This window comes from Scyliorhinus torazame, chromosome 19, assembly GCF_047496885.1.
Source record: "Scyliorhinus torazame isolate Kashiwa2021f chromosome 19, sScyTor2.1, whole genome shotgun sequence".
Lineage (NCBI taxonomy): Eukaryota > Metazoa > Chordata > Chondrichthyes > Carcharhiniformes > Scyliorhinidae > Scyliorhinus > Scyliorhinus torazame.
In genome coordinates this window covers 54723567-55255304 of record NC_092725.1, presented here as the reverse complement: position 1 = coordinate 55255304, position 531738 = coordinate 54723567, and the positions used below count along the sequence as shown (strand labels likewise).

The 531738-nt window shown below is 49.2% G+C and overlaps 2 protein-coding genes across 6 annotated transcripts; both read right to left on the bottom strand.

Moving 5' to 3' along the window:
- Window positions 1–77432: 77432 nt before the first annotated feature.
- Window positions 77433–115191, bottom strand: sinhcaf (SIN3-HDAC complex associated factor). 4 transcript variants are annotated; one of them, XM_072484294.1, is made up of 7 exons: window positions 115038–115191; window positions 109621–109739; window positions 101771–101949; window positions 101544–101643; window positions 98758–98884; window positions 92856–93006; window positions 77433–80521 (listed from the first exon to the last, which is right to left on the bottom strand). In XM_072484294.1, the coding sequence occupies exons 3-7, from the start codon at window positions 101896–101898 to the stop codon at window positions 80359–80361; spliced, it is 669 nt and encodes a 222-aa protein (XP_072340395.1). In that variant the 5' UTR covers window positions 101899–101949; window positions 109621–109739; window positions 115038–115191; the 3' UTR covers window positions 77433–80358. The 4 variants fall into 4 exon arrangements, with proteins under 4 accessions (XP_072340395.1, XP_072340396.1, XP_072340397.1 ...); XM_072484295.1 differs by having other exon boundaries at window positions 114927–115041; XM_072484296.1 differs by lacking the exon at window positions 109621–109739 and having other exon boundaries at window positions 115038–115172.
- A 46496-nt stretch (window positions 115192–161687) lies between these two features.
- On the bottom strand, window positions 161688–511694 carry LOC140396136 (DENN domain-containing protein 5B). 2 transcript variants are annotated; one of them, XM_072484292.1, is made up of 22 exons: window positions 511373–511694; window positions 362606–362677; window positions 357055–357164; window positions 327345–328011; window positions 258643–258830; window positions 233339–233878; window positions 231761–231992; window positions 215382–215532; window positions 210991–211084; window positions 202537–202668; window positions 201296–201448; window positions 201101–201179; window positions 199696–199777; window positions 198556–198684; window positions 192243–192364; window positions 189587–189732; window positions 187543–187661; window positions 177617–177804; window positions 173425–173507; window positions 170523–170649; window positions 165720–165894; window positions 161688–162469 (listed from the first exon to the last, which is right to left on the bottom strand). In XM_072484292.1, exons 1-22 carry the CDS (start codon window positions 511467–511469, stop codon window positions 162286–162288), a joined length of 3870 nt encoding a protein of 1289 aa, XP_072340393.1. In that variant the 5' UTR covers window positions 511470–511694; the 3' UTR covers window positions 161688–162285. The 2 variants fall into 2 exon arrangements, with proteins under 2 accessions (XP_072340393.1, XP_072340394.1); XM_072484293.1 differs by lacking the exon at window positions 362606–362677.
- Window positions 511695–531738: the final 20044 nt, after the last annotated feature.

Sequence of the window (531738 nt, the reverse complement as noted above, 5' to 3'; positions counted from 1 at the left end):
GTTGAGGTCTTTATCCCTCGGGATCACTGGGAATACAAGGAGCAGCTGGGGGACTCAATCCCTTATAGGAACTTCCAGCTTTATTCACGATTCGCCCTATCCTGGTCCCTTCCGATTTCAACAGAGCCAGCTATGCTCAGGCACTGGAGTAGATTCCAACTCACAACCTTAAGTCCCAGGCAGCCTCAGACATCCCAGTGCAGTACTGAGGAAGTCCTGCATTGTTTCTTGGTTGCTGTAAAAGATTCCACTGCACTATTTTGAAGAATGGCAAGAGAATTCTCCCTGACGCCCTGCACAAAATATTCACTCAGCCAACATCACTGAAACAGATTTTTGGGTCGTTTATCACATGACACTTTGTGGGAGCTTACTTTTGTGACAGTATCACGGTGACTACAATTTGAAAGTACTCCAGAGGCTGTTAAAGTGCATTGACAGTCCTGAAGACACATAAGTGCAATATAAATATAGTGGGTGGGATTCTCCCAGCCCGGGGCTGGGCCGGAGAATCCCCGCAACCAGGCCACGCCGCCCCGATGCCGGCACGCGATTCTCCGTGAAGCGGAGAATCGGCACCATTGGCGCCCGTCGCGGGTCCTGTACACGATTCTCCAGCCCGGATGGGCCGAGCAGCCGCTCTAAAAAGGCAAAGTTCCGCCAGCGCCGTCCACACCTGGTCGCAGCCGGCGGGAACTCTGTACGCAGGGTCGGTTGACGGCCTGTGGGAGGGAGAAGGGGGCTCCGACCCCGGGGGGGGGGGGGGGGGGGGGGGTGCCTCCGATGGGGCCTGGCCCATGATCGGGGCCTCTCGCTCCCCGGGCCTATTTTCTTACGTGCCGGCCCCTGAACTCCCGCGCCATGTTGCGTCACGTTGAAGGAGGCCACTGCGCATGCGCGGATTGGCGCGGCGCACAGTTCATGCCGGGATGGGAGGCTGAAGCAGCGTGAACCGCTCCAGCGCCGTGCTGCCTCCCTGTAGGGGCCACAATCGGTACTCCCAGTGGCCTGTACACGCCGTCGTGAAACGCGACGGCATTTCTGACGGCGCGGACACTCTGCCACCGAATGGGAGAATCCCGCCCAGTTTTTTTTTTCCTTCACCTTTCCATTCTGCTCCATTGGACCCCTGGCAAATTGCGTCATGGTTCTCTGAGAATAGTAGATAAAGTCTGGGAATTCTCTGAACTATACTTTCTGTTCTCCTTCCCTAACTAGCATATTGCTGCTGCCTGCAAATGCAATAATGAGAAGTCTTTCCTATACTTTTCTTTTTTATTCATTTATGGGATGTGGGTGTCGCTGACTAGGTCAACATTTATTGCCTATCCCTAGTTGTTCTTGAGATGGTAGCGGTGAGCTGCCTTCTTGAACCACAGCAGGCCCTTGGTGTAGGTACACCCACAGTGCTATTAAGGAGGAAATTCCAGGACCTTGACCCAGCAACAGTGAAAGAACAGCAATATATTTCCAAGTCAGGATGGAAAGTGGAACTTCCAGGTGGTGGTGTTTCCATGTATCAGCTGCCCTTGTCCTTCTAGATGTAGGAATCATGGGTGTAGATGGTGCTGTCTAAGGAACCAGTGAATTCCTACAGTGCATCTTGTCGATTGTACACACTGCTGACAGTGTGTGACCGTGGTGGAGGGTTTGAATGTTTGTGGATGGAGTGCCAATCAAGCGGTCTGGTTTGTCCTGGATGGTGTTGAGCTTCTTGAGTGTTGTTGGAGCTGCACTCATCCAGGCAAGTGGAGAGTATTCCATCACACTCCTAACTTGTGCCTTGTAGATGGTGGATAGACCTTGAGCGGTCAGGAGATGAGTTACCCACTACAGGGTTCCTAGCCTTTGACCTGCTCTTGTAGCCACAATATTTGTAAGGCTTGTCCAGTTCAGTTTCTGGTCAATGGTAATCTTTAGGATGTTGATAGTGGGGGAATTCAGCAATGGTAATGTCATTGAATAGGGGAGACGGTTAGATTCTCTTTTGTTGGAGATTGTCATTGCCTGGCACTTGTGTCGTATGAAGGTTACTTGCCACTTGTCAGCCCATGCCTAGACATTCTCCAGATCTTGCTGCATTTGGACATATGTTGCTTCAGTATCTGAGGAGTTGCGAATGGTGCTGAACATTGTACAAACTTCAGTGAACACCCCCACTTCTAACCTTATGATAGAAGGAGGCTCATTGATGAAGCAGCTTAAGCTTAAGGTTGAACATGGATACTACCTAAAAGAACTCCTGCAGATGTCCTGGAGCTGAGATGATTGTCCTCCAATAACCACAATCATCTTCCTTTGTGCCAGGTATGACTCCAGCCAATGAAGAGTTTTCCGCCTGATTCCCATAGACTCCAATTTTGCCAAAGCTCCTTCATGTCACATTCGATCAAAGCTGCATTGATGGCAAGGGCAGTCACTCTCACCTCACCTCTGGAGTTCATCCATTTTGTCCATGTTTGAACCAAGGCTGTAATGAGGTCATGAACTGAGTGAACCTGGGGAACCCAAACTGTGTATCAGCGAGCAGGTTATTGCTAAGCAGGTGCCACTTGATAGGGCTGTTGACTGAGAATAGACTGATGGACCTTGGCCAGATTGGATTTGTCCTGTTTCATGTGTACAGGACATAGCTGGGCAATTGTCCACATTGGTGAATGGATGCCAATGTTTTTTAATGTGCTGGAACAGCTGGCTAGTGGTGCGGCAAGTTCTGGAGCACGAGTCTTCAGTACTTTTGCCGGAATGTTGTCAGGGCCCAGAGCCATTGCAACATCCAGTGCCTTCAGCCGTTTCTTGATATCATATGGAGTGAATTGTATTGGCTGAAGATTAGCATCTGTGATGCTGGAGACCTCTGGAGGAGACCGAGATCGACCATCCACTCGGCACTTCTGGCTGAAGCTTGACAAATAGTTCAGCTTTATCTTTTGCACTAAAGTGTGGGTCTATTATTGAGGGAGTTTTGCGAAGCCTCCTCCTCTAGTGAATTGTTTAATTGTCCAACACCACTTGCATCTGGATGTGGCAGGACTGCAGAGCTTAGGTCTGATCCACTGATTATGGAATTGCTTAGCTCTGTCTATCACTTGCTTCTTAAGCGTTTGGCATGCAATAGTCCGGTGCTGTAGCTTCAGCAAGCTGACACCTCATTTTTCAGTATGTCTGGGGCTTCTCCTGGCAATGCCCTCTTGCACTCTTCATTGAAGAGTGGGTTCACCCCTAACGTAGTGGTAATGGCAGAGTAGGAGATATGCCAAGTAGCAAGGTTACAGATTGTGGCCGAGTACAATTCTGCTGCTGCTGATGGCCCACAGCGCCTCATGGATGCCCAGTCTTGAGTTGCAAGATCTGTTCAAAACCTGTCCCCTTTAGCCCCGTGGTAGTGCCACACAACGTGATGGAGGGTATCCTCAGTGTGAAGATGGAAGTTTGTCTCCACTAGTACAGTGTGGTTGTTACTCCTACTGATACTGTCATGGACAGATGCATCTGCAGCAGAAAGCATACGGGATGCTTGCCTTCATAGGACAGGGTGTTCTGTATAAAAACTGCAAGTCATGCTACAGTTGTATAGAACTTTGGTAAGAATGCACTTGGAATATTGCGCACATTTCTGGTCGCCACACTACCAGAAGGATGTAGAGGCTTTGGGGAGGGTTCAGAGGAGGTTTACCAGGATGCTGCCTGACCTGGAGAGTGTTAGCTACGTGGAGAGGCTGAACAGACTCGGGCTGTTTTCATCAGAACGATGGAGGTTGAGGGGTGACCTGATAGAGGTCTACAAGATTATGAGGGGCGTGGATAGAGTGGATGGGCGGGCATTCTTTCCCAGGGTGGAGGGGTCAGTCAGCAGGGGGCATAGGTTTAAGGTCCATGGGGCAAGGTTTAGAGGAGATGTGTGAGGCAGGTGTTTTACACAGAGGGTGGTGAGTGCCTGGAACGCGCTGCCAGGGGAGGTTGTGGAAGCAGATACATTAACGGCATTCAAAAGGCATCTCGACAAATACATGGATCGATGGGTATAGAGATACGGCACAAGGAAGGGTTTTGGCCAAGGGTGGTATCATGACCGGGACAGGCTTGGAGGGCCGAAGCACCTGTTCCTGTGCTGTATTGTTCTTTGTTCTTTAGGGCAGCACGGTAGCACAGTGGTTAGCACTGTTGCTTCACAGCTCCAGGGTCCCAGGTTCGATTCCCGGCTTGGGTCACTGTCTGTGCGGAGTCTGCACGTTCTCCCCGTGTCTGCGTGGGTTTCCTCCGGGTGCTCCGGTTTCCTCCCACAAGTGCTGAAAGACATGCTGTTGGGTAATTTGGACATTCTGAATTCTCCCTCAGTGTACCCGAACAGGCGCCAGAATGTGGCGACTGGGGGCTTTTCACAGTAACTTTATTGCAGTTTTAATGTTAGCCTACCTGTGACAATAAAGATTATTATTATTATTATTTGTTCAGGTAGGCTGGTGAGGATGAGGTCCAGTATGTTTGTCGCTCCTGTTGGTTCCCTCACCACCTGCCACAGTCTCAGTCTAGCAGCCATGTCCTTTAGGATCCGGCCAGCTCGGTCAGGGTGGTGCTGTCGAGCCACTCTTGAGGATGGACATTGAAGCAAGTCCCCTACCCAAAGTACATTCTGTGCCCTTGCTAACCTCAGTGGTTCCTCCAAGTGGTGTTCAACATGGAAGAGTACTGATTCATCAGCTGAGGGAGGTGTGGTACATGGTAATCAGCATGAGGTTTCCTTGCTCATGTTTGAATTAATGCCATGAGACTGAAGTCGATGTTGAAGACTTCCAGGGAAACTGCCTCCCAGCTGTATACCATTCTGCCACCACCTCTGCTGGGTCTGTCCTGCCGGTGTGACAGAACATAAAAGGGATGGTGATGGTGGTGTCTGTGACATTGTCTGTCAGGTACGATTCTGTGTGTACGACACGTGTTGCATGAATAGTCTGTGAGACAGCTCTCCCAATTTTGCCACAACCCGCAGATGTTAAGCAAGGAGGAAATGAAATGAAAATCGCTTATTGTCACAAGTAGGCCTCAAATGACGTTACTGTGAAAAGCCCCTAGTCGCCACATTCCGGCGCCTGTTCGGGGAGGCTGGTACGGGACTTTGCAGGGTCGGCAGTGCAGGGTTTGCCATGGTCGTTACTGGAGCCTAAATCGATGCCAGGTGTTCCACCCAGTTTAATTCCTTTTTATTGGCTTTTTCCTGCTTTGATACAACTGAATGGCTTTCTTGCCAATTTCAGAGGGCATTGACGAGATATTGATGTGGGTCTGGAGCGACAGGTCAGACAGACCAAGTAAGGACAGCAGATCTCCTTCCCTGACGGCATTTATGAATCAGATGGGGGCTTTTTTCTTCTAAATTTAGAGTACTCAATTCATTTTTTCAAATTAAGGGGCAATTTGTCTGTGTGGAGTCTGCACATTCTCCCCGTGTTTGCGTGGGTTTCCTCCGGGTGCTCCGGTTTCCTTCCACAAGTCCTGAAAGATGTGCTGTTAGGTAATTTGGACATTCTGAATTCTCCCTCTGTGTACCCGAACAGGCGCTGGAATGTGACGACTAGGGGCTTTTCACAGTAACTTCATTGCAGTGTTAATGTAAGCTTACTGGTGACAATAAATATTATTGTTATTATTTAGCGTGGCCAATCCACCTACCCAACACATCTTTTGGGTTGTGGGGATGAAACCCACGCAAACACGGGGAGAATGTGTAAACTCCACACGGACAGTGACCCAGAGCCGGGATCGGACCTGGGACCTCGACGCCGTGAGGCAGCAGTGCTAACCACCGTGCTGCCCCGAACCAGATGGGTTTTAACAGACAATGAACGATGGTTTCATAGTCAGCATTAGACTTTTAATTCCAGATTTATATTGAAAGTGCCATGGTGGGATTCGGACCCGGGTCCCTAGAACATTACCCTGGGTTTCTGAATTACTAGCCCAGTGCCAAGCCAATGCCACCATATTCCTGAATACTGATAGAATCTGTTACTTAAAGCAAGATGGTGCCCTCTTTGGACATCAGGAGCACTTTTGATAGGGGCAGGGCCCGGAGGAAGAGTGCGTGCCCGGTGAAAAATGCCGAGGCCCAGGGGCCCGTGGCGCTCAGTGTTTGGAATGGAGTTCTTGTCATCCAGACTGAGCAGCCAGATTTCCGACCTGCAGGAGCTTCAGGTCAGTTTCACTGACATTTGCTGTGCTCCTGCTTCCGGCCTCTGGGCAGTTACATGGTTCTGATTTTTTTTAAACGCCCGCCAGCATACCACGAAGCTGCCCGAAGATCAACAGCAACAGTTTGTATTCACAGCGACTGTTGTGATGAATGGAAGAAATTGGTATATATAAGTATTTTATACCTGTTGCAGTAAGGTTATTAAAAGCCTGGGTTACGGTATATATTTGTTGCAGCAATATGATTAAAGAACCTAGGTTAAGGTCCAGACTGTACGTCTGCTAAAGCTGCAACTAAGAGGTCATAACTGTGAGGTAATTATTTATTTTAGCCATTTATTTGTTCACTGAGGGAGGCCTAATGGAACGTTATTATGATTGCTGGAGATTCCCTTATTGGGTCATTGAGTATAAGAATTGGCAAGTCAAGTTGCAGCTGTATAGAACCTTAGTTAGGCCACATTTGGAGTATAGTGTTCAGTTCTGGTCGCCACACTACCAGAAGGATGTGGAGGCTTTAGAGACAGTTCAGAAGAGATTTACCAGGATGTTGCCTGGTATGGAGGGCATTAGCTATGAGGAGCGATTGAATAAACTCGGTTTGTTCTCACTGGAACGACGGAGGTTGAGGGGCGACCTGATAGAGGTCTACAAAATTATGAGGGGCATAGACAGAGTGGATAGTCAGAGGCTTTTTCCCAGGGTAGAGGGGTCAATTACTAAGGGGTTTAGATTTAATGTGCATGGGTCAAGGTTTAGAGGATATGTACGAGGCAAGTTTTTACACAGAGGGTAGTGGGTGCCTGGAACTCGCTGCCAGAGGAGGTGGTGGAAGCAGAGATGATAGTGACATTTAAGGGGCATCTTGACAAATACATGAATAGGATGGGAATAGAGGGGTACGGACCCAGGAAGTGTAGAAGATTTTAGTTTAGACGTGCAGCATGGTCGGCGTAGGCTTGGAGGGCCGAAGGGCATGTTCCTGTGCTGTACTTTGTTCTTTGTTGTTTCAACTGTGCTGTTAGGGATAGGGTGGGGGGGGTCGCAGGGACGGTGGTGCTGTGTGTGTGGGGTTGGGGGTGGGGGAGAGCGCTGGGTGTGCTTGCTGCTCTAGTTACTTTGCCCCTATTGATTCTCTCCTTCTACTTGGTGTCTACCCCACCCCCCCACCCCCGCCTCCCATTCACCACCCCCTCCCCCTCCTCCCCATTCCTAATACTCCGTCCCCCTCGCTTTCCTCTCTTTGTTTTGTTGTCCGTTCTGGGCCCCCCCCCAAAACCTGTTGGTTGCTGGTTACAAACAGGTCTTGGAACATGGTGATGAACAGCTCCACGTATTGTGGAAGCCTTCTTCCAATCTTCCAATGGTGTATTTTATTTTCTCTGGTTTGAGAAATTCTGCTAGGTCGGACAGCCAGTCTGCAGCTTTGGGTGTTTATGCCGATCGCCAGCCGAGCAGGATTCTCCGGTAGCCGATCAGGGAGGCGGAGGCGAGGGCATCCGCCCCACTCCCCACAATGTGCTCTGGCTGTTCTGATACCCCGAAGACTGCCACTAACAAGGAAGGCTCCACCCTCACCCCACAACCCTGGACATGGCCTCAAAGAAGGATATCCAGTATCTAACAAGTCTGGGGCAAAACCAAAACATGTGGGCGTGGTTAGCCGGGCCTCCCTGGCACCGTTCATACATGTCTTTCACCCGCTCATTCTTGTCCTGGTTAGGTGCACCCTGTGCACCACCTTTGACTCCGTTAGGCTCAGCCCTGTGTACGGGGAGGTAAAGTTTGCCCTGTGCAGTGCTTCGATCCATCTCCCTGCCTAGCTCTTACTCCCATTTTTCTCTTGTCTCGTCCAGGGGTCAATGTTAGAGTCACGTGACCGCAGACTGGCTGGAGGGAGCTAGAGAGAGAGGTTGCTTGTGCATGATCTTACTGTTATTCATCTGTTGTTTTGTATATAGTTTACCCACAGTTAATGTTAATAAATTGTTTATAGCTTTAGCTACAAATATTCTTGTAATATAAACCAGGCCAACCAACAAGGACATTACAAGATTAGGGCAGCACGGTGGTGCAGTTGTTAGCCCTGCTGCCTCACGGCGCCGAGGTCCTAGGTTTGATCCCGGCTCTGGGTCACTGTCCATGTGGAGTTTGCACATTCTCCCCGTATTTGCGTGGGTTTCGCCCCCACAACTGAAAGATGTGCAGGCTAGGTGGATTGGCCAAGTTAAACTGCCCCTTAATTGGAAAAATTAATTGGGCACTCAAAATGTATTGAGAAAAAGAAAGAACAAAAAGGACATTACAAGATCCCCCCATTTGGTTGCAGATTACATAACCGTCGATGGCTGGCAATATTTCTCACAGAATGCCTTGTCGGTGAGGAGGGCTGTGTCCTGCCTCCATGGGGGGGCATTGGGCCCGGCCCACCTTCGCTCTGGCTGTGGTCAATCCAAGTAGTGTGGAGTGTGGTCGGAATTGACTATTGTGGAGTTTTTCGCCCCTACCACCCCTGGTAGCACCGATTTCCCCACTACAAAGATGTTGTTCCTGGTCTAAACCCTGTGGACCCGGGAGAAGAAGGGGAACTCCCTCTCCCTCTCCCTTCATTGTGTGAACCTCCATGTAGGCGCCATCTGGTCCATGAAGGCATTTAGTTCTCTAGACATGTTTGACTGTTTCCCCGATTTGGGGCTGGATTTGCCCGTCCATGCGTCGTGTACACAGTTGAAGGCACCCATGATGAGTTGGTGTGGACTTTATGTTGGGGATTCCTGCCATGTTTTCTTTATAAAGTCTGTGTCGTCCCAGTTGGGGCAGTCACGTTCACAAGCACCATTGGTGCCCCCCCCCAGGATACGGCAACCATGACTTACCGTAACCGCCTTTGTCCTCTTGTAGAACAGCATAGCCACCCCCTTAGTCCTTGTCCCGTAACACACTAGAAAATTCTGTCCCACACAGCTTTTTCTGACTCTCAGTCAGTCCTTCTCTCTCAGGTGCATCTCTTGGAGGAAGATTACATCGGCTCTCAGGTTTTTGAGATGGGCAAAGGCACTAGATTTTTTTTCACTGGGCTGTTAAATCCCCTGATGTTCCAGTGACTATTCGAACATGGGGGTTTCTATCTCCCAGCCCCTCCCTGTGTGGTCAGCCATACTCCCCCCCTCCGCACTCTGGGGTTTCCCTTTGTCTTATTGTTGCCATGTGCGATCTATTGCAACCAGTGTTCTACCCCCCCACCACCACTGAGCCCCCCCCCCAATCCCCGGGCCCATCTATCCCTCCCTTTACGACGTCTCCACGTACCTGTGGGCTTCCCCCTACCTTCCCCACCCTCCCCCCTCCACCCCCTCGATCATCCCTCTTCCTATCCTCTGAATGAGTGTTGTACCCCCCCCCCCATCCCCCTTCTGCCAGGCACTCTCTCCCTGACAGGAGCTGTGCTGCGACCTCCCTCTCTCCTTACTTCCCTGTGCTAGCATGCTCGCTAGTGTGATGGCTTCCGGGAGCAATCTCTCCATTCCCTGCCCATTGTGTTTCTCTCTCCTACCCCCGCTTCCTCCTTTCCAATTTTGGTCGACTTCTGCACCGCGACCCCCCCCCCCTCCCCCGCGACTTGCATTCCTGTTGAAACGAGGCAACCTCATCCCGCGCAATTGTTCTTTTGTGTCCATGACTGTGTTGCTTTCCCAGCCCGTTCTTGCAGACAAACTCTTCCACTTCTCCCGGTGTGGTAAAATAGCGTTGTCCGTTTTGGTGGGTCACCCACAGTTTGTGTCCGCGATCTGGCTCTCTCCACCATGTCCTGTTCCACCTCGCTTTGCGTGCCCGCCACCTCGACCTTTCTCTCCTGGCTCTTACTGATCTTATTGTCCCTTCGGCCCCCTTGTGGATTTGAGGGCACATCTCCGCGCAGTGGTGGTTTCAGAGAAGGGCGGGGGTTTTGTTTGGTTGGTTTAGCGGCCGGCTTTTGGGCTGTGTGCCTAATTCAGAGCTCCCAAGAGGAGAGCCACTTTTCCTGTGACTGCTCAGCACATCCCCGCCCCCGGAAGTCCTGCCCAGGAGGGTCTTGAGCATTGTGTTAGCCTGTTGCGTCCTGCACAACATCGCACATCAGAGGGGCGACATGCTGGAGGACGAGGAAAAATGCCAGGCTTCATCCTACTAGGAGGATGTTCAGGATGAACTGGGCATGGAGCCTGGGCTGTCAGGTAGGCCGCCCAAAATGTTCTCCAGCGCCGCCGCACGTAGGACAACCTCATTTCCCAATTTGCCAAAAAGGATGCCTGGCCTCCAGCCGCTTCGCCGCCCTGTCCCACTTCTCCATGCCCCCAGCCCTCTTCCCCATAACCGTTCACATCTTCCCTCTCCCTTGTCTTTTCACTCCACCTTCCCTCTCCCTTGTCCCTTCACTCCACCTTCCCTGTCCCACAGCGCTTCACCGCACCTTCCGTCTCCCTTGTCCCTTCACTCCACCTTCCCTGTCCCACAGCGCTTCACGGCACCTTCCCTCTCCCTTGTCCCTTCACTCCACCTTCCCTGTCCCACAGCGCTTCACCGCACCTTCCCTCTCCCTTGTCCCTTCACTCCACCTTCCCTGTCCCACAGCGCTTCACCGCACCTTCCCTCTCCCTTGTCCCTTCACTCCACCTTCCCTGTCCCACAGCGCTTCACGGCACCTTCCCTCTCCCTTGTCCCTTCACTCCACCTTCCCTGTCCCACAGCGCTTCACGGCACCTTCCCTCTCCCTTGTCCCTTCACTCCACCTTCCCTGTCCCACAGCCCTTCACTCCACCTTCCCTGTCACTCCATCCTGTCACTTCCTCCTTTCACTCCACCTTGCCTGTACCATAAGACCATAAGACATTGGAGCAGAATTAGGCCACTCGCCCATCGATACTACCTGTCCCTCTACAGATCTTTGTATCATCTGCAAACTTAGCAACAGTGCCTTCAGTTCCTTCTTCCAGATCATTAATGTATATTGTGAAAAGTTGTGGTCCCAGCACTGACCCCTGAGGGACACCACTAGTCACCGGCTGCCATCCTGAAAAAGACCGCTTTATCCCCTCTCTCTGCCTTCTGCCAGTCAGCCAATCCTCTATCCATGCCAGGATCTTACCCTTAACACCATGGGCTTTTAACTTATTTAACAGTCTCCTATGTCAAAGGCCTTTTGGAAATCTAAATAAATCACGTCCACTGGTTCTCCTTTGTCTAGCTTCCTTGTTACCTCCTCAAAGAACTCTAACAGATTTGTCAGACACGACCTCCCTTTGACAAAGCAGTGCTGACTCAGTCCTATTTTACCATGCACTTCCAAGTAATTCGCGATCTCATCTTTAATAACAGACTCTAAAGTCTTATCAATGACCGAAGTCAGGCTAACCAACCTACAATTTCCCGTCTTCTGCCTCCCTCCCTTCTTAAACAGCAGTGTTACATTAGCCACTTTCCAGTCCTCTGGGACCCTTCCTGCCTCCAGTGATCCCTGAAAGATCATCACTAATGCCGCCACAATTTCCTCAATTACCTCCTCTCTTTACTCCACCTTCCCGGTCCCACATCCCTTCACTTCTTCCCACTACCCCAGAACCAGCTCTCCCCTCCGAGGATCCGACCAGCATCACCACATGGTGTTGACTATTGGACAGCTCCTCATCGTTTGACAAAGTCTAACTCCTGTCTTCAGGATCACATTCCACTGTCTGCCTGGATGATCTCTGCATGTAAGCTGGCAATTCCACCTAATGGGCCTGTACATCCTTCGGCAGGCCGGGGGGGGGGGGGGCGGGGGGGGGGGGTGTTTCTGGAGACGGTGAGCGGTTACAGCTCACTCACCAGGTAAGCTGTTATACTAGACAGGATCAGACTGCTGGCCCCGCACACTGCCACCTCTCGCTGAGGGTGTCCCCATGTGGGATGTTGAAGTGCCACGGGGCCCCTGCCTTAGACCATAAGACCATAAGACATAGGAGCAGAATTAGGCCACTTGGCCCATCGAGTCTGCTCCACCATTCAATCAAGGCTGATATTTTCTCATCCCCATTCTCCTGCCTTCTCCCCATAACACCTGATCCCCTTATTAATCAAGAACCTATTTATCTCTGTCTTAAAGAAGCTCAGTGAATTGGCCTCCAGAGCCTTCTGCAGCAAAGAGTTCCAAAGATTCACCACCCTCTGGCTGAAGAAATTCCTCCTCATCTCTGTTTTAAAGGATTGTCCCTTTAGTCTGAGATTGTGTCCTCTGGTTCTAGTTTTCCTACAAATGGAAACATCCTCTCCACGTCCACTCTATCCAGGCCTCGCAGTATCTTGTACGTTTCAATAAGATCCCCTCTCATCCTTCTAAACTCCAACGAGTACAGACCCAGAGTCCTCAAACGTTCCTCATATGACAAGTTCTTCATTCCAGGGATCATTCTTGTGAACCTCCTCTGGACCCTTTCCAAGGCCAGCACACCCTTCCTTAGATACGGGGCCCAAAACTGCTTACAATACTCCAAATGGGGTCTGACCAGAGCCTTATACAACCTCAGAAGTACCTCCCTGGTCTTGTATTCTAGCCCTCTTGACATGAATGCTCACATTGCATTTGCCTTCTTAACTGCCGACTGAACCTGCAGATTAACCTTAAGAGAATTGTGAACAAGGACTCCCAAGTCCCTTTGTACTTCTGCTTTCCAAAGCATTTCCCCATTTAGAAAATAGTCTATGCCTAGATTCCTCCTTCCAAAGTGCATAACCTCACACTTTTCCACATTGTATTTCATTTGCCACTTCATTGCCCACTCTCCAAGCTTGTCCAAGTCCTTCTGCAAGCCCCCTTGCTTCCTCAATACTACTGTCCCTCTACAGATCTTTGTATCATCTGCAAACTTAGCAACAGTGCCTCCAGTACCTTCTTCCAGGTCATTAATGTATATTATAAAAAGTTGTGGTCCCAGCATAGACCCCTGAGACTCACCACTAGTCACCGGCTGCCATCCTGAAAAAGACCCCTTTATCCCCACTCTTTGCCTTCTGCCAGTCAGCCAATCCTCTATCTATGCCAGGATCTTATCCTGAACAGTATGAGCTCTTAACTTATTTAACAGTCACTTATGCGGCACCTTGTCAAAGGCCTTCTGAAAGTCTAAATAAATCACGTCCACTGGTTCTCCTTTGTCTAACTTGCTTGTTACCTCCTCAAAGAACTTGCTCCAGTCTCCAACCCCCACACCACCAACAACAAACCAACCCCCCAGCACCACCTCCCAACCTCTGACAGCCGTCACCTGACACACCCTCTACACCCAACCCATCCCTAACACCCTTCAGACAGAGGATTGGGGCAGGTCGGAATGTTGGTGAAAATGTGTTTACTAGTGACTATATACATTGTTGTGCCCTGACCAGTCGCTGAAGGTAAGCATGCTGGCGTAGCAGACGGTAAAGAAGGTAAACAATATGCTAGCCTTCATTGCGAAAGGATTTGAGTACAGGAGCAGGGATGTCTTGCTGCAAATATACAGGACCTTGGTGAGGCCACACCTGGAATATTGTGTGCAGATTTGGTCTCCTTCTCTGAGGAAGGATGTTGTTGCTCTCGAGGGAGTGCAGCGAAGGTTTACCAGGCTGATTCCAGGGATGGCAGAACTGACGTACGAGGTGAGATTGAATCGGTTTGGATTGTATACTCTGGAGTTCAGAAAAATGAGGGGGGAACTTATAGAAACCTATGAAATTCTTTTTGTTTAATAAACAATTTTATTGAGGTAATTTTTGGTATTGTAACAACTACATAATAAACAATGTACATGAAACTATAAACATAGTGCAAAAGCCGTCTCCCTCCCTTACAGGTCCCACTTTTATTAACCCCCTACTCTAAGCGAAACTAACCCCCCCCCCTTCTGCTGACGATTAATTTTCCGCGAAGAAGTCGACAAACGGTTGCCACCTCCGGGCGAACCCTAACAGTGATCCTCTCAAGGCAAACTTGATTTTCTCCAAACAGAGAAAGCTAGCCATGTCCAATAGCCCGGTCTCCGACTTCGGGGGCTTCGAGTCCCTCCAAGCTAATAGTATCCGTCTCGGGGCTACCAGGGAAGCAAAGGCCAGAACGTCTGCCTCTTTCTCCTCCTGGATTCCCGGGTCTTCCGACACCCCGAAAATCGCCATCTCTGGACTCAGCGCCACCCTTGTTTTTAACACCGTGGACATGACGTCCACAAACCCCTGACAAAATCCCCTTAGCTTTGGACATGTCCAAAACATGTGGACATGGTTCACTGGTCCTCCCGCACATTTTGCACACCTGTCTTCCACCCCAAAGAATCTGCTCATCCGGGTCACTGTCATGTGAGCCCGGTGAACAACCTTAAATTGTACCAGGCTGAGCCTGGCCCATATTGCGGACGCGTTGACTCTACTCAACGCGTCCGCCTATAGACCATCCTCTATCTCTCCTCCCAGCTCCTCCTCCCACTTGCGCTTCAGTTCTTCGGTTTGCATCTCCTCTGACCCCATAAGTTCCTTGTAGATGTCCGAGACACTCCCTTCTCCTACCCATCCTCTGGAAACTACCCTATCCTGAATCCCCCTTAGCGGTAGGAGCGGGAAGGTTGACACCTATTTACATAGGAAGTTCCGCACCTGGAGATACCTGAATTTGTTTCCCCTTGCCAACCCAAACTTCTCCTCCAGCGCCCTCATACTCGGAAAGCTCCCCTCTATAAACATATCCCCCATCCTCTCAATACCTGCTCTCCGCCATATCCGGAACCCCCCATCCATACTTCCCAGGCAAACCGGTGATTATTACAGATTGGTCCTCTGCTCCCTCTGCTCCCACATGTCTCCTCCATTGCTCCCAGACTCTCAGCGCCGCCACCACCACTATGGGTCGGGTGCAGTACCGTGCCGGCGGGAACGGCAGAGGCGCAGCTACCAACGCCTCCAAACTGCTGCCCTTGCATGAAGCTGGCTCCATACACTCCCATGCCGACCCCTCCCCCACCACCCACTTCCTGATCATGGCTATATTCGCCACCCAGTAATAGTTACTAAAATTTGGCAGCGCCAGCCCACCCTCTCCCCGACTCCACTCAAGCATTACCTTCCTTACCCGCGGGATCTTGCCCGCCCAAACAAAGCCAGAGATCACTTTGTTGACCCGTTTAAAAAAGGACCGCGGAATAAAGATGGGGAGACATTGAAAACGAACAGGAATCTCGGGAGGACCGTCATCTTCACCGTCAGCACCCTTCCAGCTAATGACAACGGGAGTGCGTCCCATCTCTGAAAATAGTCATTAATTTGGTCTATTAGCCGGGTCAGATTTAACCTATGCAGCCGGTCCCATTCCTGCGCTACTTGAATGCCTAGGTACCTAAAGCTTCCCCCTACTAATCTAAACGGCAGCTCCCCCAATCCCCTCTCCTGACCCCTCGCCTGGATCGCAAACATCTCACTTTTCCCCATATTAGCCCGAAAACCGGCCAAATTCCCCTAGAATCCTCATGATTTCTTCCATCCCCTGTAGTGGGGCCGATACATAAAGAAGCAGGTCACCTGCATGGAGCGACACTCTGTGCTGCTTCAGAATCAGCGAAATCGTGGCATGTGACGTCGTCGGGGACAGCACCCCTCTTTCCCTTGCCTCATTGAACATCCTCATCAACACCGGCCACAATACCCCAGAGAACCTTTTATAAAACTCCACAGGGTACCCATCCGGCTCCGGGGTTTTACCCGCCTGCATGGCCTTCAGACCCTCCACTATCTCTTCCAACCCGATCAGGGCCCCCAGCCCTTCTACCAGCTCCCCGTCCACCTTTGGAAAATTCAGCCCCCCCAAGAAGTGCCTCATCCCCGTAGGGGGTTCCGACCTATGCAGCCTACTGTAGAAGTCCCCAAATGCTTTATTCACTCCTGCTGAATCTCCAACCAGGTTCCCATCTCCGTCATTTACTTTCACTATCTCCCTGGCTGCCTCCCTCTTTCTAAGCTGCTGTGCAAGCATTCTGCTGGCCTTCTCTCCATACTCATAGATCGCCCCCCTCACTTTTCTCAGCTGTTCCACCCCCCCCCCCCCTCCCTGTGGTTAACAAGCTGAACTCTGCCTCAGCCGTTCCCTTAAAAGCCCTGCCTCTGGGGTCTTCGCATACCTCCTATCGATCTGTAGTATCTGCTTAACCAGTTGGTCCATCTCTGCCCTGTCCACCTTCTCCCTATGGGCCCGCATCGAGATCAGCTCCCCTCTGACCACCGCCTTCAGTGCTTCCCAGGCCATCGTTGCTGAAATTTCCCCCGTGTCGTTGACCTGCAGGTAGTTCTGAATACATTTCCTCAGCCGCTCGCACACCCCTTCGTCAGACAAAAGTCCCACTTCTAACCTCCAGTGCGGGCGCTGGTTACTGTCTTTACTAACCTGCAGGTCAACCCAATGCGGACCCTTCTTCTGCAACATTACCATGTCCACCTTCAGTCCCCTAAGATGCGCGAACACACGTGCCCTCTTGACCGGCCCATTTAACCCTCAAACATTCCAGGTGATCAGCCTAGTTGGGGGCTCATTGCCCCCCCCCCTTCGCTGATCAGACCTCCCCTTTTTTGGGCCCACCTCCAGCCCATGCTCCGCGCCTCCACCGGCCCGCCCCCAGGCAGCCTCCGCCCTCAACCTCCACTCTGTCTCTTGGCCCAAGTCATTCCCTCGTCAGCAGAACATTTTCCCCCTTCCCCCTCCTAGTAACAACACTCTGTAACCCAACCCCTTTGACAAACTGAACATGTGCACCCCCCCCCCCAACTGTGCTTCCGTGAGATAGCCCGCCCAGCTTGCTTGGTGGCCCCATCCCTGGCACCGGATAGTCTCCCACCTATTGTTCCCTCCTCACCCTCCCCCCCGCTCATACAAACATACTCCAACATCAAACAATCCCCATACAATTGCCCGACAGAAAAAAACCAAAATCTAAACAAGCACACTTCCATTCCCCAACAGTGCAAATGAAAACCTTAACTCACTCAACTCTGCCACTGGTCCCAAATCAATACAGTAGGCATTACAAACAGCTTCCACAAAACAAAAAACGAGAAACTTTTTTAAAAAAAGAACAGAGAAACAAAAAGAAAAAATAACCATGAACGTTGCAGCAAAGTTCAAAAGTTCTCAGTCCACCACCAGTCCTTTCCTTTTCACAAAGTCCAGCGCATCCTCAGGCGACTCGAAATAAAAGTGCTGTTCCTCGTACGTGACCCAGAGACGGGCCGGATACAACAGTCCGAACTTCACCTTTTTCTTAAAAAGGATCGACCTAATCTGGTTGAAGACTGCTCTTCTCCTGGCCACCTCCACACTCAGGTCTTGGTAGACCCGCAGGATACTCTTGTTCCACTTACAGCTCTGTGTTTGCTTGGCCGACTGTAGAAGGCGCTCCTTATCCATGTAAGTGTGGAATCTCACCACCATTGCCCTCGGGGGGGTCTCCCGTTCGTGGCTTCCTCATGAGTGCTCTGTGAGCCCTGTCCACCTCCAAGGGCCGAGAGAATGACCCATCCCCCAGCAGCTTCTCAAACATATCTGCGATGTAAGTCCCCGCGTCCGCTCCTTCAGACCCCTCCGGGAGCCCAACGATTCTCAAGTTCTGCCGGCGGGACCTGTTCTCTAGGTTCTCCACCTTCTCCAGGAGCTTCTTCTGCTGGTCTCTCAGCATCCCCACCTCCAACTCCACCGCAGTTTTATGTTCCTCCTACTCAGTCAGCGCCTTCTCCACCTTCTGGATGGCCCGATCGTGGGCGTCCAATCTAAGCTCCAGCCGCTCAATCGACTTTTTTTATCGGGTTCAAGCAGTCCCGTTTCTGCTTAGCAAAGCTTTGCATCAGCTGCTCCGTTGACCGCTGGGTCGACAAACCAGAGGTCCGGTCCTCCGCCATGCTGTCTCCCGCTGCAGCTTCAGCCCAAGCCTTCTCTGTCTTTCTGTTTCTGCCTTTACGAGCACTTCTAGTCCTTCTCTCCCTGCACCGATGTGGGAATTCAGCACACAATTGCCTCTGTCATCAGTTTTACAGTTCAAGTCCGGTAGAAAATCGGGGGGAAAGGTCCAAAAGTCCGACCTGAGCGGGAGCCACCAAATGTGCGACTTACTCCTTCATAGCCGCCACCGGAAGTCAACCTATGAAATTCTAACAGAACTAGACAGGGCAGATGTTCTCTATGGTGGGTGTGTCCAGAACCAGGGGTCACAGTCTGAAGATAAGGGGTAGACCATTTAGGACAGAGATGAGAAGAGGTTTTTTCACCCAGAGAGTGGTGAGCCTGTGGAATTTGTTACCACAGAAACTAGTTGAAACCACCAAAACATTGTATAGTTTCAAGAAGCAGTTAGGTATAGCACTTAGGGCGAAGGGGATCAAAGGATATGGTGGGGAAAGCGGGATTAGGCTATTGAGTTGGATGATCAGTTTGATCATAATGAATGATGGAGCAGGCTCGAAGGGCCGAATGGTCTCCTCCTGCTCCTACTTTTTCTGTTTCTATGACCCTTAACTATCACCTAAGTGGTGCAATCATGCCAGCTTAACTGGTGTATGACTTTCTAATCCGACATGCTCTACTGCTCCTCCTAGGTGTTACCTGAGGCAGCACATCAGATGTGGAGGTGGCCTGCTGCGTGCCTTGCCTTCTGACCTGAGATATCTTTGGCAGCCATCCTCTGGAGGGCCTGTGCCTGGATGGGACTGCCTGACCTTTGAGTGTCACAGGTGACGACAATGTGCCATCCTGTTCTGCCCGCTGCCCATCAGATGTCCCATTGTCAGTTGGGGGGGGGAAATTAGGAAGAACTGAGGGGTTCCAGCAGCTCCCCTGTGGGAGGTATTGGCATGGGCCCCATCATTTCCTCCTCCCTCGGGGTGCTTGATGGCCCCGGACTACTCCATTGTATGGAGGTGAGACCGGAGTGAACTCTGGAGGCTCCACCATCACCTGGCACTGGCAGTCCTGGAGGCCCGCTTTCGTCTGAGTCATGGTCTCTATGCCCTCAGCCATGGAGCCACTTAGATCGGGACACGTTCCTCAGCAAGTGAGACATGTCCCTCACTGCCTCAGTCATGTCCCTCACTGCCTCTGACATGTCCCTCGAGGACTGGCCAAGGTCAGTCAGCAACCAGCCAATGCTCTCAATGCCCTCTTGACATGGCTCTTTGTGACTGGGCCAAGCTCTGGAGAGCCGCAGCAATGTCCATGTGGGCCCGATAAATGTTTGCCTGTGACTCCGGTCCCCTGTCCTGCGCCTCAGCCATTGACCGCACAGATTGCCCCAAGCCTTGGATGTCTTGACCCATGGCTCTGACTTCTTACCCCAAGACTTCCAGGCATAGTCAGCAACATCTACATCTCCAGCACCTGAAGGCATTTGGACTCCTCCAGCTACAGGCACTGGAAAGTTGCTGACACCCCCTTCTGTAAACCCTGGCTCTGTGACTGCACCTGTACCAATGAAGGGATCGTACCTTCCAGTAGCGCAACACCTGTCCAGAATACAGCTGTGTCCTGGGATTGGGCAGTTGTCTGACCGCCTGCTCCCTCGGACGTCCCTGCCTCCACCTAAAGTGCTGCCGCATGTGTGAAGTGCACACCAGAAGGTGACCCAGGAGCCTCTCACTAAAGTGCTCCGAGGTGATAGACTCGGCGATGGTGGAGGGTGCAGGGGACAGCAGTGATGAAAGGTTGGTGTCTTCCCCAGACTGGTGAAATCATGGGAAGGCGTGGTCTGTGGGAGAGGGTGATTCACTTGCTATAAGGACATCGTTTTGCATTGGGATCTCACTAGGTTGCCGCATGCCGATCCCTACTTCCAAGACTGGCCTTTCCTCAGCCTCGTCCGCTAGCTCCATCGGCTCTGCTCCAAGGGGGTTTAGCCTCGCAGGTCTGTGATGTCCCCGCCGGTTTCCTGGTGCACTCTCCGATTATGGGCCGCCTTGTCCTAGAAGACAGATAAAGAGCATGGTGAGTTGCACGGAGGCAAGTTTTACGGGGGTTCTGTTTCATGTGAATGCAAGGCACCTGGTCAAAGAGGAGAATACACATATGGGGTTTGGGATGTGAGGGAGATGCAAGCAGGTGGGTTTTGGTTGGCCTCTAGGAGAGTGGGCATGTGATGAGGAGTGAGGGACAAGAGTGTTGCCAGGGGTACAGAGGTGGTGACTCACCAGAGCTACCATAAAGAGGTCATTCATCTTCTTCCTGCACTGGGCCCCAATCCTGCTGGTGTGGCTGGCAGCACTGACCGCCTCTGCCACCTCCTACCAGACCCTGTTAACAATGGCGGGCTTCAGTTTCCAGGCCATCCTGGGGAAGAGGATTTCCCCCCTCTCCTCCATCGCGTCCAGCATGTGATCAAACTCTGACTCAGAAAATTTGGGGGCAGGTCTCCTTTGGGCCATCTTCTTGGCTGGAATGAGAGTGTGCGTGTGGGGAGTGGAGTGCTTATAAGCAGCTCCAGCTGGTCAGGCTCTCCAGCACCAATTCCGGCCCCAGTGAATCAGATGCCAGCCGGAATGGGAATTGTTCTAGATCCACATGGGCAGAATGAATTGCTCCCCGAATAGCTTCCATAACGGGAGCGCGAAGCACACAAAACTCAGTCCCAGTGGTAACATTTAGGCCTAGATTCTTCCGCCCCACCCGCTGCAAGAACGCCAATGGCCAGAGAATCCCGCCCTTAGTCTCCCAACTGGAGAATCCTGCCCAAAATCTACATTTATACAGCACGTTTCACAATATCCCAAATCACTTCACAGCCATTTAAGTACTTTTGAGTTGTAGCCATTAGTATTATGTAGGCAATGTTATGAAATGGCGGAATAGGCATGAAGTGGCTGAATGGCCTATTTATGTTGCTAATATGTTTGAGTGTGCTCGTCATTTTCGATGGATGAGATTGGCTGGGCTAGATGGCCTTTTCATCCGTAATTATCTTGCGAACAGAGGGTGGAATCCTATTTGTTGCTAATGGAAGTTTACTGAGTGCAGGCATGGTGGAGTGAGATTGCCAGGATAGGAGTGTGTAATGGGCTCATAGTGAATCAATAACCTGGTTTACGCTGCCCACGACTCTCAAGAGGCTTTTCCATTGACTTCCCTATTAATCCCACTCTATCCTGCCGCTTTTATGAGTCTTTTGAGGTCGTTATCATGATAAAGTTGTGTCGCGTAGTAGATATTGAGATAGTGAGAAGTAGCAATCAGCAGTGCCAGGCCCCTGCTGAAGAAAATATTTGCAGGAGTTTACCTGCATCCACCACAATGATCACTTCCATTGTGACCACTTGCCATGTTACCCTTCAAAGACAATGCTCCCAGGGATTAACAGAAGTGATCTATTTGCTAATCAATGGCTGCTCTACAGTACATTGTGTCGTTCAAAATGTATTACATTCTTTCCTTCAAGGGGAGTAAAGGCAAGAAAGCGATGGGGTGGCCAATTGCCCCTTAGTATCCAAAGATCTGCAGTAAGGTGAATTGACTATGCTAAATTTCCCCTTAGCATCCAAAGATATGCAGGTTAGGTGGTTCGGCCAAACTAAATTGCCCCTTAGTCTCTAGGGATGTGCAGGTTAGGTGGGATAGAGCAGGGATGTGGGACCCAGGTGGGATGCTTCTTTGGACGGTCCATGCAGACTCAATGTGCAGAGGCCGGATGACCTCCTTCTACACTGTAGCAATTCTATGGAAAGCAACTCTTCCATAGGCAAAACAACTGCTTGACCGAGATTGGACTTATAATTTGACCTTGGGTGTCTGCTGCACTGTTGTAGCTATTCAGACCCTCAAACCCCGGCCACCAGTCAGTTATCCCAACTCCATCTACCAGCCTTTGCTCCCAAACTTCCCTTGCTCAACAAAAAACATCTTTCCATCTCAGTTTGACATCTTCAATTGAGCTCCAGTCTCAACAGTTTATTGAGGAGAAATTCTACATTTCAAATAGAAACATTGCTTCCTGATAACCTTGAATGGCTTGGCTTTCATTTAAGTCTTTGCCCCCTTGTTCTGGACTCTCCCACAGGAGAAAATACATTTCTCTCTATCTACCCGATCAAATCCTTTAATCATCGAGACACCTCAATTGAATCACCCCGTAACCATTCATAGTCAAGGAGTGTTCTTAAGCTTCGCAACCTGTTCTCATAGCCCAACCTTTCTAGGTCTGAAAGGGTTCCAGAGGTGAGAGACCTTGAAGATAACCTATGGGTCAATGTTTTTTTTAATGTAGCTGTACAGCCATACTGTTTTTTTACCTTTTGGGGAATAGTGGTGGAAGGATTCCTGAGCTGATTATCAGCCCACTGAACCACGTTATGAACACTCCACCAAGTCCTGCCTTTGGACTTGAACCCGGAGCTTCCGGTCCAGCCAGCTTCAGCGGCACTACCCACTGTGCCACAAGGCCTCCTATGGGTCACATGGCTACACAACACTAAGGGTGCTGGATGCCCGCGAACAAGGATCTTACGGGTCTGCGGACAGCATTAAGAGGAGCCTCCACAATGAAACTGGATCCCCTAAGCTGCAATCAGGTGATGGCTGTCATGATATTCAGGTAAACATCACGGTGCAAACACACATACATACTGATGGACAGATCAACGGACCAATCAATACCCACACAACACCACAGCTAATCACAGGCAAGAGCATACACACTATAAAACGGGGAACACGACACTTCCCGGGCATTCCAGCAGGAGACAGCTCAGGGCACAGAGCTCACAACAAGCCACTCAGTCATCCACCATGTGCTGAGTGCCTCTCCAAGATAGTATTAGGAATAGGTCCACAGATTCTAGGGTTATGATCGAACATCAGTAACCAGCTTACCATTGTAAATAAATGTTAGTAATAAAACTGAGTTGTACCATCCGCAACCGTGTTGGTTCGTCTGTGTAGCAGAGTACCCAACACAACAGTGGCCTAATAACATTCCTCTGGCTGTCTCTCTCTCTCTCTCTCGCTCTCCTCTTTTTAACCCTTTCCCCTCCTTCAGGTCAACATCGCATTCCACAATGGGCAGCCACCATTCTGGCACTGTTTCCACAGAATCCCCACAGTGCAAAAGGGGGCCATTAGGCCCATCGAGTCCGCACCGACCCTCTGAAAGAGCACCCCATCCAGGTACACTCTCCCGCCCTATCCACGCGACCTTGTAGCCCTACTTAACCTGCACATCTTCGGGCACAAAGGGGCAATTTGGCATGGCCAATTCACCTAACCTGCACATCTTTAGACTCTGGGGGGAAACTGGAGCACCCGGAGGAAACCCACGTAGACACGGGGAGAACGTACAAACTCCACACAGTCACCCAAGGTCGGAATTGAACCCGGGTCCCTGGCGCTGTGAGGCATTTGGTGCTGTAATTTGCCCCACCCCCAACATTCCTGACATGCTCTGACAGCCGCTGCCATTGCTTCCCAGGCGGTATTGGTAATCCTGCTGCTGGTCCTCCGACGTGGGGGAACAGGATGCCCCACCTCTCATTCACAGAGTCAAGACGCCTGTCCAGGTTGACATCCCCAAAGAGAGGAGCAGGTCTGCGCGCTGCCATGCTTGTGTGTTGACTGGGAGTAAGTGGTGAGGGAGCGTTTAAAGCAGCTCCCCGCCTTGTTAGCGGTGAGACGCTGAGGCGCGAATGTGGCGAATCAGACGGCAGACAGCCAGCAATGGCGAGGCACTCGTGGGGCTCATTTTTGGCACTAAGTTCCATTATATATGGGCCGCAATCTCACCAACTCGGCCGTCGAGAAACACCCGCCAATCACACCCAAAATGACACTGAGAAATGTTTCCGTTCAATCGCGTACCAGGTCTCTGGAACAAGACTTCTACGCACAACCTTCTGATCCAGAGGCAAGAGTGGGAACAAATGAGCCTCAGGAAAATATTCCTCTTAGCCGGGATGCGTTAACCAAGCTGGGGGAGTGGAGGAACAGTATGATTGAATGCTGGCAACTGTGTGTACCACACCGGGACAGCCTCATTGTGGTCAAGCGAAGAACCTCAGTGCATGCAGGTTGAACCGATCCCTGGCAGAGCGATTCGCTGGGATGCTCCATCCGGCCTCATCACCCTCAGGCCAGGGAGAGGAGAAATCAATCTGCATTCCTCCATCGAACTGACGGCTGATCCCTGGTGAAAAGTTAGCTGCACATTGGACTAGAGAACAAGTATGGATTTGGCAGTGCCGCACCAAAGGTCGAACAGCCTGCCAGCAATCATGCAAAGCGCAGCGAGGGCTGAGGGCTGTGGCAAAACCATAAAAGCAAACTTTGCATTTAGAAAGTGTTCTCCACAACCCCAGTCTGTTGTGTCTAACTTCATAGCTGTTAAGCTTCTCTCTTGAAGTGTCTTTTCTGGGACCATCTACTAAGCAGGGGAAATGAGCGGAATTTTTGTTGGTCCTAGGGTGGCATGGTGGCGCAGTGGTTAGCACTGCAGCCTACGGTGCTGAGGACTCTGGGTTCGAATCCCGGCTCTGGGTCACTGTCCGTGTGGAGTTTGCACATTCTCCCCATGTCTGCGTGGGTTTCACCTCCACAACCCAAAGATGTGCAGGTTAGGTGGATTGGCCAGGCTACATTTGCCCCTTAATTGGAAAAAAAATAATTGGGTACTCTTAAAAAAAATGTCTTTTTAAATCTCCGTTGGTCCTCACTTTTGTGTGGGACATACCCCTTTGCAACTCACACACGTGATTCCAGATTACCAACCAGAAAACATGCAACACCATGTCCAGGTCAGATTCAAAATTTCAATTTGTAATGGGAAAGAATGAAGGTAAAAACCCAGGCCCGATTCTGCTGTAGAATAAGAGGAACTGGCTGAATTGTGACTGTCAGACATTTCTGATGTCCCATTGATCTTCACAAACTCCCCAACACTTCCCGTTGTGGCTCAGTTGGTCCCACTCTTGCCTCTGGATCAGAAGGTTGTGGGTACAAGCCTTGCTCCAGAGACTTGAGCAGACACACCTGGGCTGGCACTTCAGTGCAGTGCGGAGGGAATGCTGCACTGTTGCAGCGGCTGCTTCTCGGGTGAGTTGATAAAGTACGATAACACTGTGGTTAGCGCTGTTGCTTCACAGCGCCGGGGTCCCAGGTTTGATTCCCGGCTTGGGTCACTGTCTGAGCAGAGTCTGCACATTTTTCCTGTGTCTGCATGGGTTTCCTCCGGGTGCTCCGATTTCCTCCCACAAGTCCCAAAAGACGTGCTGTTAGGTGAATTAGACATTCTGAATTCTCCCTCTGTGTACCCGAACAGGCGCCGGAATGTGGCAACTAGGGGTATTTCACAGTAACCTCAGTACGGTGTTAATGTAAGTCTACTTGTGACCATAAAGATTATTATTATTATAAACTAAGGCCCCTTTACTACCTGAGGTGGATGTAAAAGTTCCCATTTTACTATTTTGAAGAAGAGCATGGTCGCTATCCTGAATTCCTTCACTTACTGTCACTAGAACAGATTAGCTGTTCATTATTCAACTGGGATTAAAAACGGAAAATGCCAAATGAATTTAGCAAGTCTGGCAGTGTCTGTGGAGAGAGAAACAGAGTTAACGTTTCGAGTCCATGTGACTGTTCTTCAGTAGGGCTTCCAGTCTGAGTCAGAAGACTGCCATCGATTCAAGTCCTGCCCTAGGAGGCTTGAGCACGCAATCTCGGCTGATACTTCAGTGCAGTAATGAGGGAGTGCTGCACTGCCAGAGGAGCCATCCTGTTCTGTGAGTTTGGGTGTTGAATAGGACCGCCCTGCATTAAAGTCAGGGACAAGTGAGGTCCAAGTCCCATTCCAGAGAGTTGAACGCAAAAGCTCCAGGCAGATGCTTCAGTACGGACAAAATACCAGAGTTTGGGGTGTGATTTTTATAATCCCTTCCCAGAGAAGGCACCTGCGCACCACCCCTCCCACCCACCCCTCCCAACCCCCATCCCCCCCCCCACCCACCCTCCCCTCCCCAGTCAATCCACCTCAAGAAAGTATTTCATTGAATAGTGAAGCACTTTGAGATAACCGGATCCCATTCTCTTCTCCAAAGAGCAGTTGACATTTTACCTGAAATCGCCAGATTCCCGGTAGGATTGAGGAAACCCTGACTGATGAGATGAGGCATCAAGCCGAGGCCCCATCTGGCGGCTCAGGTGGATGTGGAAGATCCTGGGACGCTGCACAGTGTGAACTTCCCACAACCTGAGAAATGAGAAATGTAACTTTAGTTATGTTTTGCAATTCCTGACACACTAACTGTGGTGATATACATACATCACTGTAAGTACACAAAGGGTTCATGTACATACGCTACACCTAGCTAGACACTAAAGGGAACACCAGAGACATGACACACAGACAGTCAACCAATAGGTCAGTAAGATAGGACACGACCAATGGGCATTCACGATACACACAGAGGTGACACTACCACAGGGGGGCATTACACCAACCCATATAAAAGGACACATCACACATGCTCAGTCTCTTTCCAGTGGAGACACTCAGTGAGTACAGACACAGGGTTGATTGAACATCACACCCAACACGTGGATTGTAGCAGACTGGTTCGTCAGTCTGAGTAGCTATAGCAGGATTAACAGTAGCGTCGAATCCAAGTAGGAGAATTGTTAATAGTTTAATAAGCGTGTTAAAGCTATCTCCAAGTCTGAACCTTCCTTTGTCAGAGTGCACATCAAGGAAGCAGCTTATGCTACGTCAAGAGCATAACAAAACACTAACCAATGTAATTCGTACAGTTTCGCTTTCAAATCCCAGGCAGGGCATTCAAAGATGAAACTCTGCTTGAAAAATCAAAGAAAGGTTTTGAAATATTTTTAAACGTTTTTTTCTGTTTGCACACACAGGATTGAAGCAAAAAGAAACCCCACATGTATCAAGCATTCCTCATGTAAATTGACTATCTTCTTGATAAAATTGCAGACTGCAAAATCCATCAAGGGAAAAGGAAATTTACACAACCCAGACAGCTTGTGAAGAGTAAAGGACAATTTTTAAAATGAGAAAGAGGCAATGAATAGCAAAGAAGGGAATATTTAAAGATGCTACTTGGCCGTGTCCTGTGACCCATTAATGTTAGTCCTGTGTCAGTTTTGTTTCAGCTGATGGCTGTCCTCTAAGTTAGAAGGCTATGGTTCAAGTCCCACTGCAGAAGTCTGAGCACAGAACCTAGGCCCATATTCCACTGTAGTACTGAAGGAGTGCTATACTGTCAGAGGTGGCTGTCTGCCCCCCCCCCCCGAGTCAATGTAAAAGACCCCATGGCAAGCTCTCGAAAAACAGGTGAGTCAGGTGTTCCTGAGCGACCTCCAGCCCTTAACAAACATCAGTTTATCTGGCCTTGTATCTCAGTCTTGCTTCCGGGACCTGCCCGCATAATGATGATTCCATCCCAATTCCGATTCTCTTCCCATTCCAAGTGGTACACCGAGGCAGACTTTTGTCCGTTTCCATAGCTATTCATTCCCGGAACAGGTCGCTAATCTGTCATCCAGGTGCTTAGAGCTTGAGGGGGAGCCACTCCACGTCAAGTGCAGCTGACCAGCAGCCTCTCCCGCTCTTACTTCCAACGACTGGTGCGTTGGAAGGATTTATAGGTTGACACACTCAACCTGTTTGGCCAAGTTGTGGACGCACCTTCCCTGGCCATCAAGTCCTGGGTTGGGTCTCGAACCGAGAGCTTCTGATGCAGAGGGCAGGGATGCTACCCACTGTGCCACAACACCAACCAAACCATAGGCCCCTCAGGATTGAGGGGTTCATGTTAGCTTAACTGGTTCGGTGGAAAACCCACATGATTGGGCACAATTATTCCCCTCCCCGAGCTTCATTTCAAACTCTGCTCCTATCACTTCAGAGTAACAATGGGTTGTAAAATACGTCCACCCTATCCAGCCTGATCAGTTTGGTTAAAGTCCACACCCAGGGTGAGTACAACAGGACACAAACCGACAGAACTGTTTTTAATATGCCACCTTCTATAAATACATTTATTTCCTTGATTACAAAAATGTCCCCTTGCTCGACTTAAGCCAATGGCTTAAAGGATCAGGGTGTTTGGTTTGTTTCAGTGCATGATTGACACCAATTAAACAAGCTCAGGTAAACAGCATTTCACTGTAGCTGGGAAGTTAGCTGGAATTATCATACATGGGGAATAAAGCATACCGTGTGCTGACCTATTTCCTGCACTGTATCCGATCACTAGCACAGCTAGAGAGCTACCACTTTAATTATTCACTAGTTGTGCTCACTTCCGTTTTCGCCGTGGCCCCAGGAGGTCTTCTGGGACCAGCTGTGTTCCAGAGCTACTGGGATGCGATGTCTTAACGTCAGCGTTCAAACAAGTCTTCACCCATAGGCCCTGGGGCTACGGCGCTGTGTATGATTGCACAGATGGAGACCGGATTTACACCACAGAAAGAGGCCATTCACCCCCAACTCCACCCGAGCCTCCACCTGGCCTCTTTCATCTAATCCAAGCTGTACGTCCATCTATTCCTTCCCCCTACCTCGTATCAATCCAGATTGTTGTTCAAACAAGAGGAAGGAAGGAATGGGGGTGAGGAATTCTCTACGCTGGACATGAAACATTCGGGAGCCTGAAATAGGGCGAGTTCAGCTCATGAAATTGACCATAATGCTGCATTGGCGACTCAATTACCTTCAAGATGATAACTCATTATTAAAATGGGGTTGTGACGGAGGGGGTTCAGGGGCCAGAATAACACAGTGTACCGGTTATAATACACCATGGCACGCCATGCCAGGCTGGTAGCATGCTCGCTCAAACCTCCAGCACTGGCTAGCTTATTTTGAAGCGTGTATCAACGCGTCGCCGACCCCTGTTCCAGAGGCTCAGAAGATTCAAATACAGTACTCCAGACTCAGCTCCAAAGTCTTCCCGCTGATCCAGGATGCACCCAATTACGCTGATGCCATGATTCGACTCAGAGAGAGTTATGAGCAGAAGATGAACACGCTCTTCGCCAGACACGCGCTCGCAACGCGTACTCAACTACCTGGTGAGTCAATCGAGGACATCTGGAGGGCCCTGATCCCACTAGTTTGGGACTGTGACTGCCAGGACGTTACAGCTAAGGAGCACTCAGATCTCCTTATGAGGGACGCTTTTGTAACTGGGATTGGGTCCGATGTTATCAGGCAGCGGCTCCTAGAAGGGGCCACGCGCGACCTCGCAGAGACTAAAACACTAGCGCTTTCCATGACTGTCGCCCTGCGCAATGTACAATCCTACGCCCCCAACCACGCGGCTCACTCCTCCTACGTTTCATGGGCCCCACTGGCAGCCGCCCCAGCGGGGGCGCTACCCACCCAATACGCCTGCGCTACGCACCAGCCAGTGATCTCCGGGGGGGCCCGATGCTATTTTTGCAGCCAACAAAGACACCCCCCGCTAACGCTGCCCGGCCCGCGCTGCCCTTTGTAAGGCCTGCGGGAAGAAGGGCCACTACGCAGCAGTGTGCCAGTCCCGCTCAGCGGCAGCGGTCGCACCCCCCCCCCCCCCCACCCCCACCCCCGGTCACGGACAATGGGCGCACCTATCCTCACCTCCTCCCCAGGCCATGTGCGAGAAATGGGTGCCGCCATCTTCTCCCCCGCACAACACATGCGTTTCTTGGGCGCCGCCATTTTGCTCCACCCCCACAACATAGGTTCCATGGGTGCTGCCATTTTGTGACCCCAGGACCTCCAGGCGCCGCCAACTTGTCCACCCCGCAGCACACGGAGACCAACGGCATTTCAGGACCCTGACTCAGCGGCCGCCTCACTACCCGACGATCAACCACGACTCGCATCCATGGCAATCGACCAGTCCAGACCACACTGACCAACGCATCCACCAGCGTGAAAGTCAACGGCCACATGACCTCCTGCCTACTGGACTCCGGGAGCACCGAGAGCTTTGTCCATCTAAATACGGTAAGGCGCTGCTCCCTTAAGGTACACCCTACCAATCAAAGTATCTCCCTGGCCTCCGGATCCCATTGCGAAGCGATCCGAGGGTACTGCACGGTCACGCTCACAGTCCAAGGCATAGAGCTCCACGGTTTTCGCCTCTACGCCCTCCCTAACCTCTGCACTGCACTTATCCTTGGCCTGGATTTTCAGCGCAACCTCCAGAGCCTGACCCTTAAATTCGGCGGACCCTTACCACCCCTCACTGTGTGCAGCCTCGCGACCCTAAAGGTCGATCCTCCTTCCCTCTTTGCCAATCTAACGCCAGATTGCAAACCCGTCGCCACCAGGAGCAGACGGTACAGCACCCAGGATAAGGCCTTCATCAGGTCCGAGGTCCAGCGGTTGCTTCGGGAGGGAGTCATCGAGGCCAGCAACAGCCCCTGGAGAGCCCAAGTGGTGGTGGTTAAGTCTGGGGAGAAAAAACGAATGGTCGTGGACTACAGCCAGACCATCAACAGGTACACGCAGCTCGACGTGTACCCACTCCCACGCATATCTGACATGGTTAACCAGATTGCACAGTACCGGGTCTTCTCAACGGTGGACCTGAAATCCGCTTACCACCAGCTCCCCATCCGTAAATCGGACCGGCCATAAGCCGCCTTCGAGGCAGATGGCCGGCTATATCACTTCCTTAGGGTCCCCTTCGGCGTCACCAATGGGGTTTCGGTCTTCCAAAGGGAGATGGACTGAATGGTCGACGGGTATGGCTTGCGGGCCACGTTTCCGTACCTAGACAATGTGACCATCTGCAGCCATGATCAGCAGGACCACGACACCAACCTCGCTAAATTTCTCCGCACCGCCACTCTCCTCAACCTCACGTATAACAAGGAGAAGTGTGTGTTCCGTACAAACCGCATAGCCATCCTCGGCTACGTGGTCCAGAATGGAGTTCTGGGGCCCAATCCCGACCGCTTGCGCCCCCTCATGGAGCTTCCCCTCCCCCACTGCCCCAAGGCCCTCAAATGCTGCCTGGGGTTCTCATATTACGCTCAGTGGGTCCCAAACTATGCGGACAAGGCCCGCCCACTCATACAGTCCACTCATTTCACCCTGACGGCTGAGGCCCAACAGGCTTTCGCCCGGATCAGAGCTGATATTGCCAAAGGTTGAATGCACGCTGTAGACGAAACACTTCCTTTCCAAGTAGAAAGCGATGCATCGGACATCGCCCTTGCCGCCATCCTCAACCAGGCAGGCAGGCCCGTGACATTATTTTCCCTCACCCTCCATGCCTCCGAAATTCAGTACTCATCCATCGAAAAGAAGGCCCAGGCTATCGTTGAGGCTGTGCGACATTGGAGGCATTACCTGGCCGGCAGGAGATTCACTCTCCTCACTGACCAACGGTCGGTTGCCTTCACGTTCAACAACACACAGCGGGGCAAGATCAAAAATGACAAAATCTTGCGGTGGAGAATCGAGTTCTCCACCTATAACTACGAGATTAAGTATCACCCTGACAAACTCAACGAGCCCCCAGACGCCCTATCCCGAGGTACATGTGCCAGCGCACAGGTAGACCGACTCCGGGCCCTGCACGACAGCCTTTGTCACCCAGGGGTCACTTGGTTGTACTACTTCATTAAGGCACAAAATTTGCCCTACTCCGTCGAGGAAGTAAGGACGATCACCAGGGACTGCCAGGTCTGTGCGGAGTGCAAGCCGCACTTCTACCGGCCGGACCGCGCGCACCTGGTGAAGGCCTCCCACCCCTTTGAACGCCTCAGCGTGGATTTCAAAGGCCCCCTCCTCTCCTCTGACCAACACACGTATTTCCTCAGTGTGATCGATGAATACTCCCGTTTTCCCTTCGCCATCCATGCCCCGACATGACGTCTGCCACCGTCATTAAATCCCTTAATTATATCTTCACTCTGTTCGGCTTCCCCGCCTACATCCACAGTGACAGGGGATCCTCATTCATGAGTGATGAGCTACGTCAGTTCCTGCTCAGCAGGGGTATCGCCTCCAGCAGAACGACGAGCTACAACCCCCGGGGAGACGGACAGGTAGAAAGGGAGAATGGGATGGTATGGAGGGCCGTCCAGCTGGACCTACGGTCCAGAAATCTCCCGGCCTCCCGCTGGCAAGAGGTCCTCCCTGATGCACTACATTCCATTCGCTCATTACTTTGCACTGCTAATAACAGTACACCGCATGAACATCTTTTTGCCTTCCACAGGAAGTCCACATCCGAGGTATCACTCCCAACTTGGCTCACAGCTCCGGGAACCGTGCTTCTCCGTAAACATGTGCGGCTCCACAAGGCGGATCCGTTGGTGGAAAGGGTGCACCTGCTCCACGCAAACCCACAGTACACCTACGTGGCGTTCCCTGACGGCCGCCAGGATACCGTCTCCCTTAGGGACCTGGCACCAGCAGGTTCCATCCCCGCACCACCCCCATCTCCCCCGGCGCCACCCTCCCCTCCCCCGCCACCCCCATCATTCCCTCTTGGACTGTCCGTCCTCCCCCTGCCCACCCCCGTTGATGAAGAGGATTTTGGCACGCTCCCGGAGTCAACTTCGACCACGACAGCACCAACATCGCCGGCTCCACTTCGTCGATCCCAGAGGACGATCAAGGCGCCGGACCAGCTGAACCTCTGACCGGCCCACCGGATGACCAGAGACATTTTTTTACTGTTCTGTAAATATTAATGATTGTGAATTGTATAGTTATCCACCATCCCCGCCGGACTCAATTTTAACAGGGGGTGAATGCGGTAAACCGTGTGTACTTATATTAAGGGTTGTACGGTAGAACCTGCACTACAGGTTCACCTGGGCCCCTGCATGCTAGCTCCGCCCAGGAGCCGGGTTATAAATATGCGAGGCCTTCAGCTCGCAGCCATTTCGTCAGCTGCTGTAGGAGGCCACACATCAGATACTAATAAAGCCTCAGTTTGAATTCAACTTCGTCTCCAGTCAAATTGATCGTAACTCAGTACGTTCAAGCTTTGAGTCTTTTTTGAATTATTGGGGAGCTTATAGTTCTTTTTTCATTTCTCCATGGCAACGCCTTAGCCAATCAGAGTCAACTTGCTAACCAATCAGCAGCACCCTTTTATCCTGTGGTATAATTTGCAGTGATTGCATGGGCTTTGAAATGCAGCATCACTTCATGTCCAATCTGGCTTGCTGTAGTCATGTGACCACTGCCTTGAGGGAATTGTTTGATAAGCGGATATTGGGCGGGATACTCCGGATGTCCAGCCGTGTGTTTCTCAGCGGTGTGCCATTCGCTGGCAGCGGGATTCTCTCTCCCCGCTGCTTGTCAGTGGGATTTCCCATTGGAGCAATTCCACGCCGCTGGGAAACCCGCAGGCGGGCGTGCATTGCCAGCGGGACTAGAGAATCCCAACGGCCGGAAAATTCCGGCCATTAGATCAGTTCAACAAAGACTCTCAATGTGAAAGTACTGCCGTCCGTGAACACAAACAGTGATCATTTGAAATTTGGCTTTTCTTTCCATTGCAGATTATGGTTGAATAAAATTCTGCTCCTGATGGCCCAAAGCACCTTAAAGATACCCAGTTTTGAGCTGCGAGACCTGATCTGGATCTATCCCATTTATAACGGTGGTAAGTGCCACAAAACACAAAGCACGGTGCCCTCAATGTGAAGATAGGACTTTGTCTCCACCAAGACTGCAATGGTCACTTCTTCTTCCAATGTTCTCATGGACACGTGCATCTGTGACAAATAGAATGGTGAGAATGGGGAGGCAGTGGCGTAGTCGTACTGTCACTGGGCTAGTAATCCAGAGGGTAATGCTCTGGGGTGTTAGGAAAGAATTAATGTTCCCCAATGTTTAAGATAGAATTTCACTTTTAATTGTTTAATAGACCACACTAACTGTTTCATAGACTGCACATATACAAAGGAGGTACAGGTGTCACTGTGGAGTTGGAGGGGAAGTGAGAAGAGATCCCCACTGGATGTCCCGCTACAGAGGAGTCCGCCCACTGCAGTTCAGGGTGTTGCATACAACTGTGGACAGCATTGGTTCATGGACTCCCAAGATGCCTGCCTTTTTTTCGCGGCCTTGTAGACCATATATACCTAAGTTGTTTTAGGGTGCACCCCCTTTTCTGCTCTTTAAAAAACCTTTGATTGCAGTTTTATTTGCGCTTCAGACACACGCTCCTGATCTATGGGAACCCGGTGCGGAGATGGACGGGGAAGGAGGAGGGCCTCCTCATGAACTTGCTCCTGGGCATGGGAAAGCTTGCCATAAACAGGTCCAGGTAGATGGCGACCGAAGGGGAATCATAGAATCCACAGTGCAGAAGGAGGCCACTCGGTTCATAGAGCCTGCATTTGCCCCTGGAAAGAGCAACCCACTCAAGACCACGCCTCACCCTATCCCTGTAACCAGTAACCCCGCCCAACCCAGTCTTTTTGAACACTAAGGGCAATTTATCATGGCCAATCCACCTAAGCTGCACATCTTTGGACTGTGGGAGGAAACCAGAGCACCCGGAGGAAACTCACACAGACACAGGGAGAACGTGCAGACTCCATACAGACAGTAGCCCAAGGTGGGAAACCAAACCTGGGTCCCTGGAGCTGTGAAGCAACTGTGCCAACCACTGTGCTACCGTGGCTGCCCACAGTTGTCCAACCCGACTCTTCCATGGCTTCATTCGTGGCTGGGAGTCCCTGAGAGGGAAGAAGCAGGGCCCATGGGCACCATCAAGGCCTTCTGTGCTCGGTGGGCATTGCAGGGTCTGGGGTGCCCTTATTATCTCTTTTAATCACACCAGTTTAATGTTTTAAGTTTCATGTGCCCTTTGTTTTAGTTTATGGCAGCATCACTTTAAGGGGCTGCTCCTTTTACTTTGTCTCTCAGTTTGTTTAATTTTATTTAATTGTTCAATCAAAATAGTTGGAGGAGAAATGATTGTAGAACACAATGAAATTGGAGTTGAAGAAGTTGGGCATGCAGGCAGCGTAGCCCACCCATCATAGCTGGTCAAGCATGACCAGTGCCTCGATACTGGGGTATCGTCTGGGATATTGGTCTGGGAGAGGACTCAAACGTTGGTACGCCTATCCTGCCAGTGGATTTGCAGGATTTTGTTGAGGCAGGGTTAGTGATATCTCTCCAAGGATTTGAGGTGTCTGCTGTACATTGTCCATGTTTCTGATGCATACAGGGGGGCAGGGACCACGGCTGTTCTGTAGACCATGAGCTTGGTGCTGGGTTTGAGGTCTCGGTCTTTGAACACTCTGTTCCTCAGGTATCCAAAGACTACACTGGGCGCATTGGAGTCAATGTTGGATTTCGTACATCAATGTCTGCTCACACCGAGAGGAGGATTCCGAGGTACGGGAAATGATCCACATTGTCCAAGGGCTCACCGTGGATCTTGATGGTTGGGGACAGTTTTGTGTGGCAGGGTGGGCCTAGTAGAGAACCTTTGTTTTCCAGATGTTTATTCTGAGGCCCATTCTCTCCTATGCCTCAATTAGGGCAGCACGGTAGCACAAGTGATTAGCACTGTGGCTTCACAGGGCCAGGGTCCCAGATGTTTTGACATGCTCTTGTCGTAGCATAAGCTGCTTCCTTGATGTGCACTCTGACAAAGGAAGGTTCAGACTTGGAGATAGCTTTAACACATTTATTGAACTATTTTTTTTTTTAATATATTTTATTCAAAATTTTTGCCCAACCATAACAGTACATTGTGTATCTTTACACAGTAATATAACAATATGGATAGCAATGGCCAGTTTTTTAAACAAGAAATAAATAATATATAAACAACATCAAAATTAAAAAACAAAACTAAATGGCAACTGCCTTGTCCCAAATAAATACTCTCCAAAAATACAATTCAGCAGTCCAGTATATAATTACCTATAACAACAACCTATACATATTATACTTATACACTAACATCCCTGAGAGTCCTTCTGGTTCCTCCCCCCCCCCCCCCCCCCCCCCCCCCCCTGGGTTGCTGCTGCTGTCTTCTTCTTTTCCATTCCCTCTATCTTTCTGTGAGGTGTTCGACGAACGGTTGCCACCGCCTGGTGAACCCTTGAGCCGATCCCCTTAGACGAACTTAATCCGTTCCAGCTTTATAAACCCTGCCATGTCATTTATCCAGGTCTCCACACCCGGGGGCTTGGCTTCCTTCCACATCAACAGTATCCTGCGCCGGGGCTACTAGGGACGCAAAGGCCTCCTGCACTCCCGGCTCTTCTGCAACCCCGAATATAGCCAACCCCCAGCTTGGTTCGACCTGGACCCCCACCACCTTCGAAAGCACCTTTGTCACCCACCCCCACCCCAAAACCCCTGTAGTGCCGGACATGACCAGAACATGTGGTGTGATTCGCTGGGCTTCTCGAGCATCTCGCACACCTATCCTCTACTCCAAAAAATTTACTGAGCCGTGCTCCAGTCATATGCGCCCTGTGTAACACCTTAAATTGTATTAGGCTTAGCCTGGCACACGAGGACGATGAGTTTACCCTACTTAGGGCATCAGCCCACAGCCCCTCCTCAATCTCCTCCCCCAGCTCTTCTTCCCATTTCCCTTTCAGCTCATCTACCATAATCTCCCCCTCGTCCCTCATTTCCCTATATATGTCTGATGCCTTACCGTCCTCCACCCATGTCTTTGAGATCACTCTGTCCTGCACCTCCTGCGTCGGGAGCTGCGGAAATTCCCTCACCTGTTGCCTCGCAAAAGCCCCTCAGTTGCATATACCGGAATGCAATTCCCTTGGGGCAACCCAGATTTTCCGATCAGCGCTCCCAGACTTGCAAACGTCCCATCTACAAACAGATCTCTCAATTGTGTTACTCCTGCTCTTTGCCATGTTCCAAATCCCCCATCCATTCTCCCCGGAGCAAACCTATGGTTATTTCTTAGCGGGGACCACACCGAGGCTCCCGTCTTTCCCCTATGCCGTCTCCACTGCCCCCAAATTTTCAGAGTAGCCACCACCACCAGGCTTGTGGTGTATTTCTTCGGGGAGAACGGCAACGGCGCCGTCACCATAGCTTGTAGGCTAGTCCCCCTGCAGGACGCCCTCTCCAATCTCTTCCCACGCGCCTCCTCTCTCTCCCATCCACTTACATACCATTGAGATATTGGCGGCCCAGTAGTACTCACTTAGGCTCGGTAGTGCCAGCCCCCCCTATCCCTACTACGCTGCAAAAATCCCTTCCTCACTCTCGGGGTCTATCCCGGCCCACACAAAACTCATGATACTCTTCTCAATCCTTTTGAAAAAAGCCTTCGTGATCACCACCGGGAGGCACTGAAACACAAAGAGGAATCTTGGGAGGATCACACATTTCAACCGCCTGCACCCTCCCTGCTCAGTGACAGGATACCATGTCCCATCTCTTGAAATCCTCCTCCATCTGTTCCACCAACCGCGTTAAATTAACCTATGCAATGTACCCCAATTCTTGGCTATCTGGATCCCCAAGTAGCGAAAGTCCCTTGTTACCTTCCTCAGCGGTAAGTCCTCTATTTCTCTGCTCTGCTCCCCTGGATGCACCACAAACAACTCACTTTTCCCCATGTTCAGTTTATATCCTGAAAATTCTCCAAACTCCCCAAGTATCCGCATTATCTCTGGCATCCTCCGCCGGGTCCGCCACATACAACAACAAATCGTCCGCATACAGAGATACCCGTGTTCTTCTCCTCCCCTGAGTACTCCCCTCCACTTCCTGGAACCCCTCAATGCTATTGCCAGGGCTCAATCGCCAGTGCAAACAATAATGGGGACAGAGGACATCCCTGCCTCGTCCCTCTAGGGAGCCGAAAATACGCAGACCCCCGTCCATTCGTGACCAGGCTCACCATCGGGGCCCTATACAGCAGCTGTACCCATCTAATATACTCATCTCCAAAGCCAAATCTCCTCAACACTTCCCACAAATAATCCCACCTCTACTCTATTAAATGCTTTCTCGGCATCCATCGCCACCACTATCCTCCGCTTCCCACCTCTAGTGGGGGCATCATCATTACCCCTAGCAGCCTCCGTATATTCGTATTCAGCTGTCTCCCCCTTCACAAACCCAGTTTGGTCCTCATGGACCACCCCCGGACACAATCCTCTATCCTCATTGCCATTACCTTGGCCAGAATCTTAGCGTCTACGTTCAGGAGGGAAATAGGCCTATAGGACCCGCATTGCAGCGGGTCTTTTTCCTTCTTTAGGAGAAGCGATATCGTTGCCTCTGACATAGTCGGGGCAGCTGTCCCCTTTCCCTCGCCTCATTAAAGGTTCTCATCAGTAGCGGGGTGAGCAAGTCCACATATTTCCTGTAAAATTCAACTGGGAATCCATCCGGTCCCGGGGCCTTCCCCGCCTGCATGCTCCTAATTCCTTTCACTACTTCCTCCATTTCGATCTGTGCTCCAGTCCCACCCTCTCCTGCTCCTCCACCTTAGGAAATTCCAGCTGGTCCAGAAAACACATCATTCTCTCCTTTCCCATCCGGGGGCTGAGCTTCATATAATCTTTCATAGAATGCCTTGAACACTCCATTCACTCTCTCCGCTCCCGCTCCATCTCTCCCTCCTCACCCCTCACTCCCCCTATTTCCCTCGCTGCTCCCCTTTTCCTCAATTGGTGGGCCAGCAACCTGCTCGCCTTCTCCCCATATTCGTACTGTACACCCTGTGCCTTCCTCCACTGTGCCTCTGCAGTACCCATTGTCAGCAAATCAAATTCTACGTGTAGCCTTTGCCTTTCCCTGTACAGTCCCTCCTCCGGTGCCTCCGCATATTGCCTGTCCACCCTCAGAAGTTCTTGCAGCAACCCGCTCCCGTTCCCTACTCTCCTGCTTTCCTTTATGTGCCCTGATTGATATCAGCTCCCCTCTAACCACTGCCTTCAGCGCCTCCCAGACCACTCCCACCTGGACCTCCCATTATCATTGAGTTCCAAGTACTTTCAATACACCCCCTCACCCTTAGACACACTCCCTCATCCGCCATTAGTCCCATGTCCATTCTCCAGGGTGGACGCCGTTCTTTTTCCTCCCCTATCTCCAAGTCCACCCAGTGTGGAGCGTGATCCGAAATAGCTATAGCCGTATACTCCGTCCCCCTCACCTTCAGGATCAACACCCTTCCCAAAACAAAAAAGTCTATTCGCGAATAAACTTTGTGGACATAGGAGAAAAACAAAAACTCCTTACTCCTAGGTCTGCTAAATCTCCAGGGGTCTACTCCTCCCATCTGCTCCATAAAGTCTTTAAGCACCTTGGCTGCTGCCGGCCTCCTTCCAGTCCTGGACCTCGATCTGTCCAGCCCTGGGTCCAGCACCGTATTAAAATCTCCCACCCATTACCAACTTCCCCCACTTCTAGGTCCGGGATTCATCCTAACATACGCCTCATAAAGTTGGCATCATCCCAGTTCGGGCATATACGTTCACTAAGACCACCGCCTCCCCCTGTAATTTGCCACTGACCATCACGTATCTGCCCCCACTATCCGCCACTATGGTCTTTGCCTCAAAACATTACCCGCTTCCCCACTAGTATAGCCACCCCCCTGTTTTTCGCATCTAGCCCCGAATGAAACACCTGCCCCACCCATCCTTTGCGTAGTCTAAACCTGGTCTATCAGTTTCAAATGCGTCTCCTGTAACATAACCACATCTGCCTTAAGTTTCTTAAGGTGTGCGAGTACCCGTGCCCATTTTATCGGCCCGTTCAGCCCTCTCACATTCCACGTGATCAGCCGGGTTGGGGGGCTCTTTACCCCCCCCTTGTCGATTAGCCATCCCCTTTTATCCAGCTCCTCACCCGGTTCCCACGCAGCTGTGTCCCCCCCAGGCGGTGCCCTCCGCCCCGCCCACCCCACCCCATACCAGCTCCCCCTTCTCCCCAGCAGCAGCAAACCAGTAAATCCCCCCTCCCACCCCCCCGCTAGATCCCCCACTAGCGTAGTTACACCCCCCCATGTTGCTCCCAGAAGTCAGCAAACTCTGGCCGACCTCGGCTTCCCCCCGTGACCTCGGCTCGCACCGTGCGGCGCCCCCTCCTTCCTGCTTCCCTATTCCCGGCATAATTATCATAACGCGGAACAAAGCCCCGCGCTTCCCTTTTGCCCGCCCCCAATGGCCCAACGCCCCCAGCTCCTCCACCTCCCTTCCTCCCTCCCCCACAACCTGTGGAAGAGAGAAAAGTTACCGGGTCGCAGGATTAACAACATAAAAATCATCTCTCCCCCCTTTTTCCCCCCCCTTCGCCCCCCATATTCGCCCCACCACTTTGTCTCAAACGTTCTTTTTAATAACCCGCTTATTCCAATTTCTCTTCAACAATAAATGTCCACGCCTCATCCGCCGTTTCAAAGTAGTGGTGCTTCTCTTGATATGTGACCCACAGTCTTGCCGGCTGCAGCATTCCAAATTTAATCTTCTTTTTATGAAGCACCGCCTTGGCCCGATTAAAGCTCGCCCTCCTTCTCGCCACCTCCGCACTCCAGTCTTGATATACGCAGATCACCGCGTTCTCCCACCTACGCTCCGAGTTTTCTTTGCCCATCTGAGGACCATCTCTCTGTCCTTAAACGGAGGAATCTCACCACTATGGCTCATGGGAATTTCTCCTGCTCTCGGTCTTCGCGCCATAACTCGATAAGCTCCCTCCACCTCCAACGGACCCGTCGGAGCCTCCGCTCCCATTAACGAGTGCAGCATCGTGCTCACATATGCCCTGACATCCGCCCCTTCTGCACCTTCAGGAAGACCAAGAATCCTTAAATTCTTCCTCCTCGCATTATTCTCCAGCACGTCCAGCCTTTCCACACATCGTTTATGGTGTGCCTCGTGCATCTCCGTCTTCACCACCAGGCCCTGTATATCGTCCTCGTTCTCGGCAGCCTTTGCCTTCACGACCCGAAGCTCCCGCTCCTGGATCTTTTGCTCATCTTTTAGCCCTTCAATCGCCTGTAATGTCGGGGCCAACAGCTCCTTCTTCATCTCCTTTTTAAGCTCTTCCACGCAGCGTTTCAAAAACTCGTGTTGTTCAGGGCCCCATATTAAACTGCCACCTTCCGACGCCATCTTGGTTTTTGCTTGCCTTCCTTGCCGCTGCTCTAAAGGATCCACCGCAATCCGGCCACTTTCCTCTCCTTTTTCCATCCGTATCCAGGGGGGATTCCCTTTTGGTTTACCGCACAGTACTTTTAGCCGTTAAAATTGCCGTTGGGGCTCTTATTAAGAGCCCAAAAGTCCGTTCCACTGGGAGCTGCCAAAACGTGCGACTTAGCTGGTCATCGCTGCACCCGGAAGTCTCTCCATTTATTGAACTATTAACAATTCTCCTACTTGGATTCAACGCTACTGTTAATCCTGCTATAGCTACTCAGACTGACGAACCAGTCTGCTACAATCCATGTGGTGGGATGGATGTTCAATCAACCCTGTGTCTGTACTCACTGAGAGTCTCCACTAGAAAGAGACTGAGCATGTGTGATGTGTCCTTTTATATGGGTTGGTGTAATGCCCCCCTGTGGTAGTGTCACCTCTGTGTGTATCGTGAATGCCCATTGGTTGTGTCCTATCTTACTGACCTATTGGTTGACATAGAACATAGAACATAGAAAATACAGCACAGAACAGGCCCTTCGGCCCACGATGTTGTGCCGAACCTTTGTCCTAGATTAATCATAGATTATCATTGAATTTACAGTGCAGAAGGAGGCCATTCGGCCCTTTGAGTCTGCACCGGCTCTTGGAAAGAGCACCATACCCAAACTCAACACCTCCACCCAACACCAAGGGCAATTTGGACATTAAGGGCAATTTATCATTGGCCAATTCACCTAACCCGCACATCTTTGGACGGTGGGAGGAAACCGGAGCACCCGGAGGAAACCCACGCAGACACGGGGAGGACGTGCAGACTCCGCACAGACAATGACCCAAGCCGGAATCGAACCTGGGACCATGGAGCTGTGAAGCAATTGCGCTATCCACAATGCTACCGTGCTGCCCTTAAGAACAAATAAATCTACACTATATCATTTTACCGTCATCCATGTACCTATCCAATAGCTGCTTGAAGGTCCCTAATGTTTCCGACTCAACTACTTCCACAGGCAGTGCATTCCATGCCCCCACTACTCTCTGGGTAAAGAACCTACCTCTGATATCCCTCCTATATCTTCCACCTTTCACCTTAAATTTATGTCCCCTTGTAATGGTGTGTTCCACCCGGGGAAAAAGTTTCTGACTGTCTACTCTATCTATTCCCCTGATCATCTTATAAACCTCTATCAAGTCGCCCCTCATCCTTCTCCGCTCGAATGAGAAAAGGCCTAGCACCCTCAACCTTTCCTCGTAAGACCTACTCTCCATTCCAGGCAACATCCTGGTAAATCTTCTTTGCACCTTTTCCAGAGCTTCCACATCCTTCCTAAAATGAGGCGACCAGAACTGTACACAGTACTCCAAATGTGGCCTTACCAAAGTTTTGTACAGCTGCATCATCACCTCACGGCTCTTAAATTCAATTCCTCTGTTAATGAACGCGAGCACACCATAGGCCTTCTTCACAGCTCTATCCACTTGAGTGGCAACTTTCAAAGATGTATGAACATAGACCCCAAGATCTCGCTGCTCCTCCACATTGCCAAGAACTCTACCGTTAACCCTATATTCCGCATTCATATTTGTCCTTCCAAAATGGACAACCTCACACTTTTCAGGGTTAAACTCCATCTGCCACTTCTCAGCCCAGCTCTGCATCCTATCTATGTCTCTTTGCAGCCGACAACAGCCCTCCTTACTATCCACAACTCCACCAATCTTCGTATCGTCTGCAAATTTACTGACCCACCCTTCAACTCCCTCATCCAAGTCATTAATGAAAATCACAAACAGCAGAGGACCCAGAACTGATCACTGCGGTACGCCACTGGTAACTGGGATCCAGGCTGAATATTTGCCATCCACCACCACTCTCTGACTTCTATCGGTTAGCCAGTTCGTTATCCAACTGGCCAAATTTCCCACTATCCCATGCCTCCTTACTTTCTGCATAAGCCTACCATGGGGAACTTTATCAAATGCCTTATTAAAATCCATGTACACTACATCCACTGCTTTACCTTCATCCACATGCTTGGTCACCTCCTCAAAGAATTCAATAAGATTTGTAAGGCAAGACCTACCCCTCACAAATCCGTGCTGACTATCCCTAATCAAGCAGTGTCTTTCCAGATGCTCAGAAATCCTATCCTTCAGTACCCTTTCCATTACTTTGCCTACCACCGAAGTAAGACTAACTGGCCTGTAATTCCCAGGGTTATCCCTAGTTCCTTTTTTGAACAGGGGCATGACATTCGCCACTCTCCAATCCCCTGGTACCACCCCTGTTGACAGTGAGGACGAAAAGATCATTGCCAACGGCTCTGCAATTTTATCTCTTGCTTCCCATAGAATCCTTGGATATATCCCGTCAGGCCCGGGGGACTTGTCTATCCTCAAGTTTTTCAAAATGCCCAACACATCTTCCTTCCTAACAAGTATTTCCTCGAGCTTACCAATCTGTTTCACACTGTCCTCTCCAACAATATTGCCCCTCTCATTTGTAAATACAGAAGAAAAATACTCATTCAAGACCTCTCCTATCTCTTCAGACTCAATACACAATCTCCCGCTACTGTCCTTGATCGGACCTACCCTCGCTCTAGTCATTCTCATATTTCTCACATATGTGTAAAAGGCCTTGGGGTTTTCCTTGATCCTACCCGCCAAAGATTGTTCATGCCCTCTCTTAGCTCTCCTAATCCCTTTCTTCAGTTCCCTCCTGGCTATCTTGTATCCCTCCAATGCCCTGTCTGAACCTTGTTTCCTCAGCCTTACATAAGTCACCTTTTTCCTTTTAACAAGACATTCAACCTCTCTTGTCAACCATGGTTCCCTCACTCGACCATCTCTTCCCTGCCTGACAGGGACATACATATCAAGGACACGTAGCACCTGTTCCTTGAACAAGTTCCACATTTCACTTGTGTCCTTCCCTGCCAGCCTATGTTCCCAACTTATGCACTTCAATTCTTGTCTGACAACATCGTATTTACCCTTCCCCCAATTGTAAACCTTGCCCTGTTGCACGTACCTATCCCTCTCCATTACTAAAGTGAAAGTCACAGAATTGTGGTCACTATCTCCAAAATGCTCCCCCACTAACAAATCTATCACTTGCCCTGGTTCATTACCCAGTACTAAATCCAATATTGCCCCTCCTCTGGTCGGACAATCTACATACTGTGTTAGAAAAGCTTCCTGGACACACTGCACAAACACCACCCCATCCAAACTATTTGATCTAAAGAGTTTCCACTCAATATTTGGGAAGTTAAAGTCACCCATGACTACTACCCTATGACTTTTGCACCTTTCCAAAATCTGTTTCCCAATCTGTTCCTCCACATCTCTGTTACTATTGGGGGGTCTATAGAAAACTCCTAACAAGGTTGACTGTCTGTATGTCATGTCTCTGGTGTTCCCTCTAGTGTCTAGCTAGGTGTAGTGTATGTACATTAACCCTTTGTGTACTTACAGTGATGTATATCACCTCACCAGGTTCGATTCCCTGCTGTGTCACTGTCTGTGCGGAGTCTGCACATTCTCCCCATGACTGCGTGGGTTTCCTCCGAGTGCTCAGGTTTCCTCCCACAGTCCAAAGATGTGTAGGTTATGTGGATTGGCCAAGCTAAATTGCCCTTAGTGACCAAAAAAGGTTAGGAGGGGTTATTGGGTTCTGGGGATAGGGTGGAAGTGAGGGCTTAAGTGGGTCAGTGCAGACTCGATGGGCCGAATGGCCTCCTTCTGCACTGTATGTTCTACCAATGAAGTACTTTTTTGAAGTTGTAGTCAATGCCGGATCACAGCATGAAGCGAGATTCCACAAACAGCTTTCTGTTGCCTTAGGCACTCATCTGCCACCCCCTCCCCACCCCCCCACTCTGCCAACACCCTGCCCCACCCCCTGTCCCAGCTCACTGACTCAGTTTGACCCAGGGAACCCAAGGTCCCTGTCATCAGTTCCCATCTCTAGCCCAAAGTGGCCTCCCGCCAACAAGCTTGTCAATGATGTGCATCGACTCCGCCTTGCAAAGTCCTGCCACCAACTGTCATGATATTCATATTAACATATCATGGTGCAATCACACACACACACTGATGGACAGATCAACGGACCAATCATCACACACACAACATCACAGCCAATCACCAGTGAGAGCACACGCACTATAAAACAGGGAACACCACAGTTCCCGCTCATTCCAGCAGGAGACAGCTCAGGGCACAGAGCTCACAGCGTGCCACTCAGGCATCCACCATGTGCTGAGTGCCTCTCTAAGATAGTGCAAGGGCTGGGTCCACAGGTTAACGGGTAAAGTACGAACCACAGCCATGAGTTAACAGATGTTGTTATCAAGAATAATAAAACAGAGTTGTACCATCTACAACCGTGTTGGTTCGTTTGTGTATCGGAACACCCAACACGACACCAACCCCATGATCCTAATTCCATTATTGACAGCTTAGGGTCCAAGGCATTTGTAAGCACGACCTCACATCGCGCCGGTTAAACGGTACAGGCCTGCTCGGGTGATTGGCAATTTGAAGGATTATAAATGGTGCAGTCTTGGAAAGGGGAAGGGATGCCGTGCGGATTAGGCTAAGGATAACCTTTTATTCAGAGGGCCTTCTGGAGTGAAGCTGTCAGGTTTGGTTCTGAGGTTCTATTTTTAAAAATAAATTTAGATAACTCAATTCATGTTTTCCAATTAAGGGACAATTTAGCGTGGCCAATCCACCTACTCTGCACATCTTTGGGTTGTGGGGGCGAAACCCACGCAAACAGGGGGAGAATGTGCAAACTCCACACAGACAGTGACCCAGAGCCGGGATCGAACCTGGGACCTCGGCGCCGTGAGGCAGCAGTGCTAACCACTATGCCACCATGCGGCCCCGGTTCTGAGGTTCTGAAACAAGAGTGAGGTGCAACACCGTAAGCTAGAACAGAACAACAGCATCAATGCCCCGGAATAAAGCCTGTGGCACCATAGGTCATCATGTCATTTGAAATATGAAGCCTGGAGCATGGAAAGGCCAATGACGTCAAGCCCTCTCCACCCCAGAGCCATTATGATTATTTTGTTCGGAGCTTCCCCCCCTATTCCTATTCCCTGTAGGAAAAGAAACAAGCAGCATGGTTAATATCACTGTAAACTTCAGCCATGTTTCTCACAGTATATTGATCCAATTCCTTTTAAAGGATCAACTAACCAAAAATCAATAGTTTTCTTTGTGTCCGTTTCCACATACACATTATCCTCTGGGAATGTCGTTATTGTCATAATATGCACCCATGCACATCATGAGGTAAAAGCAGGCAGTGACAGGCACCCAGGTGAGCCAATCAACACACAGAACAGAACACAACCAATCACCAGACAGAACACCAGAGGGGGGCTTCCAACTATAAAACACACGAGGCATCAGCACTCTGCCTCTTTCCACTGATGACAACTGTAGTGACAGTCAGGGTGTACAAATCATTCAACACCTTCTACACGTGGATCAGAGCTAGCCTGGTCTAGATAGCTAATGTTAGTTTACTTAGAGTAGTAGAGAGTCAACCCACAGGCAGCTGTGTGTTTCGTTACTGAAGTTCAATAAAGCTTATTGAACCAACGCCTGCGTTTGGTGTATGCATGATCATTTAACTGCATCGTGTTGCAGTCCGTGTTACCCCAGGGTGAACAACACGACAGTTATTGTCCAAATGCCTAACCTTATTCCAGGCTGGTGAACAAGGGGAGAGGACACTGGAAAATGTCAGCAGGTCTGGCGGCAGCAATCAGGAGAGAAACAAAGTTAACGTTTCGGGCCATGGAGCCCTCGTTGGAACTGAAAGGAGGTATCATTTTGGAGTTGTGTCTTACCTATCTTTAATACGCCAAATCTTCCTGTGGGTTTCGTGTCTCCAAAGCCAGGGCACTAAGGGGGCCCCAAACCCAAACTTGCCGGCAGTGCAACTGGCTCGGCTATTCCACTGCAGACAGCATCCTAATTGGTTCCTGATGCTGCCGGCTTGATTCAGCTCCTCAGGCTCGCTCCGCCATTCAATACGATCATGGCTGATCTCCTCTCGAACTCAACTCCACTTTCCCGCCCATTCTCCATAAACCTTCTAACAATTACTAATGAAAAATCTGACTGTCTCCTCCTTAAATTTACTCAAATTCCCACATCCACCTCAATCTGGGCTAGTGAATTCCACAAATTCACGACCCTTTGAGAGAAGTAATTTCTCCTCATCTCTGTTTTAAAATCTGCAACCTCTGATCCTAAAACCTTTTGTTCTAGATTGCCCCCACTCGAGGATGCATCTGCTCCATGTCTACTTTGTCAATACCTTTTATCATCTTTGTTGAGTTCACAGAAGCAGCCACATGGAAAGCGTGGGGAACAAAAGGTTTATTGACAGAGGTACGAAAATACTATACACGCAGGTCCCAGAAGGGACTACCCGTGCCCAGCTCAAACCAGGCCCGGGTTTTATAGTCTGGTTTCCTCTCCCGCTGGTAAGGGGGCTCCACCCCTCAGCGGGGAAGCTCATACTCCACGAGACACAGAGGGAGCCTAATCTGCCAGGCCCCGTGGGTCTCGTGCAGGTTTCAACAATCTTACATACCTCAATTAGATCTCGTCTTATTCTTTTAAACCCGAGAGAGTATCGGCCTAAACTGTTCAATCTCTCTTCATAAAACAAAACCTCAGCAGCAGAGAGCTGGGTTTTTGCTGAGATAGTCAGGAAACCTCGAGGGCTTGGTTGGATAATTAAACAAAAAATTCAGAGAGTTGGTTCCCCCCCCCCACCCCCCACTCCCCACCCATATCCTTCCCATGGTGATCAGTGAGGCTGCAAGGGATTGCCTGTCCTGGCTGTGACCTCCTCTTTGGGCCATTGAACCTGTGGGTTGGGTTTCCAGAGGGTCGACGCCGCGATGAAGTTGGCCACCACATGACAGGGGATCACCTCGTTGTTGGTAAAATGCCAGGAGTCCAGTATAATAGTCCTTAATAGGGCTTTTAATTACGCAATTGCCCATTTGCATCACTGCCCACCTCTGGCCCCAATATGACTCCCCGCTATTTTCCCAGAACCTCCTCCTCCCCACCCACCATCCAAGGGCAAGTAAAACTCTGCCCCATATCTCCACCAATGGCTTCTATTCCCACCTAAGACCATAGAATCATAGAATTTACTGTGCAGAAGTAGGCCATTCGGCCCATCGAGTCTGCACCGGCCCTTGGAAAGAGCACTCCACATAAGCCCACATCTCCACCCTACTTCCACTCTATCCTTTCACCCCAACTAACCTTTTTGGACATGAAGGGCAATTTAGCATGGCCAGTCCACCTAACCTGCACATCTTTGGACTGTGGGAGGAAACCGGAGCACCCGGAGGAAACCCACGCAGATACGGGGAGTACGTGCAGACTCCGCACAGGCACAGACAGCCGGGAATCGAATCTGGGACCCTGGAGCTGTGACGCAACTGTGCTAATGACTGTGCTACATGCTGCCCTTTGCACCATAACCTCTGCAGGTCCTTCACATTTACACCTATGGTTCCCTGAATCTACTTGGGTTTGGCTTAACATAATGTAAGAGTCCTTCCTGTTTATTTCATTTGTTCCCATTACATTTTATTTTATTGTTTTGGTCCATGGGCCCATCATCAGGATGTACCTTTAAGCAGAAGATTCAAAATTGAAACAGCCTGCTTGCCAGGCCACCGTGTTCCCAGGAATTGTGTTTGGGAGAGGAGAAGCCAGACTCTTCGGCACTGGGTGCAACTTAGGAACTGGTTATGGAATGAGTCAATTCAATTGGTTAACTGGCAACTGGTGAGTTGGCCTGGGGCAGTATTCTGCCTGACAACAGTCAAGTGATTGGTTCCTGCGTGATGCTTTCTGAGAGAACTCAGCAGAAGTGTTTAGACCTTGGAAGTGAAAGGAGCGCACTCACTCCTGCTTGCTGAAGTGAAAGAACTGTTCTATTGTTCTGAAAGCAGTGAGCGTCTGGCACAGCCTTTGCTGTGATCCAGAAATGATGTTGAATCTGCAGAGAAATAGACAACCTTGTATAGAAAACTATCTTAAGCTTAGAAGGAGGAAGTATCAAAATGAAAGTCTGAACTTCAGAAAGACATTGACTGGAAGTCACTCCAGTGCATCAAAGATCCTTATCCTTTTATTTTTATTAATATCTCCTTTCCCTTTCTATCACCCTTTTCAATCTGTGTTGTTTATCTGTATGTACGTGTAGAGGGTGGGGCATTGGGGGGTGGATGTTGGGGAAAGGGTATTAGATAGACAGTTACATTTTCTGTCCGTTTAATTATAATACATATTAAAATGTTACTAAAAAGTTACAAATCTGGTGAATGTAGCTTATTGGGCTCAGCAAGGACCTTGGATATTTTAAATAAACTCTAATTTCACCTGTGTTGTAACTCTGGGTCAAGTGGGGCTGGAATTGACCGCACACTAGCCCAGGGTGTCATGACAAACCTCATTCATAGACATAGGGCCTCTTTACGTCTTCACGACATCTCTCCATCCCTCCTTGCTGCTGCTCTCAAACTTCTTAAGTCAATAGCCAGTCCCCAATTTGATCACCCCTTCAACCACCGCCTCAGGCTGAAACAGGCTCTTTGCAAATTCAGTGTTCTGTTCAATCACTAATTCAACTCCCCAATCAGTAAAGACCACAAGCTCCTACCCCTATAACATGACCTGCCTTAGTTAATTCGCCATTAAACCCCTCATTTTTACATGTGTCACCTCCACACTCATCTATCCCAATGCTCCCATGACCAGCTTCCGCATCCTCCAGCACATGTAACCCACAGCTCATCCAAAATTTGGCTTCCACCAGTAACCTAGCCTGCACAGCGTTTCATTGTCTTGTGACCAGGAATGCAACTGGTTCCCTGGAAAGGGAACAGTGGGCAGCAATATTGCAACGCTGTGGATCCACTTATAGACAGTCAATTCTTGGCCATTACCCAGTGCTTGCTGACAGGCAATGGCTCTCAGTGTTCCAAAACTTCAAATTGAAAACTCATCCTTGAGAACAGGGCAAGAGCTTTGTCCCCCAGGGTAGGCGGGTAGGGGATTGGGAAAGTGAAGGAAATTAGGATTGTGACTGCAAATTCCAATTTACAGTGCCATCTAGACCCAGTGGTGTATTGATGTGGCCTATTCACACGTCCGGAATATCTTGAGTTCAAACACTGGATGCACCTCTTCAGAAGTCGGGGTTGCCAATGTGAGGACCGTAAGAAATTTGAATTTCCTCCCCTGCTATTTTCATTTGCAGGCGTGGGTTTTGGAAGCCCTAAAAAAAACTGGCCCGCTTTAAGAGTTCATCGCCACTAGGGGGAACATGCTGAGGCATCTGGACCATCGTAACAGATAATTGTTAATTGTTTTCACACCTTCATAAGTCAGTATTAAATGCTGTATTATAATGTAGGAGTATGTTTAAGACAGTGACCAATCATAGGGCACTCCTATGCAAAGGTATGTTGGCCAATATATTGCCTACCATTGTGTAAGTGTTAACATGCTTTACAGTACTTTCCCAATGAAGAAAGTTCCATAATGCATTCAAAACTGTCGACAAATGTGCTTGGGAAATCTCCTGTCATGTTTTAGAATGGGATTTAAATGAACAGAAAACTTTAGCTTTGAAATAGATGCCCCTGCTGTTGAACATTAAAAAAAAGTCTAAACATCTGCTACCCTTCATTCATTCACAGGCAAACGACTTCAAAATGGAAATGAAACCGAATCTGCAGCTTCAAAACAAGGCCATCTGGTGTTTCAGTTTTAATGAACTCCATTGTTGATATTATTCTGTATTTGTTTTGATAGCTGGGGCTATTATGAATGGTTGGCTAAATTTCAAAAGGTCCAGAAGCACTTTCCTCAGCAGGGTGGGGGGGGGGCGGGGTGGACAGTTTTCACAATTTGATTAAGAGCTTTCTAAAGTATTATCTGTTTTTGATGTTGTCAGTGGATGTTTCTTTGTCTTTACAAGGCGATTTGCATTTTACAGATTATTTTCTTCCACTAGAAAGTGTCTTTGAATAACAGATTGTCAGAATTGTTTTAAATGCCCATTTCAAACAAATGCTGACGTCTATCCTCAGTAAATTCTAGATTAGGGGCTAAGGAGCATGCATCGGGGATATGGAGGAGGATTGGGAGGTTATGAAAGGACATTAGGGTAATGAGGGGGCTCAAAGGGGGCATGGAGACATAAGGGAAACATGGAGGAGTTATGGGGGTTGAATGGGGGTTGATGGCTGACGGTTAGGGGGCATAAGGAAGATGTTGGAGAGCTGGGCCAATGCCCCGGTGAAGCGAGGTGGGCCTTCTAACCAACCCAGCTCAGCACCTGTACTCCTGCCAAGCTCCCTTGGGACTCAGAAAACCGAAACCCTACCTTCCCATGTCACCAGGAGACAAACGATGGGGCTGCTAAGGGCAGAGGTGATGGATTTCTAAAATGGCAAGCCTCATAGGAGTGTAGGAGGAGTAGGCCATTCAGCCCCTCAAGCCTGCTCTACCATCCAATACGATCATGGCTGGCCCGGTTGAGGTCTTTGGTTTCTTTTTCTTTCTTTTTATAAATTTAGAGTACCCAATTCATTTTTTTTCCAATAAAGGGGAAATTTAGCATGGCCAATCCACCTACCCTGCACACCTTTGGGTTGTGGGGGCGAAACCCACGCAAACACGGTCTTAGGTTTCTGAACTCAGGAGATGGCCCAACACCTGTCTCCCGAGCCCAATATGAAAATCAGACCTAAATCGCTTTGTGACCTTATCTCTTCCTGTGGCCGTACTTTCCACCAGCTCTACAACACCTTTTGTCTCTCTATTCCCCATCTCTTCACTCCACCATTGGCAGCCCATGTCTTCAGCTCACACCGCAGAGCTTTCTCTTCAGCCTCTCCACTTATTCCCCTCCTTTAAGGCCTGCCTTCACACCTGGAACGTTGATCGAGTTTTTCTGTCACTCTCCTGCTGTCCACTGCGACTTGGCATTTGTAAGTCTTCGTGAAGCACCTTGGGTACTTATTCAACTGCAAAAGCACTTTATGAATGAAAATTGCTGCTCCTGTGTCTTATTGTCTTATCTCCGTTGTCCAGGCAAAACAGTTGACTCAATTTAAGGTATTTTCTAGTTTTGTTTCAAGGTTCTTTCAGATGTGTTGTGCTGCTTGTCAACCACATCTTCATGTTGCATGGATTTCCTCTCCCCATGGTAGCAACAATCTTTTTCGAGGAGCATAGTGACTGCCTGCAGTTCCAAGTTGCCAAGTGGATACTGTTGGCATGGGGATAAGAAACTGTTTTAAGCTGTCAGCCATCTTCTACTCTTCATCCGCATAAGCAGGGGAGGAAGCAAGTCGGTAGACAGTGTCATGATTTAATGTCATTGGTATGTCGCAATGGCACTGCCTATACACTTCTGCATAGCCAGCATGTGGTTCAACAGATGCTGGTTCAACCATCTGCTAGTACCCAATTCACAGTTTAGATAGCACAGGTTATTATTATTATATTATACAACAGGCAGAAACTAGTAGGATCATGCAGGATTTTCGACACATAACCCAAATGTGTTCTACGTTTGACAGTTATCATTTCTCAGGAACCATCCCCTTTATATATAAATGATTTGGAGGAAATGTAACTGGTCTGATTAGTAAGTTTGCAGACGACACAAAGGTTGGTGGAATTGCGGATAGCGATGAGGACTGTCAGAGGATACGGCAGGATTTAGATTGTTTGGAGACTTGGGCGGAGAGATGGCAGATGGAGTTTATGTGACAAATGTGAGGTAATGCATTTTGGAAGGTCTAATGCAGGTAGGGAAGAGACAGTGAATGGTAGAACCCTCAAGAGTATTGAAAGTCAAAGAGATCTAGGAGTACAGGTCCACAGGTCACTGAAAGGGGCAACACAGGTGGAGAAGGTAGTCAAGAAGGCATACGGCATGCTTGCCTTCATTGGCCGGGGCATTGAGTATAAGAATTGGCAAGTCATGTTGCAGCTGTATAGAACCTTAGTTAGGCCACACTTGGAGTATAGTGTTCAATTCTGGTCGCCACACTACCAGAAGGATGTGGAGGCTTTAGAGAGGGTGCAGAAGAGATTTACCAGAATGTTGCCTGGTATGGAGGGCATTAGCTATGAGGAGCGGTTGAATAAACTCGGTTTGTTCTCACTGGAACGAAGGAGGTTGAGGGGCGACCTGATAGAGGTCTACAAAATTATGAGGGGCATAGACAGAGTGGATAGTCAGAGGCTTTTCCCCGGGGTAGAGGGGTCAATTACTAGGGGGCATAGGTTTAAGGTGAGAGGGGCAAGGTTTAGAGTAGATGTACGAGGCAAGTTTTTTACGTAGAGGGTAGTGGGTGCCTGGAACTCGCTACCGGAGGAGGTGGTGGAAGCAGGGACGATAGTGACATTTAAGGGGCATCTTGACAAATACATGAATAGGATGGGAATAGAGGGATACGGACCCAGGAACTGTAGAAGATTGTAGTTTAGTCGGGCAGCATGGTCGGCATGGGCTTGGAGGGCCGAAGGGCCTGTTCCTGTGCTGTACATTTCTTTGTTCTTTGTTCTTATAGGTGCCAGACTTGACTCAATTGGTAACACTCTTCCTGCAGTGAATGAGTTCCCTCCCTTAGCAACAATCTCTTCAGAAACATAGCAGCATTGAAGTTGCAAGCAAACACAAAGTGTTTGGTGCGCGCTGATAAGAGTTCATCTTTCAGATGAGATGTTAAACACTCACCTTCTCAGATAATCATGGACGTTTCTGTGACAACACCCGGAGGAGAGCAGGGCTGTTCTACCAGATTTTCCAACCAGTATTTCTCCCTCAACTACCAATCACTAAAAAAGCTTCTACAAGCGTCTTCACCAGCCAGACGGTGGGCCTTTGCCAGGCAGTGGACAGCATTCCATCAGGATCAATTATGCTGCATCCATTGAAATAGGACAATATCTGTGTCCTCAGCATCCCGTCAAAGCAAAGCAAAGTTGAATAGAATCTCCGGCAACAGCACACGCCTCTCCGATGAACTCAATGCATTCTATGCTCGTTTTGAGCAGGAAGCCAAGAAACCATTGAGAACTGCCCCAACTGCCTCAGACATACCTACATCTACCGTCACAGCCTCAAGAGTCAGATCGTCTTTCTTGAAAATGAACTCACGGAAAGCAACGGATCCTGATGGGATCCTTGGTCGTGCACTCAGATCCTGCACAGACCAACTGGCTGGTGTGTTCACAGGCATCTTCAGCCTCTCCCTACTCCATACCAAGGTTCCCACCACCTTCAAGAAGACTACTGTCATACCAGTGTCAAAGAAGAATCAGGCAACGTGACTCAATGACTACCGTCCAGAAGCCTTGACATCTATCATTATGAAGTGCTTTGAGAGATTGGTCAAGAGATACATCAACTCCATACTTAAAGAATGCCTTGATCCACTGCAATTCACATACCGCCACAATGGTCCCAACAGACACTCTCTCCCTGGTCCTATACTCGTCCCTGGAGCATCTCAACAACAAGGACTCCTACCTTAGACTCCTATTCATTGACCAAAGCTCCGCCTTCAATACCATAACCCCAGCCAAGCTCATATCAAACTCCAAAGCCAAGGACTTGGTTCCTCCGTCTGCAACTGAATCCTCGACTTTCTGACCCATAGACCGCAATCTGTAAGGATAAGCAAAGACACCTCCTCCATTATAATCCTCAATACCGGGCCCTGCATGGCTGCGTACTTAGCCCCCTGACTATATTTCTTTTTTTATTTAAAAAAAAAATATTTTTATTAAGGTTTTTTAACAACACAATTTTTTCCCCTTACAAACAATAACCCCCCACCCCCGTAACAAAATAACGCAAATTCTCCCTGAGCAAGATATATACAAGGCAAGATGGTATATTTACATAGCTTTATACACTGGCTCTTGGCCGCGCGTGCCGTTTCCCCCCACCCTCCATGCTATCTCCCGCTCGTCCATCCCCTCAGACAGTCTCTCGTTCCCCCCTCTCCCCCCCCAGGGTTACTGCTGCTGCTGATCGACATTCTTCTAACGCTCCGCGAGATATTCTAGGAACGGTTGCCACCGCCTGTAAATCCCCTGTGCAGACCCTCTCAAAGCAAACTTAATTCTCTCCAATTTTATGAACCCCGCCATGTCGTTAATCCAGGCCTCCAGGCTAGGGGGCTTCGCCTCCTTCCACAATAGCAAGACCCTTCGCCGGGCTACTAGGGACGCAAAGGCCAGAATTCCGGCCTCTTTCGCCTCCTGCACTCCTGGCTCGTCCACTACTCCAAATATTGCTAGCCCCCAACTTGGCTTGACCCGGACTTTCACCACCTGGGATATTACTCCCGCCACTCCTCTCCAGAACCCCTCCAATGCCGGGCATGCCCAAAACATATGGACATGGTTCGCCGGGCTCCCTGTACATCTTTCACATCTATCCTCTACCCCAAAGAACCTACTCAGCCTCGGCCTCGTCAAATGCGCTCTGTGAACCACCTTAAATTGTATCAGGCTGAGCCTGGCACACGAGGAGGAGGTATTAACCCTACCCAGGGCGTCGGCCCACAGCCCTTCCTCAATCTCCTCCCCCAGCTCCTCCTCCCATTTACCTTTCAGTTCTTCTACTAGCGCTTCCCCCTCTTCTTTCATCTCTTGGTATATTTCCGATACCTTGCCCTCCCCGACCCATACCCCCGAGATCACCCTATCTTGAACTTCTTGTGCCGGGAGCAATGGAAATTCCCTCACCTGTTGCCTCATAAAAGCCCTCACCTGCATATATCTCAATGCATTTCCCGGGGGTAACTCAAATTTCTCCTCCAGTGCCCCTAGGCTCGCAAATGTCCTGTCAGTGAACAGGTCCCCCATTCTTCTTATCCCCGCCCGATGACAGCCTTGGAACCCCCCGTCCATCTTCCCTGGGACAAACCGGTGGTTACCCCTGATCGGGGACCACACCGATGCTCCCATTGCACCCCTGTGTCTTCTCCATTGGCCCCAGATCTTTAGTGTTGCCGCCACCACCGGGTTTGTGGTGTATTTTGTCGGCGAGAGCGGCAGCGGTGCCGTTACCAACGCCCCCAGGCTCGTTCCTTTACAGGACGCCATCTCCATCCTCTTCCATGCCGCCCCCTCTCCCTCCATAACCCACTTACGGATCATCGCCACATTTGCTGCCCAGTAGTAACTCTCTAGGTTTGGCAAAGCCAACCCTCCTCGGTCCCTGCTGCGTTCCAAGAACCCTCTTCTAACCCTCGGGGTCTTATTTGCCCACACATACCCCATAATACTCCTACCTACTCTCTTGAAAAAGCCCTTGGTGATCACGATGGGGAGGCAATGAAACACAAACAAAAACCTCGGAAGGACCACCATTTTGACCGACTGCACCCTACCCGCCAACGAGAGCGGGAGCATGTCCCATCTTTTAAAATCCTCCTCTATTTGCTCCACCACCCTCGTCAAATTCAGTTTATGTAGGGCCCCCCAACTTCTGGCTATCTGGATCCCCAGATACCGAAAACTCCTCTCCGCCCTCCTCAGCGGTAGGTCCCCTATCCCTCTTTCTTGGTCCCCTGCCTGTAATACAAAAAGCTCACTCTTCTCTACATTAAGCTTGTAGCCCGAAAACTCTCCAAACTCCTTCAGAGTCTGCATGACCTCCACCATCCCCTCCATTGGGTCCGCCACGTATAGCAGCAGGTCATCCGCATATAGCGATACCCGATGCTCCTCTCCTCCGCGGACTATCCCCCTCCATTTCTGAGACTCCCTAAGTGATATGGCCAAGGGTTCGATCGCCAATGCAAACAACAGGGGGGACAGGGGGCACCCCTGTCTCGTCCCTCGGTACAGCCGAAAGTACTCTGACCTCCGCTGGTTTGTCACTACGCTCACCACCGGGGCGCTGTAAAGGAGCTTAACCCATCTAATAAACCCTCCCCCGAACCCAAACCTGCGCAATACCTCCCAGAGGTACTCCCACTCTACTCGGTCAAAGGCTTTTTCCGCGTCCATAGCTGCCACTATCTCCTCCTCTCCCTCCTCCGATGTCATCGTTATCACGTTTAAGAGCTGCCGCACATTGGTATTTAACTGCCTGCCCTTTACGAATCCCGTTTGGTCCTCGTGAATCACCCCCGGGACACAGTCCTCAGTCCTAGTGGCCAGTACCTTCGCCAATAGCTTAGCATCCACATTGAGGAGTGAAATCGGCCTGTACGATCCACATTGCACTGGATCCTTGTCTCGCTTTAGGATCAGGGAGATTGTCGCCTCCGACATTGTCTGGGGCAGGGTTCCCTCCTCTCTTGCTTCGTTGAAGGTCCTCACTAGTAGCGGGGCCAGCAGGTCCACATATTTTCTGTAGAATTCCACCGGGAACCCGTCCGGCCCCGGGGCCTTCCCCGCCTGCATGCTACCCAAACCGTTACTCAACTCCTCCAGCCCAATTGGTGCCCCCAAACCAACCGCCTCCTGCTCCTCCACCCTCGGGAACCCCAGCTGGTCCAGGAATCGCCTCATCCCCCCTTCTCCCCCTGGGGGCTGGGATCTGTACAGCTCTTCATAAAAGTCCTTAAATACCTTATTTATTTTCGTTGCACTTCGAACCGTGGCTCCCCTTCCATCTTTGATTCCCCTTATTTCCCTCGCTGCCGCCCTCTTACGGAGCTGGTGCGCCAGCATCCGACTAGCCCTTTCCCCGTACTTGTAAGTCGGCCCTTGCGCCTTCCTCCACTGTGCCTCTGCCTTGCCCGTGGTCAGCAGGTCAATCTCCGTCTGGAGCCGTCGCCTTTCCCCAAGTAATCTTTCCTCCGGGGCCTCTGCGTATCTCCTGACCACCCGCAAGATCTCCCCCACTAACCTCTCCCTTTCCATTCCCTCTATCTTCTCCCTATGAGCCCTGATGGAGATCAGCTCTCCCCTGATCACCACCTTCAACGCCTCCCATACCACCCCCACTCGCACCTCCCCGTTATCGTTGGCCTCCAAGTACCTTTCAATACACCCCCTCACCTTCCCACACACCACCTCATCGGCCAGCAGTCCCACATCCAGCCGCCACAGTGGGCATTGGTCCCTCTCCTCTCCCAGCTCCAGTTCCACCCAGTGCGGGGCATGGTCCGAAACGGCTATGGCTGAATACTCCATCCCCCCCACTCTCGGGATGAGCGCCCTGCCCAGAACAAAGAAATCTATCCGGGAGTAAGCCTTATGCACGTGGGAGAAAAAAGAAAATTCCCTGGCCTGCGGTCTTGCAAACCTCCATGGGTCCACTCCCCCCATCTGATCCATAAACCCCCTAAGTTCCTTGGCCGCTGCCGGCCTCCTTCCCGTCCTTGATCTGGGGCGGTCCAGTGCTGGGTCCAGCACCGTATTGAAGTCCCCTCCCATTATTAGTCCTCCTATCTCCAGGTCCGGAATGCGCCCCAACATGCGCTTCATGAATCCAGCATCATCCCAGTTCGGGGCGTATACATTTACCAACACCACCCACGTCCCTTGCAACCTACCGCTCACCATCACATATCTCCCTCCATTATCCGCTACGATAGTCTTGGCCTCAAATGACACATGCTTTCCCACCAGAATTGCCACCCCTCTATTTTTTGCGTCCAATCCCGAGTGAAATACCTGTCCTACCCATCCCTTTCTTAACCTGACCTGGTCCGCCACCTTCAGGTGTGTCCCTTGGAGCATTGCCACATCTGCCTTCAGTCCCTTCAAGCGCGCGAACACTCGAGCCCGCTTCACCGGCCCATTCAGGCCCCTCACGTTCCACGTTATCAGCCGGATTGGAGGGACTCCCCCCCCCCCCCCCCCCCCCCCCCCCCCCCCCCGCCGACTAGCCATCTCCTTTTCTGGGCTAGTCCCTTGTCCGTGTCTCCCTCACTCTCCAGTCCCCCAGCTGGGGGACCCCCGTCCCAGCCACCTCTTCTGTGTCCCGTTCTCTTTCGGCCAGTGCAGCAGCAACCCTTTCCCCCCCCCTTCCCCACCTCCTTCCTCTCCCCCCCCTCCCCCCCCCCCCTCCCGCTAGATCCTCGTCTAGCTTTTTTGCTCCCCCCATATCCCTCCCGTAAGTCAGCTGACACCTGCTGACCCGGCTTCCCCCGCCATCCCTTTAACCCCCCTGTGTGGGACTCTCCCAATCAATGTACATTCCTTTGTCCCCTTCCCGCCCTTTCTATTTTTTTTTTGCCGCGCGCGGGAAAAACCCCGCGCTTCCCAAAGCCTGCCCCGCCCCCATGGCGCTGCTCCTGTCATGGCCTTGTCCCTCTCCCCCAGCCCATATATCCTTTCCTGCGCGTGGTTGACCCCCTATGTACAACAAACATCATACTTCACCCCTCAAACACCCCCCTCCCACACAAACCCTCAATTAGAGTCCAATTTTTCAGCTAATATAAAGGTCCACGCCTCTTCGGGCGTTTCGAAGTAGTGGTGTTGGTCATTATGTGTAACCCACAGTCGCGCTGGCTGCAGCATTCCAAATTTCACTCCTTTCCGGTGCAGCACCGCTTTGGCCCGGTTGAAACCCGCTCTCCGCTTAGCGACCTCCGTGCTCCAGTCCGGGTATATTCTGATCTCCGCATTGTCCCACTTGCTGCTCCGCTCCTTCTTGGCCCATTTCAGGACCCTCTCTCTGTCCGTAAACCGGAGAAATCTCACCACCATCGCCCTTGGCGGCTCTTTTGCATTGGGCTTCCTCGCTAGCACTCGGTGCACCCCATCCAGCTCCAGCAATCTCGGGGGGGCCTCCACACCCATCAGCGTCCCGATCATTGTGTCCACATATGCCGCGGCATCGGCCCCCTCCATTCCTTCTGGGAGACCCAGGATCCTCAAGTTGTTTCTCCTTGATCTGTTCTCCAGGTCTTCGAGACTTCCCGCCCACGTCCTGTGCAGCGCCTCGTGCCACTCCACTCTCTCCGCCAGGCCCACGACCTCGTCGCCGTTCTCACTCACTTTTTCCTGGCTCTCCTGAATCTTCACCTCTTGGGCCTTCTGGGTTGCTCCAAGTTTTTCCACCATTGCCAGTATAGGCGCCACCATCTCCTTACGCAGCTCCTCGAAGCAGCCCTTGATGAACTCTTTCATCTCCTCTCTGTCCGTGGGCGCCGCCATTTTGTTTTTTTCTTCTTTCTTCTCCCGCTGCTCCAGGGCCGCTTTCCTTGCCGTTTCACTGCGGGTCCGGTCCATGAGGGCTGTAGGGGGCTTCCTCCGTTCTTCCCCACGGGTTGTTTTTTTTTTACAGGTCCGTTGGGGCTCTGTTAGCGGGCCCAAAAGTCCGTTTCTGCGGGAGCTGCCGACTCGCGCGGCTTAGCTCCGCATCGCCACGACCCGGATGTCCGACTATATTTCTTATACGCACACAATTGTGTGGCAAAATTCAGCTCCCACTCCATCGACAGGTTTGCTGATGAAACTACTGTAGTGGGTCGAATCTCAAACAATACAGGAGGGAGATAGAAAACCTAGTGGAGTGGTGCAACGACAACGATCTCTCCCTCAATGTCAGCAAAACTACGGAACTGGTCATCAACTTCAGGAAACAAAGTGTTGTACACACCCCTGTCTACATCAATGGTGCCAAGGTGGAGATGGTTGACAGCTTCAAATTCCTAGATGTGCATATCACCAACAATCTGGCCTGGTCCACCCACATCGACGCTACGACCAAGAAAGCATGTGATGAACGGTTACTGCCTTATCATCATGTAAGGTGATGTCCCCTTTAAGACCGGGCTTGGAACCCTGGGGACTCCGCCTCTGGCTCCGCCCATCTGTGAGCCATTCTAAGCGTCGTTATTGAGGGTACCTCAATTTATTAGACTAAACTAGATTCAGGATGGATGCAGGCCTAAAACCGGAGAAGCTCAACCTGGAAGCATGGACTCCGGAGGCGAATGAAATTTTAAAATACTGGCTGCGGTGCTTCGAGGCCTACCTGGACTCCGCAGAGACTCCCATCCTGGGGCCACGGAAGCTGCGACTACTCCACGCCCGGATGAGTCACAGAATCTCCGCCACGCTCGAAAAGGCGACAACTCATGAAGAGGCGGTCGAGTTACTCCGCAAGCGGTTTGTCAAGCCCATCAACGAGGTACACACCAGGCATCTGCTCTCTGCCTGCCGGCAGCGCTCGGGACAGTCGCTAGACGAATTCATTGAGAAACTCACCGCGCTGGCCAGGGACTGTGACCATCAGGATGTGACAGGGGAAGTCCACATGAACCTGCACATCAGAGACGCTTTCGTGTCCGGCATCCGCTCGACCTACATCCGGCAGCGGCTGCTCGAAAACGGGGCAAAAGACCTCCAGGACACGCTAACGCTCGCCTCCTCACTGGAGGTGGCCCAACATAACTTGGGTACATACCCCGCGGACTCTGCGAGCCCCCCCGGACTTCCTCAGACTCAGCCGTATTACAGGCCTGCGCCATGCAGCGACCCGCTCACCATGGGGGCACACCGTGCTACTTCTGCGGGCAGGGCCAGCATCCAAGCCCATGCTGCCCAGCCCGCTCCGCGATCTGCAGCGACTGCGGGAAGAAAGGGCATTTTGCGAGGGTCTGCCTGGCCAGACGCAGGGGCCAGAAAATCAAAGAACAGCCTGCCCGAAAATCAGGCTCTCAGGCCCGCAGGCCTCGCAATGCGGCTGCGCACCGACCCGACACGCTCCCTTCTGACGCGTCATCAGCCTCGTGCGAATCATGGGAGCGGCCATCTTGGCGGCGGCCATCTTCTCGACCCGACACGTGTGACCGACGGCGGCGGCCATTTTACGAGTCCGACTCGGCTGAGGACTCCGACTACCCGCGAGTGGGAGCGATCACCCTCGACCAAACTCGGCCAAAACACCTGCAGAACTCTATGATGCAGGTCCAGGTCAACGGGCGTGACACTGCATGCCTCTTCGACTCCGGGAGCACGGAGAGCTTTGTCCACCCTGAAACGGTAAGGCGCTGCTCCATACGCACCTATCCTGCATCCCAAACCATAGCCCTCGCATCCGGGTCCCACTCGGTACAAATCAAGGGGTACTGTATTGCGGAACTCTCGATCCAGGGTGCCAAATACACCCGTTTCAAATGTTATATCCTCCCTCACCTCTGTGCCCCCTGCTGCTCGGACTGGATTTCCAGTGCAGCCACCGACGCCTGACACTGAAGTTCGCCGGACCCTTGCCCCCCCCTCATGGAATGCTGCCTTGCGACACTGAAAGTCGCACTCCCCTCGCTATTCGCGAACCTCACTCCCGACTGTAAGCCAGTCGCCACCAGGAGCCGGCGCTACAGTGCCCAAGATATGGCTTTTATCAAGTCAGAGGCCAGCATTTACTGGGAGAAGGGGTCAGCGAGGCTAGCAACAGCCCTTGGAGAGCGCAAGTGGTGGTAGTCCGGTCCGGGGAGAAGAAATGGATGGTCGTGGATTAGAGCCAGACCATAAACCGATTCACGCAGCTTGATGCGTACCCCCTTCCTCGCATCGCAGGAAATGTTAAATCGGATCGCCCAATACCGAGTCTTTTCCACGGTTGACCTCAAATCCGCCTACCACCAGCTCCCCATCCGACCAAAAGACCGCCCCTATACTGCCTTCGAAGTAGCCGGCCGGCTCTTCCACTTCCTCAGGGTCCCCTTCGGTGTCACAAATGGGGTCTCCGTCTTTCAAAGGGCGATGGGCCAAATGGTGGACCAGTACGGTTTGCGGGCTACATACCCGTACTTGGACAATGTCACCATCTGCGGCCATGACCAGCAGGACCATGACGCTAACCTTGAAAAGTTCTTCCCGACCACCCGAGCCCTTAACCTGACCTATAACGAGGACAAATGCGTTTTCCACACTACCCGGCTAGCCATCCTCGGCTATGTCGTGGAAGACGGGGTCCTAGGTCCCAACCCCGACCGCATGCGCCCCTTAAGGAACTCCCTCTCCCCCGCAGCCTCAAGGCCCTCAAACGGTGCTTGGGGCTTTTCTCTTATTACACCCTATGGGTCCCCAAGCATGCGGACAAAGCCCGCCCACTCATAAAGACCACCATTTTTCCCCTCTCAGCTGAGGCTCAATTGGCCTTCAACCGCATCAAGGCCGACATCATCAAGGCCGCTATGCACGCGGTGGACGAAACCATCCCTTTCCAGCTAGAGAGCGATGCATCAGACATCGCCCTGGCTGCTACCCTCAATCAAGGAGGCAGACCAGTAGCGTTCTTCTCCCGAACCCTCACCGCCTCCGAGGTTCGACACTCTGCAGTCGAAAAGGAGGCACAAGCCATTGTGGAGGCTGTGCGGCACTGGAGACACTACCTCGCCGGTAGGAGGTTTACCCTTGTCACCGACCAACGGTCAGTCGCCTATATGTTCAATAACACGCAACGGGGCAAAATAAAAAACGATAACATTTTGAGGTGGAGGATCGAACTCTCCACCTACACGTACGATATCAAGTATCGTCCAGGGGAGCTCAACGAGCCCCCAGATGCCCTGTCCCGCGGCACATGTGCCAACGCGCAGGACGACCGCCTGCAAGCCATCCACAATGATCTCTGCCACCTGGGGGTTACCCGGCTCGTCCATTTTATCAAGTCCCGCAACCTTCCTTACTCAACCAAGGAGGCCAAGGCCATGGTTAGGGCCTGCCAGATCTGTGCGGAGTGCAAACCGCACTTCTACCGGCCAGACAAGGTTCGGCTCGTGAAGGCCTCGGGTCCCTTTGAGCGACTGAGCGTGGACTTCAAGGGGCCCCTCCCGTCCACCAATCGTTATGCCTATTTCCTCACCGTGATCGATGAGTTCTCCCGTTTCCCATTCGCCATTCCATGCCCCGACATGACCTCAGCCACTGTGATTAAGGCACTGCGCAGCATCTTCACCCTGTTCGGTTTCCCCGCTTACATCCACAGCGACCGGGGTACATCGTTCATGAGCGATGAACTGCATTAGTATCTGCTCAGCAAAGGCATCGCCTCGAGCAGAACGACCAGTTATAACCCGCGGGGAAACGGGCAGGTGGAGAGGGAGAACGTGACAGCGTGGAAGGCTGTCCTTCTGGCCCTGCGGTCGAGAAGTCTTCCAACCACCCGCTGGCAGGAGGTCCTACCCGATGCCCTACACTCCATTAGGTCACTCCTCTGCACGGCCACGAATGAGACCCCTCACAACCGATTGTTTGTCTTCCCCAGGAAGTCTACCTCCGGGGTCTCGCTTCCACCTTGGCTGATGGCTCCGGAACCTGTTCTTCTCCGGAGGCACACGAGGAGCCATAAAACAGACCCCCTGGTCCACGCTCCACGCCAACCCCAGTTACGCCTATGTTGAGTACCCCGACGACAGGCAAGATACGGTTTCCCTCCGGGATCTGGCACCCACTGGATCCCCCACCACAGACGCCCCTTCCCGCGCCGCTCCCCCGCAGGACCCGGCGCCCCCTACAACACCCCCCTCCCGGCCCTGAGCACCTACCGCGCGCCCCCCTTTACACACCCCACCGGCGCCGGCACCGCTACCCTCGGCCCTGCCTAGTCCCCCTGCCCCGACCCGGACCGAAGCTCCGACCGCTGTGTTCCCGGATGTGCCCTCAACCGGGACGTCCGTGCCCGCCGCACCACCGCCCGAACTGAGGAGGTCGAGGAGGATGATCCGGCCACCGAGTCGGATGGACCTATGATGGCACTTCACCCCCGCCGGACTCTTTTTGAACAGGGGGTGAATGTGATGAACGGTTACTGCCTTATCATCATGTAAGGTGATGTCCCCTTTAAGACCGGGCTTGGAACCCTGGGGACTCCGCCTCTGGCTCCACCCATCTGTGAGCCATATATAAAGGGCTGCCTTGTGGGCTATACAGCAGTTAGCACATGTCTCAGCTCTAGCATAGGTCTTAGTCTAATAAAACCTTCTTTACCGTTTTGGAGTTCTGAATGGCTGATGTCCCTTGTGGCATGAGGAGGGTACATTTAATGCTGCAATGACTTCCCCTGCACTTCAAGCAGTGAAAGGAACAGACTTGTGTTTCTTTTAACACCTTTCACGAGTTTAGAACATCTAAAAGTGGCTCACACATGGTAAAGTACTTTTGCAGTGTAGTCTTGGCTATACTGCAGAGAAATACAGCAGCCAATTTGCACACAGCAAGATCCCTCAAGTGAATAGCAATTTTGTTTGAGGGATATGTTTTGGCCGGGACACGAGGAAGAAATTCCCTGCTCTTCTTTGAATAATGCCATGGATCCTTTTGCATTCTGTTGTCTGGTGAATTATCAGATGCTTCGACCAGTTTATTACTAAAATGTGCAGCTGAAGGATGCCCTTACTTATGAGATGAACAAGAACAAAAACAGGTTCACGATTTACCCAATTCTATTCACAAACAAGAAGTGGGCAGCGCGGTAGGACAGTGGTTAACACAGTTGCTTCACAGCTCCAGGGTCCCAGGTTCAATTCCCGGCTTAGGTCACTGTCTGTGCGGAGTCTGCACGCTCTCCCCGTGTCTGTGTGGGTTTCCTCCGGGTGCTCCGGTTTCCTCCCACAGTCCAAAGATGTGCAGGTTCGACGGATTGGCCTTGTTAAATTGCCCTTAGTGTCCACAAAGGCTAGCTGGGGTTATGGGGATAGGGTGGAGGCGTGGGTTTAAGTAGGGTGTTCTTTCCAAGAGCCGGTGCAGACTCGATGGGCCGAATGGCTTCCTTCTGCACTGCAAATTCTATAATTCTATGAACTCTATCCAGAAACAGCTCTTAATTCTCTTAAACTAAACAACTGTCATACAAAACTCTTAATTCTGAATGGCTATCTGTCTGAGACTACAAATACCACCTGTGTCGATGAACTTGATCCAGCCACTGAGTTGTGCCAACTCTCAAGCTCAGGGTCTTCCTTCCAAAGATGGGTCTCTTCCATCGTAGTGGGGTCGCAGGGATGGGGTCGAGTCTTTGTTTCCCTTCTTATCCTCCCCCCCTTCTTTGCGCCCTTCTAGAAGTTTCTCTGATTTCCAGGTCACTGGGCGGGGGTCGCAACATTCAATGGAGTTGCCGATTTCAAATATGGAGGATGACACAAACCACCCCCCCCCCCCCCAAAGGGGTCCATCCTCGGGTGCACTGGCGACACCTACCAGAGACCCAGAGAGACCGCCCAATTCTCTAAACTGTACAGGTACACATTCTGTCATTTTAAACATGCACTGTAATATCTAAAACAAAACGAATTCATCTACTTAAATACACACATATATATATATACATATACAAATATAATTTTTTTTAAATATAAATGTTTTTATTGGGATTTTGAACAATGTATATTTGCCGTTATATACACAGGATATGATATATATATATATTATTTAGAAGAAGAGAAGGGCACACACACAAATCACGAAGCAAAAGAAAAAAAAGAAAAAGAAAAAAAGGTAACAACACAAGAGAAATACAAAAATACAAAATCAATTATTTACACACATAAGTAGGCATCTTTTTGTGGGGAGGGGGGTGGGGCGGAGACCAGGGTGGGGGGGGGGGGGCAGATATACATTTGGGTGCCGGAGAGACAGTTACGGAGGGTAATACTCGAATGGGTCTGGTGCTGGTGTTGCCCCTCGCTTCTCCCGGACGGATTTCGCTGCCGTTGTCGTCTCGCGCTCGCTGCCGCTTCAGCCGGCCCTCCTGTCTTCCGCCTGGATTCTCCTTTTTCTCTGTTCCTGTGGATGCCAAGTTCGCTACGTTTCCCTGCCTCCCCCCCACCCCCCCTCCACCTGACTGGCTCTCCTCTATTGTTCCCTGTCTCTTCCCTCTTCCCCCCCCCCCCCCCCCCCTCATTTGGTTCGCCTTGCCTTCCTCTTAGATTTACCTGTGCCCCCCCCACTCCCTCTTCCGGTCTATCCCTCCCTCTCATGCTTTGGCTACTGTCCCCTGGTTCTTGGCTACCTGGCTATACTTCTGCTTGTTTGTTGGCCACAAAAAGGTCTTGGAACAATTGGGTGAATGGCTCCCACGTTCTGTGGAAGACGTCGTCTGACCCTCGGATGGCGAATTTGATTTTCTCCATTTGGAGAGATTCCGAGAGGTCGGACAGCCAGTCTGCAGGTTTGGGTGGTGCTGCTGACCGCCAGCCGAACAGGATTCTACGGCGGGCAATCAGGGAGGCAAAGGCAAGGGCGTCCGCCCTCCTCCCCAGGAATAGATCTGGCTGGTCTGATACCCCGAAGACCGCCACTTTCGGGCATGGCTCCACCCTCACCCCCACCACCTTGGACATTGCCTCGAAGAAGGCTGTCCAGTACTCCACAAGTCTGGGGCAATTTCAGAACATGTGGGCATGGTTGGCCGGGCCTCCTTCGCACGGCTCACATCTATCCTCCACCTCCGGGAAGAACCTACTCATACGGGTTCTTGTTAAGTGGGCTCTATGTACCACCTTTAGCTGCGTCAGGCTGAGCCTTGCGCACGTGGAGGTGGAGTTGACCCTATGCAGTGCTTCGCTCCAGAGTCCCCACCCTATTTCGATCCCCAGGTCCTTCTCCCATTTCATTCTTGTTGCGTCCAGTACGGTGTCAGCCCCTTCTATCAGTCGGTCATACATGTCACTACAGTTTCCTTTCTCTAGTATGTTTGCGTCCAGTAACTCTTCCAGTAATGTCTGTCGTGGCGATTGTGGGTACGTCCTTGTCTCCTTCCGTAGGAAGTTTCTGAGTTGCAGGTACCTTAGCTCGTTCCCCCTGGCTAGCTGGGATTTCTCTGTCAGTTCGTCCAGTGTTGCGATCCTGCCGTCGGTGTATAGGTCCCTGACTGTCAGTGTCCCTCCGTCCTGCCCCCACCTTTTGAAGGTGGCGTCAGTCAGCGCTGGTGTGAACCTATGGTTGTTGCAGATGGGAGCTTTGTCCGACATTTTGGTCAGGTCAAATTGCTGCTGTGGTTGGTTCAGGGACTGGAGGATGGCTATCACCACCGGGCTGCTGGAGTGTATTTTGGGTGGGGATGGGAGTGCCGCCGTGGCGAGGGCCCGGAGGGAGGTCCCCCTGCAGGAGGGACCGGAGGGAGGTCCCCCTGCAGGAGGCCTCTTCATCGCGCACCCATTCGGCTTCTGGCTCCTTGATCCATCCCTTTATTCGTTCGGCCATCGCCGCCCAGTGGTAGAATTGTAGGTTTGGGAGGGCAAGCACCCCCCCCCCGATTTTATTTTTTGTAAGACCTTCTTTGGGATCCTAGCATTCTTCCCCCTCCCCCATATGAACGCCATGATTAGTTTGTCGAATGCTTTGAAAAAGGCCTTGGGGATGTAGATCGGGATGGATCTGAATAGGAAGAGGTACCTGGGCAGAACGTTCATTTTGATCGTCTGGACTCTCCCCGCGAGGGAGAGTGGGAGTGTGCTCCATCTTTGCAGGTCCTTTTTTACTTCCTCTGTCAGACTGGTGAGGCTCCATTTGTGGATCCCTTTCCAGTCATGGGCTATTTGGATCCCCAGGTAGCGGAATTTGTGTTGGGTTGTTTAAACGGCAGCCCCGTTAGTGCTGCCCCACCTACTTGTGGGTGTACCGGGAAGATCTCGCTTTTGCTCATGTTGAGTTTGCAGCCCGAGAAGGCGCCAAACTCTTTCAGGAGCGCGATGATTCCGTCCACGCTGCTCTGTGGATCCGAAATGTAGAGGAGCAGGTCATCTGCATAGAGTGAGACTCTTAGCTCTCTGCCGCCCCTTCAGATCCCCCTCCAGCTTTTTGCCGCTCTAAGCGCAATTGCTAGTGGTTCGATCGCTAGAGCGAACAGCAGCGGGGACAGTGGGCATCCTTGTCTGGTGCTCCTGTGCAGCTGGAAGTATCGGGAGTTGGTATTGATGGTCCGTACGCTCGTCATGGGAGCGTTGTATAGGAGTTTTACCCAGGAGGTGAACCCTGTTCCAAGCCCGAACCGCTCCAGTACCTCTATGAGGTATTTCCATTTGACTCTATCGAAGGCCTTTTCTGCGTCTAGGGAGACGATCACCTCTGGTGTTCTCTCCCCGGAGGGGGTCATTATCACGTTCAGCAGGCGCCTGATGTTCGAGGTAAGCTGTCTACTTTTGACAAAGCCCGTCTGGTCCTCTGCGACCACCTCTGGTACACTGTCTTCTAACCTGTTGGCTAGAATCTTGGCCAGTATTTTGGCGTCTGCATTCAGCAGTGAGATGGGTCTGTATGACCCACATTCCGTTGGGTCTTTGTCTTTCTTAGGTATCAGCGAGATTGAGGCCTGTGCTAGCGTGGGTGGCAGTGTGCCCCTCGCTAGCGAGTCTGTGAACATCTCCCGCAGGTGTGGGGCCAGTGCTGTTGCAAATTGTTTGTAGAAGTCCGCCGGGAACCCGTCTGGTCTCGGCGCCTTCCCCGCCTGCATGGAGCTAATACTGTCCATGATCTCTCCCAGTGCTAGTGGTGCTTCCAGGCCCCGTTTTTGGCCCTCCCCACGACTGGAATGTCCAGTCCATCAAGGAACCGTTTCATCCCTGACTCCCCCATTAGGGGCTCTGAGGTGTACAGCCCTTGGTAGAAGGCCTTGAAGGTTTTGTTGATCTTTTCTGGTTCTGTTTCTAGCGTGCCTCTGGTATCCCTGATTTGTTCAATTTCTCTGGTGGCTGCCTGCTTTCTCAGCTGGTGTGCCAGCAGGCGTCAGGCTTTGTCTCCGTGTTCATATAGGGTCCCACGTGCCTGGCAGAGTTGGTGCACTGCTTTCCTGGTGGAGAGCAGGTCAAAGTTCCTTTGTAGCTCTTTCCTCTCCGCCAGGAGCTCTACGGTCGGGGCCTCGGAGTATTCACGGTCTACCTCCAGTATGGAGTCGACCAGCTGCTGCCTCGCAGCCCTTTCCTCCCTATCTCTTCGCGCTTTGAAAGCGATGATTTCCCCTCTTAGTACGGCCTTTAGTGCTTCCCAGAACGTGGAGGGTGAGACCTCCCCGTTCTGGTTGTTCTCTGTGTACTCTGCAATGGCCCGTGATAACCTTTCGTTGAAGGCCTTGTCCGCTAGTAGGGCGACGTCCAACCTCCATGTGGGGCATTGGGCCCTGCCCGTCTCCAGCCTCATGTCCATGCAGTGTGGAGCGTGGCCTGATATCACAATTGCGCAGTATTCCACTTTGTCTATCCCCGGAAGCACCGTTTTCCCCACCACAAAGACGTCAATTCTGGTGAATACGTTATGTACTGGGGAGAAGAAGGAAAACTCCTTCTCCCCCAGGTGGGTGAACCTCCAGGGGTCCACCGCTCCCATCTATTCCATAAAGTGACCGAGTTCCCTTGTCATGCTTGAGGTTTTCCCCGTTTTGAGGTTTGATCTGTCAGTCGTTGGGTCCTGTACACAGTTGAAGTCCCCCCCCATGATTAGCCGGTGCGTCGCTATGTCAGGGATTTCTGCCATGGTCTTCTTGATGAAGCTCGTGTCGTCCCAGTTGGGCGCGTACACGTTAACTACCGGTGCCCCATCCAGGGCCCCGCTGACCATGACGTACCGCCCCCCTGGGTCCGTAACCGTCTTTGTTGCCCTAAACATCGTCCATTTGTTGATCAGTATTGCCACGCCCCTGGTCCTCATCCCGTAGCAGGAATGGTAGGTCTGTCCCACCCAGCCCTTTCTTACCCAGTCGGTCCTGCTCTCTCAGGTGCATCTCTTGGAGGAAGATTATGTCTGCCTTCCTGTTTCTTAGGTGGGTGAGGACTCTGGATCTTCTCACTGGGCCATGTTGCTCTGTTTATTTGGTTCTAAACATGGCGGTCAATATGGTCGCCTTCCTTAATCCTAACGATGTATGCTTTAGAGTCGCCAGGTATCTTTCGATACCGCCACAAGGTTCAAACCTGAATACTGATCAAAGAGTCAATACACCAGTTAGTTAGTTCAAAGTCAATACTATTTATTTACACACACAGTAAGATCTACTCATGCACAAAATACGACAAACTAAACTATCTCTAACGCTAACGCCTATACTTAGCTTCGGGTGCCCACTCAGTCAGAGGAACAATGGCCGTTGTCCGGGTCTGAGGCTGCTGGGGTCGAAGTGGGGTACAGGAGAACAGCTAAGGTCGTCCGTCTGGTAGCGAGCGTTGACCTCGGACTTACTTGCTTCTGGTGCAGCTGGTGGACGGGTCTCTCCGCTGTGAGAGCCAAGTCCAAGAGAGCGATTTCTTTTGGGGCCTTCTTCTTATACCCGAAGGGGCTTCGCGCGCTTTTGGGTGGGCCTTGAACTTGGCCCCAATTAATTGGGCTGTATCTTGATCACTGGTATTGATCTTGACCAATAAAGGGGTGGGTGCCCTGATGGCTGGGCGGTCCTATGTGGCCGTTTGCCTGGCTTTGTTTATGCTTTCTGTTTGGGAACTGGCGCCGCGGGGTCTGGAGCTTGATCGGTTGTCTTTCCTTTGTTCCCGGAGATGGGCCATCAATATGCTAATGGGCCTACAGTTTCAGTCTCGTCTGGGAGCTGCGGTTCCAATATGCATACTGGCTCTGTGCCTGCTTGCTTTCTTAGCATTGTCCATAGTTCCCTACATTCTTTGCAAACATCCATTTTGTATTGTGGAAGTGGCCATTCCAGATGGCTACAGCCGTTGAGTCCCCTTACGTTCCAGGTGACTATCCTGGTGGGGGGACAAAAATAAATTTGATAGCCGGGTTCCTTCATGAATGTGGTCTTTCAATATGTCCTTGGTTCTCACCCGTGTAACCTCGTCTCCATATTTGACCTTTGCTTTATCCATCAGACGAATTTTACCTTGAGGTTGGTTAAAGTGACACCATCCTCCCACTGTGCTCAGTGGGGCAAGCCACATATATCCGGAGTAGGCATGATTCAGCCTGGTTGGCTCCTTTGAATGCTGTATCCCGGATATCCAGCTTGCGATGTCAACTGTCACGATCATTCTAGAGAAAGGTCAAAGTAGCGTCTGTAATTATTCTTAATCAATACCTAAAATGTCCCTCCAACCCTCCTCCACTTGTGAAGATTTTCACTGGCCGTGCCAAGTATTGGTTCGTGCTTACCTGCGGAATCTCCACACCAAAATCGCCTTTTGTAACCATTTATCCCAATTTCCCTTTTTATTTTAGTACGTCAACTGTGTCAGGTATAAAGTATGTGGGGTGCTCTTTCCAAGAGCCGGTGCAGACTCAAAGGGCCGAATGGCCTCCTTCTGCACTGTAAATTCAATGATAATCTATGATTAATCTAGGACAAAGGTTCGGCACAACATCGTGGGCCGAAGGGCCTGTTCTGTGCTGTATTGTCTATGTTCTATGTTCTATGTATGTCAAGTAACTTTGTGGGGGATTTATCCCTATATTTTGGAGTCGGGAGCACATTGTGGTCACGCACCCGTGTTTAATTTGGTGTTTCTTAGGATAAGGAAATTTGTGGGCAGAATTCTTTCTTGTATTTTGCGAAAGTTAGGAAAGGTTTGGTAGCTATTATCAGACAGAGCTTCCCAGACATGGAAGCTGGATGAGAAGAAAGGAAGAAACACCTTTTCTATGGTGAAGAATCAGGGGTCGGCACATACGAAGGCTGTGGCCCAGCTGAGTTTGGGAAAAGTCGACGGATGATACGGGACGAGAAGAGAAGAGACGAAACGCGAAAGGGCAAAAATGTCCTGGAACTAAGGGCAGCACTGCGATGCAGTGGTTAGCACTGGGACTACGGCATTGTGGACCCGGGTTCGAATCCCGGCCCTGGGTCAGTGTCCATGTGGAATTTGCACATTCTCCCCGTGTCTGCGTGGGTTTCACCCCCACAATCCAAAGATGTGCGGGGTAGGTGGATTGGCCACGCTAAATTGCCCCTTAATTGGAAAATAAAAAATAATTGGGTACTTTAAATTTTTTTTTTTTAAATGTCTTGGAACTCTCAAGGGGTTCTTGTCAGCGACAATGGCCCAGCCAGTTTGGCCAACAGGTTTGTGCCTTTAATTGCTGTCATGGGTCAGGATACTATTAGTTATACATTTGACGAGGAAACTACTGAGATAAACTTGTTGTTAAACATTTAGGGCTGCACTGTCCGTGCATCTTTTTAAAAAATTTAAAGTACCCAATTCATTTTTTTTCCAATTAAGGGACAATTTAGCACGGTTACTCCACCTACCCTGCACATATTTGGGTTGTGGGAGCGAGACCCAAGCAGACATGGGGAGAATCTGCAAACTCCACAAGGACAGTGACCTGGGGCCGGTATCGAACCTGGGTCCGCGACATCGTGAGGCAGCAGTGCTAGCCACTGCGCCACCGTGCCACCCCATATGTGCATCTTCTGGGAGGGGTTAACTTGTCTTATGTGGGAGGACTCTGGCTGTCGGAACTTTGCTCAGCCTCCTCCTCCTCCTCCTCATCGGAGTGCCGAACTAACCGCTTCCATGTGCCTCGGAGCCATGATGGCTCCTCGGTGCTCCGTGAGCAGAGCGTTGCCCTTCTGGTTCGGCTTTGGGGCAGTGTTTGGGGTGGCCATTGCACTGCCCTCCCCTTCCTGTTCCATGCGATCGGGGGCAAGGGATCAGGATGTGGGGTTAGGGTTCCGCATCCCTCCAAGGCTATGTGGAATAAGTGGTTGTTTTGGGAGCCGTATGCCTTCAATTGATTTAAGTGGTGCCATCTGGTCTTTATGGAGTCCTTTAGGATTTTGTAAACTTCCCGGCTTGTCTTATCAACCATCGAATGGGGTCCAAAATACTTGAATCCGGTAGAATTCGTTACCATATTCCCTACCAGCATCAACACAAAGCGTAATACAATATTTCAGGTGGAATTATTCTGTTGGGATGGTCTTTTTACGGTTCATCCTCTCCATTATCCCATTGAGGGTGGTAGGCGCTGGTTCACAGCGCCAGAGTCCCAGGTTCGATTCCCGGCTTGGGTCACGGTCTGTGCGGAGTCTGCACCTTCCCCGTGGCTGCATGGGTTTACTGCCACAAGCCCCGAAAGATATGCATGTTGGGTGAATTGGACATTCTGAATTCTCCCTCGGTGTACCTAAACAGGTGCCGGAATGTGGCGACGAGGGGCTTTTCACAGTTACTTCATTGCAGTGTTAATGTAAGCCTACTTGTGACACTAATAAAGATTATCATCATGTGGGCCCTCTGATTCCCAACAATTTCATGACGTCTTGCATTACTTGAGTGGTGAAATGAGTGACCTGATCTGATTCGACGGGTACTTGCGAGCCCCCGTTTCGTGAGTACTCGTTGCGCTGGAATATGTGCTGTCAATTTGGCTGTGTTATCCCGGGTAGGGAATGCTTCAACCCATTTGCTAAAAGTGTCTATTATAACTAAGATATATATGTATCCTCCCGTGCAAGATGATAAAGAGCCGACAGAAATTGATTTGTAAGTTCGTCCAATGACCTTCTATATGCCGGATAGGTCTTAACTCTCCCTTATGTGCATACGTGTCGGAGTTATTTTGTGCACATACTATGCAGTTATCGACATAATGTTTTATGACTTTATCTATATTTGGCCATCAAAAGAGCCATTTAATCCATCCAGCCATTGCTTGTGCCCCTTGGTGACCTTAAGACATCATGGCACGGATTCATAATTATGCCGTCCCGTGTTGGTACCACGTACCGTCCGCTTTGAGGATGAGCCTATCCTTCAACTGCACTTTACCCCTCCACCTGCCGTAGGAGGCGGGGTTTGCTCCTTCCTGTATTCACTTTAATTCCTTGTCGCTGCTCTGAGCGGGTGCAAGATCCTCAATCCTTGTCTGGCTAACAGCGACAACATTTATTTGTTTGTTAATCGGGGGTTGCCATGGCTCCCTTCCTCGGGCACTCTGCTTGGCTGATACATCTGCTCGTACATTCCCGGCTGTGGTGAACCCTGACCTTCAGAATCCCATATCCTTGTCCGTGGGTAGTTTGGAAAATATACTTCAGCAGGGGGCGGGCGGTAGGGGTTTCCTCACTGCAGAGATGAATCCTCTCGCTTCCCACAGTGGCAGGAAGTCGGTCAGACTGTTGCAGACATACGTACTGTCCAAATATATGTCTGCGGGTGAGGGGAACGTTATCAGGGTGGCTGACCACAGAAGCAACAGCTCCTGTTAGTTCAACAGTCTGGGTGCTGATTTTGTTGGGTAGTTTTAAACTAACCCCACAGGAGTTGGCCTTTGTGGTTCCCACACCCTGTTTTCCTATTCCCATCCTCCACCATAGAGGATCAGTCGAGAAGATCTTGAAGGGTTGTTTTGTGCCTTCCTTGGGGCCTCTCCCCTTTTGTTTTGGCACAATTGGTCCCTGTCCCTGCAGATGCTGGTGAGGTGCCGCAATTGTGGCCGAACGGGCCACTACACCCTAGATTGCAGAGCACCCCACCAGCATCTACAGGGACAGGGACCAATTGTGCCAAAACAAAAGGGGAGAGGCCCCAAGGAAGGCACAAAACAACCCTTAAAGATTGTTGTCCAGGGTGCCTCTGGGGCTGACCTCTGCCTCTGTCTGCGGGAGGAGAGTATGACCTCTATAAATTACCCCGTCTACAATTGTCTCCCCCTTTATTACGCCATACTGGTCGCAGGGGTTGGGTAGAGTCTTCACGGGGGGGGCGGGTCTTCAGGTGTCCCTTCGAATCGCCCCTTTTCGCGCCCTTCTATAATGTTCTCTGGCCTTCAGCCAATGAGGTGGTTGGGCGGGATTTGCAACACCCAATGGAGTTGCCGATTCCAAATATGGAGAACACAAAGAACACCCCAGGGGTCCATTCTCAGTTGCACTGGCCGCACGTAACCCATTCCCATTTATGGCAATGGCAGGAATCAGAGATGCCAGATAGCATGCCGAAACTGGGGAATGCACAACTCTCTGTCCTTATTTGGTTCAGGCTGATTATCTCCAGTCTCAGCTTTCAGGACATCCACTTGGCCTAGCTTACCCATGTTTATGTTTATTGGAGCTTGGCCTGTCGAAATTCCCATCAGGCCTGGCTGTGGAGACTATTGGCTGCGGTCTAACTTAGTGTCAATTATGGGTCGGGCCTAGTTTCTCAGACCGTGGCCATCTAGCCACAATTCACCTGTGCCCCAAATAGCTGTTATTGGCTATCCCTCACGAGCGAAGATGATCGAGTCTGAAGATGACACAATTCTACCCGTCGCAATTTACTGGTCACCAGAGGGCTTGGGGGATGTGCTCTGAAAGATTACTTTTAGAGCGGAGAAATTGTTGCCCACTAGCTTCCACCCATGCCTTGACAGATTGAAACCTTGATCCAATGGCACGGAAACCAAGACGATTCCGCTGCAATTTGCATCTGTAAGAACATCCATTGAGAGATTCCAGAGGTCACACCATCTTCTGCCTGTTCTGCCATTGAGGACTTCTTTGCCAGAGCCCTGTTTGCTCAGCATTTCTAGGGCTCCCAATATAGGCCTTCACGGTAACCGAAGCAGCCCAGGACAGATGGAGTTCCACCATTCTTTTGATCGACCCTTTCGTGTTCGTTGCCAAGGGTCCCCGGCGAGGTTGGTGGCAGCAGACTTTGGTACACGAGGGCAGACAAGGCCTCACCTGAACGACAGCGCCTCTGACGCTGCAGCACTCCCTCACCACTGCAAGGGAGCGAGCGTCAAGATTTTGTGCACAAAAGTCTTTGGAGAGCAGCACGGTAGCACAGTGGTGAGCACTATTGCTCCACAGCGCCAGGGTCACTGTCTGTGCGGAATCTGCACATTCGCCCTGCGTCTGCGTGGGTTTCCTCCGGGGTGCTCCAGTTTCCTCGCACAAGTCCTGAAAGACGTGCTGTCAGGGTTACCTCGGTGGACCCGAACAGGTGCAGAATGTAGCGACTAGGGGCTTTTCACAGTAACTTCATTGCAGTGTAGATTATAAGTGAACTCAAACTTTCTGGCGGAGGCGGTCACTTGAGGCCAGGGCTTGCCTCAGACTTTATTTTAATGATCATTTATGGGACGTCACTGGCAAGGCCAGTTTGGCAGCAGGTCGTCTCTCTCTATCAGGCAGCCTGCACCTACCACTGGGAGAAAATCCACAAACTCAGGCTTCTTCTTTATAAAGCAGTCTACTTTATTTCAAGACTAATAAAAAATTTTGAGTAGAAGAATATCAACAGTATAAAAAAAGTACAAAACTGGCTCCATAGATCTCTAATACATTACAAAGTGCATCACTAAAATACATCTTGCTGCACTAAACTAGGTCAAGAAGTGAAAGGAGACAGTGGTATTTTTGTTTGCGTTGTTTTGTAGAGGAAAAAAATAAATAATAATAAATAGAACGGCGGAGAGGAAGCTCAAGTCACAAAGCCCAGGGAGTGAATCGCGAACCCAACCACAAGCAGTCATTCGACCAGGGACTGAACACAAAGCTTGCGGGTGAAATGAGTGGCTGACACAATTTTTAAAACATTTTGTTTTTACATTTCAGAGTATGCAATTATTTTTTTTCCCAATTAAGGGGCAATTTAGCGTGGCCAATCCACCGACCCTGCACATCTTTGGGTTGTGGGGGTGAAACCCACGCGGACACAGGGAGAATGTGCAAACTCCACTCGGAGCCATGGCTGACACAATTTCATGCACCCTTTCCCAACATGCTTAATGTGGGACTGCAGTGCCAACCCCACTCTCCGCGGCAACCATAATTTGATAACAAACACTGACAATTCCACAGCAAGCATGTTGTGTCGAGCATTTAACATGGAACCCTCCCCCCTTCTAACCTCTCTTCCAATTCCAGAATGGCAGAAGATAAGTTCTTGACCTATCCAGGAAGCGTTCCAATGTGAGGGCTTACCACCTGTTGCCTTGGTGACTGGCAGTTGAGTGGCACCTTGGGCAGGTTGGCCATTTAGGGGCTTGCTCTTCACTGAGGCAAATCAACTCTACTTGCGTTCCCCTGCATTTTTATAAAGTCAATCAGCGCAGGAAGAGGTCATTCTGCACATCTGGCCTGCTCCGAAAGAACTGCCTATTTAGTCCCTGTTCTTTCCCCCAGTCCTGAAAACATTGTCACATGCTTTCATTCGCACTACGCCGGATGTCTTTGCAAAAAGGGTCCGTCCATCAGCATGGGGCAGTTTATAATGGTCAGTTTGCTATCCTAGTTTTTGTCCACATTCACTGCATTAAATAGAAGCAAAGAGGCTACTCCATCCGTTCAGCTGCAGAGCACCGGGTTAGCCAGCTGAACACGTCCCCATGACGAAGACGTGATTCTGTTTGGCTCAAGCTGGGCTCGGTGCCACTGAGGGGTGTTGGCAAGGGGGGAAATGATGGGGCAAATTGCAGATGAGGGGTTCCCCTGCTCGTCAGACCCCAACTTTGTGGTTCTTTCACCAAGGTTAGGGTGAGTGTTCGTGGTAACTGGCCCTTCCACAACCTCCCTCCAAAGCCACTTGGAGAACTCTGCTGGGACAGGGTGCATCTTGTGGAGGCAAGAGGGAGGGGAACCGATGATGACAAAGGGCCGAGCTTCCTACTACATTCAGCCCGCTCCCATACACGAGAACTAGCTGCATGGTTACAGAGCTGGTAGCAATTACACAGCACCTTTAGGAGAGGGCAAAATGGCAGTGAGGGAAAGGGAGCGGGTTTCAAACTTTTCCCCATTGTATCAAACTTACGGTGAATCCAGTGGCCAACAATCCGCAAATAGCCACCTTTAGAGCAAAATAATGAGGTTTAAACGTGACCGCCCATACTGTTCTGCCGTTGTATGTTCGGGAGTTATACAAAAACAAATGGAGCAAATAAAATGGACCTTTTTATTAACAGGCAGAGCTAGGCGGTCAATGTGGGCGAGGTGTTGCCTTCAATACCCGGTGGTGATTTGGAGGTGTGGGGAAGCATGGCTGTGGTAGAGTGGCTATGATACCCATCCCTTTTGAGATCTCCAGGTGACCTACTTGATACCTCATTGATTACGCCACTGAAGTGAACATTGGACAATAAGAGAGCCTTTTGCGCTGTGGCTGACAGGAAAACCAGGAATAAACAGGGGCTGCCAATGCTACACTATACAAAAAAGTTTTCTGGCTGCGCTTTGCTACGTTGTTCCTTTGGGAAGTGCCAGGCTAAGTTTGTTTAAGCCACTGTTTATCTTTCCTCCAATATGCGCAGCTTTCCTGCTGTGCAGACCAGGTTCAAGAAGCCCACTCCGCACCCCATAACTTGTCCAACCGCATGCATGAGGCTTAGGCAGGATATTACACCATGGAGGGCACACACCACAATCCATCACAAACCTTTCCTCTTCTAAGGAGACATCTTCCAGTGGAGATAAGCGATCAAAAAAAAAAAACTCAGATTACCCGTACAACCGCCACCACCGCCAACACCCCCCGTCCAAATCTATGGAAGGAATAGAAGCCACTTAACCACGATCTTTCAACTCAAAACAGGGACGGGGGCTCAAAACTTGGGGTCTATCCTTATTTGTGTGACTCAAGGAGTGGCTGGGAAAGTGTCGCACCGAGGCAGATCACACAAGGGGCAACTGGCTAGCTCACAGACGGTCAACGCAGCCCAGGCCTTCTAAGCGCGTGGGGAGGGGGGGGGGGGCAGTCACATGTTTATGTCGACACCATCGCTCACTTTCTCAATTTCGCTCAACCTCCACAAAAGAAAAGTCCTTCGATAAATCAATGAAGTAAACCCTAAATAAGCACTTTACAGGTGCCGCTCCACTTTCACGTAATACGTGTGCAGCTCATGAAATATTACAACATTTACAGGCGTTTTATTTTTACACGTTAAGTCAACTGACCCCCCCGCCCCTCGAAACGATAAAAAGAAGGAAAATTGTCAGTCTTTTGGGAAGGTCAGGTCATTTGCAAAGCAATCACAGCTTGCCCATTCTGGGAAACGCTTCTGTCCAGTTCATCCTTCGGGCACACATCTCTTTTCAATGCATTTCTACCCCATTCAGTCTCTCACTCTACCCTTTGTCGCTCTTCGAACGCGCCAGTTCACCATTCGTCATCTTTCGAAGCGGATGGGGACTGAACTGCTTGCTGCTTCGGGGTTTCCGCCATGCTCTTCTTGTTGGCACAGCAGGGCTTGAAGAGTTGGGGGTCAATTAACACCTCTCCAAAGCGTCCTTTGTAGATGATTCCACAGCATACCTTTTGCCTGTTGAATAATAACGGGGGAAAAGGTTAAGAAGGGCAAGAAAAGACTCGTTGGCCCATCAAGCCTGCCTCAAGGTCATGATGTCTGGAGAACAACAAACAAGACACTTCCAACCCCTGCCTCCTGAACGTATTTAACCTCCCAAGGAAGGTAAAAACAAAAACAAAAAACTTGGGAGAGAAATCTTGTGCCAATAAGGGGGGGAAAAGGAATCACACAGATTCTCTCCAAATCCCTCAAAATGTGTAATACTGAAAACGACAAGAATTAGGAGAAGACGTCATTTGGCTCCCGCGAGCATGTTCCACCATTCGATAAGATCATGACTGATCTGATGGTGGCCTCAACTATCTCCCCCATAACAGTTGACTCCCTTGTCCATTTAACATGACCTTGAGCAAATACAATGACCCGGCCTCCGTTGCTCTCGACAGAAGAGGATGTCAGACCAATGGCCCGCACAGGAAAGCGACTCGTCATTTTAAACTGTGCCCTCCCCCAGTTCTAGACCCCACTACAAGGGGAGATGTCCTCTCAGCAACCACCCCATTAGGATCTTCTACATTTCAATAAGATAATCTCTCATTCTTCTATATTCAATGGTGCTACCTACTCAATCTTTCCTCATAAGGTAACCCCGTCATCCCAGCAATCAGTCGAGTGAACCTTTTCTGAACCGCTTCCATAGAATCCCTACAGTTCAGGAGGAGGTCATTCGGTCCATTCTGCACTGGCCCTCCGAAAGAGCACCTTACTTAGGTCTACTCCCCTGCCCTATCCCGGTAACCCCGCAACCCCACTTAACCAGCACATCTTTGGACACTACAGGGCAACTGAGCATGGGCAATTCACCCAACTTGCACATCTTTGGACTGTGGGCGGAAACCAGAGCACCCGGAGGAAACCCACGCAGACACGGAGTACGTGCAAGCTCCACACAGACAGTGACCCAAGGCCGGAACGGAACCCGGGACCATGTGGCTGTGAAGCAGCAGTCCTGACCATTGTGCCATCCCGCCTGATGTAATTCAACCCAAAGGAGACCAAAATACTCCACAGATGTGATTGCACGAAGGCACTGTACAGCTGTTGCAATACTTTCCTACTTTCAGACTTTAATCTCCTTGAATGAACACCAGTGTTCCTTTTCTATTTGCCTTCCTAATCACTTGCTGTACTTGCAGACTAACTTTCTGTGATTCATGTATCAGGACCCTCTGTACCACACTGTTCCGCACTCTCTTTCCATTTAAATAATATACTGTCCTTTTTATTCCCCCTGCCAAAGTGGACATGCTCACATTTTATCACAGTATAGTCCATAAAACAGCCCAAGTCACTTCACAGAAACATAGTCTGATGAAGGAAAATGATGCTGTGCGTCATTGGGAAATATCAGGATAAGGACCAAAAGTTTGGTCATAAGGAAGTTTTACAGAGCATCCTAAAGGAGGAGGCATGGGAGTTTTAAGGCAAGAATTCCACACTCCGGAGCCTAAATGGCAGTATAGTCACCAGTGGTGCTGCAAAGGAACTGGGGATGCACAAGAGCCCAGATCCATAGAAACACAAGACTTCTTTGACGATTATGGACTAGGAGGGGACACGGTCAAGGAAGAATTTGAACACGAGGTTGACAATGTTAGATTTGAAATGTCGGTGGACCCAAAGTCAACGTGGGCCACTGAGCAAGCTGGTTGAATGGGACTCTGAGCGGGCTAAGACACAGACAGTGCTTTGGATGAGCTCAAGATTATAGAGGGTGGAAAATGGGGGCAGCACGGAGAGCAAGGGAGCATCAAGAGGAGATGAGCCCATTTTAACACTGAGCAAGTGGAGCAGGTTTAACCCAAGGATTAATAAAAGCACAGGTGACAGTTTTTCTTTACTTTATAAATTTAAAGTGCCCAATTTTTTTTTTTTTCAGGTGACAAGTTTCAGCAGCAGATAGGACTGAGGCAGAGGGGACAAAATGACAGATGTAGAAGTATGAGGGTTTGGTGATAGTGAAGTACATAAATCAGAAGCTCGGCAATGAATTGAATACCAAAGATGAGAACAATCTGTTTCAATGGCCAGTGAGGGAGATGTCATCGGTGGCTAAGGCACTTGACAATATGTAATTGGAAGAAATGTAAGCTCACTCAGGAGTGCAACAATTCAAGAAAGAAGCCCCAACATCACCTTCTCAACGGCAACATCTCATCTCATCGCCAGGGAAGTGTGATCATAATATGTTAATTCATATGGAGTTTGAGTGTGATGAGTAAAGGCCAAAACAGGGTCGCAAATTTAAATAAAGCCAATTACATTAGCTATTGGTGCCTAATTGGCTACGGTATTTTGAAATATTAGACTAAAAAAGTATGATGGTAGATAAGCAATGGTAAATATTTAAAGAAATAATTCCCAATTCTCAACAAATTTTAATTCCGTTATAAAAAGGAAAATTCCCACAGAAAGTGATTCATCCATTGCTAACAAAGGAGGATAAGAATGGCATTAGAATAATGGCAGAAAATTATGATATTGGCAAGAAGAGTGGTTTGAGAGATCAGCAATGGGTGGAAACAATTTATAAAGAGGGAGAAGATAGAATGCAAGAGCAACCTAACAAGAAATATTAAAACAGATTGTAAGAACTGCTAGCATATTAATCATTATTAGTGTAACAAGAAGGCTGACATTAACACTGCAACAAAGTTACTACGGTGAAAGCAGGTTTGGGTGTTTAATGGCAGAAGAGTTGTTTCTGCTTTTCACAATAGAAGACATAAAAGACATTCCAGAAATTCTGGGAACTTTAGTGACCACAGGCAAGTTCGAGGGGAGTCCAGTTTTATTAATTATGTACCATACTCTTCAGATCCCAACTGGGTCTAAGGTGTCGGTTCCAAAGCTGGCTGAATTTTATAGTACAGGCTACATTCCCCATGGGCTGCCCACCACTCAGCGGGGGAGCTCGTACTCAACAAGGTTGACAGGGAGGTCAATTGATTCTACCCAGTAGGTAATATTAATCTTTATTATTGTCGCAAGTAGGCTTACCTTAACACTGCAATGAAGCTACTGTGAAAATCCCCTAGTTGCCACACTCCGGCGCCTGTTCGGGTACACTGAGGGAGAATTCAGAATGTCCAAATTACCTAACAACATGTCTTTCGGGACTTGTGGGAGGAAACCAGAACACCTGGAGGAAACCCACGCAGACACAGGGAGAACACGCAGACTCCGCAAAGACAGTGACCCATACCAGGAATCGAACTTGGGACCCTGGAGATGAATCATAGAATTTACAGAGCAGAAGGAGGCCATTCAGCCCATCAATTCTGCACCGGCTCTTGGAAAGAGCAGCCCACCCAAGCCCACACTTCCAACCCATCTCCATAACCCAGTAACCATACTAACCTTTTTGAACACTTAAGGGCAATTTATCATGGCCAATCCTCCTAACCTGCACATCTTTAGACTGTGGGAGGAAACCGGAGCACCCGGAGGAAACCCACACAGACACGGGGAGAAGGTGCAGACTCTGCACAGACAGTGACCCAAGCCGGGAATCGAACCTGGGGCCCTGGAGCTGCAAAGCAAAAGTGATAACCACTGTGCTGCTCAGTATCATGCAGACTACAACAGGTCAAATGAGAGCGAGGAACTTTAAGTAATTATCAGTAAAGAAAAAGCACTAGAGAGAGCCAACAAATTCCCTGGCTTAAAGGAAGTGTCTGCAGATCATAAATTGTGATCCTTCAAAATTGCGTTTATTCTGGAATGGTCCCTCTGGATTGGATGATAGCAAATACAAGAAAGGAAGTAGACAGAAAAGAGGGCACTCCAGGCCAGTTGGCCCGATCATCAGTCAACGGGGAAATTGCTGGTTTCCATTAAGAGGTACAAAAATGGTGATGTGATTTGGCAGAGTCAGCGTGGCTTTAGAAACAGGAAATCTTGTTTGACAAATTGAGAGCAGCACGAAGGTGCCGTGATTAGCACTGCTGCATCTCAGCGCCAAGGACCCGGGTTTGATCCTGGCCCCGGGTCATTGTCCGTGTGGAGTTCCACATTCCCCCAGTGTCTGCGTGGGTCTCACCCCCACAACCCAAAGATGTGCAGGGTACATGAATTAGCCACGCTAAATTGCCCTTTAATAGGAAAAATAAAACTGTTTTGACAAATTGACTCATGTTTTTAGGGTAAGTAATGAGCAAGATAGTAAAGGGAAACCAGTAGATGGAGCATATTTGGATTTTCAAAAGGCTTTCATTCGGTAAAGCTGCCCAGGTGAGCGGGTGCTGCACAGCATAGGGGCTCATGAGGTTAATATATTAGCAGGAGTACAGAATTGGTTAAAGAATTAAAATCACAGAATAAGCAAACAATTTTCGGGTGGGCAGTTTGTTATTAGTGAGAGTGCTGCAAAAATCACTGCTGGGGTCTCAGCTACTTACAATCAACATTCACGATATACTGAAGGGACCATGGGCAGAATTCTCTGATAATGGGGCTATGTCCCCTTCCCGCTAGAAAATGGGCGCGAATCACTCTGGACTTTTGTGGAGAAAGTCCAGAGTGATTCTCTATTTTGAAGGGGGCTAGCAGGGCCGCGGAGTGGTCCTCACAGCTCCGGCTGCCGATACGGGGCCCTGCACCTCCGTCCGCGGGTCCGCACAACATGGCAGACCCATCCAGCGGGCCGGCCCCGTCAAGATAGCCCCCCCCCCCCCAGATCGCGCATGCCCGCCGATCAGTGGCCCCCGATCCTGCGTCTGGCCTTCCTGGAGGCCCCCCCCTCCCCCCGTGACGGATCCCCCCCCCCCCGCCCCCTACCTGGGTGGCCGCTGACTGGGTCCGCAGCCGCCACTCCGAACTCCCGCCGGGTGGAACCATGAGTGAACCACGCCGCCGGGAACTCGGCCAGCTGTTGGCAGAGAACCGCCGCGGGGGCCTCTTTCATTGGCCCCTGACCGGCGCCGCGTCGACAGCGTGCGGTCCCCGGAGAATCGTGGGAAAGCGTCGGGCCCAATCGCGGGCCTGACACCACATTCCCCCCCCCCCACCCTGTGCCGAGCGCGATTTCGGGGCGGAGGCTCGGAGAACCCCGCCCCATGTGCTTGATGGCTCATGAAACTAGAAGTTGTTGGTACAGCAAGCAATTAGGAAGGCAAATGCAATGCTGGCTTTTATTAAAACAAGAGCAAGCAAGTGTAGTTGAAATTTTACAGAGCACTGGTGTGACCGCACCTGGAGCTCTGCATATAATAACCATTGTGCTATCGTGCCGCCCATAGTTTTTGTCGCTGTATCCAAGGAAAGACAGACTTATCTTAAGAGGGGTGCAACGGCGGCTCACTAGAGTATTTCCTGGGACTCAAAAGAGTTGTCTGATGAGGACAAACAGAGTAGAATAGGTCTACACTCTCTGGTGTTAAGAAGATCGAAAGGTGATCTCATTGAAATATCTAAATACTCTGTGAGGACTTTCTGGGGTGGAGGCCGAGAGGTTGTTTGCTCTGACTGAGAGTCTGGAATCGGGGCCACTGTCTCAGGATAAGATGATGATGGTCAAAAGGCCATGATCTTTTTTTTTTATTAAACATTTTATTGAGGTATTTTTTGGTATTATAACAACAACACAATAAACAATGTACATGAAACTATAAACATAGTGCAAAAGTCGTCACCCTCCCTTTTAGGTCCCACCTTTATTAACCCCCCACTCTAAGCTAAACTAACCCCCCCCCCCCCCCCCACATTCTGCTGACGATTAATTTTCCGCGAAGAAGTCGACAAACGGTTGCCACCTCCGGGCGAACCCTAACAGTGACCCTCTCAAGGCGAACTTGATTTTCTCCAAGCAGAGAAAGCTAGCCATGTCCGATAGCCCGGTCTCCGACTTCGGGGGCTTTGAGTCCCTCCAAGCTAGTAGTATCCGTCTCCAGGCTTCCAGGGAAGCAAAGGCCAGAATGTCTGCCTCTTTCTCCTCCTGGATTGCCGAGTCTTCTGACACCCCAAAAATCGCCACCTCTGGACTCAGCGCCACCCTGGTTTTTAACACCATGGACACGACATCGGCAAACCCCTGCCAAAATCCCCTAAGCTTCGGACATGCCCAGAACATGTGGACATGGTTCACTGGTCCTCCCGCACATTTTGGACACCTGTCCTCCATCCCAAAGAATTTGCTCATCCTGGCCAGTTATGTGAGCCCGGTGAACGACCTTAAATTGTATCTGGCTGAGCCTGTGAGCCTGGCAAGCGTTGCGGATGCGTTGACTCTACTCAACGTGTCCGCCCATAGACCATCCTCTATCTCTCCTCCCATTTGCGCTTCAGCTCTTCGGTCTGTGTCTCCTCTGACCCCATAAGTTCCTTGTAAATGTCCGAGATGCTCCCTTCTCCGACAGACCCTCTGCAAACTACACTGTCCTGAATCCCCCTTAGCAATAGGAGCGGGAAGGTTGACGCCCGTTTATGTAGGAAGTCCCGTACCTGCAGATACCTCAATTTGTTTCCCCTCGCCAACCCAAACTTCTCCTCCAGTGCCCTCATACTTGGAAAGCTCCCCTCTATAAACATATCCGCCATCCTCTCAATCCCGCCATATCCGAAACCCCCCATCCATACTTCCCGGGGCAAACCGGTGAATATTACAGATGGGAGACCAGCCCAATGCTCCATTGCCCCCAGCCTCTCAGGGCCGCCACCACCACGGGGCTGGTGGAGTACCGTGCCGGCGGGAACGGCAGAGGCGCCGTTACCAACACCCCCAAACTGGTGCCCTTGCAAGAAGCTGCCTCCATACGCTCCCATGCTGACCCCTGCCCCATCACCCACTTCCTGATCATGGCTATATTCGCCGCCCAGTAATAGTTCCTAAAATTTGGCAGCACCAGCCCGCCCTCTCCCCGACTCCGCTCAAGCATTCCCTTCCTTACCCGCGGGGTCTTGCCCGCCCAAACAAAGCCAGAGATCACTTTGTTGACCCGTTTAAAAAAGGACCGCGGAATAAAGATGGGGAGACATTGAAAACGAACAGGAATCTCGGGAGGACCGTCATCTTCACCGTCTGCACCCTCCCAGCCAGTGACAACGGGAGCGCGTCACATCTCCGAAAATAGTCCTTAATTTGGTCTACCAGCCGGGCCAGATTTAATTTATGCAGCCGGTCCCATTCCTGCGCCACTTGCATGCCTAGGTACCTAAAGCTTCCACCTACTAATCTAAACAGCAGCTCCCCTAATCGCCTCTCCTGTCCCCTTGCCTGGACCGCAAACATCTCACTTTTCCCCATATTTAGCTTATACCCCGAAAACCAGCCAAATTCCACTAGAATCCTCAGGATTTCTTCCATCCCCTCTAATGGGTCTGATAGATAAAGAAGCTGTGCTCCACTCCCCCCCGGACCAGCGCCATGAGGCTCTCAGAGCAATTGCCAGCAGCTCTATAGCTACCATGAACAACAGTGGGAGAGAGGGCATCCCTGTCTCGTCCCCTGGTGCAGTCTAAAAGAATCCAACGTTGTCCTATTCGTCCGTACACTTGCCACAGGAGCCTGATACAGTAACCTGACCCAGTCAATAAAGCCCCGCCCAAATTCGAACCGTCCCAGTACCTCCCACAGATAATCCCATTCTACCCAATCAAAAGCCTTTTCTGCATCCATTGCGATCACTACATCCACCTCCCTACCTTCCGGGGCACCATGATCACATTTAACAACCTTCCTACATTGGCCGCCAACTGCCGACCCTTAACAAACCCCATCTGGTCCTCCCCAATAACATCCGGAACACAATCCTTGATCCTGGAGGACAAATTTTGGCCAGCAGTTTGGCGTCCACATTCAACAGGGATATCGGCCTGTAGGACCCACACAGCTCCGGGTTCTTGTCACACTTCAGAATCAGCACAATCGTGGCCTGTGACGTCATCGGGGGCAGCACCCCTCTTTCCCTTGCCTCATTGAACATCCTCATCAACACCGGCCCCAGTATCCCAGAGAACCTTTTATAAAACTCCACTGGGTACCCATCCGGCCCTGGGGCTTTACCCGCCTGCATGGCCTTCAGACCCTCCACTATCTCTTCCAACCCGATCGGGGCCCCCAGCCCTTCTACCAGCTCCCCGTCCACCTTTGGGGAAATTCAGCCCCCCCCCTCCCCAAGAAGTGCCTCATCCCCTCGACCTGTACAGCCTACTGTAGAAGTCCCCAAATGCTTCATTCACCCCTGCTGAATCTCCAACCAGGTTCCCATCTCCGTCATTTACTTTCCCTATCTCCCGAGCTGCCTCCCTCTTCCTAAGCTGCTGTGCAAGCATTCTGCTGGCCTTCTCTCCAAACTCATAGATCCGCCCCCCCCCCCCCCCCCCCCCCCCCCGCCTTTCTCAGCTGCTTCACCGCCCTCCCTGTGGTTAACAAGCCGAACTCCGCCTGTAGCCTCCGCCGTTCCCTTAAAAGTCCTGGCTCTGGGGTCTTCGCATACCTCCTATCGATCTGTAGTACCTCCTTAACCAGTTGGTCCATCTCTGCCCTGTCCACCTTCTCCCTATGCGCCCGTATCGAGATCAGCTCCCCTCTGACCACCGCCTTCAGTGCTTCCCACACCACCGCTGCTGAAATTTCCCCCGTGTCGTTGACCTGCAGGTAGCTCTGAATACATTTCCTCAGCCGCTCGCACACCCCTTTGTCAGCCAAAAGTCCCACATCTAACCTCCAGTGCGGGCGCTGGTTACTGTCTTTACTAACCTGCAGGTCAACCCAGTGCGGAGCATGGTCTGAGATTGTGATCGCCGAGTACCCCGTGTCCACCACCCCAGCCAGCAAGGCCCTGCCCAAAATGAAGAAATCAATCCGGGAGTACACTTTATGCACCTGAGAGTAGAAGGAGAACTCCTTCACCCTCGGCTGCCCAAATCTTCATGGATCCACCCCCCGCCCTCCATCTGCTCCATGAACCCTTTTAGTTGCCTGCCCGTTTTAGAGCTTGACCGGTCCAAGCCAGGGTCAATAACTGTGTTGAAGTCCCCTCCCATGACCAACCTGTGCGAGTCCAGGTCCGGTATCTTCCCCAGCATCCCCTTTATAAACTCCACATCATCCCAATTTGGCGCATACACATTCACTGATCCCACTGACCATAATGTACTGACCTCCCACATCTGAAACTATTCTACCCGCCTCAAACACCACCTGCTTATTGATCAAGGTCGCGACCCCTCTAGTATTTGAATCCAGTCCCGAGTGAAAGACCTGACTGACCCAGCCTTTCCTCAATCTAATCTGGTCAGTTATTCTAAGGTGCGTCTCCTGCAACATTACCACGCCCGCCTTGAGTCCCCCAAGATGAGCGAACACACGTGCCCTCTTGACCGGCCCATTTAACCCTCGAACATTCCAGGTGTCAGCCTAGTTGGGGGGTTCATTGCCTCCCTGCTTCCCCATCCCCTTTTTTGGGCCCACCTCCAGCCCATGCTCCGCGCCTCCACCGGCCCGCCCCCAGGCAGCCTCCACCCTCAACCTCCTCTGTCCCTTGGCCCAAGTCTCTCCCTCGTCAGCAGCACATTTCCCCGCTCCTAGTAACAACACTCTGTAACCCAACCCCTTTGATAAACTGAACATTTGCACCCCCCCCCCCCCCCACTGTGCTTCCGTGAGCTAGCCCGCCCAGCTAGTTTGGTGGCCCCTATCCCTGGCGCCGGACAGTCTCCCACCTATTGTTCCCTCCCCACCCGCTCATACAAACATACTCCAACATCAAACAATCGCCACACAATTGCCCGATAGAAAAACACCAAAATCTAAGTAAGCACAACTACATCCCCCAACAGTGCAAATGAAAACTCTAACTCACTCAGCTCTGCCACTGGTCCCAAATCAATACAGAATGCATTACAAACAGCTTCCACAAAACAAAAGAAAGAATAGAGAACCCCCCCCCTGCATGAATGTTGCAGCAAAGTTCAAAAGTTCTCAGTCCACCACCAGTCCTTTCCTTTTCACAAAGTCCAGCAGCACATTCTCAGGCGACTCAAAATAAAAGTGCTGTTCCTCCTACGTGACCCAGAGACGGGCCGGATACAACAGTCCGAACTTTACCCTTTTCTTAAAAAGGATCGACCTACTCTGGTTGGAGCCTGCTCTTCTCCTGGCCACCTCCACACTCAGGTCTTGGTAAACCCGCAGGATATTATTGTCCCACTTTACAGCTCCAGCGGAGACTCACACGGATGATCCCAGGAATGGTAGGCCTAACATACGATGAACGTCTGAGGATCCTGGGATTATATTCATTGGAGTTTAGGAGGTTGAGGGGAGATCTAATAGAAACTTACAAGATAATGAATGGCTTAGATAGGGTGGACGTAGGGAAGTTGTTTCCATTAGCAGGGGAGATTAGGACCCGGGGCACAGCCTTAGAATAAAAGGGAGTCACTTTAGAACAGAGATGAGGAGAAATTTCTTCAGCCAGAGAGTGGTGGGTCTGTGGAATTCATTGCCACAGTGGGCGGTGCAGGCCGGGACGTTGAGTGTCTTTAAGACAGAAGTTGATAAATTCTTGATTTCTCGAGGAATTAAGGGCTATGGAGAGAGAGAGCGGGTAAATGGAGTTGAAATCAGCCATAATTGAATGGTAGAGTGGACTCGATGGGCCGAATGGCCTTACTTCCGCTCTTATGTCTTATGGTCTGCTTGGCCTGCTGTAGAATGCGCTCCTTATCCAAGTACCTGTGGAATCTCACCACCATTGGATCGGGGGGGTCTCCCATTCGCGGCTTCCTCCAAGGGTCGAGAGAATGCCCCATCCCCCAGCAGCTTCTCAAACATATCTGCGATGTATGCCCCAGTGTCTGCTCCTTCAGACCCCTCCGGGAGCACAACTATCCTCAAGTTCTGCCGGCGGGACCTGTTCTCTAGGTCCTCCACCTTCTCCGGGAGCTTCTTCTTCTGGTCTCTCAGCATCCCCACCTCCAACTCCACCGCAGTTTGATGTTCCTCCTACTCAGCCAACGCCTTCGCCACCTTCTGGATGGCCCAATCGTGGGCGTCCAATCTAAGCTCCAGCCGCTCAATCGACTCTTTTATTGGGTCCAAGCAGTCCCGTTTCTGCTTAGCAAAGCCTTCCTGAATAACTTGCATCAGCTGCTCCGTTGACCGCTGGGTCGACAAACCAGAGGTCCGGTCCTCCGCCATGTCCTCCCGCTGCAGCTTCAGCCCAAGCCTTCTCTGTCTTTCTGTTCCTGCCTTTACGAGCACTTCTAGTCCTTCTCTCCCTGCACCGATGTGGGAATTCAGTACTCAATTGCCTCTGTCATCAGTTTTGCAGTTCAAGTCCGGTAGAAAATCGTGGTAAAAGGTCCAAAAGTCCGACCCGAGCGGGAGCCACCAAATGTGCGACTTGCTCCTTCATAGCCGCCACCGGAAGCGGCGATGATCTTTTTGAAAGGCAGAGCAGCCTTGAAGAGCTCGACGGCCTAATCTTGTTCCTATCGCTCATGTTCTTCTAGGAACGTTGGAAAGACCGTGCTTCTTGTGTTAACTTACCAACCAATCGTAGATGAAATGTTACAGAAAGTTTTGAATTCCGTAAACAAGTACTAAGAATAACAATAACTGGTTCACGCAAAATTCATAAGTCAGCTTTCAATTTTGAAATATTCTGCACCAGTTCCAAAAGTAGCCTAGCTTGGCTCAGTGGGTAGAACTCCCACCACCGACATCAGTAGATTGTCGGTTCAATTCCCACTCCAGGGAGTACACAACCTGGGCTGGCAGGGCAGCTCTCAGTGCCACATTGCTGGAAATGCCAGCTGGCAGGAGATGTTAAATTGAGGCCAAGTCTGCTACCTCAGGTGGATAGAAATATTTTCAACGGGCAGGGTATGCCCTCCAGCGCTCCGGCCACCATTGAACCTCAACCAACATCACTAAAAAAAATGGATTGTCTGATCATTAATCCCATGCTGCAATAATGAGGACATTTCACAATCTCAGTACATCCCCAAAGTAGATAACAGCCAATTAAATATTTTACGGAGTGTCACTACTGTTGTAATGTACGAAACACGGCAACCAATTTGCAGGCAGCTGGTTTCCACAAATGTTTGATATTATGGCTGGATAAGCTGATTTGGGAGTTGGTTAAGAGATCAATAACGGGAGGACACTGTGGAGAATTCTCCTGCTTCTCACCCAAGGAGAGGGTGAATGAGGGTAACCCACGTCAAAAAAAAAAAAATTCCAGCTTCAACACAACTTGTTCAATAAGATTCGGACCATCTGTCTGATGGAAGCAGTACAGAAAAGAGATTAAAAACCAGTACACTCTTACTCTACCTTTTCCAGTAAGTGAGGTCTAAGAAGGAGAAGACAGGGACTCTGTTTGATCCAGAAGCCATCTCTGCATCGGAGCCCTCATCTGAGTGATTGCTATAGCAGGGGGACTGTGCGGGAGACATACTGGAGGTTGTACTGTGGGCATCGGAGTCTGTAGATCAACAAAAAAAACATTACCATTAGTAGATCGGCAACATCATTAGCATATTTTAAAACTCTGCCTATGCATCAAATTCCAATCTCCTCCACTTATTTAATGTATAAAGCTACAAAAAGATAGGAACTGGAGTAGGCCATTCAGCTCCTTGAGTCGGATCCATTATTCAGTTCAATCAGAGCTGGTCTGTATCCTAACACGATTGGTTCAATCTCCCTCAAAGGTCCTCAACGAACAAAAATTACCACTGACCAGATCTTCTTTCACATCCACTCCCCTTTAACAAAGCTCCCCTTCCCTCAATTTAAAAGCTTCCCTCCAAGGTTACAGGACCATAATACTGCCGACGCTGGGAATCCAAAATAAAAACTCCCAGAAAATGTTAGAGAGAGAAAAAGAGTGTTAATGTTTCAGGGTAAAGGTTCGCTGGCCTGACGTTAACTCTCTTTCTCCCTCCAGACCTGCTGAGTATTTCCAGCATTTTCTGGCCGGAGCTTTCCGGCCATTCACGCCGATGGGGTCTTCCAGTCCCACCGACGGCCCACCCACCCCCGGCACACGTTTCACAGCTGACAACATCGGGACCAGAGATCCTGCCTCCAGCCAGTGACGGGTTGAGTGGTAAACCCTGCCCAAAACTTTACACCCAATATGCAGTCATTCCAATAGACACACAAAAATATAGGTCGCGCGGTAACCGAGTCTTTAGATATACTTCAGGTTCAGATTTTGACAGCGTTCTCTGGTACTCTTAGCGCATCGATACCAATGCACATTCGGAAAACCATTTCTTAGAATCATTGGCCGCCATTCAAGCTCTTGTAAAGAATTATCCTATTAGTCCCACTGCCCTGTTCTTTCCCCAATAGCCAGGCTTTTTTGTTTCTCCTTTTCAAACATCTAACCAATTCACCCTTTGAACCGGCTTCCTCCACTCTTTCAGGCAGTGAGTTCCAGATTCCTCCACCCTTTCAGGCAGTGAGTTCCAGATTCCTCCACCCTTTCAGGCAGTGAGTTCCAGATTCCTCCACCCTATCAGGCAGTGAGTTCCAGATTCCTCCACCCTTTCAGGCAGTGAGTTCCAGATTCCTCCACCCTTTCAGGCAGTGAGTCCCAGATTCCTCCACCCTTTCAGGCAGTGAGTTCCAGATTCCTCCACCCTTTCAGGCAGTGAGTTCCAGATTCCTCCACCCTTTCAGGCAGTGAGTTCCAGATTCCTCCACCCTTTCAGGCAGTGAGTTCCAGATTCCTCCACCCTTTCAGGCAGTGAGTTCCAGATTCCTCCACCCTTTCAGGCAGTGAGTTCCAGATTCCTCCACCCTTTCAGGCAGTGAGTTCCAGATTCCTCCACCCTATCAGGCAGTGAGTTCCAGATTCCTCCACCCTTTCAGGCAGTGAGTTCCAGATTCCTCCACCCTTTCAGGCAGTGAGTTCCAGATTCCTCCACCCTTTCAGGCAGTGAGTCCCAGATTCCTCCACCCTTTCAGGCAGTGAGTTCCAGATTCCTCCACCCTTTCAGGCAGTGAGTTCCAGATTCCTCCACCCTTTCAGGCAGTGAGTTCCAGATTCCTCCACCCTTTCAGGCAGTGAGTTCCAGATTCCTCCACCCTTTCAGGCAGTGAGTTCCAGATTCCTCCACCCTTTCAGGCAGTGAGTTCCAGATTCCTCCACCCTTTCAGGCAGTGAGTTCCAGATTCCTCCACCCTTTCAGGCAGTGAGTTCCAGATTCCTCCACCCTATCAGGCAGTGAGTTCCAGATTCCTCCACCCTTTCAGGCAGTGAGTTCCAGATTCCTCCACCCTTTCAGGCAGTGAGTTCCAGATTCCTCCACCCTTTCAGGCAGTGAGTTCCAGATTCCTCCACCCTATCAGGCAGTGAGTTCCAGATTCCTCCACCCTTTCAGGCAGTGAGTTCCAGATTCCTCCACCCTATCAGGCAGTGAGTTCCAGATTCCTCCACCCTTTCAGGCAGTGAGTTCCAGATTCCTCCACCCTTTCAGGCAGTGAGTTCCAGATTCCTCCACCCTTTCAGGCAGTGAGTTCCAGATTCCTCCACCCTTTCAGGCAGTGAGTTCCAGATTCCTCCACCCTTTCAGGCAGTGAGTTCCAGATTCCTCCACCCTTTCAGGCAGTGAGTTCCAGATCATAACTCGCTGTAACAAAATGAACTCTCTCGTCCCATTTGTCAATCACCATAAATCCATACGCCCCACTTGTTTCTCCCTACTTACTCTATCAAAACCCCTCAATTTTGAGCACCTCTATTAACTCTCCATAACAGAGAACAATCCAAGGCTCCCTAGTCTCTCAACTTAACTGAAGCCCTTAATTTCTTCTACCATTTTAGTGCATTTCCTCTGCACGCTCTCCAATGCTATGACATCTTTCCATTTTAAAAAAATTTAGAGTACCCAATTAATTTTTTCCCAATTAAGGGGCAATGTAGCAAAGCCAATCCACCTACTCTGCACATCTTTGGGTTGTGTGGGGTGAAACCCACGCAAACACGGGGAGTCCAGCTGAGGCCTAACCGGAGATTCATCAAGATTGAGCGAAAGGGCCTTGGCTTTTGTGCTACCTGTTCATCGCCACAAATTCAGGTGGCGAAGGATATAATTGAAGCCAGACTTGTACAAGACCCTTGTACAAGCATTTATTTACAGACATGCATATTACAAACATGCACCTCCTAATCCAACAACCACAATTTCAATCTATTCCTGTTTATAGGAAATATACTATAACGACTCACTAGCCCAAACGATTATCTACATAACATTCAATAGGTACACCATCTTTGGTGTCCTCTTATTATTAAAGGCTGAGTGACTGGGTGGTTATGTGGCCAAGCCAAGATGATGCATGCCTTGCAGGGGGAGGCGGCGAAGCTTCTGCAACACTGCTGTTGCCGTTCTCAGTGGCAGAGTGGGTGGGAGGTGCATTTGAAGCAATGCTGGCGAGATGCCGCAGTGCATCAAATTGTGCTGGCGGTGGGTACCGAGTCAGTGGCAGGAACACTGGTCATGTAAGCCGCGTTGTCGCGCACGGTGTTGAGCTTCTTGAGCACGCACCCACCCAGGCAACTGGTGAATTCTTGAGGCTTGTGGACGCTGAAGAAGCTTTGAGGCGGGATGAGATTTTTGGGAGCTCGAGGTGCGAGACAGCAACGGCCGCCGTGGTGCTCAGCCTTGCTGACAGTTACAAGGCTCGATGAAACCTTTAAGGACATGCGCTTGGCAGGCTCGATTGCTGCTGCTACAAAGAAACAGCCAGTGAATAGGTTGGAGATTTTTGTTTGGAGAAACCCTGCATTTCATCAACTCACAGAATCACAGAACAATACAGTGCAGAAAAGGCCATTCGGCCCATCCGAGTCTGCACCGCCGCATGAAAGGCACCTGATCTGCCTACCCTAATCCCATTTGCCAGCCCTTGGCCCATAGCCTTGAATGTTAAGACGTGCCAAGTGCGCATCCGGGTACTTTTTAAAAAGGATGTGAGGCAACCCGCCTCTACCACCCTCCCAGGCAGTGTGACCTAGGCCGTCACCTGCAATCTCCTCCCTCACCTCCCACAGCAACCTGGGACACAATTCATCCGGACCTGGAGATGTGTCCACTTTTAAGCCTGCCAATACTTCCAATACATTATCTCTCCCTATGACGACTTGGCTCAATGACCTCACAGTCTCTCTCCCAGAGTTCCACATCTACCTCCTCATTCTCTTGGGTGAAGGCAGATGTGAAACATTCATTTAATACCCTACCAATGACCCCTGTCAAAGATTTATCCCGTGGGCCCTAATGGGTCCTACCTTTTCCCTAGTTAGCCTCTTCCCATTGACATGCATATAGAATATCTTGGGATTCCCCCTACTTTTACCAGCTAGAGATTTCTCATATCCCCTCTTTGCTCTCCTAATTGCTTCCTTAAGCTCCATCCTGCACTTTCTGTACTCCACTAATGCTTATGTTGATTTGCTCCCCTTGTACTTAATAAAAGCCTCTCTCTTCCTTCTCATTGTATCCTGAATATCTCTAGTCATTCATGGTTCTCTGGGCTTGTTATTCCTTCCTACTATCCTAGGGGGAACATGTTGGTTCTGTACCCTTCCCATTTCCTCTTTGAACACCCCAACTGCTCTTCTGTAGATCTCACCACCAGTAACTTGTTCCAATTTACCTTGGCCAGATCGTGCCTTCCTGCTCTCCCCCATTCCAAGACCTTTCTCTGCAATTTGTCTATTTCCTTGTCCATAACAAACTTAAATTGCACCATGGTGTGGTCGCTATCACTAAAATGCTTCCCCCACCATCACATCAACCACCTGTCCGGCTTCATTTCCCAGAATTAGGGCCAGCATTGAACCATCCCTTGTTGGACCCTCCACATGTTGAGTTAAAAAGTTCTCTTGTATACATTTTATCAACTCTGCTCTATCTAAGCCCTTAACACAATGACTATCCCAGTTAATGTTGGGAAAGTTGAAATCACCCACTATAATTACCCTATTATTATTCTCCCCTCCCCACCCCATGGTCAGGAAGTAAAGCTCCCCCATGCACCCCCCCCCTTCCCCACAACGACTCTAGTACCCCTTCCCGCCCAAGATTTTTACCCCGGATCACACAAAGGCTAAGGCATCAAAATGAGGTGAGACCAGGGAAAGGTTTAGGAAGTGCTGCTTTACCGGGGGGGTCAGGAGGTGAATTATTCATTGCCGAGTATCCAGTCTGCTGCTACAGTCAGTGTGTTGAAATTATTAGTTTAGTTCAGCTTTTGCCCAAATGTCAACAACCACCCCTCCCTCGAGGACAGCGATGGCAGGGGACTCCTTGGAGCTGTTGACGGTCAAGGGGAAGCGGTTTGGCCTGGTCTTGTTGGAGACGATCATTACCTGGCACTGATGTGCCAGGCATGCATAATCATCTGTAAAGGAATAATTTGATTAGAGATAGTCAACACGGTTTTGTGAAGGGTAGGTCGTGCCTCACAAACCTTATTGAGTTCTTTGAGGTGACCAAACAGGTGGATGAGGGTAAAGCAGTTGATGTGGTGTATATGGATTTCAGTAAAGCGTTTGATAAGGTTCCCCATGGTAGGCTCCTACAGAAAATACGGAGGCATGGGATTCAGGGTGATTTAGCAGTTTGGATCAGAAATTGGCAAGAAGACAATGGGTGGTGGTTGATGGGAAATATTCAGACTGGAGTCCAGTTACTAGTGGCGTACCACAAAGATCTGTTTTGGGGCCACTGCTGTTTGTCATTTTTATAAATGACCTGGAGGAGGGCGTAGAAGGATGGGTGAGTAAATTTGCATTGACACTAAAGTCGGTGGAGTTGTGGACAGTGCGGAAGGAGGTTACAAGTTACAGAGGGACATAGATAAGCTGCAGCTGAGAGGTGGCAAATGGAGTTTAATGTAGAAAAGTGTGGGGTGATTCATTTTGGAAGGAATAACAGGAAGACATAGTACTGGGCTAATGGTCAGATTCTTGGTAGTGTGGATGAGCAGGAGATCTCGGTGTCCACAGCTCCTTCCTCAGGAGGAATACTGGCAGTCTGCTGGGGCCGAGATGGCTTTCCCCCCAACCATCATCAAATAGATGCAAGTGAAGGATCTGAATTATTAACAGACAAGGCACGCGTTCTGTACCAGGCTGTCTGCAAAGTTTATTTCCAGGAGAAAAGGTTACTGAAACTGCAGAATGAAACAATAGCGCAAGGCACACAAAGATACTTACTCTGTCGTTTGAGCTCTTTCTGGATCTTGCTGATCTGATTGGCTTTTATTCTGTTCCCAGTGAGAGATTTTGCCTTTTTGGGCTTTAATGCGGTCTTCAAACTTGGTCCTGCCCGAACATCGACCACCTGAAAGACCCAAACGGTCCATGTGTGTCATTAAAGCTGTTTGTATTGTCCAGACATCGATCCCACTCAATATGGGAGGCCATTTAAAACGGTGATCATAATATTGGTTATTGTGGGTGGGAATTTCCACACCTCCGCGACAGGTTTTGCGAGGTGGAGTTGGCTTGCCATTAGACAACAGCGGGATCTTCTGGGCCTGCAGCTGCCAACAGGGCTTCCCGTTGCATGCACCCACCCCCTGGGAAACCACAAGACCCGGAAGATCTTGCCAGCAGGAATGAGCAGAAAATTGCAGCCTGTATCTTCTCACTTTTCCCTTGGAGAGATCAGTATAAAGTATTGGAAGGATTCACTAGCTGATTAACAATCCCCATACGCTTCCCTATAAATTCCCAGTGGAAATGTTTTGTAAAATAAATTTAGAGTACCCAATTCCTTTTTTCCGATTAAGGGTCAATTTAGCATGGCCAATTCACTCACCCTGCACATCTTTTTGGGGGGGATGTAGGGGCGAAATCCATACAGCTACAGGGAGAATGTGCAAACTCCACACGGACAGTGACCAGAGGCCGGGATCAAACCTGGGTCCGCAGAGCTGTGAGGCAGCAGTGCTAACCGCTGCAACACCGTGTTGCCCCAGGGTGGAAACGTTTGAAGATAACTTTTAAAATTTTATACATGGCCTACACTGAATTCAAAGTTGTTTTTTCCCCCGAATGATCTGATACTTTTTAACCACTAAACCTCCCCACTGTTCAATGTTATTTACTTTGTTGGCGTCAGAGTGAGTGGGAGTGTGCGTGTATACATCTATTCTATGGTATATATTTCAAATCTGTTCAGCTGTTGTTGGACAGCCAGAATATAACATTGTAGTGCATCTTTTGTCAACGCTCCATGTTGTAGCTTGTATTCCCCCACCCATTACTGTACAAACAAAAATACATAGAACATATTAATTAGAAGTTGCAGTCCCCTTGAGCCTGCTCCACGATTTGATATCATGGCTCAATCTACTTTCCCATCTACCCCACTCCTTCCTTCTTGTTTTATAAATTTACTGTACCCAATTCATTTTATCCAATTAAGGGGCAATTTAGCGTGGCCAATCTACCTAGCCTGCACACCTTTGGGTCGTGGGGATGAAACCCACGCAAGCACGGGGCGAATGTGCAAAACTCCACATCGACAGTGACCCAGAGCCGGGATCGAACCTGGGACCTCGGCGCCGTGAGGCAGCAGTGTTAACCACTGCGCCACCGTGCTGCCCCACTCCTTTTTTGACCCCCTTGTTAATCAAGAGTCTATCTAACTCAGCCTTCAAAATATTCAAAGACCCTCAGAGAAAAACAACTCTCCTCATCTCCATCGTAAAATTCAAACTGTGTCCCCTAGTTCTAGTCTTTCCCACAAGGGGAACATACGAACAAGGGGCAGGAGAAGGCCACTCAGCCCCTCGAGCACGCTCCACCATTTAATAAGACCATGGCAGCACTGCTGCCTCACGGCACCGAGGACCCGGGTTCAATTCATGTGGAGTTTCCACATTCGCCCAGTGTCTGCGTGGGTCTCAGCCCCATAATCCAAAAGATATGCAGGTAGGTGGATACCATGCTAAATTGCCCCTTAATTAAAAAAAATAAGATCATGGCTAATCTGATAGTAACATCAAATCTGAATCCCGCTTACTCCCAATAATCTTTCACCCCCTCTCTTACCAAAAGTCTATCCTCTACCTTCAAAATATTCAATGATTCTTTCACCCCCTCTCTTACCAAAACTCTATCCGCTACCTTGAAAATATTCCAAGGACTCTCAGGAAGAGAGTTCCAAAGACTCACAGCACTCAGTCTCAGGTTAAGGCATTGATCATTTCCGACTGAGACGGGGAGAAAATTCTTCACTCAAAAAAGTGCAAACATTTGGACTTTTCTACCTCAGAGGGTTATGGCTGCTCCTTGGTCGAGTATATTGCAGGCTTAAATAGACAGATTTTTGAGCTGTTTGACAATGAAGGGATTATACGGAACAGGCAAAGAAGTGGATGAGGCAGAAAGTCAGTCACGACTGTACAGAACAGCAGGGCAAGCTCGAGGGACCGTAAAGCCTACTCCTACTACCATTTCTATGTTCTCGATGACCAAATCATCGGTTGTCAGTGATGTTGGTTGAAGGATACATGCCAACGAGGAAAACCACCCTGCACTTCGAATAGTGACTGCCACGGTTCAAGGTGGCGGCTCTACACCACCTTCTCAAGGGCAATTAGAGATGGGCAATAAATGCTGGGCCTAGCCAGTGACATCCACAACCCATGAATTAAACATTTAAATGAGTGACCCCTTATTTTTAAACAGTGACCCCTAGTTCTCGATTCTCCCCCAAGAGTAAACATCTTCTCCACATCCATCCTGTCAATACCCCTCAGGATCTTAAAGGCTTCAATCAAGTCACCTTTTATTCTTCTAAACTCCAGCGGATACAAGCCTATCCTGTCCAACCTTTCCTCATAAGGCAACCCACCCATGCCAGGTATTAATCTGGACTGCTTCCTTCACATAAGGTGACTGCTACTGTACACAGTACCCCAGATGTGGTCTCACTGGTGCTCTGTACAACTGAAGTATAACCTCCCTACTTCCTCACACAATGTTCTTACGTGATTCCAGTTCTTCTTGGAGCCCACAGGGAGCTTCTTCCATCGTTTCACCAAAAGGACGCAGGCATTGCAGATCTCACCTGACCGGGCTTCATTCAACCTTTCAGGGATTCAAAACAAAAACCACACGTGAATTTTGGGCAAATCAGACTCGAGCGGGGTTCGCCCACAAGATGACAGTTAAGTTTTTTTTTAAAAAGAGGGTTGCGCCCCCCCCCCCCCCTTACCCAAAGCAGCTCTGAAAGTCTTTCTCATAGCGTTTGCTGTCGGTAAATCGTGAACTCGAGGATTTGGCCCGGCAGATGCAGCAACCATCCAGACTCCGATACATCTTAGGCTTGTGGAAGCCGAACATCTTCTGGTCAATTTTAAACGAAACACACACCCCGAAAACGAGAGTTTACACCTGAAATAGAAAAATGGCGGTCAGTGCCTAGGAAAAGGGACTTCTGATTGAACCATCATCAAGTTTCAGTGCTTGGTCGAGCACACCCGTTTAAATAAGGAAAAACTAGGAGACTCAGAACCAAAATGCTCCACGACCACCTCTCAGAACGTGTGTTAGTTAAATGGAAAATGGTCTCTTCATATTATTATAAGGTGACTGATATCCAAAGCATGTCACTGGACAGTCAATTTCCATCAGGTCATCAAGATTTGCATTTCAAGAGCACCAGGGGCAGCACGGTGGCACAGTGGTTAGCACTGCTGCATCACAGCACCAGGGACCCAGCTTCGATTCTCACCTTGGGTGACTGTCTGTGTGGAGTTTGCTCATTCTCCCAGGGTCTGAGTGGGTTTCCTCTGGGTGCTCTGGTTTCCTCCCACAGTCCAAAGATATGCAGGTTAGGTGGATTGGCCGTGCTACATTTCCCCCAAGGAGTCCAAAGGTTGGGTGGCTTTATAGGGATAGGGCGGGGGATTGGGGATAGGTGGGGTGGCCTCTCGAAGGGCCGGTGCTGACCTGATGGGCCGAATGGCCTCCTTCTGCACTGTAGGGATTCTATTCCATCGCAGCCCGAGGACATTTTTACAGCCAATTATGTACTTATGAAGTTCCCTCTTTGCAGTATTGTGGTAAAGGGAGCAGCCAATTTGTCCACAGCAAGCTCGCACAAGCATTCAACGGCATTTTGTTGAGACACTCAAGATTTTGACGGTCTTGGCGGGGCAAACATTGAGAGTTTGCTTGTCATGGCACAGTCTCAGGTTAAGGCATTGATCATTTCCGACTGAGACGGAGAGAAAATTCTTCACTCAAAAATGTGCAAACATTTGGACTTTTCTACCTCAGAGGGTTATGGCTGCTCCTTGGTCGAGTATATTGCAGACTTAAATAGACAGATTTTTGGGCTGTTTGAGAATGAAGGGATTATACGGAACAGGCAAAGAAGTGGACGAGGCAGAAAATCAGTCACGACTGTACAGAACGGCAGGGCAAGCTCGAGGGACCGTAAAGCCTACTCCTACTACCATTTCTATGTTCTCGATGACCAAATCATCTGTTGTCAGTGATGTTGGTTGAAGGATACATGCCAACGAGGAAAACCACCCTGCACTTCGAATAGTGACTGCCACGGTTCAAGGTGGCGGCTCTACACCACCATCTCAAGGGCAATTAGAGATGGGCAATAAATGCTGGGCCTAGCCAGTGACGTCCACAACCCATGAATTTTAAAAAAGCTCACTGGAGTGAGATGAACTGTTCCAAAGAAGTTTTATTCCATTTCACCCGACTACCTGGGGCTATGAATCTGGATTCCTTCCGTAAAGAACATTTGAGAGAGAGAGTGAAAGCGAGACAGCCCTCTCATCTTGCAGCTTCAAACCGCACTCCAGAGACTGGAGCACATAAACCAGGCTGACACTCCAATGCAGTGCTGGGGTGGGTCAGCATGCCTGGGCCTAGCTACCCCGAGAAGCTATTGAGGAGGCATTCTTGTGCTTTGCTAGGCTACTTCATTTACTTGTCAACCAGGCAGCAGTGGGGCCTGGAGTCACATAACATCTCTTCAGGTTGACATTAAACTATCGGTCTCCGGCGTTCTATCCCAAGTGGATATAAAAGGTCCCATGACACAATTTGCAAAGTCTACCCTGTACCCTGGTCGATTTTGATGCTCAAACAACATCACAAAAACAGCTAGTCCAATAATTATGCGTGAACCATGTGCACAAACTGGCTGCTGCACTTCCTACATTACAACTGTGGCTATTGTTCAAAAGCACTCGGCAAAGTGTTCGGAGACATCCTGAGATTGGGAGAAGCATCATCTCCAAATGCAAATCTTTCGTTTTTTTGCAACAAAACTCAAAAGTGATCACCAGGGATTGGAAGCCTGACGCTGCACTTTCGAACATTGATACTGTAGAGCAGCAACATGCAATGCAAGACTTCTACAACCGCGACTGAAAGCAGAACGCGATCTCACTGGACTTGTGCCCTGAACACGCAGTGCAAGCAACACGTTTGTGTTGAAAAGCGACCTTCCTGTTCATGTTAGCTGCCCTGACCTCACCAAAGTAGCGACTACAGTAAACAGGAATTCAAACAACCGGCTCATTCGTGACCAGGATCCATAATATTTTTGTTCTGTAAAGGCAAGTAAAATAGAGTTGAGATGCCGATCCAAATGAATGGAGCAGGCTTGAGGGGCTGAATGGCTGAGCCATTGTTCCTCAAACCTCAATAATGATTTTTCAGACTTACTTAAGGGGCGAGGCGGTGACATAGTGGTATTGTCAATGAGCTAGTAACCCAGGGAAAGATCTGGTAGATGGTGATATTTCAAGTCACAAAATAAAAAAAGTCAAGAGATGACCTGGAAACCATTGTCGATTGTCATTAAAAACCCATCTGGTTCATTAATGTCCTTTAGGTAAGGAAATCTGCCATCCTTACCAGGTCTGGCCTACATGTGACTCCGGATGAACAGCAATGTGGTGGACTCGCAAAAATACCCTCAGAAATGGAGGACAATTAGTGATGGACAATAAATGCTGGCCGGGCCAGTGACACCCACATCCCGTATAATAATTTTTAAAAAACTTCGCACATGGGACCAATACTTAACTCAATCAATATTTTAGCCAAATGCTTTGCTGCTACATTAATAAACCTTCGACATGGTCCTCTCAATTCATCTTGGATGAGATTCCTGCTCAATTCTGGGATTAAGCACCGTACGTTCTAGCAAAGCTGAAAGGTCATCGGAGTACTCGCCATCAGCTCCATGCCCACACAATGCCCGGAATTGGGCAATGATTCTTGGTTATTGCTGGGTATGGATGCCACCCACTGCCCCGGACTAGTTACCCTGAAAAAGTGGCCATTCTCCTTGGAAGGTAGTTTGCTATAACTGTGTGAGTTATTAGGCCACTTCGCTTAGGAGTCAACCACGCGGGTGCGGGACTGGAGTCACACGACGGACATCAGAGAACAACAATCCGTTTGCTTCGTGGCCACTTTTACCAATACCAGAAGATCAATTCGCTTATCAAAAAGAGCAACTTCAGGGCATGGTTCAAAGCCGCACCTCGCCACTATCTGCTTAGGACAACTAAGAATAGACAGGGAGCTCTGGTCTTACCGATAATGCCAAACCCAGACGACAGTAAAGAGAGACCGTCCAACCTATTTTTCGAGCATTTTCAGGTTCCAGTAACTGTGTTATTTTTTTTTTTTAAACTACTATAATAATATTCAGTTAGCCACCCCTTAGGGCTGCACACAAACCCATAGTCAAGAGAAACGGAGATTGCAATGCTGCTCTTCACCATTCAAATGGGTATGTTAAAGTAACAAACAGAAATGCTCACACTTTGCCAGGATCCTATTGGCGACACAATGTGCACAGTGGGCTATTTTTGTAAAAAAAAAAGTTATTTATTTAAATCAATTCAATGGCAGCCGGAACCAGTCTGGTGAAAAGTCGCCAATCTGAAATAGTTCTTTTTCTATCTTCACAAATGCTGTCTGACCTGCATTTTCTATTTTTAGACCAAAATCAGAGCTTTTGCAGCAAATCCTCCTGCAACCACATAAGCGGAGTTTGAACAGTGAACGGCGTGTACTGACAGCAACACAGTAACTCGAATATTGCCATACAACGTGTACACACACACACAATGTGCATACAGACACATGCAAGTGGGTCACCTCAAAGTGCTTTAAAAGCCATTTAAGTATTTTGAAGAGTAGCCACTGTTCAAATGCGGTTGTCAACTTGCACACAGCAAGCCCTCAGAAACGTAAATCAAACAATAGGCCAGATAATCTACAAAATTGGTGGAAATACTCAGCAGATCAGGCAGCATCAGTTGAGAGATTCAGTTAACCTGCGGAGTATCTGCAGCATGTTTTTGGATTGCAGATTCCTATCACCCACAGTAGTTTGCTTTGGTGTTTGCAGCCAATGTGGAGGGAGGGATAAATATTGGTCAAACACCAGGGACGAACATCTCTCCTTTTCAACATTTGTGCCCTGGGACCTTTCGCAATCACCCCAGATGCTGGCGGGGCCTCCATTTAATGCCTCACCCGAAACAACGGCGCCTCAGACAGCGCAGCGCGCCCCTTGGGACGACACCCGAGTTGCCAGCCTGGATTACAGGCTCTAGTCTCGGGAGGAAAGCCTGCGAAATCGGTCTCTGCACCCAACACAGGAGCACTATCACACGCCTTGCGTGGCACGTCAGCATTTTGCGGGCGGACGAGGGTTTGTGGAGAAATCCCTGAAAATCTAAGTTAGTCCTGTGTGCATTCAAATGCCTGAATGCCCTGTGAAATCAAGGATAAACAAAACCCGGATGCTGTAGTTAAGCAAGATATTATTGATCGTCAGCAGAACGGTGTCTCTGGTATTGCCTAATACCCAATATAAATATTTGACAGCTACTTAGTTGCTGTTTAACTTTGCGCTTTTCATAAGGGCATTAAAGGCGCAAATAGGCCGTTCAGCCCCAAGGGCCTGCTCCACCATTCAGAGATCTACACGGCAACTCAATTTTCTGTCTTTATTCCATAATCCTTACCTAACAAGCATCTATCAATCCGAATCTTGGGATTTCACTGACCGAGCACCCAGACTCAATCCCAAAGATTCACAAACTTTTAACTGAAGAAATCTCTCCACATCTCATTCCTGAACGGTCAACCCCTTATTTGAGACTGCACCCTCATTCTAGACTCTCCAGGCAGGGGGGAAATAGGCTTTCAACATCTAGCACTGGGTTAAAAAAAAAATTTTTTTTAATTATGTTTTTCAATTAAATCCTTCCAGAACCTATTCCATTAGTAAACGGTGGAACTGGCTGTACAGGGAAGGCCTGGTGATTTATTTAATCATCAAGGCTGCTACATTATTCAGTTATCTGCATTTTAATCTCAGCGGGAGATTTCCATCCCTTTCTTTCGCTAGACAGTGCTGGAAGCTACACAGCCTGTATTCTGAAGCCGGCAACGGCCAAACCTCTTATTAACTGGAGCGATTCAGTGATACTTGGCCGCTGCCTGTGGCCACAGCAACAGTGCCGCCATAGAGCTGGTACAATGTGCTTCCTTCGCTGCTCCAGTTTTCCGCTGATTTTCACGTCCATCCCTCTGGAAAGAACCCATGTGTTTTGTTTAAAAAAGGTATTATTAACCAGCAACCCTATTGCTAACGATTTGTGTCCGTGTCCACACTCCTTCACCTCATTTCGATTGTTAGTTCCCAAGTATATTGCGATCCAATATTTCCTCATGACAATCAGAATGTATCAAATGGGCCCCAAACATACGCCACACAAGCAGTGTTCCCTCAAGCTTCAAACATGTTCATCTTAAAAGGGAGGACCTTTATAGGTGGTCGAGCACTGTAAACAGAAGCTACCAGGAATATTCTTGCGATCTCCATTTGTTTTTCTTATGAAAATGTAATATCTGGTTTGGGGGGGGGGGCCTCTGTGCTGCACCCCCTCCCCCTTCATTGCACCTTTCTCTAAATAATTATTCAATATGTATGATAGTACAAAGAAAAGTACAGCACAGGAACAGGCCCTTCGGCCCTCCAAGCCTTTGCCTCTGCTATCTCTTCCCTAGATTATTTTAAAATGTACAGATGCAATCTGCCTGGTCTAAGGGTTTTATCTTCCTCAACTTTGATCTAATGCTGATTAATCGGATGGTTCTTTTTTTATTTTAAATGTCACATCATCTCTCATCTGATAATGCCAAGTCCCTGGTAAATCCCAAAGCTAAATATTTAATAATTCTGCGATTTCACTATTGCTCATGTGAATATTTCCTGTCCATCCCTTTGTGGTGCTCTTTTCATCCTAGAATTTACAGTGCAGAAGGAGGCCATTCGGCCCATCGAGTCTGCACCGGCTCTTGGACTGAGCACCCAACTGAAAGCCCACACCTACACCTATCCCGTAACCCCACCTAACCCAAGGGCAATTTACCATGGCCAATCCACCAAACCCACACATCTCTGGACTGTGTGAGGAAACCGGCGCATCCGGAGGAAAGCCACATGGGGAGAACGTGCAAACTCTGCAGACAGTGACCCAAGCCGGGAATCGAACCTGGGACCCTGGAGCTGTGAAGCAACTGTGCTAACCACTGTGCTACCGTGCCGCCCACTTTCCTTTGTTTATTAATGTGCCTATGGAATATTTTATTATTTTGTTTTACGGTCCTTTATCATTTATTGCGTAGTTCCTCTTTGCCTTCCTAATTGTGTTCTTCATTTCTCTTCAAACTCTCCCTGTCACACCGTCCTGTGCTGTTCATTTACTGAGTGGATGTCCCTTTCCGAGATTGTTTAATCGCCCTCAAGTTTTCATTCATCCACGGTGTCTCATTAATGTTTAGTTTGTTGCTTCCTTTGCACACAATAGATTTTTTTTCCTGGACTCGGCTGAACACCATTTAAAATGCTTCCCATTGCAATTCCAGCCCCTTCATTCACAAGATGTGGGCTTCGCTGGCTAGGCCAGTATTTATTGCCCATCCCTGACTGCCCTTGAGAAAGGTGGTGATGAGCTGCCTCCTTGAACAGCTGCAGTCCTTGAGGTGCAAGTTCAGCCACAGTGCTGTTAAGGAGGAAGCTCCAGGACTTGCCCCAGCGACAGTGAAGTTAATATTATTGCGTATTTTAGTTCCCCCTCCCCACCACCCCAAATTCTCATCTCAGGCCGACAAAATCAACTTTTCTCCAATCTGTTACCCTGCTTCTCGTCTTGCTCATGTGCTTCTCAATTATTAGGTCTAGGTTTATTGCATTATGGTCACTATTGCCAAGAAATTCCTCTTCTTTTAATTTGCTTATCTGCCCTGATTCATGTCCCCGTTACTAAATCCAATTGAGAAGTCCTCCCTTGTCGAGCTTCTTCCATGCAAGTTGGAAAGGAGCTCCATCTCTTCATTCCTTATACTCATCTCTTCCGACCAACTTATTTCAGTACCACTGATATCCCTCGTGATAATTATTCTATGTTTTATGCTTATTTTCTCAATCTGCTTTCACATTTCTTCCTCCACCTACCTTCCACTATTAAATGCTCCGCTGGCTATCCCTACCAGAGATATCAATCCTTTTATCTTTTACCTCTAATCCCATGGGTTCTTTCTGGTCTTACTGATGGCTGCAAAATGTTTTGCTAATGCCTTTACGTTATCCCAAATAAGTAGTTACTCCACCTTCCCTTTTACCTTCTCACACCTTTTCTAGACATTTGACACCCTTCAATGTTCAATTTCCCGGTCCTGATTCTTCTGCACTGATTACCGTTGGTGGGGGCTTACTGTGCACAATCTCGTTGCCACATCTCCTCCAACGGGGTGCTGACAGTTCTCAAGTGCGTTGGCAGTAAAGTGCTTTGGGATGGCCTGGGGTAGTGAAAGGCGCTACAGAAATGCAACTCGCTTTCTTTCTTCAATAGCTGAAATTATGTTTCCAGATTCCGCCCATTCTTCTGTCCTGATGGTACTGACTCCCTTCGGGGAGGAGTCACCAAAACATAATCAATCTACACTCCTGAGCTCGATTAATGTCTGGGATCTCAATTCTCCTTATTGTTATACACTTACTTCCCACTTTGTCCCGTTTGAATATCGTGGTTCTGAAGGTTTATTAAGAGCTGATTTTAGTGCTGTTTCCTCACTGATGGATGTACTGTTGAGCTCCAAGATCTGCGAGTATCACCAACCTGAGATAAAGGAAAAGTAATTGGAATATGGATTTAAGCTTCACGTCTTTTCTTTAGCTATCCGAAATAGCTGGCCTGTCAGGGAATGTAGTCTGGGGCCGGTTCAATAACAAAAGTTCCTAAAAATTCTTGAATTGTCAATCGTCACTCCGAAAGCTTCAAAGCAGTAGATGGACAGCCCCTCCCACATTCCTCTGAAGATACCACTCTTGCGTGGCTGCGGATCTGCATGTAAACAACTCTGGTCACCACACGGTGGGAGGACTGAAAAAAAAAAACTGCTGGAGCTCTTTTCTTTGGGAAAGGTGAAGATTAATAGCGGGCCTGTTAAAGGTTTCTAAATTTACAATGGGCCTGACAGGGCGACGTAGAGTGATCCAGGTCAAGGGGGTAGGGATAGAAGATAATTGTTAATGGATCAAATTATGAATTTAGAAGGGATTACTTTACAGAGAGCAGCGAGAATGTGGAACTTTCTGCCGGGTGGAGTGGCTGAACCAGATAGCAGTGACGTATGGAAGCACAGGCTTGGCATGCATGAGGGAAAAGGATCAATGTGAAACAGCAGCGGGATGCGAAGGGGTAATTAGACTGAGCTTATGTGGCATTTAGATATCAGCAGGGACCAAATGGCCTGTTGCTGTGCCATAGATTCTGTGAGATTCAATATGCTAGTAGCCTCACTCAGATAGCACCCCATCCTCCTTCAGCTCTCATGAACATTGAACTTAAGAGTAGGCCATTCGGCCCTTCGATACTGCATCACCATTCAATAAGATCATGGCTGATCTGGTTGAGTCTCAACTTCACTTTGCAGCTTGCCCCCATAACCCTCTCTTGTCTGTCAAAACACCTAACTCTTGCCTTGAATACATTTAATGATCCCCGTTATTGAACATTTCCTTGAACCCTGGTCATTGACAATTTCTCTTCATCACCATCTTAAATGCTATGCTTCATTCTGTTTTTCATTTGTGAACGGCATTGCTGGCTGGGCCAGTATTTATTGCCATCGGAGTGGTTTGTTAGGCCATTTAAGAGCCAACCACATTCCTGTGGGTCTGGAGTCACATGTAGGCCCGACCAGGTAATAACGGCAGATTTCCTTCCCGAAAGGACATTAGTGAACCAGATGGGTTTTTAAATAACAATCAACAATGGTTTCATGGTCTCATTACACTGTAAAGTCTACATTTTTATTTAATTCAAATGTCACCAACTGCTATGGTGGGATTCACACCTAGGTCTCTAGAGCATTACCCTGGATCACTAATCCAGTGACAATACCACTATGCTACTGCCGTCCCAAAGTTTCTGTTTCTCACACAAGTGGAACCCCCCCACCCCATGGTATTTATCCAATCAAATCCCCTCAGGACTTGCTTCAATAAGATCACCTCTCATTCTTCTACACTCCAACGGGTATAACCTGGGTCCAACCTGCCTGCAAAAGTGAAGTCCCTCATCACAGCTTTGAATTTGGACAACGTGCGCCAATGGGCCAGTGTTAGCATTCGCCGTCCTCATCTTAACATTGCTAGGAATTTCCAGATAGAAAATAATCCAAGATCCATCTTGTTCACCTTCGACCGTTCAATGACGATAATGGAGTTATTGATTAATCGCCCTTTGTCAATTAGACAACAAATCAGTGGTGAAGAGCCTTGACACCAACATACCATAGGGAAGAGCAATCAGAATTAATACCTCTTAATTCTGTGTCATCTCAATTCTTTCTAATGCAGCTCGTGTCTCAAGTGCTCTGCCACATACAACCCAGCTCTGACAGGACAAAATGCACACTCTCACTCACTGCTAAATGTGTTGTGAAGATTGGAGTAGGAATAGTATGAAGATTTTAAACGTCCACATCATTTCTCTGAAGTTCTGGTGATAAGGTCAACAACAACCCCGTGGTTTATGTAGCACATTCAACATTCACTGGGGTAATCAGATAGAAGTTGACAATCAGCTTGGTCAAATTGACGAGCTTGAAGCAGTGTCTTCAAAAGAAGGGCTGGAGAGGATCCTGGGTGGCTCAAGGCAGGGCCACCAATTAAATACGGAAGAATGGGAGCATCAGAGGCCAGGTTTGCTGCAGCACGTCTGAGAGAGTCGTCAGGCTGGTGGAGGTTTTGGGGGTGCGGGGGGGTATGAGGGCTGCAATTTCTAAAATCGAGATGTAGATCCAAAGTAGCTGAGCAACCACAGAGCATTGGAGTACTTTGACCGCACCAAATCCGTTCTCCCCACTTCTCTCTCAGTCCTGCAAGATGATTTGTTCCAAATATTTATCCAATTCCTCTTTGGAAGTTAGCATTGGATCTCGGGTGGCACGATGGTGCAGTGGTTAGCACTGCTGCCTCACGGCACCAAGGTTCCAGGTTCAATCCCGGCCCTGGATCACTGTCCGTGTGGAATTTGCACATTCTCCCCGTTTGAGTGGGTTTCGCCCCCACATCCCAAAGATGTGCAGGGTAGGTGGATTGGCCACACTAAATTACCGCTTAATTGGATAAAATGAATTGGATACTCTAAAACATTTTTTTAAAGAAGTTAGCATTGGATCCGACTCTGTGGAGACTTGGTGCAGTGGGAATGTCATTGGGACTAGTGACCCAGAGGTCCAGGCCAATGGTCTGGGGCCACGGGTTCACCACAAAAGCTAGTGGAATTTAAATTCGATTAATAAATCTGGAATTGAAAGCTATCCTTAATAATACTTACAACACCAGGTTAAAGTCCAACAGGTTTGTTTCGATGTCACTAGCTTTCGGAGCGCTGCTCCTTCCTCACCTGAGGAAGGAGCAGCGCTCCGAAAGCTAGTGACATCGAAACAAACCTGTTGGACTTTAACCTGGTGTTGTAAGACTTCTTACTGTGCTCACACCAGTCCAACGCCGGCATCTCCACATCATTAATAATACTGTGAAACTATCATCGACTGCTGTTAAAAACCCATCTGGCTCACTCACTGATGTCTTTCCGGGAATGAAATCTGCCATCTTTACCTGGTCTGGCCTACATGTGACTCCAGACCCACAGCAATGCCGTGGACTCTCAACTGCCCCCTGAGATGGCTCAGCAAGATACAAAGTTCAATGTCAATTAGGGATGGGGAACAAATGCTGGTACACATCCCATGAATAAATTTTAAAAACCCTTCCAGGCCGTGCAGGCGCAAGCTTAACAGCTCGCCGGGTAAAATAACTTCACCTCACCTCCGCTTTTGTCCAGTCTCCTAAATGTGAGCGGACCCTGCTGCCTGTGAAGAGTTATTTACTGCCTCAAAATCTTACATCATTTTGATCAATCCCTTGTCAAGTCTCTTGGGTTAACTCTTCAGACAAAGGATGCACCCAAGGGTGGCAGACATTCAGCTACCAAAACAACAGAAAAGTGCTGCGAGGAGAAAAAAAATTAATGAAACAGTGGAGGGGGTGGGGTGTTGGATTAATGTCTCAGGTGGATATAGTCCTATCACTGATCTTTCATCACACAAAACAGAAAAGCACAGTCCCCAATCACCGTGGCACCCCTAAAAAAACTCTTGCATGCTCGGAGGAGAAACTATATACATAAGGAGGATTGTTTTTCATCTCATTACAACCTGGCTGACAAAATACATCCCTCCATCTATCCCACCCCTCCCTGTGGATCCTGTCCATTTCAGTCAGTAGCTGGAAGGAAATCGACCATCCACCCCCACTCCTTGTCATCCAAACTAAAACGGGCAGAAAAATCAACCTCATTTCCTAACTGTCTGCATGGTTTCCATCATCCCATTCAAATCCTAAATTAAATCACGTCCCCCCCCCACCCCCCGATTCAATAATGCAATCTCAGATGTGTCTGTCTGGGAAGGGGATCGGGGAGCGCTGTCGCACGCTGCCTGTTGTTGTTGTTTGTTGTGTGTTTAATGGCACAGACAAGCCTTTCTTCGGATCCTCACGCTGCTGCAATCTCTGTTCCACCACCCGCCTCCCCCCAAAAAACGTGGCGCGCCTGAAACCCAGCACTTTCTCATTTAAAAACAAAAGAAAATGGTCAATTTCACAAACACAGCGCGGGAGCAACACCGCTTCACCGGACCAAAGGGGGGGGGGGGGCAATGAAAAGTAAAATAGCTCCGAATCCTTACACTTGGAAAAGGGGGGGGGGGTTAAAACGAATTAGCACGGGCCATCTGACGTTGAAAAATGTCACACGTAAATTACAGCACGTTTCTGAATGAGGAGTGGTGGTGGGTTGTATATAATGATTGCATTGTGAGATATAGAGAGGTATAAATCCCAACACACCCAGTTGATGCGAAAACAAATGGGAATTTCTGGATCGATTGACGGAGCAAGTGGCTGGCTCCATGTGTGATGGGTCTGAGTGAGGGACCCACACGCTGCTCTTTGTTTTCAGTCTCTGAGCGTGCTCCTGCCTACGTGCATCAGCATCACCTCCCCATACACACACAGTGGGAGAGACATCTCCCCCAACAACAAAAAAACAACCCCCTGCCTCCCTCTCCTGCTCACTGACCCACCTTTAATCCCACCGCCACTTTTGAGACACCCTTCCCCACACCACCGCGAAGGGGATTTTAAACAAATATCTAAAATAACAGGGCGGCCTGTGGAGTTTGCTGGGATGAAGTTCACATGACGCCATCGGCATAGATGAGAGAATATGAATCGAGGTTAACCGAGACGCCCAAAAAAAGCGTCTCAAAGTTCTTAAGGACACGAGGAATGTGCAGAGAGAGGGGGACACCCACACACACACAAAAAGAAACGTGCAACGGATTCGTACAACCCGGTGAGAATCAATCCATGAACCAGGAACAAGTAACTCGTGTCGCAGCGGCGATTGAACCACAGTGTGTGTGCCTTGCTGCAGAGGGTGGAAAGAAATGGGGAAGCCCAAGTTACAGACAGCAAGTGGAAATGAATAAACTTTTGTGTTTTTTGGGGGAAGAGTTGGGGGGGGGGGAAAGAGAGAGTGGGCAGTGGCAGGAGGATGGAACGTTGCGACAGCACCTTTGGAATGTCCAGCTCGCATGTAACAACAGCGCGATCCGGGCAAGGTTCTAAATTCGAACGCGGTGCGCGCCCACGTTCCAATCCCCCCCGCTCACTGTCGCCAGCAAGATGTTCAGCCAGATCACATACATACACACAAAAGTTTACAACTTACCCGGGAGATAGACATATAAATAGACAAGATCGAGGCGCGTCGCCGCTCCAGGACAAGAGGTTATTAATCGTGCTTCCTGGCGAGACGCCGTTACATTAAAAATGCACTCACCGGCACAGCGTGAACTTCACTTTCTTTTTTTTTTAAAAATACACACACACGACCTCGTTGTTGATGTGGGTGAAGCTACTGCTCTGCTTTCTTTAGGTTAGGGAGGAGGAGGGTGTTAGTTACGTTCGGCGCAGGCGCGTTTGGGCCGTTTGAAATCTTGAATCAAACACATTTGCATAGGGGCGATGATGTCAGTTTCAAAGCCAAATAAGGCAAGAGGGGAACGCGGGAAACGCGGCCGCGACCCTCCCTCATCCGCCCACCCGTCCATCCCCATCACACACACAACGTCACAGGATGTTTGTATTCTGATATGGAAAGAGGAAGGTGCTTTTAAAGCCCTGCTCAAGTCGCAGTTACAAATCAGTGTTCCGGGGGGGGGGGCGAGCTCAGTGCTACGAAGGTGTTTGACTCAGAAAGCCTTGCCCAGAATGATCACCTGGAACAAGTCACTGTGTAGTTCGGCTCACATTGGGGGGGGGGGTCAGTATAGAACGATCCATCAGTGTTGTGGGTGGATGGGGAGACAGGAGGGTAACAATGTCACTGAGAGCTGTAGGAAACTGATTAATGCGGCCACCCTCGCGTGTGCTGCAGCCGGATTTGACTGGCGGGGGTCGGGGAGGGGGAAGTTCCGACCATTGTAAAATCCATTGTGTCTTTTTTGGGGGGGAAACTGGAGACAAAATGTCACAGACGTTTTCCTCTGCCCTCTTCCCGCAAGCTTCAATGAAGAGGTGTTGCAGAGGCAATGACTCTTTTCAATAGCTAGCTTCCCTGAAATAGAACCCCGACAGTCCAGAAGGAGGCCATTCGGCCCATCGAGGCGACACCGACCCTCAAAGAGCACTCCACCTAGGCCCAATCCCCCACCCTATCACTGTACCACCAGCCAAACCGCACAACTCTGGACACTCAAGGGGCAATAATTTTAGCATGGTCAATCCACCTAACCTGCACATCCTTGGATTGTGGGAGGAAACTGGAGCGCCCGGAGGAAACCCACTCAGACACGGGTAGAACGTGCAAACTCCACACAGTCACCTGAGGTCGGAATCGAACCCGGGTCCCTGGCACTATGAGGCAGCCGTGCTAACCACAGTGCCACTCCCTTGAAAGAAGGCCCTTTAAAGAGAGAACTAACTGCCTTTATTGTTTACCCATCCCAAATCCCTGCACAGCAAATTGTGCAGATTTGAAGTGGAGTCACTGGTCGCAGTTTGCGCACAGCAAGATCCCGCTGGCCGTCATGTGATAATTCACCAGGACCAGTTGAGCTCCGCTGCTCAGAATAGTGCCTTGGGATCTGGAGACCAACCGAGAGGGCAGATTTAACCTTAATTTAACATTGCAATTTGAAAGCCGTGACAAGAACAATAAATTGTGTTTATATAGCGCCTTTAATGTAACAGGAAATCCCAAACCATTTCACAGGAGAGTGATCAAACAGAATTTGACACCAGGCCAAAGGTTTGTTCAAAAATGTCTTAAAGAATGAAAGGAGAGATGGGTTAGGGAGGGGATTCCAGAGCTTTGGGCCTATGTAGACACTGGGGTGGCATGGTGGCACAGTAGTTAGCACTGCTGCCTCACAACTCCTGGGTCCCAGGTTCAATTCCGGCCTCAGGTGACCGTCTGTGTGGAGTTTGCACTTTCTCCCCATGTCTGGGTTTGCTCAGAGTGCTCCGGTTTCCTTCCACCGTCCAAAGATGAGCAGGTTACTTGAATTAGCCAAATTGCCCCTTAGCGTGCAAAAGGTTAGGTTGGGTTACGGGGATAGGGTGGAAGCCTGGGCCTAAGTAGGGTGCTCTTTCCAAGGGCCGGTGCAAACTTGATGGTTCGAATGGCCTTCTGCACTGTAAATTCTATGATTCTATGCCCTCTTCAGCAGGTGAATTAAAAATCAGGGATGCACAGTGATAGAGGAACAGAGATATCTGGGAGGGTTGTGGGGTTGGAGATGATTACAGGCATAGGAAGAGGGCAAGACTATGGAGGGATTTGGAGGAGAACAAGGATGAGAATTTTAAAAAGCTATGGGCATTGTTTGCCAGGTCAGTGAGCACAGGAGAGGAGTTTGGTGGGGGGGGGGGGCAGGATTTGGTGTGAGTTAGGATACAGGCAGCAAAATATTCACTTGCCAAGAGGGGAGAATGAGGGGGAGCAGCCACAGGAGAAGGGTCGAACAGTCAAGGCTAGAGATAACAAAGGGGCTAATGAGGATTTTCCACAGCAGATGAACTGAGGCAGGGACAGAGTTGGGCAATGTTGCAGAGGTGAAAATAGGCAGTCCTAGTGATGCTGTCGATATGTGATTGGCGTCCAATATAACACGGAGGGGGCTGCACGGTGGCACACTGGTCAGCACTGCTGCCTCACTCCGCCGAGGACCCAGGTTCTATTCCGGCCCCGGGTCACTGTGGAGTTTGCACATTCTCCCGTGCTGCGTGGATTTCACTCCCACAATCCAAAGATGTGCGGATTGGCCATGCTAAATTGCCTCTTAATTCAGATTTAAAAAAAAATTTTTAATGGTTCGGTCCTATCTTTGTAAGTCTTTCCTCAACTTGTTCCCTCTGATTGCGAGGGATAAAAACCCTTCTTTGATCAAGTAGTTGGTGAGCCTTCTTAACATCTTTTTTCATCATTCTTCCTTACTGCTACCTCTGAAACAAGCTGTAATGTTTTGTTGAGAAGAAACGCATCTTGCATTTATATAGCGCCTTTCATGGTTGACTTCAAGACATCTCATAGAAAAAGAGAAAATTATTGAGGGCTACGGAGAATTGTGTAGCATTAAGTGAATTGCTATTCAGGAGAGCTTGCACAGGCAGGAGGGCTGAATGGCCTCCTGCACCAAAACCCTTCTATAGTTATGGATTACAGCCAATTTATTACTTTTGAAGCACGGTTACTGATGTAATGCAGGTAACGCAGCAGCCAATTTGTACGTAGCAAACTCCCACAAACAGTCCTGTGATAATTATCAGATAATCCACTTTTGTGATATTGTTTGAGGCACAGAGATTTATCCCTGCCCGTCTTCAAAATAATGGCACCCACCTGAGAGGGCATGCCATTCCAACAGTGCTGTAATGTTACTGCACAGGAGTGTCAGCCTTGATTCTTGTGACTTCCTGGAGTGATAGCTGAACCCACCACCTTCTGACTCAGAGCTGAGAATGCCACCAACTTAGTCACAACTGACACACTACTATTGAACATAGAATTTGCAGTGTAGAAGGAGGCCATTCAGCCCATCGAGTCTGCACCAGCTCTTGGAAAGAGCACCCTCCCCAAGCCCACATCCCCACTCTATCCCCATAACCCAGTAACCCCACCCAACACTAAGGGCAATTTTGGACACTAAGGGCAATTTAGCATGGCCAATCCACCTGCACATCTTTGGACTGTGGGAGGAAACCGGAGCACCCGGAGGAAACCCACGCAGACACGGGGAGAACGTGCAGACTCCGCACAGACAGTGACCCAAGCCGGGAATCGAACCTGGGACCCTGGAGCTGTGAAGCAATTGTGCTAAGCACTATGCTACTGTGCTGCCCAGTTGAGCAGTAGATACATAAATTAGAATCACTAAGTAGAATCACTTAGAATTGCATTAATATTGTGCTATTTGATAGTCCGACAAAGGGTTAGAGCGGAGTGGTTGCAGCAAAAAGGCTCCCGCGGTTCCACAAAGTCGGGGCTTTTTCAGGGGGCCTCCGGATTTGTTAAAACCCCCCAGCAGGAGAGCGCAGGGTGGGACGAGCGGCAGCCCGGACCGAGCAGCGGGGACCGACCGACCAGCGGCGAACACCATGAGGCAGGAACAAAGAGGGACTCTGGACCAGAAGCCACTCGCCCTCTCTCTCGATCTGGGTGAGTGAGGGAAAAGGAAGGGAAAAATAACTTTTGCAAAAACAAAACTCTGAAAAGAAAACTTTTTTAAAAAATCTTTTTTTTTCTTGTTCTCACCCAAAACAAGTTCACCTGAGAAGAATTTTAGAAAAGAGGAAAAATAAAGTGGTAAAGGAGAGAAGGGAGGGGAGAAGAAAAAGGGGGGGGGGGGGAGAGAGAAAATAAATAAATAAATAAGAGGGGGGAAAAAAGGGCGGAAAAATGCCAGAAGGGAGCCAAAGCAGAGGGAGAAGGGGCACAAAAGGCAGACGGGGCAATGGGCGAGCCAGTTCAGACGAGCCAATCAGCGAGCAAAGAGGCAGAACGGAAGTATCGCCGCATCAAAAAGAGCTGGGCAGACAGGTGCAGTCTCCCCCGGGGCCAGGGGACAGCTGGAACTGGAAAGCAGCCTTTGCCGATGCGCTGAGGGAACATCAGCAGGTAAACAAGGCAGAGGCTAGGGCAGACATAGAGGCCGAGTGCAGGCAGCAATGGCCAAGGCCCTGGCGGAGGTGCAGCAGGCCCTGGGCAGAGCAGAGGAGAAATTGGACGCCCAAGGGAAGAAACTGGAAGCCCAAGAGGCGACCATCAAGGAGCTGGAGAAAGCAGCGACTGACGTGAGCGACCGGATCACGGTCCTGGAGAGGGAGGTGGCGAGACTGGGCACAACACCGGGGAGCCTGAAGGGCAGAGTGGATGACTAGGAAAACCGCTCGAGGAGGCAAAATGTCAGGATTGTGGGTTTACCAGAGCGGATCGAGGGTAGAAACCCCACGGCATACGTGGCCGAGATGCTGGGCAACTTAGTGGGGAAGAAAACCTTTCCCAGCCCACCAGAAATGGACAGAGCACACCGGTCGCTGCGCCCGAAGCCCAAAGCAGGGGAACACCCGAGAGCAGTTACAGCTAAACTGCACCGGTACCAAGATAGGGAAACAATCCTGCGCTGGGCCAGGAAAAACAGAACCTGCAAATGGGAAGGACATGCCATTAGAATTCACGAGGACATTGGGGCAGACCTAGCCAGGAGACGGGCCGAGTTTAATAGAGCGAAAGCAGCTCTTCACAAGAGCAACGTGCGTTTTGGTATGCTGTACCCAGCAAAACTCTGGGTCACATACCAAGAAAGAGAATACTTCTTTACAGCCCCTGCCGAAGCAAACAAGTTTGTCGAGGAACATGGGCTGGAAAACCACCAGCGAAGGTAGAAATGAGGGCCCCCTGGCAGGGGGCAACAACATGCCGACGGGGGGAAGGGGAGGGGGGAGGCAACGCCAGGCCCCCCCGCCACGGCGAGCGCACCCTGAACAAAGAACAAACCACTGCCCGAGGGACCGCTTCACGTGGGAGGCCAGGCCCCAGCACGAGGGAACGAGAGTAGTGGAGAAGGGAGAGCAAGCAGGAGGAGTGCAGGGTAGGATAGGGGAAGAGCGGGCAGAAAACCGTAGAGGCCAGGCAGGGGAGAAGCGAGACAGTAACTCCCGAGAGGGGAGCCACCGTACTAGCGGGAACGCTAGCGCTGGGGGCATGCAACAAAGCAGGGCCGCAGCGCGCCCCCAACAGGGGGGAAGGCGCCAGGCTGGAGGTGGGGGGGGGGGGACCACTCAACAGAGACGGGAGAGCAAACTGGGACAAGAACAGGGGAAAGAGGGACAAAGGAGGGTTACAAGGGAGAGGGGGGAAAGGGGAGAGACCGGGAGGCGGGGGGGTCACAGGGAGGGAGAGACCGGGTGTTATAACCTGCCTACTGACGATTGGCTGGGGACTAATGATTATCCCACAATCCTATGGGAGTATGAACTTCCCCAATGAGGGGGGCGGAGAAACTCCTACTATAAATAAGCTGGCCAGTCCAGGAACCAGGAGGAAGGAGAAGGTAGCAAGGGAAGTTACTGCTACTGCTATGTATATATTGTTATAGTAAATAAACTTTATTATTTTGTATCCTTAAAACTCGTGCTGGATTCTTCGGGGCCTTTACAAAACTGGCGACGAAGGTAAAAGTGAATAGCTGTCTACACTGCTGAAGCCACCTCCCTGGATTTTTGTTGGATACAGGTTGGAAGTTGTTTTCTATTATACCATGCCTCTGTACGGACGTTTGGATGTTTTTGATGCTGCGCTGGAAAGCTGGAACCAGTACACACAACGGATGCGTTACTATTTCCGGGCAAACAATATCACTGAAAACGAGTGCCAGGTGGTCATATTGCTCACCGCCTGCGGGCCGCATACGTTTGGGGTGATTAGGAGCCTTATGTACCCAGCTGCGCCAGACACCAAAACGTTTGATGAACTTGTGAATATAGTGGGGCAACACTTTAACCCAACCCCGTCCACGATAGTCCAGCGTTACCGGTTTAATACCGCTGAGAGGACCCCTGGAGAATCCCTTGCCGATTTTTTTTTATCCAGGCTACGCGGGATTGCGGAATACTGTGACTATGGTGAGACCTTGTCAGAAATGTTACGCGACCGTTTGGTTTGCGGTATTAACAATGCGGCCACCCAGAGAAAGTTGTTAGCGGAGCCAACATTGACTTTTCAACAGGCAATACAAATAGTCTTGTCCCGAGAGAGCGCAGAGCGAGGAGTACAGGAGCTACAGGGAATGGAAGTGCATGCCTTGGGGCGAAACCCTTTCTGCCCAAAAACGTCCCCTCGCACTCCTGCGGTACCTTGGGCGAGGCAACGACCAGACCGACGCCAGTGACCATCGGACATTCCTCCCCGAAGGGAGCCTTCTCCAGAGCCAATGGATGAGGAGCCATGTCCGTGTCAGACTTGTAGGCGCCGACCCCATCGCGGACGGCGGTCCTGGGGACGCCAGAGGCGCCGTCGTTCCGACCGAAACTGGGACCAGCCCAGGGGCCGTAACTGGGACCAGCCCAGAGGCCGTAGCTTCCATGTGGATGAACCTGCGGCGACCACTCCTGAGGACGTGGAGACGGAGGACGACTGCCTGCAGCTGCATTGTGTGGCAGCTCCCCGTGTGGCCCCCATTAAGGTGACAGTACGGGTCAATGGCCACCCGCTGGAGATGGAGTTGGATACTGGCGCAGCGGTCTCCGTGATCGCCCAGAGGACATTCGACCGCATCAAGCAGGGTATACAGACCCTTACACTAATTGACTCACAGGCCAGGTTGGCCACCTATACGGGGGAACCATTGGACATTGCAGGAACTACAGTGACCCCTGTGGTCTATGGACGCCAGGAGGGGCGTTTCCCACTTATCGTAGTGCGTGGCCATGGGCCCAGCCTGTTGGGTCGGGACTGGTTGTGCCATTTGCGGTTGCAATGGCAGCACATCCTCCAAACAGTTTCTGGAGGGTTGACTGAGGTGCTAGGACGATACCCAGACGTATTCCAGCCTGGTCTGGGGAAAATAAAAGGGGCCGTAGCCCGTATCCAAGTTGAACCAGGAGCCACACCGCGCTATTTCCGGGCGTGCCCAGTGCCTTACGCTTTGCTCGAGAAGGTAGAAGGGGAGCTCACTCGTTTGGAGAGTTTGGGTATTATCAGGCCTGTCCGTTTTGCTGACTGGGCAGCACCAATTGTGCCAGTAATGAAGCCAGATGCCACAGTTCGCTTGTGTGGCGACTATAAACTTACAGTGAATACAGTTTCCCGACTCGACCGATACCCAATGCCTCGCATAGAGGATCTCTACGCGAAACTTGTAGGCGGACTCTCATTCACAAAATTAGATATGAGTCACGCCTACCTGCAGTTGGAGCTGGACCCTGCCTCCCGACCATATGTAACAATTAACACACACCGGGGCCTGTATGAATATACACGGTTGCCCTTTGGAGTATCCTCTGCCTGCGCAATTTTTCAACGTGTTATGGAGAGCATTTTGAGAGGTTTACCACGTGTGGCTGTCTACCTAGATGACGTGTTGATTACAGGGACGTCGGAGCAAGAGCATTTGGAAAATCTGGAGGCTGTCCTTAAACGTCTTTCGGAGGCTGGAGTCCGTTTACGTCACACAAAGTGCGTATTTCAGGCAAAAGAAGTAGTCTACCTAGGTTATCGGGTGGACCGCGAGGGTCTGCACCCCGTCGCAGAGAAGGTGCGTGCAATTCAACATGCCCCCACCCCAACTGACACTTCGCATCTTCATTCTTTTCTCAGTCTCGTAAACTATTACGGGAAGTTCCTCCCCAATCTGGCAACTACGCTGGCCCCCTTACACCTGCTGCTAAAGAAAAATCACACCTGGGTTTGGGGTCAGCCGCAAGAAACCGCTTTCCGGCGGGTAAAGCAACAATTGTCGTCGTCTGGGTTACTAACCCACTATGATCCGGGAAAGCCTTTGCTCGTCACATGTGATGCAGCCCCGTATGGTATTGGGGCTGTCCTGTCCCACAAGATGCAGAACGGGGCCGAGCGACCGATAGCTTTCGCCTCCCGCACATTGACTGCAGCGGAGAAGAAGTACGCGCAGATCGAGAAGGAGGGCCTGGCAGTGGTTTTCGCGGTGAAACGCTTCCACCAGTATGTGTACGGCCGCCATTTCACTATCGTGACTGATCATAAGCCCCTGCTGGGACTCTTCAGAGAGGATAAGCCGATACCGCCCATTGCTTCTGCACGGATCCAGCGCTGGGCTTTGTTGCTTGCTGCATATGAGTATTCTCTGGAGCACAAACCAGGTACGCAGATAGCAAATGCCGACGCACTGAGCCGATTGCCTTTATCGACCGGCCCCATGTCGACCCCCACGACCGGTGAGGTGGTCGCAACCCTAAATTTTATGGACACCTTGCCTGTCACGGCATCACAGATCCGTGAGTGGACCCAGACGGAGCCAGTCCTGTCAAAGGTTCGGCACATAGTCCTGTATGGTGGGCAGCATAGACAGCTCCCAGGCGAGTTACGGGCATTTTCCTCCAAGCTGTCAGAGTTCAGCGTGGAAGACGGCATCCTCTTGTGGGGGACGCGTGTGGTTGTCCCGGAAAAAGGCCAGGAGCTGATATTATCAGACTTGCACAATGGGCATCCGGGCGTGACCAAGATGAAAATGTTGGCCCGGAGTTATGTCTGGTGGCCAGGCCTCGACACCGACATTGAGAAGGTGGCCCAAAACTGCTCCATTTGCCAGGAGCATCAGAAGCTTCTGCCGGCCGCGCCCCTACATCACTGGTAATGGCCAGGGCGGCCTTGGGCACGCTTACATGCAGATTTCGCAGGCCCTTTTCAGGGATCCATGTTCCTTCTACTAATTGACGCCCAGTCCAAATGGCTGGAGGTGCATAAGATGCAGGGGACAACGTCCTGCGCAACAATTGAAAAAATGCGTTTATCATTTAGCACGCATGGCCTCCCCGAGGTGCTGGTCACGGATAATGGCACTCCATTCACGAGTGAGGAGTTTGCTAGGTTTACAAAGATGAACGGCATCCGCCATATCCGCACTGCCCCTTACCACCCGGCTTCAAATGGGTTGGCAGAGCGTGCAGTGCAAACATTCAAAAGAGGCCTAAAGAAGCAGTCTTCCGGATCAATGGACACAAGACTGGCTCGGTTTTTGTTTACGTACAGGACCACCCCCCATACAGTGACTGGGGTAGCTCCCGCAGAACTCCTAATGGGCCGGAGACTTCGCACCCGCCTTAGTATGGTCTTCCCGGACATTGGCGCAAAAGTACGCCGCACACAAGAACGGCAGGGACCGGGATTGTCTCAGCATCGTCCGATTCGGCAGTTTGCGCCCGGTGACCCAGTATTCGTGCGGAATTTTGCTGGTGGTGCCCAATGGGTTCCTGGGGTAATCTTTCGCCAAACGGGCCCTATATCGTACCAAGTGCAAGCCCAGGGTCGTCTCCAGCGAAAACATGTAGACCACGTCCGGTCCAGAAGATCATCCCCGCAAAAGATTCCCGCCCCCGGAGCTCAGTTCAACAGCGGCAAAGACCAGAAACAAGGGAAGGTAGTCCTCCAAATCTTCCACTGGTGCCTCACTCAAAGCCTGCGCAGGTCATGACGGGACCGAATGGGGACAGAGACGCTGACATGACGGAGGCAGCAGACTCTGACTCCGAGATGGAGACACAGGATGAATCAGAGGGGGAATCCTCGGGTCCACAGGCCGTGGATGTACAACCGCGCCGTTCATCACGGAAGCGCCGGTCTCCGTCTCGTTATACGCCGCCTGATCCAGCGCCGCGTGCAAATGGCGTCCGGCCTGCGGCCAAACGAGTTCGCCGCCTTCCTTCGCCAGGGCCTACAGTGGATTCCTTGGACTTTGGGGGGGGAGGGATGTTATAACCTGCCTACTGACGATTGGCTGGGGACTAATGATTATCCCACAATCCTATGGGAGTATGAACTTCCCCAATGAGGGGGGCGGAGAAACTCCTACTATAAATAAGCTGGCCAGTCCAGGAACCAGGAGGAAGGAGAAGGTAGCAAGGGAAGTTACTGCTACTGCTATGTATATATTGTTATAGTAAATAAACTTTATTATTTTGTATCCTTAAAACTCGTGCTGGATTCTTCGGGGCCCTTACAAAACCGGGGAGGGGCGACACAGGGAAGGAGGGACAAACAAGGCTAGAAAAGGAATAGGGCTCCAAAGTGCCAGAACCAAGGGCTCAAAAGAAGGAATCGCTGCAAGCACCCACCCAGTACGGTCTCTGGGCGAAGGGAGACCCCAGAGTGCAGGGGGCTACCCGCATGGCGGACGCACAGTGGGCGGCCATGTCGGGTGCCCCCGGGATAAAGGGAAACCCTGGAGCGCAGGGACCCGACCGCATGGAGAGAGAAGTGACAGCGGCCATCCTGGACGGCCCCCCAACAAAGGGAAACCCCGGAGGGCAGGGGCACGTCCACCAGGCTCCCACAGGAGCGAGGGGGCAGAAGCCCCCCACCAGGATAGTCACCTGGAACGTAAGTGGACTCAATGGCCCAGTGAAGAGATCCAGAGTCCTCACCCACCTAAGAAATATGAGGGCCGACATAGTCTTCCTCCAAGAGACACACCTGAGAGAGCAGGACCGACTGCGGGTAAGAAAGGGCTGGGTGGGACAAACCTACCATTCCTGCTATGGAACAAGGGCCAGGGGGGTGGCGATATTGATCGGCAAGAGGACGATGTTTAGGGCGACAAAGACGGTTACGGACCCAGGGGGACGGTATGTCATGGTCAGCGGGGCCCTGGAAGGGGCACCGGTAGTACTAGTTAAAGTGTACGCACCCAACTGGGATGACACGAGCTTCATCAAGAAGACCATGGCAGAAGTCCCTGACATAGCGACGCATCGACTAATAATGGGGGGGGACTTCAACTGTGTACAGGACCCAAAGATAGGCAGATCAAACCTCAAAACGGGGAAAACCTCAAGCATAGCAAGGGAACTCAGTCACTTTATGGAGCAGATGGGAGCGGTGGACCCCTGGAGGTTCACCCACCCAGGGGAGAAGGAGTTTTCCTTCTTCTCTCCAGTACACAACGTATTCACCAGAATTGACTTCTTTGTGGTGGGGGAAACGGTGCTTCCGGGGATAGACAAAGTGGAATACTCCGCAATTGTGATATCAGACCATGCTCCACACTACATGGACGTGAGGCTGGAGACGGGCAGGGCCCAACGCCCCACATGGAGGTTGGACGTCGCCCTACTAACTGACAAGGCCTTCAACGAAAGGTTATCACGGGCCATTGCAGAGTACACAGAGAACAACCAGAACGGGGAGGTCTCACCCTCCACGTTCTGGGAAGCACTAAAGGCCGTACTAAGAGGGGAAATCATCGCAAAGAGATAGGGAGGAAAGGGTGGCTAGGCAGCAGCTGGTCGACCCCATACTGGAGGTAGACCATAAATACTCCGAGGCCCCGACCATAGAGCTCCTGGCGGAGAGGAAAGAGTTACAAAGGAACTTTGATCTGCTCTCCACCAGGAAAGCAGTGCCCCAACTCCGCCAGGCATATGGGACCCTATACGAACACGGAGACAAAGCCAGCCGCCTGTTGGCACACCAGCTGAGAAAGCAGGCAGCCACCAGAGAAATTGCACAAATCAGGGATACCAGAGGCACGCTAGAAACAGAACGAGAAAAGATCAACAAAACCTTCAAGGCCTTCTACCAAGGGCTGTACACCTCAGAGCCCCCAATGGGGGAGTCTGGGATGAAACAGTTCCTTGATGGACTGGACATTCCAGTCATGGGGGAGGGCAAAAAATGGGGCTTGGAAGCACTGGGAGAGATCATGGACAGCATTAGCTCCATGCAGGCGGGGAAGGCACCGAGACCAGACGGGTTCCTGGCGGACATCTACAAAAAATATGCGACAGCACTGGCCCCGCACCTGCGGGAGATGTTCATAGACTCGCTAGCGAGGGACACATTGCCTCAATCTCGCTGACACCTAAGAAAGACAAAGACCCAACGGAATGTGGGTCATACAGACCCATCTCACTGCTGAATGCAGACGCCAAAATACTGGCCAAGATTCTAGCCAAAAGGTTGGAAGACAGTGTACCTGAGGTGGTCGCAGAGGACCAGACAGGCTTTGTCAAAGGTAGACAGCTTACCTCGAACATCAGGCGCCTGCTGAAAGTGATAATGACCCCCTCCGGGGAGAGAACACCAGAGGTGATTGTCTCCCTAGATGCAGAAAAGGCCTTCGACAGAGTCAAATGGAAATACCTCATAGAGGTACTGGAGCGGTTCGGGCTTGGAACAGGGTTCACCTCCTGGGTAAAACTCCTATACAACGCTCCCATGGCGAGCGTACGGACCATCGATACCAACTCCCGATACTTCCAGCTGCACAGGGGCACCAGACAAGGATGCCCACTGTCCCCGCTGCTGTTCGCTCTAGCGACCGAACCACTAGCAATCGCACTCAGAGCAGCAAAAAGCTGGAGGGGGATCCGAAGGGGAGGCAGAGAGCACAGAGTCTCACTCTATGCAGATGACCTGCTCCTCTACATTTCGGATCCACAGAGCAGCATGGACGGAATCAGCGCGCTCCTGAAAGAGTTTGGCACCTTCTCGGGCTACAACTCAACATGAGCAAAAGCGAGATCTTCCCGGTACACCCACAAGTAGGTGGGGCAGCACTAACGGGGCTGCCGTTTAAACAACCCAACACAAATTCCGCTACCTGGGGATCCAAATAGCCCATGTCTGGAAAGGGATCCACAAATGGAACCTCACCAATCTGACAGAGGAAGTAAAAAAGGACCTGCAAAGATGGAGCACACTCCCACTCTCCCTCGCGGGGAGAGTCCATCCCGATCTACATCCCGAAGGCCTTTTTCAAAGCACTAGACAAACTAATCATGGCGTTCGTATGGGGGGGGGAGAATGCTAGGATCCCAAAGAAGGTCTTACAAAAAACAAAATCCAGGGGGGGGCTTGCCCTCCCAAACCTACAACTTTACTACTGGGCGGCGACGGCCAAGCGAATAAGGGAATGGATCAAGGAGCCAGAAGCTGAATGGGTGCGCGCGGAAGAGGCCTCCCGCATGGGGACCTCCCTCCGGGCCCTTGCCATGGTGGCGCTCCCACCCCCACCCAAAAAACACTCCAGCAGCCCGGTGGTAATAGCCACCCTCCAGTCCTGGAACCAACTACGGCAACAATTTTGCCTGACCAGAATGTCGGGTAAAGCTCCCATCTGCAACAACCATAGGTTCACGCCAGCGCTGACTGACGCCACCTTCAGAAGGTGGGGACAGGACAGAAGGAGACTGACAGTCAGGGACCTATACACGATGGCAGGATCGCAACACTGGGCGAACTGACAGAGAAATTCCAGCTAGCCAGGGGGAACGAGATAAGGGACCTGCAACTCAAAAACTTCCTATAAAAGGAGACAGGGACATACCCACAACCACCATGACAGACACTACTGGAAGAGTTACTGGACGCAAGCATACTAGATAAAGGAAACTGTAGTGACATGTATGACCGACTGGTTGAAGGGGCCGACACCGTACTGGACGCAACAAGAATGAAGTGGGAGGAGGACCTGGGGATTGAGATAGGGTGGGGACTCTGGAGCGAAGCACTGCATAAGGTCAACTCCACCTCCACCTGCGCAAGGCTCAGCCTGACGCAACTAAAAGTGGTACATAGAGCCCACTTAACAAGAACCCGTATGAGTAGGTTCTTCACGTAGGTGGAGGACAGATGTGAGCCGTGCCAAGGAGGCCCAGCCAACCACGCCCACATGTTCTGGTCCTGCCCCAGACTTGTGGAGTACTGGACAGCCTTCTTCGAGGCAATGTCCAAGGTGGTGGGGGTGAGGGTGGAGCCATGCCCGAAAGTGGCGGTCTTCGGGGTATCAGACCAGCCAGATCTATTCCTGGGGAGGAGGGCGGACGCCCTTGCCTTTGCCTCCCTGATTGCCCGCCGTAGAATCCTGTTCGGCTGGCGGTCAGCAGCACCACCCAAACCTGCAGACTGGCTGTCCGACCTCTTGGAATCTCTCCAAATGGAGAAAATCAAATTCGCCACCCGAGGGTCAGACGACGTCTTCCACAGAACGTGGGAGCCATTCGCCCAATTGTTCCGGGACCTGTTTGTGGCCAACAAACCAACAAACAAGCAGAAGAATAGCCAGGTAGCCAAGAAACAGGGGAGAGTAGCCAAAGCATGAGAGGGAGAGATAGACCAGGAGTGGGGGGGGGGGGGGGGGGGGGGGTGGATGGACAGCTAAATCTAAGAGAAAGGAAAGGCGAGCCACCGGGGGGGGGGGGGGGGGGGGGGGGGGTGCAGGAGCGGGGAGATGGGGGTATAGGGAAGAGACAGGGAACAATAGAGGAGAGCCGGGGGGGGGGGGGGGCAGGGAAACATTAACAAACTTAACGTCCAAAGGAACAGAGAAAACGGGGAAGGCGGGAGGGCCACAGAAGCGGTAGTGCGCAGAAGCGGAACGAGACGACAACGGCAGCAAACTCCGTCTGGGAGAAGCAAGGGCCGACAACACCACGAACAGATGCCTCCTTATGTGTGTAAATAATTTTGCCAAGTGTACAGAGCTGCTGCTGTTGAACGGGGGCATAATACCATCCGATGGCTTCTCAGGGAAAATTAAAACGTCAGCAGCAGCAGCGACCCGTAGGGGAGTGTGCTCCGTCGGGAGGGTGTGGGAAGACTGAGGCACGTGGGTCACGTCTAGTCAATTGCTATTGTACATTCTCTTTTTGCACTATGTTAATGTTCACTCTATTTTAGGATTATTACTACTTATGAAAAACTTTAATTAAAAAATATTTAAAAAATATATATATTGTGCTATTTACATGAGTTCAGACAAGACATGTTTATTTGGGGGGGGGTTTGCCAGGCCTTGTTCTTCTCCTGCACACAAGGGGGGCAATGAGGGCAGCACAGTAGCACAGTGGTTAGCACTGTTGCTTCACAGCGCCAGGATCCCAGGTTTGATTCCCGGCTTGGGTCTGTGCAGAATCTGCACATTCTAACCACTGTGCCCCTAACTGCTGTTTCTTACTTTCTGGTTTATAATTTGTAATGTGTAAAATATTGTCCATTATCAAAACCACTCTCAGTTAGTCTGTTGAACTACCGAGCAGAGGAGTGTGAGGTGAAGCAGGAGCTCCGGAACTCTCTACAGAGGTTCTTTCCTAGATCCTGTCTCCCATTCCAACTTTCCAATCACAGCTTCACCTCCCCCCCCCCTTTACTCACCATTTAATTTGATTGATATGGGCTATCCATGTGTCTAGCACTCCATCCACCTGCCCCTGAACTTGCATGTTTGTCAAAACCCTGAGTACTAATGGAACCAGTGAATAGACAATCACTCCTCTCAGAGTTTCCAGAACTCCTCCAGTCTGCTCAATCCGGCACAACCCCAATTGCTCTTGTGGGCTTGTAGCTCGATAAGACCCAAAGAAACAGGAGGAGGCCATTCAGACCTTCGATCCTGCTTCGCCATTTCATAAGATTATGGTTGATCTAACACTCACTATTTCCACTTTCCTGCCTTATCTCCATAACCCTTAACTTCCCAACTGATTTAAACCTGTCGATCTCAGCCTTGAAAATGCCCAAGGACTCGGCCTCCACAGCTTCCTGGGGTAAAGAGTTCCAAAGATTCACCACTCTCTGAGAGAAGAAATTCTTCCTTAAATCCATCTGAAATGAGGGCAGCACGGTAGCACAGTGGTTAGCACTGTGGCTTCACAGCACCAGGGTCCCAGGTTTGATTCCCGGCTTGGGTCACTGTCTGTGCGGAGTCTGCACGTTCTCCCCGTGTCTGCGTGGGTTTCCTCCGGGTGCTCCGGTTTCCTCCCACTAGTCCCGAAAGACGAGCGGTTAGGTAATTTGAACATTCTAAATTCTCCCTCTGTGTACCCGAACAGGCGCCGGAATGTGGCGACTAGGGGCTTTCCACAGTAACTTCATTGCAATGCAAGCCTACTTGTGACAATAAAGATTATAAAATTAGCTCCTCCTTATCCTGCGACTGTGCCCTCTGATCCTACACTCTCCCAACATGCTCCCAATATTTACCCTGCCTAACCCCCTAAGAATCTTATATGTTTCAATCCCATCACCTCTCCTTCTTCTGAACTCCAGGTAGTACATCACAACCTGTTTAATCTTTCCTCATACAGCAGTCCCTCCATACCCGGGATCATCCTGGCAAATCTCCTCTGTAATGGCTCCAATGGTAATATATCTTTCCTTAAATAAGGGCCCCAAAACTGTACACAATATTCTAAATGTGACCTCACTAGTACCTTGTACAGTTGCAGCAACACCTCATTATATTTAGACTCCAGCCCCCTTGAAATAGAAGCCAGCATTCCATTTGTCTTCCCTATTTCCTTCTGCACCTGTAGGCTGGCTTTCTGAGTTACATGAACAAGGACCCCCAAGTTCCCTTGTGCTACAGCTTTCTGCAGTCTCTCTCCATTTAAATAATAATCCGCCTTCTCATTCTTTCTTCCAAAATGAACAAATCTCTAATTTTCCCAAGTTGAATTCCATTTGCCAATTTCCCACCCACTCACCTAACCTATCAATATCTCTCTGTAAACTATTTATATCCTCCTGAAAACCTGCCTTTCCCCCCAGCATTATATCATCTGCGAATGTGACCACAGTACACTCTGTTCCTCCCTCCAAATCAGTCATAATCATAATAAGATCAGTCCCAGCACTGATCTCTGTAGCACTCCACTGGTTATTGCCCTCAGACCCGAGAAAGACCCCCCTTATCACTACTTGCTGCTTCCTGTTAGTTAACTAATCCTCTATCTGTGCCAGAGTATTGACTCCAACACCATGCGCTCCTATCTTGCATAGTAGCTTTTTGTGTGGCACCTTATCAAAAAGCTTTTGAAAATCCAAATATCCAACTGGTTCTCCTCTGTCTACTCCGGCTGATACCTCCTCAAAGAACTCGAGTAAACTTGTCAGACGTGATTTCCCCTTCAAGAAACTAGGAACTATGCTGACTGTGCTTTATTTGATATGGCCAGAATTCTCTGTTTGGGAGACTACGGACAGGATTCTTCGTTGCCCGATGCCAAAATCGTATCTGGCGATCGGGCGGAGAACCCCGTTTGCGACCGAATCGGGGTCAGTGCCGTTTGTCGGATGCTCCGCCCCCTCCAAATCGGCGTCATCTAGTCGCTTTGAGGCCCTCCCCCGATGCTCCACCCCCAATGGGCTGAGTTCACAGCCGCACGGGTCACATGTGGTCTGAGTTTTTATAAACCCGGCGTGGCGGCTGCGGACTGTGTCCAGCGTCGCCACTGTCGGGGGGGGGAGCCGTGCTGCTGGCAGGGGGGGCTTTGGCGAGGGACTGGTGGGGTGTATCCAGTGGGTGGCGAGGGACGCCCAGGGGGACACCGTTTGGCTGGCCGGGTCCATGCGCAGCCGGCGACATGTTGTATGGCGCGGCCACCGCTAGCCGCTACCGTGCGCATGCGTGGACAGGGATCCGACAGTTCTCTGGCTACATCTGCAAATAAAGCCTCCATGGCGCGGATGCTAGCCCCCCACCGGGCGAAGCATTATGATGCAGGGTTGCCGCCATCTTTTTAATTGTAAAACTAGACACTTCCTCCAGACATAGCCTCAAAATCGGAGAATACAGCCCTCTGCTCTCGCCAGAGCTAAATAGCACCTGATTTGCACTCACACTGGGAGTGCAATCCGGAAGCGATTCATAATCCTCTGCCGTGCAAATTTATGAACGGCAAGGATTGCAAGGGTTTCCCGCGAGAATCCCGCTGTCGGGCTGACATTTTGAGCAGGTGGTCCGATAGTGAAATCCTCACCCCCCCCCCAACATAATCCCGCCCACCCCCCCCCCAGGCTGTTCTGGGTCAACCCCCCACCCCACAGTACGAGGGTGACCTGATCCCACCCCCCCCTTATTGGTACCCCACCAAAGGCCCCCACCAGAGACCCCCCCCCCCCGTTACAGGTACCCCCATCAGAGACCCCAACTGTGAAACTAATCGCAATGTTTATAAACATCTATCTATGATTGACAGCTCCTGGACCACATCAAAGACAGGCAAGTGCTTTCTGCAGAGACAAGAAGGAAGTGAGGGCTGTTAAAGCACATAACAGGTTAGTTTTACAGCTGACTACTTGAAAGTCACTCAAGCCTGAAGGGCGATGAATTAAACAATTTACTTCTCTCTTCCTTTTAATGTACTTAAAAAAGCTCTTGTTTTAATGTTTCTCCCAGCTTGCCCCCTTAGTTTATTTTCTCCTTCCTGATTAGTCCATTTTTTCTACATTCTAAATCTGTCCCACTCTTCTGGTCTACCACTAACCTTTTCCATCCTATAGCTTTCCGTTGGATGGAAAGTTGCCAAAATGGACTGGTCTTACAGATTAGTAGGGAAGACAATAATAATTATCTTACCTACTAAGCTATATGACCAGTCCACTTTCCATCCTCATACCTTCATAATTCCCCTTCTTTAAGTTTCCTCTTCTTTAAGTTTAACACTGATATTTCAGTGCCAATTTTCTCACACTCAAGTTGAAAGCTAAATTCTCACTACTTCCTAGGGGACCTCATTACATATTTCCAGATCCAAGATAGCCTGATCCCTAATTGGCTCCATAACATATTGCTCAAGAAACCATCCCCAATCCTGACTACCCGAAGCCTGTCCCACATTTACAAGGTACAAGTCAGGAGAGTGATGGAATACTCTCCACTTGCCTGGATGAGTGCAAGAAGCTCAACGCCATTGAGGACAAAGCAGCCCGCTTGATTGGCACCCCACCCTCAAACAATAATTGCTGCCTAGACAGTGGCATCCACATCTTATCAACAAATTTTTAAAAAACAGGTTCAGAATTGTGAAGTATGGCTTTACAAAGGGTAATTAAATAGCTGAAGTATGTCAACGGGCCTGGACACATTAAGAACACTAACAGGAGTAATGGACGAACGGGATTTTGGGATGATGAGGTCAAACGGTCATCATCTCACACATTGCTCACTTTTAGGACACGCACATTCACAAGCCAATAAAGGCAGGAATGTAGATTTCAGTAGCAGGTATGCTGAGACAGGATGGAAGTTGGGCCAAGTTGCGGAAGCAAAAATGGGTCTTGCTGATGGGAGTAGATATTTGGTCAGAAGCTCAAATTGGGGTCAAACATGACACCAAGGTTGTGAACAGTTTGGTTTAATCTCAGACAAGTGCCAGGGAGAGGAATGGAGTCAGTAACTCTCTAATGCAACCTGCCTAAAATTTCAATTCTAACTGTGCATACCAGGCCTGCAGATTATTTTAAAGTAACAAAAATAAGAAAGGAAAAAACAGATTAGATGTTTGGTAAGTTGCTGATCCTGTGGACTCTGCCAGCAGATCAGTTCTCACTTCTCTCTGTAATGTTGCCAATTGTATTCCTGGAGGTTTCATCACATCACTTGCTCCCACACTCTGGCTACTCATCGGCCAACACATCCATCATTGTGGTGTAAGGCCTTCCTACACAAATTGCAAAGCAAAAAGACTCGTTACCCAATTGGATGATGTTCGACTGTCAGTAAAACCCCCCCACTGTCATTTTCAGTATTTATATATCTGGTAAAGAGAAAAGCTCAAAGAAAATGCCCCCAAAAAACCTTTTTAATTTCCAAATGATTTTTCTCCAGAGTTGCACACAGCTGTATCCTGGAGATTGATTCAATTCCTAGGGATTCCAGGCCATTCCTAGAGGATTGGCAACCCTATCCTTCCCCTTGTAAACATTTGTTCAATTGTGAGCAACGCCTTTGGCATCTATGACCATATTGTGGGTGATGCATTAACGTCATGGTCGTGATGAAAACATGGCCGAGGGATGATGACACCTACTTCCGAAAGGAGGCCTCCCTTGCTGCATATATCTTCCATCATGTGCCTTCCCAACATGTCACGGTGGCTCCGTGGCTTTTTGAATCAATCATAGCTTGTCTGTCCCCCTATTTTCTCTTCCTTTGAGCATCTCTCAGTGTTCCATCTCTCTTGCCTCTCGTTTGAAATTGTCGTTCTTTACCTCAATCCCAAGTATGATAAAATGTCTTCTCACCGAGGCAGCTTCACCATATTCCTCTCTCTGCCTCTGTCCTGAACATCTTCTCATCCTTGGTGATTTCAACCTCCTTCTCATCCCACCATGCTCTCTCTCCTCTGAGGTCGATGCCCTTTTATCTCCCTTAATCCCTCACTCCAAGTAAACTCCCATAGTCATGGGCACCCCTTTGACCTCACATGGTCCTGGTATTCTCAACACCTCAATCAAAGGTGCGGCCATTACGGATTGCTTTCTGGTATCACTCTTCACCCACATTCCTCTTACATGCTCTAACCCTGGGCGGGATTCTCCGATCCCCGACGCCGAAAGCGCGTTTTGCGACAGGGCGGAGAATCCCCGCTGACTCCGAAATCGGGGGCAGTGCCACTTTTGTGATGTTCTGCCCCCCCGAATGCGCTGCATGCTGTATCCACGGCCTCCGTACGTTGGCTGAGGCCCACCCCGCAATGCTCCGTCCCCGCCCGGCTGAGTCATGTGGTCTCACCCATCGGGAACTCAGTGTGGCAGCTGCGGACACTGTCAAGCCCCGCCACAGGCGGCTGATCCGCGGGCAGGGATGGACATATACGGTTTTTCCATCGTGAAACGCCAGTCCCATATAGAATCCAGCCCCATATCTCTTTCTTCATCTGACCTCAGATGCAGCTACCCACAAATTCACTTTAAGCAACGCTTTCCTTTTTAAAAAAAATATATATTTTATTAAAGTTTTTCGATCAAACAAAAACAAAATTTTCCCATTTTACAGCTTTGTAATAATATATACATTGATCGTTTTTAAATAAATAATATGCTAACTAGCGGCAACTGCCAACATCAAAATAAGAAACAACAGAAATAGTAACTAGTAACTAAAATAGTCGTAAAATCTAATACAAATAACTGATATATAAACACACACATAAAACCCCTGAGGACCCAAATGAGGTCCTCCCCCCCCCCCCCCCCCCCCCCCCCCTGGGTTGCTGCTGCTACCTTTCCTATTTTCCTTTATCGCTCTGCGAGATAGTCGAGGAACGGTTGCCACCGCCTGGTGAACCCTTGAGCCGAACCTCTTAGTGTGTATTTTATCCGCTCCAATTTTATAAACCCTGCCATATCCAGGCCTCCACGCCCGGGGTTTTAGCTTCTTTCCACACAAGTAGAATCCTTCGCCGTGCTACTAGGGACGCAAAGGCCAAAACATCGGCCTCTCTCGCCTCCTGCACTCCCGGCTCGTCTGCAACCCCAAATATAGCCAACCCCCAGCCTGGTTCGACCCGGACCCCCACCACCTTTGAAATCACTTTTGCCACACCTACCCAGAATCCATGCAATACCGGATATGACCAAAACATGTGGGTGTGGTTCGCCGGGCTTCCCGCGCATCTCCCGCACCTATCCTCCACTCCAAAAAATCTACTCAGCCTTGCTCCAGTCATATGCGCCCTGTGTAGAACCTTGAATTGTATCAGGCTGAGCCTGGCACACGAGGACGAAGAGTTTACCCTACTTAGGGCATCTGCCCACAGCCCCTCCTCAATCTCTTCCCACAGCTCCTCCTCCCATTTTCCTTTCAGCTACTCTACCATCATCTCCCCCTCGTCTCTCATTTCCCTATATATATCTGACACCCTACCATCACCCACCCAGGCCCCCAAAATCACTCTGTCCTGGATCTCTTGCGCGGGGAGCTGCGGAAATTCCCTCACCTGTTGCCTCACAAATGCCCTCACTTGCATATAGCGAAATGCATTCCCAGGTGGCAACCCATATTTTTCTGTCAGTGCTCCCAGACTCGCGAACGTCCCGTCTAAGAACAAGTCCTTCAATTTCGCAATTCCTGCTCGCTGCCAAGATTTAAATCCCCCATCTATCTTTCCCGGGACGAACCTATGGTTGTTCCTTATCAGGGACCACACTGAGGCTCCCGTCACTCCCTTATGTCGTCTCCACTGCCCCCAAATTTTCAGAGTTGCCACCACCACTGGGTTTGTGGTGTATTTTTTCAGGGAGAACGGTAACGGCGCCGTCGCCAGTGCTTTTAGGCTGGTTCCCCTACAGGACGCCATCTCCAGTCTTTTCCACGCCGCTCCTTCCCCTTCCCTCATCCACTTACATATCATTGACACGTTGGCGGCCCAATAATAATAATTTAGACTCGGCAGTGCCAGTCCTCCTCTTTCCCTACTGTGCTGCAGGAACCCCCTCTTTACTCTTGAAGTCTTTCCAGCCCACACAAAGCTCATAATACTCTTGTCCACCTTCTTAAAAAAGGTCTTTGTAATCAGTACAGGGAGGCACTGGAACACAAAAAGAAACCTCGGAAGGACCACCATTTTAACCGCCTGCACCCTGCCCGCCAATGACAGGGGCGCCATGTCCCACCTCCTAAAGTCCTCTTCCATCTGCTCTACCAGTCGTACCAAGTTAAGCTTATGCAAGGTTCCCCAGTTCCTGGCCACCTGGATCCCTAAATACCGAAAATTCCTTGTTACTCTCCTCAACGGTAAATCGCCTATTCCCCTGCCCTGTTCCCCGGGGTGCATCACAAACAGTTCACTCTTCCCCATATTCAATTTATATCCTGAAAATTCTCCAAACTCCCTGAGTGTCTGCATTATCTCAGGCATCCCCTCCACTGGGTCCGCGACATACAACAACAAATCATCCGCGTATAATGACACCCGATACTCTTCTCCTCCTCTAAGTATTCCCCTCCACTTCCTAGAGCCCCTCAGCGCTATGGCCAGTGGCCCAATTGCCAACGCAAACAGTAACGGGGACAGGGGACACCCCTGTCTTGTACCCCTATATAGTCGGAAGTGGTCAAATCGTTGCCTATTTGTAATCACACTTGCCACCGGGGCCCTGTACAGGAGCTGAACCCATCTAATGAACCCCTCTCCAAATCCAAATCTCCTCAGTACTTCCCATAGGTAGTCCCACTCCACTCTATCAAATGCTTTCTCTGCATCCATCGCCACCACTATCTCCGCCTCCCCCTCCGGTGGGGGCATCATCATCACCCCCAACAGCCTCCGTATATTAGCATTCAATTGTCTCCCTTTAACAAACCCCGTTTGATCATCATGCACCACCCCAGGGACTCAGTCCTCTATCCTCGTCGCCATCACCTTGGCCAAAAGCTTGGCATCTACGTTCAAGAGGGAAATAGGCCTGTATGACCCACACTGCAGCGGGTCTTTGTCTCTTTTCAAGATCAGCGATATCGTCGCCTCCGACATCGTCGGGGGTAGTGTCCCCCTTTCCCTAGCCTCATTAAAGGTTCTCGTCAGAAGTGGGGCCAGCAGGTCCACGTATTTCCTATAGAACTCCACCGGGAACACATCCGGTCCCGGGGCCTTCCCTGCCTGCATGTTCCCAATTCCTTTTACCACCTCCTCCACCTCAATCTGCGCTCCGAGTCCTGTCATCTCCTGTTCCTCAACCTTCGGGAACTCCAGCTGGTCTAGGAAACGCATCATTCCCTCTTTCCCTTCCGGGGGTTGAGCCTTATATAGCCTCTCGTAAAATACCTTAAACACCCCGTTCACTCTCTCCGCTCCCCGTTCCATCTTTCCCTCCTCGTCCCTAACCCCTCCGATCTCTCTCGCCGCCCCCCTCTTCCTAAGTTGTTGGGCCAGCAGCCGCCTCGCCTTCTCTCCATATTCATACTGCACTCCCTGTGCCTTCCTCCATTGCGCCTCCGTCTTACCCGTGGTCAACAAGTCAAAGTCCGTGTGCAATCTTCGTCTTTCCCTGTATAGCCCTTCATCTGGAGCCTCCGCATATTGCCTATCCACCCTCAAAATCTCCCTCAACAATCTCTCCCTTTCTTTACCCTCTTGTTTCCCCTTATGGGCCCTTATGGAGATCAGCTCCCCTCTAACCACCGCCTTCAGCGCCTCCCAGACCACTCCCACCTGGACCTCTCCGTCATCATTGATCTCTAGGTACCTTTCAATACAACCCCTCACCCTTACACATACCCCCTCGTCCGCCAACAATCCCATATCTAATCTCCAGAGTGGGTGCTGTTCCTTTTCCTCTCCTACTTCCAGATCTACCCAGTGTGGGGCATGATCTGAAATGGCTATAGCCGAATACTCCGTTCCTGCCACCTTCGGGATCAGCGCCCTTCCCAGGACAAAGAAGTCTATCCGGGAGTACACTTTGTGGACATGGGAGAAGAAGGAGAACTCTTTACTCCTTGGCCTAGTAAATCTCCAGGGATCAACTCCTCCCATCTGCTCCATAAAGTCCTTAAGCACCTTGGCCGCTGCCGGCCTCCTCCCGGTCCTAGATCTGGACCGGTCCAGCACCGTGTTGAAGTCCCCCCCATTACCAACTTTCCCATCTCCAGGTCCAGGATGCGCCCCAACATACGCTTCATAAAGTTCGCGTCATCCCAGTTCGGGGCATATACATTCACCAGCACCACCGCCTCACTTTGCAATCTGCCACTCACCATCACGTATCTACCCCCACTGTCCGCCACTATGGTCTTCGCCTCAAACAATACCCGTTTCCCCACCAGTATTGCCACCCCTCTATTTTTCGCATCCAAGCCCGAGTGGAATACCTGTCCCACCCATCCTTTTCTTAATCTGACCTGATCCGCCAGTTTCAGGTGCGTCTCCTGAAGCATGACCACGTCCGCCTTTAGCTTCTTTAGGTGCGCAAGTACCCTTGCCCTCTTAATCGGCCCATTCAACCCTCTCACGTTCCACGTGATCAACCGGGTTGGGGGGCTCTTTACCCCCCCTCGTCGGCTAGCCATCCCCTTTTTTAGACCAGCTCCTCACCCGGTTCCCACGCACCCGCTTATCCCCCCAACGGCGCCTTTCCGTCCCGACCATCCCATCCCGTAACAGCTCCTCCTTCCCCTTAGCAGCAGCAACCCAGTTAACCCCCCCCTCCCCCCGCTAGATCCCTCTCTAGCTTAGTTGCTCCCCCCATATTGCTTCCAGAAGTCAGCAAACTCTGGCTGACCTCGGCTTCCCCCGTTTATCCTTAGCCTCCCATTATGTGAGGCCCCCTCCTTCCTGCGCCCCCTTTTCCCGCCACAATTTCCATAGCGCGGGAACAAAGCCCGCGCTTCCCTCTCGGCCCCGCCCCTAATGGCGCAGCTCCCTCTCTCCTTCCCCCTCCCCTTCCCCACCGGCGCCCACAATTCTTCGCGTCCCCCCCTTCAAGGGGGAAGAAAATTTTCCCCCATCTGATTCACAGTCCCTTGCCACCACCTCACTACTTCGTTACGCACACTCTTTCTCCAATCTAGTCCAACTTCTCCTCTTCAATAAATGTCCACGCCTCTTCTGCCGTCTCGAAGTAGTGGTGTTTGCCCTGGTGCGTAACCCACAGTCTTGCCGGCTGCAACATTCCGAACTTCACTTTCCTCTTGTGGAGCACCGCCTTGGCCCGATTGAAACTCGCCCTCCTTCTCGCCACCTCCGCACTCCAATCCTGATACACGTGGATCACCGCTTTCTCCCACCTGCTGCTCCGTGTCTTTTTTGCCCATCTCAGGACCATCTCCCTGTCCTTGTATCGGTGGAACCTCACCAGTATTGCTCGAGGTATTTCTCCTGCCTTTGGTCTTCTCACGAGGACTCGATACACTCCCTCCACTTCAAGTGGGCCCGTCGGGGCCTCAGCTCCCATTAAGGTATGAAGCATCGTGCTCACATACGCCCCAATGTCCGCTCCCTCTGCCCCTTTGGGAAGACCCAAGATTCTTAAGTTCTTCCTCCTTGAGCTATTTTCCAGGGCTTCCAGTCTCTCCATACACCTCTTATGCAGTGTCTCGTGCGTCTCCGTCTTCACCACCAAACCCTGTATCTCGTCCTCATTTTCGGCAGCCTTTGCCTTCACTCCACGGAGCTCCATCTCTTGGGTCTTCTGCGCCTCCTTTAACCCCCCAATCGCCTGCAGCATCGGCGCCAGCACCTCCTTCTTGAGCTCCTCCACACATCGCCGGAGGAACTCCTGCTGTTCCAGGCCCCATACCAACTGGCCTCCCTCCGCCGCCATCTTGCTTCTCACTTCCCTTCTTTGCCGCTGCTCCAGAGGATCCTCCGCAATCTGGCCACTATTATCTCTTCTGTCCATTCACATCCGGGGGGACTCCCTTCTATGTCGCCTCACAGTGGGTTTAGCCTTCGAAAATTGCCGTTGGGGCTCCCGATAAGAGCCTAAAAGTCCGTTAAAACGGGAGGTGCCGAAACGTGCGACTTAGCTGGTCATCGCCGCACCCGGAAGTCAAGCAACACTTTCCTAATCCCAACTCTGTAGCCTTTGGCCCTCCATTCAGACCATTCCTCCAACTATTGATTAGCTCAACATTACCTTCACCTTGGATGTCCTGGTCCCCAGTAAAACCATTGTACTCTCTCACCCTGACCCTTCCCTGAGTATGGCCCTCATTTCCACTCCTTTAAGTCCAAGGGACACAGACTTTAAAGGATATGGTGGACAGCTTATTGAGGCATTCACTGCCAGAGCCACATAAAGCATTATCAATCCAGCTTTCATCTGCTAAATCAGCTCACTGTTCCAGGATCATTCTGGAATGCAAAAATAATCCGTTTCTGTAAAGCAAACTATCTTCTTAAATCCCCTGTCTCCTCCACACACACTTCCAACAAGTACATGCAAACATATAAATTAGGGGCAGGAGTAAGCCACTTGGCCCCTCGATCCCGCTCCACCATTAAATAAGATCATGGCTGATCTGTTTGTTACCTCAACTCCACATTTCCCCGATAACCTTTCACCCCCTAACCTATCAAGAATCTATCCATCTCTGCCTTAAAAATATTCAAAGACACTTCCATAACCTTTTGAGGAAGAGAGTTCCAAAGACTCACTATCGCCTGAGAGAAAAAAATTCTCTGTCCTAAATGACCGATCCCTTATTCTTAAACAGTGACCCCCCTAGTTCTAGATTCTCCCACAAGAGGAAACATCCTCCCCGTCAGGACCCCTCATGATCCTATATGTTTCAATAAAGTCACCTCTTACTCTTCTAAACTCAGTGGATACAGGCCAACCCTGCCCAACCTATCCTCATAAGAAAACCCACCCATTCCAGCACTAGTCTGGTAAACCTTCTCTGAACTACTTCAAACACACTTGCATCCTTCCTTAAATAAGATGACCAATACTGTACTCCAGATGTAGGGCAGGATTTACCAGCTGTTCACACCGGCGGGAAATCCCGTTGACAACAGTGGGGTCGGTAGATCCCGCTGGCGGGCCACCTCCGCCATCAAAACACACGTGGCGGTGTGGTCGGTAGTGTCATGATATTCAAACACACACATCATGATAGACACACCAACAGACAAATCAGAACACACAACACCACAACTAATGACAGAAAGATATAAAAGCACAGACACGACCCCCGGTGGTCAGTATTAGCTGCAGAGGAGGACCAGGACAGATCTGTTACCAAACACACTCAGGGAGACAGCACGTGCAGAGTATCCAGAACGAACTGTATTATAAGAGTTAAAATAAAATAGAGTTGTACCACATACAACTGTGTTGGCTCATCTGTGCACCAGAGCACCCAACACCACATGGTACAGGAGTGGATCGATACCTGCCGGCATACCTCAGTGTACAGAGACAACCAGCAGTGCCCAGGCAAAATGATAGAGCTCCCGGTTCCGCAGCCGCTCCAGTGCTACGGCGATCTCCGCGAAAACTGGCGGCGATTCCGGCAATGGTTCGAATTATTCCTGGTGGCAGCTGAACTCCAAGACCTGGATGATAGCGAAAAAATTGAATTTCTCCTCACCATCGCCGGTGCAAGGGCAAGAGAAATATTCACAAGGTTCAGGTTCCTCAGGAGGCAGCAAAGGTACGATTACCAGGCAGTCCTGGACAAATTCTCCAAGTACTGTGAAGAAAACGCAATCCAATCGGCAAGTAAAGGTAAGAAAAGCGGCAGTACTCACCTCGTGGCTGGGATCCCGGAGCCCGAATTCCCAGAGGCCGAAATCCCGGGCCTGAGAGAGGGCTGGGTCGAGGTTGGCGGCCATCTTGCTAAAGGTATCACGCTAGCACAGTTGCGCGAGCAGTGCGCAGAACCGGAAGTTTTGTTTGCGCATGCGCGAGATGCTGCGCATGCGCAGTCAAGAAAATGGCCATCGGTAAAGGAACAGCGATCTGAGCATGCGCAGTCGCTTCCTACGTGCTACATACCGAGCGTCAGGATGTCAGAGGCCCCAGACTGCACCAATTTAAAGGGGAAATGTCCCAAATCCAATTTAAAAGGGAAACGTCCCAAATCAAAAAAACAAAAATCTGTTAAAGCTGTAAAACAACCTTCCCTCACCTGGAATGACAGCACATTGCCGCAAATTGACCCAGTAGATGAATTTGACCTCCGAAGAACCCTCCGACAAGCAGTTACCTACGCACAAGCCGATGATTCCGACCTTGAATACTTCGATGACGATCTTTACAGTGTTTCCGGACCTCGCGAGCCCAATGATAGCTCCGTGGTCCTATACGACTATGACTCGGACGAACCTTTCGTGTTGCACATTGGCGGCCCCCACATTGAATCCGACGCAGATGCAGATTCATTTTTCGGATTTGAGGATCTTCAATCCAGCAGATATGACGTTCCAACTTATCAGTACCGGATGATGCTGCAGCCTGACATTAACAGACAGGGAGCGGTGCAAGCACACGGAGAGTGCCCTGCTGCCACACAGAGCGTGGTCCACGTCCCGCTCAACGTTCCCGACTCTATGAAAGAAGACATGCAAGACTCCAGAGTGCAGTCCTCGCATGAACCAGAAGTGACTCCAGTGTCACAAGCTTCCACAGCAAGCTCGTGGACAGACTCCACAATTGCAGAAATGCAAGACTCCAGAGCGCAGTCCTTGCACGGACAAGAAGTGACTCCAGTGTCACAAGCCTCCACAGAGAGCTCGTGGACAGCCTCCACGATAGAAGCAACGCAAGACTCCAGAGCGCAGTCCTTGCACGAACAAGAAGTGACTCCAGTGTCACAAGCCTCCACAGAGAGCTCGTGGACAGCCTCCACGATAGAAGCAACGCAAGACTCCAGAGCGCAGTCCTTGCACGAACAAGAAGTGACTCCAGTGTCACAAGCCTCCACAGAGAGCTCGTGGACAGCCTCCACGATAGAAGCAACGCAAGACTCCAATGTGCAGTCCTTGCAGGAACAAGACCATGAGGGTCTAGCAACCTCTCCTGACCAACCAGCGGCAGACGATGCAAGTCTGCCATGCTCACGTGAACAGCAAGAAGGCTATAACAGCCTACCATGCTCCACTACACAGCAGCATGACCATGACGGTCTCTCATGCTACAATGAAGGGCACAGCGCTGAAGACTGTTCAAGCCCAACTGAAGACAAGCCAAAGGAATCGCCTCGTCCAAGCCCGAAGAAAAAAGGTTTATGCGCTGACCTTCAGGATCATTATAGCCGAACAGAGATTAATAATGCTGCACGGCCACAGAAGGATGCTGAGGATTTGCTAACGAAATTAATTGAATGTTTAACTTGCAAGGAGCAGACTGAGAATTGCCAGTGTTTTAGTACGGATCGAAAAAATGGACAAGACATTGATCCTCAGGTAATGGAAATAACACAACCTGAATCATATCTACAGCAGGGACAAATGTCTCCCTTCAACACAACGCCGCAAAATCCCAACTTCGGAGACCAGCAGTTAGTCAGTAATGACTCTTCAAACCTTGAGGGGAACATTAATTGCATTGAACCTATACACACTCCACTGATTATTGAGCAGAACATTGGAGCAAGAATCCTGAGGACACCGACATCGAGTAGCCAGATAACGAATTAAAAACCCACAGCAGTTTCAAGTGAACCAAGTGTGCTTTCCACTAATGGTGAAGATGCAGATAAGGTCGACCCGATTATCCATTGTACCACACTAACCCCAGTGATTAAGCAGTTATGTATGGGGAGTATAATGTGGGCAATTGAGAACAGTAAAAGAGAGACTGTGACCATGCCAGTCCCAGCAAAATCAGACCCAGAGACCATGAAGGCATGTACATTAGACAAAGATACATATGAGGTACCTGAGAAGAAAAGTGAAACGGAATGTTCTTTGGAAAATAGTACAATGTCGATAGAAACATTGGATCCTATATTCGAGACCATACATATGGGAGAATTTGGGGGTAATAAACAAGGTTCTGCAATGTCTGGGGGAAGATTTAAAATTCCAAAGAAGAAAAGCCCAAATGAAGGACAACGGCAAGACAATGACAGTCCACCGACATGGTGTGCACCACCAGATGAAAACTCTGACAATTTACCCAACCCTAGTGAACAGCAAGCTGCTAATGAGGATCTATCCACGGGATGTGAGACGAGTGACGACAGCATCCCACTTCCCATGCAAAAGGTGCAAGGTGACAGACCTCGCCTAGTGCGTACCGAGGCACTCGACGATCACGGTGGGACCACTGACGACTGCGGTGGCGGCGCACCGCTTCCACCCTCGATGGCTCGACCCTCTCCACTGGTTGGTGCATTCCTGCATGTTCCGACTCCAGAAGTGCAGCTTCAGGGAATCTCGGCTGCCTCCAGTGAACCTGTTGGGACTCCGGACGGGGGGCCTCGACGGAAGGCAGACCGGACTCCAGATGGGGAGCAGCCAAGCGCCGACTCTGATTCGCGCACGCCAGACCTTGCTCCGGACGGGCGGTGTCGTGGCCTCGGTGATGGCACGCTCAGGGTGACGGCGGATGCCACGGCGACAGGGAATGGATCGCGTGGCAGTCCCACTGGGTCGGCAGTGGCAACCAGCACCGGCGGTCCAAGATGGACACACCAATTCGCGCCATCGCCAGACGTTGATACGAGCAACAATTCTCTCTCCAAGGCGACATGCTTCGACGTTTCTCTGCGGAGTCGCCCTTCCGGCACAGCAGGTGGCCGGAACCAGCGTACACGGTCTCGGCCAACTTCCACATCTGGCACAGTCATCGCCTTGCATGATATTAGTGATGGTGCTACTTCGATGGCAACGACCCATCGGCTACAAGATGCCGTCCACCACAAACATAAAAAGAAAACAGACTCCACCTTGTTCCTGGCATGCAGGGCGGATGGATTGGTGCGTAGGCGCAATCAGCGAGCTTTGCGCCGCCTTCCACGCTCGCAACTGAACCGTACGCACACGCCGGATCCTCCACTGGTTCCCAAGGATGACTTTGTGGAGATGCCACGGATCATGCCCCTTCCATCGCCACCAGAACCAAACCACAGCCAAGGCACCACTAACAAAGATGTTGAATGTTATATTTGCACGAATGAAAAAACCAAGCACTGCACGAAGTACAACAAATGGTAAAGTAGAGACTTCGGCAACAGCATCACCTCCAACAGTCCAAGGTGAACCAGTGTGACCCCAAATCTCCACAGCTGAACCGGCTTGAGGACCAGCCCATTCTTGAGGCGGTCATCCATTAGACTGGACTTATAACGCTGTTCATACGTTCAAAAAGTCAAACACTTCTGTATTATAACCTGTTGTTGTTTATTGTTCCAGATATCGTCTGACCAGACCAATGTTCAAGTTTTTTTTTCTCTCGCATCCAAGTTTTGTTATGGTACAACCTTGTTAGTGTGACGCACCCGACATCGCCCCATGTAAATAGTTACGTCATATACACACGCTGTACACAACACACACACACACTCTTAGATGCACTCACGACACAATTATATTTATAACCACGTAGGCACATATCTTTGTAAAAAGGCGGGATGTCATGATATTCAAACACACACATCATGATAGACACACCAACAGACAAATCAGAACACACAACACCACAACCAATGACAGAAAGATATAAAAGCACAGACACGACCCCCGGTGGTCAGTATTAGCTGCAGAGGAGGACCAGGACAGATCTGTTACCAAACACACTCAGGGAGACAGCACGTGCAGAGTATCCAGAACGAACTGTATTATAAGAGTTAAAATAAAATAGAGTTGTACCACATACAACTGTGTTGGCTCATCTGTGCACCAGAGCACCCAACACCACAGGTAGGTCCCGCCCATAGTCTCACACAGTGCCCTGCTAGAACGACTTTCATAATAAATTATTTAAAAAAAAACATTTTATTAAGGCATTTATGATTTTATAACAACAATTACAAATGTAAACATAACTCAGTAAATAACCCCCCCAATCAACAACCATACCCAGCCAACATGGCTTACACACACAGTTCCCCTATCCCTCCTCCACCACTCGCTGATCACGACTAAACTAAACTATCTCCCCCTACCCCCCTCATTCCCTAACCCTCCCCCGTCCCTTATTGTATCTGCTAACAGTTTAATTTTCCTTGAAGAAGTCGATAAACGGCTGCCACCCCCGGACGAACCCTAACGTTGATCCTCTTAGGGCGTACTTGATTTTCTCAAACCTAAGAAAGCTGGCCATGTCGCTAACCCATACCCCTGATTTCGGGGGCTCCAAGTCCCTCCACGCCAATAAGATCCGTCTCTGGGCTACCAAGGAGGCAAAGGTCAAAACGTCGGCCTCTCTCGCCCCCTGGACTCTCGGGTCTTCCGACACTCCAATACCGCCACCTCTGAACTCGGTGCCACCCTTGTCTTTAAAACTGTGGACATGACATTGGCCACAATCTCCTAAGCTTCGGACATGCCCAAAACATGTGGGCATGGTTCGGGCCCTCCCGCACACCGCCCACATCTGTTCTCCACCCCTTCAAAAAACTTGCTGATCCGGGCTGTCATGTGTGCCCAGTGAACCACCTTAAATTGCATCACGCTGAGCGGAAGTGTTGACTCTACTCAGAGCATCCTTCCACAGAACCGCCTCTAGCTCCTTACCCAGCTAATCCTCCCACTTACGCTTAACCTCCCCTATTTGGGTTCCCTCCCACTCCACGAGCTCTTTATAAATTTTTGAGACTTTCCCCTCCCCAACTCCCATTTTTGAAACTACCTTCTCCTGTATCCCTGGGGAAGTAGAAGAGGAAAAGTCGAAACCCGCCTTCGTACAAAGTCCTTCATCTGCAGATAACGAAGCCTATTCCCTCCTGGCAGTTCAAACTCCTCCTCCAAACCCTCCAAACATGGAAAGCTCCCATCAATGAACAGGTCCCCTAGCCTCTCAATCCCTGCTCTTTACCAGCCCCGAAACCCCCCTTCCAGCCTCCCCGGCACAAACCGGTGGTTTTCACAAATTGGAGCCCACACCGATGCTCCCTCCACTCCCATATGCTTCTGCCCGTGGCCCCAAACCCTCAGAGCTGCCACCGGGCATGTGGAGTACCGAGCCGCGAGAATGGCAGAGGTGCCGTTACCAGTGCCCCTAAACTTGTGCCCCTACATGATGTCGCCTCCACCCGCTCCCATACCGACCCCTCCCCCACTATCCACTTCCTGATCATGGCTACATTTGCCGCCCAGTTGTAATTCCTAAAGTTCGGTAAGGCCAGCCCCCCAGCACCACCCCCACGGCTCCGCTCCAACAGCACCTTCCTTACTCGCAGGGTTTTACCAGCCCATACAAACCCAGAGATCACCGCATTAGTCAGAGGCTTTTCCCCAGGGCAGAGGGGTCAATTATTAGGGGGCATAGGTTTAAGGTGCGAGTGGCAAGGTTTAGAGGAGATGTACGAGGCACGTTTTTTACACTGAGGGTAGTGGGTGCCTGGAACTCGCTGCCGGAGGAGGTGGTGGAAGCAGGGACGATAGTGACATTTAAGAGGCATCTTGACAAATACATGAATAGGATGGGAATAGAGGGATACGGACCCAGGAAGTGTAGAAGGTTGTAGTTTAGTTGGGCAGCATGGTCGGCACGGGCTTGGAGGGCCGAAGGGCCTGTTCCTGTGCTGAACTTTTCTTTGTTCTTTGTTCTAGCCCACTTAAAAAAGCTTTTGGATAAAAATAGGGAGACACTGGGAAATAAATAAAAATCTCGGGAGAATCATCATTTTTACGATCTGTGCCCTCCCCGCTAGTGACAGCGGAGCATGTCCCACCTCCGAAAGTTCTCCTTCATTTGCTCAACTAACCGGGCCAGATTTAATTTATGTAACTGCTCCCATCCCCGTGCCAACTGAATCCCCAAGTATCGAAAACCTCCTCCCACCACTTTAAATGGCATCTCCCCCAATATCCTCTCCTGCCCCCTCACCTGGATCACAAAGACCTCACTTTTACCCATATTCAATCTATACCTTGAGAACCGGCCAAATTACCCTAGGATCCGCATAATCTCTCCCATCCCACCTAATGGGTCAGAAATATATAGGAGTAGGTCGTCCGCATATAACGAGGCCCTGTACTCCACCCGCCCCGGACTAACCCCTTTCAGTCCTTTGCTGCTCTTAGCGCTATCGCCAATGGCTCTATAGCCAAGGTAAACAACAGTGGGGAGAGTGGACATTCCTGCCTTGTCCCCCGGTACAGTCTAAAATAATCCAAGCTCACTCAGTTCGTCCGCACATTCGCCAACGGCGCCTGGTACAGCAACCGGACCCAGTCTACAAAACCCTGCCCAAACCAAAACCGCCCCAGAACCTCCCACAAATACTTCCACTTCACCCAGTCGAAGGCCTTTCCGCAACCGTAACTACTTCCACCTCCCTACCTTCGGAGGGCATCATGATGACATTCAGGAGCCTTCTAACGCTGGCTGTTAATTGCCTTCCTTTGACAAATCCCGTGTGGTCCTCCCCTACCACCCCTGGGACACAGTCCTCTATTCCCAAGGCCAAAATCGTGGCCAGCAATTTGGCATCTGCATTCAGTAGGGAGATTGGCCTGTATGACCCACATTGTTCTGGGTCCTTCACCCGCTTCAGAATCAGGGAGATCGAAGCCTGTGACATTGCTTGGGGAAGGACACCTCGCTCCCTAGCCTCATTAAATGCCCTAACCAGCAAAGGCCCCAGCACCCCAGAAAGCATCTTATAGAATTCCACTGGGTATTCTTCCGGCCCCGGGGCCTTGCCCGACTGCATGGCCTCCAATCCCGCCACTACTTCAAAGAGCCCGATCGGGGCTCCCAGACCCTCCATCAATCCTTCAGACACTCCAAAAACTGCCTCATCTCCTCCACCCCATCTGGGGGCTTCGACTCATACAGCCGACTATAAAATTCCTTGAACACCCCGTTCACCCCTGTTGGGTCCAAGATAGTGTTCCTCCCTCTATCCTTCACTTTCCCTATCTCCCTGGCTGCTTACATTTTCCTGAGCTGGTGGGCTAACATCCTGCTGGTCTTCTCCCCGTACTCATTCACCGCCCTTCTCGCCTTCAACTGCCCCACCGCCTTCCCTGTGGATAGCAGACCTAACTCCATCTGCAGCTTCTGCTGTTCCTTCAACAGCCCCGCCTCCGGGGCCTCCGAGTACCTCCTGTCCACCTGGACAATCTCCCTAACCAGCCTGTCCATTTCTGCCCGTTCCACCTTCTCCCTTTGAGCTCGTATCAAAATAAACTCCCCCCTCAGTGCTGCTTTCAGCGCCTCCCATACCGTTGCTGCCGAAACCTCCCCCGTGTCATTTATCTCCACATAGTTCTAGATGGCCTCCCTCATCTGCTAAGAGTCCTACATCTAATCTCCAGTGCGGGGCCTGGCCCCCTTCCTTGCTCACCCATAAATCCACCCAGTGTGGGGCATGGTCCGACACTACAATCGCCGAACACTTTGCGTCTTCCACCCCCCGCCAGGAAAGCCCTATCCAAAAGGATAAAGTCGATCCAGGAGTACACTTTGTGTACATGGGAGAAAAAAGAAAACTCCTTCGATCTCAGCCGTCCAAACCTCCCGTATCTACCCTTCCCATCTGTTCCATAAACCCCTTTAGTACCTTCGCCGCAGCTGGCACCCTCCCGGTCTTCAAACTCGACCGATCCAGCCTTGGATATATATACAGCCGTATTAAAATCCCCCCCCATCCCCCCCCCCCCAATCCCCCCCCCCCCCCCCCCATCCCCCCCCTCCCCCCCCCCCCCCCCATGATCAGCCTATGTGAGTCCCGGTCCGGAATCTTCCCCAACACCCACCTCATGAACTCTATGTCATCCCAATTTGATGCATAAATGTTCACTAATACAACCTTCATTCCCTCCAGCTTCCCACTCACCATAACGTACCTACCCCCCCCCCCCACCTCCCTGAGTCTGCCACTACGCTCCCCACTTCAAATGACCCACTTATTAATCAAAATCGCTACCCCCCTTGTTTTAGAGTCTAGACCCGAATGAAATACCTGCCCAACCCATCCCTTCCTCAGCCTAGTCTGATCCACCACCCTCAGGTGTGCCTCCTGTCGCATTGCCATATCCGCCTTTAAACTCTTCAGGTGTGCGAACACGCGAGCCCTCTTGACCGACCCATTCAGCCCTCTCATGTTCCATGTGATCAGCCTGGTCGGCGGCACCCCGCCCCCTCCCCTGCCGATCAACCAGAACCCGTCTTAGGTCAGCCTCCAGCCCGTGTCCTGCGCCTCTTCAGGCCCGCCCCCAGGCGCCCACCGTCGACCCCCATTCTGTCGCCAAATGCCTGTCCCTCCCCTGTCAACAGATCTATACCCTCTCCCTCTCCCCCCCCGCCATCACAAAATAACAATTCCAATCCCCTTCAACAAACTTATCACCTGCTCGTCCCACACTGCGCTTCCGTGGGCTAGCCTACCCAGCTAGCTCCCGCCCATGGTGCCAAGCACCTGGTCCCCCTTCACCCTTCCCCCTGCCCCCCACACCCCCGCCCACTCGATCACATTACAAAAATATGCAAACATTACAATCCCCATCAAACACAAAGAAGAAAATTCCACCCGCCATCACTCATTAAGAACAAAGTTAACCCGCAAACAAAATGGAGCAAGGGCCCCAAACTTCGAACAAAACACTACATACAAAACTAGTAGCAAAATACGTTTAACAGCAGTTCAAAAACACAACTACCCGCCTCCAAGTTAAATGTCCTCCATCTCCTGTCCTTCCCTTGTCCCTGATCAAGTTCATCGCCTCTTCTGGCGATCCGAAGTAAAGTTCCTGGCCCTCATATGTGACCCACAAACGTGCTGGGTACAGCATGCCGAACTTCACCCCCTTCTGAAAGAGGGCTGATTTCACTTTATTGAAACTCACCCTTCTTTTGGCCAGTTCCGCACCCAGGTCCTGATAGACGCGCAGCTCATTGCCTTCCCATAAGCAGCTCCTCATCTGCCTGGCCCACCTCAAGATCTGTTCCTTGTCTAGGAACCGGAGCATTTGTACCACTATTGCCCTCGGCGACTCGTTCCTCAGCGGCTTCCTCATAAGCGCCCTGTGCACCTCCAAGGGTCGAGCAAACGCACCTTCCCCCAGCAGCCTCTCGAACATATGCACCACATATGCACCTGTACGCGATCCCTCGCTGCCCTCTAGCAAGCCGACAATCCTCAGATTCTGCCTGCCCGATCTGTTCTCCAGATCCTCCACCTTGTCCTGCAGCTTCTTCTGGTGGTCCTTCATCAGCCCCATCTCCACCGCCATCACGGCGAGCTGATTGTCGTGCTCAGCCACCGCCTCTTCCACCTTCTGGATCGCCTGGCCCTGGGTTTCCAGTCTCTGCTCCATACGATCAATCCCCACCTTTATTGGATCCACCACCCTGGCCAGGTCTTCCAGATATTCTTTTCTCTGCTGAGCAAATTGCTCATGGAGAAAGGCCACAAGTTGCTCCGTGGACCACTGGGCTGGCAGTTTCGGTCCCTGACCTTCCGCCATATTCCCCTGTGTCGCAGGCTCCACTCCAGTCTTCGACCAAAGTTCTCTTCTTTTCAGACCGCTTCCGGTCCACAAATCCATACATTGGTGGGGAATCCTCCTCTTCTACTTCACCATCCCCTTGTTTTATCGAACAAATCCAGCGTAAATCGTGGGAAAAGGTCCAAAAAGTCCACCACGAGCGGGAGCTACCAAATGCTCGACCACTCACACCATGGTCGCCACCGGAAGTTTTAATAATAACTTCTAACATTTTAAACATTTAAACTTTAAATAACATTTAATATAGTCCTTTCAAACATTTTCCCTCTGACAGATGTTAAACTAACTGGCCTGTAGTTTCCTGCTTTCTGTCTTCCTCCCTTTTTGAGTTACATTCGCTATCTTCCAACGAATTTAGGGAATTTTGGAAAACTAAAACCAACGCATCAACTATCTCTCCTGCCACTTCTTTTAAGGCCACAGGACGATGTCCATCTGGACCCGGGGACTTGTCAGCCGGCTATTTGCTCAGTACCACTTCCCTGGTGATTGCTATTTTCTCGAGTTCCTCCCTTCCTTCCATTTCCTGATTACAGCTATTTCTGGGATGTTGTTTGTATCGTCTATAGCGAAGACCGATGCAAAATACCTGTTCTCAATTTATCTCTCATCTCCTTATTTTCCATGATTAATTCTCCAGATTCACTTTGTATAGGAGCAATGCTCACTTTGTTAACTCTTTTATTTGTTAAATATGTACAGAAACTCGTTTTCTAACTAGCTTTCTCTCATACACTAATTTTTCCCTCATTAATCTTTTAACAATTCTGTGCTGTTTTTTAATATTCTGTCCAACCTTCTGACCTGCCACCCGCCTTTGTGAAATGATATGCTTTTTCTTTAAGTTTCATATTACCTGTAATTCCTTCAGTTAGCCACGGATGCTGTTTCTGTCCCTTGGACTTTTTCTTTCTCTTTGGAATGTATCTATTCTTTATATTCTGAAATATCTCTATTTAAAAAAAAAAGATTTAAAGGACCCAATTCATTTTTCCAATTAAGGGGCAATTTAGCGTGGCCAATCCACCTACCCTGCACATCTTTGGGTTGTGGAGGCGAAGCCCACGCAAACACGGGGAGAATGTGCAAATTCCACACGGACAGTGACCCAGAGCCGGGATCAAATCTGGGATCTCGGCGCCGTGAGGCTGCAGTGCTAACCTCTGTGCCACCATGCTGCCCCTCCACTGCATCTCTATTGACGTATCCATTAACCTCATTTTCCAATTTACTTTAGCTAGCCCTGCTTTCATGTCCACATATTTGCCCTTATTTAAATTGAAAACACTTGTCTCGACCCATTTTTCTGTCCCTCAAACTGAGTGTAAAATTTAATGATCGCTACTATCTCGGGGTGCATTCATGAGGTCATTATTTAATTTGATCGCATTGCATAATACCAGGTCTAGCATAGCCTACTCTCTGGTAGGCTCCAGAATCTGCTCTTCCAAGAAATGATCCTGGAAACATTCTATAAACCCCTGATCTTGGCTATTTTGGCACCTCTGAATTTTCCAATCTATATGTAGATTAAAATTCCCCATTATCACTGTACCATTCTGTAAGTTCCCGTTATTTCTTCCTTTATTTTCTGTCTTACCATGTGCTTACAATTATTATAATAATCTTTATTAGTGTCACAAGTAGGCTTACATTAACACTGCAATGAGGTTACTGTGAAAATCCCCTGGTCGTCACACTCCGGCGCCTGTTCGGGTACACTGAGGGAGAATTCAATTCACCTAACAAGCACATCATTTGGGACTTGTGGGAGGAAACCGGAGCACCCAGAGGAAACCCACGCAGACACGGCGAGAACGTGCAGACTCTGCACAACAGTGACCCAAGCTGGGAGTCAAACCTGGGTCCCTGGCATTGTGAAGCAACAGTGCTACCCACTGTGCTACCCTGCCACCCCTAGGGAGACTGTACACAACTCCAAAAGAGACTTCTTGCCTTTAGCGCCTCTGATTCCCCAGCCCGAGTCTTGAATTCCCACCTTTCTCTAGTTTCTCTCTCCTGTCCCCTCATATATTCTCGGAGTTCAACTTGTACATCAGACCCAATTCCTACTCTTCTTTATCCTATTCCCAATAAACGGCTGACCACCCATCTTCCCTCCCTGGTCCTCATGTTAGCCAACATTGTTCGAGCCGTTTTCTCTCAAGTACCTTCTCCCTCTCTCTTTTAAACCTGCTGTCATCACTCCTTTCATTTCCTGCTAAAAGAAACTATTAAACCCAATGTCCTCGCAAATTATTGCCAATCTCCAATTTTCCTCTCGTCTCCACAGTGCTTGAATGTGCTGTGACTTCCCCAACAAGTTGTTGTTGTAGTAGTTCAGACAAGAGTGAACTTTGACCTGATGTATTGGGCGATGACTCTCTGGATCGCCTTTAAGAGGGAGTTAGACTTGTTGACCAAGGCAGAGATTGTACCATTGCAGTTGAAGTGGATTTGATTCAATTCTTTGAAGGGGTTTGGAGGGGAATTTTCCAGAGGCTATTCTCCCTAATTGGCTCTGGATTTTTGTCTTCTTTTGCCTCTCCCAAGTGGTTACATGGCTGCGGTTGGGAGGGTGGGGTGGCATGGGGTAAGTGTCCAGCCATAATGAGTGAGGGGCAGGTTTGATGGACCCCTGTTCTTTCCCGACCAGCTATCTTTTGTGTGTCCATACACAATCTAACTGCAAGAAGAAAGTTAGGCCCCAACAATGAATCCACGACTTGTCAGCTTCCTTGTCTTTTATTACCAATGCAAGAGTTATAGGACACATATACAAAGTCAGCAATTCACATTTTCCACTGATAACATTGATCAGATTCTCTTGTAATAACATATTATTTTACATAAACCCGGATAATGTGCGCATCTAGACAGTCAGGAGCTTCAGGAAGGATGAGAGAGTCCGGTGTGGCACAATGTTAGTCTGCATTACAGCCTCATTGCCAAAGCGAAGCTCGTGTGATGGGGCAGAGTTGCAGGGGGAGGAAAAAAAAAGACATCTGAAATATTGGAATACCACCACAGTTTGAGCCAGGGAAGTGGGATGGAAGTTTTCGGAAACGGGAAGAGAGGGGGATTAAGACACTAAAAGATTTGTTTCTTCGGGATCGGTTTGCAGGATTGAGGGAGCTGGAAGCGAAGTATGGGCTGGAGCAGGGAAAAGTGTTTAGGTACATGCAGGTTCGGGATTTTGCCAGGAAGGAGATACAGAGCTTCCCAGAGGAACCGGCCTCCACATTGCTGGAGGAGGTGCTGACGACAAGAGGACTGGAGAAGGGGGCAGTGTCAGCGGTGTACGGAGCTATTTTGGAAGAGGATAAGACACCACTGGAAGGGATCAAAGCAAAGTGGGAGGAAGAGCTGGGAGAGGTTATAGAGGAGGGGGTCTGGTGTGAGGTGCTCCGGAGAGTGAATGCCTCCACCTCATGTGCGAGGTTGGGGCTGATACAGCTGAAGGTGGTATATAGAGCGCACCTCACGAGGGCGAGGATAAGCCGATTTTTTTGAAGTAGAGGATGTGTGAGAGCGTTGCAGCGGGAGGGGGGGGGGGCGCTAATCACGTTCATATGTTTTGGTCCTGTCCAAAGCTATGGGAGTACTGGAAGGAGGTGTTTAGGGTAATTTCCAAGGTGGTGCGTGTGAAACTGGACTCAGGTCCCCAGGAGGCCATATTCGGGGTGTCGGACCAGCCAGGGTTGGAAACGGGTGCGGAGGCAGATATCGCAGCCTTCGCCTCGTTGATCGCCCGAAGGCGGATCCTGCTGGGATGGAGAGCAGCCTCTCCACCCAGTGCCCTGGCGTGGCGGGGGGAACCTGTTGGAATACTTGACCCTTGAGAAGGTTAAGTTCGAACTGAGAGATAGCTCAGGGGTTTGACAAGTCATGGGCACTATTTATTATGCACTTTCAAGAACTGGATAACATCGAACATTAGTCGGGGGGGGGGGGGGGGGGGGATGGGTGGGAGGGTTGGGGAGGGTGCTGTGTATATTAACGGTGACTATGGATAATCCGATTCCTTTTTGTCATTTGTTTATGCAAACATGCGGGCTGATGTTTGGGGGTTGGTGGGAGGATGGGATCGTTGTTATTGTTATGGGGATTGACATATCTTGCTGATGTTATGTTCTTATGATTATTGTTGATGGGTGTAAATGCGGGAGAAAATGTGAAAAAGGAGAATAAAAATATTTTAAAAAAAAAAGAAATATTGGAATTCCACATTTCTGACAAACAGCACCAGGGCGGAGCGATTGTAAATATTAGAGAGTGAAGCTGCCGAGCTCTTTTCTCTGGGAAAACGAGGGCTGAGAAGTAAACTTCTCTAAATAAATTTAGAGTAGCCAATTATTGTTTTTCCACTTCAGCGGCAATTTAGCGTGGCCAATCCACCTAATCTGCACATCTTTGGGTTGTAGGGGTGAGACCCACGCAGACACGGGGAGAATGTGGAAACTCCACACGGACAGTGACCCAGGGCTGGGATTAAACACGGGTCTTCAGCGCCGTGAGGCAGCAGTGCTAACCACTGCTCCTCCATGCCGCCCGGGCTGAGTAGTAACCTAATGTAAGTCTTTCAAAGTTATGAAGTGGTTTGATAGGGTTGATGCTTCTACTTCAAGGAGAATCCCAAATTATAAATAACGCGAGTAAATCCATTAATAAATTAACGAGTGTGGGAGAATGTGGAAACCGCATCCACATGGAATGGTTGAGGTGAATTAGTGCAGAGGAAATTTGGAGGCAGTTAATTGAGGGAAAGGAATAGGATGGAATATATTGGGAGGAGTCTAGTGAACAGCATAAACAGCAGCAGTGAGCGGTGGGGCCGAACAGCCTGTTTCCATGCTGTAAATTCTATGAAAAGTTAACAGTCATTTTTATTTTGCAAAGAAAGAATAAAAAACGTAACCAACGATCGGGCACTTTGGGGGGGGGGGGGGGGGGGGGGGGGGGCGGCGGGGGAAGAGAGAAAAGAAACCCTAAAATCACGTCTAGCTGTGATTACCAAGTATGTATTAACACCTGTTTAGCAGCTTACAGTAATCAGCAGGAATTGAGGCACAGGCAGTGGTATCATGGCCTGGTACTGTCATAGAACATTACAGCGCAGTACAGGCCCTTCGGCCCTCGATGTTGCGCCGACCTGTGAAGCCACTCGGGAGATTAGCGTCTCGGCACCCAGGCGTCCGCAGATAGAACCACTGCCCTTACCCCGTGGTTTCTGCAAGGTTTAACACTGTTGCAGATAGGTTGCTACGTTGTGTGCGACGCAGGGAAGAGCTGAACCAACAGCTCTTGCAGTTTAAATTCACATGCAATAACACATAGAACGTGCTTGGCCAATTGTTCCACAACTGTGTGAGCTACATGGAAATGCACCATGACGTGGTCTGCACATTGTGTCCCCTCGCCCATCTTGCCCCTCCACCCTGCCCCGAGGCATGTGTTGGCTCCAGTGCTCTTGCTGTAGCCCGCCTGTAACTCTACATATTGGAGCAAGGGGAACCACTAGTTGTTTGGCCCTGGTGGGCGTTTCATTCCTCGGTGAGCAACTGCACATGTATCTTTCAGCAGTTATTGGGCAGTGGTTTAAGAGTGAGATCCTGATGGATTTTCGGATGGCGTAGCCAATGGACAGTGGGTGAGCTCAATTGTAGTCTCCGACTGATTATCAGTTAATTCAGCAAACACAGTCTATCAAACCTGGAGCCTGTTGCTCTGTAGTGTTCAGCTGCATCTACCAATTTAGCACTCACAGTCTTGGGTAACCAACATGCCAATTGGTTCTCCTGCCTCTCCGATGGGACGGAGGTTTGCCAGGAATTTCTTGTCCATTGAGGACATACCAGTTAATCAGATATTCCGATAAAGTGCTGTCAATTCTTCCAACAGTAGTTCTGCAAAATACCAATGCTCCGAGGATTATTAGTCCTGTAGCAAGAGTCCCTGCTCAAATCTGCAACAATGGGGCATTGAGATCCAGCTTCAGATTCTGAAGAGGTGTCTGTTCCATCAATTCTGTCTATTGAGTCCGTATCGTTCCAACTCAGTCCCTGCAGCTTCGAGATTTTTCACTGCTGTACTCTGGATTGCCAACTCAGGTTGGGCATATTCCTGGAGGTTTAATCACATGATCTCCCTCCTCCATTTGCCTCACCCCATTTCCCCAACCTTAACAGTCATTTTTTTAACCCTCCCCCCCCCATGTTATTGCAATGAATTAAAGTTTTTGATGAAAATGAGGGGGGGAAAAGGCATTTTTAAAAAAAAAATTGCCGTAATATTTTCCGCAGGGCTGCTCTCGGCAATGTGCGGGAGATTTAGGGCAGGATTCTCCAGCCTCCCAGCCGTGTGTTTCTCAGGGGCGTGCCATTCGCTAGTGGCGGGGGTGCACTGCTGGCGGAGCCGGAGAATCCCCCGCCAGCGAACAGCCGGAGAATTCCGCCTTTAATCTTTCATCCCTGACTACTCCGGAATAATCCAGGAGAGTTGGTAACTCTCCAAGCGGATGCTGCAGGCCTTTCTAAAAGAGAGTTCTTGAATGAGGAAAGATGTGGGTGTGGGGAAAGGTGGGAGTTACTTGAGCACATCATGGCTAACCATAATATCTTCTGGAATCGGGAAGGTATTTTCCAGAGTCTTTCCCCCAAAATGGGCCATTTATACCTCCTTTCTCCTGGGAGGGCGGGGGGATTGTTCTCCAATGGACGAAGAGGAGGCACAGCCTTTTCTGACCCATTATCTAGTCTTTTGACACTGTGACCATCCTGCCTCACCTGTGGCCTGAGTCACCAACACGTCGTAACTAATTGAAAAGGGGTGGTGTCCAAAGCAGCAAAACGCAGGAAATTATTCCCCAAATGATGACAATTTGGGGCTTGCACTGCTGACATTATCTGCTGATTCAGTTGTGACCTCCTACACGAGACAGCAGCAGACTTCGCACACCTGCAACGTTTATCAGGCATAAATGGAAAGAATGTTCGAGTGCAGCATTCCCAGGACAGTGGGAGTGAGTGCGGCCGCAACTCCCTCTTTGTCTTGTGTTTCAGAGCCAAGGCAGCTTATTGGGAAGAGGGACTTTTATCTTCACAAGCTTCCCCCTCGGAATTCTTCACAACACTGGGAACCTTTCTCCTCATGGCATTCTGTTATCTCTCCCAAAGCAACTCCTTCATATGACTGAGAAAGACTGCAAACATGTCCAAAAGGCAGATTAATGCTCCGCTTCAAGGCCCATTACGAATTAAATGGCCTCCGCCGGCAATGTTAACAGGCCCATTGTCTCCTCAGTCGCTGACAGTTTACTTCCAGCACTTTTGGTTCATGGAAGAGATTTCCAGAATTCACAAATACTGATTTTTTTTTCTCTTTCAAACACTATTCAATACCCCCCCTCCCTGCACAATCCTATTCTCCTCCTTCACCCAATATGTTTGTTCGAGGCAGCCTGGGCAGTGAGCGTCAACTGGCTCTTTGGCCAAGGGAGGCGTCGCTCCCATCAACAGCAGGAATCTAGAATGATTTCCTCCTCCCTTGCTGATAAATTAAGATGTGGAGATGCCGGCGTTGGACTGGGGTGAGCACAGTAAGAGGTTTTACAACACCAGGTTAAAGTCCAACAGGTTTGTTTCGATGTCACTAGCTTTCGGAGCGCTTCACCTGAGGAAGGAGCAGCGCTCCGAAAGCGAGTGACATCGAAACAAACCTGTTGGACTTTAACCTGGTGTTGTAAAACTTCTTACGATAAATTAAGAGACCAGCTGTCTCACTGGTGGGGGGGGGGAGGCTTCTGATCTTTTGTGGAGAGGAAATCCCACAGGGCAATGCACCACCCACCGCCCCGCCCCCCCAACTTGTCCATTGGGGGATGAATGGCTTCCAGTCTCATTGTAAACCATACGCACCGATGCTAGCTCACACAAAACCAACTGAGCGATTCAAGTTTTAACCAATAAATAATTTTTGTTTTTTTTTCCTTTTCCCGCAAATCGACGGATGATGATGGCAGGCGAGACTGGTGCTACTCCGAGCGGCACTTGGCGGAGGGCACCCGTATTCTGCCACCTGCCCTCGCATCTCTTTCCTCCTCCTCATACTGGCACCAGTCTCCGGCAGACTGGATCTGACAAACTGGTCCTTTGATTTGGATCGATCTATTTACAACATTCCCGGCACCGTAGGGGTTTTAAACAGGGGCAGCTCCTGAATCAGCAGCAACTCTCAAAAACAAAATTGAAAACACAAATTCATCAGTGGCCCTTTCGCCCACCATTGCAGCCGATTCAAGGCGGGAAAGAAGGTGGCAGCGAAATTAAGTCGGAAGATTGAGGGGCGGGAACATCAGTGGGGGGGGGGGCAGTTTCAGGTGTTTTCATTTTCTTTTGGAGTTTGGGGGTTGGAATAAGAGGGGCACAATCATTGAAAAATACTTTGGAGGAAAGTGCGAGACCCATCCTCTCAATACACACCCGCATCCCAAATGGTCGTCGAGCTTTTCTTCATTTAACGCAGATGTACCCTCAAGCAAACAAAAAAATAAAATCACACAGTATTTACATTACGTGGGTACACGCGGGAGGGTGGGGGAGGGGGGAACATTCCCCACTCGAGTTTCCTAAATCAGAGCTATTTTGTTTTTAAACCAGAATGTTCCGGTGAACAGCTGACAGTGTCATAACCTTTCGGGAAAGCTACAATTTATTTACACACGTCTAACAAGCAAAAATATTCTTCTCATTATCAATCCGGCCTCTTCACAATGTGATCAATACTTCTTCTGTCAGGGTCAGCTGGAGGTCGTGACCTTTCCGCAGTCATGTCTTGATGTCCATCTCCAGGCAGTGCCACATGGCTGGTGCCCCAAGCCACCCTGTGCAGAGGGCACCCGCCCCCCACCCCTCCACCCTCTATCCCCTCAATATGTCAGAGGGTGGGGGAAGGGTCTCCGCCCTTCGAAAACCCCAAGGCTACAGGTCAATGCCCTTGACCAGCGAGGCTTCCAACGTGATGTTGAACTCGTGCAGCGTCTGGAGGACCCGGATCAGCGAGTTGACGGTGGCATGGTCCCGGAGCAGGGCGCTGTCCTCGTACATCCTGGAGATCACCGGGCAGTCTGCCAGCAGCGGGATCCACTGGGGTAGCAAATGATCCCTGCGTCGGAAAGAGAGAGAGAGGGAGGGGAAGGGAAGAGAGGTTAAAATGAAAGAGAGGTAAAGTGAAGGTTTGAATTGAAACAAATGTCACCATGCACCTTCCCTCTTTAGGTTTCTGCTCTGAAGCTTAATTTGGGTCACAGTGGTTCTCATGTATCTCATACTCACTACCCCCCCCCCCCCCCCCCCCCCCCCCCCCCCCCCCCAACCTGCCCACTTCAACCCTCTGACATCTCTGCACTCCTCCAATTCTGGCCACTTGTTTCACCTCACCACGGATGGCCTTGCCTTAAAGTCTGCCAATGCCCAACTAGCCCGTTCTCCCCATCCCCCCCACCTCGCCTCCATCTCAAATACAGTGTCGAGGACGAAGACAGTCACTGAGGAAGGAAATATGGCTGTGGAAGCGAGTCTTGGTAAATACCTTGTCCAACACTAAGGCAATTTTGCCTCCTTCTCTCTTGTCCTTTAAGACGCTCCTTCATATGAATATATACAAACAGGAGGAGCAGGCTATTCGGCCCGTCGAGAATCTCCGCCATTTAATAACATCATGGCTGATCTGCTAGCAGCTTCACATCTGCATTCCACCTACCCCCTTGCTAACCGAGAATCTATCCACCTCTGCCTTCAAAATATTCAAATATTCCACCACCCCACTCACTCTGCATCACAAACCAGCCCCCTGCCAAGCTGAGACAACGGCCCAGTTGGCTGGACGGCTGGTTCATGATGCAGAGCAATGTCAACAGCGTGGGTTCAATTCCCGTACTGACTGAGGTTATCTATGAAGGTTATCCGCCTTCTCAACCTTGCCCCTCAACTGAGGTGTGGTGACCCTCAGGGCAGCACGGTAGCATTGTGGATAGCACAATTGCTTCACAGCTCCAGGGTCCCAGATTCAATTCCGGCTTGGGTCACTGTCTGTGCGGAGTCTGCACATCCACCCCATGTGTGCGTGGGTTTCCTCCGGATGCTCCGGTTTCCTCCCACCGTCCAAAGATGTGCAGGTTAGGTGGATTGGCCATGATAAATTGCCCTTAGTGTCCTAAATTGCCCTTGGTGTTGGGTGGGGTTACTGGGTTATGGGGATAGGGTGGAGGTGTTGACCTTGGGTAGGGTGCTCTTTCCAAGAGCCGGTGCAGACTCGATGGGCCGAATGGCCTCCTTCTGCACTGTAAATTCTATGATAATCTATGAAATCACCATCGGTCAGCTCTCGAAGGGAAGAGAAGCCGGTGGTGACATTTGTATGTCAATGTAGATTGCTGTCGTAGAGTACCAGTGCAAGTATGTCCTCTTTACGGGTTCCAGCACAATGGTAGGCTTAAAGTTTCCAAAAATGGCAAACCTACTGCTGAATTTCCCCTGGCGGCTGCTCACTCCCACCACTGCACCTCTCTCCCCTGAACATTTGTAGAGGACAGTTCAGCTGTAGGGCAAGAACAGGACTTTCGGAATAATTAGAAGCTTTCGAACAGCTGGCATACATGCAATTAGCCATATAGGCCCTTATCCTGTTGCTGGATTCTCTGCTATGTTCGATAATCTTTACCCCCCACATCCACCCCACCCCCCCAACTTCTATTGATCAACCGGTGCCAGTCACGGGCTGAAAGAACAGACTGTAACAGGTTAAATCTGCTGGCCCCCCTGCTGCTGTGCTGGGGATACTCTGAATTACCAAGCATTGGGTCAGTCTTTCTGAGCAGCTCCAAAAACAGTGTTGCTGGCTTTGAACTTGCCTCTCCCAGTTACCTGCGCGACATGAGTTCTAAGGCACAGGACTCTTGTAATTTAAAAACAATTAATCTGGGGTACCCCAGGAGGTTAGAAGGGTCCACCTAGGAAACGGCTGAACGTTCCAGGTCTGAAATGGGTCGGGAACAGTCGGCAGTGCCTGGAGACGGCAGGTCAGGAGCAGGCAGAAGCTCGAGTGGAGAAAGGTGAGGGGAGGTAATCGCAGAGGGATGGAGGGGCAAGGAAAGGGGGAGAGGAGAGGAGAGAACTAAGAGAGAGGAAATGAGATTAACAATTACAAGGAAAGAGGAATAGAGAGAGAGAGAAAAGCATAGATACACACAGGAATAGAGAGAGAGAGGAAAGGGAGAAAATAAAAAGCAAGAAGAATAGAGAGGAGGAGGGGGTGCTATGAGCGAGGGTTTGGGAGAGGAATGGCGAGAGTGAGGGCATCTGGCTGGAAACATCGAGGAGGATCTGGGAGGGAAACAATAACCTGGAGCTAATGTAAGTATGTTAGTGAGTTATTGAGAGTAACCTAGTAAGCAAGAGGTATTGAGTTAGTAAGCGTGAGTTAGTAAGAGTGTATTAGTGAAATAGTAAGAATGAGTTCGTGAATTAGTAAGAGAGAGTTAGTAAGTGTGAGTTAGTAAACAACAGTTTGTAAGTTAGTAAGAGTGAGCTTGTAAGCAAGAGTCAGTAAACAAGTGTTAATGAGTTAGTATGAGTATGGTAGTAAGAGTTAGTAAATATTATTAAGAGTTAGTAAGCAAGACTTAGTAAACAAGTGTTTGTGAGTTAGTATGAGTATGTTATAGAGTTAGTAAATGTTAGTAAGAGTTATTAAGTTAATAAGCAAGACTTAGTAAGCAAGTGTTAGTGAGTTAGTATGGTAGTAAGAGTTAGTAAACATTAGTAAGAGAAGTGAGTAAGTAAGCAAGACTTAGTAAGCAAGTGTTTGTGAGTTAGTATGAGTATGTTATAGAGTTAGTAAATGTTGGTAAGAGTTATTAATTTAGTAAGCAAGACTTTGTAAGCAAATGTTAGTGAGTTAGTATGGTACTAAGAGTTAGTAAACATTAGCAAGTAGTGAGTTAGTAAGCAAGACTTAGTAAACAAGTATTGGTAAGTTAGTATGAGTATGTTAGTAAGAGTTAGTAAATGTTAGTAAGAGTTAGTGAGTTACTAAAAGTAGGCTAATAAGTTAAGAATGAGTAAAAGTTAGGAAGTGTTAGTAAGAATAATTTAGCAAGAGGTTAGTAAGAGTTAGTAAATTAGTAAGGGGAATTTGGGGTCAGTTAAGTTCAATAGGTTTTTAATGTGAAAATTACAGGTTAGGATGGTATTCTACCCTATTACACGTTGACTTACAGGAAAGTGATTCCTGTTTGGAACGTTATCGTTTCACAGGCCGTTTATTAGGAACACATTCAAAGTGTCAAATGAGGAATAGCCGTAATAATTGACAAACTTCACAACACTTGTGCTTTGGAATAGTTTTCTCTGACCTTGCCCCAAGGCAGACAAGCAGCTGTAACTTTCCGTCTTTTCCGATATTCCTGGGGGCGGTAGTGATAGCGTTGACGTACTGACAGAACGTTGTAGAGCAGGCTTTCAGCTGTAGCAGGCTTTCCTGCGATTCCTCGTCCTCTTCGGCTGTTTCAAAGTACGTGACAGCCTTTTCTGTGTCGAGAGAGGTGGAGAAAGGTTAAACTTGTGGACTGTGCAGAGTTTGAGAAGAGTTGGACCTCTGGATCTGAACACTGGCTTCCCGTCCGGTGCAGCAAGGGCAGCTTGGTTTGCTAGATCGCCTATCAAGGGGCAGGGAGCAAATACCGGCGTACAGATCGGCGGCAGAAATGCCATAATCCCACCGAATGGCATTACAAGCTCGAGGGATTAAATAGCCTCCTGCTACACTCCTAAATACGTTGTTGAATTATGAGCCACATACTCCATGACATGGAGAAAGGCCATTCAGCCCTTCGCGTCAGTGTTGACTCTCCTTTGAATGCTCCGTCAGTTGGGTTTCTCCTGCTCCGTCCCCCCTGAGCCCTCAAGTTTATTTGTTCAAGTGCCCATTCCATTTCCAGTCATCAGCTAATGGGAGCAGCTTTCTTTGTCCGCCGTAGCCAAACCTGTCCTAACCCTGTAAGCCTCTCTCAGCTCTCCCCTTCGCTCCAAACCTGTCCTAACCCTGTAAGCCTCTCTCAGCTCTCCCCTTCGCTCCAAGGGCTACAACCCCAGCTTCCCCAAACCTTTTTTTTTTTAAATTTAGAGTACCCAATTATTATTTTTTTCTAGTTAAAGAGCAATTTAGCGTTGCCAATCCACCTAACCTGCACATCTTTGGGTTGTGGAGGTGAGACCCACGCAGACACGGGGAGAATGTGCAAACTCCACACGGACAGTGACCCAGGGCCGGGATTCGACATCGGGTCCTCAGCGCCGCAGTCCCAGTGCTAACCACTGCGCCACATGCCTAACCTTGTGGATAAAATTCATCACCCCAGGGACCATTCTGAGAAATCTCCTCTGCAGCCTCTCAAGGAGCCTCCCATCCTTCCTGAAGTGTGGTAACAAGAATTGGACACTGTAGTTGTGGCCGAACTAGTACTTTGTAACTTTTCAGCAGGACATCCCTGTACTCAGCACACCCACGTGCGAAACCCACGATCCTATATATACTTTGCTAACTGCTCTCTCAACATGTCTTTTCAGTTCAAAAATCTATGCACATGAATCCCCAGGACCCTCAGCCTCTGCACACCCTTTAGAACTGTGCCAATAAATCAATACTGCCTCTCCCTATCCCCTTTTCCAAAATGTATCACTTCACACATCTCTGTATTAAATTCCACCTGCCTCTTGTCTGCCCATCTTGTTGCAGATGATTGGTTTCATCTTCACTGTTGGCCATAGTTTGGTATCAAACTTGGAAGCCAGGGGCAAATTTAGAATTTTAACTTAGTATTCCAATATCGAAGTCCTATTTAAAAAAAAAGAAGTGGTCCTAGCTCTGACCCTTGGGAACAGAACTGTCTACCATCCTCCAATCTGAAAAACAATGACTTATCATGACCCAACGCTCTCTGGCCCTGGGGTGATTGTTTTAATCCAAGCTGACACTTGGGGCAGCAGGGTAGCACACGTGGTTAGCACTGTGGCTTCACAGCATCAGGGTCCCAGGTTCGATTCCCCGCTGGGTCAACGTCTGTGCGGAGTCTGCACGTTCTCCCTGTGTCTGCGTGGGTTTCCTCCGGGTGCTCCGGTTTCCTCCCACAGTCCAAAGACGTGCAGGTTAGGTGGATTTGCATGCTAAATTGCCCCTTAATGTCCAAAAAGCTTAGGAGGGGTTATTGGGTTAGGGTGGAAGTGAGGTCTTAAGTGGGTCGGTGCAGACTCGATGGGCCGAATGGCCTCCTTCTGCACTGTATGTTCCATGTTCCATGACACTCACCCACTGGTTCCATGAGCCTCAATCGTAGAATCCCCACAGTGCAAGAGGAGGTCATTTGGCCCATCGAGTCGGCAACGATCCTACGAAAGAGCACCCGAGCTCCCCCACCCTATCCCCGCAACACCACCTAACTTTTGGATATTAAGGGGAAATTTAGCATGGCCAATCCACCTAACCTGCACATCTTTGGACTGTGGGAGGAAACCGGAGCACCCGGAGGAAACCCACGCAGACATGGGGAGAACGTACAAACTCTATACAGTCACCCAAGCTGGATTGGAGCCCTGGTTCCTGGTGCTAGAAAGCAACAGTGCCACCATCCACTCTCAACACTGTACCATCCTTAACACTGTGCCACCCTCAACACTGTGCCACCCTCACTGTGCCACCCTCAACACTGTGCCACCCTCAACACTGTTCTACCATGCTGCCCTCAACACTGTGCCATCGTGCCACCTTCAACACTGTGCCACCGTGCTGCCCTCAACACGGTGCTGCCCTCAACACTATGCCACCCTCAATACTGTGCCACCGTGCTGCCCTCAACACTGTGCTGCCCTCAACACTATGCCACCCTCAATACTGTGCCGCCTTCAACACTGTGCCACCATGCCACCCTCAACACTGTGCCACCGTGCCACCCTCAACACTGTGCTGCCCTCAACACTGTGCTGCCCTCAACACTATGCCACCCTCAATACTGTGCCACCCTCAACACTGTGCCACCAATACGGTGCCACTGTGCCAGTATTAAATCACATGCCCAATAACAATTTGCATTTATTAATCAGAGATGCGGCCAGTCACGCCTGAGTTCCCGACTAGTCACGGATGTTTTAGTCAACATTAGGCTGGACAGAACGAAGATTCACTCCTGCCTACAATTGCTCATCATGCAGTAGCCCCTTGTTACTGCATTTGAAGACACAGCCTGGGTCACAGGCCCCCAATTGAGAGGCGGATTGATCAGGGCCTTCAGTGAAATACAGTGGGAAATACTCCCAGGGCTAAAATAGAGAGAGGTGACGTCAGAAACGTGAAGCACCGGCTGGTCTCAATGTTCGAGAGATTATACAAATGAAACTCTCTCCATCTGGCATTCAAGGCCATTCACTTTCCCTCCACAAGGTGGCAGTACACTAAAATCCTGCCCGCTCCACAGTGCCATATTCCCATTTGCAGTTCTTAGCCAGGGACAGTGGTTGTTGGGATGCTGTGATTGACCTCAGTACCCCTTTGCTAAGAAGTAGGAGTAAACTGCCCAGATCTTCTGTTAGAAAAAAAATCGAGGTTAGTTCCAAATTAAATCCTCCCCTTCAGCATCTTTTCCCAGCAATTCTCAGAGTTAAACTCCTTTTGACAACTATCTCATTTAGAGTGTTTAGCATCATCAACCAGAGGTTGCAGCAGCTAAATCAATTCACACATCATGCAATAATCACTGTCAAACATAGCCATTAATCATTCTTCAGGAAAGACTGGCGGATAGAAATTCGCCAAACCAGTAACCGTGAGGCCCATTGCACTGTTCCTGACTCCAGCACACACTGAATTCACCGACCCAGTATCAAAGAACATACAGTGCAGAAGGAGGCCATTCGTCCCATCGAGTCTGCACCGACCCACTTAAGCCCTCACTTCCACCCTATCCCCGTAACCCAAGAACCCCTCCTAACCTCTTTTGGGCACTAAGGGCAATTTAGCATGGCCAATCCACCTAACCTGCACGTCTTTGGACTGTGGGAGGAAACCGGAGCACCCGGAGGAAACTCACGCAGACACGGGGAGAATGTGCAGACTCCGCACAGACAGTGACCCAGCGGGGAATCGAACCTGGGACCATGGCGCTGTGAAGCCACAGTGCTAACCACTGTGCTACAGTGCTGCCCCATTGCACTGTCCCTGACTCCAGCGCACACTGAATTCACCAACCAGTTAATGTTGAGGCCCATTGTGCTGTCCCTGGGCGGGATTCTCCCTTCTGACGGCAAAGTGTTGACACCGTTGTAAAAACCGGAGAATTTAATGACAGCGTCATCGGATCGCTACGTGTAGCGATCCTCTGCCCGACAGGACTCACGCCGTTCCAGCTGCCGATACCGCCGTTAAACGTGCGCTGCGGGTCTGCGCAAGTGCACTGCAACGGGCACGAACTCGCGCATGCGCGGTAGCTTCCTTCTCCGCGCTGGCCCCGACGCAACATGGCGCAAAAGGGGCCGGCGCGGAGTAACACAGTCCCCCACCAGGAGAGGCCGGCCCGCCGATCAGTAGGCCCAGATGGCCAGGGTCGGACCCCCCCCTCCCCTCCACCAGGCCGCCCCCGACAGGATGGACTCCGAGGTCCTGCCGGGTAAGACCACATGCGAATGGCGCCGGCAGGACTCGGGCTTTCTTGGCGGTCACTCGGCCCATCCCGGGTGGAGAATCGCCGGGGGTGCCCCGTAGAGCGGCCCCCGACTGGCGCCACGCCGGCGCCAATGGCAGCGATTCTCCGGTCACCGGAGAACCGGCGTCGGGGCGGCTTCGCTCGAATTGCGCCCGGCCCGGCGATTCTCCAAACCGGCAAATCAACCCAGTAATGGTGAGGCCCATTGCACTGTCCCTGGCTCCACCAAAGACTGAGTTCACCAACCTCTTAATGGTGAGACCAGTTGCGTTGTGTCTGACCTCATCTGGAACCAGCTAGTTCACCTGACTTCGAATTCTGAACCTACAGGCTCACCATCACCTACCATTACACATTGGGCCAATGATGAAGCTCAACTCTGCGCGAAAAGCTCGGCGACCTTGTCAAGCAGTGACGACCACTGAGTGCCGAGTCCGGAGGGACCACCAACTTTCAGGCACTCACCTATGAAGTCCCAGATGAAGACGTTCTTCTGAAAGAGTCGAGCAGATTTGAACCCATGGTGAAAGACTTGCTCCAGGGCAGAGACCAGGCCGAACTCCCCACACAGCAGGATGGTCAGGCTGCCTCTCTGTGGAAACACAACCAGTTGGGAATTCTTGAACACAGGCCACAGAAACCTCAACGGTGATGAACTGGCCAGGCTCTTGGCCCAGGCTGGGCCCATAACTTTCTGCGGGCTATAGAATCTCAGGAAAAAGACAAAGGCCAAGCTGGGATGAATTTTCTGAGTGAAAAGCCTTGCTTGGCTTTTCCTGAAAGAGTGATTCCCCCTCCCACTTCCTTTCCAGGGGAGAGGGCAGGGGGAGCTCAAATTCAGAGATTAGCTTTACCTCCTGTAACAATACAATAACCAACCTTATTAGCGCCTCATGAGAAATGGAAATAGGGTTTGGCAATGTCCTCTGATGAGAAGAATGCAGCTCCTTCAGCTGCCCTTTACAGAGAGGGCTATACGCTCAACATCAGAGAGCCACAGCAACGTGGCTTTAAGATTGGCCTGTTGGGATTCAGCTCCCGGCCGTGGCAAAGTAAAAGTGGAAGTCAAGGTTTGAAATGACCCATTGGCAACACAATTTGAAAATGGTCAGCAAAGAAAGCAACAGCAACATAACGGAAAGCCTTTTCTCGCACAGAGGGGGTCTGGAATTCACTGCCTGGGCTGGTAGTGGAAGCTGATTCGACCGTGGCTTTCAAAGGGGGACGTTGTTTAAGCATCTGAAGAGAAAAGCATTGCAGGGTTGTGGGGAAAAGGCAGGTGAGTGGGGCTGGCGGAGTTGCTCTTGCAGAGAGCTGGCATGGTGTGATGGGCTGAATGGCCCCCTCCTGTGCTTTCCCCATTCTACGTTGGAACATTACCCCTGGGATGACCCGTCTTATCTCAGAATTTTACTGAAAGAACGAGTGACTTGCCAAAGCAGACGCCCCCCCCCCCCCCACCCCTACCGGGAAAGATATTGCAAACATGCTTCCATGTATCCGTAATCTGTTACACTGGAAGTCCTGGGCTCTGTTTAATCAGACCTAACAAGCGGGTAAACTGCAGTGATACTGGTTGTGTTTCAGACCCAATATTACTCCGCACTGCCTTTGGTAGATTAAAATCAGGCAGATGGAAAAGGCAGTATTCCACACAATCCTGCTACTTTCCTAATGGGCAGGTTAAATTAAAATACCCCATGTAATTGTCCACCATTTCCTGTTCACATACTTCATTTTCTACACGTCGCATGATCACTTCTTGTCTCGATATTTAATGTTGAGTATGTCAATGTAACTGGTTAAAATGGAAGTTCCCGTGTAAACAGATCCTGGCTATAGACATTTGGTGTCACTGTAGTTCCATTGTATCCCTGTACCACACAAGCCCCTGAAACCCATTCACACCATGCTTTGTCTACTAGGTAACAAGGAACATATCAACATAGACACCAACTGTTAACCTTTACGGCCTGCTGATGGGAACATGACATTTTACCAGGTCACATTTATAATTCTGCAACTGCGGTGTCTTTGTCAACCCCAAATTTAACTTCCAACCCATATCCTTTCCACTGCAAAGCACCTACCTTGATAACGTTGGCAGTCTGCGTTCTCTTCTGAGCCACTGTCCCCTCTGGAATCAACTATTCCAGTGGCCTCCAGAGAAACTGCAAATCCCCTGACTCAGTAAACCTCAGCTAATCCCTGTCTTCACATGTGTAAGGTTCCCCGCACCCACCTGCCTCAGATGTAAAATTCTCCCAATCTCTTGTCTAAATCCTTTTGGGCCTTGCTCCTGCTTATTTTTGCAACTTGTACCAGCTCTAAATCTCCCCCCCCCCTCGCCCCCACCCAACCCTCCTCTTGTGCAACCAACCATGAAGGGCTCCCCATTTTTTAATTCTCTCTTCAGAGCCCTCAGCCTCCCCAACTCTTCACCACTCTCCTTGGAAATCACCTCTCTGACCAAAGGACTTTGTAGGTAAAAGGTGTGTTTGTCTGTCTGTGTTTGTGTGTGTGTATTTACGGTCCTGATGCTTACAGATTGGCAGGTCTCAGCATCGATTCTTGATCTAGGCCGAGTTAGCCCATCCTAATTAGGATAGAAGTTGGCCAATGTAATTGGATCTACCCCCCCCTCTCCTCAAACACCAGGCTCAGAGTTGGGGGGATAAATCAATCTGAGAGAACTCCCACTCCTGATCATTATCCAGTGAGGTCGATGGCATGGATAGGATCAGGACTAAGCTTGGCTGGGATTTCTCAGGCTCAAATACAACTGATGCTCACTATCTGTGGGTTGACATAATGAATGGATACTTTGACAAGGTAACAGGGAAAAGTTCACACTCAGGAACTATGTTTGGGAGGAGTTAGCCCCTTGGAGAAGAGAAAGAGTTCGCATTTACCCAGCTCTGCTCCTGATCTTCAGATGTCCCAACGCGACTTAGGCCCAGTGAATTACTTTTGCAAATGCAAAGAATCCATCAGCCAATCATCGCGAAGTAAGGTTCCCCCAAATGACAATTTTGCTGTGGGTTGCTTGCTAAGGAATGAACATTGGCCAGGCCACGAGGGAAATTTTTCCTGCCCTTCTTTAAGTAGTGTTGGGGCAATCTTTGATGTCCACTTGAGATCATGGATGGGGCCTCAAGTTTAATGTCTTATCCAAGGGACGGCTCCTCAGACAACGCAGCACCCCGCTCAGCACTGAACCGAGGTGGATTTTGTGCTCGGCTCCCTGGAGTGGGATTCAAGCGTACAGCCTCCCAACGCACAGGTGAGTGTGTTAGCAACTGAGTCAAAGCTGACACGGGAAGGAGAAAGGGAGAAATCAACGTCATACAACCTCTTTGAAACTCACCTCTTTCTCTGGTTTATGGAAGTGCTTCACAATGTTATTTATAGATTCCCCAATTCCTTCCTGGATTTGGCCAGCATTGGGTTCTGCCAGAGAGAAAAATGAAAAAGATCAACAGAGCGGATGAGTTTGCATGAGGAAAATTATGAAGGCTCCCCCCCCCCCCACCACCGTGATGATTGTAAGAAATTGTTATATTTTATATTTAATGCAGTAATGTTATTTAAAATAGGGTTTACAAGACATACAGATAATATGTCTGCTAAATCTGTGCTTAAGGGGTCGTAGGTAATCATTGATTTTGCAGGGGAAGTATTCTACTTTTAGATTTGAGAAACATTTACTTGTTTACAGATAAGTGGTTAATGGAATATTGTTTTGGTCCCTGGGGTGTAGATAATTTGAGAGAGATATTATATTTGGTTCTGGCTATCCAGGTCATGGGACATCTTATGGAAGGAGACAGAAGAATGTCTTATGCTTTGGGTACAGATGATGTTATTAAGGGGAAGAGCCAGGCCTATCTGTAGTTTCAGTTTGCCATAGGAGTTTAGTCTGCCAAGAAGAATCTTTCAGTTTTCTCCTGAAATGTTCTCTCCAAGGACTCTCAACAGATAAAAAAAAGTAAACCTGGATGTGAACTTTATTTAAAAGTGGTATTTATATTGGCTTGCTTAATTGGAATATATGGTGGCAGGTGTAGGGAGTAACTGATTGCCATTAGCAACAAGGCAATAGCATATTTCACACCACTTAGAATATTGATAGAACTATTCCACCAATATTCAGCTTTTCTAGTGAAAGGTTTATATTAAATGTCATCCCCTTATATGAGTTATGTCCACGTAGGTTTCCTCCGGGTGCTCCAAATTTCTCCCACAGTCCAAAGATGTGCGTGCGGGTCAGGTGGATTGGCCAGGCTAAATTTCCCCTTAGTGTCCAGGGATGTGCAGTTTAGTTCTGGGGTTAGGGCGGGGTGAATGGGGGAGTAGGCATGGATAGAGATCTCATTCGAATGCTCGGCAGTCTCGATGGGCTGAAGGCCTCCTTATGCACTGTAGGGATTCTATGATTGTATGAAATCTGCACCTTCTCTGTGCCCTCTGTACTGCTGGTGCCCTCTGTGCTAGCTTGAAATTGGTCTGAAGTGTGGAACGTCTAGGTGTGGTGACTTAGTTGCCAGATTCCACAACTGACACAATCCAGTCCCTGCTAGCCTGATGAAATGGCCGGGATGATCCCAGAGTTGCGGATCTTGGCCCGTGCGACTGGCCAACTGGCTGGAATAAAGCCAACTCCACACCTTTCCTTGCATCTCCTTTCCTCCTCCTCCAAACACACAATGAGAGAGGAACAACCATCCCCTAAATCATCATTTCCAGCCACGCCTGTGACTATCCGTATGAGAGACGAATGTACACGAGCACCTTAGGCCATTCAAGAGATTCAGCACAGGCCATTTGAGAGGGTGACCTTCTCTTCGCAAAGGCATAGAAAATTGGGGTAGGGTTCAGCCATTCGGCCCATCGAGCCTGCTGCGCCATTCAATAAGACCATGGCTGATCCTACATCTCTAGGCCATACTCCTGCTCTCTCCCAAATTCTGCTTGATGCCTTCAATGTCTAGACCAGCGATTCTCACTCTTTTTCCTTAGTGCGGACCATAGATCGACATCAGATGCTTTTGCGGACCACAGCCGTTTTAAACATTATATTTTACATTGCCCACGGCAGACGGGAGTCATACTTATATATCAATGGATAAAAACTCAGCTATTTCTCAATTGTTTATGATGCACACTCAGAGATACATTGTGGATTATATCATACAAGAATGTTTGTGAAGCAAATTACATTGCAAAATGTAACATCGATTATGATACATATGAGATACACGTAATTGTATTTTACCCCCCTCTCCCATGGACCACCTGCAGTACTCTCACCGACCACCAGGGGGAACTACTGGCCTATAAATCTATCCATTTCTTTCTTGAATATATTCAGTGATTTGGCCTCCAGAGCTTTCTGTGGTAGAGAATTCCAAAGGTTCACTACCTTGAGTGAAGAAATCTCTCCTCCTCTCAGTGCAGAGTGACCTACCCTGTATCCGGAGACCCCCAGGCAGAGGAAACAACATCCCTGCATCCACTCTGTCCAGTCCTGTCAGAATTTTATACGTTTCAACGAGATCCCGCCTCGTCTTTATAAACTCCAGTGACTACAGGCCCAGCCGACCCAAATCTCTGTGAGTATGAAGAAGTGAAAGCCTTTGCAAAACTTAACACGTCAGGATGTGGCTGCTTCCATGGGTGGCCACCATTTTACCAATTGGAGTAGTCTATCCCGTACGCAGGGAGGGTTTGATGGTCATCCACAAACTAAACGATGAGAGGAGGAACCATTCACACCCGCCACTCACAATCATCCCGCTGGAATTCAGAATCAGTACCAGTCACCACTTCCGAGGACTGTATGAAGCAGGGTTTGAACCTTCTGATTCAGAAGCAGCAACGCCACCACTAAGCCAAAGGCCCATCCCAAGAGGATGGGCAGCGCCAGCTATGGAGACTGAATGAACCTTACTTTTGTTTTTTAAATTTAGAGTACCCAACTCATTTTTTTCCAATTAAGGGGCAATTTCACGTGGCCAATCCACCTAGCCCTACACATCTTTAGATTGTGGGGGTGAGACCCACGCAAACACGGGGAGAATGTGCAAACTCCACACGGACAGTGACCCAGAGCCGGGATCGAACCTGGGACCTCTTTCTCCTTAAAAGAAAATGGAACAATTTTATTGGTGCAATGACTGTCGAGAAATGAAATTCATCCTTCGTGAGGCGCTGAGTGTCACACACTCCCAGGGCAGGGCTAGATCACACAGTCAGGGGCTAGATAGCAGGAAGGGGCTAGATAGCACAGTCAGAGGCTAGATAGCACAGTCAGGGGCTAGTTAGCACAGTCAGGGGCTAGTTAGCACAGTCACAGGCTCGGTAGCACAGTCAGGGGCTAGGTAGCACAGTCAGGGGCTAGGTAGCACAGTCAGGGGCTAGGTAGCACAGTCAGGGGCTAGTTAGCACAGTCAGGGGCTAGGTAGCACAGTCAGGGGCTAGTTAGCACAGTCAGGGGCACGTTAGCACAGTCAGGGGCTAGTTAGCACAGTCGGGGGCTAGTTAGCACAGTCAGGGGCTAGTCAGGGGCTAGATAGCACAGTCAGGGGCCAGGTAGCACAGTCAGGGGCCAGATAGCACAGTCACAGGCTCAGTAGCACAGTCAGGGGCTAGATAGCACAGTCAGGGACTAGTTAGCACAGTCAGGGGCTAGACAGCACAGTCAGGGGCCAGGTAGCACAGTCAGGGGCCAGGTAGCACAGTCAGGGGCCAGGTAGCACAGTCAGGGACTAGTTAGCACAGTCAGGGGCTAGATAGCACAGTCAGGGGCCAGGTAGCACAGTCAGGGGCCAGATAGCACAGTCACAGGCTCAGTAGCACAGTCAGGGGCTAGATAGCACAGTCAGGGACTAGTTAGCACAGTCAGGGGCTAGGTAGCACAGTCAGGGGCCAGATAGCACAGTCAGGGGCTAGATAGCACAGTCAGGGGCTAGGTAGCACAGTCGGGGGCTAGGTAGCACAGTCGGGGGCTAGGTAGCACAGTCGGGGGCTAGGTAGCACAGTCAGGGACTAGTTAGCACAGTCAGGGGCCAGGTAGCACAGTCAGGGGCCAGGTAGCACAGTCAGGGGCCAGGTAGCACAGTCAGGGGCCAGGTAGCACAGTCAGGGGCCAGGTAGCACAGTCAGGGGCCAGGTAGCACAGTCAGGGGCCAGGTAGCACAGTCAGGGACTAGATAGCACAGTCAGGGGCTAGGTAGCACAGTCAGGGGCCAGATAGCACAGTCAGGGGCTAGATAGCACAATCAGCTACGTGTGACAATAATAAAGATTATTATTATTTAAGGGAGCATCCCTCTACTTTGCCCCAATCTCAGAAGAGCGCCCCCTACTGAATGGCAATGGGAGATTTCGCCTGACACGAACAATCACCCCAATGGGATCTTCCCGTTCATTTGTGATGCCTCTGGATTCCAAGTGGAATGGGCCTGGCGCGTTGCGAGACTGGCCTCGCAGTCCACGAAGCTAGTGAAGACCGGGACGGTCAGATCAACGGCAGAACGACAAGCTGAAAGGTCACTCACTGCCCGCCTTCCCTCCGAGGGATGTGACGCTGAGTCGCCGGGCGACGGTTGGGGATCGTAGCTGAGGCGGAGTGCGGCACTGCTTGCTCAGGTCCTCCTCCACCACCGGGGTGATAAGTTCACCAACCAGGATCCGTTCCAAGCTGCCATCATCTACTCCTTTGCCAAGCCACCGACCGCAGGGGAACCTGCCGTGATAGAACACAGGAGCACAAGACATCAAACCGTGACAACACTGCATCAAAGCCAAATCTTTCCTGAGAGGTAAACGGGGAATCTGAAATAAGTATTACCTGTTTCTAAAAAATATTGTGTTGTATGTTCTATTAATAATCTACAGTTATAGCAATGCCCTACAACAGACTGCATCTCACTCTCTCTGCTTCCTAAATACCTTTTTTATATTAATATAGACATACACGTTTGTGTGTGTCTGTGAGTTAGTATATGTATCTTATAAGAACTATCTACCTCCCCCACAACCCAAAGATATGCAGGGTAGGTGGATTGAACACGTTAAATTGCCCCTTAATTGGAAAAAATGAATTGGGTATGCTAAATTTATTTTTAAAAATTACAGCCCCACTTGACCCGGAATCACAACACGGTCGAAATGAACTCATATTGTTAAATACCCGGGGTCTTCGGCTGCCCAATAACTATAGTCACCAGGTTTGTAAATTTAAACATAATTAATTTTTTATTAATAATGGTAACTATAATTCAACAGACAACTAATGCAACTGTTAAATTCTTTTAAATTTAGAGTTCCCAATTCTTTTTTTCCCAATTAAGGGACAATTTAGCATGGCCAATCCACCTATCCTGCAAATCTTTGGGTTGTGGGGTGAAACCCACGCAAACACGGGGAGAATGTGAAAACTCCACACGGACAGGGACCCGGGGCCGGGATCGAACCCGGGTCTTCGGCGCCGTGACGCAGCAGGGCTAACCACTGCACTACCATGTCGCCCTAATACAAATGTTTAACTACTATCTAATCTCTAAGCGTGCTCCACCCTCTTTTAACTCGTCACACCCTCTATATACACACACAAACAAACACAGAGGAGAAAGAGGGGTGTAAAATAACGATGAAAGTAATTTCAGACGGACGTCGTCCAGTTTGTTTCTTCCTCAGTCTAGGCTTTCAGATAGATGTTATCTTTTCTTTCAGCTTGTAATTGTTGAGAGAGAGAGAAAGAGAAAGGGAGAAAGATAGAGAGAGAGAGAATCTTCTTTCAGGGTCTAGCAGCTTCTGCTTTCAGACAGTAGGCAGCAGAATAGAGCGAGAGCTACTTCCACCTTGAGGGTCAACGGCTTCTCCTGGGTTCTCTCCGAAAAAAAACACCCAACAGGATCCAATCACTGCCTGGCTGCCGGGCAGACTGCTGTCCCTGGCCAATTTATTGGCCCACAGCCAATCAAGCGAAATGATTCCCTCCAATCTCTTGCACATTATAAAGTCTAGATTCTTTGCCCAAAATACAAAACTTTATTGCGTTCCTTATTTCCTCTGCTCGACTTAAAGTTATGTCTCCATTAAAGATCCATGGCCCAAAATGATACAAGACAAAATAAAAGAAATAGGAACTCAGGGAATCAACAAGAAGGCCTCATCTAGAAGACACAAGTCAGGAGTGTGATAGAATCCTCTCTACTTGCCTGGATGAGTGCAGCTCCAATAACACTGAAGAAACTCAACATCATCCAGGACAAAGCAGCCCGTATTATTGGCACTCACCCTATCTACCACCTTCAAAATTCACTCCCTCCATCACTGACGCACAGTGGTAGCAGTGTGTACTATCTACACGATGCACTACAGGAACTCACCAAGTCTCCTCAGGCAGCACCTTCCAAACCCGTGACCTCTACCACCTTGAAGGACAAGGGCAGCAGATACCTGGGAACACCACCACCTGTAGGTTCCCATCCAAGTCACTCACCACCCTGACTTGGAAATATATTGTTCCTTACATGTCACTGGATCAAAATCTTGGAACTCTCTCCCTAACAGCAATGTGGGTGTACCTACACCATAGGGACTGTGGTGGTTCAAGGCAGCACACCACCACCTTCTCAAGGGCAATTAGGGGTGGGCAATAAATGCTAGTCCAGCCAGCGATGCCCGTATTCCATGAACGAATAGATTCAAAAAAAATTGGACATATAGGTCCTGTCCATTTTTCCTGTCCATTTCCTACATGTGTCTGTCCACTTCTCTTGTTCCATTCATGAAGAATCTTTCAACCTCGCTCCACAGGTACTGATGATCCAGCTTTATCATGGAATGCTTTTGAGATAGTTTCTGAGAGAAGCATGTTCTAGAACCGGTTATATTAGACTTGGAATTGTTAACGTGACAGGATAAATTAATGACCTCAGGGCAAAGGCACTCCTAGGTAGCAGCAACCATAATATTGATTGAATTGAGCAATGATTGAATTTCCCATCCAATTTGCAAGGGAGAAGAGTGGATCTAAGACTAGTATTTTAAACTTAAATAAGGGCAATTATATGGGCATGAAAGCCGAGCTAGGTGAGGTGAACTGGGACACTAGGCTAAGGGATAGATCAATAGGGAAGTAGTGACTGACGTTTAAGGGTATATTTCAGAATACACAGAATAAGTATATTCCAACAATAATTAAAAATTCCAAAGGAAGGACCCACCATCTGTGGTTAATCAAAGAAGTTAAGGAAAGCATCAAACTTAAGGAAAAAGCAAAGTGTGGCAGGTCAGGTGATTGGTCAGAATATAAAGGATGTGGCAGAGAATGACGAAAAGATTAATCATGAGAAAGAAATTAGAGTATGAGAGGAAGCTAGCCAGACATGTACAATTTGCTACAGGTATTTAAAAAGGGAAAGAATAAGTGAAGTGAGTGTTAGTCCTCTAGAGAGTGACAATAAGAAGATAATAGTCGATAATAAGGAAAAGATGGATGAAATGAACAAATACTTTTCTTCTGTCGTCATTATAGAGTATTCAAGACATTCCAATAATAGTTATAAGTCAGGAGGTGGAAGGGAGAAAGGAATTTGGTGAAATTACAATCACTAGGGAATCTGTACTGAGCAAACTGATGGAACTGTGGGCTGTTAAGTAATGGGTTAAGAGATATTGCAATTAGTTGTCTCATTTATGTTAAGTATCCAATGATTGACACTGATATGTAAAGGGGCTTCAGGTGGCCCTTGTGTCAGGTGATATATTGTTAGAGTTTTGTGCAGAGGCTGTGGAAGTGAAATAAATGGTGTTTGGTGAAATGGAACAGGACTTTTAAATCTTCATACAACGGTAACTAAAACGTATAACAATGGTAGCAGAGGATGGTTGCTGTGCAAATGTGAAGGTTTGAAAGATACAACTTTTCCTGATCAAATCAAGGAGTGAGTGAGAAGAAAAAAAAAGATACATGGCTGAACCCAGGATAAAGATGGCTGGATATGACTATCCCCCCTTATTTTCTGAAAGGGAATCGTACGACCAATGGAGAAGTGCAGTAGTTATGTGGACTAAGGCAACTGCCTTGGGAAAGAGAAAACAAGGTATGGCATTGGCTCGTTCTCTACCTTATGACAGTAAAATCCGAAACAAAGTGCTTTCTGAGCTGGAATTGGAAGAATTAGACTCAGAAGAAGGTCTGGAGACTCTATTACAATATATGGATAAGATTTACAAGAAAGATGACTTGTTAAGTGCGTATGAAGCATGGTTGGAATTTGATAAGTTCTGGAAAATAGAGGAATTCTCCATGGAAGACTATAAAATGGAATTTGGCAGACTATATAAAAGGCTGCAGAAACACAATCTGGAATTTCCACAGTCTGTGTTGGCCTTTAAATTACTTGACAGTGCTCGAGTGAGCAACATGGATAGGCTCCTGGTTTTGACAGGAGTTCAGTTTACGGATGAGTTTACTTTATTCGATCAGATGACAAAAGCTTTAAAGACGTTTCTGGGGAAACATTCGATTCCGATGGCTCTGATGATTCAAATAGGTCAGCCTGCTATAAACCAGAATATGGAAGATACACTACTAACAGGATGGCGAAATCGTATGGCTACGAACAGGGCCCAAGACTATAGAAGGAGATCGAGACAAGGAAATTATGAAGACAGAAACCCAGTTAGAACTTACAATAGGAAGATGAACCCCAGGAATGCACGGGCCATGATGAATCAATGTTTTCGATGTGACTCTCAATACCATTATGTCTTCAACTGTCCAAAACGTTATGATAGAGTGTTTGAAGCGACACATGACACGGAAGAGTCAGAAGAGGAAAAAGATAGTGTTCAGAGAGAAGACATTGTCCTATTAACAAGCAGTTTTATGCCGGTAATGAGGGTATTGGTTGCAGAATCCTTCAATTGTGCTGTATTGGACAGTGGCTGCACATCTACTGTGTGTGGAATTGACTGGTTAAAATGTTACCTGGACTCCTTGAAAGCTGAAAATCATAACAAGGTTAATGAATTTGAAAGTTCCACAAGTTTCAGGTTTGGGGATGATAAAATACTTTGAAGTCGCTGAAAAGAGTGGTGATCCCTTGCAATATTGCCGGAATGAATCATTTCATTAGCACGGATGTTGTATCAAGTGAGATACCTTTGCTTCTGAGCAGACCGTCGATGAAGAAAGCACACATGAAACTGGATATGGAACAGGATAAGGCAACAGTTTTTGGAAAGATGGTGGACTTACAATTTACATAGTCGGGACACTATTGTATTCCATTACTGACAAATAATATTTCAAGTAGAGTGGTTAAGGATGTGTTAATGGCAATTGAAAATGGGACTTTAGCTGATAAAAAGCTTGTTGTATTAAAACTGCATAGGCAATTTGTCTCCTCGGTGGCTGAAAAATTTATTAAAGGATGCAGGGGGAAGGGATGAAGACTATACTAAACTGATATAACAGTTTAGTGATTGCTGTGAAGTTTGTAGGAAGTACAAAAGGACACCAGCACGACCGATAGTAACCCTACCTTTGGCCAGGGATTTTAACAACATTGTGGCTGTGAACCTTAAGATCTGGGATAAGGCCATTTTTCCGAAAGGACAATTACCAAAAGTTGGTACAAAGGTGACATACTTGCCTGAAGGGTCTAGTCAATGGAAGGATGCAACTGTTATTAGAGCAGTTAAGGCCACTGGAAAGTATAAACATTGGTTGAATGTACATCATTCAGGGGAAGGAGTCAAGACAATGGATTGGGAAAACGAAGTTCAAAAATGGAGGTCACAGAAACACAGTGCCAGTTCAGATGGTACATCGGTTAGTGAACAGGTCCGCAGGAAAAAGTCGAGAATTTTGAAAGGACATCCCACAGCAGAAAGGAACGATCAAGCAGTAGCAGTATAGAACAAGTTACCTGGTGGGAGAGGGGACGTAGTTTATCAAGGTCTCGGAACATGAGTAAGACTACGAATACTAATAGGAGTAGAAACCCACATGCACGTGAGATTTTGGTGCTTCCAATAAATTATATGAAAAGTTATCAAAGATACTAAACAGCAAGAACTGCATAGTTGGAGTGAATTTGGGGTATACACTGAGCTCTGTCCCACAGATGGATTTGCATAGAAAAGATTCTTCTGGATGGAACTCAGAAGGCAAAGGCCAGGCTTGTGGCAAGGAGATTTGAAGAAAGCTTAGAAGATCAGGATTTAAGGGTAGATTCACCTACAGCAGGGAAGGTTAATTTTAAAGATATTCTTTTAGCCACAAAGGCATGGGAATGCAAATCGATAGATATGAAAGCTGCCTTCTTGCAGGGGCATCAGCTCCAGAGAGACATTTTTCTCCGTCCTCCTAAAGAAGCAGCTAACACAGAAGGGGTACTCTGGAAGTTGAGCAAATGTGTATGTGGTTTAAATGTTGCATCTAGAGTCTGGTATTTTTCGGTAAGGTCAGTTTTGTTAAAGTTAGGCTGTTATTAGTTGAAAGTAGATCCGGTATAGTTTTACTGGCACTATAAAGGGAACCTTTCTGGCATCTTTATGATGCATGTCAAATAATTTTTGTGGGGTGGGACTAGTGAGTTTGAAGCTTTTGTAATCTCTGGTTTGAGGAAAGAATTCCGGGTCGGAAGTCAGGCTTCCGGTGCATTTAAATATATTGGACTGGAAATTGGACAGACTAAGTTAGAGGCAACTTTGCGTCAGCAATCTTATTTGGAAAGCATCAGTCCAATAGCAATTAGTTGTGGCCGAGTTTCACAAAAAGATGTAAGGTTTCAAAGATGGAAAAAGAGCAACTACAAATTTTAATTGGGCAACTGAATTGGTTAGGTAGACAGACTAGACCGGACATGAGTTTTGATGTCTTAGAGTCGAGTACAAAAATGAATGATCCCAAAGTGGAAGACATAATGAGAGCAAATAAAGCGTTTGGCCAAACTAAAAATGCAGGAGTGTGTTTTGAGGTTCCCGGTTTTAGGTGACCTTAGGCACTTGAAATTCATAGTTTATAGTGATGCGTCCTATACAAATCAAGCACAGGAGGTTTTATAATTTTCCTCTTGGGGAACAATGGTAAATGTTGTCCTCTTGTGTGGGAAACAAAGAAAATAAGGAAAGTGGTCGAAAGCACTTTGGCTGCTGAGACGTTAAGCTTTGTAGAGGCGGTGGATATGGCCTTTTATCTATCTCAGATATTGACAGAAATTTAACTTTGGGATATTGTTAATGAAGGGCGCCTGTTTCTGTGACTTTAAAAAAAGAAGGGGGGAAATCACGTGTGTTTTTGAGTTTCTTTAAATTTTGTTTTCACCTACTTATTTTTTTCTCTAAGGAAGGGGAGACTGTTAAGTAATGGGTTAAGAGGCATTGCAATTAGTTGCTCATTTATGTTAAGTATCCAATGATTGACACTGATATGTAAACGGACTTCAGGTGGCCCTTGTGTCAGGTGATGTGTTGTTAGTTTTGTGCAGAGGCTGTGGAAGTGAAATAAATGGTGTTTGGTGAAAAGGAACAGGACTTTTGACTCTTCATACAACAGTAACTAAAACGTATAACATGGGCTGACAGGTCTCTGGGTCCAGATGAACCTCATCCCAGGGTCTTTAAAAGAGATGGCTCATGAGTTAGTAGATGTGTTGGTGTTAATTTTCAGAAAGTCACCAGATTCTAGGAAGGTTCTGTCAGACTGGAAAGTAGCAAATGTAATCCCGCTATTCAAGAAGGGAGGGAGGAAGGAAGAAAACATGAAAAGAGAGGCCAGTTAGCTTGATGTCTGTCATGGGGAAGGTGTTAGAATTGATCATTAAAGAGGTTATAGCTGGACACTTAGAAAACCTCAAGGCAATCAGGGAGGGTCAGCATGGTTTTGTGAAGGGGAGATTATGGCCTGAGTTTTTGGGATGGCACGGGTGCACTGCCAACTTACACTCTAACGAGCATCGATTGGCATTAAGGAAGTCCCTTCTTGAAGAGCTGCCAGCTAATCAGATTGGACGACAGCTCTCCAGTCCCTGCAGCAACAGTGGCTGGAACAGGGACTGCATGGAGCTGCCTGAGACCGTCCTGGCAAATGGAGACCCAGGTAAGTGTCGAGGGTGGAAAAGATAAGCGTGGTCTGGGAGGTTATAAGGGGGTGCAATTGGGTCTCAGGGAAAAGACTGGGTGAGTAGGAAGGAGGGCCAGAGGTCATCAAACTTTAAGTGGAGGGTACCCTGCATTAGGAGGGCCTTCTGATAGAGACCCCCCCCATCACCATTTCTTGCCCACGATCTAACGTTCTTTATTTTCGGGTATCCCCCTGGAGATGTCATTTTCCCACCACCCTAATCTACTGGACAGTGGCTGGACAGAAAACGGCCCAACATGCCATTAACTGGCCACTCTAGGGCCTCAACTGGGGCAAACGTGGGCTTCCCATCCAAAGACTTGCCCATCCCAGCATAAAGTTGCTGCGAGTTTGGGGCGGGTGGGAAACCGGAGGAAATCCCATCCATGCAATTTCATACTCCCTCTGCGGGAGGATGTAAAATTCTGCTGCATGTTTAACAAATCTATTGAATATCTTTGAAGGAGCCCCCTGTAGATGTGCTGTACTCGGATTTCCGGAAGGCACTTGAGAAGGTCTTGCATCAAAGGTTATTGCGGAAAATAAAAATTCAGTGACGGGGATAACCTATTAGCAGATAGAAGATTGGCTGGCAAAGTCGGAGAGTATGTTTAAATGAGTCTTTTTCTGATTGGTAGGATGTGAAGAGTGGAGTCCTGCAGGGGTCTGTGTTGGATCCTCAACATTTTACAATTTATATGAATGCCCTAGATAAGGGGAGCAAAGGCATGATAGCTCAATTTGCAGATGACACAAAGATAGGTGGGAACGTATGTTTTGAAGAGGACACAAGGAGGTTGCAGATGCATAAGAACAGCTTGAGTAATTAGGCTAAACTCTGGCAGATATAATGTGGGAAAATGTGAAGTTGTTCTCATTGGCAGGAGTATTACTTAAATGGAGAATGACTGCAGAGTTCTGAGGTACAGAGGGATCTAGGTGTTCCAGTGCACGAGTGACAAAATGTTAGTATGCAGGTACAGCAAATAATTAAGAATGCTATCCTTTATTATGAAAGAAATTAAACATAAAATGAAAGATGTCATGGTTCAGTTGTACAGGACATTGGTGAAGCCACATCACGAATATTATGTGCAGTATTGGTCTCCGAATTTAAGGAAGGATGTAAATGTGGGGATTCAGAGGAGGTTTACTAGACTGATAGCGTTGTCTTATGCTGAAAGGTTAAAGAGCTGTGTTTGTTTCCACTAGAGTTTAGAAGCATGAAGGTGACTTGATTAAGTATATAAGATTCTGAATGGTATTGGCAAAATGGAAAGGATGTTTCCTCTTGGTGGTTAGTATTTTATTACACTCCTGTATTATCTTTGATTACACTTCTCTGTGTGTTTTGATATACTACGGAGTGTAATTATGTGTTACTCAAACCTTGGATGAGGTCTTCTAAATCTCGATGAAGACTCAAACTCATCCAGTAGTAACAAAAGGTTTATTGAGTAACAAAACAATAATTGCGTGAGTTCTTTACTTTAACATTGATACCAGTGATAAGGTTAACAAGATCTAACTACAGTAACTATGCTTGACTACACTAACCACCTGAGCTAATCTGATACTCCTGTCCTGGTCACAGTCCATCCAAAAGAGAGAGAGAGAGGCACAATGTGGTTTCTTTTATACCCCGTTGGTCCGGCCCTCGAGTGATCATGTGGTGCTACTGATTACACATTCACCCCTTATGAACATGCCCATACAGAGATCACTACAGTTAGCCCAGCAGTAGGGGGCGCTATTTAGTGGGTCATCCTTTTAGGCCAGAGACAAAGAATTTTTTTTCTCTCAGAGGATTGTGCGACTTTGGAACTCTCTGCCTCAAGGAGGCGGTGGAAGCGGAGTCACTGAATATTTTTACGGCACTGGTAGATAGATTCTTGTTAGGGATTGGAATCAAAGGTTATCGGGGTAAATTGGGAATGTAGGCAGGAATTCTCCGGTTGTTGAGATTCACTTTTGCCGTTGAGAGCGCACCCACGTCAGCGATTCGCAGCGGCGTGGGGGTGGTTACCATGGGAAATCCCATTGACAAGCGGTGGGAAGATAGAATACCGCCACCAGTGAACGGCGTGTGGCCGAGAAACATGGGGCGGGGGACCAGAGAATCCCACCACGTAAAACTCAACACAATCAGTTCAGCCATGATATCATTGGATCACGAGGGGCCAAATGGCCTACGTCTGCTCCTGTTTCGTATATTTGGCTATTTAGGATCTTCAGCAGTCCTTGATTCATTACATTGACCTGAACGGCAGGCAGTCGGCAAGGTGAATTGTGCCGACTTGCTGACGGAAGGTGTTTAGCGTAGCAGTGTCCGGCCCTTACCTGTAAGTGTGTCCGGTGATCTCGTTGCGGACCATCACGCAGTCCACCAGCCACTTGGCCAACAGGCCTGAGTTGTCGTGTCCGATCTGAACCGTGGTCAGCTTGCCCAGATTCTGGCACTGAGTGAGGGGAAAGAGGAGACATTAATCTGCAGTTCGCAAGCCCTATGGCAACACAAGAGCCTACTCTCTGAGACAGTCTTCATTCCACTGCCGACGCTCAAGATCCTGACCTTGGGTTCAATCCATAATGTGCTGACTGCATGCTTGCAATGGTACTAGTGTACTACGATTGACATCAATATCCTGAATATATATATATGGGGGGGGGGTTTAAAAAAAAAAAGCCGAGGACCCCCCACCTCATTAGAAAGTGCATATGTAGATTCAGGTGAGGGCAGGATCGACTTCAGCTGTGATGCCACCCAGGGTTGAACAGCCCCACTCTCAAGATTCACATCAGGAACGGCCACTCAGATGAAGTACTGGGAGATAACCTAGCACGTGAGAAACCAAATCTCAGCAAAAGTCAGCTTGAGCAATGCAAAGTAAGGAAAACTGGCCTGTATCATAGAATCCCTACAGTGCAGAAGGAGGCCATTTGGCCCATCGAGTCTGCACTGACCTCTGAAAGAGCACCCTACCCCCCCCTACCCCCGATAACCCCGCAAACCCAACTAACCTTTAAACACAAAGGGGAAATTTAGCATGGCCAATCCATCTAACCTGCACATCTTTGGACTGTGGGTGGAAACCGGAGCACCCGGAGGAAACCTACACAGACACGGGGAGAATGTGAAAACTCCTTGGTTCAAGACCCATCATTGCTTCTATTGGTTGGCAAATCAAGAGCTGTAGGCACCCAATGCCCCGACCTGGGCCCGCTACCAGAGCCAATCCTTGCCAGGGATTACCCAATTGCACAGTCAGTCCCTTCATTTAACAAAGCAAGTTAGCGAGGGTGGTCTTGTTAGATATTTCACAACACAGCAACAACTTGATTGATATAACACCTTTCATATAATAAGACATCTTTTGGCACTTCACAGGGGTATCGTCAAACTTAATTTCACACCAGCTCACATATTACGATAGGTGCTGAAAAGCTTGGTCAAGGTGGTAGGTTTTTAAGGAGTATCTTAAAGGAAGAAAGAGATTTGGGGAGGGCATTTCGTAGCTTAGGCCTAAGTATCATAGAAGAATAGATTTTCACAGTAACTTCATTTGAAGCCTACTTGTGACAATAAGCGATTTTCATTTCAGTTCATTTCATAGAATCCCTACAGTGCAGAAGTAGGCCATTTGGCCCATCGAGTCTGCACCAACCCTCTGAAAGAATACTCTAGTTAAGGAAAGCATCCCCCACCCACCATTCACCCCACTTGTCCCCGTAACGCTGCATCCTTACCTGTAAACCCCTTGACAGTAAGGGGCAATTTAGTGTGGCCAATCCACCTACCTGGCACATCTTTGGACTCTGGGTGGAAACCGGAGCACCCTGAGGAAACCCACACAGACATGTGGAAGACATCCAAATTCCACACAGGGTCGAAATTAAACCCGAGTCCCTGGCACTGTGAGGCAGCAGTGATAACCACTGTGCCACTGCACCGCCCTAAAGCTGAAGGTATGGGCGCTAATTGTGAATCAATGAAAAATAGCAGATACAGTCAAGGCCAGAATTGGAGGAATGCAGAGATGTCAGAGAGGGCTGTGGACTGGAGGGGCTGATAGGGAAGGATTTGAAGACAAGATAGGGAAGGATTTGAAGACAAGATAGGGAAGGATTGAAGACAAGATAGGGAAGGATTTGAAGATAAGATAGGGAAGGATTTGAAGACAAAGTAGGGAAAGATTTGAAGACAAGATAAGGAAGGATTTGAAGACAAGATAGGGAAGGATTTGAAGACAAGATAGGGAAGGATTTGAAGACAAGACAGGGAAGGATTTGAAGATGAGGAGATTTTAAAGACAGTCTGACGGTCAAATTGTATCAAAAGGAAAGAACAGTTGGACTAAGGGAGAGCCATGCGCTGTGCACCAACCTCAAAAGTCATTTCCAAAACGTTCTTGGGGACTTGCATCACCCCAGTGTCCCCCAGCTCACCCGACACACTGATCCAAGGATTGGACGTCGTGATGGAGTTACTCAGCTTTTTGATGGGAATAATAACAGCTCTGTAAGGGATCACTGTGGAAAGCAAGAAGAGAATGTGGCAGAAACAGTTAGAATAAACTCAATATTGCTACACAGACCCATCCCTCACTAGCTTGGCTCTTCTATCTCGGCTTGGTAGTCAGCACATTTAACCAGCTGGTTACGGTTTTGTACCTCATCCTGGAGCATTTAACCTAGGTTTACACTGCAGTGCAGTCCTGGGGAACAGCTGCACAGTCCTTGGTGCCATCTTTCAAGTCAAATGTTACTGCAAGGCCTCATCTCTTTTCTTCGGTCAATGTTAAAGGAGCTACAGTGCTCTTTTTAACAAGAGCAGATACCCCTCCCAATGCTCTGATCAATATTTATCCCTCGATACGCTCAAAATATAGATTATCCAGTGATTGTTGTTTGTGGGAGCTTGCTATGTACGAATTGGTTGCTCACATGACAACGGTGACAACATTTTAAAAGTGTTTCATTGGCTCTGGCACATCTTGGGGTCACGATAGACGCTCAATAAAAATCTAAATATGCAACTCCAAGTCTTTATGTTCCCTTCTGTATTGATCAACAGGCAGCAGTATGCAAAATTCCCACTGCTAATAGCACCCTATCAGTTATAAAAGAGGGGGTGGGGGGGGGAAACCTTCCCTGACTGTCCCTGACCACAAAGGCCAGTTGGAGAATGTGTAAAATAGTCATTCATATGACTGCGAGTATTCTACACAAAAGTTTAATATAAAATTCTCATCCTGGTGTTCCAGTTTCCCCATGGTCTTGTCCTTTCAAATCTCCGACGCCCCTCAGAGAATTCAGCGTTCCATCCGATAAAACTTGCCTCGTCCACGTCCTCGATTTCCTTCACTTGACCACTTCGGTTGCGCCTTCAGTTGCCTGGGCTGAAGCTCTGGCATCCCCTCCCGAAACCCAACTCCCTCTCGCCCTTTTAAGATGCCATCATACCTACCTTTCATTTGACCAAGTGTTTGTACCGGACTCAATACGGCTCAGTGACAAATTAGATCTGAATGTTCCTGTAAACTGCCTTGGGACAGTTCTATATGTAAATGGAAGTTGCGAATGAGGGTTGGTGGAAGGAGTTCGAACGCAGGGGTACAGAAGAGGGAGGGATTATCTTTATAGTCAGCCCGCAGTGAACCTAATAAGGTCAGACAGCATCTTTACAACAATCAGGAGAGAGCTTCCACCATGGATTCCCAGCCTTGTCCCCCCCCCACCCAACACCCTCAGCCTCCCCCACCGCCCATCCCCCTCTCCCCACACCCTCAGATTGGTCCCCAGTGGTATTTTGAGACCCCTTTGGGAGACAAGAATATTTTTTTATTTAAAAAATAAATAAATTTAGAGTACCCAATTCATTTTTTCCAATTTAGGGGCAATTTAGCGTGGCCAATCCACCTAGCCTGCACATCTTTGGGTTGTGGGGGCGAAACCCAAGCAAACATGGGGAGAATGTGCAAACTCCACACAGACAGTGACCCAGAGCTGGGATCGAACCTGGGACCTTAGTGCCGTGAGGCTGCAGGGCAAACCCACTTCGCCACCGTGCTGCCCCTGAGAGACAAGAATTGATGTCTTTGGTCTAATTTCTAAAAGTTACATGACGTATATGGAGCTTAAAATACAGGACTCTCTGTGGAGCAGCGTCTCTATCTGAAATCGTCCTCCATTCAAAATGGCAGCTTCAAAGCAGCCCAGTTACAAAGGAAGAGTCTATTGCGGTGATAAATATCCCTTACTTCATGGGCTAATCGGCAAGATTATGCAGCAACTTCTAAGCAAATTAAAACTGCATAGATTGGAACGTGATTTTCAAGAGGAACTCACCGACTCAGAAAGGGGGTGTCCTCCTCCCCTACACAGTCTGCTGCAAACTGTTGCATAATGACTGCGTTCGCAGTTGCGGACCGGACTGTTCAGAGTGAGAGAGGCAGACAGACTGGTTGCTCCTGGTTTAGAGTTAGGATAAATTCCGTTTGCAGTTAATGGAGGCAAGTTTCTGCTTTGTGGTTTCTTTGTCAGAAGTCCAGGAGGTGAGATAATTGGGACGACAAAAATAACCCTCTTATTTTGCTGTATAACCAACGTGCTCGGCCGAGTACCCGAGTAAAAGTCCTGAATGTATTGTCGGCTAACACCGAGGATGAAGTGATGAGAAAGAGGCCGAAGTTAGGCCTGAATGATTACTGTTTGTCGGAGAAAAGAAAAACCGATGGGAGGTTGGGAAAGTTACAGTTTTGTCTTCCGGGGAGAGAGTGAGCTAGGATGGAGGGAAGATGTGATGATGTTTGATTTAACAATTCTGGAGACTATTCGGCCCATCGCGTCTGTGCCAGCCCTTTGAGCTATCCCAGGAGTCCCAGTCCCTTCCCTGCCTTTTCCTCATAGCTCTGCCAGTTTATCCGTGGCTGGTATTTTCCCGATGCCCTTCTCGCTCAGCACATTCCAAATAGTAACAACTCATTGCAAAATTATTCCAGTACAGTTATATGCCTTGATACGATACTGTCCCGACTTACTGATTGTCGTGAACACGCTGGTAAAGCAGAAGTAGTCCACAGCATTGAGCGACAACAGGTGGTAAAGGAATTGCTCCTTCTCATCCTCGCAGCGGAGGAAGGCATAACGCTTGTACAGCTTCCTGTTGGTGGGGAAGAAAGATCGTAAACACCAGCTGAACGGTAACCCCTCTGACTCCAGATCAACAATAACACCAACGACCGGCCTTTAACATAGCAAAATGCCCCAAGATATGTCATTTGACATCAAGCCGCTTATGGAGACATTAGGACAGTTGACCAAGGAAGTAGATTTTAAGATCTACTCCTGAGCAGTTCAAGGTGGCAGCATCCCACCACCGTATCAAGGGCATTAGAGATGGGCAATAAATGCTGGCCTTGCCAGCAATGCCCACATCCCGTCAATGAATAAATAAAAGATTTAAAGGAGGGGATAGGGGTTGGAAAGGTTTAGGATGGGATTTAGGACTGAGTTTAGGAGGAACTTCTTCACCCAAAGGGTTGTGAATCTATGGAATTCCTTGCCCAGTGAAGCAGTAGAGGTTCCTTCATTAAATGTTGTTAAGATAAAGATAGATAGTTTTTTGAAGAATAAAGGGATTAAGGGTTATAGTGTTCGGGTGGGAAAGTGGAGCTGAGTCCACAAAAGATCAGCCATGATCTCATTGAATGGCGGAGCAGGCTCGTGGGGCCAGATGGCCTACTCCTGCTCCTAGTTCTTATGCTCTTATGTTCCCTAGGCAGCTGAAGACCTGATGCCAATGGTGGGGCAATTAAAATCGGGAATGCTCAAGAGACGGGAACTGGAGGATTGCAGGGATCTCTTGAGGGTTGTTGGGCTGGGTGAGGTTGCAGAGATGGTCACACAGGGATTTAAACACCAGGTTGCAAATTTTAAATTTGGACATTGCCGAGTTTCCACCCTCTGTTTGGGCGTTAAGCAGGCTAATGTAGAAATGGTGAAAACCACCTGTCTTGCTACTCTCACTTGCTTGTTCCCTCTTCTCCTGCAGTCAGTAGCTTGTACTGCTTTCCTACAAAAGGACAATGCGTCGTGGTACAGAATAGTAAATATAAAAGAGGGGAAATCGCTTAACGATTCGGGAGTCGTGATTTATATTATTGTTGTGAGAGAGTTTTTGGTGTGCAATAGAGGTTGACACATGATTCAGATGAGGTCATTCAGACGCAGGATGTGAATGTTCAGTCAGCAGGTTATGTCAGATTTATGCAATTTTAAAGCTGCTGTTGAAGAACCTGTGCAAGAATCAGAGCTAGTTTGGAGCCAACATATCTGTTCAGATGTAATATCTGTAACAATGAAAACTGTCCTGACGGCTACAAATATTACATTTACATTCCCCAGAGAATGAGGCGTACTTGTTCCAATATTCCAACCACTTAGACCGACGTAGTATATGATACAAAAAGATGACATGCCAATAATCTCAGGACTGCTGGGTCTGGAGCAAGTCATTTGACATTGTACATTTAGATGTATTTATAACTTCACTCTCCTATGCTCTGCTGAGATCTTGCCTGGATTAGGCACGTTAAAGGCTCTGATGGATATCCTACCGCTAAGTACATAAAAATACAATTTGGTTTTGGTAAGATCGACAGAAACTAAAAGCAACAAGTTGATTTTTCACTGACATCCAATCATTTAGATTAATCTACTCAGTTGATCTAGCTCATGGGCTCTTAACCCAGATCAAAGTCACTCAACTCAAAAGGCACAGGCCCAGGAGGGGGCTGCTTTGAAGCTGTCAGCACAAGAACATGTCACATGACACAGGGAGACTTAGGAAGGAAAATGGGCTAAACCTCCAGTCAAGAAAGGCCACTGTTCCTGTGGATAAAGAGTGGAATCCATGGGGAGAGCTTTGTGTTGCTTGCATTCCTCAATTACAGGCTAGCCTAGCCTAGCCAGCGTACCAGCCTGATGGACATCAATTCAGTCGCGACGCTGAGTAGTAGTGAACCGATGCTTTAATAGACTAAAAGTGTGCCGACCTGTAGCTCCTCCCGCAAGACTGCCCCAGATCGACGGGCTTTATACCTCTTCAGAGGGGCGGAGCCACAGGCGGAGCCAACAGTAGCACCAATAACAACATTCCAACAGTACAACAGTAACAACAGTAAGTATATACAACAGCGGAGATAATGATAGTATAAAAAAACAGTAGAACAATAGTGAAAATATATACAACAGCCTTACGTAGCCATACATGGCTCACCACATTCACCCCCATTAAGAAAATAGTCCGGCGGGGGTGAAGCGGCCTCACAAGTTGTCTCACAGGAGGATGAATTGTTCGCTGCAAACGCCTCAGCTCCGGCTGCGGCATGGACACTGGCGTCCGGGAGCACAACGTCCGCACAACAGGGTCCCGGATAGGGTGACGACGCAGAGGCAGGGCTAAAGGACCCTGTGGGAGATGTTGGTGAAGGTATGAGTGGGGAGGTGAGTGGGGAGGTGGCTGGGAGGGGCGCGGTGATAATGGGCGCGGGGGCACCCGTGGGAGCCCGGAGGTCCCGGAGGGAGACTGTGTTCTGTCGTCCATCGCGGTGTGCCACATACGCGTACTGAGGGTTCGCGTGGAGAAGCTGAACCCGCTCGACCAGGGGATCGGCCTTATGGCTCCTTGTGTGTTTCCGTAGGAGGACCGGCCCAGGTTGGAAAATCGACGTCCTGGGAAAGACAAATAGACGGTTGTGAGGGGTCTCGTTTCTGGCAGTACACAGAAGCGACCGGATGGAGTGGAGCGTGTCAGAGAGGACCTCCTGCCAGTGGGAGACTGGGAGACTTCTAGACCGTAGGGCCAGAGGACGGCCTTCCAGACCGTAGCATTCTCCCTCTCCACCTGCCCATTCCCCCGGGGGTTGTAGCTGGTAGTCCTGCTCGAGGCGACGCCCTTACTGAGCAGGTACTGACGCAGCTCATCACTCATAAAAGAGGAGCCCCGATCGCTATGTATATAGGCGGGGAAACCAAACAGGGAGAAAATGCTGCGCAGGGCCTTGATGACAGTGGCAGAGGACATATCAGGACAAGGGATTGCAAACGGGAAGCGGGAGTACTCATCAATAACGTTGAGAAAGTACATATTACGATCCATGAAGGGGAGTGGCCCTTTGAAGTCCATGCTGAGATGTTCAAAAGGGCAGGAGGCCTTCACCAGGTGAGCCTTGTCCGTCCGATAGAAGTGCAGCTTGCACTCTGCATAGATTTGGCAATCCCTGGTCACAGCCCTGACATCGTCAGTGGAGTAGGGCAGGTTGCGGGCCTTGATGAAGTGAAGAAGCCGGGTGACCCCCGGGTGACAGAGGTCGTTGTGGATGGCCCGTAACCGGTCTGTTTGCACGCTGGCGCATATACCGAGGGACAGGGCATCTGGGGGCTCATTGAGCTTCCCACGGCGATACAAGATGTCGTAGTTATAGGTGGAGAGCTCGATTCTCCACCGCAAAATCTTGTCGTTCTTAATCTTGCTCTGCTGTGTGTTATTAAACATGAAGGCAACTGACCGTTGGTCTGTGAGGAGAGTGAATCTCCTGCCGGCCAGGTAATGCCTCCAGTGTCGCACAGCTTCCACAATGGCTTGTGCCTCCTTCTCAAAGGAGGAGTGTTGAATCTCGGAGGCATGGAGGGTACGGGAAAAATAGGCGACTGGCCTTCCTGCCTGGTTGAGGGTAGCGGCCAGGGCAAAGTCAGAAGCAGATGGTAAGGCCGGGACTGGACGAGCTGGACCAAGCTGAGGTAATGTGGAGGACTATCTGCGGCAGCAGTGTGATCACAACATGGCGGTGTCGAAGATGGCGGCCAAGATGGCAGCCCCCACGGGTCGCACGTGGCGGGTCACGTCGACGACGGCGGCCAAGATGACATGTCAGAAGGGGGCGGTCCCAGCAGGCATGATGCCACGTTGCGAGGTCTGTGAGCCTCAGGCCGGCCCTGACAGGCTTTTGATTTTGGGGCTTTAGAGCGGCTCAGACATACCTTCGCAAAATGACCTTTCTTGCCGCACTCATTACACGCAGCGCTGCGTGCTGGGCAGCGCTGCCGGGGATGCTGGCCCTGCCCGCAGAAATAACAGCAAGGTCCTCCGGAGCTGGCCGGCAGCCGTGTGGCGCAGAGTGAGATACGCCTGGGTCGGGTGATGGCTTCGCCTCTGACGTCCCCGAGGATGCTGCGTGGTCGGACGGGAAGGCCTCGAGGCTCTGGAAAGCCACTTCTAATGAGGTAGCCAGCTTGACTGTCGCCTCGAAGTCGAGAGCCCCTTTTTTGAGGAGGCGCTGCCGGATATAGCTGGACCGGACTCCAGCCACATAAGTGTCCCGAATCATTATCTCCAAATGCTCCGATGCAGAGACCGCCCGGCAGTTACAACTGTGGGCGAGTACCCTCAATTCACGAAGATATTCTGCGAGCGACTCACCCTGGTGCTGACGCCGGGTGGTCAGGAGGTGTCGAGCGAGGACCTTGTTGACCGCTCGCAAACTGTCCCTTGAGTACCTCTACAGCCTCCGTATACGAGGCCGCGTCCCTGATTAACTGGAAGATCCTGTGGCTTACCTGGGCGTTGAGGAGACGCTGTTTGAGTGCCGGGGAAACCACAGCAGTCGAGGAGTCGAGGTAGGCCTCGAAGCAACTGAGCCAATGCTGAAAGATAGCCGACGCTTCAGCGGTCTGCGGGTCCAGTTCGAGACGATCAGGTTTGAGGGCAGCATCCATTATCAAAAAAACTTTTAGTCTATTAAATTGATGGACACCAATTCAGTCGAGACGCTGAGTAGTAGTGAACCGATGCTTTAATAGACTAAAAGTGTGCCAACCTGTAGCTCCTCCCGCACTGCAAGACTGCCCCAGATCGACGGGCTTTATACCTCTTCAGAGGGGCGGAGCCACAGGCGGAACATATATACAACAGCCTTACGTAGCCATACGTGGCTCACCACACAGCCTAACCCTCACAATCAGAGCTGCTCAACTTTTGGAGGGTGGAGAAACTCCGTTTTCTCTACATTCTGCTACAGTCAGAACATGAGAAAGTTAGAAATGATAAGCAGACTTCAGTTCATTCACTGATCTGATATGGGTGTTCAAATCTATGAGTTTTAACATGAATAATTGGGCAAAACTATTTCTACTAGAAATACATCAATAAGGGGTGGCATGGTAGTGGAGTGCTTTGCGCTGCTGCCTCATGCACCGAGGGTCTGGGTTCGATCCCGGGTAACTGTCCGTGTGGAGTTTGCGCATTCTCCCGGTGTCTGCGTGGGTCTCACCCCCACAACCCAAAAAGATGTGCAGGGTAGGTGGACCAGGGTTAATGGAAGAGGGGGGAGGTTACTAGAGACAGGTTGTCTGTGAGGTTTAAGAGATTAAATATTAAAGGTGTTAGGTTTGAGCATTTGTCATGAGAGGTAATGGTGGGTCTGAGTCACAAGTAAATAGCTTGGATTGATTTTTCAGCTGTTGCATTTCAAAAGGGAGTTCAGAGGTGCATTTCAAAAGGGAGTTCAGAGGTGGCAGAGAACATATGCATCTTACAGGGGTTCCATGACTAAACAGTGAAGGTATATTGAATTTTACCAGCCTGAAAGGAGAGGCAAAATAGAAAAAAAAGATGAAACATGGAACAATGGAACCGGAGATCAAAGGATATTTAAGGAAAGGGCTGTTTAACTGTTTTGAATTGCTGTTGGGGAAAATCCCTGAAAAGCGCCTTTGTGTAGGAAGATGAGAAGCTGCAGCAGTTCTGAATTTGAGGCAGCCACCAGTGGTGAGCCAGGAGGGACATTGCTTTTGGAAGCAGGTTCTTTCTGAAACACCTTTTGGAATTCCATCAGAGTGGATGTGTCTGAGAAATCATGAGATGTTCCTTTATTCAAGTCGACAACAGTTCCTTTACTTGGGTAAATTTACTGGATTTTTATGGTTAAAATCTATAAGGAGTTATTGCCAAAAAAGGTTGTTTAATTGTGCATGACTAAGCATGCTTTGGTGGGGTGGGGGGGGGGGGTAGTTCTGTGAGACTGTTTCAACTTGTGTGCTTCAGCTTCTTTTTTTAAACAATAAATGTTTTGACTTTTAAAACTCTAAAGGAGCTACTGGAGTCCCATGCTTTTGGGGTCAGTAGCTCTTCTTCCTCGATCTCCGAAGGGGAAAAAAAGGATTTATGGTCAGTGAGGCTTCACCCTCGGGTCCGGTTTGTTCAGCAATAAGATCAACTGTGATCGAAGACTGAGCTCTTCAATTGTTGAAGATTAAACAGACAAGAGAAAAAAATTGATGGCTTAAACCTACTTGATAAGAGCTTGGTTCAACATGAGCTGCTTGAGCTGCTGAGAAAGCACCTTCTTTTCAAGGGACAGCCTTATCCAGGCCCGAGCCCGGCCTACATCCGTCTTGATCTCGCTCATGTGTTGGACGTGCCTGAAATATTTAACAACATTCAACTTTTTAAAACTAAAATCTTCCTCCTTGTCCCTCTGACTGTCTCGCCCTTTATATAGCTGTGGCCACAATATAGGAGGGGTGGTGGGTATGTGAGGGAATCGATCATTGCTGAGTCAGAAGGTGGTGGGTTCAAGCCCCATTCAACCTTGGACAAATAATCTAGGCTGACACCAACGCAGGATTGAGGGAATGCTGCAGTGCTGGAGGCCCAGAAATTCAGATGAGACACTATGCCTGTGTTTTTCAAACTTTTTTTCTGGGGACCCATTTTTACCAACCGGCCAACCTTCGTGACCCACGCCGGCCGACCTTTGCGACCCACGCCGGCCGACCTTCACACCTACGCCGGCCGACCTGCGCGGCCCTTTGGCCCCAATGGGCCCTTTGTCCCATCAAAATTGTAAAAAAAAAGGCTGTGACCATATAAATAAATGCGGCTGCACTGCGCATGTGCACCGTTGATCGGGCACTCATGCGCAGTGCAACCAATTTTTAAAAATATGGAAAAAGGCCGCTTGCAGCCGGCATAGTTAAAAGCCGTTGCGCGTGGATTTGCGCGATCAGGACCCTCCCGACAACCGCCCGCGACCCACCCGTGGGTCACACCCCCAAATTTGACAATGCCCGTATTAGGGAACTCACGAGAAACGTCTTTACCCAGAGAGTGAGAAGAATGTGGAACCTGCTAGCTACCAGAAGGAGGAGTTGAGGTGAGGAGCACAGATGCATTTAAGGGTTTAAGGGGAAGACGTTAGGAAGTTGCGCTGATAGGTTTTGATGAAGGAGGTGGGAGAAGGTCCTTTCTGCTGTACAGAGGTCGAGTAAAACATTAGATTGATTAGCTAGATCTTGTTGAATTCTTGCACTGGCTTGAAATACTACACTTTCTGAGATTACGTCTCAGCTCCTGTGTGTGCGCACGTGTGAGTTAAGCTGCTGGTCTAACATGCTTTTTCGAGCTGTTCAAGAATCGCCATCACACTGTACCTCATGTCATGGATGAGGGAGACCCTGAGGGTCGGCAAGTTCAGTCCCGAGTCCGACCTTCGCCGTTCTGGCCCAGCTGCAACTGTGAGAACATTCCAGAAAAGGCAAATGAGAGTCTGGACATGGAGGGATTTACCTTACATTGTCCATAAGCTAAATCAGATTCATACTAGCTCCTTGGTCATCGTTATAAAGACATTGCCGGAAAGTAATTTGGGTGATGATGAGGCAGGTTTAGATTGAGACGGTTTCCATTGGTAGGGTTGCCAACCCTTCAGGAATGTTCTGGAATCTCCAGTACACTGCAACCCTGATGAGCAATAAATGCTGGCCTAGTAACACCCAAATCATGTAAATGAATTTTTTTTAAAAGAATAAAAATCATAGCAGCATTGAAAAAAAGATTGTTTTATTTTATATCATTTTGTTTATTAGTTATTTAAAACATTGGAGATGGGAGAAGAGAGGCGGTTTGCCCGGACATGGTGACCAGGGTCATGGCAACAGGTCATGTGATGAAACCTTCAGGAATGCATCCAATCAGAGTTGACAATCTTATTTCAGCGGTTGCCATGAGCAATGGGCCTAATAATTTGGGAAGAACAATTCCTGCGACTGAATGGAGAGGCCTGATTATTAGGCTTTGGGGGTCTGACTTCCATTGATCAGATGAGCTGGGGAGAGTAACAGGCACTTTACATGACTGATGAATCATTGTGAGCAACCTCCATCAAACAGTCTGCTGCAGCCACACACATAACACGAGGTAACCCTGGAGAGCTGTGGAAACCACAGGCCCAACGTCACCTGTTCCCCTGAAGCTGTAACACTTATCATGGTAGATCTCAAATGATACCTATATAGTATCCCAAAACATTATTTTCTGAAGCTAATTAATCCAATTTTAATTTGAATGAATCAATATTTTCACTGTATCCCTGACAACCTGTTTCATAGAATGACCATTTGCTCATGAAAATGTTTCACCAGATTCATTTTCAATTTACCTCCCTGTCTATCAGAGGCTGTGGTTCTACTGGACAAAATAAAACACTGTGTTATGGCCTACATTAGCGTATCCCTTTAGAATATTAAAAACAACAAAGTGTCACCTCTCAATCTTCTCTTTCTCCATTCAGAACCATTGCCGAATTTACATCATTTCCCCTCATCGCTTTCCAGCCCCTCAATGGAGCGCCCCAATGTACAAAACGGGGCTATGTACAGCCTCGGCCTTGCGTTCCCCATTCAGGCCCCTTATACAACGCGACTCACATGGCTATGTGGTTAGATAACGGTGGCGAACTCGCCGGCTAAACTCCCGGCAAAACCCGCCACAAATGACACTTAGAAACTTTTCCATTAAATCGTGATTGTCGCTTCTGGCAAACAGACATCTGCTTACCTGGGGTCTCCGCCATCCCTTCTCGCTTCTCCTCACTCTCCTGATAGTGAAGTAGGTGGGACCAGAGCGCTGATTTCCCCTGCGAGAAACCAAGGAAAGACAAAGTGCTGAGGAGGTGATCGACTGACTAGTGGGCACTCAAACAACTCCTTAGGCATCACCTGGGAAAGGTCGGAGTCCCTCCAAATGACTTACCTGTTTGATAAGCAGCCCATGACTCCAGATTCTCTCCAGGAGGTCGCACAGGCTGGCTATCAGTGTGTTCTCCTCCAGGCCAGTGATGTTTGCCTCTCCATGTCCCAGCTCTACAGCTTCATGCCCCATCTTTTCCACCAACATTCGTTTTGTCTGCAAGACAGGACATTCAAATACATTAAAACCCATCCTGATTCTTATTAAAACCTATCTTAGCCAACTTATAACAGAACATGCGAGGACAGGAAACAAAAATCAACAGATGCATTTGGGTTAAATCCAAAAGAATTTAATCTGGGCCTAGCGGTCTGGATTGGGACCTGTGGCCTCTTCTGCCAATTATCGTAAACCAGTGTCTTCAAATTACTGACCCTTCTGTGACCTCAGAGCAGCATTGTGGTTAGCACTGCTACCTCACAGAGCCAGTGACCCGGGTTCAATTCCAGCCTTGGGTCACTGTCTGTGTGGAATTTGACATTCTCCCCATGTCTGCATGGGTTTCACTCCCACAACCCAAAGATATGCTGGTTAGGTGGATTGGCCACGCTAAATTGGGGCTGTTTAGCACAGGGCTAAATCGCTGGCTTTGAAAGCAGACCTAGGCAGGCCAGCAGCACGGGACATACACCTCCCCAGTCTCCATTTTCTTCAATCTTGGGCTGATACTCCCAGTGCAACACTAAAGGTCTCACATATCCTGCTGACTGGAAGGTTCAGCAAGGGTCATAAGTGGGAGCACCAGCTTATTAGGCCTTCCACCCCTCTTACTCAACAGCACTGACACCAGCTGAAGCCATCAGCCCACCTGAGATCAGAAATTTAACCTCTGGACTGACATGATCTTGTGCACTGGCCGATAAGAATGATGCACTACTGAACATCTAGTTCTTGACGATTTAAAATAATTTATTATAGAACAAATGTGTGGCAAAGATAACTGGAATAAATATATTACAAATTACTAACACTAATTATTCTTGAGCTGCTGCAAAATACTTTTATCCACCAAAACGACTTATTCCCAACTCCCCGAGACTAAGAGTCACATGGTAGGTTTACACTGCCACCTGCTGGTCGGAGGTCATGTATACTATTATACACAAGATTGCTTATGCATATCATCACAAGGACAAGATACGATAGGGGAAAGGTGAGGGAAAGCGTTCATCACCTCATTCACCCGTCCCGAGTCTGTTCTTTGCCGATGTACAATTGAGAGAGAAAAATAGCCATCGAATTACCTTAATGCGACATTCTTTCAGCAGACCCTCTACAAACTTCCAGTTAGTCTGTGCAATGACAGCGGGTGACAGGTCAGAGAGCTTTGGTTGCCGTAGGCTTTTCCCTATACTCCGGGCCTCCTGGATGTATTTCTGTTAACAAGAGCAGATATGTATAAGGCGGCTCTTTCTAAACTTTCAAGCAGACTCCTGTCAAATCACACTTATCCCGCTGTGTCAGAATGCAACATGATGGGAGAAGAGGGGTGTGGTTAAATTTTGCTGAACATGCAAATCACGGAATGATTCAACTAGGCCCTGGGCTAACCTAGAACATTGCTCCCAGACATAGGGAGTACTCTGCAGTGACTTTCTCACACACGTGACTTGGTGTCTGTTTGGTTATTTCTCACTCACTGCTACCCGCCAAAACCCTCATATGTCCACTCCAAAATGCTCTTGGTCCTGTTTCATGAACTCTACGATGCTCAGGGCTCCTCAGAACCCTCCTTCTATACTTTTAAAAAACATTCAGAGTACCCAATTCATTTTTTCCAATTAAGGGGCAATTTAGCGTGGCCAATCCACCTCACCTGCACATCTTTGGGTTGTGGAGGCGGAACCCACGCAAACACGGGGAGAATGTGCAAACTCCACACGGACAGTGACCCAGAGTAGGGCTCGAACCTGGGATCTCGGCGCCGAGAGGCAGCGGTGCTAACCACTGTGCCACCGTGCTGCCCCTCCTTCTATACTTTTTGGAAAAAAATAGGCCAGACCCTCTCCCTTCTCCTTGACACTCAGTGCAGTGGAACCCACGAGCGACGACCCGCTGACGGCCCTCAACAACTTGCATTTATATAGAGCCTTTAATGTAGGAAACTATCCCACGGTACTTCCCAGGAACCCAACCCGGCAAAATTCAACACCGGGCCACATGAGGTGGTGCTGGGACAGGTGATCTACAGAAGGAGTTCCAGAGCTTGGGGCCTAGACAGCTGAAGGCAATGACTGCCGGAAGATGTACAAGAGATGTACAAGACTTTGAAAGGCGGGAGGAGCTGAGGGTGAGCGGCGTTGGTGAGGCCACCGAGGGAGTTGACCGCGAGTATAAGAATTTAAAATTTGAGGTGTTGGTGAATGCTGAGCCAGTGTAGGTCAGCGAGCATAGGGGTGATATGGGTGAATGATGTGAACAAGGACAGTAATGCTCAGAGGTCAAGCAGCTTCTCATTGGTGGCTCCTCGGCTGCATTGCAAACACCTTCCTCAGCACACCAGCCAGTGTGTCACTGCATCCCTTCCTTCAGGGCAATATGCATAACCTAAAGGAGCAGCTATTCACCCGGTGACACACCTCGCTGAGTAACCAGGATGTGAAATAAGCTTCACTTCGCACAATTAAAACAATTGAAGGCTAAGAAAAATAAATTTACTTGGTGAAAACAAAAGAACTTGGATTTCGAAAGAGCCTTTTGTGACCTCACGGTGTCCAAACTACTTCACAGCCAATGAAAGTAATTATTAAGTGTTGTCAGGAAGGCATATCCAATTTGTACACAGGGCTTCTGACAAACTACGATAAATGACCAGACCATTTGTTGAAATGCTGATTCAGGGTAAATTTTGGCCAGGACGTCAGGTATAACCCCCACGTTTTTCTAATGTCATCTTTTATATTCACCCAAGAGGGAAGATTGGGCTTCAGTTTAATCCCTCCTCCGAAAAAGAGCACCTCTGATAGGGCGGCACTCCCTCAGTAATGTGCCGGAGAATCAGCCTGGGTTATGTGCTCACGTTTCAGAGGTGAGTGTGTCGGCAATGAGCCACAGCTGAGGTCGGACTGGGAGGACAAGAGAGAGAGCCTGCAGCCTCCCCGAGGTGACCTTCCAGTGTCAACCCTGCTCTGCCCAGGTGACAACGATGGCCAAGTTCCTCAGGGGTTGGAGGCAAACCGTGGTGGGAGGGAGAGAGAGAGATAGACAGGCCCAATTGTCCCTCATACAACTTACAGCCGTGTGGGAGATCTACCAGGTTGGATATGATGCAAGATGACTAAAACGAGAGTGTGAATTTGTATGTGTGAGAGAGAGAGAGAGAGAGAGCGGGAGTGTGTGTGTGATTGTGAAAGAGAGAGAATGTGTGTGAGGGAGAACATGTGTGTGTGAGACACCATTGGTGCGATGTACCGGCTGTGTCCCACCGGAATAGGGGTAGGACATGGCCGGCAGATCCCAGTAGAGGCTTTCCCCGGGATTCCTGACGGCCATTACGCCTCGTGAGATCAAACGAAATATCGCGATCAGGACCCCACCCACAATGGGGACTAGTCTCGCACAGATAAGTGAGATTAAGAACTCACTTAGCCGCGCTGACACCCGATCGATCGGTCACCCAGCATCTAACAGCCTCGCCGAGGAGACCAAAGCCGAGCGCCGTTCAGTACTGGTCCACATAAACGGGGACTAGGTGGAATGGTGCCTGGAGCGGTCTCCCAGGCGATCGGAAGCCCCCAGGTAGTCGGCCTCCAGCCAAGGTGGCCCCCTGGCACTGCTGGTGCCACCTATGCACTGCCAGCTGGCAATGGTAGCTGGGTACCAGTCTGGCACTGTTAGGGAGGGGCGCTGCCAGGGTACCAGGCTGGAAGTACCAAGGTGCCAAACTGGCATTGTGCCAGGGTCCAGGCCCGGGGATGCCCTGCCAGTATGTTGTGGGGTGCAAGGGGGGGGGGGGGCAAGAGATCGGGGCACCATTTTAGAATGGTGTCCTGATTTCTACCTGCACGGAGGGGGAGGAATTAATTAAAGTTGGAGAACAGAAACAGCTACAGCTCAGCCTTCAACACCATCATTCCTACAAAACTCATCTCCAAACTCCGTGGCCTTGGCTCCTCCCTCTGCGACTGGATCCTGAACTTTCTAACCCACAGGCCACAATCAGTCAGGATGGGCAACAACACCTCCTCCACGATCATCCTCAATACCAGTGCCCCACAAGGCTGTGACCTCAGCCCCCTACTATACTCCTTATACACCTATGACTGTGTGGCCAAATTCCCCTCCAACTCGATTTTCAAATTTGCTGATGACACCACCGTAGTGGGTCAGATTTCAAACAATGACGAGACAGAGTACAGGAATGAGATAGAGAGTCTGGTGAACTGGTGCGACGACAATAATCTCTCCCTCAATGTCAACAAAACGAAGAAGATTGTCATCGACTTCAGGAAACGTAGCGGAGAACATGCCCCTATCTACATTAATGGGAACGAAGTAGAAAGGGGCGAGAGCTTCAAGTTTTTAGGTGTACAGATCACCAACAGCCTGTCCTGGTCCCCCCATGTCGACACTGTAAGTTAAGAACACTCACCAACGACTCTACTTTCTCAGAAGACTAAGGAAATTTGGCATGTCAGCTACGACTCTCATCAACTTCTACAGGTGCACCATAGAAAGCATTCTTTCTGGTTGTATCACAGCTTGGTATGGAGCCTGCTCTGCCCAAGACCGCAGGAAACTACAAAAGACCGTGAATGTAGCCCAGTCCATCACGCAAACCAGCCTCCCATCCATTGACTCTATCTATAATTCCCACTGCCTCAGAAAGGCAGCCAGCATAATTAAGGACCCCACGCACCCCGGACGTACTCTCTTCCACCTTCTTCCGTCAGGAAAAAGATACCAAAGTTTGAGGTCACGTACCAACCGCCTCAAGAACAGCATCTTCCCTACTGCTGTCAGACTTTTGAATGGACCTTCCTCGTATTAAGTTGATTTTTTCTCTACACCTTGCTCTAACTGTAACATTATATTCTGCAGTCTCTCCTTCCTTCCCTATGTACGGTATGCATTGTTTATACAGCATGCAAGAAACAATCCTTTTCAGTGTACAATACATGTGACAATAATAAATCAAATCAAAGAGAAAGAGCAAGATTCCACAGCTAATGACTACCCATAGACCTGAGAATATTTTCATAAAGTCTATGTTTCCAGTGACCTCTTTAACTCTACTCTCTTGTCTCTCTGCGGGACTAAATTCTTCCTATATGACAAAACTGACTTTTCCGAGTTCAGTTACTGCATTCCAACAAAATTAAGTTTCATTCACTACTGATCCATACGGTTTTGCAGACCAAAATATCAAAACGGAAAAGGTAAAATTACTTGTAAATCTGCAAACATATCGCAGCATTGTTCAGGCAAACTGTGTGTGTGTGAGGGGGGGGGGGGGGGTGGGATGGGAGCAGGTTTACTGCCACTCCAAGCATAGCACAACATTTTCTGGTCAGGCAGCAACAGCTGGCACTAAATTGGCAACGTCATTCTGAGATGGCTGCTGTGAAAACAGAAATATAGCTTTGGCTTGGTAGTACAGACCTTGAGGGTTGCTGAAGGAAGATATATTGGTCAAACTATTCGTCATGTGGATAAATTCAAAGCTCAAGGGAAATTCTACTTCATGAGAGTATCTATACCAGGCAGTATAAATTGTTGCTCCCTTTGCGATTTGGTACTCTTGATCATGTCCTGCTAAGTGCAAGGCAGAACGCTTCAACAGCATGTTCCTTTTTCTTGGCAATACTTATAGCTTTGGTTATGGAGTAATATTTTGACTTGGGATTTAGGCACATTGTTGGAGCAGAGTTGAGGGGGGTTCCTCAACATCTAACACTAGACTGGTAATGGAGTGTAAAGGATTCAATTATGAGGACAGGTTTCTTAAATGTGCCTTAGCTTCCGTTAAGTGGAGGAGACTGAGCGGTGAGCTGATCGAGGTGTTCGAACTGTTAGAAGGAACTGATTGGTTTGTTACGGAGAAACTGTTTCCTCTTGTAAGGGAATCGGTAAGAAGGGGACTTAGTCATTAAATCAGAGCCAGGAAAATCAGGAGTGAAATCAGGAAGCATTCTTCACAAAAAGGTTTGTAGAAAATGGAACTCACTCCCCTAAAAGGCTCAGACAATTGGAACTTTCAAGACTGGAATGAAGAGATTTTTAAGTAAGGATACTTGGTGGAAAGATGAAAAAAATAGAGTTGAAGTCTAATTGAATGCCATGGTCTAATTTAGGGGGAGACGGTGGCATAGTGGTATTATCACTGGAGTAGTAATCCAGAGACCCAGGGTAATGCTCTGGGGTCCAGGGTTCAAATCTCACCATGGCAGATGGTGAAATTTAAATTCAATAAAAATATGGAATTAAAAGCCTAATGATGATCATGAAACCATTTTGTCGTAAATACCCACCTGGTTCACTAATGTCCTTCAGGGAAGGAAATCTGCCACCCTTACCCGGTCTGGCCTACATGTGACTCCAGATCCACACAGCGATGGGATCGCCCCACTGAAATAGCCGAGCAAATCACTCAGTTCAAGGGCAATTAGGGATGGGCAACAAATACTGGCCCAGCCAGCGACGCCCACATCCCAAGAATGAATGAAAAAGAAAATTAAATGGCCAGGGGGCTAAATGGCTCCACTTCTTTTCCTAATGTTCTGGATCCGGCAGTACCAAAAACTGTTTCCATCCCCCAATGCAAACATCTATCACTTCAATGAACAGAAAGAAAAGGTCAGGTAAGAAAGACATACTGGCTTCACGAAGGGTTAATCTTATTGGGCACTTGTTAGAGAGTTTGGCTGCCTTAAGTGTAAGCCCGACTTCAGTGATCTGATCCGATGGATCGTGTGAATCAAAGCGGTGAAACGTTAGAGCCTCTCGTCATGCCTCTTACGCAGAGCTCCAGCACAACATACCAGAGAACACTCGGAGAAGGATTTTTTGGGAGGTCGCACGGGAGGGGGCGGACCCTGATCCCACTCCCAGAAAGCCATCGAGTTGTTCTGGAGCAGAAGCCTTTCCACTGGCTAAATGCAAGATTTCCCCCCCCCCCCGCCAGCAAGGGACAGGACACAAAACAGGCGAAGGAGAAAGCAGAATACCAGATGGTTATAAGAGGCATAAACAAGTGAAAAATAAAAACATTTGCAAAAACACACAGACGATGATGAAAGTCTCTAAAAACTGGTTGACTAATTCTGATGAAAGGTCATTGACTGAAAAGTTGGTGATAACTTGTACCAATGGGGCCAGTTGGGGAACTAATGGAATTGAGCAGTTTTAAAGGCGCCACAACAATATTCTCCACTGACTCCAGCGAGGAGTAAGATTGGGCAAGTGTAAAGCCACTGTTGCAACAAATCGAGTCAGTTTCCCACCCCACGTTATGGGGAGCGGGTGCCATGCAGGAGAAGATCGGGTTAAAATTGCACTCACCAACTCAGTTTCTCTTTGCAATGACACTGACTGTTTCCAGCAGATTGAGTTTCTTTTGGCCATTGTTGGATTAACATTGATAGAGTTTATAAATGGAAAGTTACAAAGCGGTTGTAAATTTTTACCAGTGCTTTGACTGAAACCGAGGAGGTATGATGGTTGAGTAAGTGATGGCACTTGACACACTGGACATGGCAGAGGAGTTGCAACAGCTAATGCCAGTGTTCTGTGCTGGGGACAGATGGATATCAGCCACGGTTCTGATTTCTAACCAGTAACTCCTGCTGGAAAGTGAGAAAGCATCGTCAGCGTCAGCTATAACTTCCTCTGTGAGACAGCCCCATGACATTCTCCATCTTCGCTCAGAGGCCAAGGACAGATGAGATCCACGCAGCCATACTCCAGTGAGTGTCTGATGCCTTTGCAGAGCAGGGAAGCTGTTGAAAACCCCATAGAGTTGCTTTCAATCTCACTGAAACCTGCACCTATGTTTTTATTTGATGAATGATTCAGATTACCGGCATTTCCACAAGGCAGTTGAGTGAGTATTGACCCTCCTGCTCTGCTCACTTTCCCCAGTTGGAGCCGATTCTTTATCGGGTCCTTTCCACTGGTGCAGGGTACAGGAGCTCAGTCTCTGCCCCAGCATTGTGACTCGGTCCCAGCCTCAGGAGAGCATCACATAATGTGTGGCTTGTCACATTATAGCCCAGGTGAGGCTGCCAATTTAATGCTCATTAATGCCCAATTAGACAGGTCGGCCATTTTTTATTTGTTCTTGGGACGTGGGTGTTGCTGGCAATTCCAGAATTTTGACCCAACGACAGTGAGGGAATAGCGATAAATTTCCGAGTCAGGATGGCGAGTGACTAAGTTCCCCTTCAAGTCACACACACCATCCTGACTTGAGAATGTATTGCCGTTCCTACACTGCTGAGGCCAAAATTCAGAAACTCCTTTCCGAACAGACCTGTTGAAGTTCCTCCATCACGGACTGCAGCGGGTCAAGGCAGCGGTTCAATACCACCTTCTCAAGGGCAATTAGGAATATGTAGTAAATGCTGGCCTTGCCATTGATACACACTTCTCATTTCATTTTCATTTCATTTCATTTCATTTTCATTTCATTTCATTCCCAGGAACAAATAAAATATATTATCAAAGATTCATTCAAAATCCAGGCTGGAATGAAAGGAAAGGTTGTAAAGCGCAGGCATTTACTGAAGATATCCTGGTACATGTCTATGTTAAGTAGAGAATCATAGAATCCCACAGGCCAGAGATCATCTCACCCATTACATCTAATTAGCCCCCACTCCCCTACCTTAGCCCCAGAGAATATGAATTTAAAATGAGTGCCTCAATTTCAAATTCACAATAGACGGAGGCATCCAAATTTCCAGGAATCAGAGCAAACCTGATCCAATCGGAGTCTTTGCAGTTTTGGGTCACATCTGGTTTAATTTTTGAAAGCACGAAAATGGCAGAAAGGCAGCTGGCATGCACAGCGAGATCTTGACCGACACTCTAAAGTTGAGGTCGAGGAAGTATTGCACCCTCAACACAGTTCTCATTTATCTTCATTTGAAACATGCAGGGATGCAGATACTGAAGTTTTCAAATGCATTCTCTCTGCTGATTTTTTTTACTGAATGTAAAAATGCTTCTCGGCCTTTTGGCTAAGATGAGCGTGAGGTCGGGTGTAATGCCTGGATCTGGTATGTCTCTCTTGTGGGGGCCATGAATTGGATTCAATTTGAATTGATTTTTGGAGCAGGCAGGGAGCTGAATTAGGGGTTTGCTCCTGTCCACACTCTGAGCTCTGGCTTTGTAACTCTGATAAAGTAATTTTTAAAAAACCTCCTCCGCCTGTTCACTCCTCCACGATTCACACTCAAATATTAGCCTCACTCTGGGTTACCAGTGTCCCTCTGTTGAGAATGATACCAGTCAGGATTGGCATTGATTGAACAGTCAGAGGTCACCGCGGAGCGTGGACGCTCGGGGTCACCGCGGAGCGTGGACGCTCGGGGTCACCGCGGAGCGTGGACGCTCGGGGTCACCGCGGAGCGTGGACGCTCGGGGTCACCGCGGAGCGTGGACTTTCGGGGTCACCGCGGAGCGTGGACACCGACAATCAGTCTACACTAAGAATGGTCACAGTTAGTGTAGTGAAAATAGTCCGGATCACGATGTACCTCTTTCAGGTCATTGTCCAGCGCCAGATGTTCAGAGTGCTGCCGAAGCCGGTCTTTCCTTCGTTGAGCTGTGGCGCTTCGATTAGCCCATCGACTGTGGATAGGAGAGATTTGTAACAGAGGTTTAATGTATGGACATTAACAACACCCCGTATTTCATAGAAAGAAAAAGCACGGCATTGACCGCGTGAGAGATTTCCCCAAGGGGAGAGCAGCCAGCTGCAGGAACTGGAATCAGTTAGGGCCACAGGCTGAGGGCTTCAGTGCCCTCAGACCATTAGAGGGGTGTTTGGGGCGGGGGGAAAGAGAGAGAGAGAGAGATAATGGGAATTCACCACAACTCACAGTCCTGCTGATCATTCTCCACTGACACCTCCCTGAAAACTATATTGAATGTCCGTCGGGTGAGGCAGTTGTGACCCATTAGCATTGAAGACACAGATCAGCCAAGTTCCACATGAGGAATGGCCACACTGTGAAAGGGCAGTAGATCACGAGTATCTGTTATACATCAATAAAAGTCACGAGGGGAATGAGAAATTATAGGAACGAGTTGAAAATACAAACAACTAATAAATCCCAGTGACTATGTGTGGTATAAAGAGTGACACTGGGAGGTGGGGGGAGGTTTGAATGTCAGGCCTTGCGGTTGGAAAAGGTAATTTCTCAAGGGATTTAGCCATCAGTTTGATTAGGTTAATTAAGAATTATTGGACACACTAATAATGGATTAGCAATGAGTCACCCAGAATATCATGTGAAATCCCTCGCTGGCTAACAGTTTCTTTCCAATAGATGATCAGTTCGATCTGGCTATGGGCCTCTCCACCCTCCTCATCCAATCCATCATTCTGCAGTGAAGAGAGTGGAATGTGTAAACACTACCACCACCTTCCTGAATTGGGACATATACATCTCCAAGCTGCACAGAGCACATTCAACCCACTTCCTCTCCACCCTACGAGTTGAGAGACGCCATCATGATGGCCCAGATCACAAGCAGAAAAACACATTCCGATTTACAGAGAGCACCTCTGAACACTTGGACATGTGAAACGAAAGCAAAATACAGCAGGACACTGGGTCCTTTGGAAAGATTATGTTTTTGTCATTCATTCAAGGGACGTGGGCGTTGCTGGCAAGGCCAGCTTTTATTGCCCTAATTGCCATTGCAACTTGTTACAAGTGACTTGTTACACCATTGCTGTGGGCCTGGAGTCACATGTAGGCCAGACCAGGCAGGGACAGCAGATTTCCTTCACTAAAGAGACATTAGTGAACCAGATGGGTTTTTACAACAATCGGCAATGGTTTCCCCTTCCTGCTAAAAATATTCACTTCATTCCATGGGCAACTCTGGTCCAAGTTCTCATCCTCCAGACAGTTCTTGTGGGCTATTTGACCAGGGAGAGCATCACAGCTAAAACCAACCTCTCACAAATGCACTTCCCTTGGTTCGCAATTGGGACCGCAAACCTTAAACCCATTTTGTCCTCTCCTCTATGTGGCAAATTCTGTTGCTGACGCTAACCCAACTCCAGTCAGCTAACTCCATTAATACTGGGACCAAATGAAAACAGAAAACCCTGGAAAAACTCAGTAGGTCTGGCAACATCTGTACAGGGAGAAAAACAAGAGTTAACCTTTCGAGTCCAGTATTACTTTTCTTCGGAACCCTCCTGAAGAACAGTCACATGGACTTGAAACGTAAACTCTGTGGGTGGGATTCTCCATTTCTGAGACTAAGTGTTGACGCCAACGCAGAATTCATGGACTTTCACAACAGAAAAGCTGGTGCCATACCTGGACCAATTCCGCTACCAATGAGGGACTAGCACCAGAGCCACATGGAACACAATCGATTCCAATGAAAAACGGTGCGGGATTCACCAGGTCCGTGATTGACACTCGGGAGGCTGGCAAGCTGCAGCCACACATACACATTATAATCCCCCCACACACACTGATCCCAGCAAAAAGACGGCACTAGTTGTGCTGGAGCACACCCAGACAGCTGATGGGTCGGCTGGGGCCAGAAGGTACCCAGGGGGGCATCTATATGACCCGTGGCACTAATTTCAAAGTGGGCTGTTAGCGGTGTGTGCAGCTGCATGACTGCTTTGCCAGCTGCAGCAATGGTGTTCCGTGCCCCTCCACCCCGACCCACAGCCCACCTTCTGACCACCCCCCACTACTCTCCCCAGCAATTGCAGAAGCCCCTCCCGGCCAGCGGCACAACTGTCAGCAAACTATTGCAATGTTGGACAAGTGAACCTCGCCATCAGGAACTCGGCCCATCAGAGGCGGAGATTCGCGGAGGCCCTGAGGAATACTGGGTTGGGCCCGCTCATGGCATGCAAACGGTGTCTACTGTACATGCGTTCCGGAACACATTGACTCCGCTGTCGAGGTGTTGGAGAATTGTGATTTGGTGTCAAATCTACGCCTGCCATGATTTCGCCGTCAAAACCGATTCTCCGCCAGATCGCCTTTCCCGATTTTGCCGTCGGCTAATGGAAAGTCCCGCCCGGTGTTTCTCTCTCTACAGATGCTGTCAGACCTGCTGAGTATTTCCAGCATTTTCTGTTTTTATTTCAAACCTCCAGCATCCGCGGTATTTTGCTTCGATTTCGATGTGGGGACCAAACCATTTGACTCGGCTAATTGGGATAAATTTGGAACATTCAGGGCTTTCCCGGGCACTGTGCAGGAGCACAAACCATTCAGCTCCAGGTGACTGTTCAGCCTTTCCACTCTGCTCTGCCTGTCAATTCGCTCACTGACTGAGCAGCGACGCAACTCATTTTTCGGCCTTGGCACCCTGTCACTTGACAACCTGAATCAACAGAAATCCAAGCTCCAAGTGAATCGCCAGCATCCGCAAGTGGGAGAGAATTCCAGACTTCTAATCCCCTTTGCTTTGAAAAAGTGTTTTCTGATTATCCTCCTGAACGGCTCCATCTCGAGTTTGAGGATAATGCTCCCTTTGTTCTCCAGTCCCGCACGAGTGGAAATGTTTTTCCCTGTATCTACCCCATGGGATCCCTTTCGCCTTTGAAACACTTTGATCACATCAGCGCTCCCTCAAATCTTCTAAGTTCAAATTTAGAGCCAAGCTTCTGTGGCCGGTCCTCAACACTTAACCTTACAAACCCTGGTGTCATTCAGGTGAATCTGTGCAGCAGCACCCCCCGTAGCCAGCATATCCTCCCTGAGGTACGGCGTCTAAAACTCAATGCTCCGGGTGGGCCCTTACGCTTTCCACAGTCAACGTTTCAGATTCATCATCGCATAGTTTAACTGTAATGATGACCAATTGGCACACATATAATGTCCTTCATGGGGCGGCAAGGTGGCACAGTGGTTGGCACTGCTGCCTCACAGCGCCAGGGGCCAGAGTTCGATTCCGGCCTCGGGTGACCGTCTGTGTGGAATTTGCACAATCTCCCCATGTCTCCGTGAGTTTCCTTCGGGTGCTCCAGTTTCCTCCCACAGTCCAAAGATGTGCAGACTAGATAGATTGGCCATGCTGAATTGCTCCCAAGTGTCCAAAGGTTAGGCAGGGTTACGGGCATTGGGGCGGGGGATTGGACCTAGGATTGCTCCTTTGGAGGGTAGTGCAGACTTGATGGGCCAACTGGCCTCCGTCTGCACATGTAGGGATTCTATGATTCTATGATTCTGACCAAGTTTAAGTTGGTTTTGATCCTACGTGACAGAAACATTCTGCATGAGCAAGAGGGAATATCAAGTGTAAATGGCAGAAAACCTACCGCAGTCTTACAGGAACGTTTCTCTTTCTGTTATCGGACCAGTTTATTTAAAAGGAATGCTCAAAGCTCATTGACATCTGTGTTGGACAGATTCAACTATTCAGCTTAGAACCAGGTGCAGTTGGATAACCTGAGAATACACAGCGCCATGGAAACTGCCAGCAGGCTGGAGGAAGGAGGGGAGGGGGCCCAATTCAGCAATCGCTAGGAATGGGGGAGGGGTCGTGGAGAGGGTGGTGTAGTGGCAATGTCACCGTAAGCAATCCAGACGCTCAGGCTAATGCTCTGGGGACATGGGCCAAATCCAATTATGGAATTCAAATTCAATTAATCAATCTGGAATTGAAAGTTAGTCTCAGTAATGGCGACCGTGAAACTATCATTGATTGTCGAAATTCACTAATGCTCTTTAGGGAAGGAAATCTGCCTTCCTTACCCGGTCTGGCCTACATGTGACTCCAGACCCAAGGCAATGTGATTGGCTCTTCACGTCCCTCCGACATGGCCCAGCAAGCCACTCAGCTCAAGGGTGGTCATGGATGGGCGACAAATGTCAGCAACCCCCACAGAATAAAATGGAAGAATTAAAGAAAATGTATTTTTTTCGTTTACACTCACTTGTTATTCGTCGGCCCTGCTGACAGGACTTCGGACTGGAGTTTGGGGAAGAATCCTTGCTCGTACTTGCCCTGGCCAATCTTCATGTCCAACAGGTGTGGGTGGATGGCAGTGTGGTCAATCTTCACCAGGCGCTGCTCAATGGCTTGAGCTGTGCAACACATTAACAAAGAATGACACAATAAGTCGGTGCCCTTTTAGATAAGTACAGAGGAAAGGAAAGAAGGTCAAACTGCAAAACACAATTCAACTGACCATAATGTTTTGTTTGACTGATTCTCACTGCAGTTTTTTTGTGGTGAAGTGAGTGAAAGTGCCTTTTAAAACGATGTACAGCGCGTGTGATTCAAACAGAAATGGGGCTGCACTGTTTGACCTGTCATTGGCCTTACTTCAGAAAATTAAATATCAATTTGAGTATGCCAATAATAAGCAGCCAGAATTGGGACAGGTCAAGTCAGTCAATTTGCAACTGGGAGTTTTGTAAATCAGGGTTAAGTCGCTGAATGCAGAGCTGGTTCAAAGCTCGATAAAGGCAGTCGTTTTATTCCCCCTCCACAGTCAATACTAGTTTACTGGAAACCCAAACAGCATTTTAACATAGGTGCAGACTAGAAACAGCGTTAGGTGAGTTTCACAAACTGTGCAGTGAGTCGCATTCAGTGAGATACAGGTTAATTAAATATGTCTCTTAACTCAGTTTCAGACAGAACAGAGCAGCCAACTAGGTCCCAGGTTAAATCCATGGTGCTACCCAAATTCAGTGATCAGAGCTTTACTCTGTATCTAATCTGTGCTGTATCTGCCCTGGGAGTATTTGATGGGACAGTGCAGAGGGAGCTTTACTCTGTATCTAACCCCGTGCTGAACCTGCCCTGGTAGTGTTTGATGGGGACAGGGTAGAGGGAACTTTACTCTGTATCTAACCCTGTGCTGTACCTGCCCTGGGAGTGTTTGATGGGACAGTGCAGAGGGAGCTTTACTCTCTATCTAACCCCGTGCTGTACCTGCCCTGGGAGTGTTTGATGGGACAGTGCAGAGGGAGCTTTACTCTCTATCTAACCCCGTGCTGTACCTGCCCTGGTAGTGTTTGATGGGGACAGGGTAGAGGGAACTTTACTCTGTATCTAACTAACCCTGTGCTGTACCTGCCCTGGGAGTGTTTGATGGGACAGTGCAGAGGGAGCTTTACTCTCTATCTAACCCCGTGCTGTACCTGCCCTGGTAGTGTTTGATGGGGACAGGGTAGAGGGAACTTTACTCTGTATCTAACTAACCCTGTGCTGTACCTGCCCTGGGAGTGTTTGATGGGACAGTGCAGAGGGAGCTTTACTCTCTATCTAACCCCGTGCTGTACCTGCCCTGGGAGTGTTTGATGGGACAGTGCAGAGGGAGCTTTACTCTCTATCTAACCCCGTGCTGTACCTGCCCTGGGAGTGTTTGATGGGACAGTGCAGAGGGAGCTTTACTCTGTATCTAACCCCGTGCTGTACCTGTCCGGGGAGTGTTTGATGGGGACACTGTAGAGGGAGCTTTACTCTCTATCTAACCCCGTGCTGTACCTGCCCTGGGAGTGTTTGATGGGACAGTGCAGAGGGAGCTTTACTCTCTATCTAATCCCGTGCTGTACCTGCCCTGGGAGTGTTTGATGGGACAGTGCAGAGGGAGCTTTACTCTCTATCTAACCCCGTGCTGTACCTGCCCTGGGAGTGTTTGATGGGACAGTGCAGAGGGAGCTTTACTCTCTATCTAACCCCGTGCTGTACCTGCCCTGGGAGTGTTTGATGGGACAGTGCAGAGGGAGCTTTACTCTGTATCTAACCCCGTGCTGTACCTGTCCGGGGAGTGTTTGATGGGGACACTGTAGAGGGAGCTTTACTCTCTATCTAACCCCGTGCTGTACCTGCCCTGGGAGTGTTTGATGGGACAGTGCAGAGGGAGCTTTACTCTCTATCTAACCCCGTGCTGTACCTGCCCTGGGAGTGTTTGATGGGACAGTGCAGAGGGAGCTTTACTCTCTATCTAATCCCGTGCTGTACCTGCCCTGGGAGTGTTTGATGGGACAGTGCAGAGGGAGCTTTACTCTCTATCTAACCCCGTGCTGTACCTGCCCTGGGAGTGTTTGATGGGACAGTGCAGAGGGAGCTTTACTCTCTATCTAACCCTGTGCTGTACCTGCCCTGGGAGTGTTTGATGGGACAGTGCAGAGGGAGCTTTACTCTCTATCTAACCCTGTGCTGTACCTGCCCTGGGAGTGTTTGATGGTAGCTCAGTTACTGCAATATGTTCTAGAGGCACAATCAATTGTTACTCTGAATTACTCCAAGCCAGCATGTTTTGGGGCGTTTGGTTTAGGTGCCCTTGCTATCAGATTAATACTGGTTTGTGCATCTTTGTGTGCTGGTATGGCAGCTCAATCAGCCTCCCAAATCCTAGGCATATCTCTTTGATGGTTTTGATTTGCTGTATCCGGTCTTTAACTTTAGGTGAATATTTCCAATGGTCGTGGTTTAGTAGCCTCACTAGCCGCCTGCGCGAATCCCAGAATGGCCGCTTAATCTTGAGAGGTCAATAATGAGCTTTGCCGTGGCGAGATTCGGAACATGATCCTCCCAGCCCTCCTCCGATGATGCGATCAGGTATACGCCCAGGGAGGGCGCGAGCCTGATTAGCACACATTATAACAGATTTCAACATCATTAGCGAGCTGAACGCTGCTTCCTCCGTCCCACACAGTTGGCGTGACGTCACGCCAGTGTGACTCATTGCTGATTTTCGGGGCAGTACAGTGGCGCAGTGGGTTAGCCCTGCTGCCTCACGGCGCCGAGGTCCCAGGTTCGATCCCGGCTCTGGGTCACTGTCTGTGGGGAGTTTGCACATTCTCCCCGTGTTTGCGTGGGTTTCGCCCCCACAACCCAAAGATGTGCAGGGTAGGTGGATTGGCCACGCTAAACTGCCCCTTAATTGGAAAAAATGAATTGGGTGCTCTAAATTTAAGAAAAAAACAAATTGCTGGTTTTCGAAAACCAGGCGTGAGGGCCACGCCGGGAGGAGCACAGATAAGTATAGCCCCCTGGTAGTAAGGGACATAGTCAGGCAGTACCCTGGCTATACCAACCTCGCAGTGCCACAGGTTGGTAATGCCAAGGTGGGCCCTCTGGAGAGCCCCATTGAGGGGGGGTCCCCTTATGTGTGGTGAGGGAGCTGCCCCAATGTCTGTGATTGGAAGAGGAGGATGCTTTTCTGAATATGGGTGGGTGCAACTTGATGCTTTGAGGAGACGGGGCCCCCTGGAGCCTGGTTGATGGTGAGGGTGGGGCTGAGTTTATTTTCAGTGTAGATCGGGGCGCCCTGTAACAATGGCTTCTCCGTCTCTGTGGAGCCGGCCTTGCCGGTTCTGTCACGCCCTGCCCCCGTCCCCAGATGACAGAGCAAACAACTCCCCCAGATTCTCTGTGTACTAAGTGCCGGAAAATCTGTAGTGTACACTAGGCTGTACATCTGGAGGGATAAACGCCGGTTTTCAGTCTAAACCTGACACTCTTGACAGATTTTGGGATGATTTTGTGTTTTTCAGCAGGTCTTCCACTACAGATGAGTTTTATGGGCACTTCACCCAAGCCTTCTGTTGAAATAATGGCATTTGAGTTTATCAGGAGTCCCTCACTTGGCATAACGAATCACATTCGCCGTTGTGTTTAGAATCTAGTTCAAAAGATAACCGGCAATGTCGTTTTTTTTTTAAATTTAGAGTACTCAATTCATTTTTCCAATTAAGGGACAATTTAGTGTGGCCAATCCACCTACCCTGCACATCTTTGCATTGTGAGGGCGAAACCCACGCAAACACAGGGTGAATGTGCAAAATCCACACGGACAGTGACCCAGAGCCACGATCAAACCTGGGACCTCGGCGCCGTGAGGCAGCAGTGCTAACCACTGCGCCACCGTGCTGCCCTACAATGTTGTTTTTATGGGAAGAGGGGGGGTCACAGAATCAGCACAAGCAAAAGCATCAAGGATTGTAAGGACTACCAAGGAATGTGTCAATAGTTACAGGGTCCCCAGGGATGTGTCTATAGTTATAGGAGGTCCCCAGGAATACAACACAGATACATAGAAGATAGCAGCAGGAGGAGGCCTTTTGGCCCTTCCAGCCTGATCCACCATTCATCACGATCATGGCTGATCATCCAACTCAATAGCCTAATCCTTTCTCCCCAACGCCTTTGATCCCATTCTCCCCAAGTGTTCTATCCAGCCGCCTCTTGAATATATTCAAAGTTTTAGCATCAACTACTTCCTGTGGTAATGAATTCCACAGGCTCACCACTCTTTGTGTGAAGAAATGTCTCCTTATCTCTGTCCGAAATGGTTTACCCTGAATCCTCAGGCTGTGACCCCTGGTTCTGGACACACCTATCATTGGTAACATCTTCCCTTCATCTACCCTGTCTAGTCCTGTTGGAATTTTATAAGTCTCTATGAGATCCCCCCTCATTCTTCTGAACTCCAGCGAGAACAATCCCAACCTAGTCAATCTGCAGTCTGGTAAACCTTCGCTGCACTCCCTCAAGAGCAAGAACATCCTTTCTCAGAGGAGACCAAAACTGCACACAATACTCCCCAAAGGGGGCCTCACCAAGGCCCTGTATAATTGCAGCAACACATCCCTGCTTCTATACTCGAAACCTCTTGCGATGAAGGCCAACATACCATTAGCCTTCTTTACCGCCTGCTGCACCTGCATGCTTACCTTCAGCGAATGGTGCACAAGGACACCCAGGTCCCGCTGCACATTCCCCTCTCCCAATTTACAACCATTCAGGTAGTAATCTGCCTTCCTGTTTTTGCTTCCAAAATGAATAACCTCACACTTATCTAAATTATACTGCATCTGCCATTGGTTTGCCCACTCGCCAACCTGTCCAGATCTTGCTGTAGGATCCCTGCATCCTCATCACAATTCACCCTCCCACCTAATTTGGTATCATCTGCAAACTTTGAGATGTTACATTTTGTTCCCTCATCCAAATCATTAATATATATTGTGAATAGCTGGGGTCCCAGCACCAATCCCTGTGGTACTCCACTGGTTACTGCCTGCTAATTTGAAAAGGACCCATTAATCCCTACTCTTTGTTTCCTCTCTGCCAACCAGTTTTCTATCCACCTCAATAAATTTCCCCCAATCCCATGCGCTTTAATTTTGCACAATAATCACTTATGCGGGACTTTTGTCAAACGCCTTCTGAAAGTCCAAATGAAAAATGAAATGAAAATCGCTTATTATCACAAGTAGGCTTCAAATGAAGTTACTGTGAAACGCCCCTAGTCGCCACATTCCGGCGCCTGTTCGGGGAGGCTGGTACGGGAATTGAACTGTGCTGCTGGCCTGCCTTGGTCTGCTTTAAAAGCCAGCGATTTAACCCTGTGCTAAACAAGCCCCTGGTATACCACATCGACTGGCTCCCCCTTGTCAACTGTACTGGTTAACTCTTCAAAGAATTCCAACAGATTTGTCAAGCATGATTGTCTCTTCATAAATCCGTGCTGACTCTGACTGATCCTGCCACTGCTTTCTAAATGTTCCGCTATAAAGTCCTTGATAATGGATTCAAGCATTTTCCCCACTACCGATGATAGGCTTACTGGTCTATAATTCCCTGCTTTCTCTCTACCTCCCTTTTTGAATATCTGAGTGACGTCAGCTACCCTCCAATCTGCAGGGACAGTTCCAGAGTCTATAGAATCCCGGAAGATGACCACCAATGCATCCACTATTTCCAGAGCCACCTCCTTAAGCTCTCTGGGATGCAGATTCTCAGGCCCTGGGGATTTATCTGCCTTCAATCCCATCAGTTTTCCCAGCACCATAGAACATAGAACGATACAGCGCAGTACAGGCCCTTCGGCCCACGATGTTGCACCGAAACAAAAGCCATCTAACCTACACTATGCCATTATCATCCATATGCTTATCCAATAAACTTTTAAATGCCCTCAATGTTGGCGAGTTCACTACTGTAGCAGGTAGGGCATTCCACGGCCTCACTACTCTTTGCGTAAAGAACCTACCTCTGACCTCTGTCCTATATCTATTACCCCTCAGTTTAAAGCTATGTCCCCTCGTGCCAGCCATTTCCATCCGCGGGAGAAGGCTCTCACTGTCCACCCTATCTAACCCCCTGATCATTTTGTATGCCTCTATTAAGTCTCCTCTTAACCTTCTTCTCTCCAACGAAAACAACCTCAAGTCCATCAGCCTTTCCTCATAAGATTTTCCCTCCATACCAGGCAACATCCTGGTAAATTTCCTCTGCACCCGCTCCAAAGCCTCCACGTCCTTCCTATAATGCGGTGACCAGAACTGTACGCAATACTCCAAATGCGGCCGTACCAGAGTTTTGTACCTCTGCAACATGACCTCCTGACTCCGGAACTCAATCCCTCTACCAATAAAGGCCAACACTCCATAGGCCTTCTTCACAACCCTATCAACCTGGGTGGCAACTTTCAGGGATCTATGTACATGGACGCCTAGATCCCTCTGCTCATCCACACTTCCAAGAACTTTACCATTAGCCAAATATTCCGCATTCCTGTTATTCCTTCCAAAGTGAATCACCTCACACTTCTCTACATTAAACTCCATTTGCCACCTCTCAGCCCAGCTCTGCAGCTTATCTATGTCCCTCTGTAACCTGCTACATCCTTCCACACTGTCGACAACACCACCGACTTTAGTGTCGTCTGCAAATTTACTCACCCACCCTTCTGCGCCTTCCTCTAGGTCATTGATAAAAATGACAAACAGCAACGGGCCCAGAACAGATCCTTGTGGTACGCCACTTGTAACTGAACTCCATTCTGAACATTTCCCATCAACCACCACCCTCTGTCTTCTTTCAGCTAGCCAATTTCTGATCCACATCTCTAAATCACCCTCAATCCCCAGCCTCCGTATTTTCTGCAATAGCCTACTGTGGGGAACCTTATCAAACGCTTTACTGAAATCCATATACACCACATCAACTGCTCTACCCTCGTCTACCTGTTCAGTCACCTTCTCAAAGAACTCGATAAGGTTTGTGACCATTTCTCTACTAATGCTGATCTCCCTCAGTTTTTCACTCTCACTAAACCTTTCATTCTCCAACATTTCTGGGATTTGATTGGTGTCCTCATTTGTGAAGACAAAACCAAAGTATGTATTTAATTGCTCAGCCATTTCTTTGTCCCTTATTATGCATTCCCCTGTTTCTGTCTGCAGTGGGCCTGAGACATTTACCAATCTTGTGTCCATAGTTACAGGAGGTCCCCAGGAATGTGTCCATAATTACAGGAGGTCCCCAGGAATGTGTCCATAGTTACACGGGGTCCCCAGGAATGTGTCCATAGTTATAGGGGGTCCCCAGGAATGTGTCCATAGTTACAGGGGATCCCCAGGAATGTGTCCATAGTTACAGGGGGGCCCCAAGAATGTGTCCATAGTTACAGGGGGTCCCCAGGAATGTGTCCATAGTTACAGGGGGTCACCAGGAATGTGTCCATAGTTACAGGGGGTCCCCAGGAATGTGTCCATAGTTACAGGAGGTCCCCAGGAATGTGTCCATAGTTACAGGGGGTCCCCAGGAATGTGTCCATAGTTACAGGGGATCCCCAGGAATGTGTCCATAGTTACAGGGGATCCCCAGGAATGTGTCCATAGTTACAGGGGATCCCCAGGAATGTGTCCATAGTTACAGGGGATCCCCAGGAATGAGTCCATAGTTACAGGGGATCCCCAGGAATGTGTCCATAGTTACAGGGGATCCCCAAGAATGTGTCCATAGTTACAGGGGGTCCCCAGGAATGTGTCCATAGTTACAGGAGGTCCCCAGGAATGTGTCCATAGTTACAGGGGGTCCCCAGGAATGTGTCCATAGTTACAGGGGATCCCCAGGAATGTGTCCATAGTTACAGGGGATCCCCAGGAATGTGTCCATAGTTACAGGGGATCCCCAGGAATGTGTCCATAGTTACAGGGGATCCCCAGGAATGTGTCCATAGTTACAGGGGGTCCCCAGGAATGTGTCCATAGTTACAGGGGGTCCCCAGGAATGTGTCCATAGTTGCAGGGTATCCCCAGGAATGTGTCCATAGTTGCAGGGAGTCCCCAAGAATGTGTCCATAGTTACAGGGGGTCCCCAAGAATGTGTCCATAGTTACAGGGGGTCCCCAGGAATGTGTCCATAGTTACAGGGGGTCCCCAGGAATGTGTCCACAGTTACAGGGGATCCCCCGGGATGTGTCAATAATGGGAAATGTTGCAAGAATGCCAGTGATAAGCCAACTGTTATTATTTGTATCAGAGACTGAAACATTTAAATCTTTTAAAGGAAGGTCTAACTTCACAGAAATATGACAGGCACACCAAATTCCTGTCACAAGATCAGACAGCAAATCTCATCGACCAACTTTTTCAGATAATTTGCAGAAAGACTTAGCAGTTTTTAGAAATAGAATTAAATATAGCCTCCTATATATTCTTTTTAACATGGGTTCCAGTGCTACAGTTGAGTTGCCGTTCCTCAAGCAGGGGCTCGCAGATTGACTGATGACCAGACACCAGACTTTGGAGGGATTGACGCTCTTCTACAAAGGAAATTCACTTGCTTACAATTTCCATTCAAGATATACTGCAGAAACAACAGGGAACGTATTAAATGATTTTCCTTCCTTCTCTCCGAAGCCAGTTACTACCGCTGCCCCTAGTTGGGATTGGGGCTGTTAGCGCATAGAGGAGACTGAAGCTAGGACCTTCTAGTTTGAATGGACCAGTGCCTGGCCAGGACCAATTGCGTTTTTTCTTTTGGTTCAGTAGATTTTAATCGAAAGTCATTTTGAATGAATGGCTATGGAAGGGGAAATCCATTCAGTGAAAAGTTCAGTTCGCATTATGCTACGACATCCTACTCGTTATCAGTGTTGTTGTTAGACAAGGATGTGATTCACTCAATCGGCCACGGAATTAGCAGTGAAAAGGTCAATAAAAAGTCTATTATTACGCTCATCACCAGCTTCCTGGTCCTCTGGGTAAAGCATATGAGGCTCTGGTGCTTGAATGTCGAAGGAACAGTGCCTTCGAGCAAGCCAGCAGGCTGGAAACAAAAAGTACTTGATATGAAAAACCTTTCTGTACGAGCCGGCTCAGGAGTAATCTTAACTAGAAGAAGAACTGATATGCAACAGGGCAAACAGGAGAGCTTATTGATCAGCATCCCACAACTGACGACATAAACAGCCGTAGCCAAGAGTGGGCAATAAACTACCCCAGTGGAAAATGTGACAGAAAATGGTTCGCCAGTTTTCGGTGTCGTTAGCTCAATACAGGCGTTAAATAAATGGACTCAAAGGACTTTTCGTACCTGTATGGACATCTTCAAGCTGATGTGTTGCTCTGCCTTCAGAAAGTAATTGTGTTAACATTCAAGATACAAGATCAACCCCATGTTTCAAACATTGACCAAAGTTTTCCTTTAGCTAAAGCTACCCTGTGGGACAAAAGAATATACAACAAACATCACACACAAAAGATTGTCGTGTGATTCCCTATCCCGCATGTTAAGAGTTGGAAGAACTTGGATTTATAGTGGTATCCTGATGGTATCCCAGCAAGGCTGATGGAAAGCCAATGTTGACCTCCTGACCTGCCTCGTGCTTTGTACACAAGACCCACTCCAGGAAGTGAGCACAAAAATCAAGGCTGGCATTCCAGCGCAGTACTGAGGGAGTGCTGCAGTGTCAGGACTGCTATCTTTTGGATGCGTTATCAGAAGAACTTCTCGGGTAGATGTAAAAGATCCCATGGAACTATTTTGGAAGAGGAGCAGTGGAGTTAACCCCAGTGCCCCTCAAACAGCATCGCAAAAACCTGCATATTGCCGCCGGTGGGAATTTGCTGTGTGAAAATTGGTTCAGCTGTTTCCTACATTACAACAGTGACTACGTTGCCAGGTTACCATTCACTGCAAATCACTTTGAACCATCTGGTCATTGTGAAAGACACTATAGAAAAGCAGGTCTTCCATTTCTTATTGAAAAGCAGAATACTGCAAAAGCTGGAAATGGTAAATAAACATTAGAAATGCTGGAAATACTCAGCAGGTCTTGTAGTATCTGTGGAGAGAGAAATAGAGTTAACGCTTCAGGTCGATGCCCTTTCATCAGAACTGGGAAACGTGAGAGATATAATGGATTTTGAGCAAGAGATGGACGGGACAAGGAGAGCAGAAGATCTGCGATTGGGTGGAAGGCAGGAGAGCCATTTCGTTTCCCTTTCTTTGCGCGTTTTGGTTTTTCTCTTATTTTCACTTTCAGTCAGTAGCACACCTGCTCACACTAGGCTCACATTTTGTTTCTTTGGTTTTTCTTTCTTCCCCATCACTAGGCTTTCTGGATCGATGAACTCTTCTATCATTCAATCTCTCGTCTTCCACTTCATTTGTTTCGTTTTGGCAACATTCAAGGACAGGTGGAGTTTCTTGAATGCAGAGTTGAAGAGGTTGAGAGCGGCTTCCAGTGAGCAGTGGCACTGCAGTAATCCACAACCCATAGATCATAGCCGGATTCTCTTGCCGCCGAAATCGGCGCGGGGGCGGGGAATGGGGCCTCAGATCTGCGATCGGGTCCGACGCCGACAACCGGAGTATTGCCGCCAGCTGTGCGCACATGCGGTCGACGCGGCGCCGGTCGGGAGCCGTTGAAAGAGGCCCCCGCGATGATTCTCCGCGGTCGACCGGCTCCCGCCGGCGTGGTCCTAACATGGTTCCACCCGGCGGGAGCTCGGACTCGTGGCCACGGTGGCCGTCCTGGTGGGGAGGGTGGGGGGGGGATCAGACTCCCGGGGGGGGGGGGGGGATCCACGACGGCCAGGCCTGCGATCAGGGGTTACCGATCTGTGGGCGTGCACGATCCGGCGGGGGGCTACCTTCTTCCGCGCTGGCCTGCTGTGTGGCTCCGCCATGTTGCGCGAGTCCAGCGTGGAAGTGGCTGCCGCACGCATGTGCGGACCCGTGGCCGGCAGTGCAGGGCCGCGTATCGGTGCCGGAGCTGCGTGGAGAGCTCTGGTGCCATGCTGGCCCCCTGTGGGCTTCAGAATCGCTGGGCCAAGAGGCCCGTTGACGCCGGTGTGAAACACTCCGGTGTTTACGCCAGCGTCAACACTTAGCCGCGTTTTTGCAGAATCCCGGCCCATGTATATCTATGGAGGTTAGTTTAGGTTTAGAACGGAGGCGACTGAGGTTAAAGAGTTTTCCATCTGGATGGTTTTAATACTCACACCAGAGGGCAGTTGATCTTTGCTGAAGTGAATAACCACCATCAGGCAGAATGTAAATAATGTGGGGGCTATCACACAACCTTGCTTAATCCTGGTCTTGATTTTGAAGGCACCTGTTTCCGATCTCCCACTCAAGGCCGTTACAGTCATATCATCATGCAGCAACTGTGGTATTGTAAATGCAGTAACTGTGGTATTGTAATGAGGTTTCTTGGATAATCCAATCTTTGGTGCACAATCCACAGAATCAAATGCCTTTTGTCAGTTTGAAGAATGCATTGAAGTGTACCTGCTGCGGTTTTCGACATTTCCCTTGGATTTGCCTCACAGGAAAGACCATGTCGGAGGTTTCTCTTGAAAGTCGACAGCCTCAGTGTGTCTGGGAAGATTTTCTCAGTCATAGAACGTAGGCGTTTCAGGTGGATGTACAACAGCGTTTTCCATACTAGGGACAAGAGGGTTAGCATAATTTATCTCCCTTCTTGAAGATAGTTAGAATCAATGCATTCGTGAAGTCAGATTCTTTTTCCTCCCAAACCCATAGGATATGTTCAGGAGCTCTTGGCGTGAGCGACGATCCGCTCGCTTTCAAGAGCTCAGCTGGAATACCCTTGGGGTTTTGTTGCTTTTTGTGGTTTGATTTCTTGCTGCGGCCTCTTGTTGATTGGGGTTCACCCATTCATTCCACCATAGCCGATTGGGAAATAGATCAGAGATTATTTGTGCCACTGAGGATTCACGGTTCAGGAGTTGTTCAAAATGTTCTTTCCAGCATTGTCATCTGTCATCTTCAAAAATAGAAACACCATCCTGTGAATGAAGGGAATTTTGTCCATTTGACCTTGGTCTATAGATGGCCCTTATGGCTTAAAAAATTATAATTAGCATATTTTTGGATCTCTCGGGTTTTCTCGTCCCACTTGTCCTTTATCCCCCCCCCCCCCGGTATTTGTTTTTAGGGAGTCAGTCTTGAACTGTTGGAACTCTGCTATCTTGTCTTGCAGCCTTGAATGGTTCTCATGGCGATGAGAGTTGGCCACAAATTTGAACATCGATTTCGTCGAGCCAGTCCTGGCAATGTTCAAATCTAATGGTCTGGGAATAGTCGTCTAGTACATGCTGACTTTATTTGATTCCAATGTTCGCAAATTGAGTTGGATGCCTGAAGATTTTCCAGGTCGTGAGCTAGACTTGGAAGTCCTCCCTTCAGGCGGATAGTCTTATGGCTGAGACATTGACCTTCTTTCTCTTGGATCTCTGGGTCTTGTGGTATATCTTGCGGGGCTGAGTGGATATTCATCACTGATTGAACAAGTTGACAATCTGCCCAGAACTGATCGCAGCTGAGGAGCTACAATTGGGCTAACATCCAATTGGAGGGCAGGACTGGCCATGGTTCCTGTTCCAGATGGCTGTCCATGATCCTTGTGGAAAATACATGGACGGATACTTGATCAATCCTGACTGTGAAAGCCTCTTTTCCAATTGTGGGTGACACTTACTACTTGGATTCCAACTCAGGAAAAGTATTGACAATTGCACATGTTTAAATGGCAAACGCGATGTCCTTGCGTTGAAAAATTTACGGACTGGGAAATGAGGCAAGGAGTTAGAATGAGTGTCAAACACAACCACTCAAGTCAAAACTATTACCTTTTCAGGAAAAGCACGTTTCTTCTTCAACAATGGGTCTTCGGAGAGAACGCAATTACAACAGCGTGACAGGAAAACTGAAAGAAACACGTTGGCCCAGCCACAGAATGCAATAGTAACCCTTTAATTGAAACCACATTTGCATTTAAACGTTTTGAGCAACTTAGAACAAGCTCCAATGTGTGGCAGTTGATTGAGTTGCAAGACATTTCACTGAGTCAGTGGCACTCAGTGCCGGCATTTTAATTTTATGTGAATGTTACAGTTTTACAAAACTTTGGGGAATTGCCAAGTTTTCTGATCATTTCACTCTTTAATAAAATAAGACTTATGTGATTCCGATTGCCAGTTTATCAGCCTTCTCCACTCCGGAGCAAACAAATGTCCCGGAATCTTCCCACCATTCTGCACCAGTTGTTGAGTGTTACTGGATGATCTGACTGTGGGGACGAGTTGCAGGCCTCCACCAAATGTCCGCATTCACACTCTGTCCTGACGGTTTTCCGGGACAGCTCCCTGGAGTGAAACTTGGGTCTGAATTTTTATATATTTTTTTAAATCCTTCCTCAGCTCGGGACACAGAGGCTTATTTTGGTGCTGCCATCTGCCACCTCAGCTGTCATTGGTCAGCCTTCACTGGCCAGCAGTTGAATTGGTGTCAGCTGTGGCTCGGTGGTACCACACTCGTCTTTGAGTCTGACGGTTGTGGGTTCAAGTCTGGCTCAAGGTTCCAGCTCCCCTCTCAGAAGAACAGGGTAGCTATCTCCACGTTGTCCGAGCCAATATTTATCAGAAAACCAGATTATCTGGTCATTTTCACATTGTAATTAGCACTACCAAGTTGCTGGGCTCAGGGAATATGTAATTAGTACTATTATGATGCTGGGTGAGATAAACATAGTTAGTACTACTATGCTGCTGGGTGAGGTAAATGTATTAGCACCATCACGTTACTGGGCGAGGTAAATGTAATTAGTATTACTGTGTTGTTGGGAGAGGTAAATGTAATTAGTGTTGCTAGGTGAGGTAAATGTAATTAGTACTACTATGTTGTTGGGAGAGGTAAATGTAATTAGTACTACTGTGTTGTTGGGCGAGTAAATTAAATTAGTACTCCCATGTTTCTGGTGAGGTAAATATGATTAATACCACTATGTTGTTGGCAGAGGTAAATGGAATTAGTACTACTTTGCTGTTGGGAGGGGGATGTAATTAGTACTACTGTGTTGTTGGGAGAGGTAAATGTAATTAGTACTGCTGTGTTTCTGGGTGAGGTCAATGTAATTAGAACTCCCATGTTTCTGGGTGAGGTATATGTAATTAGTACTACTATGTTATGGTGTGAGGTAAATTGAATTAGTACTCCCACATTTCTGGGTGAGGTAAATGTAATAGTACTCCCATGTTTCTGGGTGAGGTCAATGTAGTTAGTACTGCTATGATGCTGGGTGAGATAAACATAGTTAGTAGTACTACGTTGTTGGGTGAGGTAAATGGAATTAGTACTACCATTTTTCTGGGTGAGGTAAATGTAATTTGTACTCCCATGTTGCTGGGTAAGTTAATGCATGAAATTAGAAACACAGAGTGCTAGGCCCATGGGATGTTCACTGTCATTATCACACAATGGAGCCCTAATTTCAGTTAGGTCAGTTTAAGGAGAGGAACATTGGAACCAGATGCAGGTTATTCATCGCCACAAGAACGTTCCAACATTCCATTAGACTACACCAGATATTTACCTAACTCTCATTGCCCATCACCTCTTCATATCCTTTGATAAGCTTACCCAACAGAAAAACCATCAATCCCACCCTTGAAAGCTGCAACTCACAATAGAGAGCAAATAGATCAACGATTGTGTTCCTGCAATGCTCACGTTCGTTTGAGATCACATACAACCACCGATAGCCCACTGGAATAGATCCCAATGGCCACAACCTTTGGGAATTGGGGAGGGGGGGGGGGAGAGAGAAGAGAACTCCAGATGCAATGCACCAATCAGACATTAGACAGTCTTCATGGCTAAGGATGAAAGGTTTGAATATGTCTGGAGAACTGTCACTCTCAGGCTAGTCTTGAAGGGAGAGAGGTTGAGGCCAGAACTTGGCTCTCAACCGACATGGAGTTGGCATGTATAAATAAATAAACAAAGGAGGAATGGATCCGCTGCAAGGTGCAATGGTCCTGGGAATTAAATAAGTTAACTTGATTAAGAAGGGAGAGAACGGGAGGTGGGAACTAATGGGAGTATCAAAAAACTAATGGGAGTATCAAAAAAACATACTTAACAGAACTGGGGGCTAAATTCTCCGGAAACGGCGCGATGTCTGCCGACTGGCACCCAAAACGGCGCAAATCAGACGGGCATCGCGCCGCCCCAAAGGTGCGGAATGCTCTGCATCTTTGGGGGCCGAGCTCCAACCTTGAGGGGCTAGGTCGGCGACGGACAAATTTCCGCCCCGCCAGCTGGCGGAAAAGGCCTTTGGTACCCCGCCAGCTGGCGCGGAAATGACATCTCCGGGCAGCGCATGCGCAGGAGCGTCAGTGGCCGCTGATGGCATTCCCGCGCATGCGCAGTGGAGGGAGTCTCTTCCGCCTCCGCCATGGTGGAGACCGTGGCGGAGGCGGAAGGGAAAGAGTGCCCCCACGGCACAGGCCCGCCCCGCGCCCCCTCCCCAGGACCCCGCCCGCGCCGCCTTGTCACGCTGGTAAGGTAGGTGGTTTAATTTACGCCAGCGGGACAAGCATTTTAGCGGCGGGACTTCGGCCCATCCGGGCCGGATAATCGAGCGGGGGGGGGGGGGGGGGGGGGGCCGCCAACCGGCGCGGCGCGGTTCCCGCCCCCGCTGAATATCCGGTGCCGGAGACTTCGGCAACCAGCGGGGGCGGGATTCACGCCAGCCCTCGGCGATTCTCCGACCCGGCGGCGGGTCGGAGAATCTCGCCCTTGATTGCCAATATATAATTTGCGAAATTTGACTCTCCTGACCACAATTCACGTATGTGGAAGAGACCTCATTATCCATGAATGTATCCATGAATTATCCTCCATTTAAAGATCATATAATCTAAAGGAAAGACGGACTCTAATCGCAAGTAGCAGCAATTTCCAGCGTAATAAAGCTTCTAAATATATCCACAAACGCTGAAAGACAAAAACTGGTGCAACCGAGCTCTTACAGCAGCTGGAGTTTCCCTTCTTCATGTGGGTTTTTTTTTTGGGGGGGGGGGCTCGAGGACACGGGTGAACCTCAACTTCCTCCAAGATCAGAGGACAGCATGAGGCGATTCCACCACTGGAGATTACCTGGCCGATTACGCCAAGTGACAAAGTTCCTCATCTCCCATCAACATCACTTCCCAAACACTGAGCTGGCAAACGGGGAATGATTATGCTCACCAGCTTCTTTCAAGACAGTGCATTTCTGATAATTTGAGGTGCGTAACGTGGGGATGCGAATACTGTAGATCTTCATTTTCTCAATGCGGGAATCGAACACCCTGAGAAGCGGGTCCTTCTCCTCCCACAGCGACACAATCTTGTTGTCAATGAAGGTCGCAAACATCTGCGTTTCTATGAAGTGGGAGAGAAAGGGGAGGTAGGGCTCTGGCTGGTCTGAGAGAAAAGAAGCCTAAAATGAAAGGAAACAATCCATTACTTTTCTCAACAGTACATACGATGGAAATCAAGATACATATTTGTCCTCGTAGTGGGGAAAATCCGCGGGAGTGCGTGCACTGCCGGCGAAGCGGAGGATCGCGTCGACGGAGAATCCCGCCCTGTATGCTTTCAAGAAAGAGTTAGATATAACACTTGGGGCTAAAGGGATCAAAGAATATGGGGGGGAAAGCGGGAACAGGTTACTGAGCAGGACGATTGACCAAGGTCACATTGAATGGTGCGAAGGGCCGAATGGCCTCCTCCTGCTCCCATGTTCTATGTTTCTACGTTAAAATCTGAATTCAGATCACAACAGCTTGCCACAACGGCAGAGTCAGTAAAGGCGCCGATTTTGCTCAGTTGGGATTGGATACCTACTTGCAAAGGGAACATTTGCAGGACTATGTATGATTCGGTATCGCAGCTGATGGACCTGCTAACCGGCGGATGATGGAAGGGAGCTCCGACCAGTCTTTAATTTGACACAACTCCATCCCCGATCCGGGATGTGTAAAATCGATGAGGGGGAGGGGGTCCACAGCATGCTTGGCCCCCCCTCGGAGGAATCGTACCTGGATTGGGATCGTGCTGTGTCACTTCACCATGCCTGCCGCTGGACACATTGCTGTCCATTCTCAACCCGTGGGGACTCTGGCTATTGGTGAGTTGACAGTTTTGGCAATGTGGGTGGTGGGAGGTGGGGGGGGGGGAATAGGATGGCCCTATCCTTTATCTCTTCAACATATTTTCATTTCAGTGCTGGGGGGACATGTCCAGCCACAACAGCGTCATCACGAGCACAGGACTACCCCTCTATAGTGGCATTAAATCTCATTCCACAAGGCCACAGAGCGTCTAATGTCAGATAGGGCAAAATGGGCATTGGTTGATGCAATGCGCCTTTATCCATTGGAGGTTAGAAAAACAAGTAGATGCTGAGAGGATGTGTTCTCTTGTGGCGGCATCTAGAACTAGTGGACACGGTTTAAAAATTAGGGGTCTCCCATTTAATACGGAGCAGAGGAGGAATTTATTTTCTCTCACAGCGTGTAGTTCATCTGCAGGCAGGAAAGTGCAGTTAAGTCCACAGTCAAATCAGCCATGATCTTATTGAATGGTGTAGCAGGCTCAAGGGGCCAAATGCATTTTCCCATTACAACATTCACACTTCAAGGAGCATTCCACTGGCTGTAAAGATGTTTTCGGACACTGTGAGGTTGTGAAGGGTGCTCGATATTTATCATGAAGGCAGGTTGGCCATGCCAGTAACAATACCAAGGACCAAACAACTTTGATATGCGAGTGGAAAACAATTACCTTGTCAAAATTCTGCATCTGCTCGCGATTGGTGAGCCACGAGTCCATATCCTGAGTGGGTTGGATGACAAAGGCCTCGTAATCGGCGAACATCTGGGTGAAGCGGTTGGCAAACACTTCGCGGAGCTGCACGGTGAGCTTGTAGTCGCGCAGCTCTTCCTCGCTGCACTTGCACTTGGTGTCCTTCTCCTTCGCCGCCGCCGGTGGGGGCGCGATCTCCATCTTCTCGACAGCGACGCCGGTGCGCTTCGCCAACGCCTGAAGCCGAGCCAGCGTCTCGTTGCCCTTCAGCAGCTCGTACATGTTGATGGTGTTGGCGGTCAGGTTGCCGTTCTTCTTGTCATTGACCAGGTCATCCAACACCAGGTTTTTCAGCTTGGTGGCACTCTCGCTGCAGTGCAGGTTCCCTTCGGGCGGAATTCCGAAGTGAAGCAGCACCTCAGAGATTTCCTGGATGAACTCCAGCTTGTTGGGAAACTGGGGGAAGTCCTCGGGAAGCTCGATGAAGTGGTTGTCAATGTCCACGAAACATAGATTGGCCTGCCAGGGAAGACAGATAAAGGAAAAGTGAGTGAGAATTCGGCTTTGTGTTGTGCCAGGACTGCATACTCTTTCAGATGTGATGGCAAATTAAATGTAGAATGGAAGGATTCTCCCTGGCCAATCCCTCAACCAACATCACTAAAACAGATTATCTGCCCATTATCAGGTTGTTTGCGGTCTATTGCTGTACGCAGTTTGGCTGCTGCATTTCCTAAATTAGGAAAGGGATTATAACTCAAAACGTGAAGTCGCGAGGTTGTGACCAGTGCTATATAAATGCAAGTCTTTCCTTTCTCAATAAAGATACCTGGGATAATGCAATATTCTCTGCAGTGGTCTATCCTTTACATCTTGAAATTTGGTACAGGACTTCCAAGTTTCATTCTGAAACAGGTTTAAGTCCTTCCCATTGGAAGGTTCAAAGTCTTCACTGGGGTTCAGTGCACAGGCACAAGGACTCTCTTCAGTAACTCACCCATGTGCACACTGTGTGTAGTTTTGACAGGGAGTGTCGGCCGTTCAACCACTTACAGACCGCAACTAGGACAGATTCTGTTCTTACCCAACATGCCAATGTGTGCATCATCAGTACATCTTAATCTATAACTGTCAGTAGGCAGAATCCAAATGTGTGCAATCTGATATTAGGGGCTGAAAAGGTTAAATTCTGTAGACAGGTAGCCTTATCTTGGCTCGTCTCTTCAGTGGTTGAAGGATAATTAAATCAAGGTCTTTAAAATGATAAAAGGATGGACCAATAAGTCATTTCCATTTGTGGGGAATTCAGAACAAGGCGATTTAATCTTCAAATTAGAGCCATGCCATTAGGAATGAAATCAGGAAGGACATTTTCATACCAAGGGTAGCAGAAATCTGGAACTCTCTCTCCAGAAACGGATAATAATAATAATCTTAATTGTCACAAGTAGGCTTACATTAACACTGCAATGAAGTTACTGTGAAAATCCCCAAGTCGCCACATTCCGGCGCCTGTTCGGGTACACTGAGGGAGAATTCAGAATGTCCAAATTACCCAATAGCATGCCTTTTGGGACTTGAGAGAGGAAACTGGAGCACCCGGAGGAAACCCACGCAGACACGGGGAGAATGTGCAGACTCCACACAGACAGTGACCCAAGCTGGGAATCAAACCTGGGACACTGGAGCTGTGAAGCAACTGTGCTAACCACTGTGCTACGCCGTGCCGCCCGATGCTATGGATGTTGAGGTCAATTGGAGCTTTCAAAACTGAGATTGTTCCTGTTTTGTTGGTTGAGGGATCTGGAGCTAAGGTAGGCGAATAGTATTGATGTGCAGGTTGGGCATGATGTGACTAAGTGGTAGAACAGGTTCGGGGGGGGCTGAATGGCCGACTCTTACACACGCCAACTGCATGGGTCAGGCATATGGAATCATAGAAACCCTACAGTGAAGGAGGCCATTCAGCCCATCGAGTCTGCACCAATCCGCCGAAAGAGAACCCGACCTTGGCCCACTCCCCCATCCAATCCACGTAAGCCCACCTAACCTGTATTTCTGCATAGGTTTACGCTCCCCCCCTCCCCCCACCACAAACACCCCCACAATATATTGCTTGCAGTCAGAGGGTCAAGTGTGCAATCAGGTGACAATACCATTCTGATCCAGCAGGTGCGGGAGTCATGAGGAGCCACTCTCTATGGGTGGAATTTCATGTGTGGGGTCCTTGGGTCATGTGCCAGCCTGGTTCATTTGGCAGCGTGCTCCCCTTTGGGCTAGAAGGTCATGGGTTTCAACCACACAACAGTGTTAGGCTCTCAGAGGTCCAACCTTTCAGATGAAATACTAAAGTCCCATCTGCCAATTCGGCGAGGTGTCTGAAGCTGCAATGGGAAAGTCTTCAGAGAGTCGTGAACACAGCTCAATCTATCACACCAACCTGCCTCCCATCCATTGACTCCATCTACACCTCCCGCTGCCTGGGGAAAGCGGGTAGCAAAGACCCCTCCCACCCGGCTTACTCACTCTTCCAACTGCTAAAGAAATTTGGCATGTCTGCATCGACTCTCACAAACCTCTACAGATGTGCGATAGAGAGCATCCTATCCGGCTGCATCACAGCCTGGTATGGCAGCTGCTCGGTCCAAGATCGCAAGAAACTGCATACTGTGGTGAACTCAGCCCAACACATCACACAAACGTGCCACCCCCATATTGATTCTGCAGGAAGGCAGACATCATTGTCAGAGACCCCTCCCACCCAGTCATTGCCTTCTTCCACACCCTTCCATCAGGCAGAAGGTGCAGAAGTCTGAAGACTCGCACATCCAGACATAGGAACAGCTTCTTCCCCACAGCTACAAGACTCCTCAACGACTCCCCCTCGGACTGATCTGTTCCCTGTAAGAACACTATTCACGACGCCCTATGCTGCTCTTGCTCATGTATTTGCTTTGTTTGGCCCCTTGTTCCGCACTGTAACCAATCACTGTTTTGTCGATGTACCATTTGTCAATGTTCCGTCGATTATTCTTGTGTCTACTATGTGCGTACTTTTCACTGTACTTCGGTACATGTGACAATAAATCAAATCTTCCATCGGGCAGGAGATACAAAAGTCTGAGAACACGCACGAACAGATTCAAAAACAGCTTTTTCCCCGCTGCTACCAGACTCCTAAAATGACCCTCTTATAGACTGACCTCATTAACGCCACACCCTGTATGCTTCACCCGATGCCGGTGTCTATGTATTTATATTGTGGCCCTTGTGTTGCCCTATTATGTATTTTATTTTTATTTTATTTTATTTTCATGTACTAAATGATCGGTTTGTGCTGCTCGCAGAAAAATACTTTTCACTGTACCTCCGTACACGTGACAATAAACAAATCCAAATCCAATCCAATGAGGCAAGGGTAGCAGGGGGAGCCACTGATGGTTGGATTCCACCTGACCCTATTCTGGGATCTTCCCGGGACAGTGAGGGAATTTCTGGGCATTCCTACACAACCCACCACACCGATTGCTGAGGCAGGCCCACTAGGAGATTGTAAGCAGCCTCTGTCAGCCTGATGATTCCCTCCAATCCGTTTGAGGTGCTGCCAGTCACCTTGTTTGGTGCAAAATTCACCAACAAATATCCAATCCAAACATTTAGCTTCTTGGGACACCTCTAACTCTCACCGTTCACTGAAAGACCCAGACTCCAGCTGCCAACCCCCACCCCTCATCTCGGAGAATGGTAAAATCGATGCAAACCAGCATTAAATCCTTCACAAGGCAGTCGGTTTACTGTCCCCAAGAGTAAAGATGTCGGAAACAAATCTCAATAAACCTGAGAACTGGTCATTTTCGAATAATGAAACGTATTATCCTGAAGTATATCAAGGTTAAAAAAAAATTCAAGCTAGTTTCAATGATTCAATAGTCGAGAATTGGATTAAAAGAGCATTGAACTCCCTCTGAAATCATTTTCATTATTATATTATACCCTCTCGGCTCTCTCTTACTGTGAGTGTAAATCACTTATTGCTTACTCTATTGTCCCAAGTACAGCAGAAGCAACATAACAATCCAAGTGCCATCTTGTTCATCTCAACTGGGCTTGCTTTCTTTACTTCCATGAATGATATGGGGCAGCATGGTAGCACAGTGGTTAGCACAATTGCTTCACAGCTCCAGGGTCCCAGGTTCGATTCCCGGCTTGGGGCACCGTCTGTGCGGAGTCTGCACGTTCTCCCCGTGTCTGCGTGGGTTTCCTCCGGGTGCTCTGGTTTCCTCCCACAGTCCAAAGACGTGCAGGTAGGTGGATTGGCCATGATAAATTGTCCTTAGTGTCCAAAAAAGGTTAGGTGGGGTTACTGGGTTATGGGGACAGGGTGGAAGCGTGGACTTAAGTAGAGTGCTTTTTCAAAGAGCCGGTGCAGACTCGATGGGCCGAATGGCCTCCTTCTGCACTGTAAAGTCTATGATTGTATATGGTCAACAAGGTGGTTGATGTTATCGCAGAGGAATTAAAGACAGATTGGCCTTTTATTATTCACTTCCTGAGGTAGGGAGGGGGCTGGAGTGAGGGGTGGTGGGGGAAATGCTAGAAAATTGAAATAAATACACAAGTATACCAGGACACTTAGCTCCTTCCTCCACCCTATCAAAGCTCCTTGCTCTCTTTGAGTGAGTTATCAGTTCAGAACCAAGGAGTATCAAGTTTTAAGCTGTGATCCCATGCCCTTGTGGAACTGGCTCAAGTCAGATCAGCTCATTTTACAACCAATCCTTACAGCCAGAAGACATTGTGACTACCCATCAGCCAAGACCCAGAGGTGACAAGCTAACCTGTGATGGGTAAGCTATGCCCCATTATCTTTGAAAATATGACTTTTTAAACTGACTGGAAAATTTGCAATACGAAATGAGTCATAACAAACTACTTAACAATGCAAATGCAAACAAGGCACCCTCAGGGGAGTGTGAAGAATTCAGAGACCCATCAAAACCCATCACTAAGGAAGAGATATTAAAATGCAAAGTGCTGGATAGTGAAACAGTGGCTGCCACAGACAGACCCGCCCAAAACCTTTTTGGAAATACACAATGGGTGAAGGATAACAGTGGCTTATTTAATTTTCCATGCCTCTGCACACAGAGTGACACTTGGAGATTTAACATAAATGAATGTCCTCAGTGGCACCAAGATTGTTTCCACAAGAAATAAATTCCAAATTTGGAAGGTTGCTGGCTCAGGGTGGAGTTGGCAGCTGGGGTTTACCTGGGTTTATTGTGATGTGCCATCTCCGGGCAATGGCTTGGAGGTGGCACAATGCGGCTGCAAAGTCCAACCTGCTTTTCTGAGGCAAAAACTTCATGGTCATTGTCTCAATTTGAACTGAGGCTTGGCGACTGAAGCCAAAGGGTGGTTGTGGAGGGTTGTTTTTCAAACTGGAGGCCTGTGACCAGCGGTGTACCTCAGGGATCGGTGCTGGGTCCACTGTCATTTATTAGATATGAATGATTTGGATGAGAATGTAGGTTGCATGGAAGTTTGCAGATGACACCAAGATTGGTGGCATAATGGATAATGAAGAAGGTTATATAAGACTGCAACAGGATCTTGACCAATTGGGCCAGTAGGCCGATGAATGGCAGATGGAGTTTAATTTGGACAAATGTAAGGTGCTGCATTTTGGTAGATCAAATCAGGGCAGGGCCTACTCAGTTAATGGTAGGGAGTTAGGGAGAGTTACAGAACAAATAAATCTAGGAATACAGATTCATAGCTGCTTGAAGGTGGAGTCGCACAGGCAGCACGGTGGCACAATGGTTAGCATTGCTGCCTCACTGCGCCAAGGTCCCAGGTTCTATCCCGGCTCTGGGTCACTGTCCATGTGGAGTTTTCACATTCTCCCCATGTGCGCGTGGGTTTCGCCCCCACAACCCAAAGATGTGCAGGGTAGGTGGTTTGGCCACGCTAAATTGCCCCTGAATTGGAAAAAACTAATTGGGTACTCTAAATCTTTTTAAAAAGGAGTCACAGGTGGTCAGGGTGGTGAAGAAGGCATTCAACATGCTAGGTTTTATTGGTCAGAAAACTAAATACAGGAGTTGGGGCATCTTGTTAAAGTTGTATAAGATATTGGTAAGACCACACATGGAATACTGTGTTCAGTTCTGGTCACCCTATTATAGGAAGGATATTGTTAACCTAGAAAGAGTGCAGAAGAGATTTACGAGGATGCTGCCAGGACTTGAATGGTCAGAGTTATAAGGAGAGGCTGGAAAGACTGGGACTTTTTTTCCTGGAGCGTAGGAGGCTTAGGGGCGATCTTATAGAGGCCTATGAGGGGCATGGATAAGGTCAACATCTTTTCCCAAAGGTAGGGGAGTCTAGAACTAGAGGGGATAGATTTAAGGTGAGAGGAGAGAGATACAAAAGAGACCAGAGGGGAAATTCCTGCACACAGAGGGTGGTGAGCATCTGGAACGGACTGCCAGAGGCAGAGGCGGGTACAATTTTGTCTTTTAAAAAGCAGTTAGACAGTTACATGAGCAGGGTGGGTATAACGGGATATGGGCCAAATGCGGGCAAGTGGGACTAGCTTAGTGATAGAAACTGGGCAGCATGAACAAGCTGGGCCAAAGGGCCTGTTTCCATGCTGTAAACATCTATGACTCTCATGCAACACTGCCCGATTAATGCTGAATCCACACCATTACTGGCCTTGGGCTTGTCCAACATCATGTGCACTTTGGAGCCAATCTCTGAAACCAGCGTAATCTCCTTTATACACGATCGAGGCAACTTAATTCTAAATGTCTCGATTATGTTAGGAAAGCGACAAGCACAAGAAAGTGTTTGCCCCTGATTCACACTGGCAAATGGAGGAAGAGTCAAGAGTTTTATAGAGACTTGGATGTGCTGTAACCATCAAACACTCCTGTGGTTTCACCAGCCCAGTACCAGTATCACTGTAGATGGTACACGTGTGCCAGTTCTCTAGTTGACTCAACAGGCAAACCCGCTGTCTGGTGCAGTTTGTCCAAATCAGGAAGATCTATGGTGCAACCCAATTTCCTCTAAATGGCACTCGGGGCACTGCAGTTGGGCACAGTGCCCAAAGACCTGTTAACGAGGAAAAACCAATCAGCCATTGTTCTTACTATTGATTTGTATACAGTGTCTGGAAAATGCACAGGTGAGGAAAGATCAGGCTGATGCGGGCCCCCTACTCCCAATATTGGCAAGGTTGCCAACCTAGTCTTAACTCATACATGAGGGAAGATCAGTTGGGTGCTTACAAGAGGGCATTGGATGCCCCCCCCCTTACCGTACGCAACGAGTAACGGCTGCATTTCAAAGTAATTCACTGCAGGCAAAGCAATGTCGGGAGTAAGTACAAGACACAATAAAGATTCCAAAAGCAGAGGCAGGGTCCATCATACCCAGCTCAGCACCGTCTTCAATGCTTCCGGGAAACAGGGAGGAGAAAATTGGCAAACGAGAAAGCTGAATATCCAATTATAACTGCTATCAGCAACATGCTGTGCCTGTTCAACGGCCGCACTCCATGGTAATAGTCGGTTTAGTTAAATAGAAATGTCAGCAGAGGCCCAGACTGCAGACTTAATTGAGAGCCTCCGGGGACTTGAGAGGTATTGCAAAAATTCAATTGGTTTCTATAAAAGGCCACATAATGCTCAAGTCAGAAAGATACACGGTTCAGTTAATATTTTCAGAAATTAACTGGGTGCATAAGGCATTGAACAGGTTTGCCTTTAAACATAGGGTCTTAGTTTCCTTGGAATTCAACAACAAAAGGAAGAGCTCTCCAGGGCAATGGGGACTGATCACACTGTCTCATCTCCTAGATTGCCATTCTTTGCAGGTGAAGCTTAATGGGGGATGTTCGTTGGCTGTTTGACTGTGGCAGCATCAGGACTAAACCCAATCCTGCCCTCACTCAATGCCCACACTAGAAATCCTCAATGCTAGACATCATTCAACAGAGGGAATCCAGTCTAAAATTCCCTCAGTAACATAGGACATCGCTTGCTTGCCTCTTACTGTTGTGGGCTTTTTCTGAGAATGGGCTGTGCTCAAGCAAGGGTGGACTGGGAACATGTTGGGTTCATAACATCTAGGAGCATAATTAGGCTTTTCGGCCCATTAAGGTGTTAGTCTGATAGTTAAGAATGGGCCACAGGAGGCTGGGAAGGACAATAAACTCAAGCCACAGGTTTATGATAGGCCTGACAGTCAAAACATGAGTCTCATCTTCAACATGATTTGTGCTATTTTATGAGGAAGTAATCATACTTTGAACATAGTAGCCATTGTTATCCAAAGTATTTTTTAGCCTAGTCACAGTCAGCAGGTTGAAAGGCCAACTGGAAATATTTTCAATAACTATTTTTGTACCAATTCAATTGGTCCATCTTCCTTTCCAATTAATTTACATGAGAATGAATTACAATAAATGAAATAATATCAGGAACTTATACTGACTCAAAATAAATTAGGAAGCAATTAGGAAAGCAAATGGTAGGTTGGCCTTTATTGTAGAGGATTTGTGTACAAGAGCAAAGAAGTCTTGTTGTAAAGAGGCTTGGTGAGACCGCACCTGGAGTACTGTGCACAGTTTTGGTCTCCTTAACAAAGGAAGGATATACTTGCCATCGAGGGAGTTGTAGTGAAGGTTCACCAGACTAATTACTGGGGTGGTGGGTTGTCCGCTGAGGAGAGATTGAGGAGTCTAGGCTTGAATTCTCAAGAATTTAGAAGAATGAGAGGCGATCTCACTGAAACAGTCAAAATTCTTATAGGGCTCAACAGGGTAGGTGCAGGAAGGATGTTTTCCCTAGCTGGAGGGGTGGGCGGTGTCAAGAATAAGAGGACTCTGTCTCTTAGAACTGAGATCAGGGGGAATTTCTTCAGTCAGTGGGGGGTGAATCTTTGGACCTCTCTCTTGCCCGGAGGACTGCAGAGACTAAGCCATTGGGTATGTTCAAAGTAGCGACTGATAGCTTTCTATATATCCAGGTATATGGGGATAATGTAGAAAAATGGCATTGAGGTAGAAGATCGGGCTATGATCTCGTTGAATAGCGGAGCAGACCCGAGGGGTCGGCAGGCCTACACCCACCTATTCTTGAAGTCCGAACTATAGTTGCCAATGTCATTAAGATAGGTTGACAACCAAAAAGTGATGAATAATAGGAAGTGTGCTGACACAAGATTTTAAATATCTTACTAAGAAGTCTTACAACATCAGGTTAAAGTCCAACAGGTTTGTTCCGAATCACCAGCTTTTGGAGCACTGCTCCTTCCTCAGGTGAATTAAATATCTTAATAGAGGAAGGTTATAATGGGGCAATTTTAAAAAATAAACACCCTCCCTGGTGGTTTCCTTTTGTTAAACTATCAAAGCAATCTACTGACTTTATTATGACAAGAAGAAAATAGAAGTCAATGGTATTTATATGAAAGAAGCACAGAGTCAGCATCAAATGGCAATGCTGGTCTGTTTATTATGTAAAATAAAGCTCAAAAGAATGAGATGTCATTAAGCATCAATTCCACATGACTTAGAACAAACTCTAGATATCAATCATAGCCTTGCTTGTCTGTATGATTATTTATACCGAGACACAGCATTGAGAGCATGAAAACAAGGAGCAGACCAAACCATCCTCAGGAACTGACTAGAATACGGATCTTGTCCTTTTCTAGGGATATCCATTGAATTCTATGATACATCTGGAGGCCACTCAGCCCATAATGTTTGTGCTGGCTCTTTGAAAGCATTAGCCAATTAACCCCATTCCTCTGCTTCTTCTCTGTGAGGTGCTTGCACATGGAGCAGAGGCCATTTTATTTTAATCTTGGGAGAGGGCGGGATTCTCCGTCCGTTCACGGCAGCGGGATTCTCCGGTCCGGCTGCAGCGAATGGGAGATTTGGTTGAGCGCCAAATTCTCCGTCCTTACGAGCAGTGGTAGCGGCGGCAGACTTGCAATGGAGAATCCCGGCCTATGTCCTTTCCTTCTATTGCCTGGCCTGTTCTCCTCTTGTGTCGAATGATCTTGCTTTCCCCATCCCCACCTCCTTCCCGATCCCTCTTCCTTTATTTCAACTTGCCTCTTCTATGAACCCTTCCTTCTTTTCCACCCACCTGCTTCACCCGATGCCTTGGCTAAGCTGCGTGCACAATCACTGGAGATCAACCAGTCACATGTTAAAAACCTACCCATTGTTGGTCATTGTGGTCTACAGCACAGAAAAGGCCCTGCGGCCCATCACGTCTGCGCCGGTAAAGTAGCGGCCACTTCAGTAAATGCCACAGTTGCCTCTTTAACATTTCAGTAACTCCCAAAGGTTATACACAATACACCCTCCCATTCGCCTCGAGACATCGAGTACTTGTAAAGAAAGGAATAAGAGAGAGAGCAAGCATCTTGGAAGATGTTACCAATGATGGGTGTGTCCAGAACAAGGGGTCACAGTCTGAGGATTCAGGGTAAACCATTTCTGACAGAGATGAGGAGACATTTCTTCACACAAAGAGCGGTGAGCCTGTGGAATTCATTACCACAGGAAGTTGTTGATGCAAAAACTTTGAATATATTGAAGAGGCGGCTGGATATAGCACTTGGGGAGGATGGGTACAGAGGCTATGGAGAGAAAGCAGGATTAGGCTATTGAGTTGGATGATCAGCCATGATCGTGATGAATGGCGGAGAAGGCTCCAAGGGCCAAAAGGCCTCCTCCTACTCCTATCTTCTATGTATCTTCAATTTTGAAACAGGAACACATTGTCAGACTTCCCTCCTCAACTCCAAGCTCACTCTCTCAGCCCAGTTAAATTCCTTATAGACCTGCAGAAAGTCCCCTTTTCCAAGCCTCTTCAGTAATTATTTACAGCTCACCATTTTAAAGCCAGTATTACTCTCAATATCAGAGAGTCTCGAGGTCATGGATAGTGCCTTTATGCAGTCCCCCACAGCATTGAAAGGCATATACGAAGATTCTAGACTGTGGTCAAAAATAAGGGTACCTTCGTTCATATTCTCTGCTCTCCTCAGGCACAGAGCCACTATCACTATTTCTGAGGTGCCAACAGCTTTCTAGCACTTTACCCAGGGCGGCTGGTCTTCACGACTGACCTGATACTAAAGTGTTCGAATTGCACAGAGCACACCACAGCTACATCTGATCTCATTCGCACTCCACATCCACACTCCCCCTACATCGAGGAGGGGGACGTGAAGCTGCAAATTGGGACTTGGGGGTCAAAAAGGCACACCGTGTACTGTGGTGAATGCACATTGAAGAACTCGCACACAACTGCACACTGCATTTGATATTACTGAAGGACAAGTAGACAACATACTGTATTGAACACATCATGAAGGAGTCACACTGCATATTGCAACCTACATTTCTAGAGGACTCAACAAACTGCCTGGTACATTCTTTACTGCATTGAATACACATCGAATGCAGTGTGTGCGACCTTCATTACGAGTGGAGGACACGAAGCATTGAGTACAAAGGACACATATGCACACATACATACACATACATGCACACACAATATATTTGCATTCAACATTACTGAAGGACACACTGTGTGCCGCATTGTACAATCTGAAGGAAGCACATTCTTTACTCACTGAAGCACACACACTCTGTGCAGTGGATGTGTCCATCAGTAAGAATTCAATATAAGACCTGCCAATTTCTTGTTTTGCTGGAGAGGGGGACTGTTACAGTGATTCAATAGGACTCTATAACATTTAGTGAGGTCCTGATACAGGAGTTTATCAGCGATTTAATTTCTCTTAGTTGCTCTTGACGAGAAGTTCAGATGAAGAAAGGTCCATTTATCCTCATCCCTTCAGAAGTCCACATGATCAGTACTCTATCTAGTTGTTTCTTAAATCAACCCAGTGTCCAATAGTCCATCATGATGATCTATCAATCACACTCTACATTTGCCTTACACACCATACTCTCCTGTCCTGCTGTAGCTCAGCGGTAGTGTACCCGCCCCTGTTCCGGAAAGTCACTGGGGGAGGGGGAAGGGGATAGGGGGCGGGAGGGGCAGGGGGAGGAGGGGGAGGGGCAGGGGGAGGGACAGGTGGAGGAGGGGGAGGGGCAGGGGAAGGGGGAGGGGCGGGGCAAGGGGGAGGGGGAGTGGGGAAGGGGGAGGGGGAGTGGGGAAGGGGGAGGGGCAGGGGGGAAGGGGGAGGGGCAGGGGAGGGAGAGGGGCAGTGGGGGAGTGGGTGGGGGAGTGGGAGGGGGGAAGGGGGCTCATTCACCGGGGGGGGGGCCTCCGATGGGGTCTGATCTGCGATCGGGGCCCACCGATCGGCGGGCTGGCCTCTCCAGCCCCGACCCGATTTTGTTACGCAGCTGGCTCATGAATCCCCACGCCATGTTGCGTCAGGTCGGCGCGTTCAGGAAGTCCCCCACGCATGGTGGGTTGGCGCGGCGCCCAGTTGGCGCTGGGAAGAGAGGTTGGAGCAGCGTGAGCAGCCAGAATCGGTAGTGCCTGTGCCCGTTTCGCACCACAGCGCGGACACTCTGCCTCCATTCCGGAGAATCCCGCCCACTGTCTTTCAGATGAGGCTTTAAACTAAGGGTGGGAGTTTTCCCTTTAGTGTTAGAAAAACAAAGGTAGTTTTAAGGGATTTATATTTGAATTGGGAACCCAATGGAAATAAGGGATGGTTATAAATCTGTTTAATATAATATTTCTGTGCCTTAAGGGTAAAACATACAGTTAGATTCATGCTCTACAAGGGTATTTGTATGAGTGGGGTTGTCCAACTGTGTTTCTATATTGCTTAGAGAGGTCTACGACGTGAAGAATAAATAAACCAGCAGTGGTTGATTAGCAACTAGGGCCTTGTACGGTAAAGAAGCTTTTAAGTTTTAGTTTAGCTAATTTGATACCAGTTGAAGATAGATAGTGAGAGATGAGTTTTAACATCTCTGCGAGAAGTGGTTGATTTTAGAAAGTTAAAGAGGCAATGGTTAGCACTGCTGTCTCACAGCGCTGAGGACCCGGGTTTGGTCCCAGCCCCGGGCCACTGTCTGTTGGAGTTTTCACATTCTCTCCCCATATCTGCTTGGGTCTCATCCCCAGAAGCCAAAAAGATGTGCAGAGTAGGTTGATTGACCACGTTAAATTGCCCCTTAAATGGAAAAACATAATTGGGTATTATAAATTTACAAAAAAAGGTAAGTTAAAGAGGGAACATCTTTCTTAGCTTTGCTAGAAGAAAAGCCACACTATGAAAATTTTAAAGTGTGTTTTTGGGAGTGAAGTTTGAAACTCTCACATGACAATCATCTGGGGGGATTCTGAGGTGACATTCATAAACATTCACTCGGGGTTCAGAACGGAGAGTGTATTTGCTCACAGTCATCTTCTATGCTCAAAAGGGACTTTCTGTTGCTGGGACCTTTATAGTTTAAGATGCATTAATAATGTGATCTGTATTCATCTTAAAATCGGTGTGTATGTGTTAAGCTAAGGGGGGGGGGGGGTGAGGAGTAAAGGAGTATTCTAGAATAATCCAACTTTTCATGTTTAATAAATGCTTTCTTTCTGGTTGTTAAAACTAATTAACTAATGATCCGTCCTGTGACTCTTCCTCCACATATTATAAATATAAAAGTTACAGTCTTTTGAGCAGAATTTCATTCTGGGAACTTTCGTCCAGTTATAACACCAACAGGGATCTCAACAGTAGCGAGTTTTGTGGTTGTGGAGATGGCCTGTCATTGACTGCTGCTGTCAATGGAGTTTCCTGCTGTTCACCCCCTCCACCCACTAGACGATCTTGCTGGCAGGAACGGCCTGGAAAATCCCACCCGAAGGCCTCTTCCGTCAAATGGGTGTTGAAAATTCTAGGGTGCTATTTGAAGAAGAGCAGGGCAGTTGTCCTGGATTATGATTTATCCCTCCACCAACACCTAAAACAAGCTATTATCTCATGGCTGTCCGTGGGAGCTTGCTGTGCACAAATTGGCTGCTGTGATTCCTACATTATAACAGCATCTGCACTTCAAAAATACGTTTGGAGGTTGATAAGGCATTCTTTAAAAGAAAGGCAGTCTGTTTGATTAACTGTCCCTATCCGGTTAAATTGGAATTGGAATCGAGATTAACCAATCTAGTCATGATTTTAATGTTTCCAAGTAGCATTTGTACTCTGAAGAGCAGCCACAATAAGAACGAGTGAAGCATAACTTCCTCCCTTATTCATTCCAACTCTTTGAAAGAAAGGCCAACATTCTATCCATCTTTCTGATTAATTTTACCTGTCCATAAGTTTTTAATAACCTGTGCACTGGGCACCTATATCCTGGTGCTCCCCTACACTTTCGCATCTTTAATTTGTCTTTCTGGGATCCACAGTCAATGGCCTCGCACTTCCCCACAGGAAAATCCACTTTACGTTGATTCCCCCACTCACGTAGACCTTTGCAAGGCCCTGGGCGCGATTCAGCGGAAATAATTCTACATCCGCTTTTGGGCGCGTTTGGCAGGGTGTTTCTCTCCGGCTGCAGCACCGATATTCACCCTGCGTTTCACCTGCAACTTGCCGGTTTTTTGGGCCTCGGGAAGTTTCTCTCCGCCGAGGCCACACTTCAGGCAATTTCCTGCTGATGAGCGTAGGTTAGGGCGTCATTTTGACTGGCAGCCTTGATCTCTGTACCCCCCCTTTCAGATTCACCCCCCCTCCCCGGTTTTATTGACTCCCACTCCCTTCTCCCCCCTGGAGGTCCCTGGAATTCTCCCCCCCCCCTCTCTAATGGGCAAGGCCCTTACCGGGGCCCACCCCGGGCAATGCTTACCTGGCACCTGGGCACCTTGGCAGCCTCCGTGCCCCTGGCACCATGGCAGTGCCATCCAAATGCCGTGGCAGTCCATGGTGGCACTGCCAGGGTGCCTGGGTGGTAATGCCAGGGTGTCAGTCTGGCAGTGCCAAGGTGCCCAGATGCCAGGTGGAGTGCCAGGGTGCTACCCTGCCCGGTCTCCGACTAATGGCTAATTTAAATATCATTATCTGGATCACACGCAGGGAGGGCGTGATCCAGATCACGCAGGGTGGAGCGAGTCCGCGCGATTCACCCATAGCGCTCAGCTCCACGGTGGCTGAATCACGTCCAGTTTCCAACTAGATATTTCACTTTGCCTCCTTAACTTAAGAGTCATTGGCAAACTTGGCAGATTCAACTTTCTATTCCTTCATCTTGGTCAGCGATAGAAATGGTGAAAAGTGGGGATTCCAGCCAGATCCTTGAGGAACGCCATTCATCCCATCCTGCCAATCACGGCATATCCCCTTTGCCTTCACTCTCAAGTTTCCCGTCTCTCAAACCTACTGGTCCATGTTACAAGATTACCTCCAACTCCACGCTTTTCCATTGCTGCTAATGATGTCTTTCAACAAGCACATTGCTCGCAGCCTTGACAGGCTGCAGTACGATTTACGGACACATTAGTGAGACAGAACCTTTCCTGCTAATTGATGCCTGGTAGGCTGACTGCTGCATCACTATTCTGGGGACTTCATTAAAAGCTCCTGGAATGGACCAGGTCAGTTTCACTGCAGTGTAGCGCTTCAATGCATTTTACATTTGGCATCCAGCATTGCATGGAGCTGCAAATGTGCAAATGTGCTTGATGTGGTCCCGTAACAGCCTCCCCGAACAGGCGCCGGAATGTGGCGACTAGGGTCTTTTCACAGTAACTTCATTTGAAGCCTACTTGTGACAATAAGCGATTTTCACTTTCAAATGGAAAATAGCAAGCAACGTCTGTCAGTATGCAAGTACATTACAAGATTCGAGGTGAATATCGATGTATGTTAGCATTTAAACTGGCAGAACTTTGATCAATATTAGTGCTGTATTGTATAAAGTGGTTAGCAAGTAAGCAAAGGAATATGACAAAAGGGGCAGCACAGTGGCTAGCATTGCTGCCTCACAGCATCAGGGACCCAGGTTCAATTCCTGCCTCGGGTGACTGCCTTTGTGGAGTTTGCACTTTTCCCCCGTGTCTGTGTGGGTTTCCTCCGTGGGGTCCGGTTTCCTCCCACAGTCCAAAGATGTGCAGATCAGGTGGATTGCCGCACTAAAATTGCTCTTTAGTGTCACAAAGATGTGCAGGTTTGGTGGGGTTACAGGGATAGGGCGATGGAGTGGGCTTAGGTCTGGTGCTCTTTCAGAGGGTGGGCACTGATTCGATGGGCCAAATGACCTCCCTCTGTACTGTGGATCCTATGGAAGATGGTCATTGACGATTAGACTCTCACTAATTCCTATTTCGTTAAGAATCATGGAAATTTCCAATGAACGAATAAAAAAAATCTATGAACCCTCTCAAGTGTAATCACATCCTTCCTGGAATGTGACGACCAGAACTCCACGCAATATTTAGCGGTGATCTAACTAGTATTTTATACATTTCTAGTGGAACGTCGCCATTCTTATCCTTTATGTTTATACAGGAAAGTATCCACTTTGCCTTCTTGACCACCGTTATCTACCTGTTCTAATACTTTCAAGAATCAGTGGATTTACAACTCTGTTCCTCTCCATTTCTCAGTAGCTTACTGTGTATTACATTTCCACCTTCTCTTCTGATAGTATTAACTCGTGACAGAGCGGCACGGTGGCGCAGTGGTTAGCACTGTTCCCTCACATCGCTGAGGGCCCGGGTTTGATCCCGCGGCGGTTCAATGTCCATGTGGAGTTTGCACATTCTCCACGTGTCTGCGAGAGTCTCAGCCCCACAACCCAAAGATGTGCAGGGTAGGTGAATTGGCCATGCTAAATTGCCCCTTAATTGGAAAAACATTGGGTACTCTAAATTTTTTTTTAAAGTATTAACTCTTGATGTGGTCCAGTTTCACAGATGCCAGACACCCGCTGGTCTCTCACCCAAATTGCTGTTACTTCGAAGTGTGATTTTATGCATCGAGTACTGCAGGGTAATCGACCATGGAGTGCACCATGGCCAAGTCTGATCCTCTGCTTGCTTGTAGTCCCCGTACACATACACCTCCAGCAGGAGTTCCTGGGTAACACTCAGGACCTGGAGACCAGGCAGTTCCCTCCTGAGGAGCAATGAAGCAAACTCCAGCTGAGATCACCAAACCCAGCAGAGCGGGAACTGGTTCCACATCCTTCTGGGATTCAGCTACATGCACAAAGGGAGTGGGGAAGGGGGGAGCTTATAATTACATTTTAAGACAAAGATGAGGAGAAATTTTTACCACAGAGGGCTGTTGAGGCTGGGTCATTAAGTCTATTCAAGGTTGAGATAGACAGATTTTTAATCAGTAAGAATCGAGAGTTATCATATCAGATCAGTCATGATCTCATTGAATGGCTGAGTAGACTTGATGGGCCGAATGGCCTACTTTAGCTCCTGCGTCCTACGGTCTTTCCATTAAAATTTCAGTTCCCCAAACATGGTGAACGATTGCATTTAAATAGTGCCTTTCATAAGCTCAGGACATTCCAAAGCCCTTTGTGGCTCATGAAGTCCTCCTGAAGTCGAGTCACACAAAATCACACAGCGGTTGCAGCACAGAAAGAGGCCATTCGGCCCGCCAGGTTTGTGCCACTCCTCTTGCAAAAGCAACTCACCGCATCCCACGAAACCCGCCTTTTTCCTTGTAGCCCTGCAAATTCTTTTCTCTTCAGATAATTATCTTCTGAGAGCTGTGACTGAATCTGTCCCCACCACACTCTAGGCCAGTGCATTCTCCACCGTCACGTTTAAATGGGTAAAAAAACGTTTTTCCTCATGTTGCCAATGCTTCTGATGCTGGTCACTTTAAATTACTGTTATCTGGTTCTCATTCTTCCACCAATGGGGACAGCTTATCCCTATCAACGCTGTCCAGACCCCTCATGATATTGAACCCCTCAATCAAACCTTCTCTCAGACTTCTCTTTGGCAGCAGACAGCAAAGTCCCATCAGCAGAAACGTAATAACGGCCAAGAAAAAGCCGCTTCTAGTGATGTTGTACATTAAATATTGGGAAGGGCAAGGACAAAAACTCTCTTACTTTTCTTCAATATAGTGCCATGGGATTCGTATCATGTCGACCCGAGAAGGCAGGTAGGGTGTCAGATTAACACCTCATCTGTAGGACCCTGACTCAGAGTATCAGTCTAGATTTTTGTGGTAGAAAAGGCATGGGACTCACAGACAAACACCGCACTCAGGGTATTACGATCCCAGACCAGACCCCAGCAGTGGCGAGGATACTGGACAGAAACCCCAATATTTCATTTTAATTTTGTAGGACTGTGAAGAAAGGACACTTGGCTCCAGGAGTGATTTCATGCAAAATAGGGATATGGTATATTAAAACAAACTTTATTACTAACACAGCGTTAAAATATCTTTACAAGAAAATATCTTACACAATACTAATCATTATAGTGACACAATAACCCTAAACTGCTATCTTCACTCCCACTCAAACAACAAAACCATCTCAGCTCTCAATCCACTTTTAAATACATTTAGTAGACTCAGGCGCATTTGTTTCAGAGATGTTCTTTGAGACTGTTTTAAGAGTCAGACCAGAAATGTAGGTTTTCGAGCTGATGACTTCGAAAACTTTCAGAAAAACCAACTGAACAATCTCTGCTAAAATGCCTGATACTCTAGCACTACCCATTAGTTCCATAATTTTACCATGCTGAAACAATGTATTTAATTAAATACTCCACAGGGAACCGTCTTAATCCAAATAAAAATCCATTAGCTTTAATTGCACATCTGCTCACAAAAACATAGTTGCCTTTCAAACCAGGATTTTAAAAAACATGACTGCAGCAGGCATACACACACAAACCCTTTTAACCCTTACTGCAAAAAATACATATAATACAATGTATCTGAAATTCCTACAGTCAAGGGGCACACACACGCATGCACATGTGCATCCACACGTATGTGTACACGTGCGACACACACCACAAAAGGGGAGACAGATAGACATTAGCATGAGCTCCCATCCTTCTGACTGACCTTCCCAGCCCCCCTCCTCCTCACTCTTGACTTCCCCAGCCCCTAGCTCAGTTGGCTAGACAGCTGGTTCGTGACACAGAGCAAGGACAGCAGGGTGGGTTCAATTCTCGTACCGGCTGAGGTTACTCATGAATGTACCTTCTCAACCTTGCCTCTCGCCTGAGGTGTGGTGATCCTCAGGTTAAATCACCACCATTCAGCTCTCCCCCCTCAAAGGGGGAGGCAGCCAATGGTCACATGGAACTATGTCGAAAAAATAAAGTAAAACATACGCTTGCAGATATTGCACCAGCCTGGAACTGTCACAGACCTCTCCATCATCTTCTACTGTCAAGAAATCAGATTTATCAAACAACAATGATCATTTGGGCAGCATGGTAGCACTGTGGCTAGCACTGTGGCTTCACAGCACCAGGATCTCAGGTACGATTCCCCACTGGGTCACTGTGCGGAGTCTGCACCTTCTCCCAGTGTCTGTGTGGATTTCCTCCGGGTGCTCCGACTTCCTCCCGCAATCCAAAGACGTGCAGGTTAGGTGGATTGGCCATGCTAAATTGCCCTTAATGTCCAAAAAGGTTAGGAAGGGTTATTGGGTTAAGGGATAGAGTGGAAGTGAGGGTTTAAGTGGGTCGGTGCAGACTCGATGGGCCAAATAGCGTCCTTCTGCACTGTATGTTTTATTGGAGAGCAACACCTGTGCTCCATTGGCACCAATAGATCAGATTAAAACGCTGAAGTCCTGCCACATCCAGTCACGTGGACAATTAAGTAACTAAAGAGAGGAGGCTCCATAAACATCACCATCCTGATTGATGGAGGAGCTCAGCATGCGAGTGCAAAAGACGAGGCGAAAGAGTTTGCAACTATGGTCAATCAGAAGAGCTGTGTGGATGATCCGACTTGGCCAACGCCTGTGATCCCCGGCCTCACAGACACCAGTCTCCAGATAATTCGATTAACTCCATGTGATATGAAGAAACTGGCGGAGCACACTGGACACAGCAAAGGTCATGGGCCTCAACGGCATCTTGTGTTCCAGAACCAGCCTTAACTAAGCTGTTTTAGAAAAGCAAATGGGTTGCTGTTGAATGCAGTAAACCCAGCGTCATTTGCAGCATATCTACACCACATGGATTCGCTCACCACCACCACCTTCTCAAGGACAATTAGGGATGGGCAATACATATTGGCCTAGCCGACGCCGCCAATATCCCATGAACTCATTTTTTTTAAATCACCCTGAACATCTCAATTCGAGAACTCCTTGACCGTTGATGTTATTTGACTAACAATCCAGAGAGAGTGTTTTCAATTCCCACGATTGCAGTTTGAGAATCTGAATTCAGTTTTCTTTTTATATCTAGAAATTAAAAGTTGAAATTCATAAAAGTGATTGTGCAGCTGTTGTGGACCTGGATGCGAAGTACTAGAATTAAATGGGTAAGGCAGGTTCTGATGTACTTTCTGTATAAATAGACAGCTATTTTTTGCTGCAATCCTTTGAAATGCAGGTGTGCTATCTCGGTTAGAAATTAGCTGTTTTAGGCAGTTAACAGTCACAAGGTTGACGTTAACTGGGTCAGTTGCTACAGAGCTTTATATAAGTAAACTCTCCAGGCTCCTGAATAAAGCTGATGTGTTCCCGTTTCATTTGAACGACTGGGTCATTAAGCCACCCCATAGGTTTACAAACTGCTTCCCAGAAGGTCCTTGAGTTCATCCTATTGCAGATAGTTTGGGAGCGGAATATTGAGCAAAATTACAGCACAGAAAAAGGCATTCAGCCCATTGTGTCTGTGATAGCCCAGAATGACCCTTCACTAGCCGCCCATCCTAATCCCACCTTCCACCCCCTGGTCTGTCACTTTGCAGGTTACAGCACTACAGATGCAGATCCAGGTACCTTTCAAATGAGTCAAGGGTTACTGCCTGGGTATCGGGCACAGAGGTGTTAAATGAGCAGCTGATGGTCACATATCAGCTGCACGTTCATTGAGTGGAACTCCTTTCATTTTGTGTACAGTGGTCCGTAGGAGGACATGCATCCCGTCAGATACCCCTTGGACCGGGGGCATCCCAGCGATGGCTGCGAACCCCACTGCCTGGGCATATAGGGCCTCATTAATGGCACGGATGCACCTGTGCACCGAGGTCTGTGAGATCCTGGACAGGTCCCCATGGCGTAGATGTTCAATTAGAACATTGCTACTCTGCTACTTCAACTTCTTTTAACTGCCTTGCAATCCGTATTCTTGGACTGCCTTAACAAGAAAAATCTATTGATCTCAATCATTTCTATTCATCACTTTACTTTGAACAGGGGTTTGTGGGGGGATTGGGGAAGTTTTCTTCTATTCTGTGTTAACCACGTACCCTCTTTGCTGCGGATGGCGTGTGAAGATCCCAAACCTTTTACTTCCTCCTCCTGTTTGGGGCCAGTGTAAGTAAAGGGTTGTTAAAAGTCCTTTGGTTCTAACTCTAACAGATGAAACAGGGGAACTTTCTCCGTTCATCTGTTTATTGCTCTGGATGCTGTGCAGGAAACCAAAAAAAAAAATGGCTGCTGACAAATGCTTGAAGAAAATTTCAGCCAGCAGCTGTGCAGGAGATGAAATATAAAATTCTCAATGGGCTTGACAGGGCAACAAATGATTTGCATTTAATACTATCATTCACAGCCAGAGATGTCTCAAAGATTTTACAGCCTAATGTAGTCACTGTGCATAGTAAACTCCCACATCAACAATATGATAATGTATAGATAGCCTTGTTATGTGATATTGATTGAGGAATAAATATTGGCCAGGACATCAGGCGCAACGCTCCTTCAAAATGTAGAGATCCAGAGGTGCAGAGGAAAGGATTGCAAAGATGCTTCTGGATAGGAGCGAAAGCAACAGGGTAGTTGTTATGGGGGACTTTAACTTTCCAAATATTGACTGGAAACGCTATAGTTTGAGCACGTTTTTGTCCAATGTGTGCAGGAGGGTTTCCTGACACAGTATGTAGATAGGCCAACGAGAGGCGAGGCCATTTTGGATTTGGTACTGGGTAATGAACCAGGACAGGTGTTAGATTTGGAGGTAGGTGAGCACTTTGGTGATAGTGACCACAATTCGATTACGCTTACTTTAGTGATGGAAAGGGATAGGTATATACCGCAGGGCAAGAGTTATATCTGGGGAAAAGACAATTATGATGCGATGAGGCAAGACTTAGGATGCATCGGATGGAGAGGAAAACTGCAGTGGATGGGCACAATGGAAATGTGGAGCTTGTTCAAGGAACAGCTACTGCGTGTCCTTGATAAGTATGTACCTGTCAGGCAGGGAGGAAGTGGTCGAGCAAGGGAACCGTGGTTTACTAAAGCAGTCGAAACACTTGTCAAGAGGAAGAAGGAGGCTTATGTAAAGATGAGACATGAAGGTTTAGTTAGGGCGCTCGAGAGTTACAAGTTAGCTAGGAAGGACCTAAAGAGAGAGCTAAGAAGAGCCAGGAGGGGATATGAGAAGTCTTTGGCAGGTAGGATCAAGGATTACCCTAAAGCTTTCTATAGTTATGTCAGGAATAAAAGAATGACTAGGGTAAGAGTAGGGCCAGTCAAGGACAGTAGCGGGAAGTTGTGCGTGGAGTCCGAGGAGATAGGAGAGATGCTAAATGAATATTTTTCGTCAGTATTCACACAAAAGATAATGTTGTCGAGGAGAATACTAAGATTCAGGCTACTAGACTAGAAGGGCTTGAGGTTCATAAGGAGGAGGTGTTAGCAATTCTGGAAAGTGTGAAAATAGATAAGTCCCCTGGGCTGGATGGGATTTATCCTAGGATTCTCTGGTAAGCCAGGGAGGAGATTGCTGAGCCTTTGGCTTTGATCTTTAAGTCATCTTTGTCTACAGGAATAGTGCCAGAAGACTGTAGGATAGCAAATTTTGCCCCCTTGTTCAAGAAGGGAAGTAGAGACAACTCCGGTAACTAGAGACCAGTGAGCTTACTTCTGTTGTGGGCAAAATCTTGGAAAGGTTTATAAGAGATAGGATGTATAATCATCTGGAAAGGAATAATTTGATTAGAGATAGTCAACACGGTTTTGTGAAGGGTAGGTCGTGCCTCACAAACCTAATTGAGTTCTTTGAGAAGGTGACCAAACAGGTGGATGAGGGTAAAGCAGTTGATGTGGTGTATATGGATTTCAGTAAAGCGTTTGATAAGGTTCCCCACGGTAAGCTACTGCAGAAAACACAGAGGCATGGGATTCAGGGAGATTTAGCAGTTTGGATCAGAAATTGGCTAGCTGGAAGAAGACAAAGGGTGGTGGTTGATGGGAAGTGTTCAGACTGGAGTCCAGTTACTAATGGTGTACCACAAGGATCTGTTTTGGGGCCACTGCTGTTTGTCATTTTTATAAATGACCTGGAGGAGGGCGTAGAAGAATGGGTGAGTAAATCTGCAGATGACACTAAAGTCGGTGGAGTTGTGGACAGTGCGGAAGGATGTTACAAGTTACAGAGGGACATGGATAAGCTGCAGCGCTGGGCTGAGAGGTGGCAAATGGAGTTTAATGCAGAAAAGTGTGAGGTGATTCATTTTGGAAGGATTCCTGGCAGTGTGGATGAGCAGAGAGATCTCGGTGTCCATGTACATAGGTCCCTGAAAGTTGCCACCCAGGTTGAGAGGGTTGTTAAGAAGGCGTACGGTGTGTTAGCTTTTATTGGTAGAGAGATTGAGTTTCGGAGCCATGAGGTCATGTTGCAGCTGTACAAAACTCTGGTGCGGCCGCATTTGGAGTATTGCGTGCAATTCTGGTCGCCGCATTATAGGAAGGATGTGGAAGCATTGGAAAGGGTGCAGAGGAGATTTACCAGAATGTTGCCTGGTATGGAGGGAAGATCTTATGAGGAAAGGCTGAGGGACTTGAGGCTGTTTTCGTTAGAGAGAAGAAGGTTAAGAGGTGACTTAATTGAGGGATACAAGATGATCAGAGGATTGGATAGGGTAGACAGTGAGAGCCTTTTTCCTCGGATGGTGATGTCTAGCACGAGGGGACATAGCTTTAAATTGAGGGTAGATAGATATAGGACAGATGTCAGAGGTAGGTTCTTTACTCAGAGAGTAGTAAGGGCGTGGAATGCCCTGCCTGCAACAGTAGTGGACTCGCCAATACTAAGGGCATTCAAATGGTCATTGGATAGACACATGGACGATAAGGGAATAGTGTAGATGGGCTTTAGAGTGGTTTCACAGGTCAGCGCAACATCGAGGGCCGAAGGGCCTGTACTGCGATGTAATGTTCTATGTTCTAAATAGTGTTGTATGATCTTTTGCGTCAAGTTGAGAGGAACCTCTGTTTAACATCTGGGTCGGAATTCTCCAGCCATTGGAACCCGGCCCATGGGTTTCTCGGCAGCGTTGGGTGGCTCCAATGGGAAATCCCACTAACAAGCAGCGGGAGTAGAGAATCCCGCTGCCAGTGAACAGCGTGCCGCTGAGAAACACGCAGATGGGGGACCGCAGAACCCAGCCCACGATCTGAAAGGAGGCGTTTCTAACAGTGCGGCACTTCCTCTACACTGTGCCAGAATATCAGCCTTCATTATTGTGCTGAGGTCCTGTAGTGAGACATGAGCCAACAACCTCCTGATTCAGAAACAGGAGCGCTATCAACTGTGTGAGGGGAGATGTTTCCCCTAGTTTGGGAGCTGCAGCTTCATGGGGGGAGCACATCCCAGAATAAGCAGGTCAGCCACTCAGCTGAGGAGGCATTTCTTCAGCCAAAGGGCTAGGAACCTTTGGAATTCTCTACCACAGCGAGTTGTGGATGGCTCAGTCATTGATATGTTCAAGACAGAGGTTAATAGATGTTTGGAAACTGTGCCCTGGTACTGCCCTTGTCACAGGTTGGCATGTCCAGGTGGCAACCTGTGCCAAGGGGCAATCCCTCATGGTAGCCATATTGGTGGGGGGAGGTTGTTTCCATTATGATTGGTGGCTGGGTGCATTCAGTTCTGGTCACCACACTACCTGAAGGAAGTGGAGTCTTTGCAGAGCGGTGAGATCAATGAGGGGAAAAATTCCTCCCCATGTCTCATCCACCCTTTCTATTTCCCCATTAAGTCCCTTTCCTTGCAGTGTTCAGTTGGGTGCACTAATCTCCAACACTCAGTGCGCTTCTCTAGTTGTGGAGTGGAGCCACTGCCGAAACGGGCTCTCGGTCTTACCTCTTGCGGCAGCTCCAACTTGGATCGGTCATTGGGCTCCTTGGATTGCAAACCCATCAGGTACGGAACTGGAGCATCCAGGAAGTGCAGCAGGGAGGCCGGGAGAATGGGAACGTAGACATGCTGCCACTGGAAAGGGAAGAGGAGCGTTGTGATTCCTTCAGCCACTGTCATTAGGCGCTGGTAATCTGAAAGCAGACAATGATGTCTAGTTTATCGTTTGGTGGAAAGCACAGGGGATGAAGGTCTCAACAACACAAAAAAGTCCAAGATATCATCACACTAAATGTTCAGTTTCGATTTTCAATAATGTGTGTCAATATACTGCATCAGTATCTATTTGGAGCCAATAGCGCTTTGTATAACAATACTGTACACCATAAAATAATGACATTCTTTTAAGATGTTTTGCTCATGGAATAAGAGAATGGAAAGGCAACTAATGTTAATGTTATGTTAGTTATATTGTTCAGGAAAATAGATGAAGGGCATTGTTTACTAAGTACTTTGAGCAGTTATAAATCGGGGGCAGCTGGGACACTGGATGTGAGAGAACTATGAGACTCCACTTAGAATTTACAGTGCAGAAGGAGGCCATTCGGCCCATCGAGTCTGCACTGGCCCTTGGGAAGAATACCCCACCCAAGCCCACACCTCCACCCTATACCCGTAACCCCACCTAACCTTTTTTGACACTAAGGTAATTTAGCATGGCCAATCCACCTAACCTGCACATCTTTGGACTGAGGGAGGAAACCGGAGCACCCGGAGGAAACCCACACAGACACGGGGAGAACGTGCAGACTCCACACAGAGTGACCCAAGCTGGGAATCGAACCTGGGACCCTGGAGCTGTGAAGCAATGGTGCTGACCACTGTGCTACCGTGCCGTCCTCCAAAGTCAATACATTTCAACAACAAATTCGCTTTACAGTAAAGATTAGTAAAGAAGAGCTCTAGCACTTGGAATATAATGTTCAGTTCTGGTCGCAACACTACCAGAAGGATGTGGAGGCTTTGGAGAGGGTACAGAAGAGGTTTACCAGGATGTTACCTGGTATGGAGGGCATTAGCTATGAGGAGAGGTTGGATAAACCCGGTTTGTTCTCACTGGAACAACGGAGGTTGAGGGGCGACCTGATAGAAGTCTACAAAATTATGAGGGGCGTGGACAGAGTGGATAGTCAGAGGCTTTTTCCCAGGGTGGACATAGGTTTAGGATATGAGGGACAAAGTTCAGAGAAGATGTGCGAGGGAAGTTTATTTACACAGAGGGTAGTGGGTGCCTGGAACTCACTGCCAGAGGAGGTGGTGGAAGCAGGTACAATAGTGACGTTTAAGGGGCACCTTGACAAATATATGAATAGGATGGGAATAGAGGGATATAGAGCCTGGAAGTTTAGAAGGTTTTAGGTTAGACAGGCAGCATGGGCGGCGCAGGCTTGGAGGGCCTGTTCCTATGGTGTACTCGCTCTTTGTTTTGGTTTTGACTTCACGATCCAGATTGGATTCTATTAACAACCATGATAAGCAAAACCACTTGCTTCCTGCTTTTAAAGATGGAATTATGGTCTACCACTCCCAAAACACAGGGTAAAAGAAAACCTCAGCATCCTGTGCAACAAAAACACATTTGCTTCTGTTTGGTGGCTCTGATTATAGCCATAGAGTCATAGAGGTCTACAGCACAGATAAGGCCCATTGGACCATCGCATCTGTGCCGGTCAAAAACAACCACCTAATTGTTCTAATCCCATTTTCCAGCACTTGTGCCTTGGCATCGCAAGTGCACATCTAAATGTTTCTTAAATGTTATGAGGGTCTCTGTCTCCATCACCCTTTCAGGCTGAGAATTCCAGACTCCTACCACCCTCTGGGTGAAAGGAGCTTTTCCTCACATCCCCTCGAAACCTCCTGCCCCTTGCCTTAAATCTATCTCCACTGGTCATTGATCCTTCCAACAAGGGGAAAAGTGGACTTCCGGGTGCGGCGATGACCAGCTGAGTCGCACGTTTCGGCAGCTCCCGGTGAAACGGACTTTTGGGCTCTTGATAGGCGCCCCAACGGCAATTTTGACGGCTAAAAACACTGTGCGGTAAACCAGAAGGGAATCCCCCCTGGATACGGATGAAAAAAGGAGGAGAAAGTGGCCGGATTGCAGTGGATCCTTTAGAACAGCGGCAAGGAAGGCAAGCAAAAACCAAGATGGCGTCGGAAGGTGGCAGTTTAACATGGGGCCCTGAACAACAAGAGTTCTTGAAATGCTGTGTGGAAGAGCTCAAAAAGGAAATGAAGAAAGAGCTGTTGGCCCCGATACTACAGGCGATCGAAGGGCTAAAGGAGGAACAAAAGACCCAGGTGCGGGAGCTTCGGGTCGTGAAGGCAAAGGCAGCCGAGAATGAGGACGACATACAGGGCCTGGTGGTGAAGACGGAGACGCATGAGGCACATCAGAAACGATGTGTGGAAAGGTTGGAGGCCCTGGAGAACAACGCAAGGAGGAACAACCTGAGGATTCTTGGTCTTCCTGAAGGTGCGGAGGGAGCGGACGTCGGGGCATATGTGAGCACGATGCTGCACTCGTTAATGGGAGCGGAGGCCCCGGCGGGTCCGTTGGAGGTGGAGGGAGCATACCGATTGATGGCGCGAGGACCGAGAGCAGGAGAAATTCCCAGAGCCATAGTGGTGAGATTCCTCCGTTTTAAGGATAGAGAAATGGTCCTTAGATGGGCAAAGAAAACTCGGAGCAGTAAATGGGAGAACGCGGTGATCCGCGTTTATCAAGACTGGAGTGCGGAGGTGGCGAGAAGGAGGGCGAGCTTTAATCGGGCCAAGGCGGTGCTTCATAAAAAGAAGATAAAATTTGGAATGCTGCAACCGGCAAGACTGCGGGTCACATATCGAGGGAGGCACCACTACTTTGAGACGGCGGATGAAGCGTGGACTTTTATTGTGGAAGAAAAACTGGAATGAGCGGGTTATTAAAAAGAACGTTTGAACAAAGTGGTGGGGCGAATGTGGGGGGTGAAGAGGGGGGTTAAAAAGGGGGGAAAGAGGAGTTTTATGTACTAATCCTGCGATGTGGTAACTTTTCTCTCTTCCACAGGTGGTGATGGGGGGAGGAGGGGAGGTGGAGGAGATGGGGCGTTGGCCATTGGGGGCGGGGCCAAGGGGGAAGAGCGGGCTCGGTTCCCGCGCTATGATAATCATGGCGGGAATAGAGAAGCAGGAAGGAGGGGGCGTCGCACGGTGCGAGCCGAGGTCACGGGGGGAAGCCGAGGTCGGCCAGAGTTTGCTGACTTCTGGGAGCAACATGGGGGGAGTAATTACGCTAGCGGGGGTTCTAGCGGGGGGGGGGGGGGTGGGAGGGGGGAATTACTGGGTTGCTGCTGCTGGGGAGAGGGGGGAGCTGGTATGGGAGGGGATGGGCGGGGGGGCACCGCCTGGGAGATACAGCTGCGTGGGAACCGGGTGAGGAGCTGGAAAAAGGGGATGGCTAATCGACAACGGGGGGGGGGGGGGGGTTAGGAAGCCCCCCAACCCGGCTGATCTCGTGGAACGTAAGAGGGCTGAACGGGCCGATAAAGAGAGCACGGGTACTCGCACACCTTAAGAAACTTAAGGCAGATGTGGTTATGTTACAGGAAATGCACCTGAAACTGATAGACCAGGTTAGGCTACGCAAAGGATGGGTGGGGCAGGTGTTCCATTCGGGGCTAGATGCGAAAAACAGGGGGTGGCTATATTAGTGGGGAAGCGGGTAATGTTCGAGGCAAAGACTATAGTGGCGGATAACGGGGGCAGATACGTGATGGTGAGTGGCAAACTACAGGGGGAGACGGTGGTTTTGGTAAACGTATATGCCCCGAACTGGGATGATGCCAATTTTATGAGGCGGATGCTAGGACGCATTCCGGACCTAGAGATGGGAAAGCTGATAATGGGGGGAGCTTTTAATACGGTGTTGGAACCAGGGCTGGATAGGTCGAAGTCCAGGACTGGAAGGAGGCCGGCAGCAGCCAAGGTACTTAAAGATTTTATGGAGCAGATGGGAGGTGTAGCCCCGTGGAGATTTAGCAGACCTAGGAGTAAGGAGTTCTCGTTTTTCTCCTATGTCCATAAAGTCTACTCGCGAATAGACTTTTTTGTGCTGGGAAGGGCGTTGATCCCGAAGGTGAGGGGAACGGAGTATACGGCTATAGCCTTTTCGGATCACACTCCACACTGGGTAGACTTGGAGATAGGGGAGGAAACAGGAGGGCGCCCACCCTGGAGAATGCACATGGGACTAATGGCAGATGAGGGGGTGTGTCTAAGGGTGAGGGGGTGCATTGAAATATTTCAATGGTGAGTAAGTGGATGGGAGAGGAGGAGGGAGCGGCGTGGAAGAGATTAGAGAGGGCGTCCTGTAGGGGGACTAGCCTACAGGCTATGGTGACAGCCCCATTGCCGTTCTCACCGAGGAACTACACCACAAGCCCGGTGGTGGTGGCTACACTGAAGATTTGGGGACAGTGGAGACGGCATAGGGGAAAGACTGGAGCCTTGGGGGGGTCCCCGATAAGAAACAACCATAGGTTTGCCCCGGGGGGAATGGATGGGGGATATGGAATGTGGCAAAGAGCAGGAATAACGCAACTGAAAGATCTGTTTGTGGATGGGAAGTTCGCGAGTCTGGGAGCGCTGACCGAGAAATATGGGTTGCCCCAAGGGAATGCATTCAGGTATATGCAACTGAGGGCTTTTGCGAGGCAACAGGTGAGGGAATTCCCGCAGCTCCCGACACAAGAGGTGCAGGACAGAGTGATCTCAAAGACATGGGTGGGGGATGGTAAGGTGTCAGATATATATATAGGGAAATGAGGGACGAAGGGGAGACTATGGTAGATGGACTAAAAGGGAAATGGGAAGAAGAGCTGGGGGAGGAGATCGAGGAGGGGCTGTGGGCAGATGCCCTAAGCAGGGTAAACTCGTCGTCCTCGTGTGCCAGGCTAAGCCTGATTCAGTTTAAGGTATTACACAGGGCGTATATGACTGGAGCACGGCTCAGTAAATTTTTTGGGGTGGAGGATAGGTGTGCGAGGTGCTCGAGAAGCCCAGCAAATCATACCCATATGTTTTGGTCATGCCCGGCACTACAGGGGTTTTGGATGGGGGTGACAAAGGTGCTTTCAAAAGTAGTGGGGGTCCGGGTCGAACCAAGCTGGGGGTTGGCTATATTTGGGGTTGCACAAGAGCCGGGAGTGCAGGAGGCGAGAGAGGCCGATGTTTTGGCCTTTGCGTCCCTAGTAGCCCGGCGCAGGATATTGTTAATGTGGAAAGAAGCCAAGCCCCCGGGGGTGGAGACCTGGATAAATGACATGGCAGGGTTTATAAAGCTAGAGCGGATTAAGTTCGTTCTAAGGGGGTCGGCTCAAGCGTTCACCAGGCGGTGGCAACCGTTCGTCGAATACCTCGCAGAAAGATAGATGGAATGGAAAAAAGAAGGCAGCAGCAGCAGCCCAGGATCGGGGGGTGGGGGGGTGGGGGGGGGAACCAGAAGGACTCTCAGGGTTGTTAATATATACTGTATAATATGTATAGGTCGTTGCGACAGATAATTATATATTGGACTGTTAAATTATATTTTTGGAGAGTGTTACTTGTGATAAGGCAGTTGCCAATTAGGGTTCGTTTTCATTTTTGTTATTTATTATTTATTCATTTTTTGTTTATAAAATAGGTCATTGTTATTTGTGTTGTTATAATATTGTGTAAAGGATGCACAATGTACTGTGTTGGTTGACAAAAAATTTTCAATAAAATATTTATTAAAAAAAAACAAGGGAAAAAGTTTCTTCCTGTCTATCCGTGCTTTTCATAATTTTATACATCTCAATAATGTCTCCCCTCAGTCTCCTCTGCTTCAAGGAAAACAACCCTAGTCTATCAATCTTTCATCACAGCCTAAACTCTCCAGCCCAGGCAACATTCTGGTAAATTTCTTCTGCACCCTTTCAAGTGCTATCACATCCTTCCACAATGTGGGTTCCAGAACTGCACACAATACTCTAGCTGTGGCTTGACCAACATTTTATCCAGTTCCAGCATAACATCCCTGCTCTTAAACTCCGTAGGTTACAACGTCAACCAGGTGATTAGAATGGATCATATTAACAGTTACAATGAATGTGGCTTGCTTAACTTGCAAAATATTTCACATTTAGCACTCTTCTTTAAAACATTACTACCATACAGCACCGGGAATACAGACAGCAAAAATATCGTGCAAAGAAATGGTTCACACTTTGGGTTCATTACACCAGTTTTTTTCTTCGAAAGAAAGAACCAGACAATTTACAGACATTCGTCCCATTGTTAGGACTATCAACAGCACCATTACCATCGCTGAATCCCCCACAATCAACATCCTGGGGGTTACCATTGATCAGAAACTGAACTGGACTAGCCGCATTAATACTGTGGCTACCAGGACAGGTCAAAGGCTAGGAATCCTACGGCGAGTAAATCATCTCCTGACCCCCAAAGCCTGTCCATCATCTGCAAGGCACAAGTCAGGAATGTAATGGAATACTCTCCACTTGCCTCGATGAGTGCAGATCCTATAACACTCAAGAAGCTCGACACTATTATGGGCCAGGGTTTAGAGAACCCCAAAGTGTATCATGGAGTTCAACTGACCCACAACTTTTAATAGATTGTGGTATGGGGAGCACACGGCCCATTCTACAGGTATGGTACAGCAGAAATGGAAAAGTATTTTTTAAAGCAAAGCAATGTTTATTCTATGAATTCAAGTTAACCTTTTTAAAACATACAGTGAACATCTTAGCAACCATTAAGTCAAATACAACCCCCAAAGAATACAACACTAAGTAATCCTTAATAACTTCCCAAGCAACATCCCTAAAACAAAAGAAACACCTTTTAACAGGAGCACATTACATTCACTACTGAGAACATTTATAATTCTGAATTCACCAAATGATCAAGAGATAGTCTTTTCATGGCAGAGAGATCAACAGTACACCTGCTCTGTCTGGCTTCAGCTCCAACACCGAAAACGAAACTAAAACACACCCTGCAGCAAACTGCTGAAAACGAAAGTAAAAAGCTGACAGACAGCCCAGCTCCACTCACTCTCTGACATTGCTGCAGTAGTAAACACCCATTTCTTAAAGGTACTCTCACTACAGATAGTTATATGCACACCCATTTATTAACACCCATTTCTTAAAGGTACTCTCACATAACAACACCTACCAGGACAAAGCAGCCCACTTGATTGCTGCTTCTTCCGCAAACATTTAAACCCTCCAGCAACATTTAAACCCTCCACCGCCAACGAATAGTGGCAGCCATGTGTACCATTCACAAGATGCACTGTAGGAACTCACCAAGGTTCCTTAGACAACACCTTCCAAATCCACAATCATTACCATCTCGAAGGACAAGAGCAGCAGATACCTGGGAACCCCACCACCTGGAGGCTCCCCTCCAAGTCAGTCACACCCTGATTTGGAAATATATTGCTGTTTCTTCGCTGTTGCAGGGGCAACATCCTGGAACTCCCTCCCTAACAGCACAGTGGGTGCACCTACATCTAAGGGACTGCAACGGTTCAAGTAGACAACCCACCACCACCTTCCGAAGGGCTACTAGGGATGGGCAGAAAATGCTGGCCTAACCAGCGACGCTCACATCCCGTAAATGCATTTTTAAAAATGAACATAGAAAACAAGGCACCTAAGCTAACACCCCACTGAGGTGCTAATCACTCAGAACCAGCTCCACTGGGCAGGACAAGACATTGGTATATTCATATACCAACTGCTCTACTGCAGGAGAGGTGTGCTGCACTGTCGGAGGTGCCGTCTTTCACATGGAACATTATCCCAGGTCCTCTCGGGTATGTGTAAGACACCATGGCATTATTTTGGGAAAGAACGGGAGAGTTCTTCTGTGTAAAGGCCAATATTTTCCAATAAATTGGCTTTGCAGCTGAGATTATTCATGAGGGCCCTGTGTTCTCAACCTTGCCCTTCGTTTGGCTGCGGTGACTCTAAATCACCACCAGTTAGCTCTCCCGCTCAAAGGGGAAAGCAGTCTATGGTCATCTGGGACTACAGCGACTTTCACTCCCTCAGTACTGAACCAGAGGATCAGTCTAGATTATGTGCTCGAGCCCCTGAAGCCGCGCTCAAAATTACAACCTTCTGCTTCAAAGGTGAAAGCGTTACTACTGAGACATCATGGTCTTAAAATAGGAAAGGGGAGGTGAAGGGGCTTAGGGAGGGAATGCTGAGAGAAGGCATAGGAGCCTGCATGAAGTCACAGACTAAAAACAAATCAATTTGACCCAGTAATCAGGTTATGGCTACACACGTGACTGTGTTCTGCATTCACAAGTGTTACGTGAAGTGAGTTTTGACTGCAACCACCATTCTGTCTGTCAAATAGAGCTGGTTGCCACTTTGCATGTGGCCTTGTAATAATAATAAAATAATATAATAATAATCTTCAGTGGAGTCTCACTTGAGTTTCACCCATGTAGCCACGAACCAACTGGAAAAGTTTATTTTAGGGTACTTATGAAAAATACAAGATCCAATTCTGATCACAAGGAACTTTTCATGTTACTTGGGGTGGGCACATATACGAATTTGATTAGCCATCGGGCACTTCGGAGACACTCCTGAATGCAGGACCTCTAGGACCGCTGACAGGATTGACCAGAGCTGCTAAATCTGAAGGCAGATTCGCTCGGAAATTTATAATACCATCGGGGTAATATTTTTAATTCATCACCTGGCATCAATCCCAGTGACAGGGCCTTTGTCCAGCATTTAATTTTACAATTCCTTTTACAAACACCCCAGCAACATTTTATATCAATTGGTCTTGCATCCGTATTTCAATCCTGTGTAAATAGTTGGCGGTACAAGTTGCCCGTGTTGTTGAAGATTATCAGGGAAGAACACAGCGTGAAAGGCAATAAATCCGGGCTTCTGCACTCTCGAAACCAGAGCTCAGCGGCCCAACTCCGTTTCAATTCGGATAGCTATCAATTGTTGAAGCGGGTTACTGTTTTGCTCAAGTGCATGAACGCCATCTGATCGTCGCAGTCAGGCCTCATGAATTATTTCACAATGCCCGCTGTGTCTTTTCGAGATTGAGTTTAACAATGACTGCAAGTTACACTTGCGTCCGTCGCATGGAAGCACGCTTGGTTGCTGAGAAGAATGTCACAGCAGGCTCTGGCCTGCCTGTTGCCACGGTGATCAAATCAGCAGGTCGCTTTGCTGCATACCTCAAATATTACAAAACAACCGTGTGCCACTTCCTCTGGCTGCTGACACTTCATCAAAACGGTCTGAGCCTGCTCCTTATTTTACCTGTCCATCCACTGTCCAAAATGTTTTCCGTATAAATTCAAAACAGGAGGTGACGACCCTCACATGAACACGTCTTCTTTCACCTCCTTCAAAAATCCATCGTCTCCTGCAGTCTCTCGCCGGAGTGTTTTCATTTATACACTCTCTTCCCAACCCCCTCCACCGTCCCCCCTCCCCATCCTACCAGCTCCCCCTCCCTATCCCACCAGCCCTCTCTCCCCATCCCACTCCAACCTGTCCCCTCCCTGCCCATCCACTCTCCCCATCCCACTCCACCCTGTCCCCTCCCTGCCCATCCGTTCTCCCCATCCCACTCCACCACATTCCTCCTCCCCAACCCACCAGCTCCCTCTCCCTATGCCACTCCACCCTGACCCCCTCCCCATCCCACCACCACTCTTTTCCCATCCCAACACCCCCTCAAACTCCACCCTGCCACCCCCTCCCCTCCTTTTGCCTACTCTACTATTCTTCCAATCCTTGCATGGGTAGCAGGAGCTCTCAGCCGTGGAGGACCACTGTCCACACACATGCTGTGCTAGTATGCAACGTCAGTTGCTGGCTATTCTCAGTATCATTATCTCACCTCACAAGCATGGAGGACAGGTGTCACAATCCAATTGCGACCAGAGCAGTAAGTAATGAACTGAAATTCAGGCCACTGCGGTGACCTGGCCAAGGATCACTTCTGGATTTGGATTTGATTTATTGTCACGTGTACCGAGGCTCAGTGAAAAGTATTGCTCTGCATACAGTCCAGACAGATCATTCCATACACGAAGAAAAAACATAGAGCATACAGAAATACACAATGTATTCATCTGTGTCACTTGCATTTATGTCATTAATGTCCAATAACATGGAGCAGTTACTGCTGTTCATAGAAGAATCCATGCAGTGCAGAAGGAGGCCATTCGGCCCAATCAATCTGCGCCGACCCTCCGAAAGGGCGCCCTACCTACGCCCACTTCCCCGCCCTAACCCTGTAACTACGCAACCCCACATTACCTGTACATCTTTGGACTGTGGGAGGAAACTGGAGCATCTGGAGAAACCCCACGCAGACACGGGGAGAACGTACAAACCACACAGTCACCCAAGGCCGGAATCCAACCCAGTCCCTGGCGCTGAGGGGCAGCAGTGCTAACCACTGTGCCACCGTGGGGGAACACGACACACATCTTGAATGTGTCAATGTCGCTCAAGCAGCAATGTGACGACTGACCACTTAATTTGTCACTGAGCCTAAGAGGGCAATTGAGAGGCCAGAGAAAGTGGTAGAGATGGTCGACATGCTGCCGAGCCACCTCCTGCTTCCCCATAATGCCCTGATGTGATCATAGCAGATATCTGGTGATTGAAATGTAACATTATTCAAAGGACACTGATACATCAAAATCAATATTAATGGAAACAGATGTCTGTCATGAGAAAGACTCAAATCAATTCGTACTAACAATATGGGGGAGTGCATACATCAGTTTCAGGATCAGATGTCCTTGGATAACATTGTAGTTTTGTAGTCGGTTTGATTTCTCCAATCCAAAGGTACTTACACAAAAATGATTGTTGGGAGGATCAGGAAACAGATAAGGAGATGTTCATCATTTTGTCCTGGCCAGCACATACAGTTCTGACTTCAGAATCTTCCATCTTTCTCCTGCCGCACTGACCTATTGATCACTGTCCAGCCCACTCTGTCTCAATGCTAGTTTGTGATGTGATTGTGGAGTGTGATGTTTTTCACCCAGGAATTAGTTGCTGGTCTATCCCCAGGGGATTGGGGCTAAGTGGACAACTCTTCGAAAGTGCTTGGGCAGACACAGTTGGCCAAGCAGCCTCCTTCTGAGCCGTACGCTTATATAATAAAGAAATAATTTGCATTTAAACAGCACCTTTCACAACCCAAAGCATTTTAACGGCCTGAGAATTACCTTTGTATCCACTACTGCAATGAAGAAACTGGCACAACCAATTTGCACACAGAAAACCCCACAAACACCGTTCTCAAAATGACCAGAAAATCTATTTTCTGAGTGATGTAGTTTGGAAGATATACAAGGTGACCAGAGCACCAGAAGAATTCCCCTTCTCTTCTTCAAAACTCAAGGGAGGTGGGTGTCGTCGGCTGGGCCAGCATTCATTGCCAATCCCTAATTGCCCTTGAGGAGGTGGTGGTAAGCTGCCTTCTTGAGCCGCCGCCATGCATATGGTGTGGGTATGTCAGAGGGTCTTTTACATCCACCTGACTGGACTGAGGAGGCCTTGGTTTATTGTCACGTCTGAAAGACAGCGCCTGCAACAGTACAACACTCCATCAGTACTGTACTGGACGGTCAGCTTGGGAGTTTGCCCTTGAACCGATAGCCCACCAACTGGGAGACGACAACGTCAGCCCCCGAGTCACAGCTGTTAGTCGAATATCGACTCCTGACTTCCGGTTGCGGCTATGCTGAGCTAAGTCGCACGTTCGGCAGCTCCCGCCAGAAACTGACTTTTGGGCTCTTGTGAGGGGCCCCAGCAGCATTTGTTCGACGGTTCCCAGTGTGGGAAGATGACAGTACGATTTCCCCGGCACTGTATGGATTGGACCAGGAGTGGAGCGGTGAAAAAAGTGATTTTGGTGCAGCGAAAAGTGCGAGGGAGGAAAGCCAAGATGGCGGCGGGTGGAGACCAGGCAGCGTAGGCGCAGTGGTCGCAAGAGCAGCAGGAGTTTCTCAAGCGCTGCTTCATGGAATTGAAAGCAGAGCTGCTGGAGCCGATGAAGGCTTCGATCGACAAGCTGGTCGAGACCCAGAAGGCCCAAGGGGCGGCGATCCGGGAGGTGCGGCAGAAGGCCTCGGAGAATGAGGACGAGATATTGGGCCTGGCGGTGAAGGTGGAGGCACACGAGGCGCTGCATAAGAAATGGCAGGAGAAGTTCGAGGACATGGAGAATCGGTCGAGGAGGAAGAATCTGCGGATTCTGGGTCTTCCGGAGGGAGTGGAGGGGTCGAATGCTGGAGCATATGTGGTCACGATGCTGAACACGTTGATGGGCGCGGGTGCCTTCCCGAGGCCCCTAGAGCTGGATGGGCCCCACCGAGTCCTGGCGAGGAGGCCCAAGTCTAATGAGCCGCCGGGGGCGGTATTGGTGCGGTTCCACCACTTGGTGGATAGGGAGTGTGTCCTAAGATGGGCAAAAAAGGAGCGGAACAGCAGGTGGGAGGATGCAGAGGTCCGTATATACCAGGACTGGAGCGCGGAGGTGGCCAAGAAGAGAGCCGGGTACAATCGGGCTAAGGCGGTTCTGCATCGGAAGGGAGTGAAATACGGGATGCTGCAGACGGCGCAACTGTGGGTCACGTTTAAGGACCGGCACCATTACTTTGAGACACCGGAGGAGGCATGGACCTTTATTCAGGCCGGAAAGTTGGACACGGACTGAGGGTCGGTTGTTAGGGGAGGTCGCGGGGGGCTACTGTGCTTTGGGGATGTTGGGGGATGTTCTGTTCTGTTTTGTTTCCTTGGCTGCTGGGTGGGGTAGGGTGAAATGGTTCGAAGTGGGGGTTTTGTGAGAGTGTGGGCGTCGGTGGTTGGAAGGACGGGGCCCCGTTGGGGGGAGGGGAGATGGGAGGCCCGAGGTGGGGGAGCTGGGATTAGGCCGCAAAAGGGAGCTGCGCCAGAGAGGGCGGGGCCGGTCTGGTGGAAAGCGTGGGCTTTTTTCCGCACTAGGGAAGGAAGGGGGCAGGGCCGGGGGGGGGGGGGGGGGAGCACTCGCTGATGGGCAGGAGAGGGTGGGGGGGAGACTACCACACTGGAGGGTCAATGGAGTGGCGGGAGTGGCCAGGGTCAGCAGGAGTCAGCTGACTTACAGGAGTGCTATGGAGGGAGCAACACAGCTAGGGGGGGAACCTAGCTGGGAGGGGAGAGGGGGGGAGGGGGGAGCTGGGTTGCTGCTGCATTGGCCAAAGGGGAGCTGGAGCTCGGAGAGAGAGTCGGGGCGGGGGACTGCCGCTGGGGGGAATGGAGAGTGCGGGAGGCACGGGCACGTGGCTGGCCTAGAAAAGGGGATGGCTAATCGGTGGGGGGGAGCCCCCTGATCTGGCTGATAACTTGGAATGTGAGAGGCCTGAACGGGCCGGTCAAGAGGGCCCGTGTGTTCATGCACCTGAAGAGACTGAAGGCAGGTGTGGTTATGCTCCAGGAGACGCATTTGAGGGTGGCAGATCAGGTTAGGCTGAGAAAGGGGTGGGTAGGGCAGGTTTTCCACTCGGGGTTGGACGCAAAGAATAGAGGGGTGGCGATTTTGGTGGGGAAGTGGGTGTCATTTGAGGCGCTGAACATCGTGGCAGACAATGGAGGTAGGTATGTGATGGTGAGTGGTAAGCTGCAGGAGGTGCGGGTGGTATTAGTGAATGTATATGCCCCGAATTGGGACGATGCCGGATTTATGCGGCGCATGTTGGGCCGGATTCCGGACCTGGAGTCAGGGAACTTGATAATTGGGGGGGGGGGGGTACTGGGTCCAGCATTGGACCGCTCCAGATCCAGGACGGGTAAGAGGCTGGCGGCGGCCAAGGTGCTGAGGGGGTTTATGGACCAGATGGGAGGAGTGGACCTTTGGAGGTTTGTCAGGCAGGGGGCCAGGGAATTTTCTTTTTTTCCCCCATGTCCATAAAGCTACTCCAAATAGACTTCTTCGTTATGAGCAGGGCACTAATCCCGAGGGTGGAGGACACGGAGTATTCGGCCATAGCCATCTCAGACCATGCCCCGCATTGGGTGGAGCTGGAGCTAGGAGAGGAGAGGGACCAGCGCCCGCTGTGGCGCCTGGATGTGGGCTTGCTGGCGGATGAGGAGGTGAGCGGGCGGATCCGGGGGTGCATTGCAAGCTATCTAGAGGCTAACGATAATGGGGAGGTGCAGGTAGGGGTGGTCTGGGAGGCGCTGAAGGCGGTTATTAGGGGAGAGCTAATCTCCACTAGGGCCCACAAGGAGAGGAAGGAGAGGAGAGAGAGGGAGAGATTGGTGGGGGAGATTTTAAGGATGGATAGGCGGTATGCAGAGTTCCCCGAGGAGGGACTACTCAAGGAGCGACAAAGCCTCCAGGCCGAGTTCAACCTGTTGACCACCAAGAAGGCAGAGGTGCAGTGGAGGAAAGCGCAAGGGGCGGTGTATGAGCCCGGGGAGAAGGCTAGTCGGATGTTGGCAGCTTCGGAAGCGGGAGGCAGCGAGGGAGATTGGGGGAGTTAGGGATATAGAGGGGAACACGGTGCGGAGTGCGGTGGGAATAAATGGGGTATTTAGAGACTTTTATGAGGGGCTGTACAGGTCTGAGCCCCCGACGGAGATGAGGGGATGCGTCGATTTTTGGATCGATTGAGGTTCCCGAGGGTGGAGGAGGAGCAGGTGGCTGGGCTTGGGGCACCGGTAGGGCTGGAAGAGCTGACTAAGGGGCTGGGGAGTATGCAGGCGGGGAAGGCACCGGGGCCAGATGGGTTCCAGGAGGAATTTTACCGGAAGTACATTAGCGAGGACTTTCAATGAGGCGAGGGAGGGGGGGGGGGGTCCCTACCCCCGACGATGTCCAGGGCGCTGATCTCACTGATCTTGAAGCGGGACAAGGACCCATTACAGTATAGGCCAATCTCTCTCCTCAACGTGGACGCAAAGCTGTTACCGAAGGTGTTGGCTATCAGAATTGAGGACTGTGTCCCGGGGGTGATTCACGAGGACCAGACGGGTTTTGTTAAGGGAAGGCAGCTGAATACCAATGTGCGGAGGCTCCTTAACGTAATCATGATGCCTGCAGTGGAGGGGAGGTGGGGGGGGGGGGGCGGAGATAGTGGTGGTGATGGACACGGAGAAGGCCTTCGATAGGGTGTGGCCACGAATCGGAGGAAGTCGGAATACGTTCGGCTGTACCGGGGGACGAGGCAGGGGTGCCCCCTAACCCCCTTGCTATTTGCATTGGCAACTGAGCCTTTGGCTATGGCTCTAAGGGAGTCCAGGAACTGGGGGCTGGTCGGGGGGGGTTCGTTGTATGCCGATGACCTGTTACTGTATGTGGTGGACCCAGTGGGGGGTATGCCGGAGGTGATGCGGATCCTCAGGGAGTTTGGGGACTTTTCCGGGTATAAGCTCAACGTGGGCTCTTCGTGGTACACTCAGGGGACCAGGGAAGGGGGATAGACAAGCTTCCACTGAAGAGGGCGGCAAGGAGTTTTCAGTACCTAGGGATCCAGGTGGCCCGGAGCTGGGGGGCCCTACACAAGCTTAACTTGACGCGACTGGTGGAGCAGATGGAGGAGGAGTTTGCAGATGGAGGAGGAGTTTGGGATATGCTGCCACTGTCCTTGGCGGGTAGGGTGCAGTCGGTGAAAATGACGGTGCTCCCGAGGTTCCTTTTTATATTCCAGTGCCTCCCCATCCTGATCCCTAAGGCCTTTTTTAAGCGGGCCAGCAGGAGCATCATGGGGTTTGTATGGGCGAAAACGACCCCGAGGGTGAGAAGGGTGTTTTTGGAACGGAGCAGGGACAGAGGAGGGTTAGCGTTACCTAATCTGTGTGGGTATTACTGGGCTGCCTATGTGGCGATGATACGCAAGTGGGTAATGGAGGGGGAGGGGGCGGCGTGGAAGAGGCTGGAGATGGCGTCCTGTGTGGGCACGAGTTTGGGAGCGCTGGTGACAGCACCGCTGCCGCTCCCGCCGACTAGGTACACCACGAGTCTGGTGGTGGCGGCGACTTTGAAAATTTGGGGGCAGTGTAGGCACCACAGGGGTGAGGTAGAGGCTTCCATTTGGTCCCCGATCCGGGAGAACCATCGGTTCGTCCCGGGGAGAATGGATGGAGGGTTCCTGAGCTGGCACAGGGCGGCAATTAGAAGGATGGGGGACCTGTTTTTAGATGGGATGTTTGCAAGCCTTAGGGCGCTGGAGGAAAATTTAGGGCTTCCGCCCGGAAATGCCTTCAGGTACATGCAGGTAAGGGCGTTTGTAAGACGGCAGGTGAGGGAGTTCCCGCTGCTTCCAGAACTCAGGATCCAGGATAGGGGGCTCTCGGGGGTGTGGGTTGGAGAGGGCAGGGTCTCGGCAATCTACCAGGAGTTGCAGGAGGAGGAGATCTCGGTGGAGGAGCTAAAGGGTAAATGGGAGGAGGAGCTTGGGGAGGAGATAGACGAGGGTACGTGGGCGGACGCCCTGGGTAGGGTTAATTCTTCCTCCTCTTGCGCCAGGCTTAGCCTGATACAATTGAAGGTTCTTTGGGGTGGAAGACAGGTGTGGGAGGTGCTCGGGGAGCCCAGCAAATCACACCCACATGTTCTGGGTGTGCCCAGCACTGGATGGGTTCTGGAGGGGTATTGCGAGGACGGTGTCTAAGGTGGTGAACACCCGGGATAAGCCGAGCTGGGTGTTAGCACTATTTGGGGTATCGGACGAGCCGGGAGTGTAGGAGGCGAAAGAGGCCGATATTCTGGCCTTTGCATCCCTGGTAGCCCGGCGGAGGATTCTGCTACAGTGGAAGGATGCGAGGCCCCCGAGCGTGGAAGCCTGGATCCGCGACATGGCAGGGTTCATTAAATTGGAGAGGGTAAAATTTGCCTTGAGAGGGTCTGTGCAAGGATTCTTCAGGTGGTGGCAACCGTTCCTAGACTTTCTAGCGGGGCGTTAGGAGGTGGTCAGCAGCAGCAACCCAGAGGGGTGAGCTTTGTGTTTATTATTGCTTAATGGGGGGTTTGTATATTGAGGGAATTTGTGATGTAGTTGTAAGATGTTTATTTATGTGTTCTTTGTTTTTCTTATTTCTGTAAGGGGGGGGTTTGTTTAAAATATGTAAAAATTTGAATAAAAATATTTCTATAAAAAAAGAATATCGACTCTTATTCATGCAAGAAACTGAGTTGAAAGAAAATGTTGGTAGTGCTGGTATTACGTGTGCTTCGAGACATGAGGGTTACAATGGGGCAGGTGGCGGAATCTTCCGGCCCAGTCGTTGGCTACGGGGTGTTTCCCGTGGAATTGCTTTCCTTCACCGCAATATCTCACTGGCCAGAGAGTCCCACCCCATATCCCAGACTGGCAATCCAGTGTCCTACCGAGGGAGTGCTGCATTGCCAAAGGTGCCACTTTGCAGGGGAGATATTTGGTGATTGAAAAGGGGAGTCCCTTTTTCCCTTCCACTGGCTCAGGTAATAGTATCATTTTAAAATAAAGGACAGGAAATTCTCCCTCTGTTTTGGACAAAATCCTTCCCTCACCCAAAACAAAACCCAGCGCCTCACTGCAACACGCCCATTTAACATCATCCAACGTTTCACTGAGCTATAGAGGAGCGCAATCAGACAAAACTGAGGAAACGTTAGGACTGGTGACTAAAAATTTGGTTAAAAAGTGAAGTTTTAAATTTACTTGTGGAATTTTGTGAGAAGGTGAGCTGGCATGGGGGTGTAGGGAATGTCAGAACACAGCAGCGAAGGTAATTTATTGGATTGGATATATTCGACAGATATAACCAGGGACATTTTGCTCTAAGATGTGATTTAACTAAATGGGAACAAAGTCCCACAGTGAGCCACATGTTTCCCGGCACTGCTATGAAACATCATTCGGGTTAGATTAGGGCCTCAGCGGGGAACGCGCTGTCAAGGCCACACATAGCCCCGCTTCCTGCACGGAGAAGCTCCGCTCGCCAGATCTTCCCAGTGTAGCAAGAGATCGGGACGCAAATTAAATATGGCGTCATGATCTCCGGAGCCCCTGAAGCCCCAACCCCCAAGCCTCAATTCACTATGAGAGGTTCCCTGGACACCTACGCACCCCACCCAAGGCACCCCTGGCTCGATCGCAACTGCGCAAAAAAATGCCAGCTTGGCACCTTGGCCGTGCCAACCTGGTACTCCGGCAGTGCCCCGCCAGCTGGAAGTGCCACCTGGGCAACTTGGCAGGTCAAGGCTGGCACCTAGGTGGCACTGCCAGGTGCCAGGTTGGCAGTGCCAGGGTGCCAAGGTGGCATCAGCAGTGCCAGGGTGCTACGCTGCCCAATGTGCAGGGCCAAGGGACCTGACCCAAGACCCCAACCCCCGAGTGCTATCCAATCTGGTCCGTTTGTGGGACCATGGACGGCATTCTCCTCCCCCACACCGGGTGGGAGAATCGCCGGGGCACCGCGCGAGTTGCGTCACGCTGCCCCGACACCCGCACACGATTCTCCCCCCCCCTCCCAAACCAGCGCCGCGAGAATCGCGCGGGCCGCTCGGAGAATCGCCGCTCACCGTTTGCAGTGATTCCCCGGCCTGGATGGGCCGAGCGGCCGCTACGACACGACAGGTTCCCGCCGGCGCCGTCCACACCTGGTCGCTGCCGGCGGGAACAGTGCGGGAACGCTGGGGGGGGGGCGGCCTGTGGGGAGGGGTGGGGGGGGGTTCCTTCACCTGAGGGGGGGGGGGGGGGCCGCCGATGGGGTCTGGCCCGCAATCAGGGCCTACCGATCGGCGGGCTGGCCTGTCTGAAGGAGGACCTCCTTTCCTCCGCCGCCCCGCAAGATCCATCCGCCATCTTGTTGCGGGGTGGCCTCGGGGAGGACGGCAAACGCGCATGCGCGGGTGACGTCATTTATGTGATGCCGGCCGCGTCATTTACGCGGCGCCGCTTTTTACACGGCGCCAAGGCCCAGCACGCGTAAAAGACGCGACCCCGCTCCAAGCCCCCCGGGGGCGGGAGAATAGGGGGCTGGGAGCGGGCTCTGATGCCGGAGTGAAACACTCCGGTTTTCACTCCAGCGTCGGGACTTTGTCTCCCTTTGGGAGAATCGTGCCCCAGGGCTAAACGGTGCTCACCTGAACTCTGAGGCGAAGGGAATTGATCCCAATGCCTCGGGTGCCTCGGAAAACTGCATATTAATGCGCTGTCTCACTCTAATATGCAGATTTGCCAAAAAGTGATCCCGCCCACAATGTGCAGTATTGACATCGCAACACCTTGTGAGATTGAACGTGATCTTGAGGCGTTGCGAGCCAGGAAGAACTCGGGAGCGGGGTCGCCCGGCTTCTATCGGCCACGTTGTGCAGCGGCGCGATGCTCATCGGACACAGCGTGGCTGTTCGATCGTGTCCATTATCTCTTCTGAAGGCCTCCATTAGCATACAGTGTAGCCCCAGAGATTCACTGACCTGGTCTGTTTGGCTTGAAACAAAACACAATTCTGGACAGCGACAATTTGGAATGAGGGGAAGCAGGGTTCATGCTCATGGATGTTAGGTATGGAGAGTTGAACTTCCGGGTGCGGCGATGACCAGCTGAGTCGCACGTTTCGGCAGCTCCCTGTGAAACGGACTTTTGGGCTCTTGATATGAGCCCCAACGGCAATTTTGACGGCTAAAAACACTGTGCGGTAAACCAGAAGGGAATCCCCCCTGGATACGGATGGAAAAAGGAGGAGAGAGTGGCCAGATTGCAGTGGATCCTTTAGAACAGCGGCAAGGAAGGCAAGCAAAAACCAAGATGGCGTCGGAAGATGGCAGTTTAACATGGGGCCCTGAACAACAAGAGTTCTTGAAATGCTGTGTGGAAGAGATCAAAAAGGAAATTAAGAAAGAGCTGTTGGCCCCGATACTACAGGCGATCGAAGGGCTAAAGGAGGAACAAAAGACCCAGGAGCGGGAGCTTCGGGTCGTGAAGGCAAAGGCAGCCGAGAATGAGGACGATATACAGGGCCTGGTGGTGAAGACGGAGACGCAGGAGGCACATCAGAAACGATGTGTGGAAAGGTTGGAGGCACTGGAAAACAACGCAAGGAGGAACAACCTGAGGATTCTTGGTCTTCCTGAAGGTGTGGAGGGAGCGGACGTCGGGGCATATGTGAGCACGATGCTGCACTCGTTAATGGGAGCGGAGGCCCCGGCGGGTCCGTTGGAGGTGGAGGGAGCATACCGAGTGATGGCGCGAGGACCGAGAGCAGGAGAAATTCCCAGAGCCATAGTGGTGAGATTCCTCCGTTTTAAGGATAGAGAAATGGTCCTTAGATGGGCAAAGAAAACTCGGAGCAGTAAATGGGAGAACGCGGGGATCCGCGTTTATCAAGACTGGAGTGCGGAGGTGGCGAGAAGGAGGGCGAGCTTTAATCGGACCAAGGCGGTGCTTCATAAAAAGAAGATAAAATTTGGAATGCTGCAACCGGCAAGACTGTGGGTCACATATCGAGGGAGGCACCACTACTTTGAGACGGCGGATGAAGCGTGGACTTTTATTGTGGAAGAAAAACTGGAATGAGCGGGTTATTAAAAAGAACGTTCGAACAAAGTGGTGGGGCGAATGTGGGGGGCAAAGAGGGGTTTTATGTACTAATCCTGCGATGTGGTAACTTTTCTCTCTCCCACAGGTGGTGATGGGGGGAGGAGGGGAGGTGGAGGAGATGGGGCATTGGCCATTGGGAGCGGGGCCAAGGGAGAAGCGCGGGCTTGGTTCCCGCGCTATGATAATCATGGCGGGAATAGAGAAGCAGGAAGGAGGGGGCGTCGCACGGTGCGAGCCGAGGTCACGGGGGGAAGCCGAGGTCAGCCAGAGTTTGCTGACTTCTGGGAGCAACATGGGGGGAGTAATTACGCTAGCGGGGGATCTAGCGGGGGGGGTGGGAGGGGGGAATTACTGGGTTGCTGCTGCTGGGGAGAGGGGGGAGCTGGTATGGGAGAGGATGGGCGGGGGGGCACCGCCTGGGGGAGATACAGCTGCGTGGGAACCGGGTGAGGAGCTGGAAAAAGGTGATGGCTAATCGACAAGGGGGGGGGGGGGGGTAGGAAGCCCCCCAACTCGGCTGATCACGTGGAACGTGAGAGGGCTGAACGGGCTGATAAAGAGGGCACGGGTACTCGCACACCTTAAGAAACTTAAGGCAGATGTGGTTATGTTACAGGAAACGCACCTGAAACTGATAGACCAGGTTAGGCTACGCAAAGGATGGGTGGGGCAGGTGTTCCATTCGGGGCTAGATGCGAAAAACAGGGGGGTGGCTATATTAGTGGGGAAGCGGGTAATGTTCGAGGCAAAGACTATAGTGGCGGATAACGGGGGCAGATACGTGATGGTGAGTGGCAAACTACAGGGGGAGACGGTGGTTTTGGTAAACGTATATGCCCCGAACTGGGATGCTGCCAATTTTATGAGGCGGATGCTAGGACGCATTCCGGACCTAGAGATGGGAAAGCTGATAATGGGGGGAGATTTTAATACGGTGTTGGAACCAGGGCTGGATAGGTCGAAGTCCAGGACTGGAAGGAGGCCGGCAGCAGCCAAGGTACTTAAAGATTTTATGGAGCAGATGGGAGGTGTAGACCCGTGGAGATTTAGCAGACCTAGGAGTAAGGAGTTCTCGTTTTTCTCCTATGTCCATAAAGTCTACTCGCGAATAGACTTTTTTGTGCTGGGTAGGGCATTGATCCCGAAGGTGAGGGGAACGGAGTATACGGCTATAGCCATTTCGGATCACGCTCCACACTGGGTGGACTTGGAGATAGGGGAGGAAACAGGAGGGCGCCCACCCTGGAGAATGCACATGGGACTAATGGCAGATGAGGGGGTGTGTCTAAGGGTGAGGGGGTGCATTGAAAAGTACTTGGAACTCAATGATAATGGGGAGGTCCAGGTGGGAGTGGTCTGGGAGGCGTTGAAGGCGGTGGTTAGAGGGGAGCTGATATCAATAAGGGCACATAAAGGGAAGCAGGAGAGTAAGGAACGGGAGCGGTTGCTGCAAGAACTTTTGAGGGTGGACAGACAATATGCGGAAGCACCGGAGGAGGGACTGTACAGGGAAAGGCAAAGGCTACATGTAGAATTTGACTTGCTGACTACAGGCACTGCAGAGGCACAATGGAGGAAGGCACAGGGTGTACAGTACGAATATGGGGAGAAGGCGAGCAGGTTGCTGGCATACCAATTGAGGAAAAGGGGAGCAGCGAGGGAAATAGGGGGAGTGAGGGATGAGGAAGGAGAGATGGAGCGGGGAGCGGAGAGAGTGAATGGAGTGTTCAAGACATTTTATAAAAAATTATATGAAGCTCAACCCCCGGATGGGAGGGAGAGAATGATGGGCTTCTTGGATCGGCTGGAATTTCCCAAGGTGGAAGAGCAGGAAAGGGTGGGACTGGGAGCACAGATCGAGGTAGAAGAAGTGGTGAAAGGAATTAGGAGCATGCAGGCGGGAAAGGCCCCGGGACCGGATGGATTCCCAGTCGAATTCTATAGAAAATATGTGGACTTGCTCGCCCCGTTACTGACGAGGACTTTTAATGAGGCAAAGGAAAGGGGACAACTGCCCCCGACTATGTCTGAAGCAACGATATCGCTTCTCTTAAAGAAGGAAAAGGACCCGCTACAATGCGGGTCCTATAGACCTATTTCCCTCCTAAATGTAGATGCCAAGGTCCTGGCCAAGGTAATGGCAATGAGAATAGAGGAATGTGTCCCGGGGGTGGTCCACGAGGACCAAACGGGGTTTGTGAAGGGGAGACAGCTGAACACGAATATACGGAGGTTGTTAGGGGTAATGATGATGGCCCCACCAGAGGGAGAAACGGAGATAGTAGTGGCGATGGATGCCGAGAAAGCATTTGATAGAGTGGAGTGGGATTATTTGTGGGAGGTGTTGAGGAGATTTGGTTTTGGAGAGGGGTATGTTAGATGGGTGCAGCTGTTGTATAGGGCCCCAGTGGCGAGCGTGGTCACGAATGGACGGGGATCTGCATATTTTCGGCTCCATAGAGGGACAAGGCAGAGATGCCCTCTCTCCCCATTATTGTTTGCACTGGCGATTGAGCCCCTGGCGATAGCGTTGAGGGGTTCCAAGAAGTGGAGGGGAGTACTTAGGGGAGGAGAAGAGCACCGGGTATCTTTGTATGCAGACGATTTGCTACTATACGTGGCGGACCCGGCGGAGGGGATGCCAGAAATAATGCGGATACTTGGGGAGTTTGGGGATTTTTCAGGGTATAAATTGAACATGGGGAAAAGTGAGTTGTTTGTGGTGCATCCAGGGGAGCAGAGTAGAGAAATAGAGGACCTACCGTTGAGGAAGGTAACAAGGGACTTTCGTTACCTGGGGATCCAGATAGCTAAGAATTGGGGCACATTGCATAGGTTAAATTTAACGCGGTTGGTGGAACAGATGGAGGAGGATTTCAAGAGATGGGATATGGTATCCCTGTCAATGGCAGGGAGGGTGCAGGCGGTTAAGATGGTGGTCCTCCCGAGATTCCTCTTTGTGTTTCAGTGCCTCCCGGTGGTGATCACGAAGGCTTTTTTTAAAAGGATTGAAAAGAGCATCATGGGTTTTGTGTGGGCCGGGAAGACCCCGAGAGTGAGGAAGGGATTCTTACAGCGTAGCAGGGATAGGGGGGGGCTGGCACTACCGAGCCTAAGTGAGTATTATTGGGCCGCTAATATTTCAATGGTGAGTAAGTGGATGGGAGAGGAGGAGGGAGCGGCGTGGAAGAGATTAGAGAGGGCGTCCTGTAGGGGGACTAGCCTACAGGCTATGGTGACAGCCCCATTGCCGTTCTCACCGAGGAACTACACCACAAGCCCGGTGGTGGTGGCTACACTGAAGATTTGGGGACAGTGGAGACGGCATAGGGGAAAGACTGGAGCCTTGGGGGGGTCCCCGATAAGAAACAACCATAGGTTTGCCCCGGGGGGAATGGATGGGGGATATGGAATGTGGCAAAGAGCAGGAATAACGCAACTGAAAGATCTGTTTGTGGATGGGAAGTTCGCGAGTCTGGGAGCGCTGACCGAGAAATATGGGTTGCCCCAAGGGAATGCATTCAGGTATATGCAACTGAGGGCTTTTGCGAGGCAACAGGTGAGGGAATTCCCGCAGCTCCCGACACAAGAGGTGCAGGACAGAGTGATCTCAAAGACATGGGTGGGGGATGGTAAGGTGTCAGATATATATAGGGAAATGAGGGACGAAGGGGAGACTATGGTAGATGAACTAAAAGGGAAATGGGAAGAAGAGCTGGGGGAGGAGATCGAGGAGGGGCTGTGGGCAGATGCCCTAAGCAGGGTAAACTCGTCGTCCTCGTGTGCCAGGCTAAGCCTGATTCAGTTTAAGGTATTACACAGGGCACATATGACTGGAGCACGGCTCAGTAAATTTTTTGGGGTGGAGGATAGGTATGCGAGGTGCTCGAGAAGCCCAGCGAATCATACCCATATGTTTTGGTCATGCCCGGCACTACAGAGGTTTTGGATGGGGGTGACAAAGGTGCTTTCAAAAGTAGTAGGAGTCCGGGTCGAACCAAGCTGGGGGTTGGCTATATTTGGGGTTGCACAAGAGCCGGGAGTGCAGGAGGCGAGAGAGGCCGATGTTTTGGCCATTGCGTCCCTAGTAGCCCGGCGCAGGATATTGCTAATGTGGAAAGAAGCCAAGCCCCCGGGGGTGGAGACCTGGATAAATGATATGGCGGGGTTTATAAAGCTCGAGCGGATTAAGTTCGTCCTAAGGGGGTCGGCTCAAGGGTTCACCAGGCGGTGGCAACCGTTCGTCGAATACCTCGCAGAAAGATAGACGGAATGGGAAAAAGAAGGCAGCAGCAGCAGCCCAGGATCCGGGGTGGGGGGGGGGGGGAGGGGGAGGGGTGGGGGGGAGGAGGAACCAGAAGGACTCTCAGGGTTGTTAATATATACTGTATAGTATGTATAGGTCGTTGCGACAGATAATTATATATTGGACTGTTAAATTATATTTTTGGAGAGTGTTACTTGTGATAAGGCAGTTGCCAATTAGGGCTAGTTTTCATTTTTGTTATTTATTATTTATTCATTTTTTGTTTATAAAATAGGTCATTGTTATTTGTGTTGTTATAATATTGTGTAAAGGATGCACAATGTACTGTGTTGGTTGACCAAAAATTTTCAATAAAATATTGAATTAAAAAAAAGGTATGGAGAGTTAAAAACTCATTTCCACTCTTGTCAATCTGCCAGCATTAATTCCTTTCAGGGTCCGTTGAAGGTCTGCACAAGTTCCTGTGACCCCACTCCTGCAGGAGTAATCTTTCTTATATACCATTGTGGACATCCTACTTATCATAGATTATCATAGAATTTACAGTGCAGAAGGAGGCCATTTGGCCCATCGAGTCTGCACCGGCTCTTGGAAAGAGCACCCTACACAAGGTCCACACCTCCACCCTATCCCCATAACCCAGTAACCCCACCCAACACTAAGGGCAATTTATCATGGCCAATCCACCTAACCTGCACATCTTTGGAATGTGGGAGGAAACCGGAGCACCTGGAGGAAACCAACGCACACATGGGGAGGATGTGCAGACTCCGCACAGACAGTGACCCAAGCCGGAATCGAACCTGGGACCCTGGAGCTGTGAAACAATTGTGCCATCCACAATGCTACTGTGCTTAACCTATTCTTTGTTCCTTTTGACTGAAATGAAGTTAAGAGTCTTACGTTATGGGTTCATCCACACTGGGAGATGAGCTGGAACTGGCATGGACTAATTGGTAGCATACCTGCCTCTGAGCGACAAGGGTTCAACTCCCACTCCAGGGCTTGAGCCCAAAAGCCAAGGCGGCTCTCCAATGCAACATCGAGCGAGTGCTGCACTGTCGGAGGTGCTGTCTTTTGGATGAGATGTTAAACTGTGCCCACCCTCTCAGCAGGGGGTAAAAGGTCTCCTGGCACTGTGTCGAAGGAGAGCAGGGCAGTTATCTTTGATATCCGCACTAATATTTATCCCCAATCAGCATCACAAATAAAACCAGATAATTTATACATGAAGTGTGGGTGCGTGGAGTGGCAGAGGACTGCTGGCACCGAGAATGCCCAAGCCCTGGTTTGCTGAATGTAGGTATATATTGTATTATAGGTATTTGGTGCAGTAAGGATTAAAAGACTGGGTTAATGTGTGTATGACTGCTGCTGTAGCGTTTTTTAAAATCCTGGTTTACAAGACAGCTCAGCTTTTTGGGAGCCAGGGGTGCAATTAAAGCATCGTAAAAGGTTGGACCATTGGATTTTTCTTTATATTAAGGGGTTCCCCTGTGGAGTAGTTAATTAGAGACATTGTGTTCAATTAGTAAGATGATGTAGTTAATGGGAGGAGCCAAAAGCTGAGGTAGTCAGGTGTTGAGGTTTCAGTTTAGGCTTTAGATTGGATGTGAACAGACGTCAAGCATCTGCTCTCGGTACAGTTCAGTTAAAGATCTGTCTCTAGACAGACTAGCAGTTTATTTCCAAGCAATTCAAAGTTTTATTTTTTTATTTTCCTATTTTTAATATAAATTTAGAGTACCCAATTATGTTTTTCCAATTAAGGGGCAATTTAGCGTGGCCAATCCACCTAACCTGCACATGTTTGGGTTGTGGGTATGAAACCCACGCAGATAAGGGGAGAATTGCAAACTCCACACAGACAGTAACCCAGGGCCGTGACCGAACCCGGGTCCTCAGCGCCGTGAGGCAGCAGTGCTAACCACTGCACCACCGTGCCGCCCTCTGTTCAGAGTTTTAAGTTGGGAGCTGCAAGTCAAGCTATGAAAGCAGGGCAGCACGGTGGCGCAGTGGGTTAGTGCTGCTACTTCACGGCGCCGAGGTGCCAGGTTTGATCCCGGCTCTGGGTCACTGTCCGTGTGTAGTTTGCACATTCTCCCCGTGTTTGCGTGGGTCTTGCCCCCACAACCCAAATATGTGCAGGCTAGGTGGATTGGCCACACTAAATTTCCCCTTAATTGGAAAAACATAATTGGGTACTCTAAATTTAAAAAAATATATATTTTTTTTTTTAAAGCAATAAAAGCAGTTTTCTGAAGACTTCAGCTAAAGATCCTGCATTGTTTTGACAGGGTCAGGTCTCTTTCTTGAAAGCAGTCAAAAGGTTTCTCAGTTTCAAAGTGAAGTTTCAATACATCTCCTAACAGCGAGTATTCCTGAGTGCTAACTGTGTTTAAAAGTGGATTGGGATCTGGGATGGTTTGAATGGAAGTAAAGGTAGCAGTTAAGGGTTATTGTGTCACTGCATTGATTAGCATTGTCCTGTGTGATGGTAAAGATATTCTAATACTGTGTTAGTAATAAAGTTTGTTTTAATATACCACATCACTATTTCACTCCTGGAGCGAAGAATCCTATGCTCCCTGTCTTACAAGACTAAAATAAGATATTGGGGTTTCAGTCTGGTACCCTAGCCACTGCTGGGGTTGGTCCGGGATCGTAATATCACACCATAAATATCTTATAGGTACAATGGCATGGGCCATTCCTCTCTGAGGTCTAAGTGCCCCACATTTAGGGCTGTGCCCATAACTGCCCAATATCAAGTGTATTGGACACTGGAGTGTAACTGTGTGTGATCTGAACTGTTTCCTGGCTCTTTCACACTACGTCTGCTTCTTCAATAGCCTTATCGCTTGCTGTTTGTGGGAGCTTACTGTGCACCAATTGGCTGCTACCTTTCACACAGCGCGACAGTGAAGACACTTCAAACGTCCTTCACTGGCTGTAAGGCACTTCGAGACACCCAGCGATTGTGGAAAGCCTGAGATAAACACACGTCTTTCTTTCTTTCATTCTAAAAACACACTTCACAATCCTTACACCAGTGGGGAAAACAGAACTTTCATCACACCAGGCTGGCCTGGATGAGAATGTCGAGCCCAGAGGGGTAAAAATTCCAATGCAGCGTGGAACAGGGATACTGATCTTTTGTAGGTGTCACTCACCCAGGGAGCTCAAGAGCTATAACTCAATTAACAGTGCATTCCCTGTTCACTGTCGCTCGAGGCGCTCAGAGCAGCCCTGGGGTTATGGAGCAGCACGTTCCCTGAATTGAATTAGCTTTCCACAAGCAGCTGCAACACAGTGTAAACGCAGGAAGACGCAGCTCTGAATATATGATCTCCACCGTGGAATTAAAATAAACACCGGGCAGTTCTCCAGTTTTTTGGAAGTCCCCGAGAGCTGGTAAGACACACATTTGTTGCATTCCCAACCAACAGTTTCTGACAAATGTAAAACCTCTCTCTGTACGTCGAGTACCAATCAGCAACGGAGCTTCGAACACCCAAGGGGCAGCACGGTGCACAGTGATTAGTACTGCTGCCTCACATTGCCAGGGACCCGGGTTTGATTCCAGCCTCGGTTGACTGTCTGTCTGGAGTTTGCACCTTCTCCCCGTGTCTGCGTGGGTTTCCTCCGTATGCTCCGGTTTCCTCCCACAGTCCAAAGATGTGCAGGTTAGGTGGTTTGGATATGCTAAATTGTCCCTAGGTGGGGTTACAATGATAGGGTGGGGGGGTTGAAATGAAATGGAAATGAAAATCGCTTATTGTCACGAGTAGGCTTCAATGAAGTTACTGTGAAAAGCCCCTAGTCGCCACATTCCGGCGCCTGTTTGGGGAGGCTGGTACGGGATTGGGCCTAGGGTGCTCTTTCAGAGGGTCGGTGCAGACTCAATGGGCCAAATGGCCTCCCCTACACTGTAGGGAGTCTATGATACTACCTGGCAAAGGAGGGGGATGAAATACAACGTCAACTAAACGCAAGAAACTGTTCCGGAATATCCTGGAGAGAAGAGAACCATGAAAATAAACTATGCACAGCAAAAGTCCAGCTATACCCCCACCTACCCCACACAGCGACATCCCAATATATACACTTCTCTGATCTGCTGGGGGAGGTGAGTGTGGTAGTCTCTGTAGAGGTATTACGGTACCTGGTAATGGTGGAACACCATTGGTGGATATTGTATGTTTCCTATTGGTCAAGCTGAATGGTAGCTCCGCCCTGCAAGGCGGGGTGTAAGAGCCCATGCCGCCCCAGCAGCCTTCATTCTGTACCTGAACTGCTGGGGGAAACATCTAGCTTATTAAAGCCTTCAGTTGGATTACAAGCTCGCTTTAGTGGTCATTGATCGTGTATCAATTTAATAAGCTAGATTTAAAAGGATGGAGCTCCGAATTAAGCCGGAGTGTCTGCAACTCAGCCCCCCACGCGGCGAACTCAGTGGCAATCTTCAAGCACTGGCTGGCGTGTTTTAAAGGATATCTCGGAACGGCCAAAAACACACCCACGGGAGAGCAGAAAATGCAAGTCCTGCACTCGAGGCTGAGCCCGGAAATTTACACCCTCATCGAGGACGCGGACGACTTTGATGCAGCAATGGAGCTGATAAAAGGACATTATATTCGCCCGGTAAACCAGGTCTATGCCCGACATCTGCTAGCAACGAGGCGAAAAATCCCTGGGGAATCGGTGGAAGAATTCTATCGTGCGCTCCTGGTGTTGGGGAGAAACTGCAGCTGCCCGCAAGTTTCGGCGAGCAAACACACTGAACTCTTGATCCAGGACGCTTTTGTGGCAGGTATGCTGTCCTCCCAAATCCGCCAGCGATTGCTGGAGAAAGACACCTTAGGCTTCAAGGAGGCACGGGCCCTTGCAGGCTCCCTGGATGTGGCCTCCAGAAACTCTCGCGCTTACGTTCCCGACCGCGCGGCAGCCCCTGGGCAGCATGGAACCCCTCCGCAACCGATCCCGAGACATCCCCCATCCCCCCACAAGCTTGTGCTGCAAGGCAGCCTGGCAACCCCGGGGGGCCCCGCTGCTACTTTTGCGGGCAGCCCAAGCACAACGCGGCAGCGCTGCCCGGCCCGTGCACCCACCTGCAAGGGATGCGGTAAAAAGGGCCACTTCGTGGTGGTATGCCAGGCCTGTGTGGTCACCGCGGTCTCCGGCGCGAATGCGGACCGCCACCACAAACCTCTCCACGATCCCCGTGCGGCCAGTGGGCACCGCCATCTTCCTACTCCAGGGCCACGTGCGGCCCCTGGGTGCCGCCATCTTGTCTCTCGGACGCCACGTTTGATGGATGGGCGCCGCCATTTTGTGCACCCCCAGCCATGTGCAAACAATGGGAGCCGCCATCTTGGATGGACTCCCAGGACCCCAGCTCGGCTGACCACACACCGCCCAAAGAGAACATTCAACTGCTGAGATTAGCCTAGGTGATCCTGGATCAGTCCCGGCCCCGAACACTCTCAACTGCTACAACAACAGTACTAATCAACGGGCACAACCGTCCTGCTTACCCAACTCTGGGAGCACGAAGAGCTTCATACACCCCGACACGGTAAGGCGCTGTTCTCTCCTCGTCCACCCCGTTAAAGTTCCCACTCAGTAGAGATAAAGGGGTTTTGTGTAGCAAACCTTACAGTCCAGGGAAGGGAGTTTAAAAATTACCGGCTCTACGTCCGTCCCCACCTCTGCGCGGCATCATTCCTAGGTTTAGACTTCCAGTGTAATCTCCAAAGTCTAACTTTCAAATTTGGCGGCCCTATACCCCCCCTCACTGTCTGCAGCCTCGCGACCCTCAAGGTCGATCCGCCTTCCCTGTTTGCGAACCTCACCCCGGATTGCAAACCCATCGCCACCAGGAGCATCAACTACAGTCAGACCATCAACAGGCTTACACAGCTGGACGCGTACCCTCTCCCCGCATATCCGACATGGTAAACAGGATCGCGCATTACAAGGTCTTCTCCACGGTGGATCTTAAGTCCGCCTACCACCATCTCCCCATCCGCACTAGTGACCGCATGTACACTGCCTTCGAAGCAGATGGGCGGCTCTATCACTTCTTAAGGGTTCCCTTCGGTGTCACCAACGGGGTCTCGGTCTTCCAGCGCGAGATGGACCGAATGGTTGACCAGTACGGTTTACTGGCAACATTCCCGTATCTCAATAATGTCACCATCTGCGGCCACGACCAGCATGACCACGACACCAACCTCCGAAAATTCCTCCAGATCGCAAAGATCCTTAACCTTACATATTACAAGGATAAATGCGTGTTTAGCACCGACCGCCTAGCCATACTCGGCTACGTAGTGCAAAATGACGTTATAGGCCCCGACCCTGAGCGCATGCACCCTCTTATGGAGTTCCCCCTCCCTCACTGCTCCAAGACCCTGAAGCGCAACCTAGGGTTTTTCTCTTACTATGCCCAGTGGGTCCCCAACTATGCGGACAAGGCCCGTCCCCTAATCCAATCCACAGCTTTTCCCCTGTCGATAGAGGCCCGCCAGGCCTTGAGCCGCATCAAAGCAGACATTGCAAAGGCCACGATGCACGCCATCGACGAGTCCCTCCCCTTCCAGGTCGAGAGCGACGCGTCTGACGTAGCTCTGGCCGCCACCCTCAACCAAGCAGGCAGACCCGTGGCCTTCTTCTCTCGTACCCTCCATGCTTCCGAAATCCGCCACTCCTCAGTCGAAAAGGATGCTCAGGCCATAGTAGAAGCTGTGCGACATTGGAGGCATTACCTGGCCGGCAGGAGATTCACTCTCCTCACTGACCAATGGTCGGTTGCTTTCATGTTCGATAATGCACAGCAGGGCAAGATAAAAAACAATAAGATCTTGCAGTGGAGGATCGAACTCTCCACCTACTTGTATCGTCCCGGGAAGCTAAACGAGCCTCCTGATGTCCTGTCCCGCGGCACATGTGCCACCGCATAAGTGGACCGCCTCCGAGCCCTCCACAAGGACCTCTGCCACCCGGGGGTCACTCGCTTTTTCCACTTTATCAAGACCCGCAACCTGCCCTACTCCATCGAGGAGGTCAGGACAGCCACCAGGGACTGCCAAATCTGCGCGGAGTGCAAACCGCACTTCTACTGGTCAGAGAAAGCGCAACTGATAAAGGCTTCCCGTCCCTTTGAATGCCTCAGCATGGACTTCAAAGGCCCCCTCCCCTCCACCAACCGCAACAGGTACTTCCTGAACACGATTGACGAGTACTCCCGGTTCCCATTCGCCATCCCCTGCCCCGACATGACCGCAACCACTGTCATCAAGGCCCTCCATAGCATCTTTGCACTGTTCGGGTTCCCCGCTTACATACATAGTGATAGGGGGTCCTCCTTTATGAGCGACGATCTGCGTCAATTCCTGCTCAGCAAGGGCATCGCCTCGAGCAGGACGACCAGTTACAACCCCCGGGGTAATGGACAGGTAGAGAGGGAGAACGGAATGGTCTGGAAGACCGTCCTATTGGCCCTACGGTCCAGGAATCTCCCAGTCTCCCACTGGCAGGAAGTCCTCCCGGATGCCCTCCACTTCATCCGGTCACTGCTTTGCACCACAACCAACCAGACACCTCACGAATGTCTCCTTGTCTTCCCCAGGAAGTCCTCCTCTGGGACCTCGCACCCGACCTGGCTGGCAGCTCCCGGACCCATCCTGCACCGAAATCACAGGCGGGCGCACAAGTCGGACCCGTTGGTCGAGAGGGTCCATCTTCTCCACGCTAACCCCAAGTACGCCTACGTGGCGTACCCCGACGGCTGACAAGATGCAGTCTCCCTACGAGACCTGGCGCCCGCCGGAGTCCCACGCACACCCCAGCCACCAGTCCCACCCTCCCTCCCACCAGCGCACCTTACAGGAGGATCGGTCCTTCCGCCGGCCCCGTCTAGGCCCCCTCACCGATGCACCCCGCAGACGCTCCCTTCCCAGGTCAACCGTTTTCCCCACCAGCGCCGTCTAGGGGTGTCGAAGTTGCCACGGGGATCGAGGCCACGCTCCCGGAGTCACAGACACCCGAGCCTCCACCGGAGTCACCACCGAAGCTTCGACGATCACAGAGGACGACCAGGGCCCCCGATCGACTGATTGCTTCATTTTAAAGTGTATGGTTAATTATGAATCATAAATTGTAAATTGTAAATAGTTACAAAAGGAGGTATTACGGTACCTCCATATTATTAAAGCCTTCAGTTGGATTACAACCTCGCTTTAGTGGTCATTGATCGTGCATCAGTGAGTAAAAAGAAGAATTTAAAAATCTCGTCAGCTTCTCTTCGACAGTCCTTCAACTATCGAAATTACTCCAGGAGAGAAGCAGAATGCTGTTTGAAGGAAGCCCGAGCACATCTGGGCTCTGCTTGCTGTCTCTCCAACAGCTGCCCACAACAACACACAACTCATTACCTCAACACCAAGCATACCACCCAGTATTACAAAGCCGGAGATCTCACTTCCAGATCAGTATTGGAAATTAAATGGATGAATGAAAGTCGTCAGACTCCCCGAAGACCATGGGCTGCTCCCCCCCCCTTTTTTGGGGGGGGCGGGGGAGAGTGAAAGCTGACTGGTGGGTCACCACACCTCAGGCGAGGGGCAAGGTTGAGAAGGCATGGATCACCTTAGCCGCTGCGGGAATTGAACCCACGCTGTTGGCGTTGTTCCGCATCACAAACCAGCCGCCCAGCCAACTGAGCTAAACCGGCCCCAACGTCAATGATGGAACCTCAGCGACTCTCAACACTACAGGCGTATATTTTTATTCGTTTTTATTCGTTCATGGATTTTGGACGTCGCTGGCTGAGCCAGGACTTATTGCCCATCCCTAATTGCCCTTCAACCGAGTGGTTTGTTGGGCCATTTCAGAGGGCATTTAAGGGTCAACCACATTGCTGTGGCTCTGGAGTCACATGTAGGTCAGACCGGATAAGGATGGCAGATTTCCTCCCCTAAAAGAAAATTAGAGAACCAGGTGGAGTTTTTTTTTTAGTGACAATCGACAATGGATTATAATCATCATTCGATCTTTAATTCCCAATTTTTATTGAATTCAAATGTCACCACCTGCCGTGGTGGGATTCAAACCCAGGTTTACAGGTTGGAAAGGTTCGGTTTGTCTAGAGTTCAGAAGAGCAAGAGGCAACTTGGCCTAAACCTTTCAGATGCTGAAGTGTATTGACAGGGTGGATGTGGAGAGGATGTTTCCTCTTGGCGGAGAATCTGGAACTCGGGGTCACTGTTTAAAATGAACTGGTCGCCCATTTAAGACAGAGATGAGGAGGCATGTTTTCTCTCGGCACGGTAGCACAAGTGGATAGCACTGTGGCTTCACAGCGCCAGGGTTCCAAGTTTGATTCCCCGCTGGGTCACTGTCTGTGCGGAGTCTGCACGTTCTCCCCCTGTCGGCGTGGGTTTCCTCCGGGTGCTCCGGTTTCCTCCCACAGTCCAAAGACGTGCGGGTTAGGTGGATTGGCCATGATAAATTGCCCTTAGTGACCAAAAAGGTTTGGAGGGGTTACTGGGTTACGGGGATAGGGTGGAAGTGAGGGCTTAAGTGGATCGGTGCAGACTCGATGGGCCGAATGGCCTCCTTCTGCACTGTATGTTCTATGTTCTCTTGGAAGGCAGTGGAAGGAGAATCTTTGAATGTTTTAAGACAGAGCCAGATAGATTCTTGATTACCAAGGGGGAAAGGTTAACGGGGGTGCGCAGGAATGTGGGGTTGAAGTTACACTTAGATCAGCCGTGATCTTATTGGTAGAGCAGGCTCAAAGGGCCCCGGACGTCAGAGTATTGGCCTGGGTCTCTGGATTACGTCCAGAGACAATACCACAGTGCCACCATCTCCCCCATATTCAGAGAACCTGTCCTCAACTGCTATTCACTCGATCTTTCTGAAAAGGGGGATGTCAAGGGAAAATTGGCTGTGACGCAGTGCACAGTTAAGTAGCACATATGTATTCCCAAGGTTTTAGATTCATGGATGATGGTTGGTTGCGTGTAGAGACAGAGGACTGCTGGCATCGAGAACGCCCAACATCTGGTGTGTCAGTCTTATTATTAGAAATTTAAGCTCACACCTTAGATCGGTACAGTAACACGGGTCACTGCTCTCGGAGATCTAGGTGTCCCACATTTAGGACTGTGCCCAGAACTGCCAAGTCCATGTGATCTGAATTGGATACCTGGGTCTTCCACACGCCTGCTGCTTCAACCTCTTTGGCAAGACAAGGCCAGGTACAAATTGTTGAACTGCATTTTTTCAGGGCGAGTGAACATATGGACCAACATTCACTCTGGTTCACTAACAGGCTGTCCAAATCAAAGGCTTGCTCAGAAAATCTACCCTGTGGCCAAAGTTCAATTACCAAAGCCTGCGCACACAGAGTGGAGAGGACGCGGGGGAGGTCGAAAGCAACTAAAGTATCCATCAGTGCCAGGGACACAATGGTCTTGCACAATTTCTAATTCCCTTTGCTGCTCAGAAAGTGACAAAACTGACAGCCTAATGGCCACCAGGCCACAAAACCTGTGGTAAGACTCCTCAGCCAGGGAGCCATGGGAATGGTCCCCGAACAATCAGGAGGGTGCAAGACGGCAGAGCACAGACTGGGAGGGGCAGCTGCGATCCCCTCCCAGCAGGAGGCCGAAGGCTTCTGGAAGGGGCAGGGGAAGTATCGCTGTTTCACTCAGCACCCAAGGAGTACATTAAGAAGCACTTACCTTCTGCAGTTCCCACCTCCCCTTCCACAGCCAGGTTTCCGTAGATCCAGTGGTTAGCACTGCTGCCTCATGGCGCCGAGGTCCAGGGTTCAATCCCGGCCCCGGGTCACTGTCCGTGTGGAGTTTGCATATTATCCCCATATGTGTGGGTCTCACCCCCACCAACCCAATGATGTGCAGGGTAGGTGGATTGGCCATGCTAAATTGAGGCATTTTTTTTTAAAAGGTTTCCTGAGCTCAGGGGAAGCGAGTGCAGCAATCGTTCAATTTAAATCAGTCTCCCAACGGCACTGTGAGAGCCCAATTTAAATAGATTACTGGGGGAAACGCTGACACAGCATGTTACCACTGTCACAATATCAGCAGCACCTGCACAACAATATTGGGGTCACATTTTGTGAGTTATCTTTTAAAATTGACTCCCCCACAACTTGCTCAGGTCCATCACGGGACAAGCTAATATCAAGGCCGCTAGCTATCTGACACACACATTCCTCCGAATACACACACTTCCCCCGAATACACACACTCCCCCGAATACACACACACTTCTCCCGAATACACACACACTTCTCCCGATAACACACACTTCTCCCGAATACACACACTTCCCCCGAATACACACACACTTCCCCCGAATACACACACTTCTCCCGAATACACACACACTTCTCCCGAATACACACACTCCCCCGAATACACACACACTTCCCCCGAATACACACACTTCTCCCGAATACACACACTTCTCCCGAATACACACACTTCTCCCGAATACACACACACTTCTCCCGAATACACACACACTTCCCCCGAATACACACACACTTCTCCCGAATACACACACACTTCTCCCGAATACACACACACTTCCCCCGAATACACACACTTCTCCCGAATACACACACACTTCTCCCGAATACACACACACTTCTCCCGAATACACACACACTTCCCCCGAATACACACACTTCTCCCGAATACACACACTTCCCCCGAATACACACACTTCCCCCGAATACACACACACGTCCCCCGAATACACACACTTCTCCCGAATACACACACACTTCTCCCGAATACACACACACTTCCCCCGAATACACACACACTTCCCCCGAATACACACACTCCCCCGAATACACACACACTTCTCCCGAATACACACACTTCTCCCGAATACACACACACTTCTCCCGAATACACACACACTTCTCCTGAATACACACACTTCTCCCGAATACACACACTTCCCCCGAATACACACACTTCTCCCGAATACACACACACTTCCCCCGAATACACACACTTCTCCCGAATACACACACACTTCCCCCGAATACACACACACTTCCCCCGAATACACACACACTTCCCCCGAATACACACTTCCCCCGAATACACACACACTCCCCCGAATACACACACACTTCTCCCAAACACACACACACTTCCCCCGAATACACACACACTTCTCCCAAATACACACACACTTCCCCCGAATACACACACACTTCCCCCGAATACACACACTCCCCCCGAATACACACACACTTCTCCCGAATACACACACACTTCCCCCGAATACACACACACTCCCCCGAATACACACACACACTCCCCCGAATACACACATACACAAACACTCCCCAAATACACACATACACAAACACTCCCCAAATACACACATACACACTCCCCAAATACACACATACACAAGCACTCCCCAAATACACACATACACAAACACTCCCCAAATACACACATACACAAACACTCCCCAAATACACACATACACAAATTCTTCCCCCAACTGCACATGCACTCCCCCAACTGCAGGCGCACTCCCCCAACTGCACGCGCACTCCCCCAACTGCACGCGCACACCCCCAACTGCACGCGCACACCCCCAACTGCACGCGCACACCCCCAACTGCACGCGCACACCCCCAACTGCACACGCACACCCCCAACTGCACGCGCACACCCCCAACTGCACGCGCACTCCCCCAACTGAACGCGCACTCCCCCAACTGCACGCGCACTCCCCCAACTGCACGCGCACTCCCCCAACTGCACGCGCACTCCCCCAACTGCACGTGCACTCCCCCAACTGCACGTGCACTCCCCCAACTGCACGTGCACTCCCCCAATTGCACCCGCACTCCCCAACTGCACGCGCACTCCCCCAACTGCACGCGCACTCCCCCAACTGCACGCGCACTCCCCCAACTGCACGCGCACTCACCCAACTGCATGCACACTCCCTCCCAACTACACACAGACAGAATATATACCCAACACACTCCCGAATATATACACACATACACACACTCTCTGAACACCCTCACACTCTCTCCCGAATACATACACACACACACTCTCCCAACTACACATGCCCCTCTTATGATATATATACACACACACACACACACACACACACATACAGCCCTATTACACGCACACACTCCCCCAAATACACACACTCTCTCTGGAATACACTGATAGGCCCCCTAATATGCAAACAGACATACGCATGCACAGTCCCCTAAATACACACACATACAATCTTTCGACCCTCCCACCGTGGCCTCAGGAACCACACCCCCCATAGAATGTACCTGCTGGGGTGTCCTCAAGCTCCCTCACCCTACAAGTGGAAAGCACCCCTGTTCCTGATCTCCCGCTTGGGCAATCTGTCATCTGGGCATTCTGGAAGTGCCAGAATGGCAGTGCCAAGGTCTCCGAGAGGCATTGGGAGTACCAGGGTACCACCCTACGTAGAGCCGGACCACACGATCTCCTGGGAGACCCCATTAAATGTCGTTATGCCTGGCCCACATTTGTGTGGACCAGTGCCAAATGGTGCCATGGCGAGGGCTTCCGGGGACGGGTGTTCGATCCCGTGGGAGACTCCGGCACGGACATATTTAAGTGAGCTTAACTGCACATTTCAATATGCAAATCACGACACCTCAAGAGATCTTGTTAGATCTCGTGACGCGTCCCAAGCATCGTAAATCTCATTAGAGGCCTCTCACGAGATTTACTGGCCTCACCACGTCACCTCGATGGGCACGATGAGGCCGTACAACCGCGGCTACAATCTCCCCAATATACACATAATGATCTCTTTCTCGCTCTAACAATAGACATATGGTCTCTCACAAACGCACATCAGAATAACAGGTGATTTTGGAGGCTTCAATGTCTTCACAGAGGGTAAAGTGCACTCTGAGTACCCACCGTCACAGAAAGCAACCCTCCACCAACATAGAGACACTCACCTCGGGCGTGGTTGGAATGGGTAGTACAAGGTAGTGGAGGCAGAGGCAGCTGTGGCCAGTCTTCCTGGAGGGATGGAGGGCAGCTCTAGACAGGCACACCTGGATTGGAGATGCTGGGCCTCAGGACCCACAAACATGGCCTCAGTAGAGGGTGGGTCAGGGCATCACAGGTCTCCCTACCATCCTGGTCAGTATGTGGCCCCTTCAAGGCGCGCTCCAGTGGCCATGCAACACAGCCTGATGGTCCTCATCAACCTGCTCCTCTGATGAGTTGGCACCCTCTTCCATATGGTCCATCACCATTCCACTTGTCTCAGCTGGGCATGACATATGACCAAGACACACGTGCACAAACGACACACGTACATAATACATGCACACAACATACATTTTGACAAATGACACACATAATGACAAACAACTCAAACACAACGACAAATACATGCACACAAGACATGGACACGAGAAATGCACACACCATGACACATACACCCACAACGCATACACATCACGATACACACGCGACACAAGAGACATGACGCACGAGGCACACACACACACGACACACATGACCCACCACGCACAAGACGATACACACACATGACACACACACATGACACACAAACACATGATACATACACACATGGGGCTGGATTCTCCGTTTCAGCGGCTAAGTGCCGGCTCAAACAGAGAATTAGCGGGCGTTTTATGACAGAATAATCGGCGCCGGTCCCTCACCAATTCCAGGACCAGTGAGGGGCTAGCCCCCAGCTCCCGGACCGAAAACGGACAGAAAATGGCCGGGTCCCTGGCCGCCCATGCACGCAGTGATGACCTGCAGCGGTCGCGCAGTACAATATGGCGCTGGCTGCGCACGGACCCAAACCGCCATCCATGTCTCCACAGGTCACCTCCTGGCCACCCCCCCAGCCATCCCCCACCAGACCCCCAGCTCTCGCGGAAGCCCCCTCCCCCCGGCCAGCGGCATGGACCCCAGCGTGCGGCGCTGGTCAGAGTCCGAAGGAGACACACCGGGTTCCCGACCGCTGAGACCGCACGTGTCCCACGCGGTGGGAACTCGGCCCATCGGGGGCAGAGCATCGCGGGAGGGCCTGCCGATGACACCTGCCAACGCCGTTGCAAGAGCGCATGATGCCATTTCGGAGGGGGCATGGCTGACCGGCGTCACACCGGCCCCGATTTGGGCATTGGAGTCAATTCTCCGCCCAATCGGCGATTACGATATCGGAGCCAGGCAACGGAGAATCCCGCCCATGATCTCTCAGATACACAGAAATATCTGCTTTGCTGCTCGCAACGTCCTGCCAAACAAAACAATTTACTGTAGCATTTTAGTACATTGTTGATCTGTAATAAAACCTTCAGAGCTTCCAGAGCAACTTACTTCGCAAGAACTTTGGCACTGCAGCAAAAATAATCAAGCACAAATGAAATCTGCAAAGCAGCAAGATTTAATATTCACACCAGCAGAGAAACTGGTCATCGTGCTGGAATGCATCGGAAAATCGGAAATCACACTAAGGGTGCAATGGAGTAAAGCCATGGAAACAAAACCATGTAAAACACAGTTGGCTACCAATGGGAGATCAACCTTGATTGGTGACCTGGGGTGTGATATACTTTTGACTACTTCTAACTAATTTCCATTGGAGGAGCAGTAGTTGTTGAGAGGAGGTTTTATGGAGCTGTCCATGACGGGCCTGGATAGACTAGATAGGGAGAAATTGCTCCCATTACAGAAGGGTTCGAACGAGAGAACATTGATTTAAGCCGATTGTCAAAAGTAGCAACTGCAACAGAAGGAGAAACCTTTCTTGCGCAGCGAGTGGTTAGGGTCTGGAATGCACTGTCTGAGAGTGTGATGGAGGCAGATACACAGTGAGTGGCTAGGATCTGGAGTGCGCTGTCTGAGAGTGTGGTGGAGGCAGATTCACAGTGAGTGGCTAGGATCTGGAGTGCACTGTCTGAGAGTGTGGTGGAGGCAGATTCACAGTGAGCGGCTAGGATCTGGACTGCACTGTCTGAGAGTGTGGTGGAGGCAGATTCACAGTGAGTGGTTAGGATCTGGAATGCACTGTCTGAGAGTGTGGTGGAGGCAGATTCACACAGCGAGTGGTTAGGATCTGGAATGCACTGTCTGAGAGTGTGATGGAGGCAGATTCACAGTGAGTGGCTAGGATCTGGAGTGCACTGTCTGAGAGTGTGATGGAGGCAGATTCACAGTGAGTGGCTAGGATCTGGACTGCACTGTCTGAGAGTGTGGTGGAGGCAGATTCACAGTGAGTGGCTAGGATCTGGAGTGCACTGTCTGAGAGTGTGGTGGAGGCAGATTCACAGTAAGCGGCTAGGATCTGGACTGCACTGTCTGAGAGTGTGGTGGAGGCAGATTCACAGTGAGTGGCTAGGATCTGGAGTGCACTGTCTGAGAGTGTGGTGGAGGCAGATTCACAGTGAGCGGCTAGGATCTGGACTGCACTGTCTGAGAGTGTGGTGGAGGCAGATTCACAGTGAGTGGCTAGGATCTGGAATGCACTGTCTGAGAGTGTGGTGGAGGCAGATTCACACAGCGAGTGGTTAGGATCTGGAATGCACTGTCTGAGAGTGTGATGGAGGCAGATTCACAGTGAGTGGCTAGGATCTGGAGTGCACTGTCTGAGAGTGTGATGGAGGCAGATTCACAGTGAGTGGCTAGGATCTGGACTGCACTGTCTGAGAGTGTGGTGGAGGCAGATTCACAGTGAGTGGCTAGGATCTGGAGTGCACTGTCTGAGAGTGTGGTGGAGGCAGATTCACAGTAAGCGGCTAGGATCTGGACTGCACTGTCTGAGAGTGTGGTGGAGGCAGATTCACAGTGAGTGGCTAGGATCTGGAATGCACTGTCTGAGAGTGTGGTGGAGGCAGATTCACACAGCGAGTGGTTAGGATCTGGAATGCACTGTCTGAGAGTGTGGTGGAGGCAGATTCACAGTGAGTGGCTAGGATCTGGAATGCACTGTCTGAGAGTGTGGTGGAGGCAGATTCACACAGCAAGTGGTTATGTAGCCATCTGGGATGGCCATGTCCCGATTACAAAATGGACACTTGCAAAGAATGAAGGGAAAATTGGACAATACCGAAAAAGCAAGCAGGTGCAAGGTCTGTCTGTTGATTAGCTCCCAGACAAGACCGATACTGCAGAACCATCTACATACTAATGAGCCATCCCAGGAACAAAAGGCAACATTTAAGTAAACAATGCTAAGACAGACACCCCGGCGCCAGAGGAGACTAAAACAAAGCAGACCAACGGCCACCTAGGGCACGCCCAGCAACCAGGGAACCCACCCCTCTATTGGAGGAAAATTGATAAGGACGATTGGGAAACGGCCCAATTAATTGGGGCCAAGTTCAAGGCCTGCCCAAAAGCGCTTCTGGGTATAAAAAGGATTCCCCAAGAGAGAATCTCTCTCTTGGCCTTGGCTCTCAGCGAGGAGAGACCCACCAAAGCTGCTCCAGACCAAGTAAGTTCCAAGTCGCTACGAGATAGACGCTCCTAATTGCTACCCTGTAAACAGCTCAACTCAGCAGCCTCAGAATCGAGCAACGGCCATTGTTCCTCTGACTGAGTGGGCACCCGAAGCTAAATATAGGCTTTTAGTAATAGTGATAGTTTAGGTTGTAGAGTTTTATGCATGAAATTTGACTGTGTGTAAATAAATGGGCATTGCTTTTGACCTTACTAACTGGTGTATCGAGTCTTTGATCAGTATTCGGTTTTGAACCTTGTGGCGGTATCGAAAGATACCTTGCGACTCTCGAGCAAACGTAATTAAACAGAGCCAAATTAAGAGACAACAGCAAGTTAGCAACATTTACTGGGAGTCGATTTAGAAGTGGCCTAACCACTCCGAGAGAACCCAAATTTGAATTGAGAATCCAATTGGAAACAGAAAAACCACAAGCGTAAGAACAGTACTGATCAAGCCTCCGAGATTCGGAAGTGTGTTATTGCATGCGTACTAACAGGGATATAAGGTAAACCTGAGAGATTTTGTTGTGTAAAACTGTTGGGTGTTTTGTAGGCCGGAAATTAGTGAAAACCGTACCCGTTTTTACATCACCACTTATATCACCCCCTGTTCCAAATTCAGTAGAGAACCTAGATAGAGAAAATGGCAATGAAGGCAATGGAACGCCTTATGAACCCCCAGGAATTCGAGGTCGCAGCGACCAGTAGAGTAGGACAGTGTCCCATTTGGTAAGATGAGATCAGGAAATATCTCAAAGGGAAAGGAGAAATTCACCCTTTGGAGTGAATTCTGCGCCAATGATTAAACGGGTCCCAGGAGTATAGGACATACTTGGTGGGTGAACCTGTCAGAGATACACAAGAAGAGCTTGGGGAAAACTCGCAAGCCGATGGCAATCATGTCCTGCTTGGCACAATTGCCAGGCATAGAGGAGGTCGTTAGGACGCTCCGTAGAGAGACAGAAGTAGTGAGGTAGACGCGAGCAAAGTAGAGAAGGAGAATAGAGGACTGAGAGCAGTTAGCAGCAAGGGACAGAGAGGTGGATGATGCCAAGAGGGCACACCAGTCTTGTCTTGCGCATTTGAGTAGTTTCCAAACGCAATACGATAAGGCCTACCAGGACAGGCAACGTGCGGTCTTGGTAAAAGAGACCGAGCAACAAGTTGAGAAATTGCAGAAACAATGCAATGATTTAAAAGCAGCCCTACGAGCACTCCATACTTCCACGACGGAACAAAGGCAGAGCTCCGTAGACCACGCAAAGTGCCGGAAGCAAATTGCAATCTCTGCTTTCCGTTCAAAATGGGTTTCAAAACACATTTGGACCCCAGTTAGATCAGGAAAACGGCCACGATTGGCAAGAATTGAACGAGACTGCCCATAGATACGTACATGGGACATGTACGCAGGAAAAATCCCAGAAAAGGAAAGCGCCCCAACCGAACAGGCAGAACACACCCCCATGAACCCTGTAACCACACACCGCAGGGCCACAGCAGAAGGAGATGCAGATTTCCTTTACACAACCCTGTTAACCGTGACCCAATTACAGGACGCGTGTGGAAAAATTACACCGTTCCTTCCCACATCAGACCCCCACCAATTATTCGCGAAAGTCAAACAGCAGGCTACCATGTACGGCCTGGACGAAAAGGAGCAAGTGAAGCTCACAGTTTTAAGCCTCGACCCTTCAGTGGTGGCAGCCCTTCCCGACCCACAGAATGTAGGAGGAGGCACACTCCAAGAGATGCACACAGCGATCTTTGATGCGATCGGCTATAACAGAGGAGACCCCGTAGAAGACCTAAATAAGCGTAGGCTGAAGAAGACAAAGCACCCCACAGCGTTTGCTGAATGCTTGTGGATGCACTTCACAGCAGTTTTCGGAGAGTTAGCCCGTGCCCATTTGTCCCCAGATAATATGGCCAAATGGACTTGAATCCTAGTCTCTCATGCGACAGACGCAGGACAGAAAGCTTGCGCAAATTATGACCCCTCAGATGAGGCCCACATTGAAAAATGGGTTTTGAAGAGATTGTCCCGCACTTGGGAGCAATCAGTCCAAAGCAAAACCCCATTTATAAAACCCGATGAAGAGCAGGCAGATATGAATCCAGTTAAAGTGCACCAGAACCCCGCATGGGTAAATGACGGCAGGAACAGCCCACCCCAGCCCAAAGCTCAAGAATGTTACAACTGTGGACAGTTAGGACACTTTGCACGAGAGTGCAATGCGCCCCAGAAGCAGCAGAGAAACCAACAGACAGGCACCCTAAACAGGAATAGGGTAAAGCCGATCCATAGTGTTAGCGCCCGTTCAGAGAATGCAGACATGAACAGCACCGACTGACGGTGTTCGGGCTCCCAACTTGGGTCTGCGACACCTTTTGGGACAAGTCCGGTAGACTGGTAGTAGCAGGCAAAGTCCGATGACACCCCGTAGAATTTCCTTGCGACACAGGAGAGTCCCGCACCACACTCAATTCCTCCACGATGTTTCAGAGAGACACGTGGCCCACAACAGACACCATCACACTCAGCGGCTTTACAGGTCATTTACAACAGGAACACATCACAGCCCCTGTCGCAATACAAATAGGGAACATCACAACTAAGCACCCCGTAGTTTTGGTTGATCTGCCCCAGACAGCAGAACATATCCTTGGGATCGATTTCATGAGCTCCCATAACCTTTCTTTTGACCCAGTTAACAAGTGTGTATGGAAAATGGCAAAGGCAGCACGAACTCCCGCCACGCTCACAGTAAGAGAGTATGTAAACAGGATTAGCTCTGTAGGAGACTTCTGGTTCGACCCTCGAGTCATTAGTGCAGACAAACGGGTTAGGGCAGTCCTGCAGGAACACAAAGCAGCATTTGCACAGCACAAGCACGACTGTGGCAAATTGGCTGGCCTTGTGAACATTACAGGTCCCGACCCTAAACCCCAGAAGCAGTACGGATTTCCCCAGGAAGCAGAGAGAGAAATCTCCAAAGTAATAGAAAATTTGTTGGATCAAGGCGTACTCAGATCAGTAGCCTCCACAAACAACGCACCAATTTGGCCCGTCAGGAAACCGGATGGATCACGGCGACTGACCAATGATTACCGGGAACTGAACAAAGTAACCCCAGCAGCAGCCCCCACCATAGCCACGAGTCCCGAAACCATGCTCAAACAGGGACTCCAGTCAAAAATAAAAATCGGTTTTGGACATTAGTAACGGCTTTTGGTCCATTCCATTGGCTAATGCATGCCAGTACAAATTCGCCTTTATGTTCCAAGGGCAACAGTACAAGGCACCTGCTCGCAATTTTTTGGGCAGTACAGTACTTTGTGTACTGGCACACCAATGGGCGTGCCTTCCGCAAGGCTTCCACAACTCCCCCTCCATTTTCCACCCACAGCTGGCAAATGGTTTAGCAAAATTTTCCCACCCCGATTGTTTGGTCCAGTACGTAGATGACTTGTTACTACAGACAGACACAAAGGGAGAGCACATTTCGCTTCTCGCCGAACTCCTAGCACTCCTAAAAGAAATTGGTTGTGAAGTCAACCCCAAGAAGGCCCAGATTCTGAAAGAAAAAGTGATTTACTTGGGAACAGTGATCACTCATAGTAAACGCGGACTGGTTGGCTGCCGAAACCATATTGACGGTTTCGCCACTAAAGCAGCGCCCCTATCTGAACTTCTCAATAAGCAGGCACCTTGGGAATGGCTTCCACAGCATACAGATGCCGTGGATGCTTTAAAAAGAGCACTCAGCACAGGTCCCAGATCCACTTTCCCCGTACGCTATCAAAGTAGCAAGCACCGACCGAACCCTTTCGGCCGTGCTCCTCCAGGAACGCCATGACCAATTACGCCTCACACATGTTAGACCCCGTAGAGCAAGGATTTTCTGCCTGTGAAAGGCACCTGCTCGCAGTTTTTTTGGCAGTATAGTACTTCGCCTACATTACAGGACTCAGCCCCATCACCATCCTCACAGAACACAGCTAAATATAGGCTTTTAGTAATAGTGATAGTTTAGGTTGTAGAGTTTTATGAATGAGTAGATTTGACTGTGTGTAAATAAATGTGCATTGCTTTTGAACTTACTGTGTATCGAGTCTTTGATCAGTATTCGGTTTTGAACCTTGTGGCGGTATCGAAAGATACCTGGCGACTCTTGAGCAAACGTAATTAAACAGAGCCAAATTAAGAGACAACAGCAAGTTAGCAACAGTTAGGATCTGGAATGCACTGTCTGAGAGTGTGGTGGAGACAGATTCACACAGCGAGTGGTCAGGATCCGGAATGTACTGTCAGAGTGTGGTGGAGGCAGATTCACACAGCGAGTGGTCAGGAACTGGAATGCACTGTCTGAGAGTGTGGTGGAGGCAGATTCACACAGCGAGTGGTTAGGATCTGGAATGCACTGTCTGAGAGTGTGGTGGAGGCAGATTCACACAGCGAGTGGTCAGGGTCTGGAATGCACTGTCTGAGAGTGCGGTGGTGGCAGATTCACACAGTGAATGGTTAGGATCTGGAATGCACTGTCTGAGAGTGTGGTGGAGGCAGATTCACCCACCGTCCATTCCCACATCTTCACTTGGTACAAAACCTGTCCGGTCTATTGTACCATTGTCCCTGGAATCCAACGGGCACTGTCCCCAAAGTCTCGGATGTACACCAAGTGCCCTGGTTTGAAACTCCTGGTCGCCTTCTGCCTGCCTTGGCTTCGCCTCTGCAGGTCCTGATCTTGTTGTACTCTCCCACCAATATCAGGGAACTTAAGGCCGAAGTGGGTCCTGAGCCCATCAACAGTCCCGCCAATGCTATGCTTGTTGCGGCATGGTCCAGTAGCTAAACAAAAGCGTTTGAACTCGTGAGTGGTGAGCCAGGTGCCGTTGGCGGTTACTAGCACCTCTGGTATGCTGTGGGCGCTGAAAGAGAGCTACAGCTTCTCAACCGTGGCCTTCGACATGATGGATGACATCCGATGGACTTGCAATTTCTTGGAGTGGGCATCTACCACAAGAAAAAACATTGATCCTGGGAAAGTTCCGGCAAAATCCACATGCAGGCACACCCATGGCCGGTTCGGACAACACCATGAATGTAGTGGGGCGGCTGGTGGGAGCTTCTGCAACCCCCCCCCTCCCAACCACCACCACAGGAGGATACCATATCTACACTGAGCTCCTGCATCTTGGCATCAAAGGCTTGTCTGTCCTCGGACAGCTTCCCTTGCTAGCCCCCGTGTAAGATGATGTGGCGTACTTTTGCCAATATTGAGTTCTTTTGTGTCCAGTCGTGTATCCGGGCGGTGGTGATCAGCAAGGTGTCCAGAAAGTTAAGAGTCAAAATGACTTTGTCAGTACTTGGTGTGGATGGAGGGCACGTGGGCAGTGGAAGCCGGGTCAGCGAATCCGCATTCGCAACCTGCGTGCCTGGGCAAATTTCGAAGGCGTACTCGTACGCTGCTAGCAACAGAGCCCATCACTGAATCCGGCAATCGCGGAATCTCCTTATCCTCTTTAAAAAGGCAGCACCGACTGTAGTTCTGCTTTAGCTTCATCGCCAATTTAGTAGTCACGGAGGAGTCCGGAAAAGCGAGTCAAAAAACGGTGTATTTCCAAAGGAGAAGTATTTACAAATAACAATCTCAGACCCAGTCGGGAATACTCTGCAGCTTGGCTCCCACCTGGGCAAGTCTTTATAATACTGAATTAACGAACCACTGATGGGCCTCCGCCCCTCATACTCCACAAGGCTCACGGGGAGATTAATCGTCCCCATGGGTCATGCAGATTCTCACAGGCAGGAAGAGCAGAAAAGCAGCATATTATTTAAATGGAGGGAGATTCGACGGTACAGAAGGAACTGGATGCATTGGAGGTATACAGATTATAAATAGTTTGTTTACAGGTGGAGAAGGCATATGGAATGCTGATATTTATTGTAAGAGGGATCACGTGTAAAGGCAGGGAGGTTTTGCAACCAAGTACAGTTTTGGTCTCCTCAGATAAGAAATGAGAGCAGCGTCAGGCCATTCGGTCCCTTGAGCCTGCTCTGCCATTCAACGAGATCATGGCTGATCCTGTGCCGAAATGCCATTTCCTTGCACTATTCCTGTGTCCCTTGTTACCTAAGAAAGGACATAATTGCACTCGAAGTAGTTCAGAGAAGGTTCACTCAATTGATTCCTGGGATGAAGAGGTTATCTTATGAGGAAATGTTGGGGGAGATTAGGCCTATACCCACAGGAGTTTAGAAGAATGAGAGGTGATCTTATTGATACATAAAAGATCGTGAGGGGACAGGGTGGATGCGGAGAGGATGTTCCCCCTTGTGGGGTTGTCTACAACCAGAGTTTAAAAATTCTGCGTGGGATTTTACGCCCCTTTCTGATCCCGCCAGAGTTGGCCTTCGCAGCGGGTTCCCTGGAAGCGGGGCAAGCAAAACTCCATAGACTTCGGCATGACTGGGAGAGCCCACCGGTGGCCAATGGTGAGCCACCTCGACCGTGGCCAACCGGCCACCGGGTGGTCGGGGCTGGAAAATCCGATCCTTGGAGTTTCCTATTTATGACTGAGATGGGCGGAATTATTATTTCTCTCAGAGGATCATCGGTCTGTGGAACTCTCTTCCCCAGAGAGCAGTGGAGGCTGGGACACTAAGCCTGTTCAAGGCTGAGTTAGACAGATCTTTGATCAGCCTGGCAGTCAAGGGATATGGGAGCACAGGAAAGTGGAGATGAGGCCATAATCAGATCGGCCGTGATCACGTCAAATGGTGGAGCAGGCTCGAGGCCTACTCCTCGTGTTCTTGTGTGCGTGTGTCAGCCCTGCAAAAATCCCCCAAAAATATAGGTCAAGTAAAATCTAGAAGTTTCGACTAGTCAAGTATGAACACAAAAAGGATAAATAAACAACAGCGGTTAGAAAGAATATAGGAGGCAAAACGTGAGTGAAGATTGAAGTGGATGGTGTCACACTGGATGGTGTCTATTGAAGACAAACAATAACAGGATTTTGCCAATACGATCCTTCAGAGAAGGATAGAGATTGCCAGACGTAATTTTGTGAAGTGAACTTGAGCTGTTAACGAGGAACAAAACTCCATTCTATCCACATTCCTGCATCTCAGAAACCTGGACAGCAAATTAAGGTGTAGAGAAGAAAACTTTTGAGGCCTTTGGATGCTAAGAGGTTTGCGAAAAATTCCATATACAGGTCCTAAGACAAATCAAGAAGGGCTTGAAATTGCAAGATGAAAAAGAACTTGAAACATTTGATCAGAGCTGAAAAGACACAGCGATCTCTTCTAGAGGGTACAGGGGAGCCAACAGAAAGAGGGGTTGATGTCGGCCTAGTTGGATGACGGAGCTCACAGGGTGGGTACAGGGGAGCTACAGCATATGTGAGGATGGCACAAGAGAGATGGGCGTGACCCACCATGAGAGCAGATGTCTTGGTAGGACGAGCTACAAGAAGCACCAGCAACCGTGTTGAATTAGGAATGGAGTCACGCGTGATTGGGAGGTTTCCTTCCCTAAAGAATGTAGGTGAGCTAAATAGAACTTTTGTGCCAATCAAACTGCTCCCAGAGCTTTTTCTAAAATCTCCAGATTTTTAATATAAAATTCAAATCCTCAGACGGCGATGATGGAAGCTAAACTCTCGTTCCCTCCAACACAGATGTAGCAACATAACTACCCTGATAGCCTGTTGAAGGGCAGCACGGTGCTACCGTGGTTAGCACTGCAGCCTCACGGCGCCGAGGACCTGGGTTCGATCCCGGCCCCGGGTCACTGTCCGTGTGGAGTTTGCACATTCTCCCCATGTCTGCGTGGGTCTCACCCCCACAACCCAGAGATGTGCAGGGTAGGTGGATTGGCCACGCTAAATCGCACCTTAATTGGAAAAAAAAAGAATTGGGTACTCTAAATTTATTTTTTTAAAAGCTTGTCGAAGTCTCTGCCACAGAGAGGCCCATTTATTTCCAGAACAAATAGCGAATTTTCAGATCTATGAGACCCATGATTAACCTCAATAATAATGATACAGAAGCTGTGTGGGTATTACTTATCCACACACTTGAGCAATCTGAGGGACTCCCTTGATCAGCTTTTCCTCTGTTGAGTAAAGATTTTGCCACAGGCAGTCAAAGGAAGCAAATGATGATTTGCTCTGCGCAGCATATGAATTGCGAACAGCTTCTGTTCACTGCTGGGTCATAATGAAAGATAATGTATGGTTGAAACACGGAGATACAATGGGCCACCTTCCACAGAGTTGGGAGGATTCCACAGACCTTGAAAAATGGTGGACAGGTCCCAGAATTGGAAGAAAGGGAAAGAGGGCAGGGCGTGATTCACACATGAGGGAAACGCACACTTAACAGATTTGAGGGAGATTTGGGAGAATTGAACTTAGTGTTATGTTTGAACAGATCCCAGTTAGACACAAAGTGATGGAGATGGAATCACCCTTGAAAGCTAAATAAGGTCTGTAGGAAAGAAAAGACTGCAGCTCTCTGTGAGTTAAGAATAAATACTGCCCGGTGCTTTCTTTGGCAGGTGGAAGTTGGAAAAATATTAGCAGCTTCTGGCAGTTCCTTTAATCACCGGATCAATAGGTTGCTTTGGTAGCCATTGCATGTCATGGAGTTCAGTTACCAAGTTACCATCGTGAGTCTGGCTCAAGATGTATTCCCATTACTGCGGTGCGATATTCTTCATCACGATTGCAAACTGGCCTAGCCACCAGTGAAATCTTTACTGTCACAAGTCCTCCCTCTAGAAAGCAAGTCTTGAATGGCATCATCTATCAGGCTACTTCAGCATCCTTTCAATCATTTGTAAAAACTAGCATGTGTAGTGATCTCTGCATGTTTTAATATATGTTTAGTTAAAGTGAAGTCAGTACAGACAGATGATCACTAGACGGCAACACTAACAGGAACTATATAATGAGTCTCCCATTCTTTCTTTAGTTAGTGTGTGTGGAGAACAGCTAGAGTGGAGACGTGACCAGATCAGAGTGTAGTGTATTACCATAATTGTTAGTTTAATCTAATCTTACTTATTTGTTTTACTAGTCAAAGTATTAAAGTGAAATATCTCACAGGTATATTATTTTATTACTCCATCAATAATGTTATAATCTGCCCGACTTTGACTGTTTATCATCCAAATTCAATACAAGTCGGCAAGACAAATGAGTAATATTTATATTGCAATGATGTGGAGATGCCGGCTGGGGTGAGCACAGTAAGAAGTCTTACAACACCAGGTTAAAGTCCAACAGGTTTGTTTCAAATCACCAGCTTGTTGAGCGCTGCTCCTTCCTCAGGTGAATGAAGAGGTAGGTTCCAGAAACATATATATAGACAAAGTCAAATATGCAAGACAATGCTTTGAATGCGAGCATTTGCAGGTAATTAAATCTTTACAGATCCAGAGATAGGGGTAACCCCAGGTTAACGAGGTGTGAATTGTCTCAGGCCAGGGCAGTTGGTAAGATTTTGCAAGCCCAGGCCAGATGGTGGGGGGGTGAATGTAATGCGACATGAATCCAAGGTCCTGGTTGAGGCCGTACTCATATGTGCGGAACTTGGCTATTCGTTTCTGCTCGGCGATTTTGCATTGTCCCACGTCCTGAAGGCCGCCTTGGAGAACGCTTACCCAAAGATCAGAGGCTGAATGCCCTTGACTGCTAAAGTGTTCCCCGACTGGAAGAGAACATTCTTGCCTAGCAACTGTCACGTGATGTCCGTTCATCTGTTGTCGCATCGTCTGCATGGTCTCGCCAATGTACCGTGCTTTGGGACATCCTTTCCTGCAGCGTTTGAGGTAGACAATGTTGGCCAAGTCGCACGAGTATGTACCACGTACCTGGTGGGTGGTGTTCTCACATGTAATGATGGTACCCATGTCGATGATCTGGCTCGTCTTGCAGAGATTGCCATGGCAGGATTGTGTGGTGTCGTGGTCGCTGTTCTAAAGGCTGGGTAGTTTGCAAACAATGGTTTGTTTGAGGTTGCGCGGTTGTTTGAAGGCAAGTAGTGGAGCTGTGAGGATGACCTTGGCAAGATGTTCATCTTCATCGATGATGTGTTGAAGGCTGTGAAGAAGATGTCGTAGTTTTCTCCGCTCCGGGGAAGTACTGGACGACGAAGGGTACTCTGTCGATTGTGTTTCATGTTTGTCTTCTGAGGAGGTCAGTGCGTTTTTTTGTTGTGGCGCGTTGGAACTGTTGATCGATGAGTCGAGGGCCATATCCCGTTCGTACGAGGGTATCTTTCAGCATGTGTAGATGTCTATTACGCTACTCCTCGTCTGAGCAGATCCTGTGTATACAGAGGGTTTATCCATAGGGGATGGCTTCTTTCATGTGTTTAGGGTGGAAGCTGGAGAAGTGGAGCATCGTGAGGTCATCCGTGGGCTTACGGTAAAGCGAAGTGCTGAGGTGACCGTCCTTGATGGAGATGAGTGTGTCCAAGAATGCAACCGATTTTGGAGAGTAATCAATGGTGAGTCTGATGGTGGGATGGAACATATTGATGTCATCGTGTAGCCGTTTCAGTGATTCTTCACCCTGGGTCCAAAGGAAAAAAATGTAATCGATGTATCTGGTGTATAACGTCGGTTGAAGGTCCTGGAAGTGAGGAAGTCTTGTTCAAACTTGTGCATGAAGATGTTGGCATATTGAGGTGCGAATTTGGTCCCCATGGCTGTTCCGTGCGTCTGGATGAAGAACTTGTTGTCGAAGGTGAAAATGTTGTGATCCAGAATGAAGCGGATGAGTTGCAGAATTGCGCCTGGAGATTGGCAGTTGTTGGTGTTGAGTACTGAGGCTGTTGTAGCAATGCCGTCGTCATGGGGGATGCTGGTGTAGAGTGCCGAGATGTCCATTGTGACAAGGAATATTCCTGGTTCAATTGGTCCATGGGTGCTGAGTTTCTGTAGGAAGTCCGTCGTGTCACGACAGAAGCTGGACGTTCCTTGTACGATGGATTTCAAGATGCCCTCGATGTAGCCAGAGAGGTTCTCACACAGGGTCCCATTGCCTGATACGATAGGACGGCCTGGTGTGTTGGCCTTGTGTATTTTCGGGAGGCAGTAGAGATCTCCAAAGCAGGAGGTACTTGGGATGAGAGCACGTAGGGTGCTCTGAATCCAAGGTCTTGATCAGTCTGTTGAGTTGGCGGGTGTGTCCTTGGTCAGATCTGCGGGTAACTGTCTGTAGTGTGCCTGGTTGTTGAGTTGTCGGTACACTTCCATGCAGTAGTTCGTTCTGTTCAGTATGACGGTGGCCCTTCCTTTGTCTGCTGGTTTGATGACGATGTTGTGGTTGGCTTTGAGAGCGCTGATGGCGTTGCGTTGTGCTTGGGTGACGTTCGGTGCGGTCTTGTGAGTGCGCATGATGAATCTGACAATGACGGCTCGAGCATACATGTCCGGAGGGGTCCAATTCGACTCTTTCCTCTTCGGTTGCCGCACCGCAGATCTGTCGGTCTGCTGTTCCGGTTCATAGAATTTACAGTGCGGAAGGAGGCCATTCGGCCCATCGAGTCTACACTGGTTCTTGGAAAGAGCACCCTACCCAAGCCCACACCTCCACCCTATCTCCATAACCTAGTCACCCCACCCAACACTAAGGGCAATTTTGGACACTACGGGCAATTTAGCATGGCCAATCCACCTAACCTGCACATCTTTGGACTGTGGGAGGAAACCGGAGCACCCGGAGGAAACCCACGCTCACACTGGGAGAACGTGCAGACTCCGCACAGGCAGTGACCCAAGCCGGGAATCGAACCTGGGACCCTGGAGCTGTGAAGCAATTGTGCTAACCACAATGCTATCGTGCTACCGTTCATTGGTTGACTCATTGGGTTCGCTGTCGGCCACTTGTGGTCACCATGGACTACTCTCCAAAATCAGTTGCATTCTTGGACACACTCTTCTCCATCAAGGACGGTCACCTCGGCACTTTGCTTTACCGCAAGCTCACAGATAACCTCACGATGCTCCACTTCTCCAGCTTCTACCCTAAACACATTAAAGATGCCATCCCTTAGGGACAAGCCCTCTGTATACACAGGAACTGCTCAGACGAGGAGGAGCGTAATAGACATCTACACACGCTGAAAGATGCCCTTGTACGAACGGGATATGGCTCTCGACTCATCGATCGACATTCCAACGCGCCACAGCAAAAAACTGCACCAACCTCCTCAGAAGACAAACACGGGACACAATCGACAGAGTACCCTTCGTCGTCCAGTACTTCCCCGGAGCAGAGAAACTACGACATCTTCTTCACAGCCTTCAACACATCATCGATGAAGATGAACATCTTGCCAAGGTCATCCCCACACCCCACTACTTGCCTTCAAACAACCGCGCAACCTCAAACAAACCATTGTTTGCAAACTACCCAGCCTTCAGAACAGCGACCACAACACCAGACAATCCTGCCATGGCAATCTCTGCAAGACGTGCCAGATCATCGACATGGGTACCACCATTACACGTGATAACACCACCCACCAGGTACACGGTACTCGTGCGACTTGGCCAACATTGTCTACCTATTACGCTGCAGGAAAGGATGTCTCGAAGCGCGGTACATTGGCGAGACCATGCAGACGCTACGACAACGGATGAATGAACATCGCGCAACAATCGCCAGGCAGGAATGTTCCCTTCCAGTCGGGGAACACTTCAGCAGTCAAGGGCATTCAGCCTCTGATCTTTGGGTAAGCGTTCTCCAAGGCGGCCTTCAGGATTCGCGGCAACGCAAAATCGCCGAGCAGAAACTTATAGCCAAATTCCGCACACGAGTACAGCCTCAACTGGGACCTGGGATTCATGTCACATTACATTCATCCCCCACCATCTGGCCTGGGTTTGCAAAATCCTAGCAACTGTCCTGGTTTGAGACAATTCACACCTCTTTAACCTGGGGTTACCCCGATATCTCTGGAGCTGTAAAGACTTAATTACCTGCAAGTGCTCTCATTGAAAGTCTTTGACTTTGTCTACATATGTATTTCTGGAACATACCTCGTCATTCACCCGAGGAAGGAGCAGTGCTCCGCAAGCAGATTTGAAACAAACCTGTTGGGACTTTAACCTGGTGTTGTCAGACTTTATATTACAATTCAGTAATATAACAACGTGGAGCCTTCTCACCTTCCTTTGACACTCCAATAAATTAAAAAGCAAGTGCAGAATGGCTAGGCAACATTTTCACACATTGTTACACGTTTAGGGCCTTGGTTTGGGTAGTCCATCATGTTAGAATTCTTATTGCTGAAGTGATAGAACTGAAGCATAGTCTTCATAAGCTAATAATTTTTACGTTCAGAGGCATACGTTACATATGATGCATCTCTCACCAACACCACCTCTTTCAATCTGCTCCTGGCTGTGTGAGCACAGGAAATGTCCTAATTAAGACAACTAAACACCCCGTTGGCATACAATTACTGCGTCAGTACAACAGGATGAGTCACCGCCACAAGTGGTTGAAATGTCTTCCAATGTTTTTGGGTGCATCTGTACTGCCTAAAATCTAAACAGATATCACCTAAAGGTGCAACGGTCGTCTGAATGAGATACTCGTGTCCTCTACATGTACCCTCACTTGCCTCCTCGGTCTTTTCAAGATGGAATAACACACAAAATAGGAATAACACACAAAATAATGAACGCACTGTGCTTTACCACATCAGTGGCTTACTTTACTTGACTGGAGCATAATAACTCCTCTAACTATCTTCTCGTCTTCTTCCCTGTCTGGTCAAAGCTTGTCCTCTCAGCTTTTGCTTTAAACCCGACTCGCCAGCCTTTCTGGAGCTGGCTAACTGCCCGTGTTTCTGTTTTCGTCAACCTCCATAACACATTCAAAAGAAAGACGTCTGTAAGGCTGTGTATTCCTGCCCTCGCATGCCTGGGACCAAAGACTTCCGATACAATGTGTGCGGGATTTTACCAATTACGGAGACTGATGAGTGAATTGCTTCTCAGTTCAGATCTCTGGGGAAGCAATATTCGGCTGCAATTGCCTGCTTTGTCAGTCATAGAAAAACAATCTACGATTCTTCTTGGGGAGCAGTCCATCATGTTACAATCAGAAAAGCACCAATGGTGTGAGGAAATACTTTTTCCGCACAAAGCGTGGTTGGAGTCTGGAATGTGCTCACTGGGACTATGGTGGATGTGCTGGCCTTGGAGAGGGTCCAGAGGAGGTTCACAAGAATGATCCCCAAATAAAGGACTTGCTGTATGAGGAGCGGTTGAGGACTCTGGGTCTGTACTCAATGGAATTTAGAAGGATGAGGGGGGATCTCAGGATACTGAGAGGCCTGGATAGAGTGAATTGGAGAGGATGTTTCAACTACTAGAAGAGAATAGAACCTGAAGGCACACCCTTAGACTGTTAGACGTTTAGCTGCTGTTGTATAAAGAGTCAAAGGTTCTGCTGCTTTTCCACAAAACACCTTTAATTTCCTTCAACAGACTTTGCACAAAACTCTAACATCACATCACCTGACACAAGGGCCACCTGAAGCCCCTTTACATATCAGTGTCAATTATTGGATGCTTAACATAAATGAGACAACTGATTGGAATGTCTCTTAACCCATTACTTAACAAGACTGAAGGGAAGATCCTTTAAAACAGAGATAAGGAGGAATTTCTTCAGCCAGAGGGTGGTGAATCTGTGGAACTCATTGCCGCAGAAGGCTGTGGAGGCCAAATCACTGAGTGTCTTTAAGACAGAGATAGATAGATTCTTGATTAATAAGGGGATCAGGGGTTATGGGGAGAAGGCAGGAAAATGGAAATTGAAAAAGATATCAGACATAGAACAGTACAGCACAGTACTGGCCCTTCGGCCCACGATGTTGTGCCGACCATTTATCCTAATCTAATATCAACCTAACCTAACCCCTTCAATTTATTGCGGTCCATGATTGAATGGCGGAGCAGACTCGATGCGCCAAATGGCCTAATTCTGCTCCTCTGCCTTCTGGTCTTATGGAGGCTGGTTCAATCTAAGCATTCAAAAGGGAATTAGACTGTTATCTGAAAAGGTAGAATGTGCAGGGTTACGGGGAGAAGGCAGTGGGGAGCGGTGGTACTAGGTGAATTGCTTGTTTGGAGAGCTGGTGCAGACACAATGGGCCAAATGTCCTCCTTCTGAGCTGTGACAATTATATAATTGTGAATAGTTTGTTAGTATTTAATCAAACGTATCCGTATTTCGCCACCCGCTGTCTCAGAACTTATGCAAATACAATTTGTAAGAACAGCCTTTAATTCCACCCAAATCCTTTCCTGTCCAAAAATATAATTTATTCATAACATTTGTAAAAGTGCATTTCAAAACTTTTTGACTTAAAAATTACAAAAAGTGCCATAAAATTCAACCTCTCTCTCTATGCAGTGTGTTCCACTCTGAGGTGTCTATCCAATTGCAATTCTACAAAACAAATTCTTTCTGTGGAAATATGTTCATAAAATCCAGATCCGTGGGCACCCATTCTCTTGTACACTCACCAGGGAGGCTACGACCCCTGCATGGACCCACTAAGTGAGGGTGTTCCCCATTAAGCCATTGTAACCGGGGTGAGGGGTGGGTCCAATCTCACCAAGTTCACCTTCTGAGACTCGAGCAGTTTGCGATTTCCTCATACTTGCCGAATATTTCACGCGGCAGGAGATATAATTTGCTCTCCATCTTTCCAAATAAGCCTTACTGTGGCACAATCTATTCGACTGCTGAAATTGGCTTCACAAATACAATCACAGCCAAGTTATGTGATTTATGAAGGAGTTCAGCGCAATCCGCTCATGATGTATTTGATCCTGGGTTGTAAGCGAGAACACCATCCTTGATTCTGAACTGTAGCTACAATGAGAAGGCAGCTATAGCTGCAGTTGATTTGTGGGTTTAACTTATTGATTCAGCAACTACGATATATAATGTCTGCAACAGATGGCACATTGATACAGGAATTCTTCAAAAAATGGTTTACTAGTAACCTTGACAGAATAAAACTGAGCAAATCATACTCCACAGGCAGTGTGAACCAAGATCATTTTTGTTTGTGCAAGGAAAATAGCAACAGAGATCCAGTATCTTGCCATTCAGCCCCTCTCGCCTATTCCAACCATGTCAGATCATGGCTGATATTAACGACATCCACCATCCCCCCACCCTGAATCTGTAACCAGCAATGCCAGTGCCTTCCAAAAATCTATCATTTTTGGATTTGAATTTTTAATTGATACCCAGGGAAATGGTTTCCAGATTGTCATTATCCTGTGTGTGTTTCCCGTCATTACCCCTTTCCCATTTGAACGAGTTTGCGATCCATAATCATCTTTCATGGGATCAAATATGGCACAGGGCTCTGCCCCTATCTGTATCATATGACCTTTCAGGTGAGTCATTAAATGGTGGTCCAGTCACCCCTCTCAGCTGGATGTAAAAGTATCTCAGTACTATATATTTTTTTAAAGTAAACATATAGTCGTCGATCTCCTGACTGATATTTATCACTCCCCCATCACCATCAAAATTTTTTATTTTTTTTATTTTTCCAAGGGGCAATTTAGTGTGGCCAATCCACCTACCCAGGACATCTTTGGGTTGTGGGGGTGAGACCCACGCAGACACGGGGAGAATGTGCAAACTCCACACGGACAGTGACTGGGGCCAAGATCGAACCCGGGACCTCAGCAGCGTGAGGCAGCAGTGCTAACCACTGCATCACACTGCCGCAACACTATCCAATTAGACGGCCTGATTATCGTCTCTTTGGTGTTTGTGGAAGCTTGCTGCTTGCAAATTGTTTGCCATTTTTCCTACATTACAACAGCGAGTGCATTGCTAATAATACTTCCTTTGCTGTCAAGCACTTATAAATGCATTGGTGGTTGAGAAAGTGCTATATAAATGAAATGTGACTGTCTTCTTTCTCTTGTTGAGTCAATGAGAGAAACTGACGGGAAGTGGTGTGACTACCATTCAAACGTACATGGGATCACAGACCAGAGGCAGGAAAGTGTCGGGTGGAAACATTCACTCATGGCAGAGAACTGCACAGGAACAGGAGAGATGGTTATGCAATTGAAAAAATCAATGCACTCTGGAGACTCATGTCCTCTCTGGTGTTGTCGAGTTTATTCAAAGTCATAGAGAAAGTGGCTGTTACCTAGAATTCTTTCCTTAGCCCTTTCAGGAATTGGATGTGTGCACATGCAGTATTGTTAACTGTCACGTGAGAGTGCCCTTTAAGAAATGGGTGTTTAAGAAATGTACCTTTAAGAAATGGAGTTGCTCATGTTACTGGAGTGATGTCAGAGTGTGGGTGGAGCTGAGCTCCACTTCTGCTTTTTAGTTTCAGTTTGAGAAGAGCTTGGGTGTGTCTGTGAGCTGCACTGCTGTTGATCTAAGCCATCCAAAGACTATCTATGGATCATTTGGGTGAACTCAGAATTGTAAAAAAGGTCTCAGTATTGAATATAAATCTAATGTGCTCCTGTTTGAAGGTTTGTTAAGTCTTTTGGATGGTAAAAGGACAGCATACAGGTTATTTAGTGTTGTATTATTTGGGGGGTGTATTTGATTTACTGGTTGCTAAGATGTTCACTGTTTGTTTTAAAAAGGTTAACTTGAGTTCATAGAATAAACATTGTTTTGTTTTATAAACCACTGGCCCATTTTCTGCTGTACCACACCTGTAGAGTGGGCCGTGTGCTCCCCATACCACAATCTATTAAAAGTTGTGGGTCAGGTGAACTCCATGATACACTTTGGGATTCTCTAAACCCTGGCCCATAACACTGCTCAAAGTGAATTCTCCACCATGTCCCTCACCCATCCTGCCCCCAACCAGTGGCATTAAATGATGCACCTCTTCCTTTATAAATATTGCAGAACCTCAGTTAAATAATACCTTCTCCCATTATAACTATTACAACGCCTCAATTAAATCATATCCTCTCCCCTTATAAACATTATAGCGCCTCAATTAAATCATACCCTCTCCCTTTCTAAGCATTACGATGCCTCAATTAAATCATACCCTGTCCCCTTATAAACATTATAACGCCTCAATTAAATTATATCCTCTCCCCTTATAACTACTACGATGCCTAAATTAAATCATACCCTCTCCCCTTAGAAGAATTGCGACGCCTTTCTCTCCCTTTATCATATTTTGTTTTTTAACTTTTCCAATTAAGGAGCAATTTAGCATGGCCAATCCACCTACCCTGCATATTCATAGTATCCCTAGTGCAGAAGGAAACCATTTGGCTCATCGAGTCTGCATCAACACTCCCAAAGAGCCCAGTCCCCATCCTATCCCCGTATCCCAACCTAACCTGTTTTGGACACCAAGGAGTAATTTAGTGTGGCCAATCCACCTGCACTACACATCTTTGGGTGTGAGGTGGGTGAGCCCCACGCAGACGCGGGGAGAATGTGCAAACTCCACATGGACAGTGTCCCGGGGCCGGGATTGAACCCGGGTCCTCGGCGCCTTGAGGCAGCAGTGCTAACCACCACCACCCTCTCTCCCTTCATAACCATTGCGACACCTCTTCTTTACATACCTGCCATCAGGCAACACAACGCACTTCAGCTATTTTCGCTGTAATTCCCCAAGTTTCATTTTTGCTGCACCTGCCTGAATCAGGCCCCTTTATTCAGCGACTATCTCCATTTATATAAAGTATAAAGCTGCTCTTTGACCAACATACCATCAACATAAAAGTAGCTGTCAGTGTGAAATTGAGCAAAATAGTAATATGTAGCAGTAAAGGCAGCTTGGCAAGCGGTAACATTAAGTACAAGGCGTACTATGGCAGTAGTAATACTGCACATGTTTGAAACAGGAAGTTAAGGGCACCACGGTGGCACAGTGCCCCCGGCACTGAGGACCCGGGTTTGAATCCAGGCCCTGGGTTACTGTCCATGTTGAGTTTGCACATTCTCCCCGTATCTGCGTGGGTTTCACCCCACAACCCAAAGATGTGCTGGTTAGGTGGATTGGCCACGCTAAATTGCCCCTTATTTGGGAAAAAAATAATAATTGGGTACTCTAAATTTATTTAAAAATGAAAAAAAAGAAAGAGGAAGGTAATGGAGGTGGAACAAGGACATCAGTGAAGCAATGCACTGAGCATAAATACAATGCCAGGAGCAGCTTTGGGTCATCAATTCGTTGCACAAATGAGTTCAAGGGTCATCGGGAGCCCCAGAAAGATTAATAGGAAAGGTATTTCACCAATAGACAGTGAGTGATGGTCTGAGGTCATCCTGCTTCACCTTATGGACACCTTTCTGTGGCTCATCACTAAACTGCATTGTCACTGGGAGGAGTCATTTTCCTGGAATGGAAAAGGCCCTGGTATATTGCCCGAGTCTGACAGACATTCTCAAAATGGAGGTCAGTGTGGAGTTTGTACGTTCTCCCAGTGGGTGCTGTGGTTTCCTCGCACAGTCCAAAGATGTGCAGGTTAGATGGATTGGCGATACTAAATTGCCCCTTAAGTGTCCACAAAGGTTAGTTGGGGGCACTGGTTTAGTGGGATAGGGTGGGGGTGTGGGCCTAGGTAGGGTGCTCTTTCAGAGGGTCGGTGCAGACTCAATGGGCCGAATGGCTTCCTTCTGCACTGTAATGATTCTTCTATTCCATACCGTCTACTGTTTTGTATTCGACCTGTGTGAAGTCTAAAATTCCATTGCTTTTTTTGGATCTTATCTTTTTTTTTGTCAATAAATTTAGAGTACCTATTATTATTATTCCAATTAAGGAGGAATTTAGTGTGGCCAATCCACCTATCCTACACATCTTTTGGGTTGTGGGGGTGAAACCCACGCAGACACTGGGAGAATGTGCAAACTCCACACGGACAGTGACCCAGGGCTGGGATTCGAACCGGCGCCGTGAGGCTGCAGTGTTAACCACTGTGCCACGTGCCGCCTTCCAATCATATTTTAACAATTTATCTATTCAGACTCCCAATCCTTTTTGGTTCGCCACTGGTTTCCAGTTTGTCACCATCTAGAAAGTCCCCTGTTTTATCCATTTTTAATTCTAAAGTGGATGACCTCACAATTTGCCCTTGCACTTAACCCTAATATATCATTGTCATTCTAAGCCTCTGCCTACACTGCTTACCTACCTTTTCGGTCATCAGAACATTTGGCTATGCGGCATCCTATCCTATCACTTGGTTTTTATGGGCATGGACCACCTGCACTCCAACAACAGACTATCTAATGGTGCTAATTGGTCAGATGTTTAAGGAGGTAATCAGAAATTAATCTCACCAATTGGGAGCAGTTTCAGACATTGACCTGAACTATAATTTGACGATCGGAGTTCCAGTTAGCACGGAAATATTGTGATTGCTGAATTGCCTTCATAATCTCCACTATTCAATCGCTAGACAACCCTGTCCACAACTATTTTATATCTCCTAATTATTTGTACATGTAAATGTTTAAGTGGGGTAATTAGTGCCAGTAAACAAACAGTAGTGTATTAAGCAATGTCTTTTTTTAAAATTCTGGGCCAGGATTTATTGCTCATGAAGGGATATTTAAGAGTCAACCATATGCTGTGTAGACTAGACCAGGTAAGCATGGCAGATTTCCTTCCCTAAAGGGCATTAGTGAACCAGATGGGTTTTTACGACAATCGACAATGATTTCATGATCATCATTTTGGTTTTGGGGCAGCACGGTGGCGTAGTGGTTAGCACTGCTGACTCACGGCGCCGAGGACCCGGGTTCGATCCCAGCTCCGGGTCACTATCTGTGTGGAGTTTGCACATTCTCCCCATGTGTCTGGATCTCACCCCCAGAAACCCAAAGATGTGCAGGGTAGGTAGATTGGCCACACTAAATTGCCCCTTAATTTAAAAAAAAAGAATTGGGTATTTTAAATTTTAAAAAAGGTTTCAATTCCATGGTGGGATTCAAACCTGGATCCCCAGAGCAATACCCTGGGTCTTTGGAACACTAGTCCAGTTATAATACTATTACGCCACTGCCTCTGACTTGTCCCAAGATGATTTGAAATAATCCATTTATTCCATTGGTAGATGTGTGTACTCCGAGCAGAGTAGAGGGTTGGTGAGGTTAACTCATGCTCAATCCAAACTGGCTGATGCAAGACAACTCGATGACCTGAACTTAAGTCATCATTCAATTCTAGACTTAAAGTTGGGCAATAAACACTCAAAGGTGCATTAGTGATGAGCTACACGGAGGGAGTTAAGGAGTTGGCTGATTCCCTTGATGTATTGGATATTGAAACCCAACAGATTTTGCTGCCTGACCACCATCACATTGATTCATGTCTGCTGCTGATGTGGGCAGGTCCGGGGACAGAAAGAAAAAAATCCTTAAAAATGCGGTGCCCATTATTTTGCTTTCTGCAAGGGGTCATCCCAACTCCAATAATCCAGAGATGTACAAGGAAGAAACAAGTGATCCCATGGTGCTAAGCTGAAGATATAGGAGCAGTGGGGTTGTCACCCCGGGCACTAGCTGATATTCATCCGGGAATTGCAGCTCGGATAGGATATTTTAATTATTCCCAGCATTTACTGGGAGCTGAGTTGTGTGTGGAATTCTAGTTCAGGGCCAGAGATTGTCATTCGGGAGAGAATAATAGTCTCAACAAAAGGATGACACCTTGTTTCTGTTCCCTCCAGATTTAATTTCTCTTTATGAAGAGGGGTGGAAGAATTAACTTTAACAGAATTAACAGGCAACGGGTACAGATTGTGTGAGAATGTGAAAACCTCTCCAGTCCAGGATTAGGAAGATTGGAATGTAGAACAGAAGTAAACTATTCTTCCTCATTCTGCTATGCCATTTAATGAGATCATGACTGGTCTGTATTTTAACTCCATCTACTCATCTTTGTTTTATAATCTTTAAAACACTTAGTAAACAAAAGCTATCAGTTTCAGTTTGGAAATTTCCTTTAAACCCCCAGCTTGGGACGGCACGGTGGTGCAGTGGTTAGTACTGCTGCCTCACGGCGCTGAGGACCCAAGTTCGATCCCTGCCCGGAGTCACTGTCTGTGTGGAGTTTGCACATTGTCCCCGTGTCTGAGTGGGTCTCACCCTCACAACCCAAAGATGTGCAGGAAAGATGGATTGGCCACGCTAAATTGCCCCTTAATTGGGATTAAATAATTGGGTTTATTTTAAAAAAAAACAAAAAGAACGGGCACGATTCTCCACTCCCACGCCGGTTGGGAGAATCGCCTGGGCCACCAAAATCTCCGGGGACGCCGGTCCGACGCCCTCCCGCGATTCTCCCGAGCGGCGGAACGGCCCGGTCGAGTTTCGCGGACCGCAGGCCGCAGAATCGCCGGAGACACCCAAAATGGCGATTCTCCGGCACCCCCGATATTCTCAGGCCCGGATGGGCCGAGCGGCCAGGCCAAAACGGGAGCTTACAAAGGAAGCTGTGTCACACACATGCACTCATATATGTGCACACAGACACATGCATTCACACTCACATACACATGCGCACGCACACATGCACACGTGCACATGCACACACACATGCATACACATGTGCAGGCACAAGCACATATGCGCATGTGCACACGCACACACTCATGCATGCACACACATGCATGCATGCACACACGCACAAATTAATCACAGGTGAAGATAAAAACAGTGCTTATAAAAATGGAACCAACCTCAGCCTCTATTGTTCGTCTGGCATTTTCAAGTTGAGATTTTTTTTTTAAATTCTTTCACAGGCCAACATTTTCATTGCCCATCCCTAATTGTCCTTGAGAAGTGAAAGCTTGGAATTATAGGATTATCCCAACAGCTGCAAGCCTGTGAATCGGCCAGCAGAGCTAATTAAATTCTGTGGCCTATTAAGCATCTGTGTCAAGTCTCATATGAAATTCTTTGAATCCGATTTTCTGTCCGTCGTACCACATCACCCCCCTTCCCCCCCCCTCTCAAATTGATTGCCTGCATTCTCCCCCCCCCACCTTTCCCAGTCCCTTGGTCATATTGTGCCTTAATTCATTTCACCAGAGATGGTCACCCTGGCTTGTCGGATTCCTCTCTCTCCCTGATGCAAGCAGTCAGCTTCTGCCGCTCTGAAGCTGTCTGGAATTCTCGGCAGCTTGCCCTGCCTGTTCAGCATTCTTGGCTGGCAAGCCAAGGTGGCCCATGCAGCAAAATACCAAATCATGGTCCAAATGAGGCAAGTGATAATCTGATTTACAGTTTGGGATTCCAAATGCCTCTCCAGTCGGAGTTCATTATTCTGCTGTTCTTTGAATAGTGTTGGCCATGGGTCAGTGGGCTTCACATGTTCATTTGTACTCCACTTGGAACCTTCTAAAAGCGTCACAAACACTGTGACCTGGACTCCATTTATAAAAAGTGTCCAATTTTAAAGGAAATGCAGCTTTTAAAAATTTACAATGTCCTCATGCTTGCTCTACATGGCAGTAGGATTTAAAAGTGCACGCACTGGCCGTCAGGTTTGACTACAGAATGCGCTGAAAACGTTGTTCATTGGTTGCAAAGCACTTTGGAATAACTCGAGGTGTGAACGGTGTTGTGAAGGTTGTCAGGTGTTTTCAGGAGCGGTAAGGAGGCTCTAGGGTTGAACCCATTATTGTTAACCCATAACTCTGCACATCTCCCAGGTACGGTCACACGTGTGTGCTGCCTCATTCTAGGTCTAGGGCGGCATTTTCTAACCAATCTGGTGTCGGCTTCAGACTGAAAACCGACGAGATTCTATGCTGATGCACAGCCGAGTTTGTCATTCCAGATTTTCTGCACTCAATGCACAGAGAATCTGGGGACGTGATGGGCGCCTTCTTTAAAGGGCTACCCGTTCAGCGTTGAAAATAAACTTTCCCCCGATGGATACAGCGGGGAAGGGGGCGCGAGGAGGGGGAGTACCAGAGGCATTGCCCAGCCTCATCCATCACCACCCGGGGGCTATACCTACCTTTTTTAAATATAAATTTAGAGTACCCAATTCATTTTTTTCCAATTTAGCGTGGCCAATCCACCTACTTGCACATCTTTGGACTGTGAGGGTGAAACCCACATACACACACACGGAGGGAATGTGTAAACTCCACAAGGGCAGTGACCCAGAGCTGGGATCGAACCTAGGACCTGGGCGCCGTGAGGCGGGAGTGCTAACCACTGTGCCACCTTGCTGCCAGCTATACCTACCTGAGCTCCCCCCAGCGACCTCATCACAATTTTTTTTTTTGAAAACCAGTAGTGACTAGCACCGGTGTGACATCTTGGGGCTGGGGGACGAAGGTGGCGCGATACGGAGAAGACCAAAGTAACAAGGTTAAGTTTGCTAGTGATAGTGAAATATATTATAATACAAGCTAATGAGGCTCAAATATATTATAATACAAGCTAATGAGGCTCTTGCCCTTCCTGGACATGAACCTGATCGCGCCATCGAAGGGGGTCTTGGAAATATTCCGCTCGGAAGTCCTCCCGGCGCAAATCCCGTTTTTGGCCTGTTGCGATATTTGGCGGCCATTTCGGGATTCGCACCCAATTGTGGCCCAAGACTCTACTCCCAAGCAATGTTATCATCGTTATGTGGGCAGTACTTTTCTCCAGGCGCACATTAACCCTTGCTCTGCCGAGCACCCTTATCCTACAAAAGATGCGATAAAACTGCCCAGGCTTTTTTCTTTCGATACAAGAACACCATTATCAAAAGGTCTATGCATATAACAGGAGACTACACAAGCAGGTGCCACATCCTTACCCATTTGCTGTCCCCTTGCAAATAAGGGCCAGGCAGCCAAACCTGCTAAATCTGTTTGAGAAACGGTGTGGAAATGTAGGAAAAGTAAATTGTCACGCTGTTAGATATTTACATATGCACAGAGTGACTAAATTATAATTTAGTGATCCGGAAAATGTGGTTAACACCCAGTGTATTCAATTACCAGGTGCAAGAAAAATAGAATAGTAACAAATAAGTAGGAATGTCATTGTATTATGACATTTTTATATTACAATATCTAATTATGATCGAGAACAGATGGGGCAGTTAGGATTAATACTGTTCTGTAACAGAGAGAAACCTTTTCCTCTTTTGTCTCCGTTCCTCCCTCTGGTCCTCCTCAACTTGAGTAGCGGCCATGCCTCAGAGGGAGGATTGTGTCAAACGTCAATCCAGGGCTTAAGTCTAGGCTGGCACTTCAGTGTAGCGCTAAAGGAATGCCTCAGTGCCAGAGGTACTGGGCGGGATTCTCCGTTGGCTGGCCCCGAAATCGGGAAACGCAATTGGGCAGAGAATAGTTTCCGATTGCCAAAATCGCGACGGTCGCCGATTTGACGGAAAATCGCAATGCTCTAGCACTGCGACAGCATGTCAATATGGTCCGGAACGCACGTTCAGCGAACGTCTTTTGCATTTCATTAGCGGGCCCGACCCGGTATTCTCCGGGGCCTCCGCGTTTCCCCGCCTCCGATGGGCCGAGTTCCCGCGGTTCATTCGTGCTTTTAGAAGTAGTGAAACTGGCGTTGTGGCTGCTGAGGGAGGGAGCGGGTGTATGTAAAGTTTGCTGACAGTTGTGTCGCTGGCCGGGAGTGTTCTGCCAGGGCCGTTGGGAGCAGCGGGGGGGGCGGCCAGGAGGTGGGCTGTGGGATCAGGGTGGGTGGGCACGGAACACCATTGCCACAGCTAGAAAGTCAGCCATTCAGCTGCGCACACTGCTGACAGCCCACTTTGAACTTAGGGCCACGGGTTGTATGGGTGTCCCCCAGGCCACCCCCCCCCCCCCCCCCCCCCCCCCCTTGGCACCCTCTGGCTCCAACCCACCCATCAGCTGTATGGGCGTGCTCCAGTGCCATTTGTTGGCTGGGATAACCGTGAGTGGGGATTGTAATGTATATGTGCAGCTGCACCCCCCCCCTTATTCTTTTTGTTTGCAAATGCATAATACAGTGCTTCACTCACTCCAATCAGCTAGCATAATGAGTTCTACATTTGGTTACCCTGCTCACCCAACATTAACCTTACACTAATCCACATGCTCAACTTCGCTTGCCTCCTACATCACTTTCAAAGAGCAAATCTTAAAAGCTGCGAGTTGCTGTGCACCTTGGTGTGGCTTACCTTGTGAATACAGCAGTATCTGCATCTCCAGGAGCACGCATGTGAAGAGCTGAACCAAGTTTTCCAAACCCAACAGTTCAAACGCTTCTCGCAGCGGAAAGTCAAACAGGGGCAACTCACTCAGCCCAGGCCGCTGGCAAATAACTGGGCCGTAGACCCCGGAGAATTTCAACGAGCGCCCAGGCGGGGGCAGGGGCACCTCGTAGAGGACGTTGTGTATGTAGCTCTCCAGGGGGAGGGGCGGGGGCTGCAGGGAGCTCACCGCCTTGTGCACCTGGAGCAGGAACTTGCGGCAGGCCTGCATAAACGGCAGCGGGGTGATCATGCAGATGCACTTAGACACGTACAGGGTGTCCCGGCTAATGTCGTAGGAGTTGTAGCGCTGCAGCTTTGCCAGCGAGGTGCTGTCCCCCTCGTCGATGCTGCTCGCCAGCGAGTCCATGCTGCAGGACGACGAGGCATAGACGCTGCTGTACTGCTCCACGTTGTGCATCTGGTAGAGGGTCTGCATGGCGCTGCAGATCTGCTTGCAGGTGACCTCTTCGTAGAAGGTGAGCACGAAGCCATAGGTACGCGAGCCGTCTTCGCGGGTGATGATGAACGAATGGAACTGTGGATCTCGACTTTCCGCCTGCGTTCTGAAGGAAAGCCCTTTGGGCATGCAGAGCTGGGAGTGGGGAGGGAGGGGAAGACAAAATTATACACTTTAAATAAGGAGGCCATCTAAAGAACACACAAGTCTCAGCAAAAAACACAAATAATACATAACAAACTGAACAGATCCAACAGCGTTCTCCACCCCTAGTAAGAGGCACAAAGTCAGTGACTTCACCCTGATGGAACCTGGCCCAGAGTGACTCTATTTAACATGCCGACCATTGTCTGCATTGGTGGAGGGTGGGATGGGGCTTATAGTAGATGGTTTTACACAACGGCCGGAGTTCAGCTCTCATTGCGGTTATATTGAGTGGAAATGGCATTCGAGATGAAGATTCAAACTGTCAAGACACTGGCTACGGGCGGCACGGTAGCACAGTGGGTAGCACTGTGGCTTCACAGCGCCAGGGTCCCAGGTTCGATTCCCGGCTTGGGTCACTGTCTGTGCGGAGTCTGCACGTTCTCCCCGTGTCTGCGAGGGCTTCCTCCCACAAGTCCTGAAAGATGTGCTTCTTAGGTGAATTGGACATTCTGAATTCTCCCTCAGTGTACCTGAACAGGCGCCGAAATGTGGCGACTAGGGGCTTTTCACAGTAACTTCATGGCAGTGTTAATGTAAGCCTACTTGTGACACTAATAAAGATTATTATTACTAGATGCCAACCATGACTTGTTTGATAGAACCCTCATCTTTTAGAAGGTGGCGAATTCAAGTCCCACCCCAGAGACTTGGGTACATTAACCAGTGCAGCACTGGAGAGGACCACACTGCTAAGGTACTGTCATTGGTTAAGCTCTTAAACTGAAGCCTCATTGGTCCTCTGAGGTTGACGTAACAGATCCAATAGCATTATTTAAATGAGCAGAGATATTCTCCAGGTGTCCTGGCTGATATTTATCCCTCGTATGTGGCAGCATGATGGCACAGTGGAGTGCTGCTGCCTCACAGATCCAGGGACCCGGGTTCTATTCCGACCTTGGGTGACAGTGTGGAGTTTGCACGTTACCCCAGTGTCTGCGTGGGTTTCCTCCAGGTGCTCCGGTTTCCTCCCACAGTCAAAAATGTGGTTAGGCGGATTGGCCATGATAAATTGTCCCTTGGTGTCCAAAGATGTGCAAGTTCTTTGGGATTTTTTTTTTTTAAATTCAGAGTATGTAATTTTTTTTTCAATTAAGGGGCAATTTAACGCGGCCAATCCACCTACCGTACACATCTTTGTGTTGTGGGGGTGAGACCCACGCAGACACGGGGACAGGTTAGGTGGGGTTACAGGGATACAACAGGGGAGTGGGCCTAGGTTGGTGCTCTTTCAGAGGGTCATTGCAGACTCGATGGGCCAAATGGCCTCCTTCTGCACTGTAGAGATTCTACGTTCTATCCAGAAGCTAAGGTTTTTATAAAAATTTAGAGTACCCAATTATTTTTTTTTCCAATTCAAGGGCAATTTAGCGTGGCCAATCCACCTACCCTGCATATCTTTGGGTTGTGGGGGTGAAACCCATGCAGACACGGGGAGAATGTGCAAACTCCACACAGACAGTGACCCACGGCCGGGATTCAAACCCGGGTCATCAGTACCGTAGGTTGCAGTGCTAACCACTGTGCCACCCTATCCAGAACCTAAGATGATCATCTGGGCATAATCTCATAATTGTTAGTGACACGAGGCAAATTAATTGTCACAGTTCTCTACATCGTGACACTTCCAAAGTACTTCTGGCTGTGACATGTTTTGGGACAGCATGAAGTCATAGAGCCATAGAAGTTTCCAGCATAAAAACAGGCCCTTTGGCCCAACTTGGCTATGCCACCCAGTTTTTACCATTAAGCTAGTCCCAATTGCCTGCATTTGGCCCATAACCCTGTATACCCATCTTACCTATATAACTTTCTAAATGCTTTTTTGAAAGACAAAATTGTACCCGCCTCTACTACTGTGTTTGGCAGCTCGTTCCAGACACTCACTTCCTGTGTGTGAAAAAATTGCCCCTCTGGACTCTTATATTTCTCACCTTAAACCCATGCCCACTAGTATTAGACTCCCCGACCTTTGGGAAAAGATGTTGATTATCTACCTTATCTATGCCCCTCATTATTTGATAGACCTCTATAAGATCACCCCGAAGCCACCTCCAGGAAAAAAAAAATCAGTCTATCCAGACTCTCCTCATAACTCAAAACATCAAGTCCCGGTAGCATCCTAGTATATCTTTCATGCACTCTCGAATGATGCACTCACGAATAATGTTCTAGAAATGCAAGATCTTCTTTTCTTTTCTCTGTGGTTCAATCAATTTTCTGCCCTCAGTTTCCAAAAGTACGGAATCCTTTTTTGGGGGCAGTTCCACTCGCACTGACAGCCCGATCTCACCAAAGTAGTGACGTCAGACAGTGGGCTGGATTCTCCGCAGCCCCGCGCCGAAATTGTGTTTGGCCCGGGGGCGGAGAATCAATGTTTACGCCCGAATCGGGCCCAACACCGCTTCCACGCACGAATTAAGCGGCGAGGCTGGGAGGCTATTGCCAGAGGCCCTCCCAGCGATACTCCAGTCCCGACCGGCCGATTTCCCAACGCCGTGTTTCTAACCACGTCTGGCCGATCGGGACTCAGTCCGTGGCCGCCCTGGTGGGGGGCGGGTGGATCAAGCACGGGGGGGGCCCTTATGGGCGCACGGGCGGCGATCGGGCGGGTCATATGGAGCGGCGCAGGGCAGATCGGTGGGTCCAGGTCCGCCGGCTGAGTCTGCCATCGTGTTTGGCACGGCTGCTGGAGGCCGCCGCCCTGCGCATACGCAGACTCGGAACCGGAAGTGCGGGGACTCATATCCGCAGCTTTGTGAAGCTCCCAGGGTCTCTGCCAGCCCCCTGCAGTAAGTGAATTGATCTTTTTTGTTTCAGGAAAATCTGGAGTGAAATGCCAGCGTTTTTACACCAGCGTGGGGACATAGCGCCATTTTTGAGAATCCAGCCCAGTGTCGGCATCATATTAACTGTGGTTTTCCCTCTCACTAGTTGACTGTGATGTCCCAGTCACAGCCCCAGCAGGATTGGATTGTGAATGGAACCTCGGCCCTTCTACTCTGCATGGCTTAATGCCCCTTCACTCAATTAGCAGAACTTTTCTCAACATTGTCAGTGCCGCGTTAGTGCCAATGGCTGACAATAAGCTACAGTCATGTGGCATCATAAGTAATACTAACTGTGGCAGAATTTTTATATTAAGCTGTTTGTCAAATGTGACGGGCAAGAAACAAGTTAAAATTGTACCTTGTAATATTAAAAATAATCAAAACACACAAAAGAGTCAAGTTGGTGACATTAAATCAAATGTGCAAAGCGGAGAGTAAAAGGGGACATTCAAGATGGATGCCACAACAGTAGGTGTCATCTGTGAGCGAGACTTGGCCAAGAACAATCAACAACTTTGACTCCTCACTGGTCGACACAACAAAAAGTCAGTATTTTTCCAAAGTCGATGAGCTTGATGGCAGGAAACACGATGATTTCATGACACAACCAGACGGCAGCATTTAACTAAAGAGGGATAACTAAACAATCTCCAGCCACCAAAATGCTTCACGGATCAGAAACGATGCATTGCGTCTCGTGTCCGTCTTTGTCTTAGGGGTTGCCATCTCGCTTCTGAGCCATTGGCTGTGGCTTCGAATCCCGGAACGCTTCGCACTCTCAGACATACCGTCTCTTCGACGAGATGTTAAACTGCCCACTCCAGTTGGCATACAAGATTCCGGGTTACTATTCAAAGAAGACAAGGGGGGCTCCTCCTGGCATCCTGGCCAAGTTGTATCCCTCAATCTAAAAGCCAGGTCATTTATCTCCTTGTTGTTTGTGGGAACATGCTGCGCACAAATTGGCAGAGGTATTTCCTAATAATACATCAGTAAGCGACACGTCAAACTTTATTTCATTGGTCACAAGCTTCTTTAGGATGAAGTCATGAAGAGTAGTGTATAATTTTTTTGTTATAAATTTAGAATACCCAATTAATTTTCTTCCAATTAAGAGGCAATTTAGCATGGCCAATCCACCTACTCTGCACATCTTTGGGTTGTGGGGGCGAAACCCACGCAAACATGGGGAGAATATGCAAACTCCCGACGGACAGTGACCCAGAGCCGGGATCGAACCTGGGACCTCGGCGCCGTGAGGCTGCAGTGCTAACCCACTGCGCCACCGTGCTGCCCGAGTAGTATATAAATAAAGTCCTTTTCATTCCTTTTACAGGAGGAGTCAATAGAGAGTATGTTGCTATCCTAATGGGTACAGTTCTTCTTCCAAAGACAGGTTGTTTTCATTGCCAAATTATTTTTCTAGAGGCACTGCCCCTCCCGATCTGTACCTGTGTTCCTCAGACCAGCCTTTCCAAGGTTGCTGGTAAAGAGAAAAATAATCCCCCTCCTTCAGCAAGTTTGGCCCCGATTCCCCAATGTAGGCCAGAGGAAGAACGAACGAATGACACTGGAGGGGGCGATTCAAATTCAGATCGACAACTTCAACACTAATGAATTTAACATGGTGTTTTCTTCGCCCAGGGGTTTATTGCACCCCCCCCCCCCAACTCCTCCCCGGGGGGAGCACATTTATCAGCCCCATTTAGCTCCTTTCATTGCTTTCGAAAAAGGGGCACCCTGGATCCGAACTGATTCGTGGGCATCTCTCCCGGATGAATCCTCGGGCCTTGCTGCGCCCACCGTGGCCAGGCACCAGGGGGCGGCACAGTGCGGGCGAAACGGGACCCTCTTGGTGGCCTTCCCGTCGTCAACCAGCTCCCTCTGCGGCCTGTCAGCCTGGCGGAGAGAAAGGACTCACCGGGGGTCAGCAACCTGCGGCACGGGGGACGTCGGCCGAAATAATTTCCTGCAGTTCTTCGACTTGGCACAGCCCGCTGCAACAGTGGTGTATTTTCTGCCCAGAATCTGGCCCCCGTTGTAACGGCTGTAGCTTATAGAGACGGACTACACCGCTGTAAAACTTCTAATGTCCCGAACGAAGTATCTGTCTTCTCAATTGGAACATAAAAGAATAGGCCATTTAGCCCAACAAAGTTATGCTTTGGGTTGCCCGGGGGAGTGGGGGGGACGGGGACTGTGAAGTGGTGATGGCGGGATGTGTCCAGTGCTCCAGGTGTGGTGGTGCGGGACAGGAAAGAGGGACAAGTTGGTCCCTCCTTGCCCCAAGTTTTTGCATGTGTCCTGGCTACAAACCTGCCGGTCCTGCTTCCCGCTCACCGGGACAGACGATGTTCTGAACTCCCCAAGTATCTGCCTTGTTTTGGTGATGAGAATAGTGTTGGCAGGAAACCCTGGACAACTGTCCCCAGAAAAGCCCAAACACTCCCACCAATACTTTTGGGACTCTGACCCCCCCCCCCCCCCCCTCCCCAGGACAAGAATAGGCTAGTCTCCTGGGCAGAGGGGTCAAAAACCAGGGGGCATCGGTTCAAAGTAATTGGTAGAAGGACGAGAGGTTGGATTGAGGAGACATTTGTTTTCACTCAGAGGGTGGTGGGGGATGGGAACACACTGCCAATGACAAATTCCCTCCCTAAACCTATTTCTCATTCTGTCTTTTACATGCTCCTGAAAACCCAAACCTCTGCCCGAAACTTTGGCCACCTGTCCTCATATCTCCTTAGGTGATTTGGTGTCAAATTTTGCTTTATAGCAGTCCTGTGAAGCACGTTGTGATCACTGATGCTAAACGTGTTAAATCCAAGTTGTAACCCACAGTGTTTCTCTCCCTTGACTGTTGGTCACTGTCGACTGGGCTACCATGTTCTCTTGCTTAGAGGTATTAAATCCGTGCCACAGGCAGCACGGTGACGCAGTGAGTAGCACTGTTGCCTCACGGCACCGAGGTCCCAGGTTCGATCCTGACTCTGGGTCACTGTCCGTATGGAGTTTGCACATTCTCCCCGTGTTTGCGTGGGTTTCGCCTCCACAACCCAAATATGTGCAGGGTGGGTGGATTAAACATGCTAAATTGTAAATTATGAATTGGGTGCTCTAAATTCTTTTTTTAAATCTGTGCCACGATTTGGGTCGTCAATAGAGGGGTTTCAGTCTTGCAGGACACTGTGGGCAACCTTCGACGTCACCGCACTGGGCCACATGTGATGGTTGACTAAAGGCTGTTGAGCTCTGGGGCGGCACGGTGGTGCAGTGGTTAGCACTGCGCCGAGGACCTGGGTTCAATCCCAGGCACGAGTCACCGTCTGTGTGAAGTTTGCTCATTCTCCCCGTGGCTGCATGGGTCTCACCCCACAACCCAAAAGGTGTGCAGGCTAGGTGAATTGGCCACACTAAATTGCCCCTTAATTGGAAAAATTTATAAAAAGAGTGTCGAGCCCCATCAGCCCACTGACAATAATAGAGGCTTTCACTGCTCAACGGCCACTATTACAATCATCATGTTTTGAAATCATTACAGAGACAGTCGTAATTTAGTAAACACCACATGTTTTATATATCAACAGTCTGGTCTTCTAGGTATTAAAACAACTGGGCTGTTGGCAGACGTCCAGCAGGAACCAGAGATGTTCTCGGGCTCATGCATGTTCTGCAGGAGGATTGAACAGGCAGGCGGCTGTCATTCACCCGCTCGTGTCAGCTAAGCCAGGATACGGTGACCTCATATGCCTTTTAAAGTCCATCCGACTGCCTGTTTCAATCCACAGAGACTGAGCTATTCTGTCGGTTAAAATTTCACCTCAAAACATAAATAGGTCATAGGGGTTTAAATGTGTTACTCTCACAGGCAAGATAATCAGGACCAGCACGGTGACGCAGTGAGTAGCACTGTTGCCTCACAGCACCGAGGTCCCAGGTTCGATGCATTAAAAAGCAATTTGTGCAGACAGTTCATTAAAGAGAGGTTCACGCTTTAATGACCGAGTCTTAACAAACCGATGAGCTGGATTAAACAGTCACATCTTTAGGACCCCATTCTCGCCCCATCACCAATTTTTCACCCCTCCCCTCCTTATAGCTGGGGTGCAGGGCACGGTTCCACAGGCACCAGTCACCCAGTAATGTTTACGGTTTGCGTGAGAAGGTTCAGCAGGTCATTTCACAGTGGGTACCATCATAGCCTGGCCCGATTCAGTTGCCAGACAATATGACCACACACACCCGCACCACCCTCAACAAGGTCAGTGGACAGCGATCGACCCAAATCTCTTTCCCTGCCCCCATCGCTCTAACCCAGGGGTGGTGAAGTCTGGCCTCTACAGAGGCTGTGATCAGTTAAGGCCAGCTTTCAAACAAACCTGGGGACCTTCCTGACCTTTGTCTCACTGGATGGTCAAAGGTGCTTCCTTCATGCTCAGTCCCAGTAAATCATAATTACCCAGATCACTGGCAGCCATATTAGTTCAACCTGTGGACCAAACCCCACAACACAGGATCGCAGTGTGTTCCACTCAATTTGACGGTTCGTCCACTCAGGTGAAAGGCCGACTTGCTGGAGAATCATAACCAACTCTTCAATAAAAATGAGACCCTTGCAAGAGGGGGTTAATAGGGGATGGGCAGTCTGGGAAGGTAGACAAACAGCGGCAGAAGCCAGCCGCAAACCAGAATAGCAGTAGAGATGCCACCTGATGCGCACAAGGAGAAGTTCAGAGGCAAGCTGACAAAAACGGCGAGCCCAGACGGATAACTAGAGGCATTAGCCGTTTGTCAGTTGGTAGCACACTCATCGAGTGAGGAGGTAATGGATCGGCTCCCCAGAAATGGGGAGACGATTGCGCTGTGACACTGTCGTTGGACTAATAGTTCAGAGGCCTAGGCTAGTGGGTTCAAATCTCAGCACGGTGGATGGTGGACGTTTAATTCAAACAATTTACAAAATCTGGAATGGAAAAGACAGCCTCAGTAATGATGACCATAAAACCATTGTCAATTGTTGTAAAAACCCATCTGGTTCACCAATGTCCCTTAAGGAAGGAAATCTCTGTCCTTACCCGGTCTGGCCTACATGTGACTCCAGACCCACAGCAATGTGGTTGACTCTTAACTGCCCCCTCAAGGACAATTAGGGATGGGCAATAGATGCTGGCCTAGATGCAGGCACATCCCATGGAAGGTGAAGTTTAAAAAAAAGAGGGCAGCACGGTGGCGCAGTGGGTTAGCACTGCTGCCTCATGGCGCTGAGGTCCCAGATTTGATCCCAGCCCTGGGTCACTGTCCGTGTGGAGTTTGCACATTCTCCCCCTGTTTGCGTGGGTTTCGCCCCCACAACACAAAGATGTGCAAGTTAGGTGGATTGGTCACGTTAAATTGCCCCATAATTGGAAAAAATGAATTGGGTACTCTAAATTTATATTTTAAAAAAGTTTTTTAGCAAGATTCTTTAGCGCCAAAGTCAAGAAAGCAAAGCTCTCTATTGCTGGCTGGAGGAATTGTGGATTAAATTGCTAAAAATTCACCTCCATAGCCTGACTGAAATGAGATACTCAAAGGAGATTTACTGGAATCAAGCTCTGTGGTAAATCTCGTCCATCAGCTCATCGGATTAAGCTGTGAGTTATAAAGGCAAGTACTGCTGATTGAATCATTTTTATTTCCAGGCTGGTTTACATGTAAAAAAGAAAGACTTGTGCTCATAGCGTGCTGTTCACAACCTCATAATGCACCTTAGATCCAGTGCAGGACTTTTGAAAGTGGAGTCATTGATCTGATGCAGGAAATGCAGCAGCCATTTTATACACAGCAAGATCCCAGAAGCAGCAATCAGATAATGTGCAGGTTGACTGCTTTGGATGGTGCTGGAGGTCAGGTAGGGGCCTCAGTTTTCCCACAGATGGCAGCTCTGAAATGTTGCGTTCCACCAATCTCCCACTGTAATGCCAGCCCAGACAAATGTGCTCAAGTCTCTGGAGTGGGTCCTGAATCTACACTCGTCTAATTCAGAGTTGAGAATGCTACCCATTGAGCGAGGTCAGATGTGGAGAATGCTGGGCCCCCCGGGAGTGAGTGATGGGGGTCTGAATGGAAGGAAGCACTGGACATGAAGTGATAGCTGGAATCTGAAGAGGCCAAGAAAATTGTGCCAACTCACCAGTTTAACACTTTGGAGACTTCGGGGGGGGGGGGGGGGGGGGGGCGGCGCGGTACGGCGGAGGAAGATTGTGAATCATCAGATGTGAAAATGATCAATGCAGAGAGGTTTCTGGAAGAAAAGTTGCCAACGTTTCCAAACCTGAGAGTTGTCAATGAGTTTATTTAGCACATCAACACAAATCCTCTGTAAATCGTATTGTTTTTGCATTGACCCTGCCCTGTAATAACATTGTTCACCTTCAATCACCAAACCAGATTAACTGGTCAATTCATTCAGCTGCAATTAGCGGAATCGTAGTTGCCGCATTGCTAGCACTGTGCCTGTCATTCCAAACAATTCACTGCATGGGAAGTGCTTGGAACAGTAATTGTACCAGCATTTCCCACACCGTTACACAATGTATAAATCTCTCACACTAGTAGCACCATGGGATCTTTAACAATCTCTTGGTCCAGTGGAACAAACTGACAGGGCAAAGCGATGGGATGAAGTACAATAAATATCTAAAGTCTTCTGGCATCATTCAGTCCGACAAGTCTAGCAATAAAGTATGCTGGTTCCAACACTCCAAAACGGACCTAACATAGGAGGACACGGGCATCATTAGCTTCAGGTACCCCTCCATGTCACATCCTGACTTTGAAATACATCGCCATCGCTGGAGCACAATTCTGGAATGCCTTCCCGAACAGCACTCACCCCACTCCACTGCAGCGTCGCTCACCACCACCTTCACAAAGGCAATTAGGGGTGGGCGATAGATGCCAGGCAGGTCTGCCGGCAGCACTCGTATCACCAAAGTGAGTTTAAAACATACACAGGGGTTAAAGGCTGGGAAAGGGGAGGTGAGCAGTTTAGCTGCTCTTACACATCCACCTCTCCACTGACTGAGTGGAAAGATTCATCTATAATTTTAATGGGACAGCAAATACTCCCAAGGCCAGTACCTGCACTAACCTTTTAGTGGCCTGTCTGGGGGAGGGAGACGTGATTCTGCAATAGCTGTCTGCGATCTTATTAGTGTAAAAGATAAGCAGCTCTAAATTCAGCTTACAAGAATATGACACAGCTTACAGGGAACTATCGTACATAAATTCTGCCTGATGCACCTCGCGTGCAGCGGTCCACATTCATCACCATAACTATCACTGGCAACACATCCGTAAACAGAAGAATCGCTTCTGGATCCTTGCCTCGGAGGCAGAAAGGTTCCAGCTACATGACCCATTAGTGGTATACCGCCGGAGGTGCCACACGGAGCTCTCGTGTCTTCCACCGGCTCCGAGGTGTTCTATTTGAAGAGCAATGGCAGACATTCCCCTCCAGCCCTTCCCACCCACAGAAACACGGCATGAAAACCAGATCTGTTGGCATTTTGTCTCGTTGTTAAGAGGGACAGCGCAGGTTTGGAATTATTTTTTGTAAAAGTTTCCAATCTCTTTCCCCTTTCTAATTTTTAACATAATAATAATCTTTATTAGTGTCACAAGTAGGCTTACACTAACACTGCAATGAAGTTACTGTGAAAATCCCCTCGTCGCCACACTCTGGCATCTGTTCGGGTACACTTTCATTCTGTCTGGACTCTTGAATGGCAGAGGCACAGCCTGGGCAGACAGCACGGAGCAGATCCTCTAGTTTTAAGCTGAAGGGGAATGTTGGCCAGGATGTTGGCTCGCCATTGGCTGCCTGTGGGGTCTTCCGGTCCCACCGAAGTCAATGGCCATGCCATGCCGCCGGGGAACCCGCCGCGTTGAGTGGAACCGGATAATCCCGCTGGCGGGAAGGGTCAGAAAATCCTCCCATAGATTTCCAACCCGTGCTAACCACTGTGCCACCATGCCGGTCTGCCACATGCACATTGAGGACAAAAAGGACTCGTGCGATGGAATTGTGGAATATAGAACTGTCAATTAACTACTTAGCACAACTATAGTAACTGCACATTGGAGGAAAATCCCTTAAAAAGGGTGGTTAGCTCACTCAACTCTCCCTAAATAACCCAATTACCTCATCAGTCTTTCCGTTCCTCAAAGCTCGAAGCACAAAAAAGCCTGCACACAATTCTCCTTATTCGCCATTTCAGCCACCTCCATTGGAGCCAAATATTGCCATCCTTTGTAGCAGCTTGGCTCCATTACTTTCCCCATTTTTGGGACTTGAATTCGTAATCTAGGCCGATACTTGCATGCAGTAATTTAATTTAATTAAGTAATCTTTGTCACAAGTAGGCTTACATTAATACTGCAATAAAGTTACTGTGAAAAGTCCCTAGTCGCCACATTCCGGCGCCTGTTCGGGTACACCGAGGGAAAATTCAGAATGTTCAAATTACCTAACAGCAAATCTTTCGGGACTTATGGGAGGAAACCGGAGCACCCGGAGGAAACCCACGCAGAAAAGGGGAGAACGGGCAGACTCCGCACAGACAGTGACCCAAGTTGGGAATCGAACCTGGGATCCTGGAGCTGTGAAGCAACCGTGCTAACCACTGTACTACCGTGCTTCCCACACGGATTACAGAATCAGACCTTGAACAGCGACTGAAATCACACAGTACAGGAGGCCATTCGGCCCATCAAGTCTGCACTGGCTCTCTTGTTCTGATTTTAGGAGACCTAGGTTTATTGATCAATTGCTCAAGTAATATTCCACGATTACTGTGGGACAATACAAAGAGAGAGACTTTCCGCCAGCACTATTTGCTCTACAAGTCCCCGGGGTGGAGTATAAGTTATTTTATACCTTGGCTGTAATTTGGTTCCACCATGTGCCACTCATCATTGACGACACTTGCATAATTTAACATCCTCTGAAGGCACTCGCTGTGCAATTTTGACCAACTGCCATGCACAGTATACGAGACTGGCGGTCCCATGGAAACAGCTGTTCCCTTGGCAACAATGGTTGCCTGAAGGAGATTACTGCTCACTTTAACTGCCATGACTTGTATTGTTCCCACTTTGCTCGTTGCAAATTTAAATCGGGGCTGAACTTGGATTTCCCATGCGGCCTTGGGCACTCATTTTACTGCGGAAACATTCCTTCGTCTGGATGGGTTGGTGACGTGCAGCACCAAGGATCAAACTGGGGGTTTGGGAAGGCTGAAGTCTTTAATGGGGAGCCAGATGTTTCGGAGCGTTGCAAAGAAGAGGCACAACAGAGATTTGCAATGACATCATACATCATGATGGGAGGTTCGGAAGTAAATTCCTCATGGCAGCTGCATTGTTTATTTGAAGGCGGATGACATTAGCATCCCTCAGCGGGAGGCTTCCACGAGGGGACACCTGTCGACTGACATTCAGAGCTGTCGCCCCCCCTTCAACAGATTCCCGGCGATCCGGATGTCCCTGTGCATCGCCTCATTTTATGAGCCAACAACAATAATTTGCATTTATATGGTGACTTTACTGTTGTGCAACATTCCAATGCACTTTACAGGAGCGTTACCAAGCAAAGAAGGGGTGGCACGGTGGTTAGCACTGCTGCCTCACAGAACCAGGGACCCGGGCTCAATTACAGCCTCGGGTGACTGTGCGGAGTTTGCACTTTCTCCCCGTGTCAGAGTGGGTTTCCTCCGGGTGCTCCGGTTTCCTCCCACAGTCCAAAGATGTGTGGGTCACGTGGATTTGCCATGCTAAATTGCCCCTTAGGTGTCCAGGGATGTGCAGGTTAAAGACTGTAGCTGTGACCTGGCTCATAGCCTCTGGCCAGTTAGAACGTGATGTGAACTTTATAAAATTCGAATAGGAAGATTTAGATTTTGTTCGCGTCCTCGTGTTCGAATGCCTCCATAGCCTCTCACCGCCCTATCACTGTAATCTCCTCCAACCTCACAATCCTCTAAACTGCCTGCATCCTTCAATTCTGGCCCCTTCTGCATGGCCAATTTTCATCCTTCTATCATTCTTCAGCTTCTCAGGCCCCAAGCTGATGAATTCATTCCCTAAACATCTAGTCCTCTCTAAGACACTGCTTAATGTTGAATCTTGGCCACGTATCCTGGTATCGCTGGTGTGACTCCACGTCCGATTTTAGAACCATAGAAAGAACAATAGAATTCCTATAGCGCAGAAGCATGCAATTCGGCCCATTGAGTATTCTCAACATGAAGCACTGTGTAGTGGTCACTATTACCGATACTGTCACGGACAGATGCAGCTGTGGCAGGCATGTTGGTGAGGACGAGGTTAAGTATGTTTTTCCCTCCTGTTGGTTCCCTCGCCACCTGTTGCAGTCCCAATCTAGGACCAGGGTCAGCTGTGTGTGTGGTGGTGCTACCACCGAGCGACATTGAAGTCCTCCAGTACATTTTGCACCCTCGCCACCCTCAGTCCTTCCTTCAAATGGTGTTCAACATGATTCATCAGCTGAGGCTGGTCGGTTCGTGGTAATCAGTAGGAGGTTTCCTTGCCCATGTTTTGATGTTGATGTTAAGGACTCCCAGGTAACTCCCTGTCGACCGTATACCATTGAGCCTCTCCCTCTGCTGTGTGCGTCCTGCTGGTGAGACAGGACATACCCAGGAATGGTGATAGTGGTGTCTGGGACATTGTCTGTAAGGTACGATTCCGTGAGTATGACTATGTCAGGCTGTTACTTGACGAGTCTGTAAGACAGCTCTCCCAATTTTGGCACAAGTACCCAGGTGTTAGTAAGGAGGACTTTGCAGGGCTAGGTTGCCATTGTTGCTTCCGGCGCCTAGGTCTATGCCAGGTGGTCCGTTCGGTTTCATTGTGTTTTCTTCATATCAGTTGAATAGGTGGTTTGCTAGGCCATTTAAGAGTCAACCACATTGCTGTGGGCCTGCAGCCACATGGAGGACAGACCAGGTAAGAATGGCAGGTTTCTTCCCCTTAAGGACATTTACGACAATGGTCATCATTAGACTTTAAATTGTTTTTTGTAACCGAGTTGAAATTCCACTACCTGCCATGGCAGAATTCGAACACGGTATTCAGAGGATTACCCTGGGCCTCTGGATTACTAGACCAGTGACAATACCACTGTGCCACCGGCCAGTGATGCTCACCTCCCACGAACAAAGAGGGAAAAAAGTCTACTGCGCTTTTCACAACTGTTACAACCAAAGTACTTTTTGAAGTGTAGACATTGTAATATAGGAAATGCAGATGTCAATTTTGCACACAACAATGCTTAATGTTTTAGTTTGCAGTTTAATAGAAATTGTTAACATGTTTAACAAGTTGTACTTAAATTTCCCTAATCCCTTAATTATCAGATTTTAAGTCACTGAAAGCTTTCCTGGGTGAGTTATTTTTGCTTTGTCATTTCAAAAATAATACAAGTTGCCTCATACAATGAGTTAAGGATCAACATTTCCTGAAGGGGAGCAAGCGGTGAGACTTCACTGGGAAATAAATACCCTGTGGTGACACTCATACACACAATCAAATTACAGTGACGTAATGGTATTGCCACTGGACTTGTAATCCAGAGACACACGGTAATGCTCTGGGGACCTGGTTCGAATTCCGCCACGTCAGATGGTGAAATTTGAATTCCATAAAAATAAAATCTGGAATTAAAAGTTTAACGAAAGCCATGAAACAAATGTTGTAAAAACCCATCTGGTTCGCTAATGCCCTACAGGGAAGGGAATCTGCCATCCTTACCTGGTCTGGCCTACATGTGACTCTTAAATGCCCCCGGGAATGGACAATAAATGCTGGCCCAGCCGCACACATCCCATGAATAAAAAAAAACGCAGCTCAAGTTTCCGGGAAGCTCCCCCCACCCACCTCGCACCAGTACATTTCCAGTCTAACTTCACGTGTCAAAAAAAAAAAAACCTGTTCTGTTTGGTAGTTAGTATTCCTGAGCTTTACCGCCTGATCTTCTAGTTTGGCCTGAACGTATTTTATCTGGTGGTGTATTATCGGATGTTTAAAATTGCAGCATTGCAGAATAAGAAATTGTTCTCTAAATGCTGCTCAGCAGCCTTAAATCATTGCTGCAAAAATATTTTCGCAGGTCAGCTTCTGCGTGTAAAGCATAAATTTCATTTCAAGTGATCGTCAGTCCTGCAGTACAAGTCAGATTGCCTGGTGGTTGAAGAAGATTGCCTGAACAGCAGCGAGGATAATTACGTGTTGAACGGTGATTCATAAAACAATTCATAAACTGGTTCCAGTTGCAGCATGTTGAATAATCACAGACAGCAGCCCTCCATCCGGCGAGAAGATTGATTTTACTTCCAATTATCTTTCAGAATCACACAAACTTCCAGCACAGGAGATGGATATTCGGTCATCATGCCTTCGCCAGCTCTTGGAAGGAATTATCCAATTACATAAGAGCATAAGAACTCGGAGCAAGAGTAGACAATTCACCCCCTCGAGCCTGAGCCGCCATTCAATACGCTCATGGCTGATCTCATCTTGGCCTCAACTCCACTTTCCCACCCGTTCTCCATAACCTTGCAACTCATTTCCCAATTGAAAATCTGTCATTAAATTTACTCAATGCCTCTCACCATCCTGATTTAGAAATATATCGTCATTCCTTCACAGTCGTTGTGTCAAAATCCTGGAACTACTTCCCTAACTAACTGCTCACTGGGTGTACCTAAACTATGGACTGCAGCGGTTCAAGAAAGCAGATCAGGGGTGGCACAATGGCACAGTGGTTAGCACTGCTGCCCTCATAGCTCCAGAGTCCAGGGTTCAATTCCGGCTTCGGGTGACTTGTCTGTGTGGAGATTGCACTTTCTAACCATGTCGACGTGGGTTTCCTCCGGGTGCTCCGGTTTCCTCCCACCGTCCAAAGATGTGCAGGTTAGGTGGATTGGCCATGATAAATTGCCCTTAGTGTCCAAAGGTTAGGTGGGGTTACTGGGATAGGGTGGAGGCGTCATTCTCCCTGTGTTTGCTTGGGTTTCGCCCTACAACCCAAAAAGATGTGCAGGATAGGTGGATTGGTCACTCTAAATTGCCCCTTAATTGGAAAAAATTAATTGGATACACTAAATTTTATTTTAAAAAGTTGGGTGCACGTTCGAAGGGCCGGTGCAGACTCGGTGGGCTGAACGGCCTCCTTCATGCACTTTAAATTCTATGATTCTATGATCACCAACACCTTCTGCAGGGCAATTAGGGATTGGTAATAAATGCTGGCCTAGCCAGCGACCCCCAAATCCCATAGGCGAACAAATAAAACAAAAGCTGACAAATGGCATTGAGTCAACAAACGGGACATTAAGCCTGGTGACCACAGTTTGGTCAAAGATGTAGGCCAGAACCTTCCAACCCCGCCGTGGCAGGCCTACCCAGTCGTGGCGTGCCTCCCCCGCCGTGGCGTGCCTCCCCCGCCGTGGCGTGACTCCCCCGCCGTGGCGTGACTCCCCCGCCGTGGCGTGCCTCCCCGCCGTGGCGTGCCTCCCCGCCGTGCCTCCCCCGCAGTGGCGTGCCTCCCCCGACGTGGCGTGCCTCCCCCGACGTGGCGTGCCTCCCCCGCCTTGCCTCCCCCGCAGTGGCGTGCCTCCCCCGCCGTGCCTGCCCCGACGTGGCGTGCCTCCCCCGCCGTGGCGTGACTCCCCCGCCGTGGCGTGCCTCCCCCGCCGTGGCGTGACTCCCCCGCCGTGGCGTGCCTCCCCCGCCGTGCCTCCCCAACGTGGGAGATGAGGTGAGCCATTCTAATGTCCATTGACTTCGGCAGGATTTGGCGGGAAGAGCGGAAAATATCCAGCCGCAGGTTCGAAGAAGGCCGTGAAAAGGTGAGGGAGCCAGAAAGAGACATTTGGAAAGGGATTCAGAGCTTAAAACCTGGGCAACCATTTTGTTTCTTTTAAAAAACCAGTGGACCCTTTCTTAAAAAATAAATAGCCTAAAATATAGATTCTGGGAGCCGCAAGACCAAAAGGCAGCATTTCTACACCAGATACTTGTCAAATTGCCGGGTGTCTTTGGTAGAATGCAGAATTCACTTCATTTAATAAATAAAATACACGTTTTGATTTATGTCACGGTGGGACAAAAAACACACCATTAAAACAGATGAAACTCGAACAGATGCAACAAGAGCAGCACGGTAGCATTAGCACTGTGGCTTCACAGCTCCAGGGTCCCAGATTCGATTCCCTGTTGGGTCACTGTCTGTGCGGAGTCTGCACGTTCTCCCAGTGTCTGTGTGGGTTTCCTCCGGGTGCTCCGGTTTTCTCCCACAGACCAAAGATGTGCAGGTTAGGTGGATTGGCCATGCTAAATGTCCCTTAGTGTCCAAAAAGGTTAGGAGGGGTTACGGGGATAGGGTGGAAGTGAGGGCTGAAGTGGTCAGTGCAGAGTCGATGGGCCGAATGGCCTCCTCCTGCACTATGTTCTATGTAACTCTGAATCATCACTTTCTTAAAAATCTTTTCTCACTGTAGTTTTGTCAGTGACGTCATTTTTAAAACACTCTTCCATTGAGGATGCGATGAATTCCGGGGGTGCATTTAAAGGTATATAGAGGCCAATGATAATGGGGAGGTGTCGGTGAGTGTGGTCTGGGAGGCGCTGAAGGCAGTGGTCAGGGGGAAGCTAATTTCAATCAGGGCTCACAGAGAGAAGAGGGAGAGGATGGAGAGGGAGAGATTGGTGGTGGAGATACTGAGGGTGGATAGGAGATACGTGGAATCCCCTGAAGAGTGGCTGCTGAAGGAGCGCCGGAGCCTCCAAACGGAGTTTGATTTGTTGACCACGGGGAAAGCGGAGGCCCAGTGGAGAAAAGTGCCTGGTGCAGCGGACAAGTATGGGGAGAAGGCGAGGCGGATGCTGGCGCATCAGCTACGAAGGAAGGAGGCGGCTGGGAAATTGGGGGACTCAGGGAGGGGGGAACACGTTGCGGAGCCCAGCCAAAATAAATGAGGTCTTTAGGGACTTCTTTGGGAACTTGTACAAGTCAGAACCCCCGGAGGGGGAAATGGGGATGCTACAGTTCCTGGATCAATTGAGGTTTCCGAGGGTGGAGGAGGGGCAGGTAGAAGGTTTGGGGGTCCCGATCGGGATGGAGGAGCTGGTTAAGGGGTTGGGGAGCATGCAGGCGGGCAAGGCCCCGTGACCGGATGGGTTCCCGGTTGAGTTCTACAGGAAGTTCGTGGAACTGCTGGGCCCGTTGCTGGTGAGAACCTTCAACGAGGCGAAGGAAAAAGGGATTCTTCCCCCGACGATGTCACGGGCTCTGATCTCGCTTATCCTCAAGCGGGACAAGGACCCGCTGCAGTGTGGCTCGTATAGGCCGATTTCGCTCCTCAAAGTGGATGCCAAGTTGTTGGCGAAGGTCTTGGCCACTAGGATTGAGGATTGTGTCCCGGGAGTGATACATGAGGATCAGACAGGGTTTGTGAAGGGCAGGCAGCTGAATGCAAATGTGCGGAGGCTCCTGAATGTGATTATGATGCCCTCGGGCAGGGGCGGGGGTGGGGGGGGGGGGGGGGGGGGTGATGGCGGCAATGGATGCAGAGAAGGCCTTTGACCGGGCGGAGTGGTAGTACCTGTGGGAGGTGCTGGGCAGGTTTGGGTTCGGGGAGGGGTTCATAGGGTGGGTTAAATTGTTGTACCAGGCACCGGTGGCGAGTGTATCGACGAACCGGCTGATGTCAGAGTACTTCAGATTGTACCATGGAACGAGGCAGGGGTGCCCCCTGTCCCCCCTGCTGTTTGCCCTGGCGATTGAGCCACTGGCCCGGGCCCTGGCGCTGAGGGAGTCCAGAAACTGGAGCGGGTTGGTCTGGGAGGAGGGGGGGGGGGGGGGGGGGGGGGGGTGGAAGAGTAGCACCGAGTCTCACTATACGCGGATGACCTGCTTCTGTATATCGCGGATCCGGTGGAGGGGAAGGTCATGCGGACCCGTAGGGAGTTTGGAGACTTTTCGGGTTACAAGCTCAATGTTGGGAAGAGCGAGCTCTTTGTGGTGCATGCGAGAGGTCAGGAAAAGAGGCTGGAGGAGCTGCCGCTTAAGATGGTGGAGAGGTGTTTTCGGTATTTGGGTATCCAGGTGGCCAAGAGATTGGGGGTCTTGCATAAGCTTAATCTGGTGCGGTTGGTGGACCAGATGGAGGAGGACATCAAGAGGCGGGACGTGCTGCCACTCTCCCAGGCGGGCAGGGTGCAGTCCGTTAAGATGACGGTCCTCCCTAGGTTCTTGTTCGTGTTTCAGTGCCTGCCCATTCTCATCCCTAAGGCCTTTTTCAAGCGGGTGAGCAAGAGCATTATGGGATTGGTGGGGGCAAATAAGACCCCGAGGGTTAAGAGACTGTTCTTGGAGCGCAGTCGGGGGGGGGGGGGGGGGGGGGGGGGGTTGGCGCTGCCGAACCTGTGCAGCTACTATTGGGCAGCAAATGTGTTAATGATTCGGAAATGGGTAATGGAGGGAGAGGGGGCTAGGTGGAAAAGACTAGAGGCGGCGTCATGTGCAGGTACTAGCCTGGGGACACTGGTAACGGCACTGTTGCCGCTCCCGCCGACGCGGTATACCATGAGCCCGGTAGTGGCGGCAACATTGAAGATTTGGGGGCAGTGGAGACGGCACAGGGAGTAGGTGGGGGCCTCAGTCTGGTCCCCGATACGGAACAACCATAGGTTTGCTCCGGGCAGGATAGATGGCGGGTTCCTAAGTTGGCATCGGGCGGGAATTAGAAGGATGGGGGATTTATTCATCGACGGGACTTTTGCCTGTCTGAGAGGCCTGGAGGAGAAATTTGGGTTGCCCGTGGGAAATGCCTTCAGGTATATGCAGGTTTGGGCGTTTGTGAGGAGGCAGGTAGAGGAATTCCCGCTGCTGCCTGCCCGGAGGATACAGGACAGGGTGATCTTGGGCGTGTGGGTCAGAGAGGGTAAGGTCTCGGCGATATACCAGGAGCTGCAGGAGGCGGAGGAAGCCTCGGTGGAGGAGCTGGGTGAGGAGCTGGATGAAGGCCTGTGGGCTGACGCCCTGGGCAGGGTCAATTCCTCCTCATCTTGCGCCAGGCTCAGCCTGATCCAGTTTGAAGTGATGCACAAGACGCATATGACACGGGCGAGGATGTGTAAGTTTTTCGGGGTAGAGGACAGGTGTGTGAGGTGTTCGGGGAGCCCAGCAAACCACGCCCATATGTTCTGGACGTGCCCGGCGCTGGCGGAGTTTTGGAAGGGCTTTGCAAAGGCTATGTCCAAGGTCTTAGATACTCGGGTAAAACCGAGTTGAGGGATAGCGATATTGGGGTGTCGGAGGATCCGGGAGTGCAGGAGTCGAAAGAGGCTGGAGTTCTGGCCTTAGCCTCCTTGTTGCCTCCGGAGAAGGCTCTTGTTAATGTGGAGGGACGTGAAGCCCCCAAGGGTAGAAGCTTGGGTCAATGACATGGCGGGGTTTCTTAGGTTGGAGAAGATAAAGTTTGCCTTGCGAGGGTCCTTGCAGGGGTTCTCCAGACGGTGGCAACCGTTCCTTGACTTTCTTGTGTTAGGTGGAGGTCAGCAGCCTGGGGGGGGGGGGGGGGGGGGGGGGGGGGTTGGGTCAATGACATGGTGGGGTTTCGTAGGTTGGAGAAGATAAAGTTTGCCTTGCGAGGAGGAGGGGGGGCGGATTTCTTTTCTTTTTTGTAAGGGGCGTATGCCCCATTCTGTTCTGAGTTGGGTGTTGTTTAGAGGATTAAGTTGTTTTGTTTTGTTGGCATGTTGCCCTTTGTATTATTTTCTTTGTATTATTTTCCTTTTTGGAGTGTTTTGTAAAATTATTGAAAAACTTTGAATAAATACTTTTTTTTTTTAAAAAGAGGATGCGACAAATTAAAACAATTTCCTTGGCTATTCATTCTTGTGATTTAAAAAAAGCAGGCAACAGCTCAGTCAGTATAATGTCTCATTTCAGAACAATAATGGTGACAGCTCCTCGAATCGAGCATTGTTTTACAGCCACACTGTAGATGTACCACTCAAAAAGGTTTATGTAGAGCACGATAATGATTTTCATTAAAATGATTATTTGAGACTACAAAGTGCAATACGGCGATTAACCTTTTGTCCCGACAACATAAACACAGCTCTCATTTTTCTTGACTTAATTGTTTTTCAGGCTTTTGTACATGTTAACACGGTAGCACTGTTGCTTCACAGCTCCAGGGTGCCAGGTTCGACTCCTGGCTTGGGTCACTGTCTGTGCGGAGTCTGCACGTTCTCCCAGTGTCTGCGTGGGTTTCCTCCGGGTGCTCCGGGTTCCTCCCACAAGCCAAAGACGAGCTTGTTAGGTGAATTGGACATTCTGAATTCTCCCTCAGTGCACCCGAACAGGTGTGGCAACTAGGGGATTTTCACAGTAACCTCATTGCAGTGTTAATGCACACCTACTTGTGACACTAATAAAAAGGTTAGGTTTCAGATACAACTGGGAAAGGTTAGGAAATGCAAACAAGATGTTAATGAGCCGGCCATGGCCCCAGAGTGGCAGGCAACAGACCCCTGACCTGGGCGATGGTGTGGAGCGGAAGATGGAGGTGCGTGGACAAGAGGACAGAAAATTGGAGGTATACAAGAGACCTCGGAGGGTTGTGGAACTGGAGGAGGTCGCAGAGGTAGGGAGGGGCGAGGCCACGCAGGGGCTGAGGCAGGAGGATGTGAATTCTGAATGGGAGACGTTTGGGGTCCAGATGCTAACATCGGTCAAAGAGCACAGGGCAGCACGGTAGCCTTGTGGATAGCACAATTGCTTCACAGCTCCAGGGTCCCAGGTTCGATTCCCCGCTGGGTCACTGTCTGTGCGGAGTCTGCACATCCTCCCCGTGTCTGCGTGGGTTTCCTCCGGGTGCTCCGGTTTCCTCCCACAGTCCAAAGATGTGCAGGTTAGGTGGATTGGCCATGATAAATTGCCCTTAGTGTCCAAAATTGCCCTTAGTGTTGGGTGGGGTTACTGGGTTATGGGGATAGGGTGAAGGTGTGGACCTTGGGTAGGGTGCTCTTTCCAAGAGCCGGTGCAGACTCGATGGGCCGAATGGCCTCCTTCTGCACTGTAAATTCTATGATTAGTGTAGGGGCCCCGACGTGTGAATGCCAGATAGACCCAGGAACACTGAATTGGAGCAAGGCACAGCCAGATAGAAACGGGCACCCTCACATTCAGAAACTACCTCGACTTGGATTCAACCCTTTTCAGCTTGCACTCATCAGGACAGACACAAGAAAGCCAAATTCCAAAGAGAGCAACAATTTATGCTGAATGAGAAAGGGGTGCAGATTGGTTGGAATGTTGACTCTCATTGGGGTGTCACAGTGGTACAATGGGTAGCACTGCTGCCTCACGCCACCAGGGACCCAGGTTTGATCCCGGCACGGGGTCACGGTCTGTGTGGAGTTTGCACATTCTCCCCGTGTCTGTGGGGGGATTCACCCAAAGATGTGCCGGGTAGGTGTATTGGCCACACTAAATTGCCCCTTATTGCTGGTACATACCGTCAGACTGGGATCTGTTTTGTCCCATTGTATGTAAGGGCTTTAAGTGAGGATGGTTACGATAGGACTACCGAGTGAGTTGGCTGTGGTCCCTCCTCCCAAACTCAGCTGGACTACTTTCAGGGCATGACCCTCACCACAACACATTTTGGTGAAGCCACATATAGGGCCATGTGGTGTGAACCAAGACCTATTCGTATTGTGGATCTGGTGTGCAGTTTTGGAGGCAAGATTCGTGGCCTGTTTGAAAAATGTTCCGAAGGTACATTCATTGCTTACAGCACCTGAACAGGTAGAGCTGTCTGTAATGAAGAGCTGAGAGTAAGCGATAATCGGAAATCCATCAGAGTTTGAGGACCATCGCCGGATTCCACCCCCAGCACTTAATAAAGACCATCTGATCCCCAAGGGGGTTTCACAGATCTCTACACCATTTCCAAGATTTGTTGGAATGAGTTCTTAATGACAATTCCACTGTTTCCTTACCTCATTAAACAGATGAGCTTGAGATAAGTAATTAACATTTTAAAAAATTATCTCAGGGATTCGGATTTAGTGCGGCAGCTAATTTGTTTTTTTGCGAAGCACTATATTCCCCAGAGGGTGTAAACGGGCATATTACAGCATTGTTCAGCTAGAGTGTTTCACAATTATCGTTAAGACAACAAGTTCCCTTTAATACACAGCAACAACCCAATGTCGGTTTGCACAGCATCATTAGAGTTGGTTATGCAGCTTTGTGTCCAGGATATTTCTGCCCAACCACTATGGCGCATGTGGGTTACCCTTTCAGAGTGAACAATTTTTGGAAGCTCGATTGAACAGAGCAACGCCACGAGGTGGATAAGTCGTGCGGGAGACCCTGCATCAACTCGGCAAGCTTACAGTTACAGCACGTCCATCAGCTGACCAGCAATAACCTGAGATCATCACCACTTGTAACTTCCACTCCATGTGCACACCATCCTCACAAAGGGACCTAACCCTCTTAGCCCCATCAAATACACCCTTAAGTCACCATTACTGAATCAATAATTGAAAGCATTTAAAGCAGAATGATCACATAGAGATTTTAATTGCAGATTATTGTCATGTTGGGTGTTCCGATGCACAAATGATCCATCACGGCTGTAGATGGTACAACTCTGTTTTATTGTCTTAAACAACGACAACTACTAACTGCTGGCTTAGGTTCGTGCTTCACCAGCTAACATGTGGACCCAGCCCTTATCACTATCTTGATGAGCACATGGTCTATGTCTGAGTGGCACGCTGTGAGCTGTGTGCTCTGAGCTATCTCCTGGTAGAATGAGCGGGAACTGTGGTGTTCCCTGTTTTATAGTGCGCGTGCTCACACTGGTGATTGGCTGCGGTGTTGTGTGTGTGTTGGTTGGTCCAACTACCTGTCCATCAGTGTGTGTGATTGCACCATGATATTGATGTGGATATCATGACATCCCCCCTTTCACAAGGATATGCGCCTACATGCTAATAAATAGAAATGTGTACTGAGTGCATCTGAGTATGTGTGTGCAATATTTACAACATGTATATGAGGCTAAACTATATACATAGGAAGGTGTCAGGTGCAACAGAACAACGAGGTTGTACCAATAACAGAACAAATGCAATTAGCAAACGACGGGAGAAAACTTCTGGACCAATAAACGACAAGATAGAAACACGTCAACAGTACTGTAAAACAATTCAGTGAGTCCAATGTCCTAACAGGCTCATAAGTCAAGTCTCTCAGGTGGGCGACGAATTCGGGTTGACCGTTAGGGTGGCACTGACAGCGGCTGATGGTTCCGACTTGGGGACATCCGGTTCTTGTGGATTACCGCAACGCGGAAGGGCTCCTGTCTTCGGTATCGCTGGTCTGCATACTGTCAGGGTATGACTCAGTGTATGGGGGCTGAATTGCCCGCACGTCCCTGCGACGCTGGCGGAATTGTTGAAAGTTGGCAGGTTGAGCTGCTCGACAGCAGGCAGCGTAGTGGCCCATCCTGCCACAGCGGAGGCATTGTCGCGCTTTGGCCGGACATTGCCGCTTTAAATGGGCAGAGCCACAGTTGCTGCACATTGTGACATCATGGTGTTCGTTGCGCCACCGCGCATGCGCGGTGCGGTCCTGCATAGAGCGCGCCTGCGTATCACGTCCCTCTGCATCAACGTCCCCTCTTTTGGTGCGTACAAGCGCGGGAGGCCTCGGAAAGCGCGCGAAATGGCCGTCCACGTCCGGGCCGCAGGCCGGGAGGTACTCGATCGACTGGACCCGCTCCACCTCGTAGGACCCGTGCCGTGCGTTTCGGCCACCTGGATTTGGGGGTACCGGCTGGTTGCGTTCTCATGGAAGACGCAGGTCTCGATGGTAGTCGGTAGGGTGAGGCGCTTAATTTTGAGGAGCTGCTGGCGTAGGGTGTCCGAGATAACCCCAAAAACTATCTGATCCTGTATCATGGAGTCGGAGGTGGCCTCATAGCCGCAGAACTGCGCAAGGATACGGAGGTGTGTCAAGAAAGATTGAAAAGGCTCATCCTTACCCTGCAGGCACTGCTGGAAAAGGTACCTCTCGAAGCTCTCATTGACTTCCACGCTGAAGTGTTCCTCGAACTTTAGAAGCACCGACTTATATTTAGTCTTGTTCTCGCCTTCCGCGAATGCCAGGGAGTTGTAGATGTGGATGGCGTGTTGCCCCACTGTGGAGAGGAGGAGGGCGATATTCCTGGTGTCCGATGCATTCTCCCGGTCTGTGGCTTCTAGGAAGAGCTGGAAGCGCTGTTTAAACAGCTTCCAGTTTACGCCGAGATTACCAGCGATTTGGAGCGGCTGCGGCGGGCTGATGTTTTCCATGGAGCAGGATGGCGGATTTCTGAAAGGGTGCAGGTAGGTCTCACAGTCGCTGGTTAGCTTCCACTACTGATATCATGTCGTGTTTGGTGTTCCGATGCACAAATCATCCAACACGGCTGTAGATGGTACAACTCTGTTTTATTGTCTTAAACAACGACAACTACTAACTGCTGGCTCAGGTTCGTGTTTCACCAGCTAACCTGTGGACCCAGCCCTAACACTATCTTGGTGAGGCACTCAGCACATGGTCTATGCCTGAGTGACACGCTGTGAGCTCTGTGCTCTGAGCTATCTCCTGGTAGAATGAGCGGGAACTGTGGTGTTCCCTGTTTTATAGTGCGTGTGCTCTCACTGGTGATTGGCTGCGATGTTGTGTGTGTGTTGGTTGGTCCAACTACCTGTCCATCAGTGTGTGTGATTGCACCACAGTATTGATGTGGATATCATGACAATTATCATATACTATGTTGGCGCTCAATTAGAGAGACAATCCTGTTAAAACGAATAAGATTCTGACAGGGCAGATGTTGAGAGGGTGTTTTCACTCATAGGGAAATCTAGAACGAGTGCGACACAGCTTCAAGCTGAAGGGTCTCCCATTTAAGATGGAGGTGAGGAGGAATGTCTTCTCTGTTAATCTTTGGAATTCATTTCCCCACAGAGCAATGGAGGTTGGGTCATTGAATATGTTCAAGGCCAAGTTAGACAGAGTTGTGATTTGAGGAGGGTGTCAAGGGTTACGTGGAGGAGTGGGGGTGCGGAGGGGGGGGTGTGGTCAGGAAGAAAGTGGAGTTTGAGACAACAATCAGTTCAACCGTGATAGTATTGAATGGCGGAGCAGACACAAGGGGCTACCCCTGCTCCTAACTTTTGTATCATTATGTTTGCATGTATCCTCTCTCTCTCTCGTATGAACAAAGAAAAGTACAGCACAGGAACAGGCCCTTCTGCCCTCCAAACCTGCGCCGACCATGCTGCCTGTCTAAACTAAAATCTTCTACACTTCTGGGGTCCGTATCCCTCTATTCCCATCCTATTCATGTATTTGTCAAGATTCCTCTTAAACGTCACTATCGTCCCTGCTTCCACCACCTCCTCCGGCAGCAAGTTCCAGGCACCCACTACCCTCTGTGTAAAAAAAAACTTGCCTCGTACATCCCCTCTAAACTTTGCCCCTCGCACCTTAAACCTATGCCCCCTAGTAATTGACCCCTCTACCCTCTATCTCTGACTATCCACCCTGTCTATGCCCCTCATAATTTTGTAGACCTCTTATCAGGTCGCCCTTAATCTCCGTCGTTCCAGTGAGAACAAACCGAGTTTATTCAACCTCTCCTCATAGCTGATGCCCTTCATACCAGGCAACATCCTGGTAAATCTCTTCTGCACCCTCTCTAAAGCCTCCACATCCTTCTGGTAGTGTGGCGACCAGAATTGAACACTGTACTCCAAATGTGGCCAAACTAAAGTTCTATACAGCTGCAACATGACTTGCCAATTCTTATACTCAATGCCCCGGCCAATGAAGGCAAGCATGCCTTATGCCTTCTTGACTACCTTCTCCACCTGTGTTGCCCCTTTCAGTGACCTGTGGACCTGTACACCTAGATCTCTCTGATTGTCAATACTCTTAAGGATTCTACCATTCACTGTATATTTCCTACCTGCATCAGACCTTCCAAAATGCATTACCTCACATTTGTCCGGAATAAACTCCATCTGCCATCTCTCCGCCCAAGTCTCCAAACAATCTAAATCCTACTGTATCCTCTGACAGTCCTCATCGCTATCCGCAATTCCACTAACCTTTGTGTCGTCTGCAAACTTACTAATCAGACCAGTTACATTTCCTCCAAATCATTTATATATATTAGGATGAATATTAGCATTGAAATTGGTACATCATGTTCCAAACAACACACTTTATTAATACAAAACCATTTTGACAAAAGCCAAAAGGGGCCAAATTATGTCACCCCCCAAAAAAGTGCCAGGTGATTAAAACGCAGGCAGCAGGGGAACTTTGAACTACCTGTTTCTTCATTATAATAACTTAAGCAGGTACGTCAGTGGTAACCATGCTCTTCAGTGGCTGCATGCATCAGCAGGGGACTCCTATTGTAAATTCCTAATGCCACGTCAAGCTAGTTTGCACCGTCTTAAAGGGGAGATGCTCCTGCTGGAACAGGACCTGGGGATTATTCAGGAAAGGAATCAGTCCTGGGAAACAGGGGAGACCATGGTTTCCCAGGATTTCAGACACAGTACTGAAAGTCTTATTTGAGAAGGTGGAAAAGATGGGAAATGCCCTGCGTCCACATGAAGGGATGCCACCAGATGGCAAAGCGCAGATAGCAATGGAGGTTAATAACTGGAGTCCCCCATCATCACCCACCAACACACTCATCACTCCCTCAATACCCTCATCACTCCCCCACCAACACCCTCATCACTCACCCACCAACACCCTCATCACTCCCCCACCAACACCCTCATCACTCCCCCACCAACACCCTCATCACTCACCCACCAACACCCTCATCACTCACCCACCAACACCCTCATCACTCCCCCACCAACACCCTCATCACTCACCCACCAACACCCTCATCACTCCCTCAATACCCTCATCACTCCCTCAATACCCTCATCACTCCCCCACCAACACCCTCATCACTCACCCACCAACACCCTCATCACTCACTGACCAACACCGTCATCACTCCCTCAATACCCTCATCACTCCCTCAATACCCTCATCACTCCCTCAATACCCTTGTCACTCCCCCACCAATACCCTCATCACTCCCCCACCAACACCCTCATCACCCACCTACCAACACCCTCATCACTCCCTCAATACCCTCATCACTCACCTACCTACCAACACCCTCATCACCCACCTACCAACACCCTCATCACTCCCTCAATACCTCATCACTCACCTACCAACACCTGCATCACTCACCTACCAACACCCTCATCACTCACCTACCAACACCCTCATCACTCACCTACCAACACCCTCATCACTCACCTACCAACACCCTCATCACTCACCTACCAACACCCTCATCACTCACCTACCAACACCCTCATCATTCACCTACCAACACCCTCACCACCCACCTACCAACACCCTCATCACTCACCTACCAACACCCTCATCATTTCCTCATTACCCTCATCACCCACCTACCAACACCCTCATCACCCACCTACCAACACCCTCATCACTCAACTACCAACACCCTCATCACTCCCTCAATACCCTCATCACTCACCTACCACTTCTGTGGCAGCTGTCTATACATGTTTAAAAACATTAAAATAATTACTTTTTTATCCTGTCTTTCAGAACCTCAGGACCACCCAAAGCACTATGCAGCCAGCGGAGTCACTGTGGTAATGCAGGAAACACAGCTGCCAAGTTTCACAGTGTAAACCCCTCTCGCCATCAATGAGCTCGATGACCCGACATTCTTTTTTAGGTCGAGGACTGTATGGTGCCCAGGCCAAACCAAGATGAAAAGGACGAGGCCCGCACAGTTCGACTGCAATAGGTAGAAGAGAGAATCAAAATAACTGGCAAGAACCCAATTATCCCCTTTGGATCTTTGGAAAAATCCCCAAGCTGATGTGTGGCCCCAGATCCATTGGGTGGGGGAGGAAAAGGTCATTAAAATTCCCTACTCACCATATTAACAGCATCCTGGTCGAAGGGATTGTACTCCACATTCTGAGGATAGTGGGCTAACACTTTGGACTTGAATGTTCTTCTCAATGGGCTCTGATCAAAGTTTTCTCCTATGAGATGAAAATAGAGAATTGAATTATACAGTCATCACCAGGACATTTCTACAGCCCATGGGCAGCTCTCCAATTGGATGTTGGTTGGATGGTAGAAAATGGTGTTCACCAGCTTACCTCAATGGAAAAGTAGCTTTCAAAAAACTTATATTACCAACAGCTGTCTTTATATTTTAAAAAATAGGTTCTCCTGCTTTAACAACCCTTCATGTCTTGCGGAATCACCCAGAAAGGCCACCCACATGACCTGCTTGTGGGTCTTGGCGTATGCAAACACCACATCACCCGATGGCTGAGTAACAGTATCCGAGAGTAGACTTTCCTCCTCATGTCCGTATCTAAGGAAGGATGTGCTGGCCTTGGAGAGGATCCAGAGGAGGTTCACAAAAATGATCTCTGGAATGAAGAGCTTGTCCTCTGTGGAGCCGTTGAGGACTCTGAGTCTGCAGTCATTGGAGTTTAGAAGGATGAGGGGGATCTTATTGAAACTTTCAGGATAGCGAGGCTTGGATAGAGTGGACATGGAGAGGATATTTTAACTTGTAGGAAAAACTAGAACCAGAGGGCTCAATCTCAGACTAAAGGGACGATCCTTTAAAACAGAGATGAGGAGGACTTTCTTCAGCCAGAGGGCGGTGAATCTGTGGAACTCTTTGCCGCAGAAGGCTGTGGAGGCCAAATCATTGAGTGTATTTAAGACATAGTTAGATAGGTTCTTGATCAATAAGGGGATCAGGGGTTATGGTGAGGAGGCAGGAGAATGGGGATGGGAAACATATCAGCCATGATTGAATGGTGGAGCAGACTCGATAGGCCGAGTGGTCTAATTCTGCTCCTATGTCTTATGGCCCTAACACAGGACAGGTTAGGGCACAGTCCGATCACACCCCAGTGCACTGGAGTTGTCTAATTTCACATGAGCGGTTTCTATTCTTTGCTCTCCACACTGCAAAAGTCAACTCATGGAAGCAGTAATCCCTAATATATGTTGAGTCCACGTTCTGGCCTCCATGTTTGGAAAAAGTACATAGGGGAAGTGGAGATGGTGCGATTAAGATTTACAGGGAGAACCGGCGGAGGTCGGAGTACTTTCGGCTTTACCGCGGGACGAGGCAGGGGTGCCCCCTGTCCCCCCTGTTGTTTGCACTGGCAATCGAACCCTTGGCCATATCACTTAGGGAGTCCAAGAAATGGAGGGGGATAGTCCGCGGGGGAGAGGAGCATCGGGTATCGCTATACGCGGATGACCTGCTGCTATATGTGGCGGACCCAATAGAGGGGATGGTGGAGGTCATGCAGACTCTGAAGGAGTTTGGGGAGTTCTCGGGCTACAAGCTTAATGTAGGGAAGAGTGAGCTTTTTGTGTTACAGGCAGGGGACCAAGAAAGAGGGATAGGGGACCTACCGCTGAGGAGGGCGGAGAGGAGTTTTCGGTATCTGGGGATACAGGTGGCCAGAAGTTGGGGGGCCCTACATAAACTGAATTTGACGAGGTTGGTGGAGCAAATGGAGGAGGATTTTAAAAGATGGGACATGCTCCCGCTCTCGCTGGCGGGTAGGGTGTAGTCGGTCAAAATGGTGGTCCTCCCGAGGTTTTAGTTCGTGTTTCAGTGCCTCCCCATCGTGATCACCAAGGGCTTTTTCAAGAAAGTTGGTAGGAGTATTATGGGGTATATGTGGGCAAATAAGACACCGAGGGTTAGAAGAGGGTTCTTGGAACGCAACAGGGACCGAGGAGGGTTGGCTTTGCCAAACCTAGAGAGTTACTACTGGGCAGCAAACGTGGCGATGATCCGCAAGTGGGTCATGGAGGGAGAGGGGGCGGCATGGAAGAGGATGGAGATGGTGTCCTGTAAAGGAACGAGCCTGGGGGCGTTGGTAACGACACCGCTGCCGCTCTCGCTGCCAAAACACACCACAAGCCCGGTGGTGGCGGCAACGCTAAGGATCTGGGGCCAGTGGAGAAGGCACAAGGGTGCAATGGGAGCATCGGTGTGGTCCCCGATTAGGGGTAACCACCGGTTTGTCCCGGGGAAGATGGACGGGGGGTTCCAAGGCTGGCATCGAGCGGGGATTAGAAGAATGGGGGACCTGTTCATTGACGGGACATTTGCGAGCCTAGGGGCACTGGAGGAGAAATTTGAGTTACCCCCGGGAAACGCATTTAGATATATGCAGGTGAGGGCTTTTATGAGGCAACAGGTGAGGGAATTTCCATTGCTCCCGACACAAGAAGTTCAAGATAGGGTGATCTCGGGGGTATGGATCGGGGAGGGCAAGATGTCGGAAATATACCAAGAGATGAAAGAAGAGGGGGAAGCGCTAGTAGAAGAACTGAAAGCTAAATGGGAGGAGGAGCTGGGGGAGGAGATTGAGGAGGGGTTATGGGCTGATGCCCTAGGTAGGATTAATTCCTCCTCCTCGTGTGCCAGGCTCAGTCTGATACAATTTAAGGTGGTTCACAGAGCGCACTTGACGAGGGCGAGACTGAGTAGGTTCTTTGGGGTAGAGGATAGATGTGAAAGATGTTCAGGGAGCCCGGCGAACCATGTCCATATGTTTTGGTCATGCCCGGCACTGGAGGGGTTCTGGAGAGGAGTGGCAGGAGCAATATCTCAGGTGGTGAAAGTCCGGGTCAAGCCAAGCTGGGGACTAGCAATATTTGGAGTAGTGGACGAGCCGGGAGTGCAGGAGACGAAAGAGGCCGGAATTCTGGCCTTTGCGTCCCTAGTAGCCCGGCGAAGGGTCTTGCTCTTGTGGAAGGAGGCGAAGCCCCCTAGCCTGGAGGCCTGGATAAACGACATGGCGGGGTTCATAAAATTGGAGAGAATTAAGTTTGCTTTGAGAGGGTCTGCACAGGGGTTTTACAGGCGGTGGCAACCGTTCCTAGAATACCTCGCGGAGCGTTAGAGGAAGTTCGGTCAGCAGCAGCAGCAACCCGGGGGGGGGGGGGAAGCGAGAACGAGAGACTGTTTGAGGGGATGGACGAACGGGAGATGGCATGAAGGAGGGGGGAGAAATGAAACACGCGGCCAAGAGCCAGTGTATAAAGCTATGTAAATATACCATCTTGCCTTGTATATATCTTGCTCAGGGAGAATTTGCGTTATTTTGTTACGGGGGAGGGGGGGTGGGGTTATTGTTTGTAAGGGGGAAAAATTGTGTTGTTAAAAAACCTTAATAAAAATATTTAAAAAAAAAAAGATTTATAGGGAACAGAAAGGTTATAGCTATCTGATTGATCAAACAAACTGGGTCTGTTTTCTCTCGGAAGGGGGAGGCTGAAGGAGAGTGGCCTTTAGGGATACGAAAGGACATAGAGAAGATACTTCCACTTCTGGGGAGGCCCATGAGGAGAAGATAATCACAAATAAATGCCATATAGGAATTTAAGAGAAACGTCTTTACCCAGAGTGCTTACCGTGGGCAGCACGGTAGCACACACAGTGGATAGCACTGTGGCTTCACAGCGCCAGGGTCCCAGGTTCGATTCCCCGCTGGGTCACTGTCTGTGCGGAGTCTGCACGTTCTCCCAGTGTGTGCGTGGGTTTCCTCCGGGTGCTCCGGTTTCCTCCCACAGTCCAAAGACATGCAGGTTAGGTGGTTTGGCCATGCTAAATTGCCCTTGGTATCCAAAACATTTAGGAGGGGTTATTGGGTTCTGGGTATCGGGTGGAAGTGAGGGGTTAAGTGGGTCGGTGCAGACTCAATGGGCCGAATGGCCTCCTTCTGCACTGTATGTTCTACGTAATCTAATCAGAGAGTGGTGAGAAGGCGGAACTAGTTAACAAAAAGAGTAGTTGAGGTGAATAGCAGATGTATTTAGAGGGAAGTTAGATACATACCAGAGGGGGATAGGAATAAAAGGGAATGTTGATAGGATGAGGTGAAGGAGGATTGGAGGAGGTTTGTGTGGAGCATTAAACCTGGCATAGAGCAGATGTGTTGAATGGCTTGTTTCTGTGGTGCAAAGTTCAATGCAAAAAGCAAACATCCGCACGTTGCAACAATGTGAGAGGGACAAATAAACCATTGTTTGCTGCTTTGTGTTCCGGCAACGCAGTTATCAACCTGTTTCTGGGGCTGGTCTAGCACAGTGGGCTAAATAGCTGGCTTGCAAAGCAGAACAATGCCAGCAGCGCGGGTTTAACTCCCGTACCGGCCTCCCCGAACAGGCGCCGGAATGTGGCGACTAGGGGCCTACTTGTGACAATAAGCAATTATTATTATTATTTCTCTGCAGCCCAAACGTTTCACCGACTGGTGTCAAACAAGACTGCAATAATGCTGCTGCAACTGAGGTTGGTGCTTCTGGGGGGGGAGGGGGGGGGGGGGGTAGAGAGTGGAGGGGCGGCGGGTGGCAGGGAAAGAGAACTGAAAGATCAAGGAATTGGATCCCTGTTCGACGTTCTATGTTGAAAAGTGAATACATGTGGATGCTGAGGAAGACTTGGAAGGTGCCGGTGAGGCATGCCATGGTTGAATGTCTCGGTGAGCACTCGGCAATGCTCACCGCACTAGCTCACACTGAGCAAATGGCAAATTCAGAAGCATGGGTGTCCAGGAAGCTCCAAATGTCACCAGACACACATCCATGCCTCAAGCACAGAAGGGGAGATCAAAGATCAATTCTCCCAGTCTACTCAACAATGTACACATACAAAATATTTCAAAATCAAGACAGCATTAATCACAGGATTAAAAATTGTACGTAGAAATACTTAGCTAACAGCTGAAAGGAGTTTTGAGTTTAATTGTGTTTCTCGCTCAATTTGGAACTTCCCAGGATAGCGAGTTAGAATTAACGTTTGGCAGGAACAGCCTAATTTGTTTGAATTAACGGTAAACAAGCCACGTCAGTGGGTTAATGGACGTGCAACCTGATGTGGCATTCCTATGGCGTTTGAAGGGTCATATACGGTCTCCTTTTAGCTGTTGTTGGCAGTACTCTCGAAGCGAATGCTCGAGAAACACAAACACTGGTTCATTATCAAGTCAATAGAAACCCACAACCAAGGAAAGCAATGCAGGCAATGCAGAGGGCACCTAGAAAAAAAGGCCCATCACCAAGCACCAGTAAGCCAATAGAAGACATTAACCCCCGCCTCTTACTAAAGCCAGCAAGAATCTTCACGGATTGTCCAGGAATGATGAGGATTCTTTGAAGGAAAGCAGGAAGGGATAAGTGGAGGTTGATTAGTTTGATTGCACTATCCTAGTTTAGAGAGAGGATCACAGTCTGCAGTTGCTAGGAGAAGGTCCTGCCAATCAACTGCAGCAGCAGCTGCATCCCCACGGAAACCCATCGTCCCGTTCAGCCAGGCATAATGGATCGGCAGAGATTCCAGCAGAATTTCCAAAATTTGGAAAAGCGGGAAGGTGATACATTCGAAGAGGAAACAGAAAGGTGAGAGATCTAGCGGTTTCCCACTGTTTACCTGTAGTTTTGTTTGGACATGGATTATCTTGGCTCCTGCCATATCGCTTTGCTTCTAGCCACTGGCATAGTGCTACACAATACAAATAAAAGACAAAAGGGTGGGTAAAAATAAATTCAAAAAAAGGGGAAGAGAAACGGCTTCGAAAGGCGGTTAAGAACATGTCAATGTTAAGAAAGGCTGCACTCAAACCCCATTTTAAAAACACTCGATCAAAAGCACAATGCAAGTGAGAAAATGGCCACTCGGCCCATCACAGCTACTCCCACCAGAATTCTTCCATGCTTATGGGATGCATTGGGATCCACCCTCACCACTTCCTGCTGTACCACTTAAGGGAATGATAGTTTCCTTCCTGTGCCTCACCTTAAAATAAATCAAGCAGTGCTAATAATTCCCTCCACTTCGGACCCAGATCCGTTGTAAAAGATGCCAACTGACCATGGGTCATCTAGGTTTTCCCAGCCTCGAGTTCACAGGTCCATTATTCTGTTGCTGTGGAGGGGGGGGGGGGGGGGGGGTTGATTTTTAACCTCTAACCTTTTTCATATCTTCTGATTGGTTTAACATTTACTCCCCCCCAAAAAAAACATTACTACGGATGGGGTTTGAGGAGCTCCGGTTACCTCACATTTTTCTCTGCCCTCTTCATTCCAACAATGGTCAAGATCTCCTGGTCCTGCCTCGGTCAATGGGATTCCCCATTGAGTCCACCCCTCGCCGCCAGGAAACCCATGATCCGCGGGACCGGAAGACTCCGGAGGCATGAACCGCCAGAAGATCTCGCCCATTGTCGCTCACATTTGTAAGCTGATGGGTGGCGCAGTTGCGCAAGTAGAGTTCAAAACTAGGACGGCACGTTGGTGCAGTGGTTAGCACTGCTGCCTCACGGCGCCAAGGACCCGGGTTCAATCCCGGCCCTGGGTCACTGTCTGTGTGGAGTTTGCACATTCTCCCCGTGTCTGCGTGGGTCTCACCTCCACAGACCCAAAGATGTGCGGGGTAGGTGGATTGACCACGCTAAATTGCCCCTTAATTGGATTTTTTTTTAAAGGACGTCCATTACTTAGAGATCTGGATCAATGTGCAAGGTTAACATGGTTCATTATTCTTTGAGGTTTGCCAATACCAGTCAGAAATAAGGTCATTGTTCTGACCAAATGCTTCAAATTACTGGCAAACCAGGGCTGGTTTAGCACAGGGCTAAATCGCTGGCTTTTAAAGCAGACCAAGGCAGGCCAGCAGCGCGGGTTCAATTCCCGTACCAGCCTCCCCGAACATGCGCCGTAATGTGGCGACGAGGGGCTTTTCACAATAACTTCTTTGAAGCCTACTTGTGACAATAAGCGATTTTCATTTTTCATTTTCATTTCAAACCTCTGATGAGAGATGATCTTTGTACCGCCTCTGGCCTCGCCAACTCTCTCGCTTTTCCAAACACGCTTCTTATTTCTCAAACAACTACACTGGACATTCCTCTCCAATTTAACATGCTTCCTTCCCCTTGAACCCTCCATCTACAGTTGCTAGGAGGCAGCTCTGCCAATCAAATGTAACAGCTGCCTCCCAATGAATCATGTATAGCAATGATTCTCATTCACGAACCCGTTCTACACCAGCACCATTAAAGATATGGCCACCTCATAATCTCAGGCCTTTAAAATCCCAAGCTTGCCACAATTTCATCACCACTTCCAAATTTACTTTTCAGCTTGGGTCGTGTCCTGCCACTCGACTCTTCATCTTGTTTTGAAGGCAAATAAACAAAACAAAACGCCTCTTTGCCCTGAAACTTGTGTAGAGTCACAGGCAGGTTCAACTTGAAACAAATGCAAATTCTCAGCGACACCAACTTTATTTCAATCAAAGGGTGCAGTGAATGGACCCAAGAACGAGACCATTCGGGAACGAAATCAGAAAGTACATGTTGCAAAACGGGAGGTGTCCTGTATCGTAAATCCGGTCGCCTAGTTTGGTTCCATTACTCCTTACCCAACAAAGATCTGTCTGTTCACAGATTTGATAACAGAGCGAGAATTCCAGATTGCCATCACCCATTGAGTGAGCAAGTGCTTCCCGACATCGCTCTCGAGCCACCTTGCTCTAATCTTAAGGTTATTGTGGAAGCAAATTGAAGACCTGTTAAGTCGGAGTCACTTGTGGTTCCATATGATCAGCAGGAATCGATCCCTATCACATGATGGGGTCACGGCAGCTCAGCTCACAGCACATACTGTGGATGTGGAGACACAATCACTGGTTCAAGTATCACATGACCATGTTCTGCCTGCAGTAATGTGCATTCATCGTTGCATCAAAGGAGCCATCAATAAGTTGGCTACACGAACACAAACAAGCCTCAATTTGGGAAGGGGAATGAGATTTAACTGCACTCACACAGCTGTCCTTCGCATTTTGCAACCAGAGCACTGGAACCCCTGTAGAAATATATTTCTTGAGAGCGGCACAGTGAAGCAGTGGTTAGCACTGCCGCCTCACGCAGCACCGAGGACCCGAATTTGATCCCGGCCCCGGGTCACTGTGAAGTTTGCACATTCTCCCCGTGTCTGCGTGGGTCTCACCCCCACAACCCAAATAGATGTGCAGAGTGGGTAAATTGACCACACTAAATTGCCCCTTAATGTGGTGGAGAAAAAAAAGAATTGGATACTCAAATTTATTTTAAATATATATATTTCTTTACACATTACCGTTCCTTTCCATGAAGACATTTCACATCTTTAGAAAATGAATTGAGAGCTCTCTCATTATTTTGAGTTTCTTTCCCCCCACACCAGTGCTTTCTTTCCTTCCCACCATCTGGGACTAGGTCCAGCTGCAGAGGCCGACGGGAAGCCACATGGTCCATCCCCACGGGGGAGGGGGTTCATGTCATCTTCCATGGCAGGGTGAGCTTGGTTACGGGCATCCCAGTGCTATACCCGGGTGTCGTATTTAAACCCCAGCTGACATCACTGACCCACCATTAGAGAAAGATGAGGGACCTCCAGGAGCAGGCCGAGGGTGGAAGATGGACCTCCTCGATGACACTGAATCTGGACGATCCGCCTGTACATGCTCCATCCCCACCTACCCACAGCTGTGGTATTCTGGGGTCCAGAGTCGCTGGCGGCTTCCATCCCAAACTCCAGAGGCAGCCCTAGACATTCTCCGGTAAGTCCCGGCTCCTGCACGCCATGTTGTTCCAGACATGTTCTGGACAGGCGTGCTTTCCCGCTGGCGTCGTGGACGTACCGGGGGATAGGTAAGAGATTCTAGCCTGGCCTTTATCAGCATCCCATTAGCGGGATGCAGATCGGTTTCCAGTCCTTGGCCTCCTAATCCGCCATGGCGGGCAGCATCGGTAGATCCGGCTGTAAATTCATGCCAGTGAGAAACTGATATTTGGGCCTACTGTTGAATTCCCCCCCCCCCACTGATCCCACTTGAGGAGATGGGGGGGGGGGGGGGGGGGATTGTCAGCTTGGATCCGTTGCTAGTCCTCTTGCTCAGAGTTGAAAGACTGGATTCAAGGGGTTCAATTTGCTGTCCCCCACACAAGTTAATGCTAAGTCAATGCTGCATTGTTGAAGCCGCGATTCTGTTACGCAATGCTGACTGAAGCGCCGGTTTATTCCCGCTACTTCCAAAAGGGGCATAAAAGATCGTATTGCACTACTGAATATTAAATGGCAATTCTTCAGTGACAGCATGTGTTTTAAATCTAAACTCAAGTGAATGCTCGCCAGCCTTTGTCGCTTAAATCAAATCAAGTACCATCCAAATGATTTTGATTTGAATCTCTGAACAGGATTGCACTGGAATTAACCAGTCAGTTTGCAAAGGAGAAGACTGGAAAGAGAAGGTCCAAGAACTAATCCTGCCAACTGCGGGTTTTGATAAACAAAATACGCAAGTGGCAAACACATTTTAATTTAATTGCTTCAGTAATGAATCGGTGCCATACTCTGATGATAGCAGATGCCCTTGGGGCAGTGCCGAATGGAAATTTACTTCCTATCTTCAAAGCAGTTTAAGTGGCAATTTGATGGTATTATTGAGCTGTGTTACAGTGAGGCCTCCCGAACATAGTCATCAAAGGGACAATGCAGTTTTCAGCAAAACAACATTTCAATGGATGGGCTTGCAGAATATTTAATGAGCAACAATGTAATTCGATGTTCCAGACATCCTAACAGTCAGCTACAACAGTCAGTCTTAACCTATCCCTTCGGGTAGGCGTTGTCCAAGGCGGCCTTCAGGACCCGCGACAACGCAGAATCGCCGAGCAGAAACTTATAGCCAAGTTCCGCACACATGAGTACGGCCTCGACCGGGACCTGGGATTCATGTCGCATTACAATCATCCCCCACCATCTGGCCTGCGAAATCCTACCAACTGTCCTGGCTTGACACAATTCACACCTCTTTAACCTGGGGTTACCCCATCTCTGGATCTGTAAAGATTTAATCACCTGCTGATGCTCGTATTCCAAGCATTGGCATCTTTGAATCTGTCTATATATATGTTTCTGGAACATACATCTTCATTCACCTGAGGAAGGAGCCGCGCTCCGAAAGCTAGTGACATCGAAACAAACCTGTTGGACTTTAACCTGGTGTTGTAAGACTTCGTACTGTGCTCACCCCAGTCCAACGCCGGCATCTCCACATCATCCCTTCAGCTCTCCGCTGATTATTTGTTATAGCAACAACTGCCGGCATTTATTTGATACATTTAATGTAGCAAAACAAATCAAAATGCTTCACATTCTCAGGCAAAAATTGACACCGTGTCAGATGGGGTGCAGATCAGACAGGGTATATCTTAAAAGGAGAGACTTGGAGGCGGGGGTTTAGGAAAGGAATTCCAGAGTTTGGTGTCCACCAATTGTGAGGTGGAGTACAATGTGGCGGCGGAGGAGGGGTACATTGTTCCCTGAAGGCCGTAGGACTGGAGAAGGTGCAGGGAGGGGTGAGACTACGGAGGGATGTGAAAACAAGGATAAGACTTTTAAACATGAGAACTGCCAGGTCACGAGTCAAGGCAGGACAGTGAATACAGAGGTGATGGGTCAATGGGTACTTGTTGCTTAAGTGGCAGAGTTTGGCATAAACTTTTCTTTAATAAATTTAGAGTACCCAATTCTTTTTTTCTCCCAATTAAGGGGCAATTTAGCGTGGCCAGTCCACCTACCTTGCGAGTTTGGCATAAGGTGAATTGTCCAGAATATGTAACTTTATATTTAAAATTTGATTGATATGCTCTGTTTAGCTGCTCTCAATCTCCTCTAAATGATACTGCAGATGTCCAGAAAGTTCCAGATTCGAAGTTGAGTTGTTTGCTCTCAACCAAAACAATATTTGGGGATGCAAGAACGTTTTAAGGAAAATATTCACAAACAATTCATAGAATTCCAGGGGCAGCATGGCGGCACAGTGGTTAGCATTGCTGCCTCACAACACCGAGGACCCAGGTTCGATCCCGGATCTAGGTCACTGTCCGTGCGGAGTTTGCACATTCTCCCCATGCATGCTTGGGTCTCACCCCCACAACGCAAAGATGTGCAGGGTAGGTGGATTGGCCATGCTATTTTGCCACTTAATAGGAAAAAAAAAGAATTGGCCACTTTAAATTTTGAAAAAAGAATCCATAGATTTCCTATAATTCAGGAGGCCCATCAAAGTCTGCACTGACTCTCTGAACGAGCACCCAAACGAAGCCCCCTTCCCCCGTCCTATCTCCATAACCCACCTAACTTGCACATCTTTGGACTGCGTGATGAAACCAGAGCACCCAGAGGAAACCCATGCAGACATGGGGAGAACATGCAAACTCCACACAGTTACCCAAGGCCGGAATTGAACCCGGGTCCCTGGCACTGTGAGGCAGCAGTGCTAGCCACTGTGCCACTCACTGGGTCACACAAATCCGATCCGGATCCTGGACGTCAAGACACCAACTCACTTCCCCGGCAGAACCACCCAAACCTGTGACTTCCACCGCTAACATAGAACAGCAGTCACATCGTCTCTAAAGTCACACACCAAAATATATCCCTGTTCCTTCATCGTTGTTGGATCAAATTCATGGAACTCCCTATCTAACACCACTGGAGAAGCACCTTTACCACATTGCAGTGCCTCAAGGAAAAGGCTCACCTATCAGCCTCTCAAAGAGGAACGAGCAATAAACACAGGTCCAGCCAGCTTTACACTTATCCAGAGAATAAATATTAAAATATACAAGGACGGGATCAGATGTGATGCCTTTTATAGCTAAATGACTTGGTGCCCTGAAGAAAACAGATTACAACTACCAGCATTAAAGCTGATTATATGATCACATATCTTGTTGCCGATTGTGGGAGCTTGCTGTGTACAAATTGACTGCACAGCAAATTGGCTTCCTACGTTACAACAGCGACTACACAACAAAAGTACTTCACCAGAACCTGCGGTGAACTTACTACTCTTCCACAAATAGTACAACAGGATCTGGGGCGACATTCTCCGGAAACGGCGCGATGTCCGCCGACTGGCGCCCAAAACGGCGCAAATCAGACGGGCATCGCGCCGCCCCAAAGGTGCAGAATGCTCCGCATCTTTGGGGGCCGAGCCCCAACCTTAAGGGGCTAGGTCGGCGCTGGACGAATTTCCGCCCCGCCAGTTGGCGGAAAAGGCCTTTGGTGCCCCGCCAGCTGGCGCGGAAATGACATCTCCGGGCGACGCATGCGCGGGAGCGTCAGCTGACGGCATTCCCGCGCATGCGCAGCGGAGGGAGTCTCTTCCACCTCTGCCATGGTGGAGACCGTGGCAAAGGCGGAAGGGAAAGAGTGCCCCCACGGCACAGGCCCGCCCGCGGATCGGTGGGCCCCGATCGCGGGCCAGGCCACCGTGGGGGCACCCCCCGGGGCCAGATCGCCCTGCCTTGTCCCGCCGGTAAGGTAGGTGGTTTAATTTACGCCGGTGGGACAGGCATTTTAGCAGCGGGACTTCGGCCCATCCGGACCGGAGAATCGCGCGGGGGTCCCGCCAACCGGCGCGGCGCGATTCCCGCCCCCGCCGAATCTCCGGTGCCGGAGACTTCGGCAACCGGCGGGGGCGGAATTCACGCCAGCCCCCGGCGATTCTCCGACCCGGCGGGGGGTCGGAAAATCTCCCCCTGTTCTTTCCACCCAAGAGTGTAGACAGGCCTCAGTTTAACGCCTCTCCCAAAAGGCAGCACATCTGACAGTGCTGCATTCTCTTGGTACTGCACCAAGTGGTGGCTTCGGTTTTGTTTCCAAGTTTGTAGAGGGGACTCTGGAAGCACAGAATTCCTACACAGACAGTAACCCCCAAGGCCGGGAATTGAACCCGGGTCCCTGGCACCTTGCGGCTGCAGTGCGAACTACTGTGCTGCCCCGATCGCCTCTCAATTCTTCTAAACTCCAGAATATGTGCACCCAATTTACTCAGCCGGAGTAGGACAACCCTCTCAGCTGAGAGATCAATCTAATTAACTTTCTTTGCACCGTCTCCAAGGCAACCTTTGACATGGAGGCCATAACTGTGCACAGCATTCCCGGCGTCAGCTCACCAACTGTCTCAAGGCTTCCTTGTTCCTGTGCAATAATTTATATTTAATGCTGGTTAAAAATCATGTTTCGTCTCCCTGCCTTGTTAAAGGAAATGTAAGAAACAATGACGATTATAAATAAAGTGATGGAATAAAAAAAAACAACGGCTATTTGCCTCTCTTTGTTGAACCTGCACGCTAACATTTTGTGTTACATGTTCTGAGTACATGCGCGTCTCTACATCTACGACATTTGTTTTGGCTACATATTCTATGTTCCAATAACTATTTTTGTAGGATATCTTTTCTTCTAGCTTCACTGTGTGAAGTGACAGCTTGAAGTTGCAGACTCCTCTCTACGGATTCCCGATCCAGAGGAAATGGCCTTTCCCTATTCACCCTGCGTCAAACCCTTTCCTCATTTAAAAAAAAAAAATCATCGCACTCCAGGCTGAAGCTAAGTTTAAATAGATCAAAGCCCTAATTCTAAAGCTGGGACTTCTCCCAGAGTTCCATGTCATGTCGACAGTGTCTGAAAATGTTGTAAATTCCTCAGGACAACACAGGGGAATATTCAGAGTGTCATTAAAACTTCCATACCACGACTGGATGGGGCCTTAACCTGACACTGTAATGGCCAATGATCTGCAGGTTTCGACAAGGTTAACCACAGGGGAAACCTTGTTGCCACAAAACCATGTTGAGTATCTTGCCTTTCATTATCAGCAGCACGCACAATGCTAAAAATACATTAACCCCTTGTTCTTTCTGTTTAACATTAATCAATGAATCAGTCTCTCATGAGAGAGAGAGACAATGGCTGGATCTCTGTGATAAGTTAAGACACTAATAGGGGGCACTGCTGCCTGGGTAAAGCATTATGACCACACAGCAATGCCCCCCTTCCCCTCATTGCGTTTCCTAGGCAATTAATCCAGCAACAATATAGGCCTCACAGCCGCCTTTAACCAGAACTGTGGCTCTTGCACCAACTCCATCACAAAGATTCCTCCAAGATGCACAGTTTCCCATTTCATGATGAATGCGTCCTTCCTACTTCACTTTCTAAAGTCGAAGTAGTGTCGCAAACACTGCTACCATGGCACGGAAGATTCTGCACGCGTCTCATACCTTGGGACGTTTTAACCTCCAATTGACAATCCTCTTTCGCTTGTCGTGTCCAAACTTTACTTAACAATCTTTCATTGTCGGAATATGGTCAAAGTTGCTCGGAATTTTTCTTCCTACTCCTCCTGGACACAAGACGCCCAACTAACTTCAACCTCAGCTCACCGATTCCAAGACTTGTCAAAAAAGTATCTTGTTCCCCAGAATCTGCAAACACTTTGCACTGCCAGCCCCTTCTAAACAGGTTGATGGATGTAGCATGCACTTCGCGTGCTGAGGTTATCTAGATTTAGTGCGCTAATCGGAGGTTCTGATGTAATTGGAACAAAAATAATCCAAACAGATTGTAGTTCATTAAAAACAGAAACCCGGGGTTGGGTGAGCTCTTGAAACTAAAACCCATTGCTGTGGGGACTGTTCCTAACCAGTAAACCATGTTACAAGCTCAGATGATCCCTTAGCACGAAAGCTCACTCTTTCTACACATTGGGAAGAATCTTGGGCCCTCGCCCCTTGGCAAGTTTGGTGGGAGGGGAGCACATTCAATTAGGTGGTAGAGAGGCAGGTGGAGATCCTGCCACCTTCCTGCCCCACTTTAGTCCTGCCTACTTTAGTCTGCGGCAGAAAGGAACATGGATGGCCATCCAACCGATAGAGGCCTTTAAGTGGGCAACTATTTTAAAAAAAAATTAAATTCAGTCCCTTCCACAGTGTTGTTATGATCCGGTTAGGAATTCTTTGTTTGAAATAGATAAAGTTTGAAATCCCAGGTACTTACCAAGAGATAAAAGCCACAAGATTCCATAGCTTTGAACAAACAAAATAAATTAAACCATAAGACAATTTACAATATCCTCCTTATATTCTAGCATTCAGAATAATGAGGTAAATATGAATTAACCGGCAAACTATGACCATCAAATTACACTGCACATTAAATGGCAGATGCAACCAAGGCTGATCCCATGGATTTCTCAGCAACCCACCCAGATGTCAGTGACCACTGTGAGCCACAAAATATCGTTAAAACTCTGCCTTCCTCATGAGGGAATACAACCCCTCACCTTCAAAGATCTGCCTCGGAATTCATTTAAAGGCCTCTCTGACTCAGATTGCCTCAATCACTGCTTACCTTCCAATGGTTTAATCTCTTCTCCTGAGATAGTGTTCCATGAGGTTCACAAAGCTGCATTCCCATCACCAGCTCACTTACAGCTTTTTCGCAAATAGCTAGCTTTACTAAACTGCACCCCCCCCCCCCCCCTCCTCCCACCCCCACCCCTCGGGTTTCCCTAAACGCCAGGCTTCACCAAGCTATAAATTGCTTCCGGTGCTTCTTATGAGCCCTAACTGCATCAAACAGCTCCCAGGGCTTCTCTGAGTCCTAACCACTTGGCAGGGAACCAATGATCTTCCACCACCTTCTCAGCTCCTCAGGGCTTCTCCAAACTCCAACTACCTCAGAGCTCCCAGGGCTTCTCTTCAAGCTGCAAACCAAACAAGTCCAAACTGCAAGCTACCCCCTTCTCTTAACTAACACACAGATAACTTGAAAGCAGCGATCTTTCTTAAGCTCCACCCACCTCCCTGATGATGTGGCCTTTCAGAGTTCACTGAATCCATCTAAACTACTTTAGCTCCAACTCTCAAAGCACAAATCCAATTGGATTGCATTTCTTTGCAAGCAGCATATCTGGTCTCCAGCTCTCCAGGTACATAAGCCCATCTTCTGTTTTACGGCTCCAACTCTTCCAACCTGACTCTTGTTAAATATTTTCTTTTAGGTGTTCTGGCAATTGCTCAAGCCCTGCATCATATTTATCTTATCTTCATCGCAATAATCTTCACCTTAAAATATTAACATGGATCTTGAACCAGATAATCGTGACAGTGTACATAAGTTCCAATAAAGATTAGCTGCATTAACTGCAACAAAATAATAATCTTTATTAGTGTCACAAGTAGGCTTACATTAACATTGCAATGAAGGGCAGTTCGGTGGCGCAGTGGTTAGCACTGCTGCCTCACAGCTCCGAGGTACCAGGTTCGATCCCGGCTCTGGGTCACTGTCTATGTTGAGTTTGCACATTCTCCCTGTGTTTGCATGGGTTTCACACCCACAACCCAAAGATGTACAGGGTAGGTGGATTGGCCACGCTAAATTGCCTGTTAAGTGGGAACAATTAATTGGGTACTCTAAATTTATCTTTAAAAACATTGCAATGAAGTTACTGTGAAAATCCCCTAGTCGCCACATCATGGCACCTATTCGGGTACATGGAGGGAGAATTCAGAATGTCCAATTCACCTAACAATACGTCTTTTGGGACTTGTGGGAGGAAACTGGAGCACCCAGAGGAAACCCACGCAGACACGGGGAGAACGTGCACACCCTACACAGACAGTGACCCAAGCCAGGAATCAAATCTGGATCCCTGGTGCTGTGAAGCAACAGTGCTAACCTACCCAGCTCCCATTCTTTACTGTGGAAATCATTCCCATCTTCCCTTGCATTGTTGTCCCTTTACTTGCCAGGTAGTTTTGCCACCATTCAAATTGAACAGTAGTGTGAACAGCAGGAGATTCACAATCATCCCTTATTGATCCCGTCTCGTCACTGCCCCCAATTTCTGTTACACCTTAAAAGACATAACAACCAGCAGCTTAATAGAGGGAAGCTAACTTAAATCACGGTTATTGCCAAGCGCTCAATTCCAAGAGCTGCCCACCCCCTGCTCTGCAATTATGTATCTGTAGATTGCACTGCACTTTATCGAAGAAGCAATTTCTCCAAATTCGTATAGCTTAAAATGCTTGAATTGTCTTCCTAGACTCCATTGAGAGTTAAATGCAGGCTAGCCCAAGCAATTTACTCAATTGGACAATGAGTTTGTGCAGCCCATGAACTGTTTTCAAAATCTTAAACCCAAAGATGAAGAACTATTTCAACATATTATTACAACAGACTCTCACAGGCAATATTCTGTCTGCATCTTTGGCCGATTCCTTAATTGAGAGTAGATTACTTCAGAGTTGTACTGGCAATCAACCTTTTGTTGTTGTTCCACCGCTTACAATGACTTGTAAGTGATGTTGGTGAGCGAAGTTGCCAAAGGGCTTCATTCAACGTTTGCAAACTACCTTTGCACTGAAGCAAAGTATTTGCATTTATATAGCACCGTTCACGACCTGTGTCCCAAAGCGCTTTACAGCCAATTAAGTACTTTTGAAGCATTGCTGAAAAGAGACATGTTGTCAAAACCTTTTTTGTCTTGCACTCAGCAGGACAAATGGAAGAATGCCCAATTTCAAAAGATTACAACAATTTATGCAACACGAGAAAAGAGTGGACGGGATACAGAAAGAAACGGGGAACTATAGATTCCACAAGCTCCCCCAGTAATTCAAAAAAAGGCACACGACTTGAACATCAATAAAAAAAATCTGTGCTGAATCAGACAGAGTTAATGCTCTGAGCCAATTAACACAGAGCTGAAGGGAGGTAGAAACTTGATGGGTTTTACATTATGAAAGGAGACAAGGGGGAGATAGAAAGAAAGGGAAGGTGTTAGAGGGCGGGAGAGATTAAGTAACAATGATCCGCGGAACAAAATCTGAAGGGTGTGGTCATGGTTCTAGTAAAGAAACCAAGTATTTGCCCAGCCTGACTGCCAATGGCAGAATAGTGAACAGCTCTGTCCGAAAGCAAGAACATGAAAACAAGATACAGATTGATATTTGGAAAAACAAAAGGCGCAAAATGGAGGACCGGGCTCATGGTCTGAAGTTGTTGAACTCGATGCCGAGTCCAGTGCTGTCAAGTGCCTAATTGGAAGGTGAAGTGCTGTTTCCTCCAGCTTGCATTGAGCTTCAACGGAAGGCAGCACGGTAGCATAGTGGTTAGCATTATGGCTTTACAGCGCCAGGGTCCCAGGTTCAATTCCTGGCTTGAGTCACTGTCTGTGCGGAGTCTGCACATTCTCCCCATGCCTGCGTGGGTTTCCTCCGGGTTATTGTGGGCCAGGGTTTAGAGAACACCAAAGTAGATCATTGAGTTCACCTGACCCACAACCTTTGGTTATGGGGAGTACAAGGGCCCACTTTACAGGTGTGATACACCAGAGATCTAAACAAAAACAATGTTTATTCTATGAATCCAGATAACATTTTATAAACACACAGTAAACATCTTATCAACTACCAACACTGAAAATCCCCACAGATACAGTACTCTATAGGTAACCCTTAATAACTTTCCTAACAACATCCATAAGTCAAAGACCCTTTTTAACAACGACAGTAGGTTTGCATTCCTTACAGAAACAGGTATTACTTTGAAATCATCAAGTGATCTGGAGACATTCTTTAGGAGGCATAGAGAGAGACCTAAACACCTGCTTGGTTTGAATGCAGCTCTCCAACTGAAAATGAAACTAAAACTCAGAGCCAAAAAAGAGCTTCCAGCTCAAACAGAAAGCAAAAAGCCAGAAACACAGCTCAGCTCCACCCACAGAATGACATCACTGCAGCTATTTGATAAACGCACTTTTCTTAAAGTGACCCTCACATGACAGGGTGCTCCAGTTTCCTCCCACAAGTCCCGAAAGACGTGGTGTTCGGTGAATTAGACATTCTGAATTCTCCCTCAGTGTACCTGGACAGGCGCCTGAATGTGAAGACTAGGGGCTTTTCACAGTAACTTCATTGCAGTGTTAATTTAAGTCTACTTGTGACACTAATAAAGATTATATTAACTGCTAGTGCGGCGATTACATTTGAAGCCCAATGAGAAAAGAAACATGGTAGCGTACAGTCAGATACGATAAAAAACAACAAGAAAAATGATGGGACCATCTGTTTTTCACAACATCATTGAGGGATAATGTTACCCGAGGGATAATGTTACCTGGAAGAGCTCCAGCCAAAATATTGACATTAGATAGTTGGCAGAGAGCTCCCCGAGGCAAAGCTTGCCTTCCTCATACCCTTTGGAATGCTTGGATCTCGCACAGGTTCCACCTTTACTCCTCCAGTGTGCTCTCTCACTTTGCTCATCTCTGGCAACACTCAACAGATAGTTGGCGATGGTCGACTCTCATAGCCCCCGTAGTAACAGTTCTATTACAGAACTATCCTGGTGACGTGCTCACGATGTGAAATATGTCACACGGTTGATAAATCAAGTGCTTCAGGAAATACATGGAACAAGTGCCATAGGCAAACACTTCGGCCCTGCCATTATTTAAATAGCCTGTGAATAAGTTGCCACACGTGCTTAAAGATCACTGATAGAATCCTGCATTTTGCAGGCTTGTTCATTCATTCCTGGGATACAGGTGTCATTGGCTATGCCAATATTTATTACCCATCTCCAATCTCCCTTAAGAAGGTGGTGGCGAACCCTCTCATTGAGCCGCTGCAGTCGAAGTGGTGAAGGTTCTTGCACAGTGCTATTAGAGAGGAGCTCCAGGACTTTCGACTCAGTGAAGGTGAAGAAATGGTAATAATAATAATCATCGCTCATTGTCACAAGTAGGCTTCAAATGAAGTTACTGTGAAAAGCCCCAAGTCCGGCGCCTGCTCGGGGAGGCCGGCACGGGAATTGAATCGCGCTGGTCTTGTTCTGCATTACAAGCCAGCAGTTTGGCCCACTGTGCTAAACCAGCCCTATATAATTCTGAGTCAGAAGAGAGGGGAACTAGCAGGTAGTGGTGCTCCTGTGTGTCTGCTGCTCGTGCTCCTCCAGGCGGTCGAGTTAGGAGGTTTAGAAGGTGCTGTCAAAGGAAGCTTGCCGAATTACTGCAGCACATCTTATAGATGGTACACACTGCTTACACTGTGCACCGGTGATGGGAGGAGTCTCTTGTCAATGGTCACCCCCAGGATGTTGATGATGAGGGATTCAATGATAGTAATGCTGCTGAATGTCAATGCCCATCCAACACCCGACCATCAAATAAAAATATTGTTGGCACAATTACCAGATAAAATAAATAACTCCCTCCTCCCAATCTCTATTTGCTAATCTCTATTTCCTGTACAGGAGTGTGACTGAAATGTGCACGAGTCCCATGATTAAGAGCTCAACATAGCACGAGTGGCGTTTTCGCCAGTGGCTGACTGCTTTCAGAGGATGACTGCCAAATTTGTGCATGACTTGAGGTAATGTCTCAACTGCAGACTGTAACCCTTTCACTTGCTAGCTACAATCACCAATTACTAGGGACAAGGCAATCTATGTCCCTACTGGGATTTCAGTAAAGCGTAATAATGGGTACAAACAACGCTCACAGTCTGTGTCCACATGAATTGTGAAGAACACAATTATCATGGATTATATGTCAAGCAGGTTCTGTCTTGTCAGAGTGTGAGCTGGCCAGCACAATGGTACAGTAGGGTGGGGACAGGTCTGTCACTGTATAACACGGGTCCAGTACTGGTGGGGACAGGTGTGTCATTGTATAACACTGGGGTACAGTAGGGTGGGGACAGGTCTGTCACTGTATAACACGGGTCCAGTACTGGTGGGGACAGGTCTGTCACTGTATAACACTGGGGTCAGTACTGGTGGGAACAGGTCTGTCACTGTATAACACTGGGGTCAGTACTGGTGGGGACAGGTCTGTCACTGTATAACACTGGGGTCAGTACTGGTGGGAACAGGTCTATCACTGTATAACACTGGGGTCAGTACTGGTGGGGACAGGTCTGTCACTGTATAACACTGGGGTCAGTACTGGTGGGAACAGGTCTGTCACTGTATAACACTGGGGTACAGTACTGGTGGGGACAGGTCTGTCACTGTATAACACTAGGGTACAGTAATGGTGGGGGAGGGTTGATCTCTGTATAATACTGGAGAACAGTACTGGTGGGGACTGGTCTGTCTCTGTATAACACTGGGGTACAGTACTGGTGGGGACGTGTCTGTCACTGTATAACACTGGGGTCAGTACTGGTGGGGACAGGTCTGTCACTGTATAACACTGGGGTACAGTACTGGTGGGGACAGGTCTGTCACTGTATAACACTGGGGTACAGTACTGGTGGGGACAGGTCTGTCACTGTATAACACTGGGGTACAGTACTGGTGGGGACAGGTCTGTCACTGTATAACACTGGTGTACAGTACTGGTGGGGACACCACATGCTGTATCTTGTCCAGAAAGAATACATTTGTGCACAAAACCTGCTGAAAAGTTAACAACATAGCAAAACTGGACTGATTTCTGCAACCAATACTTTACATGTTAGCTAACAAACGCTGAGACGGTGGTTGAATTTTACTTGTACTTATCAAAGTCATTGTTCGGATAACTGGGTGGCGAAATTTAACATGGGCTGGACGCAGAAAGGACAGCTTCCCATCTACCACCCTTCCCGTATTCAGTTCCATTGCTTTTAAAGGAACCAAATATCAGGGGTGCTGTATATTGGTCGTCCGAAAAAACAAAGAACAAAGAAAAGTACAGCACAGGAAACAGGCTCTTCGGCCCTCCAGGCCTGTGCCGATCATGATGCCCTAACTATAAAAAAAACCTTCTGCCCTTACTCCGTCTGAAAGACCATTAAGATTCCACCCGCATCAATCTCCAATTTCACCTCATCACAGTTTCGTTTAGTTTTGACACCTGGCAGTGGCATCCATCATTCCCAAGTCAAGACGGATTGAGGCTTTGTACCACCTAGCTTTGGGAATGCATCCAGCACACCACAGTCAGTACAAATCAGCACTCCTGTATCCTTGCCACCGAGGCTGCCACTATGTGCCAACCAGCTGCACCGTGGACCATAAAGAATTAGGCCGAGATTGTCAAACTCATGTCACATATCGTCAAAGAATGGAGACACACCCCAGTCACTGCACAGACAGTCAATCGTCCTTCCCGCTGTGTGTTAGGGAGGTGGAGGCCGCGTGGCCTGCCATTGGCTGGCGGCGTGATCTTCCAGTCCCTCCGATGTCAGTGGACATTTCCGTGGGCTCACACCCTCCATCGCTGGGGAACCCAAAGAAGACCCGGAAAATCCTGCCAGCAGCAAGGGCCGGAAAACTTTGGTCCTGGTCTTCCATGGGACTGCTGTGAAGCAAGGTCAGCATTTGTTGCCCATCCCTAATTACCCTCTTGGTCCTCGTGGCTTGCTCGACCATTTCAGGGGGCAGATACGACGCACAGGGTGGGTCTGGACTCAACATGGCAGCAAATCTCCTCCCCGCAAGGGATATTAGTGAGCCAGATAGGTTTTTACGACAATCAACGGTAGTTTCACAGTCGCCATTACTGAGACTCGCTTCATATTTCAGATTTTATTGACTGAATTTAAATTCCATGGTGGGAATTGAACTCATGTCCCCAGATTACGAGTCCAGTGAGTGGCATTACCAGTATATTAGCATCTCTCCATGTTTCAAAGTCGGCAGAGATGTAATAATTAAAGCCTTTGATGTGCTATGAAAGATCTGACCTTCAAATAAGTCTGTTGGAAGGCAGACAGAGGGAGGCGGCTGCGTGCATTAGGGTGATATTTACGGAAGGGAAGCCTGGCGTCTGTCAGCATCAGCTTCTTTATTTAGTTACACCGGGAAGTGGAATTGTTGTCGTTCTATGTAGGCTGCATGAAGTAGACAGAAAAATGTCCCCAAAATAGACGAGGAGAAAGTGGGTCAAACAGAAAGGGCTTACAGCACTCAGTCGAGTAGAGTCGCGCCTGCACTTTTATCCTTTTTCGGTTGCCTATAAAGGCAGCCTCGAGGCATTTCAAACCTGCACAATGGTCATGTTCAGACAATGTTAACAGGCAGTTCATTCCGAATGAGACTTCTCTTTGAATGCCAGAAGCCCGCACTGTATGTCAATGACACAATTAATATTGGAATCACTTTCACCAATGCCCTCTGCTGGGCACTGCACCCTCCTAGGGTGGACCCCACTGCTGCCAGCAACTCCTTAACACCCCCTTCCTTATTCGGGAGGGCTCACCACGATTGGGTGAGTACTGAACTCTGGAAGGTGGCAGCGTTGAGCTCAGTCTCCTTCCCACGCGACACCCCTTTCCCATGATCAGGAGCAGGGACCCCTGGCTGAGCTTTTGCTGGTACCTCATTGCCTGTTCCAGTTTTCTGCTGCACTGGACACCTGGAGATCAATCATACCACCCAACTATAATTTATTTTGATTTATTCTTAAAATTCCTTGCATTGTATTCAATTACAATTACTTTTTTTTTAAACTAGGGGGAATTTAACGTGGCCAATCCACCTACAGTGCACATCTTTTTGGGTTGTGGGGGTGAGACCCACACAGACACAGGGAGAACGTGCAAACTCCACATGGACAGTGACTCGGGGCCGGGACCGAACCCGGGTCCTCAGTGCCGTGAGGCAGCAGCGCTAACCACCGTGCCGCCCTCAATGACAATTTCTGATTCCATTTTTTTTAAGTGCACAGTTCACTGTTAAACTGCTGCCTAAGATTCTGCAAGTTATTTTCTGCCAGTTTTATTAGAGCTGTAATGTAGACCACGATAGGATGGTGATCTATTCGATCTAGGAAGGGTTTCAACCAGAATGGTTTGACACTGTTAATGCAGACACTGCTGATTTAACCAACTTCTCAGTTAGGGTGCTAAAATTAGTATTGGGAGCCCCTCAGTCCATGGAGGGAGTGGGAACAAACAGCCACGGTCATCATTTAAAAAAATAAATTTAGAGTACCCAATTCACTTATTTTTCCAATTAAGGGGCAATTTAGCGTAGCCAATCCACCTACCCTGCACATCTTTTGGGTTGTGGGGGTGAGACCCACACAGACATGGGGAGAACATGCAAACTCCACAGGGACAGTGACCCGGGGCTGGGATAGAACCCGGATCCTCGGCACCGTGAAACAGTGCTAACCACTGTGCCACCGTTTTCACTTTTGGTCACCATTCAGTTACTCTTGCTAGGAAGAGTATTTGAATGTTGAATGAGGACAGATGAAGGTCCCAGGTCGTTTGAGTTGGTAGAGAGAGAGAGAGAGAGAGAAAGAAAGAACGAGAGAGAGAATGAATGAATCTAGGGCAGGAAAAAGTAGGTAGAAGATGTGTAAAAGGAATAATCATTTGCCTTTGTCTTTCCCAAGATTCTTTGTGTGAAACACCATTCCATTATTTTTTAGCAAGTTCAAATGATGGTCTCAAACAGGGTTTAATTCCCAATGGATAGTATCAGGGCATCTGATTTATGATGACTGAGGAAATTTAATTTATTATACCATCTTCCAGAATTTTTATCAGCATTTTGAAGATTGAATTCTGCAATTACACCAGGGGCGAGATTCTCCGACCCCCCCCTCCGGGTCGGAGAATCGCCGGGGGCTGGCATGAATCCCGCCCCGCCGGTTGCCGAATTCTTCGGCACCGGAGATTTCGGCGGGGGCGGGAATCGCGGCGCGCGGGTTGGCGGCGCCCCCCCCCTGCGATTCTCCGGCCCGAATGGGCCGAAGTCCCACTGCTAGAATGCCTGTCCCGCCAGCATGGATTAAACCACCTCTCTTACTGGCGGGACAAGGAGGCGCGGGCGGGCTCCGGGGTCCTGGGGGGGGCGCGGGGCGACCTGGCCCCGGGGCGGTGCCCCCACGGTGGCCTGGCCCGCGATCGGGGCCCACCGATCCGCGGGCAGGCCTGTGCCATGGGGGCACTCTTTTCCTTCCGCCTTCGCCACGGTCTCCACCATGGCGGAGGCGGAAGAGACTCCCTCCACAGCGCATGCGCGGGGATGCCGTGAGCGGCCACTAACGCTCCCGCGCATGCGCCGCCCGGCAATGTCATTTCCGCGCCAGCTGGCAGGGCGGAAATCAGTCCGGCGCGGGCCTAGCCCCTCAAGGTTCGGGCTAGGCCCCCCATGATGCGGAGGATTCCGCACCTTTGGGGCGGCGCGATGTCCGACTGATTTGCGCCATTTTTGGCGCCGGTCGGCGGACATCGCGCCGATACCGGAGAATTTCGCCCCAGTTCCGAGTTTAGCTCATTGGTTCACGGCAAGTTAAATAATTCAAATTTCCTTTTTTTTAAAAAAAGAGGAATCATCAGGGATTACATGCGGGGGATTGTGTTCCATAATTCTGTGCGAACCTCGGTTGAAGAACCCACAAACCTGTGGCCTTGGCTCGCACGCTTATTTGAAGTGGCTCACTTGACAAAACAAACTCTGCTCACACCAACCAGCACTTTTAAAGAAAACAAAGTGACCAATCACACCGGAGAAGGAAGAGTTTGAGGCTCCCTGTCATGGCACATGTGGTTGGAGTTGAGACATCAAGTCCAATTTTCCCTGAAGTATATTTACTCTCCGGTATTCACTGAAACAAAACAGCTGTAAGTGCAAGAGTGTTTATTGATATTGCTGGGACAGCCAGCGATTTGGAGGCAGGATGGGAATTACGGCAGGATTCACAGCAAACAGTCTATTTCCTTAGCAAGCAGGGACCCTTTAAATAATGCAGTGTGCCAAACAGATCAGGATCCATTAAAAAACAGTCTTTTTCGAATTAAAGCAAACATAACCCATGACCAAAATAGTAGCGACTGGCTCCTGCTAAAGGCAGATTGATACTTTTTTAAAATTCATTTACAGCATGTGGGTGTCACTGGTTCGGCCAGCATTTATTGCCCATCCCTAGTTGCCCTTCAGAAGGCGGTGGTGAGTTGCCTTCTTGAACCGCTGCAGTCCTTGAGATGTAGGTACACCCACAGTGCTGTTAGGGAGGGAATTCCAGGATTTTGCCCCAGCGATAGTGAAGGAGCGGCGTTATGTTTCCAAGTAGGGGTAGTGAGTGACTTGGAGGGGAACCTCCAGGTGGTGGAGTTCCCAGGTACCTGCTGCTCTTATCCTTCTAGATGGTGGTGGTCTTGGGTTTGAAAGGTGCTGCCGCGAGTTACTGCAGTGCATCTTATACATGGTACACACGGCTGCCTCTGCTCATCGGTGGTGGAGAGTTTGAATGTTTGTGGCAGGGGGAGCAATCAAGCGGGCTGCTTTGCCCTGGTCAATGCAGTGAGCGCAGGATGGTTACTTACAAATTACCTGTGGAAATTCAATCCGTTATTTACAGCAGTCCTGGTGAGATTGGTGGGCAATTACCCCCACCATCTCTATTCTGACCTGGATAGTGGTGTTACTATACGCAGCCGACAAATTAAGGGTGGATAACTGGAACGGAGTACATTTTTACAGGCTTGTTACAAAACAAGCTAATTGCTTTGAAAGTATCCTGCTGGGTCAGCACCATTTCTTTACACAGTCCGTGACCAACAGCGGGATAAGTTTCCAGAAAAAGGGTGATTAAGGATCAGGCGCTGGATTCATTTCAGAATCAGCTGGTAGACATTAGCAAGATGACGACAACAACAATCACTTGCTTCGAGGAGAGAAAAGGCTTGCATTGAGGTGGCGTCTTTCACAGCCTCGGGACATCCCACGTGCTTTGCAGCCAATGACATACTCTTGAAGTGATGTGACTGTTCCAATGTTGGGGATTGAAGGGTTAGGAAAGGACTGAGGTGGTGAAGACAGATCGTCGCCCACAAAAAGTTCCATGTGGTCAGCGTCTCAAATATCCGACTGCCCGGCTTCATGTGTCGATTCCTGCTTGGAATGGCAGGCAGAGGTTTGAAGGCAGATGCTTGCCACCCATAAACCAGACCGCTCCGGAGCGGGAGAAGGTAGCTCTGATTTCCAAACCACCAGCTATGGGTTAATGGCATGTATGCATCAGTTGACAGTGATGAAGTTCACAAAATGTGCCAGTTGGAGGACGGTGATGTCAAGGGCAGATGAGGCTCTTCAGTCTGCTCGATTGCTCATCTTGAAGCAGGACAACTCCAAGGTCAAAACTGCATCCTGTCAGCTGCTACACATGCAGCACTTTGCACCAGAGGGTGGCAAGGTGGCACAGTTATTAGTACTACTGCCACACAGCACCAGGGACCCACGTTTGATTGGGCTTTGTGGCCGTGGGGTGTTTGCATGTTCTCCCCGTGTCTGCGTGGGTTTCCTCTGGGTGCTCCGATTTTCTCCCATAGTCCAAAAGGTGCGTGGGTTAGGTGGATTGGCCTTGCTCAATTGCCCCTTAGTGTCCAAAGATGTGCAGGTTAGGTTACCGGGTTGCAGGGGAGTGGGCCTAGGAATGTTCTGATATTCCATGAACCGAGCTTCGTATGAAGCTCTTTCAGAGGGTTGGTCCAGACTCGATGGGCCAAACGGCCTCCTTCTGCACTGTAGGGGTTCTATAATCGGCTGCTTCAGATGAGGAAGTGGGAGAGGTTCTGCCCAAACCCCATGCACAATGCACAGGTTGTTCGGCAAGTCATCAACAACCAAAAACAGCAGACACGCCAAGGCCTTTGGCGAAAGTGACGACAGGAACAGGTAGAGGACTGGCAAGCTTCAGTCACTACCCTGTACACAGGCAGCCTCAGGGTAAGGGTGGCACTCCACAGATCGGGGCAGGGGTGGAGTTTGTATCCTCCTGAGGTGACAGAGCGGATATTTTCAATGGAACGCTGCTCTCCTGAATTTTGGAAAGGGAAGAAAAGGACCATTAGACACCGCCTGTTCACCCTTCACCTGCTAGGTTACCACTCCCGCCTGTTATCCACTCAGCGAAGTTGCAATGTAAAGAACGATATTACTAGCTATCATATGAAGCTCGGTTCATGGAATATCAGAACATTCCTAGACTACAATAGGAGACCCAGGTGCAGAAGAACTCCACGACAAAAACAAATTACTGCTTTGACAGAGACATCCTAACTTGAAACGTTAGCTCTGCTCTCTCTCCACAGAAGCTGTCGGACCTGCTGAGGTTATCCAGAATTTTCTGTTTTTGCTACAGAAGAACCCTCATAGCCAGAATGCTGAGCAGGTACAACATGGGCAAAGAAGTCTGAAGTGAAACGAGGCTGGCAGAGGAGTCTCAACTTAAACACAGACTGTGGACTGGCAAGTCCACAGACCAGCCTGAACAGTGAGGCGCGGACTTTGCCATTCAGTCTGAATTGGCACGCCTGCTTGACTCACTTCCTCCAGGGATCAGTGGTCGACTCATGTTTCTTCCTTTATGGCTTGCCAGTAACCAGCATGCAACACTCATACAGGTGAGGTCAAGGAAGCGCTGTACAATAACCTCAGCACGATAACTTTAGGAGTTCTCCCATCAGGACAACCGCATTGATGATTTCAAATGCCCGATTGGGCGCAGGTTATAATACATGGAGTGCAGCAACAGAACAGCACCATGATTGGCAGTGCAAACTCCCAAAGCCAGCTCCTGTTCTCAAAATGCCGCTAGTTTAACTTAACCATCAGAAACATAGGGTGGTATTTTCCGCCCCTTCTCGTCAGTGCCCTGGCAGGGCCACTGTGCCAGAGGGAGTGCCAGGGTGCCACCCTGCCCTGTCCCCGACCATCCTGGGAGTCTCTAATGGCCTGAGAAACCCTCCCCTCAGGTGCCACATTAATGGAAAGCAGTACTAAATGGCATCCTGGCGAGGTCTCCCAGGCGTGGCCGTTAGTTCCCGGGCGCTGGGAGAATCCCATGGATGTTTATTTAAATGAGACAGTACCATGCAGCCAGCTGAGCACCAGAACCCGCACCATAGGGTGTCCCAAACTTAGACATTAAGACAAACCGAAAGCCAACCTCAGAGCTTGCAAACTCAACACCCAATACACGGGGGGGGGGGGAAAGAGAGACCCCAATGGGCAGACCCAAATGGAGGCGTCTCTGCCATCAAACGATTTCGACATTTGAGGAAAACAGAATCAAGTGTCTTCAGAACAAGCGAGTGAGTCACAAAGCCAATATCTCCATCCATCTCTCCAACACTGACTTTGTGTGCAATATTTGCAGTCGGTTATGCAAATAGACACTTGTCATAACGTCAACTAGACTGCAAACCATTTTTTGTTTTGCTGAACACTCATCCGTTACTGTGATGGGAGACTCCATCAATGCGACAGCAATCTGTGCACAGCAAGCTCCCTCAAAGAGAATTGAAATGGCCAAATGGGCCCAAATCTCCCTTCGTTAAATTCTATAAACTAGTTCGCGACTAATTCTGTTTAAATAATTAGGTGGAGAGGCGATCTCGGAGAAGTGATCTCGGAGAAGTGACGGCCAGGATATTTTTTTCCCCCCTTTGCCTTTTGAAGCCAGAGTGAAGCACACACAGGAAAACATACAAAGCACCAACAAGAGCTCTGATGAATATGATCGCTTCGTCAGATGTGTAGCCGGGGCTAATTAGGTTCAATTCAAAATTTTAGTTTTGCACAATCCTCACTCACAACACTAAGACAGAGGAGAAGGGGAGGGGGGGGGGGGAAGCAAATGGTGCCTCATGCTGTATTTAGTTAATTATCGCAAATGTCTCATTTACAGCACTGCCGCAGTCAATTTAGTAGTGGAATCTTTACTCTTTGCTTGCTGTCCCATCGGCATCACGTCTCAATCCCCCAGCCCCTCCCAAGTCACCACTTCCTCGACTGACTGGAAATCAGTTTGTGGCCTTCCTCACTGTAGGTGCGAGGACTTGATTTCTTAACTACCCGCCCCCCCTCCCCCCGAAACATCCAGTTTAGTGCTCTTCACACCAGATTGTCCTACTTTCTTTCCACACAACGCCATCTGTACAGAGAAGAGCGAGGGATTGTGGAAAAAGAGAGAAAAACATGCATTTTCTATTGTGCCTTTCACAACCACCAGATGTCACAAAGCGCTTCACAGCCAATTAAGTACTTTTGAAGTGTTTTAATGTTCAATATGCATCAATTAATTTGCTCACAGGCAAGTCGCAATGTGATAATGACCAGACAGCCTGTTTTGCTGATCTTGATTCAGGAATAAATATTGCCTCAGGAGAATTCCCCTGCTCTTTGAAATTGCAGAGATTTTTGTTCCAACAATCACTTTGCGAGAATGCGATTGTGGAATGTGCCTTGGCAAAGACAGTGAGAAATGCAGTGGTATTTGTCGATGTTCATCCTGAGCAGCTGCTTGACTCTGTCCTCTACGGGCTGTTACCCAGGGACTCGCACCAAGACAAACACCAACTGTTACTGGAGGACAATCAACTCGGTGAAAGTGGTCTTTGGTCTGCCCGAAACCTGTTGATCTTCCAGTGCAAAGAGTTGCAGACTGGCACATTCCAAGGTCCGGGACTACGGGCTGAGGGACGCACTCCAGCTTGGGGCAGCCGCAATGGGGAAAGGCCACTGTGAAGGCCTTTCAGTCAATTTACAGCGAGTGGCTGGTAGAAGCAGAAAATGCTAACTGTATGTAACTGTATTGAAGCACCACAGGGTGCAACATGACTGATGTATAGAGTTAAAAAGAATTGGACTCTATATAATGAAAATATTGAAATGTTTGTAATGTTCTCATTACTGAACTGAAGCACCTCAGAGTGCATCTTCATCTCTGGAGAAAATGTGAAAATCATTCCACTTTACTGTCATAACAATTTGAAATGTTTATGTGTTGTTTCTTTCAGATATTTTATGAATAAAGTATATTCTTGCAAAAACAAACATCTTAAGAAGGCAGACAGAAGCTCTGACAGTGCAGGACTCCCTCAGTACGGGGCTACAGCTGTCCAAATTGTTTTTTGCGCTCAGATCTTGGGACGCAGACTGAACTGAGAATCTTAGAATCATAGAATTCCAGGTGGTGCAGTGGATAGCACTGTTGCCTCAGGGTGCGAAGGATCTGGGTTTGATCCCGGGTCACTATCCGTGTGGAGTTTGCACATTCTCCTCCTGCTTACGTGGGTCTCACCCCGCAACCCAAAGATGTGCAGGGTAGGTGGATTGGCCAAGCTAAATTGCCCCTTAGTTGGAATTTAAAAAAAAAGATTTATAGAATTATGAATTATATGTAGGAGGCCATTCAGCCCATCGAGTCTGCACCGATCTTCCGAAAGAGCACTCTCTCTAGGCTCATTCTCCCTTCTTATCCCCACAACCTTACCCACGCAGACATGGAGAGAAAGTGCAACAGACAGACAATCACCCAAGGCTGGAAATGAACCCGTGTCCCTGGCACTGTGAGGCAACAGTTCTAACCACTGTGCCTCCCGTTCTGCCTCAAGAGGTGAAAGCGCTGCTCACTGGGACACGACTGATACATGAGAATTGAAATGCTGATGAGGACAATAGTTCTTTTTTTTTTTGAAATGTTCATTTTATATTTTTATTGTCACAAGTAGGCTTACATTAACATTGCAATGAAGTTACTGTGAAAAGCCCCTAGTCTCCACATTCCAGCGCCTGTTTGGGTACACTGAGGGAGAATTCAGAATGTCTAATTTACATAGCAGAACGTCTTTCAGGACCTGCGGGGGGAAATCTGGATCCGACTCAATCCAACACAAACCTGATTTAATTATTGGTTCACTCCTTCCCCAAAGAAAAGTTGACTTTCACACACAGGAAGGTTAGTTGGGATCCGGCAAACGGCCAACACCAAAGTTATTTTCCGAATCTGCAGCAACAGTACCAGAGATCCATAAAATTCCTACAGTGCAGAAGAAAGCTATTCGGCCAATCGAGTCTGCACCTACCCTCTGAAAGAGCATCCCGAGTAGTCCCACTCCCCCACCCTTTCCCCGTAACCCCATAACCCCACCGAACCTGCACATCGTTGGATACGAAGGGGTAATTTATCATGGTCAACCCACCGAACCTGCACACTTTTAGACTGTGGGAGGACCGGAGCACCCGGAAGGAAACCCACGCAGGAGAGAATGTGCAGACTCCACACAGTCAGTCACCCAAGGCCGGACTCGAACCCTGGTCCCTGGCGCTGTGAGACAGCAGTGCTAACCACTGTGCCACCGTGTTGACGAAGTTCCGGCTTGGGTATCGCTCAAAAAGGCTGCACTGACCCCATCACTAACTCCGGACGTTGCACCCAGCTTCCGTAACTGAGGAGTCCCTGACAGCAGGCAAAATTTTGTGGAAGAAATTAAGAATTTTGTTTTAAAAACAAGCACATTGTACAATTTAACTAGGAGAATTGTGTCAAGGTGAAAAATGAGTCACCTTCCCTTTCCCAAGACACATACGCTTGGCCCGAGGGGAAGGGGTTTTACTAATCGGTTTGATATGGACAAATGGAAAGGGCATACTGAAGCCCTGACCTTCACGCAGGCATACTAAAGGATAAGTTTTGAAGCGAATTCCATTGTGATCAGGAACGCACTTTACTGTAACACGTACACCACATTTAAACATGGAGATGAAAATAGAACAAACTTCCAGAGAGAGAGAAAGACAGATAGACAGAGTGTGATAGGAGTGTAGAGTGTGGCAATTAGAGGGAGGGACGCAGACAGAGAGAGGGAGAGAGAAAGAAGCAGAAAAAAATGACATGCAGACAGTAAAACACACACCCAGCAAGTGAAAGAATGAACAGGAGGCAAAGAAAGGCAGAGGGAGAAAGACTGAGGCAGAGAGGTAACTTTCCTTTTCAACCATACCTTCCTAATTTATTCAATGACATCAGCCACACAATTATTCATGTCAATTTGAAATCCCTTTTCAAATTCTTTGATTGGTTTGATCTTTTCACAAACGTCCCATTTCCTCTCGGCAAAAGGGGTGGGGAGGGGGGGAGCCATGGAATCAAAGGAAATCTCAGGCCTATAATCCTCAAAGCTGCACAATCAACATCCTGCCTGCCAGCCTGGCCTTCTTCCAGCTATTTTTAAACATTCCACAGTAACCTTGGTCCTTCAAGGGGACATTGACTGGGGAAACAGACTCTCGCCATGTTTTCGCCAGTCGTAAGCTGACAAAGAGCGACTTCATTTGGAGGAGTTTGTTGGTGAACTAATTGTTCCCAGTTTCTGAGCAGCAAGTTCAAACTGTATCCTTGAAACTCGAGATTGTTTCTCAGGAGACATTTTGTGGTCGGAACAGTCACCTTTGGGTGGTTAGCACTACTGCGTCACGGCGCCAAAGACCCGGGTTCGATCTGGACCACTGTCCGTGTGGAGTTTGCACATTCTCCCGTGTTTGCGTGGGTCTCAACCCCACAACCCAAAAAGATGTGCAGGGTAGGTAGATTGGCCACGCTAAATTGATCCTTAACTGGGGGGGGGGGGGGAAATTGTGGACTCCAAATTTATTTTTTTTAAAAGAAGGAATGGTTCTTTGTGAACATCTGAAAGAACTGCCTGTGTTGTCCTTATTGGTTGAGGTGAATGAGCTGCTGTCAAAATATTGTAGCATTAAGTAAGAGAATGCTCCCTCCACCTCTAAATAAAAAGTACATTAGAGTACTCAATTCATTTCCCCAATTAAGGGACAATTAAGCGTGGTCAATCCAGCTACCCTGCACATCTTTTTGGGTTGTGGAGTGAGACCCATGCAGACACGGGGAGAATGTGCAAACTCCACACGACCAGTGACCCGGGGCCGGGATCGAACTGGGTCCTTGGTGCCGTGAGACAGCAGTGCTAATCACGCAGCAGTACGGTGGCGCAGTGGCTAGCACTGCTGCCTCATGGCGCCGAGGACTCAGGTTCGATCCTGGCTCTGGGTCACTGTCCGTGTGGAGTTTGCACATTCTCCCAGTGTTTGCATGGGTTTCGCCCCCACAACCCAAAAGATGTGCCGAGTAGGTGGATTGGCCACGCTAAATTGCCCCTTGAATTGCGAACTCTAAATTTATTTTTAAAAAGCAGTGCTAACCACTGCACCACCGTGCTGCCTTACACCTCTAATTTACTGTAAACCAAAGGTCTCTTTAGTAAGCAGATATTTTAAACAAGTGTTTTCATGTCCTTTTTCTCTCTCGCGATGCTGAATCCTTATAGTGTCAGTATGGTTGCCCCACACAGGAGGTTTTATCAGATGGTCTTCTGCCTGATAACCACCCTATCCTCACACTTCTATCCTGGTCACCCAGAATGTCCACCCACAAGCACTACCTTCCCAGTGAAGGCCGACAGCAAAGCACAGTGGTACAGTGCACTGCTGCCTCACAGCGCCACAGACCCAGGGCCTCGGGTGACTATCTGTGTGGAGTTTGCACAATCTCAGTGTAAATTGCACGTCAACATAGAACATTACAGCGCAGTTCAGGCCCTTCGGCCCTCGATGCTGCGCCGACCTGTGAAACCACTCTAAAGCCCATCTACACTATTCCCTTATCGTCCATATGTCTATCCAATGACCATTTGAAAGCCCTTAGTGTTGGTGAGTCCACTACTGTTGCAGGCAGGGCATTCCACACCCTTACTACTCTCTGAGTAAAGAACCTACCTCTGACTTCTGTCTGAAATCTATCTCCCCTCAATTTAAAGCTATATCCCCTCGTGCTAGACATCACCATCCGAGGAAGAAGGCTCTCACTGTCCAACCTATCCAATCCTCTGATCATCTTGTATGCCTCAATTAAGTCACCTCTTAACCTTCTTCTCTCTAACAAAAACAGCCTCAAGTCCCTCAGCCTTTCTCATAAGATCTTCCCTCCATACCAGGCAACATTCTGGTAAATCTCCTCTGTACCCTTTCCAATGCTTCCACATCCGTCCTATAATGTGGCGACCAGAATTGCACGCAATACTCCAAATGCGGCCGCACCAGAGTTTTGTACAGCTGCAACATGACCTCATGGCTCCGAAACTCAATCCCTCTACCAATAAAAGCTAACACACCGTACGCCTTCTTAACAACCCTCTCAACCTGGGTGGCAACTTTCAGGGATCTATGTACATAGACACCGAGATCTCTCTGCTCATCCACACTGCCAAGAATCTTACCATTAGCCCAGTACTATGTCTTCCTGTTATTCCTTCCAAAATGAATCACCTCACACTTTTTTGCATTAAACTCAATTTGCTACCTCTCAACCCAGCGCTACAGCTTATCTATGTCCCTCTGTAACTTGTAACATCCTTCCGCACTGTCCACAACTCCACCGACTTTAGTGTCATCTGTAAATGTACTCACCCATCCTTCTACGCCCTCCTCCAGGTCATTTATAAAAATGTCAAACAGCAGTGGCCCCAAAACAGATCCTTATGGTACACCACTAGCAACTGGACTCCAGTCTAAACATTTCCCATCAACCACCACCCTTTGTCCTCTTCCAGCTAGCCAATTTCTGATCCAAACTTCAAAATCTCCCTGAATCCCATGCCTCCGTGTTTTCTGCAGTAGCCTACCGTGGGGAACCTTATCAAACGTTTTACCGAAATCCATATAATGGATAAATTGTTCTAATGGTAAAATTGCCACTTAGTGTACGTTAGGTGGGGTTAGGTGGAGAAACAAAGACTTGCATGTATATATTTCACAAACACCAGACCTCCCGAGTCACTTTACAGCCAATGAAGCACTTTTGAATACTGGGCACTCTGATAATGCCTTTTTTTTTTAACTCAGTAAGCTCCCACAAACAGCAATGTGATAATTACCTGACATTCTGTTTTTGTGTGACTTTGGGATTCAAGGAGCCAGCAGATCACTCCCTCTGTTCTTCATAGAAAAAAAACATAAAATGCAGAAGGAGGCCATTTGGCCCATCAAGTCTGCACTGACCCCAAAAGAGCACCTTACCTGGGCCCACTCCTCTACCCTATCCCCGTAACCCCACCTAACCTGCACATCTTTGGACACAAAGGGATAATTTAGCCTGGCCAATCCACCGAACCTGCACATTAGGATTGCGGATAGACTGTGGGAGGAAACCGGACCACCTGGAGGAAACCCGACCACCTGGAGGAAACCCATGCAGACACGGGGAGAATGTGTTCCACACTGACAGTTCGTCTTTGAAAGTTTGGCCCAGGATCGTTTGAGTCTACTTGAGGGGGGTAGAAGAGCACACAGTGTAATGTGTCAACCAAAACATGACAACTCTGGGACAGCCCAATGCTTCCACAGTGCCACACTGGTGGCATCAGCCTATATTTTTGTATATTCATTTATGGGATGTGTGGGTGTCTCCGGCTAGGCCAGAAATTGCCCATCCCTAGTTGACGTCTAGAAGCTGCCTTCTTGAGCCGCTGCAGTCCATGTGGTGTAGGTGCATCCACTGTGCTATTAGGGAGGGGGGTCTAGGACTTTGACCCAGTGACCATAAAGGAACGGGGATACATTTCAATTCAGGATGGTGAGTGGCTCTGAGGAAAACCTGCAGGTAATGGTTTTCCAGTATATCTGCTGCCCATGTCCTTGTAGATGTTATAGGTCATGAGTTTGAACGTTAGGGGGTTTTGGAAGGTCCAATGATCCCACTCATCAAACTGACATTGATGCCGACAGACCTTCCACACCTCTGAGGCAACAGCATTCAAAAAAAAAAACTCCATGTCCACGACAAGCCAGTTGACAAGAGTGAGCGAGCTGCCTGTGCTGAAGGCTGAATTGTCACCGTCTGGATGCCGTTCACTGTCTGTGGAACTGGAGATTGGATATCTTGCAGCAAGAGTCCGTGTCTCAAATGGTTGCCGGACTGCTGAAGGAACCAATAAATGAGAGATCCGATTAAAAAAAAAGACTTGCATTTCTGTGGTGCCTGCCACAACCACAAGGTGTCACAAAACACCCCATGGCCAATGAGATACATGTGAAGAGCAGCCACTATTGTCACGCAGGAAACACAACAGCCCCACAAACGACAATGAAAGAAATCATGAGGTAATTGGTTTTTCATTGATGGTTGGTCATGTAACCAAGGATTGCTCCCTCACCCTTCTTTTAGATGGTGCCATGAGGCCCTTTAACAATCGCCAGAGTGTGCGGAAGAGGCCTCAGTTTAATATGTCATCCAAGAGATGTCACCTCAGACAGTGCAGCACACCTGAAGCATTAGACTTTTGTGCTCGAGGGTGGGATTTGAACCCCTGACCCACTGAATCAGCGGTGAGACTGCTCCCACTGAATCATGGCCGAGTCCTATTGTAGTCACTGAGGAGCCCCGAAAAGATAAGTCAAAAGTAGTTTATTTCCTACTCGCAGATAGGAAGTACAGCAACTTGACAACAGTCCAAGTCCCAGCCGGGACCATCCCAAGATTCCGGCTCCTCCTTGGGCCAGCTTTTATCTGGGGGAATTAAAGAGCCCCACTGTTGGGCCTCCTCAATGGGGAAGCTTGTACTCCATGAGCCCCATGAGGATATCTATCGGGTTGTCCCCATGGATGTCGTGGGGGTTATAGCAAGTACCATCCATGAAATCCTCATGGAATATAGAGACTGGGTCGGGGGGGGTGATATTACAATCTTTCGACTGGCTGCCAGCGCGGAGGTTAGGCTGTTATTATCTATGATGCATTTCATCACTTCAGACGACATTCAACAAGTTACAGCAGAAATTACTTTGACCTACTGAAGGCCTGTATCATCAGGAGCCACGTCCTGGATCATTTCACACACAATGTGATGTGTGGCTCGCTGTGCTCCCAGTGAGCTGAACATGGGAAAGGAGACTTTAATAAATGCATTTCTTAAGACTTTGATGTCTCAGTGTTAAATTATAGTGGAAATTAATACGTTATTTAATGAGCAGAAAAGTGCTTCTGTGGGTGTTGGGGTTGTGGGGAAGGGGGGACTAATCAAAGTATTAGATTAATGGCTTTCAGTTGGCACACTGGATCCATACATTCACCCTGGAGCTCCCCATACAGACTGTTCCCAAGAAAATACTATTTTTGTCAAAAAGCACAATTGGTAGGGCGGCACGTGGCACAGTGGTTAGCACTGCTACCTACGGTTCGAATCGCGGCCCTAGGTCACTGTCCGTGTGGAGTTTGCACATTCTCCCAGTGTCTGCGTGGGTTTCATCCCCAGAACCCAAAGATGGGCAGGTAAGGTGGATTGGCCCTGCTAAATTGCCCCTTAATTGGAAAAACAAATAATTGGGTACTCTAAATTTTTTTTTTTTTAAAAAGCAGAATTGGTGAGGGTGCTCCAACAAAGCACAAACTATGTGAAGGAATGGGCAATTGATTGCAACACCAATATAAATGGTTATACAGCAGAACTAGGTCAACAGGACAGTTACAAACGTGGGGGTCTGGACAATAGGGGTTGTTACATTGACACTGGTGGGCATTTGTGAAACAGGGGTTGTTACATAGACACTGGTGGGCTTGTTACATTGACATTGGTGCTCCTGGGCAATAGGGGTTGTTACATTGACACTGGTGCTCCTGAGCAATAGGGGTTGTTACATTGACATTGGTGCACACCTGGGCAATAGGGGTTGTTACATTGACACTGGTGCTCCTGAGCAATAGGGGTTGTTACATTGACATTGGTGCACACCTGGGCAATAGGGGTTGTTACATTGACACTGGTGCTCCTGGGCAATAGGGGTTGTTACAGTGACACTGGTGCTCCTGGGCAACAGGGGTTCTTACAGTGACACTGGTGGGGGCCTGGGCAATAGCGGTTGTGACATTGACACTGGTGCTCCTGGGCAATAGGGGTTCTTGACACTGGTGGGGGCCTGGGCAATAGGGGTTGTTACATCGACATTGGTGGGGTTCTGGGCAACAGGGGTTCTTGACACTGGTGGGGGCCTGGGCAATAGGGGTTGCTACATTGACATTGGTGAGCAACTGGGCAACAGGGGTTGTTACATTGACACTGATGGGGGCCTGGGCAATAGGGTGTAGCCATCTGGGATGGCCACTTCCAGAATACAAAATGGACATTTGCAAAGATCGCAGGGAAAAATGGACAATGTTAAGAAAGCAGGCAGGCACAGAGCCTGTCTGCATATTGGAGCCGCAGCTCCTAGACTGAAACTGTAGGCTCATTAGCATATGGATGGCCCATCTCCGGGAACAAAGGAAGATACTTAAGTAACCGATCTGGCTCCAGACCTCACGGCGCCAGTTCCCCAAACCGAAAGCAGTAAACAAAGCAGGCCAACGGCCACCTAGGACCCACCCAGCCATCAGGACACCCACCCTTTTATTGGCCAAGATCAATACGAGTGATCAAGATACGGCCCAATTAATTGGGACCACGTTCAAGGCCCACCCAAAAGCGCGCAAAGCCCCTCCGGGTATAAGAAGAAGCCCCGAGAGAGAATCGCTCTCTTGGACTCGGCTCTCACAGCGGAGAGACCCGTCCACCAGCTGCACCAGAAGCAAGTAAGTCCAAGGTCAACGCTCGCTACCAGATGGACGACCTTAGCGGTTTCCCCTTCACCACTTCGACCCCAGCAGCCTCAGAACCGAACAACGGCCATTGTTCCTCTGACTGAGTGGGTGCCCGAAGCAAAGTATCGGCTTTAGCAGTAGTGATAGTTTAGTCTGTAGTATTTTGTGCATGAGTAGTGTTATAACCTGCCTGCTTACCATTGGCTGGGGACTAATGACAATCCCACAATCCTGTGGGAGTATGAGCTTCCCCAATGAGGGGGGCAGAGAAACCATTAGTAAACTCCAAGTATAAATAAAGCTGGCCAGTTTAGGAACCAGCAGGAAGGAGAGTGCAGCAAGGGAAGTTGCTGCTGCTGTTATATATATATGTTATTGTAAATAAATGTTATTACTTTGTATCCTTAAAACTCGTGCTGGATTCTTCGTGGCCCTCACAAAACTGGCGACGAGGGTTAAAGTGAATAGCTGTCTACACTGCTGAAGCCACCTCCCGGGATTTTTGTTGGATACAGGTTGGAAGTTGTTTTCTATTATACCATGCCTCTGTACGGATGTTTGGATGTTTTTGATGCTGCGCTGGAAAGCTGGAACCAGTACACACAACGGATGCGTTACTATTTCCGGGCAAACAATATCACTGAAAACGAGCGACAGGTGGTCATATTGCTCACTGCCTGCGGCCCGCATACGTTTGGGGTGATTAGGAGCCATATGTACCCAGCTGCGCCAGACACCAAAACGTTTGATGAACTTGTGAATATAGTGGGGCAACATTTTAACCCAACCCCATCCACGATAGTCCAGCGTTACCGGTTTAATACCGCTGAGAGGACCCCTGGAGAATCCCTTGCCGATTTTCTATCCAGGCTACGCAGGATTGCGGAGTACTGTGACTATGGTGAAATCTTGTCAGAAATGTTACGTGACTGTTTGGTTTGCGGTATTAACAATGCGGCCACCCAGAGAAAGTTGTTAGCTGAGCCAACATTGACTTTTCAACAGGCCATTCAAATAGTCTTGTCCCGAGAGAGCGCAGAACGAGGAGTGCAGGAGCTACAGGGAATGGAAGTGCATGCCTTGGGGCGCAACCCCTTCCGTCCGAAAACGTCCCCCCGCACTCCTGTGGTACCTTGGGCGAGGCAACGCCCGGACCGACGCCAGTGGCCGTCGGACATTTCTCCCCGAAGGGAGCCTTCTCCAGAACCAATGGATGAGGAGTCATGTCCGTGTCAGACTCGTAGGCGCCGACCCCGTCACGGACGGCGGTTCTGGGGGCGCGTTCCGACCGAAACTGGGACCAGCCCAGGGGCCGTAACTGGGACCAGCCCAGGGGCCGTACCTTCCATGTGGATGAACCTGCGGCGACTACTCCTGAGGACGTGGAGACGGAGGACGACTGCCTGCAGCTGCATTGTGTGGCAGCTCCCAGTGTGGCTCCCATTAAGGTGACAGTACGGGTCAATGGCCACCCGCTTGAGATGGAGTTGAACACTGGCGCAGCGGTCTCCGTGATCACCCAGAGGACATTCAACCGCATCAAGCAGGGTATACAGACCCTTACATTAACCGACTCACAGGCCAGGTTGACCACCTACACGGGGGAACCACTGGACATTGCAGGAACTACAATGACCCCTGTTGTTTATGGACGCCAGGAGGGGCGTTTCCCACTTATCGTGGTGCGCGGCCATGGACCCAGCCTGTTGGGTCGGGACTGGTTGCGCCATTTGCGGTTGCAATGGCAGCACATCCTCCAAACAGTTTCTGAAGGGTTGACTGAGGTGCTAGGACGATACCCAGATGTATTCCAGCCTGGTTTGGGGAAAATAAAAGGGGCCGTAGCCCGTATCCAAGTCGAACCAGGAGCCACGCCGCGCTATTTCCGGGCGCGCCTGGTGTCTTACGCCTTGCTCGAGAAGGTAGAAGGGGAGCTCACTCGTTTGGAGAGTTTGGGTATTATCAGGCCCGTCCATTTTGCTGACTGGGCAGCACCAATTGTACCTGTAATGAAGCCAGATGCCACAGTTTGCTTGTGTGGCGACTATAAACTTACAGTGAATACGGCTTCCCGACTCGACTGATATCCAATGCCTCGCATAGAGGATCTCTACGCGAAGCTTGCAGGTGGACTCTCATTCACAAAATTAGATATGAGTCACGCCTACCTGCAGTTGGAGCTGGACGCTGCCTCCCGACCATATGTAACGATTAATACACATTTGGGCCTGTATTACTTTGTATCCTTAAAACTTGTGCTGGATTCTTCGTGGCCCTCACAAAAAGTAGATATTACTGTGTGTGTAAATAAACAGTACTGACTTTGAACGAACTAACTGGTGTACCGACTATTTGATCAGCATTCGGGTTTGAACCTTGTGGCGGTATCAAAAGATACCTGGCGACTCTAGAGCAAACGTAATTAGGATTAAGGAAGGGGACCATATTGACCGCCATATTCAGAGCCAACCAAAGAGAGCAACAAGGGGTTGTTACAGAGTGACACTGGTGGGGACCTGGGCAAAAAGACTTGCACTAAAGCTAGGTACATTTATCACTAAATGGTGGAAGGGGGTTGGGCGGGAATGTGGGCAGAGGAAGAGGTGAACCTGTGTGGCAGTCAGAATCAATTACTGAGAGTGACATTAATCATCCCATGTTCAAAATAATAAAATGAATGTGGGTCTCACCGGAACATTCTGCCCAGTTACAAATATCCATCACACACTGACTGATCCATCATCAATCAATCAATATGAATCTGTGTTTATAACTCAACAATATCAATTTTCAATTCAAAACCCCTTTAGGGAAAAGGAGAAAAAGGTTATTCTTCTGAAAAATTAAAAAACTGAAAGGTTTTGAGTTGGGAACATTACTCTGTCAGAATCTTTAATTTCCTTTTCTCTGGACACAATTGCCATTTGCTGGGGTGAGCTCCCACTAACCCACCCTCCAGCACACCAATAGGCTATTCAACTGGGGAAGTCAAGGACCAACTACAGTCGAAACCCAAAAAGTGAGTTGTTTTTAAAATGCTTGTAACCACTGATTAAATTTGATTCCAGAGCATTGCCCCACCAACCTGGGGTATAATTCGACGATGGCAGGCAAACTAATACTCAGTCGTCATTTTATTGCCACTTATTTTAGTCTTATTTTCTTATTCCCCTTACTAATTCCCAGTTTGTCATTCTTTTCTTTTATGTTCCTGGTTAATCACAAACTCCAGTTTTATTCCGATTAGCACAAGTCATCACTGCCCCAGTCATAGAGCCATTGAATCCCTACAGTGCAGGAGGGGATCATTCGGTCCATTGAGTTGGCACTGACCCTCCGAAAGAGCATCCTACCCAGGCCCAATCCTCCACCCTATCTCAATCCTCCACCCTATCTCCGTAACCCCACCCAAGGGCAATTTAGCATGGTCAAACCACCTAACCTGCACATATTTGGACTGTGGGAGGAAGCTGGAGCATTCGGAGGAAACCCACTCAGATATGGGGAGAATGTGCAACCTCCACACAGTCACACGAGGTTGAAATCGTACCTGGGTCCCTGGCGCTGTGAGACAGCAGTGCTAACCCCTGTGCCACCATGCCGCCGCATGAAACAAGGATGATGCTTGCCTGGTGTTTGCATATATACAATCGCCCAGAGACACACAAACGACCTAAAACATCGACAATGCAAGAGATCCACAAGTGAGGAATGCACAGTGGTAGCACTGCTTCCTCACGGCGCTGAAGACCCGGGTTCGATCCCGGCCCTGGTTCACTGTCCGTGTGGAGTTTGCGCTTAATTGGGGAAAAAAAGAATTAGGTACCCTAAATTTATTTTAAAAAGAGATCCACAAGTGATATTTGAAGATGGAAAAGAACTGACAATGGAATTCAGTGTCCCCTCACCTTGACACACAGCATTAATTTAGAACTAGTTTGTTGCATTTTAATGGGGTACATTCTTTTAAAACAATAAATTCAGAATTATTAATAGGCAATGTTTCCCCATTCATGGGCCAGGGGAGAGATTTGCCCAAATTGGTTTGTTTCATTTAAAAGCACACTGCAAAAATCTGTCTAGCAGTGGGCAACTCAGGCCCAGCGAAACCTCCATGACTGCATTTAGCTGTCGCCTGAATCCTTCCAGAGCTTTGGGCTGCAGAAGATGGCCCCATGCTTTGAATAACATGATAACACGCTGAGACGTACCACTTGCATACAGTTCCCAAGGCAACAAATGGAGAAGTTTTATACAGAGCACAGTCCAGTCCATAAATATAAACTGCAGATAACCATTACTTTACTATCACACACCTCAGAGAAACATCAGGCAGATTTATCCAGGCTGCCATGGGTAAGCATAAGGGCTCAAATGCAGGGTTTGCATGCACACGTGTGCAAACATCAGTGGTGTATACACTTCATAGATCATAGAATTTACAGTGCAGAAGGAGGCCATTCGGCCCATCGAGTCTGCACTGGCCCTTGGAAAGAGAACCCCACTTAAGTCCACACCTCCACCCCATCCCCAATGGCAATTTTCTATGGCCAATCCACCAAACCTGCACATCTTAGGACTGTGGGAGTAAACCAGAGCACTCGGAGGAAACCCACACAGACACAGGGAGAAAGTGCAAACTCCACACAGAGACCCAATCCGGGAATTAAACCTGGGACCCTGGAGCTGTGAAGCAACTGTGCTAACCTGCTGCCATGTGGGATGACGATACAGCCTGGTCGTATAACAGCAACAAACATTCAGACAATGGGTCTGAATCTTCAGGCGAGGCCCGAGAGAGTCACCGGGGAACATATCCCACCCCCCTTTCTCCCCATCGACTCAGCCAGGCCTGCTGCTATTACATGCTCCAACGCACATTGATTGGCAGAAGGCGATCACTTGGCGGATGTCCCACCTTGGAGAGCTGCTGGCCATGTCAGATTGGCCAGCAGCTCTCCAGCCCAGCCAGGTGCAGCGCTGCACTGGCCGGAAGAGGCATTGCAACAATGTGCCTGGAACCAAATGAAGGGTGCCAGTGTGAAGTCAAATGGCAAGGAGTCCTGAGGAGGCCAGGGTAGGGGACGCATAGGGGGGGTGGGTCCTCGGAGATAGGCCTGATGGGGGGTGAGCATCAGCCAGAAAATTGAGGCTGGGCCGGAAAAAGCCCTTGTATGGCAATTAAGTGGTCAATTAAGGGCCTTAATTGGGGCAAGGGTGGGCATTTCCGACGCAGCCCTGCCCACCAATGTAAAATCACTACCAGTTTGGGGTGAGGGGAACCCAGTGGGAATCGAGTCCACGCAATCCCCCCTCCCGCCGCAAACCACACACATACCGCCAAGAGGGTAAATTCTGGCCATGAAGAACTTGGGTAACTGGTGTCTGTGGACGCTTACCCGAGGAAGGTGTCAATGCCTTCAGGAGAGAAATCTAGCACTGAAATCAGCTCCGAGTTTAATGGTCATTATCTGCAATTTGTGTGCAAGGGTAATGAGCTGAGTCGTATTTGCTGCTTTTCCACAAAATGCCTCATTGAAGACAAACCAGCCTGGGGTGTCCTAGGAGTATTGGCTTATTGCTGCTTGCAGATCCATTGGCCTTGAAGAGCCAGGGGTAGCAACAGCCGCACTCCCCAGATTACTTTGGCTCATCACTAATCGATTAAGCTTTGGTTTCCCATGCTAAAGAAAGGAAACCGTGCATATATACAGCGCCTTTCGTGGCCTCTTGGCATCCCAAAGCTAATAATGTACTTTTGAAGTTCAGTCACTTGTAAATGTGACAGCTAATTTGTGCACAGCAAGCTCCCACAAACATCAATATAATCATGACCAGACAATCGGTTTACTTTTATGTTATGTTGATTCAATGTTGACCAGAACACTGGGGAAACTCGCATGCTCCTCTCTCAAACAGTGACAGGGGATCTTTTTCTTTACCCACCTGAGAGAGCAGACAAGGCTCAGATCAGCTGAAAAACTCCACCCCCCACCCACCCCCCAAAAAAAAGAGTGCGCCACTTCCTCGGCGTTGCACTTGACTGTGAGCCTGGATTTCCGCACTCAATCTCAGGAGTAAGTCTGGAATCCAACAGCCGTGCGACTCAGAGCTGAGATTTTTAGGATAATTTTCCTCGGATAATTATGCATGGATGTGATGACGTTTCAGTGGCGGGAATTATTTTCATCGGGTACATCCGCTGGGTCGGTGTCAGCCAAGGTGGCAGAAGGGGCACCCGGAATGAAAACAGCAGCTATATTTGCTGGCATGTTACAGCAGCAACCTCCGCATCAAAAGATCTGAGAGCCAAAGGTCCACTTGGTACTTGGTTGATTTATTATCTTCTGTGGGAAAAACAGCAATGCAGAATCCCTATTCCACCATCTGGCAAGAGCAGGCATTCTCATTGACACCTACTGTGAAGGACCCGGGTGTTCATCAGGAAAATGCACATCACCAGCCAGCCCATGGGGGCAATTGCCAAAAGTAGAAGACTGGAATACGACTTCCATTCCTAGGTTAACTTCTCTCAAGGCTCTTGGACAGAGGCTAAGAAAAGATCATCATGTGACAGGTGCTTTCCTCGCACATAGCTCTAGCCTCCAAACTATCTCTTTGCCCCAAAGTCATTCACTGTTTCTATCTACATTTTTTTTTTGTCTCTATCTCTATTCCAATTCTGGCCTCTTTGTCAAGTCCCGAATTTCATCACTCCACCACCCAGGCTGGCCTCCAGCTGACCGGGTCCCAAGCTCTGAATCTCGCTAAACCCCTCGCTTCTCCTTGAAGATGCTCCTTAAAGCCTTCCTCTTTGACTATCCCCTTACATAGCCTTGTGTCAAATTACCCTTGATAACACTCCCGTGATGTTTTACAATGCTAAAGGCACTGTCTAAATGCAGGCCGCCGGTTTCTTGCCGGTGCCTCCCCAAACTTTCCCAACAAGTCTCCTCCCAAGTGACAACTGCAAAAGGGCACCTCGCCCGTTCTTCTTGCTTACTCGCTAATCAAGGCTCCTCGCACCCTTCTCCCCCCTTTAAAACATTCTTGCCCGGAACCTCAAAACCGAAACTTCCATCGTTCCATCTCTCCTTTTTCCTACAACCATCTGCCTTTTAAAACTCAAGATTGGTGTCACCCAACAACCATTGCCTCAGATTGGCCTCTTCGGAACCTTGGCTGAGTCCTGTCCCACAGGATAGAGAACAAGTCCTAGGGAGAGGTTCACAACTCGGCCAAATGACTTAATTGCATCTTTTAACCCCTCGGAAATATGTCCCTTTGGCTGTTTAAAGAACAATAGTCAAAATTAGATAGTCTGCAGTAGGGCAGCTGCCAAAATCATTTACCCTTAAAAACCGCCAAACAGTTAAGTTCCATTCTACTTAGCTGTCAGTTCTTGTTTTTCATTCAGAGTATGTAGGCATTGCTGACAAGGCCAGCATTTATTGCCCATCCCTTTTTTAATAATTTAGAATACCCAATTCATTTTTTCCAATTAAGGGGCAATTTAGCATGGCCAATCCACCTAGCCTGCACATCTTTGGGTTGTGGGGGCGAAACCCACGCAAACTCGGGGAGAATGTGCAAACTCCACACGGACAGTGACCCAGAGCTGGGATCGAACCTGGGACCTCGGCGCTGTGAGGCAGCAGGGCTAGCCCACGGCGCCACCGTGCTGCCCTGAATAAATCCATTCATGAACAAGATTATTCATTCTCCCCATGTTTGCATGGGTTTCGCCCCCACAACACAAAAAGATGTGTAGGAAAGGTGGATTGGCCACGCTAAATTGCCCCTTAATTGGAAAAAAATTAATTGGGCACTCTGAATTTTTTTTTTTTAATTTAAAAAATAAACAAGATTATTTACAGGAAGTGCACAGTACAATATCTACACGGCAGGCAAATTTTAGAGTTGTATGGTTGAGGTTGCATGCTTCTTTGCTGAGTAATCCTTGCTTCACTGCTGGGTATAGAGAATAGCATGAATGCTGATTCAATCATAGAATCGTTTACATCCGCCCCCGCTCTATGTTACTATTTAAGATTCATAGAATCTCCACAGTGCAGAAGGAGACAGTGCAGAAGGAGACCATTCGGCCCATTGAGTCAGCACCAACCCGCTGAAAGTGTGCCCCACCTAGACCCACTCCCCCGCTCTATCCCCATAACCCTGGACACTAAAGGGGCAATTTAGCATGGCAAATCCACCTAACCTGCACCATCTTTGGACTATGGGAAGAAATCCATGCAGACACAGGGAGAATGTGCAAACTCCATACAGCAATCGCCCAAGGCCAGAATTGAACCCGGTTCCCTGATGCTGTGTGGCAACAGTGCCAACCACTGTGCCGCCTATTCTATTTTACTATTTCAAAAAATAAAGGAGGGGAGCTCTCCCTGATGACCAATATCCATCCCTCCATCAATACCATCAATTGACTGGTCGTTGCCCCATTGCTGTTTGTGGGATCTTGCTGTGTGAAAAGTGACAATTCCTCTCCATGGAAGCACATCATTGGCTATAAGGTGTTTTGAAACGTAGGGCTGCACGGTGGCGCAGAGGTAGCACTGCAGTCTCATGGCGCCGAGGTCGCAGGTTTGATCCCGGCTCTGGGTCACTGCCCGCGTGGAGTTTGCACATTCTCCCCGTGTTTGCGTGTGTTTCGCCCCCACAACACAAAGATGTGCAGGCTAGGTGGATTGGCCACGCTAAATTGCCCCTTAATTGGAAAAAATGAATTGGGTACTCTAAATTTATGACAAAAAAAAAGTGTTTTGAGACGTCCAGTGAACGTGAAAGGCGCTGTATAAATGCAAGCCTTTCTTGAATACCCCTGTGAGGTGCCTGGGCAGGATTTACTATGTTCTCCACATACAGGTTGTTATTATAGTTACAGTCATCTTCAACATGGTTGCATGTGCATTTGCTGGTCTTTCCGGAACCCGGTCTGGATTGCACTGGAGTGGAGTGAGGCTAGTTGTAAACTAATAAATCGCCTTATTTAATATCAAACAGGTGAATGAACAGAATACATTTTCACACAGCAAAGTGTCTATTGCCTGCCATCTGTGTCCCGTTAGTTAAATCATTCTTCTATAACACCTTCCTCGGTGAAAACTCATTTATAAGGTAATTACCCCCAAGCTAATTGGTGCTGTCTCTGGATTATTGCAGTTTGAGTTCAATCTCCCAGGCTGGGCCCTTTGTGTTTTGACTGACAAGGGCGAATTATCCCTTGCTCAGTTCTGTCTGCTTTCCATATAGAATTAATTAACCCTAAAATGGATACTCCAACCACACCAACTAGAAACAAGATAAGACCATACATACTTATGATCAGACATTCCTCAAGGAATTTACAGAATCTCTTCAGTGCAGGAGGAGGCCATTCGGCCCATCGGATCTGCACAAGCTCTCTGAAAGATCATTCTACCTAGTCCCACGCCCCTGCCCTTTCCCCGTAACCATGCACACTCTTTCTTTTCAGAAAGCAATCAAATTCCCCATTGATTACCTCGAACGAACCTGCCTCCACCACCATTTCAGGAAGGTTGTTCCAGACACCAACCACCCCCTCGGTGAAAACATGCCATCATGTTCTCGACGCGGTCTTGAATGGCAACATTTTTTTATTGGGGAAATCATTTGTTAAAATCCTAGACCAGACAGCAACATTTGTTAGGATATCAAACGAGGACCCCAAACATTTTTTTTTTAAAATTTGTCAAACTGAAGAAAGTAGACTTCACCCCAGGAGTGATGACTCTGACCAATAGGTTCTATGGAAAAAATAACTTGTAGGCAGCACGGTGGCGCAGTGGTTAGCACTGCTGCCTCATGGCGCCGAGGTCCCAGGTTCAATCCCGGCTCTGGGTCACTGTCCATGTGGAGTTTGCACATTCTCCCCGTGTTTGTGTGGATTTCGCCACAGGTGGATTGGCCATGTTAAATTGCCCCTTAATTGTTAATAAATCATTTATAGCTTCAGCTACAATTGTTCTTGCAATGTTTCTATCGGATGGCCTGATTTATATTACAAAGACCCACGACATTCAGCTTTCTACTCCAGTACCACAAATTTACAACAGAGCACACCTCACCCCCCCCCCCCCCCCCCACCGAGCCTGTGCCAGTTCTCTGCAACAGCAGTTTAACTAGTCCCACTCCCATTTCGTTACCCTGTACCCTACTATACTCAGCACCAGCACTCTTTTTTAAAATATATTTATTAAAGTTTTTCAACAAAACAATTTTTTCCCCTTACAAACAATAACAACCCCCCCCCCCCCCACCGCCCACCGTAACAAAATAACACAAAATCGCCCTGAGCAAGGTATATACATGGTAAGATGTTATATTTACAGAGCTTTATACACTGGCTCTCGCCCATTCGTGCCAGTTTCCCCCACCCTCCATGTTAGCCCCCGCTCCTCCGTCCCCTCAAGCAACCTCTCATTCCCCCTCCCCCAGGGTTGCTGCTGCTGCTGACTGACCTTCTTCTAACGCTCCTGTGATGAACGGTTACTGCCTTATCATCATGTAAGGTGATGTCCCCTTTAAGACCAGGCTTGGAACCCTGGGGACTCCGCCTCTGGCTCCACCCATCTGGGAGCCATACATAAAGGCCTGCCTCATGGTCTGTATAGCAGTCAGCTCTCGTCCAAATCTGTAGCATAGTTATTAGCCTAATAAAGCCTTCTTTACAGTTTAATCTCTAAGCATCATTATTGAGGGCACCTCAGCTCCGCAAGGTAGTCTAGGAACGGTTGCCACAGTCTGTAGAACCCCTGCGCAGACCTCCTTAAGGCAAACTTAATCCTCTCCAACTTTATGAACCCAGCCATGTCGTTTGTCCAGGCCTCCAGGCTAGGGGCCTTCGCCTCCTTCCACATTAGCAAGATCCTTCGTCGGGCTACCAGGGACGCAAAGGCCAGAATGCCGGCCTCTTTCACCTCCTGCACTCCCGGCTCGTCCACTACTCCAAATATTGCTAGCCCCCAGCTTGGCTTGACCCGGACTTTCACCACTTGAGATATTGCTCCCGCCACTCCTCTCCAGAACATGTGGACATGGTTCGCCGGGCTCCCTGAACATCTTCCGCATCTGTCCTCTACCCCAAAGAACCTACTCAACCTCGCCCCTGAAGTAGGCCATTTTCCAAGATCATATTTTTATCTCATCTCATCAAACATTCTTCATTCATTGGACTGTTTTATTGGACCGATTGGCACCGTTTATAATGTGCCCACAATGCATAAGGGGACACCCGGATGGACATTCGTTTAAATCCCCTTCTGCACAGCTGAGAGACCTTTAATTCGAAATTGATGGAAGACCCTTGTTCTGCCCAGCAACAGCACGAGGCTGCATCTTAAAACGGCCCCCTGGCCAGGAGATCGGGATATCTGCGAGTCAAGACCCTGGCAGTGGGATATATGGCACAACTGTATTGCAAAGACTTATGAAAGAATGAAACAATATATTAATAAAATGGCCAAGGCAGGCAAAGAAACCAGAATAGGAGGAATAAAAGAAATGTATAGATTAGATTAGCGTCCCCCACACACACAGCAGGACAAAGACGACATTAACACCTCATCTAGCAAACACAGAAATAAACGCATAGCACAGCCACAGACATCGGAGGTCGATTTAGCTGAGGAGACACATCAGGGGGATAATGGGAAACACATTAAAGAGGGGAAGGACACTCGGAGCAAGCCCATTAATCTCATCAACACGAACACACTCCATACAGATGCAAATTGACAAGGGAGGGACACTCGGAGCAAGACCAGATAATCTCATCAACACGAACACACTCCATACAGATGCAAATTGACAAAGATGCATATTCTCAGTTTAAACCTGTCTGAGAGATCTAAATCAAAACTACCCTTTAACTATTATGTATGAGCAAATGTTCCCGCTCGAATTTAGATTCCTATAAAAATCCAGAGCGAATGTGTAATTGTTGAGATCAACGTGGGCCAAGCCACTGTTTGAGCTGGCTGCGTGGGTCTCCCTGAAGGCTTCAGTAATTGTACAATAAAGAACAACGCTTTGAACCTTGCCTTGAGACTCGGCCTCTTGACTGCATTGGTACAAGGGATTTTTCCCTACAACACCCCCGTCAGGTGCGCTCTGTGAACCACCTTAAATTGTATCAGGCTGAGCCTGGCACATGAGGAGGAGGAATTAACCCTACCCAGGGCGTCAGCCCACAAACCTTCCTCGATCTCCTCCCCCAGCTCCTCCTACCATTTACCCTTCAACTCTTCTGCTAGCGCCTCCCCCTCTTCTTTCATCTCTTGGTGTATTGCCGAAACCTTCCCCTCCCCGACCCATACACCCGAGATCACCCTGTCTTGAATTTCCTGTGTCGGGAGCAGCGGGAATTCCCTGACCTGTCGCCTCACGAAAGCCCTCACCTGCATATATCTGAATGCATTTCCCGGGGGTAGCTCAAACTTCTCCTCCAGTGCCCCATGGCTCTCAAATGACCCGTCGATGAACAGGTCCCCCATTCTTCTAATCCCCGCCCGGTGCCAGCCCTGGAACCCCCGTCCATCTTCCCCGGGACAAACCGGTGGTTACCCCTGATCGGGGACCACACCGAGGCTCCCACTGCACCCCTATGCCGTCTCCACTGGCCCCAGATCCTTAACGTTGCCGCCACCACCGGGCTCGTGGTGCACTTTGATGGCGAGAGCGGCAGCGGTGCCGTCACCAGCGCCCCCAAGCTCGTTCCTTTGCAGGACGCCATCTCCATCCTCTTCCATGCCGCCCCCTCTCCCTCCATAACCCACTTACGGACCATCGCCACGTTTTCTGCCCAGTAGTAGCTCCCTAGGTTTGGCAGCGCCAGCCCTCCTCGGTCCCTACTGCGCTCCAGGAACCCTCTCCTTACCCTCGGGGTTTTGTTCGCCCACACAAACCCCATAATACTCCTATCTACTCTCTTGAAAAAGCCTTTGGTGATCACGATGGGGAGGCACTGGAACACAAACAAAAACCTCGGAAGGACCACCATTTTTACCGACTGCACTCTACCCGCCAACGAGAGCGGCAACATGTCCCATCTTTTGAAGTCCACCTCCATTTGGTCCACCAACCTCGTCGGATTCAGTTTGTGTCGGGCCCCCCAGCTCCTGGCTATCTGGATCCCCAGATACCGAAAACTCCCGTCCGCCCTCCTCAGTGGTAAGTCCCCTATCCCTCTTTCTTGGTCCCCTGCCTGTAGTACAAAAAGCTTGCTCTTCCCTACATTGAGCTTATAGCCCGAGAACTCCCCAAACTCCCTCAAAGTCTGCATGACCTCCACCATCCCCTCCATTGGGTCCGCCACGTACAGCATCAGGTCGTCCGCGTATAGCGACACCCGATGCTCTTCTCCCCCGCGGACCACCCCCCTCCATTTATTAGACTCCCTCAGTGATATGGCCAAGGGTTCGATCCCCAATGCAAACAACAGGGGGGGGGACAGAGGGCACCCCTGCCTCGTTCCTCGGTACAGCGACCTCAGCCGGTTCGTCACCACACTTGCCACCGGGGCGCTGTAAAGGAGCTTAACCCACCTAATAAACCCTCCCCTGAACCCAAACTTACACAACACCTCCCAGAGGTACTCCCACTCTACTCGGTCAAAGGCCTTTTCCGCGTCCATGGCTGCCACTATCTCCGCCTCTCCCTCCTCCGATGGCATCATTATCACGTTTAAGAGCCGCCGCACATTCGTATTTAATTGCCTGCTTCTCATTCCCTCTCTCCCCCTGGGGGCTGGGATCTGTACAGCTCTTCGTAGAAGGCCTTGAATACTTTATTTATTTCCGTTGCACTCTGGGCCATGGCTCCCCCACCATCTTGGAGTCCCCCTATTTCCCTCGCCGCCGCCCTCTTACGGAGCTGGTGTGCCAGCATCCGACTGGCCTTTTCCCCGTACTCGTAGGTCGCCCCCTGCGCCTTCCTCCACTGTGCCTCCGCCTTCCCCGTGGTCAACAGGTCAAACTCCGTCTGGAGCCGTTGCCTTTCCCCAAGTAATCTTTCCTCCGGGGCCTCTGCGTATCTCCTGTCCACTCGCAAAATCTACCCTCTCCCTTTCCCTGCCCTCTGTCTTCTCCCTATGAGCCCTGATGGACATTAGCTCTCCCCTGATCACCGCCTCCCATACCACCCCCACTCGCACCTCCCCGTTGTCATTGGCCTCCAGGTACCTTTCAATACACCCCCTCACCTTCCCACACACCACATCATCTGCCAGCAGTCCCACATCCAGCCGCCACAGCGGGCGTTGGTCCCTCTCCTCTCCCAGCCCCACTTCCACCCAGTGCGGGGCATGGTCCGAAACGGCTATGGCCGAATACTCCGTCCCCTCCACCCTCGGGATGAGCGCCCTGCCAGCACAAAGTAGTCTATCCGGGAGTATGCCTTGTGCACGTGGGAGAAGAAAGAAAATTCCCTGGCCTGCGGTCTTGCAAACCTCCAATGGTCCACTCCCCCCATCTGGTCCATAAACCCCCTGAGCACCCTGGACGCCGCCGGCCTCTTTCCCGTCCTTGATCTGGAGCTGGATCCAGCACTGTGTTAAAGTCCCCTCCCATTATCAGTCCTCCTACCTCCAGGTCCGGGATGCGCCCCAACATGCGCTTCATGAATCCAGCATCATCCCAGTTCGGGGCGTATACATTTACCAACACCACCCACGTCCCTTGCAACCTACCACTCACCATCTCCCTCCATTGTCCGCTACGATAGTCTTGGCCTCAAATGACACATGTTTTCCCACCAGAATTGCCACCCCTCTATTTTTCGCGTCCAGTCCAGAGTGAAATACCTGTCCTACCCATCCCCTTAACCTAACCTGGTCCGCCACCTTCAGGTGTGTCTCTTGGAGCATAGCCACGTCTACCTTCAGTCCCTTTAAGTGCGCAAACACTCGAGCCCTCTTCACCGGTCCGTTCAGGCCCCTCACGTTCCACGTTATAAGCCGGACTGGAGGGGCTCTCACAGCACACACACACACACACACACACACCCCCCCCCCCCGACTAGCCATCTCCTTTTCTGGGCCAGTCCCGTGTCCTCGTCCCCCTCACCCTCCAGGCCCCCAACCGGGGGACCTCCGTCCCGGCCACCTCTTCTGTGTCTCATTCCCTTTCGGCCAGTGCAGCAGCAACCCTGTCTTCCGCCCCCCCGCTAGATCCCTGTCTAGCTTTTTTGCTCCACCCATATCACTCCCGTAAGTCCGCTGATGCCTGCTGACCCCGGCTTCCCCCGCCATCCCTTTGACCCCCCCCTCCCCCCCTATGTGGGAATCTCCCCATCAATAGACGTTCCTACGTTCCCCCTCCCACCTTTCTTCCCGCGCGCGGGAGAAAAACCCTGCGCTTTCCAGAGCCTGCCCCGCCCCCCCCGACGCAGCTTCTGTTGCGGCCTTGTCTCTCGTCCCCAGCCCATATAACATTCCCTGCGTGTGCTTGCCCCCCTATATACAACCGCCATCATACTTCAACCCTCAAATACCACCCACCCTCACAAACCCTCAATTAGAGTCCAACTTTTCAGTTAGTATAAAGGTCCATGCCTCTTCGGGCGTTTCGAAGTCGTGGTATTGGCCGTTATATGTGACCCACAGTCGCGCTGGCTGCAACATTCCAAATTTCACTCCTTTCCGATGCAGCACCGCTTTGGCCCGGTTGAAACCCGCTCTCCGCTTAGCGACCTCCGTGCTCCAGTCCGGGTATATTCTAATCTCAGCGTTGTCCCACTTGCTATTTCAGGACCCTCTCTCTGTCTGTGAACCGGTGAAATCTCACCACCATCGCCCTTGGCGGCTCGTTTGCCTTGGGCTTCCTCGCCAGCACCCGGTGCGCCCCTACCAGCTCCAGCAACCCCGGGGGGGCCTCCACGCCCATCAGCGCCCTGATCATTGTGCCCGCATATGCCGCGGCGTCGGCCCCCTCCACTCCTTCAGGGAGACCCAGTATCCACAGATTCTTTCTCCTCGACCTGTTCTCCAGGTCTTCGAGTCTTCCCGCCCACCTCTTGTGTAGCGCCTCGTGCTGCTCCACTCTCACCGCCAGGCCCAAGAGCTCGTCCTCGTTCTGGCTGACTCTTTTCTCTACCTCCTGGATCTTAACCTCGTGGGCCTTCTGGGTGATCCCGAGTCCTTCAATTGCCGAAAGCATAGGCGCCAGCATCTCCTTGCGCATCTCCTCGCGCTGCTCTTCGAAGCAGCGCTTGATGAACTCCTGCAGCTCCCCTTTGTCCCTGGCCACCGCCATTTTGTTTTTTTTTACCCTGCTTCTCCCGTTGCTCCAGTGCCACTTTTCTGGCCGTTGCACTTCGGGTCTGTTTCATAGGCGTTGGAGGGGGACCTTCTCTTCCCTTCCCCACGGGTTTTTGTCGAAAAAAGTTCCGTTGGGGCTCCTCTAGCGAGCCCGAATGTCCGTGGTAGCGGGAGCTGCCGACTCGTGCGGCTTAGCTCCGCATCGCCGCACCCGGAAGTCCAGCTCTTACCGACAGTCAGATATACAAGGAGGGGGCAGCACTGCTGCTTCACAACACCGAGGACCCGGGTTTGATCCCGGACCCGGGTCACTGTCCGTGTGGAGTTTGCACATTCGCCCCGTTTGTGTGGGTCTCAGCCCCACAACCCAAAGATGTGCAGCGTCGGTGGATTTGTCACGCTAAATTGCCCCTTAATTGGACATTTTTTTTAAAAAAGATATACAAGGAGACATCAATTATTCTATTTTAATAACTCTTGTGAGCTGTTGCAGGGTATTGGCAGCTGACTCAGGTTAAATAACCACAGAATTCAGATATGGAACAAAAACAAACACACAGTTCATTTCCGAGATAATGAGTCCCTGTTGAGAGGGACGATTATCCAAAATCCGATTCCATTCATTGCCTATTCCTATTTCGCCTTCCCTTCAGTTGCATAGTAATTAATTTAAATGACCTGAAGGTAAAATTCTCTCTGACACGCTCAGAGAGGAGTAGGCCATTCAGCCCATCAAGACTGCTGCTCCCATTCAATAACATGATAGATGATCAAACACCATCTTAGCTCCACATCCGTTGTTAACAAAAAAACCACCGACCTCCATTTTGACAGCTCCGTGTGGGCCCCAGCAACACAACCTCTGGGAGAAGCAAATTCCTGATTTTGCACGGACTGGGCGCTTCCTGATTCCTCTCCCAAATGACCTGACTCTAATTTCAATGGGATCAGCTCTCATACTCCATTGCCCTATCAGAGGAAATAGTTCCCCGTTTTGTTCCTCTAAAATCATTTCATTATTTTAAACACCTTGATCAGGCCTCCCCCTCAACCTGCTAAACTTAATGAATGAATTACAAGTCCAGTTTTTAACCATCTCTCATCAAATTTAACCCTACAAGCCCGGGGATCACTCGAGTGAATCAAAATCGGCAAATCTGATGCAGCAGACAGAACCTGGAATCTTGCCGTCTATACCACACTGGGTGGTATCCCTAACAGCATGAAAATGTTTTGACGTGCATCTGGGACTAAATATTGATACATCCAGGTGGCCCGGGACTGGGCGTGGCTTCGTAAACTGAACTCTACGAGTCTGGTTTGGAGGATGAAAGCGGATTTATTGAGGTGGGACAGTCGTCCTCTGCCGTTGGCAGGTCGGGTACAGGCAGTTAAGATGAACTTTTAGAGGCAGCACGGTGGCGCATTGGATTAGCCCTGCTGCCTCACGGCGCCGAGGTCCCAGGTTCAATCCCGGCTCTGGGTCACTGTATTTGGGGAGTTTGCACATTCTCCACGTGTTTGCGTGGGTTTCGCCCCCACAACACAAAGATGTGCAGATAGGTGGATTAGCCACGCTAAATTGCCCCTTAATTGGAAAAAATGAATTGGGTACACTAAATTTCTAAAAAAAAAGATGAACCTTTAGCCATGGTTTTTGTTCGTATTTCAGTGCCTGCTGGTCTTTTTGCCAAAGTTTTTTTTTTAAAAAGGAGTGGATAGGTTGGATTTGTCACTTGTTTGGGTAAGGAAGGTGGGCAGGATAAGGAAGGCGGCACTTCAGAGAGGCCGGGTCCTGTGTGGTTGCCAAGTTGAAGATTTGGAGACAATTATTACTTTAGGTTGTGAGCGGGGTCGAGGCTGATGCTGATCCAGGGAAATCATGGATTTGAGCCGGGGAGGATGGATGAGAGGTTTTGGGGGATGGGAATAGAGAGGGGTAAAGGTAATGAAGGATTTGTTTTTGGAAGCGCGGATCATAAGCTCAGAGGAGTTGAAGGGAAAGTTTGGGTTTCCGCGCGAGAGGGTTTTTGGTATCTGCAGGTACGGGATTTGTTCTAACCTTTCCGATAACGCCTGCTTCCTCATAGTTGGAGGATGTGCTGTGGGTAATGGGGTTTGGGGTTGTCTCGGTGATTGATGGGAGGATTTTGATGGAGGATACGGTGTCTATTTATGGGGTTACGGCTAAGTGGGAGGAGGAGTTGGGGATGGCGCTGGAGGAGGGGCTGTGGCATAAGGTTCTGCGGAGGGTGAATGCCTCAAACTCATGTGTGAGGCTGGGGTTGATACAGTTGAAAGTGGTGCACAGGGCGCATTTGACAAAGTCAAGGATAAGCCGGCTGTTTGAGGGGGTAGATGATACCTGCGAATGATATGGACGGGGCTCGGTTAATCACGTGCACCTGGTCCTGCGCAAAGTTGGGGAAATTCTGGGGGTTCAACTGCTTCAAATGCTAAACCAAACAGGCACTAATCGGTAGCAGAGTGGGAGCTATCCACCAGCTGCCTTGCCGTTTCCCCGAGAGCCAGCTACAGGGCAATTATCAACATTTCTTCTTTGCAATGGACATTCTCAGACACATTTTCGAAAGCGCACTCATCGCTGGGTTTAAGGCTCAAAGAGGCACGATAATTAAAATGCAGACGCATTGTAGGTACAGGCGGCAGGGGACTCAAAAGAGCTTCCTATTACTGAATGCAGCACCACCTGCAACTCGGCGCCAATTAATTCTACATTCCTCCCCTTCACTGCCAATTGCCGGAGTAATAAAGCTGCAGAAAACACTGAATGAGGTGCAGCTGCCATCGGTGCTTTTCAAAAGAGAATCTTTCGTACGCAAATGTCTCTCTTGGGCTTAAAATCCTGAACAGCAAATGCTGACAACACTGGCCATTCGGCCAAGCTGGTATCAATAGCTGAAGGCACACTTTGGCAAGAGAGCACAGATATGTCCAGCGCCCCTGTTTCCTAGCACCGATCACCTTATCCGGAGAGAGGTTGAAGATCAGACATTCCCACAGATTCCCACAATCTGCTCTTCTGGGCAACGACTCAGAAGTCAGTCGAGCAGGCCAGCCAGTAACCTAATGTCTTCTCTCCAGATACTCCGCTTTTAAATCTATTTTCAGCTATGTTTTTTTTTAGGAAACGCAGGATCATTAGAGTGCAGAAGGAGGCCATTCAGCCCATCGAGTCTGCGCCGACCTTCTGAAAGAGTACCCTACCCAGGCTCACTGGCCCGCCTCATCCCTGTAACATAACCTGCAGATCCCTGGACACTAAGGGACAATTTTAACGTGGCCAATTCACCTAACCAGCACGTCTTTGGACTGTGGGAGGAAACCGGAGCATCCGGAGGAAGCCCATGCTGGCACGGGGAGAACGTGAAAACTCCACAAGGTCGGAATTGAATCCAGTACCTGGCTCTGTGAGGCAGCAGTGCTAACCGCTGTGCTGTCCTTAAGGATTGTTACATGTGATGGAAATAAAAAAGTCATGTTTGTGTGGGACTGGAGTCACATGCAAAATCCAGATTGGTTAGAGGTGATAGGCTCTGGTTTTGATGCACTGCCTCAAATTAAACTCTTACTGCTTTGCAACGAAATAAAAAAGGCAAGACCTTTGGCTCACTTTCGAAATTACACTGTCCAATGTCAAACTCTGCAATCTTGGCTCATGATTCTATTTTTGCCTCAGGGGTTGAAGCCCCATTTTATGGAGTTGAGCTGGAGTCGTAAGGGCCTGATCAGGCGCTTAAAGGAAAATCTAGTGTTTCAAGGAATATTGCTCAGGAAATCGCAGGCTGCTCCTTTTAAAATTGATGCCTTCCCCATGTGTTCATTCCTGCTGTGCAAAACCTAGCTCCAAGGGTTCTGAAGTGAATGGTTAATAATGCCTGCGGCACGGCTGGCACACAGGCTGCTTCAGATGTCACGGAGCTCAACTGAATTCATAATCACCTGAGCCTGGCCTTACATCACTGCAACATGTCCTATTGACCTTCACAGCGGTGTGTGATGATGCAGTGTGGGGTAGAGACCATTCTCCACCTGCTCGTGGAATGTGCCTTTGCCAAGGTCTGGAGAGAGATGAGGTGCCGAGGTTCGTCCCGAGCAGCTCCGTGACGCAGGACTCTGCGCTCTGGCTGTTCCCAGGGACGCACACGGAGACAAACATCAGCTGCTGCTCAGCAACACAGTGAAAGGCGCTCTTTGGTCTGCTCAAAACTTGTTTGGTCTTTCGGTGCAAACAGTTGTCCATCGCCGAGTGTTGCAGACTGACACATTCCAAAGCCCAGGACTACGGGCTGAGGGATACACTAAAGCTTGGGGCAGCCGCAATGGGGGAAGGTCGTTCAGAGGAGGAGGGGAATTGTATAGACCCTCCTCAAGCTGTATGACTCAAATTGAATGTGTACGGTGAATATTATGTTTATCACAATTGTACTGAAACACCCCAGAATGCAACTTGATTTCATAGAATCATATAGAATTTCATAGAATTTACAGTGCAGAAGGAGGCCATTCGGCCCATCGAGTCTGCACCGGCTCTTGGAAAGAGCACCCTACACAAGGTCCACACCTTCACCCTATCCCCGTAACCCAGTAACCCCACCCAACACGAATGGCAATTTTGGACACTAATGGCAATTTATCATGGCCAATCCACCTAAGCCACACATCTTTGGACTGTGGGAGGAAACCGGAGCACCTGGAGGAAACCCACGCACACACGGGGAGAACGTGCAGACTCCGCACAGACAGTGACCCAAGCCGGGAATCGAACCCGGGACCCTGGAGCTGCGAAGCAATTGTGCTAGCCACAATGCTACCGTGCTGATCCATGGAGAGAACCTGACTGTGTGTGTGATGGCCATTTTTAAATGTGTGCAACGTTCTTTCAGATATTTTACAAATAAAGTATATTTTGCAACAAATCAAAAAGGGATGCAGTGACATTCCCAGCATCGTTGGACGGTGGGTGACTTCAGCATGAAGGGGTCGCAGGAAAAGAGCATGTCAGTTTGCAGAGGCCTCCCAACAGAAAACAGCGATCCAGATGCCGTGCCTGGGCCCGTTAAATCAGGACTGGTAACCAGTTTTGCCCCGTGCCTCGTTGCACAATGACACATTCGCTATCTTAATTAGCTGCAGCCAGGACCAAAACCCTCACCCATGAGGAGAATACAAATGCGAGGCCACACAAGCTTGGAGTAGCACCTGTAAGACAAACTGCCCTTAATCTTTTAAGCCACTCGTGAAAAACAAGATGCAAGAGCGAGGGCTCAAAATCAAAACGAAACTGGTCATCAAACAAGGCCTGTTTGATACCCCCCAGCTTCCCTTTTCGCTTTCAAAGCAGCTAAACAGAAATATATTCGGGCAACATCAGACGGTGGTTTGATGGATGTTTAAACAACGGCTTCCTCTGGGGTCAATTGCACATCGATTCCCCCTGTGACAGTGACTCCTCAAAAAACAAGGCAAGATTCTGACAGAGCCTTTAACAAAAGACCATTAAAGCTACCTATTCAGCTTGCTCAGTTTGGGGCTTTTCAATAGATGAGAAAAATAAAATATGATGCCCAGGAAGCAACGGGGGTTTGAGAGCTTGCCAATGACTGGCTCGTATGACTGGAGAGATCATTTTGAACTATACAACAGGATGAAGTAATGGTGGGTGCAAGGTCCGTCACCAATGGAGATAGCTGGTAGCAATTTGAGATGACACATACCAAGCATTGCAAAAGAAGCATTGCAAAAGAAGTCACAATGTTGACTTTGCTTGATGATCCCAATTAAAAAAGGGAAGCCACAATGAAGTCGGTGTCTCATTAACAGTGTTCAAAGGTGATCTCTTTCACCTGGTTCAATCGAGGGCTCATTTTCAAAAGGCCTCAAGTTTAAATTCAAGCATAGGACGGCATGGTTGAGCAGTGGTTAGCACTGCTGCCTCACCACGCAGTGGGCCTGAATTCGATCTCAGCCCCGGATCGCTGTCCGTGTGGAGTTTGCACATTCTCCCCTTGTCTGCGTGGGTCTCACCCCCACAAACAAAGAAACGATGTGCAGGGTAGGTGAATTAGCCATGCTACATTGCCCCTTAATTGAAATTAAAAAATGAATTGGGTACTTAAATTTTTTTTTAAAGTTTAAATTCAAGAAAGATACATTTCAAGCCTTTACAATTCTTCACAATTTGTTAAAAATGTATTCATGGGCAGCACGGCGGCACAGTGGCTAGCACTGCTGCCTCAAGGCGCCGAGGTCCCGGGTTCGATCCCGGCTCTGGGTCATTGTCCATGTGGAGTTTGCACATTCTCCCCATGTTTGCGTGGGTTTCGCCCCCACAACCCAAAGATGTGTAGGCTAGGTGGATTGACTACGCTAAATTGCCCCTTAATTGGAAAAAATTAATTGGGTACTCTAAATTTATATTTTAAAAATGTATTCATGGGAAGTGAGCATCACTGGCTGGGCAGGCATTTATTGCCCATCCCCAATTGCCCTTCTGTGGCTTGCTAGGCTATTTCAGAGGACACTTAAGAGGGCAACCGCATTAATGTGGGTCTGGTGTCACATGCAGGCCAGACCAGGTAAAGATGGCAGATTTCCTTCCATTAGTGAGCTAGCTGGTTTTTATGACAATCGACAATGGTTTCACGGTCCCGGTTCACGGTTCATCTGACTCGAGATTTGTTTTTTGAATTCAAGTTCCCCTGTCTGTCATGGTGGATTCACAGAATTGTTACAATGCAGAAAGAGGCCATTTGGACCATCGAGTCTGCATTGGCTCTCCAAATGAGCATCATGCCAGAGTGCCATTCCTTTGAGGGCTACGACTACCCAGGATCCCACATTTGTGCCAGGGGTCTTATAGTGAGCGAACAGGCTTTTTATTGACCCACAACATCACAAGAGCAACGGTTATGGTCACATTTGAGATGAAAACAATGGTAATGGTTATTGTCACACTGTTGTTTGTGGAACCTGTGAAAATTGGCTGCTGGTTTCTACATTACAACAGCAACAAGGCTTCAAACGCACTTCAGTGGTTGTAAAGCACTTTGGTATATCCTGAGACGCACTATACGAATGCAAGCTCTTTGAAAAAGACAATCATTTATATAGTGCCTTTCATGACCTCAAGTCCCATAGTGCTTTCAAGCCAGTGAAGGACTTTTGAAGTGCAGTCAATGTCAAAATGCAGGAATATAAATTTGCAGACATCAAACCCCCATAAACAGCAATGCAATAGTGACTAGGTAATCCGCTTTTTTTTCCCTCAACAATGTTGATCAACGGAAAGATCATCGCCAGGGCTAACTCCCTTGCTCTCTTTTAGAGATGGGCAGCGGAATTCTCCATTGGCAGGATTCTCCAGTCTGCTGGTGGTTTCCCGATGGCATGGGATGGCTACAATGGGAAACCCCATTGGCTGGCTGTGGGAACGGAGAATCTGGTTGCTGGCGGGGGCACGCCACATTGGAAACCACGGCTGGCGGACCGGGGAATCCCAATCCTTGATGTTTTACACAGTCTCAGTTTAAATCCAATCAGGAAGCTGGCACCTCTAACAGTGCAGCACTTTGTCAATACGGCACTGGAGTGCCAGTCTAGATTGTTGCTCTCAAGTCTCTGGAGTGGGATTTGAACAACCTTCCGACTCAGGGAGGTGAGAGAGAGTGATACCCACTGCACCACAATTGACAAAAATGACTCTCTAATTGATTCAAATTCAGTCTTGGAACTGCAAATTGTAAAAAGATAGTATCAGGAGAAAATTATTGCTTTTTAAAAGGGAGATAAAATTACAGGATCAAAACCTCTCATGAAGACTTATAACCATTACAAGATTGGACATGGACTCGCCAGACTTCTGTTATATGAAAGATAATAATAGAACCCATAGTGAAGCATTTACGTCTGAAGGAAAGGTGTTGTTAATATTAGATACAAGAAAATTGAAATTGAGGCAATAATGATAATACTCACTAAAGAGACATGCCGTTAAAGCTTTTCATCTTGCACTCATCAGTACAGATGCACAAGAGTACCAAGTGTAAAGGGAACAACAATTCATTATGCAGAAGAAGTGTGCTGATTTGATGGCAAGTGGACTCTGATTGGTGGAGGTATTGCAATGGAGAATGCACCAGGGAACAGTTAACGGCCAAGCTTTTGCTTAAATTCAAACCCGACAAGGGCATCACGGTGGCGCAGTGGTTAGCACTGCTGCCGCACGGCACCAAGGTCCCGGGTCCGAATCCCCCTCTCAATTTTTTAAACATTTTTTTTAATTAAAAAAAAAAAAATTTAGAGTACCCAATTCATTTTTTCCAATTAAGGGGCAATTTAGCGTTGCCAATCCACCTACCCTGCACATCTTTGAGCTGTGGGGGCTAAACCCATGCAAACACGGGGAGAATGTGCAAACTCCACACGGACAGCGTCCCAGAGCCGGGATTGAACCTGGGACCTCGGTGCCGTGAGACTGCAGTGCTACCACTGCGTCACGGAACTGCCCACAACCCCCCCCCTCTCAGCGGGGGAGATCATACTCTGCACGAACCACGGGAAACATAATTATTTCCACCCTGTAAGTTCCGTGTGGGCTAAGACAGCGTGGACATGCTCCTTCTGTCTGCACAGGTCAGTACCCGCTGTGTAAATATATGTAGCATCCAGCATCCTAAGTGAGTCACACTGTGAGCCCAACTGATAATCTGCTTGTTTTAACTTAAACAAAAGCTTAGCAGTCAACAGTTCCCGAGTGCATTCTCCATAGCCACATTTCTACCATTCAGAGCCCACTTGTAAACCAGTCAGCAATCTCTTCTCCTGCAGTATAAATTGTTGTTGTCTTTACTATTGGTATTCTTGTGTAGCTGTCCTGGTGAATGCAAAATGAAAAGCTTCGACATCATGTCTCTTTTTTCAACAAATTTTAGGTTCTACAAAATTGACACTGCATGAGTACAAATCCTGCAGGTTAAGTGCAAATGAAAAGAGTTGGACGGCATGGCGGCACAGTGGTTAGCACTGCTGCCTCACAGCACCAGGGACCCTAGGTTCGATTCCAGCCTTGGGTGACTGTCTGTGTGGAGTTTGCCTGTTCTCTTCCCTGACTGCATGGGTCTCCTCCCACAGTCCAAAGGTGTGCAGGTTAGGTGAACTGGTCATGCTGAATTGCCCATTAGTGTCCAACGGTTAGGTGGGTTGCAGGTGTGGGCCTAGGTAGGGTGCTCTTTCAGAGGGTCCGTGCAGGCTCGATGGGCTGAATGGCCTCCTTCTGCACTGTAAGGATTCTATTCTATAATGTCTTTCAGTCAGCTTGGTTACTGACCTTCAAAGCCCTCACCCGTCTAAAGCCAACACTTCAGTGAGGATTTGCTGTGAGCTGCTCTGCTGTGGATGATGTTGTCTTCAGATTGGAGTTAAAGGTCCCAACGGGTCCCATCCTTTTTTGATCAGTATTCTTCCCTCAGACACAACCTGATGAACTGGTCATGTGTTTTGCTTGTGTTTTAGTAATCAGAAATACAGCACGGTAGCACAGTGGTTAGCACTGTTGCTTCACAGCGCCAGGGTCCCAGGTTCAATTCCCGGCTTGGGTCATTGTCTGTGCGGAGTCTGCACGTTCTCCCCGTGTCTGCGTGGATTTCCTCCGGCTGCTCCGTTTTCCTCCCTCAAGTCCCGAAAGACTTGCTTGTTAGGTGAATTGGACATTCTGAATTCTCCCTCCGTGTACCCGAACAGGCGCCGGAATGTGGCGATTAGGGGCTTTTCACAGTTTTTGCATTGCAGTGTTAATGTTAGCCTACTTGTGACAATAATAAAGATTATTATTTAAAATGGACCTTTTGCTCAAAGTGTGCTCTGGCCAGGAGTGTTTGATCGTGGCTTTGTCACACTCATTCTAATATTTTGCCAAGCTGTTCAACATCCCACAGAGTAAAATTCCCTCTGCCTCAACAGAGGAACTCGGAACCCTGTTGTACAATGGGAAACGTCTCTAATCCGCACTGTGTATGAGGAGCGTTTTCATGTTCCTGGCCAATACCTCTAGGATCTGCATTAAAGTTGGTCCAACTTTCAGCTGGGAGGGAGGTAGGGCCCCATCAGTATGTTCTGGATTTGAAGCCTGGTTCCCAGGAGAGAAGGTTATTGAGAACATAGCCTGTCCTGTTGTTGCTGTCTTTTCAGGTGCAGTGGCCTGGGAGACACTATGGACTGAAAGAAATCAAATGCAAATACTCTGCTTTTATGGTTCAGCCTATCTGGCCCACGCTCTCTGCAGTCTCCACTGGTCACTCTGTCAAGCTCTCCTCTGCTAACCCCTGGTCCGTGTGGAGAAGCAAGATCACAGCACGAATGGGAAGGGTTACCAGCTCTGCACTGCCCCCTCCTTCACACCACCAAATACTCCTCACCAACATGAGAAATGGGTTCGACAACAACCTATATTGACACTTAACGGAGACAAACATCCCAAGACCATTTCTAGAAGGATAACAAGGAAAAGACCAGCATAGGGCAAAAAGAAGAGTTATTGGAACAATGGAACCAAAATGTGCTCAGAGGTAGATTTTAAGGAGTATTCAAGAGATAGATGGACGTGTCTCTGGAAAGAGAAAGGAGTTTGCTGTGAAGATGTGTAGGTGGGTGTTTTCCGGTCTAAGAAAGGGGAACAAGGGCAGCACGGTGGCAGAGTGGTTAGCACTGCTGCCTCACAGTGCCAGAGGCCGGAGTTAAATTCTGGCTTTGTATTACTTGTTCTCCCCGTATCGGTGTGGCTTTCCTCCGGGTGCTCCGGTTTCCTCCCAAAGTCCAAAGATGCATGGGTTAGCTGGATTGGCCATGCTAAATTACCCCTTAGTGTCCAAAGAAGTGCAGGTTAGATGGGGTTACGGGGATAGGGCGGGTGATTGGGCCTAGGATTTTGAGCCCAATCAATACGATCCTGTTCTTCAAACCCAAGTCCCCAAGTTGTAAAATCCTCGGGCGGGATTCTCCCCTACCCGGCGGGGCGGGGGAATCGGGCGTAATGGAGTGGCGGGAACCACTCCGGCATCGGGCCGCCGCAAAAGGTGTGGAATTCTCCGCACCTTTAGGGGCCAAGCCCTCACCTTGAGGGGCTAGGCCCGCGCCGGAGTGATTTCCGCCCCGTCGGCCGGCGAGAAAGGCCTTTGGCGCCACGCCAGACGGCTCCAAAAGGACTTCGCCGGGCGACGCATGCGCGGGAGCGTCAGCGACCGCTCACGGTATCCCCGCGCATGCACAGTGGAGAGGGTCTCTTCCGCCTCCGCCATAGTGAAGACCATGGCGAAGGCGGAAGAAAAAGAGTGCCCCCACGGCACAGGCCCGCCCGCCGATCGGTGGGCCCCGATCGCGGGCCAGGCCACCGTGGGGGCATCCCCCGGGGCCAGATCGCCCCGCGCCCCCCCCCCCCCCCCCCCCCCCAGGACCCCGGAGCCCGCCCGCGCCATCTGCTCCCGCCGGTAAGGTAGGTGGTTCAATCCACGCCGGCTGGCGAAAAGTTAACAGCGGCGGGACTTCAGCCCATCGCGGGCCGGAGAATCGCCGGGGGGAGTCCGCCGACCGGCGCGGCGCGATTCCCGCCCCCGCCGATTCTCTGGTGGCGGAGAATTCGGGACACGGCGGGGGCGAGATTTACGCCAACCCCCGGCGATTCTCCGACCCGGTGGGGGGTCAGAGATTCGCGCCCCTCATTTTATTCAGTGGAGTTTTGCATAACAACTGGTTTAAGGCTGCTTATGATATTTCTCATTAAAAAAAAAACAAAGCACCCAGCACAGAGGCACAGATTCCAAAAAAGAATCATTTCGATGCTAGCCAGGGTACTAGACACTAATGAGGCCCAAAATAGTCACCGCTTTTGAAGGACGCGTGCACAGTTTGCATAACCATCTGCCAATTACTACTACCCAAAAGATTAATAATAAGTGCAATTTAAGCTATGCTATTAGCATAATCTAATTGCCTTTGAAAGTCACAGAGATGCGGCTCAAGAGGACGGCCTTTGAACTACGAGCATTTGCACCAACAATGCGTCACAAAGCTAATCCTCAGAGGCTACCTGCAGCAACACCCAAAAATGAGCAAACTGCAGATATCGCCAGCCACGCAATCAGTAGTCAACAACACCCTGCATTTATACAGTGCCTACAACATCGTAAAACATCCCAAGGTGCTCCGCAGCAAGGTGATCAAACAAAATTTGACACCAGCAAAAAGAAAATGATGCATTTACATAGCGCCTTTTGTGACTTCCCAGTCACTCTACAACCAATAAAGTAATTGTTTTCTCTGTTTATTGTACGAAGCAGAGCAGCCAATTTATCACGGTCGCACAAACAGCAATGCAATAAATGATCGGATCCTCCATTTTAGTGCAACTTTAATGGATAAATCAGCCAGGACGCTAGGGATCACTTTGCTGCTCTTCACCAAAGTGGTGCTATTGAATCTTGCACGTCCACGTCAGAGGCAAACAACACCTCGGTTTAATATGGCATCTGGAAGCTGGTACCTCCGACTGTGTAGCATTCCCTCAGTGTGACACTAAAGGTCAGCCTAGCTGGATTGTATTCGCTGGAGTTCAGAAGAATGAGGGGTGGGGATCTCATAGAAACCTATAAAATTCTAACAGGACTAGACAGGGTAGATGCAGGAAGGATGTTCCTGGTGGTGGGGGTGCCCAGAACCAGGGGTCACAGTCTGAGGATATGGGGTAGACTATTTAGGACAGAGATGAGGAGATATTTCTTCGCCCAGAGAACGGCTGACCTGTGGAATTTGTTACCATAAAAAATAGTTCAGGCCAAAATATTGTGGGTGGGATTCTCCGTCCCACCAACCGGTCAATGGGGTTTCCCATTGTGGGCAGCCCCACGCCACTGGGAAATCCCCCGGCGTGGGTGCGCTGCCGGTGTAACGGAGAATCCCGACAGCGGAGAATCCTGCCCTGTATGTTTTCAAGAAGTAGTTCGATATAGCACTTGTAGGGTATCCAAGGATATGAGGTGGGGGGTGGGGGGGGGGGAAGAAGGCGGGATTAGGCTATTGAGTTGGATGATCAGCCATCTTTCTCACTTTACAACTGTGCAGTAGGAGCCACACGTGGGTCTCTCTGTATTTCTTTAATGGTCGTTATTTCTTTTTTTAAATAAATTTAGAGTACCCAATGCATATTTTCCAATTAAGGGGCAATTTAGCGTGTCCAATCCACCTACCTGGCACATCTTTTTGGGTTGTGGGGGTGAAACCCACGCAAACACGGGGAGAATGTGCAAACTCCCCAGGGACAGTGACCCAGAGCCGGGATCGAGCCTGGGACCTCGGCGCCGTGAGACTGCAGTGCTACCACCGTGCTGCCCTACTGCGGGGTAATATAAACAAACATTTGCAATGAGGTTTTGGATGGGTAGTGTCTGTATTGTAATGACTTACTCCCTTGGGATGGCTTTTGAATTCAATTACAGGGGCTGAAAAATCTTCTGTCGACAATAACAGGTGGGGGAAGGGAAAGGGCCACAGGTCACAGGCCCACACGATGGTAATTATATTGTTGTAAAGAAAACCCTGCCATAGCCTTTCCGACAGAAGTGCAAGAGGAATGGAGCATAAAAGTAAGGATGCTATGCTTCAGTTATACAGGGAACCAATGAGACCGCATCTTGAATATTGTGTGCAATTTTTGTCTCCTTATTTAAGGAAGGATGTAAAAGGCATTGGAGGCGATTCAGAGGAGGTTAACTAGATTGATACCTACGAGGATAGGTTGGTTGTTTCCACTGGAGTTTAGAAGAGCGAGGGATGACTTTATTGAAGTATATAAGGTCCTGAACCATATTGACGAGGTGGACGTGGAGAGGATGTTTCCTCTTGTGGGTGAGTCCAGAACCCAGGGCTCGGTTTTAGAATTAGGGGTGGCCCTTTTTAGGACAGAGATGAGAAATTGTTTTCTCTCAGAGGGTTGTGCGACTTTGGAACGCTCTGCCTCAGGAGGCGGTGGAGACGGGGTCACTGACTACTTTTACGGCAGAGGTAGAAAGGTTCTTGTTGGACAGGAGAATCAAAGGTCATGGGGGTTAGATGGGAGTGTGGAACTCAAAACACAAACAGAGTTGCCATGGTCTTATTGAATGGTGAAACAGACTCGAGGGGCCGAATGGCCTCATTCTGCTGCTATTTTGTATGTTGTTAAGTGACAAAGTATAAGGAGTGAGTGGCCGCCAATAAAGTATCACAACAGCAGTGGTGCAGAGATTGTGGTGACTGCCTTAGAAGTGGCAACATTACAGATTCACCAGAGTGGATTCACAAGTTCAGGTACGGCGCTGCAAGATGGCAAACCGATTTGAAACGAAGAACAGGGAAGTCGGAAGTTGATATACAAGGGAGCAAGGCTGCAAGGAAAGTTCCAGCTGTGGTGGTGGGTATCTGCACCTCACCCCTGCTGCTACCATCCAACTATCTCACTTTGCTGGTTAGCAGGAACTCAAGCTTTGTTACGTAACATGCAAATTAGATTCACTCTCAAATAAAAATAATAATCTTTATTGTCACAAGTAGGCTCACATTAACACTGCAATGACGTTACTGTGAAAATGCCCCAGTCACCACATTCCGGCGCCTGGTCGGGTACACAGAGGGAGAATTCAGAATGTCCAAATTACCTAATAGCAAGTCTTTCAGGACTTGTGGGAGAAAACCGGAGCACCCAGAGGAAACCCACGCAGACACTGGGAGAACATACAGACTCCGCACAGACAGTGACCCAAGCTGGGAATCGAACCTGGGACCCTGGCACTGTGAAGCCACAGTGCTAACCACTATGCTACCGTGCTGCCCACAAATAGCGATGGGAACAGCAAACAAACCCACCAACAGAAGACAACCCCAAACACACAATGTAAAAGATACATGGAACCTGCCAGGGTTTAACACACGGAAGCAGCCTATAGTCAAACACAATGATATGAATGTCATTCCAGCTATGCAGTATGAAAACTAATAAAGTGCCTTACTTTCTATTGGTCTGTGGAGAAAAGACGTGATGACCCTGCTTCACTGCTAAGTCATTCCAGGGGGCAGGAATAAGGGTTTCCCTTCCCTGTTAAAACATTATATCATTGCAGAGAAATTGCAAACGCAATTCAATGTTGCGTCAATTCGCTTCGCGGTTTGATTGGGCCACTTCTTTCGAAAGTCAAGTTACAGCTGACAAGAGTGTGCATAGGGTCGTCAACTGTGATCAAGTATGAGTTTCGCCCCCACAACACAAAGATGTGCAGGGTAGGTGGATTGAACGCGCTAAATTGCCCCTTAATTGGGAAAATGAAATGGGTACTCTAAATTTATTTTTAAAAACTGTGATCAAGTAATCCTCGAGGTTGCACCACATGACATTCCCCCAAACTCCAGGCATTAGTCGGCCGACACCTCCACCCTCGTGTCGCTTTGCCTTTTCCTGCACCAATCGGGAAGTAAAAAGACTTTTTTTTCTCAATCTAAAGTGCCCAATTTGTTTTCCAATGAAGGGGCAATTTAGCGTGGCCAATTCACCTACCCTGCACATCTTTGGGTTGCGGGGGTGAGACCCATGCAGACATGGGGAGAATGTGCAAACTCCACACAGTGTCCGGGGGCTGGGATTGAACCCGGGTGCTCTGCGCCGTGAGGCAGCAGTGCTAACCACTGCGCCACCGTGCCACCTCGCAAATAGACTCATTACCCAATTGGATGACGCGGAGCTTTCAGCCAACCAGCCACATTACCCCTCTCCCATTTTCAAATGGTAAAGAGAGGTGTTCAAAGAAAACATCAGAAACACCCCCCCCCCCCCCCCCCCCCCACCCAAATGTTTTTTTCATGTCCTGATGATTTACCTCCAGGGTCGCACATAGCGGTGTCCTAGAGGTCAGTCAATTCCCAGAGAGCCCGGGCCAATCCTGGAAGGTTGGCATCCCCGAACTGGGATATTTTGACTGGACTTTGACTAAAGAAAGACTTGCCGTTTACTGGTACATAGCACCTCTCATAGCTGAGGGCATGACAAAGCGTATTGCAGCCAAGGAAGTACTTTAGGACTGCAGTCCACGTTGGGAAATGAGGCAGTCAATTTGTGCACAGCAGCCTTGATAAAACAACCATGTACAATGACCAGATTCTCCTATTTGGTGATATTGGTTCAGCTATGTAGACCACTTAAATAGCATTGCACCATTTAGAGCAACCATTTTGAAATGTCCTTTGACTGTATTGGAGCACCTCAGAGTGCAACATGGTCTATGTAGAGAACCCGAATATTATTGCACTTCTGTGTGATGGCCACTTTGAATTGTTGGTTTTTTCAGATATCTTAAGTATATTTTTACAAAAACAGAATATTGGCCAAGGCACTGGGTAATCAGTCCCGCTGTTTGAAATCACGCCATGGAATGTCATGCACCCGCCCACAAGGGGGGGGGCAGACATGGTTAAATGTCTCATCCAAAGACACCGCTTCTAATCGTGCAACACTCCCTCAATACTGCCCTGGAGTGCCAGCCTAGATTATGTGCCACTGTCTCGGAAATGGGCCCCGAGCCCACAGCCTCCTCACTCGCGCTAAAAAAATCCTTGCTTCCCTTTCTAAGCAATGCACAGCTCTGTCAGCCCTTGATCCCTGTGATCAGAGTATCTTGTTGTTTGTACCCTAACCCTTCCCCAATACTCTATGTGATGAATGTAAGAAATTGGTATATACATATGTTATATTTTATATCTGTTGCAAGGCCAAAGCCTGGGTTACGGTATATATTTGTGGCGGTAATATTGTTTAAAAAACCCAGGTTAAGGTCGAGACTGTGTGTCTGCTAAAGCTGCAATTAAGAGGTTTTAAAAGGGGAGGTAATTATTCATTTTAACCATTTAATTGAGATGCCTAATGGAACATTGTTATGATTGCTGGAGATCCCCTGGGGAGTAGATAATTCATGAGGGTCTGTATTTAGTCCTAGCTAATCAGGTCATGAAATGTCACAGTGAGATACAGACAATTTAATTAATGGGAGGAGCCAGGGCTGTCTGTAGTTTTGCAGTGTTATGGGGTTTTACGTTGTACTGCAGTTTTGCCAAATGCTGTTAGGTTGAGTAGGAGCTCCTGACAAGCCAAAAGGATTTTGAGGTTGCTCTTAAAAGGTTCCCTCTCCAAAAAGTGTCTACAAGATAAGTAAGAAAACCTGTTCTGTTAACTTTATTTATAAGTGGCATTTGAACTGTATTAGATTTGCTTGGTTGGAATATTTATTAAGCAAGTGCAAGATGTAAATGTGTTTCCTTTTGTTTAAGAACGGTTTAACTAATTTTTTTTTTTTTTTTAAATGTTAAAGAACCCAATTCATTGTTTCCAATTAATGGGAAATTTAGCGTGGCCAATCCATCTAGCCTGCACATCTTTGGGTTGTGGGGGCTTAACCCACGCAAACATAGGGAGAATGTGCAAACTCCACATGGACATGACCCAGAACAAGGATCGAACCTGGGACCTCGGTGGCATGAGGCAGCAGTGCTAACCACTGCATCACCGTGCTGCCCTTTTTTTTTTAAGAACTGTTCAACCGATGATGTTAATGTGGTTAAATCTGTCCAGATATCAAAGTTTGTTTTAACATAAAAGGTACCAATTGGTCAGAGTCATCACTCCAGAGGTGAAGTCTCCTTTCCTCACAGTTTTACAAATTTTTATTTTTAAAAATTTTTTTATAAAGTGTTTGGGGTTCTTGTCTGGCATCATAACAGATATTGGGATCTGGTCCGAAGCTACTTACACTGTAACACTGCTAAGAAAGGTTTCGCAACCCCCAACATTCACCCGACCTTCTCTTCACAGGTGCCACAGAATTCTATTTTCCGCCCTTGTTCAAATTCCGTCACAAACGGTTCACTCGCACAGCAACGAGCTTGAACACCCCTGCTCACATTGAAGAATGCCATCCCCGACAAAAGTGATGGTGGAAGGCCTCACAAATCAGGAACCCGCATTCCACATGAACATTCTCCTTCATCCGTTATTCGTTGCTGAACAGAACTGGGGCAGTCAAACAAATCTGGTCATTGTGAGAACCTTGTCGCACGCAAGATCTTAGGAAATAGGAGCAGGCCATTCGGCCCCTCGAGCCTGCTCCTCCATTCAGTGAGATCACAGCTGATTGGATTGTGGCCTTAATCCTTTCCTGCCTGACCCCCCCTAACAGATCAAAAACCCAGAACTCGCCCTCGAAAATATTCAATGACCCCCAAGCCCCCACTACTCTCTGTGAGATAGAATTCCAAATGTTACCGACCCCCTAAAGTGAAGTTTCCTCCTTTTCTCCGTCTTGCATGGACGACCCTTTATTTTTAAATGGTATTCTTTAGTTTCTCGACGCCCCTCTCATCATCCACCCCGTCATCCCCCTCAGAATAGAATATGTCGTATAGTTTGGTGGCTATTTGGCATCCTTGTTCCACAGAAACATGAAATGCTCACAGCGCAAGGAGGCTATTTGGCCTGTCATGTCCATGCTAGCTCCATGTGAGAGCAACTCAGGAAGCCATTTGCAACTGTGCTTGGATCCCATCTGTATGACACCTGCCCCGACCTCAAGTGTTTTACAGCCAATGCAGTATCTTTGAAATGTAGTCCTTGTTGTTAAAACAGGAAACACGGCCAATTTGGCACAAAAAGATGCCACAAACAGCAATATGATCAAAACCAAGTAAGATTTTTGTCGTGGTCCTGGTTGTGGGATAAATATTGGCCAGGACATCCCAAGACTAACGCAACCTCACACCCAGCCTCTCCAAGCTGTAGCCACCTAAAATGGCTGATACCCGATTAATTTGGCCAAAACCCGATATAAAATGGCTAACCGAAAAGGCTGATGGGAAAAGCAGCCAACAGGGCACAAACGGACAGCTGCAGACAGAATAGTGTATTCGGCACTGGGGAAGTCAGCCCAGATCGATACCTGCGACCATTAGCAGCACATCAACCCAGTCTCTGCAGTTTAATCGGCTATCCCCGGGAACAATTGCAACATATTAGCAATTGAATGCCGGGCCAGACCTCTCGGCGCCTGCAGTGGCCGAAACAAAGGCAGGTGAACAACCACCCCCTGATCGAGGAATCGCCCCATTATTGGAGCATATCGAACCCAGTGATTGGGAACAAGTCCAATCACTTGGGACTCAGGGTCAAAGGCCGCCCACCGAGAGGTGGGAAGCCCCTGGGCCCTATAAATTGAGGGGCCAAGTTCAGATCTCTCTCTCTCTCCCTTCTTCTCCTGCTCGCAACCTTCGCAAGAACATCGACCAGAAGCCGTAAGTTTGACTCCAGCGATCACTACCCGATAGAGACTCCTAGCCATCGACCCATATCAGCCTTTTGAATCCCGCAGGCCAGACTCAATTCAATAAGTCATTCGTTTCCCTGACCTGGTGGGCCATTCCCAAAAGTTAAGTATTGGCCAGTAGTGGTAGGTAGTGATATAGAAAGTAGGATTATTGTGTAAGTATTTATTGCTGTACATAATAAATGACCGTTGATTTCAATCTTACTAAACGGTGTGCTGTCTTATTAATCACAACTAGAGCTTGAACCACGTGGCGGTATCAGAAAGATACCTGGCGACTCGTGAGCAAAGGTGACATAATTAGAGCTAATAAAAACTAAGGCTAAGGAGAGCAACATAATTGGTGACTCCGCCGGGACCCAATCTAGAAGTGGAAAATCACTCCGGGAGAACCCAAGAAATTTTGAATTAGAATCCAATTGGAAACAAAAACCACAAGTGTTCAAGCGGTTCTAATTAATAATTCATAATTCGGAAGTGTGTGTATACATGCGAAACTAACAGGGCTACAAGGTAAAACTGATAGATTTTTGTTCCGTCAAAACTGTCGAAGTCTGTATTTTCGGAAATTAGCGCAAGCCGTACCCGCATCTACGACACCACTATAGCCCCCTGTTCCAAATTCGACCAAAGCAAACAGATAGGAGAGATGGCCATGCAGGCAATGCAACGCCTCATGAATCCCGAAGAATATCTGGTCGCAGCGACCAGCAGCAGTAGAGTGGGACAGTGTCCCATTTGGGAAGTGGAAATTCGGAAATTTCTACAGGGCAAAGGATGGCCCGTGTGGAATGATTTCTGCAATAATGACGACTCAGGTCCCGGAAGTATAGGGCATACTTGGTGGGAGAACATGAGTGAAATCCATAAGAAGAGCTTAGCAAAAGCGCGCAAGCCGATGGCAATCGTGTCCTGCATGGCACAATTGCGAGGCACAGAGGAGGTCGTCAGGACGCTCCGGAAAGAAATAGAAGGCATACATCGTATGAGTAAAATCGATGTATGCGAGGTAGAGACGGAGAAACTGGAATTGAAAAGGCAGTTGGTGGCAAAGGACGAAGAGGTGGCTGATGCCAAAAGGGGTCACCAGTCTTGTCTGGCGCATTTAAGCAGTTTTCAATCCCAGTATGAGAAGGCTTATCAGGACACGCAGCGTGCAGTCCTGGTAAAGAAAGAGACAGAGAAGCAGGTGGAGACGCTACAGAAACAATGTAGTGATCTCAAGGCAGCCTTGAGAGCGCTCCATGCTGCAACCATGGAACAAAGGCAGAGCACCATAGACCATGTGAAGTGCCGGAAGCAAATTGCAGACCTGCAATCACTGCTTTCTGTCCAAAAAGGATTCCAAGAAACCTTTGGGGAAAATTTAGAACAGGAAGACTGCCCTGATTGGGAAGAATTGCAGGAGACAGCGCAGAGATATGTTCAGGGAACATGTGCGCAGGGAAAGCCCCAAAGGAGGAAAGCACGCCCACCCCCCACACAGCAGGTAGTTCAGGCTCCCATGAACCCTGTAACGACCCACCGCACGGCCACATCAGACGAGGCGGAATTCCTATATTCCACCCCCTCACAGTGACCCAATTACAGGACGCGTGTGCGAAAATCACACCGTTCCTCCCCGCTTCAGACCCACACCATTTCTTTGCCACCGTCAAACACCAGGCGACCTTGTACGGCCTGGATGAGAAAGAGCAGGTAAAACTCATGGGCCTAAGCTTAGACCCATCAGTAGCAGCAGCCTTTCCCGACCCACAGAACGTAGGAGGAGGCACCCTTGCAGAAATGCATACCGCGATCCTGGATGTGATCGGGTATAACCGGGGTGACCCCGTGGATGGCCTAAATAAGTGCAGACCGAAGAAGTCTGAACATCCCACAGCGTTCGCAGGACGCTTGTGGATCCACATTGAAGCCGTTTTCGGAAACGTAGACCGTGCCCATTTGTCCGCAGACAATATGGCCAAATGGACCAGCAGGACAGAATGCCTGTAGTAATTATGACCCCCTCGGAGGAGGCTCATAATGAGAAGTGGGTGGTAAAAAGATTGTCCCGCGTTTGGGAACAGTCTGCTCACAATAAACCTGCCGCTAGAACCCCCGAGGAAAACCAAGCCGCCGCAGACATGCAGGCAGTAAGAACCACTCTCCACAACCCTGCCTGGGTAAACGAGGGAAAGAGCAGCCTCCCAGCAAAACCGCAAGAATGCTACAACTGCGGACAGTTGGGACATTTTGCCAAAGAATGCAATGCCCCTAAAAAGCCACCGAGAGCCCAAGAAAAAGGCAGAGCCCAAACATAGCGGTAGTGCCCGTTCGGATCAGACGGACTTGACCGGAACGGACTGACGGTGTGCAGGCTCCCCCAGTTGGGTCTGCGATACCCTTTGGGATAAGTCAGGACGACCCGTAGTCGCAGCGAAAATTCGGGGACAGCCGATCGTGTTTCTTTCGGACACAGGAGGGTCCCGCACCACCTTAAATTCCTCCACCCTTGGTAGGGACACGTGGCCCACTACAGCCACTATCACCCTCAGCGGCTTCACAGGCCACTCACAGCAGGGACACATCACAGCCCCTGTACCCATCCAAATTGGAACCATTAACACAAAACACCCCGTAGTCTTAGTCGACCTGCCCCAAACAGCAGAACACATTTTGGGAATCGACTTCATGAATTCCCACCACCTCTCTTTCGATCCAGTCAACCAGTGTGTCTGGAAGATGGCGAAATCCGCTAGAGCTCCCGCAACGCTCAACATTGGGGACTATATGAACAAAATTAGCGCAGTAGGCGAGTTTTGGTTCAACCCCACCACACTCAGCACGGACCGGCAGGTTAGGGCAGTCCTGCAAAAGAACAGGGCAGCATTCGCGACCCACAAGCACAACTGTGGACGGATGACTGGCTCCGTACAAGTAACAGGACCGGACCCTAGACCCCCAAAAGCAGTACGGATTCCCCCTAGAAGCAGAGGGAAAAATCCTCAAGGTTATAGAAAGTTTATTAGAGCAGGGCGTCCTAAGATCGGTAGCCTCAACTAATAACGCCCCGATTTGGCCAGTGAGAAAGCCCGACGGATCATGGCGCTTGACCATTGATTATCGGGAACTCAATAAAGTCACCCCCGCAGCAGCCCCACCGTTGCAACAAGTCCCGAGACCATGCTCAAACAGGGACTCCATGCCCGATATTTTACGGTTTTGGACGTCAGTAATGGATTCTGGTCCATTCCATTGGCAAAGGCGTGCCAGTACAAATTTGCCTTCACTTTTAAAAATCAGCAGTACACGTGGACATGCCTGCCACAAGGCTTCCACAACTCCCCCTCCATTTTCCACTGACAGCTGGCAAATGGACTAACAAAATTTTCTCGCCCCGAATGTCTGGTACAGTATGTAGATGATCTACTACTGCAGACAGATACTAAGGAAGAGCACATTGAGCTTCTGTCCGAACTCCTGGAATTACTACATTCCATTGGATGTAAAGTCAACCCCAAAAAAGCCCAGATTATGGAAGAGAAAGTGGTATATTTGGGTACTATTATCACACACAGCAAACGCGAGATCGAGCACAAAAGAATTGACTCGATCGCTAAATTGCCCCTTCCCCAACACGTGTCAGCCCTCCGGTTGTTTTTAGGATTGGTTGGCTACTGCCGAAACCACATTGACGGTTTCGCCAGCAAGGCAGCGCCCCTCTCAGACCTCCTAAAGAAAGGAGCCCCCTGGGAATGGCTTCCGCAGCATACGGATGCTGTGGAATCATTAAATCAGGTGCTCATAGCAGCCCCCGCACTACAAGTTCCCGACCCGCTTTCCCCTTATGCAATAGAGGTAGCGACCACAGACCGCACCCTTTCGGCCGTGCTCCTGCAGGAACGGCATGACCAGCTAAGACCCGTGGCTTATACCTCCCGAATTTTAGATGCTGTGGAGCAGGGATTCTCAGCCTGTGAGGGGCACCTGCTCGCAGTTTTCTGGGCAGTCCTGTACTTTTCATACATTACCGGACTGAACCCCATCACCATCTTGACCGAACACACCCCCACCCAACTTTTACTGGACGGACGACTTAAAGACGGTACCGTCAGCCAAATCCGCGCTGCTAGGTGGACCCTTCTCTTACAAGGACGGGACATCACAGTCAAACGGACCAAAACACACACATACTTAGCGGACAATCTACAGTGCCCCGGAACCCCCTATGAGTGTGAAATCATCTCGCCCCACCATAATACAGGCCCCTTTATCGCGAAAACACCCCCCAGAAAACGAGCCACTCCATCTCAAAGCTCCCCTCACCCGGACACGTGTGATCCCATTAGGATCTATGTGGATGGATCTTCCACAGTCCTGGATGGGCAACGCATAACAGGTTGCGGGATTTATTGCAGGGACGCGCCCTCGAGGAAATCGCATTAAAATTACCCGGACACTTAGGCGCGCAGGCAGCAGAGCTTGCGGCCATCGCGTACATTGTAGACCACCCAGGTTCCTTCCCCAGCCCAGCAGACATATATTCAGACAGTCTATACGTCTGCAACAGCCTCACCGAATTTCTGCCCCTCTGGGAAACAAGAGGATTTGTTTCCGCGGATGGAAAACCCCTCCCATCAGCTGCATTACTCCGCCATATTTTGCAAAAAGCCAAGGACAGGACTTTTGGCATTATAAAAGTCCGCAGCCACCATCGTTCCTCCCCCCCTGGAAATGTAAAACCCGACGCACTGGCTAAGGCAGGATCCAGGCATGGGTATTTTTGGAAGCCCCCTGAGTGCGCCCCAGTGAGTGCGCCAGTGAGTGCAGTTCAGGTCGCGCAGACTAGGATCGAAGATCTAGTAGCGGCCCAGAAGCAGGACAGCGCGCTCACTGAGATCGTGAAAGGGAAGTTTCCAGCCTCATACGAGAGGTTCAGAAATACGATAACCACACATGACGGTGTGGTGTTAAAGGACACCCTTTATGTAGTTCCTGAGCAGGATAGGAACCAATTAATCTGTTTATTCCATGATGGTCATTGACACCAGGGAATCGATCCCACCGCAGCCCACCTCAAACAGCTTTGTTGGTGGCCAAGTCTCAAGGAAGATGTATCCCATTACAGTGAGAATTGCCTCATCTGCACACAGAACAACCCAGATAGATATGCCAAAAAGGCACAACTCAGCCACACCCGACCCGTTAACGGCCCCTGGACTAACCTCCAGATCGATTTTATAGGTCCATTGCCCCCTTGCAGGAATGGCTATAAATATGTTCTGGTGGTCATTGACACTTTTCCAAAGTGTGTGGAAGCATTTCCAGCCCGCACCAACACCGCAAAAACCACAGCCAAGATCCTAACACACCACATCTTTACAAGATGGGGACTCCCCCGCAGTATTGAATCGGACCAAGGTTCTCACTTTACGGGACGGGTCATGCAGAACGTCCTCACGATATTTGGCATAACCCAAAAATTTCACATTGCGTACCACCCACAGTCGAGTGGTATAGTGGAGCGCATGAATCGGACCCTAAAAACCACCCTCCGAAAATTGGTCCAGCAAAACAACACCACTTGGGATTCTGTCCTCCCCTTTGCGCTGATGTTTTTGCGTAACACTGTTTCCACCTCCACAGGTTACACCCCACACACCCTCATGACCGGACGCCCCATGAAAGGGACAGAATACTTGTTAGGTCTAGACCTGACCAGCCCTGAAGTTACGGCCCTCACCCACGAGAAAGCCATTGAGCAATTAGTTGCCAATGTAAAAATGGCTCAGTTAGCAGCCGCTGTTAAACTGGGCACCAAAAGAAAACAGAGCAAGGCCTGTTTTGATAAGGCAGTACATGCTACGGAGTATAATATAGGACAACAAGTGATGTTGTCTGTGTATAACCCCAGCACATTCCTGTCTCCGAAATACTCGGGTCCGTACTCCATTACGGATAAAGTAAGCCCACCGGTATATAAAATCAAATAGCAAAATGGTAAGACTGCGTGGTTTCACATAAACCAGTTAAAGGCTTATGGAGCCCAGTCAAACCACGGCCACCACATCATGCTCGACGCAGCAGACCACACCCCGCCCACAGCCAACATAACCGCACCAACCCCTGCCACGTCCAGCCCCGACACAGACTCGCCCCCGACTCCACCCCCAAAATCTACACTCCGCCCCAGAAAGCCCACAGACTGCAGCAGCAGAGACAGCGACTGTGACTCTGACGATAGCCACAGAACGCCTCCCTACTATCCCCATGCAACCGGACCCACACCCAGCGACTCCGATTTCGACTCCAGTGATCCCTTCATGATCACTTTCCTAAACAAACTACACCACCGACCACCGAACCATACGGACGACCCCGACTTTGTCCCCACACAACTCAACAAACCCATTGGCACCGCGACAACTCCTACAGACTCGTCCGCAACGACGAAACCAACCCCAACTCACACCATGCAGCCCACTCAACATTAATTCACTCCAGAGTTTGGCACCTGGGAGAAGGGGACGACCTCGAGTCAGACCTCCAATCCGCCAACCCCTTTGCGGCCCTGTTCGCAACAGAGAACTGAGGTGTCCACATGATGTTTTAAAGGAAACGCTTGGGAGCAGTGTTGTCCTTCCTGATGGAACCTGCAGAATGTTTTATGTTGTTCGTACGTTTGTTTATGTTGTTTGTCCGACAGGAGAATTTTTCTCACTGTCACACACCCATTCACCTGAAACTTCTGAGCTCTTGCCCACAGACACCCACCGCGGCCAGACGCTTGTTCAGCGGTACCAACTTGTCCACAGATACCTGGTCAACCGACCAGACGCTTGTTCAGCGGAACTAGCTTATCTGTAGATACCTGCTCGCCAGATGCCCGATCATAACTGCTCTTCTGATTCAAGGGTAGATTGAATCACAAGGGTACATTTTTGCCCGTTCTTGTTGGTTGCTCAGGCAGTGGAGAAACGGCGTGAGACCCGCCCTGCCTGGGGACCCATCCGCTGGTCAAACACGCTCAGGGAGGGGAGATACGGCATTGGTAGCCGTCCTACACGGGGACTCCATCCAAATCTTACCCGTCACGGCCCATACACACCTCATTTGACATTTCATTTCAAAAAAGTTGATTTTTTTTGGCCACCTTTAGGTTGCAGCCATATGCTATTTACATCCTAGAACATTGGGATGGTAAATCAGCACTGGTCCCTCACTGGGAAGTGTGCCGTGTCCTAAAATTTGTTTTGAAAAAGAAAAATGAGGGAGTCACACATAGTGACCAATTATAAGGGTATAATTGGCCCCAAAAAAGGACAGACACACTAACATACCGGATATTAACCAAGGTAGTTACAGATACTATGCTTGTTTTACAGAACACCAGAAGCTCCAGGACCGGAGAAAACAAAAGAACACAAGAAGGAAAAGGAAAGAGGACAGCCATGAGGACTTCTTTCATCGTGATCAAAATCTTCCTTTTGGACATTTGGTTGCACGGGAAAGCGGACCCCATTACTCCAAAGCCCCCTGCCGTTAATGTTTCACTGCCCCGCAGTACCCAAAGCCCAGTCACCAGCGACACTGCATCTTCCTGGTGTGCCAGCATAACTTGGTACTCCCTGTCTTACGTGATTGAAGCACTGTTAGCGTTGGCGATACTCTGCTGTGCAGTGCAGACTATGCGCCTCCGCAAATGGAGGAGAGCGTACCGCGCTCGAACCCCGGTATATCGGATCCGATCCCCTATATTCGGGTATGACCAATAATAAAGAACATGCACTTGCGTTTTTTCTGTAAATGAAAGATGTACAAAACTTTCCATGAACAAAAAATGTATGATCCTGAGCTTGACTGCCAAGCCAGGAAAGAGTATATTAAATGTTGTGATTGTTGTTGTATGTTTTAGGAAGATAGGATAATGCAATGTTTAGTGAGTATAGTGTATTCAGGTAAAATTAGAGGTTCCAAGTTTTCATTTTGTAGATGCATGCCTCTGCCTGACCTAGCGCCCTTAGAATTGTTTAGGTAAAATTTTTGTGCATAGCTAGGGTCAGAGTAGTGGCCATGTAGGAGGTGTTCCCCCCCGGTCAGGGAACGGAAAGGACAAAATTTAGGTGATCCTTCACGCTTCGCGTTAAGATCACAAGTAGGGGTTGTAGCCACCTAAAATGGCTGATTCCCGATTAATTTGGCCAAAGACCGATAGAAAATGGCTAACCGAAAAGGCTGATATGAAAAGCGGCCAACAGGGCACAAACGGACAGCTGCAGACAGAATAGCATATTCGGCTCTGGGGAAGTCGGCCTAGATTAATACCTGCGACCATTAGCAGCACATCAACCCAGACATCTGCAGTTCAATCGGCTAACCCCGGGAACAATTGCAACATATTAGCAATTGAATGCCGGGCCAGACCTGTCGGCGCCTGCAGTGGCCGAAACAAAGACAGGTGAATGACCACCCCCCCGATCGAGGAATCGCCCCATTATTGGAGCATATCGAACCCAGTGATTGGGAACAAGTCCAATCACTTGGGACTCAGGGTCAAGGGCCGCCCTGAGAGGCGGGAAGCCCCTGGGCCCTATAAATTGAGGGGCCAAGTTCAGATCTCTCTCTCTCTCTCCCTTCTTCTCCTGCTCGCAACCTTCGCAAGAACATCGACCAGAAACCGTAAGTTTGACTCCAGCGATCGCTACCCGATAGAGACTCCTAGCCATCGACCCGTATCAGCCTTTTGAATCCCGCAGGCCAGACCCAATTCGATAAGCCATTCGTTTCCCTGACCTGGTGGGCCATTCCCAAAAGTTAAGTATTGGCCTGTAGTGGTAGGTAGTGATATAGAAAGTAGGATTATTGTGTAAGTATTTATTGCTGTACATAATAAATGACCGTTGATTTTAATCTTACTAAGCGGTGTGCTGCCTTATTAATCATAACTAGAGCTTGAACCACGTGGCGGTATCAGAAAGATACCGGGCGACTAGTGAGCAAAGGTGACATAATTAGAGCTAATAAAACTAAGGCTAATAAGAGCAACAAAGCCCAGCCCCACCATCTCGCGCCCAGCTCCCCCAGCCATGCCCACACCCAGCGCCCCCACCCCCAGCATTGAACACCCAGAAAACCCAGCTCCCCCATCCTCCATGTTGCGTTTGGTCTTCTATACCTTGCTAAGGAATCCACCAAACGCCTTGACTTGTCCAAACCAGGATCTTTATTGAATCTCATGTGGTAAGACAGCAATCTGTTAAAGAACAAATTAGCATTGAGTCTCTTTATACTCTTTTGGAACTACACCTAGCACGACTGTTCATCTGTATGTCTCACAACCATCTCCTGCAACTTTCTGGTGATGGCTGGATGTGTCTCCCTTTATATGGGAGCCTGGAGACCGCATGGTGTGACTGCACCACCACCTGCTGGTTGGAGGTCGCAAACCATCCATTTATGACATTACTTAGAGGCAATTCACCACATCCCAAGCCCAGCAATCCCCGCCCCCCCACCCCCACCCCCACTCCCAAGGGCAGCACTCTTCCCCCCCCCCCCCACCCCAGCCAACAGATGCTCAAATCATTGCAATCTTGCAGCGTTGAACTGGTGACCTCCTGAGCCAAGAGGTCAGAGCGTTGTCGCTGCTCACATGTGAATGATGGCCCCTTGGGAGAGATAATAGAAACCGTCATCGCATCAAATCCTAACAGATGTCAACAGCTTCAGGAGAGTGGTGGGGGGAATGGGAGGGGGGTGGGGGGAGATTGGGTCAGGAATTAGTAATGGATCAAACACAAGGGTTTTTGATTGATTCAAATTACTTCTGCTCCTCCAGCCTGTTGAGGATAGCCAGCAATCAGCCAGCTGCACGCATCCAGCAGGGACCTAATCCCTCACCTCGGCTGTAATGGCGTCATAGATTATCATAGAATTTACAGTGCAGAAGGAGGCCATTCGGCCCATCAAGTCTGCACCGGCTCTTGGAAAGAGCACCCTACCCAAGGGCAACACCTCCCCCCTATCCCCATAACTCAGTAACCCCACACAACACTAAGGGCAATTTTGGACACTAAGGGCAATTTATCATGGCCAATCCACCTAACCTGCGCATCTTTGGACTGTGGGAGGAAACCGGAGCACCCGGAGGAAACCCATGCACACACGGGGAGGATGTGCAGACTCTGCACAGACAGTGACCCAAGCCAGAATCGAACCTGGGACCCTGGAGCTGTGAAGCAATTGTGCTACCCACAATGCTACCGTGCTGCGTCAACAGTACATGTGCCCTGGATGCCAAAAACTACAACAGCAAGAGCCAGCTAAGATCAGGATCACCTCAGTCAATCACTCGCTAATGCTTCTAGCACAAGATATAAACTGGCAAGGCGGCTGATTCGGGGATAAAAGTGTCAGTTCCAAATGTACCAAACTGAAAGCAAAAGGAAGGAAAACCTGAAACCAAGCATTTTCTTTTCCCTGCAAAGCCAGGGGACGGAAGGAGACACACAGGAGCACACAATTGCAAACAGATGATATCATTGCAATGATGGACGCCCCACTTCATTTTGTATTCTCACATTCTGAGAGGATGTGCGCGACCTGCACCTTATCCGTGCCCAGCCAGACACTTATCATGACACTTGCTAAAGATGATTTAGGATCACAGGTTTTCAAGTGGGGGCCCCGCAGGGGAGGCCAAGGGATAGGGATGTTCCGATATGCTGGTAGACGTCTGCCAGTCAGGGATTATGATCACTTGTATCTGTGCTCATTTCCGATATTATTTCTGTAACTGAAATATAACAAAAAGAGTTTGCTGTAATAATAATAACAATAATGGCTTACCTTAAGTTAGGAGTGAGCTGGCGCAGCTTTTGTACATTCAGATAAGAGTGTGTCAGAATTTACAGAGGAAACCTGGGAATGTGTCAGTGTTTACAGAGGAATGTGGGAGCGTGTCAGTATTTACAGAGGGATGCGGGAGCGTGTCAGTATTTACAGAGGGATGGGGGAGTGTGTCAGTATTTACAGGGGAATGGGGGAGTGTGTCAGTATTTACAGGGGGATGGGGGAAGTGTGTCAGTATTTACAGGGGGATGGGGGAGTGTGTCAGTATTTACAGGGGGATGGGGGAGTGTGTCAGTATTTACAGGGGGATGGGGGAGTGTGTCAGTATTTACAGGGGGATGGGGGAGTGTGTCAGTATTTACAGGGGGATGGGGGAGAGTGTCAGTATTTACAGGGGGATGGGGGGAGCGTGTCAGTATTTACAGGGGGATGGGGGAGCGTGTCAGTATTTACAGGGGGATGGGGGAGTGTGTCAGTATTTACAGGGGGATGGGGGAGTGTGTCAGTATTTACAGGGGGATGGGGGAGAGTGTCAGTATTTACAGGGGGATGGGGGGAGTGTGTCAGTATTTACAGGGGGATGGGGGGAGTGTGTCAGTATTTACAGGGGGATGGGGGAGTGTGTCAGTATTTACAGAGGGATGGGGGAGTGTGTCAGTATTTACAGGGGGATGGGGAGCGTGTCAGTATTTACAGGGGGATGGGGGAGTGTGTCAGTATTTACAGGGGGATGGGGGAGTGTGTCAGTATTTACAGGGGGATGGGGGAGTGTGTCAGTATTTACAGGGGGATGGGGGAGTGTGTCAGTATTTACAGGGGGATGGGGGAGTGTGTCAGTATTTACAGGGGGATGGGGGAGTGTGTCAGTATTTACAGAGGGATGGGGGAGCGTGTCAGTATTTACAGGGGGATGGGGGAGCGTGTCAGTATTTACAGGGGGATGGGGGAGTGTGTCAGTATTTACAGGGGGATGGGGGAAGTGTGTCAGTATTTACAGGGGGATGGGGGAGTGTGTCAGTATTTACAGGGGGATGGGGGAGTGTGTCAGTATTTACAGGGGGATGGGGGAGTGTGTCAGTATTTACAGGGGGATGGGGGAGTGTGTCAGTATTTACAGGGGGATGGGGGAGTGTGTCAGTGTTTACAGAGGGATGGGGGAGTGTGTCAGTATTTACAGGGGGATGGGGGAGTGTGTCAGTATTTACAGGGGGATGGGGGGAGTGTGTCAGTATTTACAGGGGGATGGGGGAGTGTGTCAGTATTTACAGGGGGATGGGGGAGTGTGTCAGTATTTACAGGGGGGTGGGGGAGTGTGTCAGTATTTACAGGGGGATGGGGGAGTGTGTCAGTATTTACAGAGGGATGGGGGAGTGTGTCAGTATTTACAGGGGGATGGGGGAGTGTGTCAGTATTTACAGGGGGATGGGGGGAGTGTGTCAGTATTTACAGGGGGATGGGGGAGTGTGTCGGTATTTACAGGGGGATGGGGGAGTGTGTCAGTGTTTACAGAGGGATGGGGGAGCGTGTCGGTATTTACAGAGGGATGGGGAAGCGTGTCGGTATTTACAGGGGGATGGGGGAGCGTGTCAGTATTTACAGGGGGATGGGGGAGTGTGTCAGTATTTACAGGGGGATGGGGGTGTGTGTCAGTATTTACAGGGGGATGGGGGAAGTGTGTCAGTATTTACAGGGGGATGGGGGAGTGTGTCAGTATTTACAGGGGGATGGGGGAGTGTGTCAGTATTTACAGGGGGATGGGGGAGTGTGTCAGTATTTACAGGGGGATGGGGGAGTGTGTCAGTATTTACAGGGGGATGGGTGTGTGTGTCAGTATTTACAGAGGGATGGGGAAGCGTGTCGGTATTTACAGGGGGAGGGGGAGTGTGTCAGTATTTACAGGGGGATGGGGGAATGTGTCGGTATTTACAGAGGGATGGGGGAGAGTGTCAGTATTTACAGAGGGATGGGGGAGAGTGTCAGTATTTACAGGGGGATGGGGGAGTGTGTCAGTATTTACAGGGGGATGGGGGAGTGTGTCAGTATTTACAGGGGGATGGGGAGTGTGTCGGTATTTACAGGGGGATGGGGAATGTGTCGGTATTTACAGAGGGATGGGGGAGTGTGTCAGTATTTACAGGGGGATGGGGGAGTGTGTCAGTATTTACAGGGGAATGGGGGAGTGTGTCGGTATTTACAGGGGGATGGGGGAGTGAGTCGGTATTTACAGAGGGATGGGGGAGTGTGTCAGTATTTACAGGGGGATGGGGGAGTGTGTCAGTATTTACAGGGGGATGGGGGAGAGTGTCAGTATTTACAGGGGGATGGGGGAGTGTGTCAGTATTTACAGGGGGATGGGGGAGTGTGTCAGTATTTACAGGGGGATGGGGGAGTGTGTCAGTATTTACAGGGGGGTGGGGGAGTGTGTCAGTATTTACAGGGGGATGGGGGAGTGTGTCGGTATTTACAGGGGGATGGGGGAGTGTGTCAGTATTTACAGGGGGATGGGGAATGTGTCAGTATTTACAGAGGGATGGGGGAGTGTGTCAGTATTTACAGAGGGATGGGGGAGTGTGTCAGTATTTACAGAGGGATGGGGGAGTGTGTCAGTATTTACAGGGGGATGGGGGAGTGTGTCAGTATTTACAGGGGGATGGGGGAATGTGTCAGTATTTACAGAGGGATGGGGGAGTGTGTCAGTATTTACAGAGGGATGGGGGAGTGTGTCAGTATTTACAGGGGGATGGGGGAGTGTGTCAGTATTTACAGGGGGATGGGGGAGTGTGTCAGTATTTACAGAGGGATGGGGGAGAGTGTCAGTATTTACAGAGGGATGTGGGAGCGTGTCGGTATTTACAGGGGGGTGGGGGAGTGTGTCAGTATTTACAGGGGGATGGGGGAGTGTGTCAGTATTTACAGGGGGATGGGGGAGTGTGTCAGTATTTACAGAGGGATGGGGGAGAGTGTCAGTATTTACAGAGGGATGTGGGAGCGTGTCGGTATTTACAGAGGGATGGGGGAGCGTGTCGGTATTTACAGGGGGATGGGGGAGTGTGTCAGTATTTACAGGGGGATGGGGGAGAGTGTCAGTATTTACAGAGGGATGGGGGAGTGTGTCAGTATTTACAGGGGGATGGGGGAGTGTGTCAGTATTTACAGAGGAATGTGGGAGCGTGTCGGTATTTACAGAGGGATGGGGGAGCGTGTCGGTATTTACAGAGGGATGGGGGAGCGTGTCGGTATTTACAGGGGGATGGGGGAGTGTGTCAGTATTTACAGGGGGATGGGGGGAGTGTGTCAGTATTTACAGGGGGATGGGGGAGTGTGTCAGTATTTACAGGGGGATGGGGGAGTGTGTCAGTATTTACAGGGGGATGGGGGAGTGTGTCAGTATTTACAGGGGGATGGGGGAGCGTGTCAGTATTTACAGGGGGATGGGGGAATGTGTCAGTATTTACAGGGGGATGGGGGAGCGTGTCAGTATTTACAGGGGGATGGGGGAGCGTGTCAGTATTTACAGGGGGATGGGGGAGTGTGTCAGTATTTACAGGGGGATGGGGGAGTGTGTCAGTATTTACAGGGGGATGGGGGAGTGTGTCAGTATTTACAGGGGGATGGGGGAGTGTGTCAGTATTTACAGGGGGATGGGGGAGAGTGTCAGTATTTACAGGGGGATGGGGGAGTGTGTCAGTATTTACAGGGGGATGGGGGAATGTGTCAGTATTTACAGGGGGATGGGGGAATGTGTCAGTATTTACAAGGGGATGGGGGAGTGTGTCGGTATTTACATGGGATGGGGGAGTGTGTCGGTATTTACAGGGGGATGGGGGAGTGTGTCAGTATTTACAGAGGGATGGGGAGTGTGTCGGTATTTACAGAGGGATGGGGGAGTGCGTCAGTATTTACAGGGGGATGGGGGAGTGTGTCAGTATTTACAGGGGGATGGGGGAGTGTGTCGGTATTTACAGGGGGATGGGGGAGTGTGTCAGTATTTACAGGGGGATGGGGGAGCGTGTCAGTATTTACAGGGGGGTGGGGGAATGTGTCAGTATTTACAGGGGGATGGGGGAGCGTGTCAGTATTTACAGGGGGATGGGGGAGTGTGTCAGTATTTACTGGGGGATGGGGGAGTGTGTCAGTATTTACAGGGGGATGGGGGAGTGTGTCAGTATTTTCAGGGGGATGGGGGAGTGTGTCAGTATTTACAGGGGGATGGGGGAGTGTGTCAGTATTTACAGGGGGATGGGGGAAGAGTGTCAGTATTTACAGGGGGATGGGGGAGTGTGTCAGTATTTACAGGGGGATGGGGGAATGTGTCAGTATTTACAGGGGGATGGGGGAATGTGTCAGTATTTACAGGGGGATGGGGGAGTGTGTCGGTATTTACAGAGGGATGGGGGAGTGTGTCGGTATTTACAGGGGGATGGGGGAGTGTGTCAGTATTTACAGAGGGATGGGGGAGTGCGTCAGTATTTACAGGGGGATGGGGGAGTGTGTCAGTATTTACAGGGGGATGGGGGAGTGTGTCGGTATTTACAGGGGGATGGGGGAGTGAGTCGGTATTTACAGAGGGATGGGGGAGTGTGTCAGTATTTACAGGGGGATGGGGGAGTGTGTCAGTATTTACAGGGGGATGGGGGAGAGTGTCAGTATTTACAGGGGGATGGGGGAGTGTGTCAGTATTTACAGGGGGATGGGGGAGTGTGTCAGTATTTACAGGGGGATGGGGGAGTGTGTCAGTATTTACAGGGGGGTGGGGGAGTGTGTCAGTATTTACAGGGGGATGGGGGAGTGTGTCGGTATTTACAGGGGGATGGGGGAGTGTGTCAGTATTTACAGGGGGATGGGGAATGTGTCAGTATTTACAGAGGGATGGGGGAGTGTGTCAGTATTTACAGAGGGATGGGGGAGTGTGTCAGTATTTACAGAGGGATGGGATAGTGTGTCAGTATTTACAGGGGGATGGGGGAGTGTGTCAGTATTTACAGGGGGATGGGGGAATGTGTCAGTATTTACAGAGGGATGGGGGAGTGTGTCAGTATTTACAGAGGGATGGGGGAGTGTGTCAGTATTTACAGGGGGATGGGGGAGTGTGTCAGTATTTACAGGGGGATGGGGGAGTGTGTCAGTATTTACAAGGTGTCGTTTTGCACTCTGGTATGACTAACATGGGCAGAATGAGGGGCGTACTCCTGCACTCAAAATTTAGCGAGTTAGGTGAGAAATTAGCATTCAGGGCCTGAGAAAACTCCAGATTCCTTCAAGTAACAGCGGCAATTTAGTATAAAACAGGAGGATAAAACAGATGAATTTGTGGCTGGAGAGATGGTGCAGGAGGGAGTCCGGACTTAATCCCCCTCAAATACATTGGAATATGAGCCTTTGAATATTAAAACACAAAGAAAGGAGCTTGATAAGCAACGAGTGAAAGGTTATCGGGGGTTTACTCCTGTCCCCAATTCGTATGTTCATGTTGGATTTGCCGGTGCTACTGGGGAGGATTTAAACCAACTTGGTTGGGGTCGAGAACAAGGAGAAAATATTAGAGAGGTGTGCACAGGATACTGGGAGAGACAGATAGCAGATAGCACTGGGTGGGGGCGGGGGGGTGTTGAGAGGGGAAGCAAGTTATTAGATGGGATCCTAGCAAGGGAGAAAGTAACAAGATCTAAATCAGCGTTAATGAACATGTACGTGAATGCACAGTGTGGTCAGTAAGATTGGTGAATTACAGGCACGGATTGACATGTGAAATACAATGTTGTGGCTATAACAGTCTCCTGGCTCAAAGGGAGGGCAGGACTGTTTTTTATTTTTAATTTAGTGTCCCTGGTTCTTTTTTTCCCCAATCAAGGGGCAATTTAACGTGGCCAATCCACCTACCCTGCACACCTTTTGGTTGTGGGGGTGAGACCCATCGCAGACACGGGGAGAATGTGCAAACTCCACAGATACAGTGACCTGGGGCCAAGATCGATTCCGGGTCCTCAGTGCCGTGAATGTTGACCACTGAGCCGCCCCCTTTTTAAAAACTTTGGATAAAAGATGGTCAGGAAAGGAAGGAAAAGGAGAGGAGTGACTGTATTGATAGACAGCAATTCCGAGCTGGAGAGCAAAAATGTCCCAGAGGGGCCAAGGGCAGAATCTATCTGGCTACAGCTACGGAATAAAGAAGGTGCAGTTACACTGCACGGTTTAGTCTATAGGCCACCAACTAGTGGAAAGGATGTAGAGGAACAAATTTGCAAATAAATTACAGGGCTGCATGAATTTATAGAGTAGTTATAATAGGGGACTATAATTATCCGAATATAGACTGGGATAAAAGGTAAAGTCACCATAATCCCAGATGACCACAGGCTGCTTTCCCCTTTGACAGCGAGAGCTGACTGGTGGTGATTTAACCTGAGGATCACAGCACCTCAGGCGAGAGGCAAGGTTGAAAATAATAATAATAATCTTTATTAGTGTCACAAGCAGGCTTACACTACAATGAAGTTACTGTGAAAATCCCCTGAGACGGGGCCTTCATCAATAACCTCATTCAGACTGGGATAGTAGTGGTGTAAAGGGCAGACATGAGCAAGAGTTCCACGAGCGTGTTCAGCAACAGTTTTGGCAGCAGTATGCTCCCAGTCCAGCCAGGGAGACACTGCTGAACCTGGTTCTTGGGAAAGAGGTGGGCAGAGTGAATCAAGAGTCAGAAGGGGAACATTTGGGGGAACTGTGGTCATTGTGTCATAAGTGGTAGGTGGGCTGTGGAAAAGTAAAGAATAATTAACTTGGGTGGGGGGGGGGGGGGGGGGGGGAGTTAACTTTATTGCAGTAGGAATAGATCAGGGCTGAATTCATTGGAATCTAATTTTGGCAGGAAGAACGGTAGCTGAACAATGAGCCATCTTCAAAGATAGCACAGTCGGGGTGTCGTCCATCACAGGGGATACGCAGGAAGAGATAGAAATTAAGATGAGGAAGAAGGAGCATGCATATGACAGAGGGCAGCACAGCAGCACACATGGCTAGCACTGTGGCTTCACAGCACCAGGGTCCCAGGTTCAATTCCCTGCTGGGCCACTGTCTGTGCGGAGTCTGCACGTTCTCCCCGTATCTGCGTGGGTTTCCAACGGGTGCTCCGGTTTCCTCCCACAGTCCAAAGATGTGCAGGTTAGGTGGATTGGCCATGATAAATTGCCCTTAGTGTCCAAAAAGGTTACGAGGGGTTATTGGGTTATGGAAATAGGGTGGAAGTGAGGGCTTAAGTGGGTCGGTGCAGACTCGATGGGCCAAATGGCCTCCTTCTGCACTGTATTTCTATGTATCTATGTATGACAGAGGTCAGGTGGATGATACAATGGAGAACCTGGCTGAATATAAAAGGTTCAGAGGGGTGGTGAAAAAGCAAATAAAAGCAGAAAGAGAGTATGAAAAGAGACTGGCAGCTAGCGTAAAAGAGAATCCCCAAGTCTCCCATAGGCATGTATGGTGGTAAAGGAGGAGTGGGGTAGATTAAAGACCAAAAAGAGATTTACACATGGGGACAATGGGAATAGCTTAGGTATTAAATACCTTGCATCTGTCTTTGCCAAAGAAGGAGATGCGACCCAGGTCACAGTGAAAGAGGAGGCAATTGATACATTAGAGGGATGTAAAATTGATAAGGAGGAGGTATTAGTTATGCTGTCGATGCTTAAAGTTGATAAAGCTCCAAGATCAGATGAGATGCACACAAGGATGATAAGAGTGAAAACTGTGGAGGCATTGGCTATAATCTTTCAGTTTTACTTAGACTCTAAGGGGTAGCACAGGGGTTAGCACGGCTGCCGCATAGCACCAGGGACCCGTGTTTGATTCAGACCTTGGGTGACTGCCTACATGGGTTTCCTTCAGGTGCTCCGGTTTCCTCCCACAGTCCAAAGATGTGCAGGTTAGGTGGATTGGCCATGCTAAATTACCAGTTAGTATCAATAGGTTAGGTGGGGTTATGGGGATAGGGTGAGGAACTGGGCCGAGGTTGGGTGCTCTTTCAGCGGGTCCATGCAGACACGATGGGCTGAATGGCCCCCTTCTGCACTGTAAGGATTTTATGATTCTGGGCTGCTGCCAAAGGACTGTAGAATTGCAGATGTTACACTCTTGTTCAGAAAAGGGGTGTAAAGATAAATCCAGCAACTGCAGCCAATCAGTTTAACTTCAGTGGTGGGGAAAGATGCAGAAACAATCATTCAGGACAAATTAATAGAGACATTGATAAATGTGGATTAATTAAGGAAAGTCAGAATGGATTTGTTCAGGGCAAATCATGTTTAATCAACTTGCTGGAATTTTTCAAAAAGGTAACAAAGAGGGTTGATGGTGGCAACATGGTTGATGTGGTGTACTTAGCCTTCCAAAAGGCATTTCATACAGTGCTGCACCACAGACTTGAGCAAAGTTATAGCTCATTGAATAAAAGGGACAGTGGCAACACGGATACAGAGTAACAGGAAACATAGTGGTGGTTCGGGCTGGAGGATGTTTGTGGTGGACTTCCCCAGGGGTCAGTGTTGGGCTCCTTGCTCTTCCTGATGTATATCAATGGCTTAGACCTTGGCATACAGGGCACACTTTCAAAATCTGTGGTTGATACAAAACTCTAAGCTCTATAGAGTCATATTGGACTCGAAATGTTATCTCTGTTTTTGTCTCCACAGATGCTGCCAGACCTGCTGAGTTTTCCCAGTGATTTCTGTTTCTATTTCAGAATTCCAGCATCTGCATTATTTTGCTTTTCTATTATTGGAAAAGTTGGGACTGCTTTCTTTGGAGAAAAGAAAGCTGAGAGGAGTTTTGATTCAAGGTTACTAGAGCTCTGGGCAGTAGATGGGGAAAAACTGTTCCATCACATGAAAATATCAAGAATGAGAAGGCACAGATTTAAAGTAATTGCCACAAGAAGCAAAAATCATACGAGATAAAGCTTTTTCATGCAGCAGGTGGTTAGGGTCTGGAGTGCACACTGTCTGAGAGTGCGGTGGGGGCAGATTCAATCAAAGCAGTCAAAAGGGAGTTAAAATGGGCAGGGTTACGGGGTGAAGGTGGCGCAATGGCACCAGCTCAACTGCTCGTTCGACGAACTGGTGCCGACATGACGGGGCGAATGGTCGCCTTGTTTGCTGTAACAGTTCTGTAATTGTGAACAGCCTGAAAATATTCGCCCACAAGATCTGCACGCGGGTGTTGTGCCAGAGGGCAAGCAGCAAAGTGAGCAAATGAAAAAAATAAAAAATGTAAATGAACGCAATTAACAATCAACTTACAAGGGCTGCCTTGTGACCCATTTGAGTAAACATCGTAAGGCGTTCAGTGTTTCACGATCATACGCTGTAATTCAGGACTGCAAAAACCTACTAAATGTTAATGCGCCGCGGAAACACTTTCAACAACAACACAGATTTTCAATTAACTGGTTCGACAGATCATTAATTGTGTAAAACACTGCCAAACGCTCACTGCCGAGGAAAGCCTACAGGGCACAACAGAGAAGGAGCAATCGCTCTTCGAATATGGCAGAAGGTGTCTACTGGGAGACAATCCTCCAGAATAAAATACACAGCAAAGCACAAAGCACCAACCTACACTCGCATAAAGCAGCACCAGAATTAGTGACTCTTCACTCTGGCACTAAATAAGGGTGGTGCACAACCCTCAGGTTGGTGTAAATACAAACGGTCTGCTCTTGGCATTGGATGGTGTGTGGCCATTTAATGACAGAGATAGAGAGAGAGAGAAGGATCAAGGGAGGAAGCAAACGGCCAGCTGTACTCAAGATTCCATCCTCAAGGTTATTGTCAGCAAGATTTTACATGGAAAGGGATCAACGGGTGGCTTGTAGAGGATTTAAACCAAAGCGTTCCCCCCCCCCCCCAATGCTCTAAAACTAGTGTTTGAAGGATCGGGAGCTGCAGAAATGCAGAAGTGACAGGATTTCTTAAATATCTGCAGCAATTACTGGCACCTGAGCCATGGGTGGGATTCTAGTTCAGAAAGGGAGCTTGTTCAGGAAAAAAAAAAGTCTTGCATCTACACAGTCTTCATGACCTCAGGGTATTCCAAAGCCTTTCAACAGCCCACACAGAATTTTTTTTGAAGTGCAGTCACGTTTGTAATGAGAGCTATCCTGGGCTCAAAATTGACACAATGATCCATGGAGGGATGTTTTTGATTAATTTTACAAGTTCTGGGCTTTGCTGGCAAGACCATCTTTTATTACCCATTCCTAATTGCCCTCGAGAAGGTAGTGGTGGGCAATCATCTGGAACTATTGTACTCCATGTGTTGTCGGAACACCCACAGTGCTGATAAAGAAAGAGCTTGTTCAATCTAGCAACAATGAAGGAATGACGATACACTTCCAAGTCAAGATGGTGTGATACTTGGAGGGGGAAACCTGCAGGTGGCTGGGGTTCCCTTTGCCGGAGACTGGCCTCGTCTTTCTAGGCAACACAGGGGTAGCGGGTTTGGAAGGTGATGTTGAAAGAGCCTTGTCAAGTTGCTGCCATTCGGCTTGCAGACAATGCATATGGCTGCCACAGTGGTGGAAGGAATGAGGGTCTATTGGGGAAAGGTTGAGCAGGTTGGGGCCTATATCTTTGGAATTCTCCTCACTGAAGAACAGTGTAGATTGAGTCATGGAATATATTTATGGTCCATTTAGACAGATTTCCTGATTTACAGGGCAGTCAAGGGAGGGGGGGAATAGGCAGGAAAGTGGTGTTGAGGCCACATCTGGTCTGTAGTCTTGTATGCTATGGCATTTCAAGTGCTCATCTAAATCCTTCTTAAACCTGCACCCTTTCAGACAGCGAGTTCCAGATTCCAACCTTGCTTTGGGTGAAAAAAAATGTCCTCACATCCCCTCCAAACCTCCTGCCACTCACCTTAAATCTCTCCCCCAAGTTATTGACCCCACGGCTAAGAGGTAAAAGTTTCTCCCTAATTACTAAGGACATTAGTGAACCAGATTATTATTTTTTTTACAACAATTGACAATTGTTTTATGGTCATCATTAGACTTTTGCAGGCAGCACGGTGGCATAGTGGTTAGCACTGCTGCCTCACGGCACTGAGGTCCCGGTTCGATCCCAGCCCTGGGTCACTGTCCGTGTGGAGTTGGCACATTCTCTCTATGTCTGCGTGGGTCTCACCCCCATAACCCGAAGGTGTGCAGAGTAGGTGGATTGGCAATGCTAAATTGTCCCTTAATTGGAAAAAAATAATTGGGTACTCTAAATTTTTTTTTTTTAAATTAGACTTTTAATTCCAGATTTTTATGGAATGTAATTTTCTGCATTTGCTGTGGTGAGATTCAACTGGGGTCCCCGGAGCATTATCCTGGGTCTCTGTATTACTAGTCAGTGATAATACCACTATACCACTGCCTTCCCATAGTGCCAGACCCTGACATGTTCTTGCAAACACAATGGGCAAGAGTTAACCCACAAAAAGCAGTCCTGTTTTGGACGCATATAAGAGAGTCTTCCTCAGCGCACTGCAATTGCCTCATTTCCTGCACTGGCAAGCTAGAAGAGATCGGGACACATCTTTAAAAGCCACCCCGATCTTTTGACCGCCCTCCAACACACCACCGTAGCCTCCGGATCCCACCCCACCCCCACTGCCCCAAATGACCTCTTAGGGGGTCCTCGAGACCCCCCTCATCTCACCGCTTAAGAGCAGGGCATCCCCATCCCCAGACCAGATCCGAAGTACGGCCAACCTGGCAGTGCCAACCAGGCACCCTGGCAGTGCCCCATCCAGTCTGGCAGTGCCAACCAGGCACCCTGGCCCCCATCCAGTCTGGCAGTGTCAACCAGGCACCCTGGCAGTGCCAGGGTGGCACTGTCAGGGTGCCCAGGTGGCAGTGCCAAAGGGCTTGGGTGCCAGGGTACCACCCTGCCCAGGGCCTGACCACCTGGGACCTCCAGTATCCTGGGAGACCTCCAGTATCCTGGGAGACCTCCAGTATCCTGGGAGACCTCCAGAATCCTGGGAGACCTCCAGAATCCTGGGAGACCTCCAGAATCCTGGGAGACCTCCAGAATCCTGGGAGACCTCCAGAATCCTGGGAGACCTCCAGAATCCTGGGAGACCTCCAGAATCCTGGGAGACCTCCAGTAGCCTGGGAGACCTCCAGTAGCCTGGGAGACCTCCAGTAGCCTGGGAGACCCTCCCCCCGGCGCCGTTACATGAACAGTGCCATGAAGAGGTCTCCCACACACATTATTTAGATATGTCAATCTGGATCTTGCCCAGTGAGGGCTCACAGGATCTCGTTAGATCCCAATTTTAAAAAAAAAATTTAAATTATCCAATTCATTTTTCCCCATTAAGGGTCAATTTAGCATGGCCAATCCACCTACCTGCACATCTTGGGGTTGTGGGGGTGAAACCCACGCAAACAGGGGGAGAATGTGCAAATTCCACACGGACAGTGACCCAGAGCCGGGATCGAACCTGGGACCTCGGCGCCATAAGGGAGCAGTGCTACCACTGCACCACCGTGCTGTCCAGATATTTATGTGACTGGTCATTGGTGTCTCTCACGATGCGGACGTGAGAATGCGGGCATTCAGTAAAGGTAATGCCATTGAATGGGAGGGTATCCATTCTCTCTTGCTGGAGATGGTCATTGGCTGGCACTTGTGTGGTGCAAATGTTCCTTGCCACTTATCAACACAAGCCTGAATGTAGTCCAGTCCTTGCTGCACACGGATACGGACTGCTTCATTTAAAGGGATTTAAAATAAGATAACAAACTATGAAATAACTTACTGAACTGCCTGACATGGGCAACGTGCTTAACATAGAACAGCACAGCACAGAACAGGCCCTTCGGCCCTTGATGTTGTGCCGAGCCTTGTCCGAAACCAAGATCAAGCTATCCCACTCCCAGTCATTCTGGTGTGCTCCATGTGCCTATCCAATAACCGCTTGAAAGATCCTAAAGTGTCCGACTCCACTATCACAGCAAGCAGTCCATTCCACATCTGAACCACTCTCCGAGTAAAGAACCTACCTCGGACATCCCTCCTATATCTCCCACCCCGAATACAGCGACATCCACCTGAGGAAATAGTCTCTGAACGTCCACTCTATCCATCCCCCTCATTATCTTATAAACTTCTATTAAGTCGCCTCTCATCCTCCTCCGCTCCAAAGAGAAAAGCCCTAGCTCCCTCAACCGTTCCTCATAAGACCTATCCTGCAAACCAGGCAGCATCCTGGTAAATCTCCTTTGCACCCTTTCCAATGCTTCCACATCCTTTCTATAGTGAGGTGACCAGAAATGCACACAATACTCCAAATGTGGTCTCACCAAGGGTCATGTATAGTTGCAGCATAACCCCGCGGCTCTTAAACTCAAGCCCCCTGTTAATAAACGCTAACACACTATAAGCCTTCTTCACGGCTCTATCCACTTGAGTGGCAACTTTCAGAGATCTGTGGACATGAACCCCAAGATCTCTCTGTCCCTCCACATTCCTCAGAACCCTGCCGTTGACCCTGTAATCCGCATTCAAATTTTTTCTACCAAAATGAATCACCTCGCACTTATCAGGGTTAAACTCCATCTGCCATGTTTCAGCCCAGCTCTGCATCCTATCAATGTCTCTTTGCATGTGCAATCGGTTGCTATGGTAATGCCAAACGGTTCATGCTATTTGCTCAATATAGGGGACTGTCAATGATACACGGTTATGATCAGATTAGCTGGTCATCCTCATTTTGCTGTTGTGGGAACTTGTTATATTCAAATTGGCTGCCATGTTTCTCCGCATTGACAATGTTCCAAAAGTACTTCATTGGCAGCAAGGGTCTTTGGGATGAATGATGTTAAATAAATATATATTCTTTCTTTCTGTTCAACTGGTGTGAGTTATACTGATCTTCATCTAAACATCGCCATAGTCCTTAAGGTGGCATTTATTTTCACATCGTTCAAAGGTTCGGGATACTACCAGGTTCCCTAATGGGTTCCTGGCTCACATGAAAATGAGGCCACTTTTTATTACATTCTCTCCCCTCCCCTCACCCCCCAACAATGCACAAATGAAGCTGCAAGCTAACACTTTGGTCCGATCACTGCACAGGGATCCTGCGTAAAGATGCTGCGCGATACCCAGGGTCTGATGTGATACACACTCTTGCTGAATAGTTTGGCAGCATTCACTCGCTGCAAATGGGTGACAAAAGGTGTTGCGTCTCAGTTCACCTTCCGGAGAGCGACTGGGGAAACCACACCTGGGTGCGCGGCGTTACAATTCCAGACAGTCAGTTGGCCAAGTGCCTTGCGAAGTCTGGAGGACATGATTACGTGCTCTATAAGTACATGCTCCTTCTTGTATCGACAGGAGCTCCAGACTAACTCAAGCCACAAGTGTTTGCAATTTAAAGTGCTGTGACATCACTTTCTAACAGACTGGCTCTAAAGTTTGCTTCTCATTTCTTCATCATTTTATGCTTTAAAGATCAAGATGTACATGTTATTCTTCTCACATTAAAACTTAGTGGTGTTGAAGGACAGATTGGGACTGAAGTGAGAAGAAACAGGACAGAAGGAAAGAACTGAATCTGGGCTAGAAGTGGATTCCACAATAGCTACCAAGCATTCACCAGAAAATATTCGCTCTCAAGTAGTCAGCCCTGGTGACCACTTCTATTGGACTAATATTGAATTATTTACTGCCACAGAAGTGGGAACGAGGATTCAGTGTCATATCCATCAATATCTTATTGTTTTGCAACATAAAAGGACCTCTGAAGGCACACCACACTCAAAGGGACTATTATGCTACAGCAGGTCGTATACTTGCTAACCTGACTTGCTAAGGCACGGACCGTTTTCATCCCTGAGGGAGCGAGAACAGCAGCAACTTGCATTGATATAGCGCCTTTAACGTCCCAAGTTGCTTGACAGGAGAACTCTCAAACACCAAGACACATAAGGCTATGTGAGGGCAGATGGCCAAAGGCTTTGTAAAAGAGGTAGGGGCCTGAGCAGCATTTTAAAGAGAGAAGAGAACGGCGGCAAAGTTTCCAAAGGGAATTCTGGAGCTTAGGGCCGAAACTGCTCAGAAGGCCCAGCCACCAAAACTGGAACAATTAAAATTGCCGATGTTCAAAGTGCCAGAGTAGGAATGGAGATTTTGCGGGCGAATGAATAGATTTGGTAAAAGGGGGAATGAATCGAATACCCCTGCTTTAAGAGTAAAGTCACATGCAAGTTAAATGCTAATAGCCCATTGAGCTTTACACATCCTCAAGGACGTGAGATCAGCAGGCAACCTCGCCAGCAAGGTTGTTTACTTGTCAGAAGGACAGACAGTTTCTAGATAGGAGATAACAGGCAAGCTTTTGGGCGAAATAATTAAACAATGTTCTGTGTGCTGACCAGGTGTGTGAGCAGTCTGTATCTGTGACTTAGGAGAGTGTGGTTTTAGAATGCGCACCCTGTGATTGCTGTGTGAGAGCTCTATCAGAGGCCGGTGCCCCTCCAGATGTTTCTCTGGGGGTCGTATCCACTATGCTCGAATCATGAATATACTATTGTAACCCGTCCCTGGAACTCCTGTGGTTCGCTCGAAGAATCCCACCATGACAGGTGTCTGTAGGGCTGGAGGAGGATTTCCGTACAAAGCTACGGAAGGGCATTTAAAAAGGATGGGAATTTTAAAATGAAGGCATTGCTTGACCGGGAACCAATGTAGGTCAACAGGGGGGCGGGGTGATAGATGATCAAGAGCTGGTGTGCCAGGACACAGGAGTTCCAGATGTGCGACGGATGTGAGAAATTTTCACATTTTAAAGTTTGTATCTAGTATTTTTGCTGCGATTACAAAGGGAGAGAATCATTGAATTTTGCAGGGGCAATGTAGCCTTTTGCAACAAGACAGAAGGATAGAACATAGAACATAACAGCGCAGTACAGGCTCTTCGGCCCTCGATGTTGCGCCGACCTGTGAAACCACTCTAAAGCCCATCTACACTATTCCCTTATCGTCCATATGTCTATCCAATGACCATTTGAATGCCCTTAGTGTTGGCACGTCCACTACTGTTGCAGGCAGGGCATTCCACGCCCTTACTACTCTCTGAGTAAAGAACCTACCTCTGACATCTGTCCTATATCCATCTCCCCTCAATTTAAAGCTATGTCCCCTCATGCTAGTCATCACCATCCGAGGAAGAAGGCTCTCACTGTCCACCCTACCCAATCCTCTGATCATCTTGTATGCGTCAATTAAGTCACCTCTTAGCCTTCTTCTCTCTAACGAAAACAGCCTCAAGTCCCTCAGCCTTTCTTCATAAGATCTTTCCTCCATACCAGGCAACATTCTGGTAAATCTCCTCTGCACCCTTTCCAATGCTTCCACATCCTTCCTATAATGCGGCGACCAGAATTGCACACAATACTCCAAATGCGGCTGCACCAGAGTTTTGTACAGCTGCAACATGACCTCATGGCTCCGAAACTCAATCTCTCTACCAATAAAAGCTAACACACCGTACGCCTTCTTAACAACCCTCTCAACCTGGGTGGCAACTTTCAGGGATCTATGTACATGGACACCGAGATCTCTCTGCTCATCCATACTGCCAAGAATCTTACCATTAGTTGTACTCAGTCTTCCTGTTATTCCTTACAAAATGAATCACCTCACACTTTTCTGCATTAAACTCCATTTGCCACCTCCCAGCCCAGCGCTGCAGCTTATCTATATCCCTCTGTAACTTGTAACATCCTTCCGCACTGTCCACAACTCCACCGACTTTAGGTGTCATCTGCAAATTTATTCACCCATCCTTTTCGCCGTCCTCCAGGTCATTTATAAAAATGACAAATAGCAGTGGCCCCAAAACAGATCCTTGTGGTACACCATTAGTAACTGGACTCCAGTCTGAACATTTCCCATCTACCACCACCCTTTGTCTTCTTCCAGCTAGCCAATTTCTGATCCAAACTGCTAAATCACCCTGAATCCCATGCCTCCGTCTTTACTGCAGTAGCTTACCTTGGGGAACCTTATCAAACGCTTTACTGAAATCCATATACACCACATCAACTGCTTTACCCTCATCCACCTGTTTGGTCACCTTCTCAAAGAACTCTAAGGTTTGTGAGGCACGACCGACCCTTCACAAAACCATGTTGACTATCTCTAATCAAATTATTCCTTTCCAGATGCTTATACATCCTATCTCCTATAAACCTTTCCAAGATTTTGCCCACAATAGAAGTAAGGCTCACTGGTCTATAGTTACCGGGGTTGTCTCTACTCCCCTTCTTGAACAAGGGGACAACATTTGCTATCCACCAGTCTTCTGGCACTATTCCTGTAGACAAAGATGACTTAAAGATCAAAGCCAAAGGCTCAGCAATCTCCTCCCTTGCTTCCCTGAGAATCCTAGGATAAATCCCATCCGGCCCAGGGGACTTATCTATTTTCACACGTTCCAGAATTGCTAACACCTCCTCCTTATGAACCTCAAGCCCTTCTAGTCTAGTAGCCTGAATCTCCGTATTCTCCTCGACAACATTGTCTTTTTCCTGTATGAATACTGACGAAAAATATTCATTTAGCACCTCTCCTATCTCCTCGGACTCCACGCACAACTTCCCACTACTGTCCTTGACTGGCCCTACTCTTACCCTAGTCATTCGTTTATTCCTGACATAACTATAGAAAGCTTTAGGGTTATCCTTGATCCTACCTGCCAAAGACTTCTCACGTCCCCTCCTGGCTCTTCTTAGCTCTCTCTTTAGGTCCTTCCTAGCTAACTTGTAACTCTCGAGCGCCCTAACTGAACCTTCATGTCTCACCTTTACATAAGCCTCCTTCTTCCTCTTGACAAGTGTTTCGACTGCTTTAGTAAACCACGGTTCCCTTGCTCGACCACTTCCTCCCTGCCTGACAGGTACATACTTATCAAGGGCATGCAGTAGCTGTTCCTTGAACAAGCTCCACATTTCCATTGTGCCCATCCCCTGCAGTTTTCCTCTCCATCCGATGCATCCTAAGTCTTGCCTCATCGCATCATAATTGCCTTTCCCCCAGATATACCTCTTGCCCTGAGGTATATACCTGTCCCTTTCCATCACTAAAGTAAACGTAATCAAATTGTGGTCACTATCACCAAAGTGCTCACCTACCTCCAAATCTAACACCTGTCCTGGTTCATTATCCAGTACCAAATCCAATATGGCCTCGCCTCTCGTTGGCCTATCTACATACGGTGTCAGGAAACACTCCTGTACACATTGGACAAAAATGGACCCATCTAAAGTACTCGAACTATAGCGTTTCCAGTCAATATTTGGAAAGTTAAAGTCCCCCATAATAACTACCCTGTTGCTTTCGCTCCGATCCAGAATCATCTTTGCAATCCTTTCCTCTACATCTCTGGAACTTTTCGGAGGCCTATAGAAAACTCCCAGCAGGGTGACCTCTCCTTTCCTGTTTCTGATCTCAGCTCATACCACCTCAGTAGACGAGTCCTCATCGAACGTCCTTTCAGCCACCGTAATACTGTCCTTGACTAACAATGCCACCCCTCCCTCTCTTATACCACCTTCTCTGAGCTTACTGAAATATCTAAACCCCGGCACATGTAACAACCATTCCTGTCCCTGCTCTATCCATGTCTCCGAAATGGCCACAACATCGAAGTCCCAGGTACCAAGTTCACCCACCTTATTCCGGATGCTCCTGGCATTGAAGAAGACATACTTTAAACCACCTTCCTGCCTCCCAGAATGAGCCCCAATTATCCAGAAATTTGAAACCCTCCCTCCTGCACCATCCCTGTAGCCACGTGTTCAACTCCTCTCTCCCACCCCCCCCCCCCCCCCCCCCCGCCATTCCTCGTCTCGCTAGCACGTGGTACGGGTAACAACCCAGAGATAATAACTCTGTTTGTCCTAGATCTAAGTTTCCACCCTAGCTCCCTGAATTCCTGCCTTACATCCCTATCCCTTTTCCTAACTATGTCGTTGGTACCTATGTGGACCACGACTTGGGGCTGCTCCCCCTCCCCCTTAAGAATCCCCAAAACACGATTCGGTGTTTGCAGGCGGCATAGTTAATGTGAGGGGCCAGGTTTGCTTCTGGAACACCACTCTGGACAGTAATGGTTCAGTTTGCTCTTAAAGGAGTCTCTCGAAAAGGCTTTGTACACAAGAACATAAGAACTAGGAGCAGGAGTTGGCAAGACAACCCTAAGATGTGAAGGATAGGTGGTGCAGGATAGGTGGATTGAACACGCTAAATTGCCCCTTAATTAGAAAAAATGAATTGGGGACTCTAAATTTCTAAAAAAAAAAATAATCTGCCCGCTTCCTCCTTGAGTTTACTCAATGTCTCGGCATCTACCGTACTCCGGGGTAGTGAATTCCACAGATTTGCAACCCTTTATACATACACACATACATATATACACACACATTTAGAAAAAGTAAAATGTTGTCCCTATTCCTTAGTTGCTAGTGTGTTTTAGGGGCCGGTTTAGCACAGTGGGCTAAATCACTGATTTGTAATGCAGAACACAGCCAGCAGCGGGGTTCAATTCCCATACCGGCCTCCCCAAACAGGCGCCGGAATGTGGCGACTAGGGGCTTTTCACAGTAACTTCACTGAAGCCGACTTGTGACAATAAGTGATTATTACTTTTATTTAATTCTGTTTAAAGTTGAATTTTCTCGTGGGTCAGCACGGTAGCGCAGTGGTTAGCCCTGCTGCCTCACAGCACCGAGGACCCGGGTTCAATCCCCACCCCGGGCCACTGTCCATGTGGCGTTTGCACATTCTCCCTGTGTCTGCATGGGTCTCACCCCCACAACCCAAACAAGTGCAGGCTAGGTGGATTGGCCACACTAAATTACCCCTTAATTGGGGGGGGAAAAAATAATTGGGTACTCTTGAATTTTTTTTTTAAAGTTTGCTTTCCCATAAAAGCTGTCTGCCGGTCAGTGTTATCACTCCTGTGCAGCAGTAACATTTCCTCACAATTTTCCAAAGTAAAAAGTTGGGATTCGTCTGGAATCCCATAACAGATCGGAGTTCGCATTCCTGGACTTATAACAGATGAACTAACATCGGGTAGATGTGAAGCCAAAGGGCGATCTCTTGTCAGAGTACAATTGAACCACATTAATTAACACTACAGTTTGCATTTTAAGCATAAAAAAGCTTATTGTTTATACACAATGTTGGAGAAAACCTTCAACTTACAGTACCTCAAGAATCCATTGCACTGTTACAGGATAAAATTATTTGCATTTATATAGCACCACAGGATGTCCAAATGGGCTTCACATCAGACCAGATACTTCAGTGTTATAAGGTAAGCAACACAACAGCCAATTTTCACACAGCAATATTCCAGAAACAGCAATGAGATAATAACCCAACTACCTTTTTTCATGATGTTAATTAAGGGATGAAGATTGGCCGAGGTATCATGGAGTATGCCTCTAATCTGCTTCAAAATAATGTCAAGGAAACTTGCTGGGTTCTGGGCAGCCTTCTCCGAGGAAATGTCCAAGGTTGTGGGGGTGAAGGTGAAGCCATGCCCAAATGTGGCAATCTTCGGGGTATCAGAACAGCCAGAGCTACACACGGGAAAGAAAGCCCATCCACCAAAAGAAAATGGGAAATCCCACCGCTATCCTCCTTGGTCGATACGGGGGGAGGGGGTGGTGGGGGTGTTTCCCCTTTTCTTTTGGCGGATGAGTGGGCGGGGGGCGCGTGTTCCCAATGTTGTCCCTCTTTGCCCATCTCAGACTCTCTGCCCCCTTCCCCCCCCTCCCCCCTGGGTTGTGCGTCCCTGGCGTGGTGGTGGTGGTGGGGGTGGTGGTGGTGGTGGTGGGGGGGGGGGGGGGGGGGGGGGAACTAGACGGCAGCAATCTGCAAATAAGTAAAGAAAGATAAAAGCCATTTTGTGTTACGCTGTTCAATAAATAAACACAACGTCAATGCACATAATATTGAAAATGCCAATAAAAAGATTATTTTTTTAAAAAATAGTTTCAAGGGATTTTTACTTCCTCAAATGCGACGCAGCCTCGACTTTTAAGTCTCGAGAGAGGGACTTGAACCTGCAACTTTTGAGTCAACGGTGCAAGTGTCTCCACACCCATCTCCTATTCAGAGAGGTCCCTGAGCAGCGGCCCTGATGCAAGAGGCCTGTTTGGCTGCTAACCTCACAACATCACAATCCACATGCACTGTCCACAGGGAGATCCACAAATTACAACTTAATGCAAAAATCATGCTTCTAGTAATAGGGATTTTTATTCTGCTTTATATTCCAGATGCAAATCGTTTGAGGTTGATTCAGGCAGAGTTCCAAAACTAACTGCTCCGAACGAGGGCGAGATGAAACAGGCTGGGTTCAATTTTGTCAGCAGTGACTAAGATCCAGGATTTCCCAACATGAACTTCGACACTATTAATGGCAATCATGCTGGGGACTGCTGGAGGTTGTGACCAAGTTCAAAGGGCAATCCTGAGCATTACACTAAAGAGGCTGATGCCGTTGATGCTGACAGTACTGTACACACCCCTGTCAGCATCAACGGGGCCGAGGTGGAGATGGTTAGCAGTTTCAAATTCCTAGGGGTGCACTTCTCCAAAAATCTGTCCTGGTCCACCCATGTCGACGCTACCACAAAGAAAGCACAACAGCGCCTATACTTCCTCAGGAAACTAAGGAAATTCGGCATGTCCACATTAACCCTTACCAACTTTTACAGATGCACCATAGAAAGCATCCTATCAGGCTGCATCACAGCCTGGTATGGCAACTGCTCGGCCCAGGACCGCAAGAAACTTCAGAAAGTTGTGAACACAGCCCAGTCCATCACACAAACATCCATGGACTCCATCTACACCTCCCGCTGCCTGGGGAAAGCGGGCAGTATAATCAAAGATCCCTCCCACCCGGCTTACTCACTCTTCCAACTTCTTCCATTGGGCAGGAGATACAGAAGTCTGAGAACACGCACGAACAGACTCAAAAATAGCTTCTTCCCCACTGTCACCAGACTCCTAAATGACCCTCTTATGGACTGACCTCATTAACACTACACCCTGTATGCTTCATCCGATGCCAGTGCTTATGTAGTTACATTGTATATGTTGTGTTGCCCTATTATATATTTTCTTTTCTTCCCATGTACTTAATGATCTGTTGAGCTGCTCGCAGAAAAATACTTTTCACTGTACCTTGGTACACATGACAATAAACAAATCCAATCCAATCCTTTGCTCATTTATAGGTGTGCCTCAGTTCACTGTCAATCAGCAACACACACAAGGCGGCATCCTCCACCCAGGTTGCATCCAAATAATGAATACTGCGACTGACTAACAAATTCCAAGTCACTGGTGTCAGCTGTCACTCAGCAGCAGCACGCTCCTCTCCAGGTCAGAGTGCTCACTCGAGAGATGCGAGCACTTAACCCAGACTGGCACTTTAGTACAATACTGAGGAGCACTGTGCAGTGGGATCAGATGTTGAACAGAGGTGCTAGCTAACCTCTCGGCATGCAGCGATCCCACGGTGTAGAAATACAGCAGCGTATTCTCCCTGCTGCCCTGGTCAACATTTACCCTTAATTATTATCAAACAGTGCGAGCTTTCAGTACAAACATTTCCTGCTATGTTTCCAATGTAATGAATGTACAAATTATTACATATTATATTTTACATTTTTACGATTGTTGGAGATTCCCGGGAGAATAGGTAATTTTTGAGAGACTGTATGTCTGAGCTAAGCAGGTGATGGAACATCATAGTGAGATACAGATAATGTAATTAATGGGAGGAGCTGGGTCTGTCTGTACTTTTGCAGTCTTTTTAAAAATAAATTTAGAGTACCAATTATTTATTTTCCATGCTAAATTTCCCCTTATTGTTCAAAGATGTGTAGGTTAGATTAAAGAATAGGATAGGGAGTGAGCTTCGATGGGGTGCTCTTTCAGAGGGTCCTGCAAACCCGATGGGCAGAATGGCTTCCTTCTGCATTGTAGAGATTCTATGAACAAGACTTCCATGATAGTGGTTCATTTCCTCATGTTTCAAATCCAAAATTTGAATTTTAAAAAAATAATGAACGTAACTTGCAGCGTCCCTGATCTGCAGGGCTGGCTGGGAACTTGGCTCCCCAAACGCCAGCCCCAGCCTTGGAAATATTGCTAGACGTCATCCCATTATGCTCCAAAATCACTGCAAACCCTTTCATGCATAATCTTTTCTTTTTTTTTTTAAATTTAGAGTACCCAATTATTTTTTTCCAATTAAGGGGCAATTTAGCGTGGCCAATCCACCCAGCCTGCACATCTTTGGGTTGTGGGGGTGAAACCCATGCAAACACAGGGAGAATGTGCAAACTCCACACGGCTTTCATGCATAATCTACATGCAAAAGAGGTGCAGGCACCAGGCAAACACCCAAGGCATTGCTGAATCAAGTAGCTTCCATCAGCTGTCCAATTTGAACCATTAATCCCAGATAATCAGAGCAAGCTGAATGGGTGCAATGATTCCTCTTTTTATGCAGTCCCTCACGATAGAGGGTGACTTGCTTCCACTCCAGTTCTACGGGTTCTGCGGTAGCTAATAAGTCCAATGTGCGATCTACAGACAATTCTTTTCGCTTTTATTCTTTTACAGTGTGGGTGTCGCTGGTTAGGCCAGCATTTATTGCCCAGCCCTTCAGAAGGGGGTGGTGAGCTGCCTTCTTGAACCGCTGCAGTCCCCAAGGTGTAGGTACACCTACAGTGCTGTGAGGGAGCGAGTTCCATCTGAGAAGGCCCTTCAGCTCCTTGCATCTCTACCATCATTCAATATGATTCAGTTCTAACTCCACCCACCTTGGTTCCATGTCTCGTAATACGCTTGATTAGCTGACATCTATCAATCTAAGAGGGCAGCACGATGGCGCAGTGGGTTAGCCCTGCTGCCTCACGGCGCCGAGGTCCCAGGTTCGATCCCGGCTCTGGGTCACTGTCCGTGTGGAGTTTGCACATTCTCCCCGTGTTTGCATGGGTTTCGCCTCCACAACCCAAAGATGTGCAGGGTGGGTGGATTGGCCACACTAAATTGTCCCTTAATTGGAAAAAATGAATTGGGTACTCTAAAAAAAATTTTTTTTTTTTTTTAATGTATCAATCTAAGACTTAAAATTATTAATCTTGAGGAGGAAATTTAACTGAGGTGTTTAAAATTGAATCGATTGAAAGATAGAAGATCCTGAGGGATATTGACAGGGTAGGTGTGGGGAGGTTGTTTTCCCTTGTGGGAGAATCTAGAACTCAGGGTCACTGTTTAAAATAAGGGATTGTTTCTAAAAGATGGGGGTGAGGAGATTTTCTTTTCTTTCAGGCGGCCATGAGGCTCTGGAACTTTGATCCTTAAAAGATGGTGGAAACGGGCACCACGGTGGTTAGCACTGCTGCCTACGGCACGGAGGACCCGGGTTCGATCCCGGCCCCGGGCCACTGCCTGTGTGGAGTTTGCACATTCCCCCCGTGTCTGCATGAGTTTTCACAACCCAAAGATGTGCAGGTTAGCTGGATTGACCACGCTAAATTGCCTCTTAAATTGGACAAAAAAACCCAAAAATAATTAGGTACTCCAAATTTATAAAAGTCTTTGAATATTTTTAAGGCTGAGCAAGATTGAGCCTTGATAAGCAAGGGGATGAAAGTTATTGGGTGCTGGCAGGAAGGTGGACCTGAGGTTCCAATCAGATCTGTCATGATCTTATTAAATGGTGGAGCAGACTCGAGGGGCCAAGAGGCCTACTCCTGCTCCTGATTCATATGTCTGTATGTTCGGAAGATAGGTTTTAATACAGTATATAAGGTGAATGAGAGATGGGATGCACTCCCGATATCACTTGCGGGGAGAGTGCAGACGGTAAAGATGACAATCCTCCCAAGATTCCGGTTTATTTTTCAGTGCCTCCCGATTTTCATCCCGCGATCCTTCTTCAAAAGGGCCAACAAGATTATTATGGGCTTTGTCTGGGCGGGGAAGTCCCCACGGGTGAAGAAAGCGATGCTGGAGAGGAACCGTAGTGAGGGGGGGCTGGCACTGCCAAACCTCAGCAACTACTACTGAGCGGCCAACATAGCCATGGTAAGGAGTTGGGTACGGGGTCTATTTGGGGACGAGTGGAGGCGGCTTCGTGCAGGGGCACCAGTTTGGCAGCCCTGGTCACGTCCCCCCTACCGCTCCCGCCGGCCAGGTACTCCACCAGCCCGGTAGTGGTGGCAGCCCTGCGGATCTGGGGCCAGTGGAGGAGGCATGTAGGGGAGGTGGGAGCATCGGTCTGGTCTCCAATATGCGACAACCACCGATTCGCCCCTGGGAGTATGAACGGTGGATTCCGAGCGTGGCGGCGGGCGGGGGTGGGAAGGATGGGCGATATGTTCTTGGGGGGGGGGGGGGGGGGGGGGGGCTTCTTGAGCTTGAGGGTCTTGAAGGAGAAATTCATACTAGTAAGAGAGAATGACTTTCGGTACTTGCAAGTGCGTGACTTCATACGCAGACAGGTCCCATCCTTCCCACGCCTCCCACCAAATGGAATCAAGGACAGAGTAGTCTCTAGGGGAGAGGTAGGAGGGGGGAAAGTCTCAGATATTTACCGAGAACTTATGAAAGGGGAGGAGTCCCAGACAGAGGAACTGAAGCTCTAGTGGGAGGAGGAACTCGGCGAGGAGATGGAGGACAGAGTATGGGCGGAGGCCCCGAGTAGGGTATATTCAACTGCAACATGTGCTAGGCTCAGCCTGATTCAGTTCAAGGTCGTCCACCGAGCCCACATGACGGTGGCCCGGATGAGTAAATTTTGGGGGGAGGAGGACAAGTGCGCTAGGTGTGTGGGAGGGCCAGCGAATCACGTCCACATGTTCTGGGCATGCCCAAAACTTAGGAGATACTGGGAGGGATTTGTGGACATCATGTCCCAGGTACTGAAAACTAGGGCGGTGATGAGTCCAGTGGTGGCAATTTTGGGGGTCTCGGAAGACCCGGGGGTCCGGGAGGAGAGGGAGGCCGACGTCTTGGCCTTTGCTTCCCTGGTAGCCCGGCGACGTATATTGCTGGCATGGAGGGACTCAAAGCCCCCGAAGACTGAAGCATGGCTCTTGGACATGTCGAGCTTTTTGGGGCTGGGAAAAATTAAGTTCGCCTTAAGAGGATCTGTATTAGGGTTCGCCCGAAGGTGGCAACCATTCATCGACTTCTTCGCGGGGAATTAAACCTCAGCGGTGGGGACTGTTTACAAGAGAGGATTGGTCTTTTGCACTATGTTTCTGTTTTGGGTTGATATTTGCACATTACTGTATACTGTAACTGTTTACAATGCCAAAAATACCATAATAAAATTGTTTATTAAAAAAAAGGTGAATGAGGAGGTCTGGTGGTACAGTGGGTAGCATCCCTGCCTCTGAGCCAGGAGCTGTGGGTTCGAATCCCATCCCAGGACTTGATGGCCAAGGAAGGTGCGTCCATAACCTGGACAAACAGACTGAGTGGCAGCCTGCAAATCCTTCCAAACGTGCCGATTTCCAGTGGCAAGAGCGGGAGAGACTCCTGGTCAGCTACACTTGATGGGGATACCCCTCAAGCTATAAGCCTCCAGCGATAGACTAGTGACCTGTTCCGGGAATTACTAGCTATGGAAACGTGTGCCTTAGTGCATCGATATCGGAATTGGAAAGAAGGTGGAGCTCTTCCCACAGAAACTGTCCCAGGTTGAAGATAATTGGCAAAGGAACCAGAGGGGTAGATGAGGAGGATTTCTTTTTTCCCAGCGAGTGTTGTTACGATCGGGAATGCACGGTCTGAAATGGTGGTGGGACCAGATTCAACGTAAACGTTTGAAAGAGAATTAGATATATACTCGAAAAGGGAATATTTGCAGGACTATGGGGAATAAGAAGAGAGCGAGCTTTGTTGATTGTGCCAATTCTTTGAAAGGGCTTGACACGTGGTTCGAGTGGGACCCTGCTGTGTTTTAAGATTGTCGGAGAGTTCATAAAAATTGTTTTTCTTCTTGTAACACACTCGAAACGCCAAAACTACTAAACAACATCTTGCTGTAGCATTTAAACTAAACGAGTACTTCTTCAGTTATGTAATTTTCATAATAGCATGGATGTTGCAAACTTTTGCCCATTTAAGGAGCAAGCTCGGATCACAAGAACGGACGAGGAAAGCTTGTTCAGTTTGGCAAATCTCACCCCACTCCAGTGCATCAGCCCTCCCAGCCCAGCACTCAACTGCATTCCAAACTGGTCACGGAAACCTCAAGTTACCCTGGCTGCCAGTGTGGAGGGGGTGAGAGGACCAATTGGAAATTAAAGTGGGCAGAGTATAAATCGGATAGCCAATCTGACCCACAATCAGTTCCCTACTGAGCAGCAATTCTAGCGGATTTAAATTTACACCTGGCGCTCATGCACATCGGGCCTGGAAAACCAGTTGGCTATTCAACTACGTAGGGCATCGCCACAGAACCCAGTCCTGCCCTCATTTGGTGTTCACGCACATTTCCAGCGAGGCTCACTATGCTCTCTCTTCTCTAACTGCATCAGCATCCCTGCTGTCGGATTCAAATCAGAAAACATAGCGCTGGTATCCTGCAAACATGACAGAAGTATGGCTGGCATTTTATTCTCCGCCCCTCCCATCCCGCGAGGCAAACCTGCTCCACATTTCCTCTTGGCCTAACTTCATTTATATTTGCATGTGGGTCACGGCGCCGAGGTCCCAGGTTCGAATCCCGGCTCTGGGTCACTGTCCGTGTGGAGTTTGCACATTCTCCCTGTGTTTGTGTGGGTTTCACCCCCACAACCCAAAGATGTGCAGGGTAGATGGATTGGCCATGCTAAATTGCCCCTTAATTGGAAAAAATGAATTGGGTACTCCGCATGTAGGTCAGTGAACATAAAAAAGGGCCTTCCAGTTTGCTAGGCCACGGGCCCTGAATTGATTGATAACCTGTCTATTTTGCGTCAAAATTTTTGATTTTGCTTTTGCTCCTTTATCATCCTCCAGAAGGTAGATATTCAGATAATCGTTTGTGTATTGCAGGAAAAAAAAAAGAGACATTTTGCTGAAGCTTTATCGCAAGAATACCATGTGTAAAGGGAACAACAATTCATATTTCATTAGAGGAGAGTTCTGATTGGATGGCAAGCGGACCCCATTGGTAGAGGCATTGCCATGGGGAGTGCACCAGTTAGCTGATGATTGACAGTTAACTGCCAAGTTTTGTTTAAATTCATACCAGGCATGTGGACTCTGACTAGTCAAGGCATTGCCCTGGGGAGCAAACCAAAGAATGTCTGTCGTCTAATTTGTTGCTGTTCCCTTTTCATTTGATATTCTTGTGAATTGTCTGATGAGTGCAAGATGAAAACCTTCCATAAAATGTGTCTTTTTCAGCAATACTTAAGATAGGCTTTTGTAATTGGGGCCTTGTCAATGGTTCCAAGAAGTGCCAGGGAGAGTTTCAATCTGTGTGGGGAATCCTGGGGGAGTGTCACCCTTTACGGGGATTCCCGGGTAGAATGTCACCATTTGTGGGGAATCCCAGATTGAATGTCAGTGTCTGTGGGGAATCCCTGACAGAGTGTCACTATTTGTGTATGTGGGAAGGGAAGAAGTCAGGGAATCTTTGGCAAAGCAAATTTTGAAAAATGCTCGGAGACACTTAGCAGATCAGGCAACATCTGTGGAGCAAGAAACAGACAGACAGACAAACAAACACACAGACAGGGAGGTGCTGGAAGCCTCTTGAAATACTGTGCATGTATTTCAAAGAACTTCAGTCTGCAAATATATGCCGAAGTATTCAATTAGAATCGAATAACAATGTCGTACTGCCTCCTGTTACTTACTGTTGCCATGTAGTATAATCCATTACATTAATCATAAGCTTATTGCACAGATTCACAGCAGAAAGCCATTGTGTAAGCAAATCTGCTTTCCTCTTGTGCTCAGAGGGCCTCAGCGTAAGGTGATGGGACACCGCTCAACGCCATGTGTTTCTGGTCCTTAAATGAGTGATGAATGAGTCAAGGTTGCCTAGGACAAGAACGTCCATTCCCCATCGGTCTATCCAGCACCAATGCCACCCCCCCCCCTACCCCACCAACACCCCCAACCCATTGCTACCCAACAACAGTCTCTGTACTTTCTCGTTTTTTTTCTTTATAAATTTAAGAGTACCCAATTCTTTTTTTCCCCCAATTACGGGGCCAATTTAGCGTAGCCAATTCACCTGGCCTGCGCACCTTTTTTTTTTTTAATTTAGTGAAGCCAATTAATTTTTTCCAATTAAGGGGCAATTTAGCGTGGCCAATCCACCTAACCTGCACATCTTTGGGTTGTGGGGGTAAAACCCACGCAAACACGGGGAGAATGTGCAAACTGCACACGGACAGTGACCCAGAGCCTGGACCGAATCTGGGACCTCGGCGCTGTGAGGCAGCAGTGCTAACCACTGTGCTACCATGCTTGGCTTGCACATCTTTGAATTATGGGGGTGAGACCCACAGAGACAGAGGGAGAATGTGCAAACTCCACAGGGACAGTGATCGGGGGGCCGGGATCGAACCCGGGTCCTCAGCGTCATGAAGCAGCAGTGCTAACCACTGTGCCACCGTGCCGCCCCAGTCTCCGTATTTTCTCAATTGAAAATGCCAATTCTTATTGGGGTTCACATGAACGGTAATGAGGGAGATCGCCAGCTCCTCATGCAAGTAGCTTTTACTCCATGGAAAGAAAGACTTGCATTTCTAAAGCACTCTTTTTATGACCTCAGGACATGTTAAAGTGCTTTACAGTTCAATGACTGTAGTCGCTGTTGCGATTTTTATTTTATTCATTCAACGGATGTGGGCCTCGCTGGCTAGGCCAGCATTTATTTATTTATTTTAAACTTAAGAGTATCCCATTCTCTTTTTTTTTCGAATTAAGGGACAATTTAGCGTGGCCAAGTCACCGACAAGGCACATCTTTTGGGTTTTGGTGGGGGTGAGACCCACGCAGGCACGGGGAGAATATACAAACTCCAGGGGCCAGCACTTATTACCCATACACAATTGCCCTCGATAAGGTGGTGGTAAGCTGCCTACTTGACTGCTGTAGTCCATGTGGTGTAGCTACACACCTGATAATCAGTACTTTTAAGGGATTTGTTTGAGCCAGGTCAGAAATGGACATTTCCCCATCTGATACTTGAAACAGTATCGTAGGATTTTTTTCACCCAACAGAGAGGGCCTCGTCTTCACATTTCATCCCAACAATTGCAACTACAGCTGTGCAGCGCTCTCTCAGTGCTGCTCTACAGTGTCAGCCTGAATGTTGTGTCACGTGCCTCGACAAACTGTTACATCAGAACTGGACCCCATTGTTCCGAGATGTCTCTCTCCAGACGAAAGCTAGGTTTAAGCCCTCATTTCAAGGCTGGGACTTTTCCCCACAATTTGACAGTGACCGAAATGTTCCAAAATCCTTGGCACATCACCAAGAAGTTTCCAGAGCGACACATGACATTGAGTAAAAAAAAAACTCCTGACCAAAACTGGACAAGACTTTAACCCCACATTGCAACCAGATTAACCACTGCTTTTAAGATAACAAGGTTCCCATCTGTCAATGGGGGAGTATGTTGGATATTATCAGCAGATTGCACAATGTAAAAAATGCATTAACCCATTGTTTTTCATGTCAAGCATTGAGAAATGAATCAGACTATCAATACAGGGGAACAATGATCGGGTCTCAGGCATGTGATATATTACTGGCATTAAGAGGGTACCAGGATAAAGCACGTTAGCATATCGTAACCTCCCCTCCCCCTCACTGCACCTAGACAATTCGTCCAGCAAAAGTTCAGGCCTCATCATCGATTTCAAGCCTCATCATCGTTAAAGGTGCTATGTAAATTGGATTGGATTTTGTTTATTGTCACGTGTACCAAGGTACAGTGAAAAGAATTTTTCTGAGAGCAGCTCAACAGATCATTAAGTATATGAAAAGAAAAGGAAATAAAAGAACATACATAATAGGGCAACACAAGATACACAATGTAACTACATAAGCACTGGCATCGGGTGACGCATACAAGGGTGTAGTGTAAATGAGGTCAGTCCATAATAGGGTCGTTTAGGAGTCTGGTAATAGTGGGGAAGAAGCTGTTTTTGAGTCTGTTCGTGCGTGTTCTCAGACTTTTGTATCTCCTGCCCGATGGAAGAAGTTGGAAGAGTGAGTAAGCCGGATGGGAGGGGTCTTTGATTATGCTGCCCGCTTTCCCCAGGCAGTAGGAGGTGTAGATGGAGTCAATGGATGGGAGGCGGTTTGTGTAATGCACTGGACGGCACTGGTTCACGACTCTCTGAAGTTTCTTGTGGTCTTGGGCCGAGCAGTTGCCATACCAGGCTGTGATGCAGTCAGATAGAATGCTTTCTATGGTGCATCTATAAAAGTTAAGAGTTAATGCAAGTTGTTGTTGGCTTAAGCTAATAGATCTCCAGACCATCAACACTTTGCCCTTTCTTCTTTTTGTCTCTCATTTTCCTTTTGCCTTGATCCTCAGCATTGACCTGGGAGGTTCCAAGGAGCAGCAGAGGAGTGAGGGTAGTGGTGGGGTTACCGGGGCGTTAGGTGCCCCGAATGGTTCCCCGAGTCAGGCGGGGAGCAAGCCTTCACACACAGAGCTAAAGACTGGGAATTCAAATGAAGCCAAACAATAAAGAAACAAAATCGAGGTGCAGGGACGGTCTCGTTGCATGTGCTGCATCATCCTGTGATTCTAGCTGGGAGGACACGTTGTCAACTGCAAGGCTGTCTTGTGCTAAATAAGGAGAGGTTTTCATGCCAGATGTTGAACTATTAATTTAGTCTTTCTTGTTAAATTTAGAAACCGAAAAAGACTTGCATTTGTTTGTGTAATGGCAGAACATCCAAACAGGTTTACCAACCAAACAAGTTTTTTTTAAAGTGTGCGGTGATCACTGTAATGTAAATATTTTTTTTAATGTAAATTTAGAGTACCCAATTATTTTTTTTCCAATTAAGGGGCAATGTAGTGTGGCCAATCCACCTACCCTACACATCTTTGGGTTGTGGGGGCGAAACCCACGCAGACACTCCAGCAGAGGGCAGGAGAGCGAAGCTGCTGATTGGCTGTTGCGGGAAAAATTTGCATCCTTGCATTGCGGTCACTGCATCCAGAAAGTGTACCTGAGGAAGACACCCTAGGTGTTCAAGTCAAGGCAAGTATCCAGCAGAGGACAGTAGAGCGGATTTCTGATTGGCGGTTGCGGGGAAAATTTGCATCCGTGCATTGTGGTCACAATGCAATTCTTTACGCAAAGAGTAGTGAGGCCGTGGAATGCCCTACCTGCTACAGTAGTGAACTCGCCAACATTAAGGGCATTTAAAAGTTTATTGGATAAACATATGGATGATAATGGTATAGTGTAGGTTAGATGGCTTTTGTTTCGGTGCAACATCGTGGGCCGAAGGGCCTGTACTGCGCTGTATTGTTCTATGTTCTATGTTCTATGTTCTATGCATCCAAAAGGTAGTTTGTGGAGGAGCTGTTGTCAAGTGACAGTTAAATCCGAAACACTTCTTCAGTGTTTCCCTCCCTACCTCCTCCTCGAACCAAAAAAAAAAAAAGACAATCACTGTAAGGATCCCAGCCGAGTAAAGATCAAGAGGGAGACTCGAGGACAGGTAGAAGTAGAAAGAAGTTGAACCTTGACGTCACAGCCTGCAGGTAAGTGATTGGCTGTGACTGGTAAGTAGTTTTTCTTTTCCCTGAGGTGTTATCGTGCGGGGCGCAGTGGTTGCTGAGTGAGTGCTTGCTGAGAAGGGGAGTAAATTTAAAAAATAAAAATAAAAATTACTGTTGGGGATGTAAAAAATGGCAGGAGATCCCAGACCCGTGTTATGCTCCTCTTGCTGAATGTGGGAGTTCAGGGACGCGGCCGATGCCCCTGACTCCTTCGTGTGCGGGAAGTGTGTCCAGCTGCAGCTCCTGTTAGACCGCATGATGGCTCTGGAGCTGCAGATGGACTCACTTTGGAGCATCCGCGATGCTGAGGAGGTCGTGGATAGCACGTTCAGTGAGTTGGTCACACCGCAGATTAGGATTGGTAAGAACATAGGAAATGGATGACCAAAAGGCAGAGAAAGAGCAGGAAGGCAGTGCAGGTGTCCCCTGCGGTCATCTCCCTCCAAAACAGGTATATAGTTTTGGATACTGTTGGGGGAGATGACTCACCAGGGGAAGGCAGTAGTAGCCAGGCTCATGGCACCGTGGCTGACCCTGCTGCACAGAAGGGCGGGAAAAAGACTGGCAGGGCTATAGTCATAGGGGATTCAATCGTAAGGGGAGTAGACAGACGTTTCTGTGGTCGAAAACGAGACTCCCGAATGGTATGCACCCGGGAGGGGTGCACGGGTGAGGGATGTCTGAGATCGGCTGCAGGACATACTGAAGGGGGAGGGTGAACAGCCAGTTGTCGTGGTGCATATAGGCACCAACGATATTAGGTAAAAAACGGGATGAGGTCCTACAATCAGAATTTAGGGAGTTAGGAGAGTTAAAAAGTAGGACCTCAAAGGTAGTAATCTCAGAATTGCTACCAGTGCCACGAGACAGTCAGAGTAGAAAGTCAAGAATAGTCAGATGAATACGTGGCTTGAGAGATGGTGCAGGAGGGAGGGGTTCGGATTTTTGGGACATTGGAACCGGTTCTGCGGAAGTGGGACCATTACAAATCGGATGGTCCAAACCTGGGCAGGACTGGAACCAATGTCCTTAGGGGTGCTTTTGCTAACACTGTTGGGGAGGTTTTAAACTAATGTTGCTGGGAGATGGGAACCAGATTAGGAAGTTAGAGGTCAGTAAAGAGGCAGCAACTAAAGCCAGTAAGGTACTAGATAATAAACTCAATGTGACTAAGAGGAAGAGTAGACAGGGAAGAGATGATGAACGCAAAGGGACAGGTGGTCTGAGGTGCATTTGTTTCAATGCGAGAAGTGTAGCAGGTAAGGCAGATGAACTTAGGGCTTGGATTAGTACCTGGGAATATGATGTTATTGGTATTACTGAGACTTGGTTGAGGGAAGGGCAACACTGGCAACTAAATATCCCAGGGTATAGATGCTTCAGGAGGGATAGAGAGGGAGGTAAAAGGGGTGGAGGAGTTGGATTATTGGTCAGAGATGATATCACAGCTGTGATTAAGGAAGGCACGATGGAGGATTCGAGCACTGAGGCAATATGGGTAGAGCTAAGAAATAGGAAGGGTGCAGTAACATTGTTGGGACTTTAGTACAGGTCTCCCAAAAGCAAGCGTGAAGTAGAGGTACAAATATGTAGACAGATTATAGAAAAATGTAGGAGCAATAGGGTGGCCGTGGTGGGAGATTTTAACTTCCCCAACATTGAATGGGACTCATGTAATGTTGGAGGCGTAGATGGAGCAGAATTTGTAAGGAGCATCCAGGAGAGTTTTTTAGCGCAGTATGTAAATAGTCCAACTCGGGAAGGGGCCATACTGGACCTGGTATTGGGGAATGATCCCGGCCAGGTGGTTGAAGTTTCAGTCAGTGATTACTTTGGGAATAGCGGTCACAATTCTGTAAGTTTTAGAATACTCATGGACAAAGACGAGAGTGGTCCGAAAGGAAGAGTGCTAAATTGGGGAAAGGCCAAGTATAACAAAATTCGGCAGGAGCTAGGGAATGTGGATTGGAAGCAGCTGTTTAAGGGTAAATCCACATTTGAAGCGTGGGAGTCTTAAGGAAAGGTTGATTAGAGTGCAGGACAGACATGTCCCTGTGAAAATGAGGGATAGAAATGGCAAGATTAGGGAACCATGGATGACGGGTGGAACTGTGAGACTAGCTAAAATGAAAAAGGAAGCATACATAAGATCTAGATGACTTAAAACTGATGAAGCTTTGGAGGAACATCAGGAAAGTAGGACAAATCTCAAACGTGCAATAAAGAGGGCTAAAAAGGGGTCATGAAATATCTTTGGCTAACAGGGTTAAGGAAAATCCCAAAGCCTTTTATTCATATATAAGGAGCAAGAGGGTAACTAGAGAAAGGATTGGCCCACTCAAAGACAAAAGAGGGAATTTATGCGTGGAGTCAGAGGAAATGGGTGAGATTCTTAATGAGTACTTTGCATCGGTATTCATCAAGAGGGACATGACGGATGTTGAGGCTTGGGATGGATGTTTAAATACTCTAGGTCAAGTCGGCATAAAGAAGGGGGAAGTTTTGGGTATTCTAAAAGGCATTAACATAGAATTTACAGTGCAGAAGAATTTACAGTGCAGAAGGAGGCCATTCGGCCCATCAAGACTGCACCGGCTCTTGGGAAGAGCAACCTACCCAAGGTCAACACCTCCACCCGATCCCCATAATCCAGTAACCCCACCCAACACTAAGGGCAATTTTGGACACTAAGGGCAATTTCTGATGGCCAGTCCACCTAACCTGCACATCTTTGGACTGTGGGAGGAAACCGGAGCACCCGGAGGAAACCCACGCACACACGGGGAGGATGTGCAGACTCCGCACAGACAGTGACCCAAGCCGGAATCGAACCTGGGATCCTGGAGCTGTGAAGCAATTGTGCTATCCACAATGCTACCGTGCTGCCCGTAAGTTTAGGCCGTAAAAGTTTAGGTGGTGTTACTGGGTTACAGGGATAGGGTAGAGGCTTGGCCTTAAGTAGGGTGCTCTTTCCAAGGGCCGGTGCGGACCCGATGGGCCAAATGGCCTCCTTGTGCACTGTAAATTCTATGATTCTATGATTCATCCAGGCAAGGATAGAGTCTCCCATAACATTCCTGACTTGTGGATAGGCTTTGGGGAGTCAGGAAGTGAGTTACTTGCCACAGGATGTCTAGTCTCTGACCTGTTCTTGTAGCCACAATTTTTATATGGCTAGTCCAGTGCAGTTTCTGGTTGTGGGGGATTCAGCAATGGTAATGTCATCGAATGTCATGGGGAAATGGTTAGAATCACCCTTATTTGAGATGATCATTGCCTGCCACTTGTGTGGTGCGAATGTTACTTGCCACTCGTCAGCGCAAACCTGGATATTGTCCAGTTCTTGCTAAACTTGGACAAGGACCGCTTCATCGGAGGTGCTATCTTTCAGACAAGACATTAAACTCTGGCCCATCTGGGCAGAGGAAAGGAATTGGAAGATATGAAGCTAGAATTGGAGGAATGTAAAGCTCTCAGGAGGTTATGGGACAAAAGGATACAAGATCATAAAGAACTTCAGAAGTAGACGCAGGATGCGACCATATAGCCCCTTGCGCCTGCCCCACCATTCAATATGATCATGGCTGATCTGGACTTGAAGTCCATTTTCTTGGATGTTCCCCCTTCAACCTCAACTCCCCTGTCTTGCCATGTAACCCGTGAGCAGTGCACATTTCCAATTATTCAACCTGCAGAATTCTCTGGAACATCGGGAAAGCCAAAGAATCACGGTGTTCTGAAAGAAGAGATTCCTCTCCATCTTCAAAGGGTGACCTGTCATTCTGAAACCAAGTCCTAGGTTAGATTTCCCATGCAGGGAAATACCCTCTAAGAAATCCTACAGAATTAGATTTTCCACGTCAGGTCTACCGAAAAGCCAGGCAAAGACCAAAGCAAGCTACTTCGTACTCCAAGAACCCAAGTTCGATCCAATCAATGTAAGAGCAAATGATTGCGTTGACAACTACATTCAGCATCAGCTGGTACAGAGGGCAAAATCCTTTTTCGCATTTTTGTTAAGACATTAGATTCTTTATTTTCTTACCCAATGTCTGACCTACCACTGGTTTGCAAATCATGGGTGCTATCTATTCCATGCTAGGTTCATGACCAGCAGTCTCATTGCCATGGCTACCTGCCTCTGATCACCTCTGCACCTAGTGATCACTAACGATTGCAAACAGCAACTCCAGCCCGCTCCACCTGCCCTCATATACCTGCACAGTACCTTAATACCACAATACCTTACAGTAGTCAGAGTGCCGTCCTCCATTTTGTACCAAACCCATGTACTGCCATTTTGTGTTGAGAGGACAGTGAAGCGAGGCTTGCATCTCCTGTGCCTCTCACCTCTGCGAATAGTCCTTGCCAGACTCCAGGTTTTCACTACAATATGCTGACGGGGCAGGAGAAACATGTCAGCACCCCAATAGATACAACAGTGCCTCGCCTTCCACTGCATAAGGTTCATATATAACCAACTGTTTCTCTTTAATGGAGAGATTTGCATGGTCCTTTGTGGCCTATGGCTAATCACTTAATCACCTACCTGATAGAAATGTGAAGTAAGTGTATCCCTGGAGGTTTCATCACATGACTTCTGCCCATGCTCCAGACATTAAATCGGCCAACACATCCATCCTTGTGACAAAAGGCCTTCCTACACCAATTGGAAGCAAAGATGCTCATTACCTAATTGGGTGATGCTTGGCTGTCAGCCAAAGGGTCTTCCCCCCCCCCCCCTCCAATTTTCAATGGGTGCGATCTAACCAAAATAAAGCAGAGTCCGTTCTGGGTGGGATCAGGGGGGTCATCCCAGCGCTTGTAGCACTAGGTACGACCCCACTATCCAGCAGAACTCGGTCTGGTTTTCAAGCATTGGCATGAAATGTCGCACTTTAGAATCATTTCACGCATAAAGACATCGAGATGCTATTTTTAAATGGCGCCTTGATCTCTTGATTCCCCCCCCCGATCCCAAATGCAACACCCAGACCTCCCTAATGCCCCAGCTCACTTATTGGAGGCGGTGGGAGTGTGGGGGGGGGGGGGGGGGGGGGGGGGGGGAAGAGAATCCTTGGGTCTTCCCCCTCCCCCCCCCCCCCACCTCACGTGGGCAGGTCACCCCCCCCAGGCCAGATCCCTGGTATGGGCACTTTGGCACTGCCAGCCTGGCACCCAGGTGGCACCCTGGCTGGTGGGCGACCACCTGGGAGGCTCCAATCGCCTGGCAGTCCCCCCAAGGTACCGTTCCACCTGGCCCCTGTTTGTGGGGACTGAACGGCACCCAACTGGGGTCTCCTTGGTGAGGACCTTAGATCCCGGGTGGCCAACCCATCCGGCGTCAGTAGAATTAAGTGGGATCTAAATCCACTTAGCCACGCGAGACTGGGTAAGATCACGATGTCTCACAAGATCTGGTTAGATCTCACAAGGTGTAACGGTCGTCGGGAATCCCATGGGAGGCGGAGAGCTAACGGACGCATCCTGCCCCCATTCCAGCAGGATGCGGCCGCTAGATCACACTCAATTTTTTTCTAACTGGTGATGAGAAAGGTTCATGGAAAATGACAACAACAACAAAAAAAAAAGCCTTTTTTTAATGCCGCAATGTTTTTTCTCTCCAGCGTCGGCACAGCAGTGTCCTGGAGATTGTGCTTCAATTACTGGAGAATCCAGACCAATCCTGGGGGGTTGGCAACCTTACCATTGGACATGATGAAATACAATTCAGCAACAGCGCACCAGTGGCCAAGAGTCAAGCTGCTTAAGACACTAAGCATGCATCAAACAGTAATTCTTCTGTGTTTCACGTGGCCTTGCTCCGCCATAGGCCTGCCAGAACGGACCTAATTATCTATAGTGTCAGCTTGCGGGAGTAGAAAAATAAAGGGCCCTCTTCACTGGTTTATAACTTTAAAGGGCAGAGGGGACCCGGCCTGTGCAACATTGCATTGGAACTGAGCTAACAGTAAAGTGTGTGGCAGGGGTGGTGGTGGTGGTGGTCTGGGACTGCGATGGCATTTTACATTCACACCCAATTAAGTACTTTGGGAGGAGGAGTCACCGTTAGTGTAATTTGCGCACAGCAAGCTCCCACAGACAGTAGCAGGAAGTGTTGATTAGTTGTCGAAAGCTTGGAGGTTATTCAGGAAGGTCAGGAGTCCATGTTGTGAGTCTGTGTTGACTAGATTGCATCTTCCCCAATGATTCTTGTTCGAACTGCAACAACAACATATATTTATTCACCAAGGTCAAGGAGATCAAGTACAAATGACATGCTGAAATTTGGGCTATGTTTGGCTCTGCTCTCCAATCTGATATGCACGGGATTTTCTTTTATATAACAATCAGGCACCTTTTCTGTTGTTTGAACAGTCACACTATTGCCACTTCACAGAATTGTCAGGAGGAGGCCATTTGGCCCATTGCTTCTGCATCAGTTCTCCAAAAGAGCGATTCATTTAGTGTCACCTCCCCCCCCCCCCTCCCCCACACCCCAGTAACATTCTTCCTTTTCAGAAAACGGCCTAATTGCCTTCTGAATGCTTCGATTGAACCAGCTTCCACCACGCACTCGGGCAGAACATTTCAGGCCCCGACGACTCATTGCGTGGAAAGGGTTTTTCCTTTTATTTTTCCCTTCAGTCTTTTGCAGGCGTCAATGACTGAAAAATGGCTGTGCAGAAATACAGCAGAGACAAAGCGCTTTCAGATATGACATCTGGCCGGTTTGGCAAAACCTAATCCTGCCGAGGCTGAAGCCTCTTGTGTTAGATTAGTGCAGCCGTGAATGCAAAGCGCTGCCATACATTCCCTCGCTCATTGGAGGAATTCCAGACATATTTCAACAGACAAATATCGGAAGCTAATAATAATAATCTTTATTAGTGTCACAAGTAGGCTTACATAAGCACTGCAATGAAGTTAATGTGAAAATCCCTAAGTCGCCACGCTCCGGCACCTGTTCGGGTACACAAGAGGGAAAATTCAGAATGTCCAATTCACCTAACAAGCACATCTTTCGGGACTTGTGGGAGGAAACCGGAGGGCCCGGAGGAAACCCACGCAGACACGGGGAGAACGTGCAGACTCCGTACAGACAGTGACCCAAGCCGGGAATCGAAACCGGGTCCCTGGCGCTGTGAAGCAACAGTGCTAACCACAGCTCCAACTCATTCACCCCCAAAAAATGTGCAGAGTAGGTGAATTGGCCAGGCTATGTTGCCCCTTAATTGGGAAAAAAAAAAGAATTGGGTGCTCCTAAATTTATTTAAAAAAAAGAAAAGCAAAGAGTAAAATTCAACAGTCATCTTGAAATTCTGCAAGTTTTAACAGAGTAAATTTCCAGCTGCGAGATATTTGGTGAGTCAGGGACGAGGGAGTTCGACATTGTCACCCAAATTGTGGAGCGAGCCTCAAAAATAAATTTGTAGTGTTCTTGGCAGGGAGTGGTTGAGGTAGAAACAAATCCAACCACTGAAGAAGGGGAAAGTTGGATAAATATTTGAAGGAAAGAAAGATGCAGGGAAGTGAAATTAGTCTTGCACTGGCCCAGTATTGGGCCAGCATAAACACGATAGGCTGAACGGCCTCCTTTTGCACTGTAAGTGTCTATGGCTCTGAGAGTACATACAATAAGTTTTGATAGCTGCTTGCCCCCAAATCAGTGCAATACAGGAATCATTTGTCAGGGATAAAGAGGCTCATGGCCTCTTGTTAATGGCTCAGAGTAAAACAGAAGGCAAGGCACATCCTTCTCTCATCAAGAGAAAATTCAATCACGCTTTCAAGGATAATTTCTGATTCAAGTGCATGCGTAGCCGAAAAGCAGGAGCAGGGAATACTCGTGACCTATGTGGCAAGATTGGGCAGGCTCAAATTTTGAAACTCGTTCAGCTTGACTCTGATGCACTGCAGTTTTGCCACACTCAGGAACGCAAACCAGTCCAATGCATTATTTATTAGTTTGCGAGTGCCTGCTTTGTAAGAGAATATTCAGCTCAGGTGCTGATAGAACATAGAACATACAGTGCAGAAGGAGGCCATTCAACCCATCGAGTCTGCACCAATCGACTTAAGCCCTCATTTCCACACTATCCCCGTAACCCAATAACCCCTCCTAACCTTTTTCGATACTCAGGGCAATTTATCATGGCCAATCCACCCAACCTGCACATCTTTGCACTGTGGGAGGAAACCGGAGCATCTGGAGGAAACCCACGCACACACGGGGAGAACGTGCAGACTCCACACAGACAGTGACCCAGCGGGGAATCGAACCTGGGACCTGGCGCTGTGAAGCCACAGTGCTATCCACTTGTGCTACCGTGCTGCCCGTGATGGATACTAATGTTAAATATTCCAAGATTATCTCCCCAAAGTGTACGTTCCAAATCTTCCAAACTGCACAGTTCGAAATCCCTCAATGGCTAGGTTGCATTATCACATTGCTGTGAAAGGCGATGTCTGCCTAGTTAGCCTGGGGGTTGTGTGTATCTGTGGCCTTGAGGCACCCTGGATCGAGAGATCCGCAATACAGTACCCCGTGATTTTTACCGAGTGGGACCCAGATGCGAGGGCTATGGTTTGGGATGCGGGATGGGTGCGTAGGGAGCAGCGCCTTACCGTTTCAGGGTGGATAAAGCTCTCCGTGCTCCCGGAGTCGAAGAGGCATGCAGTGTCGTGCCCGTTGACCTGGACCTGCATCGTGGAGTTCTGCAGGTGTTTTGGCCGAGTTTGATCGAGGGTGATCGCACCCAGTCGCGGGTAGTCGGAGGCGTCAGCCGAATCGGACTCGTAAAATGGCCGTCGCCGCTGGCTGCGCGTGTCGGGTCGAGAAGATGGCCGCCGACAAGATGGCCGCTCCCATGATTCGCACTAGGCTGATGACGCGTCAGAAGAGGGCGTGTTGGGTCGGTGCGCAGCAGCATTGCGAGGCCTGCGGGCCTGAGAGCCTGATTTTCGGGCCGGCTGTTCTTTGTTTTTCTGGCCCCTGGGTCTGGCCAGGCAGACCCTCGCAAAGTGCCCTTTCTTCCCGCAGTCGCTGCAGATCGCGGAGCGGGCTGGGCAGCGTGGATGTGGATGCTGGCCCTGCCCGCAGAAGTAGCAAGGTGGGCCGCCATGGTGAGCGGGTCGCCGCGTGGCACAGGCCTGTAATACGGGTGAGTCTGAGGAAGTCCGGGGGGGGGCTGGCAGAGTCCGCGGGGTACGTACCCAAGTTATGTCGGGCCACCTCCAGCGAGGAGGCGAGCGTTAGCGTCTCCTGGAGGTCTTTTGCCCCGTTTTCGAGCAGCCGCTGCCGGATGTAGGTCGAGCGGATTCCGGACACGAAAGCATCCCTGATGTGCAGGTTCATATGGACTTCCCCTGTCACATCCTGATGGTCACAGTCCCTGGCAAGCGCGGTGAGTTTTACAACAAACTCGTCGAGCGATTTCCCCTGAGCGCTGCCGGATGGTAGAGAGCAGATGCCGGGCGTGCAGCTCATTGACGGGTTTGACAAACCGCTTGCGGAGCAACTCAATCGCTTTCTCATAAGTCGTCGCATTTTCGAGCGTGGCGGAAATTCTGTGACTCACACGGGCGTGGAGTAGACGCAGCTTGCGAGGCCCCAGGATGGGAGTCTCTGCGGAGTCCAGGTAGGCCTCGAAGCACCGCAGCCAGTATTTAAAAATTTCCTTTGCCTCCGGCGTTCGTGCTTCCAGATTGAGCTTCTCTGGTTTTAGGCCTGTGTCCATCCTGACTCTAGTTTAGTCTAATAAATTGAGGTGCCCTCAATAATGATGCTTAGAGATTAAACTGTAAAGAAGGCTTTATTAGACTAATAACTATGCTACAGCTAGAGACGAGAGCTGACTGTTACACAGACCATGAGGCAGGCCTTTATGTATGGCTCCCAGATGGGCGGAGCCAGAGGCGGAGTCCCCAGGGTTCCAAGCCCGGTCTTAAAGGGGACATCACCTTACATGATGATAAGGCAGTAACCGTTCATCACAGGCCTTATGCTCACCACCCTTGAAGAGGAACTGTAATGAGTCTGTAACCTCTGAACCCAATGAGGCCAACTGAAGGATGTGCTGCAGCCTTTCCCACCTCAGGCCTGCATGTCTCAAGAGGTCTCCAGTCTCCGTGTGAAAAGAATGTAAGGCAACCTTTAGGTGTTTCCTCTTCCCAGTTACTCACCACAACCTTCCAACTTCCACTGAAGGTGACTCAGTCAGTCATCGTTGGTAACACCATGCCTCATGAGAAGGTCAAGGGAATTTCACTGTGTGAATCATCCGCTCCTTCACCGGTGAAAAAAATCCCACTCGTTTCCCAACTTCCGCCCTCTCTGCTCACCACTGCACTGCTCTTTGAGAGATCGTGCTGTGGACACAAATCGGCTGCGGCATTTCCTACATTACAACAGTCACCAGACTGGAGAAATACTTAATTGACTGTAAAGCACTTTGGGACATTGAGGTCTTGAAACGTGCTATCTGAATACAGGTCTCCCTGTCGGAGCAATAATAATTACTCCTTAAAAGCCCTCAAAGATAAATGCAATCATTATCTGTGGAAGAGAAAAAGAGAGAGAGAGGGGAGAAAGAAAGAAAGAGAGCGGGGGGAGAAAGAAAGAGGGAGAACGAAAGGGAGAGATGGAGGGAGAAAGAAAGATAGGGGGAGAAAGAAAGAGAGAGAGGGGAGGGAGAGAAAGAAAGAGAGAGAGGGGAGGGAGAGAAAGAAAGAGAGAGAGGGGAGGGAAAGAAAGAAAGAAAGAGGGGAGGGAGAGAAAGAGAGAGGGGGCGGGAGAGAAAGAGAGAGGGGGCGGGAGAGAAAGAGAGAGGGGGCGGGAGAGAAAGAGAGAGGGGGCGGGAGAGAAAGAGAGAGGGGGCGGGAGAGAAAGAGAGAGGGGGAGGGAGAGAAAGAGAGAGGGGGAGGGAGAGAAAGAGAGAGGGGGAGGGAGAGAAAGAGAGAGGGGGAGGGAGAGAGAGAGAGAGAGAGGGGGGAGGGAGAGAGAGAGAGAGGGGGAGGGAGAGAGAGAGAGAGAGAGGGGGAGGGAGAGAGAGAGAGAGAGGGGGAGGGAGAGAGAGAGAGAGGGGGAGGGAGAGAGAGAGAGAGGGGGAGGGAGAGAAAGAGAGAGGGGGAGGGAGAGAAAGAGAGAGGGGGAGGGAGAGAAAGAGAGAGGGGGAGGGAGAGAAAGAGAGAGGGGGAGGGAGAGAAAGAGAGAGGGGGAGGGAGAGAAAGAGAGAGGGGAGGGAGAGAAAGAGAGAGGGGGAGGGAGAGAAAGAGAGGGGGAAGGAGTGAAAGAGAGAGGGAAGGAGTGAAAGAGAGAGGGGGAGGGAGAGAAAAAGCGAGGGGGAGGGAGAGAAAGAGAGAGGGGGAGGGGGAGAAAGAGAGGGGAAGGGGGAAAAAGAGAGGGGGTGGGAGAGAAAGAGAGAGAGAAAGAAAGAGAGGGGAGGGAGAGAAAGAGAGAGGGGGCGGCAGAGAGAGAGGGGGAGGGAGAGAAAGAGAGAGGGGGAGGGAGAGAAAAAGAGGGGGAGGGGGAGAAAGAGAGGGGGAGGGAGAGAAAGAGAGAGGGGGTGGGAGAGAAAGAGAGGGCGTGGGAGAGAAGAGAGGGGGAGGGCGAGAAAGAGAGAGGGGGAGGGAGAAAATAGAGAGAGAGAGAATTCAAAAACAATACTTAGGAAAAAAACTGGAAATAATGCACAAGTCAGCATCTGGAAGTAAATTACAGGTTAAAATTTCAACTGAAGGACCACTGTAAAGTCCATATCTTTTCTTTTTGTTTTGAAGTATTTTTATTGGCTTTTTTAATTTTACATCGTGAAACTTTTGCATCTGCTATTTGCAATTTATACAGTTCTTATGTACATACAACTTTCTTGATAAATCTTCTCCCCCCCCCCCCCCCCCCCCAAATTTCTTTTTACTTCTGACAACCTGGTGCAGCACAGATTACAACCCCAGGGTCACTGAGCATTGCTCCAGGCATCACTGCTCCGGGCACCTCCTTAGCACAACCCATGCCTGAATGTCATTTTCTCCAGCACCATCTGTGGCCCATTCATCTGATGAGAGCAGCTCTTTATTTCAAATTCAGCCCTAGACCGAGGCTGCCTAATCCAGGCACGACATAAGGACAGAGCATTTTTAAGTGGATGGAGCAAGGCTTACTGCAACTTGTCCTTTAAGCAGGAGACTGACATTAAAACGCTTGATTAATTCAGTTCCAATTTAAAATAGGTTTTCTGAGCAGATTGGCCTTTCTTTAATTCTTTCTGGTCTTTGTCTTCAATTCAAAAGTCCCCAAAGCCTCAACAACAATTTTTCTTCCTTCTCCTCCCTTGTCCTTATTTCAGGGGTAAATGTTCTCCAGCACAAAGTTTAGTGCGTGTACTGTTTGTTTTTTAGTATAACGGTGTTGTGAACTGTTTTAATAATCAGAGTATCCTACCCTCCCCGTACGTTGGTACGGAGGGGAGGGTACCCTGTTTCTCCAACACAAAATTAGTATTTGTACCGTTTGGCCTTGTATATATTTTTTACTGTTTTAATAAAAAGATATACCCCAGGTTGCAGGGGCAGCCATTTTCTAGTTCAGGAGTGAAATGAATCGGCTTCCAAAGATCCTCAAGCTATTCGAGGAGAGGCAATCAATCTTAACCGAGCCCAAAGCTGCCCTCCTCCAACATCCATACAGGTGTGATGCACGATCAATTGCACAAAGGCGAAAGTTGGGTACAACTGTGGCTTTATTACAGTCAGGTGCGTGGCCTCCTGCTGCAGCTGGCGAAATGGCAGGGCACTGGAGGTCATGCATATTTATACAGTTCTCCGTGGGCGGAGACAGCCGGCTGGAGCTACCGACGAACCTGTAGTGCAGGTCCTACCTTACATCTCCTATTACAGTGGTTCACCACATTTACCCTCTGTTAAAAATGAGTCCGGCGGGGGTGACGTGAGACTATATACAATTAGTGCAATTATATACAGTGGTAGGAAAAGAAAAGTCCATGTTGACAGTCCGGAGTCCGTCAAAGGTTCAGCCAGTCCGGTGCTTTGTTGGGAGCGGCGTAACGGTGGCGGCTACGTCGGTGCTGGCGGTGGTGGAGGTGGCACTGATGGCGGTGCTGATGCTGGCCAGTCATCGGGGAACTCCGGGATGTCCGCATAGTCCACTTGTGCGGAAAAGGGGAGGTTGTCTGGTGGGGTTAATATTGGCGGCGCGGTGGGAGGGAGGGGGCACATGGGTGGGGTTGGGGTGGAACCTGACGGTGCCAGGTCCCTGAGTGAGACAGTATCTTGGCGGCCGTCGGGGAACTCGACGTAGGCATATTGAGGGTTGGCGTGGAGCAGGTGAACCCTGTCCACCAAGGGGTCCGCATTGTGGAGTCAGACGTGCCTATGGAGAAGGACCGGTCCTGGAGCTGCGAGCCAAGTCGGGAGCGACACTCCGGATATGGACTTCCTGGGGAAGGTAAAAACACGTTCATGGGGTGTGTTATCGGTGGCGGTGCACAACAGTGGCCGGATGGAGTGGAGAGTGTCAGGGAGGACCTCCTGCCAGCGAGAGGCTGGGAAGTTCCTGGACCGTAGGGCCAGCTGGTCGGCCCTCCAAACCGTCCCATTCTACTTGCCCGTTTCCCCGGGGGTTGTAGCTGGTCATCCTGCTGGAGACTATACCCCTGCTGAGCAGGAACTGACGCAGCTCATCGCTCATGAATGAGGATCCAGTCACTGTGTATGTAGGCGGGGAAACCGAACAGAGCGAAGATGGTGCTGAGGGCCTTGATGATGGTGGCAGATGTCATATCGGGGCGTGGGATGGCGAAGGGGAATCTGGAGTACTCGTCGACCACACTGAGAATGTATGTGTTACAGTCGGTGCAGGGGAGGGGCCCTTTGAAATCCACGCTGAGGCGTTCAAAGGGGCGGGAAGCCTTCACCAGGCGCGCACGGTCTGGCCGGTAGAAGTGCGGCTTGCACTCCGCACAGACCTGGCAGTCCCTGGTGACTGTCCTTACTTCCTCGACGGAGTAGGGCAGATTGCGAGCTTTGACCAGATGGTACAATCGAGTGACCCCCGGGTGACAAAAGCTGGCGTGTAGCCCGGAGTTGGTCCACTTGTGCGCTGGCACATGTACCTCGGGAGAGGGCGTCTGGGGGCTCGTTGAGTTTACCGGGGCGATACAAGATCTCGTAATTATAGGTGGAGAGCTCGATTCTCCACCGCAAGATTTTATCATTTTAGATCTTGCCCCGCTGGGTGTTATTGAACATGAAGGCTACCGACCGTTGGTCCGTAAGGAGAGTGAATCTCTTACTGGCCAGGTAATGCCTCCCATGCCGCACCGCTTCAACGATAGCTTGGGCCTCCTTTTCGACGGATGAGTGTTGAATTTCGTTTGGACTATATAGCCGAGAATGGCTAGCCGGGTCGTGCTGAACACACACTTCTCTTTGTTGTGGGTCAGGTTGAGAAGAGTGGCAGTGCAGAGGAATTTATCGAGGTTGGCATCGTGGTCCTGCTGGTCATGGCCGCAGATGGTGATATTATGTAAGTACGAAAAGGTGGCCCGCAAACCGTACCTGGTCGACCATTCGGTCTATCTCTCTTTGGAAGACCGAGACCCCATTTGTGACATCGAAAGAGACCCTAAGGAAATGGTAGAGGTGACCATCCGCCTCAAAGGCAGTGTATGGCCGGTCCGACTTCCGGATGGGGTGCTGGTGGTAGGCGGATTTCAGGTCAATTGTTGAGAAGACCCGGTACTGCGCAATCTGATTGACCATATCAGATATGCGTGGGAGGGGGTACGCGTCGAGCTGCGTGTACCGATTGATGGTCTGACTGTAGTCCACGACCATCCTGTGTTTCTCCCCTGTTTTAACCACTACCACTTGGGCTCTCCAGGGGCTGTTGCTGGCCTCGATAATACCCTCCTTAAGCAGCCGCTGGACTTCAGACCTGATGAAGGTCTTGTCCTGGGTACTATACCGGCTACTCCTAGTGGCAACGGGCTTGCAATCCGCAGTTAGATTGTCAAAAAGAGAGGGGGGATCGACCTTGATGGTCGCGAGGCCGCAGACGGTAAGGGCCCGCCGAATTTGAGGGCGAGGCTCTGGAGGTTGCACTGGACGTCCAGGCCCAACAGGAGTGCAGCGCAGAGATTAGGAAGGACATAGAGGCGGAAGTTACTAAATTCTACGCCCTGGACCGTGAGGGTGACTGTACTAAAGCCTCGGATCGGGACAGAGTGGGGTCCAGAGGCTAGGGAGATCCTTTGATTGACAGGGTGGACCGTATCTGGGTGAATGAAGCTTTCGGTGCTCCCGGAGTCCAACAGGCACGAGGTCGCGTGGCCGTTGATTTTCACCGTCATCGACGCGGTGGCCAGGTTGTGCAGGCGAGATTGGTCCGGCATCATCGAAACGAGCTGCGGGTAGCCATCGGATGCTTCGGGTGGCGAGCGTGTGCAGTTCCGATGTCGGGGTGTCCGGAGACCCTGTGGGGGACAAGGTGGCGGCGCCCATGGTGCGCACATTGCGGGGTTGGGACACGTTGACGGCGCCCATGGTGCGCACATTGTGGGGTCGGGACAAGATGGTGCGCCCATGGCCGAGGGGGGACAAGATGGCGGCGCCCATTGGTCACACATGGACCCGGGAGGGGAAGATGGCGGCTCCCATTGTGCGTCTGGCGTGGGGGAGGGGGCAATAGCGGGCGCGATCACAGCGACTCCGCAGGCCTGGCACACATCCCCGAAGTGGCCCTTTTTACTGCAGACTTTACGGCAGTGCGGGCTGGGCAGTTTTGGCGGGGGTGCTTCTGCTGACCGCAGACGTAGCAGCGGGGACCCCCGGGGTGCGCAGATTGGGGTGCGGCGCAGGCATATTGAGAAGGCAGGGCCCCGGCTGAGGAGGTCGTCGGCGGGGTCCAGGAGGGTTAGGAAGGAATAGAAGGGTGGGCAGTGCGGCGGGAGGGGTACGAGTGCACCTTACGGGATGCGACCGTCATGGAGAGCGCCAAGGTTTTCGTCTCCGCCAGTTCGAGCGTGGCCCCTTCCAGTAATCGTTCTCGGATGCGGCCCGACGCAATCCCCGTCACGAAGGCATCGCGCATGAGGAGATTCGCGTGTTCGGCAGCCGTAACAGCCTGACAGTCACAGTCCCGGATGAGTGGAATTAGGGCCCGCCAGAAATCTTCGATGAACTCACCAGGTAGTTGCGAGTGGGTGGCGAGTACATGCCTGGCGAAGAGCGTGTTCGCCTTCTGAGCGTAGTGTTCCTTGCGGAGTTCCATTGCTTTTGTGTAATTTGTGGCGTCTTGGATCAACGGGAACACGCTGGAGCTCAGTCTGGAGTACAGGACGTTTATCTTCTGAGCCTCCGTTGGCGCGGGGTCCGCCGCGTTGATGTAGGCCTCAAAACATGCTACCCAGTGAGCAAAGTCTTTTCTGGCGTCGGGCGAGTGCGGATCCAGCTGCAGGCGATCGGGCTTAATTCTGATATCCATTCTGTGGAAAATCTGACTGTAATAATTTGATGCACGATCAATTGCACAAAGACTAAAGTTGGGTACAACTGTGGCTTTATTCCAGTCAAGATGTGTGGCCTCCTGCTGCAGCTGGCGAAATGGCAGGGCACTGGAGGTCATGAATATTTATACAGTTCTCCGTGGGCGGAGCCAGCCGGCAGGAGCTACCGGCGAACCTGTAGTGCAGGTCCTACCTTACATCTCCTATGACAATGGTTCACCACAAGGTGTACCTTTGGTAAGGAGTACCAGGGAGTGGACATTTCGTGGGCCAACTGTGATGTTGCAACCCTGCCATTGTCCAGGCTGAGATCGAGAGGTTTAGTGGCTTTTCCAAATCCATTTAGCCAAATCCTCAAGCATGCAGATTGATATAGAATCATAGAATTTACAGTACAGAAGGAGGCCATTCAGCCAATTGTGTCTGCATCGGCTCCTGAAAGAGCACTCTACTTAAGCCCACACCTCCACCCCATCTCCACAACCCAGCAACTCCACCTCACCTTTTTGGACACGGAGGGCAATTTAGCACGACTAATCCACCTAACCTGCACATCTTTGGACTGTGGGAGGAAACCGGAGCACCCGGAGGAAACCCACGCACACACGGGGAGAAATTGCAAACTCCACACAATCACCCGAAGGCCAGAATTGAACCCAGGTCCCTGAAATTGTGAGGAAGCAGTGCTAACCACTGTGCCACCATGTCACCTGGGCTGATACACCCCTAGCCCATTGACTATACATGTGCTTTCAAATGACCAACCACACTTGCTTCCCTGTCCCAAGAGAGGAAAGTCTAAATGCCCAACAACTCTACAACAAGAGCTGGAAAGTCACTGAGGGTCTATGAAAGCCACTGAACACACATCAAAATGGAAGCACATTGGAGACATATTAGAACTACCTTGCATTTATATAGTGCCTTTCATGACCTCATAATGTCCCAAAGGGCTTTGCAACCAATCAAGCATTTTTGAAGTGTAGTCACTGTTGTAGTGTGGGGAATGCCAACTTACACACAGCAAGATCCCATAGGCAGCGAGAACAATCAAACAAGATTGTTTGCGCAGCACGGTAGCATAGTGGTTAGCACAGTTGTTTCACAGCTCCAGGGTCCCAGGTTCGTTTCCCAGCTGGGTCACTGTCTGTGCAGAGTCTGCACATCCTCCCCGTGTCTGTGTGGGTTTCCTCCGGGTGCTCCGGTTTCCTCCCACAGTACAAAGATGTATGGGTTAGGTGGATTGGCCATGCTAAATTGCCCTTAGTGTCCATAAAGGTTAAGTGGGCATTATGGGGATAGGCTAGATATGTGGGCTTCAGCAGGGTGCTCTTTGTAAGGGCCGGTGCAGACTTGATGGGCCAAATGGCCTCTTTCTACATTGTAAATTCTATGATCTATGAAGATGTTTTAGCGATGTTAGTTCAGAGCTAAATATCGGCCAGGGTACCCGAGAACTTCCTTGCTTGCCTTGCTGTCGAAATAATACCATGGGGTCTATTATATCTACATTTCATCTGACAGATGGCACCTCACAGTTCCCTCAGTACCACTCTGGAGCATAATGGTAGGTTCAGTCGATAAAAAGCAGGTCCTTCATCGTGAAGTTGTTATGAACCTTTGCTTTAGGGCAAGCTCTATTGCTTTTCCTCTCACATAAATAAAGTGGTGCTGGGGAGCGGGAAAAACAGGGACCCTGATTCAGCCATTACATTGATAAAGCCCAGTCAGCCATGCAATATTACAGCCCCCTAGTCAACAAAATGCTCGTGGGTCTGTGCACAACTCAACTTGCCCGACTTCAGCGAGCCAAGTAAAGATTTACAACGTAACGACCTTTGCTCACTGCTGAAGACTGACCTTTTGAGTTCAGGTGACGTTTGAATACCATTTGGTCAGTGGAAGCAAAACACACACACAGATGTTAATTTGTGCAATGCTTCCATGCATATTACGGACATGGCAGTTCAGCATCATCAGGAGCCCTAGACTTAGCTTGCCAGCGTTTGATAGATTGTTGGAGAGATCCAGATTACTGCAGAGCTGTTGTCAAGCTCCATTCTTTAGTAACACAACAGGAGGTGAAAGCTTACTGAGCAGCACCAAGCTAATCTCGGATTCGCTTGCCCTGCAGATGGACCGAAAGTGGTCTGATACAAGCATTAATATTCAGTCAAACGTCCCCGAGTAAGATAGCACAAATTCTACATCCTGAAACCGTTCCATGCGTGTAAAGCACAACAAACCACATCCCATTAACCCTTACTATAGGGGCTGGTTTAGCACAGTGGGCTAAATAGATGGCTTGCAATGCAGAACAAGGCAAGCGGTTCAATTCCCGTACCGGCCTCCCCGAACAGGCGCCGGAATGTGGCGACTAGGGGCTTTTCACAGTAATTTCATTGAAGCCTACTTGTGGCAATAAGCGATTGTTATTATTATTATAAGGGTGGCACGGTGGTTAGCACTGCTGCCTCAGGTCGCCGAGGACCCGGGTTCGATCCCGACCCCGGGTCACTGACCATGTGGAGTTTGCACATTCTCCCAGTGTCTGTGTGGGTCCCACACCCCATAACTCAAAAAGATGTACAGGGTAAGTGAATTGGCCAGGCTAAATTGCCCCTTAATTGGAAAAAAAGAATTGGGTACTCTAAATTTTTTTTTTTTTTAAACCCTCACGACATAGAATGACTGACTTTAGGTGAACATTACGAACTTGAGCCTGCTCCACCATTCAATAAAATTATGGCTGATCAGATTGTATAACATCAACTCCACATTCCCACCCATAGCCCAATAACCTTTCACCCTTGCCTATTCAAAGTCTCCGTTTCCACTGCCTTTTGCGGAAGAGAGTTCCAAAGATTTATGGGCCACTGGGAAAAACATCCTCGTCATCTCGATCTTAAATGACCGACCCCTTATTTTTAAACAATGATCCCTAGTCTTAGATTCCTGACAAGAGGAAACATTCTCTCCACATCCACCTCGTCAAGGGCCCTCAGGCAAGTCGCCTCTTACTCTTGTAAACTCCAGCGGATGCAAGCCTGTCCTATCCAACCTTTCCTTGTAAGAAAACCTGCCCATTCCGGTTATTAGCCTGGTCAACTTTCTCTGAACTGCTCCTAACGCAGTTACATCCTTCCTTAAATAAGGAGACCAATACTGTGCACAGTACTCCCAGATATGATCTCACCAATGCCCTGTACAACTGAAGCATAATCTCCCGAAAGCATGTATGCAATTCCGCTCACAATAACAATAGCATTCTATTCGTTTTTATAATTACTTGTACCTGCATACTAGCATGTGATTCATGCACTAGGACACCCAGATCCCTCTGCACCTCATGAGCTCTGCAATCTCTCATCATTTAGATAATAAAAACCCAAACAAAAATACAATCCCTACAATGTTACAAAGTTTACTTAGCAGATTGCTACTCATATGATCTCGGAGGAATGAAAGATCATATTTAAATCTGCAAAGCACTTAAGTCATCACTTCAATTTATTTCTAGCACAAGTTGCTGAACTCTACACGTCAGTGTTTTACCCTGATATAGCTCAAACACCAGCCTCTGTATTAAGTAAAATGTCATTGTCAACCTTCTAAAATTCCTATGGAAAAGGAAATTGGATACTTAAGACTTGAGGAATTCCTTTGCTAACTCGCTAGCTCTTTCAAATTGTCTGGCACAGAAACAATGGGCCGAATAGCGTCCTTTCTAAGCGGTTTGGTTCTTTGATTGGAATTGTTCTTCCCACATTGAGAAAGATGTAATCATAGAATACCTACAGTGCAGAAGCAGGCCATTCGGCCCATCCCATCTGCACCAACCCTCTGAAAGAGCACCTACCTAGACCCGCTCACTCGCTCTACCCTTAGACACTAAGGAGCAATTTAGCATGGCCACTCCACCTAACCTACACATCTTTGGAATGAGGGGGGAAACCGGAGCACCCGGAGGAAACCCAGGTAGAAACAAGTATACTGCCTCAGGTTTGGTACTACACATTTTATGTGCTCAGAGAATTCTTTGAGCTATCTTTACATGTTATCAGGAGCTCAGTAACCGAGCTACAATCTCCTGTTATCCGGTTTTCAACACAGAGCACAGTGCAGCCAATTTACTAACAAAACTTGGCATCACTCAATTGTGACGCCCTCGTTCGACCTATCGCCTCTGAGGATCACTGACACATGCTGTGCATGCAAAGGTTTTTTGTTTTTGCTCATCATGTCTGTGCTGATTCTTTGAAGGAATTATCCAATTTTTCCCAGTCCTCTGCTCTTTCACCATCAGCCTGCAATCATTCCCCCTTTCAATACTCATCCACTTCCTTTGAGAAAGTGATTATTGAATCTGCTTCCACCAGCCTTTCAGACGAGTGCATTCCAAACCACAACAACCCACCATGTAATTAGTTTCATCCCCCACCCCGCCGTCACTGCACCCCTCCCCGACAACTTGCCTTTATGTCTATTAGCAATTATTTTAAATCTGTGTCCATAGTTAATGACCCTTCTGCCACTGGAAATTTCTTTGAAATTATTCTGGGTGGGATTTTCCAGCCCTCCCCAGCGATGGGGTCTTCAGGTCCCACAGAAGTTGCCCCCCCCCCCCTCCCTCTCCCTCAGCGGGTTACCTAGCACCGGGAGCTGATGGGCCATGAAAATGGCCATCAAATTTGCCGGGAGTGGAAGATCCCGCCGGCAAACAATGGCTTACCGCATCCACAGTGGGAAAAACCATGGCGGTGGGTCGGGGGAATTCTGGCTTCTTGTCAAAACCTTTTGAGTGGAGGAACCCTAGCTTCACCAGTCTCTCCACATAAGTGAAGTCCTTCGCCCAGATTCATTCTAGGGTGTCTTGTCTACACACTTTCTAAGACCTTACCTTCCTTTCAACAGACATTTCTTTGTTCTTTAGTAGATGTACGAGGCAAGTTTTTTACGCAGAGGGTAGTGGGTGCCTGGAACTCACTACCGGAGGAGGTAGTGGAGGCAGGGACGATAGGGACATTTAAGGGGCATCTTGACAAATATATGAATAGGATGGGAATAGAAGGATACGGACCCAGGAAGTGTAGAAGATTGTAGTTTAGTCGGGCAGTATGGTCGGCACGGGCTTGGAGGGCCGAAGGGCCTGTTCCTGTGCTGTACATTTCTTTGTTCTTTGTTCTTTAGAACATTTTTAAATGATTTCATGGGGTATTGCAACCAAGGTAAGATAAATTTTTAAATTTTAATGGCATTAAAATATATGGGGGTGGGGAGGCAGGGTGGCACATCAGCATAGTGGTTAGCACTGTTGTTTCACAGCACCAGGGACCCCAGTTCGATTTCAGTACCTTGATTGCAGCTTCACAGTACCTTCATAAGCCTACTTGTGACAACAATAAAGATTACTCTGATTATTCCCGGCTTGGGTCACTGTCTGTGCGGAGTCTGCACGTTCTCACCGTGTCTGCGTGGGTTTCCTCCGGGTGCTCCCGTTTCGTCCCACAAGAACTGAAAGACGTGCTGTTAGGTGAATTGGACATTCTGAATTCTCCCTCGGTGTACCCGAACAGACGCCAGAATGTGGCGACTAGGGGCTTTTCACAGTAACCTCACTGCAGTGTTAATGTAAGCCTACTTGTAACAATAAAGATTATTATTACATGGCATTGAGATAGAGGATCAGCCATAATCTGAATGGCGCAGCAGGTTCAAAGGGCCGAATGGCCTATTCCTGCTCCTAGTTTCTATTTGTTGCCATCCCTAATTGCCCTTGAACGGAGTGGCTTGCTCAGCCATGTCAGAGGACAGTCAAGAGTCAACCGCGTTATTGTGGTTCTGGAATCACACGTGGGCCAGACCAGAAAAGATTGGCAGACTCCCTTCCCAAAAAAAACATTTGTGAACCAAATGTTTTTTTTTAAATAAATATAGCGTACCCCGCCCCCAAAACCCAAAGATGTGCAGGTTAGGTGGATTGGCCATGCTAAATTGGAAAAAATAATAATTAGGTACTCGAAACTTATATTTTAAAAAAGTACCCAATATGTTTTTTTCAATTCAGGGGCAATTTCGCGTGGCCAATCCACCTATCCTTCAGAACTGTGGTTGTGAGGGTGAGACCAACGCAGACATGGGGAAAATGTGCAAACTCCAAACAGACAGTGACCTGGGGCCGGGATCGAACCGGGATCCTCGGTGCCATGAGGCAGCAGTGCTAACCACTGCGCCACCATGCAACCCCCCCCTCCAATGGGTTTTTACTGCAATCGACAACAGTTGCATGGCTGCCATTTCGGAAACCAGATTTTAATTCCAGATTTTCTGAATCGAATTGAATTTCACCGTGAGATTTGAACCCGGAGCGTTAGTCTGGGTCTCCTGATTACTAGTCCAGCACCACTATGCCACCATCTCCCACCAAACTCCAGCCGGTACCCAAGAGGATGAGCAGAACTTCTTTGGTTTGAACTCTATGCCGCTATTTATAAAACCAAGGATTTATATGCCTTTTTAAAAAAAAAAAGATTTAGAGCACCCAATTCAGGGGCAATTTAGCATGACCAATCCACCTAGCCTGCACATCTTTGGGTTGTGGGGAGAATGTGCAAACTCCACACAGTCAGTGACCGAGAGCCGGAATCGAACTCGGCCACGTCAGGCAGCAGTGCTAATTATATACCTTTTTAACAGCTATCTAAATTTGTCCTGCCACCTTCAAACATTTTTGCACATTCAGTCTACCGCTCCCCCCTCCTTTTCTGTGCCCCTCTCCGCCGACACACCAGGACATTCTGTTCCTCTACTCCCTTTAATAGCTACTATTTAGTTTATATTGTCTCACCTCCGCCTTCCTACCAGAATAAATCACAGCACACTTGATGTGAAGTTCAATGGGAGTGCATCGTCCCATTCCCCCCAGGCTGTCAATGTTCTCCTGGTGTCTGTTACTATCCTTCTTAGCATTCACCATATTTCCCAGATCCCTGAAAGTTGCCACTCAGGTTGAGAGGGTTGTTAAGAAGGCGTACGGTGTGTTAGCTTTTATTGGTAGAGGGATTGAGTTTCGGAGCCATGAGATCATGTTCCAGCTGTACAAAACTCTGGTGCGGCCGCATTTGGAGTATTGCGTGCAGTTCTGGTCGCCGCATTACAGGAAGGATGTGGAAGCTTTGGAAAGGGTGCAGAGGAGATTTACCAGAATGTTGCCTGGTATGGAGGGAAGATCTTATGGGGAAAGGCTGAGGGAATTGAGGCTGTTTTCATTAGAGAGAAGAAGGTTAATTGAGGCATACAAGATGATCAGAGGATTGGATAGGGTGGACAGTGAGAGTCTTTTTCCTCGGATGGTGATGTCTAGCACGAGGGGACATAGCTTTAAATTGAGGGGAGATGGATATAGGACAGATGTCAGAGGTAGGTTCTTTACTCAGAGAGTACTAAGGGGGAATTTTGTTACTTAGAGGGTGGTAATTCTTTGGCATGCTCCACCTCAGACGACTAGGGAGACTAGTCATTGAGTATATTCAAGACAGAAATCGGTAATTTTCTAGGTAGTAAAGGCATTATTGGGTACAGGGATAGTGTGGGAAAATGGGATGGAGGTAGAAGACCAGCCATGATCTAGGTGAATGGCAGAGGGGCCGAATAGCCTACTGCTACTATTTCCTATATTCCTATTATGTATCAAAATGGCAGTGGTCCCAACACTAGCCCCAGTAGAACACCAGTGTATATACATCCCTCTAGTCTGATAAAAAACTGTTCACCATGAATCTGCTTTCGGCTGGTCTGGGGAGGGAGTGGAACACAAGAGTCTCGCTGTATGCAGCCGACCTGCTCCTATATGTATTGGACCCATTGGAGGGGATAGAAGAAATTATGAGGATTCTGGGAGAATTTGGCTGGTTTTCGGGGTATAAACTAAATATGGGGAAATGCGAGATGTTTGCGGTCCAGGCAAGGGGGCAGGAGAGGCGATTGGGGGAGCTGCCGTTTAGGATGGTAGGGGAAGGTTTTGGTACCTAGGCATCCAGATGGCACGGGAATGGGAACGGCTGCACAAGTTAAATTTGACCAGATTAGTAGACTAAATGAATGACCATTTTCGGAGGTGGGACGTGCTCCCGTTATCACTAGCTGGGAGGGTGCAGACAGTGAAAATGACGATCTTGCCAAGATTCCTGTTTGTGTTTCAGTGTCTTTATTTCACAGTCCTTTTTTAAACTGCCGAACTTCAGTAATTATTATTGGACGGCGAATGCAGTCATGTCAGGAAGTGGGTGGTGGGGGGAGGGTCGGTATGGGAGCGTGTGGAGGCAGCTTCATGCAAGGGCACCAGCTTAGGGGCATTGGTAACAGCACCTCTGCCGTTCCCACCGGCACGGTACTCCACCAGCCCCGTGGTGGCGGCGGCCCGGAGGGTCTGGGGGCAATGGAGGAGGCATGTGGGAGCGGAGGGAGCATCGGACTGGTCTCCAATCTGTAATAATCACCCGGGATTATTTTGCCCCGGGAAGGATGGATGGAGGGTTTCGGAGATGGCAGAGAGCAGGGATTGAGAGGATGGGGGATATGTCTATAAAGGCTGGAGCTTTTCTAGCCTGAGGAAGCTGGAGGAGAAATTTGGATTGGCAAGGGGAAATTAATTTAGGTACCTGCAGGTGTGGGATTTCCTACGCAGGCAGGTCGCAACCTTCCTGATCCTACCACCAAGGGGGATACAGGACAGGGTTGTTTCTAAAGTGTGGGTGGGAGAGTTTCTGACATTTACAAGGAACTCATGGGGTTAGAGGAGACGCAGACCAAGGAGTTGAAACGCAAGTGGGAAGAGGAGTTAGGAGAAGAGATAGAGGATGGTCTCTGGGCGGACGCATGGAGTAGTGTCAACGCGTCCACAACATGTGCCAGGCTCAGCCTGATACAATTTAAGGTCATTCAACGGGCCCACATGACAGTCGCCCGAATGAGCAGGTTCTTTGTAGAAGATAGGTGCGCAAAGTGTGCGGGAGGGTCAACAAACCATGTCCATATGTTCTGGGCAATTCCGAAGCTTAGGGGATTTTGGCAGGGGTTTACAGATGTCATGTCCAAGGTGTTAAAAACAAGGGCGGCACCGAGTCCAGAGGTGGCGATTTTCGGAGTGTCGGAAGACCCGGGAATCCAGGAGAAGAGGCAGACATTCTAGCCTTTGCTTCCCTGTTAGCCCGGAGACGGATTCTGTTAGCTTGGAGAGACTCAAAGCCCCCGACGACAGAGACCTGGCTAACTGACATGGCTAGCTTTCTCGGTTTGGAGAAAATCAAGTTCACCTTGAGAGGGTCACGGTTAGGGTTCGCCCGGAGGTGGCAACCGTTCGTTGACTTCTTCGCGGAAAATTAACCGCCAGCAGAAGAGGGTTAGATTGGTTTAGAGTAGGGGGTTAGTAAAGGTGGGACCTGTATGTTTATAAATTCATTTACATTGTTTATCTTGTTGTTGTTGTAAAACCATAAATACCTCAATAAAATGTTTATTAAAAAAAAAGAATCTGCTTTTAATTGCTGAGCCAATTAACAATCATGCAATAACTGGCCATTTAATCTCACAACTCTATTTTATGATACTTTGCCAAAAATCTTTTGGAAGTCCATTTACACTGCATCACAGTGCACAAAGTTCACTGGCTATATTGCAGCATTAGGATCACCTAGAAGAATGGACTAATGACCCAGAGCACGAGTTCAAGTCATACTATGACTGCTGGGAAATTGAAGATAAATTAAGTGACTAAATCTGGAACAAAAAAAAGCTATCATCTAACTATTTTACTGAATTGTTATAAAAACCCATCTGGTTCCTGAATGAAGTAAATCACCATCCTTACTCAGTCTGGCCTATATGTAACAGAAGACCCACAGTAATGTGGCTGGTTCTGAAAAAACATAGCATGCCAACCAATTTTATCAATATACTACAAAATCACAGTAAGAACAAAACTGGACTATCGGGCACTGCACGTGATAAAGGCACTCCCAGCACAGTCAACACTGCAAAGCCCTCCAGGGTAATGACCAGGGACTATTTTGATAAAACTCAGAGCACTGTCCTACAGATTAGTCAAACAACAGCCTGACACACACAATCACATCTTACAGCCAACTGCCCAGATTCATTCAACACCATGTCTAGCTATGTCCTTTCCCACTGGCAGGACAGATCCACTAGAGGTGGCAGCAGCACAGTGGCAAACAGTCAGGAGGGAGTTTCCCCATGAGTCCTCAACATTGACTTCGGACCCCATGAAGTCTCATGACATGGTAGCACGATAGCATTGTGGATAGCACAATTGCTTCACAGCTCCAGGGTCTCAGGTTCGATTCCGGCTTGGGTCACTGTCTGTGCGGAGTCTGCACATCCTCCCAGTGTGTGTGGGGGTTTCCTCCGGGTGCTCCGGTTTCCTCCCACAGTCCAAAGATGTGCAGGTTAGGTGGATTGGCCATGATAAATTGCCCTTAGTGTCCAAAATTGCCCTTAGTGTTGGGTGGGGTTGCTGGGTTATGGGGATAGGGTGGAGGTGTGGACCTTGGGTAGGGTGCTCTTACCAAGAGCCGGTGTAGACTCGATGGGCCGAATGGCCTCCTTCTGCACTGTAAATTCTATGAAATGGGCAAGGAAACCTTTTGATTACCACCATCTGCCTCCCTGAGCTAATGAATCAGTACTCCGCCATGTTGAACACTACTTGGAAGAGAGTAGCAAGGGCATATAGAATATACTCTGGGTGAGGGACGTGGAGTCCTCCAACCCAGACTGGCTCACTAAGAGAATCAACACATGGGATAAACCCATTTCACCTCGCCCTCACCAATGTGCCTATTGCAGGTACATCTGTCCATGACAGCATTGGTGGGAGTGACCACAGCACAGGCCCTGTGGACACAGGTCCCATCTTCCCGCTGAGGGCATCATCCATCACTGTGCTAAATGGGATAGGTTCAGAATGGATCTATCAGCTGAAAACTAGCCATCATGAGATTCTGTGGGTTATTAGCAGTAGCAGAATCTTATTCCACCACAATTTTAAAAATAAATAAATTTAGAGTACCCAATTCATTTTTTCCAATTAAGGGGCAATTTAGCGTGGCCAATCCACCTACCCTGCACATCTTTGGGTTGTGGGGACAAAACCCACGCAAACACGGGGAGAATGTGCAAATTCCACACGGACAGTGATCCAGAGCCGGGATCGAACCTAGGCTCCATGGGGCAGCAGTGCTAACCACTGTGCCACCGTGCTGCCCTTATTCCACCTCAATTTTTAACCTCATGGTCCAGTACATTCCTCACTTTACCATCAAGCCAGGGGATTGGTTCAGGTGAAAAGTGGACAACATGCCAGACATATCTGAAAATTAGATGTTCAACTACAACAAGGGCTACTTACATTCTGAAGAGTGGAAACAGCATACAATAAACAGAGCTATACGATCCCACAACAAACAGAGAATAAGCAAAAGCTCTGACACATCAAACCATGAAGAACAATTACACGACTAACTGGAGGAGGTGGCTCCTTGAGAATCCCCATTTCAATGTTGGTGGAGCCGACTCAGAAGGCAGATGGGACCCGAGGATGGCATGGTGGCACAGTGGTTAGCATTGCTGCCTCATGGTGCCAAGGACCCGGGTTCGATTCTGGCCCCGGGTCACTATCCATGTGGAGTTTGCACATTTTCCCCGTGTCTGCATGGGTTTCACCCCCACAACCCAAAGATTTGCAGGGTAGGTGGATTGGCCACGATAAATTGCCCCTTAATTGGAAAAATAAAATTGGGTACTCTAAATTTATATATTTAAAAAAAAGGCAGCAGGCAGGACCTAGGTTTAACATCTCATGCAAAACACCACACCTCCGACAGTACAGCACTCCCTCAACGCTGCACTGAAGCCACTAGGTTGGATTTTGTGCTCTAGTCTCTGGAATGGAAACTGAATCCACACTTTCTGACTCAGGAGGTGGAAATGTGACCAGCTGAGCCCCAGCTGACAGACTGCCAGAATATATTAAACAGTTCGCAAGGTCTGACATTGCAAAGCAGAAATAATCTGCGCCCGGGTACAGGAACTCAACAGCTGGCAATCTGCCAATCTTTTGTGAGACCCAGCAACTAATGGAATGGGGAAAATAATACATACAGTCAGCTGAGCAGGCTCGAATCCCACAACCCCGCTGACAATCATAAACTGCCTTTGATGGCGGCTGTGGAGAAATCTCTGCCCCAGACTCTGCCACCAGCAAGGCCAAAGAAAGTGATGCCGGGAAAAGGAAATATAAACAATGTGTTCAGAAAGATCATAGCTTTGAATACTAAACACCATTCATTTAAGACCCTTCTCAACTATAGAGCTCTACAGGCACAATGTACTGGGACGCCAAGACATAGTTGTGTGTAGCGACATTTCATTCCACATTACTTGGTTATGAGTGGGTTCATTCAGCCTCTGGTATCTGTTCGGCCATCCAGTCAGTCAATCGCAGCTGATGTGCCTACCACAGATCCCAGTTCTGACATTTTCAACCAATTCCCAGTCTCAACGCTTTGTCCTAATATTGGAGTGAATAGAGGACTTCCCGAGTTGCTGAATCTGAATACCATCAATCCAACAAATAGGACATCACAAAATTATTAAATGGCCTGGTTTTAAATCTGTTTTGGGCAGCACGGTGGCGGTGGTTAGAACCGCTACATCATTACGTCGAGGACCCGGGTTCGATCCCGGCCCCGGGTCACCTGTCCCGTGTGGAGTTTGCACGATCTCCTCGTGTCTGCGTGGGTCTCACCCCCACAACCCAAAGATGTGCAGGGTAGGTGGATTAGGCACTCCTTTGAGGTCCACGAGCAAAACAGAAGAAAGGAAACAAACTGAGGGACAAAGCAAAAAAGGGCCTCGCCGGTTAGGGGCACTGCCCGAACGTAACAAAGATCAACAGAAACTTAAAAACATCAAATAAGAGTGCAATTAAAGGGGTCAAAAAAAGCACCCCAACCCCGGTGGTGCCCACCGGGCACAGAAGCCTGTATGGTGCCGCTGGACACCACATGCTCCCTTTCCAGGGACACCCTGCCGCAAATTTTCATAGAATTTACAGTGCAGAAGGAGGCCATTCGGCCCATTGAGTCTGCCGCAGCCCTTGGAAAAGGCACAGTACCCAAGCTCACACCCCCACCCTCCCCGTAACCCCACCCAACCGTTTTTTTAAATTTAGAATACCCAATTCATTTTTTTCCAATTAAAGGGCAATTTAGTGTGGCCAATCCACCTAACTTGCACATCTTTGGGTTGTGGGGGTGAAACCCATGCAGACATGGGGAGAATGTGCAAACTCCACACAGACAGTGACCCAGGGCCGGGATTCGAACTCGGGTCCTCAGCGCCGTAGGCAGCAATGCTAACCAGTGTGCCACCGTGCTGCCCGTCACCCAACCTTTTTTAACACTAAGGTAATTTAGCATGGCCAATCCACCTAACCGGCACATCTTTGGACTGTGGGATGAAACCGGAGCACCCGGAGGAAACCCACGCACACACGGGGAGAACGTGCAGACTCCGCACAGACAGTGACCCAAGCCGGAATCGAACCTGGGGCCCTGGAGCTGTGAAGCAACTGTGCTAACCACTGTGCTACCCTAATGTAGCCGCGGAAGAGGGGCAGACAGTCTGGCCGGACGACCCCCTCGGTCGCCCGCTGCCTGGACCTGTAAATGGCACGCTTCGCCAGGCCCAGGAACAGGTTCACAAGGAGGTCCTCCGCCTTACCTGCCTCCCTCTGTACCGGTGTAAATTGCCCCTCAGTGTCCAGGGATATACAGATTAGGTGGATTGCTACGATTATTGGGATTATGGGGATAGGGCGGGGTAGTGGGCCTAGGTAGAGAGCTCTTTTGGAAGGTCAGTGCAGGCTCAGTCGGCCGAATAGCCTTCTTCTGCACTGTAGGGATTCTATGGATTGACTCTTTTCAGTTCACTTTGAAAGGGGATTTACTGCTCAGTAAGGGATAGGCAACATACCTGACATGAGAAGGGTGTGACCCCTTCCCACCACCCCAGCTTTTGAGAGAAAGCTGTCCCAAAACTCTCAACTACCTCCTCACGGTGACAGTGGCTATAAAGACTCGGACAAGTCTCCCCGTTTAAACTTTAGCCACACAGTTGATGTTGGGCTCAAGGCATGGGGAAATAAGAGCAGGAAAAAGTAAAACAGGAAGATATTGGAGAATGATGAATAAGATTCAGTGAAAACATGAAAGATAATCAGTTAACAGAATTGTTTCATATGGAAGAATTCACAACGTCAATATTTGAAAGACAATACACCTGGGAGTTTCCCATAGCGTGATTCCAGGTGTTCAGATTTATTCAGAATTTGCAAACTGTGATGCTTATTAAACCCCCCCTCCCCCCACCCTCGACACACAGCAAACAGAAAGATTAGTTAGACTCGGTATCATACCAGAGAACAATTTAAAGATCTGCGCTTGGACTGTTGTTTCCTTGAGGGGGGAAAGAAAATCTGCTCCCCAGAGAATTGAGGGAATATGCAAATCAAAATACCACCGTGCAAGTGTTTTGTACAGAAAAACGCAGTAGGTTTGCTCGGATAAGGCGCCAAGTTTCACATCACAAGATAGCCCTGTCCAACGCAAATCACATCTGCTCCTACCCACAGTACTCAACTGAGAGAAAACCCTTTGAAATCTAGCTCCCCTTCCTGGTGTACTCAGCAACAACCCCCCACACACACACTGCACACCGAGAGAAACTCAGTCTGCCCAGGAGGGTAATTGTGACAGTGAGACTGTGTGGCATGACCAAAACACATTAGCCTCTCCAGCAGTTCACAAGCAACATACACAAATACCAATGTACATCCTTCATGACAATACGCAAAGTGCTTGGCAGCCAATGATTTTCCCTCCCCCCGTGAAGTTTAATGTGGGGAAGCTGCCCACAGTAGGATTGTACATACAGTAATAGGATAACACCTGGATAATCTATATAATCTATTTTTAGTGATGCTGTTTGAGAGACAAAAATGTTTGCCAGGCCGCTGGAGAGCTTAAATGCTGCCATAGGATCTTTACCAACCATACACTTCTGACAGTACGTAAGACCATAAGACATAGGAGCAGAATTAGGCCACTCGGCCTATCGAGTCTGCTCCACCATTCAATCATGGCTGATATTTTTCTCATCCCAATTCTCCAGCCTTCTCCCCATAACCTCTGATCCCAAGAACCTACCTATCTCTGCCTTAAAGACGCTCAAGTGATTTGGCCTCCACAGCCTTCTGCGGCAAAGCGTTCCACAGATTCACCGCCCTCTGGCTGAAGAAATTCCTCCTCATCTCAGTTTTAAAGGATCGTCCCTTTCGTCTGAGGCTGTGTCCTCTGGTTCTAGTTTTTCCTACAAATGGAAACATCCTCTACACATCCACTCTATCCAGGCCTCACAGTATCCTGTAAGTTTCAATAAGATCCCCCCCCCCCCCCCCTCATCCTTCTAAACTCCAACGAGTACAGACCCAGAGTGCTCAACCGTTCATTCCAGAGGCCAACACATTCTTCCTTAGATACGGGGCCCAACGCTGCTCATGATATTCCAAATGGGGTCTGACCAGAGCCTTCCTCAGTGTCCAATGAGAAGCAGCCTTGCAGAATTTGTACTGAACTCTCTGGGGTCAGGATGGAACCCATGATCTTCGGGCAGGAGTGGCCAGAGGGCTACCAATGGAGCCACGGCAGACATACCATCTCCCAGTGATAGCTCAACATGGAATGCATGTTAATGAGCCTGAACCAAGAAAAATCATTTCAATGACTCAAAATTAAAAAGGGACTACTTATCATGCACCAACTTGGACTTCAACACAAGAATAGACCCTAGTGGTTCTATTTTAAGATATTATGCCATTTTCTGATAATGACAAACAATTCCAATCTTCACGCTCTGAAACCCCTGAAGGCTGCAACATCAACCTAACATCAGCATTGCAATTATTCATCACAGTCAAACTGGCATTTAAAAAAACTAATTGTCCTCCTACAAGCTATGCAATCCAGCGTTGCTGAATCTGAATGCCATCAATCCAGTAATCAGCACGTCACAAAATTATTATTAAGCTCTGGACATGGGAGGAAATGGCATGCATTTAGGCCAGAGGGAATGCAATGACATTACTCAGTTGCTTCACTTAACCACTTCATGGTTAGAGCTATAAAATGCAAATATTTAATAGCCCTGGCAAAGCAGGGACTGCACCTCATCCCTCACCAGTGGGATCCTTTAGTAATTCAGAAAATTTGCATCATTTGTGCGTTGTAGAAGTGGCCTGCATCTCTTGAGTAAACCCATTTGAACAACCATTGTGCCAGGCTGTTTTGTCCTGAGTTTGAGCAGAGGGCAGGGTGTTCAGCTTGACATTCCACTTTGGTTCGTTCAGTATCCCTGTCACATGGTTCAGTTGCGGCAGCATCATGATATGATTAACAATATAATCAACATTTAGAACACAATCTGTGTTTGTCTCAGTGTCAGAGGCAAAACTTAAACAATCTAATTAGTTTTAAACCTGCAGCACACTGGATGATTTAACAAGGAGGTTGTTATTTGTACATCAGAGCTTATTTGCAACTACATGCTACTGTGTGGGTCAGGGCACATTAAGGCCATTTTCTCATTCCCTTTGGCATAGGTGCCTGTTGTACTCCAGTCCCATGGACTGTTGCAGAACCTCAATTGCCTTGGCTAACGCATGACTGCTGGCGGCCTGTTCAGTCATGAGGGGCATCGCAACTTCACCCAACTTTTGTGTTCACTCTACATCCTTCAACCACGCACTTTCCAGTAAGGATCTGGAGGGAAGACCTGGCCAATTCCGATGCCACTTACCCAGCCAGCGTCTGCACAGACCAGTCTAGAACGCTCCTGGCAATAGAGCTCACTCATCACTGAAATCTTTGGGAGGTCTGAGGTGGCATCATGTTTAAATTGGAGATACCAACCAGACCGATCATTGCAATGTTGGTCCAGTGTGACAATGCCATTTCAATGTCATTCCAGTGTCCATTTCAATAACCGCAGCCTTTTTGGAAGCTCATTAGTTAACTGTACTGTATAATCCTTTCGTGAACTGTGACCTGTATAATCATGTTTAGAAGAGCGTGTTGGTGAGCATACTAAAAAGGAAAAGAGAAAGATTTCCTTTGTGCGCCTACTCCTTTGGGACCACAGCATGTTCCAAAGTGCTTTTAAAGTCAATGCAATACTTTTGAAGAGCTCGAGAGCTATTCTTTGACAGGTACCATGGAATCCTTAACATCCACTCCAGAGAGCGAATGAAGTTCAGTCTAGCACCTCATCTAAAAGCTAGCAAGCACATCCAATAGTTACAGCCCTTCCCCAAGGTTGCATTGGAGTGTCAGGCCTAGATCACCTACTCCAGTCTCTGGAGTGGGTTTTGAACCCAACAACCTCGAGGTGCCATTTGTCTTCAACTAAGCCAGGGTTAGGGGGCGGCATGTGGCGCAGTGGTTAGCACTGGGACTGCAGCGCTGAGGACCTAGGTTCGAATCCCAGCCCTGGGTCACTGTCCGTGTGGAGTTTGCATTCTCCCCATGTCTGCAAGGGTTTCACCCCCACAACACAAAGATGTGCAGGTTAGGCGGATTGGCCACACTAAATTGCCCCTTAATTGGAAAACAAAATAATTGGGTACTCTAAATTTATTTTCAAAATCTAAGCAGGGTTTTGTGATAATCATTACTTGTTACCACATCTGCCTGAACATTGCACACATCTGTTTTTTGAACCAAGACAAGAGTACACAGCTAACACCATTTATTAAAAGGCACGAATTCCACCTGACCAGGGACACCATCTATCTCTCTCTCCCCAACTTCGAGCATAAACTGTTCAACATAACCCGGATAAATTTTACTTGGCAATATTACTGAACAGCAAATAAGCCCAACACATGACAGTTCGATCTGAGGGACCTTTCAGGATTTCTGCTCGTTTGAACATCCCGGCAGATTGGGATGAATGACGGAAAGGCACGGTAACTTGGCCAAAACAGCCAGTCTGGTTCCCCATACTGTAGCCAATGCTGTGGGAAGGACTGGTTTTATCCAATTAGTGCAACTCCTTTAATGGAACACCAGCAGGACTATCTATCAACTCGTGCACCTCCAGAAAAGACATCACTGAATTTGCAGAATTCAACCCTTCAAAACATTATGAAAATTCCATATAATGAGAGAGAGCTATCCAATCACAGCTAACCAGTGAGCTTGACAATGCACCTCAACCAGCACAATGGCCTCTGCTCCCAGTACATCCCTCACTCTGACCTCAACCAGGGCAGTGGTACGTACAATGCCCTGATTATGGGATTGGGGGGGGGGGGGGGGGGCAAACATAAATCAGACAGGAGTAGTTTTGACCCCCCCCCAAAAAAAAATTCTCCATTGGTGAGAAACACACACACACACAGTGCAGTCAGTGCTCTGTCATGATGCCCTCCTTGGTCAAATAGCCCAATGACCAATAGCCACCTCAGGCTCACAAATTCAGATCAGCCACCTAAGGCGTCCAAAAGAAAGGCTGGTAATATACCCCAAATGGAAAGAACTGGGGAGAAGATGGGAGAACCAGTCAAAAATAATTAAATAAATGGGACTAACTGCAAATTATTCAGAAACATCACACACACACTCCAGGAACACGTATCTATCCAAGAGTGAATCATTCTACAATACTGAAACAGAAGGGCCAACACTGACAGACAAACAACTCTATATTTAACCCCAACTCGATTCCAATTTACAGTCAGCGCTGTGAGTGTTTACAATCATTGCAGTCCTCCCCCCCCGGGCACATCCCAGCCCAGCTCGGCTGGCAGCCCCCCTGGCAGCGGCTGCTCGCTCCCCTTTCCCAGCCCCCCTCACTTACCCGAGAGCTCGTCGGGCTCCAGCCCGCTGTCGGTGTCGATGCCGGCCAGCACGAAGTAGTCGGCGAAGCGGCAGGATCCTGAGCTGGAGCTGGTCATGTCGGCGGCGGCGGCGGCGCTGATGCTGCAGGGCGCTGGGGCTGAGCTCCACTCGGCTCATTCTCTCTCCGCCTTGCCCATGGCACAAGCTCCCTCCCCGGGGAAGGGCAAGCGAGCTCCAGTGCTTTTCTCCAGCCTGGGGGCTTGGCTGTGTGCTGAGGCTGCTCGCCGCTCCCGTGTGTGTGTGTGTGCTCCTCCTTATCTGCTGCTGTCTGAAGCTCTGCTCTCACTCTGCACTGGATTCATCCCCTCCCACTGCTCTATAACCCCAGCACACTGACGCACTGCGGGCGCCACTTTCAAAACCAGCCCCCCAGCCTTTTGTCGTTGTCCTTTAAAATCACTTCTTATTCAAATGTTTCAGCCATGGTTCACCCTCACTTTGGGTTGCCAACACTCCAGGGTTGTCCCTGGAAATCGACAGGGATTGAAGATTTGCTTCAGCAGGTTCTGAAGAGAAATCAGAGGAACAGGAGCAGGCCATTCAGCCCATCGAGCCTGCTCTACTGTTCCATACAATGGTGGCTGATTGGACACTTCAATGTCTTTTACACACACTTTACATTATTGTCAACCAGAAATCCATCAATCTTTGCTTTAAACACACTCAATGACTGAACTTCCACAGCCCTCTGAGGTAGAGAATTTCAAAGATTCACAATCCTCTGGGTACTGAAATCCCTCCCCAGCACATGGCATTCCTCTTATTGTGAAATTGTGTCTGCCCCATTCGAGGCTCCCCAAACCAAGGGAAACATCTGACATACGTCCACCCTGTCTGTCCCTTGCAGTATTTTGGAGGTTTCATTGAGATCACCTCCCATTTATTCTTGAAACTCTCGAGTCTACAGACCCAGTTTCATAGAATCCCTGCAGTGCAGAAGGAGGACATTCAGTCCATCCAGTCTAAACCGACTCTTCGAATGAGCTCTCTACCCAGGCCCCTTCCTGTCCACTGCACCCAATCCCTGTAACCACATCCCTTTTCAATATAAATTCCAATTAAGGGGCGATTTAGTCTGGCCAATTCACCTAACCTGCACATCTTTGGGTTGTGGGAGTGTGCCCCATGCAAACATAGGAGGAATGTGCAAACTCCACATGGACAGTGACCTGGGGCTGGGATTGAACCCGGGTCCTCAGCATTATGAGGCAGCAGTGCTAACCACTGCACCATCGTTCTGCCCATCCAATCCACCCAACCTGCAAATCTTTGAACTGTGGGAGGAAACCGAAGTACCCGGAAGAAACCCGCGCAGACACGGGGAGAACGTGCAAACTCCGCACCGACAGTCACCCGAGGCCGGAATTGAACCAGGGTCCCTGGTGCTGTGAGGCAGCAGTGCTAACCACTGTGCCGCCGTGCCGTCCTATCTCTCTTCGTTAGTCCCGCCATCACTAAAACCAAGTCTGATGAACCCCCGGTGCACTCCCTCTATGGCAATAATATCCTTTCTGAGGTAAGGGGACCAAAATTGCACATAGCACACCGCAACATCCACCACCGACCCACACTATCCGGTATCACAGAAATTATACCCAGAACAATCCCTCTCCTCAACAGACCAACCACAGATTAACCAACCTCACCTCAGCATGCGCCATTACTCAAATCCTCTCATTCTAATCGAGAAGAAATAGAGAAGGGCAACACGGTGGCGCAATAGTTAGCACTGCTGCCTCAAGGTGCCGAGGATCCGAATCGATCCCGGCCCCGGGTCACTGTCCGTGTGGAATTTGCAGTTTCTCGCTATGTCTGTGTGGTCTCACCCCCACAACCCAATGATGTGCAGGGTAGGTGGATTGGCCACGCTAAATTGCCCCTTAATTAAAGAGACCCATAAGCGAAACTACAACCTCATGGAGGAATCAGAAGAAACCTAGTCCTCTCCAGTATTCATCATTTGCCCAGGCTGTCGGAGGAAAAAGGCACAGGTTCTTAAATTGAAAATAACAGAAAAAACATCTGAATAAAACTCAATATGGGTTAGCTCTAACTGGGGGGGGGGGGAGGGGGCTATCCTCAATCTCAGTGAGGATTGAACTAACCCTACCCGCCCCAACAATCCACCTTTCACCCTGGCTCCACTCATCTTCATTTTTCAAAAATAATTTAGAGTACTAATTATTTTTTTCCAATTAAGGGGCAATTTAGAGTGGTCAATCCACCGAACCTGCACATCTGGTATGAAGTCGCCACTTCCCCTCATCTTCATTAATGAAAAAACAGAGTAAAGCTATGCACAGACCACCTTTCACACAATCGACTCAATTTGATTCTGCTGGAACAGGATAACAGACGATGCTCGTCCTCATGGTCACATCTCGCTCGCCCTCTCAGGAAAAAAGAGACCCTCAAATAGTCAACAGCGTAATCACAAGGGAGTAATATCCAGGAATATAGAAGACATTCCAGATAATGACACTGTCCATGTTGCTCGATAAATGTGGATAAATGTGAGATTACCACTTCAGTAGCAAAAATGGAAAGGCAGATTATTTTTTGAATTAATTGTTAATTGAGAGAGGTGGATACTCAAAGAGACCTTGGTGTCCTCGTGCATTAGTCGCTGAAAGTAAGCGTGTAGGTACAGCAGGCAGTAAAGAAGGCAAATGCTATGTTGGCCTTCATAGCGAGAGGATTTGATTAGAGGAATAGGGATGTTTTACTGTAATTGTATAGGGCATTGGTGAGGCAGCACCTAGATTATTGTGCGCAGTTCTGGTGTCTTCATCTGAGGAAGGATGTTGTTGCTATGGAGGGAGTGCAGCGAAGGTTTACAAGGCTAATTCCTGGGATGGCAGGACTGTCATATGACGAGAGATTAAGTCGGTTAGGAATAAATTCATTGGAGTTTAGAAGAGTGAGAGGGGATCTGATAGAAACTTACAAAATTCAAACAGGATTAGACAGGGTCGATTCAGAAAGAATGTTCCCGATGGTGGAGAGTCCAGAACTAAGGGGCATAGTTTGAGAAGAGGTAACCTTTTTAGGATTGAGGTGAGGAGAAGTTTCTTCACCCAGAGAGTGGTGAATCTGTGGAATTCACTACCACAGAAAGTAGTTGAAGCCAAAATGTTGTGTAATTTCAAGAAGGAGTTAGATATAGCTCTAGGGGCAAAGGGATCAAGAGATATGGGTGAAGGCAAGATCAGAGTATTGAACTTGATGATCAGCCATGATCATAATGAATAGCGGAGCAGGTTCAAAGGGCTGAATGGCATCCCCGTGTTTGCGTGGGTTTCGCCCCCACAACCCAAAGATGTGCAGGGTAGGTGGATTGGCCACACAAAATTGCCCCTTAATTGGAAAAAATGAATTGGGTACTCTAAATTTTTTTTTTTTTTTAAATGATCGTGACAAATGGCGGTGCACGCTCGTAGGGCCGAAAGGCCTCTTCCTGCTCCTATCTTCCATGTATCTATGTATCTTTGGACTGTGGGAGGAAACCGGAGCATCCGGGGGAAACCCACGCAGACATGGGGTGAAAGTGCAAACTGCACACAGACAGTCGCCCAAGGCCAGAATTGCACCTGGTTCCCTGGTGCTGTGAGACCACAGTGCTAACCACTGTGCCATCCTGCCACCCCCAAGTTTTGAAAACCTTCAGGAATAAAGTTAACCCTGTGTTCACTACCTTGAGTCAGATGGTCATGGGTTCAGGCCTCATTGCAGAGGCCAAAATCCAGGCTGACACTTTTCCAGGTGCAGGACTGAGGGACTGCTGCACTGGCAGAAACCAATATTTAACCCTGCATCGACATCAAAAAGATATGGATCATCTCTTTGTGTGAAAATTGGCTGCTGCGTTTTCAGATTGCATTTTAAAAAACTTTTAAGGGGGGCACGGTAGTACAGTGGGTAGCACTGTTGCTTCACAGCTCCAGGATCCCAGGTTCGATTCCCGCTTGGGTCACTGTCTGTGCGGAGCCTGCACGGTTCTTCCCGTGTCTGCGTGGGTTTGCTCCGGGTGCTCCAATTTCCTCCCACAAATCCCGAAGGTAGTGCTGTTGGGTGATTTGGACGTTCTGAATTTCCCTCTGTGTACCCGAACAGGCGCCGGAATGTGGCAACTAGGGTTTTTTCACAGTAACTTCATTGCAGTGTTAATGCAAGCCTACTTGTGACAATGAAGATTATTATTATTATTACTTTGGGAACTCATAGCTAATGTCCAACAAAAGTATTCCCGCTGCAATCGGAAGCTTGCATTTATTTAGTACCTTTAACATTTAAAACATCCTCACAGTGGAATAAGCATGGGAATGTGAGATCGATGGTGATGGGGTTGATGCGACCATCAATTCACACAAGACGATTAGTAGAAGTGAACAGTGGTTTTAATAGATCTGTGCCTGCCTGCGACTGCTCTCTACTGAGTGCCGCCTACAGGCTGCAGATTTATATACCACCCCAAGGGGGCGGAGCCACAGGCGGAGCCCACAAGTGCATCAACATAATACAATACAATAGAGTGGTGAATTGCAGTAGCAATACGTTCACCACATTCACCCCCTGTTAAAAAATTGAAGTCCAGCGGGGGTGAAGTGGGTTCACAGATCGAGTCTGTCCGGTGCCTTGATCGTTCTCTGTGATCGCCTCAGCTCTGGCTTCGCTGCGGGCACAGGTGTAGAATCCATCGCTGCGGACACAGATGTTGGGCTCGTTGACTCCGGGAGCGTGTCGTCTGGAGCTTCATCACGGTAGGTCGGTGTAGGTGATGGTCGCTGGGGAACCGGTGGGTGCCAGATCCCGGAGGGAGATTGTATCTTGTCGGCCCTCGCGGTACGCCACGTAGGCATACTGAGAGTTGGCATGAAGGAACTGGACACTCTCGACCAAGGGCCGGACTTATGGCTCCTCACGTGCTTCTGGAGGAGGACTGTCCCCGGTGTTGTCAGCCGGGACGGAAGCGAGACCCTGGAGATGGATTTCCTGGGGAAGACAAATAGACAGTCGTGAGGGATCTCGTTCGTGGCTGTGCAGAGGAATGACCGAATAGAGTGGAGCGCGTTGGGGAGGACCTCCTGCCAGCGGGAAATCGGGAGACTTCTAGATGTAGGGCCAGAAGGACGGCCTTCCAAACCGTCGCATTCTCCCTCTCCACCTGTCCGTTTCCCCGGGGGTTGTACCAGCTGGTAGTTCTGCTCGAGGCAATGCCCTTACCGAGCAGATACTGACGCAGCTCATCGCTCATAAACAAGGAGCCCCGGTCACTGTGGATGTAAGTGGGGAAACCGAACAGGGTGAAGATGCTGTGCAGGGCCTTAATGACAGTGGCCGCGGGCATGGGATGGCAAAGGGGAAACGGGAGTACTCGTCAACGACGTTGAGAAAGTACACGTTGCAGTCAGTGGAGGGGAGGGGCCCTTTGAAATCGATGCTGAGGCGCTCAAAGGGGCGGGAGGCCTTCACCAGGTGGGCCTTATCTGGCCGATAGAAGTGCGGCTTGCACTCCGCGCAGACTCGGCAGTCCGTGGTCATGGCCCTGACCTCCTCGGTGGAGTAGGGCAGGTTGCGGGCCTTGATAAAATGGAGAAGCCGGGTGACCCTCGGGTAACAGAGGTCATTGTGGATGGCCCAAAGTCGGTCATCTTGCGCGCTGGCGCATGTGCCGCGGGACAGGGCATCTGGGGGCTCATTGAGCTTTCCAGGACGATACACGATATCGTAATTATAGGTGGAGAGAAAGATTTTATCATTCTTGATCTTGCCCCGCTGTGTGTTGTTGAACATAAAGGCTACCGACCATTGGTCAGTGACGAGGGTGAACCTCCTACCGGCCAGGTAGTGCTTCCAATGCCGCACAGCTTCCACAATGGCTTGAGCTTCCTTTTCGACAGAGGAGTGTCGAAACTCGGAGGCGTTGAGGGTATGGGAAAAGAAGGCCACGGGCCTGCCTGCCTGGTTAAGGGTAGCGGCCAGGGCGACATCTGATACGTCGCTCTCCACCTGGAAGGGGATGGACTCGTCCACCGCGTGCATCGCGGCCTTGGTAATGTCTGCCTTGATGCGGCTGAAGGCGGGCCTCAGTCGTCAGGGGAAAGATGGTGGCTTTGATAAGTGGGCGGGCTTTGTCCGCATAGTTGGGGACCCACTGGGCATAATATGAAAAGAACCCCAAGCATCTTTTCAGGGCCTTGGGGCAGTGGGGAAGGGGGAGTTGCAGGAGGGGGCGTATGCGGTCGGGGTCGGGCCCTAGGACTCCTTTTTCCACGACATAGCCGAGGATGGCTAGTCGGGTTGTGCGGAAAACGCATTTCTCCTTGTTGTAGATGAGATTGAGGGCTTGGGCGGTTTGGAGGAACTTCTGAAGGTTGACGTCGTGGTCCTGCTGATCATGGCCGCAGATGGTGACGTTATCCAAGTACGGGAACGTGGCCCGCATCCTGTGCTGGTCAACCATTCGGTCCATCGTTCTTTGGAAGACCGAGACCCCATTGGTGACGCCGAAGGGGACCCTGAGGAAGTGGAAGAGGTGGCCGTCTGCCTCAAAGTCAGTGTAGTGGGGGTCTTCCGGGCAGACCGGAAGCTGGTGGTATGTGGACTTCAGATCTACCGTGGAGAAAACTCGGTAGTGTGCAATCTGATTAACCATGTCCACTATTCGGAGAAGGGGGTACGCATCGAGTTGCATGTACCGATTTATGGTCTGGCTGTAGTCTGCAACCATCCAGTTCTTTTCCCCGGTCCTGACGACTACCACTTGTGCTCTCCAGGGGCTATTACTGGCCTCGATGACCCCCTCCCTCAAGAGCCGCTGGACCTCTGACTTGATAAAAGTCCTGTCCTGGGCACTGCACCAACTGCTCCTGGTGGCAACGGTTTACAGTCGGAGGTGAGGTTCGCGAAGAGCGAGGGAGAGGCGACCTTAAGGGTCGTGAGGCTACATACGGTGAGAGGGGGTAGGGGTTCGCCGAACTTCAGGGTCAGGCTTCTGAGGTTGCACTGGAAATCCAGTCCTTTTTTAAAAAAAAAATATTTTATTCAAAATTTTGTGGCCAAACATAACAGTATATAGTTTTTCTTTTGAACAACAACAAAGCAATATAAATAACCGTGGCCAATTTTAAACAAATAAATAAATAATATATAAACAAAAACAAAACCAAGTGGCAACTGCCTTGTCCAAAATGGTTACTCTCCAAAGATACAATCCAACAATCCAATATACATTACCTATAACAAGTGTCTATACATATACAATGACATCCCTGAGAGTCCGTCCGGTTCCTCCCCCCCCCCCCCCCCTCCCCCCCTTCCCCCTGGGTTGCTGCTGTTGTCTTCTTCTTTTCCATTCCCTCTATCTTTCTGTGAGGTAGTCGACGAACGGTTGCCACCGCCTGGTGAACACTTGAGCCGAACCTCTTAATACGAACTTGATCCGTTCTAACTTTATAAATCCTGCCATGTCGTTTATCCAGGTCTCCACACCCGGGGGCTTGGCTTCCTTCCACATTAACAATATCCTTCGCCGGGCTACTAGGGACGCCAAGGCCAAAACATCAGCCTCTCTCGCCTCCTGCACTCCCGGCTCTTCTGCAACCCCGAATATAGCCAACCCCCAGCTTGGTTCGACCCGGACCCCCACCACCTTCGAAAGCACCTTTGCCACCCCCACCCAGAACCCCTGTAGTGCCGGGCATGATCAGAACATGTGGGTGTGATTCGCTGGGCTTCTCGAGCATCTTCCACACCTATCCTCTACCCCAAAAAATCTACTGAGCCCTGCTCCAGTCAAATGCTCCCTGTGTAGAACCTTGAATTGGATCAGGCTTAGCCTGGCACACGAGGACGATGAGTTTACCCTACGTAGGGCGTCAACCCACAGCCCCTTCTCAATCTCCTCCCCCAGCTCTTCTTCCCATTTCCCTTTCAGCTCATCTACCATGATCTCCCCCTCATTTCCCTATATATCCCTCATTTCCCTATATATGGAAATCCAGTCCTAACAAGAGAGGAATGCAAGGACATAGAGTTTAAAATTGGCGTACTCGGCGCCTTGTATCACGAGGTTTGCGACACAGTACCCCCGGATCTGCACTGAATGTGATCCGGAAGCAAGGGAGATTGTTTGAAACACGGGGGAAATCTGGAGGGAGCAGCACCTTACCGTGTCCGGATGTATGAAGCTCTCCGTGCTCCCAGAGTCAAACAGACAGGGCGTTTCGTGCCCATTGACCCGGATGGTCATCATGGAGTTCTAGAGGTGCTTGGGCCGTGACTGGTCGAGAGTGACAGCACCAAGCTGTGGGTAGCCGGTGTGGTCAGTGGTAGCGGAATGGTCCCAAGATGCGGCCAAGATGGCGGCCCCCATCGGTCGCACGTGTCGGCAGCGTTGAAGATGGCGGCCAAGATGGCAGCCCCCATGAGTCACACGTGTCGGGTAGAGTTAAAGAATGCTGCCCCCACGGATAGCACGAGGCAGATGACGCGTCAGAAGGGAGCGGTACCGGCAGGCACGCAGCCACGCTGCGGGGTCTGCGGGCCTGTGAATCTGTGAGTCGGGCCTGCGATTTTGGAACTTTGGGTCGGGCCAAGACGGCTTTGGCAAAATGTCCTTTCTTGCCGCAGTCGCTGCAGGTCGCATTCCGAGCTGGGCAACGCTGCCTGGGGTGCTGGTTCTGACCGCAGAAATAGCAAGGCAGCCCCCCGGGTTGGGCGGGCAGCCACACGGCACAAGCCTGGGACACCTTCGGGTCGGGTGATGGTCGTGCCTCTGGCACCCACGAGGAAATCGCGTGGTCGGAGGGGAAAGCATTTAGGCTCTGGAAGGCTACCTCTAATGAGGTGGGTAGCTTTACCGTCTCTTCTAGGTTGAGGGAGCCCTTTTCGAGCAGGCGCTGTCTGACATAGTTTGACTCCAGCCACATAGGCGTCCCGGATGGCGAGTTCCATGTGCTGCGAGGCCATGACGTCCTTGTAGTTACAGTTTTGAGGCTAGTACCCTCAGGTCGCGTAGTATTCCTCCAGCGATTCCCCGGGACGTTGACGACATGTGGTGAGGAAATGCCGCGCAAACACTTCGTTCACCGGCCTCACGTAATGTCTTTCCAGGACCGCGTCTGCATACGTGGTAGCGTCTTCGATTAGTACAGAGATTCTGTGGCTCACCCGGGCGTGGAGGACACTCAGCTTCTGTGCCTCGGTGACGGCGGGCGAGGAGGAGGCAGCGAGGTAGGCCTCAAAACAGCGGAGCCAGTGTGAAAAAATTCCTTTGGCTTCAGCTGCCTGTGGGTCGAGTTCCAGTCGATCAGGTTTAAGGGCTGATTAAATTGATGCGACCATCAATTCACACGAGACGGTTAGTAGAAATGAACAGTGGTTTAATAAGCTAGATCTGTGCCTGCCTGCGACTGCTTTGTACTGAGTGCCGCTGCAGGGTTATATACCACGCCCGAGGGGGCGGAGCCACATGCAGAGCCCACAAGGGCATCAACATAATACAATACAATACAGTGGTGAATTGTAGTAGCAATACGTTCACCCAGGGGTTAAGGGGAAGGTGGAGGAGTTTAGGGAAGGAATTCCGGAGCATGGGGCCCAGGCAATGTGCGTCAGAGTCACTGGTGGAGCAAAGGGAAGGGGAGAGGCTGGAGTGGCTGGTTGGAGGAAGGGCAAACTCACAGGGCTGGGATGGGGTATAGCTAGTGGAATTACAGAGAGGGACAAGAAAGGATTTCAACACAAAGTGTAAAGTTTAGCATTGGTGTGAAATATTCTCACCCTTTTGAGTGGGCGTTAAATGTGCTTCGAGTAAATTGTGAAGCCCCTTACAGACTGGGAAGGTGAGGCAGAGCGAAACTCTCCCTTCTCATGCGTCAATCTCAGTCTGCTTTCAGCTATTGTCCGGTCAGATCATATTCTAACTCTGGGCTGCACGACAGCTGTGGTTCCGTGGTAGCGCTCCCACCTCGGAATCAGAGCGTGTGGCTTTGAGTGTCACTCCAGAGGCTGAACCACATTTTTTTTTAAAAATCATTTTTATTAAAGGTTTTCATTAAATATCAACAACAAAATGAGAAAGAAAAAATAACCCAACAGGGTTAAGTACAAAACACAATCTAAAAAAGCAACTCCCCAAACCCCTCCCCCCCCCGTACATCAATAATAAATTAACATTAACACCCCGACTTAACACAACAGGTGTATACACCCCCTCAGACCCTCCAGTGTAAATAACATAAACAAAAATAAAGTAAACCCCCCCCCCCACCCCGAACTGCTGCTGCCATTGACCAATGTCTATCGTTCTGCCAGAAAGTCTAAGAACGGTTGCCACCGCCTAAAGAACCCTTGTACCGACCCTCTCAAGGCGAATTTCACCCTCTCCAATTTAATGAACCCTGGCATATCGCTGATCCAGGATTCCACGCTTGGGGGCCTCGCATCTTTCCACTGAAGGAAACTCCTTCGCTGGGCGACCAGGGACGCAAAGGCCAGAATTCCGGCCTCTTTCGCCTCCTGCACTCCCGGCTCCTCTGCCACCCCAAATATTGCGAGCCCCCAGCCCGGTTTGACCCTGGATCCTACCACCCTCGACACCGTCCTCGTTACGCCCTTCCAAAATTCCTCCAGCGATGTGCATGCCCAGAACATATGGGTGTGATTTGCTGGGCTCCCTGAGCACCTAACACACCTGTCCTCACCCCCCAAATAACCGGCTCATCCTTGTCCCGGTCATGTGTGCCCTGTGCAGCACCTTAAACTGTATGAGGCTGAGCCTCGCGCACGAAGAGGAACAATTCACCCCTCCTTAGGGCATCTGGCCACGTCCCCTCCAATCTCCTCCTCCCATTTACCTTTCAACTCCACCACCGAGGCCTCCTCCTCCTCCTGCATCACCTGGTAAGTTTCCGAGATCTTCCCCACTCCCACCCACCCCCCTGAGAGCACCCTGTCCTGTACTGTGTGTGGCAGTAGCCGTGGGAATTCCACCACCTGCCGTCTGGCAAATGCCCTTACCTGTAAGTACCTGAAGGTGTTCCCCGGGGGTAGCCCGTACTTCTCCTCCAGCTCACCCAAGCTCGCGAACTTCCCGTCCACAAACAGGTCCCCCAACTTTCGTATCCCTGCCCTGTGCCACCCCGAAAACCCTCCACCTGTTTTTCCTGGGGCGAACCGGTGGTTCCCCCGTAATGGGGTCCACGCCGAGGCCTCAACTTCTCCCCTATGCCGCCTCCACTGCCCCCAAATTTTGAGGGCCGCCACCGGGCTCGTGGTATACCTCCTTGGAGGGAGCAGCAGCGGCGCCGTTGCCAGCGCCCCCAGACTCGTACCCACACAGGACGCTGTCTCCAGCCTCTTCCATGCAGCCCCCTCCCCCCCATCACCCACTTGCACACCATTGTCGCATTGGCGGCCCAGTAGTACCCACAGAGGTTGGGCAGCGCCAGCCCCCTCCATCTCTACTCCGCTCCAGGAACACCTCTCTCACCCTCGGAGTCCCTCGCGCCCACACAAACCCCATTATACTCCTGTTAACCAGCCTGAAAAAAGCCTTCGGGATAAACACGGGGAGGCACTGGAACAGGAACAAAAACCTTGGGAGCACCGTCATTTTGATTGACTGCACCCTACCCGCCAAGGACAGCGGCAACGCGTCCCACCTCTAGAACTCCTCCTCCATTTGCTCCACCAGCCTTGTAAAGTTAAGCCTATGCAGGGCCCCCCAGCTCCTGGCCACCTGGACCCCCAAATATCTGAAGCTTCTCTCCGCCCTTTTTAGTGGGAGCTCGCCAATCCCCCTCTCCTGGTCCCCTAGCTGAATTACGAACAGCTCGCTCTTCCCCATATTGAGCTTGTACCCCGAAAAGTCCCCGAATTCCCTAAGGATCCTCATTACCTCTGGCATTCCTCCCACCGGGTCCGCCACATACAGCAGCAGGTCGTCCGCATAAAGCGACACCCTATGCTCCTCCCCACCCCGCACCAACCCCCTCCAGTTCCTCGACTCTCTCAGTGCCATAGCCAGGGGTTCAATCGCCAGTGCGAAGAGCAGGGGGGACGGGGACACCCCTGTCTCATCCCTCGGTGCAACCGAAAGTACTCGGACCTCCTCCTATTTGTGGTCACACTCGCCATCGGGACCTCATACAACAGCCTAACCCACCTGACAAACCCCTCCCCAAACCCGAACGTCTTCAGCACCTCCCACAGGTACCCCCACTCTACCCTATCGAAGGCTTTCTCAGCGTCCATCGCCACCACTATCTCCGCCTCCCCCTCCCTCGCTGGCATCATGATAACGTTCAAAAGCCTCCGCACATTCGCGTTCAACTGTCTCCCCTTCACAAACCCCGTCTGGTCTTCATGGATGATCTGCGGCACACAATCCTCAATCCTCGTGGCTAAGACCTTCGCCAGCACCTTGGCATCTACATTTAGCAAGGAAATCGGTCTGTAAGACCCACATTGCAGGGGATCCTTGTACCGCTTCAGGATCAAGGAGATCAGTGCCCGGGACATCGTCGGGGGTAAAGCCCCCCCCTCCCTTGCCTCATTAAAGGTCCTAACTAACAGCGGGCCCAACAGGTCCATATATTTTTTATAGAATTCGACCGGGAAACCATCCGGCCCCGGTGCCTTCCCCGCCTGCATGCTTCCTATCCCTTTGATCAGCTCCTCCAGCCCAATCGGGGCCCCCAGTCCCGCCACCAGTCCCTCTTCCACCTTTGGAAACCTCAATTGGTCCAGGAAACGGCCCATCCCTCCCTCCTCCCGTGGGGGCTCGGATCGGTACAATTCCTCGTGGAAGTCCCTGAAGACCCCATTGATGCCAACCCCACTCCGCACCACGCTCCCTCCCCTGACCTTAACTCCCCCGATCTCCCTCGCTGCGTCCCGCTTCCGAAGCTGATGCACCAGCATCCGGCTTGTCTTTTCCCCATACTCGTAGACCACCCCCTGGGCCTTCCTCCACTGCACCTCCGCCTTCCTGGTGGTCACCAGATCGAATTCGGCCTGGAGGCTGCACCTCTTCTTCAACAATCCTTCCTCAGGCTCTTCCGCATACCTCCTGTCTACCCTCACCATCTCCCCCACCAGCCTCTCCCTCTCCCCCCGCTCCCTCCGCTCCTTGTGGGCCCTGATGGAGATCAGCTCTCCCCTCACCACCACCTTCAGTGCCTCCCATACCATCCCCACTCGGACCTCGCCGTTGTCGTTGGTCTCCAAGTACCTCTCTATACTTCCTCGGACCCGCGCGCTCACCTCCTCGTCCGCCAACAGCCCCACCTCCAAGCACCACAGCGGGCGCTGGTCCCTCGCCTCCCCCATCTCCAAGTCCACCCAATGCGGGGCGTGGTCCGAAATGGCTATTGCCGAATACTCGGTATCCTCTACCCTCGCTATCAGCGCCCTACTCAAAATGAAAAAGTTGATTCGAGAATAAGCCTTATGGACATGTGAGAAGAATGAAAATTCCCTAGCCCCCGGCCTTGCAAATCTCCAAGGGTCCACCTCTCCCATTTGGTCCATAAATCCCCTCAACACTCTAGCCGCCGCCAGCTTCCTACCCGTCCTAGACCTGGAGCGATCCAGTGCCGGATCCAACACGGTGTTAAAGTCTCCCCCCATTATCAGGCCCCCCACTTCCAAGTCTGGGATCCGACCCAACATACGCCGCATAAAACCCACATCGTCCCAGTTCGGAGCATACACATTGACCAGTACCACCCTCTCTCCCTGCAACTTACCACTTACCGTTATGTACCTACCGCCATTACCTGCCACAATGCTCAACGCCTCGAATAACACCTTCTTTCCCACCAAGATCGCCACCCCTCAATTTTTGGCATCTAGCCCCGAGTGAAACACCTGACCTACCCACCCTTTCCTCAGTCTTACCTGGTCTGCCACCTTCAGGTGTGTCTCCTGGAGCATAACCACATCCGCCTTGAGCCCCTTCAGGTGCGCGAACACGCGGGCCCGCTTAACCGGCCCATTCAGCCCCCTTACATTCCAGGTTATCAGCCGGATCAGGGGGCTACCCGCCCCCCTCCCCCGCCGACTAGCCATGACCCCTCCTCGGCCAGCCACGCGCCCGCACCCCACACCCGGCCCGTTCCTCACAGCGGCATACCCCCGTCTCGACCCACCCCACTCGCTCCAGCTCCTCCTTGACCTTAGCAGCAGCTAGGGCCCCCCCGCCCCGGCTAGCACCCATCCTAGCTGGTTAATTCCCATATTGCACTTCCGCAAGTCAGCTGACTCCTGCTGACCCCGGCCACTCCCGCCTCCCCTTCGACTCCTCCCATTGTGTGGCACACCCTCCTCTGCCGCTCCCCATCCACAGGCTCTCCCACTCCCACCTCCGTTCTAAGCGCGGGAAACAATCCTCGCTTCCCCGCCCCGGACCCACCCCCCCACCCCCCAGTCTTCGGCACGGGAAAAAAGCCTGCGCTCTCCACTTACCAGGCCCCGCCACCAACCAAAACAGTGCCCAACCCGCCCCATCCACCCTCCCCAACCCGAAAGCGAAAAACACAGAGAAAAAGAAACCCAAAACAATGCAAAGGCCCCCGCCCCCCCCCCGAACCAAAAATAGGCATAACATATCCACCGCAGTCCCCAATTGCCCATCCTGACCCTCAGTCTGTGTCCAGCTTCTCGGCCTGAACAAAGGCCCATGCCTCCTCCGGAGACTCAAAATAATGGTGCCGGTCCTTGTAGGTAGCCCACAGTCGCGCCGGCTGCAACATGCCAAACCTCACCCCCTTCCTGTGCAGCACCGCCTTCGCTCAATTGTACCCGGCCCTCCTCTTCGCCACCTCCGCACTCCAGTCCTGATATATCCGAACCTCCGCGTTCTCCCACCTGCTGCTCCTCTCCTTCTTGGCCCACCTGAGCACACACTCCCGATCGACGAACCGATGGAACCGCACCAGCACCGCCCGCGGAGGCTCGTTAGCCTTGGGCCTCCTCGCCAGCACTTTATGGGCCCCTTCCAGCTCCAGGGGCCCCTGGAAGGACCCCGCTCCCATCAGCGAGTTCAACATGGTGACCACATAGGCCCCCACGTCCGGCCCCTCCAGCCCCTCCGGGAGGCCCAGAATCCGCAGATTCTTCCGCATCGACCAATTCTCCATCTCCTCGAACCGCTCCTGCCATTTCTTGTGGAGCGCCTCGTGCACCTCCACCTTTACCGCCAGGCCTAAGATCTCGTCCTCATTGTCAGAGATCTTTTGTCGAGCCTCTCGGATCGCCACCCCCTGGGCCGTCTGTGTCTCCAGCAGCTTATCAATAGAAGCCTTCATCGGCTCTAGCAGGTCCTTTTTAATCTCTCTGAGGCAGTGCTGGATACCCTCCTGTTGCTCCTCCGCCCACTGCATCCACGCTGCCTGGTCTCCGCCCGCCGCCATTTTGTCCTTCTTCCCTCCCTTCTGGTCCACCACCACCTTTTTTGTCGCCCCGCTCCTAGTTAAAGCCACATACTGACGGGGAGCTATTATTAACTCCTTCCCACACCGGGAAACGTCGGAAAAGTGCCCTTGGGGGCCCTGAAAAGAGCCCAAAAGTCCGTTTTTGCGGGAGCCGCCGAATGTGCGACTTAGCTCCGCATTGCCGCAACCGGAAGTCTCAAGAGGGAATCCTTTTGGCAGTGTTCGCTTCACCAATCTGCCCCAAAAAGTCTTTGGAAACCCCTGAAAAAGGTCTGAGAGTCCGTTCCAGACGGGAGCTGCCGAATGCGCAACCTACTCCTCCATGGCTGCCACCCAAAGCCTTGTCCCCGCTTCTTCAATGGCCTTGGTAGATCTTTTCACAGTTGTTCCCTCTGCTGCTAGAAGTCACCTTTAATAAAGGCCCTCAAGTCAGCTTGCAGCCTCTAAGCTTGCCCTTCCCCCGCCTGCATGCTGAAAGAGGCTTTATTTATCCTGCAGTAAAAGCCAAACCTTTTACTGTTTCTGCCGGATCTGGTAACCAAGGGACATACCATTCCTGGGGGACACTGTCGGGGGAATGTTGCAGTCTTCTTCCCACACCGGGAAATGTCAAACAAATGTCGTGGGGGCCCTGTGAAGAGCCCAAAAGTCTGTTCCAAGCGGGAGCTACCGAACATGCGACCTAGTTCTGCATAGCTGCACACGGAAGTCGCTGAACCACATTTTCTCGCCGTAGACTCCCGCTGCTGTTTTGAGGAGGTCCTGCCTCCCTCTCAGGTGGATGGATGTAAAAGATCCCAGGGTTTTAGCTTTGGAGAACAACCATGGAGTTACCCCAGCATCCTAGCAAATATTTATCCCTCTGCCAAAACAGATTACCTGACCATTAACTCATTGCTGTTTGTGGGAGCTTGCTGGGGGCAAATTGGTTGCTAGATTTCCTACTTCAAAAAGCGGGGCTCACGTGATGTGAACACGGAAGGGACTGTGTTTTCACGAGCTCCGTCCCTGCTCATCTTTTAATTCATCTTTTCCTCCTGTTGAAAATTTTGTATTTGTCTTTTCTTGAGGTGTGGGGCTTGTGCTATATTTGGTTGACGTTTTTACAAGAAAGAATCAAGATAAATAGCTAAAATCCTCGTTTATCCAGGGTGGCTGGGGTGGGCAGTGGTGGGACCTGTTTTCAGTGGCACAGTTGCTAATGAGCGGGTTCCCAACTTGGCGATGCTTGATTTTTAAAAAAATATATATTTTATTCAAGATTTTTTGGCCAAACATAACAGTACATGGTTTTTCTTTTAAACAACAATAAAGCAATATAAATAACAGTGGCCAGTTTTAAACAAGTAAATAAATAATATATGAACAGAAACAAAAACAAAACTAAATGGCAACTGCCTTGTCAAAAATAAATACTCTCCAAAGATACAATCCAACAGTCCAATATACATTATCTAAAACAAATTCCTATACATATACAATGACATCCCTAAGAGCCCGCCCGGATCCTCCCCTCCCCCCCCTCCCCCCGGGTTGCTGCTGTTGTCTTTCTTTCTTTTTCATTCCCTCTATCGTTCTGTGAGGTAGTTGACGAACGGTTGCCACCGCCTGGTGAACCCTTGAGCCGAACCCCTTAATACGAACTTGATCCGTTCTAACTTTATAAACCCTGCCATGTCGTTTATCCAGGTCTCCACGCCCGGGGGTTTGGCTTCCTTCCACATGAGCAATATCCTGCGCCGGGCTACTAGGGATGCAAAGGCCAAAACATCAGCCTCTCTCGCCTCCTGCACTCCCGGCTCTTCTGCAACCCTGAATATAGCCAACCCCCAGCTTGGCTTGACCCGGACCCCCATCACCTTCGAAAGCACCTTCGCCACCCCCACCCAGAACCCCTGTAATGCCGGACATGACCAGAACATGTGGGTGTGATTCGCTGGGCTTCTCGAGCATCTCCCACACCTATCCTCTACCCCGAAAAATTTACTGAGCCGTGCTCCAGTCATATGCGCCCTGTGTAGAACCTTGAATTGTATCAGGCTTAGCCTGGCACACGAGGACGACGAGTTTACCCTACGTAGGGCATCAGCCCACAGACCCTCCTCAATCTCCTCCCCCAGCTCTTCTTCCCATTTCCCTTTCAGCTCATCTACCATGATCTCCCCCTCGTCCCTCATTTCCCTGTATATGTCCGACACCCTACCATCCCCCACCCATGTCTCTGAGATCACTCTATCCTGCACCTCCTGCGTCAGGAGCTGCGGGAATTCCCTCACCTGTTGCCTCGCAAAAGCCCTCAGTTGCATATACCGAAATGCATTCCCTTGGGGCAACCCATATTTTTCCGTCAGCGCTCCCAGACTCTCAAACGTCCCATCTACGAACAGATCTCTCAATTGTACTACCCCAGCTCTTTGCCATGCTCCAAATCCCCCATCCATTCTCCCCGGAACAAACCTATCGTTATTTCTTATCGGGGACCGCACCGAGGCTCCCGTCCTTCCCCTATGCTGTGTCCACTGCCCCCAAATTTTTAATGTTGCTACCACCACCGGGCTTGGAATGTATTTCTTCGGTGAGAACGGCAACGGTGCCGTCACCATTGCTTGTAAGCTGGTCCCCTTGCAGGACGCCCTCTCCAATCTCTTCCACGCCGCTCCTTCCCCTTCTCCCATCCACTTACACACCATTGAAATATTGGCGGCCCAGTAATAATCATTTAGGCTCGGTAGTGCCAGCCCCCCCCCTATCCCTACTACGCTGCAAGAACCCCCTCCTCACTCTCGGGGTCTTCCCGGCCCACACAAAACTCATAATGCTTTTCTCGATTCTCTTAAAAAAAGCCTTCGTGACCATCACCGGGAGGCACTGAAACACAAAGAGGAATCTCGGGAGAACCACCATTTTAACCGCCTGCACCCTACCTGCCAGTGACAGGGACACCATGTCCCATCTCTTGAAGTCCTCCTCCATCTGTTCCACCAATCGTGTTAAATTAAGCCGGTATAAGGTTCCCCAATTCTTGGCTATCTGAATCCCCAAGTACCGGAAGTCTCTTGTTACCTTCCTCAGCGGTAAATCCTCTATTTCCCTGCTCTGCTCCCCCGGATGCACCACAAACAACTCACTTTTCCCCATGTTCAATTTATACCCTGAAAAATCCCCAAACTCCCCAAGTATCCGCATTATCTCTGGCATCCCCTCCACCGGGTCCGCCACATACAACAACAAATCATCCGCATACAAAGATACCCGGTGTTCTTCTCCTCCCCTAAACACTCCCCTCCACTTCCTGGAACCCCTCAGTGCTATGGCCAGGGGCACAATCGCCAGTGCAAACAATAACGGAGACAGGGGACACCCCTGCCTCGTCCCTCTGTAAAGCCAGAAATAATCAGACCCCCGTCCATTCGTAACCACACTCGCCATCGGAGCCCTATACAGCAACTGTACCCATCCGATATACCCATCTCCAAAGCCAAATCTCCTCAGCACCTCCCACAGATAATCCCACTCCACTGTATCAAATGCTTTCTCGGCATCCATCGCCACCACTATCTCCGCTTCCCCCTCTTGCGGGGGCATCATCATTACCCCTAGCAACCTCCGTATGTTCGTGTTCAGCTGTCTCCCCTTCACAAACCCAGTTTGGTCCTCATGAACCACCCCCGGGACACAGTCCTCTATCCTCGTCGCCATTACCTTGGCCAGAATCTTAGCATCCACATTTAAAAGAGAAATGGGCCTATAGGACCCGCATTGCAGCGGGTCTTTTTCCTTCTTTAGGAGGAACGATATCGTTGCCTCTGACATAGTCGGGGGCAACTGCCCCCTTTCCCTAGCCTCATTAAAGGTTCTCGTCAGAAGCGGGGCCAGCAAGTCCATATACTTCCTATAAAATTCCACCGGGAATCCGTCTGGTCCCAGGGCCTTCCCCGCCTGCATGCTCCCAATCCCTTTCACTACCTCCTCCATCTCAATCTGTGCTCCCAGTCCCGCCCTCTCCTGCTCCTCCACCTTAGGGAATTCCAGCTGATCCAGAAAGCACATCATTCTCTCCTTCCCTTCCGGGGGCTGAGCTTTATATAATCTTTCGTAGAATGCCTTGAACACCCCATTCACTCTCTCCGCTCCCCGCTCCATCTCTCCCTCCTCATCTCTCACCCCCCTATCTCCCTCGCTGCTCCCCTCTTCCTCAGTTGGTGGGCCAGCATTGGGCTCGCCTTCTCCCCATATTCGTACTGTACACCCTGTGCCTTCCTCCATTGTGCCTCTGCATTACCCGTAGTCAACAAGTCAAATTCTACATGTAGCCTTTGCCTTTCCCTGTACAGTCCCTCCTCCGGTGCCTCCGCATATTGTCTGTCCACCCTCAAAAGTTCTTTCAGCAACCGCTCCCTTTCCCTACCCTCCTGCTTTCCTTTATATGACCTGATAGATATCAGCTCCCCTTTAACCACTGCCTTCAACGCCTCCCAGACCACTCCCACCTGAACCTCCCCATTGTCATTAAGCTCCAACTACCTTTCAAAACACCCCCTCACCCTTAAACATACCCCCTCATCTGCCAATAATCCCATGTCCATTCTCCAGGGCGGGTGCTGTTCTTTTTCCTCCCCTATCTCCAGGTCTACCCAATGTGGAGCGTGGTCCGAGATAGCTATAGCCGTGTACTCCGTCCCTGTCACCTTCGGGATCAGCGCCCTTCCCAAAACAAAAAAGTCTATCCGTGAAGATACTTTATGGACATAGGAGAAAAACGAGAACTCCTTACTCCTAGGCCTGCTAAATCTCCAGGGGTCTACTCCTCCCATCTGCTCCATAAAGTCCTTGAGCACCCTAGCTGCAGCCAGCCTCCTCCCGGTCCTGGACCTCGATCTGTCCA

Excerpts from the sequence above, each read along its gene's own strand:
- LOC140396136 (XM_072484292.1), bottom strand. The coding sequence starts at position 511,469 with ATGACCAGCTCCAGCTCAGGATCCTGCCGCTTCGCCGACTACTTCGTG. Across the intron at positions 362,678-511,372 it reads GGAGCCCGACGAGCTCTCGG|CACTATGCCAGTGGCTAGAA; the intron begins GTAAGTGAGGGG and ends TGTATTGTGTAG. Across the intron at positions 233,879-258,642 it reads AGTTGGAGCTGCCGCAAGAG|GCCAATCTATGTTTCGTGGA; the intron begins GTAAGACCGAGA and ends CTTCCCTGGCAG.
- sinhcaf (XM_072484294.1), bottom strand. The coding sequence starts at position 101,898 with ATGTTCGGCTTCCACAAGCCTAAGATGTATCGGAGTCTGGATGGTTGC. Across the intron at positions 93,007-98,757 it reads GAAAGAGCTCAAACGACAGA|ACTCCGATGCCCACAGTACA; the intron begins GTAAGTATCTTT and ends GTTGATCTACAG. Across the intron at positions 80,522-92,855 it reads GACCTCACTTACTGGAAAAG|GCAAAAGGTATGCTGTGGAA; the intron begins GTAGAGTAAGAG and ends ATTATTCAACAG.